General features: G+C 42.4%; 8 protein-coding genes and 1 non-coding gene across 22 annotated transcripts; 3 read left to right on the top strand and 6 right to left on the bottom strand.

The window, feature by feature from the left end:
- Positions 1–2,778: 2,778 nt before the first annotated feature.
- LOC142840043 (uncharacterized) lies at positions 2,779–73,465 on the bottom strand. Its single transcript, XM_075956526.1, has 11 exons — positions 73,418–73,465; positions 70,100–70,175; positions 67,571–67,620; positions 66,774–66,826; positions 61,985–62,042; positions 58,136–58,209; positions 57,978–58,000; positions 49,346–49,365; positions 23,903–23,982; positions 22,186–22,417; positions 2,779–2,853 (listed from the first exon to the last, which is right to left on the bottom strand). The coding sequence occupies exons 1-11, from the start codon at positions 73,463–73,465 to the stop codon at positions 2,779–2,781; spliced, it is 789 nt and encodes a 262-aa protein (XP_075812641.1).
- On the top strand, positions 38,391–38,492 carry LOC142840093 (U6 spliceosomal RNA). Its single transcript, XR_012908883.1, has one exon. It is a non-coding gene; the product is annotated as a U6 spliceosomal RNA (small nuclear RNA).
- A 997-nt stretch (positions 73,466–74,462) lies between the features above and the next one.
- Pms1 (PMS1 homolog 1, mismatch repair system component) lies at positions 74,463–164,824 on the bottom strand. Of its 11 annotated transcripts, none has more exons than XM_075956559.1 (14): positions 164,570–164,806; positions 157,127–157,226; positions 154,720–154,871; positions 139,681–139,863; positions 131,944–132,046; positions 123,884–124,047; positions 104,336–104,452; positions 94,478–94,600; positions 93,391–93,534; positions 92,350–93,221; positions 82,389–82,874; positions 80,774–80,904; positions 78,008–78,168; positions 74,463–75,360 (listed from the first exon to the last, which is right to left on the bottom strand). In XM_075956559.1, the coding sequence occupies exons 3-14, from the start codon at positions 154,849–154,851 to the stop codon at positions 75,196–75,198; spliced, it is 2,781 nt and encodes a 926-aa protein (XP_075812674.1). In that variant the 5' UTR covers positions 154,852–154,871; positions 157,127–157,226; positions 164,570–164,806; the 3' UTR covers positions 74,463–75,195. The 11 variants fall into 11 exon arrangements, 8 of the variants coding, with proteins under 8 accessions (XP_075812674.1, XP_075812676.1, XP_075812671.1 ...); XM_075956561.1 differs by lacking the exon at positions 164,570–164,806 and adding an exon at positions 164,247–164,264; XM_075956556.1 differs by lacking the exon at positions 164,570–164,806 and adding an exon at positions 162,711–162,799.
- Positions 164,691–179,596, top strand: Osgepl1 (O-sialoglycoprotein endopeptidase like 1). 4 transcript variants are annotated; one of them, XR_012908878.1, is made up of 9 exons: positions 164,695–165,055; positions 166,008–166,251; positions 169,377–169,764; positions 171,107–171,460; positions 172,188–172,318; positions 172,462–172,533; positions 174,155–174,259; positions 176,895–176,984; positions 177,985–179,596. XR_012908878.1 is itself a non-coding variant. In XM_075956566.1 (8 exons), exons 2-7 carry the CDS (start codon positions 166,031–166,033, stop codon positions 174,231–174,233), a joined length of 1,245 nt encoding a protein of 414 aa, XP_075812681.1. In that variant the 5' UTR covers positions 164,697–165,055; positions 166,008–166,030; the 3' UTR covers positions 174,234–174,259; positions 176,895–179,577. The 4 variants fall into 4 exon arrangements, 3 of the variants coding, with proteins under 3 accessions (XP_075812682.1, XP_075812681.1, XP_075812680.1); XM_075956566.1 differs by having other exon boundaries at positions 164,697–165,055; positions 176,895–179,577; XM_075956565.1 differs by having other exon boundaries at positions 164,698–165,036; positions 176,895–179,577.
- Ankar (ankyrin and armadillo repeat containing) lies at positions 178,184–230,473 on the bottom strand. Its single transcript, XM_075956555.1, has 22 exons — positions 229,873–230,473; positions 225,644–226,081; positions 222,638–222,801; positions 221,751–221,854; positions 219,910–220,090; positions 218,737–218,956; positions 215,863–216,064; positions 213,785–213,993; positions 212,029–212,133; positions 209,635–209,876; positions 208,384–208,552; positions 196,551–196,792; positions 196,202–196,355; positions 195,967–196,128; positions 190,444–190,550; positions 189,722–189,844; positions 189,067–189,225; positions 188,297–188,414; positions 186,561–186,670; positions 181,255–181,451; positions 179,703–179,749; positions 178,184–178,431 (listed from the first exon to the last, which is right to left on the bottom strand). Exons 1-22 carry the CDS (start codon positions 230,471–230,473, stop codon positions 178,184–178,186), a joined length of 4,302 nt encoding a protein of 1,433 aa, XP_075812670.1.
- A 4,395-nt stretch (positions 230,474–234,868) lies between these two features.
- On the bottom strand, positions 234,869–239,034 carry Asnsd1 (asparagine synthetase domain containing 1). Its single transcript, XM_075956065.1, has 3 exons — positions 237,607–239,034; positions 237,180–237,361; positions 234,869–235,195 (listed from the first exon to the last, which is right to left on the bottom strand). The coding sequence occupies exons 1-3, from the start codon at positions 239,032–239,034 to the stop codon at positions 234,946–234,948; spliced, it is 1,860 nt and encodes a 619-aa protein (XP_075812180.1). The 3' UTR covers positions 234,869–234,945.
- Positions 238,988–242,603, bottom strand: Asdurf (ASNSD1 upstream open reading frame). The gene is made up of 4 exons (XM_075956066.1): positions 242,456–242,603; positions 241,145–241,198; positions 240,179–240,254; positions 238,988–239,124 (listed from the first exon to the last, which is right to left on the bottom strand). Exons 1-4 carry the CDS (start codon positions 242,543–242,545, stop codon positions 239,045–239,047), a joined length of 300 nt encoding a protein of 99 aa, XP_075812181.1. The 5' UTR covers positions 242,546–242,603; the 3' UTR covers positions 238,988–239,044.
- Positions 242,604–303,886: 61,283 nt separating this feature from the next.
- Positions 303,887–320,666, top strand: Slc40a1 (solute carrier family 40 member 1). Its single transcript, XM_075955966.1, has 8 exons — positions 303,887–304,259; positions 304,700–304,767; positions 308,863–309,022; positions 311,129–311,244; positions 311,950–312,076; positions 317,443–317,688; positions 318,400–319,050; positions 320,159–320,666. The coding sequence occupies exons 1-8, from the start codon at positions 304,217–304,219 to the stop codon at positions 320,470–320,472; spliced, it is 1,725 nt and encodes a 574-aa protein (XP_075812081.1). The 5' UTR covers positions 303,887–304,216; the 3' UTR covers positions 320,473–320,666.
- Positions 320,667–387,461: 66,795 nt separating this feature from the next.
- On the bottom strand, positions 387,462–407,277 carry Wdr75 (WD repeat domain 75). The gene is made up of 21 exons (XM_075955967.1): positions 407,112–407,277; positions 405,946–406,075; positions 403,556–403,621; positions 402,621–402,711; positions 401,659–401,783; positions 400,227–400,297; positions 398,925–399,044; positions 398,041–398,129; positions 395,996–396,154; positions 395,146–395,205; positions 394,954–395,069; positions 394,229–394,404; positions 392,927–393,084; positions 392,312–392,492; positions 391,444–391,538; positions 390,662–390,757; positions 389,923–390,092; positions 389,367–389,426; positions 388,433–388,579; positions 388,085–388,176; positions 387,462–387,782 (listed from the first exon to the last, which is right to left on the bottom strand). Exons 1-21 carry the CDS (start codon positions 407,192–407,194, stop codon positions 387,581–387,583), a joined length of 2,487 nt encoding a protein of 828 aa, XP_075812082.1. The 5' UTR covers positions 407,195–407,277; the 3' UTR covers positions 387,462–387,580.
- Positions 407,278–535,776: the final 128,499 nt, after the last annotated feature.

Consider the following 535,776-nt stretch of genomic DNA (forward strand, 5'->3'; position numbering starts at 1 on the left):
GCCCACAGATGAGCCCTGTTGTTGTCTTTGGTCAGAGAGAGCAGCAGAAGCTGCAGAAGTTCATAGCTGATCAAAGCAGGGAGAATGGTTGGCAGTTGAACGTTCAGCCGTAAACAGGACATCATCTGTGGCCCCCACAGCCAAGGCTCAGAGAATAGTACAGAAAGGGGCTGGAAAGAACTTGAAAGCCCGGGGAAGAGGTAGAAAACTGTTTTCTGGGCACCGCATCCCGTTACACTGTTGAACTCACAGTACGTGTACAAGAACGTGTCTAGGATTTTAAGAACTTATATAGGCGCACAATATTTATTTAAACACAATAAAAATGAAAATAAGGAAGTTGTAATAATTCTTTTAGGCATTAAACATCTTCAAATCTCTATAACATGTTGAACACACCCAAACTCCTCTGCTAAGGAGCCGGTGAGGACAGATCCAGCAACCACAGTAGGAGCGTGAGTAACGCAAAGAACATAGACTAGAATAGAGATTGGATGCAGGTGTGGAGACATGGTAAGGATCTGCAGATACTCCAGGGCTAGAAAGATGATTCAAAGTTGCTCCACCAACAGAAAGGAAAGAATGAGGGACCCATGGAGCTAACTCTGCATGTGGTAGAGTACAGACATGTCTAGAGTGATTGCGCAAAGCCCCAAAGGAAACCGGGGTAGTTCATTTCTAATCCACAGATCTGTGTTATCCAGTCTGAAGTGTTTCGTTTACAAATACGTCTTGCTAGTGAATTTGTGAATGAATCATGCCAACAGGTAAATGAGACAGCCTTACAAGTTAGGCCCATAACTCTCAGCCAATATTGGCAAATGTCTCTGTTACCCACAAGGCAAAGCTCTGCGCATCTACCCATCTTCCTCAGTTTGAACGTGAGGCCATAATTAGTTTGACGTATTTTATAGACACATTTAAGCTCTTTCCAGTTCTTCCTAACCTTCTGGAAGGAGCTTGAGAAACAGAGTGATTACTAGCTTGAGAAGACCACACACTTACTAATCAATGAACACACTAAATCATCTCGGAAGCAGCCCGATGCCATTCCATTTATGGAGTAGCAGCGAGGGCCTACTCAGTACCACTGATTATGATACACCTCCCGTGACATGTCAAAAACCACATTGCTGGCATGGAGGGGATAAATTCATGTTTACAGATAAACACTACCATGATCCTTTAATTATTTTTTTAAAAATGGTGTTTTCCTCACGACAGGCCACCAGTGGGATTTGTCTAGGATTTTAAGAACTTATTTAGGCACGTAATATTTATTTAAACACAATGAAAATGAAAAGAAGGAAGTTGTAACAATTCTTTTAGTCATTAAATATCTTCAAATCTCTATAACATGTTGAACACACCCGAACTTCCTTTCTCTTTGTTACCCTAAATCAACAAGAGAAGAGGGCTTCAACTTTCTTCCTGACTCTCTGGTATAGAAAGCAACATGGCCCTTTCCTTTTTAAGTAAGAAATATCGACAAGGATAAAAAAATAATTCTTTCAGCAATTTTGCACTAGAAAGGATGCTCTTATATATTTAAGAACACACTGATACTTATAAATTGGATTCCAAGGAAAGAATGCTTTAAGAGACTGAGCCACATATCCCTACGCATAAGTAGTCCCTACTTAATGCTTCTGGTTATTTGATAATTCACTCAGCGGACAAAAGAGTACTCCAGGGGAAAACTCGGGTGTTCCCATGAGGGATCCCACTGTGCAAAGACAGGGGTGTGCAGGCTTAAGGGTAACCTAGTTAAGAGAACGGGCACACACAGTTTCCCCTGGCACAGCACAGGCGAACCTATTTTAAAAGGCACATTAGAAGGGTGAAGAGAGTTCAGGCCAGTCAGTCCTTGGCACCTCGGTCGAGATGGCCAGCATAGTTATCAATTAATGTGTGTGTGTGGGAGGGGGGTCCAGCCGTGCACACACGTGTCACGCAGGGATGGTCCTGAGGCCACTACTTCGGTTTACACACGATCCTGAACACCTGTCAGAGGCTGATGCTTTCAGTCACCTCTGACTCGGGATAAATTTTAACAGGTGACAGGCTCCGGGTCAAATTACCAATTCCCTGAGGCATCTCCCCCTCCCAATCCTAAGTATTTTTGGCATGATTTATATGTTCTTTAGTTTCCTTTAATATAATTTAGAGTTAGGTCAATGCTGGTACAATTCTTAAAATTCCTCTAAGTGTTCAGTTCCTATAAGTGGGGAAATACCTACCATTCCTTTTTCTCAATTTCCTTAAGAGAAAACGGTAAGCAATAAAATATGAAGGGAAGATGGCAACAAATGTTGCCCAAAAGTGAGAGACTATTTGGGAAATTAATATTATTACATTCAATCTTATATTTAACGGCCAGAGTACTGATGGATATTTTAAAACACAGACGAATAAAACATTTTTAATCCGTTCACCAATACACACCAAAGGCGGCTCATTTTTAGAAATGAGCATCATAAATTATATATCATATAACTCGAGAACTCACATGCCAAGTTCTCAATTCTTTCCCAGCACGTCTTCAGAAAATACCAAGTAAAAGAAGCAGAGCCAGGATTTGTCCTATTTACTAAGCATAAATCATTATTCTCTCCAGGACACGGGAAGAGCAGCGCTTTGGCAAGCCTGGTGAGGCTCAGCAATGCCGCTCCCGCCGGTCCTCATTGCTCAAGCTTTCCACTTGACTGGTGATTTGTGACTGTTTGTCTAAGGTGTTGAAGTTAAGCAACTCCCGAGATCCTCCATTCGAGTGGGAGTTTAGCGGTTACTGATTTTTCGTAACTCTTTATTATTTAAAGCGCAGAGTTCTAACAATGAATTTCGACGTTGAGCCTGGAGTTTATTTTGCACCAAATTTAAGCGCAAAGATAAAGTGTTTCAAGAGATCTCTGACATTTTAAGTAAGGTCATGGATTGTTGTATCCCTTTAACGTTGCGTGAAATAAAAGCAGGCAATTCTACATTGGCATATCAGAGAGCAGTAACATTTTACTGCTTCTGTGAATACTGTCTGGTGAGAGCTAAATTACGAAACTACATTAAAGAAATTAGGAAAGCATCGAGGTTCCCTACCATTCAGGGTCTCCCTTGCCTGCCCATCCTCCTAGCTCCCTTTCCTACTGCACACTCTGTGTGAGTATAGTCACCGTTTCCAGAAAATACTGACTACTTCCACAGCTCTGAGATTTTGGCAGTGGTCCCTCTTCCCTCACTGAGGCAAAGTCCTTCACCTCTGCCCTCTCCTTTCTGTCCCTCACGGATGATGACCGCCTTCCACTTCAAGAGGACTGTGTTATCTTTGATGAGCTCTGCCCATCCCTTCTCCAAGTCTCATCCATTACTCAATGTTGTTCGTTTGTTTTCTCTAACCCCCAGAATGCATCTCTCTACTCCGTTACTCTGTAATGCTACAAGTTAGTTCCCCAGGGACCACCATATCTTGCCTATATAATGAAAGTATGACTATTTCTCTGCTTTTCTATTTCTCCCTATTTGACTACATTTACAGAGGGGCCCCAAGGAGCCTTTTCCAAGGAGAACTCAAAAGCTACTTGAACAAACATGCGTATTGTGCCACACCCTACACATTTTGTGCATATAGGGGACTCTATAGAAATGGGAAATCTACATAGGACCTGAAAGTGGCGATGAATAACTGGTTCCAAATGGTCTGGAGATTAAGTAAATTCTCCAAATGAAATCGGATGTCTGTTGTCCATTTCAGTGAATGCCCAGATGAATCCTCGCTGGAGGTGGCATCCATACCCATTAGTGTGTGACGGGAGATGACGTAGTGAGGAAAGCAAAGAAGAACTCTTGGTGGCCAACTGTAGTAAGGGGTAAGACCAGAGAGCTGACAGTCATGAAATGGGAAGGCTGGGGAAAAAATGTATATCCACATTTATTTGGATATTTTTAATAAATTTACAGACAGTAGAATTTTTATATAAACAACATGTGTATTTTTGGCAGTTGTGTACATAATATAATGGGGGTAGAGAAATAAAACCTAATGCAAACTTATCAGGGAAACAAGTGTGCAGTTGGGTATGGTACCGCATGCCTACAGTCTGGACACTTGGGAGGCTGCCTTCATGTATTTAGGAGCACACACACACGTGTGTGTGTGTGTGTGTGTGTGTGTGTGTGTGTGTGTGTAATATCAACTGAAGAAAAGGGGCCAATAGGCCATGAATTTGAGAGACCACAGGTAAGGGGCTCCATTGGTACAGGGGAGGGATTGTGGGGAGGAAAGGGAAAAATTATGTAATTATATTTTAATTTCAAAGCATAAAATTTGAGGAGAAACATAAAGAAAGGCCTCTTAAAATCTCTCAGATGAGTCCCATCATGTTTAGCTTCCCCTTTCCCTTAAGTATTTCATGTCTAAAGCACAAGGCATGAGGACATCAAATGCTAAGTAAAGAGCAGAAAGCCAAGGAAGCCAGAACACAAAGGAAATCTATGCAGAGAGCTGACCATAAGAAATGCCACCCTTGTTCCGCAACTTTCTTTCAGGGTCATAAAAGCAGACAGTGCCTAGACAGGCTGGCACACACCTGTGGTTCCAGGAGCTGGTAGGTTGAGACAGGAGGATGGTGAGTTTAAGGCTAGCTTAGACTACATGAGAGCTTGACTCAAAACAATCAAAACCAGCAGTTCAGAACTGAGTTTCACATATGAAATTATATTTTGAGATTCTACAATGCCGGGTCCGTTTTGATAAGAGAAAAGGAAATTTAAAAATACTTTTTCATATTTGTAATTTCTGAATAAATATTATTATACATGAAGGAATTCAGAGCCATGTTAGACACATTGCCACAGCTTGCCATAAAACCAAATACAGTAGGCCACCACACACTCAGAGTTCCTGCAGAATGTTGCAGGGAAACTGAAAATCAAGCACCCATGATGACAGACATTTATATCAAATTCACATGACTGCTCCTAATTATAAATATAGATAAACATTCCAGCATTATCCGCAAGTATGCCCTCCTATTAATACTTACTGCAATTACATATGCACACTGAAAGGTGATATACCCTTTCACCTCTCGTACACTAGCCAGAAATATTAGAATATCACCAGCTGCCATGAAGGTCACACCGAATTCTGGGTGTTAATTGCGGCAGAGACGTATGCATGTCACTTAATATAAAAGTAAGGGGGGGGTTTCACTTAAAATTGTTCTAAAAATTCTCCCTGCGTAAATGAAAACTAAAAACTGACTTAGAGACGGATGTTAATAATGGAAGCGTCACCTACAGGAGATGACCAGGAGCATATAACCCGTGAAATGCGAGAGAGAAACCAGTCAGCTGGGTCTCCCCATTAAGTAGCGTGCTAAGACAAAGCCATGGTGGGGTTGCCACTGACTCCATTAAGACCGCAGCATTGCTCATGTGCGTCCCGGGCTTGGATTTGGAACATAATGTGGTATGTGGGGTGAAGGGCAAGGGTTAGGGGGCAAGAAATATTAATTACCTCTCAACAAATGGCATCGAGTATAAAGTTAATGCTAACGCACATTATCTGCTCAAGGATCAAGTTAAGCATCTGTGTTTTAGGACAAACAGTGAAACTGCTCTTAAATTCTAATCATGGAATTTGGGACTCTGGTTGGATTGAAATATATAATTGAGGCATTTGTTATGCAAAAAAAGGTGTTTGTTCTGTAAAAAAGATGTCTGTTATGTAAATGAGTGTGAAATAATAAATCCATCGTATTCTTTAAAACGCCTGTAGTTTAACATTATTAGTAAAAGCCACATGGCCTGAGACTGGTCAGGAATTTCCACTTCATTTCTCGCCTAAGGAGAGGAACTGGCTAGAGGCAAGGGAGTCTGCAAGGTCCTAGTGCGCAAAGGGTTCCAGAATGTTCCTTAGATCCAATCCAACAACCTTCACCGAGCAATTATATGCCGGATGCCAGATGCATCTTGGTTTTTTCGAGACAGGGTTTCTCTTTAGCTTTGGAGCCTGTCCTGGAACTAGCTCTTGTAGACGAGGCTGGCCTCGAACTCACAGAGATCCTCCTGCCTCTGCCTCCTGAGTGCTGGGCTTACAGGCGTGCGCCACCGTCGCCCGGCTACACATTTCTACACTGCTCTTCCAGATGCTGCCCCTCAACACTCAGTTCCTATACACTCACATTTTTTTCCTGTTCTTTGTTGGCTTTTTTCCTGATACAAGTTCTCACAACGAGCCCAGGCTGGCCCAGAACTCACCGTGTTACGCTCAACTCATTGGTCGTCTGCCTCTACCGCCCAAAGGCTGAGATTATTGACTTTTTTCGACATCCCATTTCTATCCTGGGCTCTGTAGCTTAACAAAAAAAATTTCTTTTTTTTTAATTTATTTATTTATTAAAGATTTATGTCTCTTCTCCGCCACAGCCTCCCATTTCCCTCCCCCTCCCCCAATTAAGTCCACCCCCCTCAGCCCGAAGAGCAATCAGGGTTCCCTGTCCTGTGGGAAGTCCAAGGAACCCCCACCTCCATCCAGGTCTAGTAAGTTGAGCATCCAAACTGCCTAAAATACAACACAAATAACAACGAGAAAAAAAAAACCCTAAAGGCTTTTTATTTTGGAGACAGGTTCTCATTATGTAGCTCTGGGTGTTCTGACTCATTATGTTGACCAGGTTGACCTCAAATTCACAAAGGTCTGCTGGCCTTTGCTCAGGATTAAAGACGTAGACATCAGGACTGTCTACTTAAGACATTTTAATGTTGAAAATCTGTTGCCACTTTTGGGAGAATTGTAATAGCTACATTAAAGCCAATGTACATCTAATTAAATCTGCATAAAATGCAAAAAAAAAAAAAGAAATTTCTCAGCCTCTCTTAGCAGCGGATTCTGGTTAGCTTCTGCTGATTGCCCGCAGCTGCAGGAGACTAGAAGACAGGAAGAAGATTGGGCCCAGTCTTTCGTACATTCTGACAGCCACAAAAGAGAAGAGCAGCCTGCTAGTCCTTGAAAGGTGACGTGGAGGGCTGTGACTAACACACCTTCTGTATGCTCCTCCCACTCTCTAGTGTTCTAACAATGTTTCTTCCGTACACACAATTCTCCATGCGTCGTGATTGGGATTCTGTTCTCTGCTTGAACTACACTGCCGTGATACAACCACTTCCTAAGCAACCCAAGTCGGAGATTTCAGACTTTTTCTCTAAAGAAATATTTGCTTAGTGAGGAAATGTGGCATTGCTGGAGGGAGATGGAGACCAAAGACAGCTACAGCCAGATTCTGAAGCTCTCACTAACTCAGATTTTGAAACTTTTCTGGCACTAAATAATATTTGGCTCCAGAATTAAGTTCACAGACAGTGCCCAGTGGTTGTCAGAAAAGCGTATAAAAGATGTAGTTGTGATCCGATTAGAAAATGTGTAAGTTAACTGCACTAGCTTCATCGTGTAGTTCTACACACACTATTTAAAAATAGACGGAGAAATAACATTGGGGACATAAATACATCACAGAGGAGTCTGATGGTGCCCAAAAGATCTCTACAGAGCCATCCTTTCCTTATGTTTCTAGTGCGATATTCCTACGGAGCCATCCTTTCCTTACGATATTCCACTTAAACAAAAATGATTGTTCTATTAAAAAACACAGCATTTAAATTTTTGACTTACAACAAAGAGAAAGTTGGAATAGAAACCAAGACTTTTCCTCCGAATAATTAAACCCACAGTACTACTATAAAGATAGACAATAAATACACTCTGTCAAAACTTCATATTCTTACAGCATGCGGACTTGACTCCTCTACTCTATGATCTCACTTCCTTTGTTTTAGCCAAAGTTTTTCCATGGCCTACACTATTCTAGGTGACTGAGACTCAGGAAGAACCCTGTGCTCACTCCTTTGACTGCGCTGAGCTATCTGACCAGAGCTATTCTTTATCACGGGATATGATGTGGGAGTGTCATATATCAATCTGTTGATTTCATTGGTTGGGATAGACTAGTTAAGAAGCCCAGAGTCAACTTTAAAGGTACATTACCATTTTCCACAAGATAGTAGTAGACATAACCATTACGATGAGTATTTCTGCAAATTATGCATAAATATAATTGACTTGAGCGGCTGCTCAAATGTCAAGGTTCATGAAGCCGTGCTGAAACCTTTTGTCCCTTGTGATGCTGGCCAAAGAGAAGCTCGGTGCCGCTCCAACATTCTCCCCTGAAGGGGCCCTTAACCGTCCCTTCAGCCTGGTTCATTCCATCCTCCCATCAATGAAGCAGCAGAATAAAGAAACCAGCTCCAGGCCAGACACAAGGGAGCAGGTATACGGCAGAACTCAAGCAACTCCACTTAAGACCCAGATAGTAACCGTCGAGGATTTAAGGCTTGCTGGTTGCTGGCCACTGTCCCAGCCCTTCTGTCTGCAGACAGATGTGAGTGATGGCCGATCTGTACCCTGTGCACATAACAGGGGGGTTTAATAACCAGCTCGAGGTTGCCTAGCAGTGAATGGCGGGATTGGTATTTTATTATTCTTTTAAATAATAAAACACTAACTGCTTCTCCTCTTGTTTGCCAAAATGCTAAAGTGTATTTATTATTCAATGTGGGAAACAGTTATCTCTGCAGGAGAACAGGGAGAGTAACATGAATCAGCTAAGAAACAATGGCAATGGGTTTCTGATCCTACTGCATGTACTGGCTTTGTGGGAGCTAGGCAGTTTGGATGCTCAACTTACTAGACCTGGATGGAGGTGGGGGTTCCTTGGACTTCCCACAGGACAGGGAACCCTAATTGCTTTTCAGGCTGGGGGGGGGGGAACTTAGTTGGGGGAGGGGGAGGGAAATGGGAGGCGGTGGTGGGGAAGAGACAGAAATCTTTAATAAATAAATAAATTTTAAAAAAAAGAAATGAATGAGGGTCAGCAAGATGGCTCAGTGACTCAAAACGCTTGCTGCCATTCCTGACCCGAGCTCTGTCCCATGGGCTCACATGGCAGGAGAGACTTGCCTCCTGAACGTTCTCCTCTAAGCTTGTGTGCTGCGTCAGCATGCTCTCCCTAAAGACACGCACTGAATAAATACATACATGCATAAGTTCATACGTGCTCATGTAAATGTCTACGAAGCATTAAAATACACAGAGAATGTCGGGTTCTGAATCGGTTCATTGGTTCATAAACTCCTAGGTCTGTATGGGGAGAGAGATTTCATAATAATCAGTAAGAATTTATCATTATATTCCATTAGACGTAGGTCTACTAAAACGTGTCTCTGACAATCCACATGGACCTTTTGCATGTTCATAGTCTTGACCAGTAGCGTGTTCTCTCACTTAGCAGATGCAAAAATTTATGGAGGAATAACATTGAAAAGGAGAGAAAGAGGCAAGGTTGGATAGAGGGAACGACAGCTAGACTTGACACGCGGACTTGACAGCTTCACTTACTCAATATTGCCCATTAGGAGAGTTAAACACACAACCAGGCCCTAGAATTAGTAGCATGCTAGGTCATTGGCTGTGGCCTCCCACAAACACAATGGCCTTTGCTCAAATGTCGAGAAGATTCTAAAGTCCCTCAGAGCTGAAGCTGTCAGCTAACTCTCCTTTTATCAGGGGTGATTATAATGGCCCCCGTGACTATGGTCATGAGAAATTTCCCTAACTATTTAATGAAGTTAAAGTAACTAGAACCACTGTGCTCCTAAAACAGTAGGAAATGTGGCGTAGGCAGCCTAAGAAGATGGTAGCAAACGTGGTAAAGATCTGTTGGAAATGCTGCAAGAATTTGTGGGATTGTTAAATGAGACAAATGCATAGAATCAATAGCACTTTCTAATGCAAGCAAGTACACAGAAATGTAAATAAAATTATGCCTTCTACTTAGAAGCAATGTCTACACAACACTTAAATGTCAGTATAGTATTGGCACAGAAACAGATAAAGGAGTCTAGTTTTTTTAGTAAATGTCCCAAACATTTGAAAACGGACACTTAAACAGATGCTTTCCAATCGTTTTCATAGCAGAACCATTCACAAAGCTAAGGACTGGAACTGACTCAAAAGCCCATTGAGGATGAATGGATAACACAGTAGATCTAATTCTCTTCTCTCTCTCTCTCTCTCTCTCTCTCTCTCTCTCTCTCTCTCTCTCTCTCTCACACACACACACACACACACACACACACTTCACACACACACCTCACACACACACACCTCACACACATACTTCACACACACACCTCACACACATGCACACACATATGCACACACACACCTCACATATACACACCTCACACACATGCACATGCACACACACATGCACACACACACACCTCACACACACACCTCACACACACGCCTCACACACACGCCTCACACACACGCCTCACACACACACCTCACACACACACCTCACACACACGCCTCACACACACACCTCACATATACACACCACACACACACACACACACACCTCACACACACACCTCACACACACCTCACACACACCTCACACACACACCTCACACACACACCTCACATATACACACCTCACACACACACACACACACACACACACACACAGAGGAAATCTGACACTGGCGAAAGGATGGATCAGAGGGCACCGCGCTAAGTTAAACAGGCTGTAACCCCGTGAGACATCCCAAGTGCTCACTTCAGAGCTAGAACAGTAAACGGTGTCTACAGGGAGCAGAGACAGGAAGGCGATATGTAACGGGTGAAAGGGTTCAATAAGAGAACAGGCAAACATTATGGGAGTGGATGGTGGGGATAGGCATAAAACTGCTAAAGAGAATAACTCAGAAATCAAGCTGAGTTCATATTGTGACAACGTAGTCACCTTAGAGCAGTGTATTTGAGATATAGGTATTCAATCAAATGGCCTATCAACTGAAAAAATAAATATCACAGAAAAACTTAAACCACAGGCTCATTACATGTTTAAATGTTTTAAAAAAGCAGTGTGCGATTTGGATTTGGAATATCCCCAGGATCCTGTGTCTGTGTGTCTGTCTCTCTCCCAGCTGCCAGCATCACTATAATTTATTGGTAGAAGGACATGCAGAATAATTTTAAGTATATAGATTACTTGTCCTCGTAAAGTCTACTTTGAAAATCACTTAAATATAAAAAAGCAGAGTTTATGTAAGTTATAAAAGTATCACAATAACAAATATGAATGAAAAAGCGCTAATTCTTTGTTGAAGGATGCCGCTAGTTAGTTCCCAGCCGCTTAGCCCCGAAATAATCAAACAGAAACCATATTAATTCAAATACTGCTTGGCCCATTAGCTCTAACTTCTTATTGGCTAACACTTACATCTTAATTTAACCTATCTCCATTAATCCGTGTATCGCCACGTGGCTGTGGCTTACCAGCTAAAGTTCCCAGTGTCTGTCTCAGGTGGCACTCCATGGCTTCTCTCTAACTCTGTCTTCCTCCTCCCGTACTATAGGCCAAGCCAGTTTTCTTTATTCATTAACCAATAACGTCAACACATAGGCACAAGGACCTCCCACACCAGCTCTTCAAGTCCTGACGAGGAAGGCTATTTATTCTAGTTCCAGCAGGAAAGACAGAAGAAGGGACAGAGACGACTCAGAGGTCAAGTGTGCATGCTGCTCTTGCCCATGACAGGAAGTCACCTGACCTCCAGTTCCAGAGGGAACTGAAGCCTCTGTCCTTCGTGGGCCCCTGAACTCAAGTACGCATACCTGCACAAAGGCACACGCCTGCACACAACTAGAAAACCATGAAAGAGAAACGAAAGAAGAAGAGTGCCATTATCTACATCCGAGAAACAAAAATCTCACCGCGTGATAAGTGCACTGAAGACTCGGAGGAGCAAACAAACCCTCTTAATTCACAACTCTGTAATATCAGGTATCAGCCCAGGGCAGGGGCACAGAGTGAGCAGAAAAGCATCTGGACTTGAACGCATAAGAGCCCCCTCCTTCCCTCTCCGCATTACCAAGTAATAAGGAAGACAATCCCTCTCATTACCTAAATAAATTCCATATAGAAGAGAAACATGCAAAATCCTAAAGTGTTCTTGTGTACAAAAAAAAAAAGATTCTTTTAATAAAAACTGCCAGATACCTAGTAATCAAGCTACCTATGAAACATGGATCCCTTTAAGGAAAAAAAAAACTAGGAAACTTCTGTTAGCTACATAAAGGACATCACTGAGGACGTAAAGATAGCGGGGCTGCAGTGACATGGTTGGCTTTTTTGTTGGTGGTGGTGGTGGTTTTTTTTGAGACAAGGTTTCTCTGTAGCTTTGGAGCCTGTCCTGGAACTAGCTCTTGTAGACCAGGCTGGCCAACATGGTTGTTTTATATGCATACACACTTCCGAGTTCTTAGAGATCAAACAACTGAATTGAATGAAGCAAAGTCTATGAGAAACGGCGGTATGGTGCTCTACCAACCCCGAACCTGACAGGCAAGGCCAGGTCGTTCCTCATCACAAAAGTCACAAGAATTTGTCAATGTTCTGTAAAAGCGGAGACAGAGGAAAATCTAAGTCATCTAACTCATCCAAATTAACAACAAAGAGCAGATGGTCCTTTTGAGAACTGTAGATGCTGAATCCAAACTCCAGGGGAGTGAAGGGGGCCCCGAGAGGGGCTGCAGAGACTGGAACTGGAGAGAACCCAGGAATTTAAAACTGAGTCACCAAGGGCTCCGAGGAAGAAGCATGTTCTAGACCAGTGCCATGACGGACTGAGCTGGGCAAAGGGGCCCACACGCAGGCCTGTCCTTGAAAACAAATGGGTTTAACCAGTTAGGATGGGGTCTGTGGTCAAGGCTGAGAGATGCATGAAACAAGTCTTTTCTCCAAAGAGTGTCTGTAAATGCAGGCAAATGGATGAAAGAACAATTCCAGCATCCTAAAACCACATAAAGGCATGTGACACTTGGAAAATTATATGTGTTTGTGAACCTGATGGATGCCAGAGCCTTGGGAATGCTTGGCTGCTCTTGTCATATGTTATACACCAGGGTTCTTCTGGGTGGGCAGTTAGTATGGAGATAAAACTTCTCAGCTGTATTCAGAAAAGGTTCACTTATTTCCAGTGGCAAGCAGAGCTTGTGGCAGAGGTGATGCAGGGGGAACAACTCCCCCAAGACCAGTTGGACAAAGAAACCCGATGGCTACTCGACTTACCTGAGGTTGCTGCTCTGAGACAGACAATCCTGTTCATGTATGATGGAGAAGCAACAGATGCAAGTTACTCACTCTTGGGATAAAATCATCTGTGCACACGGGAGGCAGGAGGGTTCTGTGGAAAAAGGATTTGGCCGGATGTTAAAATTGATTACTGTGCTGGAGAGATGGCTCAGTGGTTAAGAGCATTGCCTGCTCTTCCAAAGGTCCTGAGTTCAATTCCCAGCAACCACATGGTGGCTCACAACCATCTGTAATAAGATCTGGCGCCCTCTTCTGGCCTGTAGGCATACACACAGACAGAATATTGTATACATAATAAATAGTTTTTTTAAGAAAAAAAACTGATTAATGTATTCTCCTGCTTCCACACAAACCCATCTATAGATGACACAAGTCTCATTGGCTCAGAGCATTTAAACATACATAGCTTCTGTCTATTAATGCCACATTGGTAAGTGATGCAGATGAGCGACAATTCCTAGAAAGTCAAGTTTAAGCTTTAATAAGAGAGATATTGATGCTAATACCCTACAAGGGAAAGAGAGTCCACAGGAAAAAAAAAACCAGACCAGTTACTAAACGAAGACACAAACACCTCTAGCGACAGCCTATACTGGGGGGAGAAGATACACTCCAAACAGGTCCATTTCCCAAAAGGTCTAGCTTTCCACCGAAATAATAATTTCATGCCCTAAAATCACAAGACAGGAACTTATAAAGGGGAAAAAAATAATGCAATTGATGGTAGCTGGTTCTGAGCAGCCTCCGGCACTCGAGATGTGATTAACAAGGCATCTCAGGTAACTGAAGGGAGGAAGGGCTTGTTCTGGTCTACAGAGCTCAGTCATGGGGGGGGGGGGGGGGGCAAGGCTTCAGGAGCTGCAGGTCTTATTGCACCTGCAGCAAAGAGGCAGAAAACAAGTCAAAGTACACACCTGCTGCTCAAGTCTCATATGGCAGTGATGCAGTCCAGGATCCCACCTCGGGAATGGCTCCGCCCACGGTAGTGCGCCTCCCCATCTCAATTAAGACAATCAACCCGGCGGGTTTGCCAGAAGCCAGTCTTTCACTCTGTTTCTGGATTCTCGGTTCTGCTAACCATCACAGTTCTCTCCCTTGTCAACTTGACTCAAACACCTTACTTTTAAGCCACAGTTTTCCTCCCCCAGCCTCACGGGCTCATACCCACGTTACAGTGTAACAAATGCACTCCTCCGGCTTGGTTTCCTGTTTGAGGCTGTGATGTGACCGACTAGTTCCGGTTCTTGCTGCTTTGACTTCTGACCATTGGGGACTGTACCTGATCTGTGAGCTAAAATAACCCCTTTCTTTCTTTAGTGGCTCTGTTATTTTGTCAGTGCAACAAGAGAAGAACTAAGACACTAAGGCTTTAAATCAGCTGCCTATAAACATTTTAAAGAATTAGAGAGGCAGGCGGATCTCTGTGAGTTCGAGATCAGCCTGGTCTACAGAGCTAGTTCCAGGACAGGCTCCAAAGCCGCAGAGAAACCCTGTCTCGAAAAACCAAAAAAAAAAAAAAAAAAAAAAAGAATTAGAGAACGTCCCCTGAAAAGAACTGAAGTATGGTAAAGAATTAACATAAAAAGACGCTCGAAAGGAGCAGAGTACCAAATAGAAATTCTTAAATTTCTGAGTACAACTAAAATTTGCTGTGAGGGATTACTGGTGTATTCAAAGAAACAAACAAACAGAGAACTTACTAACAGACCAAAAAAAAAAAAAATTTACACAGTCTGATATCAGAAAAAAAATTCAGACTAACAAGTTATTATCACTAATAATATTATAACTAATAACAATGGAAGTTGGCCTAGATGAAGGAGTCAAAGGGCAGGAAATAAATGAGAATACAATGCTGAAATCCTCTTTAAAACAAAGCACACATTTAAGCCAAGAAACTCGACAGACTTCAACTAACACGAATTCAAAGATTTCCATCTGTGTGTTATCAGAAGTAGACGCCCACCATGTCTGTATTCCACAGGAAGCAAAAGGAAAGAAAATGCAACAAATTTCTTTTCTTATAAACCAATGAGGTAGGATTTGTACACAGAATTTCTACTCAGGAGAGAAAAATTAGTCACATGACGGTAGTCTGTTGTTACGACAGGAAACGCTGTCCTTTGCTGGTACCACTGGGGAGAAGAAGACAGGTCGTTTGGTGTAACTAGAAAACTGATTTCCAAATCTCTATGCATACTTTCATCACAGACAAAGAAAGGGCTCTGCCTTCTCTATGGATAACTAAAGATTTTCTTTAGCCCTAAACACGGAAATATAGAGGGTTGCAATATTTGCACCATTCGCTTCCACATGAGACTCAACTCAGCTTTTTGAACAATATACTGATAACCATGGCTTGACCCTTCATTAACAATAATGGAAAACATTTTTCATAAATGAAGAATGGGAAATATAGACTAGTCACACATCCACGGATGTGTCAAAAGTTATACTGAGAAAGATTACCAAGAGTCTCTTGTCCATTGACCTGGTAATAGACAGGGTGCCTTGGTTACACCATGGTCAAAAATCTTTGAAAAATTCCCCTTTCACTCATGAAGTTACTATTATTATTGTTAGTATTATTATTATTACTGCTAGATTTTGTTCCTTCCCCATAATCTTATGTGACCATATCTGATTTTCCATAGAACTTGGCTCACAAAAACTGACAAAAGGGGAGTGGAATATTTTAATAGCTTGCTGACAGGTTTACTTGCAGTGTAATTCCCAAGGCGCCTTAGTAGGTGCTTACTGTATTTACCCCCTGACAATTAGTCAAGACAGGGAACTTCTTGGCTCGACAGTTTCTCTGCTTGTCTTTTTCTCAGTGTCTTGGCTTCCTTCTTCTTTCTTCTTTTAATGATTAGTACTTCAAGGTTCTCTCAAACAACAGGTTTAGGTCTGAAGAAAACATGTTTCATTAGATCTTTTTCAAAGAACTGACTTCCTTCCTTTCAGAAGGCGTTAGGGAAAGACTTTGGGACACAGCCTTATCTTGTGTGACTTCTTATTGTACATTACTAAAAGCAACATCGAATATGTGTTGGCTGCTCTTCCTGCTTTTAGCAAGGTATTAGAAGAAAAAGATGAGCTAAGGCAAAAATATGCCAATTTGCAAGCAGAGAAGGAAGAGCATAGAGGATGCAGAAATTTGAGCTTCGAGCCCTGGAAAAGCCAACTGCTCTGCACCCTAAACAACACAGGATCCAGTGCCTCACCACCGAAGACCTAAATTAAGTCCCAAATTCTGCTAAGCCAAATGCTCTGTATTTTAGCGTCCGCGGTTGTGGTGCTCCAGTTTCAGGGACAGATTTAGTTAAGGTTAGGGCTAATACTCTAAAGACGAGAGCTAAAAATACAAAGGGTTAAATAACACGAATTTTTAACTCTTGCAACACTCCTAACTATGCAGCCGGGCACATGGCTGTCCTCCACTTAGTCATTCGGGGACACATTCTTATCCCGCCGTCATTTCCGAGGTGCTGCATCTGTAGGGGCGAATGTGGTGATGTCATCCACTTTCCTATCACCAGGAAAGGAAATAAATCCTGTAAAACACTGATGAGAACTTGACAAATGGACACCCCGAGTCACCATGGGACCATGGAGTCTCTGGGTAGCATTTCTTCAAGGAAAGAAGCTAATATTCGAAGGCAAATCTCTGGTCTCTAAATATAAGAATGTTATCATACAGTAAATTTTCTGCTCAACTTTAGTCTTTTACCTTAGAATTTTACTTTTTCTCTCTTCCATATATGAATCATACGATTATATATTAATCTTCTATGCATTAATTGTAAAAATGTCGAGGTTTATTATTACACTTTCATGCACGTATGTATGAACATACACACAAATATCATCTCTTGATTCTTCTGCCCACACTGACCCCCTATCTCTTATTACCAAATGTTCCTCCTCTACTTTTGTGTCTTTTTAAAAAAATCTGTATTCTGCTTGTAAGAGAAAATGCGTCATGTTTCTCTGAATTTGTCTTACTTCATTTAGCATAATGATAAAATGTCCTGTCCATTTTCTTGTAACTGAATTTCTGGCGGAATATGTATATGTGTATATGGGCTACATTCTCTGTATTCATTTGTCTGCTGGTTGGTGCAGGCTAACTTGGCTATTGGGAATGGTGCTGGAATCCCTTCTTATATACCAAGGAGTAGTATAGATGGACTATGCCTTATTTATTTATTTATTTATTTATTTATTTATTACTTAGGAACTTTTGCACTGATTTCCATAGTGACCACCTCAGTTGGTGTCCCCCAGTGCATAAAGGTTCTGTTTTTTCTGTTTCCTTAAGACTTTCTGTTGTTTTCTTGGTCATGGTCACTGTGGATCAGGTAAGACAGAAGTACAATGGCATCCTCTTGCCTTATTGAAAATATTTCAGATTCAATAATTGCTAGTTTATTTCATGCACATATTTTGCAGTAAATGCATGTCTGTCATTGGAGTTTTGTATTGTATCGCTCTTCTCTTGCTTTACGACGGATGATAAGTTGAGCAGCTTGAAACAACTTTCAGTCCTTAGCTTAGAGTGTCCTGAGCCGGAAGTTGATCATGACACTCAGGGGTTCCCAGCTCACAGTCCAAAGTGAAGTCGTCATCCACATTGAGTTCTTCTCAGGAGGCCTGGAGAAGTGTCTGCTTTCTAGATCACTCTCTTGTTGGCGCAATACCGCTCCTTGAAGGTGTGTAACTGGGGATCTCTTCCCTTGCTGCTCACCGTCTGGAGTGCTCTCTCGGCTCTAAGAGGCCACTTTCCGGTTCTATGCCGTTGGCTTTTGATATTAGAGATTGTCTTTTTGACTTCCCCTCTTCAACCAAATGAGGTAAATCAGTGCCTTCAGTTTGAAATGCCTTTGAAATCCCTCTCAGTATCTGAAGCCAAGGTAGATATCTGAACGCATGTCGACACTTATCAAACTGAGTTTGTCTAAAGGAATGCATTGGGTCACATTTCCGTCATCCAGTACAGTGACTGCCATAAAGGAAACACGTGATACATACGGATCTTTAAATGAACAAATGAGCATCTGTTTTCAGGACCGTGGCTGCACATTAAATGCGAAGCGAAAGGCAAATTAATCAGGGAAGGAAGTCAGCTGACCAAGAAGTGCCGTGAGAAGGCAATTAGCGCCAGAAGTCATCAAGAAAATGCGATCTTAAGTCCGAGACATATCACTTTATACTCGTCATTGTGACAAAAATGTGAGCCTCTTGTATTAGCAAGGGGTGTTACAGGTGTGAAGAAGTAACCTGTCGTGGGCTGATGGCAGGAGCTGCCACCCACGTGCAGAAGGGTTCTCAACAAGAGCCTACGAAAGGATGCTATTCTATGGCTGCTGTTTCCATCTATCAAACCCAGAACGACGTACCCTGTTTCACAAACATATAGGTGGGAAATATTCCCAACATTATTATCTAAAATAGCAAATTCAGGGTAATTTGAATGGCTATCACCAAAAGAACAGATAACTAAGTTTAAATAGCACATAAATATCACGAATGAACAATTACTTAGCAGTTAAAATAAAATAGTTAAATAGTTAAATATACACACAGCTCATATAAAACCTGGGGGAAAAAAGGTAAATTTCAGAAGATTAAGTACATTTATATTCCATTTATAATAAGTTTAAATACATGAAGAAATTGCCACATTGCTGATATAAAATTAGCAAAAATTTTCAGGAATATATAGTATTAATAAATGTCTATGCAATAGTATGGTAAGTTCTGAAGGGATCGAAGACACTGGGGAGATATAATACAGAAAAATCACACAGTTTTGCCAAAAGACCCCACGGAGTATAGTCAATAAATGAGCAAAGAAGTTGAATAGACATGTCTCAAAGGGAGAAATACAGATGACCATTAAATGTGAAAAAGTGCACACCCCCCTTACACCAGGGGAGTGCAAATTAGAACTGAGTGGGTATCCCAGTTTGCCCGAGTCAGAATGGCCATCATCAAGAAAACAAGCAACAACAAATGCTGGTGGGATTTGGCGGGAATGTGAACTAGTGCAGCTTCCGTAGAAATAAGTTTTTCATTATTGGCTTTACTATTTTGGTTTTAATAGAACTCCCACTTGACGCAGCCATATCAGTTCCAGGTAATGCCTGAAGAAAGGGAAGTCAGCCAATCATAGAAATGCCCTGCAATCCACATTTATTGTGGCACTACTCACAACAGCTAAGTTCTGTGACCAGCCTGGAAGTCCATCAGCGTATGGATGGATAAAGAAAATGTGGTACCCACGGATCACGAGAGTGAAGAAGAATAAAATGGTGTCGTTTGCAGGAAGATGGGTGGGGCTGGAAAGCATCATGTCACATGAAATGAGCCAGGCTCACAGACCCAATAATGCATCTCTTCGCTCATCTGGGGAGTCTGGATTGAAATATTTGTATCTGGAAGAGGGAGAAGGGGAGATCATGAGGAGAAAGGAAGGAAGAAAGGGAAGATAAAAGGAGGAGGAGGCTGTTCAGATTGCTGTCATAGAACACCACAGACTGGAGAGCTTATACTGACTAGAAGTGAATTTCTCCCTGCTCTGGAGACCGGGAAGCCTAAGACCAGGGTGCCAGCAGACGATGTGTTGGTGAGGGACTGCTTCTTTCATAGCTGTAGCCATCTGCCATCACATGGCAAAAGGGCAAGGCAGCTCTCTGGGACCTCTTTTATTAGGACGCTAATCCCAATCATGAGGTTCCACTCTCAACACCTAGTGTCTCCCAAAGCCTGACCTTTGAAGACGACCTCATGGGGGTTAAGTTTCAATGCATGAATTTGGACGATGCACAAACAGTGAGCTCATGGGAGAGGGTGAGCGAGAAAGGGAAAATACAAATCAGGATGCTTTTGTGAGAGAATGGCGTGTGCGTTTCTGTATGGCATCTGTGCAGCTGATTTCAAGAACTTTAAAGACATTCATACTCTTTGAACCTAAGGGTAATTGTGTATCTTAAATAATAAACTTCCTTAAACACATTGACATTAGAAAAACTCAACTGACCTTTCCTACCTAACTCAATCTTGTAGGAGAGTGGCTTGTTCATCCCCGCCACCCAGAACCAAAATAACCACACAGAAACTAGAGTAATTAAAACACTGCTTGGCCCATTAGCTCTAGCTTCTTATTGGCTAACTCCTACATCTTAATTTAACCCATCTCCACTAATCTGTGCATCACCACAAGGCCGTGGCGTACCAGTAAAGTTTCAGCACGTCTACTTCCAGTGGCAGATCCATGGCGTCTCTCTGACTCCGCCTTCTTCCTCCCAGCATTCAGTCTAGTTTTCCCCGCCTACCTAAGTTCTGCCCTATCAACAGGCCAAGGCAGTTTCTTTATTCATTAATGGTAATCACGGCCCACAGAGGGGGCTCCCACATCAGAATCTTTTAAAAAAAATTGGATAGAAACCCCCAAACCTGATAATACTTTCATATGAAAGACTTTATCCTGAGGGCTTGAGGAGGGCTTGGCCCTGCCTGCTTTGCCTTGTCCACTCTTCCACTCTGGACTTCTTGCTTGAGGTGTGTGCACACGGCACACAGCTCTAGAGTGTAAAATCTCTGCTGAAGTAGTCAGCCCGTGTACACCATAATCCAGAAATGTTATTTACTGTCTTGTTTTCACATTCTGTTTGTCTGCCCACCCTCTATCTTTTCTTATCTATTTCGAAATTTACTAAGGATTTTCTAATCATTTTCTTTTTCTCCTTCAACTTGCATGCATGGTTGCTTATTCTCTTGGCAGAAACTGCCTATTCTGCCTCTCTGCCCAACAGAAGTCATGATGGTGTGTCAGGCACACCCTCTACGCCCTCCCGGGCACCCGTCATGTCAGAAGGGATGTGCCTCTCTTAGCTTCACTGGTGCCCAGCAAGCAGGATCTGCCATAGTTTCCTCTGACCCAGTTACAGAGTCTGCCTCATTACCAACAGGCCCTAATAGCTCTGGGAAATGCTTGTGACCACAGGGCTGTTGAAGAGGCCAGCCAGCATGCTCACCCTCCCTCCTCTGCTCTTCTCTTGTCTTCTCCAAGCCTAACTCCTACCTACTCTGAGGCCCTAGCATCATCCCACAATTTAGGAGCCATGCTTCCTGTTGCTAGAGCAACAACATCACTCAACTCCTCATCACAGGCCACGACTGCCTGGACAAAGAGCTAGAAAGTCTGTTTTCCCATTCAAAAGATCCTGACTTGACAACAACTGTGGGTGCAAGAGATGGATATGCGCTTGCTGGTGATACAAGTTGGAGAGCATTTTTAAGAAAGCTTCAATTACCCGAGCCTCTTAAGTAAAAAGAGCTTCAAAACTGTGAGTCGATTACCTGACAGCTAAATTGGTTCGAAGCATAAAAGTCAGGTCTTGCTTCCTTCCAGGGCTCATAGGCTTCTGACAGAGACAGGTAAACTCACAAACAGGATTTAGTAAGAAAACAAACTCAAAACTACAATAAACAAACCAACTGACGTAGAAATTGCTTTTGGCTATTCCTCTATGCTCCGAGGATGATTTAAGAGGACTTGGTGTTTCAGGGACAACGCTCAATGAGGAAGTTGTAATAAAGATTAAAATGATTGGCTATTTCCAAATGGAAAGGCAAGGTAATGTTTAAGATGAAGATGACTGGGAGTTTCCAGAATGGAAAGGAAAATGGGTTTCAGCCGGCTGTGAAGAGCTGAGGAGGTGAGTATGTGAAAAATGGAGATTATGATGCCCGGATGTGCTGGGTAGCTCCTTGTCAACTTAAAACAAGCTAAAGTCACGCGGGAGGAAAGAAACTCAATAAAGAAAATGATTGGGCCAGAGGGCATTTTCTTAATTAGTGATTGTTGGGGGAAGCTCACTTTGTCCTCGTGCCCCCCCCCCCCACGCAGGGACAAGCCAGGGAAACTTCAAGATAAAGATTCTCCTTAGCCCCTTAACTTTACCTTTGGTTTCCAAGCTGTATCTATCTGGGTCGATTTCCGCGTAGCTGGCCGATACCATCCATGAGTCAACGCCAGCCCTTCGACTACTCCAAACTGGACTCGCTGAACCACCAAAAAGAGGCACTTGTGCTTTTCTCGGTCATGAAGGCTGCTGTTAACCTGATTCCGTATGGTATGTGTATCTGTATGCTGGTATGCGCTGAGTAGAGACTCCGACCTCCATGCCGTGAAGCTGGATTTGGAAGTGTGGGTCAGAAGGAGCAGGAAGAATGTACTCTGGATAGCCCGTACATCTTACATGCTAAATGGCCCTCCGAAGGCAGCATCTGAGCATTTCTGAATATTAGTTGAAGATTGCAATCCCTAGTAGCATCAACTTCTGCAGTCTGGAGTGGGAAGCTGCTCTTTATTTCAAGTGGAAAATTTGAGTTCGAGGGAAAATGGCTGAGAACTGTCTTATCCAGTCTGAAGTTGGAGATTAATCAATAGACCCTGAAATTTGACTTCAGAAAGGTAGCGTAGTCCTGCCTGGCATTGCCGCATACATGGCAATCATATACAATAAGGCCACAACCAGGGACAAGCGTGAGCACTGACTCTCAACCCTCTGGCTTCCCGTAGGACACGCCTTCTGCGAGAACAGCGCTGGACAGCCGGACACATCAGTGCCTTTTTTTCAAAAAACAGCTCAGGTTAAACAAGGTTCAGCTGATGTCGGGAATCTGCTCCTTTCTGATATTTCGCCCTCTTTTCTGGGAAAAGCAGGAGCGAATCTTTCTTCCATTTAACTCTGCTGCTTTGTTTTACCACTGGATCCTATGTCCTGTGGGTTTCTGACTCAGATTTGTAGGTTAGAAAGTAACAGTGTGTGTGTGACTGACGGGGCAAGGGGACCTACTAGCATTTTCTGCCAGCTCCCTCTCCCAGACCCAGTGTTCTGAGAGGACTTAATTTGGGGAAGAAAGGGCTGTTTGTGATGCTTATTCCATTCCGTTTCTCTGTATTTAGAGATTCAGTCACAAGGTAACATAAAAGATTTCGACTTCACACTTAGAGTTATGGAACACACACTTTCTCTACATTAAAAGAATTGGTAGTGTGTTCAAGGCAAGATTTAGTTATCTGTGCTGACACTTAACAACAGGAATTCAGCAAAACATATTACTAGCACAGTATGTCAATATATGGCATGTTTCAAAGACAGTACCAAGAGGATGTAAAATTAGTTTGGAACCCAGTTTTCCTTAGGCAAGTTTAACTCTGAATAAAAAATATTTCCAGTCATTATTTAAAAAAAAAACTCTTTGGTGTGTAAGCAGAAAAGGGAAACTGGTATATTTCTACAAAAAAAGAGTGTTAAAAAATCTACAGTGTTTATACAATTCTTTGTGTTTTATGAAAAGACTGTTTAATATGTCAAGTAATGATAACATATGTATTTCTGGGTATATAGTTTTTCGATTTTAGTGAATGTAACCTTATCTGATCCCAAAACACAGATGGGTTTTAAGCTAATGAATCCTGAAACACTTTGTGGTGTTAGAAGGAACCCAAATGGTCCTATTTATTTTAACACCTGGACAGAGTCATGCCGCACACAGCTGGCTGTTAGCTTGTCACACATTCCGAAGTTTACAATTACTACTGGTGTTCCCAAACCAAGCAAATGACAAACAGCTGCAGGTGGCCAAGACGCCCAGGAGCAGGGCAGCTTTACCCAGCAGGTCTAAGATTGCGTCGATAACAGCACTCTTTCACAAAAAAACCAGCATTCAGCAAGGGCAGTTTCCAAATATCCTGTTAAAAGTCACGTAAAGCACACTTATGATTCCTAATACAAAAATGTATTATAAATGCTGATACGTTTTCAAAGATATCAGTAAGTCAAAGAACATTAAAGAATTCTGTAAAAGAAAAATTTATCTGTTAAATAAATGTCTAGTTGTTTTTTTTTTTTAATTCTGGAAGCAACCATGTGCTTATGTAATGAGGGTTGCCTATCCAACTTGTTTTCTATGATCTAGAGAGAAAGAAAATAGTACCTCAGAGGAAAACCCTCATAATTTATAAGCTCATTTTAGGTCTTAAGATTATATAAATTAAATTGTGATGTCAAATTTTCTTTACTAGTTCTTGAAGTATGTGTTGTTTGTGGCTAAATCTGAAAAAAAAAATCGTGTGGCGGAAGCATGGCACCCTGCCTGCAGTCAGATGCAGGTCTGGACACTGAGAGGCAAATGGCCCTAGGCTAGCTGCAGGCTCTCGGCGCCCACAGCACCTCTGCCGCTTATAGAAGGGGAGGAACCCAGTACTTACAACGAGAGCCGGTGCACAATGAGCATCAAAGGGTATCGCCAGTCACCACGCCACCATGAGATGACCGCTAGTGCTTGAATCCCACGCCAATGAGCTTGGCTGATTAAAGAAATAAATTTTTAAAAGAATTCTCAAATTTGTTGTTTTCTTTACCTATTTCCATTCTTCAAAAGTAAATACTTGGTCGACGGTGGACCAATGTCTCAACTTTCTTAAAAGCGTGGGCTCCGAAGCATTAAATTTAAATACTGAGCATTTTGCCTGGTTCTGGACAGAAGTCACTTCGCTGAGTTATGTCAGCTTGGATTAGGAAATATTTATTGTAAAGTAAGTATTTTTGCTTTCCTCTTAATGGTATTATCACGGTAAAGAAAATTTGACATCACGATGTCAAATGTAAAACGGCTCAAGGTTGTGTTCTTATGATGATGTTGCGCTGTCTAATAAACCGTGTTTGACAATCACAAGGCAACAGCACACAAAAATATTCAGAAAACAGGCACGTACCAAGTCAGACAGAGCACCTGCATTCTGTCAGATACAGAAAGACTGCGCTTCTGCCAGCCTTCCCACATTCCAGCATGCTAAATCAAACCCTCCAGAGGTTTAAAAACAATCCAGAGGCTTCCAGGGGTGGTAGCACACATTTCCAATGCTTCTAGATATGGAGGCACACACTTATGATGCTTCCAGCTGTGGCGGCACACACTTCCAATGCTTCCAGGTGTGGTGGCACACACTTCCGATGCTCCCAGGTGTGGTGGCACACACTTATGATGCTTCCAGCTGTGGCGGCACACACTTCCGATGTTTCCAGGTGTGGCAGCACACACTTCTGTGCTCCCAGGTGTGGCGGCACACACTTCTGTGCTCCCAGGTGTGACGGCACACACGATGCCTTTGTTAGGGACAGTCACAGTGCTCAAAGATAGACACCACTCACATATACAGCACATACCACAGCCAGACACAGGTAGGCACAGACACCCAGATACAGGACTAGCAGACTCACAACACAGCTATCCGGGAGGCAAAGATGCAGAGTCAGACAACATAGAAGACAAACAGCGTAGGGAGCATAGACTAGAGAATTAAAATCCAGACTCACGCTCACTAAATGACTCTGAAAGGAGAACTTCCATTTCTTCCCTTAATGGGACACTGGTGCATACTGGTAAAGCAGACTTAGTCCCTAATGTTATAATCTGCATACACATCCATGTATGTATGGATTAAGAAGGTTATCAATGACTATAAAAATATTACATCGAGGGCGAGAGCTGTGATTACAGTCAGTTTCTACAGGCAGGAACACAGAGACAGCTTATCTGGGTGCCCCTGAGCGCAGGTGTCCTAAGAAGATGCAAGAATCTCAACTAAGGCCGAACCATGTGGAGGCTTCCTGAGCCTGAGGATTTGCTGTGGAGATAGCTCCCTGTCTTGGTTCTTGGCAGAAGACACATTCTCTATCCTGACTCTTGAAAATAGTCCTTTACTTCCTGACCAGACAGATCTTGCCAGAAATCTGCCTAAGTCCTGTCAGCTGGATTTCCAAAATTCAGTAAACTAAAAGACAAAAAGCAAGTAAACAAAAACAGCAGACAAAACGAATCCATTAAGCCCGTGTGCGACCACTATTACAACCACATCCAGAATATTTCTGACAGCGAGCAGGTCCTTTGGCTATGTTTGCCACCTTCCACTCCTAGCACCTGGCAACCACAAAGTCTTCTGTGACTGCTTACCCACCTTGTATTTCCAGAATTTGTCATTGGAGAGAAATAATACGTAGCTTTTGTGTAGGTTTCTTTCACTCACATGATGTGCACGGAAGGTTGCCTGTTGTATGTTGTAGTTGCGCGTTGTATGTTGTAGTTGCCTGTTGTATGTTGTAGTTGCGCATTGTATGTTGTAGCATGTGTTGCAACTCTCTGTTGTGGTCAATGATTTCTTTTTCTTGATTGGTAGTTCTTTCCACTGTATTGCTAAGTCACAAAAATGATTTTTAAATTATTTATTTTTTGCGGTTATAATAACATCATCTCCTGCTTCCCTTTCCTCCCTCCAAGCCCTCCCGTGTACTTCATCTCTTTCAAATTCATGTCCCTTTTTATTGTTATTGCATGAATATATGTATGTATATATACATATATATATATATATATATATATATATATATATATATATATATATTCCTAAATACACAAACACAGTCTGCTCAGTCTTTACAACATTACTTGTATGTATGTTTATTAATTGAACTCTATCAGTAAAACATTGGTGAACATTGTTTTTATTTTTTGTTATCTGAATGCCTATATAATATTCTGAGTTTTGTTTTCTGGCCCCAAAAGTCTAAAATATTGCTATCTAATCCTTAACAGAAAATGTTTAATAATACTTGAGTAGCAGAATATTCATGACCTTGGATACTCTCAAAATCTACCTTATACTTCCTGACTCAGAACCCAGATATTAATAAAGTTATGGCTAAAGTGTATCAAATCAAATTATGAAAAGCAAACATTGGATCCCACGACTAACAGGGATTTACAATACATTTATATTCAAAACATTGTGTCTGTGTATAGTCACAAACCTAACACAGTCATATAGATTTATGACTTTCAGAAAATTATTACCGGCATCTAAAAGAAACATGAAAATGTGGCAACATATTTTGAAATTTTTAATTTTTATTTCAAAGATATTTTTACTAGAAAATTGTTATTTTAAAACATTGGAATATGAAATGATTTTAAAGAGTTCCAGCATTTTCCAAAAGAGCAAATGTTCAAAAGAAATGATCAAGAGATCAAATAATTGTTCTGCCTTGACATGGGGGCAGGCCAGTGGTTACTTAAGGTTACCAGATGGTTGTCTTTGTGCATGTGATCAAAAAGACCAAAAGGTCACCGGGGGTGAGGGCCAGGCCATGCATGGGGCAGAACCCATGCAGCAGCCTGCTTACCTTGGCCTTTCAATGCAGTCACACTGCTAACAACTCAGTTAACAGTCCTAGGACTTATTATATAGAGAACGCGAATATAAAGAAATATTAAGACATTTCATAATCTTTGCTATAAATTGGTTACGAATTTCGAACCTTCACTATAAGCAGCCCCGATAGCGTTTGACCAAAAAACTTGCCAATTCGGTTTGCGGTCATCTCATCTAACTGCTTGAGCCGTCTTGTGCTACGAGACACTGACTTATTATATACTTCTTATTCTAGATTAAGTGTTTTAATTTTACCAATTGAATATTGTCAATAAGTCCTATTAAGGTTAAGTAAAAAAAAATCTTAAAAAGGATATTTAGATCTCTTGTCCCTAGCTTAAACATGGGTCTGTCTCATTTTGAATAACCTTTCCCTAGAATTTCTTGATTCATGTTGTATCCTTTTTGTCACATGGGCCAGTCCTAAATATCCCTCTGCACTCTGAGTGACATCTCGAACATTCCCTGACGGCTCATTCAGTTTCCTCTCAACAAACACCGCAATGCAGGTCCTGGCTCTGCATGTCAGTTCTTTAATAAAAAGATCCAATTTAAGAGAAAAATTAAAAATCATTCCTTCATTAGTAAGTACTGTAGTCTCCATTTACATAGAACTTAAGAATAATCACAACTATTATCACTGCGGCTCTTCACAGATTAGGATTTTTTTATGTCTATTTCATGCTAGTTGAAAATGGATATGCACTATGCATGGGGTTAAAGTCTTTGGCCCTTTAAGCCCGTGAGAGATTCACCTATATTTGTCTTGCTTTGGAATGTGATAGTTATTTGATTGATTTTGTTGGGAAATCTTATCAGTCAGGCTTGGGATTAGAGCTCAGTGGTAAAATATCTGCCTACAGAAACTTACCAGACAGAAATAAGTAATGAGAGAACTTATTTTTGTTAGTCTTTGAGGTTATTCATCACTTTTAAGAAAGACTTGCATTGTGACATTATATCCCAGAAGACCTATTTTTTTAAACAAGAAATTATTGATGATAGGAAAAATAAAACAAGGAAAAAGAATGATTTTTAAAATCAATGTCCTTTTCTGAAAATACACAGGGAAACTTAGAAAGCTTAAATTTAAAAAAAATGTTAAAATCAACAGACATGTGAAAAGATGCTTAAATTTCTAGGTCCAAATAGAGATGCTGATAAACCTGCATCTCACGATGCAGAGGCTCCATACAAGTCAATCAGCAGAAAGAAATCCAATTCAGAAAGAAAGCTTTTCAGATGTGCAAGGCAAAAGTGGAGAAAAACAATTATTAATGATGCATGAGCCAGAAAATGAGAGGAAAAGCCAATTACAGTCATGGAATCTGCATCTGTTCGTGACAACCCTGTCAGTTTTCCAGAATGTGAGCCTAGGAAGTTTTTTACAAATGACGTAAATGGAAATGTGTTTAGCGACGGCTCAGCAATATGTGCACCACGCGGAAAATGCGATGTTCCAGCCCGGGAGGAATTCCCTCCTCTCCTGCTGCTATTTATATAGATCCTTCCTGCTTCTATTTCTACGGACATTTTTCTGACTCTGCGTAACTTTGTCATTAAGTGACTGACTCGACATTCTCCGAATGGTTGAAATTTTCAGCTACTTTTCTCTAGGAGATTACGAAACATCTACCAGGATGCAGAGCGTATCTCCAAGAATTTAGAGATTTTAGAGAAACTGTATTAAACACCCTTGATGAGCGCGTGACAAATGTTTCGATGAGTAATCTTCATGGGGTCATTTCTATTTCATGAGCTGAGCTTTTCGAGAAATCAATGAACATCCCGAGGTACGCGAGTTTGAGCTGGGTGGAAGCTGCCTGTCTTCAGGAGAAAGGAAAGTCATGTGAGTGTTGGAAAGACTGAATATTAAAGACTGGAATATATTAAAATACTGAAAACTAATAACAACAGGACTCAGACTAAAGGAGACTAGCAATTTCCAGCAATCAGAAACGCATTTACCCTAGTGTGTTCCATGACCCCTTGGGCCTGAGGAAAGGGGGTTATCATTGAGAAAGTTTCAAATGCTGGGTGTTCTCTCTTCTCCAAAAGGTTCACAGTTCACACGTGAGATGGCAAACCTAGGATCAAGGCACAAGAAAGAATCCAACTTGATCTTCATACATGAGATTCCCTTTTCATTTTGAAAAGTTCAACGCATGTATTTTCCCACAGAAGACAACTTGGAAATGGTTCAATAACTATAAGTATTCAGACATTGCTGTCAGAAGTCAACAGAGCCCACTAGTGAAAAATGAGTAAGTGAACAATAAGCTAAAAGGATTATTAGGAAATAACAGAAATAGAGAGTGAGCTCTGCCCTGATCACCCTTCTTTCAAAAAAACACCCACTGAGCACTTATGCCAGATGTGATGGCAGGCATGTGCACGGACTTATCATGCCAGATGTGATTGCAGGCATGTGCACGGACTTATCATGCCAGATGTGATGGCAGGCATGTGCACAGACTTACCATGCCAGATGTGATGGCAGGCATGTGCACAGACTTACCATGCCAGATGTGATGGCAGGCATGTGCACAGACGTACCATGCCAGATGTGATGGCAGGCATGTGCACAGACTTACCATGCCAGATGTGATTGCAGGCATGTGCACAGACTTATCATGCCAGATGTGATGGCAGGCATGTGCACAGACTTATCATGCCAGATGTGATGGCGGGCATGTGCACAGACTTACCATGCCAGATGTGATGGCAGGCATGTGCACAGACTTACCATGCCAGATGTGATGGCAGGCATGTGCACAGACTTACCATGCCAGATGTGATGGCAGACATGTTCAGAGACTTATCATGCCAGATGTGATGGCAGACATGTGCACAGACTTACCATGCCAGATGTGATGGCAGACATGTGCACAGACTTACCATGCCAGATGTGATGGCAGGCATGTGCACAGACGTACCATGCCAGATGTGATGGCAGACATGTTCAGAGACTTACCATGCCAGATGTGATTGCAGACATGTTCAGAGACATACCATGCCAGATGTGATGGCAGACATGTGCACAGACTTACCATGCCAGATGTGATGGCAGGCATGTGCACAGACGTACCATGCCAGATGTGATGGCAGGCATGTGCACAGACGTACCATGCCAGATGTGATGGCAGACATGTTCAGAGACTTATCATGCCAGATGTGATGGCAGACATGTGCACAGACTTACCATGCCAGATGTGATTGCAGGCATGTGCACGGACTTACCATGCGAGATGTGATGGCAGACATGTGCACAGACTTACCATGCCAGATGTGATTGCAGGCATGTGCACAGACGTACCATGCCAGATGTGATGGCAGGCATGTGCACAGACGTACCATGCCAGATGTGATGGCAGGCATGTGCACAGACTTACCATGCCAGATGTGATTGCAGGCATGTGCACGGACTTACCATGCCAGATGTGATGGCAGACATGTGCACAGACGTACCATGCCAGATGTGATGGCAGGCATGTGCACAGACGTACCATGCCAGATGTGATGGCAGGCATGTGCACAGACGTACCATGCCAGATGTGATTGCAGACATGTTCAGAGACTTACCATGCCAGAAGTGATGGCAGGCATGTGCACAGACGTACCATGCCAGATGTGATAGCAGACATGTTCAGAGACTTATCATACCAGATGTGATGGCAGGCATGTGCACAGACTTATCATGCCAGAAGTGATGGCAGACATGTTCAGAGACTTATCATGCCAGAAGTGATGGCAGGCATGTGCACGGATTTACCGTGCCAGATGCAATGACAGGCAGGTGGCACACAACTTGCCTTGACAGATGTTGCCCGTGTCCCATCTCGGCACTGACATTAGTGGAGGCTCTCGTCAGTAACGACACTGAAAGCACAAACAGTGCTTAGAGGCTAAGGTCATTTCGAAACTGAAAACCGGTGAACTTCCTCCACAACAAGCAGTAGCGTAAGAAGCCAGTGAAAGCATCCTGGGAGCTAGAAACAGAACTCGGTGGGAAACCCTTACCTGGCCTGCACAAGGCTCTGAAGCTGGATTCCCGGTATCTAAGAAGAGATCGTATTCTCAGTAATTGGGCATGAGATATAAGATAATATCTAGATATTATTGTGTGTGTGTGTGTGTGTGTGTGTGTGTAATGACATGGCAAATTATTTTTGCTTTTTGAAGTAGAAATAGCTATTCAAATATCTTAAATCCCTTTAAGATAGCTTAAAGGAATGACAAAGAATGATTCATGTGACTTTTAATTTCAAACAGAGTCTCCCGTAGCCAGGATTGGCCTTGAACTCTCTATGTAGCTGAGCAAAATACCTAACCCTTCCCTGTGCTGGGATTATAGGACCGGATGTATTTCTACTACACCCATCTTTAAGTGCTGTAACCATGTGAAGCAACACTGTTACATTGTATCAGACACCACGTCCACAGCAGGAACCACAAAATCAGTAGGTTCTCATTGGTCAATTCCGAGACAATACAGCATCCAATGATCTAATGATAGTAATGGAATTTGACCACAGAACGGAAGAATCCAGGAATGTCTACCAATGGGGGTAAACACAAGAGAAGGGACTAGGATTTCAATAAAATGTTAGGATTAGGGAGGTGGGATAGTGAACATTTGTTATTCTGCGAGTTCGAGACCAGCCTGGTCGACAAAGTGAGTTCCAGGACAGCCAGGGCTGTTGCACAGCGAAACCCTGTCTTGAGAAACCAACCAACCACCCAACCAACCAAACAAGCACAAAGACTGAAGAATTATCCCAAACTGAAGGGGACTAAACAAAGCACAATCACTAAGTAATTCTCACTAAAATGGGACTGGGTGGACATACAGCAATGCTCTGAACACTTTTTCTTTTACTATGACAGATAGTAGTTTAAAATATAAAGAATGTATGTAAATTAGTCAAAAATATTATATCCATATCAAGCTTCTATTTTCTAAACAGTACAATTAAAACTACAACAGGCCAAATTCGGAGAACAATTGGCCATGGGGTACCCAACCCGAGTAGGTTTATCTACAACGCAAACTCTACATCTAAGGCTCAGGGAGCATCGCAGAGGAGTGGGCAGAAAGAGGGTAGAAGCTGGAGGATCAGGGTGGGACATTTGCTGCAAGATGGTGTCTTCTGTATATGACAGGGAATCTGTATCTAAGAAATCTCAGCGATATGGTTGCCTAAACAAGACCTAAAAACCGACAGCACCAACTAACATGCGAACACAGATGGGGGGGAACGTTCGTGAATCTTCACCCCTGCAAGAACTGCAGGCAACTTGATGGTTTCTGCGGGAAGGAGAATCAGTAATTTCTTGGGAAGAGCTTCACGTGTTAGCCAATCCCAAGTGGTCAGTCCTAAACACATATGAGCCCTAAACACTATTGGACTTAGAAGATTGTGTTTATAGCCATGAACTTGAGGATACATGGGAGGGAAGAGAGGGAACTAGAAAGAGATGTAATATATATATAATTCTCAACAAGAACAAATAAAAATTTGGGTGAAGGCTATGCAACTCTTTAAAATGTTTTATAAATCTAAATTAACTTTTTTAAAAAATCCAAAAAGAAAAGGAAAAATACTATTTCACAAATCCATACAATTGTTTCAGGTAGGATTATCAGTAGATATGAAACCCCACGGATGAAAGTCTCAGAGACCATGTTCACAGAGCAAAGCTCCTCCAAAGATACTGACTCTAGAGGAGGAAAACAGTTTCCATAACTCCTTCTCAAGAAACAAGACAGGAAGAGTAATTAAAAAACCCATTTCACAGACCTTCACATGGGGTGCTCAGCAGAGGATGAAGCAATGATTGCTTCAAAACTAGGCAGTCTTGACATATTCCAATACAAAACTCCAGAAGAGGGGTATTCCGTGAACTAACTGGCTTGTGACTCTAAAAATAGCAATGTCCTAAAAGAGACATCTTGATTTTGAAAAGCAGTTGTGTTGAAGTATACTCAAGGGACAGCCTAACTAACTGTAATGTGATCATTTGATAGATTTTTTTTTCTTGGGGACTGGTTCAATTTGAACATCTAGATCATGTCTTTAGTGATGGACACATTCTGTAAGAGTGTTCTAGAAGAGCCACTGTACCATGGGGTGCTTGGTGCACAGCTATTGTGGGAGGGGGGCTGAGTCTCTATTTAATTGTATTAGTTTAAATAGCACATGCAGCCACTGCCACTGTAACGTGTGACACAGGCCTACCAATTGGGCAAAGGTGCTCTGGGAATCTTGAACCCTGATGACTGCACTAGACATCATCGAAGTCTGTTCTTCAAGAAATGGACGCTGACAGTTTTAGAGACTAAAGGGCATCCTGCATGTAAACACTTCAAACAGACCACTTAAAGTCAAGGCAACCACAATGAGATGTGGGACTTTTAAAGGACATGATTGACATGTATACAAACTTTTATGTGTTGTTTTTTGTGACTTTTTTCCGAAGTCTGTTATCTCATCTTGAAGCTGCAAAAGAAAGACACCAGCACATAATGCTAATCTCACCAAAAATCTTATAAATGTAAAGGTATTAGCAAAGTATATACTCATTACTATATTTTTTCACCTTACAATGTGAATGTCTATGAATCTCATTTTAAAAATTGTGTGTATGATCGTTTAGCCTTCATGTTTATCTGTGAGCTATTTGCTTTCCTGGTGCCCACGGAGGCTAGAAGAGGGCGCTGAGTCCCCTGGAGCTGGAGTTACAGTTGTGAGTCACCATGTGTGCTGGGAATCCAACCCAGATCCTCTGGAATAGCAGTGTTTAACTCCTGAGCCATAGCTCCAGCCCTGAATTTTATTTTCATAAGGAAAAGTCTGTCATTCTATAAACAAGATGATCACTATGTGATCCAAAGTGTGGGATACAGTAAAGACTCCCAAAGCTTTTACAGTTATCAGCAAAGAAAAAGAGTTCAGAGTTTGGCCTAAGTACTGAACAAAAGCAAGCAAGCTTTTTAGAAAGCAGAGTCACTGGGATAAGCATTAAAAACAGATGCTTTCTCTCTCTCTATTTTTTTTCCCTAAGAAGCAAAGAAGTCATCATCATCATCAGGGTGAAATGGAAAGCCCCACGGAGAATGGGCTTTAGTGGGCTCATACTTAGAAAAATAATCAAGAAAGCATACCAAACATTTTGCATTTACGTGATCATCTAAGTGCCAACAATACATGAAGATGTTTAACTTTTCTGGATAGCACATGTGAAAGTGGGAGAATTTGGAATTTGAGGACAACCTGAACTACATCGTGAGACTCTGCCTAAGGAATACCACCAACAAAATTTTCATACAAAATTTGGGAAAGAATAATCTATTTATTCTTTAATGAAATTTATCATTTAATATTCTCGAAATCTATTTCAAATCAGATTTTTCTTAGTTAAAAATTACTTAAATCAAGTTTCCACCATAATTTCTTAAAACTATGCTCAGAATGAAGAAAAAATGTGGTTTCCATCAAATCCAATAAACTTTTCTCATCTTCATCTCTTAAGAATGTTTGAAAACAGAGACAATGCCTTTCTTCTTGAAATAAAGGCTTTAACGATGCACATTTTCCTGGCTTTCCAGTCTATATCCTGTTTACAAAATCTCTGGAATTCATTTCATCACTCACTGCTTAACTTTTAACGTTTATTTTCAAGTCTCTTGTTACTGGGAATAGTTATGTTCTGTAAGACACACGGATGTGGAATCAGTGTGCAGTCTTCCTGGCTATATTCCCAAGAGGACATACAGGGATAGCACCCTGTGAGCTGTTGGCCATCGACACATATATTTTATTTTTAATTTATGCCACGTATGTGTCTGTGTGTATGCTATGTGTGCTGATGAACTTGTAGGCAAGATATGGAGGATCCCTTGGAGCTGGGATGCTGGGAATCCAACCCCAGTCCTCTGGAAGAGCAGCAAGCACTCTTACCTGCAAACCCATCTTCGGAGCTCCCCATACACATTGTTAAAAGTGGATGTTTCTGCTGGATGCTTACCTCAGTGGTACAGCACCTGCCTACCATGTATAAGTCTGTAAGTTCAGATCCCAATCTCACCAATAGAAGAAAGTGCTTGTTTTAACAGACTTTACTTATGACAGTTTTTTATTTCCCAGCATGCAACTCACCATTAAGAGCATCTGTTTGTTCCATAAAGTACATCATAGTCTATTTTTGCTTATGAATACTGGAAAGAAACTACATAATATGCACTGGGATTATTTAAAAGAGCAAGACCACTAAAAAGGTAAAGCAAAGGAAATAAACAAAAAGCATGGCACTTATAAGTCAAAAAGTATATATAAAAGTAATATGTGCATATGTGTGTGTGTGTGTGTGTGTGTGTGCGTAATCTGAAACAAGAAGCAGGATGCAGCTTGATCTCCACTGGGGAGCATGGGCAAATCAGTTTTGGCTGCTCTGTGCATAAACACAAATTGAAAGAGCAATTAAGAAGAGCATTTAAGTATTGACTTGTATGTTATAAAGAAATATTAGTGATTAGGAAAAATTTGAAAGACCAATAGAGATCAGAATCAACTCAGTTATCTATAAACCCTGCAACCTACAACAGTGACTGGCCTGCAAGATACACTTGTGCAATAGTGGCACAGACATTATGGGAGTAACCAATCACTCTTAACATTTGGATTTAAGGTCTGTCAAGAGATGGAATTTATACCTGACACTGCTGAAGTCTCCAAGTACCTGAGACTAGATAGGCCATGGGCCCTAGGGAAAAACCTACTACTATTTTAATAAATGAACTTAGCAACAAAATATCTCTTAGTGACACAAGCACATAGATAAATACGTTGCTCAGCCATCATCAGAGATGATGTTCCTACACTACAGCCCATGTGAACTCACAGAGACTGTGGCAGCATGCATGAGACCTACTCAAGCCAGACAAAATCCCAGCACAGAGAAGGGAAGTGAGCACAAAACCCCCACCCCTATGACTGGTACCTCCTGGGAAAGGGAAAGTCATTTTTCTCCAATGAAGTTACACTAGTATACCAACCACACTCTTGGGCATGTCCCATGCACAGAAGCAGCGGACCAACACACAACAAACTCTATGGTCTTGTGTGTGCTTTTTCCTTTATTTTGGTAGGTTTGTCTTTTTAGTTTTTATTTATTTTGACTTTCATTTATTTAAAATTTATTTTATTTTTTTAGAAAAGAACAGGGCAGAGAGGTAGAGGGGACCTGGGAGGAGTTGGAGTGAGAGGAAAGTATAATCGAAATATATTGTATGAAAACTTTTTTCTAAATAAAAAAGGCAATAAAGCAGAAAATGTCTGAACATGGTATAAGCTGTGTTTGCCTCTCCAACCTGTCTTTTGTATCTGCTAGGGAGTGAGTATATGTTGTATCTGCACACAACCGATACAGCTGATCCGTGGGACCTGCTCTAGCTACAACAGCCTTGGCCACCTCCCTCAATCCAGTTCTGGGGTCTATCTGTTCTCTGCTGTGCTTTACCAAGTAATTGCCTCTACTGAAACAACCCACAGGCACATGGACACCATTTATTATTGTACTTACGGACATCGGAGTGCTGGGAGTACGGAATGTATGTTAGTTTTAACCAAATCTTGACTTGTTTGATTTTACCCATTAAGATTCAGGAGCTGGATACTGGAGTGAAAACTTGCTAGCCCAGAGAGGCAGAGACAGCACCTGGCTGACCTTCCTCCTCCACTGATATCCAAGAAACAAGACCTTTCTCCTACCCGTCTCAAATAAGACTGAAGTTCAATGTCCCTCCCTTCTACTTCCTGTGCATCTCTCTATCCGTCCCCCTGACTCCCTCTTACTCTCTATCTTTTCTTCCTGTCAACGAGTTTCCTTGCTTTTGACCTATGGCTGACTTCTGCTTCCAATATTCAAGCAGAAGGCTCTTGGATGAAAGGTGCGTGCTAGGGCCCAATTTCACCACAACGAGAAACAGGTTTTTCCAGTAAACAGTACAGTCTCAGGGGTCCCAGTGTGATCAGATAGCCTGCGACAAATGTGTGGCTTTATGTGGACCTTAAGGATCCAGACTCGGGTCGTCACATACTTCACTCACCGCCCTGTCTCCCGTCTCCCTTGCCCCTACCGTATACTCTGTTCAATCACTGCATTGTTGTGATCAATTCCACCTGCCAAAAATGTTTATTAGCCATTAGCCTTGTATTTTTCTTCCTGAGACAAGCTCTCAAGATCTTCCCTGAAGACAAGTTCCGGACCATGTTAGAATTGGTTATGTTGTTGAAGACGAGCTTGAACTTCTTCCGATCTTCTGGCCTCCACTGCTCAAGTTCTGAGAATATAGGCTTGTAGTGCCCTGTCAAGTGTCTGCAGTGTTGAGGATGGAACTCAGAGCTTTGTGCTTTCTAGGCAAGCATTCACTTTACTGAACAAGCTACATTCCCGGGTCTTAAGTCTTCCCAACAAACTACTACAGCTGGTTTTCTAGTATATGTTAATGAGCATCTTTGCATATATTCAAACTGCCTGTAGTGTGTTACAAACATCTTTGGATGCCCTTGGTATCAAGGTAATGATGTGTTGCGGGAGGTCCTCCCGCTTCTCCAACCTATAGCTGCTGAGATACCAGCCCATTGGGGCGTGGTCTTTTTCCCTTTAAAAAAGCGGCCACTTCCCTCTCCTCTCTCTCTTCGCTTCCTGCTCCGCCGGTGACTAGACTCCCTTCCTGGTTGCGCAGAGGGCTGGGACGGTGATCTGTAAGTTTTTTCCCCTTTAAATAAATACCACCCTATTAATCATAATTCCAAACTGGTGTGGCGTTGTTTGTGACTTACGCCTTCAATGATGGCCCCATTTAGTGGGAAGCACTTATGTCTTATGTTCACCTCGGCCGCACATACACTAAAAGTGGAACCGTGCGAAGATTAGCATGGACCCTGTGCAAAGATGACACAAAAATTCATGAGGAAGCATTTGTTTCTTTTCTGTTTTACATTGGAGGGCCGAAGGGAATTCTTTAAATATCCGGTACAATTATTGGCAAAGCCGTTGCTCTGTGAATTACCTTCTGGCATGATGATGAACTACCTGGAACAGTCGTCTTATGGAAAGATAAACAGATTCAGTTTTGAGGTTTGAGCGAAAGGTTGGGCAGACACATTGAGCTGGCCTCGAGTGAGGAGCTGAGTGTAAACGGGAGGAAATATGGGTAAGGGCACTCCAGAAGGAAAGAGGAAGTCAGCCTCCCTCCCCCACTTCCTGATGATCTCGATTCCCCAAAGACGCTTGACACAGTATAACCTCAGATATGCTCAAGCCATACCCAGTGAGACAGTCCACTTCCTGTTGCCTTTGTATCAAGATGTAGAATTCTACAGCGCCATGTCTGCCTGCACACCACCAAACTCCCAGCCACCATGTTCTCCACCACGATGACAGTGGACTAAACCTCACAAATGGTAAGCCACCACCTCAGCTAAATGCTTTCCTCTATTACAGCCCCATGCTCATGGCGTCTCTTCACAGCAATAGAAACCCTAACTAAGATATTACGTTATGATTGAAAAGGTCAGCCACAAAGATCACACAACAATGTGAAAGGCTTGTGTAGCAATAGGACTTCAATATATTTAAGGAAAAAAAACCCTTCATAGCTGAAAGAGAAAGACAAATCACAATTAGAATCAAAGATGTCAACACTCTCAACCATTGAAAAACTAGACCAAACGCCCACAGCTATGCAATGTTTGAAGGACACAATGAATGAACAGAATCTACTCGACACAGTCAGGCGAATGATGGGGTTTTGTTCTGAGAAACGCTTGCTCTGCAGTTTTGTGGTTTGGTTAATGAACATCACAGATTAAGGTGCCTACAATGTCATGAGACGATGCAGTCTTGTGGGAACTAGCATTGAGTGTGTGTTTGTCATTGACCAAGAAGACACTTTTGGGCATATTCTTTCCTGTACATATATATACTCTATCCATGCGGTCACAGAATGTTTATCAAGAGAGATTCTATCAATGGGCTATAAAAATTCCCAAACAGTTCAAAGAATTAAATTGATATACCATGTTTTCTTCAAATATAGTATAACCAAACTAGGAAACAGAAAAATAACAAGAAAAGTCTTAAACAAAAAATAAATTGTTCAACTGCATTAAACCAAATAAGAGAATAATGTATCAAAATAGGCAGACATTGCTAGGCCAGTGCTGACCCAGTAACCCCTACAGCTAAATGTGCCCACTTGAGAAGAGGGAAACACACCCCGGAGAAGTCCAGTAGGGGGTCTCATGCTAACATCTTTGGTGCCCTCTGAAAATCCGAGATATTTTTAAAGGCCCCAAACAAGAAAATGTATCAAAGGAAAAAGTAGAAATTAAATTGAAAAAAAAACTACATAGAATAATGAAAAAGAGTTGATTGTTTCAAAAGGTCTATAAAATTAAGAAATCTAGAGCAAAATTAATAAGAGGAACCTATAAGGAAAGAAACTCTAAGTCGCCAACCCCATGAGTGGAATACAGACACCAAGTGTGTCTGCATCCTGATGTGCCCCAAATCATTGCTCAGTCTGTGGAAGATGCGTGAATTAAACAGTCCTGTAAAAAGAAAAAAACATCCCAAACAAAATATAGATAGTTTACATAATACAGCTTTGTGGAATTCTACCAAAGAACTAAGGAAGGTTAATTCCTTAAGAATAGAATTCTACACACTATTCCCCAGAAAAGGAGAGGATAGGTCTGAAACAAAGACAGTACAACATAAAGGCAGACGACAACAAGAAAATAAACAGAAGTCAAACAAACAAAAATCGGAAAAAGAACGGGAGGAAGAAGCCAAGCTCGGGCCAATGCCCTCTGCGTCAGCGGAATCCGGCTCTGATACAGTACTGCCGTGATGCGTGAGGTGTCCGCATCTGCACCCCTGGGGGGAGGGCTGAGCAAGGGGCACAAGGGATTTGTCTTCGTGCAGGTGGATAAGCATCTAAATTGCTGCAACATAAAAAGTTTCACTTTTCAGTAGGATGGTGATAGCACACACTTTTAATCCCAGCACTGGGGAGCCAGAGGCAGGGGAGTCTTTATGAGTTCAAGGCCAGCCTGGTCTATAGAGCGAGTACCAGCACAGCCAGCACTACACAGAGAATTCCTGTCTCCAAACAACAACAAAAGTTTCACTTTTCAAAAGTCTTCAAAAATATAAAACTAAAGCAAGATTATTTTTCCTGGAAATTTTGTAGTATGTAATACAAAATAGGCATTTTATTGTTTGTTTTATATTCCGTGTGTTCGGATGTAGATATTAATAAAAATAATCTGAGACTGTAATATGACATATCTATAATCTAGTCCCCAGCTGAGGCAGGGGAACTGAAAATTCCAGGTTAGCAAATTTAAGACTCTTGTCTCAAAGTCAGAACAAAAAAAAAACCAGAACTCACAGTTACCAATTAGAGACAATACATGAATAAAACAGTAATTTTAGGAACTTCGAGATGACTGGGCAAAATGCCTGGCACATAAACACAAGTGCCTGCGTGGAGCTACCAGCATCTAAGCAAAAGCCAGGAGCAGCCAGCGAGCTTGTCATCTCAGTCCTGGGGAGGCTGACACAGGAAGGGCCCCGGGAACTGGGCCAAAGTGGGGAGCTCCAGGTTCAGTGAAAAAGCCCTCTCTTCAAAGTAAGGCGGACTTGCACCAGATCAGGCCAGCCAAAATCCTAGGAGGGAAAGGGTTCATGCAGCCCAGCCTGTCTTTTTTTTTTTTTTTTTTTTGATTTTCGAGACAGGGTTTCTCTGTGGTTTTGGAGCCTGTCCTGGAACTAGCTCTGTAGACCAGGCTGGCCTCGAACTCACAGAGATCCGCCTGCCTCTGCCTCCCGAGTGCTGGGATTAAAGGCGTGCGCCACCACCGCCCGGCTAGGCCCGCCTGTCTTTAAGGATCTTTGGGTTGCTAGTGAGGGACAGTCGTTTTATTCCCGGATGCAGACCCTGCGAGACTTACCTTGCCCCAGTGTATGTGCATCCCATCTGGGCAGCACTAAATGGATTCAGCGAGTTTAGAGACAGAGACACACGGAGCACACAGCCATGGTTGAGATGGGAAAGTAAGGGGGCAGGACAAAATTGGAAGGGAAGGAATGGGGATGCAGTTGATCAAAAACCATAATATGCATGTCTGAATATTAAGTCCCATGTAGCACGAATAATAAAACCCAGAGACAGATTTTGGGGTTCAAGGTGAAGATCAGAAAATCACAGCAGCCAAACCACTAGGGAGTTCTTACTTCTACCAAGGCTCAAACAAAGGGGTGATCCTATCCTCAGAGTGACTGTAGATTGCAATGCTCTCCACCAAAACCTCAAGCTGTGCCTGAGACCCTGAGTTCCTGTCTCCTCCCGTTTTATATTCCTCTCTAGTGCTGGGATTAAAGGTGTGCACCACCACTGCCCGGTCTCTATGGCTAAATAGTGTGACTGCTGGGATTAAAGGTGTGTGCCACCACTGCCTGGCCTGTATAACTGAGTAACGTGGCTAGCTTTGCATTTTGATCTTCAGGCAAGCTTCATTTATTAAAACACAAATAAAATATCACTATACTCCATCATTCTGTAAGTGCGGGGTGACAGAAGACACCCAGTGCTCATTTCTGGCTTCCAGAGACATGTGCACACAGGTGCACACCCCTGCAAAACACACACAAGCACATGCACACAAATATGCACACATATAACACAATTTAAAAAATAGTAATGCTGAAAAAAACTATTAATTGCCAATTAACTTTAGCAAATAAAATATTATGGAACTGTTTTCATTTTAAAACTAAATAATACTTTAAAACTTTCCCAATATTTCCTGCAAACACAATGTTTTCTCTCCATAAGCTATTTCACAAAGTTTGCATGTAAGAACATTTTACCTCCAGAGGCGTATCTCATAATGGACTTGTATTAAATTTCCTCCAGCAGTACTTCATGACATTGTTGATCCCAGTTAATCCTAAAAGCATCCCGTCAGTGTCGGGGAAACTCCACGGCAGGAAGTAGATGCTGGAGATGGGGCATCTTGGGCCTTCCACAAAAATGACTAGCTAGACCGTTTTAGATTTTTAGTTTGGGGCTTTTGTTTGTTTGTTTTTGCTTTCTGAAGAAAAAAAATCGAGCACATATAAACTTTATACGGCAGTTTAATTAGCTTAGTATATCCAAGTCTCAGTTCTTTTCCTATTTCACACACGAGAAAAGGAATAGGGGTGCAGTTAGCACTAATACCCGATGGAAGACGATCATTTCGAGAACAAATTTCAATAACAACTAATATTTCTAAGTGAAGGCATAAGTAAAATAGCAGGGACTGGGTAAAAAGAACATGATGTTGCTCTTCAAGATCTTTTGAAGCAAAGAGCGTTTGTTTTGAGGCCGAAGGATAGCAGGATCGTGGGGTCACTTCCACAAAGTGCCCTCAGAGGAAAGGAAACAGTCCCATCAGGGCATTCCAGGTGTTTGCTCTAAGGGCCCCTGTGCCCGCCCCTGTGTGTCATGAGAGACGGAGCGCTGGAGGTCTTACTGTTCCCTGTACTTTACTTTTACGCAATTCTGTCTAAACGGTGTAATAACCATGCGGGGAAGCACAGAGCGGCTAAAACCAGGACACTGCCCATTCTACAGCAAGTTCGTGCTATATGGAACGGCAGACAAAACATACAGTTGTTTGAAAAAGAATTCTAAGTTTCAAATGCCTTGGTCAGATCCAAGTATCTCTACCTCCTAGAGTTAAGGAATTGGCCAACTTGCTTCATGCCTCCTGGCTTGAAATTCCTCAGCTAAAAATGAGGCCAAGAGTATTCTAATGCAATTAACATGTTTTATAAACTAAATCTCACATATTAAAAACAAATCAAAGTATTAATAAGTTCAGCTAATACAAATGATCTTTAAAATTGTATATAAACTGGTAATTACAGGAGATTTTAAATAGATTCTCTGACAAGGTTGAAATGATAAGAATTAAAACATAATTAAATCACAAGGAGGTTATTATAAATTATATTTATACTATAAATCAAAAAGTTGTATGGTGTACTGCCTGAGTGGAGTCAGTGTTCTAAGAAAATGCTATACATGTTGGTTCAAAAATACTTAACGAGACTTCCTTCCTATTCAACTCCCTGATTGAAATTTTCAACAATATAATTTAAGTTATCATATTAAAACTTACTTTATGTTCATGAACCAATTAATAGCAATTTAAAAGCACATTAAAAATTCTTTGTCAAAGAACATTAATTTGCCAACTCATTTTTAAGAATCTCCCATGCAGGAATTCTTCACGAATGTTCAAGTAAACTTATCCCTAGAAATGACTTTGTATAAACACTTCGAGATTAAATATTATTTCCTAAAATTTGACAAGACTTGTGCCTGGGAAGAAGACATTAACTAAGCAATGCTATAATTGTAGCAACAGCTGCACAGCCAATACTTAATCACTACACTGTGAGACGATCAGTAGGGGAGGCAGGATTAACATATTGCTCTAAACATTCCAGTGTGTTCTGCATCTGTTTACTGACAATAAAAGACACAGCTGTTCCAAACGATGCCCGCTAACAGGTGTAACGGGCCGGTCTGGCACTTTACGTACAAGTTACCCCTCATTTCCTTTTGGAATACGCTAAAATTATCCTGTAAGCCACAGGACCAATACCATAAAGGGTTTCCATCTTAATTTTGAGGGTTCTCGTCATTAAGTAAGAGAAGCTTCTTTCTCCGGTGAATCCAACAACTTTTAAAACCAACACTACAGATCCTAAACTAATTATAATTACCCCAGATGTTTTCCATAAAAAGTGGTGTCTTTAGCAAATGTTATATCTCAAATTCACTGCAAAGAGTACCGAAATTGTGAAGGAAGAAGTGTATCAAATTCACTACGCTTAAAAAGTATGAATAAAGTTTGAGCTTGTAATTTATTATGACATAGTACTTCAGTTAATTTCCAGCCATGCATACTTAAAGCAAGGATAACAAGAGGACATTCAATACTCAATAATAAATTATCAACAATCACTCACCTTATTCATAAAAATAACCACATATTGTGAATATCATACATGTAACTTATACAAATGTTTTAAAAACACTGTTACAATACTATATTAAAATCTTGTTACAATGTTCTCAGCCAAAAAGCAACGCCATTCTGTTCTAGTATATAGTAAATACGGATTGCTATTTTTATTTATAAATTATAGCCGTGGCATTATGTACAAACCAACGTCAATGAAAAGATTAAAGAACGGATGATAAACAGAAGATGAAATATTTAGTTTCGGTCTTCTGTTGGAGAGAAGATGCAGGCCTGAGTCACAGGAGTCGGAAGCGCTCCAAGCGTCTTCTCTTCTTTTCCTACAGTTAGGACATTTGTCAAGTTAGTTTTAGAAAAGACTGTGGCATGGACATTCATAGGGGTCATGTGAATTATGTCCATGTTCACTACATACATGAGCAAAATATGCAACCTTTTCGAAAGTTTCGCTTAGACTAAATTGCACAAAGCATTCTGATTCCAACAGCAGCTGATGTATAAGTGATATCGGTAAAGTCAGGGCTTCAGATTGCCCAGGCTGGCCTTGAACTCACTATTTAGCCTAGAGTGACCTTGAACTTCTGATCCAAGAAAACACAAGGAAAAACTAATTCCAGACTAGTAAACCAAAAGAGAAACACACACCACCACCACCACTGCCAACAACAACAGCAACAAAATAACCAGAATTAATGAACAACTCTCATTAATATCTCCAAATATTAATGGCCTAAATTTCCCCAATAAAAAGACAAAGACTAATAAATTAGATTAAGAAATGGAATCCATCTTTCTGCTGCATTCAAGAAACACGCCATAACATTAAGAATAGACATCACCTCTTGATAAAACGATGGAAAAGACATTCCAAAAAAAAAATGGACCTAAAAAGCAAGCTGGTGTATTCTTCTTAATATCTGACAAATAGACTTCAAACCAAAACTAATCAAAAGAGATGGGGAAGGACACTATATTTTCATGAAAGGAAAATCTACCAAAAGGACATTTTAGTTCTTAATATCTATTCATAAAACACAAGGGCACCCAAGTTCGTGAAAGAAATACTATTCCAGCTTCAATCACATATTGATCTTCACATACTGACGATGAGAAGCTTCAATACCCCGCTCTCACCAACGGGCAGGTCATGCAGGCACATGCTAAACAGAAACGGTGAAGCTAAGTAGCATAAACCAAATGGACCTAACAGATATTTACAGAACAGTTCACCCAAACAGAAAAGGATATACCTCCTTGTCAGCATGTCATGGAATTTTGTCAAAAATTAACTACATACTCGGACTCAAAGCAAGTCTCAACAGATACATGAAATTTGAAATAACACCCTGCTTCCTATCAGACCACCACAGATTAGAGCTGGATTTCAACAACAACAGAAACAACAGAAAGCTTACAAACTCATGGAAACTGAACTACAAAATGAAAAAATGGTCAAGACAAAAACTAAGAAAAGAATGAAGGGCTTTCTAGAACTGAACGAAAATGAATATAAAATGTACCCAAACTTTCGGGGACACAATGAAGGAGGTTCTTAGAAGCAAGTTCATAGCCTGAGTGTCTACATTTCGTAAAAGGAGAAATCTTGTACTACTAACTTAACAGCACACCTAAAAGCTACAGAGCAAAAACAAGCAAGCACACAGAAAGATAGATATCAAAAAATAATCCAAGGGCTAAAATTTTGTGTATATATATATATATATATATATATATATATATGATATGTATATATCATAACATAACAAACAATACGAAGACTCAATGAAACAGAGTTGATTCTTTGATAAAATCAATCAAGATTGACAAATGCTACCCAAATTAACTAAAGGTGCAGAGAGAACATCCAAGCAGAAAACAATGCATGACAACGGACACCAAGGAAATCCAGAGAATCATAAATTCATGCATCAAAACCTATACTTACAAGATTAAGAAATCTAAAAGAAATGGACATTTTTAAAACACATACCACTTACCAAAGTTAAATCAAGATCAAATAAGCAATTTAAACAAACCTATAACCCCTAATAAAATAGAAGCAGTCATTAAAAGCCCCCCATCCCCACCGAAAAAGAGCTCAGGACCAAATAGTTTTAGTGCAGACTTTCAACAAGAGTTAGTGCCAATATTCCACAAATTATTCCACAAAACAGAAACAGAAGGAAAATTGCCCAATTCATTTTATGAGGCCAGTTACTCTGACACCCAAACCACATAAAGACCTAACGAAGAAAGAATGACAAAGCAATTTGACTCATAAACACAGATGCAAAAGTTCTCAAAAGATAGTTTCAGACTGAACCAAGGACACATCAAAAAGATCATCCGCCACTATTAGGTTTGCTTCACCCCAGAGATGCCGGGATGGTTCGACATACATCAGTTAACAAATGCAATCCACTATATAAACAGACTGAAAGACAAAATCCACAGGATTGTCTCAGTAGATGAAGAATTTGACAAAATTCAATACTCCTTCATAATAAAAGCCTTGGAGAGTTAGAGATGCAAGGGGACATACCTCAACATAATAAAGGCAACTTATAGGAAGCTTATAGCTAGCATCTACTTAACAGGAGAGAAACCCAAAGCAATTCCAGTAAAACCAGGAGCAAAACAAGGTTGTGCACTCTCTCCATATTTATTCAATACAGCACTTGAAGTCTTAGAGCAATGAGACAATGAAGAAGATCAGTAGAATGGATACAGGTTGGAAAGGAAGAAGTAAAAGTATCTTTATTTGCAGGTTTTGTGGGTTTTTTTAAAGGTTTTTATTTATTATGTATACAGTATTCTGTCTACATATATGCCTACTCGCCAGAGAGAGCACCAGATCACATTACAGATGGTTGTGAGCCACAATGTGGTTGCTGGGAATTGAACTCAGGACCTCAGGAAGAGCAGTCAGTGCTCTTAACCTCTGAGCCATCTCTCCAGCCCCCCAAGTTTTGTGGTTTTATATATAAAAGACCCTAAGAACATCACCCGGAAATTTCTACAGCTGATCACAGTATCAGAACACAAAATTAACACACAAAAATCAGTAGCCCTCCAACATATATATAAATGACAAACAAAAAGTGCTAAAAAAAAAAAGTCAGGGAAACAACACCTTTCACAATAGCCTCAAATAAAAGCAAATATCATGGGTTAACTCTGGCCAGGCAAGCGAAAGACTTGTATGACAAAAATACTTTAAGACATTGAAGAAATGAATTGAATAAAATATCAGAAGATGGAAAGATCTCCCATGCTCATGGATCAGTAAGATTAATATAGTAAAAATGACCATCCTGCCAAAAGCAACCTACAGATTCAATACAACACTCATCAGAATTCCAACACAGTTCTTAACAGAAAGCTTCATATGATATGTGTATTAGTCAGGGTTCTCTAGAGTAATAGAGTTTATAGAGATTCATATATATATATATATAAAGGAGATTGATTAGAATAACTTACAGGCTACAGTCCAGCTAATCTAACAATGGTTTGCTGTGAACAGAAAGTTCGAGAATCCAGTAGTTTCTCAGTCCATGATGCTGGCTGTCTCAGCTGGTAATCCTGAAGAAATAGGCTCTAATGACAGTAAAGGGATGGACTTGCTAGCAAGGTGAGGGCAAGCCGACAAAGAGCAAAAGTTTCCTTTCTCCGTGTCTCTATGTAGGCTTCCAGCAGGAAGATGACCCAGAACAGCCATCACAAGTCAACCCTGGTCAGCTTGACACACATCGTATCTCCTTATGTTGTGACTAATTCCCAAATGAAAATCACAACCAGGCCATAATCATGCCTAAACATGATGTAACTGTCCCACATATAATCGCAAATGCATTATATCTTTAACCAGGTCATAATTAAGCCTAACATGATATAACTGTCCCTCATACAGCTGTAAATGCGGTATAAATTTAGAATAGGTAGCAATGTCTCCTGGTATTCTCAAATTTAAGTATAAAACTATTTATATTCTCCTAATTGATGTTGCATAACATGATAAATTGAAGAAAGAAACCCAAATATCTATGGAAACACACTTTTACAAAATTAGGTCAGAAACACTAAGGTCAGTTATGATCCCCATTTCCCCAGCTGGTCACGTGGACTTAGACACTAGAATCCCACAGTGGCCAGGGGAAGTCTGAGTTTCCAGTTCAACGGAATGTTTGCTGTGGATCCTGGCAAGAGTGTTCCCTGCTCTCAAAACAAAATTTCTAGAACAGCAGAACTCAAGGTTGCAAGAACAGGAAGCAAACATTTTCCTAGTTGGTTACTGGGAGTCATGGTGAGTGAAACTATTCTCTTTTCCACCCCTTGATTCCCGAACCCTGGATCCAGGAATGGGAGGAGCAGTATATATTTTGAACGCCCATGGAAAGCACACTCTACCTTCTGAAGAACCCTGCCCCAGCCCTTGTTAGCATTGTCACTATGTCCTCAAATGCCATTCCGTCTTTCTATCAAGCCAACTACTTCAGCACGTTGGGAACACAGTAAGGCCAGTGGACTCTGTAACTGTGCCCGCTGTTGCTCTTAACCTTCCCTACACAGATCATTTTTATAACTTAAAGCAGTCTAGATTTGTCTAATGTAAACTTACTACTATTAAATCCATAGCTATTTATCAAATAAGTATGGTAATAGAAAATATATATCAATACTCATTAAAGAACATCAATTTATTTTTTCGTACATTAAATTTTATGGCTTACCATATCGGCATTTTCTTTGCCTAGAAGACAAAAATTCACAAATCTTAAAACAAAAACATCAAAAGCTATAGCTACAATAATTTTTTAAATGTACATACAACATAAAATGATGTAAACTAGTTATTGAAAACATTAAACTTGGAAGGAAGTAAAAGTGTAGTTAGTTATGGAAATATAGTTCAGTTTGGGGCACCTTAAAATAGACTGTAACCGTGGACGACCAGGGGCAATGGGGCGCTGCAGAGTTTGGGGCCTCCCCACATTGATGAGACACAATACAGAAGGTTCTAAGAGGCAATTTCATAGCACTAAATCTCCACCTACAAAGTGGAGAGATCTTGTATTTGTAAGTCAATGGCACACCTAAAAGGTCTAGAACGGAAAGGAGAAATAATGCTCGAAATGAGTAGATGGGAAAAAATAACCAAACTCGGGGTTGAAATAAAAAATAGAAACAGCAAACAAATATACAAAGAATCAGTGAAGGAAGAGCTGATTCTCTGAGAAAATCAGTAAGACCGAAAAACCCTGAGCCAAACTAAGCAACGGTGGAAAAAGGAGATCGACATTAAAGGGCTCAGAACTATAGGCACCGAGGAAATCCAGAGAATCATAAGAACATACTTTAGAAACATGTAGTCCGCTAAATTGGAAAATCTAACAGAAATGGGTACTTGTCCTGATAGATGCCATTGGCCAAAGCTAAATCCAGATGAACAAAATAAGCAGGTCTATGACCCCCAGTGGAATGAAGCAGTAATTAAAAGTCTCCTAAACAAAACTGGTCAGGGTCAGATGGTTTCAGCATAAAATTCTACCAGACTGCCAAAGAACAATTAATGCCACTACTCACACATCACTCCACAAAATAGAAACAGAAAGAATGTTGCTTGATTCTTTTTATGAAGCTATACTCACCCTGATACCTAAATTACAAAAAAGGAAAGAGGATTACAAACCAGTTTCCTATATTAATATCAATGCAAAAATTACCAATAGAATACTGGCAAACTGAATCCAGGGACACATCAAAAAGATCATCTATCATAGTCAAGTGGGCTTCCTCACAGAGATGCAGGGATAGATCAATATACCTAAACTGATAAGCGTAATTCAACAAATAAACAAACTGAAAGACAAAAACCACATGATCATGTATAAAATCTCTTAGATAAAAATCAAATGCTCCTTCATAATAAAAGTCTTGGAGAGAATAGGAATACAGGGACACACTTCAACACAATAAGGGTAAATTACAGTAAGTCCACATCCAACATCAACTTAAGTGGAGAGGAACCCAAAGCATTTCCACTAAAGTGAGGAATAAGACCAGGCTGTCCACTCTTTCCTTATTTATTCATATAGAATATTCACTGTATTTATTTAAATAGTACTTAATTATATATAGTCCTTGAAGTCTTAGCTAGAGCATAAGACAACCATAGGAGACCAAGAGGATGTAAATTGGAGAGGGAAAAATAAAAGTATCTTTATTTGTAAATGACATGGCTTTCTTTATAAAAGACCCGAAGAATGACACGAGGAAACTTCTACAGCTGATTTATACTTTGATCAGAGTAGAAGAACACAAAATTAACACATAAAAATCAGTAGCCCTGCTATATACAAATGACTAGCATGTTGCAAAAGAAATCAGGGAAACACCTTTTACAATGTCTCAAACTTCAAATAACATCACATATATTGGGTTAACTCTGGCCAAGGAGGTAAAAGACTTATATGGGAAAAAAAACCCTTAAAACCCTAAAAAAATAAATTGAAGAAGAGGTGAGAAGATGGGAATCTCTTCCATGCTCATTAATGAATAGAATTAATACAGCAACATGGCCATCCTTACCAAAGGCAATCTACAGATTCAATGCAATTCCCATCAGAATTCCAATGAATTCTTCACAGACCCTGGAAGGACAATTCTCCGCTTCATATGGAAAAACAGAAGAATCAGGATAGCTAAAAACAACTCTGAATAACAAAAGAACTGCTGGCGGTATCACCATCCTCAACCTCCAATGATACTACAGAGGTATAGTAATAAAAACAGAATGGTATTAAATAAAAACAGACACATTGATCAAAGGAATCAAACTGAAAAAACCAGCTATGAGTCCACACACCTATGCACATAGAATTTTTTGCAAAGAAACCAGAATGCTGGTCAACCCGAGGGCTGCACATGGAAGAAGGCAAAGAGATCCATACTTATCACTCTGCATGAAACTGAACTCCAAACGCTTCAAGGACAGATACACTGAATCTGATAGAAGAAAAAGCGGGGAATAATCTTGAACTCCTTGGCATGGGAAAAGAGTTTCTGAACAAAACACTGATAGCACAGGCATTAAGAACAGCAATTAATAGATGGGACCTCGTGAAACTGAAAAGCTTCTGTATGGCAAATGACACTGTCATTTGGACAAAGTGACAGCCTAGAGAATGGGAAAATACTTTTACTAACTATTCATCTGATAGGACTAATATCTAAACTATATAAAGAACACAAAGTACTGGGCATCAGGAAAACAAATAACCCAATTAAAAACGGGGTGCAGATCTAACCAGAGAATTCCCAAAAGAAAAAGCACAAATGGCTGAGAGGTACTTAAAAGTCAGCATCAGGGAAATGCAAATTAAAACTGCTCTGAGTTTTCATCTCATCCCAGTCAGAATGACCAAGATCAACTTAAAAATGACAGTGCAAGATGGTGAGGATCGGGGGAAAGGGAACACTCATCCGTTGCTGGTGGGAGTTCAAGCTTATACAATCACATTGGAAATCAGTGTGGTGGTCCCGCAGGAAACTGGGAATACATCTACCTGAAGAACCAGCTATCTCACTCTTAGGCATATACCCAAAGGTCTTTACATCCTGTTATGGTGATATTTGCTCAATCATGTTCATTTATTATACTCCATTCATAATAGCTACAAAAGGGAAACAGAGTAGATGTCCATCAGCAGATGAATGGATAAAGAGTATGTGACAAATCTCCACAGTGACTCAACTCTTCAAAAATGAAATCTTGAAATTCACATGTAAATGGATGGAACTGGGGGAAAAAGTCATTCTGAGTGAGGTTATCCAGACCCCCAAAAGACAAAAATGGTATGTATTCACTTATATTTGGATGCTAGCTGTTAAATCGTCGATAAGCAGGCTACAATGCTTATGACCAACGTGGTCAGGGATAGAGAGTAAGAGACTAAAGGGAGGACAGGATTGCCCTAGGAAGGAGAAACAGAATAGATTGGAATGGATGCGGCAGGACTAGAACAGGAGACTCAAACAGGGAAGGGATGAAAAGAGAAGGTTGGGGGAGGAAATATGGAAAGAACAACCAAAACTAAACATCATTTGAGGGGTTAGATACAGAAAAATGCCTAATACAGTAAGAGCACCCTAAAATATATTCCCATCTGAATGTGATATTCATGGAATTGTCAAATGATGGAGAGACAGAGCCCCAGCTAGACACCTCTTGTCATCAAAGTAAGATTCTAGTTTCTGGAATGGGTTACATCTAATTAATTTTTGGCTAAAGAGCCCCCATTGGAATCCTCATAAAACCCAGGTTATTGCCATGGCTACTCCATAAATAACTGCTCACAGTGGTGGTCTGAATGAAATGGCCTTTATAAGCTCGCAGGTAGCGGCACTATTAGGAGGTGTGGCTCTGTGGAGTGGGTGTCATAGCCTGATTAATAAAAACCCAGAGGCAGATATTGGGGTTCAACCTGAAGGTCAGAAAAGCAAAACAGCCCAGCCACTGGCTCTTCCCTCTACCTCAGTTCAAAATGGCGATCCTGCCTCCAGGAATCCTCAGACTGAGACTGTGTCTGAGAGCTGTCTCCTCCCGTTTTATAATCATCTCTATGGCTGGGATTAAAGGCCTGCACCACTACCGCCTGGTTTCTATGACAAACTAGCGTGGCTGCTGGGATTAAAGGTGTGTGTCACCACTGCCTTGTCTGTAAGGCTGATCAGGGTGACTGTTTTACTCTCTGAACTTCAGGCAAGCTTTATTTATTAAAATACAGACGAAACTTCACTACAGGGTGTGGCCTTGTTGGAGAAAGTGTGTCACCATGGATGCAGGCTTTGAGGTTTCCTATGTGCACAAACCATGCCCAGTGTCTCAGATGTAGGATTCTCAGCACCATGTCTGCCTGCACACTGCCATGTCGCCCGTGATGACAACGGACTAAAACTCTGAAAATGTCACCCTGTTATATATTTTCCTTTATAAGAGTTGCCAAGGCCAGGGGGTCTCTTCACAACAATAAAAACGCTAAGATGTTCACCAGTATCCATTGCTGTTCTATTCACAGCAGCTTGGAAATAGAAACAACCTAAAAGTCCTTCAGCTGGATGGTTAATATAAATGTGGTAAATATAAATTATGAAATATTATTCAGCTATAAAGAAAACAAAAATAGATGGAACCAGAAAAAATCATAATGAGAATTGCAATCCAAACCCAAAAAGACAAATGTAGTAGCTCCAAATCTTCAGATGTGAGTGCATACCCTGGAGTTGCTGCAGAAACCAGGAAGATAAAGAGGGACCATTGCCACGATAGGGGGATTGAGGGACGGGGAGAGAGCAGTGTACCAGTGACCTGGTCAGAGAAACGGGGAGGGGGGCGTTCAGATCATGAAGGGTGATGGTAACAAATACAGAAGGAGGGAAGAAGTTAAAACAACAGTAACGATGTCTGAAAAACCATAATGGATCATACCATGAACTACTCACCTTAAGAAACCAAAAGAAAACCAGAGCCCAAACCTATGGAGCATGGAAGTCTATGTATAAATACACATACACAGTTTAAATGACAATGCTCTAATCAAGAGCCGAAGACTACTCAACCAAAACCCGAACACCAGGCTGGAGAAACCTTCCAGTTGTTGGCCAGGTATGTCCAAGAGATTCTCGAAACATTAAAGCTATTATTATTGCTCTCAGTTGCTCCCAGGAAGGCGAAGGTTGTCTTTATTGCTGAAGACCCCCAATTACTTTAGACAAAGGGCCCAGAGGTCCTCTAGCTGGATCTGGCCTGAAAGCCTCCTCCTGGAGGACCAACTTTCACGTTACAGAAGGCAGCATGCAAGTTTCTAAAGAAGCAAAGCATCCAGTTGAGAAGCCCATGAAGCACAGTAATGACCTGAACAAGAAGATGCAAGGGCCTGGCAGTGGTATGAATACCTTGGCAGTAACCAGTAATAGTCTGCGATGTTTGGAGAACCTTTTGAACAACCCTGATCAACAGAGCTAAGACAGGACGTCTCCAGCCTGCTACTGGGACATTTGTTGGGTGGTCTTTGGCTCTTGGAGGGAGTATTGTTAGCCAAGATGACAAAATTTATGTCATATACATATATGCATATCACAGCGCTCCCGTGTCTGCACTCTGTGCGCCGGCACCCAGTTCACAAGCTTCGGGCAAGGGGGCTGGAGGTTAAAATACACAAACACACACACACAGACAGAGAGACAGCGACACGGGTCATCCTTGAATTCCCCAAGAATGCCCCCTTTATTGTGTTCAGGGACAGATTATATAGAGATAGCCACGCCCCAGCCAAACCCACCAGAAACCACTCTCCTGCCATCAGGAACTCCTGAAGGTCTTGTGCTCAGAGCAGCTGTAGGCACTCAGATCAGGGGATTACAAGAAATTCAGGATCTGGGGTCTCAATGCTCCCAACATTATAGTGTTTTGGTTTGGTTTGGCTTTTCAAAACAGGGTTTCTCTGTTTTACAGCTCTGGTTGTCCTAGAAACCACTTTGTAGACTAGACTGACTTTGAACTCACTGAGATCTTCCTGCCTCTGCTTCCCCAGTGCTGGGATTAAAGGTGTGAGCCACCTCTGCCCAGTGCATTATAGACTTTTAAAAAGTGGATAGTTAAGGCTGTGATCCACTGTGACTTTTTCAGACATCCTTACTGTTAATTTACCTTCCCCCCTTCTTCTCTAGTAGGACTTAAGAATCACTAATTAAGTTCCTTGCTCGTGCTCTCTCTCCTTCTGCTCCTGATTTGGACCTTGAGATTTCTGTCCGGTGCTCCAATGTGGGTCTCTGTCTCCTTTCATCGCCTGATGAAGGTTAATATTCAGGAGGATGCCTATATGTTTTTCTTTGGGTTCTCCTTCTTATTTAGCTTCTCTAGGATCACTAATTATAGGCTCAATGTCCTTTATTTATGGCTAGAAACCAAGGAACTCAGGACCGTGAGGGATGCACCCACACACTGAGACAATGGGGATGTTCTATCGGGAACTCACCAAGGCCAGCTGGCCTGGGTCTGAAAAAGCCTGGGATAAAACTGGACTCACTGAACATAGCGGACAATGAGGACTTCTGAGAACTCAAGAACAATGGCAATGGGTTTTTTATCCTACTGCATGTACTGGCTTTGGGGGAGCCTAGGCAGTTTGGATGCTCACCTTACTAGACCTGGATGGAGGTGGGTGGTCCTTGGACTTCCCACAGGGCAGGGAACCCTGATTGCTCTTTAGGCTGATGAGGGAGGGGGACTTGATTAAGGGGAGGGGGAGGGAAATAGGAGGCGGTGGTGGGGAAGAGACAGAAATCTTTAATAAATAAATAAATAAATAAGGGTTTAAAAATACCCAATAATAGTTAAAAAAAAGAATCACTAATCAAGAGGAAAATCATGTCAAGAACTGGAAAACTAGCCAACTCCTCAGGGCAAGTGAAGTTATGGATTTTGGAGGAGATCCCTATACCCACCAACTTGTTGAACTAGAATAATACCTAACTAATCCTAAATATTGATCCTCGTGCCTACAGAGAAGATAGTCCTCACTCCTCATTAAAGAAACTTGTCTTCGTAACAGAAAAAGAGAGGGCAGGAAGGCTGGAAGAGCCAGAGGATCGGGGAGTTTGCTATGAGGCAGTGTCTCCTAGGATGTCAGAAGCTACTCCCATAAAGTCTCACCAATTTGACTGCCTAAGCCTGAGCTGACCAAAGAAGATACCAATAGATTTGCCAAAGTGGACAGGGACTATATCCAAAATATCTGACCCCAGAGATAAGTGATAAGCGTTTCATCAAGGGAACGTAATTTCACAAGAGAACCATTGCAACAACTACAACCAGTCCAAAGGCAGAGCTGTGGAGTCCGGTCCCTGGGTGCATCTACAAAACATCGCCGGCACCTAAGGCTCAGGGAGCACTGTGGAGGAGGCTTGGGAAGATCTCAGATGGCAGAGGATCAGGGAGTTTACTGTGAGACGGTGTCTCCTAGTAACGTCAGGAGCTACATCAGAAACTCTCACCAACATGACAGCTCAGCATGAGCTGAACAAAGATGGCAGCAATAAATAAGCTGAAGAGGGGAGGGGCAGGAGGCTCTACCCTGCACAAAGAGCTGCAGGCGACTAAGGAGTCCCTAGCGTGGGAGTACTCAGGGAAGAGTACACACACTGGCTATCCAGTACCAAAAGGTCAGCCCTGAAGACAGACATACATACATACATACAAGTAGCACACAGACTTAGCAGGTTGTATATAGGAATATATATGTGTGTGTGTGTGTGTGTGTGTGTGTATGTATGTGTATATGTATGCATATATATATATATGTATATATATATATATATATATAACAACAAAAACAGAGGCCATGGATTAGAAAGAGAGGAGGGGCATGCATATAGGAAAGTTTGAAGGAAGAAATGTTGTAATTATAATTTCAAAAAATAAATACAAATAAAAAGATCTTCTTGCTAACTCATAATAAAGGTATTTTGAAGGCAAAAATGTATAATATAATAATATTAAATATATTTTTTCTTTTCTTTTTTCTTTCTTTCTTTTTTTTTTTTTTTGGATTTTCGAGACAGGGTTTCTCCGTAGCTTTTGGTTCCTGTCCTGGAACTAGCTCTTGTAGACCAGGCTGGCCTCAAACTCACAGAGATCCGCCCGCCTCTGCCTCCCGAGTGCTGGGATTAAAGGCGTGCGCCACCACCGCCCGGCTAAATATATTATTTTCATGTGTATTTTACTACAGATACTTTAATTTGTCTATAATTATAAAACTGAAACCTAATAACCTACGGTTATTACAAGCTCTACATCTTTTAAACAATTCGGGAATGGACAGCTAGGCATGTAGCCATCTGGCCCAAACTCTGTGCTGTTCTTCCTCAACTGCTCTCTCGTTTGCCACTGTGAGCTTCTTCCTGTACTGAGAACACGCAGAAAAAACAAACCTTACAAGTTTCTCTAATGTCCACCCTACTAATTTACACCAATTCCCTTCTTGATCACTTAATAATTACTAATCAAAACTTTCCTCCTTAGCCTGCTCACCATCTCCTTAAGAAATTATTAATAAAGGTTTATTTTTAGTGACTGCACTTTAACAATGAAATGACAGACAAACATACGTGCCAAAATGTGCTCTAAAATAAACACCCTTTTAGTTCCCTAGTGGCTCCATTAAAATAAAAGGTGCGATAATAAGAGAGAGGCCGGCTTTACACTGATGCCGGCCCACAGCAGGATGACGTCATCACAGTGGGGACCGCTTCACGCATGCTCACCAGCACTCATGCAAAACCGGAAGCGGTGGCAGTACATACCGGTTGACAGAGGTAGTCCAAAGCTTCAGGGGAAAAGGAGAAGAAAAGCGGTGTGAGAAATTTCTAATTGTGCAACAAATAACAAGTATTTCAAATTGTGCATTTTTTTAAAAGAAAAAAAATTCAAAGGCCTTTTAGTTCAAAAAAGCAGGCATTACCAAGAAGCCCCTGGTGATTTTCTGAATTCTTTATGTGTATTCATACCAAACTTCTTAATTCTCATATTAAATCTCTGAAAATATATAAATAAAATGTCACGTAAGTTTAAGAAACTGTGCCAGTAGAAGCAAAAAAAAAAAAAAAAAAACAATGAAGTAAAAGCAAAACCCAAAGAAAACTTAAACTAAAAACTCTGTCTAATAATAACTCTTAGGGGAAAATAATAGACGGTTTAATCAAGAATCATGCCTGGCTTGACATAGCTCCATATCCTGACCAGAACACCGAGTGAGGACATGTGAGAGTTTTAAACATAAAGACAGACATATGGACCTTACAGAAACAGAAAATGCAACCTTGCCCTAGCACAGTGAGTTCGAGGCCAGCCTGGTCTACAAGAGCTACTTCCAGGACAGGAAGTACCTGTCCTATTCTTAAACATCTGGAATCCGAAGTTCACACGTGTCCCCATTTCCTTCTAAAGGACAAACCACGGTATTGTATTCGGTCACTGTGGCTTCCTTCCTTGTACCTGGGCACCACTGCAACTAAATCAGGGCCTGGTTGACAGGAATACCGGTGGTTATAGCTGGGGGTAGTTAAAAAAAAAATAAGCACAGCTCAGAGATTTGTGGATTTGGCTTCACACTTCCCCAGTAACGCAAATAGCACACTAAATACAGTTTCAAGAACATTCTAGACTTTCAGGTGTACCATGTGTCATTTGCAGTATATCGGAATCTATTTAGAATGACGCGATGGCCAATTTGACCGCCTTGGAGTTAAAAAAGCCAATAAGCGGTTAGAAAAAGGCGACTTTGACCAATGCGAGGTTGCTGCATGAACTCAATTTGTAGAACGGGTGCTGTTTGCTAAGCAATAAAGGCAGACGCAGCAAACCAAGGTTGCCTGCACACTAAAAGGAGCTGGGCCACTGTGGGGAAAATGGGAAAATGAGCTCCAACCTGGCTTCCCCAGAGTACGTGTGCGGCAGGGCTTCCATGCTTCTGCAGTTACAAAATGCTAAGGCTGGCAGGAAGCTGGTCCCGGATAGAAAGCGATGCCAGACTCTATCATCCCGGATCGGCCCCTAACTGCTGGATCCCATTTCTATCTTGTCGCATTAAAGTCTCCTTCTCTTCCAAAATTTCCCACCTTTCTCTAGGCTTTGTTTCTAATATGTCCCACACGCATTTCTTTTAACCTGCTCTGTAAAGAACTTACTGAAATTCAAGGCTTACTTTACGTATTTCCCGAATATGCATTTTCAGCTCTATACTCTGTGATATCAAGATGTCTATACCCTAGTAGGTATCTAAAGATGCATGGACACTAGGTGGGAAAAAACTCAAAATAAAATTTGAGTATAACTTTCAAACTAGAGGACCACATAAAATCCTTCCTCCACCAGCACAAGAGACACAGACACATACACACACAGACAAGTGTACACCAATCAAATTAGAGAAGAAAACGGACATATACACATACAGAAAGACCCAGGTAACAGAAAGCAAAAGAAAGGGGGAGCATGAATATAATGCCATGGACAAAACCAAATCAGATATAACTACATTTTCTAATTAAAAGATTGTGTAATGATAAGAGTAAAAATTCCTTTGTATACATAAACATGAGGATAGATTAAGGGCTAAATGGGACACCCCCAAATATAATAAAACACAAATTTTGTCCAGGTATATTAATATGATGTGGGATTTCCCTCTGTATGCTCTGATTGCCATGTATGGTTAGTAAAGGAACTGCTTTGGGCCTGTAACAGAGCTGTAGGGGAGCAGAGCTTGGCAGGGAGGGGAGGGAACTAAATGGAATGCTGGGAGAAAGGAGGCAGAGCCAGAGAGAAGCCATGGAGCCACTAGCAGAGACAGATGTGCTGAAGCTTTGCCAGGAGGCCATGACCTCATGGTGACACACAGATTAATAGAGATGGGTTAAATTAATATGTAAGAGTTAGCCAACAAGAAGCTGGAGCAAATGGGCCCAGCAGTGATTTAATTACAGTTTCTGTGTGATGATTTTGGTTTCTAGGCAGCCAGGAAATAAACAAGCAGCCTCCTCTAACGTTAATATCAAATTAAGTAGGTCCATTTAGAGACAAATCTTGCGTCTAGAATATTATTGCTATTATTACTAAGGGATATTATTGCATAAGACATTTACATTTACAAGATACAGTTCTAAACTTATAGGCATCTAACAACAGCATCAAAACACACCCAGCATTTTCATAATACCACGCAAAACAGAGGTGATAACCCTAAGTGCCACCTACTTTAGTGCCAGACGGAGTGAAAGAAGAAGAAACTGAGGGATAGGGCATGCCTGTGTTCGTGCACAGCTAGAAAGTGTGACGTGAGCAGGGAGGACTCGCAGCTCAGCACTCGGTATCAGATACCCTTTCCAAACACTAAAAACTATGACGACTGAAAACATCGCATCCGTGGGATAGACACAAAGCATGGTGGAAGAGGCTAGGAGGTGTGGAAGTTCAGGGAAGGCGTGATGAGGACAGCCAAGAACTAGCTAGCTGTATACAGGAGAAAATGAGACATGTGTGGTTATAAAGATTCCCCACTAATTCACTTCCTGAAAGTGTTAACATTACCCCGAAAACAGTGAAGGTCAAGCACCTCTTTACCCTTTGCAGACCTCTGGAGCCGACTACACAGGGCCATACTGACCTTTCCTAGTGGCCACTGCTTACTCCCCGTCTTTACAAAAGCCCTGGTCTTTGTGCTGTTTTCCACTAATGACTCCATCTCTACTGTGGTTACCTGAACGTGGTCACCTCCACTCTCTCGGTTCTCTAACAAATTTAAAAGCCAGTAGAACATGAAAAGAAGATAACAAGTAAATCTTAGAGACACTGATGGAAGAGACCTCTAAGTGTTTTGTTGTTGTTGTTGTTGTTGTTTTGTTTTGTCTTCAGAGGTGGCCAAGGCAGGGCCTGGATGCCAGCAGGTGAGCTGATATAGTAGACTGTATCCCAGCCTGTCAACTCAGGATGTCTTGACAAACCCTCCAAAGATAAATATACCTACAAGTCATCATACAATGAAAATAACTGCAGAAAAATGATTGTATTTATATAAAGTTTGTAAACAGTGTTTGTGTATGTGTAGGTGTACCCTATAGATAAGGGGCGGAGGTATTGTTTGGTGACAAAATGCTTCCCCAGCACGCACAAGGCCTGAAGTCAATCACCAGAACTGTAAATAAATATATTAAGATCTGTGAGTAGTGACTGCTTTGAGTTAATCAAAAAGTAAGTAAAAATCTAGGCAGGGAGGACATAAATCAGCTGTAGGTTTGTTGCAAGGAGGGGGCGGCTTGCTGGTTCCTGGCCGCTTAGCCCTGAAACAATCACATAGAAACTGTATTATTTAAACCACTGCTTGGCCCATTAGCTCTAGCTTCTTACTGGCTAATTTTTACATCTTAATTTAACCCATACCTATTCATCTGTGCATCACCACAAGGTCGTGGCCTACCAGCAAAGTTTCAGCACCTCTATCTCGGCTGGCGGCTCCATGGCTTCTCTCTGACCCTGCCCTTCTTTCTCCCAGCATTCAGCCTGTCTGTATACGTATATAATTGTACACGCAAAGAGTGATGGAGAGATGCAGGAGGGGCTGTTCTCGTTGTGACACATAAAATAATATTCAGAAATATCGCTGCACACACGGAGGTGAGGAAATCATGAAAAATCTCACATCAGTAGCAAAACTTATAGAACTTTAAAACAATGATGACTAACTTTTTAGGCTTTCTGTTACCAACTTCCTGAAGTTTGACACATTACATTACTTAGTTAAATTAATCCTGACCTCTTCATCAGTCATCGATGTGATACTCCTGAGGGACACTTTATGAGATGTTCTTACACTAGAAAAAAAAATGGAAAGTAGCATTAGTTCAGATGACATTTAGAATAGTCGTAATTCAGATTTCCATTTTAAGTATTTTAAGCCAGTGATATCATGAAAAGAGAACAAATTGCTTTGTGAATGCATACACCCGAGGGTGGAGGCAATTTGTACTAGTTAGCTAATTAATATATTCATTCAACTTGGGGAAACAGGAGGATCGAGATAAAGGAAGGTTGGATAGGGGAGCACGGAACCACAAGTCTTAGTTAAGGGACCCATTTAGGGTGGGCAGGAGACTTGACCCTAGAGTGGCTCCCAGGTGCCCAAGCTGAGGTCCCCAGTTAGTTCCCTGGGCAGCTGTGGATAGGGAACCTGAAATGACCCCATCCTAGAGCAATACTGACGAATATATTGCATATCATCCTAGAACTTGCATCTGGCGATGGATGGAGATAGAGACAGAGACCCACACTGGAGCACTGGACTGAGCTCCCAAGGTCCCAATGAGGAGCAGAAGGAGTGAGAACATGAGCAAAGATGTCGGGACCACGAGGAGTGCACCCACCCACTGAGACAGTGGAGATGATCTACTGGGAGCTCACCAAGGCCAGCTGGACTGTTACCAAAAAAAGCATGGGATAAAACTGGACTCTCGGAACATGGCGAACAATGAGGGCTGATGAGACGCCAAGGACAATGGCACGCGGTTTTGATCCTACGCAATGTGCTGGCTTGGTGGGAGCCTAGCCAGTCTGGATGCTCACCTTCCTAGATATGGATGGAGGGGGGAGGACCTAGGACTTACCACAGGGCAGGGAACCCTGACAGCTCTTTGGACTGGAAAGGGAGGGGGAGAGGATTGGGGGGAAGGGGAGAGGGGTGGGAGGAGGGGGAGAAGAGTGGGAGGAGGGGGAGAAGAGTGGGAGGAGGGGGAGAAGAGTGGGAGGAGGGGGAGAAGAGTGGGAGGAGGGAGAGAAGAGTGGGAGGAGGGGGAGGGTAATGGGAGGCTGGTGGGAGGAGGTGGAAATTTGTTTTTTTTTCTTTTCTTTATTCTCCTTTTATCAATAAAAAAATTAAAAAAAAAAAGACCTATGAAGGCCAGGACCTTGTGGTGGGCTTTGAGTTACATTTGCCAAAATATATAATGGTTCCTGGAACACAATGCAAGCCCCAGTAAATATTTCTGAGCCAAACAAACAGATAAGGAAAATATTATTTAGCCACTTGAATATGCCAAGGTGTGTATTGGGCATAAGGGAAAAACCCATAGTTGTCATTTCCCTTTGGGGCATCAACACTTAGAGAGCAAGAAAGCACACAAAAGTAATTTGTACATATTCATTACATTAAATAAATATTGCCATAACTTCATATCTATATATTTTATACAGTAGAAACAAGTGACAGGGTAATAAATATGCTCAGAGAAACAATATGTAATATGTAATAAAATGCAAAATTAAATTAGGCAACGCGGATGATAAAATGCTAAGAAGGTGTATAGTTTGTCCAGAGGGGCCTTCGGAATTTCCAAGAATTAATAGTACTTCTGAGCGCACAGGAGTGAAAATCTGCTGGTTGGTTTTGGGCAAGCAAAACTGGGTAGGGGAAAATCCACGACAGTATGTTGCCAGGGAAACTCGGGTTCCCTGCCAGGTTCTTATTCTAATTATTAAAATAAAGGAGAAAGAGACTAGGGAGCACAGGGACATTTTTATTAAAATCTGAGAGAAAAACAAGGCCTGTACGCTGTACATCAGGAAGGAGACGGAAGAGAGAAAGGGAGACCAGGGCGTTTTGAGTTTGGGTCTGAGAGAGCTGCACTTTGTAGGGCTGAAGTCGGCAAGAGCTGGACAGAGGGTAGAGAGCTTCGGAAACGTAGCGAGGAAGCCCAGGGAGCCAGGGAAAGGCAGCATAGATTTTTTTTTTGCCGGTATCCGAAAGGAAAAGACCCTAGGAAACAGGCAGGCTCGGCGGGGAACGGAGCAGACACGCTCCCAGCAGCCGCATGGCTGAGCATTTTAGGCAAGGGTAACTCCCATTACTGGGATGGCTATTCCTTCCCTTGAGCGTGTTTTCAGGTGAATCTGCTTTCCTAAGGGGCGGTCTCCTGGACAGGTGATTGACAGGCCCAGCTGGATTAACTCTTAAGGAATGAGCCAATAATATGTAACGTTCTAGTCTTAATATTTCTTTATTCTTGAAGATTTCATACATGTATACAATGAAATATGCTCATATCCACTCCCACTTCCCTCCTACAATTCTCCCAGTATCCCTGCTTCCCAAAGTGCCCTCCTTTTTTTTTTTTTTGAGACAGGGTTTCTCTGTAGCTTTGAAGCCTGTCCTGGAACTAGCTCTTGTAGACCAGGCTGGCCTCGAACTCACAGAGATCCGCCTGCCTCTGCCTCCCGAGTGCTGAGATTAAAGGCGTGCGCCACCACCGCCTGGCTGTCCTTTCTTTTTTTATAATCCACGGTTCAATTAGTGCTGTCTGTCTACATACGTGTAGCGGGATTAACCTTTGGAGCTGACCAGCTCCTCATGTCTCCACCTGGGACCAAAGGGAGACTTCACATCCAATTCCTCTGATCAGGAGGCAGGAGTTCTCCCTTGTTCACCCTGCCCCAGATGGTATTTTAATTTCTAAGGAAGGGCAAAACTGACGCTTCCCTTACTAGCCTCGACAGAGTGAACTGGGAGGCAGGGTCCAAAGCTAATCTGGAGGCCTGGATCCATACTCAACAGCCCCCAGACTGTCCGCTCCCATCCAGCGACAACATATTTGACTGAGAGACATAAAACAAAGGTTTATGCTAGAAAACTGAGAGCAAGTAGCGTGCCAAGGTTCGAGGACAGGAGGAAAAGCATGTTGGAATTGAGGTTGAAAATGCAGACAGCAGACAGCTTTAGACAGTAAGAAAATCCACCGTTACAAATAAGTATTGTTGGGGAGAGCAATTACATTAGATTTTCCTCTGATAAAGATTCCTCACTAACAATGTTGGCGATATGGTCAAGAAGTCGGCCAGATTGGAAGAAATTATGTTAGGGAAGTTTTCCCATGGGTTGAGATTAGAAGAAACTAGAACTCAGACGGGAAAGTGGCAAGGTGCTTTTAAATGAAGAACTCAGAATGTTAGCAGGGACATGACATGTATGTTAAGATGGCTCCCCCTTCCTCAGTGGAGGTGAGGGATTGTGTAATGGCAATTGTATGTTCACAGATACATCGGAGCTAAAAGTGTACATACCTACATTAAATAAAGGCACCAGTTGAAAAACGTGAGCAACACACAAAATTAAACGTAGAGAAAGTGTGTATTAGACAAGACGGGGAGAGTTGGGGAAGTATCTGTGGGATGGCTCAGTTTTCAGTTCTCAGCTGTGTCCAATTATCTCGTGAATATTCAGCTGTCACATTATCCTGAATCATCTGAGAGCATCAGTCCCTTCTCCTTACCCTGAATCATCCGAGAGCATCAGTCCCTTCTCCTTACCCTGAATCATCCGAGAGCATCAGTCCCTTCTCCTTACCCTGAATCATCCGAGAGCATCAGTCCCTTCTCCTTACCCTGAATCATCCGAGAGCATCAGTCCCTTCTCCTTACCCTGAATCATCTGAAAGCATCAGTCCCTTCTCCTTACCCTGAATCATCTGAGAGCATCAGTCCCTTCTCCTTACCCTGAATCATCCGAGAGCATCAATCCCTTCTCCCCTTTTCATTTCCATTTATTTCTGAGTTTTAAATAAGCATTTATTTGCCCAAGGACATGAAATGAAGAAAAACTACCCCTCCATGTCAATGTTATAGTGACCGCCTTCAGATCAGTTTTAGGAGAATGATATATGTCACTGAGAGCCGAGGGACCATGTTTCAAAAGCAGACTTATATGAGAAGAATTTGAGAAGAAAAAGGTAGAGAGATCAATCAAATGTTTGAAATTGCGTGACATAAACCTTTTTTTTTTTTTTTTGGTTTTTCGAGACAGGGTTTCTCTGTGGCTTTGATGCCTGTTTGATGCCTGTCCTGGAACTCGCTCTGTAGACCAGGCTGCTCTCGAACTCACAGAGATCCGCCTGCCTCTGCCTCCCGAGTGCTGGGATTAAAGGTGTGCACCACCACCGCCCGGACATAAACCTTTAAAATGTTTTTCTATTTTACTTGATGATTATAACCACACGGAAATATCCTATTGTAAATTCAATTTCACAGAATATATACACACTTTTCACCACATATGGGTCTCTCCCACTGACTTAGGGTCAACTGTAATGCATCATGAATGGTCTTGTATCTCACTAGGAAGCTGAAATATGATTCTGAAACACTACGCCAGTGATTTCCCCAAAACTAAGTTTATATTACGCATAGGTGCACAATGACAAATTCTGCATCTGAAAACGAATTGTACTGGGAAACAGTGCAATTTCCCTTGAAAAAGAGCACAGAAGAAGAAGCTGGGAACTCACAGCCACCACGCATTCCCTGCGCGCTCCTCCAGTCTCTGCGTTCCGTCTCACGTGGCCTTTACACGTTGTGAAGGGAATATTATCTCTAGCACAGCTAGTTGAATAATGCTGAGTGTGAACCCCAAAGCTGAGCGTGAACCCCAAAGCTGAGCGTGAACCTCTGAGACCCACAGCCTTGCACCAGGCGATTCCTGACTCGGGAATGCCAGGACCTACGGCATTATCTGTCTATGAAAGCTATAAATTTGGCAGAACAGTATGCATCTCACTGACTTTTCGTGTGCTTCTTTGGGACCATCTTCACTGAGACCTTCTGTTTCTTCTTCCTTTGGAGAAGAGAGACACACAGTGTGAGGGTCAGTCAGAGGCAGACGGAAGGATGTAAACAGCGTTCTGTAAAGACTCCTGTAAGAAGCAATAGCCCACCGCAACTTGTCTAAAACTCAGGCGTTAGACAGTGAGCTGGCAATCCAATTCCTTGAAAAATTCAAATGTCCTACACACTCACTTGGTTTTCTCCTTATGATGAAAGTTGTCTTAGTAGTATTTGTATCAACAGAGATTACAACTGTCTAATATGTTCTACTTTAACCCTTAACCTTAGTACCAAAGTAAGGGAAAGGGAAGTATGGCTGCAAGTCAGAAGAAAACAAACAAGGTCTGGAAATATCTAGAACTGTCTGGAATGCAGGAGAAAGTATAAATGAAAACAGAATGCATAAGCAAAGGCACAGAGGAGGAAAACAAAACACAGACATGTTACACTTTAGACGAATATCGGAATCAAGACAAACTGAGATAAACTCCATGCATCTTTTTATCCAGGTATGACAGAATCTTAACATTCTTGTTAAATGGAGCCCATGTCCCCCCTAAAGTCAGCACGTCCTCCTGGCAGGTATGGAGCCAGTGTCCCCCCTAAAGTCAGCACGTGCTACTGGTGGGGATGGAGTCAGTGTCCCCCCCTAAAGTCAGCACGTGCTCCTGGCCGATGTCAGAGGAGCAAATGGAGAGGTGCTTTAGGTGCTTCCAATCTTTAATAGACTTTCAGTTTAGAAATGTGTTCATACCTCAAAAACGTCAGACTCTTCTTCCAGGTCTTCTAAAGAGGTTTCTTCTTCTGTATCGAGAGGATAGAACAGCACTAGGTGACTGGGGAGCACACAAATGGAGCTTTAGCAGACCCCCGCATCCTAGCCTAATTCATTCACGCTTCCAACCCTCTCACCTCCCTGCTCAGGAAGCGGGAAGCCTTGGCTTGGCCTCCGAGTCCACTCACATTTGATTCCAAATGAACCTTGAATCTTGTTTCCCGTGACTGTTGCCCCGCAGGGCAGGAGGGTCTAGGGACGCACAGAAGAAGAGAGGAAGCAGAGGCTCACACAAACATAGGCACATCTGCAGACTGCCTTCCGCTGGGTCTCGGCCAAGCGAGAGGCAGAGATAAAGCCACCCAGAGATGGTGAGTCGTAGACTTAGTGGCTTTAACGCAAACACTCAGTGAATGAGAAGCGCTTGTGAGCGCACGCAAGCGTTACGGAAATGCTAGAGAACACAAAAAGGAACCAGGAAATCCCGATCGAGTGGGGAGGATCCGACACCAGGACTATGAACCAGTGCAGAATGTGAAATGCATCCTGGGAATCTGACCGGAAGTGGTCCCTCCGCCCTCGACTTTTTTACAGTTCATATCCCCCACCCAGATTTTCACTTTTCGTTTTTCTGTATTTTGTTGTCTTTTCTTTCCTTTGTTATTGAACCTGAGTATTTCCAACTACATTACTGTTTTGTTTTGTTTGCTTGCTTTTTGAGAAAAAGTCTCTCTAAGCAGCCAAGGCTGTCCAGGAACTTACTATGTAGACCAGGCTGGCCTCAAACTCACAGATACTTGCCTGCCTCTGTCTTTTTAAGTGCTAAGATGAAGGATGTGAAACACCATCCTTGACTATGGTACCAGGTTAAACATCATTTTATTTGTCCACTGATTGCATATTGTTTTTAACAAAACAGTATTCAAGCTAGCTTTTCCTTCAAAGTTTCTCTTTCATTCATTTTCCTCGTTCAATTGACCAGAACTCAGTACTCAAATGTTAAATCTTAATGTTAACTGAACGAGCACTAACCTAATAATATTTTATATTTTATTCTAAATTCCCTAAATTTCAATTGGTACTTCTTGGTCCGGAGGATGACTAAATATGGTCTTTAAATTCTTAAAATATGAATGATGATTAGAGGAAACGTATAAACCTTTGTTGACGTTTGAAGCCATCAACATCACTGCTCACTGCTGAGCATCAATCAAACCAGAGCCGAGCATATACGAGGTAAGCACTCGACTGTTGCAGGACATTTGATTGCACTCTACAAAGATGTGTCACTGTGACCGGTTTAATCAAAAGCTAAATGGCCAGTAGCTAAGCAGGAGGGGTAGGCGGGACTTCTAGACAGAGAGAGCATGGGGAAGAAGAAAGGGGGAGTCTCCAGCCTGACACAGAGGAAGCAGGACATGCCAGGGGAGAGGTAGAAGCCATGAGCCACATGGCAACACACACATGAATAGAAATTGTTAATTTAAGTGATAGGAGCTAGTTAGAAACAGGCCCAAGCTAAGGCCGAGCTCTCATGGTTATTGAGAAGTCCCATGTCATTATTTGGGAGCTGGTTGGCAGGACAGAGAAAGACTTGTTACACTCTAGCTCTGGGCCACACCCTTAATCACATCTGGAATAAAGTATGAGATGTAATTTTAGAGACTGAAAAATCTCCCATTGAAGGTGATTTTAAGCATAAAATATTAACACATTACAATACATTGTGTTATATATATATATTATTTTTTTTTTCGAGACAGAGTTTCTCCGTAGCTTTTGGTTCCTGTCCTGGAACTAGCTCTTCTAGACCAGGCTGGCCTCAAACTCACAGAGATCCGCCTGCCTCTGCCTCCCGAGTGCTGGGATTAAAGGCGTGTGCCACCACCGCCCGGCTGTAATATACATTTTATGATGTTATATGGGTATGTTTTTATACATACTGCCTCCCAAGGTATGGTCATAATAATATATTGTGCAAATTAACAATATTAATGTGAAACTGTGAAAATGATACCGATAGATCATAGCACAACATATCGTACTCTGTTCAACAATAATAGGAAGTGAGCATAAAGGAAAGCCTAGCGGTAGAAGCAGGACCATGTAAATAAACAGCAACTGTCAGATATGGACATGGTGAGAGGAAGACCAGAGAATAGAATCTGAGAGGAAACAAATCCAGAGCTGACGAAGTTTTCAGCACCTACTCAATGAGTTTAGTGCGTGCCAAGATTTTGAGAATGTAGAAAAATACCTTGTTATGAACCTTCCACTGGAAGACACAGGCTAAGGAGAGAAACAGCCCTGCGGTGGTGGCGCACGCCTTTAATCCCAGAACTCAGGGAGGCAGAGGCAGGTGGATCTCTGCGAGTTCGAGGCCAGTCGGGTCTACAGAGTGAGTTCCAGGACTGTCAGAGATATCACAGAGAAACCCTATCTCAAAAAACGAAAAAGAAAAGATGAAAAGAGGAAGAAATAACAGGTTCTTAAATTTTAAAGACATACCATTTTCTTCCAAAAATATGCTCAGTCCATTCACAATTTCTTGCCTGCTTCTCAACTTGCTATTCATCTCTATGATCTAAATTAGAAAGCACAATTAAAGTACGGAAGAGAAGGTTCTTAAAAATCAAGTAAGCCTAGCTTTCATGATCAATCGGATTGCCGGTTACTATGTATTAAGCCTCTCTGTGTAAATGTTACCCACCAAGTCGTATTTGAATACTTAAGTCTCTTATTATCAGAGAGCTATTGCATTAGAGGAACCGCTGCAAAGTTTAGATTGGCTTCCAGTGCAAACTCAGCTTCAAATTGCACACGTTTTAAGATGTGCTGGATGGCATGGGTCTCCTAGGCTGTGTGGCCCTTAGGATGGTTAGCGGTGCTAGGGACCATCAAGGAGCGGGAGTGGAGGCGAGGCCTCTTCTCCATTTGCCTTGCATCCATACATGCAGAACCCAGATTCATGAATTTTCATATAAGTTTTGATTCCATAGGGCTTTAACCCTTTTCGTTCGGTTCCCTCAAACTCTTTAAAGTTTCAAAAGTAATTTCTCTAATAATTTGGGTGAAGCGTCCTCAATCTTACTTTGCACTTTAGTGTTCCATGTTCAAAATTTTTATTAGCGTCTAGCAGTCCGTGGAAGACAAGCATTTCCCAGTCCTGCCAGGCCTGAGTCATTTTCAGACTGAGCCAGTGCTGATGGTGATAAGCCAGTCTCGGTCTGTACCGTTCCCGGCACTCACCACACACTGGCATATGCTCTTGTCCCTATCTTCTTCAGGGTGATTTCTGGCAACCTTAAGAGTTGGTTCAAGGGGCTGGAGAGATGGCTCAGAGGTTAAGAGCATTGCCTGCTCTCCCAAAGGTCCTGAATTCAATTCCCAGCAACCACATGGTGGCTCACAACCATCTGTAATGGGGTCTGGTGCCCTCTTCTGGCCTGCAGGCATACTGACAGAATATTGTATACATAATAAATAAATATTTTAAAAAAGAGTTGGTTCGAGTGAAGAGACGGCTGACCTGAGCTCGTGGTTGCTCAAGGACTCTGGACTTAGGGAGCCTGCGTGGGAGCAACCTAGGCCCTCTGCATGTGTGTGACAGTTGTGTAGCTTGGTCTGAGGCTCCTAGCAGCGAGATCAGGATCTGTCCCTGGCTTGCTTAGCTGGTTTTTGGGAACCTGTTTCCCCATGCTGGGTTACTTCGCCCAGCCTTGATACAAGGGGAGCTTGGTCCTGCATCAACTTGAGGTGTCATGCTTTATGTATTATTTATTGTTATTTTTTATGTGCCGTGCCCATGGGAGGCCTGCCCCTTTCTGAATGGATGAGGAAAGTAGGAAGATGGGAGGTGAAGGGGAGGGGATGGGAGAGGGGGAAGGAAGGGAAACTGTGGTTGGTATGTAAACTAAATGAAAATTTAATAAAAAAGAAGAGTTGGTTCAATAATTTCTGCAAGAGGTCTCTCTGTGGAGGTGGCAGACACACTCTGTGCATGTACAATACACTCTCTGTAACCTCACAGAATGCTGGCACCCACTGTTCAGCCTCTCAAGAGGTAAGACGCGCCTTCTCCTTGCACACCGAGTGCGGCACTGGTCCATTCAATGAACAGACGGATATCCAACTAAAGACGGAGAATCTGCTACAACTTTGCGTCATACCTGAGGACACTGGACATCTCGATCCTCTGATAATTTAGACATGTGGGACAAAGGTGACCTAATTCAGAGAGATTTACGTACGACTAATAAGAATAGAGTTAGATTTTGCAGGAACAAGAAAAAGACGATTCCAGATTCCGACAAGTGTTTAAGATAAGTAGAGGATTGCCTTAGAGACTGTTAGAAGGGACCATGGCCTTGGCGATCAGGATCACGTCTGGACTTCAGAACTCAGCAGGTGGCCGCCTATCACAGCGTAGTTGGAGTGTGAGACTGTCTTAATTTCTACTCTGATTTTTAGTTTAGACAGTAGACTTCAATGGTTCAGCAAGAAAAAAAATACAGGTTTAAAGAAATGGAGTGTTATCAAAAAGAAAAATGGACTCTGGATCTAGAGGGAGCACGGAATCCCCTGGGAGCACCAAACCCCTGGGAGCACCAAACCCCCGGGATTCTGGCGGGGCTGAATTCATAGCCAATTCCTCTTTGTTTCAAACCTTTGAAGACAAGAGCCTTGCTAGTTTGCCCAGACTGGCCTTGAATTTGCTTTGTACTCGGCCAGGCCTTGGGTTTTCCATCTTTTTGCCTCCTCCTGGGTCACCACCTGGTAACCCAGGCCCAGCCTATAGCTCCTGTTTGATTAGTCATACTCTTGAATATAGAACGTTATTAACAACCTCGAGTATTTTCATTTGTCTCTGCAGTCAAATTGACTATTTTCTGTTAATACCTTTCTTTGCTTCACTCATCACGACTTCAACAAACAGGAGAAATTGGAGCGTGCACTGTCTTTTAATCCTCTGCACCCCCATTTTCTCGTGTGGACAACTGACTGGATAGCTTCACAGATCCTCCATGGGCCCTCTTCCTTGGGTATCGAATCCCTCTTTTGGGGGAGGGCGTGGGCGGCATGTTTGGGATCAACACCAGACACTTGACCATTTGCGCATGCTCGGCAAACACTTTGCGCTCCTCTCTTACCTGTCTGGGTAAGCTAGCCCCAGAGCCCTAGCGTCTTAGGAGCACTCCCTTTGGCTGACAGAACTGTCAAGCGTTAACCTATTTTGTACATGTAAACCCTAACCTGGATTTAATTAAAGGCTCTCGCTCCGTTTCCACCTTCAAGAGACTGGAGGGATTTTGCAAAAATATGATGAAAATCAAAGGGGGGGGGGAGAATCTTATTTATGCTTTTAGTTAAGAAACGTAGAGTGCAGAGGTATGGTTTCCAGGGACTGCAACCTGAAACCACTAAATTTGTATAAACCACAATTAAATAATCAAGGAAAGCACTGATCTGTTTATCTGAATGGGCCCCAACACTTTTCACTATATAAACAACCTAAAATGCCCCAGGCGTGCCTATGAGACCCCTGGCTTCTGCTCTGGCAAAGTATTTGTACCAAAGGGACCCACAGGCCTCACCTCCACAAGCCTCCACGTGGGTGTCAGCACCGGAGCGGAACCGGCCTTGCTCAACACATTTGGGTACCAACGGTGCTCTGAGAAAATGACATTTAAAGTTTTCCCTTTCTCTAGCCGAGGACACGGAAGACTAGAGGGAGGCATGAGTAATTTAGGACCTTTCTCCCTGGATCTTTCCACCCTGTCGTTAACTCCTCTGGTCCCGGTCTCCCAGGCAGCAGCCGTTGGTTACCTCCATACGGGAAGCCAGGGCCTCTCGGTTGCTGCCTGCTCCAGCCATGGTGTCCGGGCCTCGCGGGTGCTGCTGGGACTGAAGCAGAGATCCTGGGGGGATGGGGAGCTCTTGGAAAGGGAGGCTACAGCCAACAGGGCCAAGAGCCCAGAGCCACAAAACATGGATGATCGCAACATTAACCCACTCCCATGTAAGAAGCAGGCAGCTCAGCCACCCTGATGGTCCGAAGATGTCGCGAGCCCGAGTTCATTTGCTCAAAGAAGCATTTCTCAGAGTCCTCTGCGACGAAATACTTGTACTTTGTGGACCCTAAGGCCCCCTCCCCCTGAGACCCATTCTTCATGATAAGTCATCTGTTAAGGATGCTCAGCCTCGGAATTAGTGTCTGCAATCCTAAATTGATGCTCAAACGGGCTAATACAAAAATGGGTTTCTCTATGTGTGGTTGGACCAATCTGACTTACTGAGAAAATGAATCTACGTTTTTTGTTTTTTTTTTTTTTTTTTAGGGCTGGTGTGTATGTATGATACAATTTCTTCCTGTTTCTGTTCCTTGGTGAACTTCTCAGTTTGTCCAATGAAAGAGGACTTTAACTTGGCTTGGACAAGAACTCCAAGCTGTGCTAGGAATGAGAATGTGGGTTCTGACCCCAGCATCCCTGCCTCAACACACACACAACCACAGGCAGAGAAACTGGGTTCGCAGCCTGAGCCTACAAACCCAGCAATGGGCAGAAAGCCTGGCAGAAAAATCAGTGAGCTCCACGTCCAACAAGAGATCTTGTTGGGAGAGGCCAATGCAGAGGGCAATACTGTAAAATACTGCTCTCCTCCACCCTCCTCTGCATGGAGGCAAACCCGTGCCAATGAGCACCGACACCACACACGCACACACACACACACACACACACACACACACACACACACACACACACGTCAGCAGGAAGCCCCATCACAAGGTGAGTGAGAGAGGTGTGGGAATGAGCAGTATTTGGGTCACGGCAAACCTAAGTTTGGTGGGGAAACACTGAGCAGCAGGAATAACTCCAGGTATTATAATTTATTTGTAACACAAAGATTAAGAATTCATAGGTGACTCATGAGAACGGTAGATGGTGTGTGCAGACACCATATCCACCACAATGTATCTTACTTTCCACAGCAAAAGGCACTCATTAAACAAATCACGTCTTTTGTTGTTGTTGTTTTGGTAAAGTATTGAAACATTGTCCTGGTTTGTGAAGGAATACATGAGAGAGAAAAAAAACGATGGTAACCTAATTTTTCTGTTGAAAATGTTGATCTTCCCACGTATACTTTCTGACAAAACCTGACCCTAAGGCTAAAATATTATCATATCGGAGAGGCAGCGCTACCTTATTTGGTCATGGTCTCGTTCACTGCTTCGCCACCTGGCTTGAAACTTGCGCTGAAAACCCGTTTATGATGAGCCAGCTGAGCCGTGTGGGTAAATTCTCCTAAACAAGGGCACACCTGTCCTCTCCTATGGCGTCTATGGCTCGTCAGGCACCCAAGAGAACCCCATCCTCTCCTGTGGATCCTACAACTTACACCTAGTTTGAAGGCTAGGTATGAGAACAAAATCAATACCGCACAGTATTTATTTATATATTTTACAACTTCAAAACAGTTTTCCAGTATACAAATAGGCTAGTAAATCCTCATTTATAAAATAATCATTTTGATACATGATAATGCAAAAAATGGTTGAAAACCACATCAATGTCAACAGTTACTAACTGTCAGAAGCTTAATCATGAACTTTCTGGAAGGTGGGTTAAATGGTGAAAAAATGGGCGGCCATGAACACACTCTTTAGTTTCGCTTCCAAACTGGTGCGTCATCCTATAGATAAGATCTTGGATGTCTTCTCTTGGTAAGTACATGGGGAGCTGTCTTGAGAGACGGACTGCTTCCCCCTGTGAAAAGAAAAGGAACACACTTCATTAGGATCGACCTTGAAGAAAAAACACATTATTCTGGCAGATAAAAACTGAAGAATACCCATTTAATTAATAACAGTTAACGATGCCGCAGACTCTGGAGGCTGAACACCAGACCTCGTGAAGTTTACATCTCAATGCGGAGAAACAAAAGACTTGTGAGTAAATGACGTAGGCAAGGTTAACTGGGCAAGGGCAGTGATGGCGCAAAGGGGAAGCTAGCTCAGAGGATGACATTTAGGCTTTTCAGTTAAGATGCCAAGGTCATGAGCAAAGTAAAGCATTTAGGAGAAGGAAACGTTCTGTGTGGGTGTGGCCCAGAGAGGAGACAAGACAGAAGTTAAGCGGGCACCGGGTCACCCTCCAGGACAGGAACTAGAGATGAAATAGAGCCTGCCAAGTATTTCCCATGTCATGGAGCGTTCTGGCTGCAGGGGGAAACGGGGTTTGAGGCGGACAGCCATTGTGGGGCTAGTAACAAGAGCTGCTGTGGCCGTCTGCCTCAGGTGGTGTGGCTAGGAGGCCTGCAGAACCAAAGGGAATGTCCTCAGGTTTGGTGCTGAAAAGCTGTTTTCTGATACAGGAAGGAGAAAGGTTTAGGGAAACAGCATCATAAACAAGACTGGCTTCTTTTAGTATTAAAAAAGAAATCCTGCCCCCAGAGTTGTTACATTTTAACATCATTCTCTTAGCCACAGGCCTCTCACCCTTCCAACCATTCCACCCCCGTATTCCAACAGAATCTGTCTTTCCTTTCCTTTGACCTTTAACCCCTCCTTACTCTCAGACTCAGGCCTCCCTGGAACTTTGTGCCCTCCTCCCTCCTGAGGTTGAGTAGTGAATTCAGCATCCAGTACTATGTCTGACTTAGCGAATTCCTGGAATACAGTGTGTTCAGGTTTCTCTCCCTGCCCCTTAGTCCCTTTCCATATCCAACTTGTTAATCCTTAGCGGAGGGTAAACCTCGCGGGCACCCCTGGAGTCAAGCAACTGCTGGGGACTGAGGTCAGGTCCTAACAGCTCCCATGACACAAGGACATTGCTGCTCCTCACGGGACTGTCCTTTCTTTTATTGTACCCCGTTTTCTTGGTTTCAGACCCCAGATGCCCAGTCTCTCTACCCCTCTACTAGTAGCCAAAGCCGTGTCTTCTTCTACCACGTACATCTTCTCATTCACCTCGAAAGGTTTCCTTTCAGCTGGTAGTGGACACTTGTGACCCCAAGTACTTGGGAGAGTGAGCCAGGAAGACTGGGAGGAGGAGTTTGAGAGAATCTGGGCTACATGGTGAGGTTTCAAACATACACACAAAAAGGAAAAACTATTTTTCACTCTTTTTGGCTCTTGATTCAGAGACCATGATGCATGTCCTTTCTAACGCTTCTCTGCCACGCTGAAATGTTTATCATCCCCTTTGGTTTTCTCCAAACAGGGCTTCTCTGTGTCACCCTGGCTATCACAGAATGCAGTCTATACACCGGGTTAGCTTCTAACTCAGAGATCGCCCCGTCTTTGTCTCTCTCCCAAGTTCTGGCATTAAAGGCGTGTGCCTGGTCAACTTTTTTTTTTTTTTAAAGACCATTCCCCATAACAACCATACCCAGTTTCTCCAATGTAAAACCATTCAAGTCTATTCTCAACTACCACTTTCTCATTATTTCTGAAACCTTATTTCTTATCCATGTTTCTTTTTTTCTTTTCTCTCTTAAGAAAAAGCCTTCTTTGGAGTTCCCTAAAACAATCAGTTCTGGATTGCCCTGGCAACTGGCTGGGAATTTCCACAAGTTCCCAAGGGGTCAACAGAGCTGGTCTGAGCGTCCTCTCCAGTCCCGGGGATGGGCAGGGCTGCGTCTGAACACCACAGACAAGAGAGAGGGTGAAAACCAAGTCCACGTTGGTTTGGGACATAACAAGAGACACAGTCACGGCCCTTAGTCTGTACTTGGGTAGGCTTAGCCCTCTTCTTTTATGTTTGACTTCTGAGACAAGACCTTTAGTCCTGTGATCTTCCTGTTCAGTCTTCTGAGTGCTGGGAGGGCAGGCACGCCATCAGACCCAGCAGCCCTGAATGTGCTTTTTCAACCTAATTTCAATTCTCACTTTGATAGATGCTATGTGAAGTGTAGTAAAACTTCCATTTATTCAACAATTTAGCCTCATTTATTCAATAATGTAGATCTTTCGCTTCCTTTTGAAGAGCTCAGGGTTTAGAATCATAATACAATTTTTTTGACAAATAATACAGCATAACATTTGAACAACTTGGAAACCATTTTGAGATTAATAGAAAACAGCTCTACACAATATTTCATAAGTAAAACTGTATTATAAGGATCTCTCATAGCATTTATCACAGCCTATGTGTGAAATATTTTTATTGAGCTTTTTAAAGTAGCAATTTCTTTGTGAAAATAAACATTTTAGAATCTGCTCTTTTAATTACTTACTACTGGGCTAAGTGGGTAACCCAGCCCTTTAATCCTAGCCGAGGGTTAGGAGGGAGGCAGAGGAAGTGGATCTCTGAGAATTCAAGGCCAGCACGGTCCACAGAGTGGGACCCCATCTCCAAACAAAAGAAAAACCAAGCTTTTCCCTGGTTAAGAGCATGTGACCACGAGACGCACCTCCAGATAACTCGTCACTTTCCGGGGTCTGCACTCGTAAGGCTCCTTTGCGTTCTTGTCTATTATGGCATTAAGAATTTCCTTTAAATCCATTACTCCGTAAAACGGGAGACAATTAGCCATGCCTTCTATTTCCAAGTAGTTTTCAGTACTGGAAACTCCTGAGAAAAAACAAAACACAGGGGCATAGTTGAGTTGGTTAAAATTATATTCCAGAACATATCCATTGGAAACAAAAAATCACGGTTAGAACATTTAGTGAACCTTGACTGGAGTCTAATATTTCAGGACAAAGTTGCGTTGTTTCCTGGAGAACAAATAATGATTTCCCAGAAGCCTTCAATTAAGTCATAGGTGCTCAACGACCCCACATGTGCCTTATATAATTTAATTTAATCTCAGTTCCCACTGGTCTGTTCCTCGCATTTGCTTAGAACATTGCTTACTTTGGGGAGAATGAAGAGAATGATATTTATTAAAGTAAAATGGTTTTAAGTGTTTTGTCCACTGCTGTACTCCAAGTTCTAGCCTACTAGCCTTATATCCAATTTAAAGACCGCGACGATTTTAACTTCGCAAGAATAAAAACAGACACCGTACCTTGTTACTATAGGGTTTTAGGAGCTAAACATGCTAGTGCTTATTCAGAGATTCAACTAAGGAAACACCAGAAACTGGTGTTACTTATGAAGATATTTTAGGTAACTTAGTCATGATAACTAAAGGACACGTGACTGGATGTGTAATTGGGTAGAACATCCACGACAGTGTCTCTTCCAAAGCATCGGCTTTGACGCTAGAGAAGTCACTCATCCTGTGTGAACAACAGCGGCTTTAATGCTGGGATCCATAGCGCCTGTGCATTAATGGCTGTTGGTGAATGAGTAACAACAGGAATCGGGCAAACTTGAAGGGCTGCCTAGGGACCTGGCCGGTCTACTCTCGGTTATCTGCCAAACGGGAGACGTCACAGCGCGAGTCGAACCGTTTCCCCCAAGAAATAACTGAGGGAATATGAGCGACGGAGTCCCCTAGAGGGGATGAAATGCGTCTGACAACACAGGAGGGACTCGAAATCAGCAGGGAAGGTGAGGGGGACAGGACGGCTCGCCCATCCTTCTTAGGTACTATATAGATGTGAAGAAAAGGAACCTTCCCGCAACACAGACTAGAGGAATGGGTTGAGAATAAAGTCTCTCTCTCACACACACACAGACACCCATTCTTCATACTTGAAATTTTCCGATGGAAAGAGGCCACAGGACTCCAGGAAAAGCTCTCTATGAGGACTAGAAGAAGGGAGTGCAGCCCGGGTCAGGTCTGAGACGGGGGCTGGGGGCTGTAGGGGGATTTAAACTCAGAGCCATGCTATGTGGAGTACTAGGCTTCCTTTTTGTTTGTGTTTGGGGACAGGTCTCCCTATGTAGCCCAAGACTGCTATAAACTCACTATGTACATGCAGCAGCCTTCCTGTCTCAGCCCCTCAAGCTATGACAACAGGCCTGTGTCATCATGCCTCGGCAACTGATTCATGTTACCTCAGGGTTTACACTTATTTTGTGAAGTTAAATTGCCGACTTTAATGAAGGGCTGTGCAAAAAAAAATTGTTAAGGGGTAGACTCTCGAGGCAGGCTGTGTGGGTTTCACTCTAACACTGACATCCTCTGGAGCCAACTTAACCTTTCCGTCATTGGAAAACGGGGACTGACAGAAGTTCCCCTGGAGGCTGCTAGGATGGTAACGGGTTGATACGTTAATTCTTTGAAGGGCACGCTGCACGTAAGGGCCACTGGGAAGTTACAGCTCTTACTAGTCAAGAGCGTGAGAGACGTGTGCTCTGGACACGCCATGTCCACCTCCACAAGAGCAGCTGGAGCCACAGAGCTGAGGCGTGTCTGGGAGGCATCTTTACCTGGTCAGGCTGTGAAAAACCAAGCGGACAGCCAGCTCTGGCTTCTGCACACTGTTGTTACTTATTTTCTTTCTAAAATTCACAGTGTATGTTTTGTCTGCATGTATGTCAGTGCACCGTATGAAGCCTCGCACGAGGAGGACAGAACAGGCTGGGATCCCCTGGAACTGGAGTTACAGACACTTAGGAGCTGCTCTGTGGGTCCTCTGGAAGGGAAGCCAGCGCTCTTAGCCACTGAGCCCTCTCTCCAGCCCCCACTTACGTCTTCCGCTCCTCTGTGAAAGCATTTCTTTAAAACTCCTTCCCTACACACACGCTCTGGCTGTGACACTGTGGTGCTGGACAGGGACAAGGGAAGCGAGGGACAGGCTAACCCAGGAGCTACGGTAGCACGGCAGAAAAAGACAGAAGGCGAGGTAAGAAAACTGGGCTCCCCGAGGCAGACGCATCCTTTCTGATCTACCTGACAAAGCCATGGAGCCCTGACATTCACGTGAGACAGCCGATGCTCCGTGTCAGTTGGCAAAACAAGTCAAGAGCTTCAAACAGCGAGAGAGATGGAGAGATGGCCGCCTCACTAGACATCCCATTATCCCACACCTCTGCTCTGCCGTCACAGTTCTGATCGCTGAGTTACAAAGAAGGCGGCTGGGCTGCCATGCCAAAAGACAAGAGGAAGCCGCACAGCGATGGCCCGAGTGGCCCTCTGGAGGAAGTCCACTCCTGCACGCCCGACGACGATGACGCTCAGCAAAATGAAAACACACCCGGAAACCGTCCAAGCCGAGTGCGGATCTTGGGAGAAGGTTTTCCAAGTCAGAGACAGTATTTCCAAGTGAGCCCAGCATTGTACCTGGTATCAGCCTGATCTTGAAGCCATTTGCTGTCAGACGAGGGTCACTCAGGTAAGTTGATCCGCCGCATCTCTGGTCAACTGTCGACATTTTATGTAAAACCTCTAAATAATGAGACCCATTAAAAAGACTGAAAAAGAAAGAGATTATGGTTCTTTATGTTAAATATTCAGATTGAAATAAGAGGATTTATGGAGGCTCGTCCAAGGGTGACTTGAAAAGTGTTCTCATTACCTGAAGTGCCAAGCCCTGTAAGAAAGCCTTCTGCACTCTGCTAGCACCGTGTGAGAGGCCCGCTGGACAGCGTGCCCAGACAGGGGGAAGGACAGACAGACATAAAGGACAGCTTGTCTCTTCTGGAGTATTACAAACTCAAAGAGAAATGTAAACAGTAGTTCTCTAAATATAACACACATCAAGTTACTCATATAAGATATAAAAAAAAACCACCCCATTTTTAATGGAAAATATAATTAGTTCAGGCAACAATCATTAGCAGATTACTGGCTACTGGACAGATAGCAGACAGAGGGCAGTGGGAGCTTTGAGAGGGAGGATCACTTCTGTCCAAAGCTAGTGAACTGCGTTGAAGCGCACGGAGCACCCGACCGGGAACAAGCCCTACCGGAAAGAAGAACCTAAATCTCCTGTCTTCCTGCAGTTAACTTTCAGCGAGAGACGGGGAGGAACGTGTTAGTGCCATTTTAGGGCCAGAGAGACGGCTCCGTGGGTAAGAGCACTGGCTGCACTGGAAAACACTGGAGTTGAGTTTCCAGTGCCCACAGCTGGCTACTCACAATGGTCTGTGACTGCGGCTCCAGGCCTCTGAAGGCACCCGGCACATGTAAGTTATGCACATGCGCGTGCACGCAAATAAAACAGATCTTAAAGAAAACAAGCCAAACCGAAAACCTCGCTGCCCATCAGGATGCAAGGAAGCAAGAAAAAAAAACTCCACCGACTGCTACACAGTAAATCACTCAGACAATAAAAAATAAATACATCCAAATGCCATATGTAGAACTTACGGAAAGAAATTAAATTCAAAATTGTAAAACTAAAAAATAAACCAAAAACAAACCCTTCGAAACACCGAGGAGCAATTCTCAGCTATTATTATTGAGTAAGGTATGAAAAAGACACTTGTGATTAGGTTAGAAACGGATCACCTGTGAGTATATGAAAAGGCTAAGTAGGAATTAGTCTCACACGCCTTAATGAGAGGAAACGTGTCTCTATACACACATATGGGCAGAAACAGGATGGGGCAGAAAGTCTTCGTGATGGCTACTAAAGGCGTTCACTGTGTGATTCTACTCAGGCGTATGTCAGACGGTGTCAGAGCAGTGTAACAGCACAGAAAACCAACTCTAGCTTCCAATTCCCCTTGAGACATCACAAGGTACAGGAGAAGCGAGCTTGGGATTTACTGAGTCAAGATGTGAGCCCCTTAGGATCTTCCAAAATCATTTCTAAGCAACTAGCAGCACCACTAGAGTATAGGAAAACCTTCTCAAGATGTGCCTTCAAGTAAACACCACTTATCCCTACTAGAAGACCCCTCAACTTTTAACACCAAACATTATAGTTAAAAACCCTCTTGCTCTACCCTACCTCTCTGTTAATATAATTGGTTTTTCCAGTGGCTCTGCGGGGAGTTTATGATTCTCAAGAAGTCTTTTAAACAGCAGGGCTTCCTCCACTCTGTATGGGTTCAGTAACATGACATCTCTTCGGGACGTGACCAGCCACGCATCGGGGAACTTGAGACCGTGGATCAGGCAAATCTCATCCTTCTCTTCTAAGTCAACTTGCTTTTGTTTCCTAAAGTTCTCTTTTAGGCTCGCCATAGAAAAGGGGACCTCGACTATTTTAATGTTTTCACTCTTCCTTTTCTCATTCTGGGACTGAAAGAGCTCATCGAGTTTCGGCTGATTAGATAGCAAGGCTTTCAGCTTGTGCTTCTGGGCCAAGCCCCACGCACTGGTGGTCCTTATCTTTTTTCTGCCATCTTTTAGGGATGCTTGTGGCTCCTGTTCAATAGCTCTCCGCATTTGATTATTGTATCGTTCCAAGTCTTTTTTAGCCTTTTCTTCATACCTAAGAACAGAGAGGAGACAGAACGGATAAGCACATGATAAAAACATAATAATAATCTGAAGCAAACTGTATTAAAAGTAACGAGCTATTATTCACTAATGACAAGAAAATGTGTATCAGAGTGACCCTCCTGTGTGTGCTTACGAGAAACTCCAAACAGAGCACAGAAATTGGCTCCCGAAAAGTGGTCAAAGGCAAACGGGAAAGCGCCAAGAGCCTGCATTTGTCTTCACAGAGTTCTTATCCAGCACTGGAGGGCAGGAGCGGCAGGAACTCAACTGGAAGATGGCACCGACTACCCTGTGTCATCAGAACCCAGACCTCTGCTTCCAGAACAACTTGAAATGGAGAGAAAATCCCATGTGTGGGAGCCCTCGGGAAAACATGAAGAGGCTAACGAGCTGAACAGAATTTCCAGCTGCCGCAGTGCAGGGCAACAGAGATTGGTGTCCGGGTTACATGCGGAGCTTGGTAAACACGTTGGGCTTTCAATTAAAACTGGAAGGAAAAACCCTACACCCTAGAACTGAGTAAGTCTCGCCATCATTCAATGCAAAACAAAACCCCACAAGTTCAAAGGCGTCTTAAATAAAATCAACACTGTTCAGGAGTGAACAGCATCACCCACAATGGCCATTGCACAATTAAAAGTCACCATCCAAGAAACAAAAAAGAAAAATGCGAGTCATGGCCAAGAGGAGAAGAGGTCAAGAAAAACCACCTTCAAAGTGACGCAGATTTATAATAAATAAAAAGTTTTGTATAAATGCTTTGGGAGACTGAGAGAGACAGAAGGGGAAGCTCAGGTGAGGAGCAGAATCTATAAGCATACAAAGAAAGATGTGGACCGTCTAGAACTAAAACAGTATATGGCATGGAATAGCCACAGATTTAACTACACAGCAGAATGGACACACAAGGGCCAGTGACCCTGAAGGCAGAGTACAGAAATGACCACCCTGAGGAAGAAAGGAAAGGGACCCATGACCACAGAAGCAGCCAGGGGCTTGTGCACAGCATCTCAACATATTAAGTCTCATTTATTTTTTAAATGAAATTACATTTGATGAGGAGTCATCTATGAGATGCAAGTCCAGGCAGGTTAAATGCAAACCAAGTGTGCCAGACACACCAGAACAAGCTGGTGAAAACCAAAGGTAAATCCCCCAGATCAGTCAGTGAGGACACCAAGTGAACAAGCAATGCTGGCTCAATGTGCCGCCATTTAGGTGGCGAGAGAGCCCATGATTCAAATCTACCAACCACAGATATCCTTCAAAGAGAAGATTAAACAGAAAGCTTCAGATAAAAGAAGTTTTCTGCTAACATAATTGCACTCTTGAAAGAGTAACATGAACATGAAAGCAATTACACCCGGGGGTTTTAGGTTCGATGGGAGACTATGCGGTATTGACTTTAACTGAAGTATGATAAAAGGATACATGGTGAACTTACTAAGCAAAGCAAACAGTAATACAAAATAGATGTTACAATTAATTCATTTAAACCTTGAGTACCTCTGCAACTGCTCCAAGGAAGACAGGAACAGACAACAGGAGGCAGGGCAGACTGAATGCCAACAATGTCAATTATTTTAATATTTCATAGACCAAATCTAACTAAGGGACAGGATACCCAACTTTTGTAACACAGACAGCACAAAAGAATGAAAAGATGTATACGCTATACAAACAGAGCAAGAAAATGGGGACTGATGGGTGGTGGTGGCGCACGCCTTTAATCCCAGCACTCGGGAGGCAGAGGCAGGCGGATCTCTGTGAGGCCAGCCTGGTCTAGAGTGAGTTCCAGGACAGCTACGACTGTTACACAAGAAAACCTGTGTTGAAAAATTAAGAAAAAAAGAAAAGAAAGAAAGGAAAAAAAGAAAGAAAATGAGACACTGACAACATTAGATGGAGCAGATCAAAATGCCAAGTTATCAGAGATGAAGGGGTCATAGGGAGCTTAACACTCAAATGTGTGTGCCTTTCTTCGCTTGATCAGTGGCATAAACTGATTGCAAAATGTCAGAAAAATGACAGATCTCAGTAACAATGCCAACCACTTCAACTGGAATGATTGGGAAAAATTCTGATTCTTTATATGTTAACCCGGATCATTTGCCAGGACGGGAAATAAGATGAGCCAGACACAGCAAAAGGTGAGTGAAATCTAACAGCTATTTTCTGTTCACGCTAAAACAGAAACCAAGTTTATTTTTAAAAGCCTCCAATATTAGACGGTGAATCAACAAGCCTTATTGTTCTTCTAAAACTAGACATTATTGCTGTAGGTAAATGCTACCCAATTTAAAAAATGATTTAGTGTGCAGCGTATGCCCACAGTCCCGGGGCCTGGAAGGTGGAGGAAGGAGAATTACAAGGCCAAATTATTCTAGAGTAAACTGCATTTCGAAATCAAATGGAGAACAGAAATACTGCGCGATAAAGGCGTTCCAATAGCACACAGGGTAGAAAGCATACCGTGTAATCCACCGAGTTAATGGTAATTTTTCTATCCTCACTTAACGTGATCAGTTGATATGCAAAATTCCAATAAATCAAACAGATCTAACCTATGAATTTCAACTGCAACTGTATAAGCGATGGGTATTTCAATTCTAGTGGTAAAAAATATTTCAATTCTAATAGGTAAAAAGTTAGCGGGCTTTCTCCTTTTCTCAGTCATAGGAGTTAAAGCTTCCGGAGCCAAAGGCAGTCCACTACAGTGGCATCGTCAAGCACATTGGGAGAAGCTGAGATGCCTGGCTTCCCAGCTCAGGCCCCTCTGACACTGAATGGCTCTGCTTTTAAACGCAATGATTCTGTCGCATGAGCAGTAGCTGCCGCCTTGTTTACCTCAGGAAGCAGTAGCCAAGGGACCTCGGAGAGAAGGGACCCTGGTGGCCTGCGTGGCGGATTTCTGCTGACTAGAAACCATGTAAACTCAATGCAAAGTATTTTGTTCTGTCCCGCAGGGTGCTTATTTGTGTTATGTGGGCAGTGTACATCCAGAATTGAGCTCTGTAATCAGGAAGGAGCTGCCTGGTCCATAGGAAAAGGTGATGCTCGCTCTAAGTTTCCACCAAGAAGTCCAAGTCCTGGGCTGGGGCTGTACACAGTGGGGGAGCACATAAGTAGTGCAGGCTAGGCTGGGGTCAATCCCAACACAACACAGTCCTGGGCTGGGGCTGTACTCAGTGGGGGAGCACATGTGTAGCCCAGGCTAGGCTGGGGTCAATCCCAACACAACACAGTCCTGGGCTGGGGCTGTACTCAGTGGGGGAGCACATAAGTAGTGCAGGCTAGGCTGGGGTCAATCCCAACACAACACAAAAAGAAATAAGAGACACAAATCCTCCAGCTTGAATGTGACATCTGACGAAAGGTTAGTTATTCCGTAACACTGATACATTTTTCAAAATAAGTCTGGCATTTGGAACTAGAGAACTAAGATTATTTCCGGTCTTGTAAGAAGCGGGCTTAGAACTTACGGAACGTGGCTTGTACGTATGCTATAAAGTGGGGCTAGGAAACAAGAGACGGCAACACAGTGTGCTTCACAGTCAGAGCCTGTTTCTGGATAAAGAAATGCTGCGTTTGGTTGGATAAGACGGCACAAAGGCCTGCTCCATCGGAAACCAGATCAACAGTGAGCCATCTGCTTCTCATACTCACACCTTCGAAAGTTATCTTCTCCGAAGTGTACCCAGAACACCAACATATGAGTTAGTTAAACAAAACACAGGCTCCTTAATAGTTTACTTTTGCAGGCACTGGCAATAAGTATATTTTTAGCAGTAGACATCAGAACTGCAGACTTTTCCTATGGGGTGGAAAATGAGTTCAGGATAAAGGTCACCATTTGTAATTAATTATCATGTGCAAATTTTCGCATATGGTACTAATCTTTTGATTTATCCAAGAAGTCAATTTAATTTAGTTCCTTGGGAAACATAAAAAAGTTATGCCCCAAATAATACGAGGTAAATGTTAAGTAGAAACAGCTGGTACCTCTGTATGTAACGCCATTAAGGGCCTTAGCAACTCCAATGGAAAGTATTCACGCTGATTTGACTGACTGGGCAGGTCAAACGATGTTTCTGAAACTAAAGGCTACATTTAATTATAAATTTTACTTATCGTTTCCAGTAACATCCAAATTGCAACATCACTTAGTTGCTTGAAGTAGAAATAGATTTATATATTGCAAATGAAAGCTCAGATTAACACCACCTGCCTGAAGGATGCCCTCTCTGCAGAGTGGCTCACACCCGGATTCTAACCCTCTAGAGGGGAGGGGAGGAAAAGAAGAGGAAAGCCCCAAGTGTTCCCATCCTCCTTTCCCAGCAGAAACGGAACCTCTGGCTGGCCCTGGGACCTGCAGAAGCAGCTTTCTCCAGCACACTCTCACTTTCTGTCCCCGTGTCACAGAGTCTTCTCACTTCCTCGCACCGTGTTCCTTCTCGTGGGCTAACTCCCCAGAAGCTTTCTGGTTAGTGTTGTACCATCTACGAGACAGCTGCTGAGTCTCCATAACTCCCCATACTTCCCTTCTCTTAAAAGTCATCAAGCCTATGAAGAAGACCGCACACGGCCCCAGATGGAGACCCACACTGGACAGTGTTCAGAGCGAGACTTTGGAGGACTCAGTCCTCCAAACGGACAAGGAGCTCCAAAGATTGTCAGAGGCAGATGGATGGGAACTCTTCCAGATACAACAGGACCGACGGACACGTGAATTCAGACTGGTGACATGCATGGGGCCTGTACAGGATTAAGACAGACGAGGTCCCAACACCGAGAGGAGGGTGTGGACATGAACTGATATCCACTTGTATAGGAAAAATCAGGGTTTTTTTTTCCCATTGGAATCTCACTGGGTATATTAACCACACCTCAGGGCAGGTCCCACGCCAGCAGTAGAGGCCAACACAAGACACACTCAATGTGATTTTTGTAGACTGTTTGGGCATTTTTGGCCTTATTAGTCTTTTGTGTGTATATTTTACTTTTGGTGTTATGTTTTTGTGATGTATGTTTCTTGATTCTTTGTACTTTAAAGAGAGAGGGAGATAAAGAGAGAGAGGGGGCATGAGGTTGGACGGGTGTGGATTAGAGCTCATGTATGAGGAGCTGAGGGGAAACCGTCACCAGAATATATTGTATAAAATAAATTTCAGTTAAATAACTCAAAACTTTCGATTGCTACAGAACAAACTGCAGACTGTACTATTTAGGACTAGAAAATGCATGTTCTTTTTCACTAGCCAGAGTATCCGTAACTCATATTTCCTAAACGACGAGAATGGAAAGGATGGAAGAGAAAACACAAAGGAGAAGCAGAAGAGAACAAAAGCCCCGCAGAAGGGGTGCACCCTTGTCCTGGTGTGGGAGCCAGGTCCGCAGTGAGGCCGTGGATATGGGCCAGGCAGGCCCACGGGGGGACTGGGGAAGGCAGGCGGGGCTGCCACCGAGCTGCTTCCAGATGGACTGTTGTATGGCCTTCTACCTGTACAGAACTGGGGTTACGGAAGGAAAACTGCAGGAGAAGAGGCGTGGCTCCGACCCAGTGGATCAAGGTCCAAGGGCCCCTGGCCCTGAAACCTAAACATTTGGATTTTTAAAAAAGCATTTGTGTGTCTGATTCCAAGACATCAGAATTTTCTAGACACATTCCTGTTACCCATGCCAAATGAACTGGCTTAGAGCAAATGAAACCTGCCATGTACAACACAGTGTCACATCACAGCTTAAAAATCCCAGCACACTCACAGAAGTCACTCTCTACACGGGGGACACTGCTAGAACAGCCATGACCTCATCACAACAGTGAGAGACAAACACACCAGCACACCAAGACACCAACACCAGCACACCAAGACACCAACACCAGCACACCAAGACACCAACACACCAACACCAGCACACCAACACACCAACACCAGCACACCAACACCAGCAAACCAACACGCATACACCAGCACACCAACACCAGCACACCAACACCAAGACACCAACACCAAGACACCAACACCAGCAAACCAACACACCAACACCAGCAAACCAACACACTAACACCAGCACACCAAGACACCAACACACCAACACCAGCAAACCAACACACCAACACCAGCACACCAAGACACCAACACCAAGACACCAACACCAGCAAACCAACACACCAACACCAGCACACCAACACCAGCAAACCAACACACCAACACCAGCAAACCAACACACCAACACCAGCAAACCAACACACCAACACCAACACACCAACACCAGCACACCAACACCAGCACACCAACACACCAACACCAGCACACCAACACCAGCACACCAACACCAGCACACCAACACACCAACACCAACACACCAACACCAGCAAACCAGCACACCAACACCAGCACACCAACACCAGCAAACCAACACACCAACACCAGCACACCAGCAGCCAACAAAGAATGGCTGCTTGCAGGTCCGAGGAGTAGTTTCTGAGGTATGCTCTAAAAGGATTCCGTAACATTACTAACAAAATTTTAGATGAAGCGTGTCAACTGTAACACTAATATTCTGACAGTTTGGAACTCCCTAGGTAGATAACGTTAACTACCCCTCTCCACAAGGCAACGGAAGAAAAATTGCTGCAAGACTAAGGGAAACGCCTCCCTCCTGAGTTCACACGGCCACACACTCACAGACAACTTGACACATGAGAACTACACACATTTATGGTGTGGGATTTACTTCTGTTTGTGTGGCCTTCATTGGTTAATGAATAAAGAAACTGCCTTGGTGATCGGGGGAGGGGAAGGGAAATGGGAGGCGGTTGCGGGGAGGAGGCAGAAATCCTTAATAAATAAATAAATAAATAAATTAAAAAAAAAGAAGTAATGGATCCTTAAGTGTTAGCTACTTATGAAAATTAAAAAAAAAAAAAAGAAACTGCCTTGGCCTTTTGATAGGCCAGAACTTAGGGAGGGCGGGGGCGGGGGAAACTGAACTGAATGCTGGGAGGAAGAAGGGCAGAGTCAGAGAAGCCATGGATCCTCTGCCTGAGACGGATACTGGTTAGAATCTTTCCTGGTAAGCCACTGCCACATGGCAATACACTGATTAATAGAATTGGGTTTAATCAAGATGTGAGTTAGCCAATAAGAGGCTAGAGATAATGGACCAAGCAGTGATTTAATTAATACAGTTTCTGTGTGTTTATTTGGGGGCTAAGCTAGCCGGGCGGCCAGGACAAACAAGTGGAGCCCCCTCCCTGCAACACATTTATAGGGAACCATGTGAAACTTTAAAAACTTCGCTCATCTTTAAACTACATAATTGTATCACTCATATAAAATGTAAGGCAGCTATAATACTGTGAGTCTAATTGCACAGGAGCTCAAAATAAGATTCTAAAAATCTGACATTCATGAAGTATTTAGCATTTGAACACTGGCTACTTCATGTACTAAATCAGGTTCTTAAAAAGCTATGAGGGGCTCGAGAGATGGCTCCATGGTTAAGAGCACCAGCTGCTCTTCTAGAGGGCCTGGGCTCGATTCTTAGCAGCCACACACAGACTACCAACTCCACCTGGAACTCCAGTCCCAGAGGACCTGATACCTTCTTCTGCTTCCACGGGCACTAGGGATGCATGTGGTGCACAGACACACATGCAAAGTTACAGTGATTATATTATGGTTATTCTTAAAATATAAATAGCTTTCTTTCTCCCTTCCTTCCTTGTTGGTTTTTCCAGACAAGGTTTCTCTGTGTAGCTTTGGAGTCTGTCCTGGAACTAGCTCTTGTAGACCTGGCTGGCCTCGAACTCAAGAGATCCGCCGGCCTCTGCCCCCCATTAGTGGGATTAAAGGCATGCGCCACTACCGCAGGCTGGTATCTTTATTTCTCAAGAATACAAACACGCGTATTTATGAAGTCGATGAGTCCCCTCTCGGGCTGGCCTGAGCACTGTGAGGAAGGAGGGTCACGTGGGAACTATTCTCGAAGCAGAACCGAGCATGGGATGATGGGATGAAAGGGGGTAACAGGCTCACTGCATCTCACACTGATAAATATTTGGAAAAGAACAAAGCACAAACACGCCCTCCCCTAAACAAGCTGTCTGGTGTGTGATATTTAAGAGAGCAAACGTTTGATCTTTGTTGTTTTTAGTAACAGCTTTCTAATACAGCTCAGTATTTTATGTCCTAATTGTCATCACTATTAGCTGTAACTGAGTTTTTCTCCTGAGACTGAATTCACTAATGAAGACATGAAAATGTTGACAATCTACATTTAGAATTAATTTTAAACCAAAGATGATGGATTATATTTAAATATTTTTCCTAGATATTTGACAGATAGTAATTAGTGATTAGAAGTTTAATTTTATCCTTCATTTTCTGGGCCAGATAACTGAAAATGCAACATTTTGTATTGCCATACCATTGTGTGTAGAGTGCTACCCAAGCAGAGTGACAGCCGTCATCTTTAGAGAGCAGCTGCGGCTGCCTGGACGGGAGCCTAAGGCCTGAACCTGCTGACTGCCGAGATTCCCTTGTGGGAGGAAGGAGTTGGGAGGGAGGGGTCAGCAGACCCTCCCCGAGGTTCCAGATCGTCTTCCTTCACCTCTCCAGCAGCTGTGGGCAATTCTGACTGAGCTGCACATGGCGTCACTGTTTCAGGAGGTGCTAAAGAATTCAGAGGGCGGAAGGTTAACTGGGGGGGGGGGGGCATTCCATTCACACAGCTATGCTGGCCTAAGACGTCTTGGTGGTGCAGCTAATTGGGGTCACTGATCCTCCTCTAAGTAAGCCTTCATCCATGCTCTGTAATTAAGTCTAATAAACGTACCAGTTCCCCAAGCTGGACTTTGGTGGAACTGTACTTTGGTTTGTCTTTGGTGCCTTATAAGAAAGGGGACACATTTGTTTGCGTCTCCCAAGGGAAAAAGTTCCCGCAAGTGTGAGCCATTAGATTGTTTGGGGACATATACTTACATCTGAGGGTGCAAATAATACTTTAGATGAGATTTAGATGCCACAAGCTGCACTGGATGTAGGCAGTAGTGCGCTAACCTGGTTCTACAGCAACGGCACAGCCCTCTCTGTACTGTGTCTCATTTCAGAGACCAATATAAAAGGAGGGAACAGACAAGATATTTATAAACCATTCTAATGCAAAAGCTTAAATCACACCCACTCCAGAGTTCTTTAACAGAAATAAAGAAAGCAGAGAGTCCAACAGAAACTGAAGAAGCTGTAGCACACAGTAAACAGGGAAGCAGTAGACACAACGAATGTTTTCAAGACAAAAATTACAAATAATACACCCTATTCTCTAAAATAACAATTAAAAATGATACCAAGAAAGACACTCAGTGAAGCCTAGAAGTATTTTCATTGTCTTTCCTAAATGTGAAGTTTCGGATGGAAACAGTGGAGCATCCAGGACACACGACGCTCTGGAAACCTTACCTCAGTTTTTCCTCTTCACTCAGAGTCTCCCACAGGGCTTCAATTTGTGCCGCTGCATCCTCCAAAGAAGTCTTGGGATTTTCTGCGAGGAACTGAGCGCGACGATCTTGAATAAACAGGGCCCTTGCTGCCATGGGCTTCTTGACTGCTCGGTTGCTGATTAAGTCATAGGCTGTAAGCTGTCCGGATTTGTTATCTATTACATTGGATGTCTTGCTACAAGGGCCATCACTGAGATTCTTCGGTTCAGGGGCTGGGTAACTATCATCGCTCACTTTACACACTAGACTTTTCTGTGGCACTAAAATTCTCACAGGTTCAATATTCTCTCCCACCGCATTCAACACATTTCCCTTGCTCCAGTCATCAGCACAGACTGCCAGAGATTCTTCGAGAAACGCTTCTCCCCCACCTCCGCCACGTTCCTCTGTCCCGTTCCTGCCATTTTCTCCTTGGATATGTTCGCCGGAACCGGCGGAGTTAGTCTTGCTGTATTTACTCTGGACAGCCTCTGAGGAGGACCTATCCACGGAGACACTTTGAAAAGGACTCCCAGTGTCCTTATTAACGTGAGGCTGTTCACTACTAAAATGACCATCACAGTGGTCGTTTACATTTATCTGCTGATTTAAATAATTAGCAGTGTTTTTTCTAGATTCATCATTTTGGAAGTGGACAGCCGAAGTGTCAGCATTTGGGTAATTATTTCCAGGTGACTCCATTTTATTCACGGGCACATCTGTTTCTGCTGTCTCACGAGCAGCCATGTTGGCTGTGGAAACAGCTACTTTGTTATTTCCACAAGACTCTGTACTGGGTAGCGGTCCGTAACAGGTCACCATCAGATTTTCAAGAGCATTTAAAACAGCTTCCTACAAAATACAAATGAACAAATATTAGGGGCAACATTGGGGTAAAAAAAGGACAATATCCAAAATAATAGCAAAGATATAAAAAAGTCAGTCTTTTTTACACGGGAGCAGTTACGATAAGCTTATAAACGGCATAAATACATACAAAACTTTATTTGAAAAAGGTTACCTTATTCTGTAATAATACTTGACTTTTATCTGGTGTGAGATTTACATCCAGTTCAGCTGAAGGAACATCAATTTTCAGAAAGAAAATGGGATACGACCGAGTAGACTCCTTCAGGCACTTCAGATTATAATAACGCCGGATTAGCTAGAAACATGCGATGCATGAAAGAGAAAAGAAGAAATGCAACCACCAACTTTAAATGCTCCTGAAGCGTACACTGCATTGAAGAAGCAAGCAGCTGTGACTGCTGGCCTGAGGTGGGCCGTGCCATGAGGTCCTGGCCCTGCATGGAGCACAGGCTGTCCTAAAACGCACACACTCTGTGCACTTGGCTTCACCAAGCACAGTGCCATGGAGATGGGAAGGCCTTGGTACAAACCACCCCGGCTACTTTCTGGTTACTTCCCTTCAGGATGTCCTTTAATAGGCGTGGAGATGCACCTACCATGCAGTGCTCAGAGCCAACGGGGCCTAGTGGCCAGATCCTGTTTCAAGTCATGAGCAAAGGAGTGCATGAACAAATATCCTCAAACCACCTAACACTCGCCTCCTCACTCAGATTGGGGGTGAAAATGTATTATTGTTAGTCTGTGGAAAGGAGTGCATGAACAAATATTCTCAAACCACCTAACACTCGCCTCCTCACTCAGAATGGGGGTGAAAATGTATTATTGTTAGTTTGTGGAAAGTAAATGGAACCTAAGCAAAATAGCAGCTCCATGAAAGGGATTTTGTTTGTTTTTCTTTTCCTTATTTAAATCAGGTTCTTAGAAGTGGTCTCTAACAATCTGACAAACGACAGAGTTAAGATTTTTAATTTCTGGGACTAGAAAGATGGTACAGTGGTTAAGAGCACCGGCTGCTCTTTCAGAGGACCCAGGTTCAATCTCAGCACCCACATGGTAGCTCAGAACCAACTGTAATTCCAGTGCCAGAGGATCTGATGCCCTCTTCTGGCCTCCGTAGGCACCAGGCACATGGTAGGGACATACATGCACATAAAAATAAAATTAGAAAAAGGAACAAATTATTTAAAAGATATTAGATTCCTGATGCAAGGAATATTTTTCTTTCTAAAAGTGATTACCTTCAGTATTTCTTTCTGATGTACTGGTCGACTGTTAATGAAGATAAAACTTCTCTCCGGGCTTGAAAGACTTGTGGAAATGTGGTCTGCATCAAGTTTTGGGAAGAATCCACTTAGGTAAATCTACAATGTGATACACAAGTCCAGAAGATGCAGTGTTAGCAATAATGTTCCAGAGGTCTGATCATGTACAACATGAGAAGGCATACAGAATAACACGTGAGCTTTGTGACTTCAGGTCACACGCATGCTGATAGACGTAACTCGAGAGTTCAGTGCTGAGTAAACACTGGAGCACTGCACCAGTGAGTGCTCCCTGCTCTAATTCCTTCACCTCATGACTCCAGAGTTAGTGCTGAGTAAACGCTGGAGCACTACACAGTGAGTGCTCCCTGCTCTAACTCCTTCATCTCATGACTCCAGAGTCAGTGTTGAGTAGTAAACGCTGGAGCACTACACGGTGAGTGCTCCCTGCTCTAACTCCTTCACCTCATGACTCCAGAGTCATTGCTGAGTAAACACTGGAGCACTACACAGTGAGTGCTCTTTGCTCTAACTCCTTCACCTCATGACTCCAGAGTCAGTGCTGAGTAAACACTGGAGCACTACACAGTGAGTGCTCCCTGCTCTAACTCTTTCATCTCATGACTCGAGAGTCAGTGCTGAGTAAACACTGGAGCACTGCACCAGTGAGTGCTCCCTGCTCTAACTCCTTCACCTCATGACTCCAGAGTTAGTGCTGAGTAAACGCTGGAGCACTGCATCAGTGAGTGCTCCCTGCTCTAACTCCTTCACCTCATGACTCCAGAGTCAGTGTTGAGTAGTAAACGCTGGAGCACTACACAGTGAGTGCTCTTTGCTCTAACTCCTTCATCTCATGACTCCAGAGTCAGTGCTAGGTAAACACTGGAGCACTACACAGTGAGTGCTCCCTGCTCTAACTCCTTCACCTCATGACTCCAGAGTCAGTGCTGAGTAAACACTGGAGCACTACACAGTGAGTGCTCCCTGCTCTAACTCCTTCACCTCATGACTCCAGAGTCAGTGCTGAGTAAACACTGGAGCACTACACAGTGAGTGCTCCCTGCTCTAACTCCTTCACCTCATGACTCCAGAGTCAGTGCTAGGTAAACACTGGAGCACTACACAGTGAGTGCTCCCTGCTCTAACTCCTTCACCTCATGACTCCAGAGTCAGTGCTGAGTAAACACTGGAGCACTACACAGTGAGTGCTCCCTGCTCTAACTCCTTCACCTCATGACTCCAGAGTCAGTGCTGAGTAAACGCTGGAGCACTACACGGTGAGTGCTCCCTGCTCTAACTCCTTCATCTCATGACTCCAGAGTCAGTGCTAGGTAAACACTGGAGCACTGCACAGTGAGTGCTCCCTGCTCTAACTCCTTCATCTCATGACTCCAGAGTCAGTGCTGAGTAAACACTGGAGCACTACACAGTGAGTGCTCCCTGCTCTAACTCTTTCATCTCATGACTCCAGAGTTAGTGCTGAGTAAACACTGGAGCACTACACAGTGAGTGCTCCCTGCTCTAACTCCTTCACCTCATGACTCCAGAGTCAGTGCTAGGTAAACACTGGAGCACTACACAGTGAGTGCTCCCTGCTCTAACTCTTTCATCTCATGACTCCAGAGTCAGTGTTGAGTAAACACTGGAGCACTGCATCAGTGAGTGCTCCCTGCTCTAACTCCTTCACCTCATGACTCCAGAGTCAGTGCTAGGTAAACGCTGGAGCACTACACACTGAGTGCTCCCTGCTCTAACTCTTTCATCTCATGACTCCAGAGTCAGTGTTGAGTAAACACTGGAGCACTGCATCAGTGAGTGCTCCCTGCTCTAACTCCTTCACCTCATGACTCGAGAGTCAGTGCTGAGCAGTAAACACTGGAGCACTACACAGTGAGTGCTCCCTGCTCTAACTCCTTCACCTCATGACTCCAGAGTCAGTGCTAGGTAAACACTGGAGCACTACACAGTGAGTGCTCCCTGCTCTAACTCTTTCATCTCATGACTCCAGAGTCAGTGTTGAGTAAACACTGGAGCACTGCATCAGTGAGTGCTCCCTGCTCTAACTCCTTCACCTCATGACTCGAGAGTCAGTGCTGAGCAGTAAACACTGGAGCACTACACAGTGAGTGCTCCCTGCTCTAACTCCTTCATCTCATGACTCCAGAGTCAGTGTTGAGTAAACGCTGGAGCACTGCATCAGTGAGTGCTCCCTGCTCTAACTCCTTCACCTCATGACTCCAGAGTCAGTGTTGAGTAAACACTGGAGCACTACACAGTGAGTGCTCCCTGCTCTAACTCCTTCATCTCATGACTCCAGAGTCAGTGTTGAGTAGTAAACACTGGAGCACTACACAGTGAGTGCTCCCTGCTCTAACTCCTTCACCTCATGACTCCAGAGTCATTGCTGAGTAAACACTGGAGCACTACACAGTGAGTGCTCCCTGCTCTAACTCCTTCACCTCATGACTCCAGAGTCATTGCTGAGTAAACACTGGAGCACTACACAGTGAGTGCTCCCTGCTCTAACTCCTTCATCTCATGACTCCAGAGTCAGTGCTGAGTAAACACTGGAGCACTACACACTGAGTGCTCCCTGCTCTAACTCCTTCATCTCATGACTCCAGAGTCAGTGCTGAGTAAACACTGGAGCACTGCATCAGTGCACTTTGTAACTCAGTTGTAAAAGAACTTATGAATGGCCCTGGTGTCAGATTTTTAACTGTCACAGAACGAACACCCTTACCTTGTTTTAAAGTTTCCTTCCTCATACAGTGGCACCCCCGCCATCTTACTGGCTGTTTGTTCTGAATACACACAAAGCTAACTGCACTGGGTTTTCAGTGCTGTGTTTAAGGGAAAAACCTTTTACATTGAGTTAATTCCTTTAGGGCTAAATCCTGGCTATGCACTGTATGTCGTCTTCACGGGTGCTTACAGATCTTCACTGTGCAAACACTTGTGATGATTTAGATACTATACCTTTATCTAGCCTACAAATATATCAAGAGAAGGAAAAATCGGAAGTGATGTGGAATATTAGTTTAAGATATGTTACATTCCTTTTCACTGTGGAACATTTGTTTAATGATGAGTTGCATTCTTTTATACTGCATTTGCTTAACTCTGCGAAGCTGTGTTGCTGTGCCTGTCTAAAACACCCGATTGGTTTAATAAAGAGCTGAACGGTCGATAGCTAGGCAGAAGAGAGAAATAGGCGGGGCTGCCAGGCAGAGAAAATAAATAGGAGGAGAAGCCTAGGCTCGAGGGAAGAAGAAGAGGAGGATACCAGGGGCCAGTCACCCCGCTACATAGGCAGTCATGGAGTAAAAAGGAGATACACAGAATAAAGAAAGCTAAAAGTTCAGAAGCAAAATGAAGTTGAAGAGAAACAGGAAGTTAGAAAAGCTGACTAGAAAGAATCCAAGCGAAGGCAGGCATTCATAAACAGGAATAAGTCTGCGTGTTTATTTGGGAGCTGGGTCGCAGCAGAGTAAAAACAATTCAGCTACACTGAAGGGCACTAGGAAAACTGACCTGAAAGAAAGCGTGACTTAAGAAATAGAAGGCAGCCGGGCGGTGGTGGCACATGCCTTTAATCCCAGCACTCGGGAGGCGGAGGCAGGCGGATCTCTGTGAGTTCGAGACCAGCCTGGTCTACAGAGCTAGTTCCAGGACAGGCTCCAAAGCCACAGAGAAACCCTGTCTTGAAAAAACCAAAAAAAAAAAAAAAAAAAAAAAAAAAGGCAGAGAATGGCCCTTCTACCTCAAGATAATCAACATGGCACAGAAAACTGTTAAGAATTCCATTCACTATCCCCTTCCTCCCCTTTACATTCATGGTGTGTACACTTGTCTACACTTACACACACTTGTATACACATATGTATATTCTGGCATGTAGCCTTATCTGGAAAAACTCAACCCAATGAGCAACTCTAATTCAGCTGCGGCTAAGGAAAGCAAACACGGGAGGAAGGTGCTATTTATAGGCAGGCAGTCACCATGGCGCCCCTTACCAACACAGCCCGGAGGCTGTCACCTATGTCGATGGCTACCCCTGCACTTGCAAGGAAGTGCTTAAGGAGATGCGGTACCAATTTTAGAACACTAAGTGCATTACTGTCACGGGGCCAATGTGGGCCAGTTTGAAAAAATAAATTAATAAATCTGGATAATCCACTACAAGATGATACCACTTAATTAACTGTAAAACTCCACAGCATTTATAAATGGGTGTATAATTTACCAGGTAACACGAGCCTCTTCTTAAAGCTCTCGCTGGGCACCAGGAGAGTCTGCTTAGCCTCTGAAGGACTTACTGAGTATGCGGATTAAGGCAAGACAAGGATGAAGAGAGGAGAGGAGAGGGTCCCCGTCCCATGCCCTAAATAGGAAGAGAATAAAGAAAATGAAGCGTCACACAAAGCTGGTGGCTTCCTTCCTTGCTACTCTGGTTGCCAGTGTGTAGCTACTGTCCCTGCTAGACACTGGGCTTTAAAGATGAAGGTAATCTGGAAAACTAACAAAGCCACGGTGCGCGCAATGCTATACAGATTAAACAACAGACTAGTTCCTAGGAAAAGAACAAAAATCCCAGATCAGTCCCCTAAAAGCCAGAGCCTGACAGACTGTAGGAGACTGCACCTCCACCCATAAAGGAAAGCAGGAATCCATCCCTCAGCTGCTCCTCACATGGACCTCTCTCCTCTCCTCCAGCCTCGTGGACAAACTAGCATCTCCCGCCTGGCGCGCTGTGTGGCGCACCTTTAATCCAGCACTCCGAAGGCAAAGTTTCGAGGCCCACCTGATCTATACAGCAACATAATAATTTCCAGGCCAGATGGGGCTCTGTAGTGAGACCCTGCCTCAAATAACAACAATCACCCAAATAAACCGGCTTTTCTCAATTACTAACGCAAGCTTGTTGTATGCTTGGTTTTGACTCTGCAGGCCTGATATCTATGACTGCTAATTTAAGAAAAAAATCTACCAAATCAACTGATATCCAGCTGCCTCCTCTGGGACACTTCACTTAATCTGGTCTGCTGTGGTAAGGATGATTACGGTCCCCCGAAGTTCCACGTTTAGACCCCCCTTTGCTCTACAGTTAATTTCCCTGAGTAACTGCATTCTCATCTCTGGCCTGAGAAGCACCCATTACTGATACAAAGACAACAATGTTGTAGTTATTTCTTGCATCAAGTAGCTGTCACAAAAAAAAGGAATTCACCACACTAAAATGTTGTATGGTACATTATCTCATGTTTACCCCACTGTCCAGCTGGCAGCTTCTGTATTCTTTACCGTTCTAGAGAGTCCACAGTATGTCAGACAAACCTGTTCTTCACCTTGAGTATAATAACATAAGCCTGACTGATCTGCTAACTCTCATCTTTTTTTCCAGCAGAGCTTCATAACATCACACATACCTAAATAACATACATTTCTCATGTGGTCACTGAAATACTCTGTTCGTGTGGAAATTTCCTTTCCTAAGTGCAAACTACAGAGGGGTGATAAAAAACCAATGTTTAAAGTAATTTCGAAAGAACTAACATCATCAATGGCAGACAAAGGTCAAGTTTTGTGTGCAGACTACATAACGGGAAGTGGGGGCGAAGGAACAAGCCCTACGTGTGTTAGGATGGGAAACAGGGTGTCTCATTTGGAAATTAAAATCTAGCAGAGGACTGAAATCAGAATTTCCATTTGGAACAGGAAGCTCACATAACACCTCCTTGGAAGAAAACAAAATGACTTACATACTGTGACCACTGTCTGCAGTCACTTGCCAGGGTCACAGGCAAGAACAGAGTCAACACTAACACCAGGACAAGGTTTGGCCAAGCTGGAGCCTGCAGGCCTGAACTACTAATGCAGCACCTGGCTTTAGAGAGGGCTGGGGAAGAGGTAGGCGGTGCGCTGCAGGAAGGAACTGTAACAGAAGAAATAAACTTAAGGTTTCAAGTCATAAAATAGCAGAGAATAAAATTCTTTTTTTTTTTCTCAGAAAATAGAAATGATAGAACACTGTGAAAATGGCTCCAGAATTACATATTATAACATGGAATTTAAATAAAAAATTAGCATCAATTAAGTCAGAAAGTTATCAAACAGACACCTATCAATGAAGTTTAGAAGATACCGAAGATATGCCGGGCGGTGGTGGCGCACACCTTTAATCCCAGCACTCGGGAGGCAGAGGCAGGCGGATCTCTGTGAGTTCGAGACCAGCCTGGTCTACAAGAGCTAGTTCCAGGACAGGCTCCAAAACCACAGAGAAACCCTGTCTCGAAAAACCAAAAAAAAAAAAAGAAGAAACCAAAAATAAATTCCAAGTACTGAAAAAAATACATAGTCTGAGGACTAAAGATCCGGTGGTAGTGAGACATTCACTCGGCTTGGAGCAGAGCTAAAAATATCAGAGAGAAGACAGGCGTCAAGAAGGACAACCTAAGGAGCTCCAACGACTTACACCGGAAAGCATCTCACAAGAGCTATGAAGGCAGGAGCTCAGGCGGCACCATGACCTATAAGGAAGATTCTTCCCAGGACCAAACACACAAAAAGACCCTTGAGATAGAAGAGGAAGAGATATACAGACACTCTGTGTCCAAGGTTCCCAGTGCCAACACATCTGCCAATCCAGTCCAATGAAGGGAAACATGGTGGGGCGAATTTTACACTCAAAGATAAGTAATGGGGAGCAGAACCAAGTGAGAGGTGACAGTCGGTAGTAGGTGGGCAAACAAAAATTATTATTCTTATTTTTAACTAAGGATGAGAAAACACCCAAGGAGAGTCCAATACTGGACATGTCTTCCAGCACACAAGGCGGAGCGTGCTGCGGTGACGGAGGCTGCTGGGACAGACACACGACACAGCACCAGACAGCCACAGGAGAGTGATCTCACTGTGGGTCTCTTAGAGACATTCCACAGCGAGCAGACATGCTCTGTAAATGCTCTGCACCCAGCCCCGAATAACCACGCAAAAACTATAGTATTTACAACAAAAATAATGATGACACTATTTGGCCAACAGCTCAAACATATTCCTAGTTGCTCTTACATCTTCAATTAACCCATTTCTATGGTTTTGTATTGTACCACAGGGCTCATGGTTTGTTACCTCACACTTTGCTTCTTGGGTGGCTACCTGGCATCTGTCTCACTCTACCTTCTTTCTCCCTGCATTCAGTTGAGTTTTCCCCACCTAGCTATATTCTGTCCTGCCATAGGCCAAAGCAGCTTCTTTATTTATCAATGGTAATAAAGCGTATTCACAGCACACAGAGGGGAATCCCGCATCAATTCTCTAGTACTTGAACTAGAACATTATAAACACATGTATTAAACATTCTTCTATGCAAAAATAACCATATGAAGATAAACAAAATTCCTGTCATCTATGAAAAATTACCAGGAATCTTTCTTTATATCTGTCTTCCAAACCAAGGGAAAACATCAAAACAAACGAACAAAAATATAAATCAAATGAAAAAAAATCAAAACAAAAAATAGTAAACACAGATCTGGCAATGTCTCAAAACAGAGTAAACTCCCAGTGACACATCCAATCACAGCTAATGAAGGTCTACGTAACTGCTTTCCACACTTGAGTGTGGCACCCAAGGACTTTGGAAAAACAGATCTGCCTCGGTTGGCGTGACACCCATTTCTAACAAACTTCCATGTGATGCCAACACTATTAGTCTGCATGTGATCATATCAAGACGTCTGGCGTCTCTAGAGCATGAGCTTACAACAGACAACCAAGTCCCAGGAAACCAGAAGGGAACCCAGGGCAACTTAGATTTACCCTGAGAGTCCCAACTCAGCCACCATAAGTAACAACACTAGAGACATCCCTTGTTTAAGGAAACTAAATAGTAATATTTAATATATCAAAATCAATCACAATTAATTTAACTTTGTGCTTAAAATTTAAAAAAAGAAAAGGAGGTGACAGGAGGAACAGATGGAGATGGATGGATGGGTGGATGGATGGGTGGATGGGTGGATGGATGGGTGGGTGGATGGATGGGTGGATGGATGGGTGGGTGGGTGGATGGATGGATGGATGAATGGATGGATGGGTCGATGGATGGATGATGGATGGATGGATGGATGGATGGATGAGTGGATGGATAGATGGAGGGATGGATGGATGATGGATGGATGATGGACAGATAGATGATAGACAGACAGACAGACATGTAAGGATTACCCAAAGGGGACCTGACAATCAACAGCAGCCATCAACACACATTCCCAGTTGAATTTCTCTCACACAGCAAAAAGACAAAGAGAATCAGAAGTTCAGAACAAAGAAGATGACAGGGAAAGAGAACAGAGATTTGGAGTAACAGGACATTCTAAGCAAAATAACACTCATGTCCTATGAAATACATATTGTTTAAGGACACAGTATGTTAAATAACACTCATGTCCTATGAAATACATATTGTTTAAGGACCCAGTATGTTAAATAATACTCATGTCCTATGAAATGCATATTGTTTAAGGACACGGTATGTTAAAAACAAAAACTTAGCTGGGCAATGGTGGTGCACGACATGCCATTAATCCCAGCACTTGGGAGGGAGAGGCAGGCTGTGAGTTCAAGGCCAGCCTGGTCCACAGAGCGAATTCCAAAACAGGTTCCAAAGCTACACACAGAAACCCTTTCTCCAAAAACAACAACAACAAAACAAAAACAAAACAAACAAATACACTTATCTTTAGGATGATTCAAAACCAAGCAGGTAAAAAATAGCATTTAAATATGATACTCTTGACAACTGAACTTATCTTTCTAAGTACAACAATCAGAAGAGTTTGCAGATACAGTGGGGTCTACTAGAACACACAGAAAGGGGAACACCGAGAAAAATAAGAGGAGGGCCTAAAAAATAATTAGCTGAAAGAGAGACAGAAAGACAAAGACACAAAAAGAAACTGACAATGGTAGAAGTATAAACCCCATAGCTGAGAAAGAAATGGGTCTTTAAACTGAAAAGCGTCCACATTAAGTCCTTGGCACACTAACAAAACATAAATGACCTTTATAAAACTTACATATGGAGGAAGAAGAGGAAATATAGGGGAACAGAGATGGTAAGAAGGGGCAGCCAACCTTCGTCCACCAGAGACCACCCTGGCACCCAGATCCCAGGTAAGCCCCCGCCCATGGAGCACCAACACTCTTCCAGTGCCCACCCAGCCTAGCCCTAACTGCCCCTCCTCTCATCTTCACTATATCCTGGCCCACATCTCCCATGGAAGGCCCCTCCTCCTCCACAGCCCATGCCCAGAACAACCTCTCTCTCTCTCTCTCTCTCTCTCTCTCTCTCTCTCTCTCTCTCTCTCTCTCTCTCTCTCTCTCACACACACACACACACACACACACAATGCCCAAAACGTCTCTCTCCCCACCCCACCCCCACACACCCAGAACAACCCCCCCCTCTCTCTCTCACACACACACACACACACATGCGCACACACACGCACACGTATACACTTGAGTGCGCACACACATGGAGCATCATCCAGCAGTCGCAGAGCTAAAGACCAACAGAAGGCACACTGAGTGTGTATTCAGGACTAGAAGGAAATAAAGGAGAAGCAAGATCTATTCTTTACTCTGTACTGTAAATAGAAGATTCTACACTGAAAATAAATTTTCAAAAAAACCAATGTAAATAAAAAGGAAATCAGGGCTGGGAAAATGGGCGTCGCATTTTGTTGTTTGTCTTAGAACCATCCTAGAAGGAAGCCATAACAACCTGACTGGGTGTGAGAATTACAGAAGGTCCTTTGGGTTGCGTACCTGAGATTCTTCACAGTGGTGCTGAACAGCGTCAAAGTTGGCCATCACAGCAGTCCCCAGAACCGACATGAGAGCCGTCCTGTGATCCGGTACTCTACTCTTGTGCCAAATAACTGCCTAGGGACAAGAAAACATAGGTGTGTTTTGGTATAAATAAGATGTACTAAGTGTTTACAGAGTTAGCATTTCCATTCAGAAGACACTCCTGAGCCTGGGTCTGAAAGGGTAAACCCTGGCTCTGCGCTTTAACCTGTGTACGCAGAAACACATGGCCTAACCAACACTTCAGACTGTCCTCACAGTTTCACAAGCTAACTCTTTCTCTAAACTTCAGAGTACATACTTCAAAATGCATTGACAATTAAAATATGGCCCTTAGTGAGATCTTCCCCCAAGAACTGGCAGCCGGGCTGCAGGACTACTGCAAACAAACAGCTGGACAAATTGTAGGAGCAACGTGCACTCTAAAATGGCTTCTGCAGCTACATGTAGTACACAAAGGACTTACAATTAACAGGACCTCGTGTGCATAAACATTGCACAGTGAGAAGATCCACTCTGCTAGTGTAACTGTAGGCAGATCACGAGACAGTCAAGAGACTTGACAAAGGGGGCTGGGCCCACTTACAGTTGAAAACCCTTGAGAAACTGTCAGTATAGAAAATAGTCAGCCATCCAACAGATACTCACCTGGTCCTTTATGTCCTGATGAAATATGCAAAGGCTCTAAGAGCAATCATTATTAGCAACCCAGGGACAAGAAAGGGGAGGGAACAGGGGTGGGCACAGGGGTGAGGAGCGGGGGTGAGGAGCAGGGGTGGGCACAGAAGTGAGGAGCAGGGGTGGGCACAGGGGTGAGAAGCAGGGGTGAGGAGCAGGGGTTAGGAGCAGGGGTGGGCACAGGGGTGGGCACAGCGGTGTGAGAAGTGATAGCAGAAGAGCGTTATGCATAGCATAGTCTTTCCAGGCAAGCAGCTCTGTCTCTGTGGCAACAAAGATGTGATCACTGAATTCAATCTGGAGAGTTGTCACAGTTGGGAAGTGTAAGCAAGGCCAAACTAGCAATCTGCCTGGCGGTCACATAACTGAGGCAGACAGCTCCTTCAAGAACTCTGTCTGTGATGGCAACAGACAGGCAATACTGGAGGCAGAATGAGGACATACTTGGCCAGGAGGAGGTTGATGGTGTACACCAGCAAGTCTGTGTGGAGGCCTGAGGTATGTAAGTTCATTGTGTGTGTGTGTGTGTGTGTGCGTGTGTGTGTGCGCGTGTGTGCGTGCGTGTGTGTATGTGTGTGCGTGTGTGTGCGTGTGTGTGCGCGTGTGTGTGTGTGTGCGTGCGCGTGTGTGTGCGTGCGTGTGTGTGTGCGTGCGTGTGTGTGTGCGTGTGTGTGTGCGTGTGTATGTGCGTGCGTGTGTGTGTGCGTGCATGCAGAGCACATTTTACATGATTATCGATCTCTACTTGAAAAGTAGAAACATAGTTATTAAAAATTAACAATTGTGGAAAAGGTCTAACATAAATTTTGAAAGATATGTAAGACAGAATTGCTGCATGGCACCAAGCTGAGATCATCTTTTCAGTGTCTATGTTGTTCAGAAAAGTAGAACCAGTACCAGAAAAAAAGTTTTTAATAAACCAGGCTGCTTAAACCACATAAATAAATTTTGATTCTCAACTCAATGTAGAACTTTGACAACTCAATAACTTGTATACTCTTTGGGAACTTTATGGATGTTTTTTTAAAATTGTAAAAAATGGGGGTCTATTATGCACAAGGCAGGGGAAAAGAGAGGCATGGATAAGGACAAAGAGAGGAAGAGAAAGAGAAAGGGAAACAGAGAAGAGGAGAGAGAACAAAAATTTACTCTAAAGCAAATCAGTCGGGAGTCATTAACAATGGCCAGGACCTATGCGGTCAAGAGCAGGTCAGTCAGGAGGCCTTAGCAAAGGCCAGGACCTATGCGGTCAAGAGCATGTCCTCCTGGCACCATGTGCAGTTAGGACAGGAGGGATGTAATGAGCTCTAATGGAATCTCAGAAAGAAATCAGAGAAAACATCATCTTTCACAATAGCCACAAATAACATAAAATATCTTGGGGTAACACTAACCAAAGAAGTGAAAGACCTGTTCAAAAAGAACTTTAAGTCTTTGAAGAAAAAAACTGAAGAGGATACCAGAAAATGGAAAGATCTCTCATGCTCTTATAGGTAGAATCAACATAATAAAAATAGCAACCCTACCAAAAGCAATCTATAGAATCAATGGAGTCCCCATTAAAATCCCAACACAATTCTTCACAGACCTTGAAAGAACAATCCTCAACTTCATATGGAAAAACAAAAAACCCAGGATAGCCTAAACAATCCTGTATAAGAAACTTCCGGGGGCAAAAACCATCCCTGACCTCAAGCTCTATTATAATGAATGACATCAAGCTTCAGTAATGAAAATACCTTGGTATTGGCACAGAAACAGACAGGTTGACCGATGGAATCAAATCAAAGACCTGGATATTAATCCACACATCTATGAACACCTGATTTTTGACAAAAACGCTAAACTTATACAATGGGAAAAAGAAAGTATCTTCAACAAATGGTGCTGGCATAACTGGATATCAACATGTAGAAGAATGCAATACATCCATACCTATCTCCATGCACAAAACTCAAGGCCAATTATTTATGGCAATGGGTTTTTGATCCTACTGCATGTACTGGCTTTGGGGGAGCCTAGGCAGTTTGGATGCTCACCTTACTAAACCTGGATGGAGGTGGGCGGTCCTTGGACTTCCCACAGGTCAGGGAACCCTGATTGCTCTTCGAGCAGATGAGGGAGGGGGATTTAATCGGGGGAGGGGGAGGGAAATGGGAGGCGGGGAGGAGGCAGAAATCCTTAATAAATAAATAAAATTAAAAAAAAAAAACTCAAGGCCAGATGGATCAAAGACCTCAACATAAATCTGACCACACTGAACCTGATAGAAGAGGAAATGGGAAGTAGCCTTCAATGCATGGGCACAGGAGACCACTTTCTACATAGAATACCAGTAGCACTGACACTGAGAGCACTGATAAATAAATGGGACCTCCTTAAACTGAGCAGCTTCTGTAAAGCAAAGTACACAGTCAATAAGGCAAAAAGGCAGCCTACTGAATGGGAAAAGATCTTCACCAACCCCACATTAGACAGAGGTCTGATCTCCAAAATATATAAAGAACTCAAGAAATGAGACAACAAAATATGAAATAATCCAATTAAAAAATGGAGTACAGATCTAAACAGAGAATTCTCAACAGAAGAATATCAAATGGCTGAAAGACACTTAAAGAAATGTTTAACATCAGGGAAACGCAAATCAAAACAACTCTGAGATACCATCTTACACCTCTCAGAATAGCTAAGATCAAAAACACCATAATAGTTTATGTTGTAGAGGATATGGACTCAGGGAACACTCCTCCATTGTTGGTGGGAATGCAAACTTGTACAGTCACTCTGGAAATTAGTATGGCCGTTTCTTTAAAAACTGGGAATCAAGCTACCTCAGGACTCAGCAATACTATTCTTGGGCATATACCCAAAGGATGCTCAACCATACTATAAGGACATTTGTTCAACTAAGCTCATAGCAGCATTGTTTGTAATAGCCAGAACCTGGAAACAACCTAGTTGCCCCTCAACTGAAGAATGGATAAAGAAAATGTGGTACATTTACACAATGGAGTACTACTCAGCAGCAAAAAAACAATGATGTCTTGAAATTTGCACGTGGATGGATGGAACTAGAAAAAAAAACATCCTGAGTGAGGTAACCCAGACCCAGAAAGATGAGCATGTGTGTACCCACTCACAGGTGAATCTTAGCTGTCAAGCAAAGGGTAAGCAGTCTATAGTCCACAAGCCAAGAGATGCTTAGTGACAAGGAGAACCCTAAGAGAAACATACACAGATCCCCTTGGAAAGGTAAAATAGATGAGATCTCCTGAGAAAACTGGAAGTGTTGGGGGGTCAGAGAAGGGAAGATGGAAAAGGAGGAGGGGAAAATGGGAGGGAGGAGGAGAAACAGAAGGAACAGGATGGTTAAGATGGGGGAGGACAGAGACAGAGAACAAGGAAGGAGTTATCTTGATTGAGGGAGCCATTATGGGGGGCGGCAAGAAACCTGGCACTAAAGAAATTCCAAGGAATCCACAAGGATGACCCCAGCTAAGACCCTGAGCAAGAGTGGAGAGGGTGCCTGAACTGGCCTTGCCCTGCAGTCAGATGACTATCTTAGATGTCACCATAGAACCTTCATCCAGCGACTGATGGAAGCGGATGCCGAGAACCACTGCGGAGCACTGGCAGAGCTCCCAGAGTTCAGTCGAAGAGTGGGAGGAATGAGAATACAAGCAAAAAGGTCAAGACCATGATGGGGACTCCCACTGAAACAGCTGACCTGAGCTAATGGGAGCTCACCAACTCTGGCCTGACAGTGAGGGAACCAGCATAGGACCAAACTAGCCCCTCTGAATATGGGGCAGACTGTGGGGTTGCTGACAGTGAGACCAGGATTTATCCCTAATAGAAAGCTCTAGCTTTCTAGAACCCATTCTCTCTGGAGGGATACCTTGTTTAACCTAGATATAATGGGGGAAGGCCTTGATCCTGCCTCAAAGCAATGTGCTAGACTAAGCCTTACCCTCTCTGAGGAGTGGATGGGAGTAGGGGGTAGGGGAGGGAAGGTGGAGAGAGCAGGAAGGGGGGGGGGGTGGGAAACAGATTTAGCATGTAAAATGAGAAAAGATGGGTTTTTAAAAAAATAAAAATAAAAAAAAACATGACCGCATGGGGACATTTTACAAAAATTATTTAGTGAGAGCTGAAATTAGAATTAAAGTGGCTTAAAAGAAAACCAACCACTGTTATAGTATTTATCAGAGACTACCAGCTTTGGCAGGGCACATGAGAAAGGAATAAAGTTCATTCACAAAATGTTCCCTTCATCTCTGGGAACTGTGGTTTCTGCTGTACTAGTTATGGTGTGGTTGCTTTCCATTCTTAAAAATACAGTGGAACACGAGCCCAGGAAAATGACATTTACAAATGTTGCCTTCTGGTTTGCCCATTTATTCAATGACTTATTCATTTGAAAGGCAATTCCCCTGTAAGCTATGGAGTTAACACTGGAGAGAAAAGAGCAGGCATAGTTAGAGGAGGAGGAGACCACAGCGTGGCAAGCTACAGGACATGGAGGAGATGTCATGTGACTACCCTCTAAGTGCTGAGGACAGGGAAGTCCCCCAGCTCTGGTGTCAGGGCACCACTCAGCGAGACAGCACGCCATCAGAACAGGTTTGTCGGCAGAAGGGAAAGACGCACTCAGCTTGTTCAGCGCTGAGTCCCTGACACCGAGAGGGGCTCTGGATTCCATGTATGGTCTGCTAAGGCAGTGATTTCAACTTGTCGGTCACGACACCTTTGCAGGCTGAAAGACCCTTTCACAAGGGTCACCAAAGACCACCAGAAAACGTAGATATTTATAATTCATTAGGGTAGCAGGTTACAGCTACGGAGGAGCAAGGAAAACACCTTTATGCTTGGGGCCACCATGTGAGGAGCTGTACAAAAGGGTCAGCGCTAGGAAGACTGGGAAGCACTGCACCAAGGACTATCTGTTTAAGTTTTCTAGGGAAACCTGATAGACTTACATTAGCTCTGTTCTCGCTGGTTATCAGCACGGGTTGCCCCACTCCAAACCTGCTGGTGATTACTGACTTTCTCTGCTACGTGAGGAAATCTGAAGTATTCTTGGCCTTCTTCAAATAGAACAGTGTTATTGATACATAATTTATTACATAGCGTGCTTACGGACCTGTAGCATTTGCACCACAATGTTAGAAAATTCTATCACTCCAAACAGGAATGTCATATTCAGTGACAGCGTCTCCCTGTTCTTTCTCTATACTCACTACTCTCTTAATAATGTTGCTCTTGCCTTGAATGTCATACAAACGGGATCACACAGTGTGTAATCTCTGATGAAGATCTAGCACACCGTGCTGACATTTCATAAATGGTACACAACCCCATCCGTTTCCAGTGGCGAAGAAATATTCACGACATGCCCTGATACATTTTTTCATAAATTTATGTGTTTGGGGGATGGTTCTGCTTTGGAGCATCATGAATGACGCTGTTATAAACACTGACACTTTCATGTGGACATGTTTTTACCCTGGATAAGTACCTAAGGCGTAAGTGCTGGGTCATGTGGTTCCTTTGCTCTGAGGGCTGATGTCTTAGGGTTTCTATTGCTCTGAAGAGACACCATGACCATAAAAAACTCATAAGAGGAATACATGTAATTGGGGCTGCCTTACAGGTTCAGAAGTTTAGCTCATTATCTTTCCGGCAGGACGCACGATGGCACACAGGCAGACATGGTGCTGGGGAAGAGGCCAAGTGTTCTACATCTGCATCAGCAGGCAGCAGGATGAGAGAGAGAGACACTGGGCCTGGCTTGGGCTTCTGAAACCCTAAAGCCCATCTCCGGTGACACACTTCCTCCAACAATGTAACAACAAGGTCACCTCTCCCAACAGCGCTACTCCCCAGAGTCTATAGATGCCATTTTCATTTAAACCACCTTGGCTGACTAGTATATCACCTCCATGTACGTTAAGTCTCTAAAAAGACAAAGAAATGCTGGCTGCTGCTGTTATGAGCACTGGGCTTATACTGGCCACTGTGGTGAGTTAGGGGACAATATAAGGTTCTGGACCGCCTGCAACCGTGTGGGACTGAAATACCAACACCAAAAGTTCCTGATAACCAAGAATCAACGCACAGTGAACTTTAGTCACAGGAACACATGACCTCTCCGGCCCTGGCAAAGGGGAACCGACTTCTTTCTGCCCGCCCTCTCTCTCTCTCTCTCTCTCTCTCTCTCTCTCTCTCTCTCTCTCTCTCTCTCTCTCTCCATACTCTACCCCTCCCCTTCTTTCTGCTGAGATCAAACCCAAGGGACTGGACCCAAGCTAAGGCAGTGCTGAGTTAGGTCCCCACCGTCACACACATTTAAAATTGTGAAGGAAACACTTCAGTTACCTGCACTTGAAATGTACCCATGAAGCTTGTGAGCGCCACACTTGGCTTATAGTAGAGAGCCGCCTGGGGCAGACATCTTAGCAGCTGATAAAGGCCAAGGTCCCCGCCTCCGTGCTGGATTTACTGGTCAGTATATAAAATGACTTTAGGAAGTGGGTTCTAAAAAATCTGAAGAACACTACAACAAAAAGTATGATTTTTTTTTCTTAATCATGATGGGAACACTGCTGTGAACCGGGGGACACCAAGTCATAGGCAATGCTTGTGGGCTGCCGTGTCTCATCCAGGGAGCCAATTCTGGGGCACTGCCTGAGCTTAGGCTCATTCAGCCTGGCAATGAACAGTGCAAAATCTGCTAACGGGCAAAACCCCACTCTTGCCCGGGCCATATTTGTTTCCAAACAGAATTTACTATTGAAGAGCTAACCAAACAACTGCAATAAAAACTGAGAACCCAGAAGAAACTGAAAATTTACTATATAAAAAAAAAAAAAAACCTTCATTCTAGGTCACGCACACAAAGATAATCTTTTTGCTTCCTCGAGCCATCCGTATATCTTGCCTTAGGCCGAAAGCTTCCCATATGCTAAAAATACACAGGCAGCTCCATATGTTTCCTATCTAGGTCACAGAGCCAGAGCATCGGGCGTGCCAAGTGAGGATCTGATCTGGCCGGGATGATGACAGTGCAGAAGCACCCATCAAGAATATATTATTACACACACACCGTCTCAAGACTTTCAGTTAGGCAGAGATGGCTGTCCCCACCCCACTTCACCGCCGTCCACGATTCCAAGAGAATGAAGTGACAAGAGCATTTAAAGAGTGAGCCTCGATAGTAAACGCAGACTCTGTAAGAAAAATGCACAATTAACTAAGAAACGGCACTGCTAAGGCAAATACCCCCTGACCACAAGCATTCTTTTCAGAATAAAAAGTATAGATGCTAGCTGTATGAGATGAAATTGCTATGTTTAAGGAACTGGTCTTTATTGTACTTTCACGTGTGTGTGTGTGTGTGTGTGTGTGTGTGTGTGTGTGTGTGTGTAGTGTAGGTGCCCACTGAGGGCAGAGGCACTGGTTCCCTGGAGCTACAGTGATAAGCTTTTGTGAGCTGCCCAACATGGGTGGTAGGACCTGAAGTCAGGTCCTTCCCAAGAGCAACAAATGCTCCTGGCTACCGAGATTTCTCTCCATCCCTACAAACACAGATGTTCAGAATTTCAAACTGTGGGCATGTCTAATGCTACAAGAGTAAGTCTTTTCTAAGATGACAAGGAAAATGTGGGAAGGCCTACAGTTCACATAATTCACTGCCCTTAATATTAAAACTACTAAATATTTGAGGTTTTTTTTCCTACAAGACAAAAGACAAAAAGAATAGCTAGAAATTTGTCTCAAGGTATAAAAGACATCTCTTTACATAGAAAATGGGGAGGGACATTCAGACTTTTAAAAATTCATATAATTGCTCAGGACTTATAAACAAAGACTAATGTAATCACATAAACAGGTAGATGAGAAACACTTCATCACACAGTTTAAAGTCTCTCTCCTGTTCTCACAGAGCTCAGACAGGCTTCCAACACACTCTACGGCCTGAGTTACATCCTCAGCCAGGAATTTGTTTCTTATCTTTACTCACTGTATGAACTAAGAATAAAGAAGTTTTCTTATATTTACTAGCTCAAAGCTTCACGTCAATTTAAGTCAGTGCTAAACATTCAACAAGAAACAGATGAAAAACTTGCTAATCTGAAATACACAAAAGAGGTGAAAAAAAGAGAAACCAATATGTTTCCCGATTTTGGAGGTGATTTTCTAATCTAGAGGTCTGTGGCACTGTTGTGGAATATTAAGATGTGTTGCATCTGTTTATGCCGTGGAACATTTGTCTAATGAGGCAAAGACGTGTTACATTCCTTCATCCTGCATTTGCTTAGCTCTGCAAAGCTGTATCGCTCTGTCTAAAACACCTGAGTGGTCTAATAAAGAGATGAGTGGCCAATGGCAAGGCAGGAGAAAGGACAGGTGGGGTGGTAGGCAGAGAGAATAATAGGAAAGAGAATTCTGGGGGGAAAAGATGTAAGAGTGAGAGAAGAGGGGTCACTCACTCAGCCACCCAGCCAAACACGGAATAAGAAGGAAAGAAAGGTATATGCAAATAGAGAAAGGTGAAAGCCCAGAGGCAGAAGGTAGTCGGGATAATTTAAGAAAAGCTGGCAAGAAACAAGACAAGCTAAGGCCGAGCATTTATACATAATAACAAGTCTCTGTGTGCATTTACTTGTGAGCTGGATGGTGGGACCCTAAAAGAGTAAAAACACAATCAACCACAGGGCACAAGCGTTATATTAAAATCTGTGGCAATTTTTGTTTCTAAGATCAAGAAGGCAGAGACGCAGTTGGCCTTCTCGCTGTGGTGACGCGCTCCACAGCCGCTCACCAGGAGGTACGCAGTGCTTCCGGGCTAGGAGACTGCAAACACTAGACACCAGTCTCAATAACTGATCTCATGAAGCTGACTGCGAAGCCTTAAAGTCAGCAAGCATATGTTGCCACTCCGAAGCAGGACAAACCAGAAGTCCTTTCGTGCTCTGTCTCAATATCTGCATTTCTCAGTGCTTTTCACAGAAACCCCTGCAGACCAGCCTCCCCGACTAGTCCCTGAATCTTGAGAACCCGAGGCAACTGCAGCTTAACTCCTGTCTCTAGTTCCACATAAAGCGATACTGTAGATCAAGCTGCTATTGCGTTATGATCATATCTGATTACTTTGGGAGTTTCCTTCCTACCTCTTACCGTGTCTCCCTGTAAATGAAGCAGGCAAGTGAACACCCAGCAGTGTGGTTCTTTACTAATTTTGTCTGTTTGCTCATCAAGTGGCAAACTAATAATATAGCTAGCCTATAGCTTTATTAGTTTTTCTCTTCAGTCTGTCTAGTTAATAAAACCTACTATTGGTGTGGTAACAATTTGACTTTAAAAGTACTATTTCTGGGATTAACCTGACATTAAAAAGTTCTTGCCGGGCAGTGGTGGCGCACGACTTTAATCCTAGCACTCGGGAGGCAGAGGCAGGCGGATCTCTGGGAGTTCAAGGCCAGCCTGGTCTACAAGAGCTAGTTCCTGGACAGGCACCAAAGCTACAGAGAAACCCTGTCTCGAAAACCCAAAAGAAAAAAAAAGTTCCTTAGTGAATAAAATTAAACCTGTATCTATCGCTTTTTACAAAAACTAACTCCACAGGGATCAAAGACGTAAATAAGAAACCTGAGACACTAAATCTGTTAGAAGAAAGCACAAGCAATACGCTACATTATAATACTCTACATGATAAAGGTGCGGGGATGGAGTGTCTGAATATGGCACCATTTACCCAGGAACCAGGCCAAGAGCTGATGAGAAGGACATCAGAAAACTAAAATGCTTCTTTGCAGCTAGAGTAACTGCCAGTTCAGTGACGAGGGAGCGCACAGAAAGGGAAGTACCTTTACCAGTTGTACAGAGGATTAATCTCCAGGAAGAAAAAAAGTACAGTCAGAGCAAGCAGACGCTCACCCATTCAAATTATAGGTGTGTGATCTAAACAGTGTTCTCAAAGGATATAAGTGGTTAAGAAGTATCTCCAAAGTGTTCACTGGCCCAAATAACTATGGAGATGCAAATCCAAACAACACTGAGCTTTCCTCTTACCCACGTCAGTACTGAGGAAGATACCAGGATGTGATTTTGCCTTTAAAACCCCCTTACCACAATGGGTACTACATTTGGGTTCTGAAAACCTGCATGTAGTCCCAGATAGCTGGAATACTTTCAATTGGCTGGGAACTGTGTCTGAGTGGCCATCTCTGGTGGGTTTCATACAACGCTCTGGAAGCCCTAGAAACTGGACCCTGACACTTAGGGGACTTGGGGCTCCCAGGACTGGGGCAGAGTACACTGGCTGAGAGACTCCTAGTGGACATGCACCCTGAGATATTTCAGGTCCTGGGAAATTTTTCTTTTCAGGAGACACTTGACACTGCTACCTCCCAAATTAAAATCATCTTAACATCTTTGGAGGAAAATCTGGTCTTTAGGAAGCACCATCCGGTGAGGACTAAGAAGGGAAGACGGGTGTGACCTTAGCTTCCATGTCCGGGATCCTTGTGAGAAGTTACCAGTCTTCCCCAGTCCGCTCAGGTGTACGAATGTGCAGTGGCCGGCTGTTTACCTTTAGTATGCCTCTCTTATGGCCGTGCCCCTCCTCCCCCGCATATGTTGTGTGTCTCATTGTTTCTGTCAGTTCTTTGTTAGAGAAATAGATATATATGGAAAGGGCCATCACTGCCCCCTAGAAGACACATGATTTCTGGCAGGCTCTCCACTCTCTGGTACCTTCCCCCAACCTGTTGCACATGTCTCTGGTGGCCAGCTCCTCCTGATGGTGGGAGCCACCAGTCTCACAAGATACTTGACCCAGTCCTAGCTGAATGGCTGGCAAGTGTAAGGGCCATAACTGTCATCACCCTGCTGGTGAAAGAAGCTGACAAATTAAACTTTGGGGAACAAACTGTTCCTGACAGCCCCACACTCGCTTGGAAGACCCAATAGCAAGAGCTGCTTCTGGATCAGCCCTGCATCCATTTCCACAAGTCACCAATGATCAACCCTGCCAGACATCAACGACATGGGTGCCCTGCATGACTGTTAGGAGATGCTCCAGTCTAGCAGGCCTGATCTGACTGACATCTCTGTGGCAACACCAGATGAGGTATTGTTCAGATGAGAGCAGTTTTGTCCAAAAGGGAATCCAAGATGAGGCTCTCTGTGCAGGAAACCTCGGCTCAATATGCTGAGCTTTTAGCTTTGAGTCAAACACTCTGCTGGGGGAGAGACAAGGTTATCACCATGTATTATACACTGATATGCTTTACCAAGAAAAGAAATCTGAGCCCTATTAGAAACAATCTGTTTACCCATGAGGGTAGCCATTGTCCACTGCGAAGGACACCAAAACCAGAAGTCCCCAGAAGGTAAAGGCTACAGAACGGCTGCCTTGGCCACACAGAAAGTGAACCCAGAACCAGTGGGACCTTGCCAAGTCTTGGTAGCTCTAACAGAGCTCTGCTTACTAGACTGCGTGAAACACGCCATGGGCAAGATCGACTGGGAGAACAAGAATTGGGCACACAGGATAGGCAAGGATGATGGATGCTGTTGTATGTCTGGAAGGTGACTGGTTAGAGCTCTCCACCAAACCCCACTCCTAGGGACCACAGAAACTGACGAGCTTCTCAGACCCAGCTATTACGTTTCAGATTTGCAAAGCCTGATTAAAGGGAGCACTTTCAGATGAGCCTCCTGTGTTCAGACAATCCCTCCCTACCCACCCCCACCACCCACAAGGGATTTGGGCTCGAGGAAATGGGCCTGGGAACACTGGGCACTGTTTGGGGCTATAAATATCTGCTGGTGTGTATAGATACCTTCCTGTGATGGGTAGAGGCTGACCCCACCTGAACAGAGACTGCTCCATAACAGTTATTAAGAAATTTCTTCAGAAAAGTATCCCTAGTTTTGGAATGACTCTAGCTTTGGGGTCTGACAAAGTATCTCAACATTTGACAAAAGCATTACATATTAACCGAAAATGACAGTGTGTGTACAGCCATAGAGCCCAGGTCATACATAAAGGAAGAACAGAAGTCAAAGGGGACTGACAAACGTTGTCCTAGAGACTGGTGGGAAATTGGGTTAACCTCTTCCCTTTTTAAATTGTTTGGGAAACCACCTCCCACCCTCCCCAAAGTAGTACCCAGATAGAAAGGTCTAACCATTGCCTTGTCCAATCCTGGCAGGCTATGCAGGAAGCACGCCAGGCCACTGGCTGGACCACGGAGGGAATCTTGCTCTCCCACCTCTGAGCATGGGCACCAGTTCTAGCCAGAAAAGCTGATTTGGATAAAGAGGGCATGATGTTGATCATAATTATTACCAGTTCGGTAGCTAATCCATGTTTTATCTTTAAAAAGTGGTTTGATATTGGTGCCAAATACGAAAAACTTCTGGATAAGATACAATCCTTAGAACGATCTACTAATGAAACTAAAAAAAAAAATATATCCACACACAGACAGAGGAGTTGAGAGCAGGACTCCCTGCACCACTGTATTTCAAGACTAAAGAATGGTCCAAGGTTATTAGAAAATCAACTATAATTTATCCAGTCACCATACGGAATGGCCACCAGATGACAGGCACCCCCAAGACTATGAGATCCTGTAGAAATGTTAAATTTGAAGAGATTTAAGGAAGCATGATGTGGGAGTGTCATATATCAATCTGTTGATTTCATTGGTTAAGCAATAAAGAAACTGCTTGGCCCTGATAGGTTAAAACATAGGTGGGAGGAGTAAACAGAACAGAATGCTGGGAGGAAGAGGAAGTGAGCTCAGAGACGCCATTCTCCCCGCTCCTGGGCAGATGCACATGATGAAGCAAGCCGCCAGGTCAGACATGCTGAATCTTTCCCGGTAAGACCAGTGCTACAGTTTATTAGAGATGGGTTGATCAGGATATCAGAATTAGCCAGTAAGGGCTAGAGCTAATGGGCCAAGCAGTGTTTAAAAGAATACAGTGTCCGTGTAATTATTTCAAGGCATAAGCTAGCCAGGCGGACGGGGTGCTGGGGACGCAGCCCCACCGCTCCTATTACAACAGAAGCAGTCACTTCACGTGGTGTGCAGTCACCTTTTGTGAAGCAGATGTTAAGTTCATGGGCAACTCAGAACAGAATTATCCCACAAGCCTGAAGGATTTAGCTACAGCGATACTGGAAGCTGCTTCTTAGTTGTAGTAGAAGACATGGTGGAGAAAGGAAGCAGGGTCATTAGGACACTGACGGAGGTCTGGAGGCATGGAAATTCCCCGGTATGCTGATCTGCAAAGACAGTATGGATTTGACAGTCACATCTTGGCCCTATGCCACACAAAGGATGTGAGTGCTTGGGACCGGACTGAAGAACCAGGAAGGAGGACTAAGTGAAGGCCCAAAAGAAGCCTGCCTGCACTGATATATTTTTTTTCAAATATTGACTTCGTAATATAATTCTGTAAATAGAATGAATACCAAACCCAGAAGCTACGGAATGCAAGAAGGCAATTAGGCCATTAAAGGCAAGATCAGCACCTATATTTTGGAATGGATTCAAAATACAGCTGATATTGGATTTCACACTTATGAAGAAACTTGGGTTAGGAGAAGTGATTTCTACCTTTTTTTTTTTTTTTAAATAAAGGTCAGATGTTTTAATGTGGTAAATAAGGTCATCTGAAAGGGATTGCAGGCAGAGCATTCCTAGAAACAATGCTTTTTTCTAGAGATGATCCAAACAGAAAGCCCAAGCCTTCTGGAATATGCAGAGTATAACAAAGACTGGCATTGACCTAATGAATGCAGATCAACAAGGGACAGGAAAGACAACACTTCTCCCCCAGGAAATGCCTCAGGGAGCCTCTCCCAAGCTCCAAAATCAAATTTGATTCAATCATACCCTGTCAGCATTGGGGAAATTCATCCACAGAATAACTGAGATATTTTATGTCTGTTGTTAAAACTCATGCTTCTCTGGAAGACAGAACAGCTTCACTAGGATAAAACAAAATTTTCAGGAGAGATCATAAAACAAATATTTGGGCAAACTTCTATAAATAAGGAAAGGCTAAAGCTAACTGAAGATCTACTAGACATGGGCACAAGTGTAACGATAATTTCACCAACATCTTGGCATCCAGATTGGCCTCATCAGAAGGTAAATATTCAGTTCTTAGGGCCTCGAACTTTATTTCAGGTAAAACAAAGTACAAGGTAGGATGAATGTATAGGGCCAAAAGAACAGGTAGGGAAATTAAAACCATGTTTAAGTAATATAGCAATGAATTTATGGGGCATGATTTGTTACGACAATGTAAAACCCAGAATAACAATTTTTCTTTTTGGTTTTTCGAGACAGGGTTTCTCTGTAGCTTTGGTGCCCGTCCCGGAACTAGCTCTTGTAGACCAGGCTGGCCTCGAACTCACAGAGATCCGTCTGCAATAACATTTTTTCTAATCTCAGAAATAAACCATAAAATAAGAGAAATATTAGGAAGTATTATCCAGAACAGTCACTGGACATTCAGGCTGTACATAAACAAGCCACAACAGCCCCACCTTTAAGATGGTTAGCTGACAAACCTGTCTGGGTAGAACGAAGGCCTCTCACATTAGAGAATTTGCAGACATTAGAACAGCTGGTACAGGAGCAGCTAAATGTTTCAACATGTTGAAGAACTGACTAGTTCTTTGAACTTGACTACATTTGCCACTACAAGAAATCTGGAAAATGGACAATGGTAACAGATCTAAGAGCTATTAATAAGGTGATTAAGCCAATGTGCACTTTACAGTCTGGAATCCCCTTGCCTTCCCTACTACCTAAAGGATGGTTTAGCAGGGCGGTGGTGGCGCACACCTTTAGTCCCAGCACTCAGGAGGCAGAGGCAGGCGGATCTCTGTGAGTTTGAGGCCAGCCTGGTCTAGAAGAGCTAGTTCCAGGACAGGAACCAAAAGCTACGGAGAAACCCTGTCTTGAAAATCAAAAAAAAAAAAAGGATGTTTTATTATAGTGATTGATTTAAAAGACTGTTTTTTAACTCTACCTTTCCAAAAACAGGATAGAGAAAAATCTGCCTTCACAGTGCTTACTAATAATAATTCCCACACTGTTAAAAGATATCGGGAAAATTCTTCTCCACTTTGTGTCAATATTTTGTACAACAGCTATTGGAAATATTCACAAATAGTTTCCTCAATCTATAATTAACTATTATATGGATGGTATCTTAGCTGATTCAAACACAGATATCTTAGAAAAAATGTTTGAAGAGATGAAACAAAACAAAACCAGCTTGCCTTGTTGGGGATTGCAAATTGCTCCTGAAAAAAAAATACAAACAGGAGATTCTATTGATTACGTAGGATATAAGATAAGATAGAGTTACAGAAAATTCAACCACAGAAAGTATAAATCAGGAGAGATCAATTTTAAACTCTTCAAAAAAAGGAATTGTAGATGCAACCATCACCAACAACCAAGAGATGGAAGAGAGAATCTCAGGCATTAACGATAATGATAGAACAATAGATACATTAGCCAAAGAAAATGCTAAATCTAAAAAATTCCTGACACAAAACACCCAGGAAATCTGGGACACTATGCAAAAACCAAACCTAAGAATAACAGGAATAGAAGAAGGAGAAGAATCCCAGCTCAAATGCTTGGAAAATAATTTAAACAAAATCATAGAAGAAAATTTTCTTAACCTAAAGAAGGAGACGTCTATAAAAGATAGAAGAAGCTTACAGAACACCAAATAGGTTGGACCAGAAAAGAAAGCTCCCTACCATATCATAACTGATGTCACTAGGAGGTCTGCTCTTTTCTGAGGGGAAACAGATCTGGGGGAGAGCGAAGGTGAGAGAGTTTAGGGAGGCGGAGAATAGGCTGTGGTTGTGATATAAACAGCAACGGCAGGGGAAACTAAAGCATTGACAAGCCAACGATTATGAAGTGGAAGCAGCCCTCATTAGAAATCACAAACATAACATCCTAAAATATGATCTACACAGTCCTTTTTATCCATAGGCAATAATCAGGAACTTCAGTACTGTCAGACTAAAAAAGCCCTTTTAATTCCGAGAAACAACTCCTTAGAAGCAAAAATACATGGAGTAGGACTTCACGAGGATTTAGTTCTTATGACTAAACCTTAAACTGCAGTGCTTATGTGAGAAATGGCCCCAGCAATTCCCCAAATAATATCTACTTTAAATAAACTCGCTGAATCCACTTTGGCTGTCTCATTATTCAATTTGCTTTCAAGGAACGTGGTGATGAAAGAAGAAAAATACTTCTTTCTAACATAACCATACTGGCAAGAGCAGCGACATCATCAGTATTCAGAGAATGTCTTGGCAGGTGAAACCTTCAGAAAAAGAAGGAACACCAGCTAATCCAAGTTATCAAAATAGCCAGAGTACTTCTCATATTATGTGTTTCTAAGGCAGAAAAAGTAAACACACAATATCATTATGTTTAAATTTTAGACAAGGACAACGGTTCCTCACGGAAACCGTGATGGAAGTCAGCGTGTTTACGAGAGCAGCTGCGAGCAGAGCGGGCGGGCTCCGTGTGGAGACTTAGGTAACGCGGCGATGCCATGTGGAAGGCTTCACCGTGGATTGTAACCTGAATTGAAGTATACTAGTGCTATTTTTAAAAAGGAGAAGAGTTGTGGAAACAGGTTTGGAGGTAGAAAGCTTATCTCACTCAGTAGATGATCGTGGTTACAACAGCCAGCAATTTTACTAGTGGATCTGAGTAATCACCTACTGTGTCCATGTATAACATTCTCAACACACCTCCTAGGATCTGAACGGCCCCTGAAATGACTGAAGGCCACAGAGGGACTTGAATTTACTTCAAGTAATTTCTGTGACGCCCCCCCCAACAATAAAATATAGCATATAATAAAAATGTTGCTTTTCATTCTCAGAAGAAAATGCCTATTCTGATAATTCAACATTAGCTCACCACATAAACCTGGAAACTTAGCACACACACACCCAACCCCGAATGAGTGGGAACGCTTCATCTGGTCAACTCTCCTGTCTGCTCACTTCCACCACCTGCTCTGATCCCCCCTCGTTTTCTCTTTCAATTATGATCTTTAGTTGTACTCGTGGTTGTTTATGAACGTGTAATTCTTTCTCCTCTTCAATCAGTCTCCCCTTCTGGACTACGTTTCTCTTGACCTTGGTCTTCTCTTAACTTGGAGACACTTAACTTCTAATTACTAAATGTCCTCTGGATCAGAGGTCGCAGGGTTATTTTAGCAGAGGAGCCTCCGTCCAGCCTCAGCACGGCGGCGGCGCTGGAAGGGTCTCAAGGTATCATCTGGTAGAGAGCCCTGCCAGCAGGAACAGGTGGCCGACTCCTTAATTCTTTCTTTTTTTAAGATGACTAAAGGTTTTGATCATAAACATTTCACATGGCATAAAGATTCTTCTGACCAGTTAGTAAAAAGCAATGTAAGACTGGAGCAAATGTATTTAGGAATATATATATGCATATACAGATATGTATGTAACCATTAAAAAATGAGGCCATGCACCAGAAAGAGGTGTAAGGGAGGATTTGAAGGTAGGAAAGGGAAGGGGGAATAATAAAATTATACTATAATATTAAAATCGTATAATAAAAAAATAATTTTAAAAGTTGTGGTTGAACACAATTATTCACTAAAATACAAGAAAGAATTCCTTTATCACTCTGAGCTCTAAGTTTCTCATATAAATCCAGGCAATACTGCTTACTGCAGTTTCTGTAAGGGTTCTAAAGCATGAAGAGGAACGGCACACATGTAAAACTGAAAGAGAACACAGGAAAGTGTGAAGAACCTGCCCTCCAAGCTATGCCAGGTTCCCAATCCCATCTCAACCCTTTACCAGCTGTGCAACTCTCAGCAACACATTCGAGTTCTCGGAGGTCAGCTCCCAGGCAGCCTCGTCTTGGTACACTGCCAATTCATCTGCAGGTACAGTGAGGAGAGCACAGACTGAGGCGCCTGGTCTACACAGATCCTCAGGAAATGCTAAGTCCCCACTCCCCATCCACTGCTATGTGAGCTGGTCTCCTTCCGTTGACTGCTTTAATGTGCTTGTGTGGAATCCAGGAAAAACGAAGGTTCAGGAAGGACATAAACCTTTCCTCTGCGATGTGACACACAAGACAAAACCCTTTACTTCATCAGTCCTACTTTGAAAATCAGAAAGAAATGAGCTAGAGTGGCCTTTAGCAAACCTTAAGTAACTCTGGAAGATGAGAGACGTTGCTCCACGGTGAGGATCAAAGGGGGAAGAAGAGCTGCCTAAGGGAAGCACCCAGAGCTGCTCCTGGGTCACTGATAGCAAGAGCCATAAAGAGTACGGTTTGGAAGTCTAGCAGACTTCCCATAGGTCTTCAGTGCTCCATTTACAATAAAGACAAAACCGACAGGACAGGGTTAGAAAACAAAAACAAAAACACACAAGCTGCACAAGTAAATAAAAGAAATTATCTCTCATAGCTAAGAGAGTTGGGAAAACCGAGATCCACTTCCAACGAAGGTCAAGTCCCGGCTCCTTCTCCCAGTCCTTGGGTGATGGAAGTTGGAAATGGCTCTCTTGGCTTCTTGGCAAAGGTCAAGCTATGACGGCTTTTCCATATGACAGAATCACCTTCACTGTCTTCACATTGGTGATTAGATTCTTCACAAACGAAGTAGGATTGTGGGATACGGCGAATGTCTACTCCATGGCATGCATCTAACTGATTGATACAGGATATATCATCTCTTCATTAGATTGCTATAAAAATTGCTCACCTTATTATGTATAAAAATAATCCTGAGGTCAGGGATAAGGACAGCGTAGCTTATGAGGAGATCCTGTACATGTTTGAGTTCGTCTTTACACTTCTTAGCGGTTGAGTAGAACTGCTTCCTTACAGGCAGGTTCTTGAACAGCTTCAGGGCAGTTACCGTAGTACCTGTGGGCAGACAAGAAGCAAGCACTTTAGATGCGGAAGGACTGCCCATCTCTAAAGGCACACAGTCACTAATCAACCCCTTCTAGCATTAAGACCAATCCTCCGCCAAGCATGGAGGTCCAAACACGGTCATGGCTGTGAACTAGCACAGACTCTTCCTGCTCAGACCCACTGCCTACCGCAGAGAAACAGCCTCACTAGAATACAATCTGAGAATCTGCTGACAGTCAAACCTTCTGGAGATGCTAGAGCCTCTGCACCTTAAGTACGGTATAAACACGATGTGAGACTACACAGAACATGTAATGACCTTTATCATGCCATTAAAGTATTTACATAAAACACCATAGAATTATTTAGTTTAACTTACCTCACCTTCAAAGGAGAACGTTGAAAACAGAAATTAATCAGGCATGGTGAAATATGCCTGTCATCCAAGCAAGGAGGCTGAATGGGGCTTCACCACACAAAGAGAAACATCTCTCTTCCAGAAAAAGAACAAACCTCTCTAGAGATTTTTAAATCATTTCCTATGTGCAAGTATTTGGGCTGGGTACATATGTGTGCACCGTGTGTGTGGTGCCCACGGAGGGCAAGAGAGGCAGTCTTCGGTAACTGGAGTTACGAGCAGTTCTGAGCAATCATGGGGCTGTTGGGAATTGAACCACAGCCACAGTCCTATGGAAAAGCAGTCAGTGCTCTTAACCACAGAGTCAACTTTCTAGGCCCCAAGAAACATTTCTTAAAATCAAAGACTAAAATCATTTTCCACCGGAAATCCTAAAATTTAAAATATTTTTGGAAGAAAAATGTTTAAAAATTTTAGTCATCAAGTTTTTAACAAGAAGGCCAGCATCAAAGTTTTCATTTGTGGCACCAGAAGACACACAAATCACACAGTATTCGGGGACATTTAGAAACCTACATCCAAATAGCCAGGTGTGGTAGTGTGTACCTGGAACCCCAGCACTCGGGACAGTGAGGTGAGGCTCTGCATAGCTCAATGCTGGCCACACAGGGAGCGCCTGCTCCGCCACACATAAAGGAGAAAGAGTCACAGCACTAGTGTTTCTCACGGTGCGAACCCAGGGTCTCCACAGCTCTCCGCTACCAACCCTTCCACATCACCTCCGTTGCTTTGTGAATCTGAGAACCCTTAGGACTGCTTCTACCAAGGAGCCCATGGCCACCCCACTAGGCTAAAATGAAGAGTGGGCAAGAGCAAACCAAGATCAGGGCACCCACACAATAGAGACAAGACCAGTTACCTAAGCCAAGGACAACTCCAGAAGCCTAGAGCCCTGTGCAAACCCACCAACATGAGCAGCCCCGACAATATGCCTCCTCCAGAGGCCAGGACCCCTATTGTTTTAGCCCCAAGAAACAGTTTACCTGAAGTACAACACAAGGAATCCTGCAAGGGCCTTGAAGAGGATGGATAAAGGAAGACGGTGAAAGCAGAAGCCAAGAGCTGAACTAAATAATAAGACCAATTCAAACCACAAAGTAGAGTTCAACAAAGAAATAGAATCACCAAAGAAAACCCAAAACTGATATAAAACTAGGAATAAAACCTTAGAAAACCAGACAAAACCCTGAGAAGTATGCCTCTCCAACAGACTGCAGGACACGCAAGGGGAAACTTCAGGCACTGAAGACAAGGTAGAAGTGAGCTGGTGGCACAAAAGTACTCAACAAAATACTTGCAAACCGAGTCCAAAATGATCATCTATTGTGATCAAATAGGCTTCATCCCAGCAATGCAAGGATGGCTCAATCTATGAAAATCAAAAAATGAAATCCACTGAAAACAAAAACATGATCATGTCATTAGATGCAGAAAGAGTCTTTGACAAAATTTAACAAGCCATTATGACAGAAGTCATGGAGAGACCAGGACAAGGAACAGACCTCAGCACAATGAAAGCAATTTACAGCAAGCCCACAGCCAATCAGACTAAAGGGGGAGAAATCCAAAGCACTGCTACTAGAATCAGGAATGAGGAAAAGTCCGCTCTGTCCATCCCTAGTCACTGCAGAACTCTTAACTAGAGCAATAAGACAGCTCAGGGGATACAAAAAGTAAAGGAAGAAGTCAGAGTACATTTATTTGCATATGATATGCAAATATATAAGGTCCTTAAAAACACCACCAGAAAATTTCCACAGTACATAAAAACTTTCATTAAACTAGTACTACACAAAATCACCACACACACATTAGTAGCCTTCTTTTAGACAAGTAAAAAAGGGGCTAGGAAATCAGGGAAACACCACTTTCCATGAGAGTGTAAAAACAAACAAACAGAAAAACTTGGACTAACTAACCAAGTAAAAAACATGTATAATAAAAATTTGAAGACACTAAATAAATTGAAGAAGATATCAGAAGATGGAAAGATTTTCCATGCTCATGGTTCACTGGGATTAATACTACAAAAAATGACTATCCTGTGAAATACAATTCCCCATCAAAATTCCAACATAATTCTCCCCAGAAATTGAAAAAAAATCAATCTTTAGCTTCATATTAAAATACACACAGAGAGACACAGACACCCCAAGACAAACTTTAAAAAACAAAAACAAAAAACAAGAGAACCAAAACAATCCTGAAAAATAAAAGAACTTTTGGAGGTCTTATCATCTTGGATTTCAAGTTGTATCAAAGACCAATAGTAACAAAAACAGCACTGTACTGGCATAAAAAGACACATTGATTAACAGACTTGGACTGAAGAACAAGACATAAGTGTACACACCTATAGGCACCTGATTTTTGACAAAGAACCCAAAAATTCACAATGGAGAAAAGCCAGCTTCATCAACAAATGGTGCTGGTCAAACTGTGTAGCTGTATGAAGAAGAATCCAAATAGATCCCTGTTTTTCATCCTGCACAAAACTCAACTCCCAATGGATCAAGAACCTCAGAGCAGATACTCTGAAAACATGCTGTTGACAGAGACAGGAAAAGTCTTTCTGAACAGAACAGGCACAATAACCAACAGCTAACAAGCGAGACCTCACTAGACTGAGAAGCCCCCGAATGACGAAGGACACCAGACTTGCAGTCAAGTGGCTACAGAATGGGGAGATCTTTGCCAGGTTCATATCCAGTGGATGCAATATCTAAAACATATAAAGAACTAAAAAACCTGAACATTAAGAAAACAACCCAACTTAAAAACGGGGCACAGAACTAAACAGAAATGGCTGAGGAACAAGGAATGTTCAACCTCAGTCATCATGAAAATGCAAATCCAGAGTCTCTAAGATTTCATCTTACCCCAGTCAGAATGGTCAAGTTCAATAAAACAATGACAGTTCATGCTGGCAAGGATGGGGAGCAAGGGGAGCACTCCTCCATTGCTGGTGGGAGCGCAAACTTGTACAGCCAATATGGAAATCGGTGTGTTGGTTCCTCAGGAAGCTGGAAACTGACCCACCTCAAAATTTAGCTACCCCACTCCTGGGCATGTACCCAAAGACTACACCTGACCACAAGAATGCCTGGCTCACCCACCCTTGCTGCCGCTCTACTCCCGATAGCCAGGAACAGGAGACTGCCTCGATGTCCATTAACTGATGGATGGTAATGAAATGGGCTGCATTTACACTATCAAATTATTCAGCAGGTAAAGGGTGGAGCTAGAAGCAATCATCCTGAGCAAGGCAACCTGAACCCTGAAAGAAAAGTATTGCATGTTTTCTGTTACATGTGGGTGTTCTCTGTGTGTTTCAATCACAACAACCGCAGCAACCGGGAAGGAGGAGCAGATCTGCCAAGGAAGGGAAGGACACAGAGTTTTGAGGAGATAAGAGGCAACTAGAATAGGAGGATTAGATGGACAAGAGGCTGGGAGAGCAGGGTAAAGGACGGACTGTGGGAAGGGACAGCTAACATTAACCACCTCTGGGAAACCGCATGGCCTTCTATTACTGCAGGCTGCTCCGCATCCAGTCTCAGTCAATCGTGCCAGCAGCAGGGCAATGATCATCCATTACTTGTTGTCCAGGAGGTCACACTGCTGTGCCTTCTTAACCAGACCCGTCAGCTTCACCCTCAAATGTCATGGTCTCTGAGAATCTCCCGTCCGCCCTGTACATGGTCAGTGCTTTCATTCCACTCTCATTACTATTTCCTCACCTGTGTCTCACCAATCCTTGACTCCTAAATATCAGTGGGAGGTCACTACTATAATATGACAGGGTGGAGCAAGGCATGTGGATAGAAATCAATGCCCCACATGGACAAGGTTATGAAAACAAAACATTATTAGATAATTTTAATATACATATTATGTTCTAAATACTACATTATACCCAACCCACATACCCATAAATTACTTTTTCTCCTTAAAAGAGCCCAAGTAAACTAAGAATCATAAGAAATATAAAAATTAAATGTTTTAATAAAACTTACTGCTGGGTGGTGGCGGCGTACACCTTTAATCCCAGCACTTGGGAGACAGAGTCTGGGGCCAGCCTGGTCTACAGAGCTATTTCTAGGACAGCCAGGATTATACAAAGAAACCCTGTATTAATAAACAAACAAAAAAAATAAAACTTACAGATAAAAGAGATTTTTTTTATTTCAAATTAAATGTCTGAATCTGAATGCTGAAATGTCTTTAAAAATAAAGGGCCCAAGTAACACCGGCTAATAGGGAGGAGGCCTGGCGCACTGTTGTATTTTACAGAAGGAACCACTCAATTCTCTAACTTTAGCACATTCTTCAAACACCAGAATTAAATTGCAGCTCCGCAATTGCTCCATACGGCCCTATGTCATGCCACTTAAGACGGAAGCTATTTACACTTCTGATACAAAGGCGGGCGCTGAATTGTCAGAAAGGATTCTACAGGAATGAACACAGTTCCGCTGCTGTGCTAAGACAAACTCCACACCCACAGTCCCCCGCGCAGCGGTCTACAGCAGGGGTTTTCACGGCACAGAGCAGAATACTCCTTCCGAAGCATCTGCTCTGGAGCGTCGGCTAGACGCACACAACCGAAGGGCGGGCAAAGAGAGCTGTGATGACCATAAATAACCAGGCACCCCTGGGAACAAGCCTTGGGGAGCTGAGAGTTAATCCGCTTCCTTGAAGGAAAGCAGGGAGAGGGGCAGGAGAGATGGGACGGTGGCTAAGACTGAAAAGTGTCTCTTTCCTGCATTCCTTCAGTTCCTTTGTGTCCATCTTTTCAAAATTAGCCAACTGTTAAAGACTGTGGGTGGACTGGGTGAATGGAGAGAAGATGCAGTACCACCTGCCTTAAAATAAAAACCAAGTTCACTTCCTGTCTGTGCGCTTCCTCTAGCGCACTTCCTGTCTGTGCGCTTGCTCGAGCGCACTTCCTGTCTGTGCACTTGCTCTACTTCTGTGTGCACTGCACCCTCTTAATCAAAATTACAGTTTTACCTTCCAAAGGTGAGGGGGAGTAGAAAAGACTGTGCTGGTCTTGAAGAGGACCAGAGTTCAGTTGCCAGCACCCACATCAGGTGACTCCCAACTCCTGTAACCTAACTACAGCTCCAGTCAATCAGACAGCTTCTCCTGGTCCTTGTAGGAACCAATACAGAAGTGGGAGGCAAGCATATACACACAGACACGCAGAGACAGACACACGCTGGTGTACAATTAAAAACAAATATTTTTAAGAGGAAAAAAAGAAAACCAGTTATGTTTAAAAGTGCAATGAAGAGATGAGAAGAACAATTAAAATAACAAGCACTGAAACCAAGATCACCTTCAATGGCTAAAACAATCCATAAAACAAATATCTGTACCCAAAAAGCAAGAAAGAAATCTTCCGTAAACCACATTTAAACATGTACAACGCTTCAGCGTCTAGTTGAGATTTTGTTGGAGGCTGCCCCTGTAGCTATGTGTGCCGTCTGCAGGGACCATCTCACCCGAGGACATGAGGAGTGACTTCTAAGGGCATTCGCATCGCAGTGGCGTTTAGTCCCCAAGAGCCTCAGATGCACAGGTATAAATTAGGATGGCCGAACTGCAGTTTTATCTTACATAGAAAATATTTAAATGGAAGCTAATGACAGCTGGTGAAATGTGAGTCTGAGATTCAGTGGCTTACAAACCATCAACACGAAGCAACGCTACCGCAAGGGCACTTTTACTCGGCACAGGGTTGTATAATTTGTCTATCTAGAGCAATCTGAAGTTTAGATTTTTTTTTTGTTGTTGTTGTTGCTGTTACCTAAGCAATCGGGTATAGTGAGGTGGAAAAAGTGAGTTTAAAAAGTCGTAGTGATTTTGTAACTACTGACCTTTCGAGTGTGTTGTTTCCCGAGTTATGAAACAAGCTAATGAAAATAAGATGCATTTACCGACTACAAAACTTCCTCAGCACGCATACCTAATTTAACTCACTAAAGGTGCAAGACTGACGTCAGTAGAAAAAGAAAAATCAAGCGGTGAAAGGGCAGAGATCAGATGGAGCCCTTCCGTAAGGATTGTTATTTCACAGTTCCCATGGAGACGAACACAGAAAAGCATGAGAAGTTTGATGATACAGAGCCACGGGCCACCCAGAACAGACCGGCACCCGCTGAGATAAAAATAAATACTTTTAAGTTTTATAAGGCGACAGGGTTACTTCACAGCGGTCTCCTAGGAGGACGAACGCCTTCTAGTGCTTTCCTAACGTGAACTCTGACGATCTAGGCTGAGAGGATTTCTAAAAAGGGAAGATGTCTAAGAAGTAAAATCAAGTTGGACCTATCTTCATTTAACACATATTGAAAAGATGATAATGTATTATTTTGCTAAGATAGATAGTATTTATTACATAGCAAACTAATTATAGATGAGTTCTTTTTTATTGACTATGAACAAGTGTAAATGAGAGTTTTCTTAGAATTTCCTATTAGTTCTTCTTCCCCTGTGGATACAAAATAAAAAATGTAAATTTCTAATGAGCAAATGTAATCACTAACTATGCTGACATTTTCCAAAATTAGAGGCAGAGTGTGTGGACTTACCAGACTTAAAAAAGCAAATTTTATAACGACTGAAGCCATTATTTTAAAAGTAATTACAATGTTTTAACATTAAACGAATTCACAAAAATTGAAGTGCTCTGGTCAATGAAAACAAGGAGCCATGAAGTTAAATTAAGATCGACAACCCAGGTGGGAGGAGGGGAAGAGCAGCAATTACCCCACTCATCCTTCACCGACCAGAGATTCTGCGGCCTCAGCTCTCCAGGGGAGTCACCTTTGACACCGTCTCCGCTACCCATCCACGCTGGGGAAAGCTTAGGCGCTTTAGTGAACACAGACTAAAGAGACCATTTTCTACCTTAGGATTAGCTCTTAGAAAACGTAAAAATATACAAGTAAAATTACATACACATGTGCACAAAACAATACTAGGAACAATGGCTGGTAATTATTTATCTCGGAATAATACAGAGTGAAGAAGTGGACGGGTGTCAGGCAGGACTGCGCTGGAAGGTTGGTAACTGGGAGCTGACAGCAATCACACGATTGACTACCGCAGGCCTATGTATGAAGTTTTCCATACCTACATATGCTGTCAACTTATTCAATCATAGTACAAGTCAACGAGACTCTAGGTACCTCAGCAGACTCCTGTCCTGCGTCTGCAGAGGTGACAGGGGTGATCCAACACCAGGACACAGCTCAACAGCTGCTGTCACAGCAAGTCACCCAGGCACCCAGCCTTAACTCGTTCCTCTTTAGGATGGCTCTGCTCCCTTGAAGGATGGCCACATTTCATCAAGACCAACCCCAAACACTGTCTAAATTCAAGACAAAACTCTTTAAATAATAATAATGATGATGATGATGATGATAGTAATAATAATAATAATGATAGACAGGAAAATATGCTCCAAAGCACTCACTTACCTTGACCAAGATGTGAGGGTTTCTGAGAAAGTATGTGGCCACTGCCATCTAAAACATATTGGGTGCTAAAGTCATCAGCAGCTGTCCTTGTTGTGACGACCACCTGGAAACAACAAACCAAACCAAAAGGACTTTTATTTCAAACTAATACAGTGACCACTCTCTCCCGCCTTTATCTTTTTTCCTTATTTGAGATAAGAGTCTTGTTATGTCGTTTAGACTAGTCTCGAACTCCGAATTTTCACGCCTCCTTTTGAGTCCTGGGATCACAAGAATCTATCACTGCAACCCACCGAAGTGATCGTTTACCTGCGGCAACGAGGAGAACTGTCACAAAGCTGGCAAGGAAAGCAATGCCTACAACTCTAGCACTTGAGGTCTAAGGCAGGAGAATTGCTGTGAGTTCCAGACTAGGGTGGGATACAGAGGAGAAACCCTGTCTCAGAAGAAATGAGGAAAACAAACAAAAATATTATCACATATTAATATTGAAGATGCTATTACTTAGTAATTCTTTTTCAAAGATTTAATTATTTTAACTGAGTATGTGTGTGAGTGTGATTGTGCACACACATGTGCAGGGGTGTGTGTGTGTGATTATGCACAGGCGTGTGCAGGTGTACACATGCAATTTGTGATTATGTACATGTGTGCAGATGTATATGTACACATGTGTGCAGGTGTGTGATTATGTATACATGTGTACGTTCCTTACGAGGCCAGAGGCTTCAGGTCCCTTGGAGATGAAGCTACAGGAGACTGTGAACCTCCAGGAGGGTGCTAGGACTGAACTCAGGGTTTCTGGAAGAACAGCATATGATCTTAAATATTAAAATGGGGCTCCAATCCCTGGCTTGATAAATTACCGTGAAAACTTCTCTGGTAGTAACTTTTGGAGATACTCTTTGAAACAACACAGTAGGCTGGGGTTTGTCTGTTTGTTTTCTGAAGACAGGGTTTCTTTGTGTTGCCCAGTTGGCCTTGGAACTCGCTCTGTAGACCAGGCTGGCTACTGTCTCCCAAGTGCTGGGATTAAACGCGTGAACCATCACAAGTGAAGGCAGCATGTGATTTTTTTTTTTACATTGCAACTAAACTAATATTTGAGCATTTAATTAAAACACAAACCATTATACTGCAAATGGTCATTTGTTTTATATAATACACAAACGTAAAAGAAAACACTTCAATTGTACCAAGGGTATCTGCTTTTTAGTAATTCCCATAAAATTTATGGACAAATGAGAAATTGTTTAGTAATAATTTCCTTCCCTTATGTATTTTATACAAAACATTTCTGAATTTCAAGTTTATAGTTTCAAATACTAAAACTCAAAACATATAAGTATTTAAGGATATTTTTCTTAAACTCAAGTTGAAAATTCAATGTTTAAGGGTAAATTTTTCATTAATTAAAAGTCAGCATTAAGCATATGAGCATAGGAGAATATGAAAATACCTCCTTATGATGTCATCTGTGAAAACAGAAATTTAAGAATCCTGTACTTTTCTGAACTCCCTACATCCCACATCCTATTATCTACCTGGCAGGAAACACAGCCTTGATGGAAAATAAAATGAAAAACAGACAAAAAGAAGAAGTGAAGAGCGGGGATATGGTCAGGGGATATGGTCAGGGGAAGCAAGATGGCCTGGGACAGAGCAGCCCTGTGATAAGGAGTCATCTCTCCTGGCTCTCCTTGACTCAGCACAAGAGAACCTACAATAATCCAGCTGCACTGCTTGGGCTCCTCTGGGTCCAGTTAGAGTCTGTATTTGATGGTTCTACCATCTGTCCTCAGTAGATTTACTGGTGCCATATGCTCTGTGGAACACACGGGCACCATGTGTAGGTACCAGTATATCGCCGCCGCCACCATCACCACCCCCCACCAGACCCTACTCCATCTCTGTGTGTGTGTGTGTAGGTATATGGGTATATACATATATATTATGTGAGCTATATAGGGATATATTGATATAGATAGACACTAGATAAGCAGATGAGAGATAGAGAAATAAAGATCTTTGTTAGTCTGGAGAACTAGCGGAGAATATTAGTTCTGAAATGTCCATCCAACTTTTACTAGGATTATTCGCTCAAGCTGCTATTTGCATGATAATTATTCAAAAAATGGAAACAAAGAATGTTACCTAAGACAAAGACGTATGTGTCTGTGTATTCCAGCTGTTCTACTTCCATTCCATAGGTTGATGATGCAGAACTTTAACCTTGACCTTCCCTGTCAAACCCCTGGTCTAAATTATCCAGTGCATTATTAGTTTTGTTTACCAAAAACAAAGAGAACAGTAAGTGGTATAAATTGTTTTCTGTTTTATTATTCCACAATTACTCCTTTAAAAATAATTCTTCATGGAAACAACTGCTTCTACAAAATGCCAAGGTCAAACTGAACCCTATTTCTATTCTCCAAAGAGCCGGTCACCTGATGTAATGTTGGTGTCACTGAGCAAAGGCAGCTCTGGACTCAGAGTTCCAGTACAAACCCGTCTAGTGGCTTCAGGATGGTCCTGAGAAAAGGATGACGCTTTCACCTCCAGGGAGGCGATGAGAAGACGTGGTAAGGTTACACGGGACTTGGTTTAAACACGCGTACGGATCTGCTATGACACTAACTTGTTCATGCTTTAAACGTATCAGTGAAAAGTAAACCCACACCAACCTAGATGAAGAAGCTGAAGTTCAAAGAAAGGAAGCAGGATTTTAGTGCTACAATATTAGCATTTATGTTAAACTTTTAATAAAAGCGTACTATGGCTTCCAAGAATAAAATTTCATAAATGTCAGTTTTCAGGGCACTATGGAAGTTTATTCATTTGGAAGATGGTTTGTGATATACTGTAAGACAATGAAGAAAACATATATAACCCTGTTTTATAAATTCATGAGGAATTATATTTCAAGGGTTCATCTCATCACGTGGCCCCATATCCCACGGAGGAAACCTCTTGCTGGACAGGCCAGGGTCACAGGACATTAGCAGTGCAGCAGGAGCCTGTGCCCGGCACTACAATCAGGGTCTCTGACATCACCCACAACCTCTGGGGATTCTTTCCAGAAACACTGAGCAACTGTGGAAGAGGGCGAGCCCAGTGACATCAGAATTAAGATGGCACCTTTAAGAATTCTTCAGAGGACTGTCAGGCTTATATGTCCTCTCTATTATTAAAAGTGGGCCCAATTATAAAACTAACATTACAAAAAAGGATCTCAATCCTATGCAAGCACAGTCTCCTCCAGGATTTAGATGACACGGAAACAAACTTTCTTAGGAAACATCCTGGCGGTGCAAGTCAAAGTCTTCCTCACCCAAATTCATTCAAGGCCATGGGGATAAGCCTGATTTTTTTCTTTTTCTTTTCTACTGAGGTGGAGCTGGCTTTTGGTTTGTTTCTTTGGTTTCAAGACTTGAATCCAGAGTCCTCCACACGCTTGGCAGGTGCGCTACCAGAGCTACACCAGCAGCCGCAGCCTGGCTTTTGGATGAATCGACGTTGTAGCACAGAAACGTGAGTCAGGCAGCTAAGATAATGTCTTTCTCTTTCTGGAGGCTGAGATGTCTACCTGCCTGGCTATGCACAGACAAACACTAATGGATGTCCTCTGACTTCCACATTTCCAGAAACTTCCATGTGGGGAGACCAGCAACAGGAACAACTGGCTGTACCCTTTTCAAAGCAGTTCTATTGCCTGGAAAGAGGCTCCGTTTAGGAAGCAGGACATTCCAACTGTTCCAACAATCTCCAGCCGGCACAAGAAGCGCTGGTACCGAAGGACACAGGTTTTACTCGTTTCCTTCAGTCTCAAGGCGGATGCTGTTTCCTGCTGCTTTATGGCTCTCCTAGCTTCTGAGTCTACCCCTCCAAGCATGGGGCTCAAAAACCACTACAGATCCCTGTGCTATCTCTCTACAGAATGACATCTAATGAGCGGGATTGCTCAGAGTAATACCAGGCACACTGTGATGCTCTAATAATATTGCATGGATGACCAACAAATGTGAATGTGACCAGGGACAATGGCTAGCAACTTGAAAGAACAAGACAAAAAAATAATGAACTTGTCTACAGAATGAAGACCTTTGGTGGAAATTAGGAGGAATTTGCCTATGAATGGCTACAAAGTTTCAGAAAAGATTTCCCAACAAGAGGAGTGTAAACATACTTGAAAGCCTGGAGACCGGGATAAGCGACTGAGTTTATCACCGATTTAAGCACAACTGCACACTGTTTTCTACGCTGGAGTCTGGAGCAGGAAAGCCTGTAGCTGCACACACCATGTATCCTCTCACTGGGTCTAAGAGACAAGGCACAGACTCGGGGTACAGAGTCAGTGGAACAAGACAGGCTGTGCTCCAGTACACGCCCGATTTTGGTAACTCGTACGAACACACTGAAAAGTAGCAATGAGAAATTCAGGAACAGTAATTTATCATCATTCAAAAGCCTTGAGGACTTACATAATTCAATGCGCTATGCTTCTGCAGAACCAGAAGTGAAGACCTGCTTGCATCAGTACCACCGACCCCAGAGTAATGCCTGATTGCGACAAGCTAAGATAACAGTAGGACCCATGAGCGTTTCATCTCCACTACAATGAGGGGTCATTACAGACTGCTTTGAAATTGGGGTAAGGAAACTTGGCATTTAACTCTGTAAGAACTTTCCTCAGCAGTAATATGGAGAGATGGATCCACGGAAGACCTACACAGAAGCTTAGCCATGAACTAGACTTTGAGACAAAGGTTAATGACCAGGACTTTACTGCAGGAGAGGGCAGAGCACTGTCCTGAGCTGGGAATGGACCTCACCAAGACTTCATCAAGTCCCTGAGTGCTGACTGCTTGTTCTGCATGACCTGGGCAATATGACGTGAAGGAGACCCAGATGGGAGACGCATTAGCAAGCAACACTCTTGGCAGCACGCATCCCAACGCAGGGAATCTGGGCGGTGCACAGAGGTGCACAACATACAATCAAACCTAATCATTACATGTCTAAAGACTCCATGACCAAATCATGCAAGCTGAAAAGTTTGATCTGTATCAAGTTAACGAGAGGCAGAACCGGCCTGAGCCAACACTAGTCAGAAAGCGGTTACCTTTGAGGACTGTTAATGAGGATGGACATATAGAACCTTCTAGTAGAAAATGCCTTTATTGTGATCTAGAGTATATATAAGACCTAACTGCTGTCTGTGCGCACACAAATGAAAACACACATATATGTACGTGAGTTTATAATAGATTGGTAAAGGGGAAGTCTTAATGTTTTTAAGATAAATTTACACAGCATTGCAACATGTAAACTGTAAATTCTAAAGGTTCAAAAGATTTAAATTTCTCTATTACCGTAATACTTTGATAATCTTTGATAAATCTGATGAGTAAAATCATTTCAATTATTTGTTCTTGAAAAGGCAAAGTGATGAATGTGGTTGTTGAGTGAACTTAACTAATCTAAGACAAGCAAGAATACAGCAAGCAGCAGACAAGCAGAACTGGCAGGCAGCGCAGAGCCGCAGTCGGAGTGGGAAGTCACATTTCTGCAGACTAAGTGCACAGCTGCCACCTAGCAGACAAAGTTGGTGTGACCTCTGCAAGGCCGGGCAGAGCTTCAGAAAACAGACACACCAAAACACGTTTCCTGACAACACTCTCGAAACGTAGAGCTTAAATCCTACCTGCTAGTTTGGACAGCAGCTAACTGGTCAAATATTTACGCTCTAAAATAGCCGGTCAAAGCTCGAAGCACAGGGCGGGTACTGGGAAGCTCCGAGGTCTCAAATCCTATTCCGCTTTACAATATGCGCTCTGTACTAGTTCCAAGGCTGTGGGTTGCCGTGTACAGCCTCCAGAAGGACAGGCAGTTCCCAGGTGTACCCTCTATTTGCTCTTTCCCGAACTCTACCTGGAGTCTCAAGTGAACTCTACATAAAGCAGGTGCCAGGTAACAGAAAGAAAGAAGCACATTGTGCGCTGGGTTCTGGGAAGAGGTGCGAAGTGCACTTAAGGTTTCCACCTCAGGGGAGCTCTGAGCATCTGCAGTCCAGGAAGTGGGGCCTGGTCTTCTTTGTTTTAACAGCAGAGTTTCCCACTGAGGTTTCATCACCTCTGCAGCCTTTCTCCAGCCTACTAAGGGCAACACTTTACAGAGCTCTAAAGTTAAAAAATAAGTAAATCCTTGGTTAAGCATGGGCACTTGAGCATGCACGCGCGCACGCGCACACACACACACATGCACACGCACGCATGTTTGCATGCACAGACTACAGTGAATCTGGAAAATAATCCAATGGGCAGAGAAGGCGTAGCAATAGCTCACAATCAATGCCACTTTTCCTAAACACTAGCTTAGATGCCATTACTTCATTACTTTCTGGCACTTGACCGTTCTGACCTAAGTAGGGCCTTCCAGCCTTAGTACAAGTATGATATGGCCATGGCCTCACAGTTACGGTCACCCTTACCAGCACAAGACACCTTCCAACAGTAACAGGCCCAACTCCATACAGTAACAATTTAATAAAGGAGGCCACTCAAATCCTACAATCAGAAACAACTGAGGTGACGGGAACGAGGACTGAGGGTACGCTAGCCAGGAAATCAGGAGCAGCAGCAGTGCAGACAACTGTGTGGGGCAAGCACTGAAGCATGGGGTTTAAAGAAATCACAAGAGCCCACCCAGCAGTCACTACTAGAGTGGCAGGGCCCACTCTGGCCCTTGGTATCTGTGAGGTAGGACAAGTCAATTCACAGCTGCCGAACTCAATTTCATCACCTATATTTACCAAAGTGCAAAATCCACAGTGTTTCCCATAGACCTAAAAACAAAGTCGTGCCTTCTAAAAGGATTTCCTGATCAAGCAAGTGCAGGAAAGTATATACATTATAGACTACCTTTAGATTCTCAGTCTTAGGTTAGGGTAGATAAAGGCTCTAGAAAGTTAAATGTGGGCCTTTTGAAATATAACCTTTCCAAGTGAAGGGTCTCTTAAACAGCCTCCTCTAAGGAACAATAATATCACAAAGCACACGTTACTATTTCTCAGAATACTAAAGACAGAATTATCATAGGACATACCAAGACTACTTCGCCAAAAGCGGTGATGGCAAGGACCTACACATCTTTCAACACCTGTGTCCAGAGCAACACTGTTCATTCGGCCAAGAATCCAATCCAAATGAGTGCATAAATAAAGTGTATACACACGGACATAGTTCACTACGCTGCCCAGGCTAGACTAGCTGGCACTAGAACCACAGATGTAAACATGCTGGCTTAGGAAACCTTTACGTGGTACAACGTAACGGACACAAACCCTGAAGTATATGAAGTACAGTGAGCCAGACACAGAAGGCCTAACGTTTCCACTTTTATGAGGCACTTGTAGCATCAATTGATAGAGACACAAAGTAAAATGGTAGCAGCCACATACAGAAGAAGAGGGAGGAGGACAGGGGGCTTTGTTTAATGAGTCCTGGGCTGTAACCAGGGAAGATGAAAATGACCTAGAAATGGATAGCCGATAAATGTACAATAATGGAATGCACCTAACACCACTGAACTGTTATTAAAAAGGGTAAATTTCCTACTAAGTGTATTTTACCTTAAGTGAAAAAATTAGAGCTACTCTAACAATGAATTGGTTTTCTCTTAATTCTAATACTCGGTCACTATGAAATGAAAAAAAGTAGCCGACAGAAATTTCCTCACCTCCGCAACACTACAAATCGACCCCAAGGCTTCACCGCGGAAACCGTAGGTTGTCAGGTTCTCGAGGTCTTCGTGACTGTTTATCTTGGAGGTGTAGTACTTCACAGCCATCACAGGGACGTCCACAGCCTTGATGCCCTCGCCATTGTCCCGGACCTCGATTTTATCAAACCCGTAGTTCTCCTGGCAAAGTGAGGAATATTTTCAATTGATAAAACTTAAACAGCGGCGATCACATTTAGAAGTGCAGGAAGCAGTCCGGCTGTTTGACGGCTTTAAGGGAGAGGTAACGCCAAGTCAAGAGGAGCTCCCATCTTCAGCTCTGCCAAAGCCTAGGTTCAGTACACTGAGCAAGGGACCTCAGCTCAACTACAACACAAGGAGGTCAAACTAATCTCCTGAGTGTTCTATCAACTTGTTTACTTGCATAGGTATTTGTGGTAATTTATATTTAAACGCAAATTAAAAGTCTACCATAGATTTTATATATATCATCCCCCAAATGAAATAAAACACTGTCACCAGCAAAAACTCACCTGCTCTATTCACCAAGAATCCAGCAACCATTCTTATTTAGTCTGATTTTTAATAAGTTCTCCTTTATTGCTTTCATAAAAAATTAAGTATTTAGTACCTTATAATTTTCTAAATTTCCCATTATAAATATCAAACAGAAAATTGTTGAGAAAATATATAACTTAGTAATCTCTTCTAAATTTGAAAATTAGGAAAGTAAGCTCCATTCATAGCTAATCCTATGATACTGAGCTCTGCACACACAAGAGAAACCAAGTTTCCCATGAATACGGTCACCAACTGTTATCAGCCTTGCTCCGAAAAGCCCTGCGGACATCACCACTGACAACAACTACAGGAGGAAAAGCTTCTGGGATTTATACTGGCTCCACAGCATACAAGGGTATCACACTGTAGTAACCTACGCTCACACAGCACCTTGTCAGTACTGCTAAAAACACACCACGCATGCAAAGCATTATCAGGAAATACCTAAGATTTCGGCGTCAATCAAAAATTGTCTGAGAAGCGTAGGGTAAAGGGGAGCTCGGGGGCTTCTTTGTCCCCATAGCCCGCCTGCAGCAAGCAGGGTGGGCCCTTTGTCTGCGAGCGAACCAGCAAACCAAGCAGCACGGAGTCTCGATCAGGGCACCTAGTGAGACATCATTGTGGTGAGTGAGTGCTGCGGCACTCGGGAACAGCCCGCCTACACTTCCTGATCAACCTACAGGGCTACACTGCCCGGTACCTCCTCTCTCTTCCTATCCCATCCAGCTTACATCCAGATCCCCCCACCCTCTGTTTCTCTCCCCCCTCCCTTCCCTGGTGGCAGAGAGCCTCCCTGCTCTGCCTGCTTGGGCGCTGGGTCCTAACCCCAAGCGTAGGGTAAAGGGGAGCTCGGGGGCTTCTTTGTCCCCATAGCCCGCCTGCAGCAAGCAGGGTGGGCCCTTTGTCTGCGAGCGAACCAAGCAGCACGGAGTTTCGATCAGGGCACCTAGTGAGACATCATTGTGGTGAGTGAGTGCCGCGGCACCCAGGAACAGCCCGCCTACACTTCCTGATCAACCTACAGGGCTACACTGCCCGGTACCTCCTCTCTCTTCCTATCCCATCCAGCTTACATCCAGATCCCCCCACCCTCTGTTTCTCTCCCCCCTCCCTTCCCTGGTGGCAGAGAGCCTCCCTGCTCTGCCTGCTTGGGCGCTGGGTCCTAACCCCAAGCGTAGGGTAAAGGGGAGCTCGGGGGCTTCTTTGTCCCCATAGCCCGCCTGCAGCAAGCAGGGTGGGCCCTTTGTCTGCGAGCGAACCAAGCAGCACGGAATCTCGATCAGGGCACCTAGTGAGACATCATTGTGGTGAGTGAGTGCTGCTGCACCCGGGAACAGCCCGCCTACACTTCCTGATCAACCTACAGGGCTACACTGCCCGGTACCTCCTCTCTCTTCCTATCCCATCCAGCTTACATCCAGATCCCCCTACCCCCTGTCTCCCTCCATCCCTCCCTTCCCTGGTGGCAGAGTGCCTCCCTGTTCAGCCTGCCTGGGCGCTGGGACTGAACCCGAAGGTGAGTGCAAAGGGGAAGGTGGTAGCTCCTTTGTCTCCATAACCTGCCTGCAGCAAGCAGGGTGGGCCTTTGTTTGCAAGCTAACCAAGCAGCAAGGAGATCGGAACTGGACTCCAGGAGAAACATCACGGGGGAGTGACATCACTTGGAAGGTACATCAGTTGGCAAGAAGACCTGATCCTGTAAAAGAAGATCCATAGGAGAATATTGGAAGGAAGAGATGGGGAGATGCCAATGCAAGAATTCACCCAACAATCTGAAAAACAACACGAAACCACCAGAAGCCAGCGACCTCACAACAGGAGGACATGAACACCTTAATCATGAAGAAGGAGAAAAAACTGACTTCATGACAGTGATTGACACCCTTAAACAGCATATAAAAAACGCCCTTATAGAAATGGATGAGAAGTATAACAGAAAGTTCGAGGAATTGAGTAAATCAGTGAATGATACCCTAGGAAAGCAAGGAAAAACAATCAAGCAGATAATGGAAACAGTTCATGATTTGAAAAATGAAATGGAGGCAAAGAAGAAAACACAAACAGAGGGCCGGCTGGACATGGAAAATCTAGGTAAACGAATAGAGACTACAGAAACAAGCATAACCAGCAGAATACAAGAGATAGAAGAAAGAATCTCAGAGTCTGAGGATAACATAGAGAAAATAAACGCACTGATCAAAGAAAACAGCAAGTCCAACAAACTCTCATCACAAAACATTCAGGAAATATGGGACACAATAAAAAGACCAAACCTAAGAATAATTGGAGTAGAAGAAGGAGAAGAAGTGCAGCTCAACGGTCCAGAAAATATACTTAACAAAATTATAGAAGAAAACTTTCCCAACCTGAAGAAGGATGTACCTATGAAGGTTCAAGAGGCATACAGAACCCCAAATAGGCTGGATCAAAAAAAAAACATCCCCTCGCCATATAATAATCAAAACACAAAATATACAGAATAAAGAAAGAATATTAAGAGCCGCAAAGGAAAAAGGCCAACTTACTTATAAAGGTAAACCTATCAGACTTACACCTGACTTCTCTATGGAAACCATGAAAGCCAGAAGGTCCTGGATAGATGTACTGCAAAAACTAAGAGACCATGGATGCAAGCCCAGACTACTATATCCAGCCAAGCTTTCATTCACCATAAATGGAGAAAACAAAATTTTCCAGGATAAAAACAAATTTAAGCAATACGTAGCCACAAATCCAGCCTTACAGAAAATACTAGAAGGAAAATCACTAACCAAGGAGTCCAACAAAGACCTCAATAACTCAGACATCTAGAGACCCTTCACCAGCGCAACTCAAAGAAGGGAAACACACAAACCCTACTACTTAAAAAGTGACCGGAGTTAACAACCACTGGTCATTAATATCACTTAATGTCAATGGACTCAACTCACCTATAAAAAGGCACAGGCTAAGAGACTGGATACGAAAACAGGATCCAACATTCTGCTGTCTACAAGAAACACACCTCAACCACAAAGACAGGCACCTACTCAGAGTAAAGGGCTGGGAAAAGGCTTATCAAGCAAATGGACCTAAGAAACAAGCAGGTGTGGCCATACTAATTTCTAACAAAGTTGACTTCAAACTTAAATCAATCAAAAGAGATGGAGAGGGACATTTTATACTCATAACAGGAAAAATTCATCAGGAAGAAATCTCAATCCTGAATATCTATGCCCCTAATATAAAAGCACCCACGTATGTAAAAGAAACATTGCTAAAATTCAAGGCAGCCATCAAACCGCACACACTAATAGTAGGAGACTTCAACACTCCTCTTTCACCAATGGACAGGTCAATCAGACAGAAACCTAACAGAGAAATTAGAGAATTAATGGAGGTAATGAAGCAAATGGACTTAACAGACATCTATAGAATATTCCACCAGAATAGGAAAGAATATACCTTTTTCTCTGCAGCTCATGGAACCTTCTCGAAAATTGACCACATACTTGGTAACAAAGCTAACTTACACAGCTACAAAAAAATATTACTAACCACCTGTGTCTTATCAGACCACCATGGATTAAAGTTAGAATTCAACAACAATGCTACCCCCAGAAAGCCTACAAACTCATGGAAACTGAACAGTCAACTACTGAACCATACCTGGATTAAGGAGGAAATAAAGAAAGAAATTAAAGTCTTCCTTGAATTCAATGAAAATAAAGAAACAACATACTCGAACTTATGGGACACTATGAAAGCAGTCCTAAGAGGAAAGTTCATAGCACTAAGTGCCCACTTAAAGAAAACAGAAAAAGCACATATTGGAGACTTAACAGCCCACCTGAAAGCTCTAGAAAAAAAAGAAGCAGACTCACCTAGGAGGAGTAGAAGACTGGAAATAATCAAACTGAGGGCTGAAATCAACAAAATAGAAACACAAAAAACAATCCAAAGAATCAATGAATCAAGAAGCTGGTTCCTGGAAAAAATCAACAAGATTGACAAACCCCTATCCAAACTAATCAAACGGCAGAGAGAAAATTTGCAAATTAATAAGATCAGAAATGAAAAGGGGGACATAACCACAAACACAGAGGAAATTCAGAGAGTCATTAGATCTTACTACAAAAGCTTGTATGCCACTAAACTGGAAAATGTAAAAGAAATGGACACTTTCTTAGATAAATACGATTTACCAAAATTAAATCAGGACCAGGTGAACAAGCTAAACAGACCTGTCAGTCGCGAAGAACTAGAAGCTGTTATCAAAAACCTCCCTACCAAAAAAAGCCCAGGGCCAGATGGTTTCAATGCAGAATTCTACCAGAACTTCCAAGAAGACCTAATACCTATACTCCTCAATGTATTCCACAATATAGAAACAGAAGGGTCATTACCAAATTCCTTTTATGAAGCTACAGTTACTCTGATACCAAAACCACACAAAGACTCAACCAGGAAAGAGAATTACAGGCCGATCTCACTCATGAATATCGACGCAAAAATCCTCAACAAAATACTGGCAAACCGAATCCAAGAACACATCCGAAAAATTATCCATTATGATCAAGTAGGCTTCATTCCTGAGATGCAGGGCTGGTTCAACATACGAAAATCTCTCAATGTAATCCATCATATAAATAAACTGAAAGAAAAAAAACCATATGATCATTTCATTAGATGCTGAAAAAGCATTTGACAAAATTCAACATCCATTTATGTTAAAAGTCTTGGAGAGATTAGGGATACAAGGGTCATACCTAAATATAATAAAAGCTATATACAGCAAGCCGACAGCTAACATCAAATTAAATGGAGAGAAACTCAAAGCCATCCCGCTTAACTCAGGAACACGACAAGGCTGCCCACTTTCGCCATACCTCTTCAATATAGTGCTGGAAGTTCTAGCAATAGCAATAAGACAGCATAATGGGATCAAGGGGATTCGAATTGGAAATGAAGAAGTTAAACTTTCGTTATTCGCAGATGATATGATAGTGTACATAAGCGACCCCCAAAATTCCACCAAAGAACTTTTACAGCTGATAAACAGCTTTAGTAATGTGGCAGGATACAAGATCAACTCCAAAAAATCAGTCGCCCTCCTATACTCAAAGGATATGGAAGCAGAGAGGGAAATCAGAGAAGCTTCTCCATTCACGATAGCCACAAACAGCATAAAATATCTTGGGGTAAATCTAACCAAGGAAGTGAAAGATCTATTTGACAAGAACTTTAAGGCATTGAAGAAAGAAATTGAAGAGGATACCAAAAAATGGATGGACATCCCTTGCTCTTGGATTGGGAGGATCAACATAGTAAAAATGGCAATTCTACCAAAGGCAATTTATAGATTCAATGCAATCCCCATCAAGATCCCATCAAAATTCTTCACAGATCTGGAGAGGACAATAATCAACTTTATATGGAAAAACAAAAAACCCAGGATAGCCGAAACAATCCTATACAATAAAGGATCTTCTGGAGGCATTACCATCCCTGACTTCAAACTCTATTACAGAGCTACAGTAATGAAAACAGGGTGGTACTGGCATAAAAACAGAGAAGTCGACCAATGGAATCGTATAGAAGACCCGGACTTTATCCCACAAACCTATGAACACCTCATTTTCGATAAAGGAGCTAAAAGTTTACATTGGAAGAAAGAAAGCATCTTCAACAAATGGTGCTGGCACAACTGGATGTCAACCTGTAGAAGAATGAAAATAGACCCATATTTATCACCGTGCACAAAACTCAAGTCCAAATGGATTAAAGACCTCAATATCAGCCCGAAAACACTGAATCTGATAGAAGAGAAAGTGGGCAATACCCTACAACAGATGGGCACAGGCGATCGCTTCTTAGGTATAACCCCAGAAGCACAGACATTAAGGGCAACATTGAATAAATGGGACCTACTAAAACTGAGAAGCTTCTGTAAAGCAAAGGACACTGTCACTAAGACACAAAGGCAACCTACTGACTGGGAGAAGATCTTCACCAACCCCGCAACAGACAAAGGTCTGATCTCCAAAATATATAGAGAACTCAAGAAACTAGACTTTAAAATGCTAATTAACCCAATTAAAAAATGGGGCGCTGAACTGAACAGAGAATTCTCAACAGAAGAAGTTCAAATGGCCAAAAGACACTTAAGGTCATGCTCAACCTCCTTAGCGATCAGGGAAATGCAAATCAAAACAACTTTGAGATATCATCTTACACCTGTAAGATTGGCTAAAGTCAAAAACACCAAGGATAGCCTTTGCTGGAGAGGCTGTGGAGGAAGGGGTACCCTCATCCATTGCTGGTGGGAATGCAATCTTGTGCAACCACTGTGGAAGTCAGTGTTTCGGTTTCTCCGGAAATTCGGGATCAACCTACCCCTGGACCCAGCAATACCACTCTTGGGAATTTACCCAAGAGATGCTCTATCACATGTCAAAAGCATTTGTTCAACTATGTTCATAGCAGTATTATTTGTAATAGCCAGAACCTGGAAACAACCTAGATGCCCTTCAATGGAAGAATGGATGAAGAAAGTATGGAATATATACACACTAGAGTACTACGCTGCGGTAAAAAACAATGACTTCTCGAATTTTGCATGCAAATGGATGGAAATAGAAAACACTATCCTGAGTGAGGTATCCCAGGCCCAAAAAGACGAACATGGGATGTACTCACTCATAATTGGTTTCTAGCCATAAATAGGGTTCACGGAGTCTACAATAGGCGAATCTAAAGAAGCTAAGTAAGAAGGTGAACCCAAGGAAAAACATATAGTTATCCTCTTGGATAAGGGAAGTAGACAAAATTGCCGGGGGGAAAAGTGGGATCTTGGGGGTGGGGTGGGATGGGGGTTAGGGGAGATGGGAGAGAAAAGGTAGAAGGGAAGGAGGGTGGACTTGGGGAAACAGGAGGATCAGGATAAAGGAAGGTTGGATAGGGGAGCACGGAACCACAATTCTTAGTTAAGGGACCCACTTTAGGGTGGGCAGGAGACTTGACCCTAGAGGGGCTCCCAGGTGCCCAAGCTGAGGTCCCCAGTTAGTTCCCTGGGCAGCTGAGGATAGGGAACCTGAAATGACCCTACCCTAGAGCAATACTGACGAATATATTGCATATCATCCTAGAACTTGCATCTGGCGATGGATGGAGATAGAGACAGAGACCCACACTGGAGCACTGGACTGAGCTCCCAAGGTCCCAATGAGGAGCAGAAGGAGTGAGAACATGAGCAAAGATGTCGGGACCACGAGGAGTGCACCCACCCACTGAGACAGTGGAGATGATCTACTGGGAGCTCACCAAGGCCAGCTGGACTGTTACCAGAAAAAGCATGGGATAAAACTGGACTCTCGGAACATGGCGAACAATGAGGGCTGATGAGACGCCAAGGACAATGGCACGCGGTTTTGATCCTACGCAATGTGCTGGCTTGGTGGGAGCCTAGCCAGTCTGGATGTTCACCTTCCTAGATATGGATGGAGGGGGGAGGACCTAGGATGTACCACAGGGCAGGGAACCCTGACAGCTCTTTGGACTGGAAAGGGAGGGGGAGAGGAGTGGGGGGAAGGGGAGAGGGGTGGGAGGAGGGGGAGAAGAGTGGGAGGAGGGGGAGAAGAGTGGGAGGAGGGGGAGGGAATTGGGAGGCTGGTGGGAGGAGGTGAAAATTTGTTTTTTTTTCTTTTCTTTATCCTCCTTTTATCAATAAAAAAAAAAATCAAAAAAAAATTGTCTGACAGCCTGGAAACAGCATGTCTGCTTCATTTTACTAAACAACAGACCAAAACATTGACCAGAGCAATGTCAATCTCGCAGCATAAATACCTCCAGGAATCTGAACAAAACAGGTCTGGGTTCAGTGTCAGGCCCAGCTGAGCCGTTCATTCAGAAATCCTGCAAAGTAGATGAGCAAATCTCCGGGTAGGTGACGGTGCCGATTTACTTTATAGGGACGCTTCCATTGGCTTGTTAACATTGTTTTAAGAAAACATTTTGTCTTTGAGAGACACTTTATAACAAGAAACACATTTCAAGAGATAAACAAAACAGAAAAGAGGAACAGGTAAAGACCCGCAGCAGGTAGGAATGAGATGTATCTTTGTCTCCCTGCGAGTCCTAAATGGCACCTGTCGGATATAAAGATACCGTCACTTGCACTCTAATCAGACCAATTATATAAAATGCCTAAGAAAAATAGACATCCTTGGGCCTTTCCAATAAACTATTTCTTCACATCGTTATTATGCACATGGAATATTATTCAAAGCAGTGGTCCCCAACCTTCCTGATGCTGAGATCCTTTAGTACAGTTCCTCATGTTGTGCTGACCCCAAACATAAACTTACTTTTGCTGCTAATTCACGACTGTAATTTTGCTACTGTTATGAATCATATACAAGCTATCTGATATGCAACCCCTGTGAAAGGGTCGTTCGATCCCAAAGGGGTCTCAACCCACAGGTTGAGAACGGCTGATTTAAAGGCACAAGTGGGCAGACGTTCTGCAACTGTGCTCCTTGGTACAGTGGCAATTGTAGACTCTCTGGGTGGACAGCGGTGTATGCTGTACACTCTTCAGCCTCACTCGTGACCTCAAACTGCAGGAGTGAAGCTCAGTAACTGCCTAACAAAGCCCCCAACTTGACCTGATGTACTCCAAACACCCTGAAAGCCATGGTCTTTGCTTAGTAACTACCTAAAAGACCCTGCTTAACCTGATGTACCCCCAACACCCTAAGAACCATAGTCTTTGCTTAGTAACTACCTAAGAAAGCCCCAACTTAACCTGATGTACCCCAAACACCCTAAGGACCATGGTCTTTGATTAGTAACTGCCCAGCAAAACCCCAAACTTAACCTGATGTACCCCCAATACCCTAAAAACCATGGTCTTTGCTTAGTAACTACCTAACAAAGCCCCAACTTAACCTGATGTACCCCAAACACCCTGAGAACCATGGTCTTTGCTTAGTAACTACCTAAAAAACTCAGCTTAACCTGATGTACCCCAAACACCCTAAGGACCATAGTCTTTGATTAGTAACTGCCCAGCAAAACCCCCAACTTAACCTGATGTATCCCACGCACCCTGAGAGAAACCTGAAGCTGGGAACATTTGATTTACTACTAGCTAATGAAGCGACTTAGGTAAGTTTTGGGAAGACTGAGTCTTTGTAAAACTGTTAACATTTTTTATGAGATGTACGTGGGAATTTTACCCATCTGAATTTTATCTGTTAATAAGCAAAAGCAAGATCTTCTCATTACAAAGTAGCCCTGTCAGAATTATGATGTCACACTACTAGCAATAACACAAATATCTGATAATTAGATTTAAAAAAGACATATTCTTGCTTTCAGTAATATAGACTTCAACTCCTAGTAAATAGTAGATAATAGGTAGGATGGACACAAAAATATAGGGTCTAAGTCTGTGAGCTTGACATTTGAAAAGGCGGGAAACATCCAGACTAACAGCAGTGTGTCACTGGGGGAAACATCCAGACTAACACAGTGTGTCACCAGCACTGGGGGAAGTATCCAGACTAACACAGTGTGTCGCCAGCACTGGGGGAAGCATCCAGACTAACACAGTGTGTCACCAGCACTGGGGGAAGTATCCAGACTAACACAGTGTGTCACCAGCACTGGGGGAAGTATCCAGACTAACACAGTGTGTCACCAGCACTGGGGGAAGTATCCAGACTAACACAGCGTGTCACCAGCACTGGGGGAAGTATCCAGACTAACACAGCGTGTCACCAGCACTGGGGGAAGCATCCAGACTAACACAGTGTGTCACTGGGGGAAGCATCCAGACTAACACAGCGTGTCACCAACACTGGGGGAAGCATCCAGACTAACACAGTGTGTCACCAGCACTGGGGGAAGTATCCAGACTAACACAGTGTGTCACTGGGGGAAGTATCCAGACTAACACAGTGTGTCACCAGCACTGGGGGAAGCATCCAGACTAACACAGTGTGTCACCAGCACTGGGGGAAGCATCCAGACTAACACAGTGTGTCACCAGCACTGGGGGAAGCATCCAGACTAACTGCAGTGTGTCACTGGGGGAAGTATCCAGACTAACACAGTGTGTCACTGGGGGAAGTATCCAGACTAACACAGTGTGTCACTGGGGGAAGCATCCAGACTAACACAGTGTGTCACCAGCACTGGGGGAAGTATCCAGACTAACACAGTGTGTCACCAGCACTGGGGGAAGCATCCAGACTAACACAGCGTGTCACCAACACTGGGGGAAGCATCCAGACTAACACAGTGTGTCACTGGGGGAAGCATCCAGACTAACACAGTGTGTCACCAGCACTGGGGGAAGCATCCAGACTAACACAGTGTGTCACCAGCACTGGGGGAAGTATCCAGACTAACACAGTGTGTCACCAGCACTGGGGGAAGCATCCAGACTAACACAGTGTGTCACTGGGGGAAGCATCCAGACTAACACAGTGTGTCACCAGCACTGGGGGAAGCATCCAGACTAACACAGTGTGTCACCAGCACTGGGGGAAGCATCCAGACTAACACAGTGTGTCACCAGCACTGGGGGAAGTATCCAGACTAACACAGTGTGTCACCAGCACTGGGGGAAGTATCCAGACTAACACAGTGTGTCACTGGGGGAAGCATCCAGACTAACACAGTGTGTCACCAGCACTGGGGGAAGTATCCAGACTAACACAGTGTGTCACCAGCACTGGGGGAAGTATCCAGACTAACACAGTGTGTCACCAGCACTGGGGGAAGTATCCAGACTAACACAGTGTGTCACCAGCACTGGGGGAAGTATCCAGACTAACACAGTCTGTCACCAGCACTGGGGGAAGTATCCAGACTAACACAGTGTGTCACCAGCACTGGGGGAAGTATCCAGACTAACACAGTGTGTCACCAGCACTGGGGGAAGCATCCAGACTAACACAGTGTGTCACCAGCACTGGGGGAAGTATCCAGACTAACACAGTGTGTCACCAGCACTGGGGGAAGCATCCAGACTAACACAGTGTGTCACCAGCACTGGGGGAAGCATCCAGACTAACACAGTGTGTCACCAGCACTGGGGGAAGTATCCAGACTAACACAGCGTGTCACCAGCACTGGGGGAAGCATCCAGACTAACACAGTGTGTCACCAGCACTGGGGGAAGCATCCAGACTAACACAGTGTGTCACCAGCACTGGGGGAAGCATCCAGACTAACAGCAGTGTGTCACCAGCACTGGGGGAAGTATCCAGACTAACACAGTGTGTCACCAGCACTGGTGGTGCTCCCTAAACCTTTCCCATCCATAATTTGTTTTTTCTTCTCTATTTTCTGATTTTTAGAGACAGGGTTTTGCTGTAGATGCTCTTGTACATTTGTCACTCGTGTTAATTTAATATAACACTGATTGGCCAGTAGCCCAGCAGGAAGTATACGCAGGGCAACCAGATGAGAAGAATTCTAGGAAGAGGGAAGGCAGGGAGAGGCAGTCAATAGCCAGACAGAGGAAGCAAGATGAAAATGCTGCACTGAGAAAAGGGACCAAGCCACGTGGCTAAATATAAACAAGAATTATGGGTTAGTTTAAGTTATAAGAAATAGTTAATAATAAGCCGGAGCTAAAAGGACAAATAGTTTGTAAATAATATAAGCTTCTATGTGTTTCTTTGGGACTGAATGGCTGTGGGACCAGGCAGGACAGAAACTTCTATCTACAGGGTTTCTCTGCAGCTTTGGAGCCTGTCCTGGAACTCTCTCTATAGACCAGGCTGGCCTCAAACTCACAGAGATTCACCTGCCTCTGCCTGTCAAGTGCTGGGACTAAAGGTGTGAGCCATTACTGTCTGGCTTCCATCCATAATTTCTTTTCAAATACCAAAGTCCTGCCTAATCTGTGGTATACAGATATGTAAAATAGGTATACAAATCCAATATTTAATAATTGAAATAATATCTTGTTATACATATAATTTTACCACTTATTAAAGATGAATACATATTTGCACACTGAGAAGATAGGTGAAGGTGCTGGTTTATTTTTACATAATTAAATCATGGAGGAACATTTGTTATTTTAGAACAGAACATCTTCAGCACTTTAAGGTTTGATCTGATTCTATAATAGTCAACGTTCATAACACATTTTGCATATGTATGCTGCATAAATACATTTAGGGCCTATGGTGATTTGAATTAGAATGGCCCACATAGACTCATTTTGGGGAGGAACAGGAGGTATGGCCTTGTTGGACGAGCTGTGTCTCTTGGGGTAAGCTTCAGGCCCAGTTTCTCTCCCTGCCTCTAGCTGCGGATCAGAATGTAGCTCTCAGCTACTTCTCCAGCACCATGCTCGCCTGCATGCCCCATGTTCCCTGTCATGATAACAGACTCACCTCTGAAACCGTAACTGAACTAAATGCTTTCTAAATTGGCTATGTCATGGTGTCTCTTCACAGCAACAGAAAAATAACTCAGACATAAGTTGGTGCCAGGGACTGGGTATTGCTATGACAGACCTGACCGTGCTGCTGCTTGGAGAAATGTGGAAAACATTTGGACCTCGGGTAGGAAAGCTGTTGAATGCTCAAAGTTTTATGTATTATGAAAGTATTAATGGGCCATCCCAGTATAATCTTGGAAGACAGTGGTGCTGAAAGCAATCTGGATTATAGAGGCCTAGCTCAAGAAGTTTCAGGAAAATATTAGTGCTATTATCCAGGCAAATGCAAACCTGCCCTCTCCCTTGGGGACCTGGCAGGGGCAGAGTGGCAAGTCCTGCACACCTCAGGCATTACCCTGGCCAGCCCAGGGCCTTCTGGCTGCTATGTCACTAGGTAGTCTGTACACAGGTGCAAAGGTCCCTTTAAGAAACAATCCACGCCTATTCCTGCTCTCTCTGCCATTTCTCTAAGGAGGCAGGTTTCTCTCTCTCCCCCCCCCCCGCTCCCTTCCCTAATAAACTTCATTCCCAAGATCCATGGTACCACCTTGAGCCACATATAATTACACTCTGCCCTGCTGGGTTTCCTTATTATACTATACACTCTCTCTGCATTTTACAGTGGTCCTGTATATTTAGTCTGTGATATTTTATGTTAGAAGTATATAATTTGATTTTGATTTTACTGGGAGTTACAGCTAAGAGATTGCCTTGAATGTCATAAGAAACGTTGGATTTTTAAGGTGCCGAGACTGTGAAAGACGATGTTGACTTCTGAAGTTGAAGTAAATGTATCTTGCATTATGACATGACTACAAGTCTCTGGGGACCTGTACTGGCTATTCTTGGTTGTCAACCTGACTGTATCTGGATGAACGATAATCCAGAAATGGAGGGCACACTTGTGATCTGGATCTTGAGGGAAGATCTTGAGGCGGGAAGACACACATTTAATCTTGGCCACACCTTCTGCTGGAAGCCTATACATACATACACACACACATACACACACATACATACATACATACATACATACATAGAGAGATTCATCACACATACATATAGAGTCATTCTATACATTCTAGAGAACCCTGACAAATGTGGCGGTCTGAATAGGAATGACCCTCATAGGCTCATATATTTGAATGCTTAGTCTCACTAGTAGGTGGGGCCTATTTGGAGAAGAACTAGGAAATGTTGCCTTGGAGGAGGTGTGTCTCAGAGAGTGGCCTCTCAGAGGGTGGCCTCTCTGCCTCCTGCTGGAGGATGAGGATGTAGGCTCCTGGCTACTGCTCCAGTGCTCTGCCTGCCTGCTGTGTGCTCTCAGCCGCTCTCTGAAACCAGAAACCCACACTCAATGCTTTCTCCTTTAAGTTCCCTTGTTTACGGAGTCACTTCACAGCCAGAGAAAGGTGTCTAAGAGAGGCTACTGCAGAGACTGTGAGGCAGGCTACGCGAATCCCAACCCAAAGTTCAAGTAGTGACTGTTTTATGAAAGTTCTGTCACTAACTAATATAACAAATTTAAAAACCTAACATCCTAACACAATACAATAATTTGGAATAAAAGAGACTTACATGCTGAGGAATGAGAACAGGAAAAGATCTAGTCTTTGCTTTCATAATTGAATGTGTATCTGTCTATAAGAACAGGAACCCTAGCATGTAAAGTAAGAATAATTCACCACATACAACAGTCTGAACTCACGGTGAGGTTAAGTTACAGGCAGGCCCCGGCAACATCACACTGCAGGCGTGTACGGTGTGTTCAGAGGCGGGGTTTAAGTCATACAAATAACCAAGGACACACGTTAAAAGAAAACAGACATTTGGCTGAGTGTTTGGGTGACGACCCCTATCTGGCTTAAGTTTTTCCTGTGATTTCCTTTAGCATTACTATAATCTTGGTTTAAATTACAATCTACTCTTTAAACTGTATTCCAAACGCCCAACACCTGGGAATGAAAGTCCAGCAACAATCTCTCGGGAAAGCCTGTCGGGTCCATTAGCTGTAAAGGCATGGCACTCACCAGTTTCACGTCGATGCTGGTGGCTCCAGCATCCAAGGAGTTTTCGATGAGTTCTTTCACAACGCTGACCACTGACGTGATTACCTGGGAACTGGACAGGAGGCGAACTGTCGCCGCAGGCAACTGCTTCATCCTCGCGCTCAGCAGAGTAGCTAGAACAGAATCACAAGGTGTAAAGAGGAATTGTAAACATTTCTGACTTGTATAGGCCAGATGATAACAACAGGCGATACCTTTGGAGCGTACCTGTGCTGAGGAATTATGTATGCAAGGCTTGACGCTAAGCTCACACAGTGTGAGACAATAAACTTCCTACTAATATCCTTAGAAGCGGGTAACACTGCCATCTCCATTTTGTAAGATTACTGAGGTATGCAGGAGGAACTAAGTTCATTCAGTTATCAAGACACAGGGTCAAGACTTTGATACAAGAAGTCCTAAAATATATGTAATTAGTTACCTCTCACAGCTACACAACAACTCAAACAGCTCTAAAAATACCCACAAGACTTTCAGGTAAGACGGTAGACTGGAAGCTCCCTCCGTGCCAGTGAAGCAGAAGCACCGGAGAAAGAAGAGAAAGGAGCAGGCATGGAAGGAGTTGGAGAGAGAAGAGGAAAGGAGGAAGTGGTGAGAACAAGATGACAAAGTGATAAAACAATAAAAATAAAAAAGATATTTAAGTGATTAAAGATTTAAGTGATTAAGGCAAGACAGACTTTATCAGCAAAGAGAGAAAGAGAAAAGCTTTGGGAGGTCACACAGTTAATGTCAGAGCAGCGTACTGAGGGCAGAGGAGAAGATGGGCACAGCTGAGAGGTAAGGCCAGCCAAGAGGCAGTAGTCACACAGTGCTGCTCACGGCAGGGAGCGGAAGGTAGCAGGCTCACCCAAGACCCTCCACGATACCCCGAAGGTATTCAAAACCAAAAGGTGCACAAATCATAACACAGAAACATACTAGAAATAAAAGCAACAGTACTCCTCCAAAGGACCACACTGAAAGGGCGGGGGTTTGAGGTTCACAGGGGACCCTGAGGCAGGCTGTCCTTTTGAGCAAGAGATTTATTCACAGAATTAACACCATGGAAAGACAGCGTGGCAGGTGCCTACTAGAGTTCAGACCCACAAGGCATATGGAGCACTTTCTTTATAGCGCTGCTTAGACAAATCATTGAAATTTAAAAATCAATGAAGAAACTTGATAGTTAAACTATACCTCACATCTAATGGTTCACCACTGCACACAAATATTCTATCCAACAGACACAGAGAACACACTCTCACCAGCCTGTGGAAGCTCTGCTAAAACAGACAGCACTGTCAGCCACAAACTGAAAATTAAAGGGCCAAATAATTTGCTGTCTTATCAGACAACAATGCAATCAACAGCAACTAGGACTAAAAAAGTTGGACAGTACTTGGAAACTGAATGGTACATTCTAGAACGACCAGAAAGCAGAGAGGAATTTTTTTTTTTTTAAATTTTCTACAATCAAATGAAACAAGTCACAGAACAATTTTTGGAGGCTGGAGAGATAGCTCAGTGCTTGAGAGCACTGGCTGCTCTTCCAGAGGACCTGGGTTCAATTCCCAGGACCCACATGGCAGCTCACAGCTGTCTGTAACTCCAGTTCCAGGGGATGTGACATCCTCACACAGACATACATGCAGACAAAACACTAACGCTAATGCACATAAAATAAAAGTAAATAAATTTAAAAAGCTTCTCAGTTTAAAAAAATAAATAAGTAAATAAATAAAACAATTTTCAAAAGGAAGTTTAGAGCTTTGACAGCTTACATGAAAACAGGAGAAAGATTTTCAGTACTAGCAAAGGATGCGCCTCAACTGAAAACAAAGCAAACCCAAGGAATTAGAGAGCAAATAAGGACCAGGGCAGCAGCTAATAAAAGGCTGAAAAAGTCAATGCGCAAAGTCAGAGTTGTTAATCTAAAAAAATAAACAAGATTGACAAAGCCCTAGCCAAACTAAAACAAAGAGAAGATTCTAATCTATGAAGTTAGAAAGTCCAGAGGATCATTCGGGTAGACTGTGAAAACTGAGTGTGGTGGTGTGAGTAAGAATGTCCCCCACCGGGTGGGAGCTGGCGCACACCTTTAATCCCAGCACTCGGGAGGCAGAGGAAGGTGGATCTCTGAGCTTGAGGCCAGCCTGGTCTACAGAGTTAGTTTCAGGACAATTAGGGTTACACAGAGAAACCCCGTCTCCAAAAAGAAAATAAACTGAATGTCCTCAGAGTTGCAAGCATTTGAACACTTGTTCCCCAGCTGGTGATGGCCTTTGTGGTTGCCTTTTAAAGCGCTGTTCCCCTGAGTTTGGGCACCAAGAGGCTGGCACCAGCCCACTCTTGATGGCAGGAGTCATCAATAAAAAGGACTAACTACCTCACATGGGTCGTCTCGCCACCACACGGGTGCTGGAACCTGAACCCGGATCCTCTGCAAGAGCAGCAAGTGCTGTTAACCTCTGAGCTGCAGCTCCGGCCTGGGGAAGGGAAAGAAGGGACACGGAAGAGGTGAACACACTGTCATGAGAGCGGGAGGGCGGTCCGGAGACAGAAGATGAGTCACAGCTGGGACTAGCGAGGAGGAAGAACTAAAACAATGTAGCACCTGTCTGGCAAAAATGACACAGTAAATCCACTATTTTCAGGCAAACTTAACAAATAAACAAGACAGAAGATCTACAAATAGGAGAAAACTGATATTTTTCTATTTCTCGGTCCACGGGTTTCAGTATAACCAATGTGGACAATTCTGGTTTCCTTCCTACTGAATTCCAACCACCTGCAGGAGTCACCAGCTCGAATCAAAGCATTCCCTCCACTTAGCCACAGTCAAGCCGGTGTGGAGGAGCTCCATTTCTCATCCATTCTTCTGTCTTCACACTCAGCACCCCCCTCACGAACTCAGCACCCAGACCCTGTTCTGAGCTCTTCAAACGCGAAATGCGTGTGAAAAGGAGGCAGTGTACACATTCATGATTTTATCATCCTTTAAGATGTGTAAAATAAATGTAAACATTCTCAAGTTCAGAGCTGCTGATGTTGACCTTCCCTTAAAGGACAGAAAACCAGAAATAACTAGGAAGGTTGGTACGTAGGATTTTCTGACAGTGAATCACTAGGGGGCCTAGCTTGCCCAGAGGCCTTCAAGTCCTCAACCCCAGGCTGATCCACTTCCCACTGCAGTCACTTCAGGGCACTCTGTTTATTCAGATTCCTTTGTGTCTTTACAGCTTCCACTGCCTCAACTCTGCAAATGCGGACCATTGATCTTGGAAGATTTTTTTTTTTTTAGGTAATAAGGAGGGATAAAAACAGAATGGCTGAGTGAATTACTTCTCAAAAGTTAGGCAGAAATTTTTACCGCAAATGTATTTCCTTAAATATCCTGGTCCAAACATCAGATCACTGAGTCACACAGGGCAGTGGAACCACGGGGACAGGTGAATTTTAAAGACCTCTTTAAAGAAATCACCACTTGGCTGTCAATAGTTGAAGAATGCTAAGCACTGCTACAATAAACGCAGCATGTCATATGCCTGGCTGGCCATGACCACATGATGCCCGCACCTTAGGGTGTGGATCTCGCAGCTTCCGCGGTGCCTCCTTAGTCATGCAAAGGCTGTGATGCTCCAGAATGCCTTTCTAGACCCCCGGGCTCTTTTGAATTGGCTGTCAAGACCTTGAGCAGCTTTTAATACAAATTAGTCAGGCCTGAGACATGCTGAATTACTTCTGCATCACTAGGCCTAAAACAGGTCTCTAAGCATGTTGGAAAGAACCTTTGTGCAGGCTACAGGTCCTTCATAAGATGAACCAACATGCAGACAAAACTCTCTGTTCAAAACAGAAACAAGAGCAACAACAACAACAAAAAATCCCCAAAATTTAAAATGAAAATTCTATCACTTAAAAGACACACTGGAAGGCTTCTGCTGTTGCAGGTATGTAGCCCCGGCAGCTTGGAATTCATGGAACAGACCAGGCTAGCCTCTAACATGCAGAGATTCTTATTTATTTATTTATTTTGTATACAATATTCTGTCTACATGTTTGTCTGCAGGCCAGAAGAGGGCACCAGACCTCATTACAGATGGTTGTGAGCCACCATGTGGTTGCTGGGAATTGAACTCAGGACCTTTGGAAGAGCAGACAACGCTCTTAACCTCTGAGCCATCTCTCCAGCCCCCCCCCCAGAGAGTCTCTTATTTGTACCTTCCAAGTGTTAGAATTACAAGCGTACATACGACAAGGAGGGAGCTTTATATCTGCCTTCATTTATGCCTAGCTTCAGAAAATATTTTGGGACAATAACGGTTACCTTGACAACATGTAATTCGTCTAGAAAGTAAAGTTTTGGTTTTTTTCTGAGGGTTGGGGGAGAATTGTTTAAAAAAAAAAAAAAACCTCTAAGTAACTCCACACAACTAAGTACATGTTCACTTGATGAACTAAACCTATAGAAGTTAATTTTAAACAAAACGATAACACAAAGCACGAAGCCCAAAGGTCAGCTAAGGGTTCTCTCTCAGGCCGTGTGAACCCAGCTGTCATGTAAAGAGCTACAGTAACTGCGCAGCAAGGAGGAGGGGCAGGCACTGTAACAAGGACACAAGGATTTTAGCCGTGAACTAGGAAGAGGCTAACTTCCTGGGTTCTTACAAGTCACAAGTATTTTTTGCTATTACATAAAGAAGGCAAAGCTGATAGGCACAGTAGAGAAACAGACCAAATCCCAAAACTCAGGTCTTAGTATCTTTACTACTGAAGCAAACTTAAATTCCTCTGCAAAAAAAGTTTTCACCTATAAAAATGGAGACACTGACTCAGTGGTTTGCTGCAAGGATCAATGGATGAAGCAGCTATAAAAACAGGCACGGGAGAGGACAGACGAGGATGGGGGCGCCATAGTGAAATCAATTACTTTGTGTGTTCGCAGAGATGAAAACCAGGAGGCGTAGCGGGACATACACAGCTATCTACAGTCCTAAGCTTGGAAGGCCGAGGAAGATGAAATCTGGGCTTAACGGCAAGATCCCGTTGCAGGGAGTCAAACGCCATATAAATGGTAAAGGCCGAAAATGCAATTATTCTTCTGTGGTTGCGGAGAATGAACCCAGGGCTTTACACACGCCCTTTTTCTTTCTAAGACAAGGTCTCATGAAGTTGCCACGGCTAGTCTTGAACTCACTCTAGTGCGGGCAGGACCTGAATTTGCCTTTCTCCTATCTCCACCTCCCAAGGAGTGGGACTCCTAAGCCTTGCCATCAGGACAGACTGAAAACGTACCATGTTCCGGAGTGGGATCATAATGTAGAAGCAGAGTGGGAATTCTTTTCTACTACTAACAATAATTTTATTGAGTTTCGGGGTAAAGGGAAGTAGGTACCTATATCTATCTCTCAACAATTGTTTGGAAGTCTCCAAAACTTTCTCGTTTTGAGAGAATATTAAACCTCTATTATCATAACATTCACACAAATTAATGCTACCGATCACAGATAGAAAGTGTCTTCTGTCTCCAGCCTTACACACTAGACAGTATGACAGCCAACAGCCCCATGGAGAGCTATGAGCACTTGAAATGGCTATTAGACAATACTGTCCCTTCAAGTGTTCAGAACCTCTCTTATTCTCTACAATGTTACAAAATGATATTTTTTTTTCCAAATCCCTACTTTTACCCCAGCTCTTCTAATACAAGTTTACAGAGATCGTGACAAGTCACAGAACCTGGCCGCCATCCCATTGTGTCTTAGCGGTTCCACACAGTGAATATCTCCTGCCTTGTCCGCTCTGCAGCATCAGGTCACACCTGTGTCCTGTCCACTCCTGTGTCCTCTGGAAATGAGTAACACAAGTAGGGCCCTCTGGGACACAATAGATCATGAGGATGAAGGCCTCAGGATGGCAACACGGGTGCTCATTGAGGAGCCCTCAAAGCTGCTTGGCTCCTCTGCACCCAGTGACACAGACAGGAGGTGCCCTCTGTGATTCTCGGAATCCAGTCCCTCAGCAGCTACAGCATCTGCCTGGATCTCAGACCTGCCAGCCTCCAGAGCGGTGAGAAGCTCCCGTCGCTGCGTCCCTTCCCGGTGTGCGGTCCTGTGTTCTGACAGACACCACCAACACCCTTTCGCCTCCCTTTGTCTGTCCAGCCATCTGTCCAGCCTCCCTACAAGCCCACTGGCCTGGAAAGCAAACACTAGCCAAGTACCTTCCCCGAGCCCTCTCACTGCAATCATTCACTCCTTGGCTGTGTGGCTAAGCTTAAGGAAGTCCTGGAGCTAGACTGTTACAAACTCCTATAGCCAAATCATTTCTAAAGCGTTGTCAAGCAGCTTAAAGCTACAGCCACCTTTGTAGAACTCTCGTCTGTTCAGTAAGGATCTCTGAAGGAATACATCCTTTCCTTGGGACCTATGCTGCTTTTTCTTTGTGTCGGTATTTAGGGTGAAACGCGGGTCTTTCATAAGACAGTCAAGCGCTGAGACGCCATTGCTGTATCCCCAGTGGGTAGCCAGACTTGTTTACTTCCCAGCTACGTCTCTCTGTCTGTCTCTGATAACTCTGACCTTCTTCCCAGGAATGTGAGCATTCCCCAGCATTTCTCCCCTGTTCTTAGATAACTCAATACCCCAACCTAAATCTGTACGGTCACGTGGTCTCACTCTTCCCAAGAAGACATTTCTAACAGTAATCGTCACTGCCGCCTCAGGTAAGAGTCTGTAAAACAGATGGTACTTCTCACTGTGTCTCCCTCAGGCTTGCCGCTTAGCTTCGCTGTGGGGTCTCTCCTGCTGGTCCCCAAGGTCCGTCAGGAACCTCCATTTTCCTTTGTTAGAATAATCTATCTGTACCCCACTACCCAGCTTCCTCTTAATCACTTCCAATGTCAGCCACAGTCAATCCACTGGAATGACCCCCATCTCTCCCACACTCTTTAAGCACTCGGCTTGCATCACGCAGAAGACACTTGTCAAAACCTTATCCTAAATTACCTAACCTTTTGACTGTAAGGAATCACACAGTATGTATCTCCGAATGCAAAAAAAAGGGAAGAAAAAAGAGAGAGAGAGAAATTACAGTACTTTAAGGCTGGTAACCAGTCCATGGTTAATGCAGGGACACTAAGAATAATTTTACTACTAAGTGCTTGCCCTCCTAACAAGTTTAGTGTCTCAACTCCCTCCAACTGTATGTTTAATATTACACTCCTAGACTCCACGCCATCTCCCAGCCCAGTCCAGTGTACTCCTGGTACCCACAGTATCCCCCAGCCCAGTGTATCTCCTGGTACCCACATCATCCCCCCCCCCCAGTCCAGTCCAATGTACCTCCTGGCCTCCACATCATGATGTATCTATAAAAAGAAAGAGACTCGGGAACTTGTGGAGAAAACAACACATCTGAAGCACAATCCAACTGCTCCACAGACCCCAAACAAATTCTAGACACTACACATACGTGCAAAGCCTTCTGCCAACTTTAAAAGCTTTCCCAGGGTTATTTCTGAAATAAAGTATCGCAAACTTTTATAAATACAAATCATCAAGGCGAAGAAAATGTCATTTCAAAGATGATTCGGAACGAAACTGGATTGATTGATCACGTCTTTTCTTCTCCTTCCTCAATGAGATGAACTTCTGGTATCCATATTTCTTCAGGGTGGCACTACACGTGACTTTTCATCAGGGATAAACACACACATCGATAGACTTTGAGACAAGGCCCAGCATTACAAGCCGCTACACTCTCTAACAAGACCAACTTCTTAGTCTTGCACTCCAGAAGTCTGAGTACTGAGCTCCCACAACTGCCTTGCAGCCCCGAGGGCTTGACACACACGCGCGCGCCTGGCCCGCCCCTGGCCCCGGGAGGCGGCTCCAGCCCCCACGAGCATCACCGGGCGTGCCCGACCGCCGTGACACTACCTTCCAGCTCGCGCGAGGTGAGGCACTCACCACCCTCCGCGACGTGCAGCCAGCAGGCAGACGCCGAGCCGCGGGGTCCACTCTGAGAGACGTCCCCGCCACCATCCGCAGCGCGCGTGCGCGTGCGTGCGCTCGGCGGGACGGGCGCCCGCGCGCCTCTCGGCCCCGCCCACCGCGGGGCGTAGGGATTGGCGCGTCGGGCAGCCAATCGGCTGCGGGTGGGCGCGGCTTGGCAGGCTTCCGGAAGCGGCGCGAAGTATGATCTAACTCACTCCATCCTAAACACAGCTTCTCTCCTGAGTGCATTTATCCCCAAACGCCCCAACTGCGTGGTGATCGGATGATCTGGAATTAGTTAAGTGTTGAAATGTTTCTGCAACTGAACGAAACTCGTAGAGCGGCTGTGTTTCCAGTAAGGGAGGCGTAGTTAGTGAGCCGGCCGCACTGCTTCTGTGATGATGTGAAATGAGAGGTATTTACAACACAGGGCCAAGTACTGGTCCTTCATAGGCTGGCCGTCTTGAAGCGCAGAACTCCGGTATGGGATGCCTCCGTCTAATGTGCTTGATCTTTCTCTGAGAGGCTCGACAGGCAGGCTGGACAGCTTAGAAGTTGATGGCAGTGAGGGTACAGTAACTCAGCCCAAGGAAATGAGGTATTGGTAAGAAACTAGGGCCAGCTTACAGCATTGTGTGAGGGAAGGAGAATGCCAATCATTCATTCATAGTCAGATATATATATATAGATAGATAGATAGATAGATAGATATAGATATAGATATCCAATACTCTAAAAAAATTGAACCCTTTGTAAATTTAATATTCTCTGGGATTCACTTTGTCATGTAACTTACGTGCCTTTAAATCTATTCAGAATCAATGCCTCTCCCATTTCCTTCTGTGATTCCCGCATTCCAATGAGAATATTTTCACTTTTAATTGATGCTTTAGTAATTCCTTCTCTTGTTACCTTCTGACTTTAATTACAGTATGCCTAGAAATACTCTTATAAATTAGGATACAATTAGTTTAGACACCGTGGGATTATAAACCTTATTTACTGGGTAATCTGTTTCTACAAATGACTTCCTAACCTAGATTCTTAATCTTTTAATAGATGATAGAAGTAATAAATCATAAGTGTGATCTTGTCAACTACAGCTATGGAGAAGCAACTCATTGGCCAAATTCTGGGTAAGTCTTCTTGGTCAGATCTCATATCATAGAACCTACTAATTAAGAGCATCAGCAGTTTAAGTAAGGGAATTGCAATTACAGTAAACTATACCTATGACGGACAAGTAATTGTGTTTTGTAAGTCAGACTCTCGCTCCCATGTCACGTCTTTAATGCCAGGTCCAATCACTGCCCCTTGCCAAACCATTCCTAGCATGGGTAGCTAGGGTTGCTCCTCTGTATGGTGCTTCTGACACTCCCAACCTGCCTAACTCTCTGGCATTGGTCCATGCTTCCACATTTTCCTTTCCAGCCACTTTGGATTTATTGGGCCATCCATCACCAAAATAGCTCATTCACAGATGTTCTGGGACTTGTCAGGGGTGCTTACCTGGCAGGGGCCCGGATGTGCACAGACCTTGCTGTTCCTTAACCACCAAGCTTGCTGTTGTTACACATACTGGCTCCAGTTGCTAAGCTTCCCTGTCTCCTCCGTCCATGCTACTTTCTCTCCTGCACCCTCTTCTTTCTTGTAATGATGTGACAAAACTTTTCCTCGGGAGATGAAATACATACATCTACTCACCTGGTAGGAATCCCACAACAGACCGAAGTACGGACACCACCAAAGTCCAGCCTGGTGACCAGTGAGTTTTATTGGAATGACTTAGAGGACTATGGGTGATATTTCCCTAAAATAGGGTGAGGATGTACCTGATCCTTTCTCTCGCGGTGGCACCAACACTAACCGAAGGCAGGGCCGTTTCTTAAAATGTACCGCAGTGCAATCAGAACTAAATTCGGACTCCTCTTCACCTCAGCGTGACCCTGTAGAAGTCTCGATGCTCGCACACCTTGGAGGAACGCCAGAGGGCAAGCTGGAAGTCTCGGGAAGTCCTTAAGCATTTCTTTACTAATGCGCTCTGGAGCCCCAGGAAGCACAGCCGCCCCGAGAGCCGCGGCGCCGCCCCCTGGCGTCACTTCCCGGGGCCGGAGCTCCCGGCTCCCGCTGCAGTTTCCGACAGGTGGATGGTGCTGCCCGAACCCGGCCTCTCAGACTTTTAAAAGCACGTCCAGCTCCCCGCCGACTGGGACTCCGTCGCTTCCGAGCCAGCTGTGGTACCCAAACTGAGGAAATCCAGTTCGTCTGCGGGTAGTTCGCTGCATGCAGGTCCCTGCAGGTCCGCTTTCCCAGCTGAGGTGTTCACATTTTGTTTCTAATCCCAGTCTTGCTCGACCCGCACGTTTTGCAGTGTCGAAATGCTAGGGGGTGTTTATATTTGGTGGTGATGGATTGCTATCTCTGGGGGGTGGCGGGGTGGGGAGAAGGATTTAAAAGCTTGGGGTGATAAACCTGTTATAAAAAAAATGGAGATGTGATTCCAAACATTGCATTAAAAAGTGTCTGCAGTTGTTTTAGCCGAGATGCATTTCTTTTAGAATGAGCTTTATGGGAGGACCTGTTTCCAAACTACAAGATTAAATTTTCAGTGGTGGGCGTATATTTTAATAAATGGAACCATGTGCTGTACACTGCTTTGAAGAGGAGGCTCAGGACATGGGGTGTGTGGGGGTATCTGTTCTATTTCCCATTAATTTTTAAATTTTAACTTAGTTTTAAAAGGACTATCCACACAACCACTGTGCAATAACATAAGCTGTTGTATAAAGTTCAAGTTGAGCACCCTTTACCTAAAATGCCTGAACCAAAAAGTGTTCAAATTTCAATAATTTTTTTTTAAATTTAGGGATGTGTCATGTACATGACATATCTCAGGATGAGACTCAAGACTAAATGTGAATTCATGTTTTATTTGCATCCTATAAATATGGCCAAGGCAATTTTATATAGTAGTTCTAGTGTTCCTTATATTTCCACTAGCAAGTCAGGTGGGGAGAGTGGTTTAGATTTTAACTTTAGGGGATGCTCAACTTGGAATATTAATGATTTTGTATGTTTCTCACTTTTGTAAGACCTAATTTTATGTTTAGTGATTTATAGAACCTTTGTAAGATTTTGACAGCTTTTCCTAACGCTCATATAATTTTGTAAGACTACATACTTTAAAAATGAGTATTCATTATTTTGTTTAAGCAGATGAATTAATTGCAAATGATAGTTCCAAATCATATTTCTGTAATTCTTTTCCAGGAATTATCTGTAGAGTAGTAAGTATGCTAATATTCAGGAAGACAGCAGGAGTTTTTGCCAAACTACCAAAGAGGAATGTGTATGGGTTTTTGAGAAGTCTTCATGTTTCTCCTGGAGTACTTTCTCCTCCTAAGCTGGTCCTGGGGATCGAAACCAGCTGTGACGACACAGCCGCTGCCGTGGTGGATGAAACTGGACGCGTGTGGGGAGAAGCCATGCATTCCCAGACCGAAGTGCATTTGAAGTAAGTAGCGACCATTTTGGTCATTCCTGGTTTTCTGGTATTTTTGTTTTGTTTTTTGAAAAAGAAAAACGAAACCATCCCTTTGTCTTTATCATGTGTAAAAGTCAAATTTTGATAGTTGAATTCCTATTCTATTGTGTAAAAACCGCTGAGTGCCACTATATAGAGCCACACCTTGTGATACAGGCCTTTAATACCAGCGCTTCCGTGGCAGAGGAAGGTGGATGTGAGTTCCAGGCTAGCTAGTGCCGCTTAGTTGTCTCTAAACAAACAAACAAAAAACCGGCTGTGTTGGGGTCGGGGTGGGTATTCCAGGTTCTTGGTGTCTTTTTCAAAGGGATCACACAGATTCACGCAAGACTCAAAATGACAGTTGTGAATGGTTGTAAATGTAACCACTGTACAGATGGGCAACTGGCCACATGATTAAGAGGCCCTGATTCTTACTCAGGACTACTTTCCTGGCGTTCAAAGGAGGGTTTGGTTACTCGGGGACAGAATTCGGGTGCTTCTTTATTTTGTTTGACAGATTAGATCATATACTCATTTTCTTCTCTTGTGTATGTCGGCTTCCATAGGCTGCTGTTTTGATCACGTGCGTGCCCAGTTATTCATAGGCATAAGACAATACATAGAAGATTCTCTCTAAACGGTTAATAGAGGGCACAGTTTTGCACATGCATCCAAATTAGTTAGGCCGGTCAGCCTTTCTTTTCTTCTTATTCTGGGATGTTGGGGGGATACATTTGAATAAAACCTGTCTAAATTTGATTGCTACAGGGCCAGAGGAATGTCTACCAGTGTTCAGAAACAGGAGTACAAATAGCCCCATGCAGGCTAGGGAGGGAGAGGTTGCTGAGCGCATTGTTTGGAGAGGGGTGTGTATGCCTAGTAGGTACAGGCAAAGTAACTAGGCTGCCAAGTGCACATTGCAAGGGAGGATGTGGGCATCATCCAAACCAGGTGGGGATCCCAAGGTACTACTAAACTGTCTGCTGTGCCTGCCTGCCTCGAGCTAAGTGTAGTTTCACGTTATAGTTTAGCACTGTGCATTGAGACAGCGCATATTTCCCGCTTCCTTGTCTATAAAATCATGATGGCGTTGTCTTCTATATGAATTCCTTTAGAACACTTGCTGCCATTTTTGGCGAGTAAAATCTAGCCATAGCGACACTCGCATTACTATCGAGACAGTGAACAGGTCTGCGAGATAATGGGGGGGGGGGGGGGGAATGGTGATAAAATCCCTGATTACAAGCATCCCCCTCTTCCAGACCTTCGCGGCCTCACCAGCTCACAGCCACGTCAGCCGTTCAGGGGTGCTAAACATAACCCTCAAGTACGGCTTGGGATACTTCTCTCCGTTCTCACTAACTTAGTTAATCCTCTATTGTCCCTCGCCTAGACTCCAGATTTCAATGGTTTCCTTCTTCATTAGTCATCTGAATTCTCTGTACAAGATAAAATGTCTAGAGAATGTTGTCATTAGTTAGTTGAGAATAAGGCCGTAGTTTTTCTCATTGTTTATCTTTATCGCTTAGCATAATTTCTAGAAAGTAAAATGCCAAGGAAGGCGTGAAACGGATATAAAACAAGAAAACGTGAGCGGGAGGAAAGGGACTGGAATTCAAACTCTCTCAAATCCCAGGCCAGGAAATATTTTCAGTTGGAAAGTAACAGTCAACGACAGATTGCTCTCTAGGGTCTTCTGGCATCACAATCTGCCACGGTCTCCAAGAGTCGGAAGACCCAGCTAGAAAAGTCGAGAGGCATTGATGTGCAGACAAGGTCAAAATGAATGTGTCAAGGTCAAAATGAATGTTGAAGGAACATTGGGGTGACATGTTAGTAAAGGTTCCGGCTGATCTGACCTCCACATGCACCAGGCCCCCCCATAAATAAGTAAACACGTCATCTAAAAAATGTAAAGTAAATTAAATGTTAGACGTTGTACAAATGAGCCTTGAGTGCTCTTGCTGCTAATAGAGAAATAAGTTAAATAAAGCATTTAAAATTTTGTTACGAAATGCACTTGTTGATTTCTGTACATCCTCATTCCCTGAAAAAAATGTGTGTAAAATACATATTTATACAAATTATATATAGATAATATATTAAATAGTCATTGAGTATTGTGAAGATTTTTATTTCTATGTATAGAAACCATCCCACATGGTCTTGCAATGTCAAGTATTTTAAAATGATGTTTTGAGACAGAGGTGGATTTTACAGACTTGGGGAACTGAATCCCAGCCTGTAAGCCAGTTAGAAGTTACTACATGTGTTGCTAGCCTCCTCCTGCCCGGTCGTTTTTCATCCCGGAGACTGAATGTGAGGTGCTTCCCCCTGGAGCTGCGTTCTTAACCTTCCCGGCTAACTCTTCCCTCCCTTCATGTTTGGAGTGATCATCCATTGTCCCTCATCAGCTGGAGCTCTCCACTGCTAACCCCAACACTAGATTTCCAGACTTTATTTTAGGATTGCAAGCTATCCCCTGTCCTCGTCCGACCTCCAGTGCAGTGTGTTTTAAAATAAACCTTCATAAACCTGTCTTCATATTTCTTACTGCTCATACTTGTTTCTCCCAGCCGTTCCTAGAAAATATGAGTCCTCTTGGATGCCTGGGCCCCTCCTGCTCTTTAATGCATTTTAATATAAGTTACTCTAGACAAATAACTCATGCTTTGATTTCTAAGATTCTCTCCTTGGAGATTAATCAGAGCTAAATACAGTTCTAGACTGCCCTTCCTCTGCTCATGACCTCTTTGGAATGCTTTATGAGGTGGTTCTGGTGACCTCACTTCATCAGAAATAAACCATAGCAGTCTTGAACACAGGATAAGAAGTCAGCAACAATATTGAACTCTTCCTAGTCCTGCATTATAAAGCTTACAGTGTTAGCATGCATACTAACGCACTGGTCTATTTGTATACAGTGTTAGCATACATACTGATCCAGTGGTTCATTTGCACAGTGTTAGCATACATACTAATCCAGAGGTTCATTTGCACAGTGTTAGCATACATACTAATCCAGAGGTTCATTTGCAGGAATGCCTTCAGACATAACTTATCTTCCTTCTTTCCTAGTTTTTGAAAGACTGTCTTCCTTCTTTTTCCTTCAGAACAGGCGGAATTGTTCCTCCAGTAGCTCAACAGCTTCACAGAGAAAATATTGAGCGAATAGTAGAAGAAGCCCTTTCTGCCAGCGGAGTCTCGCCACGTGACCTCTCAGCCATCGCAACCACCGTCAAACCAGGACTGGCTCTAAGCCTGGGCGTAGGCTTATCATTCAGCCTACAGCTAGTAAACCAGTTTAAAAAGCCCTTTATTCCTATCCACCACATGGAGGCTCATGCGCTTACCATCCGACTGACCAACCAAGTAGAATTTCCTTTTCTAGTTCTTTTGATTTCTGGAGGTCACTGCCTGTTGGCCTTAGTCCGCGGAGTTTCAGATTTCCTGCTTCTTGGGAAGTCTTTGGACATAGCGCCAGGTGACATGCTTGACAAGGTACTGTCTCAGAAGCCACTTTGTTGGCTCTTCCAGTTAAATAGCCGTATACAGACTAGTCATCTAGGTAGTTCTGAGCAATGCCCCTTACTGGAAAGGTTTTTAAAAACCACAGCAAAAGGCTGGATGGGTAGCAGGGTAACCCACAGATTCGATGCCCACTTGGACTATTTAATGAGTTTGAGGCGATCCTAGGCCGTGCGGCAAGGTCTTATCTCAAAGACACAAAAGCTGTGGCCTGGAATGGTGGTGCAGACCTTTAATCCCAGCACTTGGGAGGCAGAGATTTGTGGATCTCTGTGAGTTCAAGGCCAGCCTGATCTACTTGATGAGCTCCAGGACAGCCAAGAGTACGTAGAGAAAAAAAACCAAAAAAGTGAAGAGTTGTGGTAACTTTTTTTTTTCTCCTTTTAGATAGGGTTCCTAACCCATGTATGTAACCCATGCTGGAGTCAAAACTCGTGGTAATTCTCCTGTTTTCACCTTCCATGTGCTGGGATTACAGGTGTGAGTCACCGCTGTGTCCCTCTTAATTTGTCATTTTTAGCCATTATTATATGCCAATTTTATATCTATATGTAAAAACTCAAATCCTTTGTAGTTATTGTTACATATTTAGCCAAATATTCTTGTGAAAGTGTTTGGGAAGCTATAGCATTGTGGCATGCTGCCAAAAGATCGTGATATACAGATATTAGGAGCAGAGCAGAGCATTGTGGTACAAATGTTTAATTCCAGCCCTTGGAGGCAGAGGCAGGTGGATCACTGCGAGTTCAAGGTCTGCTTGGTCTACAGAGTGAGTTCCAGGCCAACTGGGGGCGATATAGTGAAATCCTGTGAGGGAAAAGCAAAGACTAACACGGAATTCAGAATCTACTGTGTAATTGCCAACATCACAGAGGAGTTTCTTTAGAAGTACGGAGCCTACTGCCCTCCACAAAACAGCCGAAATGATGGAGGGAAAGAACAGATTCTTATTTCCAATGTTAATCGTTAAATAACCATCCACATCAATTTTCCAACCCCAGCGGGAGAGAAAAACTAGGGAGGCAATGCTTAGATGGTCAGGTTGTTCAAGAAAAGCCTGGCCTGAAATTAGCCATAGTCTCTGTATTCATTCAGGATTTTAAGTAACCTTTGAATTCATTATCATTTTGTCTATGACTTCAAAATGTGCAGTCTATGACTCATTTAAAAATATACTTTTTAATGTCATTTATTACAGGCATTGACTCGCATATTTTAAACCATTTATCCCTGGATTAAAGCTAACTTGGTCATAGTGGATAATCTTTCTTTAATTAATTTATGATCAAAATATATTATCGCTTGTTTTTAATAGGTGGCAAGAAGACTTTCTTTAATCAATCGTCATGAATATTCTACGATGAGCGGTGGGAAGGCTATAGAACATTTGGCCAAAGAAGGAAATAGATTCCATTTTACCCTCAGTCCTCCCATGCAGAATGCTAAGAACTGCAATTTTTCTTTTACGGGACTTCAGCATGTTATCGATAAGCTAATCGAAAGGAAGGAGAAGGAAGAAGGCATTGAGAAGGGGCAAATCCTGTCTTCCGCCGCAGACATTGCTGCTGCGGTGCAGCACGTGACCGCAAGCCACCTTGCCACGAGAACGCAGCGCGCTATTCTGTTTTGCAAGCAGAGAGGGTTGTTACCGCCAGCGAACGCAGTATTAGTAAGCTTCGCCCGCTCACCCGCTAGCAGGCAGCGGTTCACTTCCCAGCGTGTCGCTTTGGATTTAGGGCCTTGTGTCTCCTGCTGGACAGTGTAGAACAATACAGAAGAAAAGCCATGTGTAGCCATCGTGAAGGTAGATGTAACATCGCCTGTGTAGAAAAACAAAATCCCAGGCTACATTTTCTCTTTGAATTTGAAGAGGATTTGCCATAATGAAACCAGAGTAGCCACTGTGGTTCCTATTTTTAGAAAACTAGGCTGCTGTCCTCCGTCTTTTAGTGAAATCCCTTTACACGTGCTCATACGACTTGGTAATCTTCCTATTTAACAGGTCTTAAATTTTTGAAAATGGAGATGTCTAAATTCAGCAGTTGGCAAGACGGGATATTAAAAACGGATACTAGAGATAATGGTTTTGTGAGAGCTGGGTAGGTAGCTCAGTGACGAAAACCAAAAGTGCAGATGCTAAAATATTGATGTATTGTGATTGCAAATGTGGCCGAGACACTTTCTGATACTAAGGAAATATTTAAAGTGCTAGCAGTGAATACGTGCTGGCTAAAAACTGTGATTAGTATCTCCAGATTTTTCTTATGCAAATACTCATTACTTAGCCCCAAATAGTTTCTTGTTGGACAAAGCTGGTTTTCCCCCCATGTATAGTGACAGCTTGCTTCCTCTCTGTATGTGATAGCATTTGATGCTCGTCGTCCCTATTCTTTCAGGTTGTGTCTGGAGGTGTTGCAAGTAACTCGTATATCCGAAAAGCGCTGGAAATTGTAGCAAATGCAACGCAATGCACTTCGCTGTGCCCTCCGCCAAGACTGTGCACAGATAATGGCGTTATGATTGCGTGGTAAGCCACAAGATGGGATTTCTTTGCAATCATGTATTTAACCATTAACGTCTCACCATACTAAATTGTCTGTCCTTCGACCTTGAGGCTGTTGGTTTTTGTTTCGGTGTCATTTTTGTCTTTGTTTTATTACTGTTTTTCAGGAATGGGATTGAAAGATTGCGTGCCGGCTTGGGCATTTTACATGATGTAGAAAACTTCCGGTATGAACCAAAGTAAGTAGACCATTTATCCTGTTTACACAAATTACCTTATAAAAGAGAAAGAAAGCCTGGAGCATGTTTTTTTCACACAGGAAGTTTTTGTTGATATTCTGGTTGGTAGTTTAAGGGAAATTACTGGTTTTCATTGATAGAGTTGAGAAATAGGTGATATGAAATATTTCTGCTACAGAATCAAATTATACAATTTTTTCCAAGCCATATATGAGCCATGGCCTATTTCTATAGGCAATGAATAATGTTGATGTGTTGTTTATTTTGTACAGAAAAGTACACATTTTAGGACTGGAGAGATGGGTTGGTAGTTAAGATTGGTCACTGCTCGAGGACCTAGGGTCTGTTTCTAGTACCCACATGCAGCTCATAGCTGCCCTTCCTCCAGTATGAGGGGATCCAACACCCTGACCTCCATGGCTCGTGAATGCAGATGGTTTACATGCATGCACTCGGGCACACACATACACATATTTTTAATGACAGGACGGAACCCCTCTTCATGAGCTGTTCTTTTGTGATGTGTAGTGCTATCTAAGGGCGGTTAGTGGATTAGCAAACTTAAGGGAGCCACGAAGATAACATGCAGGTATGTTGTAACTGTGCTCCTCCAGGAATCGATGGGAGTAAGCCCGGAGGCAGCTGTTCACTGTGAGCCTATGTTCTTTCTCAAACCGTGGTTCCAAGAGCAGTTTTTTAATTTGCTGTCAAGTTCTGTTCAGGTTAGGGAATAATTTAGGACAATTATGTTTCCTAATCTGACACAATTAAATGTGGACGTTATTTCTTCTGCTACTTTGAGCTTCTCGGCTCCAGAGAGTTGTACTGGTTGTGCGGACTGTTGATGCTGGCTGTGGATGGCCAGTGTTTAGGGGAGTGTCTGAAAGTTTAGCCAGTATCAGATGATACTGGCTGCTCACTTGTGCCCCCTTGTGGCAGTGTCGAGGCTGGAGCGGATGGCTTTATCCTGCTGGGGTCAGGGCTTACCTTGAGCTGTGTCATCGAAAAGGGGGAATTTGAGGTTTCCCTTTGTTTACAGAGAAAGAATAGATAAGGTGGGTGAGTGGGGAAGAGCTTTCTGTCTGGAAGAGCAAGGACAGACCAACTGTGGACTCTGAGAAGTCGTGGAAACCATGGGAACAGCAAACATATGAACAATGTAGGCTTGGCTTATGTGTTAAAATGCGCTTTTCATCTTGACCTCTGTGAAAGACTACAGACTATGGCATCTTTTGTTGTGTTTTATGGTTCACTTTAAGGGTTATTTTTCCATTTGCTTTTTTCTTATCTGATAGTTTGTAGAATTCAAGTTTCTGCATGTGTTTAAACAGACACCCTGCCATTGAGCCACTGACCTATATATCCCCAGCCTTCGTTGTGTTTTAAACTTACTAGTTTACAGCACTTTGGAGCAGGAGAAGTTGTAAATACACCTCACAATTCGGGTTTCTTATGAATGAGGTAGTGTCGTGCGTCGTCCTGGTTTGTGTAAGGATCATCATCACCTATGCCAACTCCCCCTTACTTCCACCATTGTCCAGACTCCAAGCTGAAAATGTGCAGAAGTTGTGGTAGGTGGTGAAGTAAGTATAACGAAATGTGGCCTCTGGTTTCCATGCAGATGTCCTCTTGGAGTAGACATATCCCAAGAAGTCGCAGAAGCTGCCATAAAAGTCCCACAATTAAAAATGGCAATTTGATTTGTGATTTTTAAAGGTCTTTACAGGTAACGTTTCAAACAATAAAATTAAGTTTTATCTTTTTGGTATCAAATTATATAAATATATTTATTAAGCGTCAAGGGTTTTAGTAGGCATGTGTGTATGTATGTATAGCCGTGAAGGGACACGTGATAGTGTGTATGACAGCAAGAAGTCGTTCACAACTCAGGTATTAGACCAGGAATGCTGTTGACCTCCCTTGAGACCAGGCTTCTCACTGTCTACAAGCTTCAACAGATATTTCAATATATATATATATATATATATATATATATATATATATATATATATCTTTGGGGCTGGAGAGGTGGCTCAGAGGTTAAGAGCACTGACTGCTCTTCCAGAGGTCCTGAGTTCAATTCCCAGCAACCTTATGGGGGCTCACAATCATCCGTAATGAGATTTTGTGCCCTCTTCTGGCCTGCGGGCAGACATGCAAGCAGAACACTATATACATAATAAGTAAATAAATAAGTAAAATCTTTAAAAAATATATCTTTGGGAGAAATACAGTGGTTCTTTTGATTCCTGGTCCCATAGAGTGGACTAACTTCTTCAATGAGAGCAGTTGAAAAAAATCAAACCAGGTGTCAGGCCCCTGAGTTATGACAAAACCTGACAACAGAATATGGATTACCATTTGAACAAGTCATTAGGTGTCATGCTTAGAAGAAGACTAAGTGCTTTTAATTCTTGCCTAATTGAGCCACATACTTTCACACCCATGATTTTTTAAATTGTGTTTACTAGGATGGAAATAAACGAGATGAGAAAGGCTTGTTTTGGATAATTTTCTCTGAAACTTAGCATTGCAGATAGTGTAAATTTATCAATTTTTTTTGTGTGTCCAAAGTAGCTATCTACTGTTTGGGGCTGTAAGCACATTCCTCCTGGGGCTGCAGATTGACTCAGTGGTTAAGAATACTTCCTGTTCTTGCGGCTCATGAGTGTCCATACCTCCAGTTCCAATGGATCCAGCATCCTTTTCCCACCTCCTAGGGTACCAAACATGCATGTGAAACACAAACCTAAATGCAAGCAAAACACTCGTACACATAAAATTTTTAAAAATGATAATAAATCTTAATTTTTTTAAAGGGCCAATGTTACTATGTCCATTGATTTGGCCACTAACTGTTTATATTTTGCCCTCTATACTGGACCAAGTTGTTAATTTTGTCAACTTTCTAATCTTTGGTGACATGTTTTATTGAAAAGGTAAAGATAAAAATTTAGCATAGAAAACCCTTTTTGTCAGGTAACTCACTTTATAACATCCCAACAGAAGAATTACAGGCATGTACAACCATTCTTAACTAAAATGAAAACGTAATTTATCTTAGTCCTAGTTTAAGGTAGCATCTCAGAAAGTTCCAGAAGTAATTCTTTTATTTAATTAATGATCACCTGTTTTCTCCTAGAAATGAAGCATCTGGAAATAGCCATTACTTAAAATAGCTTCGTATTCTTTTTTGTTAGATTGCTGTTAAACATAGGATTGATAAAAAAGTAACAAGTAAAAGCACCAACTAGTTCAGGAATTCACATTTTATATTTGGATTTGTGGTTTGTATATGTGATTATGAATTAACAAACTTTCTGTGACTACTACTATAAGTTCATATAAACTATCGAGGAAAATTTACCAAAATTTATATTATGAATATATTTATAATCTATGTTTTGAACATGTTAAAAGTCGTTCCAGGTGTTATAATCATGCCTGTATGTTAAATTACTTTATAATACAAATAAGGGGAAAATATAGCTAATAGAAATTAATGAACCCTGGATAGCAGCCATGTCTTTTAATTCTTTGAGTACTTGCTACGAGGAAAGGAAAGGAAGGAAGAGAAAGGAGGTTGGAATTAGGGAGCAACACTGAACTCTTCATTAACACATGCCAAATTTACCTTACAGTGAAACTAAGGGCTGGGTGGGTCACTGAAACCAACGTCTCTCTCACTAGGACTCACCGTAGCTCACACTGGTCTTGAACTCTTAGCAAACCTCCTGTATGAACATACCAAGTCCTTGATTACAGGTATGTTCCAGCATACATGGTAAAGCTCAGGATGTCCATAAGGGAAGATAATAGAATGATGAAAATTAATCATGAAGAGTTAAGGGTATCCTCTCCTGTAAGGTTCAAGGAACTCTGCCATAGAGGAGACAGAAAGACTGTAAGAGCCAGAGGGGATGGATGGCTCCAAGGAAACAGTAGTCTCCAGACACAACAGGACTTATGTACATATAAACTCAAATGTGGCAGCATGCACAGAGCCTCCACAGGTTCAAGCCAGATAGGGTCCCAATGCTGAGAGAAAAAGTGTGATGTGGGATTCTCCTTTGTATGCTGTGAATGTGTTTTGCTACTATTGGTTAATAAAGAATCTGCTTTGGGCCTATAGCAGGGTAGAATAAAGCCAGGCGGCAAATTTGAACGGAGATATAGAAAGTAGGCAGAGTCAAAGAGACACCATGTAGCTGCTGAAGGAGACAGATGCCGGAACTTTACCTAGTAAGCCACAGCCTTGTAATATAGGTGGGTTAACTTAAGATGTAAGAGTTAGTTTATAAAAAGCCTGAGCTAATAGGCCAAGCAGTGTTATAATATAGTTTCTGTGTGATTATTTTCAGATCTGGGTGACAGAAAACAAACCAACAGTTGCTACCTACAGTTGGCGCCCAACATGGGGCACAAACCCACGGTCCTGGGTAGGGAAATGAGTGAGTAGTCTCTCTTTACAGAAGTGGACATGAATCAAGTTCCCTAACCAACAAATTGTCTCCAACTGATAATCCACTTGCAAAGGAAAGATGATTTTTCTCCAGTGGCTATATTAACCACACTTGGGGATAGGCTCTATGCCCAGCAGTAGATGACCAACACAAAGTGAACTCAATGGCATTTTTGTAGACTTTTTGTCTCATAATGCTTTGTTTGGGCATTTTTGTTTGTTTTACTGGTCTTTTGCCTTTATAATGTGGTTCCAATTTTGTGTTTGTATGGGGTTTGTGTGTGTGTGTGTGTCTTTTATGTTTTTTTTTTAAATTCTAGTTTATTTGGAGGGCTTGTCATTTGCTTATTTGTTCTCAAAAGAGAAAAAGGGTGTGGAGGTGACTAGGCAGGGAAGATCTGAGAGGAGTGTGGAGAGGAGAAACCACTAGACTATTTTATTAAAATTTATTTCAACAAAATATATTTTTTTAAAGTTGGCAGTGATTCTTCAGGAGAAATACTGTTGTCAGGATAATCTGGCTAGTTTCTCAGAAAGTGTCTGTGATTGTATACAAAATATCTTGAGCCCACCTGAAGCTACCTCAAGGCTTGGATGTTCATGATCAGAGGCTTAATAATAAACTTTAATAAACTTCAAGAGTTACCCTTAATGACACTGAGAAAATGAGGGTGTCTTATTATTTGATTCACTTCTTAGCTTAATGGGGGGTTTTGCTTTGTTTTGTTTGTTTTTTTTTGTTTTTGAAGACAGGATTTCTTTGTGTGGCTTTGACTGACCTGGAACTCACCCTGTTTTGTTTTTGGTATTTTCAAGACAGGACAAATGGAGATCCCAAGCTAAAGCTAGCAATAAAAGCTCTTTGCTTTTGCATGCAAACTGGGACTCCTGGTGGTCTCTGGGCGTGGGGGGGGGGCGGGGGGCTCATGATGCAGGTATAACAATAAACAAATATATTATCTGCTCATGACAGTTGATAAATCTTACAGGTGTGAGTGGAGACATCATCTACAGAAATTCTACTTTTTTGAAGCAATAACTAATCTGATGTTAAATTCTATGTGAAACACTGAAAAGAAGATCTGTTCAGTAAACATAAAGCCCTTCCATTCGAACAACACAGACTTCGTCCCCTGAAAGACCACTCAAGAATCATTTCATGTTCAAATGCTTTTTTTTTTTTAATTACTAGCCTTCTGTGGACTCTGGATTGGCTTTCTGCTCTTGGTGCTTAAGCTTGTTCAAACACACTATTCTTGGTCTTGATACATTTATGATATCGGATGAAACGCCAGATGAAAAAGAGAAAATATTGTGGTAAACATTGGTGTTCTTGGGCATCCTGAAGAGCCCTATGAAGTTAGTTACGGGAGGAATTAAAGTCAGAGAATCCTTTGGTTGGATTTTCGGTCTTGCTTTCCTTCGGTGTTCCTTCCCTGGAAGTAAGAGGCCACAGGTCAACGGCTCTGAAGTCCAGGGCCCCAACTATAGTATGATTACTTACGATTTTCTTTGCCTAACTAAAATGGATACCAGCTCTCTGCAGATACTCCTGAAGAAATGCTCCTTTTTCTCCTTTTAGAGAAATTTTATTTTGTGTGTACGTGCACATGTGTGCACACCCATGTGAATGCATGCACTGTGTGGGTGCCCACTGAGGCTGGAAGAGCGTGCCCCACTTCTCAGAACTGGACTCACAGGTGGATGCTGGGAACCCAACTCAGGCCTTCTAGGAGGGCTGTGTTTGCTCTTAACCACCGGGCCGTCCTCTAAGCCCTGCATGCCTCTGTTTGTCTCCTGCTCTCTTTCTGAACTGGTGAGATCATAAATGTACCCACCACATAGGGTACTCTGGCGTTGGCCCTTTCTAAGGTTGGCAGATTTAATCTGTGCATGAAAGTGATTCATGTTTATTCCTCGTTGCAGACCTGATAAGGCCTTGGCTAGGGGGCTCGGCTGTTGATTACATGCAGCTCCGTTGCAGAGCCCATGCTGCGTCCCCAGCATGCATACAAGGCCATGCACAACCTCCTGTAACCCCATCTCCACTGGCTTGGAGCTCCTTCCCGCCACATAGGTTCTGAGGAACAAACTCAGGTCTTTAGGCTTGTGGCCAGGTGCTCTTACCCACTGCTCCGTCCTGCCAGAGAATTCTTTAGCATTTGATAGTAAGGAAGACTTTAAATGATTCATGCAGACTTATAAAGGAAAGGTGTCTTCTGTGTGTGGAATTACAGACCAGATGCTTTCTGGAGGGTTGTCTCCACATTTTTAACTTTAAAAGATAGGATTGCTGCTTGGTAGGTTATCTTGACACACACCTAGCCATAACTGAAAAAAATGCTTCTATAACACTGGCCCGTAGGCAAACCTGTGGGCATTTTCTTCATTTATGATTGATGTGGGAGGGTCCTGCTCATTGTGGCTGGGGCTATCCCATGGCTAAGTGCTCCTGGGTGTGTAAGAAAGGAAACTTGAGTAAGGCAGAAATTGGCTCTTGTCCATGGCTTCTGCACCAGTTCCTGCCTTGAGTTCCTGCCCTCATTTCCCTGGATGACTTGGCTGGGAGATGTAAGGTGAAATAAATCCTCATTCTGAGTTGCCTTTGGTCTGGTTTTGTTTTTTATCAGAGCAAAAGAAACCCTAAAGCAGAATTACAGACTGCTGGGAATAGTGGGCGTTAAAGAAAGAAAAGAAAAACTACTACCTTTTTTAAAGACAGGAATTACAGATGGTCCTCCATTCTTTTCCAGGCTAAAAGGAGAAAATATCAAATAATTAAATGAAGACATAGCGTATATACCCAGAAAACCATGAATAAAGAAAGATTCTAGGTACCATGTTCAGGGGCCTAATGGTCTCTGTCATACATGTATAAAACTGCATGCATGCTACCTGCAGATACCTTATATTTGATCACTTATCTACTCATTTCAAGCATTAAATACATCTAAAATGTAATAATTATTATGTTTGAGGTGATGGAAAGAAAGAACTCAAACCGAACTTTGAGGCAGATAAAATTGAATAGGAGCATTTTCCATTCCCCACAGCGTTATGGGAATGTACAAAGTACAAATCATTTGTACTAAATTAAATTTATGAAAAATAAATAAATTAATTTAACAAATTATTATAACCAAAGTTCAGATTGTGTTTTACATTAATTTATGTAATTAATTTTGCATATTTAGTTTTCAAAGGATTCTTTTTTTTTTTTTTTTTTTTTTGGTTTTTCAAGACAGGGTTTCTCTGTGGTTTTGGAGCCTGTCCTGGAACTAGCTCTTGTAGACCAGGCTGGCCTCCAACTCACAGAGATCCGCCTGCCTCTGCCTCCCGAGTGCTGGGATTAAAGGCGTGCGCCACCACCACCCGGCTCAAAGGATTCTTGAAATAGACTTACCTTTTCCTATACTTAAAATTGACTTATATAACCACAGTGTACATTTGGGTCTCCTTCCCTTGTATCAGAGTAATAATTTATCTTGAGTAGCTCTTACATGAATGTTTTCCTACTTGGAAAGACTCATAATTCAGCTTTGTTCACAGTAAGATTTTTTTTCACCCCCTATTTTAAAGACTTAGGTTATAATGAAACTGTGACGTTGAGATAGAATCAGTTGAGCAAAATGCTTGACAGACGCCAAAACTTCAGCCAGTGTGTCGTTTTTAGCTGCTGCCTCTATGCCAGAACTCCGCCCTTTATGCTGCTTGGATTTCTAGAAAACATGGGTCCAATCTCATCCAGATTTTCCCCAGCCGAGTGGTAGCATCAACTGTGGCCCATGTCTATAGGGTCTCTGACCGCAATAACTGTTGCAACCTTCCTTTTTGTCCTAATTTGAATCAGGACTTTCTGTTTTGTAGCACTCTTCTCAGAAACAGTTCTAACAAATCGAATCTTTCCTGGGCCTAGGTCTGCATACACACAGCAGACTACATCAACCAGCGTCTACATAGCCCCTGCTTGTCTCCAGGCTGGGCAAGTGAACTTGACTGTTGCCCTGGATGGAACTGTGCAGCTGAAGTGAGTAAAGATGCTGAGTACTTAACACTAACCCTTAAACAGAAACCTGCTGCTACGGATCAAAACAGAAGACTCTCGGCATTCCAAAGTAAACAAAAGCGGGCTTTGCCAATGAACGTTCAAGGTTAAGTTTATACCCACAGGGTACCCATGCACGTCAAGACTGCACAAACACATTAGCGCGTTTGCAGGTACTAAATGTCACTTCTTCCATTTCTTATTAAGACGATACCTTAAGGACGGAAGCCCCACGCTTTGCTGCATCTGGAACTCCTTCAGGAAGGCAGGGTTAATCTTGGCGTCTCTGCTGATGTTGTTCATTATACGCAGGAACTGGTTAGGTTTGTTCCTGCACTCAGCCAGCAGGATGCGGAACGCGTACGCATTGTACGATAGGTAGCCAAGGGCGCAGGAACACGCTGTGCGAACCTGAAATCACAAGAGGCTTTTTCACATTTTCCTGATGTTTTGTTATGATAAAAATATAACAGACGTAAAATGTGCTATTTTGACTGTTTTAAAGCATGCAATTTGCCAGAGGTAAATATATTCATATACACTTTCTGAACATTATTTTGGGATCAAGTCTCAGCATTCACTTTGAATTTAGAATTTCTCTATTCCAAAGTAGGTTTGTCACAACTTTATGAGAAGACACTTCTTAAGCAATGGGGCTGGTGTGGGAAGTCCTTCTGTATATGTGTTGCTTTTATTGGTTAATGACTACACTTGCTTTTGGCCAAGGGCTTAGCAGACTATAGCCAGGCTGGAGAATATATAGAGAGAGAGTAGGAGGAGTCAGGAGAAGTCATGTAGCCACCCGCAGGAGACAGACACACCAGACCCTTGCCGGTAAGCCACGGCCATGTGGTGATGCACAGATGAATAGAAACGGGTTAGTTTAGGATATGAGAGCTGGCTAGAGATATGCTTAAGCTATTGGCCAAACAGAATTGCAATTAATCTAGTTTCTGAGTGATTGTTTTGAGGCAGGGCAGTCGGGAAACAAACTAGCAGCCTCCCCCAGGAACGGGCTCTGAAGGCTCAGGGATAATTGCAGCAGAAGTGACGGGAAGTGACAGGAAGTGACTCCAGGGGGCAGTGCCTTCTGCATACAGCAGGGTGGCTCTAGGTGGAAACACACGGTAGTTTCGGTAGCGTGCACAAAGCCTCCCAGCGTGGAGAGGGGAGTTGAGCACACAGTCCCACCCACGGCCATGGAGCTATTGGCAATTGGGAGTTGCTGGGATAGGGAGAGCGTTTTTTTTTTTTCTCTCTAAGAGTTTAGTAGCCCCTGGTAAGTCAAAGACCCACATTCAGGATATTTGAGCAGCACCAATTGGTCTTGATGGGCTTTTAAAAAGGACTCAAAGTTGTGTGGGTAGGGGCATGGGAATGGGTAGGGGGAAAGCGGGAGAGGTGAAGAGGTGAATACGATGAAACACTTGGTATGGTATTCTCAAGAAAACTAACCAAAATTATCTAGCTCAGACTCTAACTAGCTACTTCTTCAGAAAGGTCTGTTAGACCTGAGTTTGGTTCCCACGACAACCCAAGGCAGCCACCTGGAACTCCAAGTCCAGGGAACCCAGCCCTCGCTTCTGGCCTCCACAGGCACTTGACTTCACATGCACGAACCTACACAGACACACTCGTTATTAAAACTACATTAAACCTTAAGATAATTTCTGTAAAGATGAATATCAGATAATGGATGTAAGCAAATCCATCATCAGGTAGGGGCCTAATGGTTCATGCGTGCCAGGCCATTCTCTCCGCTTGCAGGCCTCGTCCTCTGCCCAGAGTTTTACAGAAGACTGTGAATGGCCATTGGTTTCTACTCATTGCTCACAGTATCTGTGAGCACATTGATTTCATTTTTGGAATTACCTAGAATACTAAAAAAATAAAAAGGTTCACCCACTTGCTAAGTATTCTTGCGAGATACTTCCTAAACATTTTTTTTAATTATAAATTTCTATACCATCACAGTAGATTTATTTATAGACTGAGTATTTAAATCTTAAGTTACATAAGACATTGGCATTCACTGTGGCACCTTCGTACACCCATGCTATACTTTGCTCTTATAATTTGGTGCCTTTCACAAATTTGCATCTCCTCCTTCCACGGGGCACATTCTAAGTCTCTGTGTAACCCAAATTGGCTTTGAAGTAGAAGGAAGTCTCCTGTCTCAGCCTTCTGAGCGCTGAGATTACTGGCATGAACACAGGGTTTTGTGTTGAGAGCTGTGTGGCCTAGCTTCAGATCAGCCATAGGAATGCTTATCCATCAGGTCTCTGCAAGGCAAAGCCCATGGAGACAGTCTCTCACTCAGCAAGGATCAGTGAACCTCAGGGCAGCAAAGACTTTGCTGGGACCACACAACCTGCAGGCTCTCTCCTCTCTTATAATGTTGATGATTCTCTTGGAGGTTTTGGTTTGGCTTTGTCAGTCACACTTGGGACAGATATAATCATTCCCAGAAAGTCCCCATTTTTTTCCTCAATTATTTTCCCCTAAAAATTCTTTGGGAACCAATGCTTCTCAGGTTTCTTATTTGGAAACACCGGCTGTCCCTCCAGACCCCGGGGACCTCTCTGATTCGATGCTGACAGAATCGGGATTGGAAGCAATGAAAGTTAATAAAGCAGCGGAGGGGACATTAACCACATCAAAGAGTTCTGGGAGCAAACATTAAGAATGGGGTGAGAAAAGAGTATCTTACCCCAGTTCACCCTTTATCAAGAGGTTTTAGGACACTTTTCTGTAGGCATGGAGGATGCTTTTGTAGGACCAGGGACCAGTTAGAGAAATACAATTGAACTGCATGCGAGCAACTTATGGCAATTCGCCCCTTTTTCTGTAAATTTGCTTCATTAGGTTTTGAATGGCATTGTTGTTCTTAAGGCTGTATGTCTAGCTGGGCGGTGGTGGTGCACGCCCTTCATCGCAGCACTCGGGAGGCAGAGGCAGGTGGATCTCTGTGAGTTCAAAGTTGGCCTGGACTATAAGAGCTAGATCCAGGACAGGATCCAAAGCTACAGAGAAACCCTGTCTTGAAAAACAAAACAAAAAAAGAATGTATGTCTAGCTGAATGTATGTATGCTTTTAATCCCAGCGCTCACGGATCTCTATGAGTTCGAGGCCAGCCTGGTTTACAGAGCGAGTTCCGGGACAGGTTCCAAAACTACACCCTTTCTTAAAAAGGAGGAGGAGGAGGAGGAGGAGGAGGAGGAGGAGGAGGAGGAGGAGGAGGATGAGGAGGAAGAGGAGGAAGAGGAGGAGGAGGAGGAGAAGGAGGAGGATGAGGAGGAAGAGGAGGAAGAGGAGGAGGAGGAGGAGAAGGAGAGGAGGAGGAGGAAGAGGAGGAGGAGGAGGAAGAGGAGAAGAAGAAGAAGAAGAAGAAGAAGAAGAAGAAGAAGAAGAAGAAGAAGAAGAAGAAGAAGAAGAAGAAGAAGAAGAAGAAGAAGAAGAAGAAGAAGAAGGAAAGAAAGAAAGAAAGAAAAAGAGAAAGAATGTATGCCTATTTAGCCAAGCTAGCAAAATTCTGAGCGTTGTTTTTTGTTTATAAGTTGTTTTGATTTAAAAGTTGGGGAAAAAAATCTTTAAGTATAAATATGTCTCAAGCTACTTGGGACCACCATTTGTGTGAAACTCATCTGGGGTTCACTCTTTTCTTTGCATGGACACCCCTTCCTCGGGACCTGAACCTGGCTGGGGCAGGGCCCCCGACAGTTCTGTCTTTAAAGCTTGATTTTATAATTAAAACAAGTCACTTCATGGTTTTTGGTTTTGTATTTAGCTTGGAGATTAATTTGACTAGGTATTGGATTTAAACATCTTTTAAACATCTTAATAAGCATGATCCTAAAGCGTGTCTTATTCTTTCCCTACTGCCTGCTGTCGGGAGGCTGATCAGGCCGCTGTGTGCAGGCCGCTGTGTGCAGGCCGCTGTGAGGAGACTAAGTAGAACGCTGTGTGTAAGTTTTTTAAAAGGTGTGTGTGTGTGTGTGTGTGTGTGTGTGCGCGCGCGCATGTGTGTCCATCCCTATGGAGACCAGAAAAGAACACTGGATCCCTTGGAGCTGGCATTAAAGGCAGATGTATGGGTACTGGGAGCCAAAATGTGGTCCTCTGTAAGAGCAGTACACGCTCTTAACCATCTCTCCAGTCCCATGGTTTCAAAATCTTTAATTACAGTTGTTATATTGCTTTCGTAAAATTCTGTTTAGATGTCAGAGTTCAAATAAAAGTGTACTGACAAGCAAAAAAAAAAAAAGAAAGGCAATGAAATGACTCCTATTGAAATTTCGCTCTTCTGCTATACCCATAGACAGGAGTTTAGCATAAGTGCCACCAGAGCAGCTCCATCCAGCAACTGACGGGAACAGATGCAGAGACCCACAGCCAAACATTAGACAGAGCTCGGGGAGCCCTGCAGAAGAGGGAGGAGGAAGGATTGTTGGAGCCAGAGGGGTCAGGGACACAAGAGAACCCACAGAATCAACTAACCTGAGGTCATAGGAGCTCACAGAGACGGAACCAACAGTCAGGAAGCCTACATGAGATCGACCTAGACCCTCTGCATAGATGTCTTAGTTCTGTAGCTTGGTTTTCTCGTGGAACGCCTAAGAATGGGAGAGGGGACTGTCTCTGACTCCTGCCTGCCTCTGGGCCTCTTCCTCCCACTGGGCTGCCTCATCCTATGGCAGGTTATTCCATCACACTGTGGACCCCAACATACTGTGGACCCCAACACTGCATCATTTACTAGGAAACCCTGCTTCTCGGTCTGGTGTGACTCAGTCCTAGCACGCCCCTTTAATCCAAGAGCTTTCTGCTTGAATGTTGTAAAAAGGGTTAAATAAAAATCAATCTTAGGTCGAGAGGTGGAGCAAGCCGCCAGTTGAGAGGAAGTAACCATAGAGGTTAAGAGAGAGTCAGGAGAACAACGAGAGAGACACAGGAAGCGGAAGGGAGGGACATCCGGGTGGAGTAGTTTTGTTTGAGACAGATAGGAGAAAGCTCTTTTCCTGGGACGAGGACAGTGGAGGTGCTTTCTTGGCCTCTCAGAGTTAGCAGGTTTTCACCCCTCCATCTGGCTCCCAAGTCTTTACTGATAAAATAGACTTAGTTGAAAACAACATTGTCCTGTCTTAATATGAGAGGAGGTGTCTAGCCTTATTATATCTTGATACGCCATGTTCATTTGATATCCCGAGGAGGGCTGCCTTTATCTGAGGGTAAATGCAGGAAGAGTGGATGGGGGGAGAGAGGGACTGGGAGGAGAGGAGGGAGGGAAAATTGTGGTTGGGATGTAATGTATGAGAGAAGAAATATTTTTTTAAAAAAATATGATTTTTGTGGGAAATCAGAATTGGACATATCAGACATGGTATGACTAATACTGGAAAATTCATCTATGCTTGAGTTATTATGAATTATCTACTATCCCAAGGAAAAAACATCCCCTTGTGTGAAAGAAGAAAACTATTATTTGTAGCCCATTAAATTTGCAATTAGCTTCTGCTTACCTCTTCTCTTGCTGAGTACAGATGGTAGCAGAGCCGCTGGATCGCCCCTACTGTCATAAAAGCGGCTGGGATACCAGCTCTAGAATGAGCCAGAGTAGCTATTAAGTTACCTAGAATCAAAACAAAGAAAAGAGCTTATATGATCCACAGCTGATAACAGACGTGTTGCGTTTCCACTTGTACACAGTAGTTTGAAAAGTTTGTCCTACAAAACCTCTCTGGTAAATCAAGAAGCAAGGGAAGAGAAACATGCACACGGAAATATGGAACAGTTGTTCACGTAGTCAACTGGTTTTCCATCACGTATACTGGAACTTGAAAGAATGGCACATTTTCCAGTCAGAAGCTTTCTGTTTTCCAGACTTCGAAAATATAACCACTGCTTTTCGGTTGTTAAGCTTTAATAAAATGTATTCATTTTATGTGTACGAGTGTTTCCCCTGAACTTGTGTCTGGATGTGATAGGCATCCTTTCAGATGGAGAAAATTAATATTTGAAAGCAAATAAAATAAGGCATCTCTTGTAGCAAAGAGATCATGAACCGAAATCTAAAACAAAGACTATTAAATTTCCTTCCAGACCCGTTTTCCTACCCGGTGTCCAAAAGTTTCCGCTGAATGATTCGTCTTCCTCTCTAAGCAGACAGACTCCAAAATATGTGTTTCTCATACAGCCACTGGCTAAGTTAGTAATAAATTTGATTTTTTATTTATTTTGCTAGGATTCACAGGCTATCACTCTGAAACTGTTTATGTAGCTGTGAATGGTAGCCTGGTTAAATGTTACTTATCACCTATTGTTACAAGCATGGGCAAGCTTGAAGGGGATGTACTTAGAGAACACAATGTCAAGAGAACTAGTACCCTATTTTTCTTTGCTGGGTTGTATTTCTTTATTTTTGTTTGTTTGTTTGTTCTTTGAGACAGGGTCTCTCTCCATAACCGTGGCTGTCCTAGAACTCACTGTGTAGACCACGCTAGCCTCAAACGCACAGAGGTCCACCTGTCTCTGCCTCTAGGGAGCTGGAATTAAAGGCGTGTCTCAGTGGTTAAGGACAGCTGTTGATCTTAGAGAAGACCTGGGTTCAATTCCCTGTGCCCACGTGATGACTTACAGCTATCTAGACCTCCGGTCTTAGTGCATCCAGCACCCTCTTCTGACCCATAGGCAACAGGCACACAACCAAAGCACTCATGCAAAGAATAATATAATAAATATAATAAATAAATAATATAACAAATAAATCTAAAAAAAATTTCCAGTAACAGAATGTATACTTTCAAAAGAAATACAAAGCACATCAGTGTAAATCTGCCACGACTATGAAAATCGGAGTGTAAATTTTTTCTTGGGGTTGCATAATTGAGCTCTTACTGTCTAGTCTAGAAGATGATTAGAAGTTTGACATGATTGTTAGGAACGTAAAGGAGCAGTGCTGAGGGTTCCTGCAACCCTGTTCGGTAAGCAGGGTGGACCCCTACGGCTCCGCGCAGGGTACAGAGTGAATGCTGACGTCCGCTGCCCCATGCAGACCTGGCTCAGTGTTTCCAAGTGGTGTAGCTTGAAACTGTGCAACAGGGAATTGGATGTATTTTCGTATTGTCGAGATTGTGATCTAAAATATTTCTATGATCTGTCTTGAACGCGAACCCATGTTCCTTTGTGTGGAGGCCGTTATACTTTTTTGTTGTTTTTTTTTTGTTGTTGTTGTTTTGTTTTGTTAGCTGTTTCTTACCTGTCAAGGCAATAGTAGGAATGTGGGTTGAATACAGACTGTCGACTAAAATATTAACACCTCTTGCCGACAAAGTAATATGGTCCACATCTATAATGACCTTCGCTAACACGATAATCTAAAAGAAAGCAAACCAAAAAAAAAAAAAAACCATAGAATTGGTGACTGTTTGCTACTCAGGTTCTCTTAATCATGTATGATTTGGGGGCAATTTAGGGGTCAGAGGGGACGTTTGGTAGGCTCCAATAAAAGAGATGTGATGGATGAAAAGACAGGGTTAAAGTACTTCCCCCCAAATGCTCATAGCAATGGCCACAAGGGCCATGTTATTCTTTCTGCATTTCTTGCAGTGTTTGACCTTGAATTTGAAGAAAAAAATACTTCACAAGGCTATAGGATTGAGAAGCTCTGAAGAGTAAGCATAAAACAGAGAGGAGCCTAAATACTGATGCTGATGGAAGAGGCCATGCCAGTCCACACTGAGAGCTGTTTCGACATCACCACGTCGAAACTAACCACATAGTTGCTCTGGGCATGATGTGATTAAAGGACCTGCTATGGGCCTCACAGGATTGTGGTAGGCATGAGACGCAACTTGAGAGATTCTATAGAAACACAGAAGTTTTAATAATGGGCTTCTCGTGAGGTGGAGGGGCTGGTGCGGAGAATACTCAATTTCGTAAATGCGCCAACATTTTTCTGAATCCCCAGTGGAGAAGTGCTCACCAAGACAACGTGCTTGCTAGAATGAAATGCAAGGCCCTGGGTACCTGAAATGCTGCCATTGCCCTCTCGGTTTCAACTTTGGACTGAAGAAAAGGCTCAAAAATGGATAAAGTTATCATTCCTTTTTCCAGTATTAAGTACTGTTGAAAACGGTTGTTGTAGGCGAAAAGAGTCAGCGCATAACCTGCTCTCAGGCAGATGTCCTAGGGAGAGGAAAAACACCAACAATTTTCACTTGCTTTGTTATTCACTGAGTTTTGAGTTATCGCCTACTAAGATGCATCTCATTCTCATCAAGACAAGAAATAGGACATCGTTGGGAGAATTTTTTTTTTTTAAAGAAAAATAACTGCCTCTTATTAGCTGCCTTGGGAAAGCTGTCTTCACCACGTGACATTTCCGAAGGCCCGGTGTTCTCTGGGTAAGAAGAGCATGATGCGGGATTGGAAGGGCATGCAATTAAACGAAGGGTTTGATTCAGGACAGAGATTTTAGCACGCATTAAAACTGTGCACATCAAGACATGTGGCAACTATGAAAAGTTTGGAACCGTATTATCACAAACTCATGACTAACAGAGTATATTCTCTTAAATAAAATGCTTGCGTGCTGCCTTAGAGAATGCTTGGTCGTAACTGATTGCATTTTCTTAGAGCCATTTCCCCAAGGTGAGCGCCCTGAAGGATGTCAAAGTCCTACCTTTTCTTTTGAGTGAAGAAGATAAAGGACATCGGAATACCGAAACCCTTCCTTTTCTTGTAACTCTTTCTGCAGCAAGTCATTCCCTAGGACGATGCATGCCAAAGAAAATGCCACTTCAACCTAAAGATGTGGTTTTCAAAAATTATGTTTCATTCACACATTACTGAAGAATGTATAGCATGTAAATATTTGCACAGGCTAAGTTGTGGAAATATAAAGTGTTTAAAGCCCAATGTGTTGATTATAATTCTTTGACTTCAGTTAGTGTGACCCAGCCCCTGGAGGGTGTCGCTCATAGATTTTAATGGCCAGGAAATTTCCATGTCCTCTATGAACAGAGGTCATCTCACATCTCCTGAAGGTGCTGGGGGGGGGGTGTCCTAGGGACAGCAAGGCATGTTCAGAGGTACTGTAAAATCTAACGTATGTAATTGTATCCCTTCCACATCTAAACATAATTTTTAAATATTTACTAGCATGGGTTTAAAGACTAAGGAAAAATAACCAAGGACTAAGTGCATAAGACTTTCATGTCATAGTAGAAGAAAATAATATTTACTACATCCATATTTGCTGCTTAGACCTTTTAGAATTTTGTTTTAAAAGTTAAATTGTTAGACTTGTAAACCCACATAATCTAAGGTACAAATTCTTCTTCAAACTGCTTTATATATTACGTTTACTATGTTAGAAAAAACCTTGAAAACATTAATCCATACCTTAATGTTAAGTGAAGGGTGACTTCTTAGTAGCTGAATGAGTACAGGAAAGGCATTCTCCTCCACGACGAACTGTTGACTCAAGGGATTGCTTGTGTGGGCCACACCTGTAAAGCTCCCATAGGTCAATGAGGTCATGTTTTTGCTCCATTTTTAAAATGGAGAGTCAAACTTGGCTGGATTTTGATTGATAAACTATCTTAAAACAATATGGCTTAACAGACTTTAAAAACATAGTATATTGGCACTATTTCGATACTTCCTTTGATTTTTTTTTAAAGGACAGAATAAACATGGAAATTCATTACTAGAACTATAGATAATTTTATAGTAAGAGACACAGCACATAAATTTGAAAACTGCTACATTCATTATAAGAACCATCACTGGTTAAGAATATATTCTGGCCCTCAAGTTTATAGCCAGTATTTTCTATGAAAAGTTTCTTATCTACAAAAATGACTAATCACTGAGTTAGAATTTCTAGCTTTCATAAGTTGCATATACTAAATACATACATTGTCTTCCTTTCTAACACTCTGTATTTTAAGTTGCAATCTAATATCAGGAGAAAACTCAATCTCATTTTTGTGAATATGCATAAACAATTTAATTTTGTTTTGCCTAAGAGTGCCTATATATATATATATTAGTTCTATATATTTAAATATAGTATCATGTGCACTATATAGATATAAATATAGTAAGTTTATATACTTAAATAAAAATACAAGTTTAGGCATCTGTGAAAAGTGGTGAAGAGCCACCCACATATTGTTTTTTTGTAAAGTTTAACTAGGGGGAGTAAGATGAGCAACACCTATCTTACCAATTTTTATTATCTTGCCTTCACCATCCCTATAGAATCACAGTTGTTGGGAGGGATGATCAAGGATATGTGTGTATGTATGTATGTGTATATGTATGTATGTGTATACGCATGTACGTATGTATGCATGCATGCATGCTGTGGAATATATCTTTACACTGTGAAGATGTGTTTTTGCCAAGGCACCTTCTGACTAGTTTAATAAGGAACTGAATGGCCAATCTCTAGGCAGGAAGAGGTTAGGTGGCTTTTCTGGGGACAGAGAGGACTCTGGGAAGAAGAAAGGCAGAATCACTAGCCAGATACAGAGTGGAAAGAAGAGATGGAAGATTGTTTATGGATGTTTGTCATAATTTATAGGGGGTTGGTTACAAATTGTTATTGATCATAGTCAGGAAAAAAAGCTAGACAAACAAGTTAAATTCAAAGATGTCTTTCTAGAGGAAAAATGGGGAGCTAATATAAAAATGATGAGATAAAAGGGCAGATTATTGAATCTACTTAATTAATCTAAAAAATACCTATTAATCTCAAAATATTTTTCATTGGTATGGATTTTGTTTTACTGGTACAAATTTAAGGTTATTTTTGTTAAGCTGTATGTATGTGTCTAGTCTTGTGTGGGTATTATTTAAAAATGTAATGTATACTTAAAAATACAGGTTAGTAGCTAGTCATTTATAACAATCACACTTATAGTCATATTAGTATGCTTTCAAGGTTGAAAAGATATATTTAGATAAATGCCATCACCATATCTGACTTCAAGCTCTACCATAGAGCTATAGTCATGAAAACAGCTTGGTGTTGGCACAAAAGCAGACAGGTGGACCAATGGAATAGAACTGAAGACCCTGACATTAATCCACACACCTATGAACACCTATCTGGTTTTTGACAAAGAAGCTAAAATTATACAATGGGAAAAAGAAAGTATCTTGGACAAATGGTGCTGGCATAACTGGATGTCAACCTGTAGAAGAATGCAAACAGATACATATCTATCCCCATGCACAAAACTCAAGTCCAAATGGATCAAAGACCTCAACATAAATGCAGCCACCCTGAGGCTCAGAAGAGAAAGTGAGAAGTAGCCTTGAACTCATTGGCACAGGAGACCACTTCCTGGATAGAACACTAGGAGCACAGACCCTGAGACCAATAGTTAATAAATGGGACTTCTGTAAAGCAAAGGACACAGTCAGCAAGACAAAATGGTAACCTTCAGAGTGGGAAAAAATCTTCACCAACCCCAACTTAGACAGAGGGCTGGTCTCTAAAATATACCAAGAATTCAAAAAACTAGGTATCAAAATATCAAATAGTTTAATTAAAAATTTGTACAGATCTAAACAGTGAATTCTCAACAGAGGAATCTCTAATGGCCAAAAGGCACTTAAGGAACTGCTTAACATTCTTAGCAATCAGGGAAATGCAAATCAAAATGACTCTTACCCCAGTCAGAATAGCTAAGATCAAAAACATTCAATAACAGTTTATGCTGGAGAGAATGCGGAGTAAGGGGAACACTCCCCCATTGCTGGTGGGAGTGAAAACTTGTACAGCCACTTTGGAAATCAATATGGCATTTTCTCAAAAAAATTGGCAATCGATCTACCTCAAGACACAGCAATACCACTATTGGGCATATACCCAAAGGATGCAAACCTATACCACAAGGACATTTGCTCAACTATGTTTATAGCAGCATTATTCGTAATAGCCAGAACCTGGAAATAACCTAAATGCCCCTCAACCAAAGAACGGATAAAGAAAAGGTGGTACATTTACACAATGGAGTACTTTTCAGAGGTAAAAAAAAAAAATGGCATTTTGAAATTTGCAGGGAAATGAATGGAACCAGAAAAAAAAATCCTGAATGAGGGAAATCAGACACAGAAAGACAAACACAGTCTGTACTCACTCATAAGTGGATATTAGACATAAAACAAAGAATAACCAGCCTACAATCCACAGCTCCAGAGAAGACAGGAAACAAGGAGAACCCTAAGAGACATACATGGATTCCCCCTGGGAATGAGACATAGACAAGATCTTCTTGGTAAATTGGTACCATGGGGGAAGGGAGGAAGTAGTAGGGGAGTGGGGAGGAGAACATGAAGGATTCGGAAGAATGAGTGGTGGGTAAAGGACAGAGAGGGAGAGCTAGGAAAGAGATACCTTGAAAGAGGGAGCCGTTGTGGGATTAATGAGAAACCAGGCACTAGGGAAACTCCCAGGAATCCACAAGGATGACCCTAGCTAAGAATTTAAGCAACAGTAGAGAGGGCACCTGAACTGCCCTTCCCCTGTAATCAGATTGACGACAACCTCAATTGTCATCATAGAACCTACAACTTCCAGCAACTGACGGAAGCAGATGTGGACATCCACAGCTAAGCAATGGGCCAAACTCCTGGAGTCCAGTCACAGAGAGAGAGGGGCGCTATTATGAGTGAAGGGGCCAAGACCAGGATGAGAATACCCACAGAAACAGCTGACTTGATCTAGTGGGACCTCACTGAACCCAGACTGACATCTGGGGAACCAGCGTAAGACCAAAGGAGGCCCTCTGAATGTGGGTGACAGTCATGTGACAGGGGCCATTTGTGGAACTGCTAGCAGTGGAACCAGTATTTATCCCTAGTGCAAGAACTGACTCTTTGGAACCCATTCCCTATGGATGGATACCTTGCTCAGTCTAGGTATGGGGGAGGGGAGGACCTTGGTCCTGACTCAAGTGAAATGCCAGACTTTGTTGACTTCCCATGGGAAGCCTTACCCTCTCTGAGGAGTGGATAGGGGGTGTTTGGGGAGAATGTGGGGAGAGCAGGAGGATGGGAGGTTGAGGGAACTGGGATTGGTCTGTAAAATAAAATTGTTTGAAAAATAAAAAAAGAAAGCTGATTGGCAGATAGCTAAGCAGGATTTTGGGGGGCAGAGAGAACACTTGAGAAGGAGGAGGGTCGAGTCTGAGAGCTACAAGCCAGATGCAGAAGAAGCAATATAGGAAACTCTTAAGATGAGGTAAGCCAGCCTCAGAGCAGCACAAAGAGGAACAGAAACGGGCCATTTTAAATTGTAAGAGATAGCTGGAGATAAGCCTAAGCTATTGGCCAAGCATTTACAAATAATAATAAGTGTCTGTGTGGTTATTTGGGGAGCGGCTGGTGGGGCAGAGCTGATCTGCAGTCTAGATGGAAACCCCGCCTACACGTGTGTTTCTTATGTGAACATGTCTGTCCATGTTTATGCATATGGGGCCCCCACAGCTAGCAGGAGTTACAGGCAGGGTGCTGGGAACCAAACTTGGGTCCTCTGGAAAGGAACAAGTTGCCTTAACCACTGAGCTATCTTTTCAACCCCCCCCCATTTACTAGACTTTTATTACTAACTAGAATGTCTATTATAGATTCTGACTATGAAAGAAACATTATCTTCTGGGTTATTTATGTCTTAGAAGAGTTAATAACTTTCTGTAACTACTCATAAGCAGGAAAGTGATGTGGCAGTGTCATATATCAATCTGTTGATTTCTTTGGCTAAGCAATAAAGAAACTGCTAGGCCCATTTGATAGGCCCACCCTTAGGTGGGTGGAGTAAACAGAACAGAACGCTGGGAGGAAGAGGAAGTGAGATCAGACTCGACAGCTCTCCTCTCCAGAGCAGACGCCTTCAGAGAGACGCCATGCTACCTGCTCCAGGGAAGACACACGCTATGAAGCTCCGACCCAGGATGGACTTAGGCTAGAATCTTCCCAGTAAGACCGGTGCTACACAGATGATAAGAAATGGGCTAGTCCAGGTGCAAGAATTAGCCTAGAAGAGGCTAGATAGGAATGGGCCAAAGCAGTGTTTAAATGAATACAGTTTGTGTGTAATTATTTCGGGGCATAAGCTAGCCGGGCAGGCGGCTGGGGTTTTGGGGACGTAGCCCCGCCGCTGCTCCCATATTACTACAGGAAAGAAAAGGCGAGCTGCTAACTTCAACATCTGGGTGCTTTTGAGGAAACACAGTTACCTAGAAAACAAATGCGCACAGAAGCCATTTTTATTTTCTTTGCAAGAAATAGCCCACAGCCTCTACCCTGAATTCAGCGGGGTCAGCAAAGAACCAGAGCTCAAAAGGTCAATTCTTTTGCAACAAAGGCCACTTTCTATAAACAAACAATAACTTATATAAGTCAACAAGAATTGAGAAAATGGCTGGGTGGTGGTGGCGCAAGCCTTTAATCCCAGCACTCAGGAGGCAGAGGCAGGCGGATCTCTGTGAGTTCGAGGCCAGCCTGGTCTACAAGAGCTAGTTCCAGAACAGGAACCAAAAAGCTACGGAGAAACCCTGTCTCGAAAATCCAAAAAAAAAAAAAAAAAAAAAAAAGAATTGAGAAAATGTAACCAAATGTTAACCTTAAGAAATTTATAGCTGTTAACATTTTAAAGTTCTCTTAAAAGAAACGGGATTGTTTTAGTTCAAAAATAGTGCTCACTGTCTTCATTTTCTATCCTACTCAGAATTCCAGAGCAAGAAGACGTGACACTCAGGTTCCGCACTCGAACTCACCAAGGTCTTGGGGAAACCATTTATCCTCCTCTGAGCTCTTTCACGGTGGGAACAGAGATAGACAAATGTTCTCCGACTCCACCGAAGACTTATTTTTCTCACCGTAATTAAAAACTTGTGACTGCATACATACCAATACAGATGGAGCCCACGGCTCTGATGACGCTCAGCAGGGTGCCTTCGGCTATCTTGTTGATTCTCAGTAAGCGGACCAGGGGCGCGATGCCGTTCCCTTCACATATTTGGTTTTGATGCAGCCTGCTGTCCTTACTGAGCGCGATGACCGCTTCCCCTCCTGGCAGAGAACCGGAAGAGGTGGGTGTGGACTTCAGCGTCCACGCCAGCCGTCTGCAGAGAGCGTAACTTACCTACATACTGCATCTTGGCTGATGGAGACAGAAGCATGTTTATTATGAAGTTGTAGCCAATCTGCTCCGCCATAAACTTCTGCTGTTTCAGGGTTTGTCCTGCCAAGGCCCACAGTGCTTTGGCTCCTTGTTCCTTAACGTCTAATTGAAAGGCCTATACAAGACAAAAACATGCCATTCATTCAGTGAGCATGTTCTGAACACATTAGGGATATGTATTTTTATAAAGTGTGCATTTTAGAATTTGATCGTCTAGTCTCCAAAAAAAGACCCGAAGTGAAGTGAACCCTCTAAACAGCTGGAAAGGTCATGGTAAAAAAAAACAAAAACAAAAACAAAAAAAACCTACCTTGAGTAGTTTGAGGAGATCTTTAGTTAATTTTCTTTCAAGAAACGCTCTCTGGATTAGAGGGTTGCAGTTGGCCAGGGATTCTACAGCCATTGCGCCCTTCACTTGGACACTGAGCTGCTTGCCTTTAAACAGATCGACCAGGGGAGGGATGGCCCCTTCCATGGCTAAGGCATCCTGCACCTCCTTGTTGTCGCGGCCGACCTCGGCGATGGTGGCCGAGGACACTGCCTTCAGCGTATCTTCAAAAGAGTTAGAGAACCAGTCACCGGAAACGTCAACCTGGCACGCGGCAGGGTAGCTTTTCCGTGTTACAAAACTGAATTCCTAAGCTCAAAGACAAGACTGTCCAGATTCGTCCTTTAGATTTTATTTTGTCCACTACTTCTTATACCGATACTTGGGCATAGGTAGATAATTATAGTTTAACTACATATATAATATCCAGAATTTTTGTTTACCATTGAAATGTTTCTCCACTCTTTTATGAACATAAAAGTCACAAGTGCCTTCTGAATATTGCATATCAACGGTCATATCACATTTTATTAGCAATTCACACTTTAAAAATATATGTTGCTTCAAACTTTTTGCTGTTTTAAATGATTCCAGGAGAAATTTTCTTAGCATGTAGGTATTTATCAATACCTTTTTTTCCTTTAGCATTGAGTATCTTTTGAAGGGGTTAAGTCAGCTCCCTTTAGAGGGCGGGGTTTGCCTCAGGCGAATGCCTGCCAATAAATGGTGTGCGGAGAGGCGGCTCGCCCCTTTTTTCCTCCCTACCTGTGCTACGCTGGAACTTTGGTTCTGTAAGTTTAACAATAAATTGGTAAATATTCTTTGATATCTGCATTGCCTTTATTTTGTGCGGGTACATTTGGCGCCTGCCCCGTGGGGCTTTGCCGAGAACCGGCCCCGAATCGGAGTCTCTTGCACCCCGGGCCGCTGCAGCGGTCTCTCTGGGCGCGCGCTGAAACAGCTGAGATTCTGAGCGACTCGATTTTCCCTGCTGCTTGCTAGAGTATCAAGCAGTGGGTTTGAAATCGACAGAGCCTTTTTAACAGCGCCTAAGTCTCTGTTCCGAGCTGCCCCGGCCAGATTTCCCGTGCCCGCCCTCTCACGCCGGCGCGCGCGCTGCCTGTGTCTGTTCCCCCTCCCACCGCCGCCAGCGCTCAGGTCACGTGACAGCGGCCTGAGAGCCCCGGCAAAAAATACTTATCAGCCTGGTGTCTGTTTCAATTTTGTTTTTGAGTCATTTTATTTCAGATTTAGGACACGTGGATTCAACTGGACTCTTTCGCCACCACTGGCAGGAACCAGTTATTACAGGTAAGAGAACTTTTTCTTTTATAAATAATGTCTGAGAACGTGACTACATCCGATTTCAATAGTTTTTTTGAGTGCACCATTTGGGAGATCTTACAAGAGGTGTCTACCACACCACATATATGGATATTCCTGGGATTCTTAATTTTCCTTAGCACTATTTGGTTTGATAATAGGAAAATGATCAAATCTCTTAAGGCAGAGGTTGAACGTTTGAAAACTATTGAGAGCGACAACAATCTTCTCAAGAATCAGTATGAAGTTCTCCAGGAAGAAAACAAATCTTTGTTTAACATGACTCGGTTAACTGAGCAAAATCTAGAAAAGGTACAGGCTGATGTTAAGGAGAAATTCATTATTATGGAAGAAGGAACAGCTGAATTAGATCGTAAGTTCCAGCAGTCCCTTTCTGTAGGAACTGAAACATTAACTGGGAGAATCAAAACTGCTGAATGTGACAATCGAATTTTGTCTAAAGCTTATGACAGATTGGCGGAAAGATTGTCAATACAAGAAGGCACTGTTTATGCCATAAAAATTATGTCCAAAGATGACAAGTTATCTCTACTGGACAAATTTCATACTCTAGAATCCTCAATGAAGGCTTTAGAACATAATTCTGGGCAGGAGATTCAGACATTACAAAAAGCAATGGTGAATAGAATTGAAAAGACTGAGGAATTTCTAAATTCTGATGAAGAAGAGCAAAGGGTAGAAAGGCAAATTTTAACTACATCTGTGGATAAATCCCTCCGGGACAATTTTCACAAAGCTCTACCTACAGCTCTACATGCCTTTCCTGTAATAACAACAGAAAAGGTGGTTGGTTCCAGAAACCCTAGGGTCATCAAGGAAGATACATGGGAGCCTGTCCGTATGAATGATCTCAAAGAAATTAAACAGGCCATCATGTCTTTTGGGATGCACTCCCCTTTTGTTAAAGAGATGCTAAAATCTTGGGCCACAACAAGCAAAGCAACCCCCTTGGACTGGCTCCAGCTGAGCTCCGCGGTCCTTGAGAGTGGACCGCAATTAAAATGGAAATGCTTATTCAGGCAAGAGGCTAGACTTTTAGAACAGCAGGAAAAGGCGAAGGGAATTGACGTTTCCCTAGATAAAATTCTAGGTGAAGGGCTCTTTTCAGACCCTCAGGAACAAGCTAATTTGGATGAAAACATACTCTCCATGTGTACTACAGCAGCCTTAAGGGCTTGGGACAGAGTACAAGACCCAGGACAGAGAATGGAATCATTTGTCACAGTTAAACAGGGTCAGAGAGAACCCTTTAGTGACTTTTTACAAAGATTAACTAAGGCTGTACAAATAGGGATACCTGACCCAGAAGCAAGACGTATAATAATTGAGTCTTTGGCTTACGAAAATGCTAATGTGGAATGCAAAAGGATCTTGAGGCCTTTAATGTTCAGATCAGCGTCCTTGGAAGAATGGGTCTTGCATACACTAGATGTTGACACATTTGACTATGGCACTGAAGCATGGGTAGAAGAAGCAATTTCCAATGGTAAAAGGAGACACCAGAATACCAAATGTTTTAATTGTGGCAAAATGGGTCATATGAAAAGGAATTGTAAACAACGGGTTTTCAGAAATAATAATAATGCGTCTTCTAGAAATAACAGGAATAGAAGGAATCAGCCTTCAGGTTTATGTAGAAGATGTGGGAAAGGCAGACACTGGACGAATGAATGCAGGTCTACAAGAGATAGACAAGGCAACCTGATACAGACGGGAAACGTGAGAGGGGGGGCCTCTCAGGCCCCCATGGCAAACATGGTTCAGACATTCCCAGTTTCTGCAGAGAACATGCCTCGTCAGGACAATTAGAAAGCCACATGCCTACTGTTACAAGCAATAGTAATCAGAAAGATGAGTTACGTGTGTTTTGGCAAACTTCTATAAATGATCAAAGACCTAAGCTGAGAGTGTGTGTAAATGGCATTTTTATTACTGGCCTACTGGACACAGGTGCTGATGTAAGTATCATTACCCCAGAATCTTGGCATCCATATTGGCCTCTTCAGAATGTAAATGTTCAGCTCCTGGGAATTGGAACCCTATCTCGAGTAAGGCAGAGCACGAGATGGGTTGAATGTATAGGGCCTGAGGGACAAATAGGAAAATTAAGGCCTTATGCAGCCAATATTGCAATGAATTTATGGGGTCGTGACCTATTACAACAATGGAATACTCAAATTAACATTCCTGCTACTTCTAGAGCCCATATTTCTGAAAAGAATATTAAAAGTTATTACAAATGGACAAAACCGGCCATTAGGGCTGTGCAAGAACAAGCAATTGATGTCCCTTCAGAAATACCAACAGCCTTGCCTCTAAAATGGTTGACTGAGAAACCAATATGGACAAAGCAATGGCCTTTAGCTGAGGAAAAGCTACAGGCTTTAGAACAGCTGGTACAAGAGCAACTAGATGCTGGACATATAGAAGAATCTACCAGCCCTTGGAATTCTCCTGTATTTGTGGTTAAGAAAAAATCAGGTAAATGGAGAATGGTGACAGATCTCAGGGCCATCAACAAGGTTATTCAACCTATGGGCCCTCTGCAATCTGGAATTCCGTTGCCCTCTTTATTACCAAAAGGATGGCCTCTCATAGTTATTGATTTAAAGGATTGTTTTTTCACTATACCTTTGCAAAAAGAAGATAGAGAAAAATTTGCCTTCACAGTGCCTACTTATAACAATTCTCAACCTTTGAGGAGGTACCACTGGACCGTCCTCCCCCAGGGTATGTTAAATAGCCCCTCCCTGTGCCAATATTTTGTGAACCAACCATTGCAAATAATACGCAAGAAATTTCCCAAATCTATTGTATACCATTACATGGATGACATATTGTTATCTGATTCAAACATAGATACCTTGAACAGACTGTTTGAAGAAATACAGATACTGTTACCTAAATGGGGATTGCAAATTGCTCCTGAAAAGATTCAGAAGGGAGATTCTGTTAATTATTTAGGTTATAGAATAGGTTTGCAAAAAATTAAGACACAGAAGGCACAAATTCGGAGAGATCGCCTACGGACTCTTAATGACTTTCAAAGACTGTTAGGAGACATTTCCAGTTTACGACCAACTATTGGGATAACACCTGATCTAATAATTCATTTGAACAAGACCTTGGATGGTGATAAAGATTTAAACAGTCCCAGAGAATTAACAGCTGAAGCAGAAAAGGAACTGACAATGATTGAGGAGAAATTACAACAGGCACATGTGGACAGAGTGAATCCAGAGCTCGATTGTATTCTCGTCATATTACCATCAAAAATTTCTCCTACAGGAATTTTAATGCAGAGAGATGATATTATCTTGGAATGGATCTTTTTACCACATAAACCAAGTAAGAAATTGAAAACTTATGTGGAAAAAGTCTCTGAGTTAATTATAAAAGGCAAGCTGAGACTTCGTCAACTAGCAGGCATAGACCCAGCAGAAATTATAGTGCCTTTCACTGCTGATGAACTAAAGAAATTATGGGAAGATAATGAACCATGGCAAAGAGCTTGTGCTAATTTTTTGGGAGACATTAATAACAACTATCCAAAAAGCAAGCGGCTCAACTTCATAAAGAGAACTTCTTGGATCCTTCCTCGAATAGTCCGTGATGCTCCAATAACTGGAGCCCGTACATTCTATACTGATGCCAATAAATCAGGGAAGGCAGGTTACAAATCAGAAGACTTGGGTAAGGTGGAACAAAGTCCTTATGATTCTGTACAGAAGGCAGAATTATATGCCATTCTTATGGTACTAAGAGATTTTAAAGAACCTATTAATATAGTTACTGATTCACAATATGCAGAAAGAGTTATTTTACATATTGAAACTGCTGAATTTATACCTGATGATACAGAACTAACCTCATTGTTTATCCAGGTTCAAGATTTGATCAGGAACAGGCTTTGCCCTATGTACATAACACACATCCGATCCCATACGGGTCTGCCAGGTCCTCTAGCACAAGGTAATGCAGAAATTGATCAATTATTGATTGGTAGTGTGCTTCAAGCCTCTGAATTTCATAAAAAACATCATGTTAATAGCAAAGGTTTGAAGAAAGAGTTTTCTATTACATGGCAACAAGCTAAGGAGATTGTGAAGAAATGCCCTACCTGCTCTTTCTATAACCAAACACCACTGCCAGCAGGAGCTAATCCAAAGGGCACTCATAGAAATGAAATCTGGCAGATGGATGTGTTCCACTTTGCAGAATTTGGCAAATTGAAGTATGTTCATCACACCATCTACACTTATTCAGGCTTTCAGTGGGCAACTGCTTTAAGTTCAGAAAAAGCTGATTCAGTAATCACTCATTTATTAGAAGTCATGGCTATCATGGGTATACCTACACAAATAAAGACAGATAATGGTCCTGCTTATGTCTCTAGGAAGATGAAACGGTTTTTTGATCATTACAATATCAAGCATGTTACAGGTATACCATACAATCCTACAGGTCAAGCAGTCATAGAAAGATCAAATTGAACTATAAAGGATATGTTGAACAAACAGAAAGGGGTGGAAAACACCCCTAGAAATAGGTTACATAATGCTTTGTTAACCTTGAATTTTCTCAACGCTAATGAGAAAGGAACGACGGCTGCAGAAAGACATTGGATAATGGAAAAGTCTGCTGAACTAAATCAACCAGTTTATTTCAAGGATGTACTGACCTCACAATGGAAACCAGGAGATGTGCTGCGTTGGGGAAGGGGTTTTGCTCTTATCTCCACAGGTGAGGAAAAATTATGGATACCGTCAAAATTAATAAAGGTTCGGTTTGAGGAAGAGAAGTCACTTGGAAAAGATAAATAACAATTCATTCACAAGGATGACCGACATACAGATGGTAAGGATTACTAATAGGATGGGGGCAGGGTTCTTTTCTTATCTCCACAGGAAAATATTCATCTCCAAAGAATTTGAGGGACCCTGAATATTTAATTACTGATGGATGGAAAATAGTTACGACCCATTAAACATCAACAATAAAATTCTATACATATCGTAAGTATTGATTTTATATATATATATATTTATATGTTTTATTGAACACTTCTTTATAAATGTGTAGAGCTGGTTTTGGAGTTGGACTATGGCTCAGTCCTTCTTCAATTCCAAGCTTGTTGATAAGAGATATTTCAAAGTTCTGTCTCAGGTCAGGAGCCATGAAATGGGACAGAATAAGAATAATTTTTATACTTGATAAACTTTCTTTGCCTTCCCTCACATCTGTGTCTTTCTTTATATGTCAGTATAAGTCCTTGTTGTTAATGTTTAAATTTCCCATAACAAGCAACATATTTTCCTACAGTAATCTTTGAAGTTTCCAGGATGAAGATGGGGCCCCACAACATCAACTCAATCTGGTTTTTATGACGTCATGAATTTTTTTTTAAGCACTAATTTTAGACCTGTTTTTTGGTACCAACTGCAAGAGACAATTTCATATGATGCACATTTTTGACAACGCTCTGGCCGGACCTTCTCGAAACACACAGAGACTAGTTATAATTTTCTTAAGTCAAAGGTTAATTTGGGAATTTTACCATCGTTTGCTTTCACAGGGGCCCCTAAGAAGAACGTCGCCCCCATGTCAGCTAGAAGCAATCTAAGAGGACGACGTCCCCTCTCCCAACAGAGTTTGCCCACAGGGTTAGGGACATCTTTTAGTGGTTGGTTTAGGGGTGAGGGGATGGGGAGATATTGTATGGAATTAGGGGTATATTATTAAAAAAAAAGAGGGGGATTAACTGGTTGATGGGATGATTGGTATTTGTGACTTACTGTTTTTAGAAAATTATGTTGGTACTGTTTCTTGTATATTGATATATTGAATATTGAATGTGAGTGTTCCTACCTCTATTTTGGTATAAGAGTATGCTTATATTGTATGGATACATCTATCATATCACAATGTACATTTCTACCTCTGGTACTATTTATGTAATAACATTGTTTACATTTGATAAGTAATGACATTGTTTACAGGTGAAGATCATTGTCTTCATACATTGCACAATTGTTTATTCCCTTAGTTTTCAAATTAGATAGGTATTGAGAATTATATGTTTGTCATATTATTTTTAGGTTAATCAGGTCTGTTAGATACATAGAGATTATTTTCAGTATAGATAGTATAATCTTCAGCCTCTTTGAAGAGCTGTAGAAAATGGCCTTTAATCTAACCTAGAATTCTGTGCCATCGAGACACAATTTACTCCTGGCAACACCACTCTACTCCCGAGAGAACGTTGAGCACCAAAGACACTCCACTGGGAGCTTGTCTTCCTGGCAGAACTGGCCTTTGGGTTAAGAAAAACCCATACCTCAACTACTGACTAAGATATAAAACAGGATTGTCTTATCTTGCCAAGACAGGGTAGGATAATCCTAAGAAAGTTCCTTGCATTTGAGAATGGTATGTCAGTTATGTTAGGCCTTAGCCAAAGTTGGTTGACTCAACATTGCAAACGAGATTTTGGGTGATTGCCCAGGCAGTCAGTTGTCTCTGTCATTTGTTGCACATTTTGGATATCTCTCTTTTGTTAAGTAATATTTACTCCCTTCTCAGATCTTTGATGGAGTTGAAGATTATTTAATTGTAGTTACCCTTTAGCAAAACTTTTGCTCTCAATATTGTTTGTTATATTTATCATTTGTTATTATTGTTATAGTTATATTTGGTTTAGTTGTGTCTTATTTAGACAAAAGGGGGAGATGAAGGGGTTAAGTCAGCTCCCTTTAGAGGGCGGGGTTTGCCTCAGGCGAATGCCTGCCAATAAATGGTGTGCGGAGAGGCAGCTCGCCCCTTTTTTCCTCCCTACCTGTGCTACGCTGGAACTTTGGTTCTGTAAGTTTAACAATAAATTGGTAAATATTCTTTGATATCTGCATTGCCTTTATTTTGTGCGGGTACAATCTTTAATTACTGGAATAATTCTATACATCTCCATAAATTGTTTTCTAAAAGAATCAGTAGCATCTTATTCTTTCACGATCAGAGCTCAGGCATATCAATTTGATTTTGTCTTTTTGAATACAAATATTTTCATTAAAATGAGTACATAAAACTTAATAACTTGGTAGACTAAATGATATTTCATTTTATTTTGTTGTTACAAATTTACAGAAAATGTTTTAAGAATGAGTGAGAGAACTCATATACTTCACCTGGATATATAAATTTAACTAGTACATTGATTTTTATATATTTATGTGTTTACAACGTAGTTTTGTTTTATTTATTTATTATCTATTTATTTCTGTTATTCTGTCCTGGCTAGCTTGAAACACACTATCTAGGCCAAACTGGGCTCAAGCTCACAAAGATCCACCTGCCTCTGCCTCCTCCGATTCCGGGACTGAAGGAGTGTATCACTATGCCAGGCTACAATTTGGTTGTCCACATTTGTGTTGGGAGCACAAAGATCCTTGTGTCCGCAGATCACCATGGAAACCAGGAAAGTTAAGCATGCTGGATTGTCTTCCCAAAGGAGAAGGTGGAGAAATGGGGGTGACTAAATGCCTGGGGTATCGCAGGGCCAGCCTACATGGAGCTCCCACAACCAGGACTGGAGGGAGCTAAGAGACCAAATGACTATATCTAGAACCCATCTTCTTGGAAGAAATCACACACACTTTTAGTTGAGTTTCTTTTCTTTTCTTTTTTTTTTTTTGGTTTTTCAAGACAGGGTTTCTCTGTGACTTTGGAGCCTGTCCTGGAACTAGCTCTGTAGACCATGCTGGCCTCGAACTCACAGAGATCCGCCTGCCTCTGCCTCCCGAGTGCTGGGATTAAAGGCGTGCGCCACCGTCGCCCGGCTTTTTAGTTGAGTTTCAATGGAGTTACGCCTCCTTGTGCACTGGGGATTGTATTACGCCAGGAGACATTCTCTCCAAATTGTACTGTGTTTAAGCGTGCTGGCAATAAACGGGCTGGCGTCAGGCTCCCAATCAGATCCGGTACGGTTGACCAAGTCAGGCTGAACTGAGCTTTCCTTTCTGCCTCTTCGTGGACGGCTTTGCTGCTGCCGGTGACGACAGCAGGAACCCGCACACATCCGAGGCTGTGCGTAGACAATCAATAGTATAGTACAATCAATACAATCTGTAAAGGCGATGCTTTCATCAGACGTCCGCTGCCCTGTCGTATCCTCTGTGACGCTTTTCTCCCTCGGTACAGAACGGAACTGAGAGCATGTGTTTCATTTATGATGTCTCTATACCTCTTTTGTCGCTCTTTAACTTCTGTGACGTTTTTAAGTGAATAGTAGTAATCCTTTATTTTAGACCTCGCTTCAGGTTTGTTTCTTGTTTTTCATGGTTCAAGATATGCACCGGTTGGGGAATACTATTTTCAGGTGTGTGACTTTTGTTTACGCTGCATCTGTTTAACTCTGTGAAGCTGTGTTACCCGTGCCTGTCTAAAACACCTGATGGTCCTAAAAAAAAAGAGATGAACGGCCCATAGTATTATGTATTAGAATCTGGTGCCCTCTTCTGGCCTGCAGGCAGAGCACTGAGAATACTGTATACATAATAAATAAATAAATCTTTTTTTTTAAAGGTGACATCGTATGCCTTGACAATGGTTCATGTCGTGTTAAAGGATGCTCATCGATTTTCATTAGTGATGTTAATTTAGATTCCACAGTTAAGCTCCTATTCTGTTTAGATGCCATTACTGCCTTGCTTCTAATAAAAAGAACCTGCACTTTAATATTGTGTGAATAAGCTGGGCACACCCTTAATCTCGGCATGTGGGAGGCAGAGGCCAAGGGCCCTCTGTGAGTTCTAGGCTATCCCAGCCTAGCCCATAAGACGCTGTCTCAATAATAATAAAGTGTTCATCAAAAATTGCCATCAAAATTGAGCAGAGATGTAATATTTCCCTGAAACAATCTTAAAATTTCTTATAAAACATTAGTTTGCCCAGCCAGGCGGTGGTGGTGCACGCCTTTAATCCCAGCACTCGGGAGGCAGAGGCAGGCGGATCTCTGGGAGTTCGAGACCAGCCTGGTCTACAAAAGGGAGTTCCAGGACAGGCTCCAAAGCTACAGAGAAACCCTGTCTTGAAACAAACAAACAAACAAAAAAAACCAAAAAACAAAAAACAAAAAAAAAACCATTAGTTTGCCCAATCGACTTGCCTATCTCAAAAAGCAAAGTAACACAGATAAAAACCACACACCCACTTTGATGCGATTTTCTTAATAACTTAATGCTCTATGACTGAGCCACTTGGCCCAGGGTAAAGAGAATTAGTTGTTAAAATGCTAAAGTTATGTAGAGAGAAAAAAATAATTGCAATTATAAATTTAAATTCTTCATACTCCTTAAAGGAAGAGGATAATATAGATTCCAGTGTAGGAAAATAATGCTTTTATTTAGGTGTTAGACCTAAGAGGGAATTATTTTAAATATTTATTTCTATCACTTTTTGTGAGCTCACTTATTTAAGTTACTGTTATAATTCCTGCTTTTTTATACTATCTAGAGCAGGCAGGGAAACAAAGAGCGAATCTCTTCTTGACGTTTTTATTAATGGCACAAACAACGTAAGATGGGGAGTTATAAGTAAAATTGACCTGGTGGAACTGGGCATAAAGGCTGCCCCACCCCCTGTGCTGCTCCTACAGCAGTCAGTCGAGGCTAGCGAATGTACAGAAAATCGGAAGGGAACACTCGAGACCGGAAGGACGCTTTAAGTGCCTTTACTACCTGGTGCTGATTCTTAGAAGAAGACACTTGCTTAAATTGAACTTCTAAAATAATGCAAGCTCTCTGCAGCCTTCCCCTTATCCTTATCCTTGGATTATTTTTTTAACCAATGTTTTTATTTTGTATTTATTCTATACTTACATATGATGAACTAAGGAGAAAGATGGATGACAAACCAAGCCGGAACAAAAAGAGACACAGTGGTACCCATGTTTTTCTCCTTATAATTGAACTGCGCATTCTGCTGTGTCTGCTCGCCGGGATGTGACTGTCCTTACAGAATGCACGCGATCGCCTATGGCTGCTGCAGAAACTGCCTGGTTTTCCTTGCACTCCTAGGACTGAGGTGCACTTCAGAAGCAGGTACCTGGCTTAATGCCTGCTGATCGCCTTGGATTTCGATATCAGACATATAAGAGCAAATCTACAGTTCTTGGTGTGCATTGCAAAATTGCTTCCAATGATCTAAATATTTATTCATAAAAGAATAAATGTCCTCCCTGAACATAGAATCTGCTCTGTTTTCACTATTCTTCTTTATGCAAATGTCTAGTTAAACATTTTAATATACTTCTGAGAGTCAATTATTTCTATGAACTTAGCAGCTTTAAGTTTTCTAGCTATTTGGGTTATATTGTGTGCAAAGATCTGTTCAAAGATAAATCCAACGTATTTGTTAACAGAAACATCCAGATCACGTTGGTAAATCTGACGACTTAAACAGACGCGCTGCGGCTCACCAGAGTCGGAGCTCAGAAAGTGGATGAGGTACTGGATGCCCTTGTGTTCTATCATTGCTCTCTGATTGCTCTCGTGTCCCATACAGAGCACCCGGATACAGTTCATGACGTTCACCAGGACGCTTTCGATGTCCAGGCTCAAGAGATTGACCAGCGCTGGGATGCCATTCTGAGGAGGAACGAGAAGAAATGTGAGCTCCTTCAAGATCGACGCCCTGTCGTTTCAAAGCCTGTAATCTTTCTGGGAACACGTCCTTGTTTAGTAGAGAACACTGTTGTAAACAAAAGTGTCTACTGACGTCACACAGTTAAGACAACGGAGTCATTCTTATCCAGAAAAATACGGTATTATTGCCGAATGAAGATAACACATAAATATTTGTTTCCCGGCCCATCAAAGTGGGACGGCACAGCACAGCCTAAGGAGACAGCATCCATAGAGAAACTTTACCCTTATTTTGGCTAGCTGCCAGAATCAATTAACATGAGATTTAGGTAGATAAGACTGAGTCACTGAAATAGATGTGGGTGTGACTATATTTCCAATATATTTTCTACAGGATTGATAAGAGACACAGCAATTCAAGTTTTCCATAGACTTTTTTAAAAAAAATACACAAAGGCAAATGATGTTGAGGAACCCAAAGGGAACAGAATAAACATAAATGGTTTTCCACCATTAGGAATCCAAGGTAATTATCCATTTGATAACACACATGGTTCAGTTCATATTGAAGAAACAATTCTATGAAGCGGAAGAAACTTCTATCAAGTAACTCCCCTTCATTTGCGAGCATCTAAAAAAGATCTTAAAGCGTTCGCGGACACAATAGTGTAGGTTTTGTTTGCGGAAACAAAGCAGAGCAGCCATAGTTTGGTGTTCACCAAAAGCAATTTTATCCTAATTCTGTTTAATTCTAAACATAATTATATTTCTCACGCAGAACTAATAGCTTCATATAAACCAGAAATAATTGGTATATACCATGAGAAGTACTCCATCTTCTCTCTGGGGCCACTCCCGTCTGAACTCTGTCAATGCTGAGCATTGGGCCCCCTGGCGTTGGGCCACAGCCCTGCATTGACCTACATGCCCGCGGCTCGCGGAAGGGTTTTTCTTGACATTCTTTCTCCTTTAGCTGACCAGCCCTGGGAGTTTGTTACTCTAACAGCACGGATCTCTGTCTTTCTAGTTTCTACGTGCAAGGACGGCTGCCAGTCGGAAGTGATGTCTTACGGGACAGTACTCACCCATTTGGCAATGGCATCCTTGTTGTCACACTTCGCAATATCATACAGGATGACGGCGCAGCGAGAATGGAGTTCGGGCTCATCAGAAGACAGCAGGTTGATCAAAGCGGGGATGCCTCCCGCCTCCACCAGAGCATGCACTACGCTTACGTGGGTTGAGATATTGCTCAATAACCCAACGGTCTTACACTGCAGTTTTATTCTGGGGCATTTTAATAGATTGATTAAGGCAGGAATGGTGCCTGTAACGATAAAACTAAGATGAGCATCAATGTCTCAAAGTTATTTATCGTCCATTTATCCTAACAGTAATGAAATAATGTCCATGGTATGGCAATCTAAACAATTACAGACAGTTTTGCAAAAGACAGAATAACAATTTGAAGTGATGTGAAAATGATTTTTGTCTTATCTACAAGAGAGTGACTTTTGCTGTTTGGATGTTTAATTTCATATAACATAACCCTACATATGTTAGTAAACCTAAACCATCTTTAAAACACTCAATTTTGGCCTATAGAACTGATAATTTGTTATGTAGACAGAAACTCACTGTGCAGTTCACCATCTTTCTGTCTCAGCTTCCCAAGCGCTGGGAACAAGGTATGCACCATGATGCCTAGCTGAGAGAGGCTTTGGGTATACCACATGGTAACAAGGTGTGCACCATCACCCCTAGCTGATAGAGACTTTGGGTACCACATGGTAACAAGGTGTGCACCATCACCCCTAGCTGATAGAGACTTTGGGTATACCACATGGTAACAAGGTGTGCACCATGATGCCTAGCTGATAAAGGCTCTGGGTACCACATGGTAACAAGGTGTGCACCATCACCCCTAGCTGATAGAGACTTTGGGTACCACATGGTAACAAGGTGTGCACCATCATCCCTAGCTGATAAAGGCTCTGGGTACCACATGGTAACAAGGTGTGCACCATCATCCCTAGCTGATAGAGGCTTTGGGCACCACAAGGTGAAGTTCTGCTTGGGATACTGACTTGTCTGGTGTGGCAGTAACTGTGTAATTATTTGAATATGTTAGCATATATTATCTTAAACCAAAAAGTGAAAAATGTACTCATTTAGTAAACTGTAATAGTGGCCTCATCCATTATAATAGAAATATAGAAAACCTAGCTTTAGTTGAATGCTTGTTAGGTTTACCTCAGGTCAGTTGCTAAGATACACAAAGTTATGAAAAATTATGACTATAACCGAGGCTCCTTTATTTATCTACCTGAAATGAAACCATCTATTGTTGACTTTCGGGGGACACAGAGCTTTTCCAAACATGCTTTTAATGAGTTAAATAAATGAAAGCTTGTTCATCCATCAATATTCATGGGACATCCTATGTGTCTCAATATGCATGTTAGGGAAGTGGGTTCCAGCCTGGAGAGTTCGACATTCCCATCCTTTTGGGAATCAGGGCGGACAGCGCAGCTCTCAGAACAAGTCTGCATGGTTGGCTCATTGGATTAGTGAAGGAACCAGGCCAGAGGAACCATGCAATTAGTGCAGTTTCTGAACACGGAACTACTCACAGGCCTGGCCTGACATTTTCTTCTAGTTTTCAATTTACAAAGGGACTGGAATAATTTATAGAAAGCGGCCATAGCAGTGCCGTGTTGGTTGTGCTTACTGTCACCATGACGACGTCATCTAGAAGTACCCCAGAGGAGAGCCTCTAGACAGGACTGTCTAGGGAAGGCTGGCCTCTGAGCGTGTGTGTTTGGGGGGTGGGGGAGGATTGTTTGGATTACTAATGTTAACTGATGTGGGAACTCACATACTGTGGGTAGCACTGTGACCGTAAGTTTAGGGAAAGGGCTGGCATTGGTTTCTCTCTGCTGTCAACTCTGGGTGTGTGTGACTGACTGACTCAGGTCCCTGCATCCTTGACTTCCCTGTAAGGATAGATTGTAACTTGGAATTGCAACATAAACAAACACTTTCTCCCCTGTGTGGTTTTTTGTCAAGGTAGTTTGTCACAACCTACAACAGACAGTATACTAAAGTTCTTTTTATTATTTCTTAAAATTTTAAGTTGTGTGGGGAGGGGGATGGGGAGGATCTGAGAGAAGTTGAAGAGAAAACCACGACCAAATATATTGTATAAATTTTAAATTAAAAACAAGGCTGAGGCAAGAGGATTACAAGTTCGAGGCCAGCCTGGGTTATATGCGTGACTCTGTCTTGAAAAACACACATACATATGTGTGCGTGTTTATGCTTTACATCTGATCCCAGCATTAAATATGTATTCCTATGTTCATATGCTTGTATTATATATACTATATATAATATATTAAAATGATTAACCTAAACGGAATATAGCTTTACTTAAACTATGACAAGAAGAAAAAGATAGTTAATATGTTTTGCATCACCTGCATCCAAAATACATTTCCAGTATTGGTCTTTGGCTAGGCAGATTACTTCTAAAGACATGACGGCCATCATCCTTCGCTTGAAACTGTCACACTGCAGCATCTCTGGTGAGCATGCAACAGAGAAACACAACTGAGATTCACAGCAGAGTCACCGGGATGACTGATGTCGCTGTCATACGGTAGAGTGAACACACGCGTTGAGACCATCCCATCACCAGATGCATGCGCCAAATCCCCTCTGTGTGTGGTCCTCTGAGGTGCTGGCTAGACTATCATGGGCTAGTTTGGATCCCAGAGGCCATCAAAGGCCCAATCACTAGCTTGGTGCTAATGGGAAATTATGGGAGCATTAAGAAGTGGGACTTAGTGGGAGGTTAGAGATCGCTGGGGGTAGTAAGTATCCTTGAAGGGAATTGTGGGATTCTGTCTCTCTGCTTTTCTATACCTCTCATGAGGCTAATAGGTCATGGGCCTCTGCCACAGGCTCCTGTAATACGTGTTTTTACTCCATCACAGCCAATCCTGGGAGCACAGATCAAGTGCTCTCTGCAGAAGGGGACTATCTTGACATTTGTGACAGAAGCCAACACAATATGCCCAAGACCTCTGAGGTTTATAGTATATATAGTTGCCCCTTCCTCATATTTACCGCTGTTGCCGTGATCAATACTTTATTAATATTTACATTATCTCTACAAATACCAGTCTCATCTGGGCATTGCAGTGATCCACGGCGCTGTCTCAGTTCTCACTATTATTTTTCCCTGGAGGTGATCTTCCCCTAATTGAGATTCATTTCCCTGGTTTTCACTGCCTCAGCGGCACTTCCAGAGCGCTGCCCACAGCTCCAACACCGGACACCTTGCTGACATCCCTGAAACTCCAGTGGCCTTGCTCTCTACTCCCCGGGGCCTTCCCACTCTGCTCACTGGGGAGAAGGCACCCTCCGCACCTGCTGGCCTTTCTGAAGGGACCCTGTGGAGAGAACCCCGGCCTTGCCTGTTCTTGCTCTCCATGAAGGCTGTGAGGTGGATCTGAGAAGCTTTCCTAACATTGGCTTGGGATTCTCCGCGAGGCTAAGTCTAAGAGGTTCCGGCCTGGTTCCATCACGTGGATGGCTGCCACGCCCTCCCGTTTTCTCTTGAATCTTGACTGTTACTGCCCTTCTGAGGTTTAATCTTCTTCATGTTATCACAGTGGAGAGTGAGGCCAGAGTGAATTCTGATATGTCCGTTCAATTGACTAAGCAACCCTTGCCCTTGGTTTTCCGGCTAGACTGAACACAAAATTTCGCGTGAAACCAAAACGTGAAGAAAAAGACTTTTCTAAATCTGCCCCTAGAATGAGAAGAAAGAAGGAAGCAGAGGGAACCTTTGCCACCTAAACTTTCACTCCCTCTTTCTTCTTTGTTTTCTTTTGAATTCGGTCTGTTGTGGACTATTTGTCCACGTTGATGGAGAAAGTGACTTTCTTACTTCTACAAAAGTTAGCAATGAAAGTCAATATCGCTGTGTAAATAGAGTTCTTTGGGGTCACAGAGCTTTGATTTTAGGTTAGAAATCAAACTTCTTCTGCACACAAAAAGATAGTTTCCCTTATCAACTGTGCTCCTGTTGGCTTTAATTCATAATCTTTAGTTGCATCAGCTTTACTTTTTAAAATATGTGTATTTGATTTACTCCATTTCAGCATATCAATACTACAGAACAATCAGAATATTGATTTATAACGAAACCATAAGCTCTGTACTCACCTACCAAAGTTTTCCAAACTGGGAGCTCAGGGATATCCAATTCTATGATATACTTGAGTACCTCTGTGTGGAAGGTGAGCACTGACAAGTGAATGATATTGTTTCCTTTAGTGTCTGTTTTCCTCCAGTTGGCCCCCAGGGAGAACAGGTACTGGATCGTGTCCAGGGCTCCCGACGTGGCAGCGAGCAATAGTGGCGTGCACTGGTTCCTAAAGATCAAGAACACATCGAAGCAGTCTTGCGTGCGCACACACACAACATCGCGTGTTCCGCTACTGCACGGCTGGAGCAACTCCTTGCCATGCCTTGTCTTCCTAGCGTCTCGTTCTCCGCGTCCCTCAGGGCTGCCTCCCCGCCTCCCTGCCCTCCCTCTCAATTATTAGGACTTACAATGTGGTTGGAAGTTGCTACTTCACAAACAGTTAAAACACTAGCTTGTCTAATCTTTCCAAACTAGTGGACACATAATCAGGAATTATCAACCCACTCCAAATATCACAGAGACTTGGTAGTTGCCAAACACAGTTTTTAATTTTGTTGTTGTTGTTGTTTTCTGAGACAGGGTTTCTCTGTAGCCTTGGAGCCTGTCCTGGAACTAGCTCTGTAGACCAGGCTGGCCTCGAACTCACAGAGATCCACCTGCCTCTGCCTCCCAAGTGCTGGGATTAAAGGCGTGCGCCACCACCGCCCGGCTCAAGTTTTTAATATTTTATATCCAATTCTGAATCCCAGTTTCTTGACTGTAGCGGAAACTAGCCGTCTGGAAGCTGACTGTGTGGGGTTGGACAAGATCTTTGGGTGCTAGAAATGGTATCCAGGCCAGCATTCCATCGTCCATCGTCCCTCAGAGGTAGGCATGGGACAGGGCAAACGGTGTAGCTATAGGACGGAAGCAGAAGCTGCAGGGGCAGCTCTGCGAAGACAAAGGCGTGACCTGCCTCCTCCCCTCTATCTCTGCTCCTGTCGATAACGTAGGCACAAACATGGACACGGAGCTGCTGTGTCCCCTCTATCTCTGCTCCTGTCTATAACGCAGGCACAAACATGGACACGGAGCTGCTGTGTCCCCTCTAACTCTGCTCCTGTCTGCAAAGCAGGCATGAACATGGACACGGAGCTGCTGTGTCCCCTCTATCTCTGCTCCTGTCGATAACGCAGGCACAAACATGGACACGGAGCTGCTGTGTCCCCTCTAACTCTGCTCTCGTCTGCAATGCAGGCACGAACATGGACACGGGAGCTGCTGTGTCCCCTCTATCTCTGCTCCTGTCTGCAAAGCAGGCATGAACATGGACACGGGAGGTGATGTGTCCCCTCTATCTCTGCTCCTGTCTATAACGCAGGCACAAACATGGACACGGGAGATGCTGTGTCCCCTCTAACTCTGCTCCTGTCTGCAATGCAGGCATGAACACGGACATAGGAGGTGATGTCATCTCGCACTACAGTGCGGGGAGCAAGGTGTTATGGAGCAATAAGAGAATCCCAGCGTCCTTCAGACCACCAAGCCTGTTTGCAGATAATGCATAGGGCATTTGATGACCTAGACTACAGTATCCCTACAACAGGCTCAGAGAACCACAAGGGCCACCTGGTCTTTCGATTCCCAGACAAGCCTAAGAAGAGCGTACACCTCCATCCTAAAAGTTGCTGCGGCAGGATGATGAGACAGAAGACTGTTGGAGATGTTCCTGTTCCAATTGTTCTTCTTCTTGCTGTCGCCCTCCTCTAGATACAAGCAGTTACTTCTGCTGCGCTGTGGCTCTATCTGCTGTGATCTGGAGACATAGAGCTACCTGCTGATTATCTAGGAGACAAGAGCAACGGTCTCCTCCCTAGTCACGTGATTGCCTAATAAACCTATCTGTGAAGCGGTATTATTGACATGTCCTCTAGAAAACACTCGCGGGCAGATGATTGCCCAGGTCTTTACGAAGTCTAAAGTTAAGCCGGAGGAGAGGGGATGAGGACCCGAGAGGATGTCGGTGCTTGTGACCTTCCAAGCCCCCAGACCAAACACACCTGACGGTTGTCAGGACAACCGCGGCTCACATCCTTACAGATGCCCCGTAACTCACTCAGCGGTGGCCTCGGCCTCTAGCAAGCTGGGGTCCTTCCTGCAGAGCGCGATGAGGATGCAGATGTTGTCGTAGAAGGCGGCGAAGTGGATGGGCATCCAGCCTCGCTTCTCGGTGAGCAAGTAGTCAGCCTTGAAGCACAGCAGACAGATGGTCGTTTCCAGGGAGCAAGCTTGGGCGGCCAGGTGCAGGGGTGTTGGACCTGAGACGAACAACAATTGCTTCAGTAGGCGGGGCTAGCGCTCCTAAAACCAATACAGAATAAATAAGCATGCCTTTATGAACCCAGCCACACACAGTTAGTGATGTAGAATGTAGAAATCCTCCAAGCACTAAAACAATCACTTGGGCAGTCTTATAGTTCTTTGCTAACTTGGAGAGTCTGAAGGAATCATACCTTTTTGTGAGTAAAGAACCTGCTTTTTGAGGGTCTTGCTATGTAGTTCAGGTTGGGCTGTGGCCTACTATAGCTCAGGATAGCCTCAAACTTCAAACTTGAAACCCTTTGGCCTCAGCCCCCTGATGTCGATGCTGTGATTACCAGGGTGCACTACCCTATCTTGCTACATAGTTTCAAAAAGTACGTAAATGGGGCTGGAGAGATGGCTCAGTGGTTAAGAGCGCTGGCTGCTCTTCCAGAGGTCCTGAGTTCAAATCCCAGAAACCACATGGTGGCTCACAACCATCTGTAATGAGATCTGGCGCCCTCCTCTGGCGTGTGGGCATACATGGAGGCAGAACGTTGTATACATAATAAAGAAATAAATCTTTTAAAAAAGTACGTAAATACGTAAGATAGTCATGATAAAACAGGCTTGCACTATTTTACAATGAAGTACTGTTTCCTTAAATGTTACTCAATCAGAAGTTTCAAACAGCCTCCTTCCTGCTCTGGTGGTACTTTAAATCTTGTGTGTGTGTGTGTGTGTGTGTGTGTGTGTGTGTGTGTGTGTGAGAAATATTCCTCCAGCACAATAAGGCAGCCAATTCAAGTACCTAAGACCCTCTCTGACCTTGCCATTTTGGGTTTTTTAAAGTAGTTGTGTTTTTTTTTGTTTGTTTATGAAAGACTCTCCTTAAAGTACCTTATATAGTAATTACCTTATAAATTACGTTATACTCTAAAGGTATATGGCTGGTCTCTCAAATGTGTAGAAAGGTATAAACTTAAGGGTTTTAATTTTCATGTCCAATGCTTATCTCAAAACTTTGACCCTGTCCAGCTGGCCTTGGTGATGAGAAGCCAAGGACAATGGCACCGGGTTTTGATCCTACTGCACGCACTGGCTTTGTGGGAGCCTAGGCAGTTTGGATGCTCACCTTCCTAGACCTGGATGGATGGGGGAGGTCCTTGGACTTCCCACAGGACAGGGAACCCTGACTGCTCTTCGGACTGGAGAGGGAGTGAGAAAGGAGTGGGGGGAGGGGGAGAAGAGTGAGGGGAGGGGGAGGGAAATAGGAGGCGGGGAGGAGGCGGAAAGTTTTTTCAATAATAAAAAAACAAAAACAAAAACTTTGACCTCGGCCAAACGTCATTCCTTAGCGCCATATATCAACTCTGCCACTAGGTGGTAGTATGTCCTAACGGAAAACTTGTTTGTGGGTGGGGGGGGGGGGCGGAATTGAAGCTGGTGCCTTGCAGGTGGTGTGAGGCACGCACCCCCACAGCTGAGCTACATTCCCAGGTCGTGGCTGATTACGGACAACCTGCCCAAACCACTCTGAAACCAAGTGGAGACTACAGCAAATTCCCAGTGAGCTGTTATAAAAAAGGAACGCCTAACATGAACATCAATAACCATGGGTGGAAAAATTATACTTCAAATTGAATGCGAAACTTCCCTCTTTTACATCTTCATCCAACAAAATATTTGTGGATTGTTTACTATAAAAAGCTTTTTTTTTCTTTTCTTTTCTTTCTTTCTATTTATTTATTTATTTATTTATTTATTTGTTATGTATACAATATTCTATCTGTGTGTATGCCTGAAGGCCAGAAGAGGGCACCAGATCTCATTACAGATGGCTGTGAGCCACCATGTGGTTGCTGGGAATTGAACTCAGGACCTTTGGAAGAGCAAGCAATGCTCTTAACCGCTGAGCCATCTCTCCAGCCCCTCTTTCTTCTTTTTCTTTCTTTCTTTCCTTTCTTTCTTTCTTTCTTTCTTTCTTTTTTGCAATTGTTTATTTTCATGCAGCCCAGCTGGTCTTGAACTCACTCAGATAACTGAGGATGACCTTACCCTGTTTCCTGCTCCAGTTGCCCCACCCCCCCATGCTGGAATTACAGGCTTGGGTTCCCACACCCAGCAAAAAAGTTTTAATTTATATAACAGTCTTTTAGAATATATTCGTTTCACTTAGGCCTTACCTTTTCTTTCTTTTTTCATATCCATTTTGGAGGACTCTGCTTAAAAAGGAAATCCACAGAGAAACATGATTACCAACCTATAGCAGTTTCCTAAATTAGAAAGAACAAAACGACACCACATTGAAACAGAGAGCAGGATTACATCGGACAACGCGGAACGCAACCTCTGACAGAGACACGTAGGGATGGTGCACACACCAACTACCAGGTCAGAGAGGACCTGGCAACCCCGTCTTTCTAAGGCTAAGCAGGACTTGCCGCTAGCCTAACACGTTGATTTAGCGTAATATTGCTAGCAGAGTTACTTGTTCATGGTGAAACTTACCTATTTATCAGCAAGGGAAAATCTGAGAAGACAAGGATGGCTGGAAGATGTTGAATTGCCAAAGGTTCTTTCCACACTAAGAAGTACTTAAAGGGCAACTGGTTCCTCGCTCGGTTTAAATCGTTCAATTCTGCTTTATATTAACTAGGCTCGTTCGGTATTGAATACGGATCGGTACCTTGGCTGACTATGATGAAGCGCCTCTGGTTGACATTGAAGTTGGCGTTGCACAGCTGACAGATGATAGAGACCCGGTTGTGCAGGGCCGCGTGGTGGAAAATGGCGTAGCCGGCTTCATCGGACACGTTGAGGGTTGAGCTTGAGGTCTTGCGGCTGAACGTATGGAAAACGGCAGACAGGCCTCTTTCCACGGCTGACTTCATACCAAAGGGGATACTCTAGAAAGTTTTTAAAAGGTCAGCGTTAGTTTTTAAAATTGTTTTTTATAAAAAGAAGGCCAGAGTGTTCTTTAAGGAAGGGGCACAGAACGTGTTAACGAAGTTGCTTCTGTTTTTTGCCACACGGCCATGGAATGCCGCCGGTGAAGCCTTCTCCCTGGAGAAGGTTGAAACTCACAGAACTAGGAGACATGGAGAACACGGAAATACATTTGGAAAGACTGTCTCCTTTCTTCCAGAGTCAACTGTAGCTTCACTCTGCAGACCATTTCAGCAAAATAGACAGATGTTTTCTGGAACTACTTTAAACGCAAATGAAAATCACCTACCTGCTTCCCTCCAGCTAAAGGCCAACTCAAGACACCAGAGCTGTCTAACTAGAAAGAGACCTTTCCTTCTTTCTCCAGGTCTCAGACGAAGAGGTAAAACAGCACGTTGTTCTTTGAGATGTTCTGATAAATACTTTAAACTGGAGTCGTTTTCAGCGTTTTAAATGTATGGCTTTCGAACAGATAAATGGGAGGGACGTGCCTGCATAACCTTTGGAGGTGCCAAGCCCAACAGATGGGTTCCAGCATCTGTGGAGACTAACAGATTGGTTCTGGCAGCTAAGGAACCTACCAGATGGGCTCCAGCAATCAAGGAACCTAAGAGCTGGATTCTAGCCATTAAGGAACCTAACGGATGGGATCCAGCATCTATGGAGACTAACCAGATGGTTTCCCAAAGCTAAGGTGCCTGACAGAAGCCTTGCATCATACTGGTTTTCTGGTGCTAGGGCCTGATCAGAGCCCCTGCCATGACTCTTCTAGTAAATTCCATACCCCTGACAACCGATTCCAGTGTCCCTTTTGAACCTCATGTCCTAGGTCTTCCCCCTAGGAGAGAGTGCGGGGCGCGGACATATGGTCATTTGGAACTTCTCCACACAAAGTTATGTGCTAGTGAAATACCTTGCACTTCATGGCTTTTTTTAAGCCAAATTTTTTCTTGAACTGCTCGTGTAACTGAGCCTCGGTCAGCGGGAGCCTCTTCAATCGCAGGTTGTTCACGATCTCATTGATGGCTCCCCACCACTGAGTCTTATACAGTTGCTGGTAGAAAATTTCAAGGTCAAAGTAGATCACATAGTAGCTATAAAAGAATAGAGGAAAAGGCGTTTTTTTATAGCTTTTAAGTAACTTGCTACTTATTTGCATTCTGTAAAGACTTGCTTATTCCATAATAACTATGAATAAAACTGTAGTTTGAGCTAGACTTGATAGGAAAAGCACAAACATTGTTATCAGCTGACTTTGTATGACAATTACCCTTTTATTGGCCTTTTGGGTTGGTCCAGATTCCCATGACAGAGACTAGGCACTGTTTGGAAGCCACTAGAAGGTCAGGTTCTAGGGAGAGTCCTAGATTTCTCTTCCACCCTGTTTTCCTTCCTCCACACTGTTGAAATCGAATGTGTCCACTTCCAAGATCAGTGGCATCCCAGAAGCCTGACAGAAGCCGGAGAGTAAAAGTCTATTCACAGATGTTCCCAGGACCTCCCGCAGCCTGGCAGGGACCGTCTATTCGATAGGTGCTGGGCCTCCGAGCAGGAGCTTCCTCTTCAGAGTGGTAACAAAGCATTTAAGACACAAGATGTTTCCATGGCCTCTGCCTGTGAGGAAGAGGCCCCTTCACATGGTTCTTAAATATCTGTGTCCTCACGCTGCTCTTCTTCCTCAGGACCGTAGTCGCCAGGTCTTTGGCTCCATGCTCACGGTCCATGAGTACAGGTGGTACCCAACAGAAAGATCTACTATGCTGCATCCTTCATCTTCATGTTCCTTTGCCTCATCTTTTATCCTCCTCATCCCTGCGCATCTTCAATGTGTACACCTTGTATCTTTACCTCTTCCCTTTCTTTAGCTTTCCCCATTACCCTTTAAATCGCTGCAAGCAGCCCCCCTTAATCATAGTCTCATTAAAGTGTTCTTACCAAACCACAGCCAGCTTGAGAGAGAGCTCTTCTCTCTTGAGTTGTCATATCCTTTTGTATCTGACGCTTTTTCTATTTCATATTCTACACATACCCCATTCGGCTGCTCTGCTCCTCAGGCTCCTCCTTTCTTCCTCGTGTGTTATGCCCTCTCTGTCTCTTTTGCTCTCTCTCTCCCACATTTCTCCCTATCCCCTTTTTGAAATTTCTATACTGCAGAATTCCAGACTCGGTCCTCAGTAACCTCCGTGCCCCCCGAGGAACAAATGGCAAACGGACCTTCCAATATGTTTTTCTCCACCTTTGGTCCAACTGTTTCCTCTGCGCTCTATAACCCATGTTTTCAAACTTGTATTCACGGTAAATAATAATAATGATGTTGATGATGATGATGATGATGATAATAATAATAATACAAGAACATAGTGCATGAAAGACCCTAGCAACACAGAAGGAAATACATCATTTCAGAAGAAGAAAGGCCCAGCAAGGTCTGACAGAGGGTTTTCCATGGAAATGAAGGTGCGTGCTGTGCGCACTGCTTCCAACTGCCCCTCAGCCTCTGATCCCCATCACCATCCCTATCTGACATCTGTGCTCATCGTAAGGATGGATTCTAAGCTCTAAAGTCACTGCGGGCTCTATCAGAGGGTGTAAAATGATAACTACCTAGAGCTCTTTTGAATCTGTCACCCACAAGACCATCACTGGTCCAGGGTTGCCACCCTAAGACTGTACACAACTTTGGCCTTTGACCCTTTTCTGTTCTCTGCGAACATTCAACAAGCTCTGGTCGGTATAGAGTGGAAAGGTCCTCACCTCTTTCCATAAAACTCCATGACTGGAACTGAGTAAAATTCTTTGTATCCTGAGTCTTCTACAAAGGTATTAGCAGCACACTCCCGTATCTGTTCTACATTATTCTAAAATACAAATCACACAAACTTAATAATTATAAGATCTATTATATGAAATTGTATACATGCAAATGAAAAGGAAAGATGAAGAGACATTCGGTAATAGCTGTGTGTATCCAATCCTACTTTGAGACTGAGTAACAAAAGTTAAAAAGAAGAAAATAGAAGAGGCATGATAATATATCGTGTATACAAGAAAAACAACAAATGGATAAGGGGATTAATGTGTGTGATGTCACCAGGTTCTTCGGGGGCTCGTCGCAAACTCAAGACTGCCTTTTTTTTCTTGTCATGATCTTTGAGAAACATTAGATGGGTTAGCGTTAAGTGTTCAGGGACTTATTTCTTTTTGGGTTTGTTTTCTTTTTCTTCCTTTCCTTTTTTTCAGTGAACTCTCTCTATGATGTGTGGTTAGTTGGCTTTGAACTCATGATCTCCCTGTCCCTGCTGGTATTTCAGGTGTCTGCCGCCATGACCAGCCAGCCGTGTGTCCATGGATTTCTACTGGATACTGTAGTTGACGATCCAAGGACCAAGACTGCTTATTTGAAATTTGATAAACCTGTGATGAAAGTAACTGTCTCTGGTTTGTTTGCCAGATTATTCTCCAACACAGTTGCTTAGAAGTCGCTGCACTTAATTCGTGTGAGCTTTGTGATGTGTAAGAAAAGCTACTGAGTTGTGACAACGATTATACGGGGCCTGAACCAACAGAAGCTCTTTCTCAGTGAGAACTTATCAAAACAGCTCGAGCAGCAGCACGTTCAGAAACACTAAGAATTCAGAAACCTTAAAGTCATCCATAGCATTCTCAACAGGGTTCGTGCTGATGTCAAATTCAATTCCTCCGTGGACATGGAAATACTGGTTTTCTTTGTAGTCAAAATTCTGGCACTTAAAATCTCGACCGTAGATAAAGGGAGGCAGTTCTCGCTCAGTCTTGACTTTGTCATCTCCAGAAATAGAAAGAAACTTTGGTTTAAAATGTGAACAACACATAGATGATTGTATTTTAGATCTCTGATTATCATTCATGTCAATAGAGTGGAAAATCCAGATGAAATTAGAACTTGGCAATTACTGACTATAAACGTATTTAGTTTCTCTTTCTCGCTACACACACACACACACACACACACACACATCTGTTGAAGGAGGCTGTTTGCTTGCTACACACACACACACACACACACACACACATATATGTAAACACATACATACATATATATGATCTTTTGAGACAGGGTTTCTCTGTGTAGCCCTGGCTTTCCCGGAACTCACTCTGTAGACCATGCTGGCCTCAGACTCACAGAGATCCACCTGCCTCTGTCTCCGAGTGCCGGGATTAAAGGTGTGCACCATCACCGCCTGACAATAAAATTTATTTTTATGCACTTTGAGCTTGTCTTGTGGTTTTACTGTATAAACTATTCAAAAGCTTTGTTGAAATATTCTGATTGGCATCTATGAGTAAGCACTAACATATACCTCCTCAATTATTATATAGAAAAGTTGTGATTTGGGTAACTTTTGTTTAAACAACAACAAAACCTTCCTTGAGCTTCTTTAGGCAAAAGAGACACTATGAAGAACCAAGTAGGCATTTCCATATGTTCCAACCATAGCAACTCTTACAGTCAGTGTTCTGTTGCTATGGACACCATGACCACAGCAACTCTTACAGTCAGTGTTCTGTTGCTTTGGACACCATGACCACAGCAACTCTTACAGTCAGTGTTCTGTTGCTGTAGAGACCATGACCACAGCAACCCTTACAGTGTTCTGTTGCTATAGAGACCATGACCACATCAACTCTTAATAGTGTTGTTGTTGTAGACACCATGACCACAGCAACTCCTACAGTCAGTGTTCTGTTGCTAAGAGACCATGACCACAGCAGCCCGTACAGTCAGTGTTCTGTTGCTATAGAGACCATGACCACAGCAACTCCTACAGTCAGTGTTCTGTTGCTAAGAGACCATGACCACAGCAACTCTTACAGTCAGTGTTCTGTTGCTATAGAGACCATGACCACAGCAACTCTTACAGTCAGTGTTCTGTTGCTATGGACACCATGACCACAGCAACTCTTACAGTGTTCTGTTGCTGTAGAGACCATGACCACAGCAACCCTTACAGTCAGTGTTCTGTTGCTTTAGAGACCATGACCACAGCAACTCTTACAGTCAGTGTTCTGTTGCTTTAGAGACCATGACCACAGCAACTCTTACAGTCAGTGTTCTGTTGCTGTAGAGACCATGACCACAGCAACTCTTACAGTCAGTGTTCTGTTGCTATAGAGACCATGACCACAGCAACTCCTACAGTCAGTGTTCTGTTGCTGTAGAGACCATGACCACAGCAACCCTTACAGTCAGTGTTCTGTTGCTTTAGAGACCATGACCACAGCAGCCCGTACAGTCAGTGTTCTGTTGCTAAGAGACCATGACCACAGCAACTCCTACAGTCAGTGTTCTGTTGCTAAGAGACCATGACCACAGCAACTCCTACAGTCAGTGTTCTGTTGCTATAGAGACCATGACCACATCAACTCTTAATAGTGTTGTTGTTGTAGACACCATGACCACAGCAACTCCTACAGTCAGTGTTCTGTTGCTAAGAGACCATGACCACAGCAACTCTTACAGTCAGTATTCTGTTGCTAAGAGACCATGACCACAGCAACCCTTACTGTCAGTGTTCTGTTGCTGTAGAGACCATGAACACATCAACTCTTAATAGTGGTGTTGTTGTAGACACCATGACCATAGCAACTCCTACAATCAGTGTTCTGTTGCTAAGAAACCATGACCACAGCAACTCCTACAGTCAGTGTTCTGTTGCTATAGAGACCATGACCACAGCAGCCCGTACAGTCAGTGTTCTGTTGCTAAGAGACCATGACCACAGCAACTCCTACAGTCAGTGTTCTGTTGCTAAGAGACCATGACCACAGCAACTCTTACAGTCAGTGTTCTGTTGCTATAGAGACCATGACCACAGCAACTCCTACAGTCAGTGTTCTGTTGCTATAGAGACCATGACCACATCAACTCTTAATAGTGTTGTTGTTGTAGACACCATGACCACAGCAACTCCTACAGTCAGTGTTCTGTTGCTAAGAGACCATGACCACAGCAACTCCTACAGTCAGTATTCTGTTGCTAAGAGACCATGACCACAGCAACCCTTACTGTCAGTGTTCTGTTGCTGTAGAGACCATGAACACATCAACTCTTAATAGTGGTGTTGTTGTAGACACCATGACCATAGCAACTCCTACAATCAGTGTTCTGTTGCTAAGAAACCATGACCACAGCAACTCCTACAGTCAGTGTTCTGTTGCTAAGAGACCATGACCACAGCAACTTCTACAGTCAGTGTTCTGTTTCTATAGAGACCATGACCACAGCAGCCTGTACAGTCTGTGACAACAGCAGTGTCACACGTAGGCAGTGCTGGAGAAGAAGCTCAGAGTTCTACATCTAGACCTGCAGGTAGCAGAGAGAGCGAGACAGTGGGCCTGGCTTGAGCTTTTGGGACACCCAGTGACATACCTTCTCCAGCAAAGTCACAGCTCCTCCTAATCCCTCTCAAGTAGAGCCACCCCCGTAAGACCAAGCACTGAAATCTGTGAGCATATGGGTGTCATTCCTATTTAAACCACTACATCATTTGATGGAAATAATCAGCTTCTATTACAGGAAAGTAATGAAAACATACGCCGGACTTATCTGGTAAATAATTTTCCGACATCCCAGCAAAGATGAGGTCTATTTTTGCTCATCCTCTTACCTGAAAAAGGTGGAAGCAGACTATTTAAATACGGAACTTTCATCTTCTTTTTTAGGCTGAGTAAAAACGGAATCAGAAAACAGATGAGCTTCAGATAGCCCATCCCTTTTCTGATTTCTTTTTTTTTCTCAAAGTGCTTTTGAATAACTTTTTTCTGAAGATACAGTCTTTGCTGCAGCCTCTGGTAAGTGCAGATATCAAGGTGATCCTGATTGTACTTTATGGCATTAGTAAGCCAATAGTCTGTCTCGAATATAAAGACATTCTCGTGTTGTTGAACTTGGGTGGTACTGAACGTTAACTTCAGCATAATATTTTCCGCGTATTTCATAAATATAGCCTTTTCCTCGGGGCTGTTGGGCTCATAGGTTGGATCCTCGTTCATGTCTTCATCATATATTCCATTAAAATCTGGATCATTTGTGATATCAACCAAACCTTCGCGGGGGAAGAAATAGAAGAAAGAAAAAAATAGGTAGTAAGAGACAAGAGACAAAGAAGAGGGCAATGAACTTTTCTGGGCCTGGTGCAGCCACTGAAATTGTGGACGACTGCTGTGGATCCCTCCCCCTGGGTCTACATAGAATTAGGCCCCTCCGAAGTCAGTAGGAGTGGCGGTACTGAAACGACCTAACTGCCACACTCACAGCTAACAGGTTCCTGGAAAAGGAGAGTCTTGGCCTTATGTCATGGACCGCAGAAGTACACAGTGAGCACTTCGTGAGTGCTTCCGAGGCCAGCCCTACAGAGATGTATATCTCATGGAGAATAGATCTCATTTAGCAAAGCGATGGCACATCTCATTACCCTTGTCCAGCAAGGTGGTTTAGGTATATTTGCCTTCTGAAGGTGTTGGCTGTCTTCAATGCAGACCTCTTGTGTGAAGCATAAGCCCTTTGCCTTGCATTACAGCTTGGGGATTCTTCCCATAGCATTACAGTGTTCTTTACTGGGCGCAATTTCCCCTATGCATTGGACTATAGGATGGCTCCCTCCAGCAATGCATGATGCTGGCAAGGAAGTAACCACAGTCAATACCTTTACTCTCTCAACCAGGTCTTTGTGTCAACATAGAAGACTACCCCCCTGTAATTATTTCTCTTGGCCTATGTTAGTGTTCAGGCCAAGAGACCTCAACTGAGACATTCACAGATGCCCAAGACCAAGAATTACGGCATGTCTAAAGTCATTGAGCCATGGCTCTCAGAGAGATAGGAAACGAGAGAGTCCTGGACTCATTCTACCAGCAGCAGATAGGAAAGCGTTGCTCTGAGACTGACTTACATGCTTCTCCTTGTGAACGGAAAAGGGTGAGATGTCAGGAGAGTGTATCACGCGCTCTCGTAGGCCACGATGCAATTACAGTGTAGTTTGAGAACGGTTGTTTTCGTCTGTGATCTCATGCATGAAATAACAACCATGGTCTATCCCCATTGCCATGTAATTTCATTCACTGGGCACATGTGATCTTAGGATTGCATCTCCATCTGAGAGGTACGCATGTCCACGGAGGGTCAGATAGATGACTTTTTATTTAGTGATATAGTTTTGATATGCAGAATATATACTGGGACATGCTTCATAGCTAGAGCTATCGTCCCACGAGGCCTACAGACACCTAAAAGCCTGCCTTGCTGACTACACACAATCATCTCATTTTCACCCCAGAACAAGCTCAACTAGACTAAAGGCTTTTTGTAAAAAAAGAAAACTTTACAGCTTATACAAGGTCAGAGTCTCAGATGTCTACCAAGGTTACTAAGAAAAGCATGCTAATTCTTTGCTTGCCAGTCTGTAAACGAAAGACCTATGCCTTTGAGCATATATCACTGTTCCCCCTGCCTGATCCCTTCAAAACCTTGGAACCCTTACGTTGCCATGGTAATGGCTCTGCCCTCATCGCTTATCTTAGGAACGCTTCTGACCAGTAAGTAAGAGCTAATACTGACATCTCTTTTCTGGTGCTTCAAGCCATGGGGAGGAGAAGAACTTTTAGACTAGATTTTAGAGATGAGACTAGAAGAGAAGCAGGCAGAAATTGTAAAAGGATAAAGAATGTAGGACAAATGAGATTGAAGGGAAAAGAAGGAGGAGGAGGAAGAAGAATAAGGGGGAGGAGGAGGAGGAAAGAGGAGGAAAAGAAGAGGAAGAAGAGAAAGAGGAAGAGGAAGAAGAAGAAGAGGAGGAAGAAGAAGAGGAGGAGGAGGAGGAAGAGGAAGAAGCAGAAGCAGAAGAAGAAGAAGAAGAAGAAGAAGAAGAAGAAGAAGAAGAAGAAGAAGAAGAAGAAGAAGGTAACAGAAAATAAGTATTGGGATTAGAATTGAGACAGAGAATTAGAACTGAGAAATTATAGACAATTAGGACAGAAGAATTAGAATCGAGGCAGTAAAATAAACAGATAACAATAAAACACACATGAATAGAAACATCTGTGCAGGAAGATTCCTTTTCTGTAGCCCTCAGACTTTAGTCCCTATGCGTATGTCTGGTTTTTGAACCCTGAACTAAGACTTTTGAGGCGGACCCTTAAACGTTTTCAACAACCTTCAATTCACTGCTAGCTCTAACCAATGATGACAGAAATGGTCCTGGCTAAACGAAGCGGATCAGAAAGCAAAACCATAATTCATGAATTTGAGAAAGGGCATGGTAAATAAGGGCCTGCCGATAGGATGAAAGGGAGTTAGGGGTCAGGGATGTGAACGTCAAAGCATCATACATGAGTATGAAATTGTCAAGGAATATGCTATCCTTGTGTGACCAGGTCACACATCCTGTGCACCTGCCAGGCCTAGTGAGTCTCCCAGGCCCCCTTTTGCCGACACCATTCCAAACCTGCAGGCTGATCCCTGCTTGCACATCCCATCCAGGCAGCTGGGCTTCATGGTCTACAATCCTTATGGAACTGTTTGTGTACTGGCCTAACCTGGCGAATCCCCAGTACCCCAGTCCACTGCACACAATTCTCATGTTCCCAAGCACACCTAGGTAGTGCACCTTACACACCAGCCCAAGCAGATGCAGCCCTTTGTCCCATTTGTACACGTGTTTGGTTACCACTGAAGTGGAATCATGCCTGTTCCACCAGACTGAAATAACACTACCTGAAGGGGCAACCTACGATTTCCTCATCTCACCTGATCTGAAATCAACCTAACTTGGGGGACAACAGAAACAAAGCCAAACTTCAACTCAGCAGAGGCAGACTAGAATCTCACATCAGACATGCGGCCAACAGAATAAGTCCACATGTCCAGTTCATGAAACAAATACACAAAAGGTACAAAATGTCAACACAGTATGTCTTCTCTAAGACCCATCAACCCCACGGAAATGCTCTCCAGTGAAAACTGGAACACAGAATTGAAAAGAAAAATCTTAAACATGATCAAAGAATTCAAGGACTTAACGAGAACAGAAATAAACTCCCAAGTCACATCCAAGAAAGTGCAAATACGTTGTTCAATGAAGTGATAATTCAAACTCTAAAAACTGAATTCAGTAAAGAGAAGATGGAAATACTGAAAAAAAATTCAAGCAAAAATGAAGATAGATTGAAAAACTCAATAACCCAATTAAGAGAATTTAGGGGAAAGCCTTGCCAGTAAAACAGACAAAGTAGAAGATACAATATCAGAATAAAGTAGAGGAATCACACCCTCACCCTGACCAAGAATATGAAAAAATTTTAAAGTCACAGGAAAGAAATATAAAAGAAATTGGGACACCAAAAGATCAAATCTATGAATGGTAGGCAAAGATAAAGGGGCCCAGCTCAATGGCATAGCTATCTGTAATTGATACCTGCTTGCAAAGAATAAATTAATTTTCTCCAAGAGAGTCTCATTAAGTCTACTTACCACACTTCATGGTAGGCCTCATGCCTAGCAGTTGATAGCCAACACAAACAAAGTCAATGGTACTTTTGTAGACTTTTTCTCTCATATTGCTTTGTTTGGGAACATTTTGTCTTAATGGTCTTTTGCTTGCACACTGTGGTTTCTGATTTTGTACTTGTGTGTGTGTGTGAGAGAGAGTTTCTTTTTTATTTGTTTTCTTTTTTTTAAAAAAAGAAAACAAGAAAGGAGGAGTTGGGGAAGTGGGAACAATCTTGGAGGAGTTGGGAGGGAGTATGATCAGAAAATATATTGCATGGAAAAGTTTATTGTCAATAAAAGAGAAAAATGGTTTGTAATAAAAAACAATTAAACAGTGCTAAATTCTCTTACCTGCTGAACTAAACTCGGAAAATATGTCTTTAGTTGTTTGAGGCTTCCCATCTTGGTCAATGTCCATGATTGTGCGCCACAATTCAGAGAATCTGGCTCGTTTCTCCTTTGGCATGTATATTCCATGCCACAGTGCTTTTAGCATATAGTCAATATGGATCAAAATCTGTCCAATTCTGGTATCATAATAAGCTGGAGGTAACTGACAAGAAGAACTCTGATCATAATTTGCTTCTAAACTGATGGAAGGGATTTGATTTAAGCAATAAATTCCAACAGCCAACTCCCTTAAGATCTGATGGACTTCCCTGTAGTCTAAGTGGGCAGTGGGGTCCACGGGAGTCAGGAGGATGGCCGTGGAGAAGCCCACATTATTGATTTGACTCATGAGTCCACACGGGATGTCCAGTTGAGAACGGACGTCATCCTTGGCAGCCAGCCAGCTGACTATGGCTGTCGTTAACAATTCCTGTACTTCGCTGCGTTCGTATTTTTCAAAGAAAGCAGAGGCATTTCTTTGCACTGCTAAATTTTCCAGGTAGGTTTCTTCATCTTGAATTTGATCAAATCTAACTATGCCTTTTTTGGATATTCTTAACATTGCGAATTAAATCTAGTGTGTCCTTCTTGACGTTTCTGCAAAGAAGGAAAAGACAAGCAATAACGTTTGTCATGACAACAAAACTGTGTTTTTCTAGAATAAACACGAACCTCTACACTTTCTAAAGTTAATCTTTTCATGGTCAATCTGTACTCTTCCCAATCTCCCATAAATTGCACCACAAGGCACTTCAATTTGAATCAAAATACTCAAGGTTGTAAAATCTTTAACATTCATCATGATAGATGATTTGAAAATCTCTGCTTTTCAGAGCCAAGCGGCACTGAGAAGTTCTCAGGGTTCTGCCACCGCTCCAGCAACCAGTCACACAGATCATCGTCTCTTAAGATTATACATAACATCTTAGTTTGTGTAAGTCTATTCTACAATGTTCGTAATGATGAAATAGCTTGACACGCTTCCCATTTGTCCCGTTTAAGTTTTTATTGCTGTGATAAACATCGTGACCAAAGGGACTTGTTGGGGGAAAGACTTTATTTGGCTTCCAGGTCGCAGCATATCCTCAGTGGGAGTCGAGGCAGGAACTGAAGCAGAGACCAGAGAGGAACACTGTTTACTCATCTTCCCCTTCCAGCTTCGTCACTTTGCTTTTTTATATACCCATGACCATACCACCCACAGGGGGCCGGGCCCTTCCTTCCACATAGATCATCAATCAAACAAATGTCCCTACTGGGTAATGGTGGCGCACACCTTTAATCCCAGCACTTGGAAGTCAGAGACAGGTGGATCTCTTCTGAGTTAGAGGCTAACCTGGTCTACAGAGCAAGTTTCAGGACAGTCAGAAATCATCTCAAAAAACCAAGAGAAAGAAAAGTCCCATAGATGTGTCTACAGAGCGATATACTGGAGACGTTTGTTTGCTTGTGGTTTCTTGTTCCTAAATGACCTCAACTTCTGTCTCCCTTGGCAACAAGCTAACCAGAACTTCATTAAATGGTGTGTGGCTGTATTTCAGAAAAATGTTGTTTGTATAGGTGAAGCCACTGCGTATCTTCAGTTTTCATTGTGAAGATTTTTTTTAAACTCCCTCCCCTTTCCACCCCATTTATCTCTCATTCCCCCGGCACATGCTGTTGCTGTCCTCTCCTTCCTCTTCACCCCTAGACGCTCCCCCTCTTGGGGTGTTTCAGTCTAGGTCCCCACTCATCGGCTGAGCTGTTCCTCCTGCCTGCTGAATGCCTGCTTTCACAATACTAATATTTTTATTATATTTATTTATATTTATACTGATATTTTATATAACATTTATATTTATACATCTACTCTGCGGGATGTATAAAACCGAGTATTTTTCCTTAATGTCATCGGCCTACGTTATACAGGGATTTTCAAATTTAGCCTGCACCTGTTTCTGGATCAGAAGCCTTGGGGCAGAAAATTTGCATTTGCAGTCAACGCTGCCTCCACAATCCGGCTCTGTAGGGCATTTTTTCCCTACTAGTTCATAGAGGCCGGCATGTAAACTAAGATTACAGGACTTGATGGGGGCTGTTTTCAGAAACAGACCTCCCGCTCTAAGACTTGTGATCATAATCAGTATCCACCAAGGACATGGGAAAGGACAAGGAAAAGGGAGAGGCCTACTTGGAAATACTTTGCTTGTCTAGCAGAGTCGCGTTCACGATGATCACTAAGGTATTCCCAAGAGCAGACAGCCGTTGCTTGCGATGGCTTCTCGATGGTTCTGAAGAGCCCCAGAACCTCCGGAGCACGAGACGGTCAGGGAAGCTGGGCCGAAGTTGATGGGGAGAACTGGGAGGACCCCAAGCTGGGTAAAGCTGTCTTAAGGCCCTTCCTATACGCAGGCTGCGTCTCAGGAAGACGAGCGTGGGCTGGCACGGCCTCTGTACATTCTGCTCCAAGGCCACAACCTCGGGATTGATCCCACGAGGACAAATCCTCTAACTTCTCTCGAGATCTCAGTCCAGCAACATGTTCTGTCACCGCTACCGCGCATCTACTAAATGCAAAGAAAACAACAGGCGCCTTGGAGTGGCTCGTGCCAACGTGCCAGGCTCTGAGGGTCCCGGTCTGGAATCCTATTGTGCAACAAACGTTTACCGAACATCAATTATGAGCTAGGCACCATTCCAAAGACTGGAGATGCAGGGGAAAGAGCAAAACCCCAAGGAGCTTAGAAACACAAAAGTGCTTGCCAACGTGGGATAAGACGTGGACCGCAACAAAAAGAACGTCCAGATGTCTGTGGAGCGACTTAAAACGAGGCCGGGAAATGAAAAAGCCATCCATGCAAATAATTGTCGAAGTTGCTCTTCTGGGACCGGGGTGCCGTTGCTGAGTGTGAGAAAATAAACCGCGGCACCGAAACCAAGGGATGGGAACACAAAATGAATATGCAAATCGGGTGAGGGCCAGCGTGCGACTTTGAATTCATATCCCAGATAACTGGGCTAAGGCGTTCCTGATGCAGGTCAGGTGAAGGCCAGGTGATGGCAGCAGTGAGAGGGTGGAGCGCTGGGGCCTCTGAGGGGGGCTACTGGGAACAGATTACAGGGTCGCAAGGTGTTGAAAACAATGACCCTTCAGTTCCCATCAGGACCTATAAGGATGTCAAAACACGATTCTAAGTTCAGCTGTGAACATAATTCTGTGTACCAGAGAAACAAAGGAAGGTATCAGAAAAGGATAAACAGGCAGCTGGGGCGAGACTACCAATTCACTTACGCTAAAAAGCTGAAGCCAGAGAAGGTCGACTCACCAACATAGAGAACATACCGTTGACATCCAGGATGGAAACGTGAAATTTAACATTTGAAGGTCAGCTGGAGAGGGCAACTAGGGTTACATAATGGGGCTCTGTCTGTCTTAAAGAGAAACGAGGGGAGGGGGAAGGGTGGACGGGAGAAAAAGAAGCTACGGGCGGTTAGGGTCAGCAGAAGACAATGAAGCAATGGCCAGGAGGCCCAGGGAAGCCATGACTGGTCAGAAGCCACGCGACATCTCATGGATTAAGGGAGAGGTATGGCCTACTTCGCTGGCTGCAGCAGCCAGATCAGGGGAAGTTTAAGTCCCCCTGAATTTTAGACTGAGCAGTGAGGTTCTTAGTCGTTGGGGCAGAACTCCTAATAACTTCAGGCACTATGCACGAAACTGCACTTACCAGGCGGGGCACAGGAAAGCCAGTATCAGGCTAGTCGGCCAATTTCCTAACAATAGATCAGAAAGGTGTCAGCCCCAGATAAAGACTCCAAATAGTAGAGTGTGGGGGTGGTGATGAGATGTGGGGGGATCACGATGGACAGTTAACGGGGTACGCAAGGGCAGATCAGCAGATTGCTATCAGTTCGACACACAATATAAGGGGTGACATAGAGAACGTTTTTTGATTGATAGGGCCCATTTCTGCTTATACTGGCGAGAGAGCAAGCAATGGGATAACCACGGAGGCAGAGTCACGAAGCAGACACACCCAGGGTGGGACTCCTAGGAAAACAACTCTATGGCGCCTCTGCTCTTGGACATCCACTCAACAGAGCTCAGAAGTCAGTTTGTCTAAGAGACTTCTGTGCTGGCCAGAGGCAGGTCAGGCTAACCAACTGACCTTTCTGTGAACGGCAAAGCAGGGGACAAGCACAGCTGAAGGGCCAGAAGATATTTATAGTTCTTAAAAATCCTTCAAGTAGGGAAAGGAGCTGACAAGGGCATTGAGTATGCCAAAGCCTTAGCCAAAGTTGCTGAAGACAACAGCAAACTGAGTTGTGGCTATGGCTCTTCTGGAGACTGGGGAACAAACTGTTTGACACAGACACAGATTGGTTTTTCCTACCATCTCTGAACATCACCCGAGTGTTCTAGAAAATAACTCAATTCTGAGACTGTCTTTGGGGAGTATCAGTTCCCAGGTTCAGGAGCTCAGTCCTACAGGACTGGTCCTTTAGCACCCAGCACAAGCGAGGCCTCTGCTCTCTCTCCCACCATTCATGAACCGGACTCTCACAACACCCCCTCCCAACCCCTTCAGTGTTAAGTGTGCTGAGAGAATTCAAAAGGCTAGAACCTGGAAATAGGTGGAAGAGATGCACAGGGCAAGGGACCGGGGTGGAAAGAAGCCTTGCGCCTTCCGTAATTTCATCCTGCAAGCCCCTTCCCGCATCTGCAAACTGGAACTCATCGCATCTCTAAGGGGCTTGGCGGAGCTTCATCTGCAGCCTACTTCACCCGCTTCTCAGGTGGAACTTCCCCAAAGGCCAGCTCTAATCCTGTATGTATCTGGGCTTCCCGTAACAACCCCAGTGCTGAGGCCATCTGGGGAACCCTGCCTAACTCACCCCATGAGTCTGATCGAAAGGAGCCTTGATGGGAAGAGTAAGAATTCATACAACGCACTAGGAAAGCACAACACCCCACCCGTGAGGAAGCAGCTGTTTATTGGTGGTGACTGTCACACGGTGGAATCACGGGGTGACGCAATCTTCCTGAGAGGTTTGCTAAGGTAGGATCTGGAGTCTTCCACATTTATCAGATGCCTTCTCGTTAACGTTCTCCAGTTTTGCAATTCTACATCCAAACTGCATGGCCCGCTTTGGCAGAAGGGCAGAGGCTGTGAGACCAAGTTCCACAGCTGCCAGGCGTAAGATGAGCTTCTCACCGACCCCACGGGGCAAAGTCAGGTCTGCCTTCTCCCACACCGGCAGGGAATTTAGGAAAGACACGACATTCTCATCCAGGAAAGGAAACCTAAAATTTATTAAAAAAAAAAAAAAAGAGTGACCACTACTAAAAAGTCTATTAGTGATTATATAATTTAATAAATAAAATTTAACCACATTAAAAAGGTGTTTCAAAACGTGGCAATTTTATATGCATTATAAAGAATTCTAAAATCTAAATAAATTAGTTGTCTATGATATCAAGAAATAATTTCAAGTTGTTTCAGAGTATCCTTGCGGGTGCCCCCCGTATACAGCTTGATCATAAGTAACTTCTGTCTGGTTTGAGCATGTCTACAGAAACTGAACTTTAGGGGCATGAAGCCAACATAGAGGGTTCCAAAAGCCTGGACTTGTAACACTGTAAATAAACAAAACTGTAAGAATTTTGTTTATTTACACTTAAATTGCTTGTGCGGCCACAAATTGGTATCCATAACAAATACTACACTTAAAACAGAAACATTCTGCTCTTCTGCTTCTTCACTTTCCACAAAACCATGGATTTTCTCTGAGCTGCGTTGTTTCCATTACGAGCCCATCCCCATCTTCCCTGCCCATCCTCAGAACACAGCAGCTCTGCCGCACTCACTGTCCTAACCATTCTTCCTACACCGCCACCCGAGCGCAGCACTGGAATAATTTATACTGTGTTCACTGTCCTAACCACTCTTCCTACACAGCCACCCGGGCGCAGCACTGGAATAATTTATACTGTAATACAGCACTGGAATAATTTATACTGTGTTCACTGTCCTAACCACTCTTCCTACACAGCCACCCGAGCGCAGCACTGGAATAATTTATACTGTAATACAGCACTGGAATAATTTATAGTGTGTTCACTGTCCTAACCACTCTTCATACACAGTCACCCGAGCGCAGCACTGGAATAATTTCCTAAGGCCTTTGGAATTAATTGCTTCATCAGAAAAAGTAAATTCTCTACTCCTTCATCTGCCTGATGATAATGGATTAAATTCCTCTCTTCCTTTTCTGCAACTCCTGACCCTCTCTCTCACATTCTTCAAAGAGAGAAGTTTATTTACTTTGTAGAACAGTATTATCTACTTGAAATATAATCTTGAGAAACAGAACAGCAATGACAATCTAATCTGGACAAGGACTGGCAACACAGGGACAGCTGGGCAAAGGCAAGCATGCTTCACTGCAAAGGACTAAGCACGAAATAAAAGTTAGAGACATTCTCAGACAAAGGGAGGTAACTACTGTGATGCTCTCCAGCTCTCACGACGCTTCCACGGCTTCCTCCTCCTTGCCTGCTGAATCCTTCTAACAAAATACCACTTATTTAAGCACAGTGCCATTCATTTTCCTTTCTGAGACACGGTCTTGCTACGTAAGCCAGGCTGGTCTCCAATCCATGGTCTCTGGACTCTGCCAGTTAACGTGAACCACCACAGACACAGAGCTCCATTGCTGTGCTCCCCAGACCGCCTCGTCTCCCTGTGCTCATACCGTTGAAAACTCTCCTTTTTCACTATGTCCTAACATCCTAAGTAGGTTGTAGGCAGAAACAATCCGAGATTTCAAAAGCACACATGAAACTGCCTTGGTCTCTAAAACAGTACTAAATCTGTTCAAAAACCACACAAGGGACCGAAATCCAGGCCTGGCACCCCCACGGATCACCACAGCAGACATGCCTACATGGACAAACCCAGATTCTACAACCCTGCAGGACAAAGTCAGGGTGGGTTTATGGGGCAAAACAAAATCCTTAAACTGCCCCCACTTGGAAATACACTATGCTGTTTTCACGTCTGTAGTTTTTCATCATGGCCCTAGAAAGAATTACTCAGTCACCTCCTATCGTGAGTTCAGACTTCCTACAGCTCCCTGGCGCCTTTAGCTCTGCTCTCATTTACAGGGTAAAACTGAGACCGTGTGCCAGTGCTCCTGTCCTGAGGGGAGCACTCTCCATGGAAAAAGGAGTAGGAGGCCTTCCTTTGTATTTCTACTAGAAAGCCTCTGAGTAATGGGTGAGTCACCTTGCTTCCTTTCCATGGTCACCAATAACTCTGTCGTCACGACCGAGGTTTCTGGAGGCAATGCGGCCCAGTTCCATGGCTACTTCCTCATTCAGTCCTTCGAGGCCGAGAGCCTGAAAGCGGACACGATGGCGGGAGTAACCTGCCAGCTGCTCGTCCGCACCGATACCAGTCAGAATCACCTACAGAAGAGTGAAGAAAGCCAGAGATGTGACCGAGGACAAGAAAAAAAAAAAAGGAGAGATTTTTCTTAAAAAGCCTAAAGACAACCCCACAGGTCAGAAAATAGTAAAAAAAAAATGTTCAATTTTAAAGAAGTAATATACATTGTATTAAAAAGAATAACTAAAATGCAGTATAGTCTTACAACCTTAAATGTTAAAAAGCTCAAGAGTCAAAATTAGGTCTCAAAAACCCCAGCGCACACCTTTGCAGGGCTCTCGTAAGATCTGGCAGCATCCTGGGTCACTAGGCACCCGATTCCTCTCGCAGCAAACCAGACCGCGCAGCCTATGCTGTCATCCAGAACTGTGTCCGAGGGCTGAACTAAGTGACATATCCGAGCTCTTCTCAGATTTTGTAGCTCGTCAAGAGAAACATCGATTTCAACAAAATTCCAAATCCGAGAAGGGTTGAGAGACTGCAGTTCCTTCCGTCCTGCTTTCCCTGTGACTCGGTCCGGCACCTCAGCGGCACCCTGACAGAACTCTTCAGACAGGGTCTTGGGACGGCTTTGCTGTTTTCTTTCGATGTTAGGAACACCTGGCCCAGTCTCTCGTTTACCCACAAAAGCCACATTCAGGAGATCGATCGGCTCATCTAAAGGAACATGACGGTCCGCAAGGGCTGCGAGCACCATGGAATCCACGCCTCCAGAAAAGAGGATCGCAATGCTTGCTTTCTTAGGACAAGCTTGCAAAACTTCCTCTGATGCCGGGTTTTCCTCCCTAGCTAAACACAAGACACGTCTCTTGACTGCAACACTCAGGACATCAATGAACTGCTGAACTACTTTCTTTGTGTGTTCATCCTTCAGAAATGTCTCAAGTGTCTCTCTTGCATGTGGAACACGGGAACTGTCTCTACAGGGAGCTTCCAGGGGAGCTTGAGGCAGCATCTTATTTAAGGGAGCAATCGGTTTTGGAAGATACAGCTCGGCTTCACTTGCTACCACCGATACAAGCGCCGGCAATTCTGCTGGGGTCCGAGTTAGGTCGATAGCACATTCCTCAATAACATTCTGCTCAGAAACGTATTTCCACGGATATAACTTTAAAGTCACACTACTGGAAACAGCAGCAGAATTGAGATCAATTTGGAAAATTCCAGATGCCGGAACTTCTTGCCACTGGTCTGTAAGCCCAGATACCTGGGCTCCAACTGAAGAGAGGCAGAAACTCCTGCCCAGATTATTAAAATGCCAAAGCAAGCTACGGCGGCCAAAGAAGTCCCTCCCAAACCATAAGCAATGGCTAGACGCTTGATAGTATATAAACGACCAAGGGCCTCGGACTTTGGAGAAGAGTGCCAGAATATCAGACTCTGTCTTACAGGCGGAAAGGCTACGGCTCATAACCTGGGTGTCATTGTCCTTTGCTTCAACCTGCACCCCACTAAAAACTTCCCCGTTCCACAGGAACACGTTGCCGCTCTCATCTTCCACAGGCTGGGCAGTCAAAGCGCCTCTCAAGTGAAGGACGTGGCCGGAAAACAGACACTGATAGTTAACACTAGATTTGAACAACTGCTTGCTGCTATCGGGACCCCGTCGCCTAAGGCTGCGCAGCAAATCCTCTCTTAACTCGTTACTGAAATGTTCAACAGAGAAGCCTATACAACAGCAGATGCCGCACATGGCTGTGAAGTCAGGGCGACTGGGTCTTGACTTTGGTCGTCTCTGAGTTTTCTAAGGCTTGGTATTCTTTTCTTAGTTCATCCAGTGTATCTGTAGGAGGCAGTGAGAAAAAAGATTGAAGTTCAGAAATGCTTACCTATTAATTCATGGACAAAACAGGCTACTTCTCAAGATTCTATGAGGAGATGCCTTGTACAATTGCCAGGAGTAACTCGGAATGCTGCCGGGACAAACAGTGCTGAATTTGGGAATGGCTTCCTTTCACCGAGTGCTTATTTTGGTCCAAGCACTTGGCTAAGCACTTTGCATATCCAACTTTCAAATCTGTCAAGACCTTGCAGACTCAAAGTATTTCCCCCGAAAATGAAAAATCAGAAAATGAATTTTTATACTTTAGTCAAAGTATGAAAAAAAAACATGCCTATCTCACTTGGTAAATACAGCAAATACATCTTGAAGTTATGTTTTTACTTCATAAGTCTGTGATACAGTTTGATCAGACCCACGTGCTCCCCCAACCTCCCTCTCCTTCCACTGACATGGGTGATCTACCAGGAGTCACACCCCTGAGGACACTGACTCTCCTCCTCCCTGGCAGCCATCACCTGCTAACAGCTCCTCCGTGGCTCAGGTCTCACCCCGAGAAGTTCCTTTTGGCAGTGGACGGCAGGTAAGACAAGAACCACACCTGGTGCGTGCGGAGATTAAGGGACTTTGGAGGGCTCAGTCCAAAACTGGACCTGTATCTCACACTCCTGACCCCTACGGCTTGGTGGTCATAGAGGAAAGGGGACAGAAGGAGCACAAGACAGGAGACTGGGGCATTCTGCTGCAGTGTGACAGTGTCTTCAGACCTCACGGGCTTGCTATGAACGGGAACTCAGCAGCTACAGCTGCCGGCCCACGGTCCAGCCAGTCAGAATCCCAGTCCCACCCGAGCTAAGGAGTCTTTTTAAAACTGTAGAGATCTTTGGAAGGCTAACTGGAAATAGATCCCTGTAGTCACACACACGCCCAGACGCGCTTATGCAGATGGGGTTGAGTTGAGGTACTATTATGAATCTCCACAAAAAGCCTATAAGAGGTTTTTCTATAGCATTCCACACATAACACGGAGAACAAAACAAAAATGAAGACCGCTCACTTTTGCTTTCAGAAAGCATGTTTGTTCGATCTTCAAGAAAGAATATGTTGCTGTTCTGTTGCTGCCTGTACACTTTCTGCAAAAGAAAGTCACAGTATCAGGACACGATTCGCACGGCAATGCTCCACAGAACCCTATGACCACTTACTCTTGAGCTTCAGGAACACTCAGGACGGTCATTTATCAGATACGAACAGATACCAAGTCCCTGCTCTGCCACCCAGAGACGGCTGTTGGCACAGCGATGCCATCCGGCCACTGTCCTGTCAGTGACAAAGCTACCGCGGCCACAGGGCTACCGTTTACTCTTTGCTCATCAATGAAGGTTCTTTACATCACCACACGGGAACAGCGTTAGAGTTCTTTGCTGCCCGCAAACGTCAGACATTTGTCTGTCTCGTCACCATTACGGATACAGACGGCTGCCACCGCAATTAAACGCCCATGCATCTCACAATTGTGTATGTATCAACTGCTCCGAAAGAAGCCCCAGGTCAAGTCACACAATGTTTAGACATTTTGCCAGTCTGATCTCTAAAGTTCTGTATTAATTTGCCTTAGCGTCTAATATTCCACAAATGACAATATCAGAAGTGTTGAAAATGTCAGTCACTAGAGGATTCAGAGGGCTCAAAATCATTTCCTCACGTAGGATGCAATTTTCCAGAGAAAAACCACACATGAAACAGCAGCTGACTGATGAACACGTCATAAAAAAGGCATTAAATGGGTTAAGTATTTGGAATATTACAGTTTTCTGTGGAAAAGGAAATAATTCAATTTTTGCTAAAGTGTAATAGGGAAATAATTTTCTCAACTTTGAGATGCATTGGCATATACAGAAAAACAAATGAAAAACAAAAACAAATCAGTATGAGATCAGTATGTCAGAACTTTGTAACTTTAGCATAAATGATCTAACTCTTAATATACTGTATACTAGTCCAGATTCCTGCAGTAACTTACCCGATTCTTCTTCAGGTTAGAGAGTTCATCCACAATGATTTTTTGCACTTTAATCTATGAAAATAAAAAAAAAGGTAAGGTAGAAGTTTCCAAAGTATGTTCAGTAGGGATATTCTAAGTAATGGGCGTAGGGGCTGTCACATATACCCACATTCTGTTCTGTTTACTCCTCCCACCTATCTCCTAACCAATGAGAGCCAAGCAGCTTCTTTTATTTTAACCAATGACCTTCCTCCATCATTATACAGGGGCCACAGCACCCAGCTGGGCTCCGTGGCAAACAGCTGGAGAAGGAAAGGCTTAGGCATGCCAGGAGCCAGTTACCCCAGGGCTTATACCTTTAACCTAAGTGAGACGCTGTCTACCAAAATTATTACCAGTCTTTAGTTTTATATCGTCTTGCTGTAAATTAAAACAAAGAGAAAGAAAACGAATGTGGGTTTTGCCCTTTGCCCAGCAACCAGTGTTGTTCATGATGTATGTAGATGACAATCAGTCATTCAGAAAAAAATAAATGGCACTGACGGCCCTACTTGCGGAGAGAAAATATCATTTTGCACCTCCGCAATTATTTTATTTTGTACGGTCAAGACTACATCCTGCTGGTATCATCAAGCTGGGCTTGTGCTGATCACCAGTTGAAGCCTAAGTAGGCAATGCCTCTTTTGCAGCAATCACACACCAAGACACAGAGTATTAAGAGGCAGAGTATTTTGAAAACTCACAGGCACCCTCTTCAGTGCGCACCTTTACGTCTCCACACAGCTAGAGGTGACAGTTGCGGTAAGGAACTACAAAGCCACAGGCGCTCATCTTCCTGGAGCCTCAAGTCTGCTTCTACAGTGTTTTAGGAAATGACGGGTATACATACATCTCACTTTAGCTGGTACCAAAGAAAACTGTGATACCGTGGGAATAAGGCCACTAACCGAAGATGCCATTCAGGGGGGAATGTGGAATTTAGCACATTTAACTCCTGAAAAGACGGTACGCACATCCCTTCACTATCCATGTCTGAAGATTTTGTCTGTAATTGGAAGCTAATGGTAGGGTTCGGCACGGCGGTGCATCCCTGACATCTCGGCTCTTAGGCAAGGGAATGAGGCCACGCTCCCCTAAACAAGAGTTTGAGCCTGGCCTGAGCGACATGAAAACCCTATCCCGAAGGAAGCGAGAGCGGGAGAAAGGCAGGCAAAGATTAAAATCCTAGGGTCCTATGTAGAGACGACTGCAAGTCTGCAGGGACGCCACGGACGCAGGCACAGCCGCGGGGCCCGCCGCCCGCGTCCCGGAGCCCCAGACCCGTCGCACCTTGCTGTCCAGGGCCTCGCTGTGTGCAGTCGCCGTGGGCGCGGACACCGGCGCGGCGCGATCATCGGCGCGCACCCCACGGCCGGGCATCTCCACGCCGCGCCGCACACCGGGGAACCGCGGCCGGAAGGGGCTGACCGGACGCACGAGCTCCTGCGAGTCCCGCCCCTTCCGGTACCCCAGCGAACGGAGTCTGCACTTTGACGCGTGCGCAGTCGAGGGCGCTCGCGGGCCGGGTAGGGATGTGGGGTGGAATGGGCGGGAAAAGAGTGTACGCATGCGCACTGGTTTTAGGCCGAGAAAAGAAAAATTGCTTGGTTGTGGAGTTTATGGATTTTCTGTAACGTCCCCTAGCGAATCCGATGTAAATAATAATAGTAGTAGTAGTTATAATAATATTACTGTTATTATATAATATAATTATTATTATTATTATAACAACAGCAACAATCATCATCATCATCACTTCGCTCTCATATCCAAATAGACCATAGAAGTAAAAATAACAGACAAGGTAAGAAGCTGCGGTGCTGATTTCAGACACACAATGCTGGCGATAGGACTGAACAGAGTTAGACTTTAAGGCTTTTGACTCCTTGTGGTTAGGACTGCCACATGTATATATATATACACACATACATATATACACACACATATATACATATATACACATATATAGCTTTAGATGAATTTTGGGTGAATTTTGGATGCTCTGTTCCATACAACATCCCAGTCAAGTCTAGAAATAGGCGAGAGAGATTGATGGAGAGCTTTTCAGCGCTTCTGGGTTTTAAACCGAAAGGCATGTGGTAAAGAGTTTAGTTCAATTAAAGAAATTTTTAACTAGGCTTAAGTATTTCTATTACATGAATCAAAAGACCCTGAGCCCCTTTAATTTATTTATTTCAGTGATTTTCATTCGTAAAGTTTGCTTTCTTGAAAAATAGAAGTTTTTACAAATTTTCTAAGTATAATAATCAAAATACTGTGTCTCTTAAGAATTAGAAGGAAAGTTGTATATTATAGGAATAACTGGAAAGGAACCCACAGGAAAGGGTGTTCTTGCTGGAAATCAAAATCAGCCCTGTAGACAGTTTCTTCCACAGTTACCCTGACAACCCAGCTGAGTACTGCATCAAACACTTGCAATCGCAGTACTCAGCAAGCAGACACAGGAAGGTCTTTCCCTGGTCCATGACTTGTTTGCTTTTTCAGTGAGCAGAGGTTCTCCACTCTGGTGGAGACCAGTTTCCCTCCTACGTGCTTTATAAGGAATAAGGGACTTTGGGATTAAATCTAAAACACGATCTCAACACCTTTGCTCTTGCACATATAGAAGTGTGATTCTTTGAGATTTCTCATGTAGACTTGTGTTTGAGATAACGTAAAAAATGCATTTCATTTGAGAGGACAGGCAAGAAACTCACACAGGACAAAAAGGTTGTAATCCGGACAGACATTCAATACGGTTATAAGCAAAACGAAGTGACACTGTTTTAGAAATGAAGAGATATATCAATACTAAGCCAGGAAGCTTCCCAAAGACTCTAATCTCTGTATTTCCTTTTGGCTGTTGGCAAAGAAATTGGGCCAAGCTAGTTCATTCATAAGAGAGATGTGAAGCTCTTGATAATTCTTACCAGGATTTTGTGAAAATCTAGGAAATTTGGTTGGATTGCAAAGGGTGAAAGGTACGGAGAAAGATAAATTACCTTCAAAAAGAAGGAACACATAGGCTTTAAAAAGCAAGAAGATTTCTAGTCATCCTAGAAGTTCTGGTGAAGCTTAAGCAGCATGTGAGGTAGCAAGGTATGCAGGCTTAGGGAAGGAGCCTGTGCAGAAGACAGACAGTCTGTCCAGAAGACAGACAGTCTGTGCAGAAGTCAGACAGTCTGTGCAGAAGTCAGACAGTCTCTGCAGAAGACAGACACCTGTGCAGAAGACAGACACCTGTGCAGAAGACAGACAGTCTGTGCAGAAGACAGACACCTGTGCAGAAGACAGACAGCCTGTGCAGAAGACAGACAGTCTGCAGAAGACAGACACCTGTGCAGAAGACAGAAAGTCTGTGCAGAAGACAGACACCTGTGCAGAAGACAGACAGCCTGTGCAGAAGACAGCCTGTGCAGAAGACAGACACCTGTGCAGAAGACAGACACCTGTGCAGAAGACAGACACCTGTGCAGAAGACAGACACCTGTGCAGAAGACAGACACCTGTGCAGAAGACAGACACCTGTGCAGAAGACAGACAGCCTGTGCAGAAGACAGACACCTGTGCAGAAGACAGACACCTGTGCAGAAGACAGACACCTGTGCAGAAGACAGACAGTCTGTGCAGAATACAGACACCTGTGCAGAAGACAGACACCTGTGCAGAAGACAGACAGCCTTCAGAAGACAGCCTGTGCAGAAGACAGACACCTGTGCAGAAGACAGACACCTGTGCAGAAGACAGACACCTGTGCAGAAGACAGACACCTGTGCAGAAGACAGACAGCCTGTGCAGAAGATAGACACCTGTGCAGAAGACAGTGTGTGCAGAAGTCAGACAGTCTGTGCAGAAGTCAGACAGTCTGTGCAGAAGACAGACAGCCTGTGCAGAAGATAGACACCTGTGCAGAAGACAGACACCTGTGCAGAAGACAGACACCTGTGCAGAAGACAGACAGTCTGTGCAGAAGACAGACACCTGTGCAGAAGACAGACAGTCTGTGCAGAAGATAGACACCTGTGCAGAAGACAGACACCTGTGCAGAAGACAGACACCTGTGCAGAAGACAGACACCTGTGCAGAAGACAGACAGCCTGTGCAGAAGATAGACACCTGTGCAGAAGACAGACACCTGTGCAGAAGACAGACACCTGTGCAGAAGACAGACACCTGTGCAGAAGACAGACACCTGTGCAGAAGACAGTCTGTGTAGAAGACAGACACCTGTGCAGAAGACAGACAGTCTGTGCAGAAGACAGACAGCCTGTGCAGAAGACAGACAGTCTGTGCAGAAGACAGACACCTGTGCAGAAGACAGACAGTCTGTGCAGAAGACAGACACCTGTGCAGAAGACAGACAGTCTGTGCAGAATACAGACAGCCTTCAAAAGACAGCCTGTGCAGTCTTGGAGTCAAAAGGAAACTTGATTAATCTAAGAATAACAAGGCCAATAAGTAAAATTAGTTCATCAACTGGGAAAACGGGAGGGAGTCAAAGCAGAGAATGGGAGGCAGTAGGCGGGTGGGGCCAGAGCCCTGGAACCTCTGCAGTGCTAAGCACTCACCATACACAGCTCTAAGGTGTGTCGTATTTTTACCATGGAGCATACACACAGTAGGAGCTTCCACCAGAACACGCCTAAGGGAAAGGACAGGTCAAACTACAGCAGAATGCCTTGACTCAGATAAACTAAGTGAAAAGGTTCAGGAAAATGTTAGCAGTATGGGTCAGCCAATCAGCAGAGCGTGGCGTAAACACAACAGAATATCCTCTCAACTGCGCGTCTCCATCAACCGTAGAAAAGGCAAAGGCTTGATGACTTCCTCCTCCCAACTTGTGGTGAAATCTAAGAAAATTTACCTAGATTGTAGAGGGGAAAGAGGATGGGGAAAGGAAATATACAGCCTCCTTGTGCTTTTTTCTTTCCTTTCTAGCTGTGTAGTTCAGGTTGGCTAGACTCACTAGATGGCCCAGGGTGAGCTTTAAATGGAGATCTTCCCAAGTGCTGGGATTGCCAGCGTGTGCTGCCTCACCCAGGGAGATAAGGTTCCTGTAAAAAAAAAAAAAAAAAAAAGGGAACAGGAAAATCAGGTAGTTTCTGTATGGGTGTGATGTAGGTCAAACATGAGGTTATTGGCAGCTGTGGCTTCTCTGGGCTTTTTTCACTTAATGTCATAACTGTAATTCCCTCCGTGTCACATAGGACAACTTATCTACCTCCCTCTTCTCCTCCTTTTCATTTTGTTCTTCTTAATGATTTAAGAGTATTATGTGGATTTATGTATTATACTTTATCCATTCATCAGATAGTGGATAAAAATGTTTATTTACATCTGTTATAGACATAAATAATAAACAGACATAATATAGCAGACATAAATAAATATATCTAGTATCCACTTATGGATAAGTACATACCATATTCATCTTTTTAGGTCTGGGTTACCTCACTCAGGATAGTGTTTTCTAATTCCATTCATTTGCATGCAAAATTCAAGATTTCATTTTTTTTTACAATGGTTAGTACTCTAATGTGTAAATGTGCTACACTTTCTTCCTCCATTCTTCAGTTGAGGGGCATCTAGGTTGTTTCCAGGTTCTGGCTATTACAAATAATGCTGCTATGAACATAGTTGAACAAATGCCTTTGTAGTATGATTTAGCATCTTTTGGGTATATGCCCAAGGGTGATATGGCTGGGTCCTGAGGTAGGTTGATTCCCAATTTTCTGAGAAACCACCATATTGATTTTTCCAAAGTGATTGTATAAGTTTGCATTCATACACCACCAGCAATGGATGAGGGTACCCTTACTCCACATCCTCTCCAGCATAAGCAAAAACATTGGTGTTTTTGATCTTAGCCATTCTGACAGGAGTAAGATGATATCACAGAGTTGATTTTATTTATTTATTTATTATGTATACAATATTCTGTCTGTGTGTACGTCTGCAGGTCAGAAGAGGGCACCAGACCTTATTACGGATGGTTGTGAGCCACCATGTGGTTGCTGGGCAATGCTCTTAACCACCGAGCCATCTCTCCAGCCCTCAGAGTTGTTTTGATTTGCATTTCCCTGATGGCTAAGGATGTTGAACATTTCCTTAAGTATCTTTTGGCCATTTAAAATTCTTCTGTTGAGAATTCTCTGTTTAGTTCTGTACCCCATTTTCAAATTGGGTTATTAAGTATTTTGATGTCTAATTTCTTGAATTCTTTATATATTTTAGAGATTAGTCCTTTGTCTGATGTGGGGTTGGTAAAGAATTTTCCCACTCAGTAGGCTGCCTTTTTGTCTTGTTGACCATGTTCTTTACTTTACAGAAGCTTCTCAGTTTCAGGAGGTCCCATTTATTTATTGTTGCTCTCAGTGTCTGTGCTACTAATGGGCTCAATTCACCTATAAAAGACACAGGCTAAGAGAATGGATACGAAAACAGGATCCAGCCTTCTGCTGTATACAAGAAGCATTTTGTATTTTTTTATGGTATAGGACTTTCATTTCTGCTAAATAGTTCCTAGATAGTTAATGTTTAATACAATGCGGCTATTATGAGTGAGGCTGCTTTATTGATTTTTTTGGGTAAATCAATACTGGTATATGACAACAATACCAGGTTTTGTGTGTTGGCTCTGTGTTCTGCCACTTTGCCGAATTCACTTATTCAGAGAGTTTTTGGTGGGATCTTTGGAATTTGATAAAGCATCTTCTCATCTGCAAACACTGTCTGTCTGATTTCCTCCTTTCCTATCTGAATGCCCTTTATTTTTTCCTCTTACCTAACAGTTCTGGCTAGGACTTCTAGTCCCTTTCTGGGTAAAAGTGTTGAAAGTGCCATCCTGGCCCTTTGCCACATCTCAGAGAGGCATCTCTTAGCTCCCCCCCGCCATGGTTACACATACTTTTAATATGTTGAGGCCCATTCATTTTTTCTATAGATATTTTTCCAGAGTGTTTTTAATCATAAAATGATATTGGATTATTATTCTAATTATTTATTCTCTTGTTTTCATGCATGCTATACAAGTGGTTCATCACTGAGCCACATCTACAGCTGGGTGTGTTATCAAATGCTTTTTCTACATCTATAGAAATGATTGCATGTGTAGCATGATTAATAAAAAACCCAAAGACATACACTGGGGTTCAACCTCAAGGTCAGAGAAGCAAAACAGCCAGCCACTGGCTCTTACCTCTACCTCAGTCCAAAACAGTGATCCTGCCTCCAGGAATCTCAGATTGAGACTGTGTGTGAAAACTGTCTCCTCCTGTTTCATATTCCTCTCTAGTGCTGGGATTAAGGTTGTGCACCTCTACCACAAGGTTTCTATGTCTAACTAGCGTGGCTACCAGGATTAAAGGTGTGTGTCACCACTGCCTGGCTGATAGTGTGGCTGTTTTACTCCCTGAACTTCAGCCAAGCTTTATTTATTAAAATACAAATGAACTATCACTACAATATGACGTTTGTCCTTCGTTGGGTTGATTTATATAGTATGTTTATATGTTTATGTAGGCTGAATGATCCTTGCATCCATAGGATGGACCTTGGAGAGTAATCTTTTTAACACGCTATTAAATTTGGTTTGATGTATTGTTAGGAAGTTTTGCAGGTGTGTTTATTAATGATCTTGACTGTAGCTTTTGTTTACTGTTGTGTCTTGTTTGGATATCAGTGTGATTTTTGTCCTTGTAGAATGTTTGAGAGAATAATTTCTTCCCTTCACGTTCTTTGGAATAACTTAAGCCTCGGACCACTCCCTTCTTCCAAAGATCTCATTGAAATATGGCATATTTTTCTGACATGAGTGTCTCCCATATAATATAGAGCATGGGGAACATTTTAATTAGAAAATAAGGACCTGGGGTTGGAGAGATGGCTCAGAGGTTAAGAGCACTGCCTGCTCTTCCAAAGGTCCTGAGTTCAATTCCCAGCAACCACATGGTGGCTTACAACCATCTGTAATGAGGTCCGGTGCCCTCTTCTGGCCTTCAGGCATACACACAGAATATTGTATACATAATAAATAAATAAATAAATAAATAAATAAATAAATAAATAAATATTTAAAAGAAAAAGAAAAGAAGGACCTGACACTGATCCATCAAGGAGCCATGAGCTGGGCTACTGTGGCACGTGGGAACCCTCTTTTGTTCAAAGCTCAGGTGTTCCCTTAGAGCCTGGCTTTTGAAGGCAATGCAACGTGTTCTCTCCCGTATCTACCGCCACCTCTTGGAAGAAGAATGTGAACTCTTTTTCTTTCTACAGCAAATAGCTTGTCAAAAGGGATTCCAACATATTTTTCAGTTCTTCTAAAACGTCTAGACTATTGCACAAGCATTACAATCTCCCAGCCATGATGGTGCCCAAGGCCCTGTGTGCCTGGGCCTATTCGTAAGCCATACTGGCCTGAGTTGGCTGAGAAGCAAGAGCAACTCTCTGGGCAATGGGGAGTGGACGATGCCAAGTCATAAGGTTATATTTTCTCAAGAAGCCAAAAGACATAGATGAGAGCAAAGAGAGAAAAACATCAACAAAATCATCTGTCATTTTTTCCTTCCCTCCCTAAAGGGCACTTAAAACCTTACTTGCTTTTTTTTTTTTGTCAAACAAATGAAATTGTTTTCCCCAGGGATGAGCCTCTTAGCTCATCCAAACTGGTTATCTGAGTTGACACAAAGTAGTCACCCATGAAATCAAATACCCAAGAGAAACACCAAACAGACTAAGTAGGTTGCATTTATATATTTATGCATTGATAGCTGTCTATGCAACAATAATAATGAAAGGAAAAGAGGCAATGAATTTGAGAGGCAACAAGTGGGTACGGAGGGGCTAAGGCAGTGGTTCTCAACCTGTGTGTCGGGACCCCTTTGAGGGCCCAACAACCATTTCACAGGAAAGCACGGATATTTACAATACGATTCATAACAGTGGCAAAATTATAGTTAGGAAGTAGCGGCAAAATAATTTTATGGTTGTGGTCACCAAAACAAGGGGAACTGTGTTAAAGGGTCACAGAATTAGGAAAGTTGGGAACCAACATGTTAGAGGGAGGAAAGAGAAGTGGGGGAGGGAGGAAAGAGAAGTGGGGGAGGGAGGAAAGAGAAGTGAGGAAATGATACAATTAAATTTTAGCATAAAATTGAAATACTTTATAAGACTGAAAGAGAGAGCAGTGAGCCATAACTAATTAGAAACAGAAGTTAAGGGAGATAAAACTTGAAACTGTTGAAGAAATAGAATCGATAGAAAAGTAAGTAAAATAAGAACCTGAATTCTTAAAAGATACTAATTTACCTTACTGAGGGAAAGGAGAGGCAGTTGAAGTTGTAATTTTAGGAATAAAGAAGGCTAGAAATACAAGATTGGAAAACTTTTAAATGGTAATGGTATGTATAATTTAGTTCCAATAAATTAGAAAAAACATCTTAAAACAAAACCTTGTACTTGAGAAATTGTGAATGAAAAGAATGACACAAAAGAAAATAGTAAACAGATAAAATAAATAAATACCAAAAAATTGAAAAGGTAATTTGACATACTATATTTAAAAGATACTACCCTGACTCATTTTTGTTTTGCTATTAACTTCTTTCTAACCTACAAAGAATGAATGTTTTCTGTATTTGAATGGACTCAATTCATAGATAATTGTGAGCAATTATGGGAAATAAACTAACTTAAGAAGCCAGCATGGTTTCCACACCCAAAAGTGCTTTGAATGAGAATGACCACCCACTCGCTCATATGTCTGAATGCTTGGCCCCAGTTGGTGGAACTGTTTGGGAAGGATTAGGGAGTGTGGTTGGGGGTGGGCCTTGAGATTTCTAAAGCTCACACCATTCCCAGGTAGTGCTCTCTCTGCCTAGTGTCTGTGCCCTCTCACGTACCACTCCAGTGCTCTGCATGCTTGCAGGTCTGGCCCCTGCCATGATGATCATGCACGCTAACCCACTGTAACTCTGAGGCCCAAGAAATGTTTTCTTTTTTAAGTTGCCTTCATCATGGTGTTTTATCATGGCACTAGAAAAGTAACTAAGAAATTTCCGCAAACATATGGGTGCAAATACTTGAGTAAGATATTAGTATCTTGACAACATCATCATACTGGCTGGAGTCTACAACAAAGTGGAGTTTATTCTAGGGTACAGGATGTGTTTCTTTGATAATCTAATTGGCAAATAAATAAATCCAAGATGTTAATAGGAAAGGTTTCTTGAGACTGAAAGCAATACACTTGCTTCCAAAAATAATATTGGGTAAAGTGCGATCACCCTAAATATACATAGAAAATTTATAAAGGTGTTTATAGTAAAAAAAAGTAACTGAAATTGCTATTTAGTAGCAGATGAGTTATATGACCATAAAATGATATCACTTGATGAAAAAAATCTGGTTCTATAAGAAAAGAATATAATGGTATATTTAATACTGCTTTAAACATCAAATAAGTTTTAGGAGTATTACTACATTGATATTTTTTAATAATGACTTAATGTATGCATTTAGGTTCAAGTAATATTTTATGCTAATATTATAGTTTTTAATAGGATTTAACAACTATTACATGAAACAGCTATGCTATTTCAGGTTTTAAAAATGAAGGAAACCCAGGCAGATATGATGCCATATGCTAGTAATCACATCATTGCAGAAATCAAGACATGAAACTAGTGATCAATACGCCCAAATGGAAGTGTTGAACTGAAATCATGACCATAAATTATTGACTATAAGTAAAGTTGGATGAAAGACGTTTTGCCTTTCTGTTAGAACTCGAGGGATGTTCTGTAGACAACAAAGCGGTGGCACCTCTGCCCTGCCGCCCCTACCGGCTAGAAAAATGCCTGGCACCTACTATTAGGTCTTCAAATATTTGTTGAATCCAACTGACTTCAGTTTTGCACCCATTGAAAACCATTTCACAATATTGATGTTCACGGAACTCTCCCCTGATGAAAAGGTCAATGATCAAATAAATAGCCTGGCACCCTGGTATCTTCTCTGTACTAATAAGTTATGTGACATCGGACAAATCACTGATTTGGGGACAGTGCATTGAGAGAACATAAATTTTCCTTTATATACATATATATATTAAATATATATATACACATACATTTATATGTATATATATATTAAAAGACACACACACACTTATATGGCTTTTCAAGACAGGGTTTCTCGGTGTAGCCCTGGCTGTTCTAGAACTTGCTCTGTCAACGGGCTGGCCTAGAACTCAGAGATCCAGCAGCCTCGGACGCTTAAGTGCTCGGATTAAAACCTTGTGCCACCAAACCTAGGTTGTTCTGCTCTTTTCACATTCGGTAAAAACCTGGCAAAGACTTGAAATGTTAGTTAACAAACAAAAAAATCTTATGGGGTGGACGTTGTCTGTCCAACAGAGAGGTGAGCTGAGCCGGAGCTGTGAACCAAGGAGAGGGAGCACAGGCCACCCTCTGAGAAGCTATGTGTAGTTAATGGTTCCTGGAGAAGGAGAACTAATCCTCTTCAGTCCTATAGCCACTAGTATGTCGGTCACACTCCCAAATCACCCCCTCCTTTGCTCACGTAAACATCACCTGTGAACTCAGTGGGTCATAGAACAAAGGCAGGGAAATAGGAGGGAGACTTCCTGGGAAGAAAAGGAAGTTCCCCAGGAAGGGGAAGGGGATGTGGCATAGCAATGCTCATGAAAACAATCCAAGTTCATTATAGATGTGTATGAAATTGTCAAAGGATAATAAATAATAAGTAAAAATGTAAATAAACTACTCCCAAATTCAGACTACCCACGAGCCCACAGGAGCTTCCTGTCTTGCCTCGCTCCGCCTGGTAAGGACCCTGTCCCTTTGACGGACAGACAGCACCCTAAATTTCTGATACAAGGCCGCTGATCTGTCAGTCTTAATGTTTTAAATAACGAGAGAGGGACTCCAATTAGTTACGTATGGTGTAGGCCAGAGACCGAACTTGCTGGGCCAGGGACAAAAGAGACGTCAGAGAGAGACTAGAGCCGAGGGATGCGCTGAAGCCTCTGGTGGGCACAGTGAGGAAGGTCAGAATGCATCTGCCCAGTGGTTGGATGCTTCATGGTAACCTACGTCACCCAGGGAAAGCCATGCCCGGAGATGGGCACTCAGTCCTCTGTGCCCATCTCCGTTGCAGAATCAAGACTAGAAACAGCAGAGAAGAATCTGTAGCATTAAACCCGTGGAAGAGAAAGACCAAAGAGTAAGCCTGTGATTTTTAGCTTATCCCTTAAACGAGGAAAGCAAATTCAACAAAATAATGCAGAAGATAGGGAATAATTAATGGCGTAAATACTAGAATTTGTGAAACAACATGATTGATCCTTTGAGCAGGCCAACAGAGTTGATGCGTGCCCAGCCAGGCAGTCAGGAAATAAAGCAAGCTCAGAAAGCGCAGAACTGAAGCCACCACAGAAGCCACGTCAGGAAGCGCAGAACTACTGAAGCTATCACAGAAGCCATGTCAGGAAGCACAGAATTGAGGTTGCCACAGAAGCCACCTCAGGAATCACAGAACTAAAGCTACCACAGAAACCACCACAGATGTGGACTGTTCCTAACGGGTTCACGTTTTAAATCCTTGAATTAAAAGAGGAATCCTTAAAAATGACTGTTTTTCTCACACACACAAAACAGGATATTCTCTCACACATTTTGCCACCACTTGTTAGTTCCTCTTGGACATTGTGGTTCACAGCTCTTTGTAGTCATACAGACAGCAATATTCTAACAACATTTAAACTAGCCTCCACATTAGAAACAGGGTTGCAGAGTGGAGTGTACACAATACACACATGTATGTATCTATAGATGTATTTTATTTGGCCATATATTTATATCTAGGGGAATGATGATTGTGCTTTCTTTCAATTCTCTGTCTACTAGCTGACAGGTTAAAATAATTATCAAATCAGGTTTGAGGAATGAATATATCTAGTTTATCTTTCTTGTTAAAGGGGAAAAAAGCTGTAAGCCACATATTCAGTGGAAACATTTCAAGTGGCCAAATTCAAAAGGTGAATAAGGCTGGGCGGTGGTGGCGCACGCCTTTAATCCTGGCACTCAGAGGCAGAGGCAGGTGGATCTCTGTGAGTTCGAGGCCAGCTCTATAAAGCGAGATCCAAGACAGCCAGGACGGTTACACAAAGAAACTCTGTCTTGGAAAAAAAAAACAAAACAAAAAACCCAAAACCAAAACCAAAAAACAAAACAAACAAACAAAACCAGTGAGTAGACCCAGGTAAAATGAATCAAAATAAAATAATGCACTTCACTTCAACTAATATATTTGAAACATTGTTTCATCATACAAAAATCAGTAGTGATACTTTCTGGGCATGTTTTAGATGTTTTAATACTGTCTCAAAAATCCATTATGTAGTGGGCATTTCGAGCATATCACAATTCAGCCTTGATATATTTAAGGGTCTCGATTATTACATGTCCCAGTGGGTAGCTGTGCTGGTTGTCCAGCTGTAGGCATGCGCACTTTATAAGATAACACCAGAGCGTTTGCCCTCCGCAGAGTGAAATCTAGTATCACAGCCAAACAAGCCTGGAAATAACCTTTGAGTAAGCTCATGAACACATCATGGGAGAGAATGCTGTCTGCCTTGTTCTGCCAAGGAGTGACCCGGATACCAGGATCCGCCAGACTGCTTCTGTTCCTAGTATTAATGGTAAGGCTCCGTTGGCGTTCTTTATAAAACAAGACACTTGACATTGTATGGGCTTTTCTGATTTTGTATGTATAACCAGTCTCACTTTGCAGAAGTTTGGAAGGAGAAACTATTTGGAGAATGAAGGAAAGATGGAAAGAAAACAAGAAAAGGAAGGGAATCAAGAGAAGGAGGGGAAACTGAGGAACCAAAAGAAAAAGAGAAAGTGGGGTGATTGGAGGGAGATGTCAGTGTTCTTAAGGCGGGGGTGATGGTTTGTGGTGTCAAGTGACCATTCAGAAAGCTTAGCTGCTGAATGTGATGCTAATTGAAACTACAAAGTACATTTAAAAGCTGATCATGTCCCAAGAGCCCCTTCGACGGTGGGCTTCTTCACACGGCCCAGGTCTAACAGACCTTGGGCTTTGTGATCGCAGCCCTGTAGACCATAAAGTTCACCACATCATGAGGCTGATGGGAAAAACCTACAATCTGCTTCCTGAAGGTCTGTCCAAGACTGAAAAGAATCTGCTGTCAGTGTGGATATAGTTCAAATTGGAACATGTTTACAATTCTAAGTGAACCCTTGCTGCATGTTAAGAGACAGTCTTTGTTTAAGTCTGTCTCTGTGTTAAATATTTATTTTATCTATGTATATACATACACAGGGAGACACACAACAAACACATATGCACAGGGACATAGACATACACAAATGCATATGCCCAGACAGACACACATTACACCTGATTTGATGTCTATTTAATCTGAGATGAGGTGCTGGCTAGTTAGTTTTAAGATGAACTTCAAGTTTGATGTTACGTGGTCAGAGCACAGGAAAGGAAGTAGACTATAGACAATAAGAATTTCCAGTGTCGTTTTCATGCCAGCTGAGCTAAAGTTCTGGCCTGGCACATGCATCTTTTTTTTTTTGAATGTGGGCATCTTGAGCACAATGAACACATGAGCCCGGGAACCTTCCAGAACCCTCATAATGCAGTGGGTGACTAGTTTGCATCTTGTGACATCTTTTTTATCATCTATATGCTGGGCAACCTTCCCTGAAACTGTAGGCTAGCTTTCTGTTTTGCTTTTATACCCTTTGTACTTAAGACATCTACCTGGACAACTCACTAGTAAGTCAAACAAAGTTATGTGTGACTAACCTCATCGTCTCTGCCCTGAACTGCTCTTTTCTTGGGGTTTCTTATCAGCAGCGAACGTAGCCTCTACCCGCTTAACGCTGGAACCTTGACTCATGACATCCTATCTCCTTACAGCCTGTCAAAGATGCAACTTCTGAATCTCATCATCTACCTTGAGTTTTGGACCTGTTCCCATCTCCGTTTCCACTCATCTTCCCTTGGGGTTTCTTATCAGCAGCTAACGTAGCCTCTGCCCGCTTAACGCTGGAACCTTGACTCACTCCATCCTATCTCCTTACAGCCTGTCAAAGATGCACCTTCTGAAACTCATCTTCAACCTTGCATTTTGACCTTTTCCCATCTCCGCTTCCACTTATCACTTTAGGCCATCATATTTTCCATGACTATCGCAACAACTGTTTCTTTCTGCATCCATAAAGAGTTGTATAGGATGTGGACTTTTACGCATGTACGTCATATCATTTTAGCCCCCAGTGCTTTCAAAATCAACTCTAAACTCTCTTACTTGGTCCACACAGCCCTCATGAGCTCCCCTGTTCCTTTCATGTTCAAGCTCAGGTTCTTTGGGCTTTTTTTCTTTCCCCAGTATACCCTAAGTTCATTCTACTGAAGCCCAATATCATGTTTGGGGGAGGCCTGTGCAAACGCCATGGCTGGCAGTGTAACAACCTCCCTGAGTCAAGAAGAAAACCTGGTTCTGCACCACTTCGTTAGCTAGTGTTGGCTCTCACACTTCTAGAGTCTGACTCGAAACAGTTTTTTTTTTTTGACACATTGAAACACAGTACAACTTTGGGAAAAATGTTTTCTCTTGACAATTATCATAATAGTAAAGCTTAAGGCATGGCTACATCGAAACTCATTTACAGAGCACCTGTGACCTCGTCCACAGAATGGGATCTATTGGCGGAGAAAGAACGCTCAGGATAAAGTCTAGGGAGGATGGGTCTGGGATAAGCATAGTAGTCTGGAGGATTTATTTGGGTGAGGCCTGGCCCTACACATAGCCAGGATCACCAGGTTAGTAGCTACTCCGTTCCCTGATTAAATGAAAAACGGAAGTTTATTGACCCATTCCTTTGGTATTTCAACTAGTATTTATTGCTGAATGCTTGCTATCTAGATGTTCTTGTGTTAATTGGTAGAGATGCATCTGTACATTGACAACACAGTCCAAAGTCACTTAGAAAGATGAGCACTGGGTCACTATTACACCTATGCTAAGTGCTGCCAGTGATTTATACCTGGGCAGAAACAGGTGTAAATCCCTCCTGTGGATGAGAAAAACCTGTGTGTTTAACACTCCTGGTTTCCTTAGTGCTATCTGTGAGCCCGAGGACCTTGGGCCCTCTATACCTACTTAAATTCCAGTTTGTTCTTCAACTTTTCTTAGCATCACTTCCTCCTTTATGTCTTTCTAAAGCAGGAGAGGCCAAATCCTTTGTATGTTTGCTATAATTTTCCGTATTCCTTGGCAATACTTAGCGTAGGTGTAATAGTGACTCAGTGCCCATCTTTCTAAGTGAGTCTGGACTGTGTTGTCGATGTACAGATGTATCTCTAACGATTAACACAAGAACGTGTAGATAGCAAGCGTTCAGCAGTAAACACTAGTTGAAATGCCAAAGGAATGGGTCAATAAGCTTCCATTTTTTTGTTTCATTAACAACTCATTTCCAGTCATCTTCTTGAGCTACAGATTTTGAAAGACCTTTACAACACTCCAGACTAATTTTACATGGTTGTAGTAACTCATAAAATTGTTGTGATTATTCATCCACTCTCCTGGGCAACAATATGTAATGAAATTATGTTGAAATAGAGTGGAGGGTTAAGACTATAGCTCCACCTACTGAGAGACTCGCTTCTAATTCCCACCACCTAGAAAACCAATGCACACACACACACACTAATAATAAATAATAACAATATATATTTTATAAATAACCTAAAATGCTTACCATTAGCACAAGGTTCTTTTTTTTTAATATTTATTTATTTATTTATTTATTTATTTATTTATTATGTATACAATATTCTGTCTGTGTGTATGCCCACAGGCCAGAAGAGGGCACCAGACCCCATTACAGATGGTTGTGAGCCACCATGTGGTTGCTGGGAATTGAACTCAGAACGTTTGGAATAGCAGGCAATGCTCTTAACCTCTGAGCCATCTCTCCAGCCCCTAGCACAAGGTTCTTAAATGATATACTATTAAATCAAAGTTTTCAATCTGAAGGCATCCTAACAATGGCTAGTTTCCTGCATTTTAACTTCAACAGTGTATCTGGCCCAGTTAAACTGAGACCTTTGGGAATGTTATGGTTCGTTGCGGTGTTTGCATAGGCTCATGTGTCTGAACGTCACCTCCCTACCTAGAACTGCTGTCTGGGGAGATTGTGAGACCTGGCTGTCAGAGGTAGGTCAAGGAAGGCAGACCTATGGATGTTACAGCTCTGGTCCCCTTCTCTGCTGATTCCCGCTTCTGCTACTGCAGAATGACTTTTCCGTGCACCCTCCACTATCATGGGTTTGTACCTTTGGAAACCATCAACCAAAATAAAGTCGCCCTCATTGGAGTTTCTTCTGCCAGGCATTTTATTACAGCAACATGAGAAGGAACCGATAGAGGTAATTCTTCTAAAAGTCCTTATGGTTGGTCTAAGTGGAAATCCATGAAGGCGAACTAATTATTTGTTACAGTTCTCTCCTCCTCTTTTCCTTTCTCTAGCCTTTCTTTATTTTCTGTCTTGGCTACTTTTCTAATGCTGTGATGACCATGACCAAAGTGACTTAGAAAAGCAAGTGTGTAATTGGGGGCTTGCGTACAGTTTCAGAGTGTTAGTTCCCGACCATCCTGATTGGGGAACTTGGCAGCAGGCAGGGATGGCATTGAAGTAGCAGCTGAGAGTTTGCATGTGAGGACAACAACCATGAGGCACGGTTGGGGGGAGGGCATGTAAACTGGAATGGCATGGACTTTTGAAACCCACCCTCTAGTGACACACACCTCCTAATCCCTCCTGAATAGTTCCATCAACCATGGCTCAAAGTCTTCCAATATATGAGTTAGTAGGGGCCACCACATCTCATGATGATGATGATGATGATGATGGTGATAATGAAGAAGAAGACATTAAAGTTCAGAGGTCCAAGGTAGGTTGTTCTGTATTAGTGGTTGTAGATGGAGGTTGCTCATTTGCTTCTCAACTACTCAGACCCAAATAATCACACAGAAACTATATTAATTACAACGCTGTTTGCCTAATAACTTAGGCGTCTTTCTAGCTAGCTCTTATATCTTAAATTAACGCATTTCTATTCATCTGTGTATCGCTACGAGGCTGTGACTTACAGGGTAAGGTTCTGTTTTTGCGTCGTTCTCCTTCAGCAGCTACGTGACATCTCCCTGACTCTATGTACTTTCTGTCTATGTCTCTGTTTGGATTTCTCACCTGACTTTGCTCTGCTAAGCCATTGGTGGAAACAGATTTATTCATTAATCAATGGTAATAAAACATATTCACAGCATACAGGGGGGAGTCCCACATCAAGTGATAAGTCAGTACTTAAACTGACAGAAAAGAGAAATTTATAGATTAAATGCTAAATCACTGAAATCTATGCTTTCTTTCCTCCAAACACTGGCATCTAATGGGCAGTGGAAACAGACTGGTCCATCAGATCAGCTGGTGGATGTTGCCCAGCACCCCATCTGATCAGAAGAATCTCCTTGAGATGCTTGCTAATCATTCTGATTTCTAGGCCTTTATTTGGGACATGCTGGTGTAATAGCCTTAGAGCAAGATCCAGAAACTGGAATGTTTTTTAATAAGCACGTTAGCAATCTTATCCTATTATGTTTGGGGATCGTTGGCTTAGATGATGTCATAATTTCCATCTTCGGGTGCCAGCAAAGAGGCCATAAAGAGCCAACCTCAGCAAAGTGATTTGGGCTCACACCCACAGGAGGAGGCCAATGTCAAAGACCATGGTGCAGAAGTATGTCAAGGTGTGCTGATAAGTGGAGGAGAATGAAGCCTTGGAAGGCAAAGACCAGCACAGAGCCCGTTTAGAAAGGAGTAGGAAAATAGTAATGTGGCAACGATGATGTCTTCAAGCAGAAACCAACAGTGATCTCACATCGGGTGGAGCCCCAGATGTAAGGATAAGATCAGAGGCGTTTCTTTCTCCGAAGAGTTCTGACTGTTCCTCCAACAGTGAAGGATGCTAAGCAGTCTGTTCGTAAGAATCCACCGAAGACTCTCTGAGAACCGCACAACAGTGTGAGGCCTGGGACCTCAGGTCACAGAAGGACAACCTCTGAGAAACAGAGACCCCAGCATAGACCATAGTGAAGATGAAAATGAAAGGTGGTTTTCTGACAGGCCAATGAGACCCTGAGCATCTTTAGCGGGAAAACCTCAGTGAGGCTACAATAATTAGATCGTTACAGAAGGATGGACCTGCACCTCTGAGTAGACATGATCTAGACAGAAAGAAAGAAAGGCGTGAACAAACAAGCAAGCCACAAAGTGAGAGACACGGAGATGCAGGCTCCGATCAGCACGATGTGGGATACTGCAGAGTTTAATGGATAGAGGAGCGATAAGGAGCAGAAAGAAATGATCCGTGATGCACTTTGTGTGTCCAATAGTGAAACCTAAACGTGTTCCTTCAGAAAGTAAGGGTTTCTTTGTGCCTTTTTCGGATCATCGTTTAAGAAGGAACACTCCAGGGTTTCTGGAGTGGGCTCTTGCAAAAAGCAGGGATAAGGTGTTGGTAGTAAAAAGGGAAAGAAACACAGAAGAACTGCTTGAAGGCGCTGGGCGAGGGGCTTGGCAAAGAAAGCGAGGATGAGGTCTGCAGTAAATTGGGACTTCATCTATTTCAAATTCTCATTCTGCAGTGTGTTTTTCTGATAATGCCATTTTTGTTCATCTGCCCATCCAGATGGCATTTAACAAGACGTCATCCTGACAGTCACATCAAGGCTTAAGATGAGGGTCCTGGAGGCGTCATCTTTTTCACTACGAGCCTCTTAAAGTTCTCCTGGGCATAGAGTATAACACTCAAAAATAGCTAGATGGTTTCCAAATCACTTAATAATATATAATATTATACCAACTAGGTCATATTTACTTTTCCCCTTAATCCTTTGAGAAGTCTGGTAGAAGATAGCTTCCTTCACTGGGTACAAGTCCACAGTAACCGGGGGTCTGAAAAGTTAATTCTGCTCAAAATAAGCAGCAGGCAGGGATTCAAGCACTTTGAATCTAGGAAGCTATCTTTTAACTACTATACCATAAGTTCAACTTGATATATGAGTGCTATATATTACTGCAGCCATTATTCCTAAGTAAGTGTGCGTGCATTCTCGAATCCATTAATTGCCCAAGACAATTGACTCACCTATACAAGCTGCATCTGTTACCCAAGACAGACAAATCACAAACTGTAATGTCCCAAACCAAACTTCTTCATTGACAGGTTAGGTTTATGCCTTCTCCCTTCTGCACGTGGAAAAGTCAAACTTAAATATCAAGCGTTAAATTGATATTAAGTGGAGAGGCAAAATAGAGACAAATTGGACTGACTGCCTTACCACAATTACACAAGTCTCGTCACCGTATTCTAATGAAAATACAATTAGCCCCTTACATGGGAAGTGACTGGGAAAACATGAGTCCGGTGCATTAGACCCAGTTATGGAGACGGTCCCGAGTATGGATGAGTGACAGTTGTGTGGGGTAGAGGTCAAGGGTCAGCGCACAGAGCTGGACTGAGACCAAACCACAGCCTAGGGCAAACTGTTTCTGGCTTACGCACTTGAGTCTTCTCAGCTGTAGCCTAGGGAGAAGTCACAGTTGTTAGGAGGATTAGATGCCCTAATGTACTTAAGTGCTCGAAATCCAGGCAATTGCTAGCAACCCTCGAGCTATATCAGCTGAGAATTGTCATCATTATTATGTGGTTATGGTTATTACACCATCATGTAAAAACATGAATGACTTAAGGAGACACCAAAAATTAGAACCTCCCCCCGCCAAGGTTACAGTAATCTAGGCTGAAAAGCTAAGAACCTTCATTAAGGCAGTGGCTTTCAAAGCCGGGCAGAGTGGTACACGCCAGTAATCCCGGCACTTGAGAGACTGAGTCAGGAGGATCATGAGTTTAAGGTCAGCCCAGAGTACGTACGTACGTGGCAAGCCCTTGTCTCACCGGAGCGTGAGGGGGAATGTGTTCAACACACGTTACCTACTTGGACGAAAATCTCTTTATACCACAGGGTGATGTACGATGCACATAACGAAAAAGATCAAAGTAAGGTATAATTAAAACCAGTGGCAATACCCCAAACTCAAGCAAGTAACAAGGACAAATCAGGGACGAAAGGAAAGGAACAGCTAAGGTAGCCAATGGACCATGACCATATTGTCACTAAGCAACTGAAGGGGGAAGAGGATGCGTGCCTTGTGCCATGATGTCATTGCAGCACAATAGGAGTGGGTACACTTGGAGCAATGCTGCCCCCGGCACAGGCCTCATATAAGCTCTGGGGTCTGGGTGCAAGCTTGGCTAAAGTGTCTTGGAGACTACTTTCACGGTTCATGACTCTGGTTTGATACTTTTTTTTTTTTTTGGTTTTTCGAGACAGGGTTTCTCTGTGTAGTTCTGGCTGTCCTGGAACTAGCTCTGTAGACCAGGCTGGTCTCGAACTCACAGAGATCTGCCTGCCTCTGCCTCCCGAGTGCTGGGATTAAAGGTGTGCGCCACCATTGCCCGGCTTCTGGTTTGATACATTTTTTGATTTTCTTAATCTGATTTACTGTTTTGGTTTGGTTTGATTCAGTTTTTGTTCTCATTATGTAGCCCAGCCTGCCCTCAATCTCATCGTCCTCCTGCCTCAGCTCTTTAGTGCTGAAGTTACAGGCACGTACTACTGTGATTTGTTCGACAAGCTGACTCTTACATGTAGTCCTAAAATGTCACAAAGGTTGGTAATCTTACTGTTAAAATGGCTAAGTGATTCTTTCAAAGCCATTATCCATTTTTATCAAGCCTGATACTTTCATTAACGTTTTTTAATAACTCATCCAATGTTCATGAGATTATATTTATTGTCATATGACTGTCTTAGCAGAGGTTAAATTACAGGGATCAAAGCAGACACAAAAAACCCGGCCCTTGTTTCTTGAGATTGCTGTTTCCCTTAGATCAGAGTCCAGTTCTTTATAGTTCCCTTAGAAGCTGGACATTCCTGGAAGGTGACTAGTGGGGTGACCGTATCTACATCAGAGCCTACCACAACTTTCAACTTCTCTTGCCATCATGGTGACTGGTAGAACGTGGCTCTCAGGAAAACAGTTAGGTTAAGACTCACCTCTCTCCCACTTTTAGCAGGGCTTACAATCTGAGATTCCCTCTGGCTGGTCTGGAATTCACTCTGAAGACCAGGATGGCTTCAGACTCGCTGTGTGGTTAGTGCTTTGTAGTATTGGCTATCAACCTTAAAGGCCAGGTAACTCTTCACTGTGGCGGAGGCCCTGAGCTTTATAGATGCTCCCTGCACCTATCACTGTGCCCATCAGACGCCGGTAACAGTTTCGTTCTCCAAGTTATTCTGACTCAAAGTGGTCCTGCACATTGCCATGTATCACCAAGGGGGAAAGTAATCACAAATTACAAGCCATTTATTTAACCATATCACTGCCAGTTTTCAGCCCTCGTGGAATGAGAGCATATAACCCATATGTGTGGTCACCAGGGGCTTCTGAGATCACTGTTTCTTCCATGTGATGTGCTTATCTGATAACTGTATGCTCTTAGAAAGTTAGCTATTTATCCAACCTGCAGAATATGTATAAAATATGTAGAAAAAAAGCACATAGGAGACGTGCTTTTTGGTAAGCATCCCACGGACTGTTCTTAAGCAAGTACTTTGAACCTATTTGATTGAGACTTCTTATGTAACTACTATATCTTTGGCACCATTCCCACCCACCAAGGCTACAAACACGTTCTACACTTTCAAGGAACTTTCTCATTCTTGGCAATGGTGACACATGCCTGTAATCTCAGCACAAAAGAAGACAAGGCAGGGGGATAAAGGCCGGCCTAGGCCAGATAGTGACACCCCCCCCCCCCAATAAAAACAAAACCAAATAAAAAGGAATCCAAAACAAATACAACCCACAAAGAGTTCTCCATCAGCTGGAGAACCAGACGAGGTGACAGTAAATTCTGCAGTGTAATACATATTATAACCAAGATCTAAAACTATGTGAGTTCAGAGAATAGCTTCCTAAAGAAATCCGAGAAAGCTTTTCAGGAGAAACATAGTAGAATTTCCCAGACACCAATGGAGAATGGAGTACTAAGCAGAAAACAGCCTCCACATGATCAGAGGCATGGCCTTTGGGGTGCTTAGTGTGTGTGCAGATCGGAGTAAGGGAGCTAGAGCTGGCTAGAAGGGGACAGGGAAAGGAGATGAGGCCTAGGTGCTGTAGGGACTTGAATGTAACAGGCGCAGAGCTGAGTCCAAAGGCAGCCACTTGAGAGTCCCAAGGACACCTGTTGATACCCAGGTTCTATGGTCCTAGAGTGATGGATTGGGACAGGTGGTAAGAAATAGAGATAGAGACAGACTGTTAAGATGGGAAAACACTCCCAAGAATGGGAGCGAGGAAGGGTTTTTTTTTTTTCCACCTCCTCCCAGCCTCCCCTTTCCCTCCCCCTCCTCCCACTCTTCTCCCTCTCCTCCCACTCTTCTCCCCCTCCTCCCACCCCTCTCCCCTTCCCCCCACTCCTCTCCCCCTCTCTCTCCAGTCCAAAGAGCAGTCAGGGTTCCCTGCCCTGTGGTAAGTCCTAGGTCCTCCCCCCTCCGTCCATATCTAGGAGGGTGAACATCCAGACTGGCTAGGCTCCCACCAAGCCAGCAGATTGCGTAGGATCAAAACTGCGTGCCATTGTCCTTGGCGTCTCATCAGCCATCATTGTTCGTCATGATCAGAGAGTTCAGTTTTATCCCATGCTTTTTTTGGTAATAGTCCAGCTGGCCTTGGTGAGCTCCCAGTAGATCAGCTCCACTGTCTCAGTGGGTGGGTGCACCCCTCGTGGTCCCGACTTCTTTGCTCATGTTCTCCCTCCTTCTGCTCCTCATTGGGACCTTGGGAGCTCAGTCCAGTGCTCCAGTGTGGGTCTCTGTCTCTATCTCCATCCCTCGCCAGATGAAAGTTCTAAGATGATATGCAAGATATTCGTCAGTATTGCGCTAGGATGGGGTCATTTCAGGTTCCCTATCCTCAGCTGCCCAAGGAACTAACTGGGGACCTCAGCTTGGGCTCCTGGGAGCCCCTCTAGGGTCAATTCTCCTGCCCAAAGGTCTGATTTCCAAAATATATAGAGAACTCAAGAAACTAGACTTTAAAATGCTAATTAACCCAATTAAAAAATGGGGCACTAAACTGAACAGAGAATTCTCAACAGAAGAACTTCAAATGGCCAAAAGGAAGGGTTTTTAAAGACTGAAAAGCTCTGCTCTAAGAGCCTCGTGACCCTTTATAGGGTATTTGCACACTAGCATCTCCATCACGTTAATCTAGCAGTGCATTTTCTTTGACTGTGCTCTGTTTGTTGTATGAAGCCTACGTGAGCTTCCAGACTTCCTTGGCAAGCTGTTTTCCTTTTTACATACTAATCTTAATAAAGTTTTATCCAGGGTCTATTCCCCCCATCACAAGATGAAGTCTTGCTATGCAACTCTGGTCGACCTGGTAGGGATTATGTAGACAACCCTAGCTTCATACTTAGAACAGAACTCCTGTTTCAACATCCCACGTGATGCAATTACAGGTCCACATCCTTGAACTCCTTCCTTGAACTCTTTCCCTGTAGGCTGTGAGGAAACCCTTGAAAGTTTAGCAGGTGAGAGTAGCTTTGTCTGATTCAGATGTCATCTGACCAAGTTCAGTTTCATTTAGTGGGCACCAGGAACTGGCTTTGCCCATTGAGATGTTTGTTAACCACTTAGACACATGCATCTCTGATGTTTAGTGGGAATATCTTGTCTAAAATAATGAATTCTTGTGCTCTCTGTAGATGGACAGGAGACAAATACCGTTTTAAGGTGCCTCGAATTAACTAGGGAAGAAATCATGGTATATCACAGAAGTCAGATCAATGGGTTAGAGGGAGAGGATAAGTAGTTCTGAGAGCTGGGGACTCTAGGGGAGTGTCTCGGGCTTTGATGGCATTTGTCAATGTGACAAAGGTTGTGGGATGCCCATTGGTGGTCTATCCACTGCAGAGATGGAAAATACCTGTGGAATAATATGTCTTGTTGTTTTCATAAACTAAGAATCACTTTGATCAAAATTTTTAGACCACGTGGGTTTGTGGTCTCCTCACTCACTGGGGTCACTTTCTTTGTATTGTCTTTGTATAATTCTGATCACTTTGTAAGAGATTACACTGCATACTTAATTCATTTGGCCTATCTTCCTAGCCAAAACTGGGAGTTCTGTATGGCAGAGAGAGATTTACACAGATTTAGTTTGTTGATATGTATCTAGTACCTACTAAGGGCCTGGCATATAGATTGCAATAAAAGTTGATTGAATAAATATAGTTTCATAATTACTTACTTTGGATTTACCTAGACCTATTAAGTTTGCCAAATTAGTACCTATTAATGGGTATTTTTAACCAAATAGGTAAATTCTCTTTACTTCAATTTTATTTTCTTTGGTTTTATTTCAAGTTTTCCAAAGGGAACACATGGTTGAAATTATATTTATTATTATTATTATTATTATCATCCTGGGAGTCTCATTCAGGCTCTAAATTAATAAATAGATTTATGAATAAATTACTGATATAGTAAATGTTTTGTTCAAGAGAGGGTTTCTCTGTATAGCCCTGAATGTCCTGAAACTTGCTTTGTAGACCAGGCTAGCCTTGAACTCTGCCTCCCAACTGTTGGGATTAATTGCATGTGCCACTAGGCCCAACAAAAGTTTTTAAATGAAATATTGAAACTCCTTTTGGAGATCTCCAGACCTATAACTTGCTACCTTTATATATGGAAATCTCTATTAAAAACTCAGCCTCAATGAAAAGCTACACTTTCAAAAGGTCAAATGAGTTGAATCACTTTCTGAATATATCTAGGACAAATGGGCATTTATTTAATTCTGTAGAAATCTTAGGTATGTTTTTTTCTACTTTCCCCCCTCTCTTCCTCAGTAATTCTTTATTATGTTATAATTGATCACTGGTTAACTTAATAGGTTACACAGTAAGAGTTTGTTTTTGCTATCAAGGGGGATGAATTTAAAAAAATTAATCTCACTATTAGTCTGTTTCTTTGAATTCAGAGACTCTGTTAGGATTCATCTTTCCCTTGAGAACTGTTTTAGTCTGGGTTGTTTAGAGTTACAAAATAGAGAGAATAAACACACACACACACACACACACACATACACACGTTTGATATTTGTTAAAATGGCTTACAGACTGTGGTTTGCCTAGTTCAAAAATAGCTATCTAACAATGGAAAGTTCAAGAATCCAGTAGTTAGTTGTTCAGTCCATAAGGTGAGATGTCTCAGCTGGTCTTCAGCAAACACTGCAGTCCCAAAGAAGTCACTAATACCAGTGAAGGAATGAAATTGCCAGGGAGGGTGAGGGCTTGCAGGCAAAGGGTAAAGAGCTTCCTTTATCTATGTCAGTGGTTTTCAATCTTCCTAATGTTGCAACCCTTTAGTATAGTTCCTCATGCTGTGGTGACCCCAATCATAAAATTATTCCATTACTACTTCATGACTGTAATTTTGCTATTGTTATGAATTGGAATGTTATGACTTGGTTTTGATGGTTTTAGGCAACTGGGTTCATTAGACCCTCCAAGGGGTCACGACCCACAGGTTGACCTTTACGTACCTGCCACCAGCAAGTGTGGTCCAGATTTAAGGATGAATTTTTACCTCTCTGGCTTTAGGATGGGTCTTTACACTTCAAATGCTTTAATTAAGAAATTAAAATTTCCCACAGGTATACTCATTCACTTAGGCTTTAGATAATTCCAGATGTAGTCAAGTTGACAACCTGGAATAGCCATCACAAAGGTTATGGTGAAGCTAGTACATTTTCATGGAGGGCAATAGTGAACTGAATGAGAATGGCGCCCGTAGGCTTGTATGTTTGAGTACTTCATCTCCAGTTGATGGAACTGTTTGGGAAGGATTAGGAGGTGTGGTTCTGTTGGTGGAGGTGTGTCACTGGAGCTAGCTTTGAGGTTTCAAAAGACTGGTGTTATTCTTGGTCTCTCTCTCCCTCTTTCTGCTTCCTACTGATAGATCGATGTAGGCTCCAAGCTGTTCCTGCCACCATGCTTTGCTCCACCATAACCATAACCCTGAAATTCCAAGCCCTACATGAATTCTGTCTTGTATAAGTTGTCTTGGTCATGGTCTCTAATCCCAGTGATGGAAAAGTAACTTAAGACCAAAGTTGGTGCCAGGGGCTTGGCTGTAACTGTGATAGGCCTAATAATACAGGTTTTTTTTTTGTTGTTTTTTTCGAGACAGGGTTTCTCTGTAGCTTTGGTGCCTGTCTTGGAACTAGCTCTGTAGACCAGGCTGGCCTCAAACTCCCAGAGATCCGCCTGCCTCTGCCTCCCGAGTGCTGGGATTAAAGGCATGCGCCACCACTGTCCGGCCTGATAATACAGGTTTTTGGAGGACTGTGGAAGATCCTGGGACTTCGGAATTTGGAAGGGGAAAGCAGTTGAACATGGTGAACAGAACGTAATGGCTTATCTTGGCAGACAGCAATGCTGAGAGCAATGTGAAATGGGGAAGTCCAGCTCAAGAGGTTTCAGATGGGAACCAGATCAGCCACTGGGCTAGAGACCATTCTTGCAATGCTTCAGCAAAGAATGTGGCTGCCTTTTGCTCTTATCGTAAGACTCTCCCCGAAGCTAAATTGAAAACGAACGGGCAAATTTCTTTAGCCAAGGAGATTTCAAGACAGCCCAATGTCGACCGCGCCACTCTCTTTTGCAGATACACAATGAAAAAAAACCAAGAGGGCCAACAGCAACAAAACCACAAAATATATAGTGTGGGAAGGAACGCGGCAGCGGGAAATGGGATGTTAGAGCCACTGTGCTAGAAGAGATGGAAAACTGCAAGGAAGGCCTGCTCTGAAGTGGACTGAAAAGAGGGGTGCCCTCGGGGCAAGACCCCACCAACAACGCTCCCCAACTGTCAAAAGGAAAGCGCCGAGGAGTTGTCTACTTTTAAAAGGGAACAACAAACCAAAGCAAATGAGATTCAAGGGGGCCAGGATTCACCCCATCAGGTGAACACCTGGGGGTACGCCTTCCACATGGTTCTGACGTTAGAGTCAGGAAGCATTCGGGAGCAGAGGTGCTGTGAAATTGTCCTTGGCTGTAACAAAGAGCCACGGAGGTCATATGTGGGGCAGGGGAGTGGAGGTCTGGAGGGGCCATTGTATGAAGCTGGGAAAGTAGAGCTTGGATTATGTTGGTGACCCCATGATGTTAGAGATGCCAGAACCATGAGACATTTGCCAGGGAGAGTGTCCTGCTAGGTTTTAATCTTGCTTTGGTCCAGTATGGCCTCACTATGCCCCCATTCTTCCCTTTTAGAATGCCACTGGATATCAGAAGTATGTGGTTTGCCTTCTGATTTTACCCGGAGATACAATAAAGGGATTGCCTTGCGTCTCAGAAGAACTTTGGACTTTTAAATGCTGTTGAGACTGCGAAAGACTATGGGGACTTTTGGAGGTGGACTAAAGGCATTTTGCAGTATGATAAGGCCACAAGCCTATGGGCGCCAGGGAGTAGAATGTGGTGGTTTGCATGAGAATGATCTCTGTAGGCTCATATGTTTGAGTACTTGTTCGATAGTTGGTGGAATTGTTTGGGAAGGATTAAAAGGTGTGGCCTTGTTGGAGGAGCTGTGTCACTGGGGCTAGTTTTAAGCTTGAAGAAGATTTACTACATTCCCAATGTGTACTCTGCTTTCTGCTTGTGCATCAGAATCTAAGTTCTCGGTTATTCCTGTCGCTTCCCCTTTGTTCTGCTGTTTTGGTCTCTAATCCTCTGAACTGTGAGACCTAAATAAATCCTTGTAAGTTGCCTTGGTCACAGTGTCTGCTCACAGCAGAAGAAAGTGGCTGAAACATGGTGGGTGTGGAGAGAGTAGGCAAGAGTCAGTTACTACCTCAGGCCTCCTAGGGTAACAACATGTGAACAACGAAAGGTCGAGTTTTCCCAAGATAGTTCAAACCCCTTTTATTGTGTTCTGAATCAACAATGACTCAAGGCTTTTGGTTTCACTCTGAGGCAGATGCTCTGCTCATCAGTCTTTGCCTTCCCCGGTTTCTGTTTGGCTTCTCTGAATTCATTGAATCTGAAAGTCAGAATTGGTTTCTTATTTACGTTTGTTTGGTTTCATGTGTTCTAAAGGGAAGGGCAAGACCTGACCTCCACTGCATTCTTTTGTGTACCACTGATGTGGGATGCCCTTCTGTGTGCTGTGCATATGTTTTTTATTACCAGTGGTTTATAAGGAATCTGATTTGGCAAACAACCAGGCAAAATAGAGCCAGGTGGGAAATCCAAGCAGAGATAGAGTGAGAAAAGAGGTAGAATCAGGGAGGAGCCAGCAGCCACAGGTAGCAAGCCATGTGCCTCATGGTCACATATAGAATAGTAGAAAGGGGTTAATTTAAGTTGTAAAAGCTAGTTAATAATAAGCCTGAGCTAATAGGCCAAACAGTTTGTAAGCCTCAGAGTGGTTATTCGGGAACTGGCGGGCAAGAGAGAAACCTCCACTTACAAATCACCAATCTCAGAAAACAGAAAAAGTCCTTGTCAATCTTCCTTTCAAGGTTACCTTTGAGAAGCGGAAGCAGCCCTCAGAAAGAGCTAAGTGGATGGTTTCATCTAAACACACCTTGCTGGTTCTCTAACCAACATCAGAAACAGTACAGACAGAAGATAAAACATTAATATGCAGTGTGTAAATGGTTATATTAGTAATGTTTATTTTTGTTATCAAGAAAAGTAAAGTAAAACTAAATTCTTCATTGCTTATGCACTGTTTTAAATTCAGAGAACCTGTTTAGTATAATGGATGAGGAGACTAGCTGGCTTGATTAGCTGGTCAGAGAGTAATAACATATTATACAATATGTAATATTAACATCAGACATTTATTGTGGGAAACATAACAGAGCCCGTCTTTAGAGGAAGTGATATCATATGACCAATTAATGTTCTCTAGCAGTACAAGAGCATTTTCTTCTCAGGGAATTTCCATTCTCAGGGCTGACTTCTTTGCTAATTCTGCTTCCAGAGAGGATTGTGAGTGGGTAGCCTACAGAACCTGGTCCCCTAATTCTGCTGGCTGTGAAGACAGAGAGGAGGTAGCCAGCAGACACTGGTCTCCTCAGGTGCTAGCAGGGCCTGTTGAGAACAGACTCACTGACCCAGTCACAATGCTAATTTCCAAATACAACCAGCATGATGATGTCCAAAGACATGAAAACAATTGGTCATCCTTTTAGGTCATGTTTTGGACAACCAAAACCAAAACCTAAACAAACAAACAAAAAGAACTTAAAAACCGGCCCCAAAGGGAAGAGCAGATCTTAGTGAATGCTGCTGTGTAAAATTACCAAGATTTAAAAGTTATCAGCGTTAGATTTATTGTAGCTTATATGCACTGTGTACATAAATAAATATCTTTTTTTTTTTACAAGAAACCAAACCCTAGAGGCTGGGGAAATAGCTTGACAAAGTGGCTGCTATAGAAACACAAGGACACAAGTTCAGATCCCCAGCACCCATGTATATATAAAAAAGAGTTGGGCACAGAAACCTGCATTCATAACCCCAGTGATGGCAAGGCTAGAGTCGCGGGCCCAGGGAGTGGCTGCCTAGTCTAGCCGAAACAGGGATCTCCTTCAAAAGTCAGTGGGAAGCAAGAGGGAGACAACCTTCCTCCAGTCCCGTCAAACGTAAGGACAAATGCAACCCACACAATACCTGCCTACATACATAAGCATACGTTTATAATCCAGCAAGGTAGTTGGTTGTGTGTAGCTTACTTACCCTTAGATGTTAGGAAAAACTGCATCTCTCTGCTGTCTGGATAGGGGGTAGTGCAGCGGGCAGGGACTCACGCGACATTTCTTAGGTTTGCTATTCTTCAGAGATTCAAACAGTGATCCACCAGGCAGCACATGCTATCTTAATTTTTATGAAAATCAAAACTTTTAAGAATGTACAAATTCAGAGGAAAAAATAATTTTATATCTTTACCGGCTAAAATGTATTATTTTGTCATTTGAGGCTAGATGACCTTCAAAAGCATAGAGTATCCATTGTGCCTGCCATCTTTCAGAGGCTGTGCAAATTCCCTTGGGCACAGATCTCCCGGCCTATAGTTTTCTATCCTGTGACCCTCACTCCTCAAGGGACAGACTTCCCACCTCAGATTTCCAGGGTCGTCCAGCACGTGGTGAGTTCTGAAGCTCTGGGCATGGGTCTGAACTCTTCTCTGGCCCGTTTTGACGTGGAATTTGAAGAAACGCTCCACGTATCACGTACAAGGAATACCTGACAAGAATAACCACGCTATATAACAGTGTACAAACACATAAAGTGACTGTAAATGTGGCTTACGATTTCACGTCTCTATGTGCATACTTTCTGATATTGATGAGAACATGGCTATAATTCTGACACATCTAAAGGGCCTGGGACTGGAGTTAAATATTGTTGGTGGAAGACACATTTTCATCTTTTATTGCTGTTTCAAAATACAGTTGCTAGTTCATGGATTGTAAGAAGCTGATGTGTAAGGACTCATAACTCGCAGAGTGGAAGAGTCACCCGCTTAACTGTCTGCTGCCTGGATACAAGAGGCTAATCAGTCCCCCGAAGAATTAGCTGAAAGTGTGTGTAATCGCATCCGCTCCTGGTTTGCAAGCTACCTTACCAGATTTTAAATAATGGATTTCTAAAAACCCTGAGTCAATTCTGGAAGCCCATACTTGAACTGTCTATTAAACCTGAGCTGGAGAAATAACTCACTGAGTGTGTCACGTGAGCATGAGGAACCAAGTTTCGTCCTTGTCACAAATAGAGTAAGCTGGATGTAGCAGGCGTATGCCGGTAACATCAGCACAGGACAGGTGAGGACAATTGAATCCAGGGGGGTTGGTGACCTCATTAGTGAGCCCAAGGCTCCACTGGGAGACCGAGCATCAAGACACAAAGTCTGATGTTGTCCTCTGAACTTCACACACCTTGCACACACGAATTGGAGCAGACATGCATACGAATCCTATGCTAAATTTATATTACTAAATATTGTATCATTCAGTATCGGAATGGAACACTTTAACAAGGAGGGTGTTCTTGTGTGGATGTGCATATAGGTGTCCACGAAATGAGCTTACGAACACAGACAGAGAAGCTAAGCATGTCCAAGGTCTACGAAGCACACACAAAGACATCCTAAGCAGACAGGAGTTCTACTGTTACCAGTGGAAGCTTGCCACTTGCAGGCTATCGAAAGGGATCATGTAGGTATAGCCTGAGCCAAAACTTCTTATCCACACACAGCAATCAGGAAGGCAGAGGCAGAGGCAGAGGCAGAGGAGAAGGGAGGGCATTCCAGACGCAGACGTAGCCCAAGCTCATGGAAGTTGTGGATGACGGGGTCTAGCAGGCCAGAGCATAGCAAACACAGGCCTGAGCATGGCAAACACGGCACTGGCGTGCCCATTTCCCTACGCTCTCCTGTGCTAAGCCATTAGATGACACCCCTAAAGCCACCCACAAACGTCTATGCCTGTGTTGGACCTGATGCATTCCCGAGACTGATCACCAAGGGGCAACTGTTGATGCATCAAAATCCAGCAATCAAAATTCATTATGTGGACTAATTAAAATACCCAGTTGGAACCTATCAACTCTTCCTAGCTCATTCTAACACAGGCCTCCCCTTTCTCCCCTCTTAAAATTAAGGCATGCGAAGCTATTTGTTGCTGTTTCTGTCTGATTCAGATAGAGTCACCCGGTCTGCTTGCCTTGCTTAATATAGACTCCCTTTGTGTTTGGTTTTGCTTGGAAATTGTGTTCATGTGTGGTCTGTGCCTAACCCAGGTCCAGAGGCGAGCACCTTGAAGTTCACCAGTCCTTTCAATAAATACTCTTCCAACAAGATTCTTCTATTAAGTCAAACCTGCCTAGACTTATCTTTCCTTTGCTGAACGTGAGGACAACTGACTTGATACCTTAATCGCATGTTTAAACTCATTTTATTGAGCATTTAGTATTGTTTTCATTGAAACCCTTGGGACTTTATTTCAGTTAACAAAGCACAGCACAACATTTATTAACTGATTACCAGGTAAATAAACCATGGCTTATTAATATGATGGAATACCACCGAGCAATAAGGAGAGCAAACTGGTGTTACACACACCAAGAGCAAACTGGTGTTACACACACCACGTGATGAATACGGAATGTATGACGCTAAGTGAAAGAAGCCAGACTCGAAATCCTATAAGAATTCGAATTACATTGTGTTCTACAAAAGGCAACATGCTAGGGGCAAGAAGTGAGTGTTGGTCAGTGTTAGGATGAGGGAGGCTACTGACCACAAGGGGAGTGAGAGCACCTGCAGTGTCAAGACTAAGCTATCTTCTGATTATGATGTAGTTACACTTTGTGTGTTTGTCAAAGCAAATGAAACTGCGTGTGTAAACACAATGAATTTCAATTACTTAAATGATACTTCAACCAAAGTGATTTACAACGAAAATGGAGACGCGGTTCTGAGAGTCACCACTGCTTGTAGAAGGAAAGAGATTTCCGAAACAAAATAAATAGTCTGCGTTCTTCTGCGACAACTTAACCTGTTGACACCATCTAAACAGAGACATCCTCAACTTTGCTGTGTGACTGGGTCTTCCTAGCTGAGTAAGATGGGAGAAATCAAGTCTCAAGCAAGCAGACACTCACAACATGGCAGACGCTTCTAATTCTATGTCAGCATCTCCTAGAAATGCTATTTGTCTCCTAGATAACTGTTCAGTAGAAACGGATATCCCCGTTAAAGAGAAACACCACATTTAAGGGAAGGGCAGCAGGAAGCAACAGTCTTTTCTGATGTTTCTTGTTCTCATTCCTTGCCCAGCACAGGCCCCAGGCATCAGCGTTCATGATCATGATGGCTGCTGTCTGTTGAACACTTACCACCTGCTAGCTACTAGCCTCAGTGAGGGACAAGTATTGTAGACCTCTCCTACTTCTGCGTGTCTTGTAAGAAGAGGCATTTCCTGTCATTGCTGCTGGCTCTCCTCAAGGACATATAAATTTATCTCATGACTCAGCAGTCTCCTTTTCCTAGGTCTTAACCCCAAAGAAACAAACAAATCTTCACACAGAAACCTGAGTATAAGTCACAGTTGTTTCTGTCTAGACTAATAAAGATAGTGCTGTCCCATAGAGCAATGGTCAAGTTTGCTGAGCACCCTCCTAAGAAGACCTACGCTCGGGGTCGTTCCTATAGCCCAGCACACTGCTTGAAGGGTTAACCATTGACTTAATTTGCCTTCTTTGTACCACACAGTGGAATCAGGGAATTACCATGGACGCTGGCATTCTGGGTACTACTGCTGCTACAGTACCCTTTGCTCTGACTCGGGTGTCTCGTGTCTGTCATAACCCATGACTAGCTTGTTAACTCACAAGGGGGATAAACCCGCAGACTCTTACATTCCAGGCAGAAGACACTATGCTACGGAGGCCATGGTTAATAATTATAACAAAGTCCGTGGGGTGTGGGGGTTGGGAATGAGGAACTCGAGATTCAGGGACCTGAAGAAATGTGTGAAGGACACACACTATACAAGTGACAACAGAGGGTGGGAGATGAGACCTTAGTCTTTCTGGGGGTCTGCTCTGACTCTCATAAAAGCTTCTGTCAGTGAGGACAGAGGTTAGGAACACCTGGGGTTAATTGAGTTGACTTGCTGCAATCACCAACGCAGTGTGTTCAGAGGTGGGGACTAATAGGGATGATTAGAACATAGGGGTTTCAACCTCCTGAATAAATTGGAGTAGATTAAGGATCTTGGGAGTCCAGCCCTCTCTCTAATCCCAAACATAAAAGTAAACAGGGAAATACGGTGTAATGACTTAAGCCAGGAGCTCTATTTAAGTGACTGTTCAAATGATCACAGTTTCATGGGAAACAGTGAAGAAACAAAGCAATACATTAGCTCAGATGACTTTTCTTTAATTGGTTTTCTGGTGCTGCAACACACCCACCAGAGACCAGGTGATTTACCATGAGTAAGTGTGCTTTGCTTCTGGTTCTGCAGACTGGGAAGTCCAAGAGTGTGGAACCCCTATCTATCAGTACCTTATCCCGTACTGAGAGCTAGACCCAAGCACGGGGGGTAAAACTGGTGACACATGCCTGCTATCAGGTAGCAGAGGCAGGGGAATTGAAAGTTCAAGGCCAGCCCCTGAGGTACACAGTGAGACCGAGTCTTAAAAGTAAATATATAACTGTTATTATAATGTTGTAAGGTAATTATTATTATGAAATGTGCCTATTATATTGAAGTCAGAAATGGGAGTTTAAGAATAATATGTAATTTATCTTGAGTGGATGAGAAGAGTCAATGTTATAGCTGGTATTCTAGAAAAAGTAAAAATATGTGTGTGTTGATGTGTATATACACACATTAATATGTACATGTGTTTATATAATTGAGATTAGATACTTGGTATATTAAAGGCCTCATTAAATGGAATAATTAAAAATGAACAAACTTCAAGATGAATCTGGAATGATAGAAAATTCTAGGGATACCTAATCATGAGGAGTTAAAACGGAAACTTAGAAATATAAAATGTTAAATTAGAATGCAGACTATTAAATAAGAATTCAAAATATTAAATGAGGATTCAGAATATTAAATAAGAACACAGACTATGAAGTTAGAACACAGAATATAAAGGGAGACTGACTAACTGCATACACTGGAGACGCAGGCGTGAGAGCCGCCCTCCTGTGGGCACGGCTGCTCCTTCCACTCCGTGGTCAATGTCCTCTAAGCCGTAAACCTTCATCAGAATATCCACCTTTTTCTTTCCAACTCTGCTCAGAGTAGAGAGCATACCTCAGGTCTTGATTTGAAGGGGCCAGCCATATCCTAGAGCATATTATTTTAAGTAAAACAAGAGGAACCGGGGAGGGGGTTCCGCTGGTGAGACAGCCCGCTGGCCTGAGCCTGAGCGGCAAAGCCACGTAAAGGCGGAAGGAAGAACCGGTGCCATGGAGCCGTCCTCTGAGCGCCACACAGATCTGTGATGGGAGCGCATCCGCAGTCACACAAACTAGCGATAAAAACATGAAAAGATTAAAATGTAAAAAGAAATGTAACTTTAGAGTATATAAAAGTCATTTCATATAAATAGACGCTACACAAAACGTGAAAGAAACCATGGTGTGTGGTCTTCCCAGAACTCAGAGGCAGGGATGGAGGGAGAGAAAGAACCATATCTTTAAAGCAGAGGATCCTGCAGAATAGGGAAGAGGCACAAGAGAGAGCACTGGGTGACTGACCACGAGCAACATATACAATATATGTGTATGAAAATGCCATCGTCATGTACGATGGATGTGTGTCAAAAGCAGCACAAAAGTAAAATAACTCCTTAATGATTTTTATTGATTGAACACTGAAATACTAATATTTTGAATACATTAAATTAAATGATTTATTGAAAATGAGACATGTCAAAGCCAAGTGAAGAGGCCTGTAATCCCAGCATCTGGGAGGTGGAGACAGAAAGATCAGAAGTTCAAGAATGTTCTTGGCTACACGGAGGGCAGGAAGCCACTTTGAACTAATGAAACCCTGTCTCAAAGAACAAAAACAAGACAAAAACAAACTGAAGAAGAATGTCAAAGGAAGTATTCATAGAGAAGGAATATAATCCCAAGTAGAAATACATGATTATCATTAAAGAATGAAAAACTCCAGAAGTCGTAACCACACATGTTACATGAGATTTCATGAATACACTCAGCTCTTGCGTAAGCTGTCAGGAGGCCAGATCCTAAGATGCTTAAGTTAGTTTGGGAAGCTGTGGTACTATCAAACTTTTTAAGAACGGGCCAGCACAAAATTTTTATTTTAAATATGTTTACAGGGTGGATTGTTAAAGCCTGTCTCAGTGTGTAATTTTGATTATCTGTCACTGGTGTGTGTCTTAGAACCGTTTGGGAAACCTAACCCCTAGAGAAGTCTTAGACCGCTGTAATATAAGGGAATCCCAGAGGCCACCTAACTCATTCCCTGTGTCAAAGACTCACAACAGAAGATAATTCTAGGAAATGAAAATGTACCCTCTCTTAATGTCCCGAGAAATGGCTGTGTAAAAATATTTGCTCCAGGATAATTACAATGGCCTAGTCTCGTGGGAGTTTACCACTTTCTCCTTCAGTTACAGGATGTTAAAACATAATAAATTTCATTTTTTTATTAAAAAAAACTGACAGAAACTAAGGAGGAGAAAGGAAAAATAGAACCGCAGCCAAAGTAGTTAACGGACAGGAAACATTCTGCGGCTTTAGGGACATGACAAGGGCATTCAATCAACCAGAAATATTTTAATGCGTCCACTTAACCTAGTGTGCAACCCCGACAAGACTTTCAGGGTTTCCTTTGTACGTGGAGCAAGCAGCGTGCCTGATCGCAGCTCACCACTGTTGCTAGGGAGCAGATGCATGCTGGGAAGGCAGAGAGCGCAGATGCCCAGCACCTCACTAACTGCTCCTTTCGAATTGATCTTTTGCACCCTTTCTGTGGAATTTGTTCAAAATTGGCCACAGATACCTAGATATGCAAAATAGCATTCTCTCTCTGTACCACACTGCAACACACGAAGAAAACTGACTTTTTTTTTTTTTTAAGGCAGGCCTCCCGTTGTCTCCTACTGTAACATTAGCTGCTTGTCAGAAAAGGTTTCCCAGACCGGAGTACGGAGTACGGTGCGCTTCGTCCTCAGTCCTCACGTTCAGCCCAATGTAGGGTGTGTAAGAACTTTCCACAGCCGAGGACTTTTCTGTTGTCGGTGACTAGCATTTAACGCGGAACCTGGCAAGCTAAGTTTTAATTTATAGATTTGTTTCCAGCAGAGGTGCAAAGATCCCTGTCTGCCACAGAATGGCACCTCCTGTTCCGACTGGTTATGGTCACAGAATGGCACCTCCTCTTCCGACTGGTTATGGTCACATTTTCCTGGAGCACATTCAGAAGTGTGATCTGTAAGCTAAGAACTATATCTTAATATTCGTTCTAAAAATGATGTTTGCAATGACCCACCATCATTTGCAATACTTAGAAATACCCACGTGCTCAAAACGCTCTTGGGCTCTTCTTTGAATTTCTCCGATTTTCTCACGGCTTACTAGGTCGGCCAAAATCTTTGGCATATGTCCAGTCTTTCTTTTATGAGATATTTTGGGAGGGGAAAATTTCTAGACAGGATTTTTCTAGGTAGCCCTAGCTGTCCTGGAACTTGCTCTGTAGACCAGGCTGTCCTCGAACTCAGAGATATCCTCCTGCCTCTTCCTCCCAAGTGCAGGGATTAAAGATGTGCCCCATCACCTCCACCTGGCTACTATATGAGACATTCTTTTTTTTTTTTTTTAAAAAAAAAAAGACATTCCGAAGTCTTTATTTGACTTTGGAAGCTTCTCAGTGCTATTTCGGATGGAGCTGCAAATCCAAGCTAGCCCAGCCTGGCCCATCATCTGCTTGTAGGTATGTTTCCTCTTGTGTTAATCGGCATCAGTCTATCCAGTTGCTGGGATCTTGTTTTGTGCAGTCGTTACATTTAAGGACTATGTTTTAAACAAAAAAGCCAGAGACTAAGGCCAGGCGCGAGCACCTGTTTTAAGAGCCTTGGGTTCTGGAATATTACAAATGTCTCAGGTGAGTTAGGAATTAAGTTGGCTTTCTTCGGGACTAGAGAGAAGGTGTTATCATGAATATCTTTATATCTATGGCAAAATACATAAAAGATCATTTTAAAGATGACCAGTTAGTAACTTGCTAGACATCTGTCCTTTCTGCGTTCCCTGCATGCATTTCCCTTCTGATAACAGTGTCCTGATTTCAGGCCCTCATCCTTGGAGTGTCAGTGGGGGTTCTGATTAGCCTGCCTTGTTATCTCCTAGGTGAAAGGTTGGACAAAGGACCCCCAGCTAGACTCATAAAGGCTTTGGAATTTGAATTCTAAATAAGTAACTTCACTGGAAGTCAAAGAGCTCCAGGCCTCTGATCTGAGGGACAAAGCCAAACCAAACCAAAATAAAAAGATGGCACCGATGGGCACGCTACACTGGACAATGAAAAGCCCACAGGTCCTCAACCCTATACAATGAACTACACAGGTGACTGAGCTAAGCTAGGAGCAAGACAGATGGGTTTCCCTAGGGAAGGTACCAGTTGGTTATTCAGTACTAAATGACCAATCCTGAAAGCATACATGCAAGAAATGTTATATGGACACAACGTGTTATATGTAGACGTATATAAATATGTATATGTATATATAAATGCAGATATACATGTAATACATATTAACCAAAAAAGAAGCCAAGAGTTTGAAGGAGAGTGGGAAGTGGTATGTGGGAGGTTTTGAAGTGAGGAAATGGAGGGGAGAAACATTATAAATCATTATAATTAAACTATAGTCTTTTTTTTTTTTTGGTTTTTCAAGACAGAGTTTCTCTGTGTAACAGTCCTGCCTGACCTAAAACTCCCGTTATAGACCAGACTAATCTCAAACTCACAGAAATCCACCTGCCTCTGTCTCCTGAGTGCTGGGATTAAAGGTGTGCACCACCACCGCCTGGCTTTAAATTACAAATAAACAAAAGGGAAAGGGAAAGAATAAAGCAAGCAGTCTGTGAAACAGATGCCTGAAACCACAGCACTGGAGAGGCAGACAGGAAGATCCTTAGGGCTTGCTGGGTCCAGCCAATCAGAGAGCTCGTTTCAGTGAGACCCAGTCCCAAATAAGTAGGTGAAGAGATTGAGGGAGACATGTGATGCTGACTTCTGCCCTCCACGTGCACATGATCTACGTTTACACACAGACACACACACACACACACAGACACACACACAGACACACACAGACACACACAGACACACACACACAGACACACACACACACACACACACACACACACACACACACACACACACAACATGAACTTGCTCTGTAGACCAGGCTTGAACTCAGAGATTCACCTACCTCTGCCTCCAAAGTGCTGGGATTAAAGGTGTGTGCCTCCTTCAACCTTATTTTAAACTTTTAAATCTCTCTCTCTCTCTCTCTCTCTCTCTCTCTCTCTCTCTCTCTCTCTCTCTCTCTCTCTCTCTCAGAAAGAGTCAGAAGAAAACTCACGTAAGACCAGACCCCACAGACATTCTTGCTTGCTGAAACAACCTTGGTCATAAATTACAAACCACAAGGTAGCTAAGAAGTAATTATGTCTAAATTATTTAGTGCTGTATTTTCATTTTTAAAGGAGTACTAAATTTAGGGCTTTTTAATGAGTGGTTGCTAATATTGCTCTCTAGATAGAATTATTGTATAAAGAAGATTGTCTTTAAGTCAAGGTAAACGCCACTGTGGGCAGTGGTTATGGAACCCTTCTTGCATAGCAATACCCAAGATGTCTAAATCTCTTCTTCAACATGATGTGATATTTGTATATGAGTTGATCCACATCTCCCCATAGACTCTGATCATCTCTAGGTTACCCAATCAATAATAATGCCATGTATTAGCTGTTATGCTGTATGCTTGAGGCGTTAATAGTGACAGCTGTGGTATACATAGGTTCCTCTGAGCATATTTGATAATGCGTTTGTATCACTTGCAAGTGCAGACCTGCAGGCAGAGGGCTGATGGCCATGCTGCTCCTGTCTGTTCACAGTGATAGGAGCAGCAATCATTTCCTCTGCACGAGGAGCAAATACACCTTCTAAGACAGGCCTCTATGTAGCACGGATTCTAATTGGTCTTAATAAAAAAAACCCAGAATCAGATATTAAGGGGATGAAAGCTGACAAATCAGAGAAGCAGAACAGCCAGCCACTGGTTCTTACTTCTACCCAATCCTCAGAGCAAGTGGGGCTATCCTCTCTCTACAAATCCTCAGACTGAATTCCTCGAGCTCCTGTGCCCTCCCGCCTTATATATTCCTCTCTCTGACCAGCCATATCTCTTCCTGTCTCCACCTCCCTAGTGTTGGCATTAAAGGCATTCGACTCCCAAGTCCTGGGATTAAGGATGTGAACTACCAACACCTGGCTCTGTTTTTCTTTGAGACTGGATCAATCTGGTGTAGCCCAGAGTGGCCCGTCTGTCTCTGACTCCGGAGGGCTGGGATTAAAGGTGTGTGCGACCACTGCCAGGCTTTTATGGCTAACTAGTGTGGCTAGGTCCACACTCTGCTCTTCAGGCAAGCTTTATTTGTTAAAGCACACCTTAGTGCCTGTGGTATTAGTGTTCTGTTCAGGAAGTTGTCTCCTGTGCCAATGCGTTCAAGGGTTTTTCACACTTTTTCTTCTATCGGGTTCAACGTAATTGGATTTATGTTGAGATCTTTGATCCACTTGAATTGAGTTTTGTGTGCAAAGTGATAGATATGGATCAATTTGCATTCTTCTACATGAAGACATCCAGTTAGACCAGCACAATTTCTTGCAGATGCTTTTTTCCTCATTGTATAATTTTGACTTCTTTGTCAAAAATCAGGTGTTCATGGGCTTGAGGATTTCTGTCTGGGTCTTTGGTTTAATTCCAGTAGTCTACATGTCTATTTTATACCTATACCATTTAACTTTTTTATTATTACCACAGCTCTGTAGTAGAGTTTGAAATTAGGGGTGGTGATATCTCCAGAAGTTCTTCTATTGTATAACATTGTTTTAGCTACCTTGGATTTTTTGTTTTACCATATGAAGTTTGGTATTGTTCTTTCAAGGTCTATAAAAAATTGTGTTGTAATTTTGATGAGGATTGTATTGAATCTATAGATTGCCTTTGATAGGATGGTCATTTTTACTATGTTAACCCTACCTATCCATCAGGATGGGAGACCTTTCCATTTTCTGCTATCTTCTTCATTTTCCCTCTTCGAAGACTTGACATTTTTATCATACAGAGCTTTTACTTGGCTTGGTTAGAGTTATACCAGGATATTTTATGTTGTTTGAGGCTATTGCGAGTGGTATTGTTTCCCTGATTTCTTCCTCAACCTGTTTGTCATTTATACATAGGAGGGCTACTGGTTTTTTTGAGCTAATCTTATGATCAGCCAATTCACTAACGGTGTTCATCAGTTGTAGGAGTTCGCTGGTAGAATTTTTGGAGTTATTTATGTATACTATCATTTCATCTACAAAGAGTGATACTTTGCCTCTTCCTTTCCAATTTCTATTTCTTTGAACTCCTTTTGTTGTCTAATTGTTCTACCTAGAACTTCTGTGGGGAGAGTGGACAATTTTGTCTTATTCCTGATTTTAGTGGAATTGCTTTAGGTTTCTCTCCATTTAATTTGATGTTGGCTATGGACTTGCTATAAATTGCCTTTATTATGTTCAGGCATGTCCCTTGTTTCCCTGATCTCTCCAGGACTTTTATTATGAAAGGGTATTGCATTTTTGTCAAAGGATTTTTCAGCATCTAATGAGGTGATTGTGTGTTTTCTTTCTTTCAGTTTGTTTATATGGTGGATTATGTTGACAAATTTTCATAGGTTGAACCATCCCTGCATCTCTGGGTTGAAGCATGCTTTCTCACTGTGGATGATCTTTTTGATGTGTTCTTAGAGTTACTGTGCAAGTATTTTGTTGACTATTTTTGTATAAATGTTCATAAGGGAAATTGGTCTGTAATTCTCTTTCTTTGTTCATCTTTGTGTGGTTTGGATATCAGGGTGACTGTGGCCTCATACAAAGAATTTGGCAATGTTCCTTCTGTTTCTATTTTTGTGGAATAATTAGGGGAGTATTGGTATTAGCCTTTCTTTGAAAGTCTGTGAGAGTTCTGCACTAAACTTGTCTGGCCCTAGGCTTTTTTATGGTTGGGAAATTTTGACGACTGTTTCTATTTCCTTAGGGGTTATAGTTCTATTCAAATTGTATATTTGATCTTGAATTAACTTTGGTAACTAGCATCTATCAAGAAATTTGTCCATTTCTTTCAGATTTTCCAATTTTGAAGTATGGCCTAATAATTCATTAGATTTGCTTGTTGTCTGTTGTCCTTTTCTGATCTTGTTAATTTGGAATGTTTTGTGAGGTGCTATGAAGAAGGTTTATTTTTTTGTATTTGGATGAAATGGTCTGTAGATGTCTGTTAGGTTCACTTGAGTTATAACCTCTGTTAGCTCCATTGTTTCTCTGTTTAGTTTTTGTCTGGGTGACCAAGTCATTGGTGAGAGTGAAGTACTCAAGCCTCCCACTATTAATGTATGAAGGTGTATATGTGATTTAAGCTTTAGCAAAGTTTCTTTCATAAATGTAGGTGCCTTGAATTTGGGTCATAGATGTTAAGAATGGAAAGATGTTGGTGGATTTTTTTCCTTTGATAATTATGAAAGATGATAAAATTCCTCATCTCTTTTGATTAATTTTGGTTTGAAGTCCATTTTGTTATATATTAGAATAACTACACCAGCTTGCTTCTTGGGACCATTTGCTTGGAAAATATTTTTCCACCATTTACTCCGATATAATGTCAATCTTTGATATTGAGCTGTGTTTCTTGTATGAAGCACAAAGATGGAGCTTGTTTTTGTATCCATTCTGTTAACTTATGTCTTTTTATTTGGGAATTGAGTCCATTGATATTGAGAGATATTAATGACCAATGATTGTTAATTCCTGTTATTTTGTTGGTGGCAGCTGTGGTTGTATGTGTGTTGGGTCTCTCTTTCTCTTCTCTCTCTCTCTCTCTCTCTCTCTCTCTCTCTCTCTCTCTCTCTCTCTCTCTGTGTGTGTGTGTGTGTGTGTGTGTGTTTATGTGTCCCTTCTTTGGGTTTTGCTGGTGTGAGAATATTTACTGTCTGTGTTTTCATGGGTATAGTTAACCTCCTCTGGAGTTTTCTTTCTAGTACCTTCTGTAGGACTGGATTTGTGGGTAGATATTGCTTAAATTTTATTTTGCCATAAAATATATTATTTTCTCCATCTCTGGTGATTGAAAATTTTGTTAGGCATTCATGGTCTCTTAGAGTCTTCAGCACATCTGTCCAGACCCTCTGGCTTTTAGAGTCTCTACTGAGAAGTCAGGTTTAATTTTAGTAGGTCTGCCTTTATATGCTACTTAGCCTTTTTCTATTGCTGCTTTTAATATTTTTGATTCTGTGTGTTTAGTGTGTTGATTATTATGAGGTAAAGGGAATTTCTTTTCTGGTTCAAACTATTTGGTATTTGCTAACTTCATGTATCTTTCTAGGTATTTCCTTCTTTAGGTTAGGAAAATTTTTCTTTTATGATTTTGCTAAATATTTTTTGGTGTTTTGAGCCGTGATTCTCCTCCTTCTCTCATTTCTATTACTATTAGTTTGGTCTTTTCATAGCGTCCCAGATTTCCTGAATGTTTTGTGCCAGCAATGTTTTAGATTTAACATTTTCTTTGACTGATGAATCTATTTCTTCTATTGTATCTTCTATGTCTGAGATTCTCTCTTCCATCTCTTGTGTACTGTTGGTGATGCTTGCATCTGTAATTCTTGTTTGCTTACAGAGATTTTTCTATTACTAAAATTCCCTCAGATTGTATTTTCATTATTGTATCCATTTCAGTTCTTGAACAGTTCCCTTCACCTGTGTTTGTTTTTCCTTGGCTTTATTGGAATTCCTTAAGGGATTTATTAATTTCCTCCAAATCTTTGTTTGGCTTTTCTTCAATTTCTCTAAAGCATTCCCCCCCTCCCCCCATTTTCTCTTTAAGAACGTGTGTCATCGTCATAAAGTTATTTCCAAAGTCATTTTCTTGTGGTTCAGCTGTGTTGAAATATTCAGATCTCGCCATTGTAGGGTCGCTGGGCTATGATGGTGTCATATTGCCCTGGCTGTTGTTGGTTGTGTTTTTACTCTGGCATTTGAGCATCTATGTTTGGGATGATTATAGGCCTAGGTGCTGATTTCTGAGTTTGTCCTTGTTGGATGGTTGTTTTACACCTTGGTTTCTGTTTCCTCTTTAGTCTTCTGGTGTCCGTGGCCTGGATCTCTGGTACCTGACGTGACCTCGGATCTAGTAGGGAGTCCCTGTCCAAATTGCAAGATGGACTTCTGGTGGCTAGCTTGGCCTTTGGCATGATAGTCTCTGTTTTTCTGGCTGATATGGCCTGCATGTGAGCTTTAAAGTTCTCTAGAGTAGGGGGCAGAGGGCTGGGCACACTATGAGCAATGAGGTGAGAAAAAAGGGCAGTGGAATCTGTTTTACTATAATTTAATAAAAATTATTTTATATAATTTTTAACTTTACTCAGGACAGAGAATTCATGTTGACACACCAATTAATATCTGTTAAATGTTGTTTTAAGATTAGTATTAAATTCAGAGCATTAACTATCCATATCAGATTGATAAAAGATCAAATCTTTAAAATGCATAGAAATATTTGAGATCATAATACATCAGCTTTGTTTTCTTGCATAATAAATCTTACTCAGCATTAACTTCACAATAAAATACTAAGATACTCATTAAACTGAGACCTGCAAGAGCTTTTAGCTTTTGGTCTTGAAGCTTAGTTCAGAGTACCCAACCTTGTACAACCGCCCAATTAAACATAACTCCAGAAACGCGGCAATGGCAAATTTGACAAATGCCCAAAGTATCTGTTCCATACTTATTTCAGGGACAGAAACAATCTTTTCCTCCCACACCGACTAGTCAGCGTTAGTACCCTGCAAATGAGCCACAGCAGTCTCCACCTTGGGTCTGCAGAGCTTGGTTGAGCACAGATCTGGCATCGTCTCTCAATGTCAGCATCTCTCAATGGACCTGCCCATGCTGAGCTCTCTCATCTTGAACCACGGTGGTGAGTCTCCCTGTGCGGAGCTTGAGCTTCCTCTTTTGCTACTGAGCTTCATCCTTTTCTCGAGCAACAGCTTTGTCTTGGGCTTCTGGGACCGGGGTTCTGCTTGCTTTTTTGACCTTAAGCCTCGGCAATCCTATAATTTGGGGACCATATCTATGCGGAAGCAAGGAGCTAATTATGATACTTATTCTTAGATATATGCAGATAATAATAAGGTTTGTGAAGGCCATAGTGAATCATTAGGGTTTTTTTTTAATAAATAATAATTTTCCAGGATTAAATGAGACCTAGGATGTTTTTGTTTTCAATGGTAAAAACAATGAAGGATGATATATACAATATGAACTTTAATGAGTATATTACTCAAACAGCATTTAAAACATCATTTCATGTCAGGTTGAAACTTACAAAACCTTCATTATATGTACATTATATGTTTAAAAAACAACTAAGTGTTATTTTGTGATGTTAATTTAATATTTGGTAGCTTTAAATTCAAAAGAAATAAGTCTTCAAAAATCAGTGTAAATATTTCATTGATGTTAAAAAAAAAAACAAGACAAATAGCCCTAGAAAGGTTTTCAGAATTATTAGGCTCAGGAATGTTTTGGTAGCTCAGCTGGAAGGGAGCTTGCCTAGCATGCCTGGAACCTAGGTTCAGTTCCCAGCACCTCATAAAACACACAGTGATACCACCCTGCAATCCCAGCACTCAGGAGGTAGAAGGAAGAGACCAGAAATTTGAAGTAGGCTGTGCAGTGGTGACACATGCCTTTAATTCCAGCACTCAGGAGGCAAAGACAGGAGGACCTTTGTGAGTGTGAGGCCAGCCTGGTCTACAGAGTGAGTTCCAGGACAGGCTCCAAAGCTACGGGCAAACACTGTCTCAACACCCCTTCCCCCAAGAAGAAGTTTGAAGTCATCTTTGGCTACAGAAGGAGTTTGTGGCCAGCCTGGGATAAATAAGAACATGCCATCTTAGATTGGATAAAATAATAGCAAATGATAGAAGAAATACATTTTTAGTGCTTACGGTTACGTTAGAGTTTGAAAGGGTAAAGGGTTAACCTGCTGTTGTCGGAATTGCCTTCAAGCACAAGGATGACAAAGACACGTTGGTAAATGCATAATGATGTTCCTCAGTTAATAATAGTAGGTTAACACTTTGGCAGGAAGACTGGGTCAACAAAACATCCTAACAGGCACAGCAATGTCCCTCTGGAAGCTTCACAGGTCAAGCTGTTAACAGAATATGTCACCATAATGAGTGTATCTGGAATCAGCTGGTTCTAAGCCCTGTGGTTCTCGCCACTGGGTGCACTCTCTAGGCTAGTCTCCTCCCCTACACGCGTGCTGATCTCTCCCTTTGAAGATCGGAAGTTCTTAGGAACTGCTTTTCTTTCTCTGCCAGACAGACCCTTTGATGGCCTGTTAATTCATTGTCTCCCAAACAGATTCCGAGATGTAAGAAATGGATACTCTTCAATTGTTCATATCCCCTCACACCCCAAATCACTTGGGATGCATCATTGGCTCTTCAGCTCCCATCAGCACCAAATAGAGACTTCTGGAAAGAACGAGTGTGCCACCCGCCAACGGCGATCCTGGGGTAGTACCTTTTGTTGCCCATCGGCTGTTTGAATCGTGTCCTGTTACTAGACTGCCCATAGCCCGGTTAAAATAAACTTTAAAGATGCTTGGGAGTCACCTGTACTGTGGTCATCAGCAGGGACAGTAATGGGCAGGACACACGGTCCCGGGATGTGCCTTGGAGCTTACATTTTAAATGTGTGCTCGGCGTGTCGGAAAGCTTTGTTAATTTAGAAAAATAGCGAAGCTGCTGCTGAAGTTCAGACCTAAACATCCTAACTCCCACTTGTGCGTGTGTGTATGTGTGTGTGAATATTATTCAGCCATCCAGAAGAATAAAATTATGTTATTTGAGTAAATTGAGTGGAACTAGAGATCAACGTGCCATGTGTGAAATAAATCAGACACACAAAGGCATGTACCAAGTGTTTGCTCTCCTTGTGAAACTTAGGAGGGAGGAGGACATGGAGGTAGGAGGTAATGTATAAATGCAGAAGGAGCCAGGCGGTGGTGGCGCACGCCTTTAATCCCAGCACTTGGGAGGCAGAGGCAGGCGGATCTCTGTGAGTTCGAGACCAGCCTGCTCTACAAGAGCTAGTGCCAGGACAGGCTCCAAAGCCACAGAGAAACCCTGTCTCGAAAAACCAAAAAAAAAAAAAAAAAAAATGCAGAAGGAAGGGAGGAGGGAAGAGAGGGTTCTAGAAGATTCCAAGACGATTGAAGTACATTATGCGCACGTATAAAAGTATTATACTGAAACTCAGTGCTTTGTATAATTAGTATGTGCTAATTGAAAAGGCAACGCAACAAAATAAGATCCCCAAACTCTTGCATTAAGGAATCGCTTGATAGCCAAGGATTTAATGTAAGTTTTAAAAGCTCAGCTGAAAACTCTCTCTAGGGTTATAAACTCCGATTATCTACAAAGCAGGCACAGTAGTCCCACTTACAGCATGGGACTTACTGTATAGTTCAGTGAGTTAGCATACTGAGTATGGAGGAGCCGTGGGGACCCAGCGAGTGCCCTGCGTTAGCTCTTACTCTTGCTTCTATAATGCTATCAAGCTTGCTAAACTCAAAGAAGTGCTGGCTGACACTACCGCTTTAATTTGCCGGGAGACAAATTCCTTTCCAGGCAGTGACTACTTCTGCATCCTCCGTTGATCCAGCACCGTGTGTTCTGCGACACTGAATTGATAAAAGGTAGGTGGCCGAAGAGAGATTCTGGGTAACTGGAGCCACACAGAACTCTCTCTCTCTCTCCTCTTCAGAGGTTGTCTTCAAGAGGAGTTTTGCTGCTTCTTCCAGTGCTAGAAAGAAACCCAGGGCTTTGTCCACACCATGTAAGCAAAGCATCACTCCGAACTCTGCCCCCACACCAAGGAGCCCCTTTTGCTTTGCTTGGATGGTGTTGGGGCTGGCAATCAGCTCATCAACCAACCACCAACCAACCAACCAACTAACCAACCAACTAACCAACCAACTAACCAATCAACCAACCAATCAGTCAACCAACCAACCAACCAACCAACCAACCAACCAACCAACCAACCAACCAACCAAGCAATCCACCAGGCAAGCAACCGCCCTCTGTTATCTCCTCATCTTTTCTTTTCTGCATTTTTAGCGCAGTCCGACCCCTTCATAAGGGTTAATCTGCTTCAAGAGCCTGACTATACCCTAGGAAAACACTGACTAGATTTTATTTTGGCCCTAGGTTTTAGCACAGCAGTTTGTATTTCTAGGCATCTAAGACACAGCTTCGTAAATCTGTGGTTTGAGACTCCAGACAGGCTACCATGAATAATGCTTTTTCCCACTTTCTCTTCTATCAGGTTCAGTGTATCTGAATTTATGTTGAGGTCTTTGATGCACTTGGACTTGAGTTTGGGTAGGATAATGGGTATGGATCTATTTGCATTGTTCTACATGAAGACATCCGATTAGACCAGCACAGCTTGTTGAAGGTGCTGTCTATTTTCTATAGTATAATTTTGACTTCTTTGTCAAAAATCAGGTGGTCATGAGTGTGTGGATTTATGTCTGGGTCTTAGATTTCATTCCATTGACCCACTTGTCTGCTTTTATGCCAATACTATGTAGTTTTTATTACTATAGGTCTGTATAGTAAAGCTTGAAATAGGGAATGGTGATACCTCCAGAAGTTCTTTTATTGTACAGAATTGTTTTAGCTATCCTCGGTTTTTGTTTTTCCATATGAAGTTGAGTATTGTTCTTTTAAGATCTGTAAGGAATTGTGATGGATTTTAATGGTGATTGCATTGCATCTGTAGATTGCCTTTGGTAGGACTGCCATTTTTACTATGTTAATCCTACCTATCCATCAGCATAAAAGAACTTTCCATCTTCTCATATCTTCTCCAGTTTCTTTCTTCAAAGACTCGAAGTTCTTGATATAAATGTCTTCCACCTGCTTGGTTAGAGCTACCCCGAGATAGTTTATAGTGTTTGTGGCTATTGTGAAGGGTGCTGCTTTCCTGATTTCTTTCTCAGTCCTTTTGTTATTTGTATATAGGAGGGCTACTGTTGTCTTTTTGCTTTGCTTTGCTTTGTTTTGTTTTAGCTAATTCTTATATCTAGCTAGTTCACTAAAGATGTTTATCAGTTGTAGGAGTTGTCTGATTCTCGTTAATGTATTCTGTCATATCATCTACAAATAACGCTCCTTTGCTTCTTCCTTTCCAATTTGTACCCTTTTGATCTCCTTTAGTTGGTTTCCTTTACTCTAGCTAGAACATTAAATACTATGTTGAATAGATACAGAGAAAGTGGACAGCCTTGTCTTGTTCCTGATTAATGTGGAATTGCTTTAAGTTCCTCTCCATTTAATTTAATGTTGACTATTGGCTTGCTATAATATGCCTTTATTATGTTCAGGTATGCCCCTTGGATCCCTGATCCCTCCAGGACTTTTATTATGAAAGGGTATTGGATTTTGTCAAAAGCTTTTTCAGCATCTAATGAGGTGATTGTGTGTTTTCTTTCTTTCAGTGGTGGATTACATTGACGAATTTTCATAGGTTGAATCTAACCTACATTTCTGGGATGAAGCACACTTGCTAATGGCGGATGATATATTTGATGTGTTTTGGTTTGCAAGTTTTGACTATTTTTGTATGAATGTTCATCAGAGAAATTGGTCTGTAATTCTCGTTCTTTGTTCATCTTTATGTGGTTTGGATATCAGGGTGACAAAGAATTTGGCAATGTTTCTTCGGTTTCTATTTTCTGGAATGATTTGGGGAGTATTATACTTAGCTCTTCTTTGAAAGTCTGCTCTGTCTTTTTATTGACTGATATTGACAGATATCAACGACCAATGATTGTTGGTTGTGGTGAGCCCATAAGTATTATACAGTAAAAGGTACAGCTGACAGACCTATTGGACTATTTATGGTTAAGTGTATACATACACTCCTCCTGGAGAACTGTTTTGCAGAGGTGCGGGGGACATCTGCCCTTTGGATCAGTCACTGTGAATCCTGTAAAAATCTTATGAAATCATGGTGTCTCTCCCTTCCATAGTTTCCCAGCAGTATATCAGTGTATAAACCTGATTTTCCCTGTAGGGCAACGGGATACCTCCCCCCACCCCATGAAGTCATCCTGTAAAAAAAATTCATCCGGTCAAGTCCTTGCTCTCATAGTCTCAAAACCTCCAAATCCACCCACAAAGTTCCTTTATTGACAGTAGTTACTGATAAGAGAAAAGCCTCCCACAGAAGGCAGTATGTCTGCTCTAACAGCAGACTCAGGAAGGTGGAATCTCCTGGTCTTCTGCTCTGACTTAACAGGCTACTAATATTCTGTCTTTACCCTCTACCTTGGTCTCAACTAACATAGGATCATAGCCCAGGAAATGAACCGTTTATACAGGAAAAAATCTGAATCGCTAAAACCAGCTTCAGAGAGAAAATTTCTTATCTGGGCTCCCTGCTGGGGTCAAAAGCAGGGTCCCCAGAAGAGATTCCTTTTGACTCAACCAGCTAGATGCTACTGCAAATCAAGCCTACAGGTCAGTATAGCTACCAAGGCTGTGTTCCCAGCCACAGGGGAACTTCACAGCCACGCCCCCCTCTGAGACATAAGGTGCCTTCCTGCCAGATCCACCGGTTTCTTGTGACTCTGAAAATGCATGCTTGATACCATTGTTACCGCCTACGGATTGTTAGCTTCTCTGTATGTCAGTATAAACTGAAAGCTTTGTGGAAAATACCCCTTTTTTCTTGCCCTTACCTTTTTTTTTAAAACCCTTATTCCTTTTTTACCCTGATTCCTTCGCCTGGTGCCTTTACCCTGATGCTTTGCCCTTATGCCTTATGCCCCTATGCTTCTTCTTATGCTCGTCTTCCCCTTAGGAATAAAGAAACAGGCAGGTAAAACGTACCCAAGTCAGTCAGTTCCTCAATTCCTGAGTCAGTCAGCCCCTCAGATCCGGTTCCCAAGCCAGTCTTCTCTTGTCACAGAAGTCCTATTCTGAACGCTGAGAGCGTGCTGCTTAGGCTGGTTCTCAGTAGCTCTCAATAGTTGGTTCATGTTATTTTGTTTTGGTTGGCCCTATGCTGGTTGTGCTAGTGTTGTTGTTGGTGGTGGTGGTGGTGTGTGTGTGTGTGTGTGTGTATTTGTGTGTGTGTGTTTCTCTTCTTTTGATTTTGCTGGCTTTAAATTATCCATTTCCTGTGTTTCATGGGTGTAGTTAATCTCCTTGGGTGGGAATTTTCCTTCTAGCGCTTTCTATAGGATTGGATTTGTGAATAGATATTGTTTAAATTACTAATTTCCTTCAAGGGCTTGTTTTGCTTGGCTTTCTTTAAGGGATTAATTCATTTCCTCAGATTTCTTTGTTTGTTTTCTTTCTGGATTTTGTTAAGAGATTTCTTTCTTTTTTTTAGGAGAACCTTTGTCGTCTTCATATAGTTGGTTTTAATGTCTTTTCTTGTGCTTCACCTCTGTTGAAATTATTAAGGGCCTGCAGTGTTATAATAGCTGGGCTCTAGTTGGAATATATTTCCTTACCTGTTATTGATTGTATTTTTATGTTTTTGTCTAGGCCTTTGGGTTGGGGGTTATTATAGGTCTGAATGATGAGTTCTAGGTTTGTCTTTGTTGGGTGGGTGTTTTGTTCCGTGGTTTCTGTTTCCTTCCTGGATTTTCACAGAGTGTGATGGTTGTGCGTTACTGTTTACCTGGTCTGTTCGTCTGGTGTGTTCATAGGGAATGCCTGCTGGTGTTGGCGGCTGGGGTACTGGTATGAACTGGGGGAGGGAAGGTTGGGGAAGATCTCTGTGATCCCTTGCGGATGGGGTCAGAGAGGGAAGGGAGACCGCAGCAGGATCCCGAGGTAGAGCTGAGGATGAGACCGGCGAACCGGATCTCAGGAGCAGGAGGAGGGGGTGGGTCCGTCTTCAGCCTCCTTTTGCCCTAGGAGGAGCAGCCCTTGGGTTAGCCGCGGGTGCCTGCTGGGGTTGGGGTCTGGAACAAAACAAGTGGAGAAGATGGAGAGGAAGATCTGTGGGATCCACAGGACATGGGAGTGGGAGGACAGGGAAGGCTGATAGAGTTGAGGGAAGACGTGGTGAGGAGGGGAATGTGTGTGGGGTCCACAGCAGATGCGGACAGGGGCAAGGAAGTCCGTAGCAGCGCTAGGATGAGAGCGGGGTTTGAATTGAGGGAAGGTGAGGTGAGGGTCTTCAGTAGTTTATCCATTTCCTGTTCTGCTCAGCTGGTGTGCTCAGAGAATGCCTGCGGGTGCTGGCGGATGGGGGAATGGATAGCTTGGGGGAAGGTAGACTGGGGGAGAGGATATTGGTGCTCTGTTGGGGTTGGGGCCAGACATGGAAGGGAGGCTGCCCCAGGTCCTCTCCTACAAAGCTGAGGCGTCTTCCCTCATCTGGCCACTAGGGGCGCCAGTGGTACACAGACATACGCACAGCAAAAAAAAAAAAACAAAAAACAAAACCAAACTAAAAAAAGCCTATTCACGCAAAACAAAATACTTAATATAATGTATATCCCTGACAATTAAAAATTAACAAACGAACACGCAAACTAATTTAACGATCCACAGCCAGCCGGAGATGCCACTGCTCGGTTGTCAGTTAAGACACGTCTCTTTTCATTTCACGGCATCAAGGAGGTGACACCCAATCACATGTAATATAGAAAGTATATTCTGGGTGGGGGGTGTGTGTGTCAGATTTGCTAACTCTTCGAATTTTCTCTACATCAATAACTAGGAAACTGGGAGGGCGACACCCATCCTGTCTTCTGCGTAATTGTTCCAGTGTCGCCAGGAAAATCTCCCATCCTGCAAACTTCGCTTTGCTAGATTAATAAATGCCTAAACCAAGTTATTCCATGATGACAACGTGCCGCGCCGACACAAGCCCTCAAAAATGCGAAATGCCCACTCATAAAATTCACTCTTTTCTTTTTATGACAATATAACACTGAAAAGCTCTTTAGATACTAGTTTAAGGTGAACTTAACTTTTAGTGTATCACTTGGCGTGCGTGCGCTTGTGCGCGCTCGTGTGAGTGCGTGCGCGTGCGTGCGTGCGTGGGCTCCTAAGCCTGGAGACCCCATGGAGCTGTGAATACAATCATGCATACCGTGCGTAGTTTTCGGTTAGATAATTTTTAAAAAGGAGAAATGAGAATAAGACTTTTGTTTGATAACTATATATACTCTAAGGTAGGGATATCTTTTTTATATTTATTTATTTGTTTATTATGTATACAGTATTCTTCCTACAGGCCTCATTACAGATGGTTGTGAGCCACCATGTGGTTGCTGTGAATTGAACTCAGGACCTCTGGAAGAGCAGGCAATGCTCTTAACCGCTGAGCCATCTCTCCAGCCCCCAAAATAGGGAAATCTTTGGTAAGCTACAAGGTACATTTAGAGCTGTAGCTACTACTGGGGATGGAAATTTTTTTATCCAAATTGTGAACATTCATGATGTCTTTGGGGGAGAATTTTCATCTGAGACCCCCTTATATAACACAGACAGGTTTTTTTTTATTTTTGATGTTTGATTCCCCTCAAAAATTATACCCTAAAGCTCCATATTCCTGTCCTTATCTTCCTATAAATGGGCCACCCCCTCTTTCATTTGACAACCCCTGGAGTCCAGTGGAGTGATTTCCTTGACTTGGGAGCCGACAGAGTCAGGATGCCTGACGAGTATTTTCTCTCAGAGTTAATATGAACATTCATACATAAAGAAGCGTATCAGCGAGATACTCACATCAGTAATCTACCTCTAAAATAGTTCCCGCTCCTGTGTATGTTGAAGTTCCCACTTATACCTGTGGCTGGAGTTTTATAGCATCTTCTAGTCAGACTGTACAGATATACTTGAGACAAAGTTGGGAGTCTTTACTACTTTGATCTGTCCAAAGACACCAGCTACTTAGACCACGTGATACATTTAGGGCATTTCTGGGACGCTAATGCCACGATGCTTTTACACGCTAGCGAAGTCTGTGAGGCAATCTGAGACACATGGCCAGGCAGTGTCTTTAACCTGTGAACAAGAGCAAACAGAAGAGTTGGCACACACATGGTCTGCAAGGAGAGAAGGTGATCGATTATTGCCTTGGCCATAACACAATCTAAGAAAGAGAAGCCAATTTACTGTGGCTCATTTCGGTAAGAGATTCCCAAATCTATCACTAACTCAGCGTAAGCGCATCATTGGTGAAAGAATAGATTAATTTGCCATTGTTATAGTCCTGTTTGAGTTGGTCAGCTGCTTGTAAAAGGAGAATGTTTTGGAAGCCGTGCAGAGGGGACGCCTGAAACACACGGGTTGAAGAGGAGGAGCCTTTCCTAATTCCCATCACCTGACACTCAACCTGAGCCTGAATGACCATAGCTCGTCACTCTCTTCTCTCACTCACGTTGACTTTAAAGGCAATAGTGTGGATATGAAAGAGAAAAACAAATTAGACATGTCTCAAGTAATTGGTACCGAGAAGAAGCAGCTAAAGTCCCGTAATGATACCTTACACACTCATAAACCGAAAATTATAGCGTAGGTATTTTTCATTTGCTATCTTAAATTAGTCAAAACATTAATGTTTTCTACCATGACTCCATAGGATTGCGTTATTTTTTTTTTTTAAAACTCCAAAGGACAAATGTATCTTAATGCCGAGGAGAATACAAAGTAGCTATACAAAAAGCTCATCTTGTGACCGCAAGAAATGAGATACCAAGCTTGTCACAACTCGGCAATTAGTCATTGTGTCTATCAGAAGGAAAGCATGCTGACAAGTAGGGGGAAGAGCGGGTGGATCTGAGGACCAGGCAAACCTCAGAAAATAATCCCCAAGGAAGTTGAGGCCAAATGGAGATTAACTTCCTGAGTCAAACGCAAGCTAAAGTCACTCTTGTTTTAGGGTTGCTAAACCGAGAAACGGCTTTTTAACTCAACTATGCCAACAGACATCACCTCTCTTTGGCCTCTCTGTAGGTGTCCTCTCCATATGAGATGCTGTCCAGGCGGCAGATTCTCTAACGTCCATTCTTACTTTAAAGTCAGAATCAGAGTAAACAATTCCAAAGCAATCGGGGTACGTGCAGGAGCCCTAAGAGATTTGTCTCTTTCTTGGAGTTGGAATTGTCTCAGATTATGACTACAGGACCCGATAGGTAGATGAATACTCTACAAATAAATAAGGGTTCTAAGCCACCTTCCTGATGCCTTAGATTTCCCCAGAAGCATAATATCGAAATCAGTTGAAGTACAAAATTGGAAGTGTTGAACAATTACCCATTTTTCTCTTAAGAAAAACAATGTTGGCCAGGCGGTGGTGGCGCATGCCTTTAATCCCAGCACTCGGGAGGCAGAGGCAGGCGGATCTCTGTGAGTTCGAGACCAGCCTGGTCTACAGAACTAGTTCCAGGACAGGCTCCAAAGCCACAGAGAAACCCTGTCTCGAAAAAGCAAAAAAAAAAAAAAAAAAGAAAAAGCAAAAAGAAAAACAATGTTGTCCCACAGAGTACTTTCCAATTTATTATTGGGACACTGAGCTTAGTTAGTGTTTTATGGAGAAAATAGAGAACTGAGCATAAATGATATACAAAAAGCCTCAGAAAACTTAAATTAATCTTTTTGTTTTATTTCTAAGAGTTATATGTGTTCACCAGCCTGTTCTATAGAGTGAGTTCTAGGACAGGCAGGGCTACACAGAACCCCCCCCCCGCAATAAAGGCTGATTATATATTAAAATACTGAGTAAAATAAATATTATTGTACTACTGAGTCTTGATCAATATCAAATTTCAATGAATTTGATATCATAAGTCAACTGTTTACTTCATTTACACATAAAGAAGCTGTATCTAAGAAAAGTCTCCCAAAGACACAAAAGCTGCCTTTTAGTCCAGATAGAACCGTTTCCTGATTTCTAATCTGAAGCCTGGCCACACCATGCTCACTATCCCTGCTGAAGCCCACTCTTGGGTTCCTTCTATCTTCAGCTTCCGAAGTTCTCCTGAAGTCAGTTCAAATCCAGTCACCCTTCATACCAGCTCAACACAGAACCATCCCTACCACCAGAGGGACACACACACACTGTGTGTGCATGGGTGTGGTGCATGTGTGTTTGTGTGTGTGCCTTTGTGTGTGAGTGCATGCGGGCATGCATGTGTATGTGCGTGTGTGCACCCGTGTTGTATGTGTGCACGCGTGTTGTGTGTGTGTGCGCATGCGTGTTGTATGTGTGTGTGTGTGCACGAATGCACGTGTGCAACAGAGCTCTGGGACTAACTTGGTGTGTAATAGCCACAATAAAAGAGCTTTTTGGATAGTTATTAGAAGTGGGGAAACACAAAAACATTAAAAGGTAAATTTCTCAGTTAAGCATTTTTCTAAATACAAAAAAATTATCCTCAAACCTGCATTTCTATTGTACCCTAGAGAAGTCCACCTTCTAATCCTAAGTCTATAGCTAATATGTTTTTATCAACAGTTTAAAAAGAACTGTTATGATGTTGCGAAATCTATACTTACCATGTCCTCTTTACAAATTCTATTTAATTCCCTCCTCAATGCCAAGAAATTCTGAAATTTAAACTATTTTCAAGATATTTTTAATCAAGCTTCAACCCCTACATCTTCTAATACTCGTTATAAAACACAGAGGACGCAAGCAGTATGAAATAAAATGGAATGTCCTCGAACACCTTAGCTTCCCTGTATCTAAAACCACAAACCTCACGCTGAGCAGTCGTGGTGAAGGGCATGCACCTTTAACCCCAGCTCTGGGAGGCAGATGTGAATCTCTGAGTTTGGGGTCATCCTCGTCTCTAGAGCCAGTTCCAGAACAGCCGAGGCCAGCGAGACACAGAGAAATCCCATCTCAAACTAAACCAGAAGCCACCAAAAAACCAAACCTCAGAATTTGATATGTTTTTATGTTCTTATAGAAGCTAAGAAGCGGGTGAGCTGTCACCTATGTGTGGACACTCTCCTGTGCACCTCGTACTAAGAGGTCCCTGCCCCACAAGGAGGTAACAAAGGTTCTTAAAGGGAATGGTTTTGCCAGTTGAGGGAGGGTATAAAATCATAATGAAAGAAAAAAAAAAACCTCAGCTGCTGGGATAAGACAAAGCAATCCCTTTAAGACCATTTGCTGCCTGATTTTCTGTATTTTTCGTCTTCACTTGATTGACTCATTCACACTTTTTTACCTGACCTGTTTCATGCCACACTTGTGAGTCCATGAGGGGCAGAGGGAGGGAGGAGAGAGCACTGGCCTGCTGGCAGCTACTTTAGGCCCTTTAGCTGACTGACCTTGAGGGAGTTGCGCAGCCCCTCTTTGCACCTCGCTAAATAAGAACCACATTACCTCACCGGGTGTTGTGGAGAGGAACCGAGATAGTAATATCTGATAAGAACCTTGTCGCCTACCTGCCACTTGCGTCCTGCTCTAAGGTAAGGTGGCTTCGGTCATGTGTGCTGCCCCAGGGCAGATAACAGTAATGAGATGTCTCTGATGGGCATTCATTCTTGGGAGAGGCTTCATTGCAAACGTTGCGATAATTTTTGCCAGTGGTGATTTCAAATCGTGTGGGCCGAGAGGGCTTTGTCCAGATCCTGTGTAAAAGACTTCTTGTTTTTTTCCTTAAAGGTCTTTAACCACACTAACGTCTCCGTAAGCACAACTCAAGGGCCTGAGATCAGGCCTGAGATCAGGCCCAGGGATTATCTTGAGCCGGGTGCACTCCTAGATGACGTGTAACGATAATTAGTCATTTTCTGAGACTTGACAAAACGAAAATCACCAGTATAAAAGTAGTATTTTCAGAAATAAAACAAAACAAGACAAAGAGCGGGTGCAGTGCCCATTCCAGGGAAGGCCTTGGGGACACACGTCAGGTGGTCACTTCTGCACCGGGCCTGGGAACTGGGTCCTAAATGGAACATTTTTACCTTTAGCCCAGAATGCAAACTTTTCGACTAGAAATTCACAACCAGCTTAGAAGGAATTAGCTCCAAGGTGTTTTTTAGAAACAGGCACGCTGTCCGCAGCGCCCGAGGCAGGTGACTTGGGTAGGTGTGCACACTGAGAACTCCTGGGATGGATGAAGTCCCCCCCACACCAAGAGATCTGAGATTTTCGCGCTCTCTTCTGTGAGGGCTGCAAGTGACCGAGAAACAGAAAAGAGCAGCAAACCAAATGCAACTGAGCGTGTAGCAGAGGCCTGAGTTTCTTTTTAGAGAGCCTTAGGAAGGCAAGGCTGTGTCCAGGATTGTGGTCAGTCAGCATCCTCCCTTGGCTTTAGCTGAAAACAAACAATGGGATGAACTTTGTCCTGTAACAGTTTGGTTAAAGAGCAGAAGGAAGGACTGTGGAAAAAGGCTGAGAGGCCAAAATGTTTATTCAGTGAAATTCATATTTGTTTTCTGGCTATATATGGAGACAATTAAACAATCAGCATAGCTATCTGCTTTAGTTTTCACTATGATGGGCAAGATTGGATTTCTAGTCTCTTCTTTCTGAATATCTGGCCTACATTAATCCCAATCCATACTAATATGGGAATAGGGCAGCCTTTCCTTTTAGGAAACATGGGGTAAAACTCACCACTTATATCATTTTAAAATGCACAGTTTTGCCATTGTTGATAACTTGGCCACTTTTTCATGGTGTTACACCACTGTCAAGACTTTTGTCGTCTCAAAAAGACACCCACGGCCCTGAAGTCAACTATTACTTTATATTTATGGATTTGACATATATATAATTTGGAATCGTCTGCAGGGAGGTCAGAAGGCATTCATAGAAATCTTGTCAAGATCGTATCTCTTCGGGACACTCCACCGAAATGAAGGCCTGTGAGCACACACTCATTATTGGTTAATGGCCTATGACACGAAGGAGAAGCCTGAACTTGAACTTATCAAGAGTCCGCTCCGTTTTAAAATGACAGAAATGGCAATAATGAGGCAGGCACTTGGGCAAGAACTCGGCTTTACAGGGAAAGCTCTGCATCCAGCGGGAGCTGTGGCCTCAGATCTGAGGCCTTCCTGTAATAGCTGGTGATAACCCCACGGTGTTTGTTCCTTCTCATCTGTCTTCAGGGCAGTGGAGGGTGGTGACCATTCCCTGTGCTGTCTTCATTCTGGATGGCATCCGAAACAGCAGAGGCGACCAAGGCTCTCCGGAGGTAAGTCCAGACACAACTTGGAAATAAAAGAATAAAAACCCCTTTTACTTCCCAACCGTAAATGTTTGTTAACAGCTTCCAATAAGAGTACATTTTATTCTGGATGGAATACTTAAAAGGTTGCCTTGGGAACGGACAAGCTATGAATAGCTCAGTGGTAACACATGCCTGTCATTTCATCACTAGAGAGGCTGAGGCAGGGACATTGTGAGTTCAAAGCTGGTATGAGTAACTCATAAACAAAATGTTGAAAACGAGTTGAGAAATGCCTCTTGGGTACCTGTTCTTTGCTTTTGAAAACTGGTTGGAAACATGCATGGCTCTTTGAGTTATGATTAAGTTGACAAGAAAGTTATATATTCTGTTCTGAGAGAAAAAAAATTCATTTTGCATGAAATTTTACTTCGGAGCAGTCAAATGTTTCTTTGGAAGGAGAAAGAGTTGGCGAGGTCTCGTGACTGTAGCTTTCTTATCGGGAAGGTCAAGGCTAGGAAGCTCGGTCACTTTGTGCCTCACAAGTGTTTTGGGTGTTTTTAATTCCAGTTTCTGTTTTAACTCCTTCCATGTTGTGAGCTCCAGCAACACACTCCGAGTCCTCATTCTCACCGACTTGGCCAGGATTTAGGAACCCTGGCCAACGCTCAGATATCACGCTGTCTCCGGATGCTGCCTGTTCTCTTTCCTTCCTGCTTCATGGTCGGCTCCTGTCTGGTCTGCTCCACGCCCCTGGTTTCTGGGGACTCCTTGGTGACATGTCACACTTCGAGGCACACAGCAGCTCAGCTGTTTCTCCGAGTCCGCAGTAAATAATCTTCACGGACTGAAAGTTAAGACACCTGGAGATTGGGGACAGCTCAACACCCATTCTTAAGGCACACAGCCATTAATGTAAAGAACACAGAGGTTCTTGTTATTGGCACACGGTGACATATGAGCAAGGAATCAGGAGAGTTTGTGTTTTGCTTGAGGGTCAATAAAACTTAAAAAAAAATAGGAAATTCTCAGTTTGTTAGATGTCCCCTTCCTGAGTACCCCATGTAAACATACCTTAGGTTTTCTTCAAAAGACGTTTGGGATACGCCACTCCATTGTACTGGTTCAGCAGACATAGCCACACCACCTCTGAGTGAGGAGAGAGAACGGAAAAGTTTTGTGTGAAAGGAGAAGAGAGCATTTTTTTTTTTTTTTTGCAAAGGCGGAGAAGCTGTTGAGAGCAGTAAACGGTGAGTCCCCTATCTCTGCTCTGCAGCCCTCATCCCAACGAATCCAGAAGCACCCCGCCCGCAAAGACCTTTGGGGCTTCTGATAGAGAGTCCAGATACAAGGCCCGTGCTCCTGAGTGGTTCTCCTCATTAGCAGGTGTCATTAGGCCCGCGCTCCAAGGGTGCAAGCTGGCTGGGGTTTCAATGTGGAGGATTACTCTGGAAGAGTTGACGAGATTGACAACGGTAAGGTAAGTGGCAACCTGGCGTGACCTGGGGATGAAGCTGAGGTCACTAGAGGCTTACACCTGGTGCATTTTTCTGTAGTTACATTTAACCCATTCCTTCTGGAGGCTACCAAGTGGCTTTAATCAGACTGGGTCAGACCCAAGGTCCCAACCGGGACAACCGGTATTCCTGGTAACCTCCTGTCTGATTCTGGGACCTGGAGAGGAGCAAAGGAGGCAGGTGTGGCGGGTTGAGAGCCCAGAGGGAAAGGACCCTGAAGGGAGCTGTCTCCTGGCTGCTCCTGCAGGACAGAAGTCTGGGCTGGAAGGCCTGTGATCACTGACTGGGCTGTGGAGGGTTGCTCTCTGATCTCTGAGTCCCCTTCCTGCGCTTTGATTCCACTGCTTTTGAGTCCCCTCTCTACAGTCTGGGGAAGGAAGACATTCTGGGTCGCAGGGAGGCCGGACGTGGAGGCCAGGAAGGCTGCTTCTGTGACGGGACTTGTATTTACTTAGCTACCGGCATTCCAAAATGTAGCTGGGGTGGGAGGCTCCTCTATTCCTCTCCAGCTCCCGCTGAGATTTGCCTGGGGACTGGCTGGCAATCGGGAGGTCAGAGCGCAGCGCAACGCAACGCTCTGGCACCTGCCAATCGGTCCTTTGCAGGAAACGTCTCCCCGGTTGTCCCCTCGGGGTCCACGCACGGTCTCCCTGCCACGATGCGGGCTACCCGATCCCTTCTCGGGTTTCTTCTGCGGTGGCCCTGTAAAGGCGCCGGTTGTTCACGCCCTCCAGGTGACTTCTGGCAGAGCTGCGAGCACCGGGAGGCCCGGAGCGCTGCTGGCCCAGACCTGGTGTCCTGCTGGGAGGGGCGTCCCCCGCGCTCGCGAGCTCCGCCCCCGGCTGCCTATAAGTGGTGGCCCGGCCCACGGCGCGGCCGCGGCGGTGGCGGTGGCGGCGGCGGGAGCAGGCTCAGGGTCTCCGGCGGCCGGTGATCCTCCAACCCGTTTCCATAAGGCTTTAGCTTTCCAACTTCAGCTACAGTGTTGGCTAAGTTTGGAAAGGAGACAGAGAGAGACCCCGGTGGCAGCTTTGCTGTTGATCTTTGTCCTAGTTGTCCTTTGGGGTCGTGCACAAGGCTGTTGTGCTTTTAGCGGTGCTATCTCCGGTTCCTCGCACTCCCGTGAACAAGCCCCTGGGCAAGAGCAGCTACAGCAACCACTACCAAAACAAGCAAGGGGAGAGCGCCTGGTGCCATGACCAAGGCAAGAGATCAAAGCGGCCAGGAAGGATGCTGTGGTGAGTTGTATAATCCTAATGTGTCAAGAGGTGGGATTGCAGGTGGCCGGGGTGGGGGACGCAGTTCCGTGAGGGTTGACTTATGTTTGGATGGAGGCTCCGAAGAACGTAAATTCAAAGTTTGGTTAAAAAGAGCTTGCAGGTCGGCAAGGATAGATAGAGTATGCTGGGCAGTGTGGAATTCCTTGCCCTGATAAACAAACCTCACCAAAGCTGAAGAATGTTGAAACAGAAGTTTCTTCACGGTGCATTAAGTCGGGCGGTTATTGGCCAAGAGGCCACGCTGGACCTCAGGGGATGGCATGAAGTAAAGCGAATGCATCAATCTGTAGGTGACCTGCTTAAACACCGCACATACGTATGACCCAAAGCAAACTCTAACCTGAGCGCAGGGGTATGGCAAAACATAGTTTTCATTTTCTCTCTCTGGGCCTTTGTAGGATCCTTAGGAAACTACCTGACCTCGGCAAAATTCCTTCTCTACCTTGGCCACGCTCTCTCCACTTGGGTAAGTGAGACAGACTGCAATGACTCTTCGGGCGTGATTGCGCAAGCTCTGTTTACTTTCTGTGGAGACAGTTGTATTAAGCGAAATTGTTCTTAGACACATGTTTCAGCAGAATTTTTTTTCGAAGACAGTTCCCATGACTATTAGTAAATGTTTATTAATGGTGAAATGCTAATAATTAACTGAGTGAAACTGTCCATAATAAGATTGACAAAGACAGGAAAACATGCATAATTCCTAGGGTTGGCAAATTCTATTACCCCCTCCCAAACTGGAAAGGCTATCTCGCGAGTCTTCTTTCTTTTCCCACATTTAAGAAACTTTTTCTGAGGTCTGGAGAGATGGCTCAGTGGTTAAGAGCACTGACTACGTTTCCAGAGGACCCGGGTTCAATTCCTAGCACCCACATGGCGGCTCACAGCTGCCTGTAGCCCCAATTTCATGGGATCGGGCACCTTCACAGACATATATGCAGGCAAAACACCAATGCATATAAAATAAAAGTAAATAAATTTTTAAAGAAGAAGAAGAGGAGGAAGAAGAAAAGAAACGTAACTCTTTTCTTTTGTTAAAGTCTGGTTCCAGCATGCAGCATCATGAAAATAGAATAGAATGATATACTAACAAATATTGGCCTATCAGGGTAACAGTAATATTGTAAGATTAGCTTAAGTATACCTAATCCAAGATCAAATATCTAAATGATAAAAAAATCTAATCTTCAAAGCTGTTATCTGTGGCTACTTAATATGTGGGTAGTACAAGCTGGGATAAAAACCACCTCCCAGGGAAATTAGGCATGGCTTCACAATTCTCCCATTGGTTTCTTAAGTGGCTTTGAGAAAATTCCAGAATTTCTGCTCTAGATTCCTCTATAAGCCCCCCTAAATACCCCAAAGAGGGCTGCATGTGTTCAATAGATGATTATTAGAAACCCTAAACCATTATTCTTACTGCTTAGAAGCCATGACTCTAAGCATATTCTGTGCCTTATTAACAACAACAAAGAATTTCCAGAGTCTAGTTTGAAGTGCTACTTTCTTTTAATTGACTTACCTATAAGCCATGAATGGGGGCCATCATACACAGAAATCTGTGCCCTCTGTCCTCGGGAGGGTATTAGGTTGGGTTGTTGGCTCTCTGAGAAACAGCAGCCTCAGATAACTTCCTAGAGAAGCTAACTCCTGGGTTCTGAATGCTTACCCAGGGATGACTCTGCAAATATATTCATAAACAAAGTGGAATTGGCCTGAGTTTGTTTTAGCTGGTGGCATAAGAAAAAAAAACAGCAAAGAGCCCTTTATAAATCTAAACCAATAGCTTGTTCTTCCCATTTAATTTAGTAATATTAAGCACAAAGGGGCCAGTGATGGGTCTGGAGTCCTCCAAGAGAACCAGGGCACCTCTTTTCTAAACACTGATTAACTTCAAGGCTCATGTGACCTTTGGGTGTTAGACACATGAGAAGAGCTATGGGTGTTTCAGGTTTTTTTTTTTTATTAGTTTATTTTGTATTTTGTATTGAGAAAGAAAATATAAAGCATGTTCCTAAAGAAAGGTAGAAGATGCTTGTTCTAACCTTATAGTCAGTTGAACAAATGGACGAGTCCTCGGGAGACAGAAAGATGAGATGCTACAGCAACAACTGGGCCACAGAAGGGTTAGTGTTTAGTCTTCGCTGCAAAGGGTACAGAAGGGGATGCTCTAAGTAGTTAATTCTGTTTCTGTGCTTTGTCTCCTGTGTGCAGACACACACACACACCACACACACACAGATACATACATGCCAACATACACGCCAACACACACACACCACACACACACACCACACACACACCACACACACGCCAACACACACACTCCACTCACACATGCATGCCAACACACACCACACCACACACACACACACCACACACATACCACACACACATGCCAATACACACATATGCCAATACACACACACCACATGCACACAAACACACACACAACACACACAACACATATATTCGCCAACACACACACAAATGCCAACATACAACACATACATACTTGCCAACACAACTGAACTGTGATTCCTGAGACCTTGGATATAGGGTCTTTGGGCAGAAGGTTCTCTGAGGTTAGGTTTGTGTGATCTGTGTGTTTTTTTCATTTCTGACTTCATTTCTACTAACGGGATAACACATTTCATGCTGCCGTCGGAGCACAAACCAGCTGAGAAGTAGGTGCTTTCGTTTAGGAGTTTGTAACACAATTCAGTAAGGGCTTCCGAGCAGCCACAAACAAAAGCACCAATGTGAAACCGTGAAAAAGAGGGGCTTACTTCTCCGCTCACAGAGGCCTCTGTCATAACGTAGAGTGCCACCTGCTACGTCCCTTTTCCTCATAGCCTCTGCTACCCCCTGTCCTGTGCCTGGTTTGCCTCGGTCTCTCTAGACTGGAATGCGGGCACCATGAAAAGGAGCCCGCTGAAGCTGTGATGCCACAGTCGCGTGGGGCACGCATCGGAAACCAGTCTAGAGGCGTTTATTAAGTGGATTGATGACTGTGGTTACTAATGCTCAGATCCAGCGTGGGTAGGAAGGCACGCAAACAAATATCAAAGTAGAGTTGGAGCGTGTGGCGGGGAGGCAGACAATGGATGCGTGAAAAGGCGGGCTGAGTACTTAGCCAGCATTTACTTAGATGTTGCCCCGTTCTTGGGGTTTTTATAAGCACACAGTTTACCACTTCTTAATACTTGGAAGGTCTTTGGAAATTAGGATAGCCAGAGCAATTTCAACCTCGTTCTCCAAGCTCTAAATCTTGTGTTTTCTTTTTGGATTATGATTGGAAATTGCATCATTCTTTGCACAAAGATTTCCCTACCTCTGCAGTGTTAATGTTTGGGGTCAGGAAATGCTTCCTGATGGAATGAGGGATGCTGGCAGTATTTCCGTACCTCAAGTTCCCTTCAGGCAGGGAGGCTGTGATACCCCCAAAGCATCTACAGACATTATTAGCAAGTGACCCCTAAGAATAGAATGCTCCCTAGTTGAGAACGGCATGTTTATCATGTTAGCATGAATCGGTTTAAATTTTGAATATTTAAAGTGGTTATTTTAGTCTTGTTAAAATTTAACAGCATTTGACTTATCAGTAAAATAATTTCCTTTCAACATATGAAGTTTATCATGAGGATTTTGCCAGACTTTGGGAAGATCTCAGAGTGGAAGTTCTTTCACACAGGGTCAAATATGTAAGGAATTTAGTGATGATTCTGATGAAATGGTGTCTTTCCTCAATGTTAACCTAAAATGTCCTGGCTGGAACTTGTAACCTCATAGAGTGTCTTTTCTAGATAGCTCATGTATTAATCTATCTGACTAATTAAAAAGTTTCTGTTAAACTTGTACAACATTTTATGCCAACTAATAGCAAAATTCCTTATATGTTCTGGAACTATGTAAAGATATAATTCTCTCCATCTCAGCTTGTTTCATGACAGAATCTACAATTTAGCTCTTGCTATCCTTGAACTCACTATGTAGACCAGGCTGGCCTCAAACTCACAGAAACCCACCCACCTCTGCCTCCTGAGTGCTGGGATTAAAAGTGTGCATCACTACACCCAGCTATCCTTTCAAAACTTGTCTTTATTAAAACATTAAAATAGCTGTTTACTTATATATCTATTTCAACATCTTTGGTCTTATGGGATCAGAGTTTCCATGATTGATTTTTTTCCCTTCTGTTTGTTCTGCTATTTTACAACTTTGAAAAAAATTTACTCGTGGAATAACACATAAAAAAAGATAGCAGTGAAAACCCATCAGAGGCCTCAGAGGCCATTCCTGCAAGATCCTAGATTGAAAAACTGGCTTGTGTCAGCTCTTAAGTTAATTTAATGCTTAGAAATTATAAGTAATGAAGCTTGACTTTTCCATTGTGCTGGAATAAATCTTTAACATTAGGCCAATTTTCAAGTCATAATTATTGGCTTGGAAAACCATCCGATGTAGCCAGAAAGCATCCTTTTGATAAGAAAACGACTTCTTGACTACAGTGGGCTACAAACTCAACACCTTTCAACCAAACCTCCTTGTCTCGTTTCAGGGGGATCGGATGTGGCATTTTGCCGTGTCCGTGTTTCTGGTGGAGCTCTATGGAAACAGCCTCCTTCTGACAGCTGTCTATGGGCTGGTAGTGGCAGGCTCCGTCCTGGTCATGGGCGCCATCATTGGTGACTGGGTCGACAAAAACGCCAGACTGAAAGGTGAGTGCTATTACGTAACTCAGCCTGTGTTCTTTGGACCAGCCCGTGTTTCCTCTGTACGGGAGAGAATAACTCATGACTCAGAGAAAAGACTCGTGCGACAGAGCTGAGGGATAGGGGCTGATGGCCACATCTGGATTCAGGGTCCTGAGGCAGCTGCCTTAGTTGGGGTGTCAGAGCATTGACTTCATAGATTTTTCTTTCTTTTGGCAGTTTGTCGGTTTCAGAGGTTAACAATTAACCCAGTAGCCAATTTTCTGGGAATCGCGTTAAACATTAAGAGTTTGCTTAGTTCTGGCTTCCTCCCTCACCATGAGTTGCGCTAGAGGCCCTCTAGTGTGAGGTTCCTGGGTACAGCTTGAACATCTGTCCTCTGGTGTACATTTAAAGGTGTGCGTAGTGGAGTTTGACAACCAAACCCAAGGGAGAATAACCATGTCTGGACAACAGACAGCTGAATTACACTTTTTTAAGGAAAAAAATTATAATATGTTATAGAAATTACAATAAATCATGCATGTATTATATTGTACACATGATAAAATGATTTTTATTCTAAGGCATCAAGATATATTCTGCTTTATATACAAGAGATTGGGAATAACTAAGCAATTTGGTTATAGGAATATAAGATGTGTGCGGATAATTATTTGAAACTCAGTTAATAATGCAAAGAGCTGTCCATGCCTGCCTGAAGAGAGACACAGGAAAAACTCTAAGGTATAGCTAGCTTTGTTCAGCTCAGGGTGATTGCTCCTAAATAGTCGACAGGCTTACAGAGTTCTAGGATTTGGCGTTATTAGTAAAATGATTCATAGGAAAATTTTCCTATTTTGAGAATAAGTCGATAAGAGCACATATAGAAAAAAATTATACACTAGGGAAAACCAAATTCTCTTGATAGCTAGCCACAAGAATATTCTCCACAGGATCCTTTAACCATAACGTGGTTGAGTGTTGCAATCACGCGTTCGGGAAGTGCTAAGTTGGATGGAGAAGGCTGTGGTATATGATAGGAGTCTCCTGTGTTTGCAGTCTCAGCGTCTCACGAGCCACCCTTCATGTGACTCTTCCCTGCTCCTTACAGGATGAAGTCACTATTTCTTCCTCTGCTCTCTGAGACTTTGTGGTACCTTCATTATTGTCCTGAGATGGTTATAGTCATCTTCCCACATAGCCTTCCTTCTGGTGTGTGGGGACTTGGTTTTTAATCCTTAGCTATGAATGCATGCATTGCATTGGGTTTTGTTTCAGGGAAGAGTCTGTTTTGTTTTAAGTCTTTGATATGATCTTCCAAGCCAGGATAAGCCTTACCGTTCTGGATGGCAAGATCTGTAATTGTAACTTATACCTTCCACAATGTTTTCACAACTATTTTATTTGAAGATCATTGTGATTCCATAAGGGAAGGAAGGTATATGTTATCCTCCACACTTACCAGGCGTAGGCTTAAGAACCATTAAATATCCTGTCCTAATGATCTGCCTATGAGTGGCGGGAAAATGGCTACTGGGTTCTTACCTGGCCTTGCTCACCTATATGAAGAAGTGTCTCTCTCTAACAGGACCTTGCATTTTCTCTGATGGAAGGCATAGCTCAGAATTTCATAGCAATGACAACAAAATACAAATCAGAAGAAATCTACGATGTATGGGTTCTGGGCAAATGTTTGTGTATTTTTTATTATTTTAATAGATCAAGCAGGCCACGTAAGCGAGAGGTTACAGAGTCCACTTCCTCTTCAGCTCTTCTCTAACCTCCTATGTGTTTTTATTTTAGCTTAAGCAGTTGAGGGTTGAAGGATGGATCTTATCCATACAACACTTCTGTTTATAATAGTAAACTTCCTAAGAATTAATGAGATAAATATGCAGTTATCATGAAAGACTTCAATTAATAGAAGAAAGCCACGGCTTCATTTATTTTGTTTGCAGGGTTCTCAGGTCTGTGGGCAGGACCTAGCTGAGGCAGAATTTACTCTTGGCGGGGTTTCTTGGTCTTGTAGTAGTTACGCGTGTGCATCCACGTAGCTCAGCAATCGCGTGAATGACAGCATCCTGCTCAACCATGCCGGTGCAGTGAACATTTTGCTTTTGCTCCCTACAGTGGCCCAGACTTCACTGGTGGTGCAGAACGTCTCCGTCATCCTCTGCGGAATCATCCTCATGATGGTTTTCTTACACAAACATGAGCTTCTGACGATGTATCACGGATGGGTCCTTGTAAGTTCTCCACGGGGTTCTTGCTGTTTGTTTCCAGGGTCCTGAGGATGGAGCCCGGGATCTCAGAAGTACTAAGCATACACTCCACCACTGAGCTGTGCCTCAGCTCCCCAGGATTCTGGATGAGAGAACAGAACATCCAATAGCGGTGAAGGTGTAAACCTTTTTCAGACTAGGAGTGTACCTTGTGGGTTTTCACTGTAACCTTTAATATTGATTTCTAGATCCACGGGTCATTTTGATCTTCTCTTTTTTTTAATTAATTAATTTATTTATTTATTTATTTATTATGTATACAATAATCTGTTTGTGTGTCTGCCTGCCGGCCAGAAGAGAACACCAGACCCCATTACAGATGGTTGTGAGCCACCATGTGGTTGCTGGGAATTGAACTCAGGACCTTTGGAAGAGCAGGCAATGCTCTTAACCTCTGAGCCATCTCTCCAGCCCCATTTTGATTCTCTTGATTCTCCTTTGATGATGTTTTAAAAAAACATTCAACTGTCATATAAATGATGATTGTATAACTTTTGAATTAACTATAGATAGTACAGATCTGAATGATGCCCTGACCTTTAATTTCTGACTCCTGGTACTCAATTGTCCCTTGTGCAGAAAGTAAAGTTACTTTTTATGAATGACACTAAAATAAAAAAAAAAGATAAGCTTCCGTATTAACTCAAGTTTTTTGCTCTGATTCCTTAGACTGCCTGCTACATCATGATCATCACTATCGCGAACATCGCCAATCTGGCCAGCACTGCTACTGCCATCACAATCCAAAGGGACTGGATTGTTGTGGTGGCGGGGGAAAACAGAAGCAGACTAGCAGGTAACTGGGATGACCCTTTCGACTAAAGGGATCCATGAATCCATGGCCCTAAGTGGGAAGGGATGCCTTTTTACCGTTGGTCGTCTGGGAAGGCTTTAAGGACACTACACGGGAAGCACCAGGGTTTTGCATTGCTGCCCTTACAGAGGTCAGACAGGGCAGTGACTTACCTAAGTGCTCCGGAGTTAACTTTAGGATCCTTCCTACTGTATCCTTCTCTGTAAATCTAGCGAGTAGAACATCTCATTTGAACTTTTCGGTTTTTTTTTTCTTTTTAAATTATGCTGTTTCTCAATTTCAGTTGTCATGGTAGCAATCTGACATGGTATTTTGCCCTCATAAATATGGAAATATTACACGCACTTTAAGGATTGTACCATTGGTACTTTGTTTCTTTCTACCAAATGGAGGTAACACAGTTGTAGCAGAGATTATTGAAGTTAGTTTTCACTTCAAAAAAAAATTTCTTTTGAACAGTAATTATCTCACATCCTACAAAATGTAAGACTTATGAAATATTTTCAAACAGAAGACAGGACATGTTCTTTAACAAACAATCTTAGTTTGTTGGAAACACAGACAAATAGCTTAAGAAAGACCAGAGTGTCTTCAAGACACATGCCTTATTTCACGAATGCTCCTAAGGCCCCTGGCTTACCCGGTATCCTCCTTCTTCACCGCAGCGCCCGCAGGTTTGAACTGGCTTGGTAATTATACAAGGTGAGAGAGGAAGGTCACCCCATCAGCTGAGCCGACTCTGCGGGTCATTAAGATAATGAGTCTCACAAGCGCAGTGCCCAACAATCCTGACAGACAGGAAAGTCATTCCCGATGACTAAAGCAGCCCACTCGAGGACACAGAAGCGAAGACTGTGTGCCGGGGTTAGCAAGCGGCTCCGTTTGACTAGACCTGGTGGTTCAAACATAAAAAGAAGGCGGGAAGGAAATAGGAATTGAAAGGGAGCAAAGTCTATGGGAGACCGGGAACAGGCTTGCCCCTCCTGCCTGTGTGCCTCTTCAGATAGCTATGAATGTGGCCCCACGTATTTGTAGGTGACTGACAACACCACACTCTGATTTTCAAAGTTGGACACCTCTGCTCTAGAAGAAAAAGAATTTGTCTGAATCATTACCTCCTGGTAGCCGTTATTTTAGGGAACTGGAGAGATGGCTGGCTCCTTTAGAGCCCATTCCTCTCTTCTGGAGGACCCGAATTCTATTCCCAGCATGGCATTAGGCAATCACCTGAAACTCTAGCTTCAATGGGTCTGATACCTCTAGGCTCTGTGGCACGTACCCTTAATGCATCTACGTGCACAATACACATCATTAAAAAGTAATAAAAAGAAGGAATTTTAAAAGTTGTTTTCCTCCTTAAAATAGCTTTATTAGGGCCAAGCAGTGGCCATGCACGCCTTTCATCCCAGCATTTGGGAGGCAGAGGCAGGTGGATCTCTTTGAGTCTGAGGCCAACCTGGTCTGCAAAGTGAGTTCCAGGACAGCCAGAGCTGTTACACAGAGAAGCCCTGTCACAAACAAACAAACAAGCAAGCAAGCAAAGCAACAGCAGTAACAACAAAAAGCCTTGCTCCAGGGAAATTCTCAAAACCTTTAAGTAGTCCTAATAAATACATAGACGCAGACAACGTCACTTTGTGGATCTACAAGAAAATGTTCCAGAACAATTGAAAATAGGACTGGCCATTTCTCAGCTGACCCCTCTCCTTCTTTGGGAGTTATTTCATGGTAGAAGAATCTAGAAAAGACAGCCTGTTTCCTAGCCTTGTGGGCTTTCCCACAAGGAAAAAGGGAAACGGAATGTCAGCCGATCTCTTTTCTTGGTCAGCTGGTCCAGTCTTCATTACTGCCCTTCTGCCCCCACCCCCACAGCCAGGCTGATAGATCACTGAAGGACACCTACAAGTTTTCTTTTCTGATATTTACCCCCAGTGGATGGTAACTAAAATCCATGCTTCCAAACAGAATACAGAGACTTCTTAATCCGGAGGGTCAGCGGATGTCTGACCATGGATTTGGTGTGTCATTTCTGCTATAAGCAGAAAAGTCGGGGGTTGGGGAAGGGATAGGGCTAAAGAAAAATAGAGAAAAGAAGAAAAGCAGAGTCTGTTGCCTTGGCTTCCTGTAAGGATGTTAGAAAACCAAGCAGGAGAGTTGGCTGTATTTGTGTGTGTTTGTGTGTATGCACACATAAAGAATAAGACTATGAGCTGGCGGCTGGTTGTTGTCTGCTCTTGTTTCTTTATTCCAGCATTCATGATTTCAGAGAGTTCTAAAACTGAAAACTGTATCATTGAGGCCAAAGTATAGTTTTTCACATGTGTGCTCTTATTGAATCTAGGAACTAGTCAGATATTTTTCAGGTTCTCTCTTCCATGTAGACTCTGCGCCCTCCTTCCCCAGGCTTTCTGATCCATCTGTCTCTCTTGCCCCTTTGTGGGGGCAGTCTGTAGTGACAGCTTGTTGGAGTTTCTGGCTAAGTATTCTGGAGGAAAATCTGGTGGTTCGCTTTGACAAAATATGGCGCGTAGGTTTCATGCCTTAGCTCTATTGCTTAAAAAAGTTGGTTTCACGTTCTAGACAGAGCAGCCTGCTGGCTCCTGATTGCCCAGCAAATCCCCTTTGAGCACATCTTCTCCTGTGTGGTATCATGTACTTGTCACAGTGAAAGACATTGCGTCCTGCCATGTTCTGTGCCATAGCTATAGCCAAAGCCACCAAACCAGCATGAGGCAAACCCTCATTTGAGTCTTCACGTGCGAATAAATGTAAATTCACAGAGCGCATATGTGTGAACGTTCAGAAGACTGATTCTCTTCTAGGCTATCACCATCCAAACAATTAGGTCTTCAAAACGGCTGCTAGTTCCTTCTGCTCCAGAAAGACACAAGCTGTTTCCTGATGCCACCTTTTTCTTGACTATTGCCTTCCTAAGTATTCTATAAAATATGGAAACTGGGGTCTCGGGAGCTCTGTGAACCCCCAGTTCTTGATCATCTAGGAGAGGGAAACGTTTGACTAAAACATTTCCTGTTGTAACGAGGTTTTAAGACGCAGCTGTTCTTTCTTGAATTGCTTTTCTTTCTGGGACTCAAATTGCTGAGTCACTTGGATCAGTTCCTCGTGTCCCTATTGGCTTGCGCACTGGAAGCCTGTTAGTGGGCAGGCAGATGTTAGGGGAGCCTGTGCGAAGGAAGACATACTCCTGAGGGAGATGGATGACCGCGGCCGCTACCTTTGCCTCTAGGAAGGCATTGCGACGGGAGGTCGGTGCCGGCTGCCTTTGCCTTTCAAGTGAAAGGTGATGAATATCAAAGTTCTTCCATTATCGTGTGTGCCTTGTACACTCCTAGGACTAATCAGAAAGCCACCGACGCCGAAGGAATGAGGGGAAGGAGAGAGGCCATTCCCAAGGATTCTCGTTAGTCACGTATTGATTTTTCCTGGCTGACCCAGATGATTGCCGAGGATCTGCCTCATGAGTTTTCGCCCTCCTTTGTGCTATAGGGCACAGCAAAGTGGATCATTGCCTTAGCTGCCCTTCCTTCATCTTTGATACTCTTGTACATCCAGGAACCAACTTTAGAAAACCCTGTTATCACGGCGAAATCTTCCTTTCATAAGCTCACTCTTTGTCTGCATCTTCACCCGCCACTCTCCATCTCCCCTGCTCCATCCTTCACTTCCAAACAATCTTTGCATGCTGGCTGCCACCTACGAAGCACAGAATCCATCACCTTCTTACCACCTAGGACCCTTTCCGTTCTCCCTCTCTTATCCTGTTTAAATTCCAAGGTCAGTCATGACACCAGGCTTGCCTCCCAGGGCAAGCCTTGGCTCGCTTGACTCTCTCTCCTGATGTTGGGCTAACTCAGTAACCCCTTTAAAGCCAACTTTCACAGTAGAGCAAGGAGAAAAGACATGACTTAGCTCAGTGTGCCCATGAGCAAGGAGCTGCTCTTTTCCTGCCGGCAGAGGGACGAGCCTGGCTCTGCGTTCAGCCACTTTCCCTCCATCCTAAAGGATGGCTGTGCATTTTCTCCTACATCCTGCAGGAGCGTCTACCAGGCCACCTTCCTCATGCTTGCTAACTTTCTCTGCTTGCTAACTTTCTCTGTGGTTTACTCTGCAGCCTTTCCCGGGGGTGGGGGGGGGTGGGGGGGGCAGCATTCACATTGTGCCCTGAAGGGATACCTATGGGAAAGATAAGAAAACAGTGTTTCCTGGAGTTGGCGCCTCTTGTGGGCTCCTCCTGCTCTGTTGTCTTTGAGGTGCCCACTGGTTCTCAGGGGGCCCATTGAGTGCCCCCTCTTAGTCTCACGTCTGAGTGCTACCGCCCCTCTTTGTCTCTGTTTCTTGAGTGTCACCATAAGCACTTGGCGCAGGGGGTTTTCCTCCACTTGGAAGCACTGTCCCCTTTTCATTTCTAGGACACGGTATTGTTTTTATCACTTTGCTCATTCCAATCATGTTTTTGACCTCTACATTTTGGCATTCCTAACAGTTTAGAACCTGGTCTGTGCTCTACACACACACCCTTGAGATTCAATCTTTATTTCGTTATTTTAAAAACTGGCAAGCTTCTGAAATTGGCTCATATCTCTTTCTGAATCTTCAGCCTCCTTGAGGTAGCTATCAGTCTCCAAAGAGCCTTATCAAAAATCAGCATTTCCCAAATCCAATTCTAGTGCTTTTATGCAAAACCTGATTACTCCAAAGTTATCTGCTTCTCAGTACTTAGTAACGCAAGAAAAATAAAAAGAACAGAGCTCCTTAGAACCATCAATGACACTTCTTTCTTAGACTCTGATGTCAGCCATAATCTATTATCAGCGCATCATGAATCTGCCTTTAAAGTAGTGGTTCTCAACCTGTGGGTTGTGACACCCTTAGGGGTTGCAATTCCGAACAGTACCAAAGTTATAGTTAATAAGTAGCAATGAAATAATTGTATGGCTGGGGGTGGCCATGGCATGAGGAACTGTGCCAAAGGGTTGCAACATTAGGAAGGCTGAGGACCGCTGCTTTAACATAAACATTGTATGTGTTTCACCGTTTACATGCCAGATGTTTCCTTGCAGCATTTGTAGATACATATTTCTACACACATCTGGAATAGATCATGCATAGTATATATTGTTGGTTGGTTGACTGGCTTTTTCTAGAGGAGTGTTAGCTTCATGAAAACAGGGACTGTTCTTCACAGCGAATGTTTTGGTCACAGGATGCCTTTAGAAACTGGCCTTCCAGGGATCTGTCCCCTGGGCTTTTCGCTTTCTATGATGTAAGTGATCAGGCTGTCTTTGATAGGTTTGAACTCTTCACTCGCCTGCCTCTTGCCTCTGTAGATATGAATGCCACCATCAGAAGGATCGACCAGCTCACCAACATCCTGGCCCCCATGGCCGTGGGCCAGATCATGACGTTCGGTTCCCCGGTCATTGGCTGTGGTTTCATTTCGGGCTGGAATCTCGTGTCCATGTGTGTGGAGTATTTCTTGCTCTGGAAGGTGTATCAGAAGACCCCTGCTCTGGCTGTGAAGGCCGTTCTCAAAGTAGAGGAGGCAGAAATGAAGCAACTGAATGCACCCAAAGGTAACTGGCCAAACCACCAGCTCTTGGTTCTAAGTTCAGCCCTCGGGAGTTTGCTGAAGACCGGATGCTAGTTTGGATTTTAGGCCATCTTTCCAGGGAGGGTCTAAATGCATTGGGTGTCATCTTTTGAGATTCTGGAAAGGACTGTGGGTTGGCTATAAAAAGACTTGGGGTAGGTCCCTGGCCGCTTTCCTTGTTGTGAGCAGTGGGCACAGAGGAGTAACTGATTGAGGATGGTTGGGAAACTGAGTCATAGAAATGGGAAGACAGGGAACATGGTCATTTCCTAGCATTCCTGAGGGGAGTAAAATAGCCATTTAGAGGGCCGTGGGGGTGGGGGATCGGGGGGGGGGGAGATAGAGGCAGGATTTTACCTGAAGAAGTGGAAGCTGCTTTTCTGGTAAAAGAAATCTTATTAAGGTTTTAAAAGAAGATAGTGTACTTCCCCACATAATTTTTCTACTTTATCTGATAAGTTTTCCTGCTATTTGCTTCAGTGAGTGAGACCATAATCTCTGAAAGAAAGAGAGGTTTGAAAAGGAGACCAATGGTATTTATTTTTACACCAGAACTATTACTTGGGACCTATGGCATGGATGTAATTCTGAAATTACCAGTAAAAGGAAAGCAATATTTACAATGTAATAGTCAAGGAGACCCACACAGGAAAAGAATGAGGAAACCCAAACCAATGATGTGTCTTATTTACAGATACTGAGCCAAAATCCCTGGAGCAATCTCACCTAATGGGCGAGAAAGACTCCAACATCCGCGAACTTGAACCCGAACAAGAGCCCACATGTGCCTCCCAGATGGCCGAGCCCTTCCGCACCTTTCGGGATGGTTGGGTCTCCTACTACAACCAGCCGGTGTTCCTGGCTGGCATGGGCCTGGCTTTCCTCTATATGACAGTCCTAGGCTTTGACTGTATCACTACAGGGTACGCCTACACTCAGGGACTGAGTGGCTCCGTCCTCAGTATTTTGATGGGAGCCTCAGCAATAACTGGAATAATGGGAACCGTGGCTTTCACTTGGCTACGCCGAAAATGTGGCCTTGTTCGGACTGGTCTGTTCTCAGGACTGGCACAGCTCTCCTGTTTGATCTTGTGTGTGATCTCCGTGTTCATGCCTGGAAGCCCCTTGGATCTATCTGTTTCTCCATTCGAAGATATACGTTCTAGGTTTATGCAGGCGGAGCCAGTGCCCCCAACTACCAAGATACCCGAGACCGGATTTACAACTGAAACACCTATGTCCAACATGTCTAATATTGTTAATACTGTCCATGAGATTAGTACCAAATCCGAGCCCATGATCTCCGTCAGCCTGCTCTTCGCAGGCGTCATTGCTGCTAGAATCGGTAAGAACTCTCTTTCCCTATATTAAAAAAGTTAGATCATCTGGGAGCGATAGCGAAGAGAATTCAACAGTAAATTATCTGAAATCACGCATGTTAATTTAAGCAAAAGCCACAGTTTATATATAGGATCTACTCATTAAACATAAAATTTTACTTAATATTTTAAACTATATGTGTATAGATATAGAAAATGTTTAGGATTTTTTTTTCTGAATTGTGTGTGTGTTTTGGGACCTTATGCATATTAAGTGAGAACTCTAATTCTGAGGTACATCCTTAAATGAATATTTTTGAGGATTAAATATTTAATCTCTCTCTCTCTCTTTCTTTCTTGTGTGTTATTGGGGATCAAACCCAGGGCCTTCTTGTGCTAGGGACATGCCTTAAATTGTTACTCTTTTGAAGGCATCATGGTTGTAAGAAACACCCTTCACAAACAAGTCCCCTCTAGCCGATAGGCATTTTCTACGTTACATACTTTGCCACACAAATTAGTTTTATACCTCTGGCCGGAAGCACAATGTCAAGGCATCCTACAGAGCCGAATTTAAGTAATCATTAATGGAGTTCTGGTGCGTGGCCTCTGAATCCATTTCTTCTTGAAACGAACCCATATTTATCTTGTGATACAGAGCAATTCATGAATTTATCAGAGGCATTAATACTCAGGCAAGACAGCTTTATTGGGAGCCCTGTGATACTCAGGCAGCAATGGCAGAGTGGGTTAAAGTTTCCTTGTTCTTTAGCCATGGCCGCACGTTAGATTACTTTAAACTTTAGACCTGCTAGAATTCATAGGCTCTGCTTCCTGAGGCCATTTTACCTTTGTTGTCTGAATAACCACAGAAAAATGGGACTGAGATGCTTGTGGCTTAGCTTTATTGGGTCCGGTGGCTGTAAGAATAATTTCTTAAAGGCATTAATAATCCAGTGTATACTGATAAATTATATAAGTGTGATGACTATTTTCTATCTATGAGCAATTCAAAGAATCGAGAGCTCCAATGTATTTTGCATATGTTAACACACCTGCATAATATAAGCTATATAACTATAAGCTAAATTATACGCTAAAATTTAATCTTTTACAATCTCTTTTACCATATAGGTCTTTGGTCTTTTGATCTAACTGTGACACAGTTACTGCAAGAAAATGTAATTGAATCGGAAAGAGGCATTATCAACGGCGTGCAGAACTCCATGAACTACCTTCTCGACCTCCTGCATTTCATCATGGTCATCTTGGCTCCCAATCCCGAAGCCTTTGGCTTGCTCGTGTTGATTTCTGTCTCCTTCGTGGCAATGGGCCATCTCATGTATTTCCGATTTGCCCAGAAGACTCTGGGCCACCAGCTCTTTGTGTGTGGTCCCGATGAAAAGGAAGTGACCGATGAAAATCAGCCCGACACCTCTGTTGTGTAAAGTCGGTTAGCTCTGGCCCCTGTTACTAGATTAGGGAGGGCGTGTGTGCTTATTCTGTACCGCACGATTCCAATAAATGCCTGCGTATTTCTCTGACTTTTACCACCGCTGTGCCTTGAGGGCTAAGAGCACTAACTAACCTAATGCAACCAAGGTGGACTGGTTATTTCCCCTTACATTTAGACATGGGGGGGGGAAGGAAGAGGGAAATAAAAGATTAGTGTATCTATGGAGAGACTCTAATGGTGAAAATGGAGTTCCTTTGCTCTTAGGAGTCTATGAAATTTTACAAAGAGTGGCTGGCTATCGGGTGAGTTAAGTTACTCCTTAGCAGGTATTTCTATTATATCAGCTAGAATTCAGATAAATCAATTCTCCCCAAGACTCACTCTTGGAAAAGTCTAGCCCTCTTCCTTTTTTTTTAGATCATATCATTCTCAGGTATGTGATAGAATCAGGTTTTTCTCCATGTATGAAGATTATAGTCTGATAACCAGTATTACCCTTCTAAAGCCCGTTGAACTTAAGGAATTTGTTGTATGTGGAGAATGAAATTATGTAACCAGCATTGTTAAAAAAAAAAAGGATTATGGCTTACCCTTTGCATTTCGACTATCAGGTCGGGCAAAATATTCCAGTAACACGCCTGGGGCTCATCCCAAAGTGATTCTCAAAAGCTGTAGGTGCGCACGACCAAAGTTGTAGACTCCTAGGGCAGGGCGGGAGGTCTTAAAGTAGATTATCTGTGTGGCTGTAGCTGCTGACAGTTAAGCACTACACCTAAGGGCTGAGGCCCCTATGGAACCAGAGTCACCGTCGTTGTCAGCGGTCACTGTCTTAGTACAAGAGCTAGCTGCCCTCCAGCCCCGTAAGTGGCCTGAAGAAGAGCGGCCACTCTTGGAAAGAAAGACCTGGGAGTCATTGGCTCAGTGCCCGCCCACCCCCCATCCTCCACTCCCCCATGCCCCCCCACCCCTGCAACATTTTACTTTGATAGATTTGGGCTTAGGCATTGGTTACCTCTGCCTTATATTTAGAGCAAAGCCGGCCACAAAGGTTCCCCTGTCAGTACCTCCGAGCAGAGTAAAAGGAAAAACTGTTTGTATATATTTTTAAAACTGTTTTGCAAGTTATTGTGTAACCTGCCAGTGCCGACCTGGGACATTGCCTAACTTTCTATGCACTTTCATGGAGACTGCAATACGTTGTTGCTTCTAGCACTTTGTCATTGAGTTTAATCTCCTCCTCTTTCTATACAGTATGACATGATTTACTATGTTGTAAAATCTTCATAAAACGTTTCTATATAAAATGTTTTGAAAATCTTAATTTCTCTTTACTGAGTTGGGTTCTCTAATGATTATTATTATTTTTTTACTTATTTCAAAAACTAGCATATAAGGCATTTGGTGTCATTATGGCCTTTGGAACAATGGATGCCATAGTCAATTGCTTATCTCCTCCCCATCCTTCACCATTGACCTCTTCCCTAACTCCTTCAGTAACTTTCCCTCTTTCTATGTCCTTTTGACCATGTCTTGACCTTCCTCACCACCTGACCGTGCCTTGGTTTCCTCCTTTGTAAGTTTTACTCATAGAGAGCGGTAATGAGCCGGGGTGCGCGGCTACCTATGGTAGGATATAGAGTCCTTGGGGACACGCCCTGGTGTGCTATCGTTGGCTTCCACGGCAGTTCTGGCTCCATCATGGCAGACAGAATGGCTATTTTAGTTTCTACTCCTACCAGCAGTGAACGAGGGTTCCTTTCCTCCACATCCTTTTGCCAGCGTTTGCTACCTGAAGGCTGTCCTGATGGGTGAGGCGCCATCTCAGGGTATATAATCTTCACTTCCCTGATGACGGGGGATGTTGAACACAGTTTGAAATTCTTCTTAGCAATTGATGTTTCTTCTTTGGGGGGGGGGTGGCATTATTTGGTAGCCCATTCCTCAGTCAGCAGATGAGAGGTTTTGTGGTTAATGTTTGCACGTCTTTGCAAACTCTGGATGTCAGCTCCCTGTCTGAAGTGTGACTGGTTCTTCTGTCGTTCACCCCGCTGATAACTTCTTTGGCTGTGTAGGAACTTTTAACTTCATGTAGCCCCGTGTGCTGATTCCTGGGGCTAATTATTTAAGTTGTTTTTATTATAGGACATCTGTATTGGATAATATGACCTTTTTATTTATTTATTTAACTTTTTAAAAAAGAAAACTATCTTTTTTCATTTTACATACCAATCCCAGTTCCCACTCCTTCCCCTCCTTCCATCCCCTCCACCTTCCCCCCCATCCCACCCTCCTTCCACTCCTCAGAGGGTAAGGTAAGGCACATTGCTTTGGGGAAGGTTCAAGGCCCTCATATCCATCCAAAAAGAATGGGTTCCCAAAAAACCAATACAAGCAGTAGGAAGTGGCCCCACCGTCTGCCCCAGCCGTACAACTGTCACCCACATTCAGAGGGACTACTTAGGTCCTATGCTGGTTCCTTCCCTGTACGGCTGGAGTTGGGGAGCTATGTGTTTTTCTCTATAAAGGGCCCCAGTTTTGTAGCCCGCGTTATTAGTTTATGGTATCCTGGATAAGAGTGCAGGAAGCCCAGAGCACAGTGCACATTCTTTGACTTTGAATCAGTCATAGCGAGTTCTGAGGTTCTACTTTTCCTCCTGTAACTTGGAGGTAATATTAGAAAACCAACTCTAACTATCCCGGTATTTCCCTGACCGGACAAGTGCGGCCATATGGAGCCGTTGAGGATGGTGGTATTTCAAGAGATTGGACCCCAGGAACGCAGGAGATGTCTGATCTCTGTGAGTAGGACCACACTCAGAAACATATTCAGCGATCCTTTATTGAAGACGTGATCTAGGCCCCAAGGCGTGATCAGGTCTGGTGAATTTAAGTTTAGAAATCATAGAGGATAAAGATCTCCTTGCCCCTAAGGTTGAGAGCTTAGGGCATCACCCTAGAGCTACAGATCTGGTGTTTTCACAGACAGCAGACACCAGCTAAGCTGGGCTTGACTGCGGTCTTGCCTGAGTCCTCTCCTCCTTCCCACAGAGGTCAAGCTGGGGTTAGATACCTGCCCTGAGAGTTCACAGCCATAATTGAAGGGCTGTGACATGACGTGGTGCAATGGATCGAACCATCTGAGCTGGAAAAGATCCAGGCTCTTGATATGGGCATGTTGCCAAATGCTGGACCCTCAAGGAGAGGCCCCGGGGGAGGAGGAAGGAGCGTGGAGTTGTGGGTTAACAGAAATTTTACGGCCACTGCGCTTATCTTTGTAGGCTATGGCGCCTGTGCTGAGCTGGAAGAGGAGGAAAATGAAGGGAATTTCGACTGCGATCCTTGAGAGTTTTTGCTGTTTACTGCCTGAGGATTTAAAATTAGGTCAGGCTTGGGCGACTGGGAAGAGAAAAGGACCCTGACTCCAGGCGTGCTCCCCCAAAGAGAAATAGCTCCAAATCCTGCAGGGTCAGTGGGAGAGTACAGCACAGTGAATTCGAAGTAGGAAAATATTCTTTTATTTTGTATGTAATTATACTTTAGAAATAATTTCCCATTTTGTATCCACTTGAAAACACATTCATTATGTTTTATTTCCATGTGTTTTCCATCTTCTGTAGGCTTTTTAAGCTCTTTCTTTTGGCGCAAACTCGTTTAGTTTTATCTCAAGCACAGGGAAGAAGCCCTCGCTTTTCCTGTCTTTTATTAATTTACATTACTTGCATAAAACAATACGGTTTGTTGTGATGATTTCAGGCGTATGCAGAGCAGAGTCCTATCCACCAATCCACCCGCTTTTCTGCCTCCCCTTCCCTCCGTCTGACCCTCTTCCTCTTCTCTGATCGTTGCTCATCTACTTAGTCTTCCTTTTTTTCCATCCCTCTAGATTCTAAAAATGACGGGGGAAATGGAATACTCTTTCTAATCCATTTCATTTCATTTTATTTTCAAACAAATAAACTTCCATTCCTCCATTTTCCCCTACCTGTCCCCCAGCTGCTAGTAACAAACTTAACAGGATGATATTCAATAACCTTTACCCTTTGTGCAGGTAAGAAGTTACTTTCCAGTATATTACAAAGAAAAAAAAAACCAGTGCACCAGGAATTCTGATGGTACCCACACCCGAGGCCTGTTAGTAGGGAACAAGGTATGGTCAGGGCTCTCAGGGAAGTGCATGTGACCCACTTGTCATGTGACTCTGCCCTCTGTTGACAGAACCTGGAATTCTTAAATATTGGCAATTAACCTGAAACACACACACACATACACACGCATGTGTACACACACACACACACACACATGCCATGATAGGCTACCTTTTTTTTTAAATCAGAGTTCTCTAATGATATGGTTTGTGAACAAGAGGATGTAGTTTCATAAAGCTAGTGATTGTGAGGAGAAATTTACACAAGAATTACAAAGTCGGGGGAACCAGAGAAAGCATGGCAAACATTTGGAATAAATATTTCAAGTTATTAAACTTATTGCAAAGCACTATAAATGGCACATAATCTATATATTTATCACCTATCATGCGTCAAAAAATTTGGCATCTCATTCATGGGCTGCTAGTACTGTTGGGTTAAACAATGATTAAACTTAAAAATGACTTTGAAAGTTTGCCTGAATTGTAAAGATAAGACGCTCCTCTTTGAAGAAGAAAACTAGAATCTGAGTGTAAATACTCATTCCCCTACCATTCTCCAAGTCCTTGGAATCAACCGTTGTAAACATTTCATTCATTCTTATTACTGCTTTTCAATGAAGTTGAAGAGATACGTTCTGTTGTATCACCACACTCTGTTTGCCAAGATTTTATCTCTGTTGATTGATCTGTGACAGAAGTCATGTTCATATTGACTTGTAGGTCTATTCATCAAGCGTTTTAAAGATTCACAGCATGGATGAGGAAGTACCCAAATTGCCTAATGTATTTTAGCACGATAAGAAATAAATTGCAGGGGCTGGAGAGATGGCTCAGCGGTTAAGAGCACTGGTTGTTCTTCCAGAGGTCCCGAGTTCAAGTCCCAGCAACCACCTGGTGCCTCACAACCACCTGTAATGAGATCTGGTGCCGACTTCTGGCCTGCAGGGACACATGCAGGCAGAACATTGTATGCATAATAAATAAATATTAAAGAAGAAATAAAATGCAGTTAGGGACACTTGCTGTTCTTGCAAAGGACCCTGGTTACTTCCCAGCACTCACATCGGCGACACAGCTGCCTGTAGCTCCTGTCCCACAGGTCCAGCTCAGTCTTGGCCTCCGAGAGCCACTGAGAGCGCCTACATACATGTGATGCACCTACGGACACATACATACACATGAATAAAAGCCAATAAAAATTTTAAGAGGAAATAAGTTTAGTCTAAGATTGCAACTAAGACCAAAAAGCAAACTGAAAATCCCAAAGAAAATAAAACTAAAAAAAAAACCCGAGTTTTATCTTTTTCCTCAAGTTATTCTTCTTTCGAACTCCCAATAACTGCAGCTCAATGGCACAGCTTATTATTCCACAATGGCTTCTTCCTTCCTTTGGTCTTTCCTTCCAGAATACGTCTGTTGTACAAGATGGAGCTCAAGAACAGAGCAGAAATGTTAGAATCTTGTGGCACCGTGTGCACATTTACCTAAGAGGTCTGAACCGGTCATATTGCTCACACTTTACAAACGAAAGGACCTTGTCCCTCATATGGAGACTTGTTCACACTTTCCAGGTCTACAAGGGAACTTGTGTGTTATCTAAAGAACGGACACATGAAATATCAAAGCTCAGGGGAGTTCTTTTGTTCTTGGCCTTGTGCAAGTTAGGGTAGATTTTTCTATTTGAACATCTTCCTTATTGTATTTTATTAGAAGAAAAGTGCACTGCCAAGTCCTTCAAATAACTATGATCAAAATTATCTGAGGTGGTCACTGTCCTTTCTTCGTGTATACACGAACATATATGAAGCTTTGTGCTTTGTAGAACTAATTTTCAAAAACCTATAATAAGCGACCTACGGTATTTTAGAGTTCAGGCCATACTTACAGGGATAGTAGACTTTTCCATGTTGTATTTTAGAAAGAATAGTTGTGCCATGGTAGATTTAAGTTTTTCTTTAGTATTGTGTAACATTGATGTATTAGCATCAACTGGATGCAAATGTTCTCACTGAATTCTAAGGTGTTTAAGTAAAAGGCATTTAAGATATTTGAACAGAGGGAGTTACTATTTGAACACCAATTATTTGCCTTTTATTATTCATCCGATCTCTGAACTCGGTGAAAAGTGTATTCTCTGCACTGTACAGATGGGAAAGACCGACCTGTAGAACAAATACCGTACGAGCACATAGCTGTCCTATTCTCATAGGAGAATAGAATCCCAAACCATTTCTCTCTACTTTCCTCTATTACGCTCAAAGCCTGACTGAAGCTGTGTCTAATGGGAAATTCCAGAAAACCCCTTGTGTTCCTGGGATTATTTATGGGCTTACTTATGTCCAACGCATGCCGCATGTGAAATGGGCAGAATTCTGTCCATTTGCAGAATGCGAGGGTTCCTAACGAGGCTTCCAGGGGGGCTAGTTTTCCCTTTATCTGTGGCCGTGCTGCCTGTGAGAAACATCTGGGTTTGTGCCTGTGCAGATCTCCGGCTATGCTGCGACTTTCCTAACATTTCTGTGTGTGGCAGGGGTAGCTGTGGACACATTTAAGCCTTTCCAATTGTTAGCTTTGTATTCTTGTAGGCGGAGGCCACTTGTTTGTTTCCCGGCTGCCCAGACTCCAAAATAATCACTCAGAAACTGTATTATTTAAATCATGCTTGCCCAATCACCCAAGCGTACTGCTAGCTAGCTCTTACATCCTTAGTCAACTATCTCCACCATTTTATCCCTTACCAAGAGGCTCGAGGCTCGAGGCTCGAGGCCTACTGACAAGGCTCAATCTTGTCTGTTCCCAGTGGTGGCTACATGGTGCCTTTTTGACTCTGCCTACTCTCTCTATATATTTCTTCCAACCTGACTATATTCTGTTAAACCTTTGGCCGAAAGCTGCTTCTTTATTCATTAACCAATAAAAGCAATACATATACAGAAGGACTTCCCACACCATATTCTTGAGCCTGAACTTCCGTTCCATTTGCACAATGCGATGTTGACATTTGTGACATCTTTCTCACTGGGGATCAGCACTTTTAGTCCAGGGGCTCCTTTAAATGTTTCTTAAATTTGTAAGGCAGAACTGAGGATGTTCTTTGTTTCAACACAATCTACTGTTCTCGGCTTGTTCTGAAACAGTGTTCTATATTCGAAACAGATAGGGGAGTATTGGTTTATAAACCTTGCACAGGCATAAGGCATAGTTCACAGAGTTGTGTGGATTACAGCCTAGTTAGCAGGGATGGTAGAAGTGCTGTGTTATCTAAAACAGCTGATCCTATCCACCCAGGCAGAGCACATGCACGATGTCACGGACTGGGTGACATTTGTGAACAGAAGATAAAGAAATGAAGATTTCTTCTGGGGGGCTTGCAGTGAGACTGAGGTCCTCTAGAGAAGGGGGCTCACACCCCGGTGAGACCAAGGCATCTAGAGAAGAGCCGGTTTGAGAGTCGCAGTGAAGGTTTGACAACTTTTGTGCCCTAAAGGTCATCTACTGACTTGAGTTGCCCACTTACTCACAATCCCCTCCCTCACAGGATGCCAGTTAAGAAAACACAACTTCCTCAACAGCAGAAGGCATTTAAATGAGTTGCTTGAATTAATCAACTTAGTCTCTCTCTCTCTCTCTCTCTCTCTCTCTCTCTCTCTCTCTCTCTCTCTCTCTCCCTTTCTCAAGTGTGAACAGATAATCGAAGATGGTCGGAAATCTGGGAAAAGTAAGACACCAGATAGCAGCGGCAGATGCATAAAGAAAAGAACAGGTCAAAGAAGACAGATAATTCATGGAAGAAAATACAGTTTCTTTTCCTTGTTTTTCAAGAGTTGTATTTACACTATCCAAAGACCAAAGAAGAAATGTTATCTATAAATTAAGCAGAGACTATGCAACCCCCTAGAATTCTAATAAGATGAATGAACCAGAGACTTCATGAAATAAGAACAGAATGGGCCAGAATGTTGATCCATGAACTCATTGTGTAATTGATCAAACCTGAGAGCTTGGCTTTGAGACACAGTCGTGCCGTGTAGCCCAGACTAAGGTAGGGCTCCCTGCAGGGTCCAGGTTGCCCTCCCACTCAGAAGCCTCCTGCCCTTGCGCCCAGATTGCTAGCATTGCAGGTATACAGTACCGTACGTACATCATTCCTACATCCTCAACGTTCTGAGAGAAAACTGAGATGCTGTGTGAATTCATGAAACAATAAAGGACATTGAGGCTTATTATTTGAGACTATGCTATGTATGTAGTAAACCACAAACATATAGTGAGAAAAGCTGGGGAAAGGGGTGGGAAAGGGGTAGAAATGAGTTATTTATCTGGGGTAGTGAGCCACTGAGAGAAAGGTTGCCCTACGTCACTAAGCCAAGCAGTAGAGATAATGTTAGTAGCGTTGAGAATTAGATATAATTAGTTACCAACCATCCTAGCAGATCCTGATATTTACCTCTTTGTTCCCCGTGTATATATTAGCAAGTTCATTCTTAAATACAATTGTTAATGAGATCAATGACTCAGTGACTAAGACAACTTCCATTGTCCGTTCAGAGCCGTACAACTAGGAATAGCTAAACGGGCTTCTTCAAAGGCTAGTACTGTGAAGTGGTAAATACACGCAAACGATTACTTTTGCTTTCTTTCGTGAAAGTGAAAACTGCATTTGCTTAGGGGGGTGTGTATGGGTATGAAGTCCCACCTCTCTCTGGGGATCCATTGGCCTTCGATAGCTTCTGGGAGAATCATTAATGGTGATTCTTAGTTGGTCAACCAGAGGTGAGGGCAGGCCTCGCACCCTGGGCAACCCAAATTGGACTTGACAGGGTTAATAAAAAGAGAGAGAGAAGACTATGTTGGGTGGCTGGGGAGGGAGTGAGAGCGCATCTTTGTGGAGTTAGGGGAGGGGAATAGAGCCAAGATACATTGAAAGTATTATTTTTAAAAGCAGTATAATCACACGTGTGTTTGCTTAGAGAGGAAGGAAAAATTCAGGTTGTAGTAGTATGTGCAAGATACTGGAGATGTAATATTAGCGGGTGTTAATTTGTTGTTCTATCGTTTATTCGCTAACAAATAAACAGTTTGCACCACGTGCAGACTCACTGACTAGTTTGTAGCTTGTTTTATCTAGTGTTTGTTTTTTTCTACTCTGGAACTGAGATTCCAGTCGTCTTGTGTTTTTCTCCTTCCCCAAAAAATGTTTTATCCATATTCTCCAATATTTTACATTTATCAAAACTTTTGAGCTTCTGATATTTTTAACAAATAGATGCTTTCTTACGACACAACTTTTAAGATGGTTTCTGTAACGCAACTTCAAACTAGAAAGCACATCAATCATTTTACGTAGGTTGGTAAAGGACTGTGAGCTATCTATGCTCAGCAACGTACTGGAAACATGTTAAAGCTTAATCTAGTTGAGATTATTAAATAAACAATCAGACATGAACTGACCTGTCAGTGCTGACTCTGACAGCGTGGGACTCACGGCTCTCACTTGATGCTGCTTTCCTTGGCTGGAGGAGTGTGTAAAAATCACACCCATCCAAACACGGGACACACCAACTAAACACGAGATGCCTCCAGAAGACTTTAAAATGGAAACAACCCCGATCTGCTGTGAGACACTGCCTGGTTTAAGAAAAGAAGAGGAGAGGAGAGGAGAAGAGAGGAGAGGGGAGGAGAGGGGAGGAGAGGGGAGGAGAGGGGAGGAGAGGGGAGGAGTGGGGAGGAGAGGGGAGGAGAGGGGAGAAGAGGAGAGGAGAGGAGAGGAGAGGGGAGGGGAGGGGATGGGAGGGGAGAGGAGGAGAGGGGAGGAGAGGGCAGAGGAGAACAGAGGAGAGGAAAAGAGAGGACCAGCACCATGAAGCTAGTGTGATCACCAATGCTTACAACTGTATTTATCATTTATACACAGAATTTAGACCTTTTGCCTTTTTAAGTAGTTTCAGTTAGCTCTTTCTCTCCCCTCTTGTGGAACCTGACATCGACTGCTCTTTTCTTGTATTTTGCATTTCATGTTCATAGTTACCAATTAGAGACCATTTCTGCTCACAGTCCATATATGTAACTATAGTTCAAAAGCCCTGACCTCAGCAGGCAATCTGTGCTCTGGAGAAGGCAAACATCACATGCTGAAGTTAATGGACTGATAAGGAGATCTTGTGAAATCTTCTGAGCTGAGCTCGGGGCACAGCGCTGCTTTGCAAAATACAGAGTTCACTGGAAAGTTTGAGGCAGAGATAAAACCTGTGCAAGAGCCCTGAAGTTTGCACACACTTCACTAGCCCCTCCCTGGAGCGTGCACACACTTCACTAGCCCCTCCCTGGAGCATGCACACACTTCACCAGCCCCTCCCTGGAGGGTGCACACACTTCACTAGCCCCTCCTCTCTTGATGAGCAAATGATTTGTTTTGCTTTGGGGGGCTTTGTTTTGGTTTGGTTCTTTCAAGAAAGGGTTTCTCCGTGTAGCCCTGGCTGTCCTGGATCTCTCTCTGTAGAGCAGGTTGGCCTTGTGCTGGATAGAAGTTTGCACCGCCACCACTTGGCTGGCAAATTATTCTTGCCTGTAGAAGAGGAGAGTTCTAGAAAGTAGATGCACTCTCTGTTTAAAAACAAGCAAGCAAACAAGCCAACAAAGACACGCTTTGCCAAAATCGGATTCCCGCATCACTACCAGCGCTAATTCACTGAGACCCCGCATCTTGCTTAAAGACAGGCTTGTGAAAAGCCACGTCTTCGTATTCTGTTCTCTTTCATTGTTTGGCGGCAAAGCTCATTGGAAACCTCTCCATATTGCGATGAATGCCGCAGATATTGCAGGGAGTGCCCTTCTAGGTACACACGTGTTTCTTCATGCGGCTTTAGACCTCTGTGGCCACGCTCCGCTATTTAGCATTTCCATTGAATTTCCTCGAACCAGCGTCATTCCCTGTCAACACATCATCGGTTTTATGGTCCATTGCCACTTTGTTTAGTTAGTTCTTGACCAAAGAGTATAGGGGCTGTTTTCAGCTTACATTGCCCTTCTGGTCAGGGCCGTGATGACATTTTTATGTGTACAGTGCTTTGGGTATGTGGGCCGTGATCTCTGCAAAAAACAAACAAACAAAAAAAAAAACAAAACAAAAAAAACGTCTTCAGAAGATTTCCTATGTTATACATGAAATTCTGGAGAGCCAGGAGTCTCTTCAGAGAAACTGTGCCATGTGTCTTTCTACATCTTCTCTTAAATAAACAAACAAACAAAAATAAAACAGAGAGCTGTCCATTCATAAAGTTTTTATTATTATTTTTCACTTTGTAAGCCTTGCATCCAATCTAAGGGCTCACAAGTGATCACTCAGCTTCAGTCTAAAGCCCTTTTTCTACAGCTTTGCGAACACTGGATTTTACCAATTAGTTATATCTCTGCCAGTGAGATGAATGAGCATAGGTTTTCATTCAAATGTGAACGTCCTTAGTACATTGTCAATTTAAACATCTTTTTATATCTCTTAGCCTACATTCCCTCCTACCCTTTGCCCCCAGATAGTCTCACTATGTAGTCCTGGCTTGCCTGGAGCTTCCTATGTGAAACACGCTGGCCTTGCACACACAGAGATCTGCCTGCCTTTGCCTCCCACGGGCTGGGATTCAAGGAAAGTGTGCCAACACACTTGGCCGTTTTTTATCATTTTTATGAAATGTTCATGCAGTTTCCTTAGGCTTGTTTATGGTCCTCTGGTTTCTGTTTTCTGGAGACCTGTTCTATGCACTGTGATTATGACTTGACTTCCGTGCGTATGTGACTTTAACGATGGTTTTAAACGCTGCGGAACCCGGTCAGTCTGTAAGTCTTCTTCGCTGGCTGTTTTGAGACAGGATCTTGCTGGGTGCTCCAGGCTGATCTGCGACTTGTAATCCTTTGTGTGATCTATGTAGAGGCTTTGTCACACTGAGACTTTTAAAAGTCAAAGTGGGTGCAATTCGGAATTGAAACAGAGCTGGGTGATGGCCAGAAGACTTTGTAACAGGGTTGACATTGTTAAAGGACAAAAATTTTAAGCCTTAATTTGTTTCCACCTGGTGCTTTTTGGCTTTATTCATGTGTTTTTAAACTATCTAGAATTAAGCTCTACCATATAAAAAAAAAAAAAGAAGCCCAGCTTCGGTCAGTTGTCTGTGTTTGAGTGCTTGGTAGCTTAAAATACTGTAGAATGATTAAAAGATAAGATCTTGGAGTCAGACTTGCTGGGTCCAAATTCTGGCTCTGTTGCTTAACAACTGGACAAACCTGATTGTCCATATGTAAAACCAGGGAGAGAGGAACTGTTTCCTGGTGGTGTTTTTCAAGGCTCACCTGTTAATGTATATAAAGAGCTTAAAATAATACGTAGCAAAAAATGAGAGCTTGCTAATCAGTAACTTATTGAATGCCCACTTCACATGCAAAGATTTCTTAGCTTTATTACCCTCTTCACATCGAAATTACTTCTTGTCTTTATTATCTTGTACTTCCCAAGATGTAGAAATTTATAGTTCAGGATCAATTCTAACTTTGTAAAGTGTGCAGGCAAGTTCCTTTGTAGCTTTTCAGGATAGTCCTCATTCTCCTAACTGTATTTATTTTTTTTGAATACATTGCAAACTACCCATATCTGGGTGGGTTACATGCTTCAGCAGGTAAAGACGTTTATTCCTAAGCCCCAAACCTGTCTTCAGTCCTTAAAACCACAGGGCAGAGGGAAGGACCACTTTTGAAAACTATGCTCTGACTTCTCCGTGTGTCCCATGGCAAAACCTCGCTTGGACTCACACAATAGATTTATTCATTATTGGACTGGCCTGACAGCGTGGCTCTGTGGTGTTTGGAATGACTAGCTCTCCACAAGTCTTCTGAATCTTCAGTTGGTAGCCCTTTGGGGAGGATTAGGAGGCGTGGCCTTTAGCCCTTTGGGGAGAATTGGGAGGCGTGGCTGAGAGAGAGAGAGAGCAGGACAGTGTGGGTGGACTGCATGCCATTTTGAGGTCCTCTTGTGATCTGCCTCCTGCTTGTGGATCAGGCTGTGGGCTCTCAGTTTGCTCCAGATGCCTGCTTCCATGCCTGTCTACATCATCATGGACTTTAGTACCCTGGAACTGTAAGCTCAATTCAATAAACACTTTCTTTTAGGGGTTGCCTTGGTCATGGTGGTTTTACCATAGCCATAGAAAGGAACTAATACAAGATCCTATCAGGGAATTTTAATGTTCCATTAAGTACCACAAAAGAGTATTTTTCAACTATTTCATCTTTGTTTTATTTGATAAAGTTTTAGGCATGTATTTATTTTTAAAAAAATTAAGCATAATTAAGTAATTAATATAATATTAATTAATAATAGCTCTGTGACATAAAGTACAGTGACACTGTGGGGCAATCATCACCTCCACCAGTTCTCCCAAACAGTCTCATCTTCCTTAGGACGCCACTCTTTCTGTCTATTAGACGCTAACAGCTCAGCGTGTCAGCACCTCGGTCCTGGTAATGGTCGCTGTAAGTTCTATCTCAATGAGCCAGACATTATGGGTACTTGAACAAGTGGAACTGTCTAGTATTGTCTTTCTTAGACCCTGCTTCTTTGACTTGGCGCGTCTTCCTGGTTTCAGCCGCGTTTTACCATCCATCAGAATGTTCTTTCCCTCTCAGGCTGAATCATACCATTTTGGGGTATCCACACATCTCTTGTTGACCAGCTTCCCAATCAATGAACATGTGGGCTGCTTCCACCTGCTATTAATGTGGGTGGAAGGTTAAGCTGGAGCCGCTTGCTGCTCTGTGCCTTCCTGTGCGTACCTGGTAGTAGGATTGTCAAGGTATGTGATATCTGTCCCCTGTTGTTTTCTTCTGTAACCTCACTGTTTTTTTTTCATTCCCCAAGGCAATGCAAAAAAGGTTCCAGCATTTACATATCCTGGCCAACATTTCTCACTTTCTGTTTTATTTGTTTATTTTGGTTTTGGTTTTAATTTTTATCGTGTATGTTCTTGGTGAGGAGAGAGATTTCCCCGGCTGTGCATGTGGAAGTCGGAGGACAACTTTGTGGAGCTCATTTTTTTCACCTTACAGAGGCTTTAGGAATCGAACCGAGGCCGGGCGGTGGTGGCGCATGCCTTTAATCCCAGCACTTGGGAGGCAGAGGCAGGCGGATCTCTGTGAGTTCGAGACCAGCCTGTTCTACTACAAGAGCTAGTTTCAGGACAGGCTCCAAAACCACAGAGAAACCCTGTCTCGAAAAACCAAAAAAAAAAAAAAAAAAAAGGAATCAAACTCAAGTCCTCAGGCTTGCACAGAAGTGGTTTGCCTCCCCTGCAGGGCCGTCTTACAGCGCCATAGTTACCCCAGCGAGGGTGAGAGGCATACCGAATACTGGTAAACAGGAATCTATCAGAAGAGAAAAATAGCCTGGCAATGTATTTTTAGCTCCTGGGAGTCACAGCCATGGTCGAAACATTGAATTTCAGAAATGTTTTTCCATCGACCCACATGAGATACAAGGAATGAAAAAAAAAATCCTGTGGTCTTTCTTGCAAAGAAGTAGAGCGGGACAGGCAGCCAACACAAGAAATATTCACGCAGCTGGTTCCGAAGTAGTCCAAAGAAACTTCTGGACGCTCTTCATAGCGTGCCTATTTTAGTCTGTTAGGAGCCTGCCGACTTTAAGAGAAACCCAAAGTCTCATGTGCTTCCAGTTTGTAGACGTGGGGTACAGACAGGCTTGTGTTTGTGGGTGTTCTGAACTAACTCGGACCTCAGCAAGTTTGCGAAACAATCCCGCTGTTCTTCGTTTGCCCGTTGGTCTTATTTTCAGCCTAGCCCACTTCGCCTTCGGGATGGTGGCTTGGAGTTTCATTTCCTGCCCAGGTGCTCACACTCGCGTTCCAGCCACCACTGAACCCTTGGCCTCGAGTGCCAAGCCGCGAGAAGCTGGTTTGGGTCAGTCTGCACTTATTCGTCAAATGAACGTCAGTGAACTCCCTTAATCGCAGAATACCTCTCAGTGCTTGCTCTCCGGGGCTGTTCTCCAGACCTTCCATGTTTAAAATGGGTAATGGCCACTGTTTCTGAGATTACTTTTAACCCAACCGGCAGGAAAGAGCAGAATGCAATCCACACCCAAGCCCTCTAAAATATGTCTAGTGGGTACAAGGAAACACTGTTTTCAGAGAAAAGCAATCAACTTAGCTGATGAAAGAAAGAAGAATTAAGCCACTATTCAAAACATAGAGTGGGGAGAATTCTAAACCATAAGACGAAACCAGCTCCTAAAAACGATTGGTTAATTTGGCCAGGCATGGTGTGGTGGCACACACCTATACAGGAGGCAGAGACAGGTGACTCCCTGTGAGTTCCAGGCCAGCCATGCCTACATAGTAAGACTTTGCCTTAACACTAAATAAATAAGCAAACAACCAAATCACAAAATCACCCCATAATTGATTATGAGCAAAAGAAACGTGCTCTGAAGTTCGATTGTAATCATGGCTACAACTCTGTGCCTATGGTAAAACCACTACACATTAAATGAAAGAAGTGTATAGGATGTGAATTACATCTCCACAGAGCTGGCTTTGTCAGAAATACCTAACTCAGTGAAACAAACTAGCATGCATGGTAGTGGTTAGTCAGCTGAATTCAACTGAGAACCCGGCAGCTGTCAACGTTAAGGTAGCCTGAGTAGGGACTCTAGAATGCAGAGGGTTTGTCGTCTTATTCGATTGTCACAGAAAGCTTTGGGGGAAGGAAACGAAACGTTACTGCCAGCACCTTTAATACGTTGTGCCCTTGGAAGGGATGGAGTTGGTACTGCCCATTTGGTAAGGGTGAGGTTGGTGCTTGAATCTCAGTATTTGTTCACTTAGCAGGCATGGAGTTGGTGCTTTGAGCCTAGGTGCTGCTTTCTTAGTAGGGAAGATCCTGATTCTTGAGCCCAGGTATCTGCCCCCAGGGCTCCGCTTCTGAGCAAATCTAAACATCTGGAACTGGCTTGACTGCTCCCCGCTAAACACAGTTATTACCCCGAGGGTCCGTATCCTGTCACAGACCGCGAAGTTCTTTCATCTGGTTGTGGCTTTGTTTTATCCACAGAATAGCTACTTCAGTATAATCATCCTTCTCTGAAAAGAAAATTGATCTGATTATACAGTTTGAATACCCAGAGCGGGGTGGGGGAGATACCTCAGCAGTTAAAGACGTTTATCCACAAGTCCAAAGACCTGCGTTCAGTTCCTGGAACCTCAGGGCAAAAGGAGAGAAACACCTGAAAATTGTGCTCTGACTCTTACATGTCTCCCATGGCAAAAACATGCCTTGACACACAACATAAACAAATCCACATATGTGTATAGATGCACACATATAACTTCCAGAGCCAAAGCAGATACTGTGTGAACTGTCAGGGTCCAGGTACTGTGTAGTCTCTGATATTGCAACAACATTACTATTGACAGTGGACATCCACCCAGGGGAGGGGAATGAAGGATGCGTCCTCCTTGCTGGAGAACACAGTCTCCCATAGTTCTATAGGTGAGCTCAACCCACCATGGAGGAACTAGGAAGCAAAGTAAGTCTCTGGTAGGAAACATTGTTCTAAAGATCAAGAGAAACAGCTACCTATGCAAATCTTGTCTGCAAGGGCCTGTTTGGGATTAAGGTTTGGGAGAACTTCTTTCCTTTCTCTTTTACAGAGCTCCTAAGTACATGGAGTTTCTATCCCTTGCCTGCAAGTTCCCATCCAATAGGGTAGTTCTAAGAAATGTTTCAAAGACAAAGTCATACAACGTAACAAAGTAGGAATTTCAGACAAGACAGAAATCATCTTAACCTTCTGCTTGTGTTTTAGCGGAGTGACTTAAAGCACATTTTCTTGGTATGCCAAGTTACATTTCAGATACCTTTTTAGTTTGAATTAACTGTCTTTGTTTCATTCTCAGATAAGAACCTATTGGAAGGATGGATAAAGGTGAGTATCATAGAAACCTCACATCCTAGTAGCCTCCAACCCAGCAGACAAGACAAGCATGCTAACAACTCCAAGGCCAGTTAGAGCAGGTAAAGCGGTCAGACAGACATTTCCTGAACGTACACTGTGAGCGTTACCCTCGAGGGCTTCAGTTAAGTAAAGGAAAAGAGGAACAAATCAAATGCCAACCACAGGTCCTGCTGGCTTTTCTGCAGACGACTTCATGGAAAATACGGGGTTAGATAAGATTTTAGTCTTAAATAATGAACCAATTGGGAGAACTTGCTTCTGTCCAAACCCCCTGGGAGAGGAGGGGAAACAAAGAGAAAGATTGTGTTACAGCACTGGCAGGAACTAGCCCAAGCAAGAAGACGGTGCACTTGGTAGAGAGAAGAGATGTCAAAGGTAGGGTTCCTACTGCCATGAAGAGACACCATGACCATGGATATGATGGGGAACCATTGGCTGGCTTACAGTTTCAGGGATTTCGTCCATTATTGTCATGAGAGGAAACATGGCGGCATTCAGGCAGACATGGTGCTGGAGGTGAGAGTTCTACGTCTTGATTGGCAGGCAGCAGAAGCAACTGCATGCCACAATGAATGCAACAGGAGCATGGGAGACCTCAAAGCCTGCCCCCCATAGTGACACACTTCCTCCAATGAAGCAATAGCTACTCCAACAAAGCCACACCTCCCAATAGTGTGATCTTCTTTCAATCGCCACAAGAGGTAAACAGGGGAATCTGCTTTATTCTGTTTTTCTGGTAGATTTGGTCAATTGACCAAACTCCATATGCATTGAATTGTGCCACGCCAATTCGTTTGTTGATCCGAGTTCCAATCCATTTGGATGTGACCAGATTTAGAGATGGTGCTGTCACAGATGGAGACAGTTAATATGAGGTCATCCTGGACCAGAGTGGGCTTCTAATGCAGTATTACTGGTAACTTTATAAAAATGTGGATAGTTAGACACAAATACAGGAGGCTGATAAAAAAAAAAAAGATGAACATAGAGAGGAAGACGATACAGCCCCTGCCAAAGACTGGTCCAGGCCACCAGCAAGCCACAACCATCTAGGAGAAAGTCTTGGCGTGTAGACCACCAGCAAAGCCACGACCATCTAGGAGAAAGTCTTGACATGTGTTTGCTTATATGCTGACTCTTCAGTCTTGGCCTTCCACCCTCCAGAACAGAGAAACAATACATTTTTCTTCTGCAAGGTAACACAAGATGTGTGCGCTAACGTCTGGAAACAGTGGGTCCCCAGTGCCAATCTGCGGTGATACACATAAAATCTCCCATCCACAGTAAGGGCGGAGTGGCTTGGCTAGTGCTTTGCATGAATATGCCTACATCAGCTGTTTAAAACTGTCTCATGGTCCAAATCCACTTCATTTCTCAGAGAAAACAACTCTTTGGCTAGCATGCCCTTTAGACCATCTGGGGTAATGAATCTTCGCCCCCATTCTGGACAACTTACTTTTCTCCTTAAATGGAGTTATTCTTCCTATCCACAATGATTGCCCAGTCACGCAATGAAACCATCAAGAGTTTTTTTTTTAATATAAAAATAAAGTTAGGTGAAGCTGCCTATTCATATGGGAAGACTCTGAATAGGTGAGAATGTGATTATAATTTCTGGAAATGTTAGCCATTCAATATTAAATGTTACTGTAAGGGAAAACCAGTCACCACATTCTGAAGTGGGTTTTTGAATTTGAAGTTCAGCATTGGTGTCCTTGGTTAGGCTAGTGATCTTTCCGTAGAGGGCAGACAGTTCTTAGTGGCTGAGTTACCGTGGGGTCAACTTCCTTGGCAGAAGGCCCTTCCTTTGGGCGCCTCCTAGTGCGGTCAGCGTTATGCATGTGCAAAACTTCTGAAAGGCCACAGCCACTAGATTTAAAATACTCTTTTATAAAACAGAACAATGCATTCACCACTGCTCAAATATTATACAAACCAAACTTAGTCTCGTCTTTTCTCAAACTAAAACAAAACTTCTAAATGGTCATTGTCCTCAGAATCCTCATGTTGAAAAAAATAAGTTGTCTGAACCTGAAAGCAGGCAACATTATACAGAGTAAGCAGGTTGTATTTATGTATTTAGAAACATATACACACACTGACAGGTATATAACAAAAGTTAAGAAAAAAGGGGATAAATTTGTAAGAGAGGAAGGTAGGGGTACATAGAACGGTTTAGTGGAAGGAAGAGAATGGGGAATTGATAAAAATTATATTATAATCTCAAAAAATTACTTAAAAGAGAAAGTAAACCATCACAGACTGAATTCTCAGCTTTCTCCTTCCCTTCTCTCCCCCTCCCTCTTTCTTTCTTTCTTTCTTTCTTTCTTTCTTTCTTTCTTTCTTTCTTTCTTTCTTTCTTTCTTTTGTCCTTCCCTTCCTTCCTTCCTTCCTTTCTTTCTTTCTTTCTTTCTTTCTTTCTTTCTTTCTTTCTTTCTTTTCTTCCTTTCTTTCTCCCTGAGACACATTCTCTCTACAGAGCTCTGGCAGTCCCGGAATTCAATATATATACCAGGATGATGCTGAACTCACAGAGATCCACTTGCCTCTGCCTCTGCTGGATCAAAGGTGTGTGTGTGTGTGGCATAGCACCTACCCTTGAATTCTCAATTTTCTAAGAGCTGACAGGTTCCTTTTTTTTTTTTAACGTTTTGACATTGGAAGTTATGAGCTACTTATCGCTGTAGTAATGAACCTTCTGACAATGACTTAAGCAATGCCAATGGAAGCTCTTAAAGTCTAGATGTCAGGAGTTTAGAACGGATTCCCACTGTGTGATGGTCAGGCTGTTGACAGGGCTGTACTTCTTTCAGACATTCTGGAAACAAATCTACAGTCCTCCACTTTCTTGAGGCGGCCTGCATTCCTTGGCTTGTGGTCTCTACCTCCACCTTCAGAAGTGGGCACTGTAGTGTTTCCAGATGTCTCCCCATCTGCATCTTTGATCACATCTCCATGTCTGACTTTCCTGTCTCCTCTCCCTTGTAAAGAGTCTTACCCTGAACCCACCATGACGAAGAGTGTGGCAACCCCTCTCAGAGGAGACAGTGACTGTGTATTTGACTGGATTTCCAGCTGCAGTGTGAGATGGTCAGATGCCAGAGCTCAAAGACTGGATTAACTCCTTGGCATAAAGTTAAGAAAGGTGGAGAGAAAAAATCCTCACCCTGAAAGTACCAGAGGGAGGAGTCTCAGACCAGAGAGACGGTAGGTAGAGGAGGCAGAGAAGAGATCAGGAGCAGGTTAAAGTCACTTCATATGCTTGTGGGGAGAGCTGTTAGCTAGCCAGCTCTTCACATTTGCCTATGGCTAAGTTGGGGCTTTACACACTTTTTTTTTGTTTTTTTTGTTGTTATTGTTTTGACACCATTTAGGATATTAGGGACACTGGATGAACACTGGGGTATGTTGTTACAGTATACTTCATATATCAAGAGAATACTTTTCTATTTGTATGTAACTTCGCCGTATTCACATGGGATCTCTTTTGGGTCAAGGCTTCCTCTTTGTCACTGCAATATTGAAGGCCATCTCTTTCCAAGAAAGAGCCTGGGTACGGATGTAACCGATCATAATGAGTGTCACATTAGGGACATCATAACAACAATCTGATAGATTAGGTTGCTTTCTAGCTTCCTTGGAAACCTGTGTAGATCAGGCAGGGTGTTGGCACAAACACAAGACAATCATTTTGCCATGACTCATGGTCTGTCTGAGTTAAAGCTACAGCAGATCAGTGATTCTGAATGGGAATCATGACTGCGTTGAATTTTAATGTCTGATGGGAAAAAAGGAGAATGGGTGAATGAAAGAAAAGGAAAAAGAAAAAAACTCTTTTCTAATTTGTCCCATCAAGTAGTAGGCATTTTTGTGTCCATGGATGAAAACACAGCAGGACACCTCCAGCTTAGTGGACACCAGGATAGCCCTAACTGAGGGGAAAGTATCCATAGGTAGTTGCTCAAACACGGCAAAGGGGAAAGGGGAAAGACCAAGTCCAGACTGAAGCAGGGAGGAGGCCACAACCTTGTGAATGGCTCGATTCAGCTTCAGCTTCCAGATCACCATTATCAGCTCCAAGTAAATGTTCCAGAAAGACTACAAACGCTGTACTTTTAGGATGAGCACAAAATAGCCTAGATCTTCAAAGTTTAGTCTTCAAATGACTTAGGTTTGCTTAATCATCCAAAAACATAACATAGGTAGGAGAGTAAGGTGTTATGATCTGTGCATATCAGAACCCTTTCTTCCAAATCAATGTTTGTTAAGTGAGCCAGTGGATAGTGGAATAAGAATTGCTCCTCTCAATGTATACTTCAGATATTTCTTTCTAGAATTCTCAAGACTCACCCCCTTTAAAATGTACTGGTCAAGTCATTACCTTGGCTTCCTATCATTGTAGGGAAGAAGTCATATTACAGGTGACCATTCTCACCTCCTCCCTCCTCCTTCTGTTCTGTTCTCTATAACATAGGATCTGTGATCATCCGCAATGTGTGCGTGCGTGTGTGTGTGTGTGTGTGTGTGTGTGTGTGTGTGTGCGCGAAGGGATTCTACATGTTAATCATATCTTCTTATTTTTAAAGAAATATGATGTACCTCAGAAGATGCTCCACAGGACTGACCTGTGTAACAAAGAATCAGTAACAACACATTGATTATATTACAGTTTGTGTGTGAAGTCACATTCTGAACAAGAAAGGCAATAAGAAACTGTGTAGCACAAATCCTCTGTATCCTATAGATTCCTGTCAGAAACACACGGTTTTTTTTTTAAGTGTAAAGCACACACTTATTTCAACATCTACTAAAACAAGAGTAAATCAGCCAAATACAAACTAGCAAATAATACGAAACACAGTGACATTAGATGTGAATCTGCAAACAAATGAATTTAGTAAAATCCCGCGAGACTTAAAATGAGAATCGCTGGTTTTATAGATGGTATAAAATTATAAGGTGGGAGCTGATTTGCTCTGCAGCATCTTTGGCCAGCTCTAGCCTCAGAGTCAACAGCAAGGGAACGAGCCTGTTTGAGGTCTGTAATGAAGGACTGGCATTGTGGACCCCTCCGTCCTTCTTCGTCAAACATAGGAGGCGGATCATTAGCTGGTGTCTCTCTGTAAACTGCATACTATTGTGGGGAAGCAAAGATTTGGATTGATGTCACCTAGGACAAAACATGGAAGGCTTTCCTGCGCTTGCAGGACGATACGTGAGTGTGAAAAACTAGGTGGTGAGAAGGTAACGTAGTAGCTGGTAGGAGGAATAGAGGCACAGAGGAGAGAGAAAGGATAGGGATGCTGATACCAACAATGTAGTCACTCAATCATTTATTCAACAGTACTTACCAAGGACCTACTGAGTACAGGCAGTAGCCTAGGCTTTGCGGGGACAAGGGAAGGAAAAATCAGACAAAGCTTTCCAGCTTTATGTGCTTCACGTGGTCATTAGCAAATAAAGCTGAAAGGGTTACCCCAGGAGCCGATGAAATAAGAAATGAAGAAGGCTTAAATAGACACCTAAAGTTAACTAGTAGAACTAACTACAGAGAACATTGAGAAGAATAGCAGGGAACGACTTAAATCTTAAACACACACCTAAGGGGTGAAGCAGATAATCTCAAAAGCGGGTAAATCAAAACAGAGACAATCATAAGATCTAGAATTAGGAAGGTAGCTACCAAGAGTAAAAAGAAAAACACTTGAAATACTTTGCTTTTTTTGGGGGGGGGGTGAGAAGAGAAGGGGAGTTGTCACGTCGTTTTTGTGTATGTTGGCTCTGCCTTGTTCCCTGGCATGTGTGTTGTATTGATTCGAATACAGACAAACAGTTCCATTAGGTGACTTCTAAGAACAGGTACAATCCGAGATAAAGACTCATAGTTTATCAGTGCCAGAGGATTAGATGTGAAATCGTTAGAAAATGATTTTCTTTTTTACCTCTCTTAGCGATGGCTCAAAAACAGATACAATTCCAGTACCTTCTGGCTGTAGTTAAGGGTGGGGACAAAACAATAATAAGTTAGCGAAGGCTGATGCTTAGGGAATGAAAGAAAGAGAGTTATTGTGCACTTTTGAACACATTGAGTGTAGTCCGTTTGTGCAGATGGGATTTGTCTCCACACTGTTTACCCATGCTTGGTGAGGAGCGTGTGGGCAAGGGGAGCTCACGTGAGTTCCCTGACGATGACTTTGTACACAGTACCTGGTGTGCATGGTAAGTCACATATCCTGCCCAGCTACCTTATGCAATTGTCGTTAATCTTCACATTAGACGCAGGAAGAGCCAGACTTCTTAAAGGCAGCCTAGTGGTGAGCAGAAAGTCAGGTTTTAACCCACATATTTCTGACTTCAAAAGGGCTGTTTTTCTCCCTGATTCCTTGTTGGCCTCGTTCTATGTTCAAATTACACCTCAAAATTTATACCCAAGCAATGCGTTGGCCTATCATATGGCTACTTTTACATACATGTATTTATTTGAGTTCTATTATCTGTTGGAATTAGATGATAGACTTCCCTTGCCTGATATATAATGTAATATATATGTATATATTTTACAGTATATCCCCAGATCCTCCTCAGCTCTCTACACACCCAGCTTCTTGCCCTGCCTGTCTTTCCTCTCTCTTTAGGAAACAAAAGTAACAGGCAAGCAACAAAAACAAAATCAAACAACAAAAACAACCTAACAAGCCAGAATAAAAATGAAAAAGAAAAAAAACCCCACAAGAAACACATACAGACAAAAAAAAAAAAAGGTTAAAAAAAAAAACCCAGAAAACCAGAAACCATAAATTACAAGCAAAAGATCAGGAAACAAACAAACAAACAAAAAAGCAAACAAGCAATATGAGAAAAGAATCTACAAAAATATCTATTATTGAGTTCCTTTTGTGTTGGCATGGGGCCTGTTCTTACATACCCAGTGAGACTCTGTTGACAAAAACTAACTTGTCTTTTGCAAGTGCTTGTCAATTGGAGCGATCTTTCTGGTTAGGGATGGGAACTGGGTTCTTTCCTTATCTCTGCACTGGGAGCTCATTGTTGGGAAATGTTAGTTTAAGGTGTGTTACTTTTGTCTGTGCTGTGGAACATTTGTTTAATGATGTAAAGATGTGTTGCTTTTGTTTCTACTGTGTTTGTTTAACCCTGTGAAGCTGTGACTCTTTGCCTGTCTAAAACACCTGATGGCCTAATAAAGAGCTGACCAGCCAACAGCGAGGCAGGAGCAAGGATAGGCGGGGCTGGCCGGCAGAGAAGAGGAGGACAAGGGGAGGAGGACTTTAGGGGCCAGCCTCCCAGTCCCCCATCCCCCCAGCTCCCCAGCTCCCCAGTCCCTTAGCCCCCCAGACAGCCACCCAAGCCACAGAGAAAGAGTGAACGTAAGATTGCAGAAGAGAAAATAAAAGCCCTGAGGCAAAGATAGATGAAAAAATTCAAGTTAAGAAAAGCTGGGAAGAAAAAAGAAAAGGAAAGAAAAGCTGGGAAGAAACAAGCCAAGCGAAGGCCAGTCATTCATAAATAAGAATAAATATTATTGTGTGTGATTTATTTGGGTGCTGGGTGGTGAATGTACCCCCACCCCCAAGAGAGTAAATAACAAACACAATCAACTATGCCGCATCTGGCTCAAATTTACCCAGGCCCTAAACAAGCTACCATGGACCTATGACTTCGTATGTGCAGCAATCCTGTTTTGTATGGAGGGCCCTGTTTCCTTGGGGTCATCTCTGCTCTCCAGCTCTTAGAGTCTTTCCACCTCCTCTTCTACGTAGCCCCCCAAGGGGAAGGGTTTGATGGTCATCTGTTGGAGGAGGGGCTGCTTGTTGGTCCTGACTGCTTAGCCGAGAAATAATCACACAGAAACTGTGTGATTTATATTTATATTAATTAAATTATAATTTCATTAATATATTAATTAAATTTATATTAATTAAATTATTACAGGTGGTTGTGAGCCACCATGTGGTTGCTGGGAATTGAACTCAGGACCTTTGGAAGAGCAGGCAATGCTCTTAACCTCTGAGTCATCTCTCCAGCCCCAATATATTTTTTTTTTGGATTATGAATATTATTGTGTTTTCTTTGAATTTCTTTTTTTTGTTTTGTTTATTTTATTTTTTTTAGTTGTTGCAAAAAAATTTCCCGTTTGCCTCCCCCTCCTCGCACAAATCGCTCTCTCCCCCACTCCCCTCCCCCTTCTCCCCACTCCACTCCTCCTCCCTCTCGAGAATGAAGAGCAGTACAGATTCCCTGCCCTGATGGTTGTGAGCCACCATGTGGTTGCTGGGAATTGAACTCAGGACCTTTGGAAGAGCAGGCAATGCTCTTAACCTCTGAGCTATCTCTCCAGCCCCCCAATATATTCTTTATAGCCACCCCTGAACACAATTTTTTGGTTTTTAGTGCAGACTGATTTTTAAGTTCAGAACATCATTTCTGTGTCTAGAATAACATGGACTCGGGTTTATGAAGTCCAAGTTAAATGCTTTACGCATCCCCTCCAAGCCTGTTTCTCTTCCAGTATCCTTCAGTTAGGGACTACTTCTGGCATCTGTTACGTGAATAAACTGGGGAGCCATGTTGAAGCCTTTCCCCTGCCTCCTATTCTTTCCAGTTCCCTCTACCACTCTTTGATTTTTAGAATTCCATGTTTAGAATTTCTCTCATTCCCATCTCTGGTTTGTTAGCTCACGGAACCATCATTTCTTACCTGGAATGTTCCAGAGCTTAGCTAGTTCTGATAGTTCTACCCTGGTCTTCTCTGACCCACTTACCACACTAGCTGAAGGGCTCTAAAACATGAATTTCACTGAATTGTACCCACCTTCCACCTCCAACATTGCACACATTCCTCTCGCATATCCATCAAAACCGTGTCTCTGCCTCTCTTTGTAGCTTTGTTCTTAGGAGTCTGGCCTTCCTTCTACATGTAGAACCAACTGTTGGCATTTCTTCTGCTCTTTGAATACTGACTCTCCCCACAACTGAGCCAGTTGGTGTTATTCCTTTTGTAGCCTGGGATGATCCTGAACTCACAATGTAGCTAAGAATGGCCGTGAACTCCTGATCCTCCTACCTCTACCTCCCAAGGGCTGCAATTAAAGGCATGTGCTACGACACTTGCCTTTCCTTGTTTAAAGGGCAATTGCAAGGTGAACATGATTGGCACAGAGTAAGTGGGAAGGAGAGAACTGAAAGAGAGGCCAGGTCATATATGACCGGAAGAACAGTACAAAAGCTTGGTTTTTCATCAGAAGGTGAGGGAGACATTGTACAAGCTAAGCGATAGGTGTCCTTTAAGTGTTAAGGAATTACAATGGTTGTATGTGGGCAGGGGGGACTCTGTTTGGCCAATAGCTTAGGCCTATTTCTGCTAACTCATATCCTAAACTACTCAATCTCTATTAATCTGTGTATTGCCATGTGGCTGTGGCTTACTGGGTAAAGTTACATCTGGCTTCTGTCTCCAGTGGGGGCTACATGCCTTCTCCTTCTAACTCTTCCTTCTTTCTCCCAGCATTCAGTTTAGTTTTCCCCACCTACCTCTATTTCCTGCAAAGGCCCAAGATAGTTTCTTTATTAACCAATGATATTCACAGCATAAATCCCACCTCAAGCCTAGTCTACAAAAGCTAGTTCCAGGACAGGCTTCAAAGCTACAGAGAAACCCTGCCTCGAAAAAACCAAACAACAACAACAACAACAAAGACTGAATTGACAATTGACTTTCTCAGTATAAGGACATCATGGAAAGAATTTTTTACTGTGAAATTATGGGGTAAAGCCTGGATTAGAGTCTACTCGAGCCAAAGCACAGCCAGTGACAACGTACAGAAGGATGGAGAAATATGGAAGTAGCTAGAGGAGGAAGTGAGTTTAAGGAGGTTTTTGAGGGGGGAACTATGTAATATGTTGGCAAGCTGTTGCGAAATAATCCCTAGGTTTAATGTTGGAGGAAGAGCTGCAGAAGTTGGACCTTTGAGCCAAACTTTAGTAGCTCTTGTTATATGCATAAATAGTTCTGATGATGATAAAGACAGTGCATGGTTTAGAAGTAATGAGACTGTTAGCTGGGAAGCTTCTTTTTGTTTTTGTTTGTCTGTTTTTTTTCTGATTGCTCCCATTTTCTACTGAACAGGAGAATTACGTCATTAACCAAAAGTGGCAGGTATGGAGGAGGGCAAAGGTATTGGGAAAAGCTCAAAAGGAGAAGAGAGGCCTATGATCCCTGTTGTATAAAGCAATGCATAGTGGAATCTGATGACATGGGATTCGAAGCTGAGAAAGGAGGGGGCAGGGAGAGGGGAGGACATGGAAGGGGAATGAAGAGAGGTTAGAAAGAAGAAAGAGTAAAAAATGTAGCTAAGCAAGGAAGCAACATTTTGCCGCTCTAACTAGGGAGGTTCATTGCTACCATCTGAGGACATTGGAAGCAAACAGTAGAATTCTCATGAAAAAGGTAGCTTTTGGTTAGAGTACAAAGACAACTGGAAATTTCATTGGGTATCTTAATGAAGGGCTAAGCACTTGCAAGGAGCCAGCCAGAGGGATAGGGGAGGTGGGGCTGGAGACTCAATTCAGAGGTTCACAGAGACAAGGATTTCTGCTTGCGGACTTTCCAGTCAGGCCCAGGCTTTTGAAGGCTGACTGATAGGAATGGGGATATACAGAGAGTGGGAGACAGCCGGAGTCTTTTGGTAGAGATCTTTTTCTACAACCAGGGGAGGTGCAGAGGAAGAAAAGGTGAACGTATGCTCGAGGGTGGTGTTTCCAGTGTGGTCTCCTCACCCCTGTGCAGAGTGATGTTCCCGTAGGTCTGATGATTTACCTAATGTCTGTCTTCCCTAGGTTCACTGTTGCTGAACCTAGGATTCATAGGCTGTAAACAGGCTAGATTAGGCCACCCATAATCTTCAATAAAAGAGCTGAGTTAATAATGATTGTACAGCTTTAGAGAAAGCGTTTAATGTGGCCACAGACGGAAGAGAGACAAGGAAGGATATGCAGCGACTCCTCAATGCCCAGCTTTGATTTGGGAGGCCCTAAAGCGAAATTAAACTTTAAACAGAGGGCCAAGGATGTGTTCATCTAAGCAGTTCCAGCCAAGGTGTGGTCCTGCTCACCACTGGCCCATCGCTGTTTGGACTTCAGTCTGGCCCTGTAGGATGTTTTGACAAGTCGAGAGAACCGTTCAGAATCTCTTTCAGAGACAAACTCCTCTCTGCAGGTACCTTTTCCATCTCTCAGCATGAGATCCCTGGAGAATTTCCCTCTTCTTTGAGGTCTGTTGTCCTTAATAATCTGAGAGACTTAAAGATACAAGATTCTATTTGGAATCTCTTTTCTGCCAGGCTGTTTCAGCCACTAGTTCATATTTAATGTCACAAGGGCAACGTGACATATCGCTGCCTACTGTGCATCTCCAGGGCTTTGAACGATGCCTGGTGCATAAGAAGATCCCAGTGAATATATTTTGGATGGACAAATAAGGAAAGAATGCAGAGCTTTAGTTGATAGCATAGTCCAGACAAGAGCAGTATGATACAGCTGCCGTATAAAAGGAGGCAGAGATGAGGAGGGGCGGGGAAGGACCCCTTCCTATTCCCACTCCCCACTGGGTGAGAAGAACAAACTTCCATTAGCTTCTGCTCACCACACTCATGTGCTGGGCAACTTTTTTTTTTTTCCTAACCACAGAGATAAGAGTTTATCTCAGATTCCCTCAAATTCTGAAGGATTTACTGTAAGGCACTGGTAGAAATAAGGCCAGAGAAACGTCTTAGAAATGTCAGAATCACCCTGCTTGAGGCTTCATTGGGGGAAAGGGGGAACATCTCAGTAGCTGGGTTATCTTATGCCTTCTGCAGGTTCTTCAGGGTCAGGACACCCCATCCTAACAGTGACTCAGCTCTTTTGGGGGCTCCAAGTGCCCCCTGCCTGTTCAGCTTCCTCATTGTTTTTGCTTAGTTATCCGAGAGTGCCCCGAGCATTTGAGTCGAGTCTTCCTCATCTTTCCCATGTCCACCTCTCCTCGTGACTTTGAAAAGATGCTTCTCAGGAGCTTTCTTCCCTTCCAGATTGTTTCTCTTCTGCTATGCTAGAGGAGGTCACACGGTCTTATTTGGTAGCAGCTATCTTCCTCTTTTTGAAGCCCCCCCATCACCCTATGAGGAAGCAGGCAGACAGCGAAGCAGGCATCCCCTCTCCTGGCCTTCAAGACAACATTCTTGTCTCCCTGATGATCCACTGCAATCTTTTCTTTTTTAAAAAAAACAACTTTTTTTTTTTATTTTACTTGAGACAAGGTCTCACTATGTAGTTTGGCTGGCCTAAAACTCACTTTGTAAATCAGAATAAATATGAGATCCACCTACATCCACCCCCTGAGTGCTGGGATTAAAAGTTTGCACTACCACACTTTAGGTTAGTTTTTTCTTCCTCCCTTCTTCTTCTTCTTCTTCTTCTTCTTCTTTTCTTCTTCTTCTTCTTCTTCTTCTTCTTCTTCTTCTTCTTCTTCTTCTTCTTCTTCTTCTTCTTCTTCTTCTTCTTCTCCTTCTCCTCCTCCTCCTCCTCCTCCTCCTCCTCCTCCTCCTCCTCCTCCTCCTCCTCCTCCTCCTCCTCCTCCTCCTCCTTCTTTTCTTCTTTTCTCCTCCTTCTCCTCCTCCTCTTCCTCCTCCTCCTTTTAAAAGAGGTCTCTCCCATTCAGGGTAATCAAGGGGTCTTCCAATTTTGTTCCCAGTTTTGCTCTGCCCCTCTTTAATAAGCTGAACATATTCTTTTAAAATTTTAATCTTTAATTGAAAAGAGGTTCTACTCTCATACACTATATCTCAACCACCGTTTTCCCTCCCCTCCTCCCAGTTCTCTCCCATCTCCCCTCTCACCCAGATCCACTCCTCCTCTGTCTCCCTTCTGAGAAGACCAGCTCTCCAAGAGAAAACAACCACACATGACCAAAAAAAAAATACAGTAAGAGAAGGAATTACTTCTGAAATTCACTGGAGGAAAACCAGTTCTAACAGTTTGGTCAAATTAAAGCAAAACTATTAAAATTTGAAACACTGATCTAAGTGGAATTGGTCATGACTACCACCTGGAAACTTTCCAGCTATGTGGCCCAGAGATACATGTTGGTGGGGCTTATATGGATGACATAGGTTAGTGGGGTTTATAGGGACAAAATCTGACTGTTTCTATTTTCTGTGAAGAGACACCATGACCCCGGCAAATCTTATAGAGAAAACATTTAGTTGGGGTGTCTCCCTTACAGTTTCAGAGGTTCAATCCATTGTCATCATGGTTTGGAGCAAGCAGATGTGGTGCTGGTGACATCTTGGTCTGCAGGCCCCAGGAAGTTGACGGGGACACATGGCCATATCCTAATCATAGGAAACCTCAGAGTCCACCCCCACAGTGACATACTTACTCCAACGAGGACACACCCACTCCAACAAAGCTGGAAGGATGTGGTAAGAGCCATCTGGTGTTATCTTTGCCTTGTTGTTGCATCAAGAACCATGCCTGTTACCAAACGCCCAGAACCAAGGAGTTAGCCTCTGTCAAGAGAGAGCGGCAGCAATGAGCGTGGTTCAGAATCCTCAAGGACACGCTGGCTACGGCTGACTCCGCAGAGCGCCGGGGGCTGTCCCAGGCCGTGTGAAGGTTATGGAATCGGTGCCATGGCTGCTTCAAGCAGGTGGATGCTTTCTTACCTAGAAATTGTATAATCACAGGAAAATACTGACTTTCTCTGCCCTGCTCTTCACGTTGGAAAGAGTTTGGAATAGTTTTCACGCGACAGCTGTTAACAATTACAGAGAAAGCATTTTAAAGTTGCCCCAGCCAGAACATGTCTTGTGGGTCTGAGATGATAATTTTTCAGTCGACAGCTTCTTCCTCTGCTGCATTCAGCTGACTGTTTTGCCATTGGTAGCGTTTATTTCTCCGGCAGGCACCACACCTACCCAACTCTGATCATGTGTCCCTTTCTTGCCAGCTAAAGGCTCCACCAAGTCCGGCTCAGACTGACCTTTGGCCTCAGTTATTAACTGACTTGACACCAACTCCGTAGCACGTAGGACATCAAGCTGGACTCCAGAAATGAGAGACTAGTTCACAAAAGCTGTTGTCCACTTCCAGATTTCCCTCGGATGCTGTGGGAATACATTGTCCGGCTAACTCAGTTCACATCTGTGGAGGCTTGCTCTGTTTTATTATTCTAGAAATGAAAACCATTAATAAAAATGTTTAGGGACCCTGTGTATTGGGCGTTATGATGAGCACAACTATATAGACTAATTAAATTGAGCTTCGTTAGAATTCAAATTCTCTGTCTTTAGGTTTAGAGACACACGTGGTACTTGGTCACGAAGACTGTCAGTGGCAGGACAGGGGTGTGGAGCTTCCAGACCTTCTTTGAGCTCATAGTGAGCTGCACCAGGGAGCGGGATGAGTGTGAGGTGTGGCTGCCAATCACATCCCATCCTTGCCCCTGTCTCGGCTCTCAGCAATCGGTTTTGGCATACTACGTGAAAACGCCGTCTACACGGCCATTCTGAGACAGAACAACTTGTCTCCGGCCTGCCTCTTCCTTTCTTCCTTGCTTGTTTGTTTGTTTGTTTAACTGCTTCAACTGTTTTTGTTCATTCCTGGAAGAAAGGAAAACCCATCTGTGTCATAGTGTTAGGGAGCAGAGGTTACTCTGCTCTGGGTTTTGCTGCTTCCTCCACAAGTTGGCATTCCCGTGAGACTCATCCCTTTCTTTCTTTCTTTCTTTCTTTCTTTCTTTCTTTCTTTCTTTCTTTCTTTCTTTATTTATTTATTTATTTTGTGTGTTTGGATGCTTTGCCTGCACGTGTGTCTGTGCACTACATCTATTCATCATAGCCAGAGAGATTAGAAGATTAGAAGTTGCTGTCGAATACCCTGGAACTGGAGTTACAGACTACTGTGAGCTGTCAATTGGGTCCTGGGACTTGAACCCAGGTCTACTGGAAGAACAGCTGTTGCCCATAACTGCTGGGCCACCTCTACAGTCCCAAGGAACTTGATTTCTTTACATTATTATAAGTGACTGGGAGTGACTGCCTAAGGCTGTTTCCTCACTCATACAGGATATTTATGTGTGTGCGTGCGTGCGTGTGTGTGTGTGTGTGTGTGTGTGTGTGTGTGTGTGTGTGTATTTCAAGATAGGGTTTCTCTGTTGCTTTGGAGCCTATCCTGGAACTCTCTTTGTAGACCAGGCTGGCCTCAAATTCTCATAGATCCACCTGTCTCTGCCCCCCAAGCGCTGGGATTAAAGGCGTGCACCACTCAGATATTAATTTTTAAACATAATTGAGAGTCAACTATACTATTATTTTGATGAGTTAAATATCCTAGGTTATTTATTTTTCTTTCTACCATTTGTTTAGCAGAGAAGTAATAAAAGTAAAAGGACAGCGAGATATATTTCGGGGGAAAAGAGATGACTGTTTCTATCTATCTCTATCTATCTATCTATCTATCTATCTATCTATCTATCTATCTATCTATCTATCATCTATCTCTATCTATCTATCTATCTATCTATCTATCTATCTATCTATCTATCATCTATCTATCTATCTATCATCTATCTATCTATCTATCATCTATCTATCTATCTATCTATCTATCATCTATCTATCTATCTATCTATCATCTATCTATCATCTATCTATCTATCAATCATCTATCTATCTATCTATCTATCTATCTATCTATCTATCTACCTACCTACCTACCTACCTACCTATCATTTATTGTTGAGGCAGGGTCTCTTTATATAGCTGTCTGTCCTGAAGCTCGGTGTGTAGACCAGTCTGGCCTCGAACTCACAGAGATCCTCCTGCCTCTGCCTGTTAGGTGCTGGGATTAATGGCATGTGCTTCCTTGCCCAGCCTAAAGCTGGCTTTAATCCTTGGAACAAGCATTAACTTATTTAGAGCTGGTGTGCTGGGCTTTTCTGGAAACTTGAAGGTGATTGCCATGGCAGCCTGCTAGGAAGGAGGCAGGACTGCCCGGCTGTGTGTCCCAGGACGCTTGGGCTTTTTCAGTCTGTCTGTGTTTTGTCGCGGATGCTTCGGCTAAACACGGATCCATTCCTATTGTGAAGAACTAAGACTGATCCAAGCAAGGGTTCTCCTTTTGGTTGTCTGAGGTCTCCTATCTTGGCTGTCTCCTCCTGTAGACCTTTGTTCTGCTGCAGGCTCTCCTCTAATAAGGCAAGGAATCTGGCCAGTACTTTTGTAAGAGCAATTGTTGCCTTGTGTTAAAGACTCTTTAGGCCTGGAAAATTCAGCTTGCCGTGTAAGATAACCAATCTTGGTACTGGGCTGACCGCATTCCACAGGGGTCATTGTTGAGCTCACCACCGCTGAACTTCCTTTGTTGGGCAACCCGAAGCATGAGTTTGCATAAATACCTCTTATCACCATGACTCAGCATATATCAGAGAGCGTGCCTCTTGCAGGACTGAAAGGAAGTGGCCAGGCTGGTAATAATGGCTAGAAGGAAATCAAAGTATGTGTCTATCACAAGTCAGAGGCCTTGATTATTATGTATATGCTAATTTTTAATCCTTAGCACAGTAATAATGAAGTCAACACTGGGGAGATAGTAAATGACGTGTAAAAAGATCTAGGTTTATAAATTTGCTCAAAATAATTTATTATATAATTAAATATTTTTTCACATAGGAAATCAGTCTATTGCTGAATAAGAGGAAATAAGGAACTTTAGCATAGTGTTGATATTTCTTTATATTAATAACAGTGAGCAGAATTTGACTCTCCTAGGCTTACAGAAACATTATGGGTTTTTGTAAGCTGAGCAAAATATGCAGTATCAAGCTACTCCAAATTCTTAGACTAAAATATAAGGCAAAGTTGAGATTCCTGGGTGTCCTCTTTCTTGGCAGACTCTGCGTTTCCACCCAGTCACACGACTGATCTTGCTTGCCCAGCAAACTCCCATTTAAGAGTTCTTTGTTCAAATGTTTACTTAAATGACTGAAACCGTTAGAAGATTTTTATTTGTTTTTCCTGGGGTGGGGAGGATGTTAAAAGGTTGCAGTATTTTAGAATGTTTTAAATAATTCCCCAGAAATCACCATTTAGCATGAATCCAAGAAAAACTATGAAAACTAACCTAACTCCAGGACTGAGACAACCTAATAAATATATCTTCTTGGAAAATAAACATTAAGAACCTAAGTAGACTTTAAACTCCTACTTGAATTATTAAAATCTTTGTAGGATGCAGATTTCCCCTTGCCTGTGCTGACGGGGTATAAGATGTCTTCACACTGGACTCTGAAGTCGGTCTTTGGAAGTACTTCCCACCCGGGACCTGTGGCAGCCCTCCTCCTCCTGGTGCAGCTGGAGCCCGGACTCCAGGGCCCCCAGACCGCGCTTCGTGGAAGGAAAAGCTGATTTTGCCGTTTTTCTTTTTATATCGCCACTGTCTATTTTGATAGTTCGGCTGCTCGGGAAAGCGGTGGACTTCTCAAGGCTCAGTTGCCACAAATCCCTTCCTTCACTGGAAGGCTTGTGTGCTGGAGCAACTTCAGAAAAAAGACACACTTACTGTTTGCTGTGTTTTCTCTTTTGGTGAAAGACGTGGAAATTTGCAAGAGAGAAGCTACTAATTAGAGCAGAAAGCGCCGCGTGTGCCCAAAGACAGCTGGAGAGGTCCGGGGGACGGGAGAGGGGGGAGGGAGAAGACTAAAATGATGCGTTAAATATGGAGGAGACAGGTGAGGGGATAAGGGGTCACCCACAGGGTAAAGGTTAACATTCTCATGTGAAAGTTGAGATTGTCCACCTCAGAGTGGACGAGGAGGAGCGAACACGGCTGGGCAAGGAACATTTGCACAATACTCTCGTCTCCATAAGGTACTCTGAGTAGATCTCTCCGAACTGCATTTTCCATAGGTTACATTGTATGCCGTAAATATGCGCAATTATGACTAAGCTTATTTTTCTTATTAGCTTTCTTCGTAATGTTTTTATTGAAATATTTTATTGATATATTTCGATGATCGTTACCCCCTTTTCCATCTCCTCCCAGATCCTCCCCCACCTCCCCATGGCCTTGCTTTCTTTAGAAAACAAACAAACCAGAATAAAAAGAAAAGAAAAAGACAAGAAACACACACAAAATTAAAACCCATAAAAACAAAACTGAAAATCATGAAATATAAGCCAAAGACCAATGAAACAAAAAAAGAAATGAAAAAACCAGAACAAATCAATGAGACAAAAATTTTACGAAAATAGCATCGCGTTCATTTTGCGTCGGCCTTCTGCTGGGCACAGGGCTGCCCTTGAAGGGTGTTTTGGGACCCATTGAGACTCTGTTGCAGAAAACTCAGTTTTCCTCTGTAAGCGATGGCAGGTCTAGGGATGGGAGCTCATGTCCGTGTCCCCCTCTCAGCCCGGGGACCCCAGCAGCTTGAGCCTATGTGACAACACCACACGCTTCATGAGTTCATGTGTGTATGTCAGTCCTGAGGTGTCTGGAAGATGCTGGCTGAGCTCATCTTCTGAAAACAGCTTCATTGGGTGGTGGTAGTTCACACCTTACACCTTTAATTCTAGCACTTTGACTATTGACTGAGATAAATAAATTTCTCCTATTGTACAATATCTCTATGGGGAGAACGTTCCGACCTCGTAAAGTAGTTTTCTGCGTATGGTAATATTCAATTGTTCTGAGTACACCGTGAACACTGGGAGACAGAGGCAAGTGGATGTGTGAGTTCGAGGTCAGCCTGGCATACAGAGTGAGTTCCAGGACAACCAGAGGGGTTACACAGAGAAACCTGTCTCGAAAGCTTGGCTTCAGCTTCTCTGTCCCAGAAACACATTTTCTCTGATCAACAGGGCAAGCAGGACCCCCATGCCTTAAAAGGGGCAATAGGTGGATCTATTCTCCAAAATACAGAATTATCAATACATAACATATCAGGCTAAATATTTAGAATAAAAAATGAAATCACAACAAATTGCCATAACTTACTTTTGCTAAGAATACATTTTGATAAAAACAAAAACAAACGAAACAAAACAAAACAAAAAAAACCTCATGTGGAATCTGTCAGTGGGGACCTTCCTAGGGTTTTGTGAATTCTTGCAAGAAAGGAGGTTAAAGCCAAAAGCTTTATTAGCCTCATGATAAATCCACCGAATAGGACAAAAGTCTCTCCACTTTCCCACTTCAGAGAGCCTCTCGTGGAAGCATGGGACAGGTGATGCCTGTCTCCACAATGCTGCCCAATGTTCACGATGTACTCAGAACAATTGAATATTAACATATGCAGAAAACTACTTTATGAGGTCGGAACATTTTCCCCATAGACATATCGTACAATAGGAGAAATTTATTTATCTCAGTCAATAGTCAAAGTTATCTAAACCTTCAGTGACTCTACACATTTTTATCCTCTGAAGCTCATTAGAATTTTGTTTTTGTAACTACTACAAAATAGTACCTTTTGTTTTCTTTGAACAACTTCTTTAGTACTTCATAACCCATATTTGAGACAATCTGATTATAATCGCAGCTTTACTGTGATCCCGGTTACAGCTGATCTTTTGCAGAAGAAAGGATCACAGTCTTACAGGTCTTCTCACTGTACAGTTCAATTTTCTCATTACCCACATCTGTCATTTGGTAGTCCGCTGCCAATCACAGCCTTCTTTCAGCTTGATAACACTTCTAATTTTTCTTAATAGCACAGAGGATTTTTGACTCGGATAACCCAGGACGCAGAAGAAAATTGGAGCAGTCAGCAAAGGTGCAAACGCATGATGTTAGGAAGAGTGGATGGACGTAGTGGACAGGAAAGGAAAGAGAGAATGGGGCTACAACATGGAACTAGAGACAACAGGAAACACTGGTATTGGCAAGATTAGAGGGTTGTGATCATAGGTGGAAAACAGGTAGTTGGCATCAAGTTGATCTAATGGAGGCAGAACTGTACCTTACAGTAAACTCCCAGGGTTTCTTATTTGCTAAGTGGCCAACGTTGGCTGAGAGGGTCAGCTGACCAGCTAGATAGAACCGGGAAGGTAGAGTCAGAGTGTGGATCGCAGCCCTGATTGCTCATCATAACCGGCTGGAAAGTGTTAGAACAGGTTAAAGCCTGGGTCTCCCAGGACTATTAAGCCTGATTCTATAGGGGGCAGAGGCCCTGGTAGGTTTGAAAACTGAACAGGTAGTTCTTGTGTGCAGACGAACTTGCGGACTGCGGGTTACAACAGCTGTCGGCATCTAAAGAAGCTGCTGTCGTCCTAGAGGGCAACATCCCCGTCCCATTCATTCTACATTCATAAATCAGAACATTGGAGTCAGGGATCTGTGTGACAGCAGTTTTGAAAATCCCCTTAGTGTCTCTAACCTGAAACCATTTTACTGAACTGAGCATCTAAACTGGGGGACTGTTTTCTAGGATCGACTTCACGGGAGGATAGCTGGGTTTCTCCTAGTCACTTGGCTAGCTAATAGCAGAATCCTTTGGCAAATCTTTTTCATTTCTTCCTAATGTACAATGTTGGCTCTTAAATTAAAACCCTTATAATAAAATGGAAAACACTAGAAGGGATCTAACCTAATTCGTAAAGTCCCCCAAACATAGGGACAAGGTCGTGGGAAATTGTTACAGAACTCTCCTGCCAGTAGTGAGAGACTCACAAGGCATAGGAAAGTTGACCAGCTCAGCCATTTAACTAAGCTGCGAAGTGCTGATGCTAAGCCCAATGCTTCAGCTAGCAGTTCTAAGAATTCTTCAAGCAAAGAAACAGCTATTGGGTAAGAGTTGTTTGTTGAAGAGGGCTAGAACGGTAGGGGCTCTGTAGGTTTGAAACGGCACATGGGCTTCCTAAGGTCATACCCTAAACTCTCAAAGGGAATTTCTCAATGACTACTTAGTTCCTCTACCATGTGGCTGTCACGTGTTTTCATAGTCCCCGAGTTAATACCTGAACTAACCCCTTGTCGAAGAAAGCAAAAGCAGTTCTCTTTGGCTGGGTAAAATTAACGGCACGTGATTAATTCTGATCCTTACATGAAATTTCTTGTGTTTTCCTGTGCTTCATTTCAGGATGCAGTCTGTAGGGGAAGAAAAGCGGTGGCGGCATAGAGTCCCCATATTCTGATGACCCCTTTCTGGCTGCAGTGTTGTTTCTAACTGTCTCCTGGTCCTCCCATCTTTGCCGGTGGCCATAGTAAACGTGCTGACGGGCCTAAACGCAACTTAAAGGGTAAGATCATCAACCTGGGTCAGAGGTCTCCATGGGCTGAAATGAGCCCAGCGGGAGAACTCAGAAGCCCGCACAGTTGGACAAGATGCAGAAAAGGAAGACACCTTCCTAACGGCTCTTAAAGGGCCACTATTAGAAACATTTTTTTTTCTTTTGGTTGTTGGAGACAGGGTTTCTCTGACGCTTTGGAGCCTGTCCTGGAACTAGCTCTTGTAGACCAGGCTGGTCTTGAACCCCCAGAGATCTGCCTGCCTCTGCCTCCCAAGTGCTGGGATTAAAGGCGTGCGCCACCATGGCCCGGCCTAGAAACATTTCTATATGTAAGGTCCACAGACAATCCACAGGCTTCTGATGGTACCTACAATTCCCTAGGAATCATTTATAAAACGTCTGTGTTTTGCCTACATTTTTATCTCCTGGAGGAAGGCAATCCGTCACTTTTGTTAAGTGCTCAGAATGAGAAGAAGCACACGGTGTTTAAAAGCTATAGCTAAGGAAAGGAAAAGGTGACCAGGGTCAGTTTGAGTCTCAATGTGAGGAAGACATTGCTCACATTAAGAGCTGCCCTAAAATGGACTGAGCCACCATGAGAGGTTTCAAACATCCAGACAGAATACCACGCAAGGAACTCAAGCCACAGACGGGTGGCCCAAATTTCAGCATTTATTAGCACAGTCCTTCTTGGGTTGAGAGCAACGGCGTTGGAAACCTTCTGTTTGGTATATATTTCATCATTCAGTTTTGGTAGAGTTCTACATGTTTCTGTGATGTCTAATTTCTACCTCATGGTTGATTCTCATTTAGAATGTTTGAGAGATCTTAGACAGCATCAAGCTCCAGCGGTCTAGGCAGCATTTGTTGATATTTTAGAAGTTGCTTGTGTTCCTTTCCATGAAGACATTTGTTTTAGCCTTCTCTCCACAAATTAGTTCAGAGGTAACAGAAGTTTTCTTACTTACATTTTGATACCATTTTCCTACTGTTCTCGCTGAAATCAACCTTTTCCTTGCCGGTCTTCTATATAGGCATCTTTGTGTATGTAGATTTCAGACTGGTCCCGATCTGTTCCCGCATTAGAGTGGGGATTCCTCAGCTAGAGTGCTTGGCAGTAGCCAGCAGGGACACCTGCTCATGGCTGACCCCACCCCCACTCCCCACCTCCATGTTGGAATGCTGACCACCTGGCGGTGGTGTAGGGGGTCACCTGCTCATGGCTGACTCTATCATGCTGGAATGCTTTTGAACAGAGAAGGTAATTGGCTGGGGAAGACTGCCAGTCTTTGTAATCTATTTAGAGCTTTCTTATTGCCTTCAGATGCAACACACACACACACACACACACACACACACGCACGCACGCACACTTCATGTGTAAGAATCCTTAAGTCCGTAATTACTAGCTGGTGAAATGCCATAAAAAGTAATAGGTTTCTGCCTTTACGTTTGACTTTACATTCTAAATTAGTAGCATGGACAAACACATCACAACACAGCAATAAAGCCTGCTGGTTTGGCCGGCGGTGTTTTTCAAGTTAGTCATAATTGGCTTGGACCAGTGTATACATTTGCTCTTAACAACACACACCGATGTTCTTCACGCGTTCTTTACAACAGGCGCTAATAGCAGGCCCAAACACTTGAGGCTTGGAAGAACTGATTTCAAGCTCCTTGAAGTACTCTGTAAACAACTATTGAAGTGCTAATTATGAGTTGCTCTTGGTTCCTCATTATATCTTCTCTCGAGATAGCACAGGCTTAAACAGACAATTCTAGACTTCCACTGGGGGGTCTTGTTCTTGTTTGGGAAGAAACCTTTCACGGGGTGTTTGACTTCTGGCTGGGTTTCTAGCTCCAAGTCTTGTTTTCCTCACCGGCCCTGTTCTGCTCAGAGGCTGCTTTGTTGTTCCTCTACAACACTGGTGAACTAGCCCAGGCTGGTTCACAGATGGTTAGATTTCCCTAATGAATGTTAACTGCTGGGCTGTTCGGTCTCTGCTTTCTGTCTGTTAGACCGGGTTAAAAGGACCAGAAAGTGCCTTCAGGACACCCCTCGTAAGTCACTGTAGCCCCAAGCTATGCTTGAAGGAAGCCACAGCCCTGAAGCCCCCTCCTTCCTGCTCAGTGCCATGCCTTCTGGCCCTCTGCTTTTTTTGCTGCGCAGAACTTCCCTCTCAGAAATGTTCTTACTAGACACGAGTACTGTTTAAACATTTCCTTCCCCAAACCTGAAGAAGAATAGAGAGGCAGTTTCTTGTCCTGTATTTGACTTCAGTCAAACTTTCAAATAGGAATTTGTTTTTCACTGAGAATGCACTTTGAGTTTTAAGAATAAGTCTAACTGGGTGGGGGTAGCGCACGCCTTTAATCCCAGCACTCGGGAGGCAGAGGCAGGCGGATCTCTATGAGTTCGAGGCCAGCTTGGTCTACAAGAGCTAGTTCCAGGACAGCTAGGGCTGTTACACAAAGAAACCCTATCTCAAACTAACAAACAGAATAAACCCAATCTTCTTTGAGGCAATGATAAAGTTTGGAAGGTAAAATCACCCTCACTCCTTTTGTACCTGAAAGTTCAGCTATCTGATGGGGGCTCTCCAGAAATGAGACACATTCTGGAAAGACACGGGGTGAAAGATCCATCCAAACTGTGCACGAAGCAATGAGGCCTTTAAGGGCCGGTTCATGCATGAGACTATGTCTGCTAGCAGCTGACAGACGGGAGGCGGTGGGCCCTCCAGAGTGCCATAGGACGGTGCTTTTGCTGAGCCTCCAGAAGACCCACACAGACCTTCTTAGGAGAAGAAATCTAAGCAGAAAGCAAGAGGCTTCCCAAGCAGAAGCAGAAGCAGAGAGGATTTATTACAACTAAGGCTGTGTCTTCGCTATAAGCTAGTACTAATAGCTTGGTAGCTTGGCCGAGAGGACTGTGAGTGTCTGGCCATTTTATAGAAGGAGCAGAATTAGTGAAGACTTCAGAAACTGCAATTTTAGAGGGGTTGTTGCTTTCCTTAGGGAAGTCACTCTGAAATATACAGCAGGGAAAGTTAAGGACACTTGTCTTACAGTAAAATGAATGCCAATAGATTATAAATAGTGAATCATATTTAAAATTCAAAGGACAGTGAATAATTTATGTGTGTGTGTGTGACTTTTCAAGACAGGGTTTCTCTGTGTAATAGTCCTAGCTGGCTGTCCTGGCATCTGCTTTTGTTCAAGCTAGCCTTGAACTCACAGAGATCTGCCTGTCTCTGTCTTCTGGTGCTGGGATTAAAGGTGTGCACCCCCACTGACCAACTGACAGGGAATAATGTAAGAGATGTCCATCTGTTGAGGGGAGGCTTTTCATTCATTTCCTGGCCACCCAGACTCTCAAAATAATCACACAGAAATCTGTATTAATTACAATACTGTTTGGCCATAGCTTAAGCGTATTTCTGGCTAACTCATATCTTAAATTAACCCGTTTTTATTAATTTCTGTATCACCACGTGGCTGTGGCTTACTGGAAAGTTTCCAGTGCATCTGTCTCTGGTGCTGTGTGGCTTCTCTTGACTCTGCCCTCTTTCTCCCAGTATCCAGTTTGGTTTTCCCACCTAGCTCTACTCTGCCCTATCACAGGCCATAGCAGCTTCTTTATTCATTAACCAATAAAAGCAACACATATACAGAAGGACTTTCCACACCATCCTTCTGTAGGAGATTAGTGAAATATAAATAGTAAGATTTTTGCTTGTTTTCATAACTGCACTTTATTTTGGTTTTTCTAACCAATGCTTTGAAACAGATGCTTTAGGGCAGAAGGATTTTGATCTTCTGACCAGTGGCTTCTAGGCTGGAACCTGCTGGCCTGGGGCCATCCTTCCAAGGTGGCTGTTTTGTGTTGGAATGTTAGCATTGGCAGTGGTCGATGCTGTTCAGGGAGACACTTTCAAGAGAACACGCTTAGTAGCTTCTGAAATTCATTCTTGATGCCTCTGTTCCTTGTTGCCTTAATCTTCAGAACTTAAAATGAATGAACTCCACCATCACGTCTTTCCTTCCCCAGGGCTTGGTCTTCTTGGCCTATACTGTTTGTTTGGTCAGGCACCTTTTGCCAGCTTGGTCAGGCACCTTTTGCCAGCTTGCTGTTTCTGCAGGTGCTGTGGAGATGACGGAAGAGAACATCAGAACCACATGCCTTTGAGAAGCAAGGCCTGACTCCTCACCCGGTGCAGGATTTAGGCGCCAAAGCCACACTCTAGTCAGCAAAGTCTGCAGTTTTTACCAGTTTTCCTACAAATGCCCTGAGAGTCATCCACCACAGACCACCCAGTGACCTCCTGTGGAGGGCACCGGGACCAGAGGCTGCTTTGAACAGCTTTCCTTATTGTCTCTCGGCTGTGTGACAAACCCTTCCACGAGTTTTGAGAAGTGTTCGTTGTAGGAGAGGGTTGAACTGCTCAGGATCTTTGGATCTGCTCAGGTTGGGTGTGTGATTTTTTTTTCTTATTTCTAACTTTTTATAATAAAGTTGAAAATAAATTTAAAAACGAAAAGTGTTCCTTTTGAAACTTGATCTATGTTCGACAACAAAAGAAAGCACTCTAAGCTGACCATGGGATTGCAGGTGTGTACCACCAAACCAGGCTCTGACGGTTTGATTTTAAAGCCATGGTGAGCACGGCTACCGATCCTGAATCTTATCTGGACAACTGATGAATTTTTGATAATTCTCATTTTCCATTTAAGTACTTAGCACTTCCTGGAATTTCATTACTTCTTCATAATATTCTTTCTTTGTCTTTAGAGGGATGGCTCCCAACCTTTCTTTTAACTGTTTAACTACTCATCCTCTTATTCTAAGTATATGACATCACCTCTGAAGTCTCTGATGGAGTCCATTTCTTTTCCTCTCTTTCTCTCTAAATATATATATGTATATTCCCTTCCCTTTTAATATTTGTTCAATTACTGGGCTTTTTACTCTGTGCCTTGCCTCCTTCCTCTCACAAACTATCCAGAGATAAAAATGCGTTGTTTTTGAGAAGTTATCTAGGTTTTAAGTTATGAAAAAGAACAATCATTGCTTCTTTATGAAAAAGTTTAAATATAAAATAAATCTGTACAATTTGATTCACTAAGTTTACTGTTTAGATGTACTGAAGTTAAGATAATAATTGTTAAAAAAAAATTGAGTGGTTTCTTTCTAAGGAATTCCTGAACCTTGTGTAGGAGACAGGAGTCTAGGAGAAACTCGGTGCTTTTGGTACACTTTCCCACGAACCAGTGTCCTTTTGTGGAGGAAGAGCCAGCGCTTCCTTCCTGTCCTGGAGAACTGATTACAGAGTTGTTTCTATTTTCACTAGATACATAAACACACTTCAGCTGGGTGAAAAGCAACCATAGGGTGGCTCAGCAAAAATAGGAAGGACTTGCTTCAGAAAAACAACCCAGGCTCTCATAAGGACACCCTTTCTTGCAAGCAGTTAAAATCACCTTGAGAAGGAGATTCAGGCTGACGGTGAAAACTCTTAGCCTCAACGATGCTGGAAGAACCACAGGGACGATGGCAGATGCAGAAGACATCCCTCAGGAGTGAGATAGTTATCTGTCTGGTTAGACTTCATCTTAGCGCCAAATGTGAGGCGTCTGTGTTTCGGACTGTAAACTCTCAAACTCAGTGCTTTGTCACGTGAAGATTAGAAAGTGCAACGTCTCTTCAAGAATCTCTCCGTGGAGCCCACAGGCCTCGTTGTGAACAGGGCAATGCATTTGCTGTGTGATCTTTTCTGATTTGAAGAGAATAATTCACCCTACAACCAGAGAGCCTCATGCTTCTTCCCCCTTGTAGGAATAAGCAAGGCCTAGCTGGAAGGCTAACGTGGGGACACGAAGCCAGGCAGTGGCAGCAGAGATCACTTGGGTTCACAGAGGGCTATAAATAGACACGGGGTGTATTCAACCTATGCGTTAGCAGGCATCACTGAAAAGACGTATTGGGAAATTATAGCTGGGTTATCCATCCATTTGACACACAGCACCGTCTGCGCGCTATGTTGACATAGCTTCTGACCTCACAGAGCTGACAGTACAGATAGGTAGACTGTCAAAGAAGAAAAAAAAACCATGGTAGCGTTTTGAGAATGTGTGACAACGTTATTTTAATTGTTTTAAATTCATATTGCACTGTGGCTCCCCACCATACATACACAAAGATGGATCATACACGGCAAGGGAAGTGTTTAAAGACAGCAAAGACCTAAAGATACATAAGGGCCATGCCAGGCCAAGGCTAAAATAACACGATGGACATTTGAGGCACAGGAAGCTAATGTAGGCACACTGAGGAAGAAACAGACCAAAGACGGAGATGGTGAAGGGGGCAGAAGCTAGATCGGGTTATATCCAGGGAGACCTGACTGTAGGGTAGTTGAGGAACTAGAAGCGGCTATTATGATGTTATCTGAACAAACTGTCTGCACAAAATATGAATGTATTTTCATGACCACCAATTTTGTTAATATTGAACTGGAAAATATGCATATTCAGGAGGCATTTCCTTGACAGTTAGATGGGTGGAGTCTCTCTGACAGAGTCTGGCTTGTAGGTCGACTGCAAGAGTCGTGCTTGGCCACTTGAATTCAGATCCAAGTAATCAGTTCATTTTAAGTTGAAAGAAGCAGGAGGAGGAAGAAGGGAGGGAGGACGAGAGAGAGAAGGAAGGGAGGAAGGAAGGAAAGATGGAAGGAAGGAAGGAAAGAGAAAGAAAGGAAGGAAGGAAGAAAAAAGGAAGGAAGGGAGGGAGGAGGGAAGGAAGGAAGGAAGGAAGGAAGGAAGGAAGGAAGGAAGGAAGGAAGGAAGGAAAGAAGGAAGGACGAACATACTCAGACAAAGTCTTGTATTTTTGTCCAGACTGATACAAATGTACAATTCCTGAGCACATGTAATCTGGCCTCTGTCTTCTGAGCACTGACCTATGAGCACCCGCCATCGTGACCACCATAAGATGGTCCTTTAAAGACCTGCTTAGCTGTGCACTCCTGGTCTCTGGACATCCGGCAGTTCCTCCACTCTCAGGCCACAAGTTCCTCCAACTGAAATATTTGTTAACTATTTGATATGTGTTTCCACGGTGATACAGTTCAGTTAACACAAACTAGAAAATAATTGGCCAGCAGATTTAGCTACAGGGCTTCCTCTACCCTACAGCACCCCCATTCCCATCTTAACTTTTCGGAGGTTAGGTGATCTGTATGGGTGTGTAGTTTTCCAGTGAACTTCAGTGGGATGAGACAGTTGTTCATTTAGCCTGAGAAAGGGTAGATATTTTTTTTTTAAATTAGTGTTGAACTATACAATCGATAGTGTCTGCAAATGTCTATACCGCTAAAAAATATTTCACAAGTTTTTTTATATCCTCTTCTTCCCTGTATTGAGACACAGTGGAGAAAGTGATAACCATATGAAATTTGCTGACATTAAAGCCACAATGTAAGTTTATAGGTGATTTTTAAATAAATATTTTTGAAATTAGACATAGACTGTTGCCATAAAGCTTGGGTGAGGCCAAACAGGAGCGATATACCTTACAAGTTAATGGGAGACCACACAGGAAAAACACACCATGCAGGTTAAGAGTTCTGTTTGTTGTTAAGACAGTTAAGAATAAGTTCCTGTTTGTCTTATGTTAAGCCTTGCAAGCTAAGGTTTCTATTTGCATCTAAGAAGAGGTTCCTGTTTGTCCTGCTAGGGTTAAGGGTTCTATTTGGGGTTAAAGAGTAAGTCCCTGTTTGTCCTGTGTTAAGACCTTGCCAAATGAGGTTTCCATTTGTAATTAAGAATAAGTTCCTGCCCTGGCAGAGATGACACACGCCTTTGATGCCAGCACTGGAGAGGCAGGGGCAGGTGGATCACTGTGAGTTCGAGGCCAGCCTGGTCTATAGAGCAGTGCCAGGAGAGCCAGAACTGTTAAACAGAGAAAAACAGAGAAACCCTGTCTCAAAAAAAAAAATAAAGAAAGAAAGGAAGGAAGGAAGGAAGGAAGGAAGGAAGGAAGGAAGAAAGGAAGGAAGGAAGAAAGAAAGAAAAAGGGGGGGCTGAAGAGGTGGTTCAGCAGTTAAGTCATTGTATATACTGTTGTATGCATCCTACCAAAAGGTCAAGCTGTCAAGTTAAATCTCTTTCGATTATTGCTGAATTATTAAACAGTCAAATTAGTTCAAACAAATGTCATTGTTATTTTTACAATTTTTCCTTTCATAGAAAAGTAGTCAAGTATTAGGCAAATGTCTTTTTTAGGGTTGATGTTCTTTGGTTGGTTTAGTTTTTCCTGTGAAGCCCAGGCTGGTACCAATCCATGGCCCTCCAAGTACTGATATTACCAGCTATGAGCTGTACACTGAGCTAGCAATTATCTTGAACTGACTCCAGCAGAGTTGGACAACATTTCCTTTGGTTCTATAATCGGTACTGCTTCATGTCCTCAGAGTCATTTTTGGATCTCTCCGGATAAGTGCCAAGAGTGAAACCACGTGGCAAAATCGGAAGGCTCCTGTCACACCTTGAGGGCTTGTGGGAGCTACGTGAGCCTTCACACTGGGATACTGACCAGAAGAGCGCAGCTGATTGTATTCGGGGGCAATCTGAGGTCCTACCTGGCAGAAAGATGCACAGGCGAGTGGAGTCAGACTTTTATCTCAGAGGAAGTCTGTGAGATCTAGTCACGGCCATTTTAACTCCCAAGAGAAAAACGAGGAAACCGCTTTCTCCACAGATCGATTGTAGGTTTTTCTAGCGAGTCGATCAGACTCGGTACTTTCACAAATGTATGTGCATTTGTTCGTCGCATTTCACGACACGTGAGTCTGAATTCAGTTCATTGTGTATCTACGGGGCTGCTTCCCCCTGGAAGGTCCCCTATTTCCTGCGACGTTGGACGTTTTCTCCGTTAAATGGTCACAGTTTATGATGCACTAAGGCAGCCACATGTTCCATGCCAGTGCTTTAGAGGAATTGTAGGTATTCTGGCAGGACGGTAATCCGAAAGCCTGTTGGCCTCTTTTAATGCCAGCTGAAAGCCCTGCTTCCTGGACTAGGGATCTTTCAGAAGTCAGAAGAACAGGTAATTGCAATTAATGTTCGGTAAGTCAGCCACCGGAAACATTTATTACTTATCCCACAATCCGTCCTGCCTCGTTTCCATCCCTTTTCATATTCCATGCCCACGAAAACACCGACAGATGTGTTTAACGCCTCTGTATAACAAGGGTTCTCTTTGTTCACCGATACACACCTACTTATTAGTGGACAAGTAATAACACTGAAAAACTCTAAGTGTGCTAATGAACCATTGTCCTTACAATAAATACCGTTGTCTTTTCCTTACTTGGCTCATTGACAGCGGTCATATGATGGGATCTGTTTTCCATTTATGGCAGGGCGTCTGCACAATTGTAAAAGCCGTACTAGTTGGCTTCATTGCTGGTTGACTCCCAGAGCAACGTGACAGGCAGGGGTGAGGGAAGTAAGTGCCGAGTCCCCAGTCCTGTCCAGGTTTGTTCTTGTTTGTGGGATGATGCCAATTGGTAAAATAACAGATTGTGCTTAAGGCTTTAGGAAAACCTCATGTGATCATTTACAAGTAAATTGGAACCACCCGCAGCTCACAAATCATCTGCCTCACTAAGAGTCTTACACCAGATAACCTTCACCATTTTCTCCTTCCCTCGCCCCTCCCTCATCTCATCTTGTCTTCTCTCCTTCATCCCATCCCATCCCTTCCCATCAGGTCCCGTCCTGTCCCATTCCGTCCCGTCCCATCCTGTCTCATCCCATCCCATCCCATCCCATCCCTTCCCATCAGGTCCCGTCCTGTCCCATTCCGTCCCGTCCCATCCTGTCTCATCCCCTCCCTAATCTATTGTCTTTTTTGTTTGCTTACTTTGGTTTTTCAAGACAGGGTTTCTTTGTGTAGCCCTGGCTGTCCTGAAACATGCTTTGTAGCCCAGGCTGGCTTGGAACTCTCAAAGATCCGCCCGCCTGTGCCTCCCATGGGCTGGGATTAAAGGCATACACCACCACTGCCTGGTTAATCTTTGTTCATATGATTTGTTGTTGTTGTTGTTTTGTTTTTATGTGTCTGCATGTTTGTATGTGTGCAGGAGTGTATGCAGGTGGACTTCATGTGCATGTAGAGTATCTTCTTTAGACATTCCTAAACTTGGATTTTCAGACGGGGTCTCTCTGTGTGCATGGAACATGTCTTTTTAATGAGACTGGCCAGACTGGATGGCCAGCAAGCTTCTGGATCATCCTGTATCCACTTCCCATCTGTGAGACTATAGCTACAGTCATCCTTGACTTTTTACGTGGGTACTAGGGACCAAGCTCAGATTCTCTTTCCTCATCTCCTCAGCCTTTCTTCTGTTTCTTAATATTATATATATATATATAAACAAACTATTATTAATATTATATTAATATTCTTAATATTATATATATATATAAACAAATTATTATAAATGGGCTAGTCCAGGTGCGAGTGTTAGCCAAGAAAAGGCTAGATATAATGGGCCAAGCAGTGTTTAAATGAATACAGTTTCCATGTAATTATTTTGGGTAAAGCTAACCGTGGGGGCGGCCGGATGCCGGGGACGCAGCCCGCTGCTCTTATTACTACATATATATTATTAGTTCTTTGAGAATTCAGGACTCTCTGCCTTTCTTCTTTGGTGCTATTCCTGAGCTTGGATGCCTGGCTTATCTTAAGGGTGACCTTTGACACAGTTCCCTGCAAATGCTCTCCCCATTGCCAGCCAGATGATAATTAGGTGCTGCACTCTCATCTGTGGGATGGGACCCTGCTGCCAAATGCAAATACAACACACTATGAGTACCTGTTAGGTGATTCCCCAGATGTTGTCCCCATCCTATGCATTACTCCTACTCCCTGGAATCAAACTGAGCCGACTCATTGCATTGATGCTGACCGACTCTCGCAGGTTATTTCTGTTGTTGTGCTTACAGCTGTGCACACCCAACTTGCTGCTTCCGCTCCCTGTGTCTTTGTAGCCTGGTGGCTAATGGGCCACGAGGAAAAGGGAGACCCCGCATGAATTTCCCTTGGGTGGGGAAATAGAATAGATTTTACTGGTGAACTGGAGTCAGTGGGAGGTGGATGAGACTGGGAAGCTCAAGTGGGAAGGAGGAGGGGAGATAGGGTTGAGCGAGGGAATGAGGGGAAAGACAGCTAGAACTGAAGGGCATTTAAGGGGTGGTAGAGACCTAGAGCAATGGAAACTTCCTGAGGGATATGAAATTGATCCTACTGAAGTCTCCAAATAATGAGGGAAAAAGAATTCTAACTGACCATCTCTTGTCACCAAACAAATATTTCAGTACCAGGCATAGGTTTTATCCACTTGAGTTGAGACCAGAAAGGTCTCATGGAAATCCTGAAACAACTCAGGCTGTTGTCAAGGCAACAGGCTGCTCTCCACAGATGGACAGACAGCAAGGCCCCATTGCTGAAGACAATATCCACACGACTCACTGAACATGTAGGCTGGTGCCTACATAGAACCTTTAGCCCCAGTATCTTTGACACAGAAAGGTACTGCCGTAGTTAAAGATTTTATTGTTGTGATAGAACACCATGACCTAAAAGCAAGTTGGGGAGGAAAGGGTTTATTCAGCCTACACTTCACAATGCTATTCATCACTGAAGGAAGTCAGGATAGGAACTCAAGCAGGAGGAACCTGAAGGCAAGAGCTGATGCAGAGACCATGCAGGGTTTGCTTTCCATAGCTTGCTTAGCCTGCTTTCTTACAGAACCCAGGACCACTAGGCCAGGGATGGAAACTAATTATGGGCTAATTAAGAAAATGTTTTACAACTGGATCTTTCGGAGGTATTTTCTCAGTTGAGGTGCCTTTTCCCCCGATGACTCTAGCTTGTATAAAGTTCACATAAAACCAGCCAGTATAGGTACTCTGTAGACAACAAAAAGAGAAACATAAACCCCAATTTACCTGCAAAACCTTAATCTACAATCTGTTCTTCCTGCAAAATATGCTAGGGCAATGATGGCACAGACCGTGTGGGAGCAACCAACCAATTTCTGATTTATTTAAGGCCCACTCCATGAGATGGAATCCATCCATGACACTGCTTGGGTGACCAAGAACCAGGAAGATTAGAGACATAGGGTAAAGCCAAATACTACTACCCATCTAAAAAACAAAGCAAAACAAACAAAAAACAAGCAATGAATGACTCCTAATGACATTCTGATATATGGATAGATCAGTGCCTTGTCCATCATCTGAGAGGCTGCCTCCTATAGCGGGTGGAAACAAATATAGAGATCCACAGCCAGCCATCACACAGAGAGAGGGAGACCTTGGAACATCCAACTTTAAATGAGAAATGCCTCCATCAAATCCCCTCTCCCCAGAGCCCAGGGAATCCATCAGAAGAGAAGGCAGGAGTTGGGGAAAAAGAGAAGACAGAGGAGACTCCATGTCTTATATTCTGTTGATGAGGTTTGCCTCTGAGGTTCCTGTTTGAGATCATACTTTTTTTATTTCCTTCTGTGTGGGTTTTCTTTATTTATTCAGGTCTTGAACTATTTTATTCATTTCCTTCCACTGTTTGTTTTTATTTTCATGGATTTATTTATTTCCTCTTTAAGACTTTTTTCATATTTATAGAGGTCTTTAATTGTGCTTCATCTATGTTACAATACTCAGAGCCTGCTGTGGGTTACTGGCTCTAATTGAGATAGATTGTCTGGCTGTAATTGATTGCAGTTTTTATGCTGGCAGTTAAGTAAGCATTTGGATTCGGGGAAGGCTGTAATTCTAGGTGATGATATCTAGTTTTGAATTTGTTGGCTAGGTGTTTTGTTCCTCGGCTTCTGATGTTGTCTCTGGTTCTCAGGAGAGATTAGTGGCTAGTTCTGCCTGGTAGGAAATTCTTCTGGGTCACCTGATAGGGGTGACCACTGGGGTTCCAGGTCAAATGTATTTCTATGTCTTGGGAGCGGACACTTATGCATGGGAAGAGTCGTTGGGGGACTTCACAGGAGAGAAGAAAGCAGGGTTTTCCACGAGAATCTGTTTAGTTAGTCCTCTGGGAACGGGGGCAAAAAGTGAGGAGAGGCCAAGAGCAGATATATCCACTATATATATATATATATATATATATATATATATATATATATATATATATATATATATATATTTGTCTCATTTATGTTCAACTTGGCCAGGTAATTTGTTTCATGGGCCAACTACTATTGGGCATGACATTATCAGAGACGCCATGTGTTATTTGTGTGATTTTATCTGGCCACCCACTCTTTGCCACCCCTCATGAGAATGTGGCTCAGCTTGGCAGTGATGCCAGAATGATACTGCACGGGAGGTAGGCAGGAGCACGTGCACAGCCTCGATCTGTGCCTAACCAGTTGTGAGTGAATCCAGTGATCAGTCACCGGCCACTAAGGTGCTGTGGCTGCTTGCTTTGGAGTCTAGGAGCGAAGTGGCAACCTGCCTAGCTCCAGAGGAAGAGTCAAAATCACGCCAAACAAATCCCCTTCTTCTTTCCAGACATAACAAAGTCAAACGGCCTAATCTTAGGCACATGAGCTAAACAAAAATAGCCTGTCGAGAACTTCTGGAAATGGTTTTGCTTTTTGGGTTCTGGATAACACAATTTAGTAGCTGGCCAAAACAGATGCCTTTTCACCTCTAAACATTTTGTTTAATCAGGATTTCTGGATCTTTCTTTCTTTTTAAAAACTATTTATTCATTGAGACAGGGTCTCTCAACATAGCCCTGGATGTCCTGGAACTCACTCTGTAGAACAAAATGACTTTGAACTCACAGAGATCTACCTGCCTCTGCCTCCTGGGAGCTGAAATTGAGGTATTCTCCATGACCGGATTATTTATTTATTTATTTATTTATTTATTTTGATTTTTCGAGACAGGGTTTCTCCGTAGCTTTTGGAGCCTGTCCTGGAACTAGCTCTTGTAGACCAGGCTGGCCTCGAACTCACAGAGATCCGCCTGCCTCTGCCTCCCGAGTGCTGGGATTAAAGGCGTGCGCCACAACCGCCCGGCTTCTTTATTTTTTTAATAATTTATTTTAGTGTTTTAGATATGAGTATACAGTATTAACATAATTTCCATTGTTCCTTGCCCCCTCTAATTCTCCTTCCTCCACCTCCCTCTCAGATTCATGACTTCTTCTGTATCTTCTCTCTCTCTCTCTCTCTCTCTCTCTCTCTCTCTCTCTCTCTCGCTCTCTCTTTGTCTCTCTCTCACACACACCCTTCTGCATCCATTAGTGTTGTTCATGTATAAACATGTTTAGCTATGACCACTTATGACTGGATAACGTATCAAGGGAGGGAAAGTAAGCAGAGTGCTGCCTAGAATTTTTTTATGAGTAGAGACGCATAAAGAGCCAAGTACAGGAAGTAGAAAACTAGATACACAGAAAGTCCTGGAAGAACTCACTATGCTACTGGAAACTGTTTGTTTTGGAAGCACAAAATACGAAAGCAGGGAGAACTATTTCTCATCAGACAGACAACTCCAATGCTTCTTAAAGGCAGACACAACACAGACCTCCTCAGTTGTAGAAAAATCCGTTCCTGATGTTATGCTCTGACAGAATCCCCTGGCGTCGAGAGAGCAGCCACGGGAAGGACGCATCCTCAAGTTAGCCACACTATATGACTGATTATGCAGTAGGAATGCATCCTTTAAAATGCTGGCAACATGGGAGAACAGCCGGGGATGTGATCATGTAAGAACAAACCATAATGACGTGTGTGTGTGTGTGTGTGTGCGCGCGCGCGCGCGTGCTCGCATGCGTGCGTGTCTGTGTATGTAGATGCCGTAATGAAGCCTTTTATTTAATATGTTAGCCTAAAAACTTAATGAGATAGACCTCCCTAACCAAAGACAAAATAATATGGCTGACAGGAACTACCTAGTAGAAATGTTAGACAAAACTGGATTCAAGAGCACACTGAAAAACTGTTTATGAAACCTTTGCATTTTTGTTGAAAAGTATGATGTCACTTGAGTTATTGTCGGCTCCTCAGGGACTGGTGACACACCCGGTCTTCTGAGGCACTCTGAGTGTCTCTTGCATGTGAGATTCAGAACAGGTACAACCAGAATGTGCTTAGACGGATAAACAAGGGTAGGCTGGAAAGATGTCTTGATCATCGGAAGTGTGATTTGAACTGGGAAACTCGAATCCTTTAACGAAGGGTTTCCTAACCAGGAAGTCAACCAAGTTAACTCCTAGATCAAGAAGAAGCTCAGAGAGGCCACAGACGATGCCTTCCGAGGTCGGTTTGAAGTTACAAGTCACTTGCTGTTGAAACTTGGAGCCCGAGAGCAGGAGATCTTCCAGACAGGAAGCCTCCCAGGCTTGGCAATCAAAGGGCAGCCTTCCAGCTCCTCCGTGCAGACGATGCACGTGACAAAGCCTGCTGAATTGTTTTCTCAATCACAAACCATGGTGCATGGCCAGAGCTGGCTCCCAAGATGTGAAATTCTTATGAATTATTTATTCCAGGAGATTAGAAATAGAAAACAAATCCTTATTTAAATGTGTCTTATACAGTTAATGCTGTGAAATAGTTTTCTCTTAATTTTTTTCCTTTGCTTTTATTTATGTTTATGGGTGTTCTTCACGCTTGTTTGTCTATATACAACATGCATGCAGTACCTCAGGAGGCCACAAGAGAGCACTGGGTCCCCTGCAGCTGGAGTTATAGGTTGTGAGCTGATATGCGGGTTCTGGGAATGGAAGCTGGGTCCTCTGGAGAAACAGTCAGGGCTCTTAACCATTAAGGCATCTCTCCAGCCCCTGAATTATTTTCTTTAAATTTTTTTCTGATATCTTTTTAATGTAATATTGGTATTAATTATTGGAGAATTTCACAGAGTGTATTTTGATCAAATGTACTCCCTTCTTCCCCCAGTTCCTCCCAGATCCATCGCCACCTCCCTACCTCCCCTAACTTTGTATTCTCATCTAAAATTAGAAAAAAAAATACCATCTATTGAATCCATTTTTTGCTGCCTATATACTATTGGGTGTGGAGGAGAGTTGACCTACCAGGGGCCACACCCTTAAAAGAAATCAACTTCCCTTCCTTAGAAGCCGTCAAATGGCTCTTGAGGGAGAAGTGGGGGAGCTTGTGGATCCATTCCTACGGGGTGATTTCTAAAGGACGTGTGGCCAGGAGTTTCTGGAACTCTTCACGATGAGACACTGGAGAATCATAGTAAGCAGGATCGTTCCCAGCGGGTGGATGGGCATGCTTCTGAACGTCAAGGAGACGGTGCAAGAACACACGAGAGCAAAGCAAAAAAGGAGAGCATAGCACTGCCCCATCTGTGATCAGAACTGCATTAGGATCCGCCACTAAAGCGGCCTCTTCATTAGGAGACTGCAAAGCCACGCTGGGATGCTGTACAACGTCTCAGCAACGCAGAAGCTATCCAAGCTGGATGTTCCCCTAAACTCATTGGTTCTGTAGTTACTCCGAAGTGTCTGAAGACTGTTTTCCTCAGAGGGTGTGGAGTGTTGCTACTGGTTCACCTGTCCTGTGTCACGGGCTTGCACCAATTGTGCAAATAAGACGCAGAAGGAGAATGGTGCGTGTATGTGCCAAAAGACGTTTGTTGCTGTTCTGAAAGCCAATGAATCTAGTTTTGTCAAACTCCGGGGGTTTGAAGATGATTTACCCACACACAACTCTTCGATCTCTCCAGGTGGATGCCAGTGGCTTTCGGGATCATGTGACCTCACTTACAAAAACATGAGCTCTCCTCATCTTGTAAAAGTAGTCACTATTCTGTATACTTGTAGCGGGCCCGGACCTAAAGGGATAAGTATTGCGCATGTGCGGGACGGCAGGATGGGCGTGCTCACACTGCCTTCTCGCCCACCTTACCCTTTCCCTCACTTCTGAAGACAAGGCTCTCCCAAGCTCTGGAACAAATAACCTGCGCATACCCTTCGGCAACTCGGTGACAGCTGAGTCAAAGGTATTTATACCTATTGGGCATCTCTCTGTGTGGGAAAGGAGGGCTGGGTTTTGTCTCCTGTTGTCTGAGTAGCCTTGGGGTTCAGAGAGCGGCTGAGAATGAACAGCTATGACCCAGCTTGCGTGATGTCTCCCAGGGTCAGCATTTTAACGCGTATGTCTGTTGTACAAATCCTGGACTTAATTTAGGCCTTGTGCTTTAAAACGTTCATAGATGAGGTGGAGAGATAGATGGCTCAGAGGTTAAGAACACTGGCTGATCTTTCCGAGGTCCTGAGTTCAATTCCCAGCAACCACATGGTGGCTCACAACCATCTGTAATGAGATCTGGCGCCCTCTTCTGGCCTGCAGGCATACAAGGAGGTTGAACACTGTGTACACAATAAATAAATAAATCTTTAAAAAAATTCAGGACCTCGGGAAGATCAGCCAGTGTTCTTTTTATTCCATGCTTTTATCATGTTATATGCATATACATTATTTGTTATCAATTTATATGTACTCCAAATTTTATGGGAGGTTAACGGTAAGTCTGGCTTATTTCATGTAATACAATGACCTTAAGTGTGTTCGTTTTCTTGCAAATGTCATAACTTTAGCCTGTTTTGTAGATGAATAAAACTGTACTCTGCCTATATCGCATACCTACATATATAGACACACATATCACACTTTCTTTATCCATTCATCTGTTGACTGCTACCACAGCTAATGAAGTGACTTGATTGTTGTAAATACTGCTGCAATAAATGCGCGTGTACCATATCTGGTCGGCTCTGAGTCCTTCAAGTAAGCATCCCTGAGCGGTATGGTCGCGTCCTAGGGGAGTTCCGCTTTCACTGTTTTGAGGAACCTCGGTACTGATTTCTACAGCGGTTGGACCAATTTACATTCCCACCAGCGGCATCGAAGGCTTCCTTTCCCCTACATCCTCACCAGCATCCGTTGTTCATTTTTTCAATGGTGGTTTTCTTACTGCTGGGAGACAGAACATCAGCGCAGTTTGAATTTCTTGGGTGAACAGTTTTTATAATTTTTGTTTCTTTACATTACTATTTTGAGACAGTGTCTCTTCGTTCCGCGCTGGATGGCTTCAAACTCACAGGGGTCTGCTGCACGTGTCTCCTGGGCACTATTGTGACCGAAAGTGTGTACCACTGCGCCCGAGATTTTAAAATATTTTATAGTCCTTTTTTTTTGTTCTTTTGCCTTTCGAGAACTATCTCTTTAGCCTGTTGTCTGACTCTGAGGATTTGGGGATTTAGTTCTAGAGTTCTTTTCTATATTCCAGAAATTCATCGTTTGTCAGATGCACAGCAAGTACAGCTTCCCCCCACCCATGGACAATCTTTTCACTCAATTAATTGTTTCTCTTACTATCAGAAATCCTGTTACCTCATCCAGCTACAGCAGATGGCCAACCGTCTTACAATTGCTCTAGAAGGGCAAAGAACTTCATCTGCTTGTAAATGTTGGGAGGATTCTCCTTCTTCTCCAAAAGACACAACTTAAGAACACTGAAATAGGACCTAGATAATTTTAAGTGAGAAACGTAAAGTGTTGTCAAAAATGTATATCATTCATTATCTATGTGTTGTTCAACTCTCATGAGTTTCTGGGTATGATATAGTTACTCTTGTTGGTTTCTAGTTTTGTTCCACCATGAACAGATAAATTTAATACTTATTTGTGTCCTAAAATGTGCTTAATTTCAGATAAAGTCTCATGAGCAATGGGGAATGATCTTCAGAGTTTTGGGTATGATAGGGTGTAGTTGTCTGTCAAATTCATTATATCTATTATCTTTATTGTTTTTTATTTTGTTTTACTAATCTGTCTTTTAGTGATATCAGAGTATGAAAGTCACCTACTACTACTATTTTGGAGTTGATCTATGTCTTTACATGATGGAGGAAAGTCATTGGTTAAATAAAAAGAAACAGCTTGGCTCTCATTGGTTAGGAGATAGGTGGGAGGAGTAAACAGAACAGAACGCTGGGAGGAAGAGGAAGTGAGCTCAGACTCGACAGCTCTCCTCTCTGGAGCAGACGCAGGAGAGACGCCATGCTACCTACTCCAGGGAAGACGCACGCTATGAAGCTCCGACCCAGGATGGACTTAGGCTAGAATCTTCCCGGTAAGACCGGTGCTCACAGATTGTTAGAGATGGGTTGATTGGGATATCAGAATTAGCCAGTAAGGGCTAGAGCTAAGGGCCAAGCAGTGTTTAAATGAATACAGTGTCCGTGTAATTATTTCGGGGCATAAGCTAGCTGGGCAGGTGGCTGGGGTATTGGGGACCCAGCCCTGCTGCCGTCCATATTACTACATTTACACCCAGCAGTATTTGTTTGAGAAATAGGATGTATTGATGCTCAGTGCATCTATGCCTAGAATTTTCCTCTTGTTGATTTGTTTCCTTAATGAAAATAAAATGTCCTTTAAAAATAAAACAACTTAGGGGTGGAGAGATGGCTCAGAAGTTAAGAACACTGGCCACTCTTCCAGAGGCTCTGAGTTCAATTCCCAGAAACCACAAGGTCGCTCACAACCATCTATAATGGGATTTAGTGCCCTCGTCTTGGGTGTAAGAATGCATGGCAGAACACTGTAAACATAGCAAAGAAATAAATCTTAAGAAAATAAATAAGACAGCTCTTTCGGTAGCCTTACTGTGAAGCTCTCTTGTTAATGTCAGTGTAACCTCACCTGACCGTTCTTGTTCCTTTTCCTTAGAATGCCTGTCCATCCTTTCCTATTAACCCTGTGTTTTTCAGGGTTATTTTTTTTAAGATTTATTTATTTATTATGTATACAACATTCTGCCTCGATGTATGCCCGCACGCCAGAGGAGGGCACCAGATCTCAGTACAGATGGTTGTGAGCCACCATGTGGTTGCTGGGAATTGAACTCAGGTCCTCTGGAAGAGCAGCCAGTGCTCTTAACCTTTGAGCCATCTCTCCAGCCCCCGGGGTTATTTTTTTCTTGTGAGTGGGGTTTCTTCGAACAAATAGATGTCTTATTTTTAACTGAATCTGCTTGTCTTTTGATTGGATGATTGAAGTAATTATCATTGCTATTGTTGAAAGGTGCATTTTAATTTCTGTCATTTTGTAATGTTTGGTATTTCCTTATTCTTTGGTCCTTGATTTACTGTTTTAGTTTATTTAGTTTGTTTTTAGTTGTGGCCTCATGATTATATTCATTTTTCTTTTTTTCCTGTGCGAGGTCCCTTCAGGCATCTTCTCTATTTCTGGCTCGGTGCTCATGAATTACTGCAGTTTTCATTTATTGTGGAAGTGTTTCTTTTTTCCTTGGCTGTAACGGGCCGTTCTGATGAACGCAGCAATCCAAGCTGGCAACTGTTGCTTGACATACATTTTGACTTTTACTTTCTGTTGGGGAATCTGCTGTTGTTCTAACTGATTTGCTTTTACATAAGACGGCACATCTCTTGCCATTTGACATCGTAGTCTGCCTATGCTGATGATAGCCCTGACCTGAGAATCAGACCAATTTACCTAGTTGGTGGCTCTGACATGGACTGAGGAGAAGAAATAAGCCGGAGAGACACAGAGAGTTGCAACAAAGACCACGCCATTAGGTCAGGCCTCAGGCTGCCATGACAGACTGGAGACAGTACAATGAAGACCAAACATAGAACCCATCCCAGCTCATAAAACACCAGCCATGGAGCCCACCTGGGCCTCGAAATAGCTCTGTTCCACAAACAAGCCATCAGATTCACTGTCTCCAGGAATGCTATTTCAGGAGCATTAAGAACCCTGGCCTTCCTGCTAGGTAAAGAGAGAAGTTGCTTTTTGGTACTCGTCAAACTGGAATTTCCAGTTGCCGTGTAAATCCTTTCGCCTGGTCCTCGTTATGACACCTGAGTGTACGTGGGTGTACTCACGTACTCTCATACTTGTGAGTTATTGTAATAAACAGGAAATCTGTCTTTGATCCAGAACACTCTGTATGTTCTAGACTAGAGTCATTAAGATGAACACTAACAAGCTCAATGATCTTTGACAGAATTATAAAACTATTGCTTGAGTTTCTAGTCTGGAGAATTGACGGTCAAGACGTAGCCTCAAGTGTGGATGCATTCTCACTGGCCTCTCTAAAGAAACGGAACCGAACCATAGCATGTTTTGTTAAAGGGGAAAAGCAAAACCAAACAAACCCTACAAATGTCAGACAGGTATGGGGAGACACAGGCTGTGGCTAAGAAGTGAAAAAAGTCCCGGGTGTCTAGAGCTAGACATTTCCTGGAGAAAATGACCAAACAGATCAAATAGCTGTAGGAGCAGAGGTCAGGGACATGGAGGCCTGGGTTCTACTTGTGCTAGTTAGCTTTTGCCAACTCAACACAAGCTAGAGTTACCTAGGAAAAGGGAACCTTGATTGGCCAATTATCTCTACTGGGTTGGTGTGGGCATTTTCTTAATGGATGATTGATGTGGGAAGGTCCAGGCCCAGCCCGTGTGGATAGCCCCAGCCCTGGGTGGGTGATGCAGTGTTGTGCAAGAAAGCAGGCTGAACAAATTGTAGAGTAAGCCAGTAAACAGCTTTCCCCTGTGCTCTACTTCAGTTCCTGCTGGAGTTCACGAGTTAACTTCCCACAATGATGAACTGTGAGCTGTAAGGTGAAGTAAACCCTTTCCTCCCTCAGTTCCCTTTGGCCAGTGTTTTAGTACAGCAATAGAGAAGCTAAGCATGATTCTACTGCCCTAGGAGTCATACATTCCAAGGCAAGGTGCTAGTAACTTTTCAGAGGCCTGAGGGTAGACTTTGGTCCCTACAAGTTTAAAGAGACTCATTCTGGTATAATAGTAATTCTCCCCAGACACAGTTTGCACAAAAAGATCCAGGGCAATAAATCATTCCTTCCTGCTAGCTTCACTCACTAGGTTTTCGCCGAGGTGGGCTTATATCTAAGAGCCCAGACTCAAGGCAGCGAGAGGTATGGATGGAGGTTCAGAGGATCCAAACCAAAATCTCAGAACTCCACCAGCAGATCCAGCATGAGGGTCTGGGACACCTTCCTCACTCTGACCACTCAGTGTCAGCTCAGAACTCCACCAGCAGGTCCAGCGTGAGGGTCTGAGACATCCCCTTTGCTCTGTCCAGGGAATGGGTTTAAAAAATACTAAAACCACAAAAAAAATGGCAAACAGTAAAAATAAAAAATTAGGCACAACCTAAAGCTGCTATGACTCATCATCCTTTGGATGGTGTTTGTTCAAGAGAAGTGGTGTGGGAGGTCCTTCTGTCTGTGTGTTGCTTTTATTGGTTAATGAATAAAGAAACTGGATTGGTCTGATAGTAGAGTAGAGCTAGGCAGGGAAAACTAAAGAATATAGCAAGGTGAAAAATTCAAGGAGAGATAGAGAAGGAAAGAAGACAGAGTCAGGCAGATGCCATGTAGCCACCCAAGAACCAAGAGGCTACAAACCACAAGCCTCATGGTAAAATATAAAGTAATAGAAACAGGTTAATTTAAGATGTAAGAGTTAGTTAACAAGAAGCCTGAGCTAATGAGCCAAAACAGTGTTGTCATTAATATAGTTTCTGTGTGATTATTCCAGTCTGGGCAGCTGGAAAATCAAAGCAGAGTGTCTGCTTACATAATGGTGTTTCCATTTTTTTTTTTTAATATGGAGAAAACTCTCTTTTAACTAATTCTTCCTTTTTTTTTTATTGTTCTTTTTTGAGACAGGGTTTCTCTGTAGCTTTGGTGCCCATCCCGGAACTAGCTCTTGTAGACCAGGCTGGCCTCGAACACCCAGAGATCCGCCTGTCTCTGCCTCCTGAGTACTGGGATTAAAGGCGTGCGCCACCACCGCCCGGCCTAATTCTTCCCTTTAAACATTCCTAGTTTTCTTACCAATCTGCTGCTGATGTTGATGAAAATGTGAGGCTTATTGTTGCTGCATAGAAAAAGAAAAGCTTGGCTCGATTTCAAGGCAGTTACCTAGTTTGGCAGCAATCTGAGAAGGGGTTTAGGGCGAGCCCACCAGGAGAGAAAAAAGGAAAACCTAGCCGGTAGGGCAGTGACTGTAGCCATGTTTAGCTCCAGCCTATGCCGGTGGCTGTAGAGCTGCAGACAAATGTCTTTTTCATGAATTCATATACCAAACGTTGAGTGTCAAATGTACCACAAATAATAAAAACCCAGAAACAATTATTGGGGTTCGACCTGATGATCAGAAAACAAAGCAGTTAGCCGCTGGCTCTTACTTCTACTTCAGACTGAAAATGGGCTAGATTCTGCCTCCATGAATCCTGAAGACTCCACACCCCACACTCCACTGAGTTCCTGTCTCTGCCCCTTTATAGTCCTGTCTCTGCCCAGCCATATCATTCCTGTCTCCCCTCCCTACTGCTGGGATTAAAGGCGTCTGATCCCAAGTGCTGGGATCTCCTCTGTGTGAGCTCTGTTTAGACAGATTCAATCCTGTTGTAGCCCAGGGTGGCCTTGAGTTCACAGAGATCTGCCTGCCTCTGTCTCCCAAATCCTGGGATTAGAGGTGTATGCCACTTCTCCCTGGCCTGTATGACTGAGTAGTATTGCTGCTTTGCCCTCTGATCCTCGGGCAAGCTTTATTTATTAAAACACAAATAATACATCACTAGAGATTGTGTCAATGGCCTAGATGAGCGAGTGTTAGAGGAGGCCACTTGTCCGGTTACTCAGCCTCGAAATAACCACACAGAGCTGTATTAATTAAATCACTGCTTGGCCCATTAGCTCTAGCTTCTTATTTGCTAACTCTTACATCTTAATTTAACCCATTTCTAGTAATCTGTGTATCGCCATGTGGCAGTGGCTTACAGGTAAAGTTCCGGTGTCTTTCTCTTGCAGGGCTGCATGGCTTCTCTCTGACTCTGCCTTTTTTCTCCCAGCATTCAGTTTAGTTTTCCCCCATTTAACTCTGGTTCCCCTGTAGCTCTTCTATAGGCCCAAGGCAATTCTTTATTCATTAATGGTAATTATAGCATACAGAGGGGAATGCCACATCAAGTGAGCTCTCTCCAGGTCCTGCATGGAGTTCCTTCTGGCATAGATGGCACTCACTGCATTACTGAGCTACGTCAGTAGACGATGGTGCCATAAAGCCAGACGGACATTTCTGAGGAAACAAGGTGTTTTTTTACTTTCCTATGTGAACCTAGAGCACAATATCAATATTTGTATTTCAAAGGCTTGTTTTGGGATCACATATTCATTCACCCTTCCGTGAAGGCAGTCGACCGCGGAGTGCTGGGGTTTATGAAAACCCCACAAAACAATAGGAGGAACCGTTGCGCTTTCATGTCTGATTATTGCATTTTGTGAGCCCGGTGCTCTGATCTCCCAAGGAGTTTCTGAATCAAAGGTGTGTCATCTTTGAGCTGGCTCACCAACCAGAACTGCGCTTCCACACTTCCTATCTGTGAGGCATGGATTTCGTATGACAGACCAGTTTATCGCTTTGGGGTGGGGTGGGCGTCCGAGCTACACGGCAGGGCTCCGGGGTCTAATTCAATGTTGTGGTTGCACAGAAGCAGAACTGCGGGATGTCGTGTTGTCTGATTCTCCAGTTTCGAGGAAGGAACTGTGATTCAGAAGGCAGTGGCTTGCTCACGGGTTTTGGCAAACAAATCAAGCGAGAAACGTGATCGCTGCTGAGGTCTCAGATTTGCTGCTTGTTTTGATTTTGTTCTAGTCAGGCCCCCCTGAATACAGTCAATGCTAGCTCAGGCTTTCTGCTTTGTTTCCATCTCAGAGCCATTTTCCAGCGATGATCCTGTCGGGTCTTAAGTCCTTTCCAGGTCTTACCTCTTGCCATTTCAGCCAGCCTCATAGGGTGATACGGAATCCTGTTTTTAAGCACATTCCTTATATCTTTTAAAGATCTAAATTAAACAAGGGGTTGGGGTTATGAAGACTTTGCTCTTGAGTATGTATGTCTTCATACCAGGAGATGACTACTGTGATACCTTTCTTATTGAGCTAACCAGACTTAATGTTTCCAACGGAAAATATTTGACACTATACGGATATTCACTACTGTCGTCTGAAATGATCTTCGTTTCAGTTGCTTGACAGCCGTAAGAAGGCCCTGCAATTGACAAAGGGATTTCGAGGAATGAAAAGTCTGGAGAGGAAGTAGAGTAACTGTGAAAGGCCATTGTAGAGAGCCAGGCAAATGGAGCTTCAGTGGCCCTGCAGGGAGACCTCGGGGCCCACTGTGAGGCTTAAGTGCTGCGGGCTGGAGAGCAGCTCCCCGCAGGTGCCCTTTTCTTCTCTTTTATTACTTAATGAATTTTTTATTTTTAGCTTGCACAAATCAAGTGTTCATACTTGTGGGTATGGTGTGATCTTTCAATACAGAATACATGTATAATGATCAGACTGGAATAATTGATATATTTATCCTCTTGTAACTTTACTTAACTTTCTGGGCCTTCATTATTTGTGATAGGGACATTTAAATTATTCGCTGTTTTCAGCTTCATTGTTCATTGTTCAGCTTCACTGCTTTCTTCATGAGCTATAGAACATTAGAAGTTATTCCCTCCGTGATATCTATGTCCATCAATCATCCTTTCTGTGAACCTCCACTTGGGAGACATTTAATTGGGCGTTACAAAGTAATTTGATCATTTTTTTGGCTGCAAGCGACAGAGTTAACAAAGGAAAACACAGCTTCTAGAAGTTCAAATAAGGTAGCCGTACAGAGTGGCCACTGCATTATGAAACTCAGGTCATTTCGACCAGATGGTTATATTTAACTTAGAGGATTCTATGTGAAGTTCCTCTGCAGCCACGGTACAAAGACTTGGAAAACATCCGCAAGATTACAACACAGTTTACAGCTCTTCTTTGGGTGCTGGCCTCTTATAAGAAAACAAACCAAAGCCCAAAACAAACCAAGAAAAATCCAAGAATGGCGTTCCATAGTAACAAAAAACCTGTTTTTAACTATCCAAAAGCTTAGAGTTTGTTTTTTTTTTAAATCACAACTTGTTTATTCTCTAGTGCATAATGTCACAAATTACTCATTCCCCTTCCTATCAGCAACATGACAGACCTAATGAGGAAAACCAAACCAACCGCCTGAGCAGGGGACTTCTTCAAGGAGAGGGGTTGGAGCTCAGACAGCTTAAAGACCGTCAGCTGGTTCAGAGCCATGAGGAGATCTAGTTTTCGGTGGGGATTAGCCCTAAATCTGGGCCATTTTGTTTACTTCAGTTCTTTCCCAATGACAGACAGCTGTTGTGCTGGAGACAGTTTTATTCAAAGTGCTTAGTGTTCGGAATTTGCCAGGCATAATCCTTGTGTTTTAATTCCACTTTTGATAGACCAGTGATTAAAAAGCTGTGCCTCACGTCACAGACACAGTGATGAGGGTGGTTCATGCCCTGGTAAAGATGAGCAGAAGGAGCCGTTTTTGGTGGGTCTTTTATGCGATAATGTGAATGCAAGTTCAGCAGTTCTAACAGATGTAATCGCTGTTAAGTTGATAATTCAGAACTTACTCATGTGTAGGGGAGGCGACTTTGAGAAATTTCTTATCTTTTCCTCAATTTAGCTTTGAACTGAAAATTGATTTAAGAATCAGGGCTGGAGAGGTGGCTCAGTGGTTAAGAGTATGTACTTTCTGCAAAGGGCCGTAGAGGGCACTCAGCACACCTCAGACTGCTCATAACCCTTTATAACTCCAGCTCTGGGGAAAAGATCTCCTCTAGTGGCCTCTGTGGGCATTGCACTCATAGCTCCTTATACCCCGATACACACACATTTATTGATTTTTATTGAGCTCTACATTTTTCTCGGCTCCCCTCCCCCCTTCACCCTCCCCCAAGGTTCCCATGCTCACATGATGTATTTTTTAAAAAGCCTTAAGACAATAAAGAACAATTTGTTCTTCTCAAGGGACTGAAGATGGATGGATCGGGCTATGAAGTGATGTTCAACTGATTTTCCAGTTCAGGACGGTGGCATTTCCAAGGACGTGAAGACACATCAACCCATAGTTCTAGCACTAAGTAAACATGCAAGGAAAATGAACACCACGGAAGGAACGACGCGCTCACACAGCCGACATGAATGCTGCCATGTTTGAAAACGCAGTCAGTGTTCTCACGGGCTCACTTAGTGGCCTGGGCTCCAGCCGGGGACACAATTTAGGTGACGGGATTGTGGTGTCTGAAACTAAGTTCTTCCTCCAGGGACTAATTCACCGATTTAACAGCTGAATGGCCAGGCAGACGAGGTCCTTGAGGTGTATTTGAAGGGTTAACTTGTCCCGCACCCCTCCTCCCCGTACGTAGGGAGATTGACCCCACATCCTCCTCAGCCAGGCTCTGCTACTTCATACAGTTCTGTGGCGAGGGGCCAAGCTGAGCATGGACATAGCACCTCAACCAAGGCTTTCGTTCTTTCAACCGTGCTACAGTGAAGAACCTTAAGAGCGCATACAACGTGACTCCATTGAGACAAACTGTTCAGAAGTGGCAAGCTTGTCAAGTTAGATTATTGCTGCCTAGCCGGCAGGGTGGGGAAGCTGAAGGAACTAGGTGGGGTTTTTTTGGAGAGCAGGGATTAGAGGCATGAAATTGCTCAAAGGTTGGATTCCATGATGGTGTACAATTATGTAAACACACCAGACCTGACAGAATTGTTCACTTCACATGCGGGCGTGGGGAGTTCTAGCTCAGTATAGTTAGTATTCAGTATCAACTAAAATAAGGGTCATTAGTGCTAACACAACACAAGGCTGCTGATTGGGTGGCTTCCACTTTGTCTTGAGTGGTAGAGACTGGGAAATCTGACCAAAGGGAGTCACGTCTATATGGGCGAATACATCAGCCACATCTGGCAAATAAAGGAATTTTGCTGTCAGACTTAAAGTAACAGTGGCAAAGCCTCTTGACTTTTTAAATCCTTTTCTGTCTTCAAATTAAAGATGAAGCATGTGTGTAAAGTATAGCCAGCTCTGTCACATCACCTAGAAACAATGCCTACCGGGAAAAAAAGGTTCCTCCTTGATTCAGTACAGAAATAAATGCATAGATCCCACAACTGTAAGGCCCGACACCAACAGTATACTTTTTTTTTTTACATTAAGAGTTTCTTAAAAAGTCTGGCCAGGTGGTTGGGGAGTTTGCTCGGTGATTTAAGAGTACCCATTGGTCTTCCCGAGTAACCTCATGCTGGCTCGTCATCGTGAGTAACTAGTTCCTGGGGCCTGATGCCCTCAACTGACTTTGGTAGGCACCACGGAAGCCAGTGGTACACAAACACACATGCAAGGAAAACATTCATACACATGAAATGAAAAAACTCTAAACACACAAACAAACCTCACTGGACCAGGGATAACAGGTCTATAAACCTACCACTGACTTGGGGTGCTGAGAGAGGAGTCTCAAGTTCAAGGTTAGCCTAAGCAACTTATCAAGACTCTAAATAAACAAGTAGATACAGAAAGAAAAGGCTTTTAATATTTTGTCTTAAAAATAAAATAACTTTAAGAGTTTGAGTATTAACAGGGGGTAAAACCTAAGTACACCATGTCTCTGTATTGTCCACAGCCTCGGCCTACAGAGCTGCTAGCCAGCTGTAGTCTACTTTTCTGAACTTTCTCAGCTCTTTCTCTTCACGTTTTGACAGCTGATGTATGACATCGTCCCTCAGATCCGTGTTATGTATCTCCTGGGCTTTTTCGGTAAGATCGTTTTCTTCGTCCGAATCGTCGCTTTCTTTGTTCTCTTCCATGTCTACATCGGGAACTTCTTCAGCACTTTGGCAACAGCAGAATAAGATATGAACACCGTTAGACGTTTCGAAAGCTTAACTGTAAGACCCACATTGACATACCACACAGAAAAGATGACCCCGTGATGAGTCTTTACGGAGCACGGCCATAAAGGGGCAGGCGGACGTAGAGAAAGTGTGATTCTCAGCACATCTCTAAGCACGCACAACGCATCTCCCTCACTTAGTTACAGAGAACTGTACTTAATAATCTATGTCATCAGCCACATATAAAAGTGGACGACAATCTCTAATCAATACTGAAGATGATGTATTTGGAACTCTTACCTTTCAGTCTCTTTAGACAGCAGCAAGGAGCTCACAAACAGAGAGCACAGAAAAGAAGCCGACGGCAGGACGTGGGCCGGGGTGTGGAGTAGCTAGAGGTATGCAGAGAGGCAGACTTTGGTAAAAGATCCTCCTTGGGCACAGGGTTACTTCCCTTCCTAATACCCTTTGTTCTAAATGCTAAGCTGAACACAAAAGGCTTCCCCGGGGAATAACGAAGCCAAAGGAGGCAGGCCTTCCAGCTGCCCACACCTGAGCAACCCTCTCTTCTCACCCAGGTCCAGGAGAGAGATAATCACCCCACGGAGGGACAGAGGATGAATCGCATGCTCCTGGACCCCCACTCACCTCATTAATTGCAGGGATGTTCTCCGTTAAGGGGAGTTGTACCAGCTCGTTGTCTGAAGTCTCACTGGACCTCGCATCCTGCTGCCGCCTGTGTTTTCCCAACAGAAGAGAAAACGGGGTCGTGGGCAGACTTTCTTCTGCCAGCAGCTGCACGGACAGAAGAGAAAAGGACATTATTTCAGTGAAAAGGCGGAACTTCTTTGACTTCACAGGTAAGTGCCACTGAACCGTAGGTGCTTCTGGCGAAGGGGCAGAGATCACTCAGCGTTGTTCTCATGTCACAGAAAAGCAACTGACGCCGAGGGTCCCACTTTCTACACGGGAAAGCCAACCACAGATGCCGCAGACCACAGAGGGCCCCGCGTTCACGGGGCAGAGGACAGGGTGAAAGGCCGCATGACATGCTGGAAGGAGAGCATCTTAGTAGAGCCAAGAAAGCAACATTCTCAGACAGCTGTGAGAAAAGCAGGGTGTGTGTGTGTGTGTGTGTGTGTGTGTGTGTGTGTGTGTATGTGTGTGTGTATGTGTGTGTGTGTGTGCTGTCGATAAACATGAGAAAACTGCCCACAAAATAGACAAAAACTGAAATAGAGTAAAAGGCTTGGGACTGAGCAGAATTTGTTTTTTATTTAAAAACGAAACCCAGGGCAGCTGGGTGTGTGTGGAAGGAGTCAGTCCCCGTTCACAACTCTCCAGGGAGCCTCGTATTGCAGGCAGAGTAAGAAGGATGCATTCAGTAAGGTTTACCTGGACTTCCTATTTAAAACGGAAAGACATACCTCCCTGTCCCCCTCTCTCCAAGCCTGCTGCACCTCCTCGCATTTTCTAATTCCTTCCTACAGCCCCGCTAACCACTTTTGTCAGAGCTGAATTCGAAAAGCCGACTTTCTTTAGGAAGACGGCGTAGTGCGCACAGACAGCGGCAAATGCCTACCTGTTTGCTTGTTGGCGTGAGTTTCTCTTCCGGAGACTTTGTACTGAAGGTTAATAAACACTGAAACGACAGGTAAATTAATATGAACAATATTAAATGAGACGACACAAGATTCTAAAGTGTCAAATTTCCATCTTGACATATACATCTGCTCACAGAAAAGCTAGGAAAGATGTAAACTTGCTCGAAAGGCCCTGTGAGGGTTACAAGACTTTGAGTCTCAGGACTATGTTTTTTGAGACATGTAAGAGCTGGTAATAAAATAATGGCCACCAGTTTCTTCAACAGCAAATCAAGCTATAAAATTAGGGAAAATGTTAATAAACGCAACTTAAAATGGTTCTGGTGCTTGGGGCTTTGCTCGGGTCAGAGTTAACAGACAGCCTCGCGGACGCGGGGGTAACGCGCTAAGACACTGCGTTCACAGCACCGCTGGGCTGACATCTATCTGACGAGTTCATTTAGGAAATGACCCTGTGAAGCCATAGTTCTACCTAGAAACCAGCTTTCTAAAGTTATGTCCATAAACTGGTCACGCTTCGGGAGAGTTAATTACCTGTGACTGCGTTAGGAAGTAAAACTGGGACCTGTTCAGCCACTGGTGAGCTTCTGAGGTGAAGGACTCCGGGACGTCGCGAGGCACGAACACGCCCCACTGGACTTCCTCTCTGGAGATGGTCCTCTGAACATACAGCGGCCTGGGCTCGCTGGGCTTAAAGACGAACACTAAGGGGAAACAGAAGGACAGTGGAACTTTACCTGTGGAGGCTGCCTCTCCCTCAGCCTGCAGGGTCACACTCCTCCTGTGCCCAGCCCACCTGGTCAGAGCCCTTCTTAGGACTGTTTCAGATCTGCTGTTGTTTCTGTTTAATCTACCGAGCGCCTACTGTGTGCACCACACAGGGAAGGAATGAGGACGAGAACCCGAAAGAGACAGGGAATTCTGTTCCAGAGACCAGGGGCACAGAAGAAGAGACACCAGAATACCGTCCAAGCCTTTGTCTTAAGGATCAGAAAAGAGATGGAGACATTGTCTCAGAAGCAGACGAAGCCCAGGCAGACATCTAAAGGAGACTGTCAAGGCTGAGTCGGACCTGGCCTGTGGAAAATCAGCGATGTACCAGAACGCTCCTAGCACTAAGCGTGAAAACACACGCTATAGGTGTCTGGCAAGAAAGGAGGAGCTGTAGAGGGGTTTCTGATCCACAGCGTGTGTGCTTCAGCTTATACGAAAGACACGAGAAAGAACACTTCGGAAACAGGCCTGATGCCATCAGAGCGAGGTGAGTACTTACAGTCTGAGCCCCCTGCAGACTGCGACACCGCGGCAACGTGGTCTGAGTAGGGGTCGACTTCCAAAACGCTAACGTTTAATTTCGCGCTCCACTGCACTGTGGGAAGAGGAAGCACTTCTGAGATCAGGTTCATCAGGAGCTCTTTCCGTCTTTACGATGGGTCCTCTTCATCCTTCCGGGCAGTCTAGCGCGTCACTATTCTATGGAAGGAGTCTAAGCTCTCCCTAACAACAGACTCACACTGCCATCCTCTGGAGGGTTCGGTGAAGTGTGCAGCCGACAGCGGAGCTACAGAAACAACTTCAGGTCCTTCCGCACACTGTCACCAAGCGAGGCTCACTCAGATCCAGGGTTGCTCTTACACACACACATTTGGTACAGACAACATCACATCTTCCCTACGTGCAAATCAAAGGCAGCAAAGCCTCATTTTGTAGGAGTTCCGGGAGAGACTGCTTTCAGATCTTACACTGCCCGGGGTCCTACCATCAACAGAGCGTTGCTCAACTCAGACGATGAAGGTGGAGGCCTGCACCCGGGGCACAGTGGGCACAAGGGTCTTATTGTTTACAGCAACCTACCACCAGCCACTGATCCGAAACTTTCGGTCAAATGAAAGATTACATATTGTTATGGGAAGGACAGGGCCACAGGACCCTTGAGTCCCGAAACGTCAGTGCCTAAGTGCAACACCCCACGCATGCTTCCCTAGGCCACCAGAGTAAACAGGAACTACTCGTCCCGCCCACAGGCCGAGTCACCTCAGCGTAAACACTGCTTACATGAACAGCTGAGCAGGTTCCAGCAGCACAGAATGGCATTCTCAGTCGTGCCGAGAAGGTACTTGGAGCATGTCAATCTTCCAAAGCACAGGTGCCTAGGTCAGAAGCACGCCAGGGTGAGCGGCGGCAGTGCCAGCACATTTACCTACACAGAGCGGCGGGCTGTGAGCCCTGGGCTTAGTCCTACTCAGTGTAGACCACGAGCAGGCACGGCTGTCCCTTCTGTGCTCCTAAGTGTTCTGGCGGCAATGGAATAGGGGCTAAGGCCATACAAAGGGTGTTTAGGTACTTGTGGCTCTTTAGGGGACTTCGATGATCGCCTCTTACGAGCTGCGTCATGTAACAATCGCCACACAACACAAAGCTTATGTAAAATGTGTGTGACAATGAACAAAACCTTATGGTCTTTACCTACAGGAGAAAATCTGTACTCAAAATTTTACAGAAAGTTTTACAAAGTAAATTTAAAATCCGATATATTGGAAATGAGATAAAATCACCTGTCAGAAAAGTCCTCAGGTCTGGGTACCAGCAGTAACGGTTTGACCATTGTATTATGTTCTACGGGAGCACACGGCTAGCATAGCTTTAATTGCTTCCCAGGACCCCCATTCAATTGTTCACTGTTCTAACAGAACAGTTCAATGTTCGTTCAATGTCGATCCTGGTTTAAGAATGCTTGTAAACTGCTCATGTGCACACAAGTCTCAGCTTTCGAACATTTTGAATAGCTTACCCTTACTCCCCAGCAAGCTAAGACTACTTACTTCTACTGGGGAACCCATACATCATTACTGAACTTTAAAGACTTACTTAAGTTACAAAGATACACATACTTTGGTAGTGCAATTCAAACTAATTTACCTACCTTATTTTCCCAGCTCGTTGGCAAAACGTACACTTCAGTTCCCACGTTTCTGTATCCCACACGGTAACTATTTCTTCGAAGCTAACTGCTAGCAAGGAGCTGTCTTCCGAGAAACAGCAGTTGGTTGCTTGGTACTTGTGATAACTGCCCACGAAGTCACAAGTCCAGCCGATGGCTTTTTCTGTGGAGAAAACAAGTCATGACAACAATGACATAAATATTAATAAATAGCATTACAGACATGTTATAAAAGCTAAACAAAGAAAGCAAAATAAAACCAAAAACCAGATTCCCCACACTGTGCTAAGTTTAAAGTGTTTTTCTGGTATCTTCTCTTCCTGGAGACCTTGACCGCCCCCTAGTGGAGAAAAGAAAGGTCCAGCACAAGAGCCCCTTCAGCTGCACCAAACAGACAACATTCACTTCCTCAGGGCACAGATTCTGGTGAAAGGGTATGTAGAAATTTAACATGAAAAAAAAATCTGCTGAAATTAAGCAATAGTTTATAGAAGGTAACAAGGTAGAAAACCCCTTCTCAAAGAGGATATTAACGACATACAAAGGCATCACTTCTTCCAGCGGTGACTTCTCAGTACGACCTACGCGTTAACTTACTGTATATATCGGAGTCATCGGCTAACACCCACACTTTGAAGTGGCCGTCTCTGCTAGCTGTGACCAGCATGGGTCTTTCATAGTTTTCCGCATTATTGAAACAGAGAGCTGTGATGTGGTCGTCATGAGGCATGGCGATCTTGGTGTTAAGAGAGAACCTAGCAGAAGGAAAACCACACGTTTACTCTTGGAAAAGATACAGCAGGCTATCTTTATATATATATATATATATTCCGTACAAAGTGCAGTAATATCTTTAACATGGGAGGGTGATGGATTGTCACGGACACAGGACAGGTTCTAACATCACACGCGTCCGCGGTGACTCAACCGCCTATCACTATATACGGCGGCCAGCTCACTGGTAAAAAAGAGCCAAAGACAAACAAGCCATGCTGAATGAAGGCCTCCGCAGCAGAAAGCCATGCTGAATGAAGGCCTCCGCAGCAAAAAGCCATGCTGAATGAAGGCCTCCGCAGCAGGCTCTGCAGGCTAGCTACACAGAACGTAGAGGTCTGCTTCTAAAGACAGACACCAGAAGAAAACAATGGCCTTGAAAGGCCCCACTACGTTTATAACGTGGAAATACGGGATAAAAATGACTATTGGAACTGCCCTAGTCCCACACTGTTCTGTGTCCCGAGAGAGCAGCAGGGCAGCGCATCAAGCGTCTCTGTGCGAAGAGAGGACTAGGAAGAAAAATCACTTGGTTCTTGGGCCTCTTTTCTCAGGCGTGCAATGTGCGGCACAGGCTCAGGTTACCAATTCTTTAGAAACTTCCCCAGCCAGGTGTGGTGGTGCAGGCCACGACTCCAGCCCTCGGGAGGCAGACACAGGCAAATCTGAGTTTGAAGCAGTCTGGTCTACATGGCAAGTTCTAGAACAGCCAGGGCTACACAGAGAGAGACCCTGTCTCAAAAGACGGCTGGCACACAAAAAGACCCAACGAGCAGTTCTCAAACCAGCGGTGGTTATTTACATAAACATATGACTCATGTCTACAGGTCACGTGTCTATACTCAACTCTCACAGACACTGAGGCACATCTGGATTCGAATTCTGGATTTGCCTAGAACTGTGTACTGTGTTGTGGGCTACAATTCTTTCTCACGGTTCATCATTTCGGGGATGACACAGTAAGACCTACTTTACACGAACGCTTTCTCAGCACACAAAGCTAAACAAAGCCTTATTATTAGAATAATGCCCCAAGCCCATTCCCACGTGTCAAAATGGAACAGAAAGACTGACGGCTTTAAGTGTGAGACAAGAATCAAACGAGGGACCACACAGCAGGATTACCCTTGGGTCTTCTTGCTGAAAACCCACAGCTTCATCTGCATTTCCAGCTCAGATGGGTTTTCTTGCCGTTGTTCGACTGTGGCCAGCCACGTGCCGGAGTGGCTAAAGGCGGCCTTCTTTAGCTCGATCTGGATCAGTCCGTCGTCATTGATGTACTCTTGCTGGATGATGTCTAACTGACGAGGTCAGAGGGGACGGGATGTTATTAACAGAAGTGCCTTTAATTTACAATCATAATTTCTCAAAGCTAAATCGAATTCTCTCGCTTTAAGAGAGGAACAAAATAAAAAAAGATAAGTGACGGTCTAAGTAGGCTAGCTTTTTCATTTATGGCGAATCTCTTAATCCCTCACAATGTCTAGTGTTTGTTAAGATAATGAAGTGGTAGCTTTTGGTTAGGGAACCTTCGTTTGAAGAGCTGATCTGAATAGCAGATCCAAAAGGTCTCAGAAGTATTCGACGGTTAGGATGTTTACACAGTCTCAGGAGGCATCTGGGGGCTAGGACCCAAGTCTACACATAAAATCTATTTATGTTTTATGTGCACTTAAATCTACAGCCCTGTCACTGCGCCTGAAGCTCACGTGTGGGCAGCAACAACGGCACTAGAGTAATCACAGACACTCTGAGCCACATTCAAATACAGATGCATAGGATCAGCATCAGGCGTTATTGTAAAGACCTAACCCTCGTTTTAAAACTTCGCTTAAAGATCAAAACCTTACATTATACAGCTGCTTATCACCCTGGAGAGAGTAAAACTGCAGGTGACCAGGCTTTCCATTCAAAACTAAGGCCTTGGTTTTCGGGTCGACCATCAAGCCAGTGGATATGCTCCTATCTGCAAGAGAGGAGACGGTGATTCACGTGTGGGCTGCTCGTCAGGTCGGTCCCACATCCCCAAGAGTCCGCAGTACCTTTCACTAGGCCTTGGATTACTGCGCATGCGTCGAGGTTTCGTTGGATAACGGTTATCTCTGTTAAAGCAGGGAGACAAATCATTAAACATAAATAGGTCAGAGTGCCAAGGTGAAGAGGACCCGTGTTTATGTGACTCTGAAATGTGCCAGAACACAAGACAATCCAGTAAGTTAAAACTACGTCCGTGTTATTAGAAAACCAGGGCTACATTTTACAAGTTAGTTCAACAATCAGGGATGGGAATAGAAGTTTCTGGCGAGACCATTAATCTTTTCTCTCAAAGTCTGTGTGTTCATGTGTGTGTTGCGGGGTGGGTGCAAGTGCTCTAAGATGCTAGAAGAGAATGCTGGGTGTCCCCCACCTGGGGTTACAGGGGGTTGTGAGCCTGATGGGGGTGCTGGGAACTGAGCAGGGTTCTGTGTAAGAGGAGGGCATCTATTACCCGCTTTTACAGATTGTGCTCATGGACAAATCGATGGCGCACAGACTGATCTAGCTGAGAAGGCATGGGAAGAAGAGACATGCCTCTCCTCCTATGGCAAGCCGCAGCGCTCCCTCACTCCCTAGAGCTGTGACGAAAGACACTCAGAGCCCTCTCACGACAATACTATTATGGAAGTAGGAAAGCCCACTTATATAACTGCCATAGCAGTAAACATAAAAACAATTTTGAAAATGATGGATCTGCTGGCATGTGAGGCAGAGAGGGGTGGGGAAGATCAGAGGATGGAAGAAAAAAAACCCATGTATTAGTAAGCCTCTTCCCGTTCTTAGCTAGTTCTAGGTCCCTGTTTCCCATCTAGAGGCTGCCGACTAACGTATCGCCACCGAGACACTCAGACTTACTGTTGTCAGAGTGAGAAGTGCAGAACAAATCTCCTGCAGGGGAGACGGAGATGTGCTCGATCGTCGAGCCCAGGCGAGGCAGAAACTCCTTGTTCTTCTCTGCTCCGTCCCGCCACTCGACCAGCACGCACTCGCGCCCGCCACTCAACAGACTGCTGCCTTCACCGCCGAAGAGAACACACGGGCAGAGTTTGGAGGGAGACAAAACAAAGGCAAATATAAGCAGCATTTAGGGGATCTCTTTGGAAATTGACAAACGTGCCTTCCTACCATTTTAATTGCTTTCATTGATTATCTTTCAGTCTTATTTTAATCTTATTTTCAATGGACATAGCTGCACAGACATACACGGTACAACATGATGCTTGCACACATATATAGTATAATACTCAAATTATGTCATTTGGACATCTGGCACCTTGGGCATTTATCGATTCCCTGTGATGAAACAATCAAACTCTTCTTTTATAGTTACAATAGTAATAGCGACAGCCACGCTATTGTGCAACAGAGGAAACAGAGACAGGATGACCTACAGATAAAATGTCTGTCCGTCAGACATCTAATAAGGGATTGATATTTATAAGGTCTAAATAACTCAAATAGTTAAAAAGCATAAATAATACAACTGAAGAATGGACAAAATGAAAACCCTTTAATATAGACATTTATTTCCCAGAAGATACACAGAAGCCCAACAGGAGTATGAAAGCATCCCCCACATCAGGAACTACCAGACATGCAAACGAACACTCAGAATGAGACACTGCCTCACTGCACCGGAATGTGGAGAAAAGGGATTAATTCTTGCACGGTCGTTACAGAAAACAAAGTCTGGACAGGATTCGGTCACGTGACGTTGTATACTACTGTATGTTTATGACCATTCCTGGACCTGAGATGGGCAGAGGCCGCAGGAGAGAGATGAGGAGGAAGGATCGGTTAGATCAGGGGAGAACCAAGACATTTCATGAAACACACACACAAATACACATGGATGTGTACACCAGCACACCAAAACACACAGTATTTAGTTTTTATTTCTGGAGGTCAGAGGAAAGGAGGGTAAAGGTGAGTAAACAGCCCACATTTCTTCATCTGTACGGTTAGCTCCCCTTCTTTCTCTTTTATGTCTCAATCCTATGTCACAATGATACTCCTGCAGACACCAGGCATGGCTCCTCAAGTCCAAGGCTTCAGCAGACAGAGTCTCGCTCCTGGCTCTAAGGCGGTTCTAACCCTAAGTTTACCTGTCTAAGGCTTCAGCAGACCGAGTCTAGCCAGGAGCTAGCCCTAAGTTCACCTGCAGCATCCAGAGTACACGGGCATCTAAGACCTGCCCAAATTCTTGCTAACCACCAGACTAGTATGCTAGCTAGCCACTGCCTCAGCTCTTCACGTCCTTCATCCGTGAAAGGACAGTCAACAACACACTTCACAGGTACGAAAACAGATGACGGAAAACACCAGCAGCAATTTGCATTTTATAGACAACAGCGGATTATGGACTAAACTCTATTCTAAGGCTGCCTAGACTTTACACGGGTTTTCCGTGTCAGGAGAGATGAACACAAGTGTACACTCTAGAATCCGGATAGCTAAACCACATGCTATGGCGGTGAGCAAAGCACAACAAAGAGCCATAAAAATAGTGTTCCTACCAGGGCGGTGGTGGCGCACGCCTTTAATCCCAGCACTCAGGAGGCAGAGGCAGGCGGATCTCTGTGAGTTCGAGGCCAGCCTGGTCTACAGAATGAGTTCTAGGACAGGCTCCAATGGAGTTACAGAGAAACCCTGTCTCAAGGAAGAACAAAGTGTTCACAACTTAACTCCCATAACGTGGAGAGGGTCTCTCTCTACAGAGCTTAGGCAGGCCTGGAACTCCTGATGATCCTCCTGCCACAGGCTCCCTAGAAATGGAATTACAGCTGTATACCATACCTGGTGCCTCATACAATTTTAAATCTTAAACCATAAACTTTCTGAGTCCCAACATTTGATTCAGATACTTCTAAACATCCTTTTCATTATCAAAGTGGCCTTACCTGACACCGTAAAGGCCAAATCCATCACCAAATCGTGGTGCCAATGTAAACAGGTGTATGTATACTGCTTTTCGTCATGAAAATTCCGCCTGTTGCAGAGAACAAAGTGCTTTTTAACATTGTTTCTCCTCTCATAATGTCTCATAATATACCCTGATTCCGGTTTCCCCTCCCTCAACTCCTCCCCGCCCCTCCCATCTAGACCTACTTCCTTTGTCTCTGATGAGAAAACCAACAGGCTTCTGAGAGAGCAATAAAATAAACTACAGTAAAACAAAAATTAACACATCAGAATTGGGTTTAAAAAAAAAAGAACTAAGAGAAAGCACAGGAACAGAGACCCACTCGTCTGTGCTCAGGAATCCCATAGAAACACTGAACTGGAAGCCATACTACACAGGCAAAGGACACTCTTTCTGCCTCCTCTTCCAAGGGGTTCCCTGAACCTCGAGCAAAGCTATTTGATGGAGACATTTACTTAGGGCTGAGGAAACAAAACTCTTAACTTGACCTCAGGTGCAAGATAGGAAACGACAGCATGCTAAATCCAACAAATGGCCATCTCCAGCATTCGGGCTTCAGTATTGGGAAACAGCTTGTTATTCCTAACCACAACCACCTCTTCTGACAGGTTGTTATGACCCTACCACACCACCCAGTAGGCGTGCGGCAATGCCACACTGTCCTGTTTTAGTTCAAAGGCTGAGAGCCTAGATGGTTCTAGGTGACAGAGAGCGCTTCCTTTCTCCAGAAGCTTAGGGTGAGGTGTCCTACAGGACCAAGGAAGGCAGAGCTCGGCAGCACAGCCCAGAGGCAGGGGTGCTCCTCAGGGTGAGGGGGGAGGCAGAGTACAAGGGACCCCGTGTTTCCCCGAGCTCACTGACCAAAGCCGGATCTTGCCATCCATGTGGCCGGATGCGATACAGTCTTCATTTGGATGGCAGGCAACACAGGTGAACCTGTTCCTAGCGTTCTTCTTATTTTTGGTTGATGGTAACGTAAAGCTAGGAAAAAGAGAGACAACTTTCCTTGGGTTCTGAACCAAGCATTCTGTTTGGCGGACATCTATTAAAACACAGTACAAACTTCAGGTGACTCGTATCTTATCCCAAGAACTGGCCAACGGAAGCTACTAAGGTAGGTGGCGAGGACAGTCTTTTTAGGACCTTTTCCTGGCCTGGGGACAGCTTATTCAATTTTCTCACTGAACCAAACTTTCAGCATTCAGCTTACGGCCATGCTTATGAAGTCCTAACTGCAACACCCAACTTTGTGTCCTAAAGAGCCGCGACAGAGGAATCAACTGTTGGCTCTGTCTAGGTGGGCTCACTTGTGAAGACATGAGGCTCTTACAAGGGAGGCTGGGAAGATGCCCGTGGCTGACAGAGACTGTCTACACAACACCCAGCTCTCACCGCAGCCTCTAAACACAGATCTTATTCATCCTTACAACTCAGTGAGATACTGTCTCTACTTCAACATATTAATTTGAAGTACATGGTAGCTGGAATCATGAAATAGCTTAAGACCATGCTGTGATTTATTTATTTTGTTGACTTGACACAAGCTAGGGTCATCCAGCAAGAAGAAAGCTCAACTGAGACAATGCCTCCATTTGGCCTGTTGGTAAGCATGTGGGAAATTTTCTTGATTGACATTGAGGTGGGAGGGCCTAGCTCTCTAGGGGAAATGCTACCACTGGGCAAGCGGGACTGGGGGGTATAAAAAGCAAGTTGGGGGAGCCATAGAGAGCACCGATAAACAACATTCTCGGCCTTTGCTTTATTTGCCCCCTTGAGTTTCTGCTCTAACTGCCCTTTATGAGGTACTGTGAGATCAAGATGATGGTCGAAAATGCGCTTTCCTCCCAGGCTGTTTTTGGTAAAGGTGTCCTTCTCAGTAACAGGAAGTGAACTGCAACAAAGCCCCAGTAACCTCCTATTTTGGTTCCTACAGTCAATGAGAACCATCAGGCCAGGCCTTGTCAATCTAAATCCATTTTTACACCAAGTCCACGGTTGGTGCATTGCATAGATGGGGTCTGGGATGGAGGAGACCCCGAGCTAGGATCCTCACCTACACTGGAGGTTCCCACTTCTAGAAACAAGACCCAGGAAGCAGGTTTGTACAACACTGTAACAAGGGCTCGTGCAAATACGACCAAGTTAGTAAAAGCAAAGTCTTACTTGCATGTCTTTTTCTTTTTGAGAAAGTAAACGGATAAGTAGAAGTCCCGCACCGCGGCAATATATTCTCCCTGGTGATTGAAGCAGAAGGCAGCATTAGGAGGAAAGCTCTTGGAGACTGACCTACTGCAAAACGGCAGGCTAGACTTCGGCCATGGAAAAGACCGTCTTACCTTTAAAATCAAGAGGAAGCAAGCCCTAAATTCTACAACGACACTCTCTCGCCTTAATTGCAGTGATGTAATTTTTTCCCCATTAGGCATACATATGATACCACGCCACGTTTGAGTCTGTCCACCGCGGCTGCCACAACCACGACCTAGAAACATTTCCTTTATCACCCCTGAACGCCCCTTCCCCGTCTGGTCCATGTCCCAACGCTCACCAGCAACTGCCATTTGTATCATCACGGCTTATTTTACTGTATGCTGCCAACCGGAGCTCAACACAACCACCACCCTTCTGATCGACACCTCTATGTGGATCACGGATGTCGTTTCGGCGCGGAGGAGCACTCAGCCGTCTGGCTGGCGGGCTCTGGTGGTCAGCTTATGTTTCAGAGCTACGGGGACACCGTCACTCTCACGCATACTCCTTCACGGTCACGCTCTAACCCGGGGCCAGGGGGTCTAACGTTGATCTCGGCCTGACACCCTTGGTAACTGCAGCAGCGGGTGAGGCGGACTCTAACTGAGGATCCGCGACAATGAATACTGACCGACCGTGATAAAGCCATCTTCGCCCAGGATGTCCCCGCCCAGGGGAATGACAAAGGAATCCTACCAACCCCAAGGCTGACGTAATAGGTCTTCGGTGGCATTTTTATTTTAAAATAATAAGTTATTAACAGATAGCTAGATAATGGTACGGATATCATCAAGTACCTGTCAAAAACATGCAGGGTGCAATATTCAGTTGAAAAGAGACAAATATTTCTGATCTTATCTCCTTTGGGAACTGTCATCTTCTATGTGTTAAAAAAAAAAAAAAGTCTAGAAAAGTCTTTAAACATTATTCCTGGTGACACTGAAGATTTTCTTTCCTCATTGTATTTTTCTGTAATACCTGAATTTCCTATAATGGGTATGTCAATTAGTCCATATTGTCTAAAGAGACACAGCCTAAAATAGAACTTCTTTTTCTTTTCTTAAAATGGAACAATCTCAGTGGTTTTTATATAAAACAGGCAAAAAAGAGTAAAAATACCAAACATTGTTATTTGGGGGGGGGAAGTTATAAAAGAACAAAGGGCAGAATATATAACATAAGGATGGTTCTAAAAGAATACAGACCATAATCCAGGAATACTTGTTAAAACAATGTCATAGATCTTTAGTTACCAACAAAAATATAGTATTGCACTGGATGACCAGTGTTGAGGGGAACACTTACAGATTTTAAATATAAGCAGAAACTAACAGGAGAAACGTACCTTGTTTCCGAAGTCAATGCATTTGGGCGACCGGTTCACATAATCCAAAACAAAGTTTCGCTCCCTAGCTTCCACGTTCTGGCTTGATGACTTGGGCAGTTTCACGGAAACCAGCTGAAATACGTCTAGCCAAAGGAAGCCATTTGTTACAGAGTTTCTCTAAAGCAAGCACACCGAATCCCACAAAGCTGCTACTCTGTAGGCTCAAATGCCAAGACTGTAACTTAAGGTCATATTGAACAAAGAGCTTAATTCTTCATTTTTTTTTTTTCCAAGACAGGGTTTCTCTGTGTAGCCCTGGATGCCTCAGAACTTGCTTGGTAGACCAGGCTGGCCTCAAACTCAGAGATCCACCTGCCCCTACCTCTAGAGTGCTGGGATCAAAGGTGTGCGCCACCACTGTCTGGCTGAACTCATCATTTTTCTTTTTAAAAAACGATTTACCTAATGTCTATGAGCTTTGCTTGCTTGTATAAATGTGCACTTCATGTAGAGCCTGGTGCTCACGGGGGTCCTGGGAGCGGAGCGATGGGTGGCTGTAAGCTGCCCCAGGGGTAAGGGAACCAAGTCCGGGTTCTCTGCACGGGCAGCAAATGCTTGTAACTGCTGAGCCATCTCTCTAGTCCCTGGGCTCTGCATCGGAACAAGGTCTGAATCTACAACTTCTTGCCACTGCTGGCTATCACTGTAGAAATAAAAATCTTACACGGGTATCTTTGTTTCAGTATACCAAGCTGAGGTTTAAAACGGCACTTGCCTTTAATTCCGCTGAAGGCCTCGGAACAGAACCCCCACCCTGATGTAAAGATGACAGAAATTGGGGAGGAGGTAGAAATTTTTAATTAAAAATAAATAAAATAAAAATTCTTGGGGATTAAAAGCAGCGCCGAGTGACACGGTTCTGTGAAACGGCAAAGATCCAGCTGACGGCCACGAGAACTATTAAGCGCACTATACTGTACCTGGGTCTTCTTTAAGGATTGTGAGGAAGACGGAGTCTTCGGCATTGGGAGGAATGTACAGGGCATGGAGCTTAGGTCCAATGGTGAACGTCTGAAAAGAGGTCACAGGTCACACTATACCCCATGCCCTCAGCAGAGCCCTGAGCTCGCAGTGCAGTCTGAAGCTCTCACCTCTGTCTCCCTACCACAAGACAGCGCCTGTCTATAGGGGCCAGGCACACGATTCACCGAACAATCTCTTATATGCCTTCCTGACTCAATGATTGCAGCGCCTCAGTGACTAAACCTACCATAATTTTAAGTAACATCAAGATTATATAGAGTTTGTTCCACCATAAACAATTTAAGGAAGATATATATGGGGACACACACACACGATATTTCAGTGAGAAATTCTTACAGAAAAAGAACTGTATTTTTGGTTTTCTTCCTGCTGACTACACATATAAATTCTCTCTAAACCGTGCTTATTCCACTCTTTTATAATGTGTATTTTGGCAGGGGGGAAAATCACTCTGTTTGTTTAAATTTATACTTCTAACATTAATGAGATGAACCATCTCACCATGGTAACTGGCATGTCTTTTCCTGTTTTGTATAATCCCTAACTTACTTCTGCCTCTTCTACCCTTCCCAGAGAATGCTGGGAGAGAAGCCAGCACCTCACACAGACTCCCCACCACTGACCTACAGTCTCAGTGTCCAGGATCATTTATTTCCCATCCTGCTGGAATAACTAGTTGTTTTTTTATTGGTGTTTAAAATATTTTCTCTCAATGCTTTTATTGGTCTTCTTTCTATGATAGGATCTTCAAATTTTTATATAGTCAGAACTATGTATCTTTTTAAATAATATAGATTTACTAATTTGTTCAGGAAGTCCCTTTAAGATTAAGCCTTATAGAAAAAAGAAAACGAAAGAACAATACACATACCTTTATCAAAATGCCATCAAGATAGTCCCATAGCTTAATTGTGCCATCAAAGGAACAAGAGTAGAGCTAGGAGGGTAAAACAGCACAAAACGGATTAAACAGTATTCCAAAATTATCAATGAATAACTACAGGCCTAAAGGGCTGCTTTGTGCATGCTGTTCGTTAGCTCATCGTTAGTCTTTAAGGGACAGCGGAGTTTATAAAACTTGAATATCCCTACTTAAAATTTAAGTGCAAAGCTTCAGAAGCCCCAGCACAATACTCAAAAAGTAACAGATTCAGCTTTGGGATTTGGGGCTGTTGAGCTGGCAAAGTAAAACCAATATTACCCAAACTCCAAAGCTCCGGAGTCTGAGACACCTCTGCCCTGAGTATCTGAGATGGAGGAGACCAGCCATGGGTCTCTGCAAAAGAATCTAGTTATAGCAATCTAGCAATTTCAAGTCTAAGCAGGGATGAAGGGGGCGGGAGTCACTCTTCTGCTCGGCTACAGGACATGGAACGCGTGAGAGAGAAGACTCAAGAATTCGTCCTGCTTTCTCTAAAGCCCTATCCTCTTTCAAATTAGTGTCACGGCATTCATCTTATCTAATAAGTATCTCAAAAAGGTCCTCCTATAGCCAAATAACACAGCCTTCTTTTTTCTTTTTTAAAATCCAATCCATTAAAGACCAATCTTTTCGGGAACACAGTAGGAAATCTTATGCACTGACTCTATGGCCACACCATGGTGACAACAAGGTGCAGAACTCTTAGTTGCTGTACATCACTACAGACACCCTGACAAGGTTACACCAGTCTGTGGACCCTTCCCAGTGAGCACAGATCTTATGGAGTTATGATAAGTAACCTTAGCTTTTTACTAGGGCTATGCAGATTTTGTGTTATTAGATAAAAATAGCTTGGTTATAAGGTTTATAAATAATTTCAACTCGAAAGAAAGTGCCAATATGACCATTTTTTTTTGTGAACTGGATTCAGATTAAAATAAAACACATTTGGATCAGACAGTATCTATTCAGGCAGAATAATTATGTTAGGTAAAAAATTAATGGCAGCTATTTTATCTAAGAATCACACACATGGATGAGTAAAACGGTTAAAACCAAAAATGCCGTCAGAACAAAGCAGAATTCTCCAGTTCACACAATTTTTATCCCACAGCCTCATCCCAATCTGCTGACAAAGTTGCCCTTATCTGTATGGCCTTTGGTAAGTGGAACAGACATCAATGGATTGTATAGACAGCACTAATTGAAAATTTTTTTTCTTAAAAAAAAAAGTTGGATGGCTATGGGATGAAGGGTAGACCTGGGAGGAGACAGGGGAGGGGGTGAATATAACCAAAATGTAATGTCTCAAATTCTCAAAGAATTAATAAAGTATTTTTAAAAAAGAAAAATACCTTTGTCTGATTTTATTATTGAGACAAACTTTTATACAATGTATATACATTTTTTGACAAAGGTTAATAACACACTTAATAAATTTTTTTGATTTTAACTGAAGAACACTTTTTTTTTTTTCCATTCAAAGCCTTCAAAGGATGCTCATTTTAATTCATTTTGCCAAGTTCTTAGAGGACAGGATTAAAAACATACCTGGGCCACACCGAACAGTTATTTGGCTCTGATTTTTAAGAGGAGCTCACATAACTTTGGAGAGAAAACAGGAGTGTCACTCTATGCCCCACTGTGTGACATGGTCTCGGGCAGCAACACAAAGCCTGTCTAAACCAAGCTATAGCCTCCAAGCTACTAACTAAAGCAGAAAACAGGAACTTAAGCCAGGTGGTGGTGGTGGTGGTGGTGCACACCTTTAATCCCAGCACTCGGGGAGGCAGAGGCAGGTGGATCTCAGAGTTCAAGGTCACCCTGGTCTATAGAACGAGTTCCAGAATAGCCAGTGATAAAGAGAGAAACCCTGTCTCATTAAACCAAAAAAAAAAAAAAAAAAAAGAAAAAAAAGAAAAAAAAAGAAAGAAAATAGGAACTTGTTATAGCAAGACCAAAATACTGAAATAAATTTACATTTTTTTAATTGAAACTTATGGATCTGTGTTTGGATATTCACGATGCCAAATGCGATATGGAGACCCAAGAAGGCATCTAATCAAGAAACCCATTTAACTGCACCTCTATTTCTGATCCACATACAGACGAGAACATCCTTCTCAAGTAATAGCTCTTAGCATCATGTGGCTGAAAGAGTTCCCTGAGTAGAACACGAGCAGTGTAGTTCGAGGCAATGGTTCTCTTTCCACCAAGAATAATCGAAAAATCCCCTGACTAGGGGAACCAGCAGATATTTAGGGCTGTAGAGCAGCCCTAAAAATTTAAGCTAGTTTGTTTTTATCAACAGTAAGACATGTTCCACCCCAGACTGGCACCTGCAGATGGTTGTTGGGGTTGAGGAGAATTCCCGACACCAGGTTTTTGTGCCCATGTAGAACGTGCACACACTCTTCGGTGGTACTGCTATACACCTTGATGAAGTCCCCGGAGACACAGAAGATATACCTGGAAAACAGAGAGAGAGAGGAGAAAAGCTAAGCCTCACCTATGACACGGAGAGAGTAATGTTTTTGTGGCCTACTATAAAGAGAACAACGCAAATATCTTTCAAAATAGCTTAAGAACTGTATAGTCCAATGGATGCGTTGCTAAACTTAGGAGGATACCGAAGGTGGACTCATCGGTTAACGGAGAAAACCATGAGGTGACAGATACAGAATAGCCCCACAAACAACTGAGCGGCTCCCTTGCCGAACGGCTGCAGACACCGACACCCAGCTCCTCTTCACCGGCTGCATGTGCACCGTGCTCCAAAATGCTCCACGCTGACCGGAGACAGCAGCTCACAAATGCTGAGTTAAAGGCTCCGCTCAACGGCGAGGTCCAGGCGCTCCTAAGTCCTACCCGTTTCCTTTCCACCTGCTGAAACGCTGATTTTGTCTAAAGCTTTTTGGAGCTGTGGCTTCCTCCCACAAAGCTGATGCTCCTTCCCAACCCACGCGGTTACACTCATAACTATAATTTATCATAAGGCTCAAAGCTGACTCTCCTCTATGCTCCCCAAGCTCTAAGTATCGCTGTCCAGCGGCTTTCACGACTAGTAGGCGTCTCTTCAAGATGATACAAGGTAGCGGCCTGGATGCCAGCTGACTTGCAATAGACCACTGAGCTAGGCACCTTTGCAAAAGTTGTGTGCCTACAGACATTTCATTCTTCCCAAACTGTGGGAGGCCGATTATCTCCTAGAGATCTAACATCGGCTTTTACGTAAATTTCCAGAAAAGAAAAGAGGCTGGCAATAGAAATGCTTTTCTCCGGGACGAGGGGAGACGGCGGAACCATTAGAGGTCTAGCTCCTGCACCCCGATCTCCCGGCAGGCAGGGTCCGGGGAGCCCAGGCTCACCCATGCAGCAGCCAGGCCAGGCTGCCCCGGGATCCCCGGGTCCGGACACGCGGAGCCCATGCTCGCACTCGGCTTCCAGTCCCCTCCCCGGCCCGCGGCGCCCAGTCGGCCCCGTCTGCCCGCGGCCCCCCGCATACTTAGAGTCCGCCGAGAACACGGCTCTCCTGAAGTTCAGCCGGCTGCCGCCGCAGCGAACCACGCGGACGCGCTCCTCCACCATCTTCGCGCAGGCGCAGGAGCCGCCGAGCGCCGGCCTTACCACCGACTTCCTTCCCGAGCCGGCTAGCCCGGGGCGTGGGTCTCCGCCGCGGTCCGCCGCGGGCTCCTCTAGCTTCGGGACTCTATGGTCAGTGTGGTCGGCGCCGCGCCTGCGCCGCCATCTTTAGTTTGGGCACTGTCAAATTAAAGCCGCTCACAGAAAGGGTGGAGCTGAACAGCCGCGCACAAAATTAAATCTTACCAGAGACCGCCGCGGTTATTTAATACAAAGAGCTATGTCTTCGGCCTCGTCAACTCGCCTATTCTGTCTCTATGAGCGACACCCGGCGCCAATTATTATTATTATTTTTTAATTATCATTATTATTTGGGGAGTAGAAAGAGCCCTTTCTTTAGCTACAGTAGTAAATAAAGTAGCTTTTTAGCTGTCGCTTTTTTGTGAGCGTCGCTACGTTGCCACAGGATCTCTGCAGCGTTCTGCCAAGTTCTTTTCTTTGGCGACGCAGTCCAGGATTAAAGGTGGCGGCCCACGCCTTTAATCCCAGCACCCGGGAGGCAGAGGCAGGCGGATCTCTGTGAGTTCGAGGCCAGCCTGGTCTAAGTGAGTTCCAGGACAGCCAAGGCTACAGAGAGAACCAAAAACAAACAAACAAATGCACCCTGATGTCAGGGCTGCTGCAATGGCTGTCGGATTTGCAAAGGTTGTTGAGTTCTTTTGACTTTAGCCCTGAATTCCAAGCATGTGATGCCTCTCTAACACTGTATGTGTGCATCATGTTCATGATTCCTGCATATTAGGGGTATCTGTCCATGTTGAGCGGTCCATATGTCAATAATAGTTCCCATTTGTGCTGTCTCTGAACTATCCCAAGGGAAGAGCCACTGGTATCTTAACCCCAACAGGAGCAGAGGCTTGGTACGTTAAAATTTCACCATAAATTTATGCTGATTCATTTCAGGAAAATATATTCTCAAATGTCAAAACAGCTTTAGACATCACAAAAGCAATCAAACAAGAGACAGAGAGAAATTTATTCTTCGTGCCTACCTCAATTGTCATGGAAGAGGCTTCACCCAGTAACAGATGGAAACAAATGTGGAGACTCACAGCCAATCAGGGAATCCTGCTGAAGCGAGAAAGAAAAGATGGTACGCCAGACAGGTCAAGGAAGTCACAGGAATACCCACGAAATCAACGAACCTGGGTTCATAGGAACTCACAGAGTCTAAACCTCCAACCAGGGAGCCTGTGTGAAACTGACCTAGGTCCTCTATGTGACGGTGTGTGAGTTGGTCTTCTTGTGAAATCTCTGTGAGTGATTTAATCAATACAGTTTCTGTGTGGTTATTTTGTGTCTAAGCTAGCTGGGCAGCGGGGAACCAACAAGCAGCCCTCAGTGCAACAGTAGTGCTACCCAGCAGTAATGCCTACAAATGACAACAATGGCCCAGCGTGGCAAGGAAGAGCTGAAGGAGTGCCACTGATGTCTTGGTGGTAAGCAACAGCTGTCTAACAGGACTTAAGGCCCACTCAGCAGAAGAAAAGCTATGCTGATTCTGTAAACTCTGCAAATCACCCACGGCTGATGAGGTTTTGGATCTTGGAGGAGTCTCTATTAGGGCCACTTCCCTAACTCAGTTTATTTCCTGGCTGCATTCTAAGGACAAATTCTCATAGCCACAGCCATGTGTAGCTCTCATCCCTCAAAGAGGTTTCCTTTTGTAGCAGGCAGAGATAATTACAGAAATTTGCCCCTGGTCAAAATTCAGAGAACAACTCTCTGCAGAGTTCCTGGTCCCGGCTGATACATCCATTCAAAACAATTCCTCTACTTAAGGCTCAGAGAATATGGTGGGAGACGGGAAAGAAATATTTAGAGCTAGAGGACCAGAAAGTCAGCTGCAAGATTGTGTCTTCTAGATATGACAGGGAAACTACACCCATAAAATCTCAAAACTACAGCTGTTGAAACAAGACCTGAGCAATGCAAACACCAGTTGACATTCAATGCTGATGAATTACAGAGTATGCTCCCATAGAGGAGAGACAGGCCATTAAAAGCTCCTAAGTGAGGGAGGATTAGTTTTCCCAAGAGGTGAGCCCCCTAATTGGCTGTCCAATCCCAATGGTCACCCCTAAAAACACATGCAAACATCGCTAATTGAACATTTATTCACTTGTATATATTCATGTAGCAATAATAATTAAAGAAGCCATGAACTTGAAAGGGAACAAAGAAGGGGCACTGGAGGGTTGGAGGGGGAAATGATGTCATAATGTTTTAACTAAAGGAAAAAAATACAGAATTTTCTTGTATCTGGTGACTTTTTCTCTCAGGGATGTACCCGAATCTCCCTTCAGACTAGCTGCCTTTGTCCATAAAAATATGCTCCACTGGGGGCTGGAGAGATGGCTCAGTGGTTAAGAGCATTGCCTGCTCTTCCAAAGGTCCTGAGTTCAATTCCCAGCAACCACATGGTGGCTCACAACCATCTGTAAAGAGGTCTGGTGCCCTCTTCTGGCCTTCAGGCATACAGACAGAATATTGTATACACAATAAATAAATAATTAAATAAATAAATTAAAAAAAATTAAAAAAATATGCTCCACTAATTTTTTTTCATTTTTTTTCTCTGAGCCAAGGTTTCATATATCCCAGGGTAGCCTTGCGTTCACTATGTAGCTGCAAATGACGGTGAACTCCATCTCCTGGGAGTTATAGGCATGCATCCCCATGACTGGAGTTTAATAATCTCCTTCTTTGGAATGTCTGAGTCAGATGTCGATATCTCAACTCAGTTTGGGGCTAGGATAATATTTTTCCACAAAACTTAACTGTCTCATGAGAAATGAAGTATTTCTGGGAAATCCAGACATTCCCTTGACATCCTTGGCCAGGAGAGTTAGGGGTTAGGTGAAGTGTACTTATACATAATGGGTCACTTTATGTATTGTATTTCTTACGAAGCCCAGCTGCTTCGTACAGTCTTGGGTATGAGGGGATGCGCAAAGTCTTATTGTAACTTGTTATGCCATGTTTGGTTGATATCCTTGGGCGGCCTGCCCTCTTCTGAAAGGAAATGGAGGAGCGAGTCTGGGGGGAGAGGTAAGATGTGTGTGTGTATTTGTGGGCAACTATGTAGTGATATTTCATTTGTATTTTATTTTATTTTAAATATTATTTATTTATTTATTTTGTATACAATGTTCTGTCTGTGTGTATGCCTATACGCCAGAAGAGGGCACCAGACCTCATTACAGAGGGTTGTGAGCTACCATGTGGTTGCTCGGAATTGAACTCAGAACCCTTGGAAGAGCAGGCAATGCTCTTAACCACTGAGCCATCTCTCCAGCCCCTCATTTGTATTTTCATAACTAAAACTTGATTGAAGGTCAGAGAGTAAAACAGCCACCCTGGTCAGCCTTACAGACCAGGCAGTGGTGGTACACACCTTTAATCCCAGTAGCCACACTAGTTTGCCACACAAGCCAGGTGGTAGTGGTACACGCCTTTAATCCCAGCCCTAGAGAGGAATATAAAACGGGAGGAGACAGCTCTCGGACACAGTCTCATTCTGCGATTCCTGCAGGCAGGATCATCATTTCAGACAGAGGTAGACGTAAGAGCCAGTGACTGGCTGTTTTGCTTTTCCGACCTACAGGTTGAATCCCCGTTTCTGTCTCTGGGATTTTATTAATCGTGCTACAGGACTAGGAGGAGAGGAGGGAGGGGAAACTGTGGTCAGGATGGATTATATGAGAGAAGAATAAATAAAAAAGAAGGCAAACAAAAAAAAATTTCTGTTAACATCGTTGTTTCCTTTGGCTAAGCAGTGGCCACTGGGTGGGCAGGGGTGGCAAAAGACTTTAAAAGGAAAATTTCTCAGGCATGACTTTCAACGTTTAGAAATGTATTTTGTCCACATTTTCTCCTTTTCCAAACTCTCCCCAGTTTCTCCCCACCCACCCAACTTTCATGCTTTCTTTCTCCACACACACACAAAAAAACCCTTCTAAAATAAAACAAAAGATGAAAATCAAAATGAAAACAGAGTGAGACAAAAATACACAAACAAAAGAGCAAAGCGAAGCAAAAAGCAGCCCTTCGAAACAACCCCCAATACATGGATTCAATTGGCCTTGGCCAATTATTCCTGGGCATGGGGCCACCCTGGAGTGCTGTCGTACCAGCGACACTCTGTTGGAGAAAACCCGAACCTCCCCTTTGCAAGAAGCTATCCATCCCAAATAGCTCCGCAAATAGCTCCTCGGGACTCATCTGGCTCGAACCCGTGCAGGCTCCTAGGGATGTTTAGGGTGGCCTGAATATGTTTGAGAGTCGGGGAGCTCTGGGCCCCTCTGCATGGGAAGCCCTACTTTGGTCACGATTAGTAACATCTGGGCCTACGGCATCACAAAGAGAAAAACACGGCTGGTTACGATGTGTGGTTTTCTCTTGAGGGCTGGGTGACTTTCCCTTGTCACCTTGCCTGTGTGAGGACCGAGAAGCTGTTACTGGAGCTTCACTGTGTGGATTCTTTATTCTTCGTGGTGCGCCATGACTCCGTTTAAAAAAAAAAGGCATCCAATAATATCTAGCCCACATTAAGGTATTAAAATGATCAATCATGTTTTGAGAACAGAGATCAAATTCTGGAGTTTCGCGTTTGCTTCTGAGGCTCATTCGCCTGGCACAAGCCCCAAGACCTCAGTCCTTTCCAGAATCCTGCATTTCCCTGAGTTTGTGTTGAACCCCTGTGGTGAGGGTTGGGTTCCTTCGCATCCTCTGAAGATCTCCCTCTCAAAGTGCACCTCGTCAAAACAGAATGCCTCTTTTAAAACACCAAGAGACCTTTTCCATCTGTGCATGCTCTATTTTGTTACTGCTTTCAAGGCCTCGTTTTTCTCCTGGAGATGGGGTGGTTTTTCTTTGATTTCCGGACTCTAGTTTTAAATTGCCTAGTTAGAGCAAAGGATTAGGGGACATGGCCTACTAGCAGCTATCTCCGGTTTTGAAGAGAATTATGTTCCCATAAATTCATCCCCGTGTGACTGAGGAGGTAGGTCTATATGGAATCAATGCATGCTGCAGGGCCATGACTAGGGTCATAGGCTCAGTTCAGGCCTTTTGTCTTGCCAGCAAAGCGTGCCATAAAATGTTTTGATTTATCCCTGTAATACATTGTCTTTTTCTTGATTTAATAAGCTTCTATGACAATTCAAGATGTCTACCTTTATTTGGCAATTTATAGTACTTGTAATCCTCTGGCTTGCCCAGTCACCTGGGTACCCTGTCCTTTTAAGAGACAAGCCCCGTCCACTCCCCATCTCCCCGCCTTCCTCCTGCAGAGGCAGATCTGCTGCCTCCACTCCATCTCTCTCTCTCTCTCTCTCTCTCTCTCTCTCTCTCTCTCTCTCTCTCAAGATTCATTTATTTATTATGTATACAGTGTTCTGTTTTTATGCTTGCTGGTCAGAAGAGAGCACCAGATCTCACTACAGATGGCTGTGAGCCACCATGCATGTGGTTGCTGGGAATTGAACTCAGGACCTCTGGAAGAGCAGGCAGTGCTCTTAACCTCTGAGCCATCTCTCCAGTCCCTCCATCCCTCCTCCTCCTCCTCCTCCTCCTCCTCCTCCTCCTCCTCCTCCTCCTCCTCCTCCTCTTCCTCTTCCTCCTTCTTCTCCTCCACCTCCTTCTGTCTCTCTCTCTCTCTCTCTCTCTCTCTCTCTCTCTCTCTCTCTCTCTCTCTCTCTCTCTCTCTGTCTTCCTGAGGAAGCAGCTTCTGCTCCTCCCTCCCCCCTCTCTTTCCACTTTCTCTGAACCCCCTTCTCTGTCCCCCCATTCTCCCCCCCCCATAACCCCTTACTCTTACACTGCTTCCAATACCTACCAAACAGACCCCATACCCAAGCTCTCTCTGCATGGTGTAGGTGTCTGACACCCACCCAGGGAGAGTCCTGGGTCACCCGTGTCATGAATGATCGCAATACGCAGCAGTAGGCTCTTCGGTTTGCCAGCCATTGTAACCTCTTTCCCGTAGGTCCATGGCTTCTCAGTTCTCTTCTGCAAACTTTTCCACAAACCTTCCTCGTTTCTGCTCACAACACTGAAATCCTTTCAATGAATGGTAACTCATCGCCACCCAGGTTTTGCAGTGACTCGAATTGCTACACATTAATGCTCTGTTTGCTTCTCGTTTGATCCAAGATAATATGTTCTCCTTGGGCTGCTGACTCCTATTTGCTATTCATTTATTAATTGTTTTTACTGTGCAAATTGCCTGTGAACAGATCCTATATTCTTCAAGTCCTTAGCGGTTCTTTCCTATTTGAAGTCTGAGGTCATGAAAATGACTTCAGAATCGAATACGAAGCTATGGGTTAAAATGAACTACGACTGTAGAAATACAAGACTGCCACTTGGGGGCAGCAGAGGCACATCGTTGTGAGCCAAGGGATGCATGGCTGTATCCACCAAACACGACCTGATTATTAAGCTGAAAAGTATTGTGGTTATCTACCTAACTAATAACGAAACTTGGTGAAATGAAATAGAATGGGAATGTCTCAGCCTAAAGTAATGAATAAAGATATTTATTTTTTAAAAATCTCCTTTCTAGAGTAAAATACAAAAGTCTAGAACTCCTCCAGATTGTAACCACATTCTTCTCTTTCACAGCCGTTTCTCTCTCTACTATAAAAGTTTCATGAGAGTCAGGATGATGTTTTGTGACATTTGGGTTTGGGAGTGGGGTCATTGGTGGCTTACAGGATATTGTGCTCTGTAGGAGGTGAATCCTCCGAGTCCAGCTGTGGTCGCAGCTCTTTTACACGCAGGCTGAGTTTTCGGCAGGGTGCCTGGGTTTAATTTCCCTGTGCAAAGTCATACTGCAACTATGTAAACCGAAACAGATGTCCGTGCTCCGAGAATGCGTTTGGCTCCTGAAGGAACCGTTCCCTAGCCTCTTCCTCCACTCCTTCTTTATTTTGAAAGACCTTTTGAACAGAAAAGGTCTCGAGAGAGCCATCCAGTGTGTTTGACCTCATTACTGTGAAGCAACTCATCCCTGGGAAAGAGTTGCCCCAAATAAATGTTGGAATCTGTTGGAAACATCTTTAATACTAGTATGGTTTTCTTTCCATCTTTATAAACTTTCAGCTTTGTTTACTTTATTTTATTTTTTCATTTAGTAGTCTCAGTAATGAAAGTTTTAGTAAAACAAGGAAGATCTTCCCGAGGTTATCCCGATCTTTATTTTCTAATGCTTGGTTCCAATAGGTGTTTATGCAATATGTACATGACTTTGTAACTGTTCCCATTGCAAATATTGAAGACTTATATTGGCATGTGCACTTTAAGTGTCCTCCAGTGTCTATACTTTGCTGATGATCAACGCAAAACGTTTCTAATCTTGTGATGATTTATATTTCCTGTAATTTTCCCACAAAGGAAAAATTATTGGAAATAATAATTTAGTTCCTCCTGGGTCCTGGAGGGTGGAGGAGAGCAGAGGTGTGCTCAGTGGGAACTCCACCACTGAACTCTAGCCTCTGTCCCCTCTGCCTCTGAATTTTAGCCTCTGTCCCCTCTGCCTCCGAGGCAAGGTCTCACTGAGGTCACTCAATTTAACTGACACTGGTGCCCTAGTGGGCCCAGAACTCGTGATCTGCCAGCCGTAGACTCTGCCTGCCTCAGCTTTTGAGGGGTTGGGAAGGCAAATCTGAGTCACCAACTTGACTCTCTATGTATTGTCTTTTCTCTTTATTTCCTTCTCTTCCTCCTGTGTCCCCCTGTCCTTTCTCCTTGCAGAGATATTTTTTGAAATGTGTACCTCACAGGTTACGCTGGCAGGAGCTTCTTGGGAGGTGACCAACAATGTGAGTCCCAAACCTATTTGCATGACATCCGTCTCAGATAAAGATCTGCAGTGGTAGGGTGTTTCCCTAAACGTTGCAAATCTTGGGGTCACTCTTCAGTATTGCAAAAAAAGGGATTAAAAGTTTTGTTTTTTTTTCCTGGATGATAATTACAAAACAAGCATCCTCTGGGCCCTCTTGCCATTTCACAGTTTCCACAGATGTGTGCTTTGGAGTAGACAGAAAACAATGCTCAGACGCTTTAGGTTTTCTAGTCTGGTTCAGGGATCCTCTAACCCACAAGGCCTTGGTGATTGAATTTACGAAAGCCTCTTGAGAAATAATTGGTTAGCTAAATCACTTGTCCCAAATTCAGTCCCGTGAGGGGGTATTTTAAGGCTTATGCTCTACTTTTCCATAAAAATAATTTTACATTTTGACAGTGATGGAAAAGTCGGAAGCAGTTCAGGGGTAGCTAGATCTGAATTTTGATGACTATTAGCATTCCACTCTTCCTATCAATTAGAAGCAGACGTTTAATTCTCCTTTTAATGGCTTCTCAGAGATCGTATTAACTTCTCAGCGGGTAGGAAGATCAAGGGTTGGTGACTGGCTGCAGGTGACTTGCCGGGTGAGTCCTGTGCCACCCTGTGTAGTCTCTGCGCCGCCCCAGAGCAGAGTGGATTCTATCTTGATCCTTAGACCAAACACTTGCATCTGGATCACAGAGGTCAAGTAAACAGCTGGCTGGCCTAATCTTGGTCCGAGCACCCTTAAGTAACAGGCTCGGTTTTACCACCGAGCGTATTGCTTCCTGGGTAAGCGATCTTTCAACTGCCCTGGTGAGATCTCGAGCTTAAGTTGTAATTACTGGAAGGGCAGCCTTAATATTTTCCTTTCCCATGAAACTCAAAGCCCGAGAAACCCGCGTTTCCTGATTACACATCAACTTTAGAAATGTCTTATGGCCAAGAAAGCTCAGCCTGGTTGGTCGTGCCGCACAACAGCGTGGGCGAAGACGGGGTGGGGGGATGGGGGGTGGGGGTGGGGGGAGTGGGGGTGGTGGGGGTGGTGGTGGGGACTGTGTAGGAGTCCTGTGACTTAATTTATTTTTTGCTTTAGGAGGAAACTCTCTTTCCACTAGAATTATGTCGCTGGGTGGGTGATTCATAAACAGAGGATCTGGAAATGGAATCCGTGTCTTGAGACTATTTACATTTTTAACCGTACCCAGCTGCTCTGTTGCTGGGGATTTTAGACATTTCAAAGGCACAGAAAGCCTTATCTTTAGTGATTAAAAATTTAGAGCACAGCTACACGAAAACGTTGGCCAGTAAATAACATAGAACTATCCGAAAGAAGGTGGCTGTCCCTTCTCAGCGCACAGGCAGCCGCCAGTTTTTCGGCATTTCGAACTAAGCTTTGTATAGTTTTGAAACTGTTCCTCTAATGGGAAACAGCTGGGGCCCTGCTTTGAGTGACATAAACACTGCCCCCGCCTCTCCCCCTGTCTCCTTCCACTTTCCAGGCTCAGGGCAAAGGATTAAGGAACCTAGAAGTTTCTGCTTCTCATGCGCGCGCACACACACAGCCATTGCCTTTACCACCAAATAGTACTTTTAAGGAAAATGAATGTCAGTTTACACTTAATACCAATAGCTTAAAGATTAACCATTTAAGAATGTTGCAGAGGCCAAAAACATTCTTTTTTTTAAAACTTATTCATTTATTTATTATGTATACAATATTCGTTCTGCCTGTATGCCAAACATGACCTTCCCCAACATAGGCAGGGCTAGTTAATACGCGCTCAGTCTTGTTTGAATTCATTATTGATATTTTTATTGTAAATGTTTGATTGTTTTGCCTGCATGTATCTACATGTACCATGCATGTGTCCGATGCCCTCGGAGTCTAGAAGAGGGCATTGGATTCCCTGGAACTGGAATTGGGCTGGTTGTGAGCCACCATATTGGTGCTGAGAACTAGACCCCAGAACTGTATTCATGCTCCTAACTGCTCAGCTATCTCTCCAGCCCCCGCAGCAGTTGAGTTGAGACAGGAGGCCAACTACACTCTTTTCCTTTCCCAGTCCACAAGAAAGGATTCTTCCAGACCCTTCAGCACCTATAATTCAGGGTTCAATCCCTCTCAGTGCTTTCCTGGCAATTTGTGAGATGTTTCTCGCAACTCAGGGAAGAGGGGGCCATCTGCATTACTGTGATTGAATGCCCTATGCCTTAGAAGCTGCAATCCCAGATTAACCGCTACTTCTTGGCCTCTTGTATCTGAATCGCACCTTTACAACTTGAGTTGAATATATAAATAAACACAGTGTAAAGCATTTTTTTCAACTATTTTACCCGCTGTGTGCCTAGTGGTGGAGCTGGGCCAATTATATTTGTCTATTGTATGCATGGTAAGCTCTACATTCATTGGTCAGGGACATCTTAAATGTTTTGCTGCAGGATTTGCCCTTGAGAAGAGAACACGGTAATGATCAGTAAAGATTTAAGCAATTATATAGTGTTGATTGTCATGGGAACTTGTCATTAGGAAGTATGCCCAAGAAGTATTCATTCTAACAAGACAGACTGCAGACAAATGACCTTCAAAGACAGGGAACATAGCGGATATGACTGGAAAGGAGTGTGAATTCAGCGTTCAGAAAAGAATGTCTTTTAAGGCTGTCAGGGCAGGATGGCGTTAGGGAGCTTGTGCTGTGGCTAGAGCCCAGCATTCTATGAAGGGCAGCCGTTAGAACGTCATGCCGCTGCAACAAAAACAATGACAGCATCCTGGTAATACAGTCATATTACATAATACAAGTTGTATTATCTTCAGGCTAGAAATAGCAGAGCAAAGTGAAGTTCCAGGCTTTGAAGAGCGAGGGCGAGTTATTGAAGGGTTCTCGTCCTATGGCTTCTCCTTCTTGGATGATCAGGAGCTTGTTTGTGTTGGCGTAGGCTAGGGGACGCCACTTTGAGCTTTCCAGTTATACACAGCCATTTCTTGCCAAGCTCCCTTCCCTCCGCAGACAGCAGACAGATAGTAAGTCCCGATGACTCATGTTTATCTCTGGTTGTAAATGGGAGATGTGAGATAGAATATAGACAGACAGACCTCTTTTCCTCTAACCAGTGCTTGAACTTTGGAAATAGTAAACTATGCATTAATAAGAACGTAAAAATGGACTTTCCCCAGCTACTTCCAGAGTAAAATCTACTCCATTTGGGCTTTAGTTCCCTTTCATCTTATTCCTATTTTTATTTATTTATTTTAAATCAGTTTTTATTCACAGTAATATATACAGATCTAACTCTGTCATTCTAAATGTGGGCATTATTCTTACTTTTAAATGTTAAGGAATAAAATAGACATTACCATATTCAAATGCTGCAAACATCATTGGGCTTTTAGACCTTTAGATAATAGTCATAGAACTAACTATTTTCTGTGGTTTTCTGTTAGAAGTATTTGACTATTTTGAAAAGTTGACAGCAGTGAGAGGTGGTGACTTCTAGGGGTGTGTATCTGACGCTATTTGCCTTAATCTCCTTGTTAAGACAGAAAAGTCTTACTTGTTTTTTTTTGGGGGGGGGCTGCTGTGAACCAAACACCCAGGGCATAACTGTGAGACAATCACTCGAGAGTAGAACCGCAGCCTTAGTCTCTCACGTGTGGAAGCGGCATCTCTGAAGTGTTCTCTAGCGTAGGTCCCCAAACTGCCCAGGTGATGAGACAGATCATCATCAGGTCTCAGCAAGCTACCCGGGAAAGGTGAAAAAATACGGTCCTTCAGACGCTTGCCCACTCTGTGGGCCTCGTGCTGGGTATGATTTACTGTGCTTAGCCCTATTGCCATGGCAGTAAATTCTTATCCTGTTTTTATTATTGTCTCTTCTTTTTCTACCTCTAACCCCTGCAAGGCTGGGGCCAAGGCTGTTGAGAGCTTAACAGTAGCAGATGGGAGGAAGACGCTGGTGATGAAGGGGAATGGTTTGCTTTTTCAATTAAGGGATGTAAAAATTCATTTGCCCTATAAAGCTTGAGGAAGAAGGACCTTTTTGTCAACAGAGGTAAAGACACACAAACTCTGATTTTATTTTAGGAGGTAAAGAATAGGTAATGGTTCGATAACATGAAGGCCCATGGGAGGTATGGCAATACAAACAGCATGATATTGGAATAAAGACAGATATGGTGATCAGTAGAATTGAATTGAAGACCCAGATACAAGTTCACACACCTATGGATACCTGGTTTTTGACAAAGAAACAAAATATACCCATAAGAAAAGATAGGATCTTCAGCAAATGAAGCTGATCAAATTGAATAGCTGAATGTAAAAGAATGAGAAAAGATTTACATCTGCATAAAACTCAACTCCCAATGGATCAAGATAAAACTAGACATCCTGAATCTGAAAAGGATTTTCTGAACAGGACCCCAGCAGTGCTGGCATTAAGATCACTCAGCAAATAAATCTCATAAAGCTAAAATATTTCTATACAGCAAAGGACCCTGCACACGAGACAGAATACAGAATGGTTAAAAAGCTTTACCAATTACATTTTTGACAGAGTTAGTATCTAGACTATACAATGAACTAAAAAAAAAAAAAATGGAGCATTAGGAAAACAAACATCTCAGGCCCAGCAGCCAATCAGTAGGTAAGACTCAAGAGGATAAGCCACTCCATCATCCCCACCACCCACTGAGCCCTCTAACCTACAAATCCCACTCCACTCCACAAACCCACAGAATCGATCATCCTCCCCCTGGTCAAACATCCCCCATGGCACCAGCATCCTCTTGAGGCACAGGCACCATCTGTAGCAAATGGAGGAAGAGATGGGGAGATGGGAGTGTAAGAATGCATTCCACAGCATGAAGAACAATACAATACCACAAGAACCCAGAAGTGCTACTACAGCAAGACCTGAGCATCCCAATACAGATGAAGCAGAAGAAAATGACCTTAAGAATAACTGCATAAAGATGATAGAGGCCCTTAAAGAGGAAATTAAAAATTCTCTTAAAGAAGTCGAAGAAAAGGCAAAAAAAAAATTGAGAAGTTAAAAAAATCCAAATCCCTTAAAGAAAACCAAGAAAGCCAATAAAAAACAACTAAGTAGATAAAGGAACCATTCCGAGACTTGAAAATTGAAATAGAGGCAATAAGGAAAACAGTAACTGAGGGAATTCTGGAATTGAAAAATCTGGGTTAATGAACAGGAACTACAGATTCATTTCTTTTCTGTATAAGCAACAGTGAAGAGATAAATATGCAATCATATTTGATTTCTGTTTATGAGGGTCTTGCACTTATGTTACATGTGACCAATAGTCCTGCCTTTATAGACTGAGAGCACCTTAGGTTTGAGCAAGAGCTCTCTAAATACAAGGAGAAGATTATTGGCATCACGGATGTTGGCTTTCTTCTCTGCAAATAAGTAAAATTATAAATCAGACAGAGGGAAACATCACATACAAAGAAATGGGCACTGTTCAGTAGAATTGCAATGTAAGCCATGTCTGGCGGGCACATACTAGACAAAAAGTAAGATGGAGGATGTAGGCAAAAAAATTGATAACAAGCCGGGGGTGGTGGCGCACGCCTTTAATCCCACACTCGGGAGGCAGAGGCAGGAGGATCTCTGTGAGTTCGAGGCCAGCCTGGTCTACAAGAGCTAGGTCCAGGACAGGCTCCAAAGCTACAGAGAAACCCTGTCTCGAAAAACCAAAAAAAAAAAAAATTGATAACATATTGCCAAGGGCTTTTTGTCTAGACTTTTTTCAATAGGATAAAATGATCCTCTGTTTACATTTGACTGGCGAAATGCACATTTAGCTGCATTTTTTAAAGGTCAAAGTAAACAGCAATAGCTGTTGTTTATTTAAAATAACCATTCTTTTCTACTTAATGGAGTTGATGTAACCTGGGGCTTAACGACTTTTGTGCCTTATTGATGATTACTTATTTCTAAATAATCTAGGCAGGTGTAAATACTTTGGCTATTGGTAATTACAAAAAGTAAGTGGGGATGCTGATACCTCTAACAGTTCTTTTTATTTTTTTTAAGATTGTTTTACCTTTTGTCTACAGGGTCCTTGGCCCACCAGGAGTTCCTGTTCCTGTGCTGAGGAGATCCATAAAGAGGGGTGAGTGTGTGCCCCCCACCAGGGCGGAAGGTCCTGAAGGGAGTACGGGAGCTCCTGGACTGAGCTCCCAAGGTCCAGATGAAGAGCAGAAGGAGGGAGAACATGAGCAAGGAAGTCAGGACAGCGAGGGGTTGGTCCACCCACTGAGATGGTGGGACTGATCTAATGGAGCTCACTAAGGCCAGCTGGACTGGGACTGATGGATCATGTGATCAAACTGGACTCTTGAATGTGGCTGACAATGAGGGCTGACTGAGAAGCCAATGATAATGGCGCTGGGTTTTGATTCTACTGCATGGACTGGCTTTGTGGGAGCCTAGTCTGTTTGGATATTTACCTTCCTAGACCTGGATGGAGGGGGGGGAGGGCCTTGGACTTCCCACAGGGCAGGGAACCCTGACTTCTCTTAGGACTGGAGAGAGGGGGGAGGGGTAGTGGGGGTAGTGAGAGGGAAATGGGAGGAGAGGAGGAGGTGGAAATTTTTAATAAATATAATAAAAATTAAAAAAAAGGGTAAAAATATTGTTTTAGCTATCCTGAAATATAAAGGGTAGAAAATATTGTTTTAACTATCCTGAATTTTTTTTTTGTGTGTGCGTGTGTGTGCATGTGTGTGTGGTTTCCATATGGAAAACTGCCCTTTCAAGATGTGTGAGTATTTGTGTGGGAATTTTAATGAAAATGGCTTTGAATTTATAAATTGCTTTTGAAATGATGATCACTTTTACTATATTAATCCTACTGATCCACGCGCATGGGAGATCTTTCCAGCTTCTGATATCTTCTTCAATTTTTTTCTTCAAAGACTTGAAACTTTTGCTATATAAGTCTGCTTGCCTGATTAGAGCTATCCCAAGATAATTTATATTATTTGAGAGTATTATGAAAGGAGTTTCTTTGATTTTCTTCAGTCCATTTGTCATTTGTATGTATAAGGGCTATTCATTTTTATAAGTTAAATTTTTATTCATCTACATTGGTGAAAGTGTTTATTATCTGTGGGAGTTTCCTGTGTCATTTTTAGAGTCACTTATATATACTGTCATATCGTTTGCAAATAATGAGACTTCTTTTCCTTTCCAATTTGTATCCCTTTGGTCTCCATCAGTTGTCTTATTGATCTATATAAGACTTATATATCATATTGATACCTATTCAATATCATACTTATATATATAGCAATATAATTATGTATCAATATAAGTATGATATTAAATAGGTATATAGTATAGACATCCTTGTCTTTATCCTGATTTTAGTGGTATTGCTTTGAGTTTCTCTTCATGTAAGTTGACACATGCTATGGGCTTGATCTAAATTGCCTTTATTGCATTTAGGCTTGTCCTGTGTGTTTTTAATCTTTCCAGGACTCTTATTATGAAGGGGGGTTAGATTCGTCGGAGGTGTTTTCTGTATCTAATGAGAGGATCCATGTGGGTTTTGTCTTTGAGTTTGTATATATGGTGGGTTACATTTATTGATGTATGTCTGTTGAACCATTCTTGCATCTCTAGGATGACGTCTACTTGATCATGGTGGATGATATTTTGATCTATGCTTGGGTTCAGTTTGTAAAGTTTTTGTTGACATTTTTGCATGTATATTCATAAAAGAAATTGGTTTGTAATTCTCTCTTTGTTGAGTCTTTATGTGGTTTGTTGTGAAATATTTGAGGCATAGGTATTGGCATTAACTTCTTTGAAAGTCTGGTAGAATTCTCTCCTAAAACCATCTGGTCCATATTTTGGTTAGAAGAGTTTTAACGCTTACTTCCATTTCACTAGGAATTAGAGGTCTGTTTAAATTGCTTATCTGATCTTGATTTTACTTTGATAAGTGGTATGTATTGAGAAAATTATCCATTTCTTTTAGGTTTTTCCAATTTGTTGGAGTTACAGATTTTTAAAGTATGTCTTTGTGATTGTCTCTAGTTTCTCTCAGTGTCTGTTTTTGTGCCCCTTTTTTCGTTTCTGAATTTGTTGAGTTGGATATTCTTTCTCTGCCTTTTAGTTAACTTGGATAAGGGTTTGCCAATCTCTTTGACTTTCTCAAAGAACCAACTCATTGTTTCATTGATTCTTTCATTTTTTGTTTCTCTTTTATTAATTCCAGCCCTGAATTTGATTGTTTCTTGCCATCTTCTCCTTTTGGGTGTAATTTTATTTGTCTGCCTACCTACTTATTTTCTTTAAAAAATTTAATGTAGGCACTGGGTGCTATGAACTTGCCTATTAGAACTGCCTTCATGTTCTAATGCCGGAGAGCAAGGAAAGGGATATCTTGATTGAGGGAGCTATTCTGGGGCTAGCAAGAAACCTGGCTCTAGGGAAATTCCCAGGATTCCACAGGAATGACTCCAGCTAAGACTATAAGCAATAGTGGAGAGGGTTCCTCAACTGGCCTTACCGTGTAATCAGATTGATGACTATCTTAAATTTGACCATAGAACCTTCATCCAGAAACTGATGGAAGAAGATGGAGAGATCCACAGGAGAGCACTGGGCTGAGCCCCCAAAGTCCAGTCAAAGAGTCGGAGGAGTGAGAATATGAGCAAAGAGGTCATGACCATGATGGGGACTCCCACTGGACTAGCTTACCTGAGCTAATGGGAGCCCACCAACTGAGGCCTGGCAGTGAGGGCACCAACATAGGACCAAACTAAGCCCTCTGAATGTGGTTGACAGTTGTATGGTTGGGGCAAACTAAGAGGCTCCTGGCAGTGAGACCAGGATTTATTCCTACTGCTTGTACTGGGTTTTTGGAATCAATTCTCTTTGGATGGATACCTTGCTCAGCTTAGATACAGTGGGGAGAGCCTTGGTCCTGCCACAAAGCAGTGTGCTAGACTTTGTTGACTCCCCATTGGAAGCCTTGCATTCTCCTAGGAGTGGATAGGGGATGGGATGGAGGGAGGTGGAGGGAGCAGGAAAAGGGGAGGGAGTGGAAGCTGGATTGCACATGTAAAATGAGAAAAGATAGTTTTTTTTAAAAGTAAGTTAATTAATTAAAAAACGAGATAATACCACCATTATTAACCTTCCCGACTTGTAGCTTTTATTGTTGTTGCCCTCATTAAATAGCATATAATTGACTGCTGAACAAAATAAGAAAAAAAAGGAGTTGCCTTCACTGTGTCCATAAGTTTAGGTATGTTGTATGTCCATTTTCATTCAATTCTGGAAAGTCTTTAATTTCCATCTTAATTTTTGCCTTGACTCATTTCTCATTTGGTAGTGAGTTGTTCACTTTCCATGAGATTGTTAAACATCTGTTGGTTCTGTAGTTGTTGATATGCAACTTTAATCTGTGGTGGTCTGATAGGACCCAGGCAATTATTTCAACTTTCTTGTATCTGTTGAGACTTGCTTCACGCCTAAGTATGTGGTCAATTTTGGAGAAAGTTCCATGAAGTATGGCATAAGAAGGTATATTCTTTTGTGTTTAGGTGAAATATTCTGCAAATAGCTGTTATGTCCATTTGGTTTGTGATACCAGTTTGCTCCAGTATTTCTCTGCTTAGTTTTTGGTTAGATCATGTGTCTATTGGTGTGAGCTGGGTCTTGAAATTTAGAGAATTGAAAACTAATAAGGGTTCCCTATCTGTGGGCCTTTAGTCTTCAGGATTTATATTGAGGTTCTCTTTTTCCTCTGAACTTGAATATTTGGTCAGTAGTCACCACGTAGTTCCCTCTCTCACTCTGGAGATTAGCGTGGTTTGTGGTATAGAAGACAACTAATAGATATTAGTTGAAAGGAATTCTTAGTTGTAACTGAGCTGCAATTCGTGGGATTGAAAGAAAATTATATGAATTTCAAGAGTCATGTTTATCACCTGCTGAGATATTAATGTCTGCTCAGCTTGAACAGACGGGCATCCTTTTGGAGAGAGAGTAACATAATACAGAAATCAATTTTGATATGAAATGAGCCAGAACATCTTGTGGCATTCTGGAGTTAGTGCCAAGGGTAGCATATGAAAACTATATTTTACAATAGTCAGCACTCACGAAATGTGACATCATTACATTTGCTACTAATTGAGCTCCAAAATTTACCTTTGGACCAGTTCTAATTTCTATGACATAGGTGTTAATTCAAGAAATAAATCTTGTTTGTACAGATGTATTAGGAGCCCACAGGGAGGACCTTTTGGGCTGACAAACCCTGTCCTTGAAGCATATCAGCATAGCAACTGTAAGGAAAAAAAAACTCTGCTTACTATTTGTACACAAAAAGCTGGAAATTTATCCATAGAATTATATAAATTATAAAAATACAAATTAAAAGTTGAAGTAAATTCTAAATGTTCTACTACATTTAGGGCAATTTTTTTGTGACTAGATAAAAATATTCTACTAATAGTCTCAGAAGATTTAAATATATATATGTATATACACTGAATATTGAATATACACTGAATCATTGGCTATGCTTAGGTGTTTTTCATGTTTTCTACTTGTTAACTTAGTTCTTTATACCATCACAGTGGAGGAGAAACTTTTTTTTGTACAGGATCTCTCTGAGTAGCCCAGACTGGCTTTGAACTTGTGACCTTCCTGTCTCCACCTCCAAATTGCTAGGGCTGTAGGCTTGCACTACCACATTAAACACCTGGATTTCTACTCTGCAGTTCCCAAATATGAAGGTTCAGAGGTGAGGCCACTTGTTTGGTGACACCAGCGAACACCAGAGCCTGTATTTACTCTTCGTTGTGTTTGTTTTAAACTATCGTTTTCTAAAGTTGGCATTGAAAGTAATGAGTTTTTATTACACCATTTTCGAAACATACTTTATTATTTGTTTCTCCTCACTACCCTTCCTCACCTCCCTAACCCTTTGCCTCTGGTCCCCCACATTTCTCCCTGCTAATAGTCCCCTTCTGTGTTCACACCACACAGATTCACACTTTATCTTCTTTCTGTCTCCCTTAAGGTCTTCCTTTCTTGTGGTCTTCTTTGTAGTTCATGACTCCTACCTCTCTCTCTCTCTCTCTCTCTCTCTCTCTCTCTCTCTCTCTCTCTGTTTTAAACCTAGGATCCATATGAGAGAACATGTGGTATTTGAGAGCGTAGAAGTGCTGGTACATGATCTCATCGTATTTCTATTCAATTCTGAGTAAATTGGGAGCATGGGGACTTTGGAGGAGGGTTAAAGGGGAGGGAAGAGGCAGAAAGAAGAGCAGAGAAAAATGTAGAGCTCAATAAAAATCAATAAAAAATAAAAATTATCAATACAAAATCAAAATACAATAGATATTTAAAAGACATTTAGAAATTTCTTGCAATGGTCACAAAGCAGTCTTGAAGGCAGAGGGCATTGGGCTTCTGTTTCGCTCTTTAGTGTCGTGCTAGACAGTATGGACGTTTTGGCATTCCACGTAGCCTTGAGGACATTGTTGTCAACATTTAGCAAACAGATTGCAGACACTTGGATAATGTGCTAAGTGTGTCGACTGAGGTAGACGTGGCATGTTGGCCACGCATTTCATAATGGACTCGATATTTGGTTTTTTGTGTGATGTCTGTTTTCACTGGAACTGTTACCGTGTTAATCAGGGTTATTCGACATTTTCTGGTCGTTATAAAAGCTGCGCTATAGCTGAGTCTCCTGCTGTTTGCTTTGCTCCAAAGAGCTGGATGCCTGCGGTGCCTTGGTTTCTTCTGTTAACTTTGGTCGTCAATAAGAAAGACTTCGAAAGCACAGCCATGACGCTGTAGTTCCGCCATCTTACTGCGGTCTTGTTGATACCGTGCTAAACACTGGCAAAGGAGAATGATTTATAACCTCACGACTAATCTTTCAGTGGTGCCATGTTCCTGGCTGTGACATCTAAAGTGTGCGTAAACTTTTGATTTTCTTTTCCTCCTGTTCGCTACATGTGTGAGAAAAACCTAGGGGACACTGGGGCCGGAAAGTTGCCACTCCATCTAGAAGTCTGGTAAAATCATTTTCCTAGCAGTTGGTTCTTTGTTACAGCAAAAGCAGCAGGCGCATCTCAGAATGGCCACTTTCCCCTTCTTCCTGCCAGAGACATGAAGTCATCTTTCTTGGCTCATCACCATGAGCCCTGGTGGCATGCTCAGAGAAAGTGTGAGGGCCGGTAAAACTGCAGTCCTGGGAGGTTTGTTTCCAGGGTAGTCCACACCTTCCACAGAACTTTGTCAAAATTCCCAGTTCATGATTCTGGTGCTTTCTGCCTCAGCTAAACTGATCTCAGCGTGTTGCGCTATAGTTTAGTCTCCTGTCTGTCCAGACTCTGGGCTGTGGTTTTGGATCGTGAGCTAGTTCTCTGACGGGTCCAAGAGAAGTCATCAGGTTTCATCTTGCTGTATTTTTTCCTCTTATTTTAAACACGAGAGTGATACTTTTTAGCCCTGTATCTCGCAGTGTTGAAGCTAGAAGTTCTCGCGTTCTTTAAATCACCGCTTCAGTTCACAAATCTTGAAAAATGTATTCACCTGTAGGGAGATTTAAGAGAGATGATGTGGTCTTTTTCTTATATGTTTCTTCATAATAATTTGTTATTGATAGCTGGAATGAGGAGAACATAGGACATGTTTACAAATGTACTCAGAGTTAGTGACACAGATGTACCTGTAGTTATTAACACAGCTATAGGTCTTTGTCTTTCAAATCTGAAAATTCTAGTCACTGCTATTTTTTTTTTAATTTAAATGAAGTAAAGAATTACTGATGGTTGAGTCTTATTATCATATATATTCCTGCTATCTGGTTTCATTGGGCGTTTGCTGGTCAGCCTCAGGAAATATCAGCCAGAGTTGGAACTGAAACACAGTGATGCATGGGAACGGGAATCCAGGTTGGGATGATTTGTGGGACCCACAGAAGATGTGGACGGGGCAGGGGGAAGCCTGCAGCTGGCGTTCTGTTACAGTGCTGGGAGGAGCCCGAGGGATTGGGTCTGGGGTAGTAGAGAGTGGAGGAGACCTGCAGGCAGCCTACTTGGTTTCCGAAGAGTCTTTTTATTCATACTTGAAAAAAAAATAGACTTTCTCTGTTCTATATTCCTTTTCAGTAGTTTTCAGACTCATCCCATACGTTTTCATCTAAGGTTCTTTCATCTGGAAATCAGGGATTATAGTCATAAACAATTCACAAGCAATCTAACAGTTGTGATTTTAATACTTGTGCTCCTCCTTTATTTGAAAAACGGAATCATAAGCTCAGCATAAGGCAAAGCCTTGTGGTTTATGTCCCAGTATGCTTTTCCACCGCCTTCTCTGAGAGTCCCTACTCTCTTAACTCAAAATCAGCATCAGGTCCCTGTACTGGATAGCACTGTTTACTGCTTAGTGGCGGCGGGAATCAAGAGAATGGAGAAGGTCGAGGAGGTAGACGAAAGTCTCAGGCAATGGCTGTCTTTATTCAGGGCATCCGATAATTTATACTGTGAAGGAGCCACGTGAATAAAGTGTAAAATCACAAGGACACGCTGCACATGGTAGACAAGCCACATACATGTGGCAAAAGCGTGTTTTTTCCTATGAAATAGCATAGCCACTTGTAATAAATAATCTTAGGTAAACTCACTCCAATCTTCTGTACCTGGGAGGAGTTGAGAACGTAATTCAAAAGTCCTATTTTGTGTTTATGAAGAAACTAAGTCACAAGACTCTTGTGTTTGTTTCTTGGAGTTTTTAAATGTTAAATCAGAGGAGTTGATGATATATAATAGGCTATTGTTCTTCAATTAAACCTGACAGTCTTTTTCTATTAAGGCTATGTTGGCATTATTTACATTGAAAATACTGTTGTTATTTCAGGAACTCATTCTATTACTTCATATTTTCATATACATCACTTCCTTTTGCCCTAGCTTTATATCCTCTATTAGATATAGAGTTCTCTTCTGTTCACTAAAAATAATGCAGTTTAGTTTTTATAATGTTGATCCTTAAACTAGAATTCCTATCCATGTAGACCCATTCCTAGTGATTAACTGGATTATAAATCCACAATACCCTTAACAACACAAGACTTGTATCTCTCTTACCTCTTGCTTTCCTTCCAGACCTCACCGTAGGGTCTAAATTTATTCTAAGTTATTATAGACATACTTTTATACATTATATAGATATTTTAATCATATTTATTTTTTCATATCATTTGATTTGTCGCCTTAATATTTTTGATTTTCGTTGATTCCTTTTCCCGAAAGTGTTTTCAACGTGCTCTGTCTTAAAAGTTTCGTTTCCCTGAAGAGGATCTAAAAAATAAGAATTCATGTGTGAGAAATTTAATAACATTTCTATACAAATACAGCTACTGATGTTTGGAAAACTGAACAAGAAGAGTCGAGTCTATCCAAAGGTCAGGTTACGGGCAAACTTTCAACATCACCATGGTCTCATGGGAGGAGTTGGAGTAGATTAAGCTGGCAAAATCATCCCATTTTTGAGAAGGGAACTGGGTTTTTTATGCCTACAAAGGCTATGGGCTACTATCACGGGGTATACATACCTATATGCTTTTACTTCTTTGAATGTATGCTAGAAACATTTTCAGTATTCAGAAGGCAACTTTTTCTGAGTTAGTTATTCCTACAAAAGGAACAAAATTATAAAGGATCCAGATGGCGGATACAGTAGCCCATGGCTGGTTTTATGTGTCACCTTAACCAGGTAGCAGGCTTGACCAGATGACTGGAAAAACAATATGTCTGGTTGTGTATGTAAGGGATTCCCAGAAAATAATATTAGCATTTGAGTAAAGAAGACCCACGCTCACCAATGCGATATTCAGCTCCACCAGGGAAACTCACAGTTTTTCTGGAGGACAATTTACTAGAGATGCTCAATAAGCTGTGCTATGTAGTTGTTGGTCTTGGCCTTATAACCAACATTCATTATTTATTTGCCTGATGCATTTAAGAATTTTCCACTTTGCTTGCAACCCCTGCTTCTGGTGATTGATCTGGAGTCTAAGGCTCTGAGAACCTCGTCTTTACTATAACACAATTGCTCTAACTCCAAATGCGCACTTGCTGCTGGGCATTGGAGTACCAGTGGATTCCATAATGAGTCACTGCTGTGTTACACACATTCCCTTCTCTCCAGTTACCTAGAGCCACCTTCTCACCTGTAGTTTCACTGCCTGACTACCCTCATTCCCTTGTTGACTACTTACAGGTCCTTCTTGCCTTGCTTGCTTTTAGACAGCATGGTCACTGAGCCATTTTTATAATCTCTCTTGGCTATTGGGTCCTGGATGCCCCTCAACCTTACTGCCATTTATAGGTCTCCTGCTTGGAGCTGATGTAGGAACGCGGTAGGGTGGAGTCCCTGCTAAGAGACTCACATAAAGATTGTATTCTATTATTTCCTTGTACTCTTATTATACAACCAAGAGACACTTAAAACGTATATATATATATATATATATATATATATATATATATATATATGTATTTAATAACAATTAATGAAAAAAGAGGTTCTGAACTTGAAAGAGAACTTTATGGGGTATATGGGAAGGTTTGAAGAATGATATAATTACATTATAATATGAAAAAAAAAGAAATCTTAAAAATGTTTCTTCTTAAATATAAAAGCTAATATATTTTTATTATCTTTCATTGATTAGTATATCTATTTTATAGATAGATTTTAGACTTTATGACTATTTTACTAATCCTCTTTTTAATATTTATTTATTTATTATGTATACAATATTCTGTCTGTGTGTATGTCTGCAGGCCAGAAGAGGGCACCAGACCTCATTACAGATGGTTGTGAGCCACCATCTGGTTGCCGGGAATTGAACTCAGGACCTTTGGAAGAGCAGGCAATGCTCTTAACCACTGAGCCATCTCTCCAGCCCAATTTTACTAATTCTATTTTGGGTTTTAAATCTTTATTTTGAAACACATCAGTTCTATACTTAATTTTTAAATTTTAAATTTCTGTGTTAACAATAAGTGTTTTTGCTGTTTCTTGGTTTGGAGAAAGGTGTCATAGAAAGAAATATGTGTATTGTTGAAGGTGAGGAATATAAGTTGGCTTGAGAAGGCGCCATTGGTAGGTCACTCATATGAATTGCCTATAACCTATTTATTTCTGTGGTGAGGACAATGAAGATAAACAGCCTATCTTCAAAATGTTTGCAATGGGTGAAACATCCAACAGGTAAATGAGAGAAATAGGTACATAGGTACATCATATAAACCAGATTACATACCAAAACGGACAATTTGGTCCCTATGGTTTAACTGCATTGCACAGGAGCAGAGAAAGGTGCAGTGGTCCATCTAGATTGGCTCTAAACGCTGGATAAACTTTATACAAGATGAGATGAAAGTAGCAATGTGAGTTATAGTAAAGCTACATATGTGTGTAAGGAATGTATGAGGAGACAAATAGATGGCGGATCTCCTTGGAAAAAAGGCTGAATGTTGGGAACCAGGCCAGTTAAGTTAGACTGAGGCAGCTTGCATGTGTGGTTTTCAAGTCAGAGAGGAAGTTTTATTGTGTGACAACCAGTGACAGATTTTACAGACACATGGTAAAGACTTCCCTAGAAGAAAGGAGTGGCAGAATGAGGTAGGATTCCAAAGAGGCTGTTGTAGTAATTCAGGAATAAGCTGATAAGGCCCAAGAACAGGGTGTTATGACGTGAAATTACAACGAGAAAGAAATAGGAAAAGGGAAGACAAGAGGCCAATGATGGATGAGCTGGGATGAGACCTGAACCATTTGTTGGGAGAATAACATAGTTTATGAGGAATGTGCTGTGTTCTTCTTTCATCTTTCTTTTTAAACATTTGGTTTGGAACTCATCATCTCTCAGGGGATAGGTGTAGCTCCGTGAAAGATCAACATTTGGCTTTGGTTCTAGAAATTTAAACCTCATAAACGAGGGGGGATTTGTGCGATCTGGAAAACAAAGTGGATGTGAAGGCACAGGAAAGTGTCTTGGCTGGATATTTGAAGGGATGGTTGCTCTCAGGATAAAAAGTAATGGGCTGTGGAGGGAGGAGAGAGGCAGAAAGGTCCCTGGTACATAGAGAGCTAAGTGTTCTACTCTGTTTCCTGGCAACGCTCTGGAGGGGTGGGGTTTGGTAAGAGGCTACTAATGATGCTCTAACAGATGGTGAGTGGTAACTTTGTGGGAGAATGTCTGTGTTCCAAAACTGGTATACCAAAGCTGCCACCTAAACACCCGCCATAGCGAGACAGTTTTCCCAGAAGTTATATGAGAGCTGGCTTGAAGGTCACATTGGCTTCCTTTTTCCAGTGAACCTCAGTATAGCTCAAGAGACTTGGGGAATCTTCAGAAAAGTTTCAGCTGCAGACTTTAGTCTACTTCCCAGACTCTTAAGTAATAATTAAGTTGTGTAAGAAAACATTTATTCAATCACTTATGTGATTTTGTAGCCTTTCGTCACTCTGATGCAATAGTGAAAGACAAATCGTATCTTGGGCAAGTATGCATTCCTTTTTGAAAGAAATCAGTCGGTTTACTAAATAGTAAGGTACTGGTTAGAAAAATGTTAGAAAATTTTGTGCTTGCATTTTCTTTTAATGAAGATAAATATAAGAAACTAGTTGGAGTTAGTCCCTTGGAATGTGAAAACAGCATCTTAGCCCTAGCCCCTGAAAAATCAGCCTAATGAGGAAGAAGGACATTGAATCAAGTAATCCGCATACAGACCATTTCAAATGCATTGTAGTCTAGCTTGTATCAAAAGCCAATCAGTCAGTCAATAGCTTGCAAGCCAATTTCCTAGATATTATTATGCATATGAAATTGTGTGTTAAGTATAGCAGATATAGGGGAAAATAATTTACTCACAAAAACGTATTCACTAACACTTGAGTAAAAATCCAGTGTGAAGCACTAATCTTAGCTAACAGGTATATAGACAGAGGTAACTAATTAAAAATTTAGTTTTAAACTATGAGAAACCTAAAATTCAATTTTAAAATTAATGTACACATGCACATATATGCTTATAAATAATTCATTACATACACACATACACACACACCCCACAAAAGGAGAGACTGGGGGAGATTAAGATTAGGTTGGCATTTTATACATACAACAACTGAAGGAAGCTCTCTGTAGCCAACCAGAGAGTGGATAAACATTGGAGAAGGGAACTGGAGGAAAAGAGAAATGACGGATAGTATGGGATCAGAGGTACAGGACTGGAGCTCATCTATAAATAAAATGTAAGTGATATTATGTCTCCAAAGGACTATGGCAAGACATTGAGAACCTACTCCCACTCTGTAGGGAGAACCTGCGGCCAAAACCTTGAAGACTTAACTCTGGGGGGGGGGAAAGGAGGTGTTGAGGTGCCGGCGAGCTGAGAGAGCTGATAGAGACCACACTGGGAATCGGGGCAAGATAATTCATAGAAGAGGGAAATCGTATTCAAGGGTCAAATGCTGCTCCTGAGAAGTTGCCAAGAATCTGAACAGAGACCGGTGCAGGTAGCAATGTTGAAAGTTGTCCGATGAGAGTCAGAGCCTGGTTCCCGTAGTCTTTGGGAAGCAGGGATTTCATTGGTTGCTTGCTTTGTCTTCTCACCCCCCCCACCTCCTTTCTGTTAATCCGTGTGTGTAGATTTCTCAACCCCTCCTCACATTTGGTTTATTTTCATTTAACTCTATTCCTCCTATTTATATTATATTTATTTATATTCATATTAAGAATTTTTGTACTTGACAATCTGCTGCGTGCACCCCCCCCCCCCAAGGACCTTCAATCACTGGTACAAAAGCCCCTTTTTAATAGTACCATGGAGGCTTAAATATCCTGCAGTCAATGGCCAACAGGTGAAAATCCCATCCTCTGGTGCTCTAGGCTAGGCACAGCTTCTAGTCACTTCAATTAGAAGGCTCTAGACAGGGAAGAGCAGCTGAAGGCCAGGACACAATTGGTCCCAGCAACAATCAAGTAAAATCTACAGCTCCCAAATTAAATAGTAGATGTAGGCATTTGTATATACTTGCCTTCATATATCCATGCTAGCCTATTTCTTATTCATTTAATTATGATGGGTATAGTGGTGTTACGGTCTATGGAGCATTTCTGTTGGACACAATATAAAATCTACTGTCAGTTCCTATTAATAAGGACTCGTTTGTCGTTATGCTTGTATGCTTCTTTTTAAGCGCGTGCAAAATCTTTGGATAGCTGTATAGAGCACAGCACTTCTTTGAAAGGTGTATCAGTTGGTGACTTTGGCACATGTGAAGTCTTAATTTCATGTGACATGAATTTTACTGACTACATCAGCAGAGGGTGGATAGTGTCTTCAGAATTTTAGTGGTTTTTACAATTTGTTAGCTTAATGGGACTTTCTAGATTGGAATGAGGCTCCTGGATTAAAACCTTATCAAAAGAATGTGCGAGGTAGTGCGCAGGACAAGTCCGTGGCAGCTCAGGAGAGCCTGGACTCTTATTGTGATACTACCCGGGACCTTATTATGTAAGTTTCAAGAGACATCACACAAAAAATTATTTGTTTAAAATATTTCAAAGCCAGGAAAAATGTTCAACTCATAGTTCATAAGGTAGAGGAATGAGAAACATCTGGTAAGCTCAGTTGCCGACATGGCTTGAGCTGACTTGAGGGAACAACCAGGCCGTTGACTAGTCCAGTCTAATTCTGGCGAATAATATTTTCTCAGCAGTCTCCTGGCCACAGAGTACCAAAAAGCGGTGGGGACATGCTGTCAAGTGCCTTGGTGTTGGAACAACTGGACCCTGGAAACATTCTCTTGGCTGGTGGAGAGTGACCACAGCCTCCGCTCAGCTCTCCCTACAGAGTTAGTCACGGAGCGCATGTTGAACAGCACTCTGGAGATCTTTCTTCCTCAGGCTCAGTGCATGATATCACGGTGGGCCCTCACACCTCCGAATGGTCCTGCTGCAGAACAGTAGGTATGAAATATAATGTAGGGCTTTGCCTTGCGTGAGCACTGTTTCTCAGTAATTGCCGATAGTCCTCTTTCTAGTGGTATCTTAGATATGAGTGGGTCTATAATGTCAAGTTTATCATTTTTTACTATTTTAACATAATGTAAATAGCATATCAGTAATTGGTGTCTGTAGGAACACACTGATCGTCAATTCCTCTTTGTTCTTCTATGTCTTTCTGATCTTTGATTTCTTGGTATCCTTCCCATGACAGAAAAGAAATGTCCTGCTGACAATGTGCATGTACTTGGTGATTTTGTTTTTTAATTTATTTATACACCTATATCCAATCAACTATTCATTTAGAAGTTATTATTATTTATTGTTGTTGCATGCTTGGTTGCCTGCTTGTATGTTTGTGCACCACATATGTGCCTAATGCCCACAGAGGCCAGAAGAGGGCGTAGGAGCCCATGGAACCAAAGTTACGGACAGCTGTAAGAAGCCATGTTGACGCTGGGAACTAAGCATGCCATCTGCTAGAACAGCCAGTGCTCTTGATTGCTGAGCCATCTCTCTAGCTCCAGTTCCCAGCTTCTTAAAATCAGACTGATCTGTCAGTGTGTTCCTGGTGCTGAGTAATTGGAGAAGGTATTTATAAACGAAGACCAGATGCATAAACACAGATGAGCCAACCAGATAAACACAAGATCACATAGAATTTTGAGATGAAATTTAAGTTTTGACTGCCAGGACTCATTTTGCTCCTATGGTTCCATTCTTGTATCTGTTCTCCTTTCTTTCTTTTTTTTTTGGTATTTTATTTATTTATTTATTAAAGATTTCTATCTCTTCCCTGCCACCGCCTCCCATTTCCCTTCTCCTCCCCCAAACAAGTCCCCCTCCCTTGTCAGCCCAAAGAGCAATCAGGGTTCCCTGCCCTGTGGGAAGTCCAAGGACCACCCGCCTCCATCCAGGCCTAGTAAGGTGAGCATCCAAACTGCCTAGGCTCCCACAAAGCCAGTACGTGCAGTAGGATCAAAAACCCATTGCCATTGTTCTTGAGTTCTCAGTAGTCCTCATTGTCTGCTATGTTCAGCGAGTCCGGTTTTATCCCAGGCTTTTTCAGACCCAGGCCAGCTGGCCTTGGTGAGTTCCCAATAGGAATATACCCAAGAGATGCCCTTTTGTACAACAAAAGTATATGCTCAACTATGTTCATAGCAACATTGTTTGTAATAGCCAGAACCTGGAAGCAACCTAGATGCCCTTCAATGGAAGAATGGATGAAGAAAGTATGGAATATATACATATTAGAGTACTACTCAGCAGTAAAAAACAAGAACTTCTTGAACTTTGCCTGCAAATGGATGGAATTAGAAAACACTATCCTGAGTGAGGTAAGCCAGACCCACAAAGAGGAACATGGGATGTACTCACTCATATTTGGTTTCTAGCCATAAATAAAGGACATTGAACCTATAATTAGTGATCCTAGAGAAGCTAAATAAGAAGTAGAACCCCCCCCCCCACTTTTAATCTGTAAAGGACAAGCCTTCAGTCCTTTTAGTCCATCGATAACAACTTGATATACCATGCTTGGTTGAGATCTATGGGAGGTCTTCCCGTTACTGATCAGAAACACAGGAGGAGTGGGTTGGGATATTGGTGGAGAGGAGGGTGGGGGGATTAGGAGGAGAGAAGGGAAGGGAAACTGAGGTCAGAATGTAAGGGGGAAAAAGCACTTTCCCGAATATTTTTGCACCAGGGTTCCTGCGCTGCCCTTTCATGTTTGTATAGGCCAGTAGAATTTCCTGTCAAAACAGTCATTCTTCCTTTATGTAGGCATGTATGTGTATTAAGTACTTACAGCTAAGGCACAAAAATGCTATAATATGTGGCTTTTATGTTTTAGGAGGGGCTAGGAGTATGATCTAAAATATGAGAAGTTAAGATCGTTTATGACAGAGAATGGTGGGATATTACATTACTTACTGAATCTGTGCCGACTCTGGGAAATTTCTTATGTTTTCTGAGGCTTGTTTTCCTTGTCTTTAAAATAGTCAATTCTAGAAATGATAGTTGTTGAGCACCTTGTAGAGAAAAACTATGGTATGCACTAAACAGACAGCTGATAGTGCAATCTACAGTTTTAAAAGAAGAGCAAGGGGCTGGAGAGATGGCTCAGTGGTTTAGAGCACAGTCTGCTCTTTCAGAGGTCCTGAGTTCAATTCCCAGCAACCACATGGTGGCTCACAACCATCTGTAATGATATCTGGCACCCTCCTCTGGCATGTGGACATACATGGAGGCAGAATGTTGTATACATAATAAGTAAATAAATCTTTAAAAAAAAGAAGAGCAAGATCTTCTTGTCGGAGGCCAGAGCATCTGTGAGGTGCACAAGGAGACTCCATGCGTCCCTTGTACACAGTAGACCAGAGCATCTGTGAGGTGCACAGGGACCGTCCACGCTCCTGTCATCCACAGCACATCCAACCAGGAAGTCTTCGCATGGAGTTTTCTTGCAGGTCTGTGACTAACTGGTAAACCGGCATTGCCAAATTCAAGAAGGAATTTGCCATCTGCCGTCCTACATACAGTGCAATCTTTTCATTTTATAGCGCAGAAAATGAGGCCCAGAGAAGTGTAATTCGCTCAAGATGCCACACTGTGTGGTGGCAACCCAGGAATGGGAGTCCCAACTCAGGAATTCTTCATACGAAATAATCATTATCATCCGCTATTTTTATAAACAAATAAACTAACTTTTTTCTTTCCTATTTTCTGGCTTATAGAATTAAATCACGTCGAGCATTTTGTCCTGGGAGCTATTATGATTATTTTAAACATAGTGCTTGATTCGAACCTTATGTTTCCATCGGTTTTCGCAAAAGTAAAAGAAAATGCCAGAGGGCCGGTAGCGGTTTCAAGAGGTATAATCCAGGTAAACAGATAGATAATTAGGAAGTGGTTTACTCAGCAGAGATTATTCTGAAATTTTGTGCATAATCTCCTTTGATCCTGGGACCTTTCTTCTCTCTAGCCTGGCTATTTTGTTGGAGTCCATTGAAGCTGGCAATGATTAAGTTAACCCTGTCATTGAGTCCAGGAAAGCGTGTTCACGCTTGCTAGCAGCTACAGAATTCATTCGAGCTTACTTAGCCAAAGGGAAACAGGACTGGGAAGGATAAAGGGGGGTCTTTTTCTCATCACTTAGGCCTCCGCCTCCGCTGTTTTTGTTTGTTTTAGTTACAGTCTCAAACATTCTCTTGTTTCCCCATGTCCTGTGTTCCGCTCGGAAAAATCTCCTAATAGCGTAAATGACAAACAGGAGTTAGGAGTTCGGGGGTGCTGAGTCATCACCGCCCAAGCCCAGTGTGGTTTGGCAGGACTCTTCCTGCACATGTTGAACCAGCCCACTTTCAAAATAAGTCCCCGGCAGGCAGCAGATGTCACTGTTGGTCCGTCTTAACTTTGGGGTACTCCCTCACTAGTACTATTCAGGAGTCTGAGCCCGGCAAACCTATATTTCGGGCAACATGGTTTTATGGGGCCTTTACTAATAGCCCACGGGACTGATTTAAGAGTCATGCCTTAACCTGGTTTCGTTACACAGAATTCTAATATTGCAGTTCTTCATTTTTACCCCCATGTGCTGGGGATCCAGTTCAGAACCTTTTGTATGTTGGGCAAACATTCCGGCACTGACTAGCGTATTCTGCCCGTGTTTATTTTGAGACGGGGTTTCCCTCTCCAGTCCAGACTGGTCTTGAAATCTCGAGGCCCTAGGCTCAGCCTGGTTGAGTGTTGGGTTTTAGATTGACAGCCTGATGTCTAACTTCCACTTAACGACAGGAATCTTTCCCATGAATCCCAAGGGATCTTCCCTCCTTCTCTCTTGGTGCCTGTTGTGTATTAAGAACGGAATATCTTTCCCTCTTCGCTCTCCCATGCGTTCATTTGCTCGTGTATTGGACCCTCCTCCCCCACGACCCATACCCCATACGGCAGCGTTTGTGCCCACGGGGTCACTGAGTTGTTTGAACTGTTGTCTGTATTGTCTCTCCGCATCACAAGCTTGCTTCTGCTTTTCTTTGGGATTCCAGGACAATGACCTCAAAAGCCATGGACCTCGCACCCCCCACCCCACAGCTTTATGAAGGCATAGGGAGAGAGAGTGGGAGACGATGCAAGACATTTTCCTATTTGGACTCTTCTTCCTGGACCCAAACACCAAGCGTCAGTTTGGTAGCCATAGCCGCTTCTAGAAGGAGTCTCATAATGTTCTCTCATAACCAGCTGCAGCCAGCCCAAACCCTTTCCTTACACTACCAGATCCGGGGTACCTCCTGCTGTCCCCTCGGTTCTGTTTGTCTTTACCCTTTTGCTTGTTCCCTGGGTCTCAAGTTTGTGACTGTGTTCTGAGTTAACTCGGTGCTCAGTCCCTCTAACATCCAGGAAACCAGTCTTTTCTAATCCTCTATGCTGAAAACTGTGGGTTTTTTTCATTCTGTTATCTGGGTCATTTCAGTGTATTATATTTTTATTGTTAAAGACAGTAAAAAGATAGTTAACAAACTTAACCCATCTTGGTTTTGATTAATATTTTTAAATGTTCTTTTGATTTGGCTCTTGGTATATGTTACATCATTTATTTGTAAAATGCATTGTATCTCCAAAGGACCAAAATAAACCTCTCCGTAAATACTGAAAAATAACTTGTCCTTGCAAAAATATATAATTCTCATGGTATGTGTGTGTTTTCTATGTATGTGCATGTGTGTGTGTATGTGTTTGCGTGCACACACGTACTTGTGTGTGTGTGCGTGCACACGTGCTTATGAGTGTGTGTATGTATGTGAGTGTGCATGTGTATGTGGGTGTTGTGTGTGTGACATGTGTGTGCATCAGTGGGTGTGTGTTTGTATGTGTGCTGGTCTCTTAAACCTATCTTCTTCAATCACTCATGGAACTGCTTCTCCAGTACTGGGCTATGGGTGTGCATGGCTAGACTCAGCTTTGATCTGGGTGCTGCTGATCTGAACTCGGCCATCGATGCAGAGACCGAGCCATTTCTCACCCCTAGTAAAGTACGCAATGCTTCTTCCCAATGGGATTCTAGCGAGGTTTCGTGTTTACTGAAACGGCTCATAGCCTGTACAAGCGCTGTCACTGGTCCCTACACTTCTCTGCGCAGTAAACAAACCAATACCAGACGATTGAAGGGCTTTGCTCAGGGCTGTGCTGGTGAGTCTTGGAAAATTCAATCCAATGCCTGTTGTTGTTTGCAAATTTGCTGGTTGGCAGGAAACAGCATAAATAAAGTAACCGATCCAGGGGTTCTTTGAATTAATCCTCATCTTTCAATTTGTTCTCTTTCTACTGAAGTCAGCTATTTCTTTATACACAGTATTTATTCATTTACTCCCATCAATCGGCTAACACTCGTCAATGTGCAATCATTTAATGTAATGGCATGGATGGGTGGATTAGCATCATTTTTTCTTTCTTTCCCTTGCTAATTGCTTTTGTTTTTATTTCTTTTAGATTACAATATAACATAACTTCACTTTTCCCTTTCCTCCTCCACCCCACTGACATATACCTCTGCTTTCTCTCTTTTAAATTCATGGCCTCTTTTCCATTAATTGTTGTTGTGTGTATATATGCACATACAGACACATATATATTCCTAAACACATAAATACAGCCTGCTAAGATTGTATAATATTCTCAGTATCCAAATTTTCAGGCCTGACCATTGGTTATTGGATAATCAGTCAGCGTGCTCTTTCTTCCCTGTGAGAGACCATTTCTCCGGGTTTTAGCATTCCTTAGCTGCCTGTAGTTCTGTGTATAAAGTGGAGGCCTTCGGTGTTTTCCCTCATCCTTCTTATCATGTCTGCTGTAGTCATTACTGTTCCGCTCACATTTGTGCCATCATGTTGGTGAGACTTTAGAGGGGTAGCTTCTGACATTCTGAGGAGACACTATCTTACCACAAACCCTCCCATCTACTTACTCTTATAATTATTCTGCTCCATCTTCCTGGAGTTGCTTGTAGATTATGCATTGGGGTTGGGCTCCGAAGCTCTGCCTTTTGACCGGCTGTGGTTTTCTTTAATGAGTCCCATATGTTGCAAAGAGAACTTTCCTATTTAAGGGTGAGAGTCGCATTTCTCTGTGGGTGCAAGGAAAAAACCTTTAGCATGCACTTAGGGATCATGTTGGTTTAGTAAAGTGGTCATTGTAAGTTCTCCTTCAAGATCCGCGGCATGACTAGCCTGTATAGTTTTCAAGGTTTCGGACACCAGGCATGACTTTGTTCTTGTTGAATGGGTCTTACGTCCAACTAGAGAGCTGTTAGCTCCTGCGAAGGTGTGTGTGCCACGACGGCACGCCGACTAGATGAGATTGGTGAATATTTCCAATTTCCTTCACAATTGTGCTGAATACATTGGGCAACCTGATGTAGTTTCTGTCTTTTCCCCATGGAAATACCTCTTGAGCTCACTAAGGTTATTACAAAACCTAGGAAACAGTGTTTGATTTTAGTGTATTACCCTTTCTGTGGCAATTGTTAGCATCAGCTAGTCCCTTCTTTCTAAAGAGCGTCTCTTTTGAAATACTTTCCTAACACAACACCCTCTGCATCCTCTTACTGGCATGCCTCACACATCTTATGAAGGATTCTAAGTATCAACAGACTCCTGTGTTCTGTACCTGTTTTAATGACCTGTTCATAAAGGGTTTTCTTGCTCAGGGGACTAATTTTAGTCTGTCTTCTGTTTTTTTTTCTTGACATGCTTTGTACTCTTTACCTATCTACTTCTGTGTGTTCTAGGTCATTATGTCCCTCTAGATAGCCCCTCCACCCACAAACATCTCATTCATGTGTAACAAGGACATAAGCTCTAGCTTCCATTTATTCTACAATCGTCTTCCTTTCAGAGTGGTTCACTTCTTGTTCGTTTTGTCTAGTTAATACTCAACTATTTTCTGGTTGATTGTTTTTATAACTTTATTTACTGTTGTATTTTAAAATTGTATGCTTATGTGTGTCTGTCTGTGTGAGCACACACACGCATATATACACGTGACTGTTTTAAAAGAAGGAGCAGAGGACTTGTCAAACGTCGAGACCATGTCGTACATGGGTGACATTGGCAAGGGTCCATCTTGTTGCTTCATGTGTCTTCCTCAAAGAATGAGGCAAATCCTTATGGAAAAGTTGAACATTTTCCTGAATATTTGTCTTTTATCTTGTCATATTTTTTTTTGAGTAACACATGAATCATTACATAAAGGATCATTATGGAAATCATACATACACATCCACCTCTCTAGCATTATCTGATATTGACTATTATAAAACATTTTTTTACTGTGAGAAGTAGAGATTCTCATTATCAACGTTACTCAGAGGTATTTGAAAACCCCTTTGTACTGAATGTTAATGTCAGTCGCTGTCTGTGGTCTTCCAATTCTTTCCCACTTCTGCATCATTTAGGGTAATGGAGGAACTTGGAAGGTGGTAGATGAGAGAAGGGATAGCACGAGAGAAGTTGCTTGCATGAGGGAAGACTTAACTGGAGACTTGAGAAGTATTTTTTTATATTATTATTAAAGACACACCTGAGATCATTTCTTTTTTTAATATTTATTTATTTATCATGTATACACTATTCTGTCTGTGTGTATGCCAGCAGACCAGAAGAGGGCACCAGACCCCATTACAGATGGTTGTGAGCCACCATGTGGTTGCTGGGAATTGAACTCAGGACCTTTGGAAGAGCAGGCAATGCTCTTAACCTCTGAGCCATCTCTCCAGCCCCAGATCATTTCTCAAGATGAAGGACGCAGACAGTGAATCAACATGTTGAATTCCCTCTAATACAGGAGTGACCCTGAATTGGCCTGGATCCTTTAGTGTGCTTGTGAGCATCATACACTGTAGTTTTCTCTATAGCCCGCCTTACAAACTCCAAATTCTACTGAGACGAGTTGGAAAAGTGCCTGAGGTAAGGCCTCCTGGCTCTGAAGCCAGCCCCATCTTCTTGGCATTTTACATCTCTGGATGCTGCTGTGCACAAAGACCTTGTAGTACATGACCATCAGTCAGAGATGGGACTTTCTGGTTTTAAGCTTGCTCTTCTAATTTTCACACTCTGGCAACTCTTAGGGGGGAAAGAAAAGCAGTTTAAAATGCTGTGTAAGTTAAACTAAACAAGTGTCTTGGCTGAACCCAATTTGTTCCATCTGTACAGAGTGTGATCGGCTGAACTGAGGGAGGGGTGGGTGTGGAATCTGGGCAAAAGCTTTCATTCCAGAGAAAGTGTGTGAGAGGGGATTGCCAAGACTCAGACACAGGGAGATCTGGGAGAGGGAATAGGGCAGGCATGAGTAACATAAGATGGTGGGAGAGAGGTTGGGGTTTCTTCTATTACATGCCTTTTAAACAAAGGAATGACATTTATTGGAATCAAATTAGCATTATTTAATAATAGTTCTTCTGTTATTTTTATGTCTTTAGGTTTATTAATGGAAAAAATTCAAGGTGACAATATTTAGGTCATGACAATTGTTGAGGTATAGCGTTTATTAATTGGGACTTTGGGAGAAACAGAAAGAATGAGGGAGCTCACTTAGCCTAGAAAGGAGGCCACGAAGGTGGAAATGATCAGTCTGCGTGTATAGTGGAGTCAGATAGACTAGCAGCGTGGGGAGAAAATGTGGATCAAGAATGTTATACAATACTTAGAGAGCTTGGGTCAGACAAAAGTGGGCAATAGCCAGGAAACAAATCCTGGTGGAATGGGAGGTGACTTGGCGTGGCTGGTCACAGTACAAGCCAAGGTGAGATCCTGAACTGGGGTGGCCAATTCCTGAGCCAGAACTGTTGGCTACAAAGCTCAGGATCTGGAGGCAATTTGGGGGTGGTCAGGGCTATTCTTGGAATAGGTACCCCTAGTTTTAAAGTGGGAAAAGCGCTAAGCACATAATGGATGTTATATAAACTGGTGTCTGTTCTTCGGCGCTTGTTTTAGTCCGTGTTAAATCAGGAGTTAAACCAATTTGAAATCAAGAGCTTTGTTTAAAAAAAAAATTAAAGCACTCAAATATATCATCTTTCCAACAAATGTTTAAACATCCCTTTCGGCCAAGTTGCTTAAGAACAACAGTTGAGCAGAACGGCACGTCTCCCTCCAAGTTCTGTTGACTGTAAGATGGAAACAGGAACCCTCGGGACTCTCCGTGAGTCACAAATATGGAGAACTTTCCAAAGCTGTTTTCTTGCTGGGATGGAGAGCTCGAATCTCACATTGGCAGGCTCTGCTGGTTGAAAGGTACAGCATTTACTTGGATTCTTTTTCAGCTGTGCCTCGTGATCTCGGATGATCCAGCTTGCGATACTGGAGCAAGAAAGTTGAGCAAGGAAAGGCGGTTACCTCGTCTGCTCGAATCTTCTCTTCAAACAGATGAAAGTCAGGATCCCAATCACTTCTTCCTTTATGGACATTTTAAATCCAGTGGGCTGTGAAGAAAGGGGGTTGAAGCACTCCCGCAATTGTGGGCCATTGCCACAAGTCTGAAACCTTGATGGTGATCGTTTTCATTCAATTTAAAAAGGATGTTAAGAAACATTTAAAAGTGATTCCAGAAGAGGCATTTCTAAGTGTGCATCTCTGTGTGTGTGTGTGTGTTTGTGTATGTGCTTCATTTAATCCAGCACAGTATGAAATGCTTGACTTGGACAAAGTATTTACACAAGGGCATATCCTATAAACAGAGTATTAATTTTAAGAAGATCAAGATACATGCTTTTGTTCTTTCTTTCAAAGACTGAAATATCCATAAAGAGCTTCCTTTTTAAAGAGAAAAATGGTAAAACAAAAATGAGTTGGCAAATTGATAGCAGCTATCTATGCAATGTAAAAAGCATAGTAATTCAGTAGCACTGAACTGGACGAAGAGCTAGAAGCTAGACCCAGAGAGACAGAGACAGAGTCAGAGACAAACAGAAAGACAGACAGATACAGATGACGCTCCATCCTTGGTTATAAACTCAATGTCACTTAAGACATTGCTATATGAAGGAATTTAGATAGCTTCGAAGTTGCTTTATTGTTTTCAGATTTTTCTATCCTACTTTAACTCTAAGGATGGAGTTGTGTTTTAATTTAAATATGATTTTTTTTTTGGTTTTTCGAGACAGGGTTTCTCTGTGGCTTTGGAACCTGTCCTGGAACTCACTCTGTATACCAGGCTGGCCTCGAACTCACAGAGATCCGCCTGCCTCTGCCTCCCGAGTGCTGGGATTAAAGGCGTGCGCCACCACCGCCCGGCTAACCACTGAAATCTTAAGTGCTACATTTTCGGCACTGCGTTCCAACACTATTTTACACTCTCCAGCAATGCGTAGGTGTTCCTTCTCGGCATCAACGCTAACTTATGCTGTTGTCTGTTTCTAAAACTAAAATCCTAATCACTGCAGTTTCGGCACCCTAAGAGAGACACACATGGATCTTCCTGGGAAGGGGAAATAGACATGATCTCTTGAGTAAATTGGGAGCATAGGGGAAGAAGGGAAAGGGGGCAGAGAACATAAGGGATTGGGGTGGCTGAGTTGGGGGAAGGACAGAGAGGGAGAGCAAGGAAAGAGATATCTTGATAAAGCAATCCATTATGGGGTTATGGAGAAACCTGGCGCTAGGGAAATTCCCAGGAATCCACAAGGATGACCCCCAGCTAAGAATCAAAGCAATAGTGGAGAGGGTGCCTGCCCTGCCCTTCCCCTTTAATCAGATTGACAACTACCTTAATTGTTGTCATAGAACCTTCATCCAGTAATTGATGGAAGCAGTTGCAGAGATCCACAGCTAAGCACTGGGCCAAGCTCCCAGAGTCCAGTCAAAGAGAGGGAGGAGGGATTAGATGAGCAAAGGAGTCAAGACCATGACCGGCAAACCCACAGAAACAGCTGACCCGAGCAAGTGGGAGCTCACTGACTCTGGGCTGACAGTTGGGGAACCTGCATAGGACAAACCTAAGCCCTCTGAATGTGGGTGACAGTTATGTGGCTTGGGCAGTTTGTGGGGACACTAGCAGTGGGAACCAGTATTTATCCCTGATGCATGAATTGGCTTTTTGGAGTCCATTTCCTATAGAGGGATATCACGCTCAGCCTAGATCCAGGGAGAAGGGCCTTGGTCCTGACTCCAGTGATGTAACAGACTTTGTTGACTTCCCATGGGAAGCCTCACTCTCTCTGAGGAGCGGATGGGGGGTGGGGTAGGGGAAGCAGAGGGAGTGAGAAGAGGGGAGGAAGAGGGAATTGGGATTGGTATGTAAAATAAGATTGTTTAAAAAAATTTTAAAAAAGAGAAAGAAAAAAAGAAGTGTGTCTTTCTACTGTGACTGACTTAATTAAGGAAAAAAATCCCTCAGAGGTATGCCCAGTCATTTGGTTTTTGGTTAATTTTAGAGGTTGACAACCAAGAATCACCATAAAAAATGACTTATTAGGGCTGGAGAGTTGGCTCAGAGGTTAAGAGCATTGCCCGCTCTTCCAAAGGTCCTGAGTTCAATTCCCAGCAACCACATGGTGGCTCACAACCATCTGTAATGAGGTCTGGTGCCCTCTCCTGGCCTGAAGGCATATACATAGAAAGAATATTGTATACATAATAAATAAATATTTTAAAAAATGACTTATTAAAAAGAACCTTGAAATTGGTTTCTTATACTTGGTAAATCTCCAAAATTTTGCTGATAAAGTAAAATCCGTGTTCTCGGTTTTAGGGGCAGCATCATGTGGGATGCTGGTTTGATCATCCTTGGCTCCTCCAGTGTTTGAGGGATTCCTATCTATCCTCATCGTTGTATATTAGTTGTAAATAAAATGTGTGGTTGCATGAGAACATTTCCCAAGCATTTCTCATTTTTCAAGCTCATTTCCTCTGCCTGTTACTTCTTTCTCTTCCCGCTGTTTCCAGTCTCTCTCCTCACTCTGGATAACTCTGTTGCTTTTATATCATGTAGACATGTGTGGTTTTATGCTCTTTTACAAAATCGAGAAGAAACTTGATATTGTCTTTCTGAGACCCACTTAATTTGCTAATATAAAATGATATGTCTTTTCTCTTCGTTATGAATGAAAAAAGCTTCATTGTATATGACAGTTATTTTCATTCCTCTGTTCTAAGACCAGCGTTGCTTCTACTTTGCAAATAATGCTGCTGTCCGTTGATGCACAAGTATCTCTGAAACCTATGAAGTTATATCCTTTGGGTAAATATGAGTGATATGGCCGAATCATACACGGTTGCTTGACTCATGAGGTTGAATATTTTTCCTAGCAATTTGCATTTCAGTTTTGGAGAACTGTCTGTTTGTTTTATAGGTTCATTTTACTGATTAGTTGGTTTGATTTCTTGTTATTTGATTTAAAAAAACTTGGGAAGCCAAGTCAGGAGCTCATGCAGGGTGGGAACCTGGAGGCAGGAGCGGATGCCGAGACCATGGAAGGGTGCTGCTTACTGTCTTGCTCCTCATGGCTTGCTCAGACTGCTCTCTTACAGAACACAGGACCATCAGCCCAGGGATAGCACCACTCACAATGGGCTGTACCTCCCAATCAATGGCTAATTAATCAATGGCTCTACTGGTTTGGCTGCTTACAGCCCACTCATTTGGATGTGTTTTCTCAACTAAAGTTTCCCGTTCTGAGATGACTATAGCCTGTGTCAAGCCGACACAAAACCACCCAGCACAAACCTATAACATATTCGCTACTGAGGCAAGTGCTCTTATATTTTTATCCTCTCCAAAATCCTTTGTGAACACATACCTATTGTCCTGAGAGGAAGCAGGTATTTAGAGAGAATACCTGACTTTCTCAAAGCCACATTTCTGTTCAATGAGAAAACAGTTGAATAAAAGCTCCAACCTATCTGCCAACATGTCTGACATCAGGCCATACCTGCTTTCGTTCTGAATGCCATTTCGCATGTTCTGGAACCACCCTGGCCTCGCCCTATTATTTGGTGATTCTCAGCTGCGCCCAGTATGAAGGATGCTCCCCCTTTTTTTAATACTAGCTTTCTTGGGGGGTCAGGCTGATAAGTCATAAGCCCCAAGAAAGAACCTAATGTATTTTTCTGGCACATGAACATGGTGTTAAGATGCCTCTAAGTCATTATTTTTATATCCATAGATTAGTCTAACTGCCAACCTCATCGGTGAAGTTCTTTTTTGTTGTAGAAGGTGTTAATACACAGAGATCTAGAACTGTCAGACATGGAAAGAACACGAGACTGTGGAATACTCAACCTTAGATGGGAAAGCTATATCATACCCCTTTCATATCAGAGATTGTTAGGAACAGGGTGGAAGAATTATTTTAAGAGCCAGGAGTTGTGCATGCCTGCAGTGAAGCAGACATCCTGAACATGCTGGAGTTAGTGCATACATGAGCTCAGAGCAGCTGTGACTGCCTGCATAAATACTGAACGCGAGCAAGCCAGAAAAAAAAATCTCTGCATGGGCAGAGGAGGGGCTCACGAAGTCCATCTCGATTTCAGAAGCTATTCACAACTGATAGTCATGGGGGATGGGGAGTAAGGTTTCTGTGGGGATGGTGCCCCTGAAAGGCCGCTCTGGCTTTGGTAGCTGGTCATGCATCTATCTATGCACTTACCGATAGCTGAGTGGAGTCAGTGGGTTTAAAATGTGAAGGAATACATGAAGTTAGGATTTAAGAGTACCGGGGGAGAGAGGAGAGGGGTTTTGGAGGAGGGAACTGTTTGTGGGTGTGTTTGACTAAGACACAGTATAGACAGGTGTAAAATTCACAATAAAAGCTAGCTATACATCTCCCATTGCCAGGAGGCTTAGCTAGGGGCCGCCCTCATAGATTCCAGGGAGTTTCCATTGCACCAGGTTTCCAGCCCATCCCAGAGATGCTCCTGATTCCAGTTGTCATTTCAAGTAACTCTCATCCTCTAACCTCTCCCTATTGATCCCTTATGGTCTCATGCCCACCTCATACAGACCCCTTACCGTCCATCTGTTATGTCTACGTATGGAATTTACCTGAGTAAATGCCACGTAAGAAGCATTGACGATTTTGCTTAACCATTTTTGCTCTTCAAATTGCTTCATTACTTATCTTGTTTTCCCATAACCCTTTCAAAGCACACGACAATATAACTCATTTTGCTTTCTGGCATGATTGTTCTTGTACTTCTGTTTTCTTCACTCTACATTACAACACAGATGTAGAAATTGGTACACTAGGAGCCAAGATTATTAAAAATTCAAAGATGGGGAAAATATCTATAGATTTTCCAGAGCTATATTCCAGGAGAAATGTTAGTTTTTAGCTTATGAGTAAAGCATAAGATACCCATGAGACATTTTTCTCTTGAAAAGCAATACTTCTGGCAGCGGAGGATTATCAGGTAGAGGAGTAAGTCATTTCATGGAGTCAGGCCTTTATCACACAAGACTGCAAATGAGAACCACATGCCATGTTGCATGGAAAATGTAGGAGACATATTTTTCTTTCACTTGAGGGTATCTGTGTGGAAAGAAAATATTCCTAATATATTTTAATTCTTCTCACAAAAATGCCCAGAATATATTGAAAGATATATTTAGCCATTGCTTTGAAAATTTCCTAGGAGTTCATATAAATATATTACTTTAAAATGAATTCCACTTAAGAACATTTATATTAAGACTATTTAATTGTATTGCCAAGTGCCTCTGAACTAACTAATGTATAGAATAAGTTTTTTCCTTTAAATATTGGAGTGTATGAAGGTACATTTGAAATGGTAACTTCTGCCTCATTACATAGAATACATACATGTATTTTTATAGAGCCAACAGAAAAAAAGATGATATAAGTAGACTATTTACAATTACAGGGGGCAGATTAAATTGCCTCTGTTGTAGTAGGCTGCTTGTTTGTTCCTAACTGTTCAACCCCAAAATAACCACACAGAAACTGTATTAATTAAATCACTGCTTGGTCTACTAGCTCTGGCTTCTTATTGGCTATCTCTTATATCTTAATTTAAGCCATTTCTATTAAGCTGTGTATTGCCACGTGGTTGTGGCTTACCAGCAAGGTTCTGGCTTGTCTGTCGCTGGTGGCGGCTACATGGCATCTCCCTGACTCCACCTTCTTTCTCCCAGCATTCAGTTTAATTTTCCCTGCCTAGCTCTGTTCTGTCCTGTTACAGACTCAAAGCAGTTGCTTATTCATTAACCAATAAAAGCAATACATATACTGAGGGACTTCCCACATCACGCCTCTATATTTTATCGCAATATCAGACTCTAAGCCGTGGTCTGCAGTGGGAGTGGTATGTACATGCTATTCCAGAATGTTGGTAAGGGCATGAGAAGAAAGATGACAGGAAGATAGTGCAATCCCCTGAGTCTACCATAGCAAAGGGATGCAAACTGAAGAGTTTATGAGCAATACAAGTTCATTTCTCAGCATTCTGGGAACCAGTAAGTTCAAGACCAAGGTGTGGTTAAGTCTGGTGTGTGATGATAATCAATTTATTGACTGATTTCTTTGAGTTGTTATTGTCGCATTGCTGCTCTCTAAGATCTTTTTATAAGAGTACCAATCTCAATCACGAGCTTTTCATAGCAATCTTTATGTCATAATCATTTGTAAAGTGTTCAATTTCCTAATACCTGTACTGTGCGAGTTCATATTCCATTGTGTGAATGCAGGGGGGATACAGAATGGATGCATTGCCAAGAAGCTACTGTTTCTGTTGGAAAATTCTGGGAGAGTATAATACATCTAACATCACATCTGAGGCAAAAGTTAGTCAGATTTTATATGTAAAAATCCTACCAGTCATTGATATAAGTTTATATATATATAAATAAATTTATATATATATATGTATATATAAATAAATTATTATGAGTTAAAGCCATACAGTAGAATGGTTCATGTCAAGGTTAAAGTAAGATACTGGAAATGTCTTCTACAGTTGAAGTTTAGCTCTCATTTCTTTTTAACATAAAATCATTGAGTATTAATCACATACTCTTTTCTTAAGAATATGATCACCTCAAATTACCATCTATTATGGACCATTTTAGGCTGTTGTCTCCCATGTGATATATGTGGTATTTATATGAATTTGGACATTTGATATACTATAATTGTATATCTATCCCATAGGGGATGGGCCCATTTCATAGGTTCCTGAGCTATCCGTTGATATTTCTATCTTGAATATTAACTATTATTGTCTAATAAAAGGCCAAAGAGATGCCAAGGAACACAAAGTTTAAACTCTTCAGTATATTTAAACATCCTAAACTCATAGCTGGATTTCCATAGAATATATACAAAACATACTGAATTAATGAATTTTCAGTACAATATCCAAATCTGAACAAACCAACTCTATTAGTTACTTTTCTCATTTCAGTAAGAAAATATCTGACTTAATTTGGTTTGCAGTTTGAAGTGAAGTTCTGTCATGGTGCAGAGTTATGTTGGCAGAAGTTTCACGCCACAGGTCACGCTGCTTTCACAGTCAGAAACCTGAGAGTGATGGATGCCTGTGCTTAACTGCCTGGCTCCTTTGTAGTCAGTCCAGTATCCCAGCCCACAGAATAAAACCACAAAGAAGGTAAGTCCTGCACAGACACCTGCATGCCAGAAGAGGGCACTATATTTCATCATAGATGGTTATGAGCCACCATGTAGTTGTTGGGAATTGAACTCAGGACCTCTTGAAGAGCAGTCAGTGTTCTTAACCTCTGAGCCATCTCTCCAGCCCCTTGTTTCAGAATTTTTGTTTTTATCCTGAGAGTGGGGATTCTGGAAAAAGGATGAACCTATTTCAGGTTTGGTGTTAAGTTGGAGACAGAACTTGAGGTAGAATGAAGTCATCACTGAACTCCTGGATCCAACTTGAGTAGATACTGCTTGAGTATCTGGTAGGTAATCCCTCAAAGTTTTTCTTGGGTTCAAAGCCATCTTGAGCTTTATTACTATTTAGCTAAAGTTATTTGTGTTAATACATCTTAATATTCTTTTTTTTTTATTTTCTAGGATGTGGTGTTCTTGATTTCCTTAACATTTCTTTTGTGATGCTTGCTCTTCTAAGAACAACTTCTTGACCAGGAGTAAAGTTTGCCTTGTCCAGAAGCTTCAATTAGAATACTGATCACTTTGGGCAGTGGTGCCGCACACACTCCCAGCACTTGGGAGGAAAAGTTAGACGAATCTCTGTGAGTTTGAGGCCAACCTGGTCTACAAGAGCTAATTCCAGGACAGCCTCCAAAGCTACAGAGAAACTTGAAAAACAAAAATCAATCAACCAATCAACCAAACCAAAAGAATAGTGGTCTTTCTTTTTCTTTTCTTGTAGCTCTGACTGGCCTTAAGCTCACAGTGGTCTCTTTCTTTAAGAGCCCAAACTTAATTCTAACAATTTGAGTCTCAGTACAGGATTCTAATTCACCCTAAGGACACCCTCAGTTTCTCTCCTGGGGGCAAAAGTGCCCCATAAGTCAATTTTTTGCGGTCCTTGGGTGAGTTTGCCTCTGACACTTTCCAGGTCAGCAAAACAGCCCAGATTTTAAAGTCTCTGGACAGCGCAGGGAGGGGTGGCCAAGGGGAAGGAATTGCTGCAATGATAGGGAAAACTCTGTGCACAAACCAAACGTAAGAAATCCTGCGGGAATAGCAAAGCATTCCTTCAGACCTTGGTCATCCTAGGGGTCGAGACATGTGTTTGATGTGAAACTTGGGTGCAAGAAATTTCCATAAAGGGGTGCTGAGCACAGTATTTCCCAGGATGGGGGGGGGAGGAAACTGAGGCACGGAGCTCTAAAGAAAAAAAGAAAAGTCAAAGAAAGAAAACATCTCCCTACCCCAGTGGACACTAACTCCTCTGGCCAGCCTAGATGATCCATATGTTTAATACACCCCACCCGCAAGGAAACATTGAACAATGGGAGGTTTTCAAACTTAGGTCAGATTCCCTGTCTTCCCTCTCTAGGCATGGGATTCTCCCTTTTATCTCTCCCCACCAGCTCCTTCAGAGAACCTGGAAGACCTTGGATCAGGTCTGGTGGAAAGGGCAAAGGTAAGATCTTCTGAGTAAATTAGGAGCATGGGGACCTTGGAAGAGGGTTGGAGGGGAGGGGAGCAGAGAAAAATGTAGAGCTCAATAAAAATCAATAGAAAAGGTAGTCTCTTGATGTGGGTAAGTCTGATTGCCTTAGGTGATGCCAAAGATAGTCTCCTGGTGTAGGTAAGTCTTAGGTGATTCCAAAGACAGTCTCCTGGTGTGGGTAAGACATCTACCAGCTGCTCTTTTATCATGGTGGAAGTGCCACACTGAGCCACTACGGCTTTAAATTAGGATTGATGATTTTAACAAGTTGGTTCCCAGAGGTCTTAAATTCCAGCCAACATGGAGAGTTGCATGTCCATTTGATCTCTGCCCACAACCTACTTAAGTGGTGTAAAATGGGGTCAAGCAACATCTTGGTCCTGAGAGCTGGGAAGAGGGTAAAACATGAGCCAGAAAACAATACGAACTCAACTTTCATGAGTTGGGAAAGGAATCCTTTGCTCTGTTCCTTTGTTATTTGGTCCTTCCTGCCTACACCATAGGTACCATGTCCTCCTACGTCGATGCTAACTTAACTAAGGCGTCTTTTTGTTTTCTTTTTAAAGAAATTGGTAAGATTGATTATATTTTATTTTGTTCTGTTTTGAGACAGGGTTTCACCATATAGACCAGGCTGACCTCCAGCTCACAGAGATTTCTCTGCCTCTTCACTGCTGGCTTTGAGGCATGCACCAACAGGCCTGACTGAGACTGTGCACATCTAACCAATGCTGCGTTTGTATCCCACAGGAATTGCGCTCTCATGGAGGATGGACTCACTTTACCATGGAGTCTGAGCTCATGAACAGAAAGCAAGTTATGTTTTGGCTGGTGACATCATTAAGATGCAGGCAACCATATGATTTGACTACTATCTTTGCTGATGACATCATAATGACGGTGAAAGCCATGTTACTTTAGCATTATCTTGGTTAATGCAATTACAGGTCATGGATGAAACTGGTGTCACCCATCAACTTCCTGGTGACCGGGAGCCCTCAGGGGCTTCCTTCTTGTACATTGTACTTAGGAAATAACACCATATCTCCACGGTGTTTGCTTGCTTTGTTTTATTTAACGTCTATACCTTGCTTTGCATGATATATGTACCGGCTTCTAGAGGGGACTTAAGAGTATTCCCAGCCACATGCCTCTAACACTCTCTAGGTATTAAAGGAAGCTGGCACTGGAAAAAGGCTAGACTTGGAAGGCTCATGAAAATTTGATCAGCCTAGAGTCATGCCTTGAGAAGAGGCAGATCCCAAGTGGAATTAAAAGAACAGGTTTCCAGGTGGTAGATGAGCTGCTGCTGTCGGGCAGCCGTGACGTCTGGAGGCAAAGAGAACCAGTTTTCTGGGATGGAAGGCTGCACATGTAGGTGTGCTTCCTGTAATGTCTGGAATACCCAAGCCTGAGTTTCTCTAAGGTACCGGAGACTCCTTTGCTCCATGCTTGCTGACCCTCTTATTTCTGCCCCATCATTCTCTGGGAAATTTACTTTGGGGACATACTTTTGTTTTCATTCTTTAGTTGCTGTGACATCAGTTGGTTTAAAAAAAGAACATTCTGATAGTGTCTCTAAGGTATTTTAAACATTTTCTGCTTTTGTGTCCTGTAGTCTTTAAACCAGTGGTTCTCAACCTGTGGGTCATGACCCCTTTGTGGGGGGTCACATGTCAGATATCCTGCATATCAGATATTTATATTAGGATTCACAGCAGTATAAATATCACAGTTATGAAGTAGCCATGGAATACTTTTATGCTTGGGAGTCACCTCAACATAAAGAACCATACTCAAGGGTTGCAGCATTAGGAAGGTTGAGAACCTCTGCTCTAAAATATGTATACATAATTCATGATTGCATATGACAAATTATACTATGACATTTCTAATCCAGGCAGATTGACTTACAGAAAAATGGTTTTCAAAAGGGGACTTTACCCTGACTGCTTGCCTCCTATCTAAATTGAAAGAAGTAATAGGAATCAACTGAGTACACATTTGAAGGAAAGGGACAAAGGGTCTGTGTTGATCTCCATAGTCCATGATGCAGCTTTATAAAGGGAAGTACCTCTTGTGTATGCTGACATTTATCTCATGAGTTAAAGATGTCTGTAGTAAAATCAGCGAACCCAGGGAGAGGCTAGAGAAGATCCTCTGTCTAAAGATCTCTATAGTAGCTCTAGCATCAGAGTTTTAACAGATTTCTTAGCCTAATTTTACTGCAGGCTGCAAATATCAATTTGCTGATATTTTTCTTTTTTTAAAATATTTATTTATTTATTATGTATACAATATTCTGTCTGTGTGTATGCCTGAAGGTCAGAAGAGGGCACCAAACCTCATTACAGATGGTTGTGAGCCACCATGTGGTTTCTGGGAATTGAACTCAGGACCTTTGGAAGAGCAGGCAATGCTAGTAACCTCTGAGCCATCTCTCCAGCCCTGCTGATATTTTTCTATACGTTTGCTCTTCCTTTGTGACTTCCATATACACTTTCAAGACCAAAGGTGAGGTTATGGGTAGTGACGCCATGGTCACACAAAAATTGTTTTGTGGTTTGTTTTTTTTTTTTTTAGAAAAATAAGGTTTAGCTTAATAGTATGTCTCTAGGAAAAATTAATTTGTTGGATTAATTTATGTATACAGTTTATATTCAGGTTTTTAAAGTTAAACTGGTGTTATGCAACACTCTTCTAAGTCATACAACTGCTCTCTTGCTAAGACCAGCTGTGCCTGCTCACAAAAGAGGACCCCCCACTGAGTTTGTTGAATGTTCGTATTCTTTCAGAGAAGGAGAAACTAAGGAGGGTCATTGGGTTCTCACTTTGAGCATCTTGCTTCTCCTCCAGACCTTTAGATGCAGTTTGGTCTTAACATTGTGGCCTTGTAATTTGGCACTGGGAGACAGCTTATGTAGGCTGAGAAAGATTAGGGACAGGGGTTTCCACATATGTAGTTATGAAAAAGTCATTGCACATGCTGTGTAGAGGCTTCCCAGCTTGGCTGCTTTGGTAATACCCATACCCCTGTCATTTGCCCTTCACCCACACTCAGTGACCCAATACACTCATTGTTTCCCTAGGGTGAACTTTGGTGAGACTGGATGTCGATTTGTCATCAGGGCCTTAGGAGGAGAGAGGTTGCTTAATCCCTCTCCATCAGGGAGGAAAAATTTCCTAACAGTTGATAAATTTACATGTTAATGTTTTTAAGAAAGGTAACCCATATAGAGAAGGAAATGTTAGAAGTACTTGAATATGTAAATATTTTAATAAAGAAGGACTTAGAGAGATGAAGATTAAGGAGGTTGGATATTTTCCAAATAGAAAAGACTACAAAGCTTTTGCAAGTTATGAAGTTTGGAGGAAATTGTATAAGGTACATAGAGGATAAAACTTAGAGATGATGCATATATTAAAGTTTGTAAGGACAAAGACACTAATTACAAGGATTGGCTAGAATATATGTCTAATCAAAGTTGATCTAAAAATGTCTGGTTACTGAAATATTATGCAATAGTTTGGCACAGAAGACGGCTTCCTAAATATAACCCCACTAGCACGGACACTGACACAATTAATAAATGGGACCTCCTGAAAATGAAAGGCTTCTGTAAAGCAAAGGACATGGCCAACAAGACAAAACGGTAGCCTACAGAAAGGAAAAGATCTTCACCAACCCCACGTTGGACAGAGGGCTGATCTCCAAAATATACAAAGAACTCAAGAAATTGCTTATCAAAAGAACAAATAATCCAGTAAAAAAAATAGAATACAGACCTAAACAGAGAACTCTCAACAGAGGAATCTAAAATGGCTGAAAGACACTTAAGGAAATGCTCAACATCCTTAGTCATCAGAGAAATGCAAATCAAAACAACTCTGAGATTGCATCTCATACCTTTAAGAATGGCCAAGATCAAAAACACTGATGACAACTTATGCTGGAGAGGATGTAGGGAAAAGGGAACACTCTGCATTGCTGGTGGGAATGCAAGCTGGGACAGCCACTTTGGATGTCAGTGTGGCGATTTCTCAGAAAATTAGGAAATAACCTACCTCAAGACTCAACAATACTAATTTTGGGTATATATTCAAAGGATGCTCAATTGTAACACAAGGATATGTGCTCAACTATGTTCATAGCAGCATTGTTTGTCATAGCCAGAACCTGGAAACAACCTAAATGCCCCTTGACCGAAGAATGGATAAGGAAAATGTGGTACATTTACACAATGGAGTACTACACAGCAGAGAAAAATAATGACATCTTGAATAAGACTGTGAGTTTGGGCCATAGCCAATGAGAAAAAGATACAGCTGGAGTTAGAATAAAAACAAATGCACTTCCTGTCTCTGCATAGTCTCTCTTCCAAGTGATCAAGAGGAAAGTTTACCTTGTCCAGACACTTAAAAATATATATTTTACATATGTCAGCTGGGTTGTGCTGCTGGCCACAAACAGAGATTTATATCTTTTCTTTCTACTTTGAGGATCTCTCTTTATAAAAGATTTGTGTTTAATTTACCTGTATGGATGTTTTACATGGATGTGAATCTGTGTGCCACTTGTGTGTTGTGGGAACAGAAGCCAGAAGATGTCATCAGATACCGTGGAACTGGAATTACAGATGGCTGTGACCTGGCCATGCAGGAACTGTAAATGGATCCCCTGAATTCATTAACAGCAATATCACCCCTAGATATCTATCTATTGATTGCTACTGGGCATGCTAATGTATTTAAAAATTTTTCATTATGAGAATTTTGTTCTTCAAAAGTCATTGTAACAAACGCTATAGGAATAAGAATAATGCACAGGATTTATGCTTTTAGTCACTGGTGCTAAATGCCAGTATCTCTATATAAAGCCTATGCAGCCTAATTAGGTAAACTGTAGGTGTGATCCAAATCTGTGGATAAGGAGGAGCAGGCACAAAACCTGAGCAAATAGTCCACGTTCATACGACTACTCACATGGATGAGATTTTCAGTGGGTCTGCTACCTCCAGAAAGAAACTCGGTCACACTCACACTCTGGATCAATAGGTGTGTATAAAATTCGCTAACCCATTACTCTGAAATATTTGTTGAATTGTATGAACTTCTCAGAACTCTATGAAACCATCAATAGGCAATTTTATCATTGCTAAGCTCCTGGCTTCTCACAAGGTTGATTGCCATTTACACTGGTTTCTCTTTTAGGCAAAAGGCAGGCAGAATGAGCAAATTTCTTCAGATGCTTCTTTTTGCTCTCTCTTCAAGCTTGCCAAATAGAGCATGCGACACTTTCATGATTACATAATCAGAGTTACAAACCCACATAGTCCTTTCCTTCCACATGCTTCGAAGAGCAAACCCAAGACACCCAAGTTCACACCTCTGTAATGTGCAGAGAAAGTCAGAAGCTAGTAACTTCTAATAACTGCAGTAATTCAGTCGTGTAGTTATGGTCACCAGCATGTTGCCGCGTGCTGCAAGCAGGATGTGGGGACAGGAGAAAAGTACCCAGACTCTTGGGTATGTTCCTGACTCTTGCGTTCAGAGCAGTACTGTTGGGCTTTGCCGTTCCAGAAACAGCAGGGGGCGTGCTTTCCTTTCTGATCTCTATTTCCACAGTGATGTTGAGTTATGCCGAGTTCCCCAGCGTTCTTGATCTATCTTTCGGGATATATTATATCCTGTGTTGGGAAATCATTAAATAATTGGGGTTCGTTCATAAAGGGTGAAATATAACCCTAGGTTCACATCTTTGAAATATTTGAGAAATTCTTAGGACGAAGATACTTTTAAAATTCAAATAGAAAAACTGATGTTAGTGGATTCGTTGCTTAATTTACAAAACTCAAGGAAAATATTTGTCTGAAGTAAAGGGAGCAAGCATCCCATCAGTTCCTAGTCAGACGAATAGAATATGTCAACTTGAAGTCCATGAAGTCAGCTAGGATGTTTTCTGCAGAGGGTTCTACACACACTATAATTTTGTTTGCATGTTTCTATCAAATAACCCCCAACGTTAGATGCTATTTCTTTCTCATCTTCTTGGAGGCTTTGCAACTTTAGCGTGTGAAAGACCCAGGACTTGTGATGTCTTCTTTGCACCGTTTGTCCTCATCAGATGTAATCGACCCTTGTCGAATTTGGGAAGATTCTTTGGAGACTATGCAACACATTTTCCCGGATGCAGCCCGCACATCAGCCGGCCGCGGCTGGGGTCAGCTACTTTCGGTCTAGCTGGGCTGTGGCCTCGCGGAGGTCTTGGCTGTCTGTACCCTTTCCCACTGTCCCTCAGGGCTCGCAGACAGCGCCCTGGAACACAGCAAGATGGGTTTTTATCATTTGTGCAACCCTGTGACATCGGAGCCCCAACCCCTTCTCCCAGTGTGGAGTAAGTGATGGAGTCTGATAGGATTTCGGAGTGGAAGCCTAACTGGACTGCCAGTTCCCAGGCTCTGCTTGAGTGCTCTCTCGAAAATCGTGGCTAATAGAGGTGTCAGGCTCCAGGCTCCTGATCTTGAGTGGACAGCTAGTACATCACTTCCCATTCCTCTAGACAAAAAACAAAACAAAGCAACCCCCCCCCCCAACAAAACCAACCAAAACAACAAAAACATATTTTCCCATGAAACAAGTCATAGATATCTTTGTATTTTCCTAGCTTATTATCCGAAAGGTAAACATTCTTTTTAAAGTTCACTTTGTGTTCATTTTTGAAATAGTAATAGCTAATAATTTCTTCTTACAATGAAAATTGTGAATCTAACACTATTTCCTATTTTATATATATTTCTTCTTCTTTTTAAAAAAATCAGCGCTTCTAATATTTAAATTTAGATAAACTCCACGCTTTATTTATGAACCTGGAAGAAAATGAACAGTAACTTATAGGCTGCAATTATTCACCTAACGTATGTTTACGAAGACAGCAGTTTGCTGTTGAAATAGTGCCATACAGCCTTCTAAAAGTCGCAGAGGCCTGGAACTCGGTCTGAGCTGTCGACCATCTTCGGTGCCAACATTGCGCTGCTCTCAACGGTCCGTTTCCTGGCTGTAGCTAAGTGTATGACTCCCTCCTGTTTTTCTCTCCAAGTGCCTCCCATGGAAATTCTTGAAAACTAAAGCAACGTTTCAACCCACACTTTAATGAGTGGCCTGGAATCCCTGTCCTGCTGACTATCTCAGAAGTGACTCACAGAATTGTCTAGCCTATGCTTTCCTAACATTTTCCATGTGCTGGAAGCTCTGTCTTCATCGCTCCCTGCTTGAGAGCTTTCCCTGCTTGTCAGCTGAGAAAGTAGAAATGAATAAGACCTATAGTTTCAAATTTGGATGTGCTCGCTGGGCTTTTTTTTTTTTTTTAATTCAGTGGTGATCTAGCGTCTGGCAGAAGTAATTTTGGAAAAATGAACAGTTGGAATGCAAGTGTACATTACTCATCTACCGTTTACTTAACGTGAAGCCAGGCCATGCAGCCCGACCTGCGTCCCGGTATCTCCTGGCGTCTTTTGGGTTCACTCGTTTGTCTGTTATCGTGTATTTCTCTCCCTGCACCTTTCGGCTACCCAAGGAAATCTAGCGACTTAATTTCGAAGTAAAATCAAGTCCTGTCCGATCAGCTAGGCTTCATGGAGATTCTCGGGTCACAGTTCCCATGAGAAATATGTGTAACAGAAGCCATGCCTCAGACAGCATTCTTGATCGGAAGCAGAGAATCTTGTGGGGAGGCATGGAGAGGATGACTCAAGACCTTGGTAGTTCTGCCGTGGTCGTTGTGGTATGTGACCTTCTGAAAATCAGCTATTTCATCTCAACTTCAAGTTTTTTCTCCCTAAGGTATTTTCAACTTGGCCCGGGTCATGAGATTTTTGTGTTGAGCATCGAATGGAAGGACACAGACAGAAGAAAAGAGCTCTATATAGATGGTACCACTTGTCCCATTGTCTTAGCTCTCCATGGAGGCAGAGGCTTGGGAGTCATAGTCTGGGGCGGCTGTTTCCAGACTTTGGTAGATGCTCACAGTCACAGACAGCAGCTGGTGGAGGAATGCAGTCTCTCTTAAATAAACCTGAGGAAGCTTGTGTTATCCAAATATAACTTCTCCCCTTCCTTGAAATTGCAAGAACCGACTATGACTTATTAAACAAAATATCTGACTTATTAAACAAAAGAGTGGCCATCAGTGAGGGATACTCAAATATTAAACAAATAGAATTAAATGCTTTACTGGTCCTATAACTGATTACTTACTATGCTTAGAAAAAACTATATATATATGTAAATATATATTATATTTATTAAGATATTTGTGTAGAGATAACTGGTAGCATAGAAAATCTCATTAGATAAGAGTATCTTTTATAGTTTGGGGATAGTTTTGATATTTTTATCTGAAGTAGACAACGTCTCACTATTTCTTAGACATGTACTGAGCATTCCTAGAGTTTTTTTAATGAAAATATTCTATTAACAGAACCGTTGTTTCAACATGGCATATTACTTTGAATTATATGACATAATATGAAAATTAAAGATATTAGTTACAGTTTACTAGATTACACTTTTCAGATCTCAATAGCTTAGTGATGGGAAAATTTCCTTTTTTTTTTTTTTGATTTTTGAGACAGGGTTTCTCCGTAGCTTTTGGTTCCTGTCCTGGAACTAGCTCTTGTAGACCAGGCTGGCCATGAACTCACAGAGATCCGCTTGCCTCTGCCTCCTGAGTGCTGGGATTAAAGGCGTGTGCCACCACCGCCCGGCCCATTTCCCATTTCCTTTTTAAATAAGTGGTTTTTTAAACACAAAGCAAAGAAAACCAGCCTACAAATCACAATCCTAGATAATTTAGACAACAAGGCGGACACTAAGAGAAACTTACATAGATCCAATCTACATGGAAAGTAGAAAAAAGACAAGATCTCCGGAGTAAATTAGGAACATGGGGACCTTGGGGGAGGACTGAAGGGGGGAGAGGCAGGGAGGGGAACAGAGAAAAATGTAGAGCTAATCAAAATCAATGAAAATAAATAAATAAAAAGCATTCCAGGTCTTTTTAAAACTTTTAATTATGCGTGTATGTGTGCCTGTCTGTGTGTGCCTGTCTGTGTGTGCCTGTCTGTGTGTGCCTGTCTGTGTGTGCCTGTCTGTGTGTGCCTGTCTATGTCTGTGCGTGTGCACACGAATGCTGACATCTGTAGAGGTCAGAGGCAGCAAGATTTTCTGGAGCCTGAGTTATGGGCAGTTGTGAGTCTCCTGACATGGGCGCTGGGAACCGAATTTGGGTTCTCTGTAAGTGTCATATGTGTTCGTAACCACTGATCCATCTCTCCAGGTTTTACCTCCCTCCCCCTCTCTCTATATGTCGTGTGGTGTGTGTGTGGTACAAACCTGAATGTACAGGTATGTATTTACGAGTATACATACCAGAGGCTAGAGCAGAATGTTGGGTGCTCTCCATTGTTCTTTGTGTTACTACCTTGAGACAGGGTCTCTCACCAAAAGTGAAGCTTGCTATTGCAGCTATAGTGAGTGCTTGGAATCTACTTGGTTCCCCTTTCCCAGTGTGATTACAGATGTGCCTAGACATAACTGCCTTTTCCCACGGGGTCTGGGGATTTGAACTCCAGTCTCACGCTTTCAGTATGAGCGTTCTTAGCCACCAACTCGTCTCAGACCCGAAAAGGCATTACGTCATCGCAGACCAACATCAGAGTCCTGCTCACTGATAGTGCTCAGTGACAGACACCGACAGAATGTCTAGCTGTCCCCTTAGACTTGCAGTCTCAGAGCAATAGAGAGGACTGTGGAGTCTCCTATTGTCCGAGACTTAACATTCATCACTCGGCGTCACATCTTTTAGACAGAAGGAGTCAGATTTCCTACCCTCCTACCTCCCCGCTGAAAGCACCAGAAAGTGAAATTGACCACATCCCTGGAACAGAAAGGCGCAGAAGCAGACGCGTTTTTTTTTTCTTTTTTTAAATAGCTCTAATGACTAAAAGTGAAGACGGAGCTCACGGAAATGAGCTGGAGATCATTGTGTTATGTGAAATCAGTCAGTCCTACAGAAATAAGTATATGCTTCCTTTTGCATGAAACAACTCAGGAAAATAAAAAAAAACCCTGGAATGAAGAAGGTGAATGATTAGGGATGTAGAAAGAGGAAAAGTAACAGGGGGAAAAGAAAGGACAATCGAAGGGGTGAGCACGAAGAAAGTAAATTTTGTGTGGAAATGCCATCGCCGACCCTTTATGATAATAAATTTTAGAGATTAAACTGGAAAGCAATTGCTAACATTTTCCTTGAGAGTTATGCGTTAAGTCCTGTGTGAAATGACTTCTGCATAGTTTCTCATGTAAATCACACAATGAAACCATGAAGCAGGTTAAATGACTACCTCTGTTCTAAAATTGGAAAAACAGATGAGAAACGCTAAATGATTCATCCGGCGGAGCAGAAGCAGAGAGGGATAGATTCAGATCTGTCTGACTCTAGAGGTAGCAACTATAGGCTGCAACCTTCAAAAGTTTGCAAACATTGATGTTCACATTTTATGAGAAGGATATGAAGAGGTGGAGCTCCGTATTCCTGTGCTAAGCACCCCACAAGTTTCCTCTTTGATTTAGGTGAAGAGGAGCCCAATAAAGACAGTCAGCCTATTGACCAGGGAAGGAGAGGTGCTTTGCTTTTCAAGCATCTTCATCCTGTTTTTTATTGCTTAGACCAAGCAGAATTAGTCTATGTAGCATGCAATTTTAGTATAGTTTAAAAATTAATGGTGAATGTGGTTCAGATTAGAGAGAGACTCTAAATTCATGTGGTAGTTTTTGAGGTTTGTAGAGTTAGGCTATATTTTTTTAAAGTGAACGGGAATGAGTACCGACAGAATTCTTGTGAGGATAATTTGGAGAGCTTTTTTTTCTACTCTACTTCATTTGTCCGTGTTAAGGCCTTATATTCGTATCCTTTTTACTGTTTTCTTGCTGTGAAGAGACAGCCATGACCAAGACATCAGAGGGTCATGGTGGCTGAGAGGCAGGCACGGTGCTAGTAATAGCGGAGAGCTTACATCTGATCCACAAGAGGGAAGCAGGGTAGAGTTGGTTATTAAGAATATTCATGCAACAACTATAGCAATTGAGTGAAGGAGAGCTGAAGTTGGAGAGAGAGCAAGACTCATCCCTGGTCACATACTTCCTCCAAGGCCACACCCCCTAATCCTTCCTAAACAGTCCTGCCAGGACTCTTTCTGTCCCACCAGCCAGCTCCCAAATAATGACACCAAGATTTCTTATTAATTATGAAATTATTACTCTAGCTCTTATAACTTAAATTTGTTTTATTTGATTTTAACTTACATTTATTTTAATCTACGTTCTGTCCCTTGGCTCATACCTCATCTCTTCCTACTGCCCGTGCTACTTCCTCTGCATCTGGCTCACTGATGTACCTTCTTCTTCCCAGAGTGTTCTGTCCAGAAGTCCCGCCTATACCTCCTGCCTAGCTATTGGCTGTTCATGCAGCCTTTTGTCACACCAATCACAGCAATACACCTTCATGCAGTGTACAAATATCTCACAGCACAGTACACCAGCTGGGAACCAAAAATTCAAATCTAGGAGCCGATGGGGTCATTCTCACTAAAACCACTACGTTGAGCACGACACGTTTGTCACAATGAGAGAACTAAAATAGACTCATCATGCAGAGACAGGTCTGCTTTATTTAGATTTCCTGGCTTTTCCCTGACATTTCTTTCTGTTCCAGGATCTCCTTTAAGATAACACATTGCATGTAACCAGCGTGTCTTCTCTGATTTCTCTCCACTGTGACAGAGTTCCACATGCTTCCTTATTTTTCTTATAGTTTTGAAGCCTAATCCAGTGTCTTATAAAATGCTGCAGCCAGTTTCTGTGATATTTGTCTCACCTTCAGACTGGGATTCTTGGTTATTGATTTTTGATTCTTGGAGAAAGATCACACAGATCAAATTAGCATCACATTTTACTCGTTTTTGCTCATTTTCCTGCCAAATCTCCCCCCACCCACATTAAGCAAATTTTTGACATTTCATATATGCGCACAATGCTTTGGTTTCTATCTCCCCCTCTCTCATCTCCCTCCACCCCTCCACCACCTTCCTACACTAACTGTTCTTTTTCCAGATTAAGGGCATTTGATTTTGTTATGTGATCTGTTTTGTTTAATAAGGGATAGCTGTATGATCATTAGATTAACACTACCTATTGAAGCCTGATAGGACCAGTAGATGTATAACTGAAGGCAGCGAGTTCCCCTTTCCCTGAATCTGTCCATGGGAAATAATAGCCCCAGCATTGAGGAGTGTGGTGTGTGTAGGGGGGTGAGTATCCCCTCCATTTTCTTATGGTCGTTGATGGCTCTATTCTTGTGCAGCCATGTCATGGTTGAGAGTTTGAGATGACAATAGTTGTATATTTTCCAGATGGATTTCACAACCCTTCTCTCTATGTTCCAGTTCTTACAATCTTCCTGCTTCCTTCTTCGGTAATGCTCCCCAAGCCTTAGAGGAGTTGATATAAATGTCTTGTTCAGGGCTGAGCACCAAACTGTCATTAATTCTCCGCACCTTGTGAATCTATAAGCCCTGAATTCATCCTAGCTAGCTGGAAAGAGAGGTTTTTCTCATGCAAGCGGAGCGTGAAAACTATCTATGGATATAAACATATATATTTAGATATTGTGTCAATTTAGCTACCCAAAAGAATTAAATTTCCTGGAGTCCTTAGTGCTCTCTTGCCATTGGACCTTGAGGAGGTCTTGACAGTGGCAAACTGATGTGGAGAAGTCATGTGACCATTAGGTGGTAGACAATGCTGGTAATGATATACCATTGCTATGTCATTGCTGTATATAAACCTAGAAGCAAAAACCAAAAACAACCCCACACTTCTGTCACAAGAATTAAATTTTGATACATACATTGTTGTTATTATTATTATTATTATTTTTGAGACAGGGTTTCTCTGAATAGCTCCGGTTGTCCTGTAACTCACCCTGTAGCCCAAACTGACCTGGAACTGTAGCCCAGACTGTCTGTGCCCCATGGGTGCTGGGATTAGAGGCATGCTCTACCCCTGTCCCATCTTTCACTTTCTGTAGGTCTCTATTCAAATAACCTCCACAGAGAGACCTTCAGTCTACCTCTTTGCTTTTATTATTCTATCTCTTTCTCTTCTCCTATTGAAGACATATTCTTCTCTCAAACAATACAACTTAACCACAGTTTCCCCTCCCTCTACTCCTTCCAGTTCCCCCTACCTCCTCTTTCCCCCAGATCTGCTCTCAATATCAATTACATCATTGTTAACTTTTTATTATTGATGCATTTATAGAAAAAGTCCCAGTAGATAAGAGATTTTGTTCTCTCTCCATTGTTACATACACTCCAGTATATAGTACACACTTAGTAAATATTTGTGGCGTGAATGAAGTTGGTAGATAGTTGAACTTACTGTTTTTAGTGGTGATATTACTGGTAACCACTATGATCATGGCCTATTATGACCGCTTAAAATTTGATATGGTACTGAAGTTATTTCTTGCCTCAAGAAGCAGCCATAGAGACAAATGATTGACAAATGCCTTTCCCTCTTTCTTTAGTCACTTTCCAGAGTCCGATTCTTTAGATACTGTCTAATAAATATTCAATAAACGGAAGGGGTTTCTCTCTCCAAATAAGAAGCTCCACTCTCTGAAATTTTTAGCAGACAGATCACACAGACGTCATTCTTTCCTAGCTATTCATAACCATGGAACATTTTTGGTCAGTGGTTTGATGAATAAATTCTAAGCTTCTTTAACTCCTGCTGCTTATGGGGTTCAGCCCGATTTCTGGCTAGTCATCTTGTTTCACCCCTTCGGGTCATATTGTAGTGGTATATCAAGAGCTGCCCTTCAGGTTTCTCTTTGTAAAATAATAAAAACAAATCCAGCCTGACAAATGTCATATGGTTTCTATAAACACTAAAAGACAAATATTCCAATGTATTCTATGCAATGGGGATTTATTGTAAAACATATAACTATGCATTTTTTTTAAATTCACTTTTCTGTGTGCTCAGAAGAAAAGCAGAGTCTTTGCTCATTAGCTCTGGAAGTGGTGGTTGCGTCGATTTCTTTTGTGTCAGTGTGACAGAAATACCTGGTCGAAGCAAATTCGGGGGGGGGACTTATTTTCGCTCACAATTTTAAAGTATTGGACCAACAGTCGGAAAGACAGGGCAAAACAGCTGGTTGTGGTGGCAGGAACACGAGGCAGCGGCCATTCATGTCACAGTGACCAAGGAAGTAGGGAATGTGCTAGACCCAGGGCTGCCCATAACCTTCAAAATCTCATCTATAGTGACCTGCTTTCCCTTGTCAGACCCCACCTTCTGAGGGTGTCAATGCCTCTCAGAACAGAGGACAATGTGAAACATGATCGTGTTTGGGATAATTCAGACTAACACCACAGCAGTGGTTAAGGATGTTTGTAGTCTTGTGCTTTTTAAGTGAGGGCTTGCAGTGGGACTCAGTGAATGTCTGCTTGTCTGCTTCTTGACTGAGAATTATATTCCTCCTTTAAAACTGCTCAGATCTTACTCTGTATAGAAAACAATAACCCGCCGGGTGGTGGTGGCGCTCGTCTTTAATCCCAGCACTCGAGAGGCAGAGGCAGGCGGAGCTCTGTGAGTTCGAGGCCAGCCTGGTCTACAAGAGCTAGTTCTAGGACAGACTTCAAAAAGCTACAGAAAAAACCCTTTCTTGAACAAAGAAAAGAAAACAATAATCCCGTGAGCCTTGGGCTATTCAGTTTATTCATTATGATAGCACTTCACATTTTTGCATATTATATATATACTCTCTGCCTTGGAAAATATAGAAATAATTGAACCAAGATTGTTTGGAGATGCTTATTTTGGGGCTATACTGAGATAGGAAAATCTTCTGAAGCAAGCAAACTATGTGCGAAGTCTCTTGCTTTGTTCTTTTGTTTTGTATGAATTTTCAGGGCTCGGGACGTAGTAGCACAGGATCTTTGGATACTAGGCAACTGTTCTATCAAGGAGCTGCACAATAGCCTACCATAGACCTTAACAAAGACACCCTAGTATAATATACTAGCTACAAAAATAAATTTTTGACATGTGAATTTCATTGATAGTGCCTTTGTAAAAGAGTTTCGATGTTAGCTTGGAAGTGTTTGTCGCTGGGCTGGAATTTTTACAAAATACCATCATTATTTTGCAGTAAATACATAGACTACATGTTTGCTGGAAACCAGCATTTGTGTGCATATAATTCGCTTTTATATGAGCAACCAAATTCAAAATGGCTGTTTTTCTATGCATGATATATGTCGACTTTCTAATGAAACAATCCTATTAATAAGTTTCTAACCATTTTTCTTTTCTGTCTTCTAGATGAGGAAGACAGGCTTAGCACTTATGTTTTGTGCAGTGCTAACATAATAACAAAGGTGTAAAGTGAATCTAAGTACCTGCCACCAAAGAATAAAGAAATTTGTGATATTTGTGTCCATATATATGGAGAATATAACGCTAAGTAAAATAATCCAGAGAAAAACAATAGCTTCATCATCTTACATTCCATAAGAAGAAAGATAAATTCAGAACAGTACAGCCGTGGGTGGTGAGTGGCAGAAAGTGGAGGGAGAATGTTGATCAATGAGTACATAATTATAGTTGACAGGAGGGATATAGAAATACCCATGATAGAAATATGCAGAGACAAAAATAGATCCGTAATTTCACAGGGTTGGTGGGAATAATGGAGAAGATGAGAGAACAGTACTAATGATTAAGAAGTTTGTGTGAGAGAGACTGCAGGTGTGCGCAGGTTCTTGCACATATATGTACATATGCACACATGCACTCTGCTCACACATATGTGCAAGTACATGTACAAGTTAGAGTCATTTGTGATGAACTTTTCAGCATGAGCTATAAAACAGCATCTCTCACTGGGACCTGGGACTCATCAATTGGGCTAGGGTGGCCAGTTAGCTCCGGAGATGCACCATGGAGTTTGGGGTTTAGATATTCCCAGAGTTCATTCTCAACATTACATTTTTTTTCTGATAGAACCACTAAGGATGGTCATCATATTTTTCATTCCTCCAAGAGATTCTGCTTTAGCCCACCACCACGGTTAATCACCTCATCTTTCATGGAGGTCATTTGCATATTGCCATTATGGATATGTTGCCGAGTCGCCAGAGCTACTCTGACCAATGCGGCGTAACTCTCTGACTAGCCACAGACTGTCCATTCTCAACTGGATGGACAAAGAAAAGCCCAATTAACCCTCTAGTTTCTCTTACTCTTAACTGACTTGAAAACCATTGATTTTGGAGCTCAGTCAGCATGGAAACACATTCTTACTTTACTGGCTTTGTTACATGTTTCCCATGCAAGCGGGTTATGGCAACAGTTGTATGAGTTACTTTTCTGGGACTGGCTAGTTTTATGTTGCCTTGACAGAAGCTGGAATCACCTGAGAGGAGGAAACCTCAATTGAGAAAATCCCTTCGGAAGATTGGCCTGCAGGCAAGCCTGTAAGACATTTTCTTAATTAGTGATTGTTGGGGGGAGGGCCCAGCTCATTTTGTGTGGTGCCATCCCTGGGCTGGTGGTCCTGGGTTCTATAAGAAAACCAGCTGAGCAAGCCATGGGGAGCAAGCCAGGAAGCAGGACCCCTCCATGATATTTACATCAGTTCCTGCCTCCAGGTTCCTGCCCTGTTTTGTGTTCTTGCCTTAGCTTCTCCCAATGTGATTCAGGATACAGCAGCCAAATAAACCCTTTCCCACCAGTTGCCTCTTGTTATGGTTTTCATCACAGCGACAGTCACCCCGAGACAGAAGTCTGATGGCCACTTGTGCTAAAACATCAACTCCTCACTTGGGTTTTCAGGTGTTTGATGGGTGACAGGAACAGGACAAAGGCTTGGCATTTCTGTTTTCAGATTGTGCCTGGCCCCTTGTTGCCAGAATTTCGAGATCAGACTCTATGCAGCTCTGCATGTAGATATCTTGGTCATGCACTGACAGCATGAGGCATGTTTTCTCATGCTTTGCCTCTGTGTTCTTTCTACAGCTTTAGCAGCTGGCATCAGTTTTATTGCTAGGACCAGATGCACCACAAGCAAGAATGTACAGGGTACTCAAAACATTTGCCAAAGAAATTCAGCAGTTTCCTGGACAAAGTGGCTGCTGATTAGACTTCTAACTATAAAGCCAGTATATTTTCACAGAAGAAGAAGGAAGAGGAGAAGGAGAAGGAGAAGGAGGAGGAAGAGAAGAAAGAAGAAGAAGAAGAAGAAGAAGAAGAAGAAGAAGAAGAAGAAGAAGAAGAAGAAGAAGAAGAAGAAGAAGAAGAAGAAAAGTCTTCAAAACTATGCCCAAGGCAGCTATAAAATCACCAAACTTAGCTGACCCCAGCAAACCAGTAAGAAGTTGCCACTCCATTTGGGGAGCCTGGTCTCTACAGCAGTGCTGCGCTCTTCACATGCTGTCTCAAATCCTGTTGTGGGATACATGCTCTTATACACTGTAAAGATTTGTCACTTGTATTTGTTTAATAAAACACTGATTGGCCAGTAGTTAGGTAGGAAGTATAGGTGGGTCGACCAGATGACTAAGAGAATTCTGGGAAGAGAAAAGGCGGAGAGTTAGTCACAAGCCAGGCACAGAGAAAGCAAGATGAAGCTCTTTGAACTGGAGAGGGAGGGGGAGAGGAGTGGGGAAAGGGGGAGAGGAGTAGGGGGAGGGGAGGGAAATGGGAGGCGGGGAGGAGGCGAAAATATTTTCTAATTTATCTATATCTATCTATCTATCTATCTATCTATCTATCTATCTATCTATCTATCTATCTATATCAAGATGAGAATTCCTCACTGAAAAAAGTACCAAGCCATCTGGATAAACATAGACAAGAATTATGGGTTAAATTAAGTTGTAAGAGATAGTTAATAATAAGCCTAAGCTAATAGGCCAAAGAGTTTATAAATAATATAAGCCCCTATGTGTTTCTTTGGGACTGAACAGCTGAGGGACCAGGCAGGACAAAAACTTCCAACTACAAAGGCATACCTGCATATTCTTAATATTTGACCAGTTCTTGCCTGACCTTCTCTGTAGTGTCTACTACTGACCTGTTAGGAGTGGGCTTTTTATTTTACCAAAAAGAGTTATGTATTTTCTAGTAGTAACATCTCTGTAGATGTTCCCATGTTGGAAACCTAAACACCTTCAGATTTTTCCTGTAAGAAAAAGAGTTCCTGACTGACAAATCCTCTTTTGCTGTAGAGCACTGTTCTGTCAGGCTTATAGGTGACACTGTGACTGGAAAGGATCTTGTTTGTGAAACCCATCTTCCCAAGCCATGGCCCATGAACCTCTTCTCTAACCCATCTTCCCAAGCCATGGCCCATGAACCTCTTCTCTAACCCATCTTCCCAAGCCATGGCCTATGAACCTCTTCTCTCTGTAATTCTTGCTAGGCGTGATGGCCAAGTAGGTCTTTGTAATACCTGGGATGCTCTGCTCTTTGGGAATATAAAGAGAGCTAAGGATGTTTAATGTTGACTTGAACTCACAGGTAATAATGAATCTAGCCCTTACGTTTTCAACCTGTTTTTAGTTAATAAAGCCAGCCTTTTTTTGCTTGTTTGATTTGTGTTAATTCTGTGATGTGCATCAATAAATTACATATAGATAAAATAGTTTAATATAATATGATATATTTTATAATATATAGTCTTTATATAGTAAAAGGATCTATGATTAGTGGGATTCTTATTTTAGTTTCTCAGCTAGGAGCTATTATTACTCTTAATATATAGTATTTTTATACATCGTTAATAGAGACCACTCATTAAGTTATGTATTTTATATTTGTTATTTAATCTCACCTCAGTCCATTTTTTAAAAAATCATCCTATCAAACATAAAGCAGAATTAATTAGTTGATTGACTTTGGAGAGTTTCATAGCTTGTACTTTCGTAGAATATGACAAAGCTGTAATCCAAATCTAAATCTGTTCTACACAATCTGTTAACTCAGAGACTGTGTGTTTTCTACATTAGAAAGTTAAGAAAAAATTATTAATAAGTTAAGAAAATAATTTTAGGCATAATTAGTTGTATTGTAAAGTGTATTTCAATATATTACTATAAAGCACATTCAAGTAGTGGATGCCAGAGAGAAGAGAAGGTGAAAGCTCTGCCAACCATTAGAGTGAGAAAAATGACTAGTTCTACACGAACAACAACATATATTTGGAAGATGTACTCAGTCTAAGTTTTTATTCCATATAGAAATGCATCAACTTCTACTCAGACATCTTCTTAAGTAGTTACCTAAAGTGGCAGAGCTTTCAGGAGGTCACATTTTTGCCATATGAATCATAAGTGAGCAACTCTTAAGGAAAATTTAAGTGTGGCAATCAGACAGCAAATGCACAGTTTGAAACTACAGCCCGTGTTTTCAAGTCTTTAAGAATCCTGACATCATTCTCTAAGTCAGGAGGAAAAAGCCTCCGATTTCCCCATTTCCAAAACCACATAGGAGGCAATTTACTGTAAGTGAGCAGGGGGGTTCAGACTACTCACCAGATGTGTGACAGCTAACAGCACGCTGTGGTCGGTCCACATGCTAAGTCATAACCCCATTGGAGACGCCCAGCTCTGGTCCGACAATCCCAACTATCTAATTATGCTCAAAAACATCTAAGAGTTGATTTCAACTGAGATAAGTATTCGTGACTATAAGCAGGGCCAGCTCATCAGGTTTTTAAAGCAACTTTCTTGAGCGGTTAATGCGAACAGATATATATCAGCATCTTCCTTTTTGGGCAAAGAAATGATTATTAGTTGAACTAAGCAAAACTTCTGATGTTCATCCAGTTTTGATTTAAAATGCTTATCCTAACAGAGGCACAAGTCAGCTGCTCAATCATGCTAGCTGGTTGTAAATAATCCAAAAATGGCTTTGCTTGTTTAGACACAACGTTGCTTTCTCGATTTTATGGTATTTTCAGAAATTTGATTAGTTGGCTTGGATTTGTTTGTTTGTGTTGTTCTTTCATTCATTACATCTCAACTGTAGTTTCCCCTCCCTTCCTCCTCCAGTCTCCTGCTCACCTGCCCTCCACTCCAGGTCCACCCTCCTTCCATCCCTCAGAAAAGAGCAGGTCTCTCAGGGACACCAACCAAACATGATTTAATGTGCTACTATAAGGCTAGGCACATACCATCACATCAAGGTTGGTTGAGGCATCCCAGTAGGAGGAAAATGGTCCAAATAAGACCTGTCACCAATACTCCTCAAATTATTTCAAAAAAGAGAATAAGAAGGAACATTGCCAAATTCATTTTATGAGGTCACAGTCACCCTGATACCCAAAACACATAATGATTCAATAAAGAAAGGGAATTACAGATCAATTTTCCTCATGAACATTGATGCAAAAATATTGAAATACTTACAGACCAAATCTAAGAACACATCAAAAAGATCATCCACCATGATCAAGTAGACTTCATCCCAGAGATGCAGGGATGATTCAACATACAAAAATTTGCCAGTGTATCCACCATATAAACAAACTGATAGGACAAAACAATACGATCATCTCATTAGATGCTGAAAAAGCCTTTGACAAAATCCAACACCCTTTCATGATAAAGTCTTAAAGAGATCAGGATACAAGGGACATACCTAAATACAATAAAGGCAATAAACAGTAAGTCTATTGCCAAACCAAATTAAATGGAGAGAAACTCAAAGCAATTCAACTAAAATCAGGAACAAGACAAGGCTGTGCACTCTCTCTCTCTATTCAATGTTTTATGTGAAGTTCTAGTTTGAGCAATAAGACAGCAAAAGGAGATCAAGGGCATAAAAACTGGAAATGAAAGAAGTCAAGATTTCACTATTTGCGATGATAGTATGCATAAGTGACCCCACAAATTTTATCGGAGAACTCCTACAGTTGATTAAAAACCTTCAGTGAAGTGGCTGGGTACAAGACTAACCAAAAAAAAATCAATAGCCCTTTTATATACAAATGACAAATGGACTGAAAAAAAAAACCAAGGAAACAATACCCCTCACAATAACCACAAATAATATAAAATATCTTGGGTAACTCTAACCAACCAAGTGAAAGACATGTATGATAAAAACTTCAAGTACCTTATTTGTTTGTTTATTTATTTATTGGCAGGCTTTCCTTGTTTAACTAGCGCTGTTGACCAGGCTGACCTTGAACTCACAGAGATACACTTGTCTGTGCCCCCTCCAAGTACTGGGATTAAAGGCATAAGCCACCACTGCCCATCCTAGCTTATTTTTGAAATTATGATATAATTACAATATTTTCTCCTTCCTTCCTTCCTTCCTTCCTTCCTTCCTTCCTTCCTTCCTTCCTTCCTTTCTTCCCAGATAACCCTTCCCAATCTCCTTTAAATTCATCTCATCTTTTTTTCACTACTTGATACTACATATATATATATATATGTATATGTATATGTGTATATATATATATCCCTAAATATAATCTGTCCAATCTGTATAATGTGATGATCTACCTGTATGTTTTCTGGACTAACTCTTTGGCACCGGACAACCAATTGGTGCACTTTTCCCTTGGAAAGACTAACTCTCCTGCTCCCAGCTTTCCTCAGTTGCCTATAGCTCTTTGTGAAAGGCCCTTACAGGCATTTTCCTGTTCCTTTTGGCATGTCCATTGGGGTCATCCTTGTTCAGCTCATGTTTGGACAATCATGTTGGTAATACTTTATCAGTGTAGTTCTGATATTACTAGAGACACAATATCTCAACAAAATTCCTGATCCTTTGGTTCTTTCAATCTTTCTGCCCTCTCCTCTGCCATGTTTCCAAGCCATGTATATGAGAGTGTTTTATAGCTGTGTCCATTGGAACAGGGCCCCACAACTTTGAGTTTTGATCAGTGGTTGTAGTCTGTAATGGTCTCCACCTGCTGCAAAGTGGAAGTTTCAGACCTAAAGCTTATGTAATAACCATTAGTGAAAAGAGACACCATGAATTTGAAGCTGAGTGTGGAGGAGTAAATGGTAGGTTTTGAAGGGAGGAAAGGGAAAGGAGAAATGTAATCATAAATTCAAAAGTAAAACAAAATAACCCTTTTCCATCTCATCCATCCCATTCCTTCAAGTTTTCCTCTTCCTCCCCTTATCCCCTCCTTTTTCTCTTCTTCTCTCCCTTCTCCCTGCCTCCCAACCTCCAGGATCCCAATTTTCTCAGGAGATCTTGTCTATTTCTCCTTCCCAGGGGATGTATAATATCCAATATTTATAACCTCATCTATAATCTATTTTCAACCATCTCTCTATCTACATCTATCTATACTCTCTTTATTTATTTCTCTTTCTTTCTTCTATCTATACTATCTCTCCATCTCTCTATATCTGTTTCTCATTTCTCTTTATCTATCATCTATCTATCTCTCATATCTATCATCTATCTATCTATCATCTATCTATCTATCTATCTATCATCTATCTATCTATCTATCTATCTATCTATCTATCTATCATCTCTCTATTATCTTAGATCATGTGATACTCAGATTCTTGTGCAAGGCATATTTTACTTAGCAAAGCATCTAACCACATTTCCACAAATGTCCAAGTTCTCTTCTTTTGTGTTTATTTCCTACATTTTCTTTATCTAGTCATCAGTTGATGGTCACTGAGATTCTTTCTTGAGTTTGATAAAGAATGTTGCAGTAACCATGGAAGTGCAGGTGTTTCTTCACACTGATTTCTTTTCTATGAAATGTTTACCTGTGTATTCACATCCCTGAAAAACATTTATTTTTCTATTTTTAATATAATATATATTTTTGATATAAAATACATATTTTGATATAATATAATATAATTTCTTAGAGATGTGAGGCAATAGGTTTCTGTTTATAATCACATTTGCAAAAAGTAATGCTCAAAGAATTAAGTAATAACGCATGGACTCAAAATCACATACACTTTCAATAATATGCACCATACACTGTTTAATAATATGCACATTCTAAATTTTTCATGCTTTCTACCATCATAACACATTTTATAATATCAGTTTCATTTTTTGTACTGGCTTATGCACAGACACATAACCTAAACCTACACTGCCATTGTAAATGATCTGAAAATGACCAGTGTTTGGATCCATCTAATTTGAAATCTCTCTTTACTTAGACTATTATAAAGAAGAGCTATTTGTGCCTCCTGTTGGTTTGTGGACAGCAGAGGAGAAGCACCCAGTCATTTTCAATGATATTCTGGGCAAGAAGAAAGTTATAATCATTTCACAAATTGGTGGTCATAATATACGCAGAACAAAGATTTCTTCAGTGCCCAAAATAGCTATCATATTTGTCCATGTGCTCACGCTGGTAGAGAACACCCAGCCCTCTCCACATGCTTCGTGGATTTTGTCATCTGCTTCTGAGAACTCAGAGTTTAAAAGTCTTGAAAATTTGGAGTAGAATCACTATTAGATGGCAAATTGTGGAAAATTGAGATTTTAAAAGGAAAGCCTGTTCCTATTCATTCTGGAGAAGAAAAAGTGAGGTGTGATTTGTTAACTTTGCTCAAGTATGGAATTAATATTTCTGAGGAAAAAGTACCGTCTGTTTTCCAACCACATTATAGAAAGCACTATTGGAAGGCTTTCAGATTAAGTGAGCCAAAAGAATTTCCTTAAACCGTGGAAAAGTTGGGTATTAGAGATGTCAGTTTGCCAAATCCATAGCATCCTTCCTTGCATTCCTTTAGGCTGGAACTTGGCTTCAGGGTCTCATGAGAGACTTTAGGGAGACATGTGCCTACCATATTCAATGTCCTTACGATCAAGACTTTGATGACTAGCAAGCTGGACTTAACATGCATATCTGATTGACAGGAAGTGTGTACTTGACCAAAAGCTGTGTGTTTTCTCAGTCTTCTCTATGGTGTTGATGTGTTTAAGTGGAAAATTAAATTTTTTTCCAGCATAGCCACCACTAGTAGCCTTTTCTCTCCAAATATTGTTTGTTACAAAGAGATGACTCACTTTTGGCCAATTGGTAAAGTGTCTCATCTCTTCTCAGAGCCTCTCCTGGCACACTACACTGCCCTCTCTAGGGCCACGTGCAACTAAATTTTATCTTCTTTAAACAATTCCCTTATGACAAACCTACACAGACTGAACACATCAATTTCCTGCACATCTCTTTGAGGGAGCATATTTTGCCTGAAGAATTACTTCTAAGAGGAGAGAATATGCTGAATAAAATTTGGTCAGAGCTCTAATATAAAAATAGCAAAAAAAAGTCTGGAAATGATTTAAACTCCTGCCACAGAATCAGGAGGCCAGGGAAAAGAAACAGCTGACAAAGTTTTACCCAAGGAGAAGAGAAGGTTTTGTTTTTTTCTTTCTTATAAATGAAACAATTACCTTTTATTTGGTAGCAATAATACCATTTTTGAGAATTCTTAGTCTAGTGATTATAATTCTGACTAAAGCACAACATAATAGTGATGTGCTTTCTTTAAAAAAATCATTTTAAAGAGTTGTGTATCAAAGAGTGTGAGAAAACAGAACTAGAATTTGATTAATATTTACTCATGGATAAATAGTGAATAACACATTTTGATGTCAACTTTGCATAAGGAGACACAGGAAACTCAAGTATTAGATAGTTATTTCTGTCCTAACCACAGCTAGCAAAAACCACAGAGAAAGAAACATAGGCACAGATACAATTTTTTCAATGTATGGAATTGATTAAAGTCATTGGGTTACAAAACCAACAAAGCTGTATATCACAGGGAATGTTGTGGCGCTGCTTCACCTGGCCAATTTGATTTCACAGAGTCATTTTCTGGCGGACCAGACGGCTTTCAGTAAAATACACATTTACCCAGAAGCGTTCTGAACAATGGAACAAGACACGCTATCCTTCTGTAGTTCTTTAAATGGAGATGCCATTTAAAGGATCATGATTTAAATCATGATTCTGTGAATGATGTTTCTAGAAGCATAAAAAATTCCATCATGCTCTTTATTTAATATTCTGGCTCCCCAGAGTTATGCCATCCTTCTTTTATTTGTGAGCTAGAGAGATGGCTCAGAGTTTAAGAGTACTGGCTCACAAAGGCCCGTAACCAATTTCAGGGGATCTGATGCCCACTTTGGCCCCCAAGAGCTCTGTATTCATTCAAGCAGGCAAAACACTCATGCACACAAAACCAAAAATAGATAAATGTTTTAAAATTTTATTAAATTTAATTTGTGACAGGGAAGACTATTTTTTTCAGCTCTCTCTACTCCTTAGTTGCTTTCAGTTCTTTGTGTAAGGTTGAGACCTTGTGAGCTTCCCTTTTCCATGTTAGCCTATTTGATGGTGTTATTCTTGTGTAGGTCTTGTATAGGCAGTCATGGTGTTGAGGTTTCACGGCTGTAGCCTCTCCAACACTTCTAGGAGACTAATCTCAGCATATTCCCTGTTTCTATAGCTCTGATGCATCTTCTGCACCCTCTTCTGCTATGATCCCTTGATCCTTAGGTACAGGTATGCCAACGTCGATGGGGCTGGGCACTTCATTATCACTTGCTCTCTGCATTTTGATTGGTTTGGGCTTTCTGTGCTGGTCTTCATATACTGCAAGATGTCTCTTTGATGAGGGATCCGATAGCAAGTTGTTAGCCCTGAAATTACATACATACGAGCAACACTGTATAGACTGAGCAGGTATATTTATATATTTAGGGTACATGAAAGAGGCTGGAAAAAGGAAAGGGAGGGGAAAAACATGTAATTATGTTTTAATTTAAAAGTAAAATATTTCAAAAGCTAAAAAGAAATTTTACTTTGTTTTATTATTGCTAATTAGTGTGTGTGTGTGTGTGTGTGTGTGTGTGCGCACACATATAACCTGGGGTACATGTGGAGATTAGAGGACAGTTTGTGGGAGTTGATTCTCTTCTTTCACTACGTGGAGCCTCAAACTCAGGTCAGCAGGCTCTGTAATGGCATCTTTATCCACCGAGGTGCCTCCATTTTCCAATAAATGTGTTGAACTGTAGGGTACTCCCACTAGCATGTCATATTACATACTACATTATAAATGGATTTTCGGAGATATTCATCAGATTGCCTACATAGTACATACCATGGAAAACAACATTAAAGCAATATTTTAGAACAGCATTATTGATATATAACTCATGTGTCATTTATTCATCCTTTAAAGTATATATGCCAGTGTTTTAGAATATTCAGAATTCAGTTATCACTGCTACAAAATTGAAGATTTTCATCACCTACAAAAGATATCCTGAATTCCTATTGTACTCTTAATTGTCCTCCCATTGGCAGCAACTTTCTGCTTGGTGCTTGCCTTAGTTAGAGTTTCTATTGCTGTGAAGAGATGCCATGACCACAGCAACTCTTATAAAAAAATCATTTAATTGGGGTGATTATATATTCATTTTAGTCCATTATCATCATGGTGTAACATGGTGTCCTGAAGGCAGACATGGTCCTGGAGAAGGAGCTGAAAGTTAATCCATCCTGTCTTCAGGCATCAGGAAGTGGTCTGAGACACTGGGTACAGCTTGAGCATATCTGAGATCTTAAAACCAGCCTCCACAGTGACACATTTCCTCCAACAAGGTCATTCCTACTCCAATAAAGCCACACCTCCTAAAATTGTTACTCCCTATGAGCTTATTTGGGCCAATCACATTCAATCTACCACAGTGTTTATTGCAGATAGTTTGTGGTTATGGAATTATATCACATAACATTTTGCACATGTCACTTAACATACGCTTTCAAGAGTCACTTGCATGGTGCCATGCATCCATACTTCATTCCTTTTATAGCTAAATAATAGAATTAATACAGTTGTCCACTTTCCATGATGGCAGAATAGTGGAGTCAGACGGTTATTCTATGCTTAGCCATTTAATGAACTACAGATACTAAATGCGTAAGTGTCTACTCAACAATTTCAACCATACCAACAGCACATGAACTTTCCCTTGTTTTGCCATTTTCTCATCCATACTCAGGATTTTTTTTTGTCACTGGAGTCTAATTTTCCTACGTCATATCATAATGTGATTTTGTTTTTTGGTGGGTAATCATATTGCATTATTTTCTTCTGTGCTGGTGGGCCATTTTGATGTTCTCTTTGAGAGAAATATTTATTCAGATTATTGCAGGTTGTTTTCCTTAAGATGATTTATCGAAGTCTTATTCTCCAAGACCTGTGAATGTGACTCATTTGGTAATGGAATCTTTGAAAATATATTCAGAAAAGGTAATACCCTTTAACTCAGTGATGAGTATATTTATTTAACATATCTGGTCGCACGGGGACTATCACTTGATGATGAAGACTGGAGTGATTCCTTTACAATCCAGGAAGAGGAAAGATTGTTTACAATCAAAAGAAATTGGGAAAAAGAAGGGGGTTCCTCTCCTATGGCCTTCAGAGGGAACATGGGCACACCAACACCTTGGTTTTGGATTTTTATTCTACAGAGAGAAGTGATAGATGTAGTTTTAAGATGCCAAATTTATAGCAATTTGGTGTTTGTTGTTATGTAAGAAATTATTACCTAATCTAAGACTGCTGTGATCTACTTGTTTGCTTTAATCTAAGAGTGTATGAATTTTTCCATACATTTAAAATAATCTCTAACCTTGAATCATTTTTGTATGTAGTCTCAGTCTTCAGAGGAGATTGTTTAGTATTTGGTCTTTTCCTTCTCTTTCTAAGGGTTTTCCCTGCTTGCTAGTTCTGTCACCACACACAAGCCAAGGGTATCAGCACCACTGGTTCATTAAGATGATCATTAAATTGTTTTTATGTAGTATATTTCTGGTTTTCTTTGAGCCCCTAGCTTTTATAATATTTAGACAGTATTTTGCCTCAGGGCTCCTAGGATACTATTCAATGAGAAATGTTCTTTGTACATCACTAGATTTTTTTTATGGATTTGAAATTGATTTTGAACTGCCATTTTATTCCAAGATATTTGGAATTTCAATTGTTATTTTTGAGTCTAACAACTCACTTCATTTTTAGCATATCTGTACCATACTCTCTCTCTATATCTATATCTATCTATCTATCTATCTATCTATCTATCTATCTATCTATCTATCTCTATCTCTCTCTCTCTCTCTCTCTCTCTCTCTCTCTCTCTCTCTCTCTCTATATATATATATATATATATATATATATATATATATATGGAGGCCCTCCCATGGCTATTCCTGTTACAATAACAGATTACCATCTAGAATGAAACATTATTCTGAGATATGAACTATATAAAATCCTACTATATAACCAGAGTAAAAATAAACTTCTATATGTAGTGTTAATAGCATTTTCTGGACAATTGATGTCATGGTATGTATCTATATTTGACTTAAGAAAGAACAACGAAGTCAGGAATTTAGCCTATAACTTTTGTAGAATTAAATAATCCTCTTTATCCCATTTATGTTCCCCATTGATTTGAAAGACGGTCTTGTTTTACTTAATAGTTCTACAGTACTCTCTGAAAAGATCTTACAGTGGTAGGAACTGTTATTAAGTTTCCGTCCCGTTCACTGTTCTATTTGTCTTTCCCTGAACATACACCATATTTAAAAACTTTTATGCTCTGCCTCTTTTTCCATCAGTTGCTGGATAAGATATTCATCAGTCTGATTACAGGGCAAGGCCAGTTTGAGCACCCTCTCCACTATTGCTTAGGGTCTTAGCTGGGGTCATCCTTGTGGATTCCTGGGAATTTCTCTAGTGCTAGGTTTCTTGCTAGTCCCATAATGGCTCCCCCAATCAAAATATCTCTTTCCTTGCTCTCCATCTTGGTCCTTCCTCCATCTTGACTATCCTTGTCCCTCACGTTCTTCTTCCCCCTCTCCTCCTTCTACCCTTTTGCCCTCCCTTCTCCTCATACCCCATGCTCCCAATTTTTTTTTAGGAGATCTTGTCTATTTCCCCTTCCCAGGGGATCTATATATGTTTTTCTTAGGGTTCGCCTTGCTACTTAGCTTCTCTAAGGTCGTGGACTATAGTCTCATTATCCTTTGCTTTACATCTGTTATTTTCACTTCTGAGTGAGTATACACCATGTTCATCTTTCTGGGTCTGGGTTACCTCACTCCGGATGGTCTTTTTGGCTGAGCTCCAAAAGTCCAGTTGAAGATGGAAGGAGTGAGAAAATATGAGCAAAGAGGTCAAGGCCATGATGGGGATGCCCACTGAACAGTTCACCTGAGCTAATGGGAGCTTACCTACTCCAGCCAGGCAGGGAAGGAACCAGCATAGGACCAAACTAGACCCTGTGAATGTGAGTGACAGTTGTATGGCTGGGGCAGACTGTGGGGACACTGTCAGTGGCACCAGGCTTCATCCCTAATGTTTGAACTGCTTTTTGAAACCCATTCTCTTGCTCAGCCTAGATATAGTAACGAGGGCCTTGGATCTCCTTAAAGCAATTAAGGATTTAATTGCTTTAAAGCCTTACCCTCTCTGAGGACTTGATGGGGGTGGGTGGGGTGGGAGGGAAGTGGAGGAAATGGGAGGAGAGAAGGGAATGAGAACTGGACTTTGTATGTAAACTGAAAAAAGATAGTTTGTTTTCTTTTTCTAAAAAAATAAAATTAAAAAAGCAAAGCAAACAAAATTTTTATGCATGAATTTCCGAACGTTGAGATGTTGTTAGATATTTATGTCACTTGATAATAGATATGCAACAAGGAGTTTTCATTTCAATGAGTAATTAGCTTTCATTTTTTTAAACTCTAGTAAAAAATCAGTAAGATTTTTTAAAAAATGGATTTTTATTGAGCTATATATTTTTCTCTGTTTTCTAAGGTCTCTGAGCTCCCAATTTAATCAGGAGATCTTGTCTTTTTCTATGTCCCATGTAGATTAGATCTATGTAAGTCTCTGTTAGAGTCACAATTGTTGTCTAGGTTCTCTAAGATTGTTATTTGTAGGCTGATTTTCTTTGCTTTATGCTTAAAAACCACTTAAGAGTGAGTACATGCGATAATTGTCTTCTGTATCTGGGTTACCTCACTAAAAATGATGTTTTCTAGCTCCATCCATTTGCCTACAAATTTCAAGATATTATTTTTTTGCTGTGTATTACTCCATTGTGTAAATGTACCACATTTTCCTTATCCATTCTTTGGTTGAGAGGCATTTAGGTTGTTTCCAGATTCTGGCTATGACAAACAATGCTGCCAAAATATAGTTAAGCACATGTCCTTGTGGCATGGTTGAGTATTCTTTGGATATATATCCAAAAGTGGTATTGCTGGTTTTGAGAAAGGTTGTTTCCTAATTTTCTGAGAAATTGTCATACTGATATCCAAAAGGGCTGTACCAGCTTGCACTCCCACCAGCAATGCAGGAGTGTTCCATTTATCCCTACATCCTCTCCAGCATAAGTCATCATCAGTTTTTATAATCTTGGCCATTCTTACAGGTGTAAGATGGAATCTCAGATTTGTTTTGCATTTCTCTGGTGACTAAGGATGTTGAATATTTCCTTAAGTGTCTTTCATCCATTGTAGATTCCTCTGTTGAGAGTTCTCTGTTTAGGTCTGTACTCCAATTTTTTTTTTTAAATTGGATTATTTGGTATTTTGATGACCAATTTCTTGAGTTCTTTGTATATTTTGGAAATCAGTTCTTTGTCTGATGTGGGGTTAGTGAAGATCTTTTCCCATTCTGTAGGCCGTCATTTTGTCTTGTCAACCATGTCCTTTGCTTTACAGAAGCTTTTCAGTTTCAGGAGGTCCCATTTAATTAATCGTTTCTCTCAGTGTCTATGCTGCTGGCGTTATATTTAGAAAGTGGCCTCCTGTGTCAGTGCATTCAAGTGTACTTCCCACTTTCTCTTCTATGAGGTTCAGTGTGGCTGGCTTTATGTTGAGATCTTTGATTCATTTGGACTTGAGTTTTGTGTATGGTGATAGATACGGGTCTATTTTCATTCTTCTACATGTTGATATCCATTTATGCCAGCACCATTTGTTAAATATGTTTTCTTTTTTCCATTTAATATTTTTTTTTGCTTCTTTGTCAAAAATCAGGTGTTTGAAGATGTGTGGGTTAATACCTGGGTCTTCTATTCAGTTTCTCCTGTCTGTTTTTATGCCAATACCAGGCTGTATTCAGTACTGTAACTCTGTAGTAGAGTTTGAAGTTAGGGATTGTGATGCCTCCAGAAGTTCTTTTATTGTACAGGATTGTTTTGGCTATCCTGGGTTTTTTGCTTTTCCATATGAAGTTGAGTACTGTTCTTTTGAGGTCAGTGAAAAATTTTTCTGGCACTTTGATGGACATTGCATTGCATGTGTAGATTGCTTTTGGTAAAATTGCCATTTTCACTATGTTGATTCTACCTACCCAAGAGCATGGGAGCTCTTTCCACTTTCTGGTGTCTTTTTCAATTTCTTTCTTCAAAGATTTAAGGTTCTTGTCATACAAGTCTTCCACTTGCTCAGTTAGAGTTACTCCGAGATATTTTATGCTATTTGTGGCTATTGTGAAAGCTGATGTTTCTCTGTAAAATCAATAAGATTTTTAAGGGTTCTCATGAGAGTCCTCATACAAGTTTTTTAAATTATTTTTTGTTACGCCGGGCGGTGGTGGCACACGCCTTTAATCCCAGCACTCGGGAGGCAGAGGCAGGCGGATCTCTGGGAGTTCGAGGCCAGCCTGGTCTACAAGAGCTAGTTCCAGGACAGGAACCAAAAGCTACGGAGAAACCCTGTCTCGAAAAATCAAAAAAAAATATTTTTTGTTCATTTGTATTTCCTTTTGCTATTTACACGTATCTTTTTAGCTGTTTATCAATTGTTTATAGAGAAGAAATTAATGTTTGTCATACTGAATTTTATGCTTATCTTTCTATTTTTAACTATTTTCCTTATAGTCATAGGACACAGTTTGCATGATTACAGTTTTTAAAGTTTGAAAGTGTTTGCAGTGACACACAAAGGTCTTGTTATAGTCCCGCAAGACATCCCTACACATCTCCCTACAGACCCAGCGAGAGCTCAGAGGTGGGCTGCGCCTTCACTTGCGCTTTCAAGGCTGAGGTGAATCATGCAGCCCTGCTCTGCGTGAGAATTCTGGGTTGTTAGAAAACATCTTTATATATAATAATAATTGGACTTGGGCTGGAGAGATGGCTCAGTGGTTAAGAGCATTGCCTGCTCTTCCAAAGGTTCTGAGTTCAATTCCCAGCAATCACATGGTGGCTCACAACCCTCTGTAATGAGGTCTGGCGCCCTCTTCTGGCCTGCAGGCATACAGACAGAACATTGTATAAATAAATAAATATTAAAAAAATAAAAAAAAGTAAAAAAAAAACTAAAAAAAAATAATTGGACTTGACATTTAGTATCTGAAACTTGGGGAGCCACCTTTCTTGGAATGTCAAGAATTAAGCCGTATTCTGTATCATTTAAAAGTCTTGTCAGTTATTCATGCAAAGAAAAAAAGTCCACTTGCAATTCATGGAGCCAGTAATTTTCTTCACTTTACATAAAACAAACAAAGCTTGTATTCAGACTGGTGTCTGAACCTGCTATTTTTTCTGGAATGCAACCACCAAGTTTATTTAAGCTGATTACATCTATCCATCATGCTTAGAAACATGAGTGTTTTAAATATTTATACTTTTAATTTTTATTCGTGTGTATGTGCCACATGTGTGCGGTTTCTGTAGCAATCAGAAGAGGGCATTGGACACTCAGGAACTAGAGCTAGAATTTCGGGTGGTTATTAGCTTCCTCATGTAGGTGTTAGCTTCTGTACTCAGCCTCTGAAGGAGTAGCAAGTGCCCTTAACTCTTGCGCCATCGCTCCAGCCTTCAGGTGAATGCTTCAGTACTTGTGTTTAATCTTTCTTACTTGATTAGAGGTAGGCATAGCACTTTATTATTCCTTACTGTAGTCATAATTGGGGAATGAGTCTTTTTCAGTTTTTGTGGGCATTGTAGTTAGGGTATGCCAGTTTGTCAAACGTTGGCACATGTATACATGATATTTTCTAAGAATTTCATTTTATCATAGTACGAGTGTTCAAATCTTTTGTAAAAAGCAGGACTAAATTAGACCAACTTAGAGCCAGCTACTGATCTAAAACAGAGAACAAATTCACGAACCACAGGCAGTCTGTTCTCAATAGTTTTAAAATTCACCCAGCTCCACAACCTAATGGACCAGATTGGCCACACTTGCGTTATTTTGCATATAGAATTTTTTTTAAAGGAAAGATCCTTTTCCCAGGTAACGAAATGGTGTGTCTGCATGTGTGTTTGTGTATGTAAAAATACATATGCATGTGTATGATGATGAAACACAGAAGAGGGGGGGATCTGACAGGCCTCTTTTTCTCCTCTGTAACTTAATTTGATGCTGTGGAAACTCACTTTTTCACCTAAAAGCCTGTAGGAAAATGCCTTAAAAGGTGAATTAGTCCCACATTCTTATTTAAGGAATTAACACTTAAACTTTACAAGCAACTGCACGAGAATTTTTATTTTGAAGTTAATCTTTGGATATGTAGTTCATGAGAAATTCAAATTAAACCATCTACAGATTCATAAAAGGCAATGTTGGCAAAACACTGGTAGAAAATAATTACTTATATTTTTACTAAACTGGACCTTAGCTGGGATGCACATGATCTCGGGTGCTTGTGTGCTGTGGTGTGCTTTGAAAATGTCTTGCTTCCATCCCTCCGTGGGTTTGGACATGCTCACCTCTTCTCACTCTTCTTTTTGAATGTTTAGTCTGTTGCCACAGCAGAATGTGCTTCCCAGCCCTTGGCTGGAAGCTCAGACTTGTGCAGTGAATGAGAGACATGACAACCTCACCCCAGCCATGGGCCAAAGTAAAGACCAGAGCCGGTGAATGGGATGATCATTATAGTCTTCCCCAAATCCTGTGTCAGTGGGAGCTGCCTGCTTTCCAAGCTTGGAAAAAAAAAAAAAAGGAAAATCTAAGCTGGATCATAAAGCCAACTATTTACGTTACTGACTCTTGGAATTGAAACCAAGAACTAGTTAGCTGACATCTGATTCGTCTGCGCTCTGTGATGGCGGAGAGGAACTTTTATGATTCATATTTCTCTTGACCAACGGCCAAGTCTCTTCTGACTGACTGACCAAATGTCAAATATGCTTTGGAGGATTTCTTGATGTTTTCAGTCAATCTGCAAATCTCATTACTTTTCTAACAGTCTTTCCAGACTTCTTTTGTATTTGCTTTTCTCTTATTCTCTCTGTGGGTTTTGAGACTGTTCTTTACCTAAGACGCCATTTCAAGGCATTTATGTAGCGATTAGAGACATTTTCCTTGAAATATAATTTCAATTAAACGTTTATAACTTGGTGACATCTTAATGTTTTCATCCCCAATTCTTAGTAATACATACTTATTTAAATTAATAAGCATTCTTAACATGTTGAATGAACTCTGTGTGATTTTACTGATGTGAATTTTATAAAACATGTTTTATTCTACCTTTATAGAGAAAAGTTAGAAACAAATGTCAGGTTTTGGGATCTCAATGGATTTTTTAAAATAATTACAAAACTCATTCTAATAAAATAAAGTGTATTTGTGTACAATTTATATATGCAATATACCAATATGTGACCGTCTCATAAATGTCTGACCTGAATCGTTGTCCCTTCAACCTTGTATTCTAGCTGCCGTAGACACAAATGTGTCTGCTGTGTTTTCAAAGGCTTCAAAGAAGGAGAACAGCAATGCTTTTAAGAAACCATGTCTCATGTTTTTCCTCTTACGTAACCCAAATTTCCACTCCTGTAATGTAATTTCCATTTTACAAATTCTGAATAGAGACCACCTGCTCACCACCTTGCTCTTTTTTGATCTTTGCCAAATGCCATTGACAGAACTATCTCCTCTGACCACTCAAGTCTGACCCTTAAAGAGTTCCACTTTACTTTTGTCTGTTGTGGGGCAGGGTGCACAGCAATGGATTCTTTGTTTATCTCAGCCTCATTGAACACATCTTTGATTGACTCTTCCTGCATTCAGCTCCTAATCCTAGGCTCATCTATTTTCATAGCGCGGTTTTAAGCTCTAAGACTCATCTGGCCACCGTCCTCCTAGGATACCTTGCAGCTATTATCCTGACTTGCTAGACATCTTGAACTGATGACTATGGGCAGCCTGATAAAAAGGTATGGTTCTCATGATGGCAATCATCAAACAGTAAGAATGTACATTTGTTTCAGAGACCCTATAGTTTTTAGGACTTACCTAGAGTAATGTAATGAAACAAAGTTTAAAGACATGCTTATACGTTGTGCATTATTCGTCTTACTATGTTTATAGCAAAAGTAAAATACAATTAAAGAAATAAATATCTTGGTTCTTCCATAGATTTTTGTGTCCTTGGCTGGCTAAGTCTGACAAGCTTCTATGGCCTCTTCTGTCTCTTGTGTGTATTTTCAGGAATCAACTAAGGCATTAACTAAGTTATCAATCTCTTTTGGTCCTTCTGTACAATGAAACATACAGGAAATATTGTTTCTTAAACCTTGAAAAAGGATAAAGTCTGAAACTTAGTTTAAGTTTGGGACAAGTGCTTTGGAGTTGAGGCTGCTTTGGGAAAATGCATGGCATATGGTTACTATAATGAATTAGAATATTTATGTTATTAGTGTACGGGGTTCCAAATAATCAAGGAGAATTAGATAGTGAATGAATGTTACCACAAGACTTTGTAACTCGCAGTTTTCACAGTGGAGACATTATAACTTTCTTCTTCTGCTTTGGTAAACACCATGGCCCAAAGCATTGTGGGTCGAAAATGGCTTATTTGTCTTAAACGTCTAAGTAACAGTCCATGGTGGAAGACAGGAAAACAGCCAGGGGAACACTACAGCAGGGCAGGAACTTGAAGTAGAAACAGTGGAGGAATGTTTTTTAATGGCTTGTTCTCCTCTCCTTGGGAAAGCTCTCTACTGCAACCTGGGTCATTCTTCCTGGGAGTGGCCCTCCCACAGTGGGGTGTGTCCACCTACATCAAACATCAATCAAGACAAAGTTTCTCAAACATGTCCATAGCCCAACCTGATAAAAGCCATCTCTCATTTGAGGTTCTCTTTTTTTCCCCCAGGTTTGTCAAATAGCACACAGCACACAGTCACACTTGGAGAAGGAAGCAATGCCTGCTTCCCTCCCTTTTGGTACTCCTCCTTCCCCAACAGCCTTCAATAGTAACTGCTTTGCCCTAAGGACACTTCTGGGTCACAGAGAACAAGGGACTCATTTTAGATGGATTGGCTAGTATGTGTGAATCATAAACTGAAGTCATTTCTATCTCACGCAGGTTAAATGCAAGCCTTTGATGCACCAAACTGTTCCATTGGGATGCTGGAAATAAAAGGTGTTAGATGATGCTGGTCCTTAGAGGAGTCTTGGAGACTGTCTGGTCAAGTGTCTCAGGAATAGGCCAGCGTTTGGCTAGGGGTTGGCCCAGGTCACTTGGCTGTCACAGTTAAAATTGGCACTCATCTTTCCTGGACCCTGGGGTATGTTCGTCCTCTCTCACCGCATTGCTTCTTGGCAATTGGTTATTTTCTGGACAACCATGATTTCCTTTCTTCCAGGCAAAAGAGGAATAAAATCTCAAACAGCCTCTCTTCCCAAAAGAATATTCCATTATAAACCTTCCTTAGTGGATGGACACAGATACAAAGACATACTATGCTCTCTCGTAATCTTCCATTTAAAGGGAAATATTTAGTTATGAAGCTGCAGATTTCATTTTTCAGTAGTCATAAGATCATAATTATGACAGTAAGTAAAAAGTATATTTCCTACTTTTTACAGAATTAGTTGTCTCTTGTTCCCAATAAAACAATCTGATACCTGTAACTAAGATATCTGTATTGAAGAGAATATTCACTTCAAATTGTGGAGAAGAACCATGTTGTAAAGAAATTATTATATATACAAAATTATATATTGTAGAATATCTCAACTATTACAGTCTTTATGGACTCTTAGGAAATTATGAAGCCCAACGTGCTGCTTGCCTATTTTTATTGAGACCCATTTTTGTGCCAACAGCAATTAATTTTACAAAGGAAGTCATGCAAATTTTCCTAATAGAAAACAATTTCACTATTAATTTAAATTTGCTTGTATCGTAAAAAAATGTCAGATGAAAAATTTTTAAATATACCTATTAATAAAAGATATTACTGTGGAACTAAAGGGTTTTCATTAGGGAGCATGTTTTCATAGACATTTCTTTTTTAAAAAAATATTTATTTATTATGTATACAATATTCTGTCTGTGTGTATGCCTGCAGGCCAGAAGAGGGCACCAGACCCCATTACAGATGGTTGTGAGCCACCATGTGGTTGCTGGGAATTGAACTCAGGACCTTTGGAAGAGCAGGCAAAGCTCTTAACCTCTGAGCCATCTCTCCAGCCCCTTTCATAGACATTTCTGTTTGGCCTTTTATTACCCAGAAGTTTTGTTTATAGATTGTATACTGGGGAAACTTCTTTTTTATGGTAAAAGTATTTATTTATTTATTTATTGATTGATTTTTATTGAGCTCTACATTTTTCTCTGCTCCCCTCCCCGCCTCTCCCCTCCCCTTCAACCCTCTCCCAAGGTCCCCATGCTCCCAATTTACTCAGGAGATCTTGTCTTTTTCTACTTCCCTCTGCAGAAACTTCTAATGTCTGACAACTGCTTTGTGTGCAGGGAGGGTATCTATAATTCTTTTTGCCCCGAACTTCAGAATATGGTTTATTTCTCTGCATACAGTGGGTCTGAGTGAAAAAAATCCAACATCCAACATCAAAGACACTCTGGTTCTTGAGATTAGAGAAGAAAAGTTACCATTTGAATGGAGGAAAGCGAAAGTACAGATCCTCATAAAATCACAGTATGAATTTTATTCTTTGGAAAGAACGCTAAATGGCTACACATACTTTACTGTTTTAATGATTAATTGGGGAATGCATTTTTTTTCAAAATTTATATTTGAACCAGACTTTTAACTTGTTTTGGTCTTAACTGTTTATTTTTTTAAAAAATTAACTTAATCACATATTGCATTAATTAACACTTGGAATTTATGTTCGGATCTCTCATCATCCAAGCGTCTCTGGCTCTGAGCCGTGTTTCTAAAAGCATGGGGAAGAGCTCTCGGGCTGTTTTTTGATTGTCTGATGGAGGTGGACGTATACTTTATGCTGGTCAGTCACGATCGCTTGGCAAGGGGTCGCGTGAAAGAGAACTTCTGCTGTTACATGATAAACCATGTAAAGGCGGGCTGTGAGCAGCCGGACGAGACTCCCAGAGGACTGTGAGAATGGTTACTTCGGGACGAAAGGGGTGTGTACTCATGCCTTCCCAGGACAGAAAGTTTGTGCCCAGGTTGAGCAAGAATCGGTGAGGCGGTTTACTTCCCAAACTGGCTCCGGATTCAGTTTTCCTGGCACCCCTCAAGCACGGAGTCCTGTCTTTTGGCTCCTGGTGACAGGGAGCCTGTCACCTCTGCCTCTGGTGTCATGCCCAGGGAAATGCCCTGTGCCATAGGGCATGGAAAGACACAGTTGGAAGAGGCAAGCTGCCAGGGGCAGAGGCAGAAGTTCCACAGCACGGTGAGAGCAGCCGAAGTGGCCACAAGACTGTGGTCAGCCGGAGCCTGCTTCCCCTTTCCCAATCCAGACTTGGAGGACTGGATGGTGCACACCTTTGATTGGCTGCCCTCGGGGGACATTTTAACGTTTTGCTGCAGGTCTTTTATTGACGCGGGGATGCTGGGTTAGATCAATGGCCAAGCGGCCTTTGAGTTTTTACAGTAGGTTGAGCCAGCCAAAATTTCAAACCTTGCTTCTGATGTCTGTCCATATGATGAAAGTAATGCAACTCACACATGATCGATAGCCACCATGTTGTTTAAATTATAACATAGCTTGGGCTTGAAACTGAAATTTATCTAAATCGAAGAACTTCAACTTTTGCTTTTTAGAAATAGTTTATGAAAACTGAAAACACCAAACTACAAGTCCAAGGGTATGAGCTCAAACCTAATTAGTGAACACCATTCAGATTGCTTCTCCGGCAATAGGTTCCAGGTGCAGGGCATCAGAAACAAGCATAATTGTCAATGGGCTCATTACAATGGGTTTATAACCTAATTGGTGGCTTTCCTTGGAATTATCACTAAGAGGGTGAATCATCAAATGCTCTTCCAACATACCAGTCTTATGTATAAAGCACCACAAGAACTCAAACAGAGAAGTGACTTTTTGAGAAATAAATAGAGGTTGTGCCCATACTCAAATATTCAAAGGCAAGACTCTTAGGTAGAACAAAGGCTAATACCAAGGACCTGCACACATCTGCAAACAGGAAAGTGCTGTTTGATTCGATCTTCAGGCCTTTTTAAATTAAGTCTGCTTTCCTGTCCTGAGACTCAAATGTGTAGTGTCTTCAGCAATGGGGCCTCTCTATCAACTTCTGGAGGGTAGCCAGTAGCATTGGCAGTAGCTGAAAGATTTAAGGGTCAACGGCAGTTCGTTGATCAAACACTCCAAAAGAGGTAATCCCCTGTCGGCATCGGGCTTTTGACTTGCTGGCTTGTAGCATCTAGCTGGAGCATTGTCACCCTGTTATCAGAGAACTCAAGCTTTGAGACAATGAAAATGATCCTTTCTGGAGGTTTAAGAAGGATCTGCAGGTTTGACATGTCAGTCATGACTGCTTCGATCACTAGGAACCACTTCAGGTGCACAGGACACCACCAATATCATATGCAAATATTGCTAGACTCCAGTACTCCAGAAAACTCAGGGATTACTATTATACCACAAATCTCTTCTCCATTTTGATCTCTACTTCTCTCTCTCCCTTACACACACCCACTCTTCCTTTTTCATCCTGATCATATTCATTATTGGTTTTAAAGGGTATTCTTCTGACTTTCATACGGTAATCATTATAACTCAGATTTTGTAATTATTTCCTAGTTATTTACGGTTACAAAACTATTTTGGAGGCTTTCTCATCTCAAATTCATGTAAGCAGCAAAGGAATGCACTGATACCACCACTCCCGTTTTGCACATGTTTGCACAGAATTCACACCCCTAGACTGGGTAGGCTTTTGGACACACAGTCTTTATAACATGATGGAGGAAGGTCATTGGTTAAGTAATAAAGAAACTGCTTGGCCTCATAGGTTAAAGCATTGGTGGGAGGAGTAAACAGAACAGAATGCTGGGAGGAAGAGGAAGTGAGCTCAGACTCGACAGCTCTGCTCTCTGGAGAGAGGCCATGCTCCCCTCTCCCGGGCAGATGCACGCGATGAAGCAAGTTGCGAGGTCAGACATGCTGAATCTTTCCCGGTAAGACCGGTGCTACACGGTTTATTAGAGAAGGGGGGTTGATCAGGATATCAGAATTAGCCAGTAAGGGCTAGAGCTAATGGGCCAAGCAGTGTTTAAATGAATATAGTTTGTGTGTTGTTATTTCGGGGCATAAGCTAGCCAGGCGGCCCGGGTGCTGGGGACGTAGCCCCGCCACTCCTATTACTACAATAACACACGAATTGAAAGATTCACAACATGATGCCTTGCATGTCTCTGATTAAAATATGAAACTGAATTGACCTTGCTACTTGCCTTCTCCTAAAGTAATAATACCAGAGTTAAAGAAATGAAGGAAGATAAGATGGCCGTTACAAGAGGAGCAGACTCTCAAAGAACTTATTGTCTCAAAGGAAGTAGAGACATACACACCTGGACAAGGAAAAAACAAATGTCCGCAAAGGTGTCAGGACAATTAGGCACCTCACTGTAGGTGTGGTGGGAGACAGAATTTGCTATTGAATTGGCAGCTTTAGCTACCCTGAGAGAGTTAGAGATGCATACTCCCCAATGAAGAATGTTGAGAAAACTGTAAAGTACAATGTAGCCATTCAAGTAGAGAAGGGAGGGTTGCAAAAAAAAAATGTTGTAAGTTCCATTATTTATTCCTTTGAAATTTCCAGCAAATGTAACTCCAAATTAGTCAAGTAAAATCTGGGCTAATGGTTAGCATGTCCTGCCACTAATGACAAAAACCTCGGTTAAATTTTGCTTCTTGGTTGCAAGCAAAGGTTATGAAGTTTAATTGTCTGAATTTGAATCCCAGCTGCTTCGTTTACCAAGCAGTAATCTTGGCAAGTAACTTGACCTCTTGATGCTTTAGCCTTCCTGGGTTGATGGGGTGGCATAGTAAAACCTCATAAGACTTGTGGTAGAAGCTATATGTTTTAAGAAGTGTATACAGAAGCCTTATGCGAATGGGGCCTGATGCTGCCCATGGGTATCTTCCATGTTGGAGTTTGTTATTCCTGTAATTCACTAAGAATGCTCACTGGAAGGGATGGCTTAGGTTCGCAACAGTAGTGAAATATGATTTCTTTCTTCTTTTACATCCATGTCCGGCACACGGATGACACAAAGTAACTTATCTCAAAGTTTATAATGGAGTACCATTTAATGCTATTTGAATTATTTTATTTTTGGTTAAATGAACAAGATCACTCAACCGAGGGAAATAAAAAAAATTAAGTACTTTTGAAATTGGACTTTTAACATTGAACTGCCGGAATAAAATGATAATTTAGGATACTTCAGTTACACACAAGCCCTCTAATGAGTTCTGAATTATTTTTGAACAAATAACCATTGACCCTGAGTTGCCACCAAAGCAAAGTCAACGTTCTCTTGCTATAAATATGTACAAACTTTTTTTTCACTGTTTTCATTTCCTAAAAGTTTGCTTTAATAAAATTCAATTTGGAAGATTTGCCAAAGAAAAACTACAACTGCACTATTTTTGTCATAAAGGATAAAAACAAATATGGTATAATTTTGAGCTAAGTTAGCTCACCATTTTTTCTAAGTACTTTGAAATACTTTAACAACTGCCTTAATATTATTATAATCATATTACCAAAATAGCCTTCAGAATAGTTTAAAACTATTTTAATAAAAGAGATAGAAACAAGATGAAATGAAAATACAATATCAAATGACAATGCATATCTAGAAGCTTGAAGTATTACTCAAATTATGAAAAAATTTCAGAAAAAATGTCGAATAATATTGTGTCATAAATGGGTCCATGTTTTTGAAATGTGGAAGTGGTTTTAATGTGTAATACTTTAAAAGGTATAATTGACATAAAAAAGTGGGAATGAATAAAGCCATCAGGATTAGTGTAGAAAGTTGATGTGAGACACCCTTCTTTATGCTGTGAATATGTTTTATTATCGTTGGTTAATAAAGAAGCTGTATTTAGAGCAGAATATAGCTAAGCAAGAAATTCAAACAGGTACAGGGAGAAAGAAGGGAAAGTCAGGGAGATGCCAGCAGCTTCCAGGGAAGCAAGATGCGAGGTAACAAGCCACAAGCCTTATGGTAAAATATAGACTAATAGAAATGGATTAATTTAAATTGTAAGAGCTAGTTAATAATAAGCCTGAGCTAATAGACCAAACAGTTTGTAATGAATATTAGGCCTCAGAGTGGTTATTCAAAAATTGACAGGAGGGAGAGAAACCTCCAGTTACAAAAATTTACAGATTGGAATGGGGGGAAGGGGAGGGAAATGGGAGGAGGGGAGGAGGTGGAAATTTTTAATAATATTTTTAATAAATTAAAAAAAATACAGATTGTAAAAGGCAGAATGAACTCAAAATATTTTCAATGTATGATGCAGAGTTTTGAGACCCAGAGTCATGATGACATACAGTGGTTACCAAAAACCTCTACCCATACCAACATATGCCTATGTAGTACATATTCAACAATTTATTCTTTATTTCATCTTTAATTATTTCCTTCAAGAAAGTACATGTAAAATAGAACCGCCATTACCAGAGTCATTACTCCACTAACACTCCTTTAGCTGCTGCCAAATATTTCTGCAATAGTTTAAGATGTGTTTCACCATTCACCATCTGGTTTTTCTCTAATTGTCAAAACATGGAAATAACTAAAGATAAGGGAAAGCTCTATGAAATACCAGACTGCGCTATATAAATATAACTTAATATATGTAGCTATGTCTTGTAAATGCAAGCTACTAATTTGTAACATTCAAAAGAGTACTTGTTATTATAATAGCAATTGTGACTTTTTAAAAAGATTAAATACATATATTGCCTGTTTCTAGTACATTAGAGCCAGTGTTAAGAATAAATGTTTTCAAAAAGAATAGCTTAAGGAACTCAAAAAAAAAAAAACTCAGTGCCAAAACAATCAAACAAAAGTTACTGGATTAAAAAGTGAGCAAAAGACTTAAGCAGACATTTCTCAAAAGAAAACATTGCAAAGGACAATGGGAACAGGAAAAAAATGACAAACATCACAGGCCTTTAAGGAAACTCAAGAACCAGGAGGCATCACGGAACCCCAGCAGGAATGGCTAATAACAGAAAAACGAGCAATAACACATGCTGAAGGTATGGAGAAAGTGAAACCCTGCACACTATTGGCAGTCGTGTGAATTAATGCAAACACTATGGAAAAATAGTACAGAGGTTCCTTGAAAATTAACAGTAGAACTCATGTCTGACCTATTAAACCTACTATGGGGAGATAGTGAAAGGAAGGGAAATCAGTGTGTTGAAAAGGTTCCACATTCCCATGTGTTAAAAATAAGTTTGAGATCACAATGAAAGAGACAGCCACTTCAGCTGAAGTGTCTGGACTACGCAAGACTTTACTTAAGAGGGTGTGCTAAAAAGAGCAGGCATGCCAAGACAAGGAGGGTACATGGTTTTATTGGAACTTAGGTGACAAGTGGGGCTTTCTCACATTGGTTGGAGTCGTACTTCACAGTCTTACTCAACTGGCTCCTTCTACAGGATTGTCACACAGGAAGTGAAGGGGGAAGGGGCCAGCCAGTTTAATTGGAGAGTGTAGTAGGGCTTTTCTGTAAACAAAGGCGTGTTTGCTGGAGAGATTAACAACACTTGCTTAAACATCTTACAAGATGGGGGAGACAAAAAGATTTGAATTCATTCCTCTAAACACAAGTTTTAAAGCATTTGATAGAAAAGTCTCATATTAAATATTTTTACACATGTTCATTGTAACATTATTCATAATAGCTAAGAAAACAAAAGCAAGAACCTAAGTATCATCAGTGAAGAAAGGATCAGGAAAAATGTAATACTTACAAAAAAAGGCATAAATTCAGCCATAAAAGGATGGAAACTATAGTTTTTGTAGCATTCTAGATAATTATACTAAGTCAGGGAAGCCAGGGATAGAAAGATCTGTAGGTGTTGGAGGCTCAGTGAGGAGCAGAAGGAGGGAAAACATGAGCAAGGAAGTCAGGACCACGAGGGGTGCACCCACCCACTGAGACAGTGGCGCTGATCTATTGGGAGCTCACCAAGGCCAACTGGACTGTGACTGAAAAAGCATGGGATAAAACTGGACTCTCTGAACATGGCCAACAATAAGAGCTGATGAGATGCCAAGGACAATGGCACGGGGTTTTGATCCTACTTAATGTGCTGGCTTTGTGGGAGCCTAGCCAGTTTGGATGTTCACCTTCCTAGATATGGACGGAGGGGGGAGGACCTTGGACTTTCCACAGGGCAGGGAACCCTGACTGCTCTTTGGACTGGAGAGGGAGGGGGAGAGGAGTGGGGGGAGGAGGAGAAGTGTGGGAGGAGGGGAAGGGAAATGGGAGGCTTGGAGGAGGCAGAAACTTTTTTTTCCTTTTTTTCAATAAAAAAAAAGAATCTGCTTAGCTGAATAAGATAATGTAACTCTTTGATCTGTATTCCAATGATAGTGCAGAAAAATGGTTACCTGACTTAACTGCTCTTTGTTCTGCCTATTGACTGTATCTAGTATATATACTGGCTGAGAAATAAACTCAGGGCTGTTGGGTATTGACCTTCAGTCCTCCCAGTCTAAAAAAAAAAAAAAAGAAAGATCTGTAGGCGGAGACTGTTCTTATGTTTCCCGATTGTTCAGACCCAAGTAATCACACAGAAACTATAACAATTACAACACTGTTTAACCAATAGCTTAGGCATATTTTTAGCTAACTCTTACATCAAATTAACCCATTTCTATTAATCTGTACATCATTGTGAAAGGCTGTAGCCTACTGGTAAGGTTTTGGCTGGCAACTGGTGTCTTTCTCCTTCTCCGTCTACTTTATATCTCTATTCAGATTTCCCACCTGGCTTTACCAAACCATTGGCTGAAACAGCTTCTTTAATAACGGTAATAAAACATATTCATGGCATACAGAGAGTATCCCCTATCAAATATCAGTACGACTTCTAACATATGTGGAACCTGAAAGTCTTGACTTTCATATAAGAGCAGAATAGTAGTTCCCAGAGACTGTGGAGAGGAATAGAAGAGGGATGAAAATTGACTAATCAATGGGTAGGTACTGTGTTATAGTTAGGTAGGATGAGGATGAGGATGGGCTAATCAATGGGTACTGTGTTACAATTAGGTAGCTACAGGATGAGGATGGATATTCAATGGGTACTATGTTACAGTTAGGTAAGCAGAGGATGAGGACAGACTAATCAATGGTCACTGTGTTACGGTTAGGTAGGCTGAGGATGAGAATGGGCTAATCAATGGGCACCATGTTACCGTTAGTTAGGTATAGGATGAGGATGGAATAATCAATGTGTACTGTGTTACCGTTAGTTAGGTACAGGATGAGGATGGTGTTCTCATTAGCACATCGGAAGACTCAGCAACTTGTCTCAGATACATTCCTAGGATCATGCGACTCCTTACCTCTCTGAATGCTTTATGTCTGCCATTTTACACACAATTGAGGAACTTCCATCTTCCCATCAATATTGGCTCCTGGGTTCATTTCCTGAGGCCTGTTATTGCTCTTTTGCTTCCTGTGTGTTGTAATGGTGATTTCTATGACTTGATTCTTGGCTTTACTTGTGAATTCTGTGAAATAGTAGGTAAGGTAAGATATTAATAAAATTAAGGATTAAGCAGGAAAGAGATTGCAACTTCTAAAGATAGACTCACAGGCAGAATACATCTGGAAGAGGCAGTAGTGTTTCCCAAAGAAAAAACACTAGAAATATGAATGTATATATATATATATATATATATATATATATATATATATATATGATTAAGAATAAAATTATTGAGCTGCTATAAAGAATAAATCCATGGATCAGAAAAGTTCACAGGATTCCATAAAAAGGAAACAATGAGGTTTTTTTTGTGAATAATATCTTAGTGAGATATATTTTCTTCAAGAAAAAAGGACTCCGTGACATATTCTAATGGACCATATCTCTCCAAGCAAATAGCAAAGGAATCAAATGTTTAAAGTCATTGGTGATATCTTTATAAATTTGCAGGTAGTAAATATTAATTAAGTATTGTATGCATATTTCTAGCAAAAAGAAAAATGATCAGTTAAGCTACATTGAAGTTAAGAATGCTGTTTATTGGCTAACAGGGAGAGATTATGTGGGAGACTAATGTATTTGTAAAACTGTTCGACTATAAAATGAATGTCTTTTATCCAAAATAAAGTAAAATACTTGGAAATAAATGTGAACAAGTAGACAAACCAGCAAAAAAAAGCCATAGTATATGGTAGACAAATCATTCTTAAACCTATGAAAAAGATCTCTAGTATATTTAGTTGCTTGGCAAATTATAAATTAAAACCCAAATGAGATGTCATTCCATACAAAATCAATTGGCTAAAGTGACTGTGCCAAGTGTTGGGAAAGAAGCAGAAAGCCTGGATCCTGTCTCCGTTACTGATAGGAATTGTAAATCCCAAATTAATTGCTAGGACTTAGTAATGTTGAACACTTCCATATTCTATGACCTAATAACTGTGAAAATTTATCATCCATTGCCAACAGGTACATACAAAAATATTTCTAGAAGTTCTATTTATAGTAAAACATGTCAGCAATCACTAGGACCACCCCAAAGTTGGAAACTCACAGGCACACTCTCAAGATCCAACAGTATTAGTGTTGTATTCACTGGTGTGGCTTATCTTACAGAAAACACACACAACGGAAGCAGCACAAAGTAAAAACCATAAGGAGCAAAGTCCAGAGACTAGCTGTGTATTCTCAGAGTCCTCTCCAAGTGGAATAGGGCATAACATGCTACCTCCTACCATATGTGAACTGTCTACCAGGCAAATTTGGAGAAAACCAAGTGTCAGATGCTTTTCCCCTTTTATTGAAAATATAATATATCCTGATTACAGTTTCCCCTGTCTCTATTCCAGTTCCCTCTCCCAATCCAGACCTGCTCCATTTCTGCCTATCATTAGAAAACAAACAGGCTTTTAAGGGAAAATAATAAAATATAACAGTAAGGTAAAACAAAACACATTGAAATTGGACAAAACAAACAAACTAAAAGAGTCCAAGAAGATGCACAAGAAACAGAGATCCATTTATTCACATGCTCAGGAATCCAGTAAAAACACAAAACTGGAACCATAACATATATGAAGAGGAACTGTTCAGGCCCTGTGCCTGCTGCCTCTCTCTGTGAGCGCATATGAGCTCTGATCATGTTGACTTAGAGGTTCGTGTTTTATTGGTCCCCTCTGGCTCCTACATTCTTTCTGCCTCCTCTTCCACGGGGTTCACTGAACTCTGAAGGGAAGAATTTGATGGAGACTTTCAGTTTAGGCTGAGTGTCCCAAGACCTCTTACTCTATGCATTATGTTTGACTAAGGATCTCTGTATTTGTTCCCATCTGCTCTGGAGGAAGCTTCCCTGGTGATGGTTGAGCAAGATACTGATCTATGAGTATGGCAGAATGTCATTAACATCATTTTATTGTTACTTTTTTTTTTAGACCAGTAGTATTTGGTTTTATCCTAGATCCGTGGGCTATCTAGTCTCACATTCTTGGCCACTCAAACATTGTTGGGTATGGTATCTGCCTCATGGAATAGACCCCAAGTCAAATCTGATATTGGTTGGTTATTTCCATCAGCTTTATCCAGCCATTGCACTAGGATATCTTACAGGCAGGACAACATTGTAGATCAAAGAGTGTATGGCTGCCTTGGTGTCTGCTTCTCTTTTGGCAACATGCAGAGTTCCTTTCCATACCAAATACACTAGTGTGTAGGGGCGAAGGCTCTGTGTAGGCACCAGCTCAACTTCTTCATGTTCAATGGGCTGTGTAGGTGCTGTCTTCAGCAATGGGGGCCTTGCTGTCGGTGTGTGGAGAACAACCTACAGTCTTGGTAACAGACTGGGCTGTTTGGAGATTCCCATGGCATTCCTTTGGGCAATAATTAAACTGGATGTGACTGAAATCAGGTTAGGAAGCTTCATTTGGTGTCAAGCGATGCAATGCAGAACTAAATCATTATAACATTAAAGAATATGCATATTATGCTTTTGTTTGAAGTTCCAAAGTGCTCCACATTAAACACCATAGTGTTTTATCACTTGGTGAGTGTTGAGTGTATGGTTGGTTACTTTCATCACTGGGCCAAATACATTCAATTTGGATGATGCTTTATGGTTTATTTCAATGAAAAGTTTACTCATGAGCATGCTTATCTTGGAAAAAAGGAGATAGGAAGGTAGGAGAAACATATTACTTAGAAAAATGGTTAGAATTTTTAATAGTTTTATGCTATTAATGTGAAACAGTAGAGTTACGAACAATTTAGTGACTATTATGTCAGAAGGTCACTGAGTGTGGCATTACAGGGCTTTGTACTGTCCATATGGTGACACTATAGAGAATTTCTACTCAGAGCTTGAAATGTGACCATCTCACATTAATGCATGCTGTATGTATGATCCATAATTGTCATAGCTATGTGCTCTAAGCGTGAAGTCCAGACCACCCTTATGATTCTTAATATAATCAATCATGTCACATCTCAACCTTTTTTATTGCACAGATAACATACATTATTGAGCACATTTAAAATACAGTGTTTAAGGAAATCTTCTTACATTTTAGTATGAATACCCCAAATTAAAACTGTAGATGTGGCTTATATTGTATATTACTTAGTATTAGTAAAATCATGTCACTGATAGCGAAGATATGAATAGGCATATTTTCTATTTGATTGGTTTCTAAATACCAAACTCCTAACGAAGTTGTTCTTACTGATTCTCAGGCACCCAAGTCCGTGTACTAGTCTAGTGAGGCCTCCTTAGAACTCCCTAGGTTCTCAGATCCTGGTGGCTGTATAAATGCTTCTATCCACTGACGAGTAGCCATATGAACCATAAATGTTCATGTCTTATTTTCAATTATCTTGACTTATGGCACTACCCAGAGACACAGTGAAGGCAGCGAATGCAGGTGAAGATGCTAAGGGGCAAACTACGACACGTGCACTCGGTATAATCAGCACCTGAATTTCTGCCCCCAGGGCTGGTGCTTCTGTGTGCTTCCTCTCAACTGAAAACGTCTTGCTGGGCTTTGATAAAATGTTGACAAGAAAACCCAGGATACTAGAAATCTGTTTATTCTGATACATGCTATCGATGTATCAGTGTCTATAGTTAACAGTATCCACTAGCTCAAGCTGAGTCTCGAGTTAAGTCACAAGTAGAAACCATTTTCCCCTGCTTCTTTCTCTTTACTCCAGGTGAGACTCCTACAATCAGCCGGGGCAGGCCAGCTAGTCTCTGATTTATTTCTCTTCACTATGGCAGTATTTCCTGTCTTTAAAACAATAAATCGCGGTTTCAGGCATGGTCGCTTCTGACTCTGCGGTGGGCGCCTGTGGAAGAAGCTTGCATGTTTGTTCTCTCTGGCTGAGTTCCACCGCCGACTCTGCTGCGTTGTGCTTCAGTGCGGATGTGGGCCATTGCTGGTGTCCCACGTTGAGGGCAGGGGAAATCAGTCTTCCTTTTTGTTTTGCTCCTCCCACCCGTTCAGTGGTTCTAGTTCACTGTTGTGACTGCTGAAGCTGTTGGCATCGGCGCTCACACTTCCCATGTCCTGGAATGACGCAGACATTATATTATATTATATATATTATATAATATATTATATTATATGGACCAACACAGCTTGGCTCATACCTGATTTTACTCACTCTTTCTTTTTAATATTCTTGTTAGGGGCTGTGGGGACATTTTTGGGATAGGCACAATGATATTTAGACCTGCCCTCTGCCTCAGCTGATAATCATATCCTTAAACCAGAGCTTCGGTCCCCTCGCGGTACGCCTTCATTACAGACCAGCTTGTTTTTACAGGACTCTCGCTGGTGCCTCTAGACAAAACATAGAAAACCCAGTTAGACTTTAATTAAAAGACCTATTTTAGCCAATTTAGGCTGCTATAACAAAAATATCATAGATGACATAGTTTACAAATCATGGAAATTTCCTTCTTGGGTTGGCGAAATAGTGCAAGCATGATGATTTGATTTCAATCCTAGGACCCACACAAATGTCAGGCCTGTTGGCGAACGCTTGCTCTGTCAGAGGTGAGGAGCCAGAGAAAGGTGGATCCCTGCGACTTTCTACAAAGACTTTAACCTAAAGCAGCTTCCAGGCAAGTAAGAGATCTTGTTTCAAAAAACAGGGTGGACGGCTCCCGAGGAATCGTAGGGAAATTTGACCTCTGGCCGGTACACACAGAAGCCTATACTTGAATACTTATCAGCGCCCATACCTGCCCAAATACCCAAATGAATACACTTCTCTCCCCCCACAAGCACACACAAGCACACGCAGGAATGGGCACCTACGCACATTTATTGTTCAGAGTTCTTTAGATTGAGATTTAATGTCTAAAGAGGGTTCCTTCCAGGTTTAAATCTCTAATACAACTTTAGTTGTGTGTGGTTGTGGTTTATGGTATAATGGTCATATTTGTTTCTATTGCACATGGTATTATATGATATTGAGTTTTTCTAGCATCATTTGTTGAAGATGCTTATTGTATTCCTGGCACATTTTTCAAAGAAGAATTAACCATATACTTACAGATTTATTTATCTATGCCAGTGATATACCATTGTAATACAAGAATCACCCATATTCTCACAGTTTTATTTATCCGTGTCAATGATATATATATATACCATTATATATATATATATATATATATATATATATATATATATTAGTTTTGTAATGTTTTGCAATCAGAAAGTATGAAGTCTTCAACTTTGTTTTTTAAGTCAGTTCAGTCGTTTGGGGTCCTTTGTGGTTTCATACAAATTGTGAGAATAATTTTTTTGTCATTGATATTTTGATGAGAATTTAAATTGTGTATCGTTTTAGGCTGTATTAACATTATAACTTTAGTTATATAACATTCGTTCTTTAAATCCACAAACGGAAATGTCTTCCTATGTATTTGCGCTCATTTAATTTTCTTCCCTCAGACCTCACTCATAATTTCTGGAGTTAAAACAAAATGCATCCTTGCCGGGCATGATGATGCGTGTGTTTAATCCCAGAACTTGGGAGGCAGAGGCAGGTGGATCTCTGAGTTCGAGGCCAGCCTGGTCTACAGAGTTCCAGGACAGTCAGGGTTACACAGTGAAACTCAGTCTGGAATAATCAAAACTAAAACCAAGAAAAAAAACGAATCCTTAGTTAAGATTCATTATAAGTCTTTCTTATAAGTGTACATCTTACATGTGGGTATACATGGGATTATTTTCTTAGCTTCTTTTAAGAGTTGTTCGCTGGCAGTGATTGCTGTGTGCTCTTGTATCCTGAAACTTTACTGATTAAAAAAAAAAACAAAACCACTTCTCTTCCTAGTTTCATTCTGCGACTATACACACAAACACTATGATCTTTAAAAAGCATCTCAGGGGAGGGAAGGATTTATTTGTCTTATACTCCCAGGTCACAATCCATCATTAAGGGAAGCCAGGATGAGAATTCAAACAGTAACTTCATAGAGGAACTCTGTTGTTTTGCTTGCTTGCTTATGCAGCCTAGGACCACTTGCTCAGGGAATGGTGTTACCCATACTGGGCTGGTCCCCGCTACTTCAAATAAGGCAATTAAAGCAATCCCCCCAAAACATGCTCATGGGCCAATCTGAACTGGGCAGTTCCTCAGTCAAGTCTTGCAGATAGCTCTAGCCTCAAGGTGACAAAGCTAACTAAATTTAGGATGATGGGTTCTTTTTTAAAATGGTAATTTTCTCTCTATATAAGGTCACACCATCCTTAATAATGATAAAAGATCACCTCACTTTCTTCCGTTCTAATTTGGAAGTTTCTTATTGGTTTTCTTGCCTTGTTGCTCCACTCAGGACGCCGGTGTTATATTGAATGGAAGCAGAAGCAGTGTGCATTTGTGCCTTGCTTCTGATGGAAGATAAAAAGCTGCCAGTTTCATTGCTGAGTAAGATGCTAGCTGGGAGATTTTTGTATGTGGCCTTGCTTATGGTGAGATAATTTTCTTGTGCTCCTAGCTTTTAAAGTGCTTTTATTATTTGTAATTAATTTTATCAATCACCATATCTGCATATATTGTGAGGATAACGTGATTTTCATTCTTTACTGTATTTATTGGGTGAATTAGACTGATTATTTATATGTTTAATATTGGTGATCTTCAGTGTTCCCTAAACAATTTAGTTTATGTTTTGTTCTATATGCCTTCTTTTTATATTCTCAAGGAGAAGAACACTCATTTCATACGAAAGCTCTTTCACCTACCACTCTCTCTGCTGCCTTTTCTGACATTTCTTTTTTTCATTTTATCTCAACCTTATTGCGAATGCATTTTTTTCCCCTCAGAATTACCAGAATATAGTAACTGTTTTGAAAATGATCTTTTCATTCTTGTGCAATTCACAGAGAAAGTATATGTTGTTTGTGAACATTCAATCACTGCATGAATGCATGCTCACATGCTTGTGAACACACAGAGATTTATTTCTCACAAGCTCATACTCTCAAAGTAAATAAATCCATACCACTAGGACCCAGGAAGTACACGAAGACTCATGACCACTCCGAGACTCTCTTCCTATATTCACCTTTAGTCAGTATCATCTCTTCTGTTTCCTGCGATAAGCATAGTTTAGATTTATTCCATGAAAGACTGCTCTTTCACTTTATATGATTCGAAATATATAGTATAAAACAAACTGATTCTGGTTTCTTTTTATTCAACACTGTATTTAAAATATTTTTGCCTCATGGGTCATTTTAGATGATTTATCATTGTTGCTGCGAGATTATAATCATGTTTTTCCATTATGTTGTTGAGACATATTTGAGTAGTTGCCTTTTTTTTTCCTTTTAAGAATAGTTCTGGAGTGAATATTCTTGTTCATTACTTTCCTGAGCAAACAGATAGAGTCCTTCCAATGAAATTAGGTTTGTCTAAATTCTCTTGCTTATTTTTGGTCTTTTGTCGACCACCTTGGTCTGATGAGCCCAAGGACTCCATGAATGAAAAGATGATATGCATTTAGAATCATGCTGAATGGACTTGGCAAGCATCTGTTAGACATAATTTTTCATAAAATATTGTCGTAGCTCATGATTTTGCAGCTAACTCTCATATGTGAGGCAAATTGGGAGACGAACCATTTAGAATTCTAAAATGCCTTTTCCAACATGATTTTGCTCGGTAATTATTTTAGTGGATGATTTGAAGAAATTTATTGTAGTGAATACAAGTCATGAAGATATTTTGCTACAAAGTTGCTTTAGATAGGTATATATTTTCAGCTGCGTTGGCTATGATAAAGCTAGATATTTGACCTTTTTAATTGATACTTAGAATTTATTAATTTATAGTACTTGGTTGCTATCCATGAATTATTCTGACACCTCCTGGGAATCCTACAGCGAGTAAATGAGAAGTTTCCAACCTAGCAGTCTAGGCTGATTTTGTGTGAATAACTCCCAAAAGCAAAGATGATTTACTTTGGTGCTAAGATCTACCTTCCTCTGCTCCTCGATGTCTCCTCATTCAGCCTGTAACAGCGTTGCACAGCTGGGATTCAGAGAGGCTGTCTACTGGATGCAAGTGATTTCCTTTCCTGAATTGTGAACAGAGACACTCCTTCTGAGGAGGAAAGCGGGCCGGTTTGCCTTGGCCAAAGCCCCATGGCCCAGAGTCAAGCCGGTAAGTGCTTTCTCAAGTGCCTAGACTAGTTTCTTTGAGGCCCAGTCAAGGTAGCCTAAGAAGGAAATTACCTAATCATCTCTGTTCTGGCATCTATAAGTACACATCTGTTTCTTTCAGTTCTGCAGGAGAATGCTTCTGAACTGGCCATTTCCCTAGATATGAGGGTGCATCTATTATGAGATAGAAAATAATTTCCGTAGACTGACAAAGAGTTGGAGACTAGATTATAAAACAAGTATGCCTGATAATAATTTACTTATTAAATATTCCTTGTGCATGGTGCATAGCCTCTCCACTGATATTTACAGTACTAGAAAGCTTGGAACATGGTCATTTATTCTAGGATTTCTCAATATGTGGTCCATGCCCCTGGTCATGTTGAATCTGAATCTCTTGTAGATGAAGAGGCCTAAAAACTGTAACTTCTGCCAGTTATCTAAGACGACTCTGGAGTAAACTAACACTGATGTCGATATGGCATAATCCGTATTTCATACCTTGTTGAACTGATGGTTAGCGTTCCTTTGAGAATAAAAGAAAAGTTAGCAGCAAAATGTTAAAAGACTGATGTGAATCCAAATATAAATGCTCTTAACTTCAGAGACAAGGTAACAGTGGAGTTCAGGCAGACAGATGTCTGTGAGCTGATGGTCACCCTGGCCTACACAAGATTGAGTCTGTCTAAAAGAAAAACAGAGCTCACACAAAGGTGATCCCAGCACTTGGGATCCCATGCCTTTAATCCCAGCACAAGGGAGCGGAGACAGAAGTAATATGGCTGGGTAGAATGAGGAATAAAAGGGGGAAGAGAAAGGAAATCAGTGGAGGGTGGAGTCTTCAGGATTCGTAGAGACAGGATCTTACCCATTTTCAGTCTGAGGTAGAGGTGGGAGCCAGTGGATGGCTGCTTTGCTTTGCTGATCTTCAGGTTGAACCCCAATACTTGTCTCTGAGTTTTTATCATTTGTGCTACATTAAGTCATCCTTTTTAAAAGGATGGCTTCCTGGAGGTACTGAATGAATTAATATGGATACACATATGTATATATTACATATTTTATATAGAAACCTTTTGCTAATTTACATAAGTTTCATAGCATCAGATAATGAGATGCAAAGTCAATGGGTTTCATTCTTCATATTTACGTTTACACTAGGTACCATTTTCTAAAAATTTTTCATTGTAAGATAAAATCTGGATAGAAGAAACGTACACACAAGCACATATATGTGCACATGTCCAGACACTGTTTATTTAGGAATTCTCTCATTCAGTATTCAAGGTGAGCAGTTCAGTTTAACTTCACTATAAAACAGTACACTTAAATATGCTTGTCTTGGGACACTGGGGATTTTATTTCTATCAAAGTTAACATGGTGCCTTTGACCTGTGAAAAATGTTGACCCTGAAATTAGCGTTATTTGGCAATGTATTCATAAATAGTGTGTCAGGGTCATCTGGCCTCATGCTTTACAGTTTTCACGTTGAGACCTGGAATCAGGTGGCTCTCGGAGAATTGCTGGCTTCTTTGAGCAGGAAATCAGAACTCAGTGCTACAGCCTGGGTTAGTCATTGTTTATCACATCTTGTATAATTTGACTATGTTGTAGCTTTAGTAAACAAAAAGTTGCAGTTATATTTTAATTTATTTTGAATTTGTGTTTTGGATACAGTTTATTGTTTGGGGAGATTTTATACTCCTCTGTAAGTTTTACATATATATATCTAGATATATATAATCTGTCTATTTATTTGGGACATTTGTAATTATTTTTAATATATGGCCTGTTGTTAGTTTATAATTATGCTTTTAGTGATATATAAGAACCATTATTTGTCTAAATATGCAAATTAAAATTATTTGTCTACACATGTAATCATGGAAGAGGGCAGAAGGATTCTAAGAGTCAGGGACAGTGGAGCGCAGCCACCTCATAATAGCCCAGGGCATGGCAGAGCCATGGCACGGTGATCTCACAGCAACTGTGACTGTATGAACAAGACCTGCAGAAGATCAAGCCAGCCAAATTTATGGTGTGGAGGGTGGATATAGGAAGAGTTGAAACGGAGGGAGTGGAGGTGGAACTGATCAAAATACAATATGCTTATGTATGAAAATAACAATAAGTTAAAATAATAACAATGATAATTGCTTTAGATCATGTGGTATTTTCCATTCATATTAATTTTTAAGTATTTAAAAATTTTAGTGAATGAGGGGACTGAAGAGAAAGCTCAGAGGTTAAGAGCACATATTATTCCTTCATAGGTAGTTTACAACCACCTGTAAGTAACTCCACAGGATCTGATGCTCTCCCTTGGCCTCTAAGGACACCCACATACAGGTGTGCATACACACACACACACCACACACACACATTCACCCCAACAAATACACACCACACATACCACACACACACACACCACACATACACACCACACCACATCTATACATCACACACACACACACACTGACCCCAGCAAATACACACCACACATACCACACACACATGCGCACACACACACATATACCACACACATCACACCACACACACCACACATACATGCATACCACACAACATCTATACACCACACACACACGTTCACCCCATCGAATACACACCATACGTACTACAGCATACCACACATACATACCACCACCACCACATACCAAACACACACACATCTTTCCACACAACACACATATCACACACCATATCACAGTATACATACACACCACATATATACACACAGCACACACACAGCATACACACACCACACACTACACACACACACACTGCACCATACATACACACATAACACATATATACACACAGCACACACACCACACACACTAAACACACACCACACCACACATATACATGCACATACCACAAACATCACACACACCATACCACACACATTCCCATCACACAAACACACACACAACACCACACACACACACACACACACCACATACATGCCCTCCACACACATACTACATCACACTACACACACACAAACAGCACACCCCACCACATACCACACACACACCATACACACCACACACCATACATACCACATCAAACCACACACATACCACATACACACTGCATCACACACACATTCACACACACACCACACAAACACACACCAGTCATTCACACACACATTAAAAACTAATCTTTAGAGAATTTCAGTGAATGAATTTATCTTTTTTGTGTTTTTCATTTATATTTGTAGCATTTGGTAGGTTTTCTTGATAATACTTGGTTAATATCTGTATAAAATAACAAACAGGGAAATCTTGGAGACAGCATGTCCTCTACATTAGAAATAAGAAGGAAACGGTGCTCCTTCTTTGTGGTTTCTGTGCCTCCAGCCTGTGAAGCGCACACAGCTACAAAGGGCCTCACCCCTCATAGACTCTTCAGAACAGCAACTGCTGGTGGTCACCCAACAGGGAGGCCTTTTCCAAACGAGGTTCCCTTATTATAAATCTCCCATTGCTCAGGGATGTAAAGGCCAGCGTTAGCAGCCTTGGCGCAAACAGATCATGGAGAAAACTGCCAGTGGACATTTGCCAAGAAATGGAGTGTTTGCAGATTGCTTGGCGGAGATTCCTATAGGGAGCAAGCTCCGGCCCCGCCCTTTACTCTGCATTTCCTGCCTGCTTTGCTTCAAGGAAACAAATGTTTAGATACATTTGAAACATCAACAGAAGTTTATACTAATCTGAACAGAATACACTACCGAGAGCAGATGATGTTGTAATATTGCTGGTTTCCCGACAGTTAGCAAGGTCTTCAGCTTCATCCTTGAAAAGAGAGGACATCCCGGTTCAAGACTCATCTGCGTTTGTCCTTAAAAGCTTAAACTCTGAAGTGCATGCGATTTACAGTGAATTATTTCTCGAGTAGCCTTTCGCTTTTCACTCAACTGCTCTAGTGCCCGCGCTAATCAGAAGCTTACCATATTTGGATTTTCAGTTTTCTGCTTTCAGAGGGTTCCTCTGACAAATGTAAAATTGTTCCTCAACAAATGTAAAATATTTGAATCAAGGGAAAACAGAGAAAAATAAACAAACCAAAACAACAACAAAAAAACGAACAACAAGAGAAAGTCTCATTCTGTTCAACCAGGGGATTGGCTTGCTGATGTCATTCCTGTCGTGGCCAAGCAGTTATGAGGAGAATAATCAACCTAGCAGACCCGGCTTGTCAGTTAGAAATGAAAACATTGGTTGCCCTGTCTCTTATCTTCCCCTTCCTCCTCTTTTTGTTTTCTCCTCTCACCATAAAAAGCGAAGAAATGACGGCAAATTGTCAGTCTCTGATTTCCTCGCGCGGTCACAGCGCACACATTTCTTTACATCCCTCCTGTCTCATTCCTCTGGTTAGTACGCATTTTTTTTTCAACAAACTTACTCTTTATGGACAGAAAAAGAATGACACAGATCTGTATTTAACAGTTCGAAAATTCTTGGTTCCTTCACATCCAGGGTCCCACGGCTACCAGCATTCAGGCAGAATGCTTAGTCAGTCACCCCGTAAGTTAGCATTTCAGGGCCATCAGCATTCAGGCAAACCGTGTTGTCACCCTAGGGACTTATGCCCCGCAGTATCTATGTGCAGGGAAGTCACATGATCTATGTGTGACCTGGCTACGGAAACCACTATGCGCATGCACTAAACAGCCTCCCGCTTCAGCTTCCCTCACCACAATGCTTTCAGATAGACCTGTGCACCGCCCTCTTTTCCTTCCGTTCTCTTTATTAATAAAACCCTTAAAGTCGGCTTCGTTGTGTATCTTGTGGTCCATTCTCACCCACGGTACTATCACTGGTGCCTGACTCCTCCAGGTTCTCTCCACGTTCCTGAGACACAAAGAGATCCTGGACCCAGATCTGGAACCAATTACCATCAGAACCTCCACACAACACAAGCTATGATTGGTAAGATCTTTTCCCCCTGGTTGCCCTTCGTCAAAAACCACCTCCTACATTTCCCATAAGGGAGGCCGTCAGACCTAGTGCCCTAGCACCACTAAGCGGTGCCTTGGTTTCTCCCACCTTCAGGTCCTTGTAGGCTACAGCCTCCCCTTTTCTCCGCTTCCTGCCTTTTCAGACTCTGCGTCCTTCTGGTTTATTGCCCTGGCCCTCGTTCATTCTGCTTCTGAGTCAGAGAAGGACCTGAGCCAGTCACTTATCTTTCCGACTTATTGGCGGTAAACAAGGCAACAAAATCATATCCCAAACTTTCTTGGGACCATTCCAACGGCTGCCAGCTGATGGTTAAATGGGAGACGTTACAACACGTGGGCAAGTGCCATTTTGGCTACGGGCAAGTCAGATGTCTTCACTGCCATCTTTACGAAGGGTAGCCACGTGACCAGCCACCCCTCTACCACTCAGCCCCAGGTGGCAACGGGACAGGGAGGAGCCACAGACTAGTGTGGCCCTGCCCCTAAGCAAGCCATGCCTGCAACAGCCAACCCCCACCCTTCTCCACCCCCACAGCCAAAGCCGTCGTAAGACCTGTTGCAACCACCTTTACACTTTGTCTAGTCTTTTACTTATGTCTCCGTCTCTAATTTCCTGTTAGACTGACTCTATTGCGTGTGGCGAGTTTGGGAGATGGAAAGCTTTGACAAGTCCCGCTGAGGCATTCAATTCACGTGGGGACCCCACCCACAGTGAATCTGTTCTCTCCCACCTGCAAGGCATTTGCTTTTTTATTTTCTTATATTGCAGCTTTGACTCCCCAATTTTTCCTTAGTTTAAAAGACCTGCGAATGACTATCTGTCTGCTCTCTATTTCTTTAAATGCCCCGTTTTCTTGTTACAAACTGAGAGTCAGATGAAAGAGTCCGCTTCCGCTCACTCAGTATTCGTGTGACTTTTGATTTAACTTTATGTGTGGATGTGAGCTAGCTCTAACTCTAACTTAAGCTCAGCTGAATGTGTGCATTCAGCCACAGTTTAGAAACAGGGTTTAAAAACAGCCGCAATGGTCTATTAAACAAGCCTAGTGAGCTCTGTTCATTGTATCTCCTTCTAGACTAAGGAAGCAACAAATCTCAAATGTTTTAGCAACATATGTCTATGGGATTCAACTCCGCTTTCAAATATATTCTACATAGTGATAAAAATTAAGGTTATAAAGATCTATTTGAGATTAACGAAAGCTAACCTAGAGATTTCCTTCAAATTATTCTTCACTATTGTCAGTTTTTACTATTAAGCTTCTATTGGAAAATATTTTTTTTTTTTACCTCTTTGTCTTTCATGAGCATAAATCTAACTTGTTAAGTTAAAACCAGTTACAGTCAAGCTGGAGGACTCTGGGTAAAACATTCCTTCACAGCCTCTCAGCTCTATGGGCAGATCCTATACTACACTCATAACTCACATATACCCAATAGATGGTCCTCAAATGCTCAGAGATTGGGGAATATGGCATTTAAATGTTTAATTAGAAAAGCTTTTTATAACAGAGAGACAATTTAATTCCTGGCAGCAACCCCTACTTCCTCCAAAGAAGATAGATTGGCACAAAAGAATTTAGACACTCATTCCATTTCAAATCCACAGCAGTTTCTGCCAGTCAAGGACCCAGTGTGAGCCATAAAACGTCACACTAGGTACGTCGATATACAGAATCAAGGATGGAACGACTGTCATTTATTAGAATACAGAAAATAAACCGAAGAAGGAACCCGATGAGTAACTTCTCTTCCCTCTAAAGTAGAGGGAACAAGGCAGGAGGTTGGGCTGCTCACAAACTGAAATAAAAGTTCCTTAAAGGAGGAGTCAAACTTAGAACACACAGGGGAATAGGGGGTGGGTGGAGATGCGGGAGGTCGTAGGTTTTGGGAGAGGGGCGTGGCTTTGATGCCCCCCCCCCCCCGTACCTCCCCAGAGACAGATGAAGCTAGGGGGCGTTTCTCGGGTGCCCTCCGTGTCTCCCTAAGGACAGATGAAGACGGGCATAGAAAGGCCAGGTGAAGTTCAAAGGGAAGGTGATGTTGACATAATTTATAATAAAAGGAAAAGAATGAGTTGCTTTTCCACTGCCCCTTACAGTTTTCAGATTCCAACCGAACCGGCTGATACAAACCCCCTGGACAGAAGAGAGGGAGAGGACCCGGATGAGACAAAAGCAGCACCGCTTTGTCTAAAACACACATCCTGTCTTTTGCCTGGAAAACATCAACTACCTGTTCAGTGCTTAGGGAAGAAAATTAATTTGCCTCAAACTTTGTGCAAAATCTACTTTTCCAGTTCTTTCTCCAAATCCTTTATTTCGTCGCCATTATCCCTAACTGCGAGGCCCTTGGCTTTGATTCATTCTCCTGAAACATTTATTTCCTCCAAGGTTTTCCTCTATTGCCTCTTTCGTTTTCCTTTCTATTTTAATGAGATCCTCATCATTCAAGATTCATCTCTACTATTCAATTGAAACTCCCAGGTAATTGATAACCTGTTGCTATAGTTACTTTTAAATTTCTCTAAACAGGACACTGTGACCAAGGCAGTTCATAAAAGGAAATGTTGAACTGGGGGCTCACAGATCCAGAGGGGTAGAGTTCATGGCCATTGTGGTAAGTGTGGCAGCAGTCAAGCATAGTGTGGGACCAGTTGAGAGTTTATATCTTGAGGTACTACCATGAGGAAGACAGAGAGAGAGAGAGAGAGAGAGAGAGAGAGAGAGAGAGAGAGAGAGAGAGAGAAGAGAGAAGAGAGAAGAGAGAAGAGAGAAGAGAGAAGAGAGAAGAGAGAAGAGAGAAGAGAGAAGAGAGAAGAGAGAAGAAGAGAGAAGAGAGAGAGATATTGATTCATATCTGCTAACCTTCACAGCCTGCCCCCAGTGATGCAAGACCAACAGTATGCTAGGGAAGGGGGCAACTATTCAAATGTGTGACCCTATTGGGGGGGTCATTCTTATTCAAACGACCACACCTGCTCCTCGGTAAGCCCATGAACCATTTCTTTATTCATTCAAATAAAGTATGTACTGATCTCTTATTATGTCAGGGACATTGTGCTCAGTGCTGCCCAGACAATAATGAGCAGAACATCCTGGGGCTAGGCTGTGTTGACCACCCTGTGGGACTGACCCTGGACCAGACTTGGGGTAACTAGTGGTACTTAGGGAAGAAAAGATGGATTGGAGAGCGGTCATGAATTTGGTTCTTAGACAAGTTGATCTTGAAACCTGTTTTATTTTTTTTCCGAGACGCCTAAGAGGAGAAAGGAGCCGGCTGGCATGCAAATGAGATTGGAAGGCTAAGATGATGCATTTGAAGACTCGAGAGATGCATTTGGAATCTGGATGTGTCTTCTAACTGAAGTGCTGAGAAGAGGGTAAAGAGGAGGCCGATGATCGACAACAATTAACAAGCGGGCTTTCTGCCTTTACCCATAAGAAGAGGAATGTCCAGAGAGGAACAGAGCCAGGGAGAAAAAAAAAAACATCTTGAAACCTGGAGAAATCATAACACTGGGCATCTTGAAGTTGTTAAGGCTGGTCCACAGGAGCTGTCCCTGGACTGGCAGTCTCCCAGAAAACACACAGAAATCCTTTGGAGCAGAGGGAGAGGGAGAGCCCTTTACAGGAAGCTGAACAAAAAAAAAAAAAAAAAAAAAAGGAAATGGAGGGGGCTGTTGTAAAGAGCATGCTTAAGAATTCTTAGTTAAGGGACCCACTTCAGGGTGGGCAGGAGACTTGATCCTAGAGGGGCTCCCAGGTGCCAAACTGAGGTCCCCAGTTAGTTCCTTGGGCAGCTGAGGATAGGGAACCTGAATTGACCCTACCCTAGAGCAATAATGACAAACATCTTGCATATCATCCTAGAACTTTCATCTGGCGATGGATGGAGATAGAGACAGAGACCCACACTGGAGCACTGGACTGAGCTCCCAAGGTCCCAATGAGGAGCAGAAGGAGGGAGAACAAGAGCAAAGATGTCGGGACCATGAGGGGTGCACCCACCCTCTGAGACAGTGGAGCTGATCTACTGGGAGCTCACCAAGGCCAGCTGGACTGTTACCAAAAAATCATGAGATAAAACCGGACTCTCGGAACATGGCGAACAATGAGGGCTGATGAGATGCCAAGGACAATGGCACGCGGTTTTGATCCTATGCAATGTGCTGGCTTGGTGGGAGCCTGGCCAGTCTGGATGTTCACCTTCCTAGATATGGACGGAGGGGGGAGGACCTAGGACTTACCACAGGGCAGGGAACCCTGACTGCTCTTTGGACTGGAGAGGGAGGGGGAGAGGAGTGGGGGGAAGGGGAGAGGGGTGGGAGGAGGGGGAGAAGAGTGGGAGGAGGGGGAGAAGAGTGGGAGGAGGGGGAGGGAAATGGGAGGCTGGGAGGAGGTGGAAATTTGTTTTTTTTTTCTTTTCTTTATTCTCCTTTTATCAATAAAAAAAATGAAAAAAAAAGAAATTTGACTGGAGAAAAAGCGAAATTATTTTATTTTATTTTGTATGACTATCTGTCTGTTTCTCTCTCTTCTCTCTTTTGTTTGATTGTGTGTATGTCTGTCTCTCTGTCTCTCTCAGTGTCTGTCTGTCTGCTTCTGTCAGTCTGTGTGTCTCTGTCTCTCACTCTATATGCATGTGTGTTTGTCTATCTCTGCTTCTTTCCATCTGTCTGTCTGTCTGTCTCTGAATGGATGTCACATGACACCGTGCAGTTGTATAGAGTAAAGTCTGCGATAGTTGATTTTCTCTTCCCACCACATGGGTCCTTAGTTTTGAACTTAGGCGGTCAGGCTAGGCTGCTAGTACAGTTACTCACTAAGGCATCTCGTAGTCCCAGGGTACTGATTCTATTGTATTTTATGTGCTGTTGGTAGTGATTCCTTAAACAGCACGTGAACTCCCTTTGAGCAGTTATCAATATTTGCAGGCTTATCATTTTCATCAGGAACTGGATCTTGGGGGATATGATAAAGGAACTGTGTGACTGTTGAATGTGACTCATAAAACGACAGCAAGATTTTTATGACTTGGCTTTAAAAGAACGGGAGGTTGTTAGGCTGGGCAGGGATTAAGAGTCCTAGAGGCTGCCTGAGAGGAAGGACCCTTCCCTCATGATGGCTTTGACACCACCCCCTGTTTTCTAGGTAGTAATGTAAAGGAAAACATCACAGCTGCCCCTCCTTGGGCCTCCAGATCCAAAGATTAGAATATGCTTGGCTCTGTATGAAGATATGGCGTTCTCATCTGTATGAAGATATGACATTCTCATCTGTATCTTTTCTAGGAAGGTAATGCAGTTGGGTGTGTCAATTACCTGGTTAGGCAGCCACCCGACAGGAAATCTGATTCACCTCAATACTTGTGAGGAGATGGGAGGAATAGTTACCCCCTTAATGAGACAATCTGCTTTTCCCAAAGCCCCTCTTTGGTGTGCCACATACACACTCCCCTACGTCAGCACTGTTAAGCTTGACCACTTTTTAAAAGATATATATTTTATGCTCAAACAACACCATTTTTCTGATCCATATCTTTTCTTCGAAGTCTAGACATATTTTTTTTTTCTGTGTAAACATGCCTTTACCGACATTCTACGCTATCTCGCCAGTTACCTGAAGTTTCACCTCACCCTTGTGCCAAGTAACTGTGGACTTCCATTACTGAGCATGTTGGCTTCCAAACAACATGGTCCTCTCTTCTCCACCTCTCTCCTGCTGGGAGCTGCCAGGATTTACAGCTTGCCCATCCTGTTTTTCTCTGGCACACAAATAAAATTGTGCTTGAGTTTCCTTCTGAATCTGTTTCAAAATTCTTTTGTTCACAAGACTAAGAACTTGAAAGGGAACCCAATTTCCCCAATAACAAGATTTGTTATTCTTTTTCTAATTCTAAGGATGTGTTTCAACAACATAAAAAAACATTTTCTATACATTATAGGAATAAATGGAAAATAAAGCCGAGTTTTGAAAATATCACATTGCAGTAAACTCCAAACACAATTTCAGAGCTTTTATTTGAAGATTCAAACATGTACCCTACTTTAATATAGGCATATTTGAAAAGTTAAGCTTAGTTTATATTTTTGCTATTTTCTTTCAAAACGTATTCTCTAATCTTATAATCTTATGGCAGATTTTAATTTAATTCACGCAGAATCTAGGTATTTAAAAAATCATACTTGTTCTCTTTGGAAACATACTTTTAAATTATTTCTTAGCATTGTTTGTGATAGTACAAGATAAAATGATTTTAATTTACACTAGTGTTCAGCAGTGTCCTATGTTTTTATTTAAGAACTGCTCGCAATGCTCTTGAAAACAAATTGTCAAAGGACCATGCATGTACTTCTACACTTAGCAAGTCTGTGTCACTGCCACCTGACCCTTCAATCTTCTATAAGTCTTCATGCGTTCCCTGCCTCCCATATTTTATTGATCTCAAACATCTCTCTTAAGATATCAGTTGTGCAAACGCTTTCTCAGATGACTGCAAATGGCACGTGGAAATTAGTGGACCTTTCTCCTCCTGCGGTTATTCAAGCTGAGCCTGGCTCTTCCTGCTTGGACCATGGAACCCATGTTTAGCCAGGAAGACTTTTATCACAGGATCTATTCTGCAGAAATGACAGTTCTTCCTCTCAAATCGAATGTGGCATCAGCTACTACCTCAGCTGTGCATGCAGACATCCTCAACGTCACCTATGTTCTACACAGAAGAAGATGCCTCTTTATAGCACGCAGGCTCCCTGTGACTCTGAGAGTGTTGTGACATTTAAGAACTGGCTTTTGGTAAATGTTTGCTCCTGATGCTCTTCAGTATTTCAGTGGTTCAGTCTTGGCTGTTGTTTGTTTTGCTGTTTATTTGTGGGGCTCCAGTCATGTCTCTGGCTTTGACAAATTTCCAATATCCAGGTGTTCTTGCAGACTCTACTATGAGCCCAAAGTCACTGAAGGCAATTCTGTTCCCAGTTCCCATTTCCTACTCAGTATCTCCTTCCAAGCCATGACTGGACATACAGATCTAGTAACTATTGGAATTTTCACGTTAAATTTTAGAGAGCATAGAGCACTTTGTTGTAGGGAGAGGAATAATTGCCCTCCTACTTTAAATGATTATTTTTTTTGTAAATAATAATTTTTGTTGGTGTAGGAAGAAATTCATAACATAAGCCTTTTACCATTGTTTTTTGTCTTGGTTGGTAACTGTGATGTACCAATTCTACTATGTTACACAAATATCTGATTCACAAAAGTGTTCATTACTTTTGCTTTTACTGAATTATAACTCTTTCTAAAGTATAAGATGATTATATTTAAAGGAACCAGAAGTTGAATATTGAATATTGGAACACACAATTGTTGACACCTACTATTGCCTAGACGTATTACATATAATTATCTAAATTTTCATAATTAATTATTTCCCTGTTTAGAGAACACTATCCACATATACAAAAGCAGCTCATAGAGAAAGGGCTATAAAGAACATGGGATTAACCAGGAATGAAGTTCAAACCCTTCTGATGCTAAGTATTAACATTCAGTTCAATTGTTGCTCCAGTCTTTTTGTTAGGGGACAGGGGCTGCTATCAGCAAAATTCTTAGGTGAAGAAAGGAGAGGGTAGGTACAGCCATTGTCTTTCCACTTCAAACATATAAAAACCAACAGAACACTGAAAATGCCGAAGAAGATGTTCAGTTGCTTTCGCTTAGCATTCTATAGTCCAAAGAGTGAAGCTCCATCAGTAGAATCCTGGGGGCGGAGACACAGATAAATGGCAGATATTCTATCATTTTGCATACTAGCATTCTATGCCCATGGCACATAAAGTCAATCCAACACACTCCAGATACATTTAAAAATGGTCTAGAGATTAAAACTGGAAAAGAAGATGAATTTTGGAAGAGATATTCTGGTGTGCCATATTAAATTTGAAAATGAAAGTGATTTAAAAGTTTGAAAATAATTCTGTCAATCCAATGAATACTGAACCACAAGTAGGACGAACACTGGATTAGTAGCAGAGTTAGGCACACAGACCCACCAAGAATCAGTTGCTGCAGCCAGCTGTGCTCAGTCAGCCCAAGGGAAGTCGGCAAAGTCAGCGACTGGGCCTCAGTGTGTCCCTATTCATGTAACAAAAACCTTTACAAAGAGGCTGCCTTGGAGAATGAGATGTTGCTTCTCTTCCTTTCCACGTGTCCAGCACCTCGATTTCTTCATGAAGCAGCATATTTGACTCAGCTAAGAGAAGTGAACAGCCCTATGTGAAGATTCATTATTTTCAGTTCCCCAACTGTCTTCTTGGTATCACAGCATGACATTTCTGAAGCCAAATAGGAGCCATTTCATTTTTATTGAGCTTCCCAGTCACATGTAACCCATTTATCTTGTTTCAGACAGCAGGATCACCAGCCTTTCTCTCTGTGACACAGAAAAGATGAAATATTGAAAGAGAGAAAACCATAGCTGTGTAACGAAGATGGGGCCATGAAATGAATTATAATGGACAAAGTTTTTAGCTGTTTAATCCTGACTGCTTATTCTACGCAATTTATTAAAAACGACAAACGGTCCTTTGTTCTCTAAACTTGCTGATACACTGCGAAGTTGGCCATTCCTCTATGTCTAATTCAGCAGTTTCAGAAGCACTGAGACACTCCGCATACAGCTGTGTTCCCACTTGCACAGGCCAACATCTGCCAAAGCAAATACTGGTCTCTCCCTGTAATTCTACCACTCCACCAGAATTTCTCCTGTATTTATGGGCTGGGCGTGCTGATTATAACCTGGAGTTCTGGTGTTTGGTTCTCAACTACGTTGTACTTAAGTGCATTCTCTGTGTTTTTGGTTGGGACTTGAAAGTAGTGCCACATTTAGATTTGGGAGGGTGCAAGAAATACAGCCAGACAGTTCCATTAGTCTCCTGACATATCCTCATTATGTGCCCTTGGCCCATATGTATGTTGGAGATGTTCACAATTTCTCTCCTTTCCGAAACACAAATTTAAAAACTCTATTACAGATTTATATTTCATCTGTACCAATTATGAGTACAAACTTCTTGTTCTTACCATTTTAGTGCCACAGAAAAACATGTCGATAAAAGGTTTTAAAAGACATCAGTCATGATATCATTCTGGAAAACTGGTTTGTTAAATTGAACTCCTTTTAAGAATCAAGAATTGCTCTTAATGTGTATCAGTTTACCGGGTAGTGAAATGTTAATGACGAAACTTCTGTCAGAGCAGAGTAGTCAATGGATTCTATGCTTCCGTTCTACATTGGTCATTACAGCTTCATAATTTACTCTCCTTGTAGTTATATCAGTGATGACGACTCTTTCCAGTAGTGGCATTTACTTACTACGTTTCTACAGCTCTCAAAATGGTGCCAAGCATCTATTTTAGGAAGGTAGGGAAAAATGTCAGTTTTTACACCTACAATCATTTCCAATGTACTAGGGACTTTCTCCAATAGTTACACATACATTATGGAGTTAGATCAGGCATATCAATGGAACTAGATCTGTACAAGCTTTGCAATGCCGCACTGCATTCAAAGGGGGATTTGAAATGATACCTTTTCAATTTTATTTTTAATTATTTTTTTTATTTCTTTAAACTTATAAATACAGAGCTTCTCCCTTTTCTTTCTTCAAACACGCTATATAAAACATCTTGATATTTTCAAATTCATTGCCTCTTTTTAAGTTAATTGTTGTTGCATATACATTTGTATAGGTATACCTATGCATACTCGTAAATATATAAGTTCAAAACCTGCTCAGTCCATATAATGTTACCTCTCTATATGTTAGCAGGGATGACCCTCTGGTATTAGATAACCAATTAGGATGATTTTTCCCTGGGAAGACTATTTCTTTAGTTCTCAGCATTCCTTGGTTGCATGTATGTGTGTGTGTGTGTGTGTGTGTGTGTGTGTGTGTGTGTGTGTGTGTGTGTGTGTTGAGGCCTCCTGGTCTTTCTCATCACTTTAGCATATCTATGCTCATTGTCCTTCTTCGGCTCATGTTTCTGTCACACTGATGAAACCTTATGGGTGTCGCTTCTTGTATTAGTTAGGATTTCTGTTGCAACGTTGGGGCAACCAGCTCTGGCTAAGGCCTAGAGTAACTGACAGACCATTTTTCAGAGGCAGGAACATTTGAAAAACCATCTTACCTTCTCTTGGCAAGGTTTGGCAGTCTTTCTGCTTGTATCCTGCTTGTCCAGTCTGGACACCATGCATTTTGTCAGTGGTTGAGGCAGGGGCAGTTCTTTGTCCAAAGGCTAGTTTTTCCAAGAAGAAAACAAGTTCCAAGTGAGGTATCTTCTGTGCCCAACATTCTCTCAAAAAATAGATTGGTGCTGCTAGGAGCGATCACGTCTCACATCAAGAGAATCTTAAGGTGTTTAAATACCGTATTCTTTAGTTCTTTGAAGTGTTTGAAGATTACCTAGCTATCTGAAATATATCTCTGTACATCTAGAAAATCTAACTAGTATGTGTACAAGTTTGACTGTTATAAATGACTACATATTAGTCTACACGTCTTAATTATACATTACCTTTTTAAATGAACTGTACAAACACAATACCTTAAACAAGAGCAGAAATAGATATACAAAGTGTAATAAAATCAACCTTAAATATGTATCAGTAACCAAGACCCATACCTATGCAAAGTATTCATCTCTATATCAGATCATATCTCCATATCCCCTCCTTTTTTAGAAATTTACCATGACCATTAATCACTTATAATCAACCTCCTTTAAATGAAAGCAAACATTTATAAACAATTATTTTGGGAATTTGGGCATTGTTTTCAGCAAACTGCTTTCTGCTGTTTGTTGGGCAAAGTAATTTTTAGGGTTCACAAAGACCTTTCAGGGGGTTTTGTTCCATCAAACAACATTAGCCTAGAAAGAATTCACAGGTTCTCATCTTCTGTGGACACAAAAGCAGAACCTCTTTTCCAAAGCAAAATAACATTAGACCCAAATTTTGAAGTCAACATACCTTTATGTTAGTTTAATTTAACAGCCCCCAGAACCAAATGTCTTTCTGCAGTCAAAAAATTTAAAGAAAACACAATATTATGCATAACCCAGACTCTCTGTGCTTATTTCATTTCTTTGTGGCTTTTTTTTTACTCCTTTAATCTATAACTGTCTGTACTCTTTTATTTCACCTTTACTGTCTCTTCAAAGACCTTGTTTTATTTTTAAAACTATTTATTTCTTTTAATAACTGTCTATATTCTTTTTCTTCTTTCTCCCAAACCTATGTACATTTTTTAAAAAAAAAACATATTGTGACTAATTTAGAAGTCTTTTCTGTCTGAATCTGTCTTTATTGTGTATCTGTAGTCATTTTCTGACCAGGAGTGCCTCTTAAAATGCTAAGCCATGTGGATAGGACTAAGGCTGCTTTGCCTTTCGCTCCACCCAGTCCAACATGTTGAAGATATGTTCACTGCCAGCTCTGTAAGCCATGCTCACTGCCCTAGCTCTAGGGGTGCAGTGGGTCTATGTCACAATTAAGCAACTTGTAGTACTCTGCTCACAAATCCCATTTATATGTTCTATGACAAGACCTCCTGAAAGAGCCAGAGCCATTCCATGATGCCAACACAAACCTGGAAGCCGACTTTTAAAGAAGCCAGCAAGCAAAACCTATCTGAAAGAATGTGGCTACCAAAACCCTGCACTTGGCTCCCATTTTTGTGGGTCTAAAAGCCCTCTTATTTTTTCTTAAGCTTTTTTTTTTTTAGGAGTTTTGTGAATCTATGTCCCAGATGGTGCACGCCAATTTGTTGGTGGACAAAAAAGTTCCACAGTAGCCTGGAATGGAGTATAACAAAGGTTTATTTATCTGGGGATAAACTCACAGAACAAGTAGTGATCTGAAGTCCTCTGTGAGCCCTGGGAACTGGAACTGAATCCAGCAGCTAAGAGATCTGCACATGCTTTTTGTCTGCATTCATAGTACATGAGACCACACCCAAAGTGGGCTGGTATCTTAAAGGCTATTGGCTGAGGGAGTTTCCACAGCAATATTGTTTTATGAAACTAATATTTTATTAGAAGAGAAACATTACATTTTAAAAGTAATTCCTTTAATATTTGATTTAATAGGATACAATAGAATTTTTACACTTGCATCTGATTCAATCTACTGCCATTTGTTGTTATGATTAAAGTGTCTGAAAAATTCTGGCTTCATATAAATACATAGGTAAAAAAGAGAAAATCTCCCTATCACATTCTTCCCCTCAGGGCTCAGGGGACCCTGGGGGAAGAGAAGGTAGAAAGAGTGTTAGAGGCAGAGATGATGGAAGATACCAGGAGAACAAGGATTTCTAAAATCAATGGACGTATGAACTCACAGAGACCGAGGGAGCTTAAACAGGGCCTGCACAGGTCTGTAACACTCATGCCCCTGTGCTTAACCCAGAGCAATCTCCAACTGATTGTCACTTGTAAATGACAACTTAGGCTACAAACACAGAAGTAGAGGGCCAACAGCAAAGAAACTGAACAGTGTCTTTGAACGTTCCTTGTCTCATAATATCATATCAAGGCTGTTTCTTCTTTTTAAAAATATTGTTCATAAAATATATTATCTATAATATATATGTATGCTTTATATTTTGCACACACCCCCAAATCCACACACCCACACATACAGTTACCCTACAGGTCTTCTGTTGAGTGCTGTTATGAGATTCCTGAGTGTACGAATGAGTGGGTTTCTCATTTTCTTTGTCTTGGACTCCTTTTCTTCTGAATGTTTATTTTGTCCAATTCCAATACATTAGCTTTTATTTTATCTTATATTTTATTATGTTATTATCCTTTAGATGACACTCTATTTTCTAATGAGAGACAGAAAGGGGTGGAGCTGGAGGAAGAAGTGAGAGGATCAGAGAAAGGAGAAACTGTAAACAGAATATTTTATGTGAAAAGAATCTATTTTTAAGTAAAAGTAAAATAATTAAAAAAAAGAAAAAAAATGAAAAATCTCACAAACTTACCTTGTTTCGTTTCCTCATAAAAAATTTGATAGCATCCAAGTGTATTTATTCTGACTGTGACGTAGAGGAAGAAACAGAAGTCAGGTATGGGATTGTGCTCTGAGTGGCTCACTAGTATAATTTTTGCAAGTGATTTAATATCTCTTAATCAAATGTTAATTATCTGTATAATGTGTCTGCGACTCGTGTGATTGGGAAAAACCAATGGGACATTGTTGTGAAAACTGTCTTTGACATTAAAACAGAGGGCATGTAACAGACATTTTTAAACTACAAAACCAAAAATGTTATTTGGAGTCCTTAGAGTCATAAATGGTAAAATAATAGTTTGATTCTGTGTATGATAGTTAAGAAACAGTAAATTTTGCCTTGCCCAGTAGCCTCTGAGAGCCTCTGTCACTATTCTTTCTCTGTTACTTTCGATGTTACTAAGTCAACGCTCAGCTTAAGCTGGGGAGTTTGACGGGACCTGCCAAACCAACAAGTGTTTCATCACACACTAACTTACTCCTTTAACCTGGGATGAACCACCTTGTTTGGTTAAAAATAACTTCAGAATCTGTATTCTTAAGCAATAAATGAATAGCTCTTTCTTGAATTCTTTGTATTATATATTGATAAATAATAATAACCTCTAACATAATCTTTAGAATTTACAAAATGTATTCATGGAAACCGGGTAGTGGTGGCACACACCTTTAATCCCAGCACTTGGGAGGCAGAGGCAGGAGGATCTCTGTGAGTTCGAGGCCAGCCTGGTCTACAGAGCAAGTTCCAGGACAGACACCAAAGCTGCACAGAGAAACCCTGCCTCAAAAAACAACAAAAAAAAGTGTTTGTCAATTTTTTTTTGTAGAAATCTTGGTACAAATGCTTTTACCTTCCTATCCTATTTTACAAAGAAGGAACTGGGCTCCTGGGAACTCTGACGCCTTCCTTATTGAAGAGTTCCGACCTCACATTTTCCATGAACAATAGTCTTCGTGGAGATTTCTTACTTAACAAAATGTGGATTTTCACTCCATTTGTTCTCATATAAAATTAGAATTTTATATACTCATCTCTTTAATATTTTGTATTGGAACTGTATTTGAAGTAGAAACTTCCTACATAAAATTAGAAGGGGCCCACGTATGTGTGTGTTTCGATTCTCTCTGATACATTGACTTAAGCTGCTGAGAAGATGCCAGAGAGAGCCCGGGAAAAGGGATGATGTCACTGGGTAAAAAACAGACTTCCGATCTACACATGTACACATGGCTGCTTATTCAACCACAGTTTTACTTGAACCATGTTTTCTTTTTTTCGGAGAGAAAACTATGGGTATGGTTCTGCAACAAAACCAAACAGAGTTGTAAAAACGTTTATTTTTTTCTACAAGAATAAAAGTGTGGGGATATTATTCAAGTATTTTTCTGTCTCCCTGGCACGATACTGTGGAGATTTCAGTTCAGCAGCCTGAATAATGAAATAATTTTAGAAGTTCCAAAATACAATAAGCATTATAGAAGTTGTTTTGGCATACTGACTAAACCATTATGAGATAAAACTGCTATCAAGGCTGGTGTTGCTGCAAACTGGATTTCTAAGATATTCTTGGTAACTCTTCACATCATATGTAATCTTACAATTTTAGGAATTTTATTTGGTATTTTGGTTTTTCATTTGGCTGAGGGACCGGTTACTTAACTCTGCTTGGCTAGTAATTTTTTTATGCCACCTTAATTTTCTTTAATCACCATTCAGCCAAAATTTGCTGGTTTAATGTACTCCCTAAAGTTCTGCTTAAATTCCACCAAAATGAATATCCCTTTCGAGATTTTATTTTTATTCTTCCAATGTTTTGTGTACTTCCCTGTACTGTATGTAATACAGATGTCAGTGGTTGGCTCACCACCTAATCCAGTATGGGTCTGGGGCCTGTATATATTTATATCTCAAAGGTGCTCTCTTAGCAATTGTGCCTTACATCGACTGGCACACAACTTCGAACTTGGAATCCGTTTCATTCTTAAGTTGGGTTAAGATATTAAGATGAGCAAGACACATTTTAGACAAGTGTGCAGCCATGAATACTCATTTCTCAGGAATGCAGTAACTTCTTAATTTGTCTCGCTACTTGTAATTTTCCTGTTCCACATAGCAGAAGTGTTTCAGGAGATTTCAACAGATTCTTAAAAATCTAGGAATGCCCACAATTTGTGTAGGAAACAAAATATCTTATAGCTTCATGTCCACTGTGCCACACGCCACCTAAGAGAGGGAAAACAGATAATGCATTATTTTACTCAAAAACTGTCTAATTCTGACACACTGATAGTTTGGATAACTACTTTTATTCAAACCCTAACACAATTACAACCCGTAAAACGAAATTAAGAAATACCAATAGACTTATAAAACAGGGTAAAATATGTCACATGGCTTCCCTGTTCTCTACCGCCCTCTCTCTATCAAGAAAAGACCCATTTCCAGACCCCCGGCCACCCCAGAGTGGTGACAATGAATGTAAGGCCTTGATGGGCTGAATGGTGCCTTCTGTAAAAACCATCTTGAAACTTTTAGTACTTGAAGTTCCTTACAGCAGACATGCAGGTTGGCATGCTCGTTGGGTAGAAATGACTTTTGGTCTCAGTGAACTTCTAGACAATTTCTCCTTTGTAGCCTGTACCTAGGCTTGCCTTTTACAAAGTTTCCCCTGGGGAAGCCCTGACTCATGGCTCTGATTTTAGCTACTGAGAATTGTCTCTTCCAGTACCAACAATCATCCTTGCCTCAAACTTACTAGACTTAAAAATAACTAGTGGATTCATGGCTTAAAAATGAAAAAGCAAAACCACTTGGAAATATGAATACCAAAAGTTAAAAGTAAGCTACGGCTAGGTCAACATGGGTGAGCCTTTGAACAAGACACAGAAGACAGAGACCAGAATGAATCTATTTATCTAGCATTGTAGAACAGTGAAGCCGTAGAAAACAAGTCAGGTCAGTCTGCCAGGGTTAGATGACAGGGAACACTGGCTCCACATGGAGGAGCTGGGGGAGGCAAAGATAAAATCCTGCAGTTTGTGATCATGATTTCGATCTCACATATGTGTCAGAGTCCAAAGCACTATGCACATTAAACTATGACTTCTATTCTGCATAAACAACCTCTAATAAACACAATACCAAAGGGCAGGACAAGTGGAGAATGTGGTGTGATTAAATTGTCGAGTTACTGTGGTTTTTATTTTTAAGTAAATTTAAGTCTGACAACAAGCTTTTTATTATACCAGCAGTAATATGATTATTTTTATGCTAGATAACTTCTAAAATCTTTACAACTAACAACTCATTGAATCCTCATAACAACCCTGTGAGTTACATGGTATTATGATCTCCATTTTACAGATGAAGAGACTGAGTTGAATAGAAGACGTGGGTTTTCTTAGGTCCATCCATCTGGTAGACAGTTGAGAGAAATGCTAAGACTTAGGAAAGTTATATTTGAGAATCATTATTTGCCTTAGGAAAACTCTGAAAAAAAGTTAATTATGTTGCTGACATTCCCTGGGGATATATAAGCAAACATCTGTCTCAGTCAAGTGTCACTGAGGACAGACCAAAGAAAATGCCACGTATCTAACTTGGTGAGTAATGTGATTTGGGGGAGGGGGCTTGTGGATCTTGTAAATTTCAGGCCTTTCTTATGTTTGTGAGTTTTTCTTGCTTCATGAATCCTATCATTTTCCATGACTACCAAGGCCTCTGTCCAGGAAGGATTGTTGGAATTCGGAGAAAATAGCTACATGGCACTTACTTGCTCTGAATCTCAGTAACAAACGGGGATGATCATAAGGTCTGTATTATATTGAGTTGCAGGGATGTTTGAACTTGAATAGTACTTGTGGAGTACTGTGCCGTAATCACCTGTTTATTATTATATTATTATATAAAAGTAAAGCACTGTTTATTATTATATTATTATGTCTATAACTTTGACCTGGAAAACTCTCCATAAGTTCTAAACATGAGTGTTTATTGCCTCAGAAGATAATCATATATTTTTTAAACGTAAAATATTAAAATTTTCTTAAAATATTACTCAGCTAAATTATAATTGCCCATGAAATAGAAAAGTCATGTAGTAGGAATTCATAATCTTCTAATTTAAAAAGATCCCAAATTGTGTAAATATATAAAGACATTTTTAGTATGGGTATTTAGACAAAAGTAATGTATTTATGAAGTTTGAATGTCAATAACTTTCATAATAAATATATTATACATATATTAACACTTGTGTTTACTTACTTGAAAAGATCTCGTGGCACTGTCAATAGCTCAGCAGGTAAAGATGCATACTATTAAGCTGTACAATCTTAATTTGATCCCCAAGATTTATACTATAGGAGAGAACTCACTTTTGCTAGCTTTTACTTGTTGAAAATATGATATTATCAAATTCAAGCGATTATAAAAAATGAAGCAGATTTTAATAAGCAGAAAGAATGGCAGCATAGAGAACGTGCAGAAATGGCTGGCGTACTGATTAGGTGAAAGATACTGGTTTTTAAAATCCCCCGATTACAAGACATGCCTGTCCTTTTTTCAAGACTGGACCTATGAGCCGGGCGATGGTGGCGCACGCCTTTAATCCCAGCACTCGGGAGGGGGAGGCAGAGGCAGGCGGATCTCTGTGAGTTCGAGACCAGCCTGTTCTACAGAGCTAGTTCCAGGACAGGCTCCAAAGCCACAGAGAAACCCTGTCTCGAAAAACCAAAAAAAAAAAAAAAAAAAAAAAAAAAGACTGGACCTATGAAAGAGAGGTCCCAGAATCCCCTTCTTATCGGAACCTCTGATATTCTCTAACACTGAAAATGGACCATCACAATCTATTTCTTACCCTCTGAAATTCACATCTGTGTCATGACATTAGAATGTACACACATACGCACGCATGCATGTGCACATATACACACACACAAATGAACCAGATGTAATTTTTTAAAAATTACAGTTACCAGGCAGATAATCTGAATTTTACACTATCGCCACATGTTTCAAAAAAAAATTAGTGACACAATTTAAGACAATGAAATAAACTTTGCACAATGGCTTTGAATTTGAAGCCTCTGCCAGAACACTGCCACCAGGGCTTCAGACCTCGATCCAGTACTGCCCTGGTATGTTAACTGATCCAAGTGATTTAACTTCTGTGACCCTCAATTTCCATCATCACCCGGAAGGCAAGCACTTACAGTTCTATCTCCACATGTTTAACTTGAAGATTAACTTAGTTAATATACATGTAGTGCTTACGTGGTATTTAATAATGCTAACCATATTATTAGCGTGCTTATTATTTTTTACAGTGGCACCTGATGAAACTATACTGATAAAATAATGGTTTTTCTGTTCAAACTCCCATGCTGCCGTTTCAGAGCGTTTGTATGTACAGGTGTGCCTAAGAAGTGACGTGTTCTCTTCCTGCTCCATTGCCTAGTCTTCTTCCTTGTTAGTATAGATATTTCTATCTTTTTTCCCCAGTAATCTGGAGTTGACATCTTGTGAGCATCTTTATTTATGCTCACTGCCACTTCTCTCCTTGCCATAAACCACTTATTTTATTCTTTACTAAATGATATGTCTTCAAGAAACAACTACCGGGAATAATTAACCAACAAATGTCCTTGGGAGCCTTTAATGTGGTAGAAGACACAGATAAATACAGTGTGGTATCAGAATCTCTACAAGCGAGTCAGTCTGTATCATGACAGGTACAGGAGCATAGCTGGTCAAGGAGGCCTTAATTAGGCTTTGCTGGCTTCATTATCTACATATCTGGCTTCACTATCTACTGGCAGAAGTGTTGTCTTTATGAAATCCACGTTTCTGCTATTTTTAGTGGATGAGTAGATTAAAGTTCTATGATGGACTGACAGAATAGAATGACAAGTATCACAATTTATTTCATATATGGAGCCTAGATTTATATGTATGTGTGTGAAAAGAAAAAAGGGGGACTCTTTGGAGGTAAAAAGGGGACCGTGAGAGGATGTAGTGGGGATAAGGGGAGATGGTTAGAGCCAAAATGAGCAAAGTACAAAAAGTATAAATTTCGTGTGTATGTGTGTGTAAGTGCAATAAAGAAACCCACTATTTTTCAGGATAAACACAAGTTATTTAATTTTATTTTTATCTATGGGTATGTGCCTATGTCTGTGTGTGAGTATTTCCTAGTGAGTGTGCATGGCTGTGGAAGCCACAGGAGAGCGCTGGATGCCATGGAGCTGGAGTTTCCAGTGGTTGTGAGTTATTCAACAGTGTAGATGCAGGAGTCAATATCTGATCCTCTACAAGAACAGCAAATATTTTTACCTGCAGAACCAGCTCTGCAGACCCTAAATCAATTAATTAAATACTTTACCCAGGTGTATTCATGCATATCTGTAATTCCAGCCTTCTCAGGAGAGTCTTGGGTGAACCTCAGCATGTAAATCAAGCTAAAAGGAACCAATAGTTGCTAAAGTCAGTGAACAAAAAGAAGGAAATGATGGTAGGACAGACACAATTGAAAACATCGACCTCCTTTTATTAGGGGGTTCTGTTGAAAGAGGCTGCTTGTTTGTTCCCTGCCACTCAGACTCAAAATAACCACTCATAAAACTATATTATTTAAATCACTGCTTGGTCTATTAGTGCTAGCATCTTATTGGCTAGCTCTTACATCATAACTTAACCCATCTCCATTAATCTGTGCATCACCATGAGGTCGTGGCCTACCAGCAAAGTTTAACCTCGTCTGTCCCCTGCAGAAGCTGTATGGCTTCTCTTAACTCTGCCTTCTTTCTCCCAGCATTCAGTTTAGTTTTCTCACCCAGCTCTATTCTGCCCTATCACAGGCCAATGAAGTTTCTTTATTCATTAACCAATAAAAGCAACACATAAACAGAAAGGCTTCTCACACCAGGGTTCCAAAGGAAATTGGACTAGTGAAATGGAGACAGAAAGAGAAAAGGGTTTCAAAAAGAGGGGGCGGGAATAATCAAAACATCAAACATCAGAGGAAGGTAACATGGCTAAGTCTGAACTGCTCTCTGCAGGTTCATCTCTTGAATGCTCATTTCCCAGCTGGTGCACAATTTTGGGAGGCTTACAATCTTTGGGAGGTGGAGACTAACTGGAGGAAAAATGCCACGCACCGCGCCCCGTGTCTGCTTGCACCCAGTTACCGAGCTTTGGGCAAGGGGGCTGGAGGTTAAAATACACCGACATACACAGACAGAGAGACAGCGACACGGGTCATCCTTGAATTCCCCAAGAATGCCCCCTTTATTGTGTTCAGGGGCAGATTATATAGAGATAGCCACGCCCCAGCCAAACCCACCAGAAACCACTCTCCTGCCGTCAGGAACTCCTGAAAGTCTCTTGCTCAGAGCAGCTGTAGGCACTCAGATAAGGGGAAAACAAGTTGTTTACAAGAAATTCAGGATCTGGGGTCTCACTGCTCCCAACAGAAAAAGAGTATTGGGATCAAGTCCTTGGACTTATCTGTGCCCCTCTCTATTTCCTGGTCGTCTATACTGTGACCAGTTTCCACTATCTTCTGCTACTTCTGTGAACTGAGTTGCTCCAGCACGTCTTCCCAGCCATGGTTAACTGAAACCATGAACCCAATCACCCTACCCACCCTTTTAAATAGTTTCCCTAAGGAGTTGTGGGATTAGTAAAAAGAATGTAACTTTGATAGTTAATCTTGGATTGTCAACTTGATTGGCTCTAGGATCAACTAATTGATATGCAGGGTTTATCTGCGAGGGTATTTCCTGGACGGATTAACTGAGAAGGGAGATCCTTTTCTAGAGAGTACAGTACCTGTTGTCAGTGGCTAGAGATAAAGAGATCCAGGAAAACATGCTGCCTTACCTGCTGGCCTCCCTGTGTTGCTGCTACTGATGTAACATCCTTCATTAATATCAGAACCAGTTTCTTCAGCTTTGTGGTAGACGGTAGACTCTCCACCTCTCCTCCAAGCCTTCAGTGACAGATTGGGATTGTTGATCCAGCCTCATGGACTGCAAAGCTATTAGGTTCTCAGTTTTTCTTAAAACATGCAGCAAATGCTAGACTCCACAAATTTTCTTGTGTAAGCCAGTCTAATAAATTTCCTTTACAATATAATAATATAATGTATTCATTGTAAATAAGTATAATAATAAGCTTATTATTACACACACACACACACACATATTCTAGTAAGGAGAGTTGTTGATCACTGTGAAAATGCAATCCATAGTTTAATACTGGTGTTGGGATCTTGATACAGAGGTATAATCTTGATTGGGTTTTAAAGAAGTGAGTGAAAAAGAAGAGAGGTTATGAGAAACCTCACTAAGAACTCTTAAAGGTAAGCTATAGGGGCTGGAGAACTATCTCAGCGGTTAAAGTAGTTGCTGAATGAGAATGGGGACTTGATTTTGGATCCCAGGCTCCCATGTAAAAAATCAGACATTATTACCGTCCCAGTGACGGAAGGTGGAGACAGGATTCCAGGGCCTGGGGATCAGTCACTCTAGCCCTTCAGTGAACTTCAAGTAGAGTCAGAGACCCTGTCCTAAGGTAGAAAGTGACAGAGGAAAATGAAGATGTCCAGCATCACACATATGCGCAGGTGTACGCAAACTCATTTATACAACACAGACATGCGCACATACTCAAGCACAGAAGATAAGCTATGAGTAATTGATAGGGGAACAGGCTCCAGGAAATGGACTAAATAGAGGAAGAGATGCTATGGTAGGGTTCTCCAGAAAAACAGAACTGATAGAAGAATGAATATGTGTATATATACATATTCACCCATATACATCTTTGGGGAAAGGGGAGAGATATTAGAATGGCTTATAGGTTGTGGTCTAGCAAGTCCCATAATAGTTGTCTCATGGTAGAAGGGCCAGGAGTCCAGTTTTTGTTCAGTCCCTTAGTCTGGATGCTAGATGGCTCAGCAATTCCATTCTGGGTCTAGAGTTCCGGAGAATTTCTGGAGAGCTGCTGGTCTTCAGTCTGTGTTGGAACCTCAGTGAAACTGGTTCTAACTCTAGCAAAGAGATGCCTCGGCAATGAAATAGATGAAATTGTCAGTGGCAGTAAAGGCAATAGGAAAAAAAGCAAAAATCTCCTTCACATCATTTCATGGGGGTTGTCGCCAGAATGTGGGGACGAATATGTGAATGAGTCTTTCCACCTTAAATGATGTAATCAAGGAAGTGTGGACCTGTAAGGACAGGCTTGCCCAAACTCTTTGGTTTTCACTCTAGATGTAGTCATGTTGACATCGAGGATCAACCATCAAATTACCAAAAGAGAGAAAGGCCCAAGTTGTTTGAGTTTGAGTCTATATGTGGTCTTGTTGACATCAAAGATTAACCATCAGCTTAGCAAATGACAGAAAGGACATAATGTCCAAATATAAATCGAAGGGAAGAGAAGAACGGAAAGGGAGAGGTCATTTCTGAAAGAATGCTCAGATGTATTCTTTCCCTGAGATTGAAACATGGTGTCAGGTAGGTCTTGGAAGAGCCAGGAAGCAATGGTAATACCCACTTGAGTGTTAACCACTACACAACTAGAAGCTTACACATACTAGTTAGGCAAACTTGATCAAGTAAACTCCTGCTAAGCATAGCTTTTATATAGAGTTTGAAAACCAATAGTAAGATTTTAGGATTCTTATGAAATCTGCTAGAGACTCACGCAACTACTTGCAGAGCTGGATTGCTGGCTTGCCTCATGAGAACCGAGCCTGAAATCTGACAGCCCTGCTCCAGCAGCAATGGCTAGAGCTCGTTCTGTACTCTAAAGACTAAAAAAAATAATGACACTTAATTTCCCAGGAATTCAACTGTATCTGTTAAGCTGGTACATCTGCTGACACCTGTGTCCATTCTAGACTTTTCCACATTGTCATGTGGGACCCAATGACAAACATGGAAGAAAAGTTCTAGCTGGAAAAAAATTCACTATTTATGACTTCATGGCAACAAAGGGCAGAAGCTCATGGAAAACTGTAATGGGGACACTGTTTTATCTTAGTTCTCAGGGAAATGTTTCCTATGGTTTTATCACAGACTTCTAGTGCGATGCAAAGAGATGGTAGAAGCTACAGGGGTCTGGGAGAGGGTTATG

Source organism: Microtus pennsylvanicus, chromosome 22 (genome assembly GCF_037038515.1).
Source record: "Microtus pennsylvanicus isolate mMicPen1 chromosome 22, mMicPen1.hap1, whole genome shotgun sequence".
Lineage (NCBI taxonomy): Eukaryota > Metazoa > Chordata > Mammalia > Rodentia > Cricetidae > Microtus > Microtus pennsylvanicus.

What these genes read in the sequence shown, in the direction of transcription:
- LOC142840043 (XM_075956526.1), bottom strand. Translation starts at nt 73,465, where the DNA reads ATGGCTGGAGCAGGCAGCAACCGAGAGGCCCTGGCTTCCCGTATGGAG. An exon ending in CCCAAAGAAGCACACGAAAA is followed by an intron (nt 62,043 to 66,773) that starts GTCAGTGAGATG and finishes TTTTTTTTCTAG; the next exon opens with TGTAAGAACATCTCATAAAG. An exon ending in TGGACTACCTCTGTCAACCG is followed by an intron (nt 49,366 to 57,977) that starts GTATGTACTGCC and finishes TTTGTCTTCTAG; the next exon opens with GCAAAGAAAATGCCGATATG.
- Pms1 (XM_075956564.1), bottom strand. Translation starts at nt 154,851, where the DNA reads ATGAAGCAGTTGCCTGCGGCGACAGTTCGCCTCCTGTCCAGTTCCCAG. An exon ending in TTATTTTTATACATAATAAG is followed by an intron (nt 104,453 to 123,883) that starts GTGAGCAATTTT and finishes TCTTGTCCCTAG; the next exon opens with GCAGTTATTTGGCACAAGAG. An exon ending in ATCAGAAAGAAATACTGAAG is followed by an intron (nt 93,535 to 94,477) that starts GTAATCACTTTT and finishes GCATGTTTCTAG; the next exon opens with CTAATCCGGCGTTATTATAA.
- Osgepl1 (XM_075956565.1), top strand. An exon ending in CAGACCGAAGTGCATTTGAA is followed by an intron (nt 166,252 to 169,376) that starts GTAAGTAGCGAC and finishes TTTTTCCTTCAG; the next exon opens with AACAGGCGGAATTGTTCCTC. An exon ending in AATGGCGTTATGATTGCGTG is followed by an intron (nt 172,319 to 172,461) that starts GTAAGCCACAAG and finishes ACTGTTTTTCAG; the next exon opens with GAATGGGATTGAAAGATTGC.
- Ankar (XM_075956555.1), bottom strand. Translation starts at nt 230,473, where the DNA reads ATGTTAAGAATATCCAAAAAAGGCATAGTTAGATTTGATCAAATTCAA. An exon ending in AGGATGCCATTGCCAAATGG is followed by an intron (nt 208,553 to 209,634) that starts GTGAGTACTGTC and finishes GTTCCTCCTCAG; the next exon opens with AATGGCATCCCAGCGCTGGT. An exon ending in TGTACTCAGCAAGAGAAGAG is followed by an intron (nt 181,452 to 186,560) that starts GTAAGCAGAAGC and finishes TTGTGATTTCAG; the next exon opens with GTTCGCACAGCGTGTTCCTG.
- Asnsd1 (XM_075956065.1), bottom strand. Translation starts at nt 239,034, where the DNA reads ATGTGCGGCATCTGCTGTTGTATAGGCTTCTCTGTTGAACATTTCAGT. An exon ending in CTTACGAGAGCCCTGCAAAG is followed by an intron (nt 237,362 to 237,606) that starts GTGTGCGCTGGG and finishes ACTCTTCTGTAG; the next exon opens with GTGATTCTGACTGGTATCGG. An exon ending in GACCATGGAAAGGAAGCAAG is followed by an intron (nt 235,196 to 237,179) that starts GTGACTCACCCA and finishes AATAAATTTTAG; the next exon opens with GTTTCCTTTCCTGGATGAGA.
- Asdurf (XM_075956066.1), bottom strand. Translation starts at nt 242,545, where the DNA reads ATGCCCGGCCGTGGGGTGCGCGCCGATGATCGCGCCGCGCCGGTGTCC. An exon ending in GCGAGGCCCTGGACAGCAAG is followed by an intron (nt 241,199 to 242,455) that starts GTGCGACGGGTC and finishes TTATTTTCATAG; the next exon opens with ATTAAAGTGCAAAAAATCAT. An exon ending in CATGCTTTCTGAAAGCAAAA is followed by an intron (nt 239,125 to 240,178) that starts GTGAGCGGTCTT and finishes TGCCTCCTACAG; the next exon opens with ATACACTGGATGAACTAAGA.
- Slc40a1 (XM_075955966.1), top strand. Translation starts at nt 304,217, where the DNA reads ATGACCAAGGCAAGAGATCAAAGCGGCCAGGAAGGATGCTGTG. An exon ending in GCCACGCTCTCTCCACTTGG is followed by an intron (nt 304,768 to 308,862) that starts GTAAGTGAGACA and finishes GTCTCGTTTCAG; the next exon opens with GGGGATCGGATGTGGCATTT. An exon ending in GCAACTGAATGCACCCAAAG is followed by an intron (nt 317,689 to 318,399) that starts GTAACTGGCCAA and finishes TCTTATTTACAG; the next exon opens with ATACTGAGCCAAAATCCCTG.
- Wdr75 (XM_075955967.1), bottom strand. Translation starts at nt 407,194, where the DNA reads ATGGTGGAGGAGCGCGTCCGCGTGGTTCGCTGCGGCGGCAGCCGGCTG. An exon ending in GTGATAAGCAGCTGTATAAT is followed by an intron (nt 394,405 to 394,953) that starts GTAAGGTTTTGA and finishes TGACCTCGTCAG; the next exon opens with TTAGACATCATCCAGCAAGA. An exon ending in TTCAGCAAGAAGACCCAAGG is followed by an intron (nt 393,085 to 394,228) that starts GTAATCCTGCTG and finishes TCCTTCTGCTAG; the next exon opens with GTTCTCTCTTAACACCAAGA.